The following is a 489,706-nucleotide window of genomic DNA, read 5'->3' as shown; positions in this document are numbered from 1 at the left end:
AATGGATCAAGCATATCTCTAAGTCTTCTTCTCATTATTTGACTTGCATGAATTTCTGCGAGGCGCTGTCTTTCCCTTTCGTGGCGTAATATTGCTAACTATAATATCAAGAAGAAAAGGAAACGTAATAAATAAACAAATATACAGAAATATAAATATATTAAATATACTATTATAATAAAGATATACAAAGCGATTCGATTTAACAAATTTTTTTCTTTTTTTCTGGAAATAAGTGTTCCTTGAAAAATTATTTTAAGACCATAATCTTATTTTCTTCTTGGAGTCCCATTTTGTCCTTACATTACTCCATTTAAGTCATAGGCTGGCGTCACATAGAACCCGTAATCCGTAATCCGCACCGGAAGTCCGCAAAAGTTACTAGGGATTGCGTCCGTAACGTTACGTATGTTTTTTCTCCTTGTGTCCCATGGAGCCGTAAATACACACGTAACGGTATTACTATTTTTTATTTAACAAATTATAATTGTTTATTTGTATTTTATTCATAAGAAAACTACAGAATATATTATAATTTTAACAAAAATTTTAATTAAATCGTCAAATTTAGTTAAATAAATAAAATTAAAAAAAGCATTACTAGTAATAACTAGTAACTTTTAGTAACTTTTACGGAAATTTCATGGAATTACGGCTCCATGGGACACAAGGAGATAAAACACACGTAACGTTACGGACGCAATCCCTAGTAACTTTTGCGGACTTTCGGTGCGGATTACGGATTACGGGTTCTATGTGACGCCGGCCATATTTTTATTTCTTGGAACCAAATAACTTTTGTGAGAAACATTTTCTTGGAAAATAGTTACTTCCACATAAAAATTTATCTGTTACTTAAAACAAATCGTCTTGTATGTGTATGTGTGTAAAATTAAAAATATCTTCAATACTTACATTCTCAACTTAATATGTTACTCACACAATGTAAAAAAATTTCATATAACTTCAAAAATTTACGTTAAAGATTACGCATAAAATATATCACTCTTTTGTTCGCGCTATTTCATTCCGATCGGAATCGACATTTCACCAGCTCGCGAGGTATCGGAAACTTTTCGATCAAATCGAAAACAATCCGAGTGTCCATAATAACACACCTAGGGATAATCTAGGGAAAACGGAATTATTCCGATCGGAATCCATTCCAAAAAGTTCCATAATAGGTGCCTGGTGCGGTAGAACATCCCAACCAAGCGTCAATAATGTTTCTTTGACCGTTTTAGCGACATGAGGCCTAGCGTTGTCATGAAGCAATTTCACCGGACGCAATCCTTTATCAGTATATGGACGTTTTCGACGGATTTCTTCGTTCAATCTCAATAGTTGTCGACTATGGCGATCACCATCAACCGTTTCACGTGGTTGCTCATAATATAGCACATCCTGCATATCCCACCATATACAGAGCATTACCTTTTGGTCGTGGATATTCCGCTTTGGCGTTGATGTGGATGGTTGGCCGGGGTCTACTCATGATTTTTTTCGCTTGGGATTATCGTAATATATCCACTTTTCATCACCCGTTACGATTTTCCACAGGTAAGACTTTCTGTGCTGTTTGTTGTACAGATTCAGACACATTTCGACACGGTTATCTTTGTTCTTCTGGCTCAATTCGTGTGGTACAAACTTTCTCTTTTTCTGAATTTTTCCCATCTTCTGTAAACGGTTGGAAACGGTTTGTTGCTTTACTCCCAGTTGTAATGCAAGCTCTTTTTGCGTTTGAGACGAATTTTCATCGTGTAATGCTTGTAATTTATCGTCCTCAGTCTTGAAAGGAGCTCCGCTACGTTCACGATCGCTAACGTCGAATCACCTTCTTTAAACCGTCTGAACCAAAATTTACACGTACTTTTGGATACAACATTAGGTCTGTTTTTTATAGCTGAACTGGCTGCACTAGTTCAGAGTTTATCTTTCTCCTTCCAATGTGGAGGGAAAAAGATAAACTCTGAACTAGTACAGCCAGTTCAGCTATAAAGAACAGACCTTTTGTCTCCAAGAGTCAAACAAATTGATGCACACGCTTTTACGGCGCTCTTTTCTTGATGGAATTCATAGCGAATGCAGTGCCGAATAAATTGTTTCTCGTTTGCCATTTCAAGCTGCTTCCATTTTAGGTTACACAAACAATATCGTGAAGTTGGTTGTTATTTTTTATGTTACCATATAAACACTACAAAATCGGAAAAGAGCGGGAGAATATTTTAATTTTGAATTACTTTTTTATGTTCTACAAAAAACAGTTTAAAACTTATTTGTACTCCTAATAAATATTGCTTAAAAACTTTTTTATTTTTTTGTGGTTAAAGTGGTTTCTTCCCGTAAAATCCAATTCAAAAAGACCATTGTGTGTAACAGCATACATATGAGTACTATCAAATTCCAGAGACTGTATAATTGCCCACTTCTCAGGGTCCACATCATACGTCTAAAAATTTTTAAGACAGTTAATAACACGGACGTAAGAATATATGGTCAGAGCGATAGCGTAAGAGGTTGAAGCCAGAGGGGAAAGGGAAAAACTAGCCAACTAAGATGGCGGCTACGGGTAACTAACAAGCGTGGAATTTATAATATATGAATATTATTCATAATTATAATATATGAATACATAAAAGTAGAGGTAATAAGTTCAAATCTTTAAATTGCTCAGTTTTCTACAAATTACAAATTGTTTGGTTTTCTACAAGCCATGTGAACGCGATCGCCAAGCCAAAGTTAGGTTACTAACACCGCCATTTTTCTAGCCAACCAACGCCGCTGTATAAATCCCTCTACCGCTCAGGCTTCACCCACCTCGCAAATAAGACCACATATCGCTCCATCCAGTTATTTATACATTCATGGTTAATAATGGGCTTGTTCGTTTTAGCTGCACTGGGGCAGCTCTGGGTCTGCTCTAAACAAGATAATACAGGACAAACTATTTATCTGTCCTGTATTATCCTGTGTAGAGCAGACCCAGAGCAGCCCCAGTGTAGCTAAAACGAACAAGCCCAATAATTCACTAATAAAGTACAAGCAGGGTCGGATTTTGGCATAAGCAATATAAGCAATTGCTTAGGGCCCCACACCAGCAAGTGCCTCAAAGGTTCCATACAACTAATTCCATACGAGTATTAAATTGACGGAAAAAATTAAGAAGGCCCTCTTTAAAGCCAGTGCTTAGGAGCCCCCTATGATCTAAATCTGGCCTTGAGTACAAGATACAAGAAATTTGAAAATAATACAAACTTGTATGGCATCACTCTGTCTCTGATCCCATAGAACTCCCTTAAAACCCCCCGTCATAATAGTGTACATATTATCTGATGAAAAACTGACCAAAGGGTAATATTGGTAACAATCCCATTTACGTACATATTCGGATGTTCTGAAATTACAGTAACAAATATTAATAAATTGAATGGCTAAATAGCATTAACAATAAGATTAATTACCTCATATCCATTTTTTTAATAGAATTATCAAAACACATGAGAATAGTGTGAGGATCCTCCCATAGTAGTTCATAACAAGGCTCATCATATTCTTTATTCATTACCTGATAACTAAAATTCCTTTACATTAGTTTGTTGTATATTATTCCAAATGTACGTATACACCCATACAGCACAGAACATTGCAATTACATTGCAGCAAGGTTACAATCTTGCAAGTTGCAATGTAATATTGTTGAGACATTATTGCAACCTGTAATTGTAATATTTCATGAGAATGTGACAGCAACATTCCAATAACATTGCAATAGCAATATTCGGTAATCGCTAGTTCGTTCGTTTACCGCTATGCGACGCGCGTTGCAAAATCTATCTCGTATTTAAGGGCGGTATTCATAGTCCGTTCTTATATTCAAGATCGTCTTAAGCACGAACTTATATTCGCTCTCTTTGTCAGACACAATCTATGTGTGACGAAGAGAGCGAATATAAGTCCGTGCTTAAGACAATCTTAAATATAAGAACGGACTATGAATACCGACCTAAGTTTTATAGCGTTTTCGAATAAACGGAGTTTGAACGATCTAGGGTTGATCAATCACTATTTTACTATAAATGCAAGTCTTTCATTGGTGGAGAGGTTGCAATGACGTCATTAACCAATCTTGGGTCGTTCAAACTCCGTTTACTCGAAAACGCTATTAGTCATGATGATTATATGAAACTTGCAAAGAGTGGCTAGTAAGATTAAAGACATAGTAATTATTTTTATCAGTTTAATTTTTCTGATACGACCTCAACACAGAGAATTCAGATATTAAACTGATTGTTCAAAAATCGGACAGATAAATATCCGAATAAATAAAAATATATGCAACATTATTCTAAGATTGCAATAACAATGCATTATTGCAAATTCATTACATTGCAATATTACTGTAATATTTCGTTACAATCTTCCTAAAAGCGGACATTTTAACGTTGCTGCAATCCCACAGCAATGATGCAACAACATTTTGCAGTGAATTTGCAATATTGCAACATTGCGATGAAAGATTGATGCAATGTGTATGCAATCTTTGAGTGCTGTATGGGCATATATTGATTAGATTTATATGTATTACTTTTTTGCAGTTTCAGATTTTTTAGAATTTTCGGGTTATCAAACCATCCTTGTAAGTTATAGATTACGTTTACACGGCCCGATTTACGCCGAAATTATAACATCGATGTTATAACTACTAATATTAGATGCCGTGTAAACGCTATTTTATGACGAAATTATTACATTAATGTTATAACTTTGGCGGAGTTGTGTAAACGTAATCATAATTAGAAATGTTATTAAATCGGATCATATAATAGTGTCTGCATAAACATAGTCAATGTTTAATCAATCATTTGTAGAAACTGATTAATTGATTGAAACATAACTTACCTTTTATCAATATCGTAAATTAGAAACGACGATGAAAGTTGACTACAATCAATGGAACTAGCAGCAAATTTTGTTCCTATAGAATCAAATGAGATTGATCGTATATAAGAATAGTCGACTCCACAAAATATTTGCTTTTCTTCCGTACAACCTTTTCTATCATCTGTATATTTCAATATCTACAAAAACGAACTTTTTACATACTACATTAACATAGCATTATTGCAATTTTTCATTAATTCTACCTTTATTGAATTTCCAGAACCAGTTATAATGTGTTGCGATGTTGCGTTTATTTGAGTAATTTCATCATGTATATGATGTATTTTTAATCGTTCAAAATTATTTTTATTTTTCTCAATTTTCCAGCGGTAAATAATACCTTCTCTGCAAGAATTTTTGTCAAAAATAAAAAAAAGAAATAAACACAAAACACAGTTCATAAATAAATACTCACATGTCGCCACTTATAACATAATTATCGCAATGAGTAATAGATTTAATAAAAGAGTTGTTAGTTTTTACAATCTTTTTACCCTCTATGATAGTACCGTTCTTTGCGCGATTATAAGCAAAAAGATCACTGCATCTAGCAAGCCAAATCGTATTTTTAGTCATATGTATGTATTTATTACTAAATAGATAATCTACATAGTTAGTCTTTACATTATATATTTTTCTTCTTTTATATTCTCCATTTATCCAGTTGTAATTTGTCAAAAATTTTAAATATGTATATAAAGACAATAGTGGTCCACATCTGTAAAAAAAAATAAGCATGTGTTCTTTAATGTAATCTTATGTAAAATTGTCCATATTCTATCTTCTGAAAATATGTAAATATTGAAATGTATTTATTGCAAACAGCAATTGAGTTTGTTTTCCACCGTGTGCTGGAAATCGCAAATGAACACAACTCCTCTTGTGATTATTGAATAAAGAAATTAAAGCCTTTTGTTTTCAATGTAAAGTACTTTGGTACACAAGAAAAAAAAAGGAAAGAAAATAAAGAATAAACTCACTGTTTAGTTGATGCACACAATGGGCGCGTTCAGCAGAACAAATCGCTTGGTAGCAATCGAACATGATTGGCTCTTACTTTTAAAACCAACAAATCAACGTTAAGTGTTGACTAGACGACAATTCAGTAGTTGTTCTGCTGAACGCAGCCAATGCATACGTCGAGACAGAACGATATTATCCTATACTAAAAACTATAAAATATAGCATAAAAACAAATGAATAATAGGAATGATTCAACAGAGCCATCTATACCACTGACTGAACAGATAAAGATAATTGCTGAAAAGATAACTAAATACTATTACAACACTCCCTGTTTGCGTTGATTGCTTGTGCTTAGCGTAAGTGAACGCGGATTGCCTTTTAGTGAACTATGTGTGAACGTTGACAAATGAACGGAAAAATGATTTTCTTTGAAAATACTGACTTTTATTTACTTCAGTACAGAAGAATATAACGATGCAGAAAAAGACCATGAAAAGGTCAAAGTCAAAAAAAGACGCAAAGAGAGCGCCACACCATGGTCTCTTTTGGAACTAAAATAAGAATCCTAAATACATGTGGTCTAGCCGAAAACATATAACAAAACAAAGGCGCCATCATTTGAAATGGCCAAATACACATGCAGCGTTAACAAACCGCCTCCCTTGAAAGCATCAGCTTTCAACGCGATGACATGGTGAGGTTTTTACAGTAAAGTCAAGGCGACAGAGGTGTTGGTAATACACTAATAGCGTTTTCGATTATACAGGATTTGAACGACCCAGGGTTGGTTAATGACGTCATTGCAACCTCTCCACCAATGAAAGACTTGCATTTATAGTAAAATAGTGATTGATCAACCCTAGATCGTTCAAACCCCGTTTATTCGAAAACGCTATAACTTAATATTACAGAACTGCTTATTAGTTAAATGTTAGAACGACATTATTGATGTACGAGATAAAGATGAATAAAATAATTTTATTATTTTTTAACTTAGTTGCTAGAAGATAAACAAAATAAATAGACGATATAGGTTAATTATTTTCGAAAGGAAATAGGCACAGTCGTGTTACAGGTCGTTTATAAGTGCCCTTCTTTGTAAGCACAGTGACGGTGCAAATGACACCATCGTTTGTTTGTTTTGCAACCACTGCTGTTCACATTGAATTAGCAACGGACTTGTCCAGTCAAGCATTCTTAGATGTTTTAAAACGCTTTATTTCTAGAAGAGGATACTCTGGGTATGTTTCTATTATTTTGGCCATAGGCCATGATAATGGAGGAGTGTTATTCTCTTTTAGGAGGACGATCTGTCCGACACGTAATGGAGTATCTTGGATCATCCACTTAGTTCGTTGCTGCCACTGATGCAGATATTCTTGGACCTATCTTTGCCAGAAGTGTTGTCGCATCTGTTCGATGCGTTGCCAGCGTGAGAGACGATTAATAGGAACTGTTTCCAACGATGGTTCCGGAAGAGAAGTCAATGGACTCCCGATTAAAAAATGTCCGGGAGTTAATGGTGTCATGTCAGAAGGATCAGAAGACAATGGCGTCAGCGGTCGAGAATTTAAAATTGCTTCAATCTGGATCAACAAGGTTTCCAATTCTTGATATTTCAAATGAGCTTCTTTGGTTATTCGATAAAGATGACGTTTGGTTCCCTTGACAGCTGCCTCCCATAGACCACCATGATGAGGCGCTCTAGGTGTTATAAAATGCCAATTAATTCCCTTGGAAGCCATAAAATGATTAATTTGTCGTTGGTTATCTTGAGATTTGAATAGTTCCATTAGCTCTCGTTCAGCGCCGATAAAATTTAAACCGTTGTCAGAATGGATATCTGTAGAGTATCCTCTTCTAGAAATAAAGCGTTTTAAAACATCTAAGAATGCTTGACTGGACAAGTCCGTTGCTAATTCAATGTGAACAGCAGTGGTTGCAAAACAAACAAAGATTGCCATGTAGCACTTTAATAATTTGGCTGTTTTTCTTGATCCATTTTTGTAGTAAAACGGGCCAGCATAATCAATCCCGCATTTTTCAAAGACTTGTGTAGGAACTGTGATTCTGGCCTTGGGAAGATCTCCCATGAGTGTCGATGCTGTTTTTGGAGTGCTCCGGAAGCAAATTGTGCACTTGCGAGTGATTTGTCGAACAACATCCCTGGCCGAAATCAACCAGAAGTTTTGACGTACAGCGGCTAGTGTAGCCTGGGGGCCAGCATGGAAATGTCTTTCATGTTCATGTCTAACGATAAGACGTGCCAGTGAATGATGCCCTGGAAGCAGCATTGGATGTTTGGTACTGAATGAAAGGTCCGATAAATTGAGGCGACTACCGACTCTTAAGATTTTTGCTTTGTCAATAAATGGATTTAATCGTAGAATAGGACTGTTTTTGTTGAGATTTTGTTGATTTGAAAGTATATTCAGCTCTCTGGAAAAGTGTGATCTTTGCACTAATTTAACTAGAACTTGAGTGGCATGATTTATCTCTTCAGGCAAGATATGGTGATTTGTGTTAGTAATCGACGAAAAATCTTTGGAGGGTTTGATCTTCTGCTTTAATTTGTTGATAAAACGACATGTATATGCTACTACTCTGAGAAGTTTCATGAAACTTGAATATCGTTCGAAAATATCGAAAATATGGATTTTGAGTAATGACTGTAGAGATGGAGACGGACTTAAATTCTGGAATATCTTGTTGCTTGATAACGATTGGAGTTTGAGGCCATTCGTTTTGATCACGAATTAACCATGATGGTCCCGTCCACCAAAACTGTGATTGAGATAATGAGGCTGGTGGTACGCCTCTGGAAAGAAGATCAGCAGGATTGTCTTGACTACTGACGTGGTGCCAATCTTGTATAGCAGTCAATTGTTGGATTTCACCAACACGGTTAGCGACAAATGGAGTCCAGGTGCGAGAAACTGACTGCAGCCAGGCCAACACTATGGTGGAGTCAGTCCACAGATGAATTGAGTTTATTGCGACCTTTAGACACTTCATGACTTTGTCGGTGAGCTGTGCTAATAACAAAGCTGCGCACAACTCAAAACGTGGAATGGATAAACCTTTTAATGGTGCTATACGATTTTTTGAACAAAGTAGTCTACAAGAATGCATTCCATCAACATCGGTGGCGCGTAAATAGATACATGCCCCATAGGCTGACTCGCTAGCGTCAGCAAATCCGTGAAGTTGTAGACTGATGTGTTCTTCGAGGATGATAGCACGTCGAGGAATAGTTATCTCTCTTAAAGCTGGCAACTCAGATTCGTATTGTTTCCATTTAGTATTGATATTTAAAGGCAATGATTCATCCCAATCCACTTTGAGGCGCCAAAGATCTTGCATGATGATTTTAGCAGTAACTGTGGCTGGTCCAAGAAGTCCGAGAGGGTCAAAAATCAAAGATATTCTTGAAAGTATGCTTCTTTTAGTAGGTGTTACCAACGGTGGAAGATTCAAGATGCTGGAAAACTTGAAGTGATCGCACTTGCAATCCCAGATTAGGCCTAACGTTCGTGATTCACATTCTTTGTCGGAGGATAGGATAAACTCTTTCTGAGAGCATGAGGCCTGATTATCACGAAGTGCTGGGTCATTGGAGGCCCATTTTCGTAAATGGAATCCGCCTTCCATTAATAGTTGTAACGTTTCCTTTTTGATAGTCAATGATTCCTGTAAAGTATTTGCTCCAGTCACTAAATCGTCAACGTAAAAATCATTTAGAACTGCCTTGGACCCAATTGGATAATTGACAATGTTATCTTCTGCAAGCTTTCTAAGAGATCGAATGGCCAAAAATGGTGCAGAGGCTGTGCCATATGTGACAGTGAGCAATTCAAACGTTCGACTTGGCTCACTGCTTGAATTTCTCCACACAATACGTTGAAGTGAAGTTTGATTGCAATCGACCAAGACTTGTCTGTACATTTTGTTTATATCAGCCGTTACGGCGAATTTGACTGTGCGGAATCTCGTTAATATTGAAAATAAATCATCCTGAGTTGTGGGACCGACCATCAATAAGTCATTTAGTGAAATGCCAGTAGACGATTTGCACGAGCCATCAAAAACGACTCTTAACTTGATCGTGGTACTTGTCTCTTTGTACACAGCGTGATGTGGCAAATAATAAGTCTTGTTAGTTGATTTAAAGTTGGTAATTTCACGCATGTGACCTAGTTGTAGATATTCCTGCATAAATGATTTGTATTCTGCATATATCTTTGGTGATCTTGTAAGCCGTCTTTCTAAAGACTTAAAACGACTGATGGCAATTTCCTCGGAATTTCCAAGATTGGTGAATTTGTCGGTCTTGATTGGCAATTGAACTACAAAACGACCTTCATTGTTGCGTCGTGTGAAACGTATCACGTATTTCACGTATCCGTGAAAAGACGTTCACAAATTTGTTCTTCTGGTGATCCTTTCGGAAATGTTTCTAAATGCTCGATTTCCCAAAATCGGCTGAGTGTTTGATTCAATTGTTCTGTTACAGCCAAAAAATTGGTAGTTGATCTTTGTGACTTCGAAAGAGTGCTCGTCGTTGGACAAGATACGATCTATCCTAAAAGAGTCTTCTGTAAAGTTGGCTGAGTTCGGGAAGGTCTAATTTGACCGACGCAAATGAGTGTCCAAAATAATTCCGCACCGATCAACATATCAGTATTCGCAGGCACGTTAAAATTAGGATCAGCCAACTTTAGATTTTTAAGTATTTCTAATTGTTGTTTGAGATTATCACCTGCGGTAATCTTTGAGTAATTTTAGGTAAAACTATACAATCTGTATTCCCACTGAAACTATTAAAACGTGACTTAATGCAAACGTTGATCATTGTTTTGGCTTGAATGATTCCCTGAACTACACCAGAAATGGAAATATCGATTGATCGTTCTTTAAGCTGTAATTTGTCTGCAAATTCTTGTGTTATGAAATTTGATTGGGATCCACTGTCTAATAGTACGCGGCAAGAATGAATTTGATTTTTTGAATCAAATACGTGTACAATAGCTGTTGAAAGTATGACGCCCAAAGAACGATGAGTCGATGTACATTGAGTGACAATTGATTGTGCTTTCTTTGTAGAAGAGGAGGATGATTCATTGGAATTAACTGGAATTAACCGCTTTAATTTTGTCTACTGAATTTGATAAATGCAACAATGTATTATGTTTTTTGTTGCATTTGCGACAAACACTTGAATTGCAATCTTTAGCAGTATGTGAACTTGATCTTAAACAATTAATGCACAAGTGAGCTCTTTTGACAAGAGAAATTCTTTTCTCTGTTGGCAATTTGAGAAAAGCTTCACAAAAATATAAAGGATGATTTTCTTTACATTGTGCGCAAGCTAAGTTGGATGTGGAAAGATTTGCAACCGAAGTGCTCTTTGATTTGTACGAGAATTTCGAAGAGTTGTTGGATTGATTGATTGATTGTTTGCCAGCGATTGTTTCAAGTGTTTGACATCGTTTAGAAAGAAAGTTGATCAATGATTTTAAATCTGGAATGTCCTTATCAGAAATGCTAGTTTCCCACGCTTTACCCGTTGTTGGATCAAGTTTTGAGACAATGATGTGAATGATCAAGTCATCCCACGCATCTGTAGGTCTTTTTAAAGCCTTGAGAGCATGCAAGTGTTTTAAAATAATGTCCAATAGCTCACGTAAATGACCATGATTTTCCTTGGACAGTGTTGGAACGTCAAAGATGGATCTGATGTATTTGTGTATTATCCAACGTTTGTTATCGAAACGCTCCTTGATAGCTGCCCAAGCATCGTTATAATTATCAGTCGTGGTTTCAATTGATTTTATAATTTCAGCTGCCTTGTCCTTGAGAGATGATCTCAAATAGTGGAATTTTTCAATGTCTGTTAAACTCTCATTGTCATGTATCAATTTTTCAAATACATCCTGATAAGAATACCAATCATCATAGGAACCTGAAAACACTGGAAGCTCAATTTTAGGCAATCTAACTCGTGATTCCCTGGGTGTAGGACCACGTACAACATTTTCATGGATTCTTGACGCTTGAGCATCAAGCTGACTGAAATATTCAAGAAAAGATTCACAGCGTGACATTAAACTGAAATATGTAGACTCGAAATTTGTTCTATGCTGTTCTTGTTGAATGAGAAGCTCATCGTTGTTTGAAGTAGATGGCTCTTGATTTTCAAGTAATTCTATTCGTGATTGTACATTGTCAAATAGATCCCATAAATCAGATAATCTCTTTTTGCGTTCAGTGATGTCATGTCGTGAATCTTGTGTTACATCAAAATTCTTTAGTGCGTTCTTGTGACGAGTTAGCGATGATTTAATGGTCTTTCGTTTGGTTTTAGCTTCTGATAATGATATCGACTCCATGCTTCTTGTGCAACAATGTATAAAAAATCGTTTTGTAAAATATACTTGTTATAACGGATCTTGTGGCGTAAAAGTAATATGGCGATTGAACAGAGAAAGAGACAAAGATGTTATATGCTAATAAAAGACTATAGATTTCATACCTTGTGGTGTTGTTATACTGAAGAATTTTCAAAAAATCATTCAGGCCTTTGTGTAGGCTGCTTACCCTGTGGTACTGTTTGATAAAGAAAATTGTCTTGTTTTTTGGTAACCTGTATGTACTCGATGTCTGTAATGGATGCCGGAAAAAACGTATCCGGCTCGAAGGACCAATGTTTGCGTTGATTGCTTGTGCTTAGCGTAAGTGAACGCGGATTGCCTTTTAGTGAACTATGTGTGAACGTTGACAAATGAACGGAAAAATGATTTTCTTTGAAAATACTGACTTTTATTTACTTCAGTACAGAAGAATATAACGATGCAGAAAAAGACCATGAAAAGGTCAAAGTAAAGTCAAAAAAAGACGCAGAGAGAGCGCTACACCATGGTCTCTTTTGGAACTAAAATAAGAATCCTAAATACATGTGGTCTAGCCGAAAACATATAACAAAACAAAGGCGCCATTATTTGAAATGGCCAAATACACATGCAGCGTTAACACTCCCACTATTTAGTTATACTTGTAGTGACAGTTTCTCTTTAAAAAAATTAAAACGTCCTTTGGCTAATCCTTTGGTTAGAATGTCGGCTAACTGAAGTTCCGTGGGTACATATTTCATCTTAATTCTACCACTTTGGATTTCTTCTTTGATAAAGTGCCATTTATTATCTATGTGTTTAGTACGACGATGGAATTGAGTGCTATTGCTGTATCGAATCGCGCCTTGATTGTCACATAACAGAATTAATGTCTCCTGTTTGTTATTGAGAGAAGCAATTAGCCGTCGTAACCAAATCAATTCTTGTACTGCAGATGCGGCTGCAATGTATTCACTTTCTAACGTAGAAAGTGCGTTTACATCCTGTTTCCTAGATGCCCATGTTACTGGTCCACCGCACATCAACATAACGTAGCCAGTTATTGATCTGCGTTCGTCCTGATCACCAGCCCAGTCTGCATCAGAGTATCCTATTAAAGTTGTTTCCTTTTCATTATATTTGTTGTAGATAATTCCTTGTTCGATCGTTCCTTTTAAATATCGAACAATCTGTTTAACCGCCTTCCAGTGTTGAAGATCCGGATTTTCTTTGAATCGGCTTAGCACATTTACACCATACGCTATATCCGGTCGGGTCATATTCGCTGCGAACTGTAAGGATCCTAATATCTCGTCATATGGTTTATGTCGCATCTCTTCTTTTTTCTCGTCATTAGCTAGACACATTTCCTTTGAAAGCTTAATAGTTGGGTTTACCGGTACTGATGATGGTTTTGCATCTTCCATGTGGAATTTTTCGATCAGCTTTGCAATATAAGAACGTTGGTGTAATTTGATCGTTCTTTGGTCCCAATTGCGCTCAATTTCAAAACCTACGAAGAAACGTGGTTCCTTTATCTTGATCTCAAAGGCTTCTTTGAGATTATTTAAGAACTCGGTCAGGATGTCCATTGAATCACTCATTATCAATCCGTCGTCCACATACAGTGCTAAGTAGAGAGTATATTGACCTCTGTGTCCAACATAAATGCAATCATCCGCATCTGTTCTTTCCATCGAGAAACTACGTAGTACTGCATCAAACTTACGATTCCAGCAGTTTGGTGATTGCTTTAGTCCGTAAAGACTCTTCTTTAACTTTACCCGATGTCCCTTTTTCCATGGTCCATCTGGTAGCTCAATCCAAATGTTTTCTTGAAGTTCGCCATATAGAAAAGCAGTTTTAATATCAAACTGCATTATTTCTAGATTTTCCTTTGCTGCTTTGGCAAACAAAACTCTGCAACTATCCGCTCGCTAACTACTGGCGCATAAATCTCGTCATAATCTATGCCTTTGTGTTGTGTGAACCCTTTTGCAACTAAGTGTGCTTTGAAGCGATCTAATTCACCTGGTGTTTGCTTTAATTTAAATACCCAACAACAATTAATAGCTTTTCGGTCTGAGGGCATTTCTTTTTCACACCATGTGGAATTTTTAACATGTGATTCAATCTCCTCGTTGATTGCCTCTTTCCATTGCTCTGCCTCTGAACTTGACATTGCTTCCGCATAGGTTTGTGGCTTTTCAATTGCCAGCAAAGCGTGACTATATTTGTCTGGTGGTTTCAATGTTGAACGTGGTCTTAATGTCATTGTCTCGTTTCGATTTTCCTTCTTCTTTCTTCGGGGATTCTTCCTTTTTCTTTGAGGATTCTTCTTCTCTTTTATCATCATTAATTTCGTCACTTTGATCCTTCATTACTTTTTTTTTATTAGAATCCACATTATCTTCCACTGTAATAGTTGCAAATTCAAAGTTTCCAACTTCATCGTCAAACTTTACGTTTGTTGCATGAGTGAATTTCCGCGTCTCAGGATCAAATAGTTTATAATTGTTAGATTCATCTTGATATTCCACGAAGATTCGTTTTACAGCCTTTTTATCTAACTTGCGTCGTAATGCTTTCGATACTTGTGAATAGCATGCCGAACCAAATACATGAATATGTAAAATATCTGGTTTTTTCTTGTGCCATAATTCGAATGGCGTCTTGTTTACGTTTTTTATAGTAGTGACTCGATTCAAGATCTGAGTTGCCGTCAATATGGCTTCACTCCATAGATATTTTGGTACATTTCTCGCGAATAACATTGACCGTGCACTCTCTAGTAACGTTCTAATTTCTCGTTCTACTTTTCCATTTTGTTCAGGATTATGTTGAGCCGTTGTTTCATGTATGATGTCCCTTTTTCTGAATTGTTCAATCAGAAAACCATTAACAAATTTTTGGCCGTTGTCCGATTTTATTACCTTGATTTCTGAACCGAATTTTGTCTTGACCATATTACAGTATTCGATTATTCGATGAGCAACTTCTTCTTTATTACGTAGCGTGTATACCGTTTGAAACTCAGTTGCATCATCCTTTAATACCATGAAGTATTTGGCACCATTTAGAGCCTGTTCTTCGATTGGTCCACATACATTCGTGTGCGTAACCTCTCCTGCCTTTACATCCTTAGAAATAGCTGAATGGAATGGTCTTTTTGCTTGTTTCCCGTACTGACATGCTTCGCAAAAGAATGTCGTTTCGTCGGTAAGCTCAATACCCGTTACTACATTAATTTTAATCATCTTGCGTAGCGTATCGATACTTGCATGTACCATCCTTTCATGCAACAGCTTGAGCGATATCTTCTGAGCTACACATGCTTGTAAGGATCTAACTTGGGGTCTAAACTTTATTTTATACAGATTAGTATCCCAATATCCGTATGCATAGATTTGATTATCTCGAACTATCTTGACATGCTGCTTACTGGTTATTATTTCGAAGTCGTGATTCGCTGCTGCTTTAAAACTAAACAAATTCTTACCTAATTCTGGTATCCATCGGACATTTTTAATAGTTACCGTTTTCCATTGACCGTCTACCCAGGCTTCTACTTTTACCTCGCCGATGCCTTTGACTGAAAGTCTTTTGTTATCTGCCAAACCAATCGTTTCATTAACATCCTCGTTTTCCATTGACCAGAATATTTCTCGATCAAATGCCATGTGGTAGCTGGCTCCGCTATCCGCAATCCAATCCTGTTGACTCTTTTCTTGATTTCTTTTTATAAAGCCCTAGGATTGTCTCTCACATCTCGCTTGCAGAATCGCATCCCATGATAAGATTGATAATATTTTCTTCGATTGTTAGTCCAATCAGTCGTCTCGTGCCTTTATCTTTCCTCAACCAGTTATCCAGTTGTGTTGCCTCGGTCGGCCTCAGCTCAGTTCCATCCAATACATTGTCAAATCCTTTTTCTTGCATCATAAGCATAAGTTGAAATTTCCATACTAAAAAATTGTCCTGTCCTGACAATTTCTTGATTGTAGCTAATTCGTTGCTAGGCGTTGCCATTTTGCTCATTAATCACACTACTTTATACTTATGCTCGTCTCGAAAGAACTATTGTACTGACTCGAACTCAAGCTATTCTGTTCAATCAATTAACAAAAGAAAGCTAGGCGCAGTGGAAGCGTGCTGGGCCCATAACCTATTGCAAACAGCAATTGAGTTTGTTTTCCACCGTGTGCGGGAAATCGCAAATGAACACAACTCCTCTTGTGATTATTGAATAAAGAAATTAAAGCCTTTTATTTTTAATGTAAAGTACTTTGGTACACAAGAAAAAAAAGGAAAGAAAATAAAGAATAAACTCACTGTTTAGTTGATGCATACGATGCATACGTCGAGACAGAACAATATTATCTTATACTAAAAACTATAAAATATAGCATAAAAACAAATAAATAATAGGAATGACTCAACAGAGCCATCTATACCACTGACTGAACAGATAAAGATAATTGCTGAAAAGATAACTAAATACTATTACAACAGTATTTTAGAAAGATATAATTAAAAAATTAAATCAAGTTTTGCATAACTAAAAACAAGACAAGCTGTAACTTAAAGTTAATATGTGAAAAAGTTTTATCGACAAATATTGAGTATTAAATTCTGCATGCCTATTTCTTTGTTTCATGTTCCGTAAAACATATATATATTCCTTAAGACTGTAAAAGCATAATGTTACATACGCGCCCTAATGTTGCGATGCGAGCGCGGTTTTAAGCGTGAATTTCCATTACTTTTGTTTTATCCCCCTTTTTTTACTCTCTCTCTTCTCTGCTGCGCGCTGCGGGCTTTGTCTGTCTGTCGTGCACCGCCTTTCTAGTTAAGTATAAAACTTCGTTTTATCAGTATTGTCAAGAGTTCTATTATAATAAAAAATATTTGTTCTTTATAACGAAATAATTGTCTTGGGACATCCTCTCTCGTTGCCGGATTCTCTTGGAATCGTCCAAGAAAGATAATCTCAACAACAAATATTGTATTAAATTTGAGAAAAAGTATTTTTGATAAGAACACTTTTTTATTAATAATTTTAATTGGACAAATTTGGATTAATTTAGAAGTGATTAATGATGTCATTGCATTGTTTCCGCCAATAAAAAAAGGAATAATACAATAAGAAATCGGTTTGGCAGGCAACGTGATAAAAAGATGTTAGAGTGAAGATTTCTTCTGGCCTTTGAAAGAGAGAGAGAGATGGCGTGTGGTTCCCTTCTTCTCTCTCTTACATTATTAAAAGTTTTTCTATTGTTTTGGTTTTTTTCTACAGCGTAGCTGCGCCATGTTTTGTTCTTCACTTCTATTAAGACCTTCGTTGATGCCACATCTAAGTTTTAGTTTTATATTCCTAAATAATATTGTTAAGTATTGTTAAACATTAGAGATAAGCTTTGTATTCAGAATTAATTAAGAAAGAGTGCGCAGTGCGTAAGATATATTTGTAGTAAAACAGGAAGTTAGTTGTACTCTAACTACAGCTGTCCTCCGTCCAGCCTCGCGCATTCTGCCTAAAGAAAATTCTAAAACAGTGCTTGGAATTAGTTGAGCATGTCAATCGATTTCCGTGGTTGACGCTTCCTTTTCTCTCTTCATCGCACGCGACACAGCCGCTGGGATTTCTTTTTGTGTGGTTTCTCTAGTAGGCCTACTCCACTGAAGACAAAAAATAATGAATTCTTGATTTAAAAAAACAAAATATGAAAAAAATTAAATTTTCTTGCCCTTTTATGGGCGGTAATCATAGTCCGTTCTTACTTCAGAATTATCTTAAGTACTGTCTTAAGATACTAATATGGCTTTCTGATAGCTTTATAGCATTTTAGAACCTTACTTAAGACAATTTTAACGTTAAGAACGGACTCTGAATACCAAGATCTATAGAGAGAAGGTTACCTCAGTAAGACCGGTTGTAGGAGAGGGATAATGAAGGAAGGGTGAAACATGATGATCTCATCTACGAACAGTAGCTAAGGTCTGTTCTTTATAGCTGAACTGGCTACACTAATTCAGAGTTTATCTTTTTCTCTCCATATTGGAAGGAGAAAAATAAACTCTGAACTAGTGCAACCAGTTCAGCTATAAAGAACAGACCTATAGCTTCTGTTCGCCGATGAGATCATCATTGCCCCTCTTGCCGCTCGTTCCTCTTTGCGAATGAGGTAATCTTCTCTCTATAGATCTTGTTACAGTGCCTTAGTCCGAGCAGCTTTGGCGCGTCCGATAAGGAGAGAAAAGGAAACGTTAACCACGGAAATCAGCTGAAACGCTCGACTAATTCCGAGCACTGTTCTAAAATAAATAAAATATAAATAAAGATGAAGCTTTATTTAACTTACCGTTTACGAAATTTTTCCGATTTTTGATTCGTGACAAGCAAATGTTCACTTTTTTTCTTTATTGTATCATATGCCACAATATTAAATTGTTTGCATACCATACTAATCTGTGATAAAGTATATACATCACAGAAATTGAAAATTATTTCTAATATCTCGTTTGGCCAATTATACGAAACAGACATATTTGTTTTTTTAATTGAACGTTACCATGTGAGAATATAGATATTATAACCGGTATGTTTACTTCACTAAACTTTATACTTTTTTATTTTTAAAGTAGAATGCTTTCAGCTTCAGATCACATGTGTTAACGATATAGTGGCCACGATGCAACTTTGTCTTCCCTGTGAGCTAGGGGTGCGATTCTGTATTAGAGATGTTCGTATAAGAAAACTTCCAAAATCGAACGCGGGAGAGCCATCTTTTGGCAGCTCGAAAAACGCTTGGCGTCTCGAGCGCAATCGATTATCGCGCAGGATCAATCGACCAGATTTAGTGGGTCATTTGCCCCGTCTACACCTTTGACTATAGAAACATGGACTGCTAGTGTTCCCCCCCTTTTCCCATTGAAGCAATGTTAAACAGATGTAATGGACATCTCTAACGATATTAGCTCCGCCTTTTGCCCAAAAAGCGGGAAATTCAAATGTAAAATATCTGAAAATAAGTAAAGGTTAAATATAAAAACAATATCATTATTATTACAGACTTAATAATTTTATTATAAAGAAAGAAATAATGTTATAACGTTATTATAAAAATAAAATAAACGTAAATGCATCGTAACGTTATAATATAAAATAATAAAATAATAAAATAATAAAAATGTGTTTACCTTGTTGGTGTTAAGTTATTTTTAGATTTGTTCATTCTTTTTGGATCAAGATCTTGACTACTTGGAGACATTTCTGTCGTTATTTCTCTAGCTTCGATATATTCCGATTCAATTAGGCATTGATTATCATTGATCACATCTGTACTTAGCAATGGAATTTCTGGCGTTGCTGGTAATATTTCTATTCTGTAATTTACAATAATTATACTAATAGATTTACTAAATAATAGATGTTATAAATGTTTACTGTAATTGTAATTATATTAATTGTATTACGTTTGTTCTTGGGCACGTGGAAAAATAGATGGAATAGAATTTGGTTTTAATCGAAATTGTTCATAACCGAAACGTTCTATACACTCTGATGTAAAGTGTAAAATGTAGATGCGACTACTTTTCGGTACATTTCGTGCACTTTCTTGTTTATTTAAAGTTACTAATGCTTCGATCCACTTCTCCTTAAGACTTGGATTGCTCGGAAATCTATTATTCATATGTATGTAATTATTCTCTCGAATTATATAAACATCACGTTATTTTATTAAGATATTTAATATGTTTATTAATATGCGACAAGACAAAATAAAAACACTAAAATAGTATGTAAATGAATAATAATAACTTAAATTATTAATACTTTGACATTAAAAGTTAAAATTTTAGTGAGATAGATACTGAAATCTTCATTGATTTAAGCAGATCAGTGATGCGATCTTTCCCACAACGGTCCCCGCTCGGCTGTGCTCGGCTGCCTCACACAACCTTACAGAAGGATCACGGATCCGTGTGCACACGGATACGTGACGTAGCGCTTCTGTAAGGTTGTGTGAGGCAGCCGAGCACAGCCGAGCCGGGACCGCTGTGGGAAAGATCGCATCACTGAAGCAGATAAATATTTTTACTTTGTAAACTACACATTTTAGAAAGTATTCTAGTATTATACAGATTAGAATCACACAAACTATAATATACCCAAAAAATCGCAAACTGGTATCATTATCGTCATGTTGACGTTTATATTTTGAACTATTGCACCTTTCCACAAAACAATAACGACCCATTTTTTAATTGTATAAAATAAATAAACTGATAAGGACTCCGGCTGTTGATCGTTTTCGATCATGCTTTGTATTGTGTGACGCATGTGACGTCATGATATTTTAGTTTTTGGGTAAGGGCCATGGTGGCGTTGTTCATTACACTCTTATTTCACTACTAGCAGTCCATGTTTCTATAGTCAAAGCGTGACTATGGGCAACGCTGAAACGAGCGTCCCATGAATTTGCACCTTGACTATGGGCACAGTGTAAGAATATAAGGTGATTTCACGACCATTATATTCTATCAAAAAATCTGTGATCAAGATGTCATAGTTAAGGCATGTCACACAAGATGTCACGTTGGTGCAAGATCCCAAGTAAAAAAGGATAGAAGATGTTAATCTTGTCGAAAAAAATAAGACAATTTTTTGTATTAATACTGATGTTTTTTGTATTGATATTCTGTTAATCATGCCAAAAACATGTATAATTCTCAATTGTTTAAAAAAATTGTAAAAAATCAGTTTTTAAAGTACTTCATGATGCAAAATGTTGTGAAACCTGGATTCTTGCAATTCTAAATCAGTTTCCTAACTTTCAATTACCACAAATGTTTTATGTATGTGAAAATCATTTAAAAAAAAATGATATTTTAACTAAAAAAATTATTACAAGCAACGATGGAACAATAATATTTGAGGTATGATATTGGTCAATCATAGTATAGAATATAATACATTATTTATATTTTATATTATATTATTGTTAATGTATTATATTTTTTCTATTAACCATAAAAATATAATAGCTACTAATATTTTATTAAATCACACGTCATATTAAATTATTTAGAATTATTTTATCACTGTGCGTTGATTTTCTTATATTTATACTATATTTCTTGAAAATTGTTTTTAGCGAAAATTTAGTTAGATACTATTTTTTGTTATTAGCATTATTGGACACACAAACACGCGCTGTTTATTTTTTTTATCTTTTCAAGAAATGTATTGTAATAAAGAAATATATATTTTATCTAAGAAGTCTGAATATTTTCTATAAAACCTACCTAAATCTGCGCTAATCTTCTAAATATATATTCTAAACTTTCAAAGTATATAATTTTCAACGCGCATTGAAATGATCAATTTTATATTTCAATTACTCGTTATATAATGTTTTTGTTTATTTTTTGTTTGATTTTTTGAGATGTTTTTAATTCACTATATGAAAAAATTGTCTAAGATAAATAACATATTGACAAAGTTATTTATAATTTGTTTTTAAATAAATTATAAAATTATAAAATTTTTGTTTTTAATTCAATCTCTAAAGCACATCTATATATAATTATAGTCCTAAATAATACAAATTTTTTAAAATAAAACTTTTAACATTGTGTATAAAAATATATATTACTAACAAAATATTTGGTAATTATGCAGAATACCCACGTCACCTCCGATTTTGACCCAACTGGTCTCATTCGATGCGTTTTTTTTTTTTTAAAAACTTTTTCCTTTCACTAAAATGTCGCTCTGTCCCAGGAGACGAGATATTAAGCGTCAAAGTTGACGACTTTTCAGGTTAGAAAACCTGTCACTTTGACGAATTATAGCGATGTGAGCATACGCTGCGGTCAGGCGCGCATGCGTTGTAACAGAATTGTGCGCGGATAATCATAAATTGCAAGTCGCAAACCCATATAAAATAGTATAATTATGGACCTTGTTTTGCGTAGACACAGGGTATTCCGCCCCCCCTGCGGGGGACCCCCTGTGTAAAATAAAAATAATAAAACTTTCGTGCGTATTCCAGAGCGACATAGATTGCTTAATGTATCAAACTAGCTTTAGCATTATATATTTTTGTGCAATCCAAACTAGCTATGCTAAAGCTAGTTTGGACGCGTACGTAGGCGATTTATTAACCTAACTTGTCACATTGCTTTACTTCACTCCAGCTGCTTTCACCATTGAACTATGGGTGCGTTCCACTTAACGCCCGCAACGCTCCTAGAATCATTTTATCCTCGTTTAACTTTCGATGAAAAACAAGGATAAAATGATCCTAGGAGCGTTGCGGGCGTTAAGTGGAACGCACCCTATATACCATACTGGAACGAGCACAGGCTACCCCCTCCATTCGACAAAACGGTCAGACAAGGCAGTGACTCGGTACCGGATTTCTCTTTCTATCTCTTCTATTCTCGACTAATAGTAATTGTGAACACGTGACCGAAACTGTTGGTTAGATAGAGAGATCCGGGTCCGAACAGCTATCTCCATCTGACCGGTCGAGAACAAAGGCGTGCTTGTTCCAGTATGGTATATATTTCAATGGCTTTCACACAGCCACAACAGCATTGCCGGATGTCACAGTCATGATGTAAAAATATATAGAGTCGGAACACGCCGACTCGATATGCCTTGACACTCGGCAACTTCATATGTCAAGGCATTTGTGTGACCTGGTGTACCTTCTCTCTACAGATCTTGGGAAAAAGTGTTCCTGGGAGAAACGAAACGCAGCACCAGTAAATTTCATTGCTGCCAACTAAACTATTTTTACTGGTAGTAACCAAACTTATTTTCGAACACACTATAATTTAATATCCCTACTGCCAATATCTAGAAAATAAAATGAGCCGAACTAGCACGGTTTGGAAGGTTCGAAATACTTCCTTCAAGTGATTCTTTTAAAATACATTGGCTTAATTTACACCGATTGTTTAGTATGCGTACCAAGTACTAAATCTGCTTCTTCGATAGGTATAAATTGTTTAGTGTAAAATCTACACCAATCAAAGAAGCAAATTTAATACTTGGTACGCGTACTAAACAATCGGTGTAAACTAAGCCATTGTATTTTATTGGAACATTTGGACTAATTCGATACAAAATAAAAGATATTGTTTTCTAGGGATTTTAGTTATAAAATATTACTATTTTGTGCTTAACAGTTAGCAGCCATTAATAATCATAACAATAGTAACGTTTATCGCGTTTTGTATCATCTGTCAGTGATCGTTATTAAACGAATTTATCTTACAATTATCTTTCGCTGATGTCGCAGAAAATTTATTTGCTCTAATATGCACTGATCAGTACTGTTTACGTAAAAATACAACTACCATGACAACCGCACTATATTTAGAACACTATCTTGACAGTGAGTACTAACTTGTGTTTTTATATAATGAATCTTATTTTATTCATAATGCAAGAATAAAAAAAAAGACGAAAAAAGTGCAGAAAATATAACTGAAGTGCAGATATATATTTTATTATTTTTAGTAGCTTATTTTTTACTCTTTCTTTCTCTTGAATTTATACTTTTTCCTTTCTCAACTGCTCTTCTGTAAACATACGCTTATTTTCTCTTCCACATAATGCGGAAGTGTTGAAATGTGATTTGTAATTTCCGCCTTAAATGCGCACTTAAGATATGAAAACAAGATGCTTCCGTCCGAAGACAGAAAAATGCTAGAATAATAAAACGTAATTTCCTAACCTATATACAAAAAATACAGAAGCTATACTGTGTATTTTTTTAGTTTTATATTATTAATTGCAGAAAAAGTCGAGTATTAATTTTTTTTTAGGCAATATGACAAAAAGTTAAATTTTATTATATTTTGAGATAAAAATTAAAGTGTTTTAGAAAATTAAACATTAACAATGTATCAAAATCTTATCTTAAAATATTATCCAGGTAAACTTTGATAGAAATTTGTAGTTTTACATTAACTTAACAATTTTTTTGAATGTTAATATTCAGAAGTTGCAATAGTAGTTTTTGATTAAATGTTTAATTAGTGAAATGGTCTTTTAATTTATAAAGAAATTAGATTGATAAAATCTATATATTAAGAAAACCATATGTAACTATTTATGCAGTTTGTTTGATTGTGTGTACTTGAAGTACAAATAAATTTTTGTGCATTTCAACACTAATATTGTATAATTTGAAGATTTATAAATGTATGTTACAGGTCTTGAACATTTACCAATTGAACTACAAAGAAATTTTACACTTATGAGAGACTTGGATGCGAGAGCACAAGGTTTGATGAAAGACATTGACAAGTTGGCTGATGATTACTTGAGAAATACAAAGAAGGAGTCACCAGAGAAGAGAAAAGAACAGCAGGCTCATATTCAGAGTTTGTTTAATAAGGCTAAGGAATATGGCGATGACAAAGTGCAATTAGCTATTCAAACTTATGAATTGGTGGACAAGCACATTAGACGACTAGATTCAGATCTGGCAAGATTTGAAGCAGAGATACAAGACAAGACATTAAATAGCAACAGAGCACAAGAGGAGAGCAATGCCAGTAAGAAAGGTAGAAAGAAGCTCAAGGAGAAGGAAAAGAGGAGAAAGGGTGCAGTGAGCAGTGAGGATGAAGCCAAAGCTGCGAGGAAAAAGCAGAAGAAAGGTATGTTTATGCCAAACTTACAATTGCAACTTTATTAAAATTATTAAAACTTTTTAAATATTAGACTTGTAATTATTATGTATATGTATAAATGTGTATTTATACCAGGTGCCTCTGTAGCTTCTGCATCAGCCACTGGTACTGTAGGTAGTGGTGCTCAAGTAGATACTCGGCATCCAGCTGATGTCTTAGACATGCCTGTTGATCCTAATGAACCGACTTACTGTCTCTGTCATCAAGTATCATATGGAGAAATGATTGGTTGTGATAATCCAGATGTAAGTTTTATGATTACTTCGACATTTTACATCGTTTTAAACCTATTGTTTTATATGAAAAATTTAATTACATTATTTGTTCATCATTATTAATTAATTCTGTTACAAAATGTTGTGTTTTAAAATTCCTTTAAAGCAAGATCTATTGACAGTTAAATTATGAACAAAACTGTTTTATTCTTATATTATGAATAAAACTGTGTTTTTAAAAATACATTTTCTTCAATTTTCAAAAATTTTTATTATAATTTAGAACCTATGAATATTAAAGTCAAGATTATTAATCGTTTATTTTTTTTTTAGTGCCCCATAGAGTGGTTCCACTTTGCTTGTGTAGGTTTAACCACGAAGCCTAAAGGAAAATGGTATTGTCCGAAGTGTACACAAGATCGCAAAAAGAAGTAATCTTTAGGAATGTGTAAATTTGCTCATCAATTCATTTTTAAAGGAAAGACTATTGTTACACTGTTTTTAACATCAGTGAATAACTTTTTTCACATTAAAAAATAAAATTCAATAATTTTTGTATAAAACAACAATAGAAAATTTGTGACGAAACTATTAAAGATAATAGGACCGCATCTTCATTGCATCTAATACTGATGAAAAGATATTTTTTTTCATATTTAGCACTAAAATTGCATCATTGTCGTTAATTGTTCCAAAAATGAACTTTTTGCTTTAGTATATAAAAATTAATTAATTACAATCTATTACAAAATTATATTCAATAATATTCATCTTTTTTGTTATCACGATGTACCTAATTGTATTGTAGGTTTTTTAATATAAAAAAAAAACTAAAAAATGTCTTGTTAAATATTAATATTAAATTAATGATTCATTGACACATTAAATTTGTTTTCATTCTTAAACATATTATATAAATTAGCGATGAATTTTTATTGTCAATTTTAGATGTAATGGAAGCACAGTTCAGTTTAATAGAATGTAAGTTTATCACAGATAGATCATGTTTTGAGAATCGGCCGTCATTTTGCTGTCATCTCATTTTCCTTTTTTACGTCAAAATAGTAATTTATTGGTAATTTTTGTCATGTTACATATTACTTTTACCATTCTTCCACGTGGCCGTTTCTTGAATATATCTGTGATTTGCTTATTATGATAATAACATTGGATCATATTTTAATTACAGTATTACATTAACGTTATTATTGTTTTTATATTGTATAAATGTACATCGCATTATATATATATATATATATATTTATATATAAATAAAAAAATATTTATATATTTATATATATGTATAAATAAAATATTAAGCTTCTCTATTGAAGACAAAAAATATATTAAAAACATACTCATATTATGATTGAAAAGAGTGCATTTGATTTATTGAAACTTATTCGTACCTATTTAGCCATCGTTCAAAATGTATTTACAAAACGTATTTACAAGCGCGTTGAACCAATTGCTACATTGCGCCACTGCGCAATAATGCCCAATCAACAAAATCCAGATTATCCCTTTAACTTTACAAAAAAATTTGGAAATGCTATCTTTTATAACTCTCATTTTGCTTAATACTGTTTACATTACATTCTTGAGAATTTTTTAAGCGTTTAATACAAATATAAATACAAATATTAATACAAATATAAAACTATCCTAACACGTATATGTCAAAATATAATTAAGACGTTATAGCTTTCATTATAAATATACAAAATAAATAATGATACCGGAATATTGAGCAAGTATAGTAAAAAATCGGACTAGAATGTTGCAGAAATCTTTTTTTCTGTTGCATTAGGGAATGCCGGATTGTCTGTTGCAGCACTGACTAGGTGGCACAGTCCAGTTGTACTGATAACTCATGCGATTTCTCACTTCTTTGGAACACAACGCACCGGAGGCTTGGTAATACTCGTGCATACTTCTCATACTCTGAATGGTTTGCTTGTGCGTAATCATGTACTGATTGGAGCAGCCGCGTGATCTGTATTCTGTGTCAAAGCGCACATCATGCTTCCTTTCAATGTTCGCCAACGGTGCCAGCCAGAGACCAACGGAAACATCCTCCGAATTGTGTAATCTAAAGTAGAAAAAGAAAGTATACGAAGAAATGAGTATGCAACTAAACTGAATAGAACTTACTTATCTTTTGCATCTAAGTGTATGTACAGGAAACTGAAGATAAAACACAGCTCAAAATATAAAATTAAAGATATATTTGCAATTTGCAATCATACTCACTTCAAAATATCTGCATTGCTGGCGATGAACTTTACAAGATTGTAGGACAAAACGTATCCGCCGCCTACGGCGTAAGGAAGATAATAATCACACAGGATCCAATCTGTCTCTTTCCACGGGCCACTTCTTTTCACCTGTGCGCGTCCATTGAAGAAGCCCCAATAAAGCTCTCTTCTTGTGCCTTTGTTCTGCCATCTGTCAAGCTCTTTCAAAAATTTATGCACCAAGACGTAGGAATCGTCATCACACTTCAGCAGATAATCAAAGCTGTACCGTTCATAGACGCCTTTGAACGAGTAAAGCACCTTCTTAGTTAATGTTCCATAAGAGTCCTGCAGCTTGGGTAACAGCAGAAGATCGTCAAACTTCTCTTTCTCTGATTGTAAGGTATTCCTTTGTTCCGGCAGAATGTCCTGGGTGCCAATGACAAAGAAATGTCGTACCATGGCACTGTGGCCGCGATCAGCCAGCCAGGTCTTCCTGATGGTGTCACGGCGCTCCAAATTATCCGGGCTGCTAAGAATCAGGACAATCAATCTGTATTTAGGCTTACTGTCCAGCATCTGTTCGTCCGGCGGACATCTTCGTGCCGGTAAATAGTGCACGCACAGAAAGACGATTGCCGGCACGAGCAGGAACATCAGTATATTCGCTCTGACGAGAAACTTTTTCCGGACCATCGATTGAAATTTAGGCGCAAGATTGAATCGCAGACGTGTCATGGATGAACGGTTTTGAATTTCAGTGGAGAATACTGAAGATCACAATTCTATACAGCCACACTTGCTCGTTGCAGATTCTTCTTGTTTTTTTGCACAAGGCTGTGTCGCAACGATATATATAGATATATATATATATATCCACACACACAACACCTGATTTGATTTATTATAAATTAAATAGTTTAGAAATTAATTCAGAAAATTATAAATGCAAATATTACATTTGTTACACTTTGCTTTTTTTTCGGTACTTCAAAGCGTATAATATTACGCGTAATATATATTTATTTCATTCTACAGGAAAACTTTTACTATGCAGGAAAGTGTAATTGTAAAAGACCAGCTAGTCTGGTTAAAAGTATTGAAATCATTTAGATTGGAAATTTAAATTATTGTCACAAGTTATGAATCTATAAAAAATTCTGCATTGCCAACGTCAGTGATCAGCTGCGTTCTGTAATCAGCTGATCAGCAACAATCAGGTTAGGTTAAGTTAGGATGTTACATGTAACATATGTGATACACAGTTAGCATTTAAACTAGAAATGATTATATTTGAATAACTGTTGAAATATGCATATAGAATATAATATGCAATTTGAAATTTATTTCAAATTTTGGGATTATAATTTTTTAATATACAAGCGTCTTTTTTTTTTGATAAAAATGAAGAGTTTTATAGAAAAGGAATTTTATACATTTCATATGTTATGATAATAAGATATGAAATGTAATCTATTCTGCAAAACAATTAAAAATTTTGCAGATAAATTTACAGAGTTTTAAGCTTTCTAGAATTTCGTCTAAATGTAACGCTTGAATTAAATTTCTGAAAAACATCTGAATTTAAGAATTTTTCTTTGCACAGAGTAACAGTTTATTGCCAGAAATTCGATAGATAATAGATAATAAAAAAAAAAAACGAGCTTTTTCAGGGATATAAAACAAATTCCATTGCTGATTCTCGAAGAATTTTATCGGCGTTAAGTACCATTACCCATTTTCAGCTGCTGCAGTCCATAATTCTTACATAATTATCATTATAATGAAATAAAGTACAATGAATCTCATTGTCAAAACGACATTTGATATTGATACAAATAAATTATCGTTTTCTTGATATACATTTAATCGCTACGTACAGCACACTTTATTTGGCACCGTTTTAATCGTGTTGCGAATGAAAAGTCAGTCGCCTGACTTGAATCGTCATTGAACTTCGGTGATAAGGTAAAACACAAATTTCGATACAACGAATGCGTTATTCTCCGGATAAGGCACGTAGTGACGATACAAGCTATTTCAAACCGATTAAAACTTTCTGCCAGTAAAACGTAGTGCAAAAATTCTAAGTGTTACGAGATATAGTGCCATGTGTCGTGTGTGTATGTGAATACAACTATTTGTAAAAATCTACTTAAACTAGTAACCACTATTATTATCATTTGCAGCTTAACAATAATTGCTTACTCCTCGCGTATTAAGCATAAAAAGTATGTCTTCTATATAATTTAATTAAACCATGTAATTGGTTTGATAATTCGAAGTATATGTAATTATTATATATATATATATATACACACACATATATATATATATGTGTATGTATATATTAACAAATTTGTATTTTAATAATTATTACAACTGAATTTGCTCGGCAAATCTTGAGTTTGTATGTATGTAATGTCACAATATGGCAAAAAAAAATACGGAGTCGCATACAAACTTTTAAAACACCATTCGTTAACAATAAGAGTAACGAAAATTTATGGAAATATTACATGTGTATAATATTTGCAGAATATTGAAAGCTGCGGAATGCGGGGGCATCCTTTACCACATCATTGTAACATGTAACGATCGCAATTGCTAAAAATGGATAAACTGCAGAATCACATTAATTATGCATAGCTGTAATTTGATAAATTTTTTGAATAATTTGATTCTATTTCTAAATTTATAAAAAATTTAGTAAAATACAAATATTATACCCTTCATATAAAATTCATCAAAAAAAAAATATATATATATTAAAACATATTTTTTTAAATTTCATAAAATGATATTTTTACTTATTGTTTTTTTTTTACTATAAAGCATAATTTTAAATATCCGCAAGCATGTAACAAATAATAAAAATTTAACCATATAGCTTTACGATTTCCAGTAGATACAAGAATGTAGAAATGGTGAACACTTTATCTGCGAAATCGTAAAGTAAAGATTATTTTTAAATTGCTATCGTCACATATGTGTGATTCTGATTTTATCCATTTTACGATACGTTTTACAAAGAGATGACTTAATTTAAAAATTTTCAAGACGTACGAGGTAAAAATTTTTCGGCCATGTCTTTCTCGCTACGTCTACAAACTGTGAAAATATTAATATTTGCTATCGTAAGTCTATTTAATTAAGTACAAAAGAGTTTTATTTTATTCCAACGTTCTCTATTTTTCCTTCCTAGCATAAAGCATAAGATATACTATATAATTTGTATATGATACATAGACAAGATAACTCTGTGTATATTTAATTTGGTTTTTTTATGTAACTAAAAGCCTGCTATTCAGAAGAAACTGCTTACGCCTTGAACAAATAAGTTAAACTATCAAATATTCTCTTCCTCGATCTTCTAAATTTACCTATTTATATAAGATACGGCATGGTATCTTTATCCCGTTTGATACATCAATCATAAAGAAAAAAAAACTTAACAAATGATTGAATATTAATATTTACATAACTGATGCAATATGGATGACACAATTCGGTTATGCAAAACTACAGCCATTATTGATTAGAGTAAGTGTATACCCTTAAGCCAGTATGTGGATGATAGCGTTTTTATATATCTGCCCCGTTCAATTGTCTTTATATGAAACATATACATTGATGATGTTATTTAACAGACGCACACTTGAGCAGCTCGTTACTACTGATGTGTTGTAACAAATATGTGTTTCGAATATCTACGCCCTGCAATCAAATCTGAAAGAAACGAAAGTATCAAAAGCTAAGATCTGCTGGCAAACTAGTTCAGTGATCAAACTGCACTTGTATGTGCACGTATGCATGTCAAGCATTTCTTTTTATCATCACTTCGAGAAGTAGTATCCAGCCGATTCGTTAGCTTTTAGTACCTTCTGGATCTTGACATATGATGAATGTATCAATTAAGAACATTATCCTGAGAATTCAGAACGCAATCGAGACTGTTTAATCGGTGAGAGAGATCTGAGCAAATCCTATCAACGCTTTGTCATCTGGTATTTCGTTTGCCGCATAGCCAGAGTTCTGTATCAGTAAAAGAAAGATTTGTGGTAATTGTGCATTCGACGAAAAATTGAAAAAAATTATAGAACATAATTCTAATGTGTAATAATATTAAATATTAAGCGTAACATTGATACTTACCAAGGAAAATGTCACTGTCCGCAATTGTCCACCGCTTTCTATTAATTTTTTCAGATTTGCCGCTATCACCACAACGTCTTTGCCGTCGACTAAACCCGCAGCGACCAACTCCGCCGCGATTCCTTGTGCAGAATCCACTCCGACGGTGAATTCAAACCTAATGTCGTTAAGTTCCCGTCTTTCATTTCTGCAAAAAAAATATACACGCAATATTACTTTAAATATCATTTTCCTTATTTACAATATAGCAATAAATTTGTATAAAAATAAAAAATCGGATAAATAATTGAACTTGTGAGCAATTTTTAAGTAATGAGAGTTTCACGTACCGTAATCTGAGTACCAAGTTTATAGGAACATTTTGTTCGGTAGCTGGTATCGCGAGTTGACTCGGTGCTACCTTGATTTGACCGTAATACTCATCGGGTTCGCCGGCTTCCTCGTCGCTGCTGGCTTTTTCGATGGTATTAACCGGTAATGTCTCTTTGGCGCCTTCATCACCGCTCGAACCGCCGCTGTCCTCTTCCTCAGACGACCAGACCCACTCTCCGGTCACCGTTCGATGCAAGCGACCCGACGTACCAGGTTGTCGTTTTGATGCCTGTGAAACGACAAGTTTCTCTCAATATCGTGCAAAAAGATTACTAATATTACAAATATAAGGCTAGAAATATAAGGATAGTTTTTCCAACTTTAATTAGTAGTTTCGATAAAAAGTAAAGAAATATAAATTTATATCGAATAACTCAGAACTACTTCTTTATGATATTGCTATTTTTATGCAAATACATACTTTCTGTACACGCGTTTCTAAACTGGGTCCAATTGCCACTAAAGTCTGTTGCAGATATTTCTTATCTTTGGCTTTCTTAAAAAAAGGATGTTTCAGCAGTTCGGTAGCTGTTGGTCTGAAATAATAAAGACTACATTTATTTTATATTCTATATTTTTTTTGTCTACTTAAAAATCCCCATATGTAATCACATAATAGCATTGCAGACAATCTTTAAGTTAGTTAATTTCTCATTATATTATTTATTTCTTTTTCTATTTTAATTGTATCAGAAAACATCAAATAAGAGGCAGAAGCAAAAAGTGCGATTGACCTCTTGGTAGGATCTTTTTGTAAACAGTCAACTATCATTTTTCGGAATGTTTTCCCGTATGCTTTATACTGATCCTTGTCGTCCGCGGCAGTATCCAAAGTCGGTGGATCGTTCTGCAGCGTAAGCATCAAGACCTTCATCGGGGGATATTTGTGGTACGGCGCCGTGCCGCTGGCCATCTCAATCGCCGTGATGCCAAGTGACCAAATATCGGCCTTAAAATCGTAGCCATGGTCCTGCACAAACAGATACGCATATCATAATTGATTTTATACTAGCCGGTATGTAACGGAAAGATTGCCAATATCTCGTGAAGTCGTGCTAAAGATCGCATGCTTGCCAGAATTTTCTTGCCAAAAAACGTGATTTATAATAACAATCTCATACACAAAGAGGTCTGTTACCAAAAAATATTTTGGTGATATTTTTTGACATCAATTTTTGCCATAACTATTCTCAAAATTGCCTTCTGCAAAGCATTGATGCTTAAAAAGCTTTTAGACAGGTGTATTATTCATAAATATGTACATACAACTTGATAAAAATTAAATGCAAAACATGTACAATCAGTGTGTAATGTTGCACACAAAAGTTCCTTTTTATAAGAACTGGTGTCTTGAAACAAAACTAATAAGTATGCAGACATAATGCAGAAATAGAGAACAAAAGTAAAATAATGACGCGAAGAATTAAATGGAAAATAATATCGTAGCAAATCGTGTGATGTGTAATATTTTTTCAGCGCAATTTTCTATGCGACTACTTGTACAACATGCCTAACGCAGATCATATCATGCTCAACAAATGACATGATTGCTAACTCAAATTAATTCTTGACTTAACAAGATGATAAAAGCATTTCCTTGTGTCGCACGCAACGGCAAAACCGACACTAACACGTACAAACTGCGTGTGCATCGTCGCAACGATGGCAAATGCGTATTTTACTATTTGCTTCGCCGCCAACGTACACGCTTTCCGTTCCAATAGTGTCGTGTACATTCAACAAACGCATATACAAATATAAACACAGAGAACACGCAGGCTAAGAAGTCTGTAGTGTTACTTTCCTCTCTCACCTGCTCCATGACCTCGGGCGCCATCCAACACGGCGTACCGACAAAGGTGTGCCGGACCTTCTGCCGGCTCAGGTCGCGTCCGGTCGCGAGCCACGCGCTGACACCGAAATCGGCGATCTGCACTGTGCCATCCTCGCCTAGTAGGATATTACCGGCTTTTATGTCCCTAATATTATTCTGCTGTTAAAATTCGTTTATGTACGTAGATAATAAAATAGCGTCACTTTCTTTCTTTTTAATACTATAGTTTCTAATAGTAAAATATAAGAATATATTGGAAGAAAGTCTAGAGCTTTGTATAGATAAAAATAGAACGACAATCCAGAAGATATATTATTAGGGTACCTATGAATCTGTCCGTTGCTATGAAAATACTCGAGTCCTTTGAGTACTTCTCGAAGTACTGTGGCTATGGTGGCTTCATCGAATACTCCATGTTTACAATTGGTGGTCCTGGTCTTATGTTTGATAATATCCAGCAATGATCCACCTTCTAGTAATCTCAGAACCAGCCAGAGTTCTTCTTTCACCACAAACGACGTGTAATACGTCACGACGTTTTCGTGGTTGCAAGAAGACATCGCCTGTATCTCTTTCTAAATCCATACATAAAAATGTCCTAATTAATAATATCTTTCATCTTTCAATAAATTTAATGTAAAAACAATTGATTTAAGGTATTTTTGAAGAAAAAATATATCAAAATAAATTTTCTTTAAGATTTTACTTTTAGAATAACATTTCATTGAAATAGAAATAATTACCAATATTATTATGCTTAATATAAATATCTGTCATGATAAAGCAGACGTAGTATAATCAATAAAATTTTAATCCAATGAATCATACAATATATAAAAATCTTATCAAGAGATATGTATTTAATATTTATCTATCGTTGCGTCAAGGTTACAATAAAACTCACCAATAATTCGTCCATGTTTGTGTTCCATTTTTCTAAATTTATTCTTTTGATTGCGCATTTCTCTTGTCGTGGAATGCAAAATGCTGCGTGCACCACGGCGGTTGCTCCAACTCCTGCAATTTAATAAAATGATTATTAATATAACTTATTTATTTGTTAATGCATTAATCATACTTTAAAACTACATTTTACTCAATAAATTTCAAGATTCAACGGCTTGATAAACTATTTAATTAAAATATATACAGTAAATATTTTATATAATAGTTAAAATTAAGAATACTTCAACTTTAAAAAGCATCAATATTTGATGCATCGTGTATCGAATATCGATATTATTTAAAATTTCCATTGAAAGCAATATTAAGTTTACTGCTTGCAATACTGCGGTGTTTTGTGCTAAAATAAAACGCCTCAAAATGCGGCTAAAAACGGAGCGACTAAGCGTCGCCGCGACGCTAAATAATTTAACTTCGCTAACAAAACTTGCTGCCGTTCCTGCTCTTAAAAATATAATACACTCGAAACTGCGGACACAGAAATAGCACATAATGTGTTTTTTTTTTTTTAAATTGTGTGTTAATCTTATGGTACTTAAAAATACAATAAGAATTTTTTTCTATTAAAAATATTTATACTATATAAATTTAAAATATTTAATGTAACATACTAGTAAGTGGTAATGTAATTATATAATACTATCGCACACATAAAATGTTTATTTTTTCGAGTACTATAATGATTGATCTAATTTGGAGCAGTCCACGTTCATTCTAAAGAATCAAGATAAATATGCAAATTCTCTATAAATCAATACTCGAATATTCACTCGTTTTTCTCTATAAAAAAATATACTCTATATACAAAAAAATATAAAAGTAAATTAAAAAGTTAATTGTCAAAGATATTAATGCAAATTAAAAGACAAACTTATTTCTCGTCAAAATAACATTTGCATTTGTTGCGTGTATACTTTTTCTTTCATAATTGTTCATAGAAAAAAATAAAAAATTTTATATTACACTATATAATTTTGCATTTTTTTCACAGCTCCGCCCAACTGCACGGAGCGCCCTTTTTCTCCACCAATTTTTGAGTACGCATACAGCACTGACACGCGCGCACCGTTTCGATCTCCGGCGCAGGTTAACTAGGTTAGGATAGGATATACGCTCTTTCGTACAGCAGCACCGGGTGCTGCGTGACAGCGCGAGTGCGAGAAGGACACATATAGAAGGAGCGAGACAGCGCGAGCGGGATTAGCAAAACCGTCGTCCTGTCGGCGAAACAACACGACGAACAACCGTTGTGAGCCGTCACGTTTGACCCGTATGATCGATATGCAAACGACGAATCTGGCATCATTCGGCATCATCATCGTCGTCGTCGCCGCCGCTATCCTTGCCTGATGCACAGCTATTGCGAAAAAGACGGTTACCAGACGTTGGAGATCGACGTCGCGCCGGTGCGCGTTTCCGAGCTAAGCGCGCTCGATCGAGGCGCGCGCGCGCGACTTTCCGCTCGACTGCGCGATCGGCGTACGATCTGACGATCTCGCTCGGCGATCGGTACTCACCGATAACCTCCTTGAGCTCGTAGTCGTCCTTGGTATTCGGCCAGCCCTGCACGACCGTGGAGGAGCTCGCGGACGCCATTTTGCTGGCCAGTGCCGGGCCGAGACGCGCGTGCTTGCTGGTCGCTCGGGCACCCCGCGACAACGAGAGCGATAGCGAAGTACCGACAGCGGTGCGCGAGCCGCTATCACGTGGTGGTGCGACAGGGACAGTGGTGACAGTAGGGGTGGCTGCGCGAGGAGCGTAGCGATTGTTCGTTGCGATTACAGGTACAGCTCGACCGTCCCGCGCAACTGGTGACGTCCGTGCTGGTATTGGCACCTTCCTCGGCGGCGGTGGCGGCGTGGATGAACGAAACGACTTCTGGCGGAACACACCGGGCGAACAAGACGGCAACACGTCCGGCGAGATTCTCCTTAAAAAGAAAAAGATTTATGTAATTTTCGTAGCGATTGATGTAGGTTGAACGCGCTGGCGCGAAAAAGCGTTGCGCGCGAATTTAACCTTAGTTTTTAGGTACGTATTCGCACGGCAACAAATATGTAACGTTAAATTCTTGAAGTTTTGAAAACTTTAACAAAATAAAACTAGAAGATAGATTAGAGACTGACCTCTCCGTTACATCTTTATGATGATAAAAAGGAAAAAGAAATGAAAGAAAAATCGCTGGAGAAATATTGACACGAATACTTTCAGGGTTATGATGAAGTGTTTATGAAGATGCCTATTGAGATGTGTAGGCCCATCAAGAATGCGGCCCACCGATAACTATCTCGCGTCTGGATTCATTGAAACGATTGACGTTTCTCAGAGAAACAACGATCACGAGCTGCGGTCAGCCCGCATGCACAACAAATTAATCGTAGTGCCATCCATCACATTGTCGGTACAATCAATGGTACGACTCGAGGCGATGCTCCTAATTATCAAATAGTGTGAACATAATATTAGTCGATCAATGACGTTGGTCGTTTTAATCGTTTGAGAAAATAATGTAGTTTTGACCACGATCAAAAATCCATGCCTTTCTATTGTCAAACTTTTTCTATTTATTAATATATTTTATAAACGTGATAGTCGCACGAAGAGTGCCAATTTCTCATATCGATTAAAAAACAAATTTTGCGAAGAGAGATGATTCTCCAACGTTTATAATCATTTCTTTTTTAAGATACGTGCTAATTTTTATGTATCTATGGTCATTATCTCCGTAGCGAGAGGTCGCAGGGTAAACAGGATTCCGCGTTCGTATCGATACGACGTATCTTTTAATCGACGCAATCCGTTGTTAACAATTGTCATAGTGCGCGATTAGGAAATTCAATTACTGCGTCCCACGGATATTATCGCTGCTCTTTATTTACAGGAGGATTTTGCGATGACCTTTTCTACTCAAGAGAATGGCAGGTACTTCCCCTGTGTTGTATATAAAACCGACCATCCGTTACGCGATCCTGATTCAGTAATTTCACACCCTATTCGTCACATCCCGACCTTTAAAACTGCGCATTTCGTGAAACGACCGGATCCGCCAGTATGTTTGGAAAGATGAATATTTTAACAGTAAGTCCCGATCTTATTCGTACTTTTATTATTATTGTCAAATAGTAAATCTTTGATGCAATCGTGCAAAAATTTAAATCTTACAATAACTAAAAGTGTTATCGTTTAACATTTGTGCTTGAATTATTCAGCGACATTCTTTAATTTAATCTTGAATCTCTGACAAATGTTCAATGTTTACACAACACGTAATAAGCATGCCACTCATCTCGATAAAACTTGTCCCAAATGTGACAAATATAACTACATATAACTTTGGGCTACGTATAATAACAAATCGCGAGATAAGCACTTACAACACGTAGTTATTTGATTATTTCTTGTCACAATCGATTCGATGAGATTTGCAATTAATCTTACAACACAATGTGTGCAATCTAATCCTATGATCTTGAAGTGGGTCGCATGGGACCGATCACGTGCCTCGATTTCCGTCACGAACTAGATAGTCAGTCACGCTCGGTCACTCACCTACTTCTGCCGAGCACTAAAGTCGCCAGAAATCGACTGTCTTGGAACTTTAACTGCTCCTCCTCTGTTGATATGGGCGCCGCGGCGCCTAGGCTTCCCAGGGCGCCGGATTTACGCTGCCCCATGCTGCCTACGGCTCTGCAAACAGATACGCGCTTGTAACACGGGTTGCATATCAAGCGAGACAATCATGTGATTGAAAAACTTGATCAAAAATGCTGTAAATGTCATATTTTAATGGAATGCGCAAATTACACATATTTAAAATCCAGCAAGTTACACGTGCATTTAAAAAAACGCTAATCTTTTGTTTTTTTACAGAAATATATGTATATATTGTTTAAAGAATTTGTTAAAAGATCTTGCTCTGACACTTACACCTTTTTTTGATCAATTCTTCAATGTTGTAGGGATTAAAAATTGTGGAAAAATTGATAGAAAGGATTTTCGTAGATTACATCTTAAGAATACATTTTTCAATATCACAATTTTATATTTTTTAATCGATTTGAATTTTTCGAAACAAACAATTTTAATTTTCCATAAATATTGCATTCGCAAGTTTCTGAGCACTAGTTCGAATATTTCTTTTGGATGATCCTGTTCATTGGCAGAGCGCAGGATCTTGTAAACGCCTGATTTTTAATGCGCGCGAGACGTGAAGGATTATTCACATCAAGCTGAAGGCCCTGGCTTCGAGTGGAATATTTCTAAATTGGCGGTCGGTCGATTGTCACCTAAATATCTAGATGAGATAATTGGGCCTGGACTGGTCTTACAGGCTATTTTTAGCCACCGCAAAGGGGGTAGACCCTATCCTGGCTAAAAATAATCCGATGGTGATTGATGTAAGCTCGCATTACACTAGTCCTGCTCCCTTTTGATGATTTTTATCCTGTTTTTTATTGATGTACAGAAAGAATCGCAAAATGCGAGAATTGAAATTGAAAAATGCAGAAATTTAAGATGTAAATCTTTTTTAATACATGAAATATTGTTGGTATCATATAATTCTTCGCACTTTATTAATTAATTTCATTTGATTCTTCATAAAAATTGCGAATTCACGACAGTGAGAAACATCGCGGAGATCTCATAAAGAATCTCATGACATAATTTTGAAAAATCATAGCTAGTTACGTGTGTCAAGAAGGACGCAATTTCCGTTCTTGAATCTACGTAGTTTTTGAAATAACTGATCCAATTATAACGCGACGCGTGACATCATCTACCGGTTGTACCATCAACAAGAAGCTTTCCTCTCAGCTTCAGGCATCACCTGATTACGATTAACAAGTCTATAACGGTCTTACGCCAAACTAATGGTCTAATTATCTTCTCAAACATGAGGGACTCGTGCGAAAATGGCACCTGCGACCTTTTAGAGTATCCCGGTAGACGATATCTTATTTTAGCACGTAGTCATTAATATTTTTTCTTTACGTTTCGCCTCGTTTTATTTAAAAAGCAAAAATAAGTTCTTTATTATCAAGGAAATGTCGAAAACAAACTTTGTATCTAATTTTGTTCAATTGTTTGCTTTAATATGGTTTCATCTTATTATTTTATTTGATTAATTCTGACGAAAATAGGCAATTGTCTGTCATCTCCCTGCTTCTCTCCATTGTCTCGGATAACTCCTAATATTTGGGTTAAAAGTCGTCGCTAGTCTAGCAGCAAATTTAAGTTTCTGACCGATGGGCGTGTGTCGCCGCGTCATCTGCTGCCTACGTTCAGTTTATGTGCGGCCACGATACACTCTTCAAATTTTCATCATTCCATCATTTCCTCCGCCTCGTATCGTGTCACGCAACATAACGAACATTCTATTTATTTGTTATCTATTCTACTCGTTTATGCATTTAGCGTTCTCCCCGATCTATGATTTTCCATCTCGAAGCAAAATCAGATCTTAACATTTTTTTATAACCGAAAATGTGCTTTATTTTGCTTAATAAGTCAATTAATATGGAAATTATTTTATAGATGAATAGAAACAATTAAAATAAGAAATAGAAATGCTAATTTAAAAAAAAAATTTTCTTTTTTTTACAAGTCCGAACAATTTTCTCGACTCCGGATATTACATTTAATAGGTAATTGGGGATTATTTCGAAGCAAATGTTCATCTTAATTGAGGTGAAAAATTGATTATATTCTCAAATATTTGCTCGACAATAACAGATTCTACGTTATTGTTAGTCTATTCGCGATATTCGATGTAGATTCGTCAACGGGCTCGCATATCCGTATGAATTGATGGATTCTCGTTTGCTGCGGAATTTCTAGCGACATGTGGATTTATTGAATTGACTTTGCATCGATCTTAGTCACCGCGTGTACAATTGGACAAACAAATGTGCCTTCTTGATCATCGTCAGTGGAATTATGACTATTGTAATATCGGTGCGTTTCAATTTGCTGACTATAATATAGGTCACGGTCTTGATGACAATTCTTCGATGACGGTACATGAAAAAGAGTACGCGTTTCAAAAAGTATTGAAAAAATATAAAACTTGAAGATACAATGTTTTTTTGCACATCGACTACTATTGGCACTTACGTAAACTATTAAATTATTAAATTAAAAAGTCATATATTCTTCTTGTAATTTAATTATTAGTCTTTTTAATTTAATTAAAAAGCTCGTCTTGACATCACAAAAACGGTATCACAAAAAAGGTTATATATGATCTTGTCATTTCATAATTAAATTCAATGCTTGCCCTCACGTGTTACGAGTTTTAATATATGGCAATAATAATCGGTCACATGTTCGGACTGTAAATTGATTAGACGGTAATTGACCGCGTATTTTTCTTGGGAGGATTTATAATCTTCAAATATGGCTTTAATTTGAATTCCTTCGATTTATTCTGCTGTAAGTGGGTGCGATACGAGATTTATTCTGCTTAACTGCACACTTTTATTTACTTGATACTGATTTATCTTTATTCTGCAATTAATATTTGTTCATAAATAAATATTTATCAGTTAATATTTTACAGATTACATTTATGTTACATTTATTAATTCATAGATTTACAATTTGCATCATTAATAGTTTGCTGTGAGATTATTTATTACAAAAAAGCAACACTTTATCATCTTTTCCTTAAAATTGATTATATATGTGCTTTGTTTTAAGTACAGAAAATTGAAGGAAGTACAATTAATGGGACAGCTTGTGACGATTACATTAATAATTGTTAGAATTTTTAAGGAGTCGAGATTTTTCGAATTTTGCTCTCGTTTAAGTACATTTAATAACGCTGCTCCTCATCAATGAAACCTTTACTCGACCGGCAAACCGAGGGTCAATTGCTTATTAACTCAGAGAGTCGAGCAACTATTAAACGGTTTCATTGTCACTGAAATTGTTTGCAAAAACCGAAAACTATCGCATTTATCAACAATTCGCACCTTTGATTGCTGAATCATCCTTTGATCTTGAAATCGTATTAAGCAAATTTTTGCTCAATTTCTAAAAGAGAAGATATTTGCCAATCAGAAAAGTAATCAAATATTTTATCTATTTTGAATAAATTTTAGAATAAAAGTGTTCTGTAAACACTGCAATTTAACATTGATCATATATCTTTATGATTGCCTTTAACACCCGGAAATGAAGCAATTTCGCGATCACGTTTACATCTATCTATGAAATTAGATGAAATATGTTTAGAAACGGTCGTTATAAACAATGTCACTACACAGTTGTATTTGATGTGTCATCAAGACTTCATCGTATACATTACAAAATTATCGTGTCATCATATGCGTGTATTAGAGAATTGTTACGAACAAAAGACGCATTTTCCATACTTTGTTTCTTGCAGAAATATTTAAAATTGTTTTTCTAAACTTTTTACACGCACATTTTCTATTTCTACGTCACATTAACATTTCTATTTCCACGTTGACATTGAACGCGGTCGTTAAATTAGGCGAATAATGTCCATTTCCACCAATGTAGATTAACTTTAATCTCGGTTCAACTTACTCTTCATCTTTTTCTAGTTCTAAGAATTAAAAAAAGGTGAAGAGTAAGTTGAACCGAGATTAAAGTTAATCTACGTTGGTGGAATCGGGCATAAAATTTAGAATCGAACGGGGCTGCGTTTAGTGTTAGACGTGGCCTATCTGATTCTGATGTCACGTTGACATTAAATGCCATCTTGATAGGCAAATAAAACTCAGAAGCTTACGGATGACCATATTTACGCTTAGAAATATGAGCCTTCGTTTGATATGATATGATCGATTTCATCAATTTCTCTTAAATTCTCGTAAATTCTTCTCTTTGATCAATATTCGTTAATATTGCTTAATTAATTTCTTATCTTTAAATGTTCGTATAACAAGTTCAAAAGTTGTTGATACGTTTGTTTAACGTTTTAAAGAAAAACCTAAGGATCGCTGAGTTGATCAGTCGCTTTGTCAGTTATCGTTTACGGAAATTTGATTTAAGATATTATATCGATGAGATGCAGGGTAATCACACACTTGTTATCTCTAATCAGTCTCACCTGGTAGACGTTGATTTTACAGAGCCGTTCGCGTAAAGATCGGCTGCCATGATATCAGTATTAGCCCGATGGCATCTCTGACGAAGGATCTGAAGGGTGTACGAGCTCGCGTTGGAATCTCGTCGGTATCTCCCGTCTTCTTATCCCCTTTGTTGAAAATCAACAATAACGTATTCAGCGGAATCTTCAGAATTCTCAACAGCTGTCGCACTGACAATCGTCAACCTTGACCGAGCTCATTCTCACCGCAAATAAAACACCGATCGCTCGGATCCAAACACGCTCGTTGGGCTGACATTATCCTCACAATTCACGACTCGCCGACGTGGTATCGTCCTTTATATATATATATATATCCTTCGTTATTTACCGCAACGCGAAAGTTCCGTCAAAATATAATCCTGTTTGAGACGCGCGATGACGCCGGTGCGATTTCGGAAGCGTTGAGGAAGCGTCGCGTGGCGAGCGCAATTTCGAAGGAACGACTGTCGGCTACGCATTCAGCGGAGAAGACTTAGGATCCATCCTGTACCCGCAGTCGTGACTGAACTATGTATGTCAGACGGGGGCACTGTCAATTGGATAACTACCTACCCCACATTGGCACAGTGTTGTCGCGTGTATGTGATGCAGCGTGTCGCTCTGATGCTGAAAGTCGGCACGTAGTCTGCGTACTTCTCCCACCTTGTGCATCACTTTAGCTTCTTCTTCTTCTCTCTTCTTTTTTCATGAATATTCTTATTTTATGAATATCTCTTTTAAAGACTAGCACTGCGGTTTCGCCTTCCTGTGAGCATGATTAACTTGCGTCTTATCGATGACTGAATATCTTCAGTCAAATTTCTTTAAGTGATGGCTGATCAATAGCAATCCTTAAATCTTTTCAATATTTCGATCCGCGAAGATGTATTTAAAGACTATCGAGAGGATTCTTATTTTACATCGTCATGTCTGTCAACGGCCGCCGCTGACAAGTTTCACGACTTCTGAATTATTTTGCGTTACTGAGAGTCTTCTTATGTACAGCGAAGAGCGATAAACGCTCTTCAATATGTAGAAAAAAAGACATCATCGACTTAAACTCTATTGAAAGGTTCTGTTGGTTCTTTATTACTCGATCTATCACCTGATTACTTATTACAGCATTTATTGGCTCTGACATTACTTAGAATCCAAGACGCCATGGAAGCTGGAAGAACGTATTATCTCGTGCGTATATTCTGTCGTCACATTCGGTGAATTAAATTGATGACGCGGGGAAGAATAATTTGCATCATACGACACATGCAGCACGTCAGCTCAATCAGAGCCGACCTTGCGAACTGACTAACTATATATATATATATATATATATATATATATATATATATAATCCGATCCGTAGGCAAGCTATTTCTATTGATAAGATTTCAACGTTCTTATTGATAGACCATCTATTACGTGTTGCAAGCTCCTTTCGCATTCTTGATGAAAATCAGTTTGAACACGCGGTTGCGTAAATGTGAAGTTTGTAATTCCACATTTACAAGTTTTATAGAAATCGTAGCTCATATAAAATTCAATTAGCTTAAAATTTTCAATTTATTTTTTTTCAGAACTGAGATTCACATACTCAAATATATTTTCTAATTTATTCTAAATACTACGATCTTATCCTTCATTGATTTTCAAGCGATATTTGTGTGAGTGAAAAATTCTGCCTTTATTTGTCGAAAGATTACAGCTGCGATAGATCTGTATAAAATTGTGTGAGAAGTGTTCTCTCTTTTTTCAAGAAATTATTCTTGAACATAATGAGAGATAAGATTTGAAATGATTTCAAGGAAGAAAATCGAAAACAAAGAATTCGCAGGAGAAATTGGAGATGCACATATTATATTTCGTGATACACATTAGCGAAACCATTTCGCCAGTTGCAGTACTCTAAACGAATGATTCATCCACCTTCATTCCTACTTACGGAGTGGACCCTCCGCGCGCGATTTACGCTTTATCAGGTTTGATGGGTCGCTAAAGGCTGCTGACTGAGACCTCCGTCGAAGGTTTAGGTTTTATCATTATGACGTAATACGCGAATGTTCAAGAGAATATTGACGATTCTGTGTCACTGATAAAACAATGAGACGTGTACAGTTGCGCGATATGTGGAATCAGTTGATATTTTTTATTTTACAGCAGAATTCACTCCAGTTGAATCAAGATTAGAAAAAAACAATATGTATGTTGCTCTATGAACTTAAAAAATTGGACTCTAATTAGTTTTTATATATAATGTCAGAATTGTAACGTCTGTTTAAAAGTATTGTAATTAAAAATTGAAGCTTGGAGTTTTATTTTTTTTTTTTCTATTATTTTTTAAACGCATATTTTGCTTGCAGATCGCCGTATTCTTTATTCTCAGCCACGTGTCCTGCGTCCTAAGCAGAAGAGTGAATATCACTCAGCTGATTAAGGAGAGCTTGAGATCTGAGCAACCTGGGCACTACTATGAATTACGTGATATACCGGTGATAAGAGATATGTCTTATCTGCCAGAAGAGGATTACAACGCGGAAAGTGTGGTGAACGAACTGCAACAGCTGGAGAGAGATAACAGAAATTTGATGCCCGTTAGTAAACTATTTCAGAAAACGAATCATTTCTCACCAGAAGAAGCATTCAAGAAAATTCAAATACATATTTTAAAGTCAATTTCTGTAAAGATCAAATTTTGTAAAACCAATTCTGACAAGTTCTTATCAGTTCCTTTTATCTATTTTTTGTGTCGTCATTCTTGATTCGAATTCGTTTATTGATATCGTTGCGTCACATTGAGATAAATGTTTATATTAATCTTCTCTTTTTGCAACACAGGAATATCGCAATCTTTGCGAGACAATAACGAAAAGAGTGGAAATTACCGATCCCGATTACGAGTACCAACCCCCGCATTATTACGAGATCTTCTGTAAGAGTTATTCATCGGGCTATAATGATCAAACAATAAGATCTATACAGGTAAATTTATATACAGTGACGCAAATAGATAGACATGCAGCACAAATTTAGTGAGCAAAAAATATATATAATGCGATTAAGAAAAAATAAATTAATAATTATCTGTTAAATGCATTGAACGCAAGGAAATAATCTTGTCAGATTTTTACTGAGAAAAACTTTAAATTTATTTTTAAAAAATTTTTAATACTTTTTTTTCAGAAATGTGCTCAACCAACATTTCACTGCGTGCAAAGAAGTCGACTCCTGTCCCTAGTCAGACGTCGTTGGGAAGGCGAATGTTGGGAACATTTTACAAAAGAAATCCCCAGTGGATGCGAGTGCATGTGGCCGGTCACTAATCTTGGCGAGATAACTCATCATTACTGATTCAATAGCGCATTCGTATATTTAGTGAAATCAATATCTTAACGTGAAAACCGCGATAAATTATTCGAGGGCATATATTTGTATTAAAAAGATCTTTCTTAAAAATATTTATTCACTGCATTATAAAAGCAGATAAAATGAAATATAACAAGTATCCAACATCATCCTACCTGATGATTGATCCTTTTCTCTTATGAATTATTTGTTACGAAAAATCTAACAAGAATATTAAGTTATTCGAGAATTTAGAACGCTCCTATAAAACCTCTCTTTTTTTTATAATAAATTACTTCCACGAATTTGCCTTGTGCTTTGGTAGAAAATAGAATCCGTCAGGCACTTTTCCGAGTAACATCTCGCTATAAAAAAAATTAATATTATAATAGTAATTGAAATTAATATCTCGAGAAAAATATAACAGTCTTGAAAAGTCGCCTTACGTTAATTTCACCCAATCGGCACAATTGGAACTGGCCATCAATGTCTCTAGATCATTACGACCTTGATAGTACGGTGGCCTTTCATTGATTCTCTGCGGTGGCCTCTCCAAAATTCCAACAGGGACATATCTTTAACATATTTCCATATGAAATTGCTAATACTTCAATAACTTTTAGAAGCACAAACATTCTCCCAAAGAAAGTTTACCTATGAAGGAAAGAGATCCATTCCAGCATAAACCTTCTGGTAGCCTCGACGCCGCGGGTATCGGATCCCCAATGCTCGAGCCCGTAATTTGTGTATTTCCTGAGAATATCGAATCTTTCCGAGCTTGATATATCGATCAACTTTCTTTCTTTGATCTCGGTGAAGATCCATGGCTTAATCAGCGCTCCGCGCCCAATAGTGATGCCCTGCACCGTATTATAAATCTCCTTCACTCGCTGATAATCGTCGAAAGAGAGGATATCGCCGTTTCCGAATACGGGTACCGGCTGCGCTGCCACTGCGCACCTTTCTATGTACGACCAGTCGGCTAGTTTCGTATATCTTTGTTCACGAGACCTGCCGTGAACCTGAAAAAATAATCATTTGGTTAATATAAATTAGAAAAGATAATTGTGCATTAATCTTTTGGAAAAGACTACATTTTTTATTATATCACAAAATAAATAACTAAATGTTAATTCCTTAGAATTCTCAAAAATTTTTTTTGTTCTTGAAAAATGTCATTTTATAGAGATATTGCGGCCTTTTAAAAGAGACCGATTCACATAAAAAAACGTAAATTCAATGGACTTACTCACAGTAATCATGGACACACCCCAGTCGCGAAACTTCGGCATTAAATTATGCGCGATCGGTTTGTCTATGTAAACTCCCGTTCTGGTTTTAACCGATAATGGTATGTCCAATACTTGACTAACGGATTTTACCACAGTCTCAAGTACATTCAATCGATTGAGCATACCGCTGCCACCGCCTTGCCTATAAATCAGGTCGATCGGACACCCAAGGTTCAGATCGATGTAATCAACATCGATCTCGCGATTCAGCAGTTGGGCGCATCGTGTCAGCACTCCTGGATTATTGCCGCAGAGCTGCACGCCGAAGATGTCTTCAACCTCATGCCTCTTCACCAACGCCCATTCTTCTTGCGCACCTTTCAGTATCTTTGGCGCCAATGCCATTTCGCCACAGGTGATGTCGGCGCCGTACTCTTTACAAATCCTTCGAAACGGTAGATTACCTACCGTCGTCAATGGACTCAGCAGTATCTTGTCTCTCCAATCAATCTTTTTCTTCTCCAATTGCCGTAATTTGATCAAATCGCTATCATCCACGGGTCCAATTTTTGACTCCTTCGATTCATGCGAGATGTCACAATCAGAAGTGTCAGTTTTAATTTTCTCACCATTGCTGATGTTTGAGGTATCTTTTTCCACTTTTTCGCCATTGCTGTTATTAGGAATATTAGTAAATTCTGTAGTTGTAATATTTAATTGCGGGCTATTTTTTATTTTTGGTTCATTTATTGAACTCTGCATCTTTTTTTTAGATGGATCATTAGCTTTAACAATCAACTCCGCCTTGAAGAAATTGTATTTACGTTTGCGTAGTTTGTTTTGTAAATCCTTAAATAAATGATTTTTGCTGGCTGGTGGGCGTTTGCTGTATTCTTCAAATTTTTTTTTATCAATAACATTGAAGCCATCCTCAGTTAAATGCTGGGATCCCATTCTGCAAGTAAATCCTCTTGGGCATTTGCCAGTTAAATTGAACACATGACATTCTGTACCAATATCTTGTGGTTTGATCTTTAGATACTCTTTTCGATCATGCAGAAAACTGCAGCGCTGATTTAGACATCTTCTTTCAGACTGATCCACTGTTTGATCTGCGATCCAAGGACATAAACTCAACTCCCTGGAAGCCTTGAACGGAGGTGGTCTTGCCTTATTTTGACCTCTCAGCTTCTCCTTCTTCTCATCCAATTTAAGTTTCTTAGCAGGTTGTTCATCTAATAATTCCACATCTGCATCTTGAGTTTTTGCATCCACAGATATCTTCTTATCTGTCTCTAGTAAGCACTGTTCACTCGAGTGTCTCACATTATATCCAATAATAAATCTACAATATTAAATACATATTAGTTGTGACATAACAATAAATAACAAATAATAATTAGTTTTTTATAGATAGTTTTTAAGTGATAAGATGGTTTTTCAAGTTATTCAAATATTAGCTGTTATTAAAAATTTATTAACAAATCTAGTAATGTTCAAAATATCTTCAGGTAACTTTTATATATTTAAAATTCAAAGGAATACAAATTTATATTGAACAGAATTTCTCATTAAATGTATCATTTGAGACAAGTTACTATTCAATACACAATTTAAAAAAAAAATTAATTTTTAAAATCTAATTTTTTGCAAATTTAAATAATAAAAAGGAGATTAAACAGTGAATTAAAGAATTAAAACATTATATTTGTTAAATCATGTTCAGAAATGCGACTGGAACATGTGACTGGAACAACGTTTGGAGGTTAGCACAAAAATAAACATTCGCAATTTGTATAAAATTCACTTGCACCAAGATTGATGGAATATTTGCAATATATTTACGTACTCATTTTTTATCATGCAAACACCTTTTTGTTTATCCTCGCCATAATCAAACGAATAATCCTCACACTTTTCGTTGTAATCCGCCATTTCTTCCTACAGCACGGACCATTGGTATGAACATATAAACCAAACATCCATTTAAAAGTGAAGTCGAATATTGACAAATGAAAATGACAGAGAGAAGTAGTTAATTTGTAAGTCTATTTTATATACTCTATTTTATAACAAGATACAACAAAATGCCGCAAGAGTGGATTAGAGTAGACTGGTATGGACAAGATGGCTTTGAACCATCTTGGCTTTAAGGAGTAAACATTTCTAATTACTTTTAACCTCTCGAAATCTATATTTTTAATCCTGCATCAGTCAAAAACACTGTGCTTAACTTTAGTGCTATCAATCGGGCATTAAACAGATAAATAATATATTCTTAATCCATCTTTAGTCTTTCTAATATAATGAGGTATACGTAGTTAATTGAAGGTAAACAATAAGTATAAAAACTGTGTCAAAGAAAAATTAGCAATTAAGTATATTATATCAGATTTTGTACGTTTTACATACATAAATTTTATATTGACACGGTAAAAATTTCATATAACAATAGGATATTACATTAAATTGAAATATTTGTTTTAAAATTATTGTTTTGGAAAACGATAATATTGTTTTTTGTTTTCAATTTTTGAGACTTTCTTTTTCTATCATATTAACAGAATTTAATCTTTAGAAATTACATTTGATGCATAGTTTAACATTATTTTATATAGTACAAATTATATTTATGGTGAGTATTATTTATTTCAGGAGATTTTATGTTAAATTTATAACTCTTTAAAATGGATAATCTTGTACTAAATAGTTCTTCGGATGAAGATGATCCATATACAAACTCTGTTGCTCGCTTAAAAGGTAATGCTTTTTATTTATCACAATGTTCCTTCTATGTCAGACCGATTTTTGATGACTTTACATGACAGGAAACGTGTTAACATATACTTAATTGTGTGTTAACATATATTTGAAAGACAAATATAGAAAAAATAATATGTATATCAGAATAGACTATTTTTTAAATATGACATTTCATATTTTAGCATTGAAGAGACAACGTTTTGAAAAGGAGATATTTACTAACAAAAAATTTCCTACAAAGTATGTATTATATATATCATATATAAATTTTTTATAGATTTAGTGTCAAAAATAGCTTTTTATTGAATTTTTTACAGTGTATTTTAGGTATATGAAAAATATTTATAATAATTTTTTTATTTTTTAGGGATAAGCAAGAAATAAATGAAAATCTAAATAGCATAGAAACAAATTCTCCTATATTATTAGAAATAAATAGTAATGAAAAGAATGATAATGAATTGAATGATGATGGTATTCAAACTAGAAGTAAGACGGTAAGAAGAAAAAAAGGTGGAGGTATTACTAATTATACTACTGTTAGGCGAAAGAAAAAAAGGGTAATTTTTTTTTCCTTTTTTTATATATGTATTTATATGTACTATTGTAAATATCAGAAATTAATTTTTAATAATTATCTTTATAAGATTTTTTATATTTTATTCATACTACTTTTAAAATAAATATTGTATATGTATATGTATTATACATTTGAATGTATATATGCAAGAAGGCGTATAGAGTTGTTATATTACTGTTTTAGTTTCCATATAACGATGATCTACAATGTGATGTGGAGTTAATTTCTATTGAAGAAAATTTTGTATCAATTCCCGAATCATGTAAAAAAGATATAATTACACTGTCAGATGATGATGCTTGTGAAGATGACAACTATGAGTTGCATATAAAAATACTTTGGAGATCGAGTAGACTGGATCGTTTAAGTATACGTAAAGTATGTATGTCACTTATATTAGCTGATAATAGAATATTCTTTTATCTTTATTCTTATCGTATATTTAATAATAGATATATTCATATAAATATAACTTTAAATTTTTTTTTATTATAGCATGACTGTTTTCAAAAGATTTTTCAGCATTACGCTGATTTAGAACATGTTTCCATAGATGAAATTCTAATTATGAATAAGGATAAAATTGTCAAGTACAGCGATACTCCTGCTTTGCTCAAACTTTCCGTTATAGATATACTTGGTTTGTATAAATAAAACACATGTAGAAGCAATAGCGATAATAATGATAGAACAGTGTTATTTTATATTTATAGATGGCGGTATAGTGAATCCGGGTATGAAGACATTATCCGAGGGTAGCAGCGATAATGAAAATATATGTAGCATTAAAGTACAAACGGCGAATAAGAAGCAATCGTTAATAATCATACTTAGGAGGGATCAGCAGTTTAAAGCACTATTTGCTAATTGCGCTGAACAACTCGGTGTGAAGGAGAACAGCCTGAAGCTTTATTTCGATGGAGAACAGATCAGTCCGACCGATACTCCGGATTCGTTAGATCTCGAGGGAGAAGCATGCGTCGATCTTCATATGTAATAAAAATAGCAATAAGTTTTCTAAGTTATTTGCATTGTTTTGTAACATTTTTGCAACCTATATCTTGTGTTCACTTTATATTAATTGAATGAATCATTGTTATCATCACTTTGCAATTTATTATTATTGCTGCACACACATATGTATGTTTTTTTTATATTAAAATTTATCTCTTATCAATTGTGAAATGATGAAAAAAATGTAATTAACAGATAAATAAATTATATCATTTGCAGTAAATGATGTATGCTAGATATCAACCCAATGAAAAAAAACGGATATTTGATAATTATATATAAAGTCTGTACACACACACACACACACACAAAATTGTTCATTGTATGGTTAAAAACTTTAAGTAATAATACAACATGCGTTACTTTCGTAAAATCAAACTCTTGTATTTTTAAAACAACAATGAATAATATATTTATATACTGTTACATCATTACATTTTATACATAATGTACATAACATACTGATATGCTCTATACGTATATAAATATATGTATCGTATACGTATATACATATAAAGCACAGCTAATATTTTTGTACGACTGCACAATATATTGACTATACTACATTCTTCTTGCGATTGCTATTCGTTTTAACATAAGCAGCCAAAGTAACATTAATTATTATTATTAACATACATTTTGTCCGCATTAACATTCCTAATTGCCTTTGAGAAAATTGAAGAAATACTATTTTATTTATGAACACTGATTTTAACAAGAATATTAACAGTTAGTTAAATGGATGTGAGATATTTGATAACTATACATTTTTATGTTCATGATTTTCTTTTACCTGTTAAGCTAAAGATTAGATAAAATGATAGAAGAGTTATGTTCATAACTCTTGTAACGATAAATATTGCACGGTAATCAATTGAATACTTTCATTAAAAATATTAGACAATTTTCAAGATGAGAATCTTGACAAAGGCCAGCAAATTGTAGTACACTAATTTTACTCTACACGATATATGATAATGCAATAATAATCTGCTATTAAGAGGGAATGTTTTGGATAGTCAAATAACTGTCAAGAAAGGTAACTTAATCGGTAAATTTGCGGTTTGGATTGCGTCCGAACAGAGCGGAACGGATCTCGGGGACCAACTGTTGCGCGATCAGCTCTAATCTAGTCTCCAAAGTATTACTGATTTTTATACGTCCTGCAAAATACAATTAAAAATTATTTTTAATTGACATATAATATTGATATAAGAATTAATTTTTTGATAGTTACCTCTGGATGCTAATAATTCCACGCCTCCGCAGCTTTCGCCAGGCAAGAAATTATCGGAATCGATTTTCAGGGTAACGTCTTTTTTAGTTTTCTGCTTATATTGTTGTTGAACAACGTCAATAAGAGATTCTACAATAGGTATATCAATTTGACGAACACGAAGAGTAATGTTTGTCTCTGTTAACTGTAAAAATAAATTACGTCTTAGAAAATGTTCAAGATGTTAAACATTCTTTTAGTTTTTTTTATTACAACAAAAAATACTAATATAAAAATTAGAACAATAATAATAGGCATTGAAATTAAATATTACTTGATAAAGCCCCTGAATAATTAACAGTTGAAGAATTTCTCTATATCGTCCTGTATCACGAGTTACTTCACCTAATCTCTTCCTAGCTTCTTCAAGTACATTGCGTACATGATCTTCACGTACTTTTAAAGCTTTCAATCGAGCTTGATTGAGCATATTTGAAGATTGTCTGTAAGAATAAAAATATAGATATATATTGCAAATCATTTTATAATCTGCTAATTTTTTAGAAGACTAAGAAAATAAAAATTAGAAAATTTTTTAAAATTATATATAGATTAATTTAATAAATTTTAGTATTATTTATTATATGTAATAAAATATATTAGTTTTCTATACATACATCTTCTTTTGTAATTCAACTTGCTTTTCCTTTTTCTCATAATATTCCATGATCTTAAGACGCTGTTGCTGCACTAGACGTCCCTTCTCGATATTAAATTCTTCTTCTGCTTTAGCATCTATTTCTTCTGCTTTCTCATTGGCCTCTTGTTCTATAAAGGCCATCATATGCTTGATCTGTAACAAACCATTTTTTATTTATAAATTATTTATAATAGATTTTTTTAAATTTTAATGCTTTTAAATGATATCTCCATATCGTATCTTTCAAATAATGCACATAAAACATGTAATAAAATATATAAAACTACACATTCTCCAAATTATGTCAGCTAAAATCATCAATCTTTTAATCTTTAGAGAGATGAAAAATTTCGACAATATTAAAAATATTCCGATAAATATGAAAACATTTGTAGATAAAATATAGTTGACGATGAAATTTTATAAATAATTATTTATTTATTTGATTTTATCTAGTGCTTATATGTGTTGCAATCTTGTTCCATTTTCGCTCCCGTTTTAAGTTATAATCTCGAAAGTTATGAAAATGTAATCTAATACCTATAAAATACAAAACATTTAAGATGTATCGAGACGCATATTTAAGGAAAATAGTAACATGACATTATAAATAAGTAATTGAAAGATATTAATAGCGCGGGAGTATATACGCGCGACATTTGCTATAAGCAACATTGGAGAGTAGTCTTAAAAGAATAGCGAAGATTTTCTTTATTAACCTGCTTCTGTACGTCAGCGTCGCTGAGAGCCATAATGTCTTCTGTATTTTTTCCTCGAAGAGATATACGAAATTCGTTAGGTAATTCTTGAAGACTCGTAGGAACTCGAGATCACGAGATACACCACCAAGAAGTCAAGTCAACGCCTATGACTACACATCAATCATCGCGTAACGTCGGTCATATGACCCAAAGCGTGACTACCGTTCCGAAATGCATCCTGCGATAGCGCAGTTCCGAGAGATGACACTCCATTCGTGAACGTATTTTTTTTTAATGCTGGGCATCGATCGTGTAATTTTTCCCTAGGAGCAGAAACGTGAGAAATAAAAACTTTTATGGCTTAGTTTACACCACGGTGTAAAGCCTTGTGTCCACGATGCTAGAACTCAATCCGAGATCTCGGTCCGAGTCCTCGAACAATAATATTTATACTTGGCTGAATATAGTTAGCGTTGTAATCGAGTTACGATTCTTTACGATGATTTTCTGATCTATGTTATATTGCCAAGTTGGTTTATAGATATCATCAAGTAATGCACCGCTTGATTTCGAATGTTTTATTTTATTTAGATGGTCCAGATATTGTGATCATAAATTATTAATTTTTTTTTGCAATTTCAGTTGTTAGTGGTTGTCCTGTTAATTCTTTGTACTAATTACAGATTATCTGTAAAGCTTGATCTCGTTTCATACGATTATGATAATCAACACTTTTTGTAACATATAAACAAGAATGTTGTTGATATAACATTAATAAAATTTTAACATTTTTCTTATTATCCATTTTTTATTATAAAAGAAGTTTTTTCTGAAAATCAATTTTATATATTATTATACTTTTCTTGAAAAATAATATGTATATATAGGTTATAATATATTTTTAATGTCTAATTTAATCTGCATTAAAACTAATAATAACTACTTATGTAAATCTTATTAATTATTAATCTTATTAATTTATTTTATTTAAGAATTATATTTCTCTTATTTTTCAATTCTATAATTACTTACTAAAATATTATTTATATTGTTCACAGTATCTCGTATCACTATAAGTATCTTATATTTTGTCTTGACAGATAGTAAAAGAAACTAGTAAAATCTAATAACTCGCAATAACTCGTACCGAAAAATGGGACGCAACACATTTTTTCGTTCGAGCTTCTTATTCGAGTTTTGCATCCAAGTTCAGTGTGTACATGATCCGAGTTCTAGTAACTTTCCCTCGGTCCGAGATCTCGGACCGAGTTCTAGCATCGTGGACACAAGGCTTAAGCCGAGAGCACAAGCTTTTACATAAAGCATAACGCATAAGCATAAGGAAATTGATTGGTCTATATATAAGCATAAGCAAATGCATAAGGAAATGGACCAATCAATTTCCTTATGCTTATGCGTTATGCTTTATGCAAAAGTCTGTGCTCCGGCCATTAAGAATATAAGGTGATTTCACGACCATTGTATTCTATCAAAAAATCTGTGATCAAGATGTCATAGTTAAGCCATGTCACACAAGATGTCACGTTGGTACAAGATCCCAAGTAAAAAAGGATAGAAGTGTGTGGATAAATGTGGATAGAAAAGGATAGATGATGAATCTCTAAAGCACATCTATATATAATTATAGTCCTAAATAATACAAATTTTTTAAAATAAAACTTTAACATTGTGTATAAAAATATATATTACTGACAAAATATTTTTTTATTTTTTTATAACAAATTATTCTTAGTTAAATTTGCATAAAAAATAATTAATAATGTATTCTTTATAGAAAATTAAGTTTCTTTAAGAAAATGAATATTTATAATTAAGTTCCGCAGGACAATAAAATTTTAATAAAATTTCTATATTTGTATATATATACAGGGTGTCCCAGACTTACCGTATCACCCGTTAATAACAGATTCCTGAGGTCATTTGGAGACGAAAATCTTAATACCAAAATGTCGAGGCTACTATAGTATTTGAATGGGAAAGGCTTAAAGTTTACCAATCAGCTTGTCAGAATTTCGCGCGTTCAGGGACATCGCATCTCGAAAGGACCCTTGCACAACACTTTATGTAGCAAATCATACTTCGTACCGATAGTATTGATTTTCTCTCATGACATGAGAAACGTCATTTGTCAATGGCACGACTGCTTTGACAGTTTGACGCGCATCGTGTTTTAATACAATTTAGAAATTATTATCGTTAGTAAATTCGTCAGTATTGCGAACAATGTAAATAAAGTGAATAAAGTGAATAAAAGCTGAATGAAGTAAATAAAACGTATTAAATAAAGTGTTGTGCAAGGGTCCTTTCGAGATGCGATGTCCCTGAGCGCGCGAAATTCTGACAAGCTGATTGGTAAACTTTAAGCCTTTCCCATTCAAATACTATAGTAGCCTCGACATTTTGGTATTAAGATTTTCGTCTCCAAATGACCTCAGGAATCTGCCATTAACGGATGATACGGTAAGTCTGGGACACCCTGTATATATATATATATATATATATATATATATATATTTAAAGTCCCTCAACACGTAGCCACCTAGCGGTTTAATGTGGAACAATGACAGGAAAATCACAAAAATTTGTTGCCGTGAAATCACCTTATATTCTTACACCGTGATTTACACCGATTGTTTAGTACGCGTACCAAGTACTAAATTTGCTTCTTCAATAGGTATAAATTGTTTAGTGTAAAATCTACACCAATCAAAGAAGCAGATTTAATACTTGGTACGCGTACTAAACAATTGGTGTAAACTAAGCCTATTGGTTTGTTCTTTATAGCTGAACTGATTGCACTAGTTCAGAGTTTATCTTTTTCCCTCCACATTGGAAGGAGAAAAATAAACTCTGAACTAGTGCAACCAGTTCAGCTATAAAGAACAGATCTTATGTGAATTCGATAATAATTCTATATGTCAAATATACGTAAAACTTTCACTTTTCACCTATGACTATGAAAATATGAACTGCAAGTTACCCCCACTTTTCTTATCTAATAGCGTTTTCGATTATACAGGATTTGAACGACCCAGGGTTGGTTAATGACGTCATTGCAACCTCTCCACCAATGAAAGACTTGCATTTATAGTAAAATAGTGATTGATCAACCCTGGGTCGTTCAAATCCTGTATAATCGAAAACGCTATAACTCGTGTATAAGGACATGTATCCAACCACGGACTAAAAAATAGGGGGACTGAGTCTAAAGCCATAGTATAAGCGCGAGGGGGAGATAACTCAAATATGCGGGGGGAATTGCTTTTTGCCATATTGGCTTAGTTTACACCGATTGTTTAGTACGCGTACATTAGAACATATAATACTGGAAGGAGCCTTAGAACATATATACTGGAAGGGACATAGCTGACTTGCCGTTGTCCTCAACATCTATCTATCCTTGTCTGTACATTTTATTGCAATACGCATGCGTCGATTATGTTGATGTGTGTGATGACAAACTAGACAAGCTTATCTATGACAAGCATTGAGTAAAAAGAAACAGGAGGGAGCATATACTAGCCAGGACTAGGTAAATCCGCGGACGGATGTACGTCATGGCAGCCATCTTGAGCGACCACTTTTTGAAAGTGAGAGGGAATGCTCGAGCATAGCGGCAAGCGGCATACCGTACGCCGTACGCATTAAAATGCAGTGTATAGTCTTTTATGCAACAGTGTATGGAAATAAACGATCAAAATGGTATACTGTAGAGCTTGTGGCATAACAGCAGCAGCTCGAAATCATGGAATAACGTTTCATCGGTTAGTATTATCAACAATAATGAGATTTTTATTTTGGAGATTATAATCATATGTATAGTATTGTGAAATTGTAGATTCACAATAATTACTAAATAATTTTCACTCACAAACAGGTTTCCGAAAAATCCGGATCAAAGAAATGCATGGATAAATTTTTGTAAGGACGAAGGATTTAATATAAATTTAGATTTTAGATTTTAACATTGCTCTTATGGAAATACTGCACGAGTGCAATTCTAATGAAAAACGCCATTAAAATTTGGTATTATTGTTGCATATTATAGTTATTTTCTTTAAATTGTACATTATTTCCTAATTAAACATAACAAGTCATTCAATATTGGCGCCCTTGAGCGGCCATCTTGAGCGACCACTTTATATAGTCACTTCCGTCCACAATTTTAAGGGCGGTATTCATAGGCCGGTATTCATAGTCCGTTCTTATATTTAAGATTGTCTTAAGCACGGACTTATATTCGCTCTCTTCGTCACACATAGATTGTGTCTGACAAAGAGAGCGAATATAAGTTCGTGCTTAAGACGATCTTGAATATAAGAACGGACTATGAATACCGCCCATAGTCCGTTCTTATATTCAAGATCGTCTTAAGCACGAACTTATATTCGCTCTCTTCGTCAGACACAATCTATGTGTGACGAAGAGAGCGAATATAAGTCCGTGCTTAAGACAATCTTAAATATAAGAACGGACTATGAATACCGGCCTAAGACCAAACGCTCCCTCCTGTTTCTTTTTACTCAATGATGACAAGCCTTCCAATATAATCAAGTCTAAAGAAATAATCATAAAAAAGTATACAAAACTAATACTATTTAAACATCAATGAAGTTTTTAAATATTTTTTTTATTATTTATTATAATAATTTTTATTGTACTAGTTACTATATATACAAGATATAATTAAAATAAGATAACAAACTTTAGAGGAGCGAGAATATTACATAATAATAAATATTACTTTTGCATTAAATACAGCGTGTAGCTGAACAGTCATTTCAAGTGCAGTTTACTTCAGCGTACTATCTTAAGGATAGATTCTTGAAGACAGCGTGTAGACGAGGCATAAATCTATAGAGAGAAAGTTACCTCATACGCAAAGAGGACGAGCGGCAAAAGGGGCAAATGCAGAGAAAAGCGAGCGGCAAGAGGGTCAAATGCAGAGAAGGGCGAGCGGAAGAGGGGCAATGATGATGTCATCTGCGAGCAGAAGCTATCTCAGACAGCTACTGTTTGCAAATGAGATCTCATGCTCTCCCCTTCCTTCATCGCCCTCTCGCCATCAAGCTGTTTCTAACTCTCCCCTTACTTCATCGCTTCACGCCACAAGCTGTTTCAAGCTCCCCCCTTCCTTCATCGTCCCTCGTCAACAACCGGTTTTACTGAAGTAACCTTCTCTCTATAGATCTTGGGAGTCATCATACCAACAATATAAACGAGTGGTCAGACAAAGAGAGGTAGTGGGATTGTTTTGATTCATTTCTTTGTAAGCTTATTGAAAACCTCCATTTTTTATATACATATGTGTAGAGTATACATATGAATATATACATGAATAGACTTTAATGAAGAGAGTCTACAACAGAAAAAAATTAAATAATCCAAATGCTCTCTTTGTATGATCGCATGTTGAGCAGCACGGCGTTTTCCAGATTGTATAGAGTTCATTGAATTTATGTAAATAATTAAAATATAATAAAAAGAATTTTTACACAACATTTTTTATTTAATAAAAATTGCCAAAAAACGTTTCTATTTTTTTATGATTAATGTAGTTTTTTCTCGTAAAGTCTAATTCATAAAGACCATTTCCGGCAACAGCATACATATGGGAACTATCAAATTCTAAAGCAAATATTAAGCCATTTATATCATACGTCTAAAAATTTTCAAGAGGGTTAATAATAATTCACTAATAAAATACAAGATACGAAAAATTTGAAAATAATACAAACTTGAATGGCAACACTCTTTCTCTGATCCCATAAAACAACCACATCATGCCCTGTCATAAAAGTGTTCATATTATCTGATGAGTAACAGTATGACCAGTGATATTTGGAAGAATCCCATGTACGTACAAATTTGGATGTTCTGAAATCACAGTACAAATATAAACAAATTGAATGGCTAATTGATATTAACAATAAGATTTATTACCTCAAATCTATTTTTCTAATAGAATAATCAAAACGCATGAGAATAGTATGAGTATCTTCCCATATTAGTTGCTTACAAGGATCATCATATTTTATATTCATTATCTGATAACTAAAATTCCTTTACATTAGTTTGTTGTATATTCCAAACATACGTACTTGGTTAGGTTCACATATATTGTATTTTTGCAGTTTTATATTTTTTAGAATTTTCGGGTTATCAAATCGTTTTTGTAAATTATAATTAGAAATGTTATTAAATCGGATCATATAATAGTGTCTGTATAAACATAGTCCATGAGTACGTTTACACGGCAACGTCAATCGGGTTTCATAACTATGGATGTTACTATATCCAATTGAGATTGACGTGTGAATGTAGTCAATGTTCAATCAAACATTTGTAGAAACCGATTAATTAATTGAAACATAACTTACCTTTTATCAAAATCGTAAATTAGAAACTTATGAGAAAAACCTGACCAATCATAGGAAGTAACCGCAAATTTTGTTCCTTTAGGGTCAAATGAGATTGATTGAATACAACATCTGTCGCCACAAAATATTTCGTTTTCTTCCGTACAACCTTTTCTATCATCTGAATATTTCAGTATCTACAAAAAAACAAACTTTTTACATACTACATTAACATAGCATTATTGCAATTTTTCTTTAATCTTGCCTTTAATAAATTTTCAGAATTAATTATAATGTGTTGCGATGTTGCGTTTATTCCTTCAATTTTAAAATGCACATTATGTATTTTTAAAGGTTTACGTAAAAAATCCTTTTGATTATCTTTAATTTCCCAGCGGTTAATAATACCTTCTCTGCAAGAAATTTTGTCAAAAAAAAAAAAATAAATAAATAAACATAAAACACAGTTCATAAATAAATACTCACCTGTCGCCACTTATAATATAATTACCGCAATGAGTATAAGTTTCAATAAAAGCCTTGTCAGTTTTCAGAATATTTTTACCCTTTTTAATTGTACCGTTCTTTGCGCGTTTAAAAGCAAGAAGATCACCCGCACAAAATGACCAAACCATATTTCTAGTTATTTGTACGCTTCGATTTCCATACTGAAAAGGATAGAAATAGGATTGTCCTTGCTCTATATTGATTTCCTCCATTTTATATATTTGTCTCTTTTTACATTTTTTATGTATCCAGTTGTAATTTGTAATAAATTTAAAATTTTTATCTAAAGATAATAGTGGTTTACATCTGTAAAAAAAAATAAGACATGTGTTCTTCAATGTGATCTTATGTAAAATCATGAATATCTATCTTCTGAAAATATGTAATTATTGAAATATATTTAAAAAAAATATAATTAAAAAATTAAATCAAGTTTTGCTAAAAACAAGATAAAAAGTTGTGACTTAAGGAAATCCTAAAGTGGTTTGTTTTATCGATTTTTTTCAAATTCACATACTTTTTTTGGTCGTGTAGAATGAAAAATCTTTTTCTGTAATTAAAGCACATAAGCTAATACACTACAGACGATCGATTTGAAAAGATTTTTCAAGCGACGCAGCCAAAAAAAAATAAAATTTACGAAAAATAGAAGCCAAAACAGATATTGTATCTGGAAAATCCTTTCAAGTCGGCCGTAGTGTATTAGCATATGTACTTTAATTATTGAAAAGGATTTTTTATTCTATACAGCCAAAAAAAAGTATAGTGTATTTGAAAGAAATCGGTAAGATAGACCACTTTAAGATTCCCTTAACGTTAATATGTGAAAAAGTTTTATCAACAAATATTGTATTAGACTTGAGAAAAAGTATTTTTGTTAAGAACACTGTTTTATTAATAATTTTAATTGAACAAATTTGGATTAATTTAGAAATGAGTTAATGATGTCATCGTCTCCGTCAATAAAAAACAAAATAAAATAACACATTGGTTTAGCGGGAAACGTGATGAAAAGAAAATTCTAGAACAATGCTCAGATTTAGTTAAGCATTTCAACCGATTTCCGTGATTGACGCTTCCTTACTTCTCTTTATCGCACACGACGCACACGACGCAGCCGCTAGGGTTTCTTTTTGTGTAATTTTTTTCGTGAACCTATTTTACTGAAAACAAAAAATAATGAATTCCTAATTTAAAAAAATAAAATATGAAAAAGATTAAATTTTTTTGGTTTTTTATAAGATAAAATGGTCTTTTGTGGGCGGTATTCATAGTCCGTTCTTATTCCAGAATTATCTTAAGTACTGTCTTAAGATATTAATATGGCTTTCTGATTGCTTCATTGCATTTTAGGATCATACTTAAAAGAATTTTAGAGATAAGAACGAACTCTGAATAACGCCAATAACTAAAAAAAGAAAAAAAAAAAAAAAAAGAGAAAAGAAAAAAACGCGTTAGCAATAGTACCTTATTAGTGACGTGGAAATCTATTGAAATATTTCCACATAATAAATTTAAAAATAGAAAAATATTTTTAATAAATTTTTATAAATTTTAATAATAAAGAGAGAACATTCCACTCATAAATTAATAGTGTCGCTTCTAACACTCGGCGCTGGACCGAGCAACTTTGGCGCGCCCGATGAGAAGAGGAAAGGAGACGTTAGCCACGGAAATCGGCTGAAATGCTCGACTATTTCCAAGCACTGTTCTAGAATAAATTGAAATATAAATAAAATTAAGTTTTATTTAACTTACCGCTCACGAAATTTTTTTGATTTCTGATTCGTGACAAGCAAATGTTCACTTTTTTTCTCTAATGTATTATATGCCACAGTATTAAATCGTTTGCATACCATTCTAATCCGTGATAAAGTATATACATCACAGAAATTAAAAATTATTTCTAATATTTCGTTCGGCAAATTATACAAAACAGACATTTTTGTCTTCCTGATTGAACGTTACCACGTGAGAATATAGATATTATAACTGGTATGTTTACTTTACTGAACGTTATACTTTTTGATTTTTAAAGTGTAATATCTTCAGCTTAAGGTTACACGTGTTAACAATATGGTAGCTAATGAATGTTCTCCGATTAAACGACTCGACGACTGGACAAATATCCGTCTAGTTCCTAATATAATTGTAACGGTCAGAGCACCGCGTGCACTGTATCAAAATGTCCGTTAACCGTTTGAATTAAATCCACGTGCTCCGATTGGATTAACACCGACTGTACTATAATGTAGATCAGGAGTTTGAATATATCACTGGTTTACCAATATAAATGATGGTTTTTATTGCAATTTGCAAAATACACTTAATACTGGTTAATCGCTCGCGAGACTAGATCTAATTCTACGACGACTCTAATTCTCGACTGTTCCTAATGCCGGCTCCAAACAGAATGCTCCTTAACATTTGGCTTCGCATAAAGAAGCTGGTCTCGAATGTTCGAGAATGTTTTGGATTGTTCGCCGCATCCGGTTTCGTACGAAAGCATTGACTTAGGCCGAATTTCCACTGAGCGCGTCGCGTAACTAATAATAATAACTACTAATAACTAATAATAACTACTAATAACTACTTATGTAAATCTTATTAATTATTTATCTTATTAATTTATTTTATTTAAGAATTATATTTCTCTTATTTTTTCAATTCTATAATTACTTACTAAAATATTATTTATATTGTTCACAGTATCTCGTATCACTATAAGTATCTTATATTTTGTCTTGACAGATTAATAAATTTTATAAAAAATGGTTAGATGTATAGTACCAGGCTGCTCCATGACAAATGAAAAAAATAAAAGAAAAAGCGAACTTCAAAAAATATTAGAGCAAAATTTAAAAATTAGTTTACATAGGTAAGAAGTTCATCTTATTATTTAGATTAGGTTCCAAAACGTTCTTTTCAAGGAAAATTTTAGAAATATATACTACACGTAATGTATACTATATTATATCGAGTAAAATTTTTCTTGGAGAAGACATTTTGAAACATTATCTTACTATATAATTTTATTTACACATACACAAATAGTGAGTTCTATGTGTGGTGATTACTAAACAAATATGGCGGCCCCCCCCCCCCCCTCGCCGCAAACGTGCTCCCCCGGTACAGCTTGTGCTCCGTCTCTCTATTCTTTAGTCCGTGGGTTTGGCAGAACGGAGAGAGAGGCAAAACATAGGGGATATTTCTGTTTTTTTTTTTTTGCGCGCATCATGACAGTAATGGCCGACAATTGTCAACTGGTCATAACGTGAAAGTCGGATATCATAAGTTACGTGTTATGTGTACGAACATTATACCCTATTATTATATCATATATATAAATATGTTAAAAAATAAAGATGTGCAGTGCGTGTGGATATTAGAAGAAGCCTAACGGCCGTCACATGGCTGTCACGCTCGTTGTCAATAGCGACTGCGCATCCTACCTGCGCAGACAAAGAAAGAAACCTTCCCCTATGTTTTGCCTTTTTGTCCGTTCTGCCAAGCATGCATGCTGGGTCTAGTTATATATGTCTATGGAGGTAACCTTCTCTCTATAGATCTTGGGTATTCTACCGTCTGCTCAGGTCTCCGCCATTTCTGTTCCATTCCCCCACTCTTTGCCCTCACGCTTCTGTCGCTGAGCTGACAAGTTTATGATGATTAGGTTATGATTTCTAAGCTGCTCGAACTCTGTGTTTACGTGTATTTTGATTATCCGACTGTGAACAAAAAAAAGATAAATGCTTTGCTGCGTTGCGGTCAATTGTACCAATAGAACAGAAAAAGGTGTTCGAGTATTTGCATTTTCTGCGGATAATGTTCGTCGACAGCAATAGATACGTAATCTCCGCAGAGAGTCTTGGACACCAACCAAATCATTGTGCCTCTGTGAAGTAAGTTTATTCTTTTAAATTTCCAATTGACGTAGCTTTTTCTGTTTGTTTAGAATCATGGGTCGTTTTTTTTAAATGTAGTTTAGATTTGTCACCGTTTGAAATTACATAAATATGAATAACTGTAATCAATAAGGACATTTGTCTTATAAGCAGTTTTTTATTTCAGAAACATTTTGAAGAATCACAGTTTGAGACTAATCGAGCAGATAATTGGCGAAAATTAAAACCAAACACCATACCAACACTTTTCGATATACCTGATCCACCTGCAACGAATAAAAATGAAACAGATAAACTAAATACAAATGCCACTGCTAAGAAAGACGTAAATTTTTTTATTAATCTTATGTTTATATTTAATCACTCGTACAATGTGTACAAGAGTATTAGTCACGTCCATAAATATATTAATAATAAATAAATGAATAAATAAACAAACAAATTAATATATTATTTCTTTTACCTTACTGTAATGTATCATAAAAACTTACGTTTTTCTCAGCAGTGGCATTTGTATTTGGTTCATCTGTTTTATTTTTATTCATTGCAGGTGGATCCGGTATATCGAAAAATGTTGGTATGGCGTTTGGTTTTAATTTTCGCCAATTATCTGCTCGAACTGTGTGAATCAGTCTCAAACTATGATTCTTCAAAATGTTTTTGAAATAAAAAAACTGCTTATAAGATAAATATCCTTATTGATTACAGTTATTCATATTTATGTAATTTCAAACGGTGACAAATCTAAACTACACTTAAAAAAACAATCTATGATTCTAAACAAACAGAAAAAGCTACGTAAATTGGAAATTTAAGAGAATAAACTTACTTCACAGAGGCACGATGATTTGGTTGGTGTCTAAGACTCTCTGCGAAAATTACGTATTCATTGCTGTCGACGAACATCATCCGCAGGAAACAAAAATAATCGAGCGCCTTTTTCTGTTCTATTGGTACAATTGACCGCAACGCAACAAGGCATTTTGTATCTTTTTTTTGTTCACAGTCGGATAATCAAAATACACGTAAACACAGAGTTCAAGCAGCTTAGAAGCCATAACCTAATCATCATAAACTTTTCAGCTCAGCGACAGAGGCGAGAAGGCAAGAAGTGGAGGAATGGAACAAAAATGGCGAAGACGTGAGCAGACGTGAGAATACTCACGTTTTATAGTGCCGTAACTGAACGCGTTGCCGTAAGGAGACAAAAGATAATAGTAGAGAATAATGGCTTAGTTTACACCGATTGTGTAGTACGCGTACCAAGTACTAAATCTGCTTCTTTGATTGGTATAGATTTTATACTAAACGATTTATATCTATCGAAGAAGCAGATTTAGTACTTGGTACGCGTACTAAACAATCGATGTAAACTAAGCCAATAATTATTTAATAATAGTATTAAATAATAATTTAAAACTTACGAATATTGTTACATTTTCTGTGACCTATCTCATAACGAATGCGCGCGATCTGAGATCTCGTACAAAGAAAGAATCTTTTATCTCTAGAATGTCAAGCAACTGAACCGATGCGTCGCGCAAGGAGTCGCGCGGCACATGATGCGATAAAATGGGATGTTTTGATTGGTTAATTCGTGACGCGGCGGATAACGCGACGCGTGACGCGCTTAGGCCGAATTTCCACTGAGCGCGTCGCGTCACGCGTCATCCAATCAAAACACATATTTTATATGTGTTGTATAATACATATTATACAACATATATGAAATGTGTGTTTTGATTGGTGACGCGTGACGCGACGCACTCAGTGGGAATTCAGCCTTAGTGGGAATTCGGCCTTACACTCCGTCCCTATATTTCCTATGTCTATGGCTGCAAGGCAGAATACGTGAGACACATCAGTTTGGAAACATGGCGGATCCACTGAGTTTGTTGCGGCAGTATAATGTTAATAAAAAGGAGATAATCGAACGCGAGAATCAGATCATATTTGGCGAGTTTTCCTGGCCAAAGAATGTCAAGACTAATTATTTGACTTATGGGTGAGTGTTCGTTCCACTTACATCATATAGTATTTTGTAATTGCAATCTGTTTCACCTTTAAAGGCAGACAGTGAGGGAAGGTAATGACAAGAGTTTGATGAATTGATAAATAAATGTACATATTATATACAATTGTATATGAGAAATAAGAAAACTGAGAGTGTTAGAAGTTTTATCCAAAACATACGTGTTTATTGTATTGATGCAATTTTCTTCCTTCAAATTTTTCCCTATTTTTTCTTCAATTTTATAATCATTTTAAAAGAAGAATATTCAAACTCTTGTAAAATTTGTATTATTTACAATATTTCTTATAATTTTAATCAATTTTTTTTTCAATTTGTATATTAGTTTTTTAACTCATTCTGTGATGTTTGATTTGAATTGTGCTAAACTAAATAGTTTAACTAAATTTTCTCATTGTTGTGTTTGTAAACAATTTTGTAAAACGATTTATTTTAGAGTTACATTAAAGACTGCTATTTATAGATAAAACATTAGTTACCGTGTAAATCTTACAAATAATTAAGTTGATTTTATTTAATGTTGGATATACTTGTTTATCTGTTTTCTCACATTTAAGATCAAAATTGCAATTTCAATATTTGTCTCTAAATTTGTAAATTAAATTTATATAAAACAATTCATATTTGAAACAAATTTGCATAATATATATTTTATTTAAAGAAACATAAAAGTTATAAATATTAATAATAGAAGTATCTTATATAAGCATGTTCTTTTTCTTTAAGAAGTACTTATACATTTTTTTCTGTTTTTATTTCAGATCTGGAAAGGAAGGCACACCTAAGGAATATTATACTCTCGAGTGTCTTTTATTCTTGCTCAAACATGTTCAACTCACACATCCAGTATATGTGCGACAAGCAGCCGCAGAAAACATACCTGTCGTGCGTCGGCCTGACAGAAAGGACTTGCTGGCCTATCTCAACGGCGAAACTGCCACATCAGCCGCCATAGACAAGTCAGCACCCTTAGAAATTCCGACACAAGTAAAACGTGCCGCCGAAGATGGCTTGGAGAGTGGCTCATCGAAGAAACCTCGCTTTGAGGAGACTCACGTGCAAAAGGTAAAAGAGCAACTGGCAGCCCGTTTAGATGCTCCCAAGGAAGCATCGGTCACTGTTGACAACATCAAATCGCTGTCAGAGGCGATGTCGGTGGAAAAGATCGCCGCGATCAAGGCGAAACGTCTGGCAAAGAAGCGCACCACAATCAAAGAAAACGACGACATCGGCATGGGTTCGGATCTACGTGTGATCCTTGACATGGATGTGGACGATACGAAGGACATCGTATCGCGCGAACGTCAGTGGCGGACGCGTGCTACCATCTTGCAAAGTAGCGGTAAGATATTTGCGAAGAATATTTTTGCGATTCTGCAGAGTATCAAAGCGCGGGAAGAGGGTCGGCAGAAGGGTCCGGCCGTGCCCACGCCTATGGTGACGCCGCGCTCGACACCCATGCGACCGTTGCCACAGCCGGCCGTCTACAATCGTTACGATCAAGAGCGCTTTATTCGTCAGAAGGAAGAAACTGAAGGCTTCAAGATCGACACTATGGGCACTTATCACGGCATGACACTGAAATCCGTGACCGAGGGCACGAATCCCACCGTGAGGAAACCACCCACCAATCCGTCCGCCGCGCCGAACTCGGGTCTGCTGCCAACCTCCGCCGCTAAGTTAACGCCGCAGCAAGCCGCGCAGAACAAGCGACCTAGCCGAACACCCATCATTATCATTCCTAGCGCCAACACATCTCTTATCACCATGTATAATGCTAAGGACATTCTGCAAGATTTGAAATACATCAGCAACGAAGACAAACGAACACAAGGTTGCAAGCGAGAGAATGAAGTGCTTCTACAGCGTCGCAAGGAAGGTGGTTTGACCGTACCCTACCGAGTGGTCGACAATCCGCAGAAGTTGACCAACGCCGACTGGGAGAGGGTCGTCGCTGTGTTCGTCATGGGACCGGCGTGGCAATTCAAAGGCTGGCCGTTCGATGGCAACCCAGTGGAGATCTTTTCAAAAAGTACGTGTCTTTTCAGTAAAAACGTCAATTTTTATCTCATTATTTTAATGCATGTAAATTATTAGATTTTTCTTTTATATATCTTTTTATTCTATATAAAATTTTATGTTTTGTTCTCTTTATATGAAATTATGAATGAGTTATAATAAACAAGTTGGATTAAATATTGTTCTTTATTATTGAATATCTTTACTTTATTACATTGCAAGGGTTACATTAAATGTAATACTTTGTAAGCTTTATGTTTATCAGAATAAAGAAAATGTAATTTTTACATTGCTGTTTAGTTTGTCTTTTTGCTTGGTATTGTATTTCGAATGCAAGTCATTACAATCTTTCTTCTACCTTACAGTATGTGCATTTCACTTGAAATACGATGAGATGAGGTTGGACACGAATGTATCACGTTGGGCTGTCACAGTGATCGAATTGAGCCGGACAAAGAGGCACTTGGACAGAGCAGCGTTAATGGTATTCTGGGAACATCTTGACAAGTGAGTACCTTATAATAATTTAATTTCTTGTTACATCTTTCTAATGTATAATTTGTTATTTTTTTAAATTTCTAATGAAATCGTGTAGCTGTCTTATAAATAAAGATTTTTCTTGATTAACATGTATGTGGGCGTATTATTATTTATAATCCAAAATAAACTCTATCTTTACAGGCATATGATCAAGAATAAGCCGCATCTTCGTTTCTAAAATCGTAATCGGATTTACGTATGTGTGTGTTCTGCGTATTTTCTAGATATTTTCGTAAAGAAGCAAATGAGCATTGTACATATCTGAGAGAGAAGTGATATCTACACGTGTATATATATGTATATGCATAATTAATAATTGCGTTGTTAATGCGACGTGAACCGAGCGTATCGTCAGTATGGAATTATGTTAAGTTTACATTACATCTTGATAATGAAGTATTATTCAGTAATACTTGGTGACAGCCACTTAATTAAGATAAAGACCACCCATTTAAGCGTAAGATTTTTTAAATTGTAAACTAATAGCGAATCTCTCCTTTCCTTTCATTTATCGTACATAGCCGGTTTATCCATACTCACCACCGTTCGAGATTTCTCATCTTATTTGTGATTCACCACGATTCACCATTTTCATAGTATATATTAATTATACTTAGCGCAAACTGATGTGCCTGTTACTGAATAATTAATAAAACATTGAAACACAAATACGTAAGTGTCTATTCTTGGGTGAAAATTAAAATTAGCTGTGCGTAATCCATCCATATCTACCTACGTCAGCGATTATGACAACGGCGAGAGAAGGTACACGAATAATTTTTGCAACTTAGCCCACGCAATTACAACCCTCGCAAAGAGCGAGGTTTAAATTTCATCATTAATCTGATACGATGCGTAGAGGCGCGAGTTAACTTGGGAATGATTGATTAAGCTTGATCAAATTTACTTAGGCAATATAACATCGCAAGCATATCATTTGCGTTATTTTTGGTGAAAAGGATTAACAAACTTTCACTTACACTTTGCATCAACGGAAGAATTTTAATTTTAATGACGTCAATCGTAAATGAGAATTGTAGCATCGACTCGCCTTTAAAGTGTTCTTCAAGCGAGCGTGCAAGAGGATTACGTTTTGGCGGTCGATAGCGGTGTTAAGTTTCTTCACGCGTAGCTTTGTAATTCGAGATGCGATACCGCGGATTCTCCCGTGGGAGAAAAGACGCGGGGATCCGAAGGGGGTTGCGAATGCGGTACGAACCGTCGTACGGCACCGTGTTTTCTCTGCCCCTAAAATCAAAGCTAAAGTAAATCGCTCGCGGCGCGATTTCAATTGTACGGTACGATTGACCGACCGGTGTTGTTTATACGGTGGCGGATCGAATATTTCTAACTAGATTACCGCCGCTCTATTACTTCGACAAATACGACGGATTTATCCCCGCTATCTCGCCTGCGCTCCTCGAATAACGATCGCTCGAGGGAGATGATTGGGAATCGTTGCGCGTTTCTTTTCAATTATCATGACATGTTTTTTCGTGCAGAAAATCGAATAATGTTCGAATCGAATCGCCTCTTCTTTGGCATGAATCAATTGATACATGTAACATAATTGCAATATAAATAAATAACATACTTTGCACTTAGCGCAGAAATTTTTTAATTTTTTTTATCCTCAGCGATAAGTCTTTTCTTTTTTTTTTCATTTTAATGTAACTATTATTTTTAATTAAAGCAGACTTTTTGGATATAATGAAGAAGATAATAATGAAATCTTTTAACTCATTTTTTTTTCAACTTTACACCAAACTTTGCTTTTATTTTCTGCATTACGGAACTCTCTTGCAGCGATTTTTTTCAATTGCATATATAGTTGTACATCCAGGAAAAGATATTCAGGCGAACTTATAATTACACTGCGCGCAATTCGGTTGCACGCAGGGAATACCCGGCAGTACGGCAGGCGGCAGATGATGTAAGATGCTTGCCGATCTAGCAGCTGCCACTTGAGCGCACACATGCGCATCTCTCAGTTGCTGCTGCACGCCGGGAGTGAAATAATTGTTATAGCGAAAATTTAAAGCCACGGCTTCCTGCTCAGCCGCGGTTTTCGCGATCGGCAGATCAGTTCCCTTGGCCAACTGTTCGGTTGCCGGCACGATATTCAGCAGACAGTATCCCGCGTCGCCGTAGACGTTTCTGGACAGACTGGTGTAGATCGTCGGTGCCAGCATCGTGCCGGAGATCGATTGCTGCTGCTGCTCCCCGGCACCGCTGTCGACGATGGTTTGCGGAGGTCGAAAGGCCGAAGGCGTGTGGCTAATAGATGATATCGTCGACTCGACCATGCCCAGATTATCGCTTGCGAAGTACTCAATCGCCTTTAGCAAATCCTGACCGCAACGTTGCAGCACCAATTGCAAGACCGACAGCTTGGTATTCGGGAAAAGACGCGCTAGAGTCTCCACGGAGGTTTGAGACACCGAAGTGGATTCCTTGGAACCTTCCAGCTTGCTGGTGTCGAAAAGGAGGTTTCTGGATCTTGCACAGGTTTCCAGACCGTCCTGAAAGCGAAAGGAAGATAGAAATATGGACGGAGAACGGTGATTACATGTACACCAATGAATGATTTTTAATTCTTGTTATACGTACGGAACAGTTTTGAAGACGAACAGCATCATTGGTCGACGGACGCGGAAGATCCTTCGACTCCTCCGAAGTTCCATCGACCTTCTTCGAAGCGAGATTTGCGTCCTCGCTTTGATCCACCGTCGATTTCGGCTCCGTCACAGACATTCCGAAGATCTTTCCCGGCGGAAGTCGATCGAGCTTCTGTCCGGTCGCTACCTTTGCCATTTTAAGAGCAATTGCATCCTCGGCCGCTTGTTGTCTCTTCAGAGCGACCTACCCGAAGAGAATAAAACTGTCTTAATTAAAATTTAAAATTCTCCGTCGTATTTATAAAGTCCAATAAGTGATTAAAAATATATTATTCTTAAAATTTTGCAAAAATAGAAAAGTAGAGCAGAAATTTTCAATGCTGCAAGATAACTTGATAATAAAAAATATTAATTAGTGTAAATTACAATGTAACAATAGACAAGTTATGCACGAATGTAATAGAATAGATTCTAATTACTTTTTTCTTTTCAGAGATTGAGTGAAGAGTGAAATCACACATAAAGGCTGGGGCGGATAAAAATGTGGTCCATGATATCGATTTGTGGTTTCATGCTATAATTAATATGGTAAAATATTTTTTTACTTTTAAAAGTCTTCACATATGTCGTATGTAAAGACTTTTATACATAGCAATCGAATCATGATGGATCATGACTGCGCTCGACTTATAAATGGACCCGTCGCCTATGTATAGGGGCGCATTTACCGCGTGTTATTCCAAGCTGGACCACCCGCAATAATCTTTCACATCGGCTGATGCCGAGAGAATCTATTAGCCAACCGCTTCTTTATCCCATTTTTTCGTTCGATCCCGTTCGATCATTGAAACCCGAAAGAGATAAGTATCCGATTTCAGAGTTAATATATCGCCACATGTTCTTTTTACACTTGTTACAAATAGCATTTGTTACAAAGTTTTACTTACAGAAATATCTCAATGCGTCACACGGATTTAACGACATAAGTGATATTATTTTTATATATTTTTGGCATCGGTATTTTTATTACCAATTTATTCGAGCCGCGCTTTAAAGCTCGCGTCACAATTTGCAATATTTTCCACAGGCAATGTAACGAACATTAATTTCCTAATGGCGTGGCCGTTTGCGTAGAATTCAGCAAGCGTAATTCCGATAATATTTCCGAGTAATACCACCGACGGTTCCGTATTAATCACCGCGGATTACGGAGTTGGCGCGCCGCGCAAAAGTTTCCGCGGCAAAACCACGCGGTTGCTCGCGGTACACCGGCGATTATTGCCGGATGGACGATCTCGAGAAACGTATGTTTTGTTTGACCGCAATCGTGCGGGGTTTCTCGCTCTGCCGACTATTTTTGTTCAAAGATACAGGGGGTAGCGCGCGAGAGCGTTAACACCGCATCGAAAGTCACGCCGCAAACAAAGTATCGAGTGTCATAATGCCTATGCAAACAGAAATGAAACGCTATACGGAGCGTTAATGGATTTAATTTATCTCGCCCCTGCTGTTCCTATCTTCCTCTTGAAGATGAGCGGCTGTGTCGTGGGATGCATTATGCATAGGGTGGACCATATTGCCGAAATTCGAGAGATTGATGACTTGATTTGGCCGTTCGCAGTTATAATAACTAGAGATCTAGCAAGCTTCCAAAGTGTAATCTTTGATGTTTTGAATTACATTAATTATACATTCGCGTGTTGCAATCGATAAATGGAAAACGCCAATGGAAAATAAATTTATGAAATTAAAAATAAAACTTTGAAATCTGTCTTAACTTTTTTTTGCGTCTTCTGCAGAATTTTATTTTAATGCGTATTATTATTTTTTTTAAATAAATTATTATCTATAACGTCGATTTAATCCCTTGTTTTTTTATACAAAAAGGAACTTTGTACACGCAGCTCTCTTTTCATTAAGGCACGCGCAACGCGACGATAACGAGTACCGATCAAGCGTCTCTTTAAATACCGAGGGTGAATCATGCGAAATAAAACATAGAAGACGCATTAATTACACTCAACTGCGCGTTCAATAAATTGACATTTTTCTTTCACATTTTCTTTACGCTCAAAGCGCGTAGATAAGCACGCGCGTACTGAATTAGTGACAGTGAAAACGGGACGGGACTTGTGACATTTACATTCGCGAATGATTGTCATTTTAGATTTGACATTTTGATTAACATTTTATCCTATTTTTGCACTTTTCTGATGGTGAAACTAGCGCAAAAACCCGTAAAAACCCGGCAAGAACAGCGCAATTATTCACATAATAAAATTACACGAGAAAGGATTCACGGAAAAATTGGACTCGGAAATTATTCGTAAAAATATTCTATCGTGACAGAAAAGAATTGCTTAGAAGATTGTTTAACAAATTAAAGATTTGCGTATTGCTTACCTGTGCGGCCATCACTCGTTGCCGTTCGGCGATTAGCGAACACTTCGGACACAGGCATTCCCGATAACGACACTCTCGTTTATGGCCCCGTAACCACGAAATCAGACCATGATTTCTGCAACGAGCGCATTTCGGTCTCCTCTGTTTACCGTCCGTTCTCTCGTTGTTCTCATTGTTCTCCAACTTGCTCTTGCTCTTGCCGCGAAGCATAGTGGCAAAATCGATGCAAATCGAACCTCGGTCCTCTCTTTTTTCTTATTTAACCATTCAAATAGTATCACACATATCTCCTTAAATAAGTAAAAATTCTACAATTATTTATTTACCCGCACACTCTTTTTGCCAAAGAGTATTCAAACGATTACCTGTGTCAATCTTTTTGAAATTGCTGGTACACATATAAAAAGTTTCTTGAGATAGACAAATATTAGAAATTGACAAGTAAATCATACATATAAAGAATAATCACAAACAATATAATAATTAGACACATATAATTATAATAAATAATAAATGTACTAGTGGTTATTTTATTATTGACTGTTCTGTGTGTGCGTGTGGAGTTTTTATAAATTAATTTTATATAAACCTCAACATATTATATAACATTCATTTCTGACTAGTGCAATTCTTATGTAATAGCTTTGTGGTGGACCGCCGATAATATAACTGGTCGAAAACCGAACTTTCTAAAAGTGCGCATCAGAATTTAAAAGAATATTACAAAGAGAGCGGTGACGCTTTAGGTGTTACGTTTTCGCGTTCACGAGTTCTTGGCGATTGTTAATTCGGAACTGCGCGAAAAGGGAGCGGATCTAATCGTCGACAAGATTTCGTTTGGCTTTCGACTTGGCGACGGTTCGGTTTGATTGGCCGCGGATGTACGGATATACACGATGTTTAGGCTCTTCCACACGATTCCGCAGCATCCTCAGGGTGGAGGAGGGTCCAGAAGACAAACACCGGCTGGACCACCCTTTCTCGGCGATTGGTTCCGTCGTGTTTGCTCCTGTCGCCACTCCTACCGCGAGACGTGATACCTCACATTGTAGGGTATCGTACTCGAATATCGCGGATACTCGCTAGTGTATGATTTTATTTTATTTTTCCATGTTACCATCGTCGGAGATACGGAGACAAGCGACACCGCAAATTAATGGGTCGTATGAATCAAAGCCAAGTAAACATTTTTAAATAGAAGTAAACGCAGTTTCACAAAAATAAACTGTTAATTAATTTCATAATTTTTTTAAAAGTGAATTGTTAGACTGCTGTATTTAACTTGTAATTATATATCCTGCATAAAACTTCACTTGTAATGTATTTTGTTTCAAATTCTTCCACGGATATCTCTATTCTCATTAAGAAAAGTTAGCAACTAAAATGCTAGCGAAAAATACAAATTGATTTATTAAGAGTTAATGTTGTCAAATTATCTAGTTAATATTATTTCTTCAAACAGTAAACATTTGTATTGAAAATACAATTCCTGCTCTTAAAATCACAAAATTATGACAAATTTTATGAAATTGTGTTTGACTGTTAGCTTTATAAAACAATAAAATTTTACAAATAGATAGGTATTAGTTTGTATCTTGCAATATGAAATAAAAAATTTCAAACATAATAAAGATTGCATAAGTCACATCAAAGTAATACATCTTTTCACAGGAATCGAGTGACAAGGAAGAACAAATGTGGCAGAATAATTCGACAGAAACAAGCATTTTGCCAAGAATCAAGATCGTTTAATTCTCACGAGTACAGATTCGTAGCTGGTTAACGATTCTTCGGTTGATAATGAATGAGCAAATTTGTCGCAATAACAAGCCTATTTATTCCAGCGTGTATTGGTCGCTTATTTAAATAGATAATTAGACACCCTTTGCGCCATTCTCTATGTGCACTCTCGCAATAATTGTGTGGAACGTGTATATTTAACGTGTATAGAGAGTGGAGGACGCGCGATTTTCTCCTTCGCCTCGCCCTCGCGTGCGTTCACGTGTATCCTTAACGCGTAAAAGAACTTTTCAAATCTAAACTTTTCAAGCCGAACGCACCGCTATTTCCAGCTTGGCAGCTAAAAACCTTTTGAACTTCGGGGTTCTGATCTCAATGATGTCTCAGAATCGATACGAAGAAATTAAGAGTCGCCATGGAGATGATTTTAAAGTAGAATATGGATTTGGAATAAATTTGACATTTCAATCTTTAATTAAACAAATATTAATACTTAATAAGAGAGATATGAGAAGCAATGGAGTTTAGATATTTCTTAGCTTTGCATTAAAAAGAATCACTATCGGAACAAAATAGTTAAAAATATTTTTATGTTCGGCAAATATTCACTACAAATTTTACAGAAATAATGTCAAAATTGATAACATTAACTATATTTCATAGTCGTAGCTGTCATTTAGTTCAGCATCTCCAAGTTCGAAAGGTTTCGTCGAGTGCTCTTAATTATCGAAATTTCTTCCACACGCAACTTTCCTCTCTACTCCTTCGTGCTCTTCATTTACATCTTCGTGTCTATTATTTTTACTAGTTCGCACATTTCGGTTTTATACATTAGATTTGCGGGAAGTAATTCGCAATAAAGCGTTGTATGTCGTTTCGTCGCACAATTAACGGAGATTAATAGAAGTTGCTTCAACAAATCATCACTTACGGCAAGCTTAAGCCTAAGCAAACGTGCGTCGAGGCGAATTCGTACTCTTGCAAACAAGTTGCTACATAATTTTACAAGTGAGACAACACTTTGCGATATGTGAATGACGGAATTTTAATGTCAAAAGTATAAACCTTAATTCGAAAAATTCCTTCTATATTAAATCAATCTAATTTGTATCGTAAAAAATACGTTTTTAAAAATCTGAACAGGTTTCTGCATTTCTTAGAGTTTTATAATGCTCCCAAAATTGTCTCGTGAAGTACTGTTAATTTGGTAATTAACCATCATATGGTTATGAGTACGAATTTCCCTCGACAGTATATAACGCAAGTTAGCAGCAGGAACGACCGCTCACAATTGGCGATACTTTTGTACAGGAGAACTCGTTGCATTTGAAAGCACAACTTTAAAAACTCATCGTCTCTCTCGCCTCGGGCTCACACAATCGAGGATATCCCTTTTTCTTTTTTGCTTTTTTTTTTTTTGGTTGCTGATATGATTCATTGATATGGTCCGTCGTAAGTTACACTACTTTGTCGTCGTTACTTTGTTATTTGTGCGAAGAGAATTTAGGAGGAGTCCGCTGTACATATAATACACGGCGACATATAATGCGCAACATACTTGTCGAACGACGCTTCGGGCCGGATTTTTCATTTGGAAGTACGTATTTAAGTATCACGCTGATAATGGAGATTTTTTGCAATAACATGGAAATACGCTAAACGTTAATGTCGAGTCAAATCGTCGTGGATCGTATAAATAAAATGAAGTAAATTTGATAAATTCATTAACAACAGCCTCACCACAAGCGTAACTACTTGACGGTATAAAAGCAAACACTTTGCACTAAAAGCGAAAATTGAAAAAGTTTGTGACTGCTTGTGCCTCTTATTCTTCTGTTTTCCGCTAAGAGCAATCACTTCACTTTTACTGATACGATACCTAATAAGCGATAAGATAAAAAATCAATATACATATGTATAATAATTATCATTTATAATAATTAGAGACTTTTACGGTATTTAGAATAATTCATAATGTTAATGTAAAGATAAAAAGAGTCGCTGTATGCGCGACAGACTCACAGTCTTTTTTGGCGTTTATCGTATTCGTAGTATTCGTACTGCAAAACTCCCCGGTAACGCAGCATCAGATTCGATATATCGTTGAGACCGCATTGTGTCACGTCAACGAAGCGTAATATCACTCGAGATCCTTATACTCTTATATTTCGGCTACTATTGCGATCGCGATGCGTTGTGTATTTCGTTTTTTGTTACCTGGCCTGTGTATACGGTATGTGTGTGTATGTGTTTCACCTGCTCCCAATCGCGCTCCTTATCGTCATGCTCAGTAAGAGAATTCCTATAATCTCTATGTACGTTACACGGCATAGTGTTTGATCTTCGATTACTCCTCGCACAACAAAAAATTTCAATTTTAGTGTAATTAATTTTACCCAGCAAAAATTGATTTAAAAAACTGCGAGAAACAGAAGCAAAAAAATTTCTAGTAAGTTACTAAATAAATTATTCTGAGAAAATAAGATTTAATTTTCTATAATAAATAGTTGCTCGTTAATCCAATTTGAATAAGAATTTTGCAAATGTACGTAAAAAAAAATAGGAAACTTTGCGAAAGAGATAAAACTCACAATCAGCGAGAAGTCATCCCAACATCTCTATGTGTATATACACGACACATATGTGTCTCTCTCTTTCTCTCTTTCTTTCTCTTTCTCTCGTCACACCAATTGGCCCCAAAAACTAAGAGAATACCGTGTTCGTATTTTCTATGTTCACCTAATCTTCATAAATTTGCTTTCCTTTCCCTTCCGCTTTCCTTTATTTCTTGTTTTCGAAGCTCGATTTCGTAATATCTCTGTCTCGCCCTCGACGAGATTCTATTGAATTTAAATCTATTATATCTACACACAAAGTGTCTCAGACGATTTCCGCTGGACTGTGAATACTTCGGCGAAAGTTTGTCGGTCGATTTGTCTTTAAAGAAAGTTGGAATTATTAGCTATGTTTCTCTTGGTAATGTTCCATTATCGAATTTACCGTGCAAGCGTTTATACGACATATATGTTACCTTTTTTTGTCTTCCTTCTTATTCGACAGGATATAAATTATATTTCACGCCCATCTTCTCACTTTCGTTACTGTTCTAAATCTATGTTTGGTGTCTCGATATTTTCAGTTAAAGAAAAATCGATCCCACGTTAGTCAGTAGTCCGGAAATTGGGAGGAGACACCCTGCATATACATATAGCCTACCTACTTAGTCGCAAAAATCTACATCGATCCATTCTCATTTATTTTTCTCTCTAATTTTACTGTGAGAAAATTGCAAGAAAGTGTTAGAATCGATTAAGAAGCCGTCGCGTTTCCTTAGATCTACATATATCTCAAAACAGCGATTAGCCTACTTTTATACCCCCTCGATTTCCCTCACCTAACAGATAAAACATTTTCAACAGCTAAGCGTAGCTATTAGAAAACGACACTTTTTCGCACTTTTCCTATATAAAGACGATGGTACGTACGTAGACCTTTGTGACGAAGTCTGCGGAATACGCGTTTGTATAATCAATGTCTCTGTGTGTGTGTATGTGTCTATGTGCATATCGTGTGTGTGTGTGTGTGTGTGTGTGTGTGTGTTTATATTTAATATATAATATATCCTATTCTACTATAACTATATAGTACTCCCTATAATTACGGGATAATACTACGTGTAGCGCGTAATCGATCGGGGACCAATCTGGTAACAAGTGATTTAAAAAGTAGCGGCGAATGTGTGCTGTTTCCCTTTCGTCTTGTTGCTGAAATCGAGAGACATGACCGCAAGAAACCACTTCTAACTATTACTCCTCTAATAATAATAATTATTATATTAACAATAATAATAAAAATAATAAGTACGTATTTTATATATCGGGATATCTGAATATAGAAAATTTTATATACAATTTACACTTAGGAGTTTTCTCTCTCTCAGGCTGATTATTAACGATCATTATTAAACACGTTACACGCTACGTTTATACGGCATATTATTATTTAATAAACAAGATCCTCGTAAAAAAGAGTCGCGCCGACATCGGCGCGAGGGACTGCCGTTCCTTTCTGTCGTCGAGAAAATTCGGGAAAGGGTAGCGCTCTAAACTCCTTTTCCTTCGCGCGGGCGCAAAATTATACAACATCGGCGCGACAGCGCCATTCGAATACGGTAAATATTATCGCGTCGCGTCGAGTCGCGCGGTAACGATAAACGATAATGATTAAGATGAGAGATCAACGTAGCGCCGAAAAAACATCGAACGTAGTAACCGGAACAGTTTACCATATTCGATTTACGGTATCGCGCGGAAACGCACTATCGTACAACGATAATGGCGATAATTATCTAGATGAAGCGAAGTGAAGCACGCCTAATAATCGTAGTATAGCGATACACAACTATGTATTAAATGGTATACAACGTATACACATACGAGAACGAGTTTCAACGCGCGTCAGTAGTAATATCAAGGAGATACGAACGTTTCGGTTTCGTTAATTAATTAACGGTCGACAGAAGGGAAGGGATTCGTCCCTTAAAGCTGTTGTCGTTTCCGTCGGAAATACAAGCCATAGTCTGGAATGGCCGAGAAGGGGGGGGGGGGGGGCTGGATAGCGGTAGAGACGGGATGAAAATTGGGTGAATCAAAACGAATCATGGAAATTCACTTGCGAGTCATGGGAATTCACTTTCGCGAAATCGAATGCCGCGCATTTAAAGTCAATCTGCGGTTTTCCACGAAGGAATTCGCAATCTCAATGGAATTAATTCTCATCCATGAATTCGTTTTCTTTTCCGCGGGAGAGAGTTGAGCACGGAGCGCCGCAGAATGAAGCGTTGGACTGTATGTGTAATTCGTTGGATAATCGAGTCCGTCTGTGATAAATATGCAAAACGGTGAGATGAGCACAGTCTAGACTAATTCCGTAGCGTGAAAACATTCCAAGTTTTTGAAATCTTTTATTTAGAACGCTTTGTTTCATAACTGTTGTAGACATATATAAATATATATATAAATTATATGCATATATATCAATAATAAACGGCTAAAATTGAGCTTAAGAATGTTTGTGAATCGGAAGCATCAGTGAGTTTGTTCAAGAAACCTTATTTGTTAAAAAAAAATTTAAATTGGGAAATTGAATTTCACAGGAAAACCCTCTTTATAGGAAGAGCTTTTGTGATTTAGTACTTTGATATAATTTAAAGCCACGTGTCTGTTCGTTGTGAAGAAAGTGGCTAAATTTCAGATTTTTTCGTCACAGCAAACTCTTTTCGATTCCACGTGATCACTGAATAAATATTTTGATTTGGCATGATAAATTATCATGCTTAAAATAGATTATATCCTAACAGCAATGTGTGAGATAAAATAAATAATAAACGGCGACGTTAATATAAAATTTGGAATTGTTTCGTACTAGAAAACAGTGCTAGATCTTTGTGTAGCGTGTTTGCGACTAGATATGACTAGTAATCGTAGTATCGATACCTTGAACTTTTACTGAATACAGTTTTTATTTTTAATTATTTTGTGATATTTTCTAAAAGTTATTTATAAATTTATGTTCTCTAACATAAAAGTTCAATTTATTTGCACTTTTTTTTGCTCGTAATTATCAAGTCATATTTTTAGAAATAAAAATTGCACTCTTGTTAATTCTTAATAATATCTATAATTAATTTCTATGGTCGTATAAATGATACTCATCCATACTTATAATAATATTCCTCGTGGCATCGATACCTTCCTCTCAATAGCCATCTCTAGTCTCGACGCATCAATGATGGCTATAATTGATGGCATTGACGTTGCCAACAGCTGACGCTCCGGCCTAGTTGGGAGTGTATTGTCGACTTATTCAAAGAGGATGCTCTCCAATTTCGAATCTGATCATCGATTAGCTACCTTGCGCCATTATCTGTCCGACGATGTCACGGTTTTTGATGACCGTATTTATAGCAAAAATGGATATAATTTTATCTACATTTTATTTATATTTAAAAATAAAGCAAATGTAATGAGTAGAGTAAGAATAATAATTAAATAGGAATTTATTTGAAATAAAAAGTACGTAAAAAAGTTGGTAATAAGATAATAAACGTAGAATAATAAATAACGAGGTAAAATCAGATGACAGTAGCAAAGAATTTCTATCTTGCAGATATTTTGGAAAACAGTTGGTCGTATCTTAAAAAAAATTGTTAACTATCTAAACAATATGTACTCATGACGATATTATTCCGAAGACACGTGATATAAATTTCAACTCGATTTAGGTCCATTACGAGAGCATGCACATCACTCGATACACTCTCGAGACATTGTTCGAGTATTAACGACTATAAATACGGCCCTTCACAGCTAGTCGAGACACGTTTAAGTGCAAACGGTGGATCATCATCGTCATTATCAACATCATCGTTAGCCTCGGTGCGACGTGTGTTGCATCGATCGCAACGACGCCCGGCGACGCGACGGCGTTACGATGGGGCCGAGGAACATTGAAGAGGAAGAAGCTCCCGTCTCTCTTTTTCTCTCTTTCTCTTTCTCTCTCTCTCTCTCTCTCTCTCTCTCTCTCTTTTACTGTGGTACATCCGTAAACGCGATGATAAGGGAAGCTACACGATACGCGAGTCACGGGGAAAACTACGGATACGTTCAACAATTTGCTGCAAACGGGAAAAGGGGGCGGAAGGAGGGTGTGGAGAGACAGTATAATGTATTAATTATACCAACTAACTATCTATATTCGTCGGAAAATTTTCCGTGGGAACACCTAATGACGTCTCGGATGTGACCTACGTCCCGTGGAAAAACCATTAAAAATGTTGCGTCGATACGGAAAACGTGTGTTGTAATCGCATGTAATGTTAATTACAATCTCATAATCTCTCGCGATGCGACCGCCAACAAATCTGTGCTTGTGTATGCGCGCGTGTGTGTGTGTTTATGTGTGTGTAAATTTGCACAATGATATATGCATATATCAATGCCAATGCTTGCATTTGTATGTGTGTGTATACCGTGTATCTGGTTCTGTGGTGTGTCTTGTTGCTGTTCGTTTATAATCCTAATTAGCGTAGTCATTACAAAATTCTTACAACTATTCAACAAAAACCAATCTTGTAACAACTCTTATCTACTTGTTTTTCGTCATCGTTTGCACGTTTTCTCTTTATTTCTCTCTCTCTCTCTCTCTCTCTCTCTCTCTCTCTCTCTTTCTCTCATTCGATCTCACACTCTCTTCTGTCATCCTCGCGAAAAAAAAAAACTTTCACGCGCGCGCTCATTACACCAGTACCCTAATCGTCGTGCGGTAGTCTCGGATTGCGGAGCATTGCGGAATTTTCATGGAAGGGTCGTCGCAGTTATTATCGATTTAGCATGTCGTTAAATTGAGGCGGTCTACGGGAAAAGACCATGTAGAATCGCTAGAATAGATTCCTTTTAACGTTTTTCCCTTAAGATTTAAATTTTTACATATTTTACAGAGAGAATCTATCTTCTGTATTAATTTATTTCTAGATTCGTTCTTCACATGCAGTATATTTTTTAACAGCTTAAGAACTCGATATATTTTATTCACTTCATCTATTTATATTTATATCCAGTTTATATATATTTTTATTATGTTTCAGTTTGATAAATATTTTTTTATTTTTATATTCTTCAAAACCTTATTCGAGAAAAAAAAAAGTATTTTCCTGAATTTATTATACATCTAACATTTTTCGAATAAGTATTATGTATTGAAACCGTATATTCTCAACGCTTTTCACATTCAGTATAACTGATTGTGTTGACATATATTTTACATAATGGATCCAATAAGTCAATCTTCAGAAAGAGCGCGCTATACAGCTGCCCTTTGTCGTAGACCGTCTCGATTGCAAGCAATCTGCCGGAGAATATTCGAGCGATAAAATCCGCAAACAAATATGTGCACTTTATATTCCTTGATCTCCCATGATAATTCATTGTTTGTCGCGTGTGCAAAAGAAACGATCTTGGCAATCACGATGTGCTCGAGCGAAAACTGAGAACAGAGAGCAACAATCTTGCCTGCGATTATACTGATAATCGGCTCGGCTAAGCTCGAGATTAGCTTCGCGAGTGTTTGTAACACGATGCTAACCGTCGGGGTCTTTTCGGCGCTACGTACAAACGAGAGATTATTGAAATTACTAATTATCTGCCGCTATTATTAGAGAGCTTGAAGTTAATTATAACAAGAAGCGATTAATAACAATCGCGATAATTCGAGCTATCTACACTTCGAAGAATTAATTATCAATTATGACTTCTTTTATATTATCGTTGCTATTGTTATTACTGAGGCAATCTCACATACACTTATTTATCTGTAAGAAATATTAATTAAATATTTAGAATAAAAAAATATAACGTTTATGAAAAGTTTCTTAAAAAATACGTCATTGCGGTACATAAGTAGTTGAATTCTTTTCGCAATTTACACGAAGTAAATCTTTTCTATAAAAATTAATTCTGTTCCTGTAAAATATCAGAATTTCAATATTACGTCTTATTTACTTACGATGATACACTGCAATGATCGATTTACAGTGTTTGAAATTATTACAATTAACACCAGGCTTTCCGTGTCAGCAGCTGAGAAACACGCAACTATTCTCGATGAAAACGATATCGTCGCTTTTGCCAACGCACATCGCAGATCGAGATTACCGCAGACGATCCCACGGCAGAGTCAAGAAAAACAAGAGCGGAAACTCGAGTAATTTATCATTATCGAGCACAGAGAAATCATACGCGGTCGAGCGGTCTACTGCGTAAAGTATCAAGGTATAAAGGTTTCACCATCGACGAGCAACGCACATACGAGTTCGAATAATCCTTTTGTTCGTCGAATAAAAAAATACTCATCTTCCTCACGTCGGACGAATTAACCCGTTAAAGTTACCCAATTATTTGGAATCTAAAATTCTAAACCTTTCTTAAGAATCTTAGAAAATTATTTCTACAATTCTCGAAGTCTCAGAGATATTTTCGCTCCTAGTATCGCGTATTTAAACAAACGTAACAAATACGACACGTTGTACGGTAAACTTTAACACGTTAAACGTCTCGACAGGCGAAAGTTATGAGGATTCAAGTCGCGCATAAGTCGTCCGTCGTTGGCGAAACTAGTTTAGGATTATTAGTGAATCGGCGAGGCCCTTATCTCGAAGAATAACCGAGCCAAGGGAATGGTATATACCGGAAACGCGAGCTTCGCCGATAATCGCGCCGGTATGGTTATCGCACGGTGTCGTCGATCGCGGTGCGGTAATCCGCTGGCGGACTTTACATCACGGCACACTTCTCCTTGAGTCTTATCGCGTTGTTGCTCTGCACCGGCTGTAACGACACCGAGCGGTTCTTCTCGAGGGTGAGCAGGTCCCGGAACAGAGCGTCCACATTGTGGTTCGTCTTGGCCGAGGTCTCCAGGAAGCCGCAGCCCCAATTAGCCGCCTCGGCCGCGCCCTCGCTCATCGACACCTCGCGGACCGACGGGCTCTCATCGCATTTATTCCCGACCTGGACGTGGATGTAATGCGATGCAATCGCTGAGTCGCACGATATTAAAAGGAAACGACACCAAATTTTCGAAAGCAAAAAAAATTAAAAACAACTGTTTCATGCGGGAATAAAGATTCGTTTTTTTGCAAATTAAAATTTAACTAAATTAATTTCATAAAAATTGAATATTAATTTATAACGTACTACTGACTGTCTTTCTAAATTTTTTCCCCCCCAAGCTTTTAGATGAAATTTTCAGCAAAGAAAGGAAACAACGGGTTCTTTAAGTTTTAACGCCCTTTTAACATCTGAAAGATTCGACTTTATCGCATTAATCGTCGCGCTTAAAACGACTAAAGCGCTAAACCATCGATAAGTAAATTGTTTTTCAATTCGTTAAGAATAATTGAAGCGCAAAATTTAGAATGCAGACACATCGCAAAGATCATGAGTGTTACGTATTGTTAAAACTTTTACGTTTAGCAAGTTTTTTTAATCAAATTGAAGACGTATGCGTGAAATAATATTACGGAAACAAATTGCACGATAATTCCATAGAGTATAAATACAAAAAGCAGAAGAGTTTTACGATGTCTTCATATCGAAAGCCAAAAACTCAAAGCCGGAATTAATGAAGGGACGAGGGTTACGGCGTGTCCTTACCAACATAATGGGTATCTGCGAAATATCCTGGCCCTTGAGCTCCCTTATCACGGCCCAGATCGGTCGTAGCTCCTCGAGACTTTGCCGTGAGCAGACCGAGTACACCAAGATGAAGGCGTGACCCTTGCTTATGGAGAGTCGCTGCATAGCGGGAAACTGATGGGACCCCGTTGTGTCCGTAATTTGAAGTGTGCATATGTTTTTGTCGCAACTTATCACCTGAAATACCGTACACACGGTCCTTTGATTGTATCCCGCGACCGGGGCCCGATCCGATCGTAACTCGGCTTGATCCGATTTTCAATTACGATCTGACTCGATTCGAGCCAAATCGAGTCAAATCAGATTCGAAATCGAATCAGGTCGAGTCGTCGGAATATTCGAGTCCCGCGCGATTCCATTGATAACACTTCTCGTCGCGCACACAGCGAAAGTCCCACCAGTATCGTCAATGCGTTGTTGCGTCATACAAACGCACACATAGGAGCGTATGTGTGTAAAAATTTATAAGAACATATATATATATATATATATATGCGTAGAATCAATGGCTACGCGCGAAATTGTTAGCAAAATATTTGCGCGGAAATTGTACAGCGATATATTCTGATTCTAATTGAGTCATTACCGTAATCACGTTATTTCAGAGCTAGATAATTAAAGCTTCACGTATAATTTACATCTGCGTTATTTGAGAATTGGATTACACAAAGAAAATCTCAATTTTCCATAAATAACGTCTATGCAGAGTTTATGCGATAATTAAATATCCTATCATTGCCTCAACATGCGCTACATGATGTAATATTTAATTAATTTCGTATACGATACTTCTTTGCGGCATAACAAAACTGTTGTGATATACGATATATTGCTTTGAGCATATATTTGCCGATTAGCATATGTCATTGCTATTAATTCTATTTTACTACCCAGATACCCTCGATGCTACAGCTGCAAGTCATTTGTAAATTTTATGTTTTGATTCGCGCGCGCCACTTCCATATTATTGGCTGGATACACGAGTCAGAATATTAAATTCATAAATGACAAAGTTATCGCAATCCCGGCGAATGCGTGCGCGCGTGCAGGACACGAGGACATTCGATTAATCATTAAATCTCGGTTTGCGCGGAAATTGCTATCTACGTAGCACCCGATGCCGCATAAAGCCACGTTTAGCACAATCTATTCACGGTGGAATTTGATAAATAGCAAAGACAATTGCTTAATTTTTCCGGAAATCAAAACTGGTATAAATAATTTATATGCGTTAAATTAGTATCTTGCATACAATTATCGCAATAACGTTATAAGCAATTTTATTTTACTTCTACATTTAAAAGAATATAATTTAATGTAATTAATTTTAATCTATTTTATATCCTTATTCTCTTTGAAAAGGAATCAGCTAAACTTTAACGAACTTTAACTAATTGTAAGTTTATCATCGCGATAGCAAATGATCATTATCTCTGATTAATTAAATTACTTATCATCGTAGAAATCATGATAAACGTGCGGTTTTTGCCGGCTACGAGTGCCGTTCGTTTGAGAAAAACAGATCAAAGAGGTGCACATTTTTAGGAGATTGGTGCAGCCACCGCCGGCGTCGCGGTTGCGGCCGAATTTACTTACCTGTCTATAAGTATCCTCGATGGTCGGTATGTAGGACTCACGGAAAGATCCTTTCACGAAGCGCAACACGAGGGAACTCTTGCCAACGCCGCCCGCCCCGAACACGACCACGCGATAGTCGTTGCTCTGCTCCGGCATCCTGACATCTGCCGTCCCGGCGACGTAAACCCCCGGCGCTCGGGGTCCCTTGCGCGCGTGGAGAGTAAGGAGAGACGACGAGGGGGCGAGAGTGCGGGACGATCACTCTCCGAACCCTCCTCACAACCCTCGATCACCGCCCGACCTGTCGCACGACGCGCAAACTGTACTGGGTGGCTCGGAATCACCTCCAACGTCCTTTCAATCGGTCGATTTGTAGATAATATTTCAATTTTGTACTTTTTAATATCGCATATCTTCGTAACCAATCGACAAATAAATTCTCAACTAATCTGAAAATAAAATTTATCTGAAATTAATGAAACAAATAACGTGATCTTGTTTTAAACTTGATTCACAAATTACAAATGCCTCCACATTTTTATTAAAGTAGGATCAAATCAGTCAAGAGATCCGATAGAAAGGACATCGGTGATTTCGCGACACCGCATATAAACGCGTACGCCATAGCCTCCGCTCCGCGCTTCGCCCACGCGGTTAATAATCTGAACCCACGAAAGGTTACATCCGTCCGTATCTCGTGACGTATACTCCTCGATGACGACACTCACGAAGCCGCATTCTGCCGTGTGTGTCCTCCCCTCCCTTATGCGGGTCTGTTCTTGTTATCTGCATTTTCTCTATCTATCCACAAATTTCCTTTCTCCTCTTTCTAAATTTGTACGTTTATATTTATATATTCGTCAGATATATAGTTGCTCTATTCCAAATGTAACAAGTGTGATATAACGCGATTAACAGATCTTTTGCTTTCGTGCAATCAGTGCATCGGATGCAGCCATGTATACCGTCACGTCCGCGAAAAATCTGATTGTTTTATTTGCATCTTCTATATCTTCCTAAAGCTCGTCTTTTTTCAAGATTTGAATATGTTTATTTTATCTTAAATATATTCTTTTTATAACGCAGCTAAGAAAGATCTATAAAACTGACTGAATAAAAGCAGATTTCATTTGTCTTAGCAGACTTCTTGAGCCTTAAAAAAGCAAAAAGACACGAAGCATAGAAGATACTACTAAAATAAACAGATTTAATATGTAATAATTAAAATTTCAATATTTAATTAGAGAAACGTAATAATAACGTAATGCAAACGATTTAAAAACGAAATAAGAATTTTCAAACTAATTATTGTATAATTTCGATGTCGTATACGTATAAATTAAATACATCTTATCTCTTCAATCGTCATGTTTGCGTTGGCAAAACAAACATAAAGATCAAAGCATTTTCGTGCAATTTGCCAAATTATAGAATCGATTAGGGTAATTGCAACAAGACAGAGCGAGACAGACTGAAATATTCTCCTGTGGAGAAACTAATGATTGCGCGATTCAACCGATGCTTAATGTGATTTCTACTGGATACCGTGAATTGATATCGTTAGAGCGCGATTATCAGTATATGTCGTAGGAAAATATTGTGATGCCATATTTACCCCTGTGTCACAATTATTCTGATCGACCTCGTTGAATTCTATCCCTGAAATTTTCATCACAATTCGAATCACGCAATCTCGTAATATTGTATTACAATGCACGGCGAATATTTCACAAGCGACCGGTCAATTTTATACCGCACACATCTTCATTGGCAAGACGTGTCATGAACTACTTTTAATAACAGACATTCACACAACACACACACACGCGCGAAGATCTGAATATCATTCTTTGCAAATCGAGACTTGTCGAACGTGATATGTCGAGACGCGACGATGTCAACTTGACAGTTGTCGCAATTCATTCCTTTTAGGCCGAAAATAACGATTTAAATTCTGATTAAAGCTACAATATCGAAAAACTCATGCATATCGCACATACTTGAGATGATTCTATTTTTTTCAGCCGCACTGTGCACTTTCTGTTGAATTAGAGCAAGCGTATCCTCGCACTTAAATCGGAGAAAATAAAAAAACAAATGTGCAGTCAAGAAGAACAGACCCAGTGGGGCAAGCAAGGCGATGATTAACCCCCCGAATTATTACCGTCCTATCGACATAGCGCGACATTCGTCGCATTTGATGAAGCTTACGATTACGGCACTCGAGGACGTCACGAGGATGTTTCATCGCGAGGATGAGAGCGTAGGGCGAAGGGCGAACGAAAAGTACTCGAAAACACGAACCTGCTGCTCCGTACGAGCGATGAATACCTCGAGGCTTCCCTCTTCGATTTCGGACAGGTCCTCGTTCGATCGCGAGGTCGCACTCGGGCCGCGATCAACGACGACGCAGGAACCGATTTGCTTCTTTGCGACTGCCGCTGTTACCGCTGTTATTCGCGCGTTGTCACCCGCGTTCGTCGCGCTATATATACGTGCGTGCGTTTGCCACCATTTGCCACCCTGGCGGTGAATGCGCGGCTGCTACACACGGACGAACGATAACGATGATGATAACGACGGGTTTCGTCCCGTTTACGTGTTTTTTTGCGGATTGCGGCGGACTAGCACTGCGCGCCTCCTGAACGTCAACCCCCTGAAGTGCGTTCCGCCCGTCGTGATTGCGGTTACCTTTTGTAACAAGTGAAATGCCAAGTGCGATTGCTAAATTGGCCCGCCGACGGCAGTCGGACTTTATCACATTTACGCGTCGAATTAACGAAGTCGCTCCCGCGACTATTTCCCGATTAACATGACTGTGTTTCCCTCGCTCGTTTTTTCTCGTTTTTTCTTGGGCCGCGCAGACTTGGACGATTTCACGGATAAAAACGAAGCGCGCGCTCTCCGCGTACATACATATGTGAATGCGTGCCACAATCCTTGCACACTGCTGCCACCTTTGCACAGTTCGGAAAATCAATAGCGGTTTCATGAGGGTGGCGTGCGTGCGGCACAGTGATGTGACTGGAAGATTGTGCACCCCGAGATGGAGAACATTACAATTTTAATAAGGTTAATTTCTAGTACTGAAGATATACAAAAGTGAAATTTACACCAATTATTATGTGGAGATTATCATTTAGCTAAGTTGAATTTGCAAAATTATATCGATCGCCATCCCCTATGCATAGAACAATCCCAGTTGCAACCATGTGTTACTCGATGAAATAATATAAAATAAATACAACTGTGACGCATTACTTAAGAATATAAGGCGCATAGTTAAATAAAAACACATTTTCTTTTTTTGTAGATAACGTTTTAAGTTTATTAAACTTCTTTTTATTTGTTACATAAAACTTTGTAAAAGTGATAAAAGGGTTCAACATTATTTGAGAATATTTTATGTACAGATATTTACAGATTATATTCATACCTATTGTTACATCTTGTTTTCATTTTTCAGGTTCTTTTAATACTGGATTTTTAATCACTGAGTCAGTGCCTTCGCAGAGAATAGAGTCGTAAGTCCATTTGCGATTATTTCTGAGAAAGTTAGAACTCAAATTAATGACTTCACAATAAAATGGATCAGATTTTTATTCGATACGGAAATTCTCATTAAAAATACCTGCATTCATGACCACATTTTTGGGAAGAGCACTTAGGACATGGAAAGTGACATCCAGGACACTCTGAGCTCAAGCAATCGCAAAGATCATCTGATGATTGTATGAAAATACCTTTCTCATCATACAGATGCTTTCTGTGGCTGTGATATAATCGACGATACAGCTTACGTTTCTCTCGTTCACTGTGTTCAGGGTCAAAGTTTCTGAGAAATTTTTTGCTTAATGTATCTACAGCTTTTTGCCTCGAACCTCGCGTACTCCTCTGCAAACAGTTTTTCACCAAACGAATTAATTTCGGTATAAAATTAATTTTATAAAATGACTTGCTATAATGCACTTACTTTCTCACCACGCGTGGTATTGTTATTCGACGAAGTTTTGCCGGCTGTAGAATTAGATGTCTCCATTTTTCGTGTGTGTTAGAATGCAAAGCTTTTAATACGAGTTCGAATATTTGTTGTATTTTAAAGGTTTACACTTATATTATATAAAACTGCCATGGAATGTTCACATTTCTAAAATTAAACAAGTAAATCAACACATAAGACATATCGATTGTTTTAAACCAGAGCTCGGCGTTAATTACACATTTCGGCTCGATTCTTGAGACGATGCCTCCCGCTCTCCCACTACCGCGCGGCCATTGGCGGCCGAGCCGCCGATAGCCTTGACTCAGGAGCGTCTGTGTAATAAATAGACTGATGATGAGCGGGCACCTTTCAGAAAATAAAATTTTCTTTGTTATAGAAATAATATTTATTTTCATCAATTATAATTAAATATCTTTATTATATTTATTATAATAATTTACCTAGACAATAATATATAATATTTAAAAAATAAAAATGATTAAAATAAATCAAATTATTATAAAATTAAACTTTTTAATAAAAATTTTATAGTTTTCTAATTAGAAATAAATAGCTTTCCACATTACCCTTGAGGTACTATTGTGAATATGTTTTTTTTTTAAGTGGTGTCCCCAATAGGCCTATTCCACTAAAATTTAGTGGAATTGGCCTACTGGTGACACCACTTAAAAAGAAACACATTAACAATAGAGTCGTCGGTGAATTATATCTAGTCTCGCGGGCGGTTACTCAATATTAAGTGTATTCGGTACTTTGTGATAAAAACCATTTTTCATATTGTTAATACAGTGATTTATTCGTATTCCTAACATACATTTTACTACAGTCGGAGTTACGCCAATCGGAGTACGTGGATTAAATTCAAGCGGGTAACGGACATTTTGCTACAGGGCACGCGGTGCTCCGAACGTTTAAAATATATTCGGAACTAGACTTTGATGTGTCCAGTCGTCGAGTCGTTTAGGGCCACTTTTTTCAACGTTGGTTAACTTTAACCAACGGTTACAAAATTGCCAACACGAAGAATGAAATATTGCAAATAAAAGAGAAAATTTTTTCCATAAGCTAAATATTATATATAATATTATATATAATATTATAATATTATATATAATAATATAGTGTTAGTATTGCAAAATCTTTTTTTACAGTCAATTTCTATACATTTTTTATCAATATACTGAGATTTTAGGATTGACATATACATATATAAGTTTCGAGTTTTAAGTTGGCTATTCTGAAAAGTTACCAGTTGGTTAAAGTTAACCGACGTTGGAAAAAGTGGCCCCTAGTCGAGTAATGGCCGGAGCACAGACTTTTGCATAAAGCATAACGCATAAGCATAAGGAAATTGATTGGTCCATTTCCTTATGCATTTGCTTATGCTTATATATAGACCAATCAATTTCCTTATGCTTATGCGTTATGCTTTATGTAAAAGCTTGTGCTCTCGGCTTAACTCTCAAATATTTTAGGGCTCTGATATATCGATATATATTATGTATGTAATATATATATTTAATTATATTATTATGTATGTAATATATATATTTAATTATTAATAAAAATAAACATTATTTACGTAGCGAAGAAAATGTTACGATTTCCTAAAAAATGCCTAAACAACCCAGCCTATTTTTAATATAAAACGCTACTGAGCTATCGGCGGCTCGGTCGCCAGTGGCCAGACGATAGTGAAGGAACAGAAGACCAGGGTTTCAACCAAGATTTATAGAGAGAAGGATACCTCATGCGCAAAGAGGAACGAGCGGCAAGAGAGGTAAATGCTGAGCGGGGCGAGCGGCAAGAGGGGCAATAATGATCTCATCGGCAAACAGTAGCTGTCTCTCTCGCACGCTTTAGTATTTTCTCTCTCGCTCCTTTAATATAGAAATGCTTTGAATTTTTATCGAAAAAATACTTTTATTTTGTAAAATATTGAAAGCACTGGAAATTGCGTAATAAAAATTGAAAAGTAAATTAGAAAGGCGCTATAAATTACATATATTGCAAATTATGGCGCTAGATATTTAACGTTTATAATGTTAAATATCGCTGCAACAGATGCATTTGTAATACAAATTGCTTTGTACTCGTATTTAGACTGTAATATCAATGAAAATAAAATATAATTTGGGGATATACACAAAAAACATCATTTGTAAAGTAGTAAAATAAAAGAAAAAATAGTACATATTTAAAAATTATTTTTAAAATAATATTTACTGTTTATATGCATTATTTACAAAAGAAATACTATAAAGAAATTTATTTTTTATATTTAATTGTGAAAACCTCAAAAATTGTCAAGAAATTGTAACTGAAATTCAAATGTAAGTACAATTCTAGGATAATATAAAAAGCATCATACACAAATTTATTATGATATAAACTTAAATAATGAAATTGTAATATATCTTTCAACATTGCAAATGTGAATATTTATATGATAAAATTTACAAAGTGTTAACAATTTTCAAATATTTGCTAATAAAATATTATTGAAATGTTTCTGTTAAAATCTTAAAATAATTCTTTAAAACAAATATGATGGGGTATATATTAGGGATCATTAAATATGCGGCAACATTGTGATTATAAAATTTTATAAGTATCTATAATAAAAATTAAGTATAATAAATATAATAAGTATATAAGTATAATAATAAAATTTTTATAAGTATCTAAAATAATAAAAATACATATATGTTGTATTAATCTGTTAATATAAAGAAATTTATTTGCGTTAAATTAATTAATAATTTTTTTATATTAACAGATTAATACAACATATATGTATTTTTATTATTATAGATACTTATAAAAATTTTATTATTATACTTATATACTTATTATATTTATTATACTTAATTTTTATTATAAATACTTATAAAATTTTATAATCACAATGTTGCCGCATATTTAATGATCCCTAATATATACTCCATCATATTTGTTTTAAAGAATTATTTTAAGATTTCAACAGAAACATTTCAATAATATTTTATTAGCAAATATTTGAAAATTGTTAACACTTTGTAAATTTTATCATATAAATATTCACATTTGCAATGTTGAAAGATATATTACAATTTCATTATTTAAGTTTATATCATAATAAATTTGTGTATGATGCTTTTTATATTATCCTAGAATTGTACTTACATTTAAATTTCAGTTACAATTTCTTGACAATTTTTGAGGTTTTCACAATTAAATATAAAAAATAAATTTTTTTATAGTATTTCTTTTGTAAATAATGCATATAAACAGTAAATATTATTTTAAAAATAATTTTTAAATATGTACTATTTTTTCTTTTATTTTACTACTTTACAAATGATGTTTTTTGTGTATATCCCCAAATTATATTTTATTTTCATTGATATTACAGTCTAAATACGAGTACAAAGCAATTTGTATCACAAATGCATCTGTTGCAGCGATATTTAACATTATAAACGTTAAATATCTAGCGCTATAATTTGCAATATATGTAATTTATAGCGCCTTTCTAATTTACTTTTCAATTTTTATTACGCAATTTCCAGTGCTATCAATATTTTACAAAATAAAAGTATTTTTTCGATAAAAACTCAAAGCATTTCTATATTAAAGGAGCGAGAGAGAAAACACTAAAGCGTGCGAGAGAGACAACTATTGTTCGTCGATGAGATCATCATTGCCTCTCTTGCCGCTCGTCCCTCTTATAGCGTTTTCGAGTAAACGGGGTTTGAACGACCCAAGATTGGTTAATGACGTCATTGCAACCTCTCCACCAATGAAAGACTTGCATTTATAGTAAAATAGTGATTGATCAACCCTAGATCGTTCAAACCCCGTTTACTCGAAAACGCTATTAGAGTCCCTATATATAGAGTCTGGCCACTCGATTAGTTTTGAAAAAACATGGCGGCGATATATGCATAGACGCATCTTGTGTTTACCATATTTATGGAATAAAACTTTCATTGGGCTTGTTCGTTTTAGCTACACTGGGGCTGCTCTGGTTCTGCTCTACACAGGATAATACAGGACAGATAAATAGTTTGTCCTGTATTATCTTGTTTAGAGCAGACCCAGAGCTGCCCCAGTGCAGCTAAAACGAACAAGTCCATTGACTACACCTTATTCGATTACAAATTGATAGTATTAATAAAAGCAGAGTGAAGCCTATAAAAGTAAGTACAATTATTTGGTATATGGTTTCTAAAATAAAATATCTAAGAATAATGATATTATAAAGAAATAGGATTTGTCATAAAAATTGTAATTCTAACCTTACATTGTTTTTAATAGTTTTATTTACAATGAGTTTTATTTATAATAAGTTTTATTTAAATGAGTTTTATTTATTATTGTGATACAAACATTATTGTGATACTGAATATATAAGTAATAATAATATGTACTGTAATGATATGATTTTAAGTATTATTAGTTAATTTTTCTTTATTTTTCAATTAAAAATTTCTAGAAAAGAATAATATTAATTGTTATTAATTTTCTTGTTCTATTTCTTTTCAAATTATTATACTTTCTATAAAAATTCCTATTGGTTCCGCCATGTTTTTCCAAACTTTGTTTCGACCAATAAAAATAAGCACAAGCGTGGCCAGACTCTGGCTGCGTTCCATAAAGAGCATATGCGCGCATGTATCTACAGTATACGTTACGTATACTGTAGATACATGCGCGTATATGCTCTTTACGGAACGAAGCCTCTATATATAAGGACTCTAGTCCCTCTCTGTATTTGCCCCTCTTACCGCTTGTCCCTCTTTGCGCATGAGGTAACCTTCTTTATAGATCTTGGTACCGTGGGAGCACGTTTGCGGCGGGGGGGGGGGGGGGGGGGCCGCCATACTTGTTTAGTAATCACCACACATAGGCTGAGTTCCACTTGGTGATCGCAACGCTCGTGAACATTATCTATCATTCTTTAACTTTCGATGAAAAACAAAGATAAAATGATTCCACAAGCGTTGCGATCGCCAAGTGGAACGTACCTATAGAACTCACTATTTGCGTATGTGTGAGAAATGAAAGTCAGATCCTGCGCACAATAAACAAAATAGGAAATAGAAATAGGAATAATTATTAATAATATTCGATAGGAGCGTAAGGAGCCAACAGCCGGATATTCGTGCGAAGGTTATCGTATATTAGTTTATATCAATTAAACATTTACATTAAAAACAAACGTTTTAGCCTGTCATCAGGCCTTCATCAGTATTATTACAGAAACCAATAAACCGCAACGCATTAATTAAATACAAAATAAGAAGTAAATTAACCGAAGAGTAGTTCAACCACGTTAGAACTGTAATAAAAAAAAGAACCAAATGAGAAAATGAGAATTCGTGTTACAAAATGAGCACAAACCGAAGAAAGAAATAATTTTTACATACTTGTAGTAAAGCGCTTGTAGAAAGCTCATCCACCCAAGATGGAACGAGGTAGGAGAGAAATCTTAGATCCATATTATATGATGGTTGAAATCTTAATGTACGCAATAGAATAACGACAATATTCAAGTCATTGAGTAAAAAGAAACAGGAGGAGAGCATATACTAGCCAGGACTAAGCAAATCCGCGGACGGATGTACGTCATGGCAGCCATCTTGAGCGACCACTTTTTGAAAGTGAGAGGGAATGCTCGAGCATAGCGGCAAGCGGCATACCGTACGCCGTACGCATTAAAATGCAGTGTATAGTCTTTTATGCAACAGTGTATGGAAATAAACGATCAAAATGGTATACTGTAGAGCTTGTGGCATAACAGCAGCAGCTCGAAATCATGGAATAACGTTTCATCGGTTAGTATTATCAACAATAATGAGATTTTTATTTTGGAGATTATAATCATATGTATAGCATTGTGAAATTGTAGATTCACAATAATTACTAAATAATTTTCACTCACAAACAGGTTTCCGAAAAATCCGGATCAAAGAAATGCATGGATAAATTTTTGTAAGGACGAAGGATTTAATATAAATTTAGATTTTAGATTTTAACATTGCTCTTATGGAAATACTGCACGAGTGCAACCCCAATGAAAAACGCCATTAAAATTTGGTATTATTGTTGCATATTATAGTTATTTTCTTTAAATTGTACATTATTTCCTAATTAAACATAACAAGTCATTCAATATTGGCGCCCTTGAGCGGCCATCTTGAGCGACCACTTTGGGTGCGTTCCACTTAACGCCCGCAACGCTCCTAGAATCATTTTATCCTCGTTTAACTTTCGATGAAAAACAAGGATAAAATGATCCTAGGAGCGTTGCGGGCGTTAAGTGGAACGCACCCTTTATATAGTCACTTCCGTCCGCACTTTTACGACCAAACGCTCCCTCCTGTTTCTTTTTACTCAATGATTCAAGTGATGAAGGAATAGTGAGAGGGCGGTGGGGGAGGGGGGACGGAAAGAATAAGGAGTATGGAGGGGAAGGTATAAGTACCTAGGAGGGGATGAAAGAAATTAATATATGAAAAGGAAACAATACAATTATAAAGGGGAAACAAATTAATAATGGGGAGATAAGAATCTGGTAACCGTTCGGTGTCATTTTGATTGTTTAAGCTTGCACGTTGTCTTTTTATAAACACCATTTCGGATATCATTCTCTTTCCATAAGAAGATTCCCCGTTCAAAATCCTCACATTGTCCCAGTCAAAATCGTGAGGAAAATCTATTTTATGTTTAGAAATAACAAAGGGGGAACAGCTCTTTTTTATGTCGTTCTTGTGTTCTTTGATTCTGGTATTAAGTTGTCTTTTTGTCTGTCCCACGTAAGTTTTCTCACAATCTCGACACGAAATCATGTATACGACCTGACAATGAGAAAATTTATTCAACTTGTCTTTGCCCGTCCTTATAAATTGTGTTAGGTTGTTAGAAATTGAACACGATAATTTTAAGTTGAAGCTTCTGGCTATGGAGTTGAAGTCTTTGTAAATCGATGGAATGTACGGAATAGTAAAAAAAGTCTTGAAGTCATTATTGTCACAATTATTGTTTAAACAATTACTAGTTAAATTAATATCACTTGATTTTTTATGGATTAAAAACTTAAGCCTATTATGTATAGTCGAAAAAATAAAATTGATAGGAAAACAATTATTTAGTAGAATATTAATTGCCATTGTAAAATTTTTGTTGTGAAATTCAGGATGGGAAAGTAAAAAAATTCTATCGGTTAAACTTATAATAGTCCCTTTTTTGTGCGATATCGGATGGTGGGAATGATAATTTAATAGTCTACCTTAAGAAGTAAGTTTCTGGAACCAGTCAAATGTGATTGTGTTATTTTTCACGATCAAAGTTAAGTCGAGGAAGTTAATGCGATTGTCCAAACCAACTTCCACAGTAAACTTTAGTCTCTCATGGTAGGAATTAAAAACGTCACTGATAAAATTTATGGAATTGTTAGGTGCAGCTAAAATAATATCGTCCACATAACGGTAATAAAAAGGCAACCTAAAAGGCAGTCTATCTAACGCACTGATTTCCAGGTCTTGTAGTATCAGGTCAGCAATCAATGGAGATAACGGGGAGTCCATGGGGGTGCCATAAGTTTGTTTGTAAATTTTGTTATTAAAATTAAAAAAAGTGGAACCCAGTATCAAGCGGATACTCTTCAAAAATTCGTTAAGAGGGATGGAGGTATTAGGGGAAATTGAAACCCATCTATTGGAAATACTGTCAATAGCTAATTCTATGGGGATATTCGTAAACATAGCTATCACATCTAAAGATATAATTTTAAATTCGTCCCCAATAACAAATCCATTCAATTTATCAACAAAATCGAAACTATGTTCAATGTGGCTATCTGGAGGAGGTAAACTTTTTTGAATAATTTTATGAAAATAAACCGAAAGGGCATATAAAGGGCTGTTGATGGAAGAAACTATTATTCTAAGTGGGCAACCAGGTTTGTGGATTTTTGGTAACCCATAGGCTCTAGGAAGGACACCATCACTTGTCATTAAACGTTTATAAATATTGTCCTCAATAAAATTGTTTCTCTTCCACCTCATTAATAATTCACGCAAATTGCGTGTTAAGATTTTGCATGGATCTTTGCTGTGTAGAGAGTATGTATCCGAATCACCAAACATTGTTTCTAAATCATTAATATATTACTTCTTGTCGAGGGCTACAGTGGTATTTCTTTTGTCTGCTCTGGTGATGATGATGTCAGAGTTAGATCTCAAAAAACGTTTGGTAGATGACCACCAAGAGATTAATTTTTTGTCATTAGCATCATAAGCAGGTTCCTTTTTGTAAAATCTCTCCATCACTTGGATGCATTTGTTTCTGATCGCAGAAGAAGTCTCCTCATCAAACTCGTCTAGCTTTTTTTCTATACTCTTAATCAAGAGTGTAGAAGTATTATCTTTGTTGGCGGGAGTGATAGGCATTCCAAATCTGTCCCCCAGTTGTAAAAGGAGTTTGACTTCTTTAGGAAATTCAACAGAAGTTAGATTGATAAACCATTTTTCGTTGATGTTGTCAATGAGAGACTAAAGTTTACTGTGGAAGTTGGTTTGGACAATCGCATTAACTTCCTCGACTTAACTTTGATCGTGAAAAATAACACAATCACATTTGACTGGTTCCAGAAACTTACTTCTTCAGGTAGACTATTAAATTATCATTCCCACCATCCGATATCGCACAAAAAAGGGACTATTATAAGTTTAACCGATAGAATTTTTTTACTTTCCCATCTTGAATTTCACAACAAGAATTTTACAATGGCAATTAATATCCTACTAAATAACTGTTTTCCTATCAATTTTATTTTTTCGACTATACATAATAGGCTTAAGTTTTTAATCCATAAAAAATCAAGTGACATTAATTTAACTAGTAATTGTTTTGAAACCGTGTGAGCTTCGGCGGACGCGGAGTAGCTCGCCGGAATCCGGGTTCGGTCGGTTGGGGGTGTATCAATAAAATAAATGCTTGTTTATAATAACGTAAAGAAACAACGTTTATTAAGTAAGATGTTGAAATGATTTACTTCAAATGATCTGCTTCAATGCTCGTGTGTACATGCGAAGCGTGTGCGAAGCGAATTCGAAAGAGTATACAAGAAGTGTGAGTTAAATAGCAAAGTATCGGTGCAATCGGTATATTAACAATGGTGAAATAATTATTAGCAACGGTGAAATAATTCTTTAAAGCGGCGTGAAATAATCGTACAAGTATCGGTGAGATTGGTATAAGCGACGGTGAAACAATTAGTAAGCAATAGCGAAATAGTTATTGAAGCGACGTGAAATAAACACAAAGCGACGTGAAATAAAGATGAAGTATCGGAAATAGTGAAATAATTATTTGAGCGAACGGTGAGAAATAATTATTGAAAGCGGCGTAAAATAAATCCGAAGTATCGGCAACGGTGAGACAATTATTTAGGCGAACGGCGAAATAGTGATTAAAGCGGCGTGAAATAAATACAAGAGCGACGGTGAAATAAATATGAAGGCGATGGTGAAATAATTATTTAGGCAAACGGTAAAATAATTATTTAAAGCAACGGTAAACGAATTATGAAAGCTCGACGTGAGACGTCTCGATGCGATCAGAGAGAGCGCAAGCGCGGGCGATCGTGTCGCAACGGTTGGTACAACGCAACGCTCGTTGGTGAGTGCGTTCGTGACGGTATCATGAGTCCGTTTGATCGTAGATCGTGACGGGCGCTCGACGGCGCGGATTGGTCGACGTAGTTTGCCCGCCGGATGGATTCTGCGGATGAATCCCGGTGCGTGGCAACGCGAAATTAGGAACAAGTCGTCGAGTACGCTCGACGGGAGTACGAGAATGCTCGCACTAGAGGCTTTGAGACCGAATCTGGTCGGCGGACGTACGAGAACGCTCGTACGAAGGCGGATTTAGAGCGGCGACTCGACTAAGTATGAGGGAATGTCCTGTATACGAAGATCGATGCTCGGAGAAGCCGAGTACGCTCGACGGGTATACGAGAATGCTCGTATCGGAGATAGCAACGGTATCGAGAACGCTCGTGTACCTGGAATAAGGCATAGAATCCGAGTACTCTCGGTCGGACTACGAGAACGCTCGCAGCAGGATTGTTCGCTGGCTAGCAGCAAACAGGATCTGGTGAGAAGACGTACAGCCGGGCCTCTTTTATACCCGGCTGGCAGCCAAATGGCTTCAAATCGGCAAGCATTGGTGGTTTTGGCGGCGAGTTCCCCACAAAACGGAATTTTCGGAACGGTCGGGTGTGGGGGGTTTTCGGCGATTAACCGCCGTTGTTTTGATAAGAAGTTTATCGGCGCTCGATGCGCCCTTGATGGGCTACGGACGATGGACGGTCCGTAGCCGTAACGATGCAGCTTGCGGGCTGCATCGTTACAGTTTAAACAATAATTGTGACAATAATGACTTCAAGACTTTTTTTACTATTCCGTACATTCCATCGGTTTACAAAGACTTCAACTCCATAGCCAGAAGCTTCAACTTAAAATTATCGTGTTCAATTTCTAACAACCTAACACAATTTATAAGAACGGGCAAAGACAAGTTGAATAAATTTTCTCATTGTCAGGTCGTATACATGATTTCGTGTCGAGATTGTGAGAAAACTTACGTGGGACAGACAAAAAGACAACTTAATACCAGAATCAAAGAACACAAGAACGACATAAAAAAGAGCTGTTCCCCCTTTGTTATTTCTAAACATAAAATAGATTTTCCTCACGATTTTGACTGGGACAATGTGAGGATTTTGAACGGGGAACCTTCTTATGGAAAGAGAATGATATCCGAAATGGTGTTTATAAAAAGACAACGTGCAAGCTTAAACAATCAAAATGACACCGAACGGTTACCAGATTCTTATCTCCCCATTATTAATTTGTTTCCCCCTTTATAATTGTATTGTTTCCTTTTCATATATTAATTTCTTTCATCCCCTCCTAGGTACTTATACCTTCCCCTCCATACTCCTTATTCTTTCCGTCCCCCCTCCCCCACCACCCTCTCACTATTCCTTCATCACTTGAATATTGTCGTTATTCTATTCTATTGCGTACATTAATAGCGTTTTCGAGTAAACGGGGTTTGAACGATCTAGGGTTGATCAATCACTATTTTACTATGAATGCAAGTCATTCATTGGTAGAGAGGTTGCAATGACGTCATTAACCAATCTTGGGTCGTTCAAACCACGTTTACTCGAAAACGCTATAAGATTTCAACCATCATATAATATGGATCTAAGGGCGGTATTCATAGTCCGTTCTTATATTCAAGATCGTCTTAAGCACAAACTTATATTCGCTCTCTTCGTCAGACACAATCTATGTGTGACGAAGAGAGCGAATATAAGTCCGTGCTTAAGACAATCTTAAATATAAAAACGGACTATGAATACCGGCCTAAGATTTCTCTCCTACCTCGTTCCATCTTGGGTGGATGAGCTTTCTACAAGTGCTTTACTACAAGTACGCAAAAATTATTTCTTTCTTCGGTTTGCGCTCATTTTGTAACACGAATTCTTATTTGGTTCTTTTTTTTATTACAGTTCTGACGTGGTTGAACTACTCTTCGGTTAATTTGCTTCTTATTTTGTATTTAATTAATGCGTTGCGGTTTATTGGTTTCTGTAATAATACTGATAAAGGCCTGATGACAGGCTGAAACGTTTGTTTTTAATGTAAATGTTTAATTGTTATAAACTAATATACGATAACCTTCGCACGAATATCCGGCTGTTGGCTCTTTACGCTCCTATCGAATATTATTGATTTTAACAATCATCAGAGCCTGATACATCTATAATTTTTAATAATTATTAAATATTAGAAATAAGAAATTGGAATTATTTATTTTAAAAATAAAAAGAATAGAAAAAATTAATGCATGAATTAAGAAATAAGAATTGGAACTAATTAATATATTTTATTCTCTTGTTAGATGTAAAATAATTTCTCTTTTTAATATTAAATGTTTATTGCTATTTCTAATATTTTGTCTACTGTATGCAGAGCCTCAGAGTAATAAAAGTTAAAGTATTTTATAAAATTTATAGTACAACAATAATAAAACCGCCTAACCTCTTTACGCTTGTCACTCGTTATGTCTAGTGCACGAAGTAAAAGTAAGGAGACGTAACTACATAGATTGAAAGTGGTCACGAAAAATGTTCCGTGAAGGAGGAGGTTTGCCGAGTGGAATAACTTGCAACATTTCATCGCCATCTTTAAATTGTCAATGACAGATGAGACCACAGTGAGAGAAAAGGTTATAAGGATTAGAAAAGCATGGAACGTAAGTATGAAATTGAAATAAACAAATAAATTTTTAAAAAATAAAAAAAATGTTACAAATTTTTAAAGAACATAAAGAATATAAAGAATATAAACTTCTTTTTTCTGATCCTTTTTTATCTCCCCTTGAATTGCAACCTTTGACACAACAGGCCATTACTTCAGAATTTATTATATCTATAATAAAAATTAAAAATATTTAAAAATAAAATGCAGTTAAATTATCTTATAAATAAAAAAATGAAAATATTAATATATTGCTAAAAATTATTTATATTAATATTTGGACATACTTAGAAAATATATCTATGCTGATTTATTAATAGATAGATAAATAGATAGATAGATTAAAAGATATTGCTTATAGCGAAATATTAATTGATTTAACATGCAACAATTTTAGGTTATAAAAATTAAAAGTTAATACTACAATAAATTCTAATTTTCTGCAAAACAATTAAAAATAAAATGTTAAATGTTAAACTACATTTACTTTAAAATTTATAATCTTGAAATATATACCTTATATAAATGTTTAATTAAAATTATTTGCATACCACGTTGCATACGAATATTTCACAAGCACAAAGTAAGCTTTTTACTTGCTCTTGCTCTTAGTGCAGTCAGTTCAGTTCATGTTCCTCATGGTACAGCTAAAAAAGAACAGATTTAAGATGGCGACGAAATGTTGCAAGTTATTCCATTCGGCAAACCTCCTCCTTCGTGGAACATTTTTCGTGACCAACTTTTTTCTCTATACGCTATCTAGTTACGTCTCCTTACTTTTACTTCGTGGTCTAGTGGCACCACTACACGAGTGTAACCATGTCACAGACACAGAATCTCTGTGTGAGAATCGCTACATCAATATGGCGGAAAGCAGTCCCCCCCGCACGCTTGAATTACCATCCCCTCTCGCCTAAACTAGGACTTTAGACTCGGTCCATCTATTTCTTAATTCGTGACCTGAAAATGTTTTGAAAAGCATTGGTAATATGAAAACATATGAGAAGTCAAGCTGTGTTCGGCATTGCAAATCAGAGACATCCGTTTGCTCTTTTACCTAGAAAATCTATACGTATACATGACGAATATTATGGGTGTTTACGATAATTCAAGTTTGAGTTAGTTTCACTAGGACCGAAAAATGAAATAGACAAACCATCTAGAATCTTTATGATTTATGACAACTCGACGCTGTCTTGTATTGCTTGAGTTAAATTAATTGAATTTGTTGAGTTTATAGAGCAAATTTTATTGTAATAAAAAAATGTCAACTGCAAATCAGTCTATGAAAGAAACAAATAATGTTGGTATGTATGTTGGTATACCTCTTTAATAGATATAATTATATATATATGTATATAATTATATTTATTAAACTCAACAAATTCAATGAATTTAACTCAAGCAATACAAGACAGCGTCGAGTTGTCATGAATCATAAAGGTTCTAGATGGTTATGTATATCTCATTGTCGGTCCTAGTGAAACTAACTCGAACTTGAATTATCGTAAACACCCTATAGATTTTCAAGGTGAAAGAGCAAACGGATGCCTCCGATCTCTAACAGCACATGTAGATACTGAGAACAATCTGAGAATATCGCAAAAGTATAATTGTAATATTTTCAGAACATTCTCAAATATACTGCGATGTACGTAGTACGTTCTAGGAATCATCGTATGTCTGCGGTACCATCTTCCATAGAATTTCGCAAAAAGGTCTATAGTTTAAAGACAGTATCAAGATAGGATAAAAATGGGAATGGTGCAGTAGATCACATATACATGCACACATTTACACAGCTAGTGCTGAAACGCGCGCGCGTTCATATATTGTATAGGATAATTTAGATTAGGTTAATTAATCAGTCAATTTCTTATTAATTGATATTTTTATTTCAAAATTACGACTGTAAGCGTAAAAATATTTACATAAAACTTACAATATAAAATAAAGTTCTAGAAGCCTGAGCTAGAGAACTTCAAAGGAACGATACTGCGAACTGAAAACAGTTTTATGTTAAATCATCTTTTTAAGACATTGTTTAAAAAATAATTACAAAAATGTATTATATATTTAACCAAGAACCAAAGAGATGAGAGGCAATTATAATGCAAGTTTACGAACATAACCTTAAAATATTTTAAGCAAAATAATTTAACAAGTACATAAAAAATAATAAAAATATTACAAAAATCATATACAAACACTATCTAGCTCTTACACTTTATTCACTATTTTGTGAAATAAAACTTAAAGGAAAAAAGGATTATGGCCGGAGCACAGACTTTTGCATAAAGCATAACGCATAAGCATAAGGAAATTGATTGGTCCATTTCCTTATGCATTTGCTTATGCTTATATATAGACCAATCAATTTCCTTATGCTTATGCGTTATGCTTTATGTAAAAGCTTGTGCTCTCGGCTTTTGGCCGGAGCACAGACTTTTGCATAAAGCATAACGCATAAGCATAAGGAAATTGATTGGTCCATTTCCTTATGCATTTGCTTATGCTTATATATAGACCAATCAATTTCCTTATGCTTATGCGTTATGCTTTATGTAAAAGCTTGTGCTCTCGGCTTATCTCTGCTCGGGATGTGCAACTAATTCCGAGTTTTGATTTAAGAAATTTCAACGTGGTAGTCTATACGATCTAATGCCCTATCTACACCGAAGGATAATCCTACTTGTGGCTCATCCGACCACTTTCGTTCGTCTACACTAAGTACAATTTTAGTGTTGTTATATTGGTACCGTTGACTTTAAAACCGGTAATAATTTCAGTACCTAGCCTATAAAACAAACTTTCATCCGATCTGAGGTAACCCGAATTGTTATTCTGTTTAGAATTTTATTTTTTATAGAAATATCTTTGCTTTTTATATGCAAATATTCTGATGAGTGATTTGCTTTTTTGAGTTGGTACGATTGGAAACCAACTTCAGTATGATTTTCGGTCATAGACATAGGAATATAGAGACCGAGCATATCGTTGCGGGGGGGAAGCTACTGCGAGACGGTGCGACGAGATAAAGTGTGCCTAAATTTGATTGGCTATTAGTTTGCGCAAGCGCGATGTAAGTATCGTGCGACTTCCAGTGTGTGGAAGGAAATAGATAAACTCAACCAATTCAGCTATAAAGAACGCTAATGTATCTTGCAAGAATCAGTGAAAATACAAAAATATAAAAATAATAGAAATACAATTAAAAGTATAGGACTATTTATTAAATTAAAATGGTGCAGTGTTACGTGCCAAATTGCAAAAATCGTTCAGACTGCCAAAATTGGAAAAAACTTAATATTCCAAAAGTTACATTTCATAGGTTAAGTATATAGATTTTGTATTTATTTAAAGTTTAAAGAAACTTTAATATTAGTTGATGTTTATGATAGTTGTTTAAAATATTTTATTGTGTATTTTTTAGTTTTCCAAAGAATAGCACTATATTGTAAGACAATTAAAAAAAACTTTATTATGCGAAAATTGTTTGACCGTACTAGTAGCACAAACGAAAAAAAATAATTTAATAGATATAAAAAGTTATGGACGGCTAACACAACCTTCTGATGAAGTTATAAGAATTGCTCGTAAATGTGAAGCAAAAATTCGTTGTGTTATTCATGAAAGTAAAACATTTATAAAACAAAAATTTAATGGAAATTATTTAACAAATCAAATTTTACAACAATTTATATATACTAATTTATTCCCTGATTTGAATGAACACATACATGACCAGTTTGGCATGAAAAACCATGCTGTTCATTTAACTCGAACCTTTGTTCAAAAATATGTCAAAATTTGACTACATTATATAACTTTAAATAATATAGATAAACAAAAATCAAATAGTCAACGGCACTTTTTAAACAAACTTACATTATTTAGAGGACAATAAATATATAATAGTTTTATAAATATAATATAATAAATATATAATATATAAGTTTCTTTTATATTTTTGTATTAATTATAATTCTATACCTATAACATAATTATTTTGTAATAACATAATAAAAATAATAAATAATTGCATATATAATGGTTGTAACTTTCTTTAAGTGTAATAACTTTATTTATGTGTTGATCTTTATATGTAATTTACATATATTTTACATGTCTTTTATATTAATAAAAATATATATAATATATATATATAAGAAATATAATTATGTATATAAATAGAAATATATTACAATAATATATTAAAAAAATATATTAAATATATTAATATACTCTTATTTGTCAAGATTGATGTAAGTCGAATTTCTCAATTGCTAAGAAATAAACATTTCGCGTTCGGGCTTATAGAAAAATCAAAATAAATAGGAATAACTTTTTTTTTAAACTTTCTTTATATTTAACTCTTTGCAATGTTAAGTTACTTTTGATATACTTGATTGATTCCGAAATAGTGCGTCAAACGACTTGAAACCATTTGAAGTAAAGCGGTACTGAGTATGCGCATAGCCATAGCCAATGAAAATTAGGCACAGTTACTCCCCGCACTTCGGCTTCACTCCCCTCGCCTATCTTGTATGTTGTACTCGGTCTCTATATTCCTATGTCTATGTTTTCGGTCGTCTACATTTTGCTCAGATGAGCCACAAGTAGGATTCCTTCGGTGTAGATAGGACATAAAGGATTTGCGCCGAAGCAGATCTTAAGCTGAAGACATTTTACTTTAAAAATAAAAAAATATAACGTTCAGTGTTTAGAAGTTAACAGACCGGTTATAATATTTATATACTCACGTGGTAACGTTCAATTAAGAAGACAAATATGTTTGTTTTGTGTATTTTTCCAAACGAGATATTAGAAATAATTTTCAATTTCTGTGATGTTTATACTTTGTCACAGATTAGTTTGGTATGCATCCAATTTAATATTGTGGCAAAATATATACTAATGAAAAAAAGTGAACATTTGCTTGTCACGAATCAAAAATCGGAAAAATTTCGTGAACGGTAAGTTAAATAAAGCTAATCTTTATTTATTTTTCAATTTATTCTAGAACAGCGCTCGGAATTAGTTGCACATTTCGGGCCGATTTTTGAGACGACGCCACGGAACATAATATCCAATGGACATCCATACAGGGTGAGGAAAAAGTACGGGACACCTAAATAAATTCTAAACGGTTTGAAATATCGGATTGAAATTTACAAGGTTAGAATGGTATCACATAATCTATTATATTAGGACCTTGAATAAGTTCTCGCTGTTTTTTTTGTTAAAAAAAAACATTAATTTAAAATATAAGGCTTACAATAACTTTACTCAAAGTATTGTCCATCATTAGAGACCACTTTCTCCCATCTTTCTGGCAGTAATTGAATCCCCCGTCGAAAAAACGATTCATCTTTTGACGCAATCCATGAATCGACCCATTTTTCGGTTTCTTCGAAAGAATGGAAGCGCTGCTCGCTCAAACCATGCGCCATCGACCGAAACAAGTGGTAATCCGAGAGGGCTATGTCCGGTGAATACGGCGGGTGAGGTAGAACTTCCCATTGAAGCGTTTCCAGGTAAGTTTTGACTGGTTTTGCCACATGTGGCCGAGCATTGTCATGTAACAAAATGACTTTGTCGTGTCTCTGCCCGTATAGTGGCCGCTTTTCTTTTAGAGCTCGACTCAAACGCATCATCTGAAGTCGATAGCGAGCTCCCGTGATAGTTTCATTAGGTTTAAGCAGCTCATAATAAATTACGCCCTGCTGATCCCACCAAATGCAGAGCAGAAGTTTCGAACCATGGATATTCGGCTTTGCCGACGATGTTGATGCATGGCCGGGCTTACCCCATTTTCTACGCTTAGGATTATCGTAGTGTATCCACTTTTCATCTCCAGTGATGATACGGTGCAGAAAACCTTTTCTTTTATGCCGTTGAAGCAGCAATTCACACATGAGAAAACGTCGTTCAACGTCTCTCGGCTTCAACTCATACGGCACCCAATGTCCTTGCTTTTGGATCATTCCTAACGCTTTTAAACGTTTTGAAACTGTTGACGCATCTACTTGCAATGTTTTCCCGAGCTCTACTAGCGTCTGACATGGATCTAGATCAAGCAATGCCTCCAATTCTTCGTCTTCAAACTTTGTCGGTGCTCCAGAACGTTCTTTATCTTCAAGGTCAAAGTCATTATTTTTAAAGCGCCTAAACCAGTCTCTGCATGTCGTATTCGACAGAGCATTGTCACCATATGTTTCAACAAGAATTCTGTGTGCTTCAGCTGCAGATTTCTTTTGAATAAAGCAGTGCAATAAAATTCCCCGCAAAAACACTTTATTTGGCACAAAAGTAGACATTTTCGCAATAGGTAATTAAACACGTGGTTGACACTGTGGTAAACTGTATCTACTAGAATTTGAGGTTACATATAGTACTACTTAGCTGATGCGTTTCCGTACGAAATTCCATGCACAGAGTGCCGCTACGCCATCTTTTAAGAAACAGCGAGAACTTATTCAAGGACCTAATATAACACCAAAAACGCCCATTTTGGTGTGTGTGTGTGTGTGTGTGTGTGTGTGTGTGTGTGTGCGTGCGTGCGTGCGTGCGTGCGCGCGCGCGCGCGCGCGCGCAAGACCGCGGATGTAATTAACTAAGGCTGTATAGGAAGGTTTATATCAATTGTTCAAAATGTGCACCGTCAAAACAAAACCACAAAATCTGGATGAATTACAAAATCGGATTCTTCAGGAAGCTGCTCTTATCCCTCATAATTACATTCAAAATGCCGTTTCATCTTTTTATCATCGGATAGCCTGTTGTCAAACAGTTGGTGCACATTTTGAACAATTGATATAAACCTTTCTATACAGCCTTAGTTAAATAACTTAGTTAAACAAATAAAAAACTTACATCCTCGATCTTGCGCGCGCACACACACACACACACACGCGCGCGCGCGCGCGCGCGCACACGCACGCACCCACACGCACACACTCACACGCACACACACGCACGCACACGCACACACCCACACACAGCAGAGGTGGTTTGGAGTCGTTAATTACTGCGCAAGCACGCACACCCCACATGCCTTCCTACATGCAATTTTATCCACACGTGTCCGCGGAAAGTCTTTCTCCTCGGAAATTGGCTGAAATGCACAATTAACACTGTTCCGAGCACTGTTCTAGAATTTTGTTTTTATTACGTTGCCTGCCGAACCAATTTATCCTAATATTCCGTTTTTTATTGGTAGTGATGATGTAATGACATTATATTTCAATATTTACATATTTTCAGAAGATAAATCTTGAATATATATGAGAATTATTTTTTTAGGATGCAGTTAAACAAACTATACGTGTAGTGCTTGAGCAAATTAAGTATATTTGAATCAAACTTATTAAATACTTTTACATACTTGCACGCGGTTTACTTTCTCTATATCCAACAACAGAATTACATAACGCTATAAGTTCAGCTTCAGTCGTTGATAACGCGATACAATTTTGTTTCTTAGTGGTCCAAGATACTATATTACCAAACACTTTTCTACTAATCTTCTTCTTTTATATCGGCACCTGCCGATTTCAGCTGACATAAAACACGGTCGAATTTTAATAAAAAGTCTTCTAACTTTTCTGCTTCACTCATTTTCATTGACATTAATTTCGTTCTAAGAAATATTTTTCCAGACAAACTCTTTTTTTCATATACCTCTTGTAAACTTATCCACATATCATATGCTGTTTCTTTATCTCTAATAATATCGATTTGCGTATCATCAATACATTGTACAAGTATAGATTTGCACTTATTTTCCTTCTTTTTGGCTTCTTCTTTCTGCTTCGATGTATCATAATTTTCATCACTGTATTTACCGAGTATCATATCTTCTACATTGTGTTCTGTCAATATTGTATTAACTCGAAATTTCCAGGCTTCATAATTATTGCCACTTAATGGATCAATATTATAACTGTTATTTTTATTTTGGGCCATTTTCAAAACGAGCCAGAAGTAATACAAAGGAAAAATATAACCTTACTTTAAAATCAATTGTCTCTCGTAATTATTGCAATCCTGGGCCCATAACCTCTTGAATATATATGAGAATTATTTCTTTAGGATGCAGTTAAATAAACTACACGTATAGTTTGTTTAACTGCATCCTAAAGAAATAATTCTCATATATATTCAAGAATAAATATTTACGATTTTACATAACATTACATTGAAGAACACGTCATATTTTCTTTCACAGATGTAAACCACAATTATCTTTATATCAAAATTCTATATTTATTACAAATTACAACTGGCTACATGAAGGATATAAAAAAAGACAAATATATAACGTAAAGGAAGACTATATAGATAATGTATTTAATAATACATGCGTACAAATGACTAAAAATAAGATTTATTTTTCTTGTAACAATAAACTTCTTGCTTATAATCGCGCAGAGAACGGTACCATTGAAACAGGTAAAAAGATTCTGAGTACTGACAACGCTTTGATTAAATCTTTTGCTCTTTGCGATAATTATATTATAAGTGGCGACATGTAAGTATTTATTTATGAACTGCGTTTTATGTTTATTTCTTTTTTTTATTTTTGACAAAATTTCTTGTAGAAATGGTGTTATTAACCGCTGGAAAATTAAGAATAATCAAAATGACTTTTTTTTTGAACGTTTAAAAATACATAATCTTCATTATGAAATCCAACAAATAAACGCAACATTGCAACACATTATAGCTGGTTCTGGAAATTCAATAAAGGTATGTTTAAAGAAAAAATGCAATAATGCTATGTTAATGTAGTATGTAAAAAGTTTGTTTTTGCAGATATTGAAATATACAGATGATAGAAAAGGTTGTACGGTAGAAAACGAAATATTATGTGGAGGCGCCAAATCTTATATGCAATCAATCTCATTTGACCCTATAGGAACAAAATTTGCGGCTAGTTCCGTTAATCATACTGACTTTTATTGTAAATCGTCGTTTCTAATTTACGATATTGATAAAAGGTAAGTTATGTTTCAATTAATTAGTCGGTTTCTACAAATGTTCGATTATAAACATTGACTACATTTACACGTCAATCTCAATTGGGTTTAGTAACATCCGTAGTTATGAAACCCAATTAACGTTGCCGTGTGAACGCACTCTTGGACCATGTTTATACAGACACTATTATATGATCCGATTTAATAACATTTTTAATTATAACTTTGAAACCGTGTGAGCTTCGGCGGACGCGGATTAGCTCGCCGGAATCCAGGTTCGGTCGGTTGGGGGTATGTCAAATAAACCAAATGCTCGTTTATAACAAAATAATGAAACAGCGTTTATTGAGAAAGATGTTGATACGATTTGCCTCGAATGATCTGCTACAATGCTCGTGCATACATGCGAAGCGTGTGCAAGATGAATTTGAAATAGCATACAAATTAGCCAAATATCGGTGAAGTAATTGACAAGTGATAGCAAAATAGTTCTTTAAAGCGGCGTGAAATGAATACAGAGTAGCGTGAAGATAAATGCGGAGTATTGTTACTGGTAAAATAATTATTTGAGCAACGGTGGAATAATTATTTTAAAGCGGCGTAAAATAAAAGCGAAAGCAACGTGAAAATAAATGCAAGATATCGGCAAAGGCGAAATAATTATTTAAGCAATGGTGAAATAATTATTTTAAAGCGGCGCAAAATAGAAGCGAAAGCAACGTGAAAATATGCAAGATATCGGCAAAATGAAATAATTATTCGAGCGGCGGTGAAATAAATACAGAGTATACGTGAAAATCAATGCGAAGTATCGTAATAATGAAATAATTATCTGAGGCGACGGTGGAATAATTATTTAGTATGACGTGAGGCGTCCTGGTGCGGTCGGCGAGAGCGCAAGCGCGGGCGATCGTGTCGCAACGGTTGGTACAAGACGAAGCGCTTGTCGGTGAGTGCGTTCGTAGTATCGCGAGTCTGTTCGATCGTAGATCGATGCGGACTATTCGGCGGCGCGGATTGGTCGACGCGGTGTTGCTTGCCGGACGGATTACAATTATGAAATCCCGGCGAATAAACGCGGTATGCGGACTTAGGCTGCCGATTACGTTCGGCGGGAGTACGAGGATGCTCGTACGAAGACGGAATTTAGAATAGCGACCTGGCTAGGTATGCGGAAATGCCCGCAATACAGAGTTCGGTGACCTAGAGGAACCAAGTACGCTTGGCGGGTATACGAATATATTCGTATCCTGGAATCAAAGAATACCGAGGACGCTCGGCGGTACACGAGGATACTGTGCTGGCACAGGTATAGAGTCCGAGTATGCTCGGTCGGGACTACGAGGACGCTCGTAGCAGGGTTGTTCGCTGTCGATCAGCGAACGGATTCTGGTGAGAAGACGTTCAGCCGGGCCTCTTTTATACCCGGCTGGCGGCCGAATGATTTCGAATCGGCAAGCATCGGCGGTTTCGGCGGCGAGTCCCCCACAATACGGAATTTCGGAACGGTCGGGTGTGGGGGATTTTCGGCGGTTGACCGCCGCTGTTTTTGATAGGAAATTTATCGGCGCGCGATGCGCCCTTGGGTGGCTACGGACGATGGACGGTCCGTAGCCGTAACGATGCAGCGGGCTGCATCGTTACAACTTACAAGAATGGTTTAATAACCCAAAAATTCTAAAAAAATTTGAGACTGCAAAAATATAATACATATAAACCTAATCAAGTACGTATATTTGGAATAATATACAACAAACTAATGTAAAAAAATTTTAGTTATCAGGTAATAAATAAAACATGTGATGATTGTTGTCAGCAACTACTATGGGAGGATCCTCACACTATTCTCATGTGTTTTGAAAATTCTATTAAAAAAATGGATATAAGGTAAGAAATTTATTGTTAATATTAATTAGCCATTCAATTCATTTATATTTGTTACTGTGATTTTAGAACATTCGATATTGTACGTACATGGGATTCTTCCAAATATGACCGTTTATTCTGTTGCTCATCAGATAATATGTACACTTTTATGACGGGGCATCGTATGGTTGTTCTATGGGATCAGAGACAGAGTGTTACCATTCAAGTTTGTGTTATTTTCAAAGTTTTTGTTTCTTGTATTTTATTAGTCAATTATTATTAACTGTCTTAAATATTTTTAGACGTATGTTGTGGATAAAATGTATTCAGGTATAAATTCTCTAGAATTTGACAGTACCCATATGTATGCTGCTACAGAATATGGTCTTTTTGAATTGAATTTTGCGGGAAAAGACCACTTTGACCATAAAGAAATAAAAAAGTTTTTTGGCAATTTTTATTAAATAAAGGAAGTTGAGTAAAAATTTTTTTTATTATATTTTGATTATTTACACAAATTCAATGAATTCTATAGAAACTGGAAAGCGTTGTGCTGCTCAAGATGCGATCACGCAAAGAGAACATTCGGATTATTTTATCTCTTTCTTTAGTAGACTCTCTTCACTGAAGTCAATACATGTATATACTCATACGTATACATCCACTATTACCACTTACGTCTCGTTCTCTGCCATCAGCCTAAAACTGCAGGCTAAAGTCATTTATTTCCCCTTTTTTATATTTCTTTGTTTCGCAGTCTTCCACAAAACAATATAACATTATTGTGGCGGCTCACCGCCACACCGCTGCACTGACGCGGTATAATACGCCGCGGCGCCGCTACGTGCCGCAGGCCGTCTACGATTATGAGCTTGCGGAGACATCGCCAGGTTGCGCAGGCGGTGAAGAGCTTTCTCGCGATCAAGCTTCGATCGAAGGGATATAAAAGAGCTGCTCCGCAGATCTTTCCTCACTCACTCGCTTCAAGGCGAGCTCTCTCCAGGGCCCTTGAACTGAGTCGTACTCTGCCTCTGCAGAATCTAACCAGAGACACATTGGGCTTGTTCGTTTTAGCTACACTGGGGCTGCTCTGGGTCTGCTCTACACAGAATAATACAGGACAGATAAATAGTTTGTCCTGTATTATCTTGTTTAGAGCAGACCCAGAGCTGCCCCAGTGCAGCTAAAACGAACAAGCCCATAGTCTCGCAGTTTTCCTCACGCTGCCTCGCAAGGCGCGTAAAAAGAAAACAGAATCCCAGCATCGGCCGCACATTCCAACCAAGCGGCCCGCGGATACTCCACTTTCGCCGTCACCTCCTCAGTCTCTAGTTTGGAAATTGATTCCACTAGAGTTCTGCGTCCGGTTGACTCGACCACCAAGGGACACTCTTACACAAGGCGACATCCGAATTCGGAGACCTCTCTCTCCTCGGTACACGGAGCAATCCGCAATTCCGAGAGCCGAGACGGTTGCTACCACCAGCACACCAGAGACTCGTTCCGTGGCAGTACAGACTTCACCGCTCAGAGCCTGCTCAGAGAGCAGTTGTCAGACGGAAGACCATTTCCCGAACGGAGTTCCACCGACGCCGGGAAAGGGGCTGCAACGAGCTAACTCAATTGAACCGTCCTTTTTAGGACCCGTTCAACACACTAAGACGCGGCCGGTAATTTCTTACCGCGCCCGTCAATTTTTCTTTTGACTCTCGGCCTTACACTTTTGCCGAGAAAGCGCCTCTGGCGCAATCAATTAAATCAAACAAAACTTGTACATTTACTCTATTTCTCTGACGAGGAAAAATAAAATATACACTCACCCGAAAAAAAAGCGGTACACTGAAAATGTGGGAAAAATTCATCAAATTTCAACTGACGATAACTTCGTAAATAATAAAGATAGAAAGTTCTATAAAATATGGAAATGAAGCTAAAAATCTCTACTTTAAGAATCAATTTATTTCAATGTTGCAAAATAAATTTATTGAAAATGGCGGATGACAAAGCGCGAGCATGCAAAATTGAAAAATAATGGTTCGAGTTTGCGACGGTGCACGGTATAAACAAAAAATTGTAGCTTATTGGGATCAAAAGCGTACGAAAGTACAGAGTCTCCTCTTTAAAATGCTTTTTTATGCATCTCGATACGATGATTTTTCGCCGAGAGATTCGCATTTGAAGAAAAAGGCAGATTCTTACTTCAAATGCGAATCTCTCAGCGAAAAATCATCGTATCGAGATGCATAAAAAAGCATTTTAAAGAGGAGACTCTGTACTTTCGTACGCTTTTGATCCCAATAAGCTACAATTTTTTGTTTATACCGTGCACCGTCGCAAACTCGAACCATTATTTTTCAATCAATTGTTTTGCATCCGAAGGAGATGTCTGCAGATCTTTTGTGATTTCTCCGCCCTGACTTTTTGTTTATGCTCGACCGCACATTGCGAGAAGAGTGCTTGATTTCTCTTGATCTTTTTCTTTCGAGACGCGTTACTTATTCGTACGACTTCGTCAAAGTAAACAATAATTAATCTTTTCGCATTGAAATTATTGGTCAATTATGGCGACGATAAGTCCTGAAAAAGCTGATCAAGTTGTAGCGTTAATTGAAGATGGGAGAAGTCGAAGGTACGTTGCTGAGGCACTTGATTTATCAGTGTCAACCGTGCAACGTGCTTATGCTAGGTACTTGGAGACTAATTCTGTCCAAAGAAGACCTGGTTCGGGACGTCCTCGTTGTACGAATGAAAACGATGACCGATTTATTGTTTTAAATTCATTAAGAGACAGACATCGAACGGCTGTTCAAATTCGAAACAATTTAAGAGATGTCCGCGAATGTAATGTATCCGTTGACACTATTCGAAACAGATTAGCGGAACACGGTCTTTTTCCGCGCAGGCCAGCAAATGTACCTTCGCTTATGCGTCGCCATCGCGTAACTCGACTCAATTTTGCTGTCGAGCATGCAGGCTGGACATATGCAGAATGGAGTACCGTTCTTTTTAGCGACGAATCTCGTTTTTGTCTGTATTCTTCAGACGGACGAGAACGAGTATACCGTCGCGTTGGAGAACGATTTGCAGACTGTACTGTAAGTGAGAGGCCTAGCTATAATGGTGGCTCTGTAATGGTTTGGGCAGGAATTTCTGCGAATGCTCACACAGATCTCCACTTTTTTGACGCAAACATGAACGCAGATGTATACGTGGAAGACGTACTCATACCGTACGTTGTTCCGTATGCGCACTTCATCGGAGAGGACTTTTTGTTTATGCAAGACAATGCTCGACCGCACGTTGCGAGAAAAGTGCTTGATTTCTGCGATGAAGTTGGCATAAATCGACTCGAATGGCCAGCAATGAGTCCAGATTTAAATCCCATTGAACACCTATGGGACAATATTAACAGAAAAGTACGAAATCATATACCTGCTCCTCAGTCATTGCCAGAACTTCGAAGAGTTCTTGAAATAGAGTGGAATGACATTACGCAGACTGAAATTAGAACAAGAAGTATGCCTCGTCGCATGAATGAGGTAATACGCGCACGAGGAGATCATACCCATTATTAATATACGCGCGCGCACACACAATTGTACACGCACCACCGGGAGGGTTTGGAGTCGTAAAATATCGTGGATCTAACAAGCCATGAGGTCCTTATCCCAGTGGTGCACGCGCACACACACGCATGCACGCGCACGCACGCACGCACGCACGCGCACGCACACACACATACACACACACGGACGCACGGACACACGCACGCACACACACACACACACACACACACATACACACGTGCCTACATGTGCACACGGGATCAGATTTCTGCCACGTCCACGCCGTTGATCCTGGGTAACGCCAAGAGCAGAATTGACACTTATAACCGTAAGGAGAGTTTGGAGTTTTAAAATACCGCGGAGCTGATAACCACAGAATTCTTATTCTTGCAATTCGGTCTGGTTCAAAATTGAATATCTCGGCACGTAATACAGCTAGCAGGATTTTTTAAAAACCATTTTAAAAGTTTGGATGTCTAGTGTTCGAAAATTTATAACGCAATAATGTGTGATAACTTTCTCCAAAATGGCGGATGACAAAGCAAAAGCATGCGAAATTGAAAAATAATGGTTCGAGTTTGCGACGGTGCACGGTATAAACAAAAAATTGTAGCTTATTGGGATCAAAAGCGTACGAAAGTACAGAGTCTCCTCTTTAAAATGCTTTTTTATGCATCTCGATACGATGATTTTTCGCTGAGAGATTCGCATTTGAAGTAAGAATCTGCCTTTTTCTTCAAATGCGAATCTCTCGGCGAAAAATCATCGTATCGAGATGCATAAAAAAGCATTTTAAAGAGGAGACTCTGTACTTTCGTACGCTTTTGATCCCAATAAGCTACAATTTTTTGTTTATACCGTGCACCGTCGCAAACTCGAACCATTATTTTTCAATTTTGCATGCTCGCGCTTTGTCATCCGCCATTTTCAATAAATTTATTTTGCAACATTGAAATAAATTGATTCTTAAAGTAGAGATTTTTAGCTTCATTTCCATATTTTATAGAACTTTCTATCTTTATTATTTACGAAGTTATCGTCAGTTGAAATTTGATGAATTTTTCCCACATTTTCAGTGTACCGCTTTTTTTTCGGGTGAGTGTATTTTTCTAAGGAATTAGTTTCATAATTTCAACCAAGTCGAACACAATCCATTAGGCTATACGCCTATAATTATTTTTATATATTTAAATTATTGTCAAAGATTCAAGCCGATATCATGCACTAAACACTACGCACCTTTGACACGCACACTATTGAATGGATTAAGGTGCAAATTCATGGGACGCTCGTTTCAGCGTTGCCCATAGTCACGTGACTTCGAGTTGACGCTAGCGTCAAGAAAAAAAAGCTGGATTTTTTTAGCTTTAGCGTCAAGTCGTGCGATCTGTGCGATGATCTGTCTGTGCGTGCTATTCGCTATTGGATTTGCATATGTCTCATGTGGTCTTTCCACCTTGTCAATAAAAATGGATGTTATTTAAGTAATAAAAAGTAATAATTGAATTTATTATCCAATACTACATATATATAAAGAAAATAAAAAGAATGAATAAGTTATGAATTAAAAATGATACTTTTTGAGGTTTAGAAGAATCAGCAGTATTGTATTTATTTGCAAAATATATTTTTATAATTATCTTTATATTATATATGTTTAATTATGTAAATTTAATATCAATGTTATGTAAATTTAATTCAATAAAAAGTTATTTTATTATAAATAAAAGCTTGAAATATAATATATACAAATATGCTGTGCATTTTTATTCTATACAATTAATTTTCTAACTTTGAAAAATGCTATTCTTAAGTATTACATTAGAAATTTTCTAATACTGAACAACTATTCTAATATCGTTTTTCCTACTCTACTTATCAAAGTTTGCAATAATATGAAACTTTGTTTAATTGAAAAGATATACATTTTGTATACTTATCAAAATAAATAATATGATATGAAGTAAATATTTTATGTTTGTAAACATATAATAAAAAATATTACATATAATAAAAAAATTATTAATAAACATTTTTTTAGCATTTTCGATAAAATAAGTAGAACTGGTAACCAAAGGTTTTTATCTTATTCCTACTTAATTACACTTTTTTTAATATTTAAAACAGTAATTATTAATAAAGCAAGTGAAAAAATTAACTGAACAAAATCAGTGACAAAAACTTTTAGCAGTTTTGATATATACAAATATCGATGAATACCGACGCAGACCGCTGACTGACGCTAAATTTTACGAGAAACTCTTTTCATGCATTTCTCACATCCAGCGTCAACTTTGTTCACGTGACATATTTGGACGCTAAAAATGAGCGTCGAGCGTCAGCGTGAAAAGGCACCTTTAGTTAAGACCCTTGCACAATGCTAGGCAACAGGCAATAGGAATAAGGAATAAAAATAAGAAAAAAATAGTTATCGCCCCCAATGCACAATGACGCGACAGCGATAAGAACCAACCAATCGGGACTTTCGAATTTTGTCGACTGTTTCCTAGTGTTCATAGTTAATCCAAGCAAACGTAACTCAAAAGTAACATATTTATAAAGTAACATAATTTAACATAATTTTTCTATTTATTTAACATAATTTTGTATTCTTGCTGTGAATTAAATATAAGTAGGTTTTTCTTGAACAGACCCTGATAGCCACCTGTTTGTGTTGTTGCTGCCACGTTGCCGAAAACAAAGGGCATTAGTTTTCAGCAAATTTAGAACAAGGTGTGTGAGTCATTTGCCTCTGGTATGATATTACATGAATTCAGCATATGTTGCTGTCAAGTTGCTATGTGTTTGCTATCAATGGTTTATCGCTGTACATAAAGAGCAAAATGACAGCAAGTTGCCAACAACACATGCCGAGTCATAAATTTCAGCAAAAATTTAACAGCGTGTCGAAAACGGTTAAATATATTTTTTGCACCCTTACTCTTTTTAAACATATAAAATAATAAGTAAATAAATCCTTCTTTTTGTTATCACTAGAAAGAAGAATTTACTTATTTATTATTTTACATATCTATTATATATATATATATATATATATATATATATATATATATATATATATCTAAGTAAATAAGCAAATAATTAACTTAGACGTAGGATTAACTTCTAGTATATATACATAAATAAATAATGTCGTATACTTAAAGGATTTTCATATATCCGTAATCCTCTCATAAGTAAATCTTAGATAAAGTGGAATCCTTTTCATTAACAATTTGCTATAGGGAGAATTACTCGATGATCAGTCACAGTATAGAATGTCAAAGTACCAACTTTTACAAATACAAAAAGGAGAGAGAAAGAAGAAGAAAGATCTACACATATAGTATATCGAAGAGTAATGTGCCACTAATCCACTTGACGCCACACTGAAAGATCACCCTGGAGCCTGCCCGCTGCTCACGGAATTTAATGTACGACTGCCCTGAGTGGGAAAATACATTAATTGTGGTAGACTACCACAATTCCCGTCACCAGTGTTGTCACAATCCGTGACTAAGGTGACTAAGGACAAACTTGAATACGCACCTATCACATTACCCTACCTGATCCATGAGATCAACCTATGTGAAGGTTGCGGAAACTTTATTAATAACATTGAAGATAAGAAAACTGTACAAAAAGGTTCCTGTATAAAGATGAAAGCCGAGCTGGGCCAAGGGATGGAGAAGATAAGTGGCTACCCAGAAAAACAATAAAAGGGCACATGTGGTTGGACTGACCTACGGACCTTTGCACGTGACATTCTGGGACACGATTATCACGTAAATAAAACTCCATCTTTTCTTTTCTTTACTCATTTTACCATGTTCTATCGAACATTTGAAAGGATTCCACGGAAGAAGGCTTCATCAAATCCTTTATAGTAGATTTTTATTATTAGAAATAGAGTCAAAAGAAAAAATATATGCAGTATGTAAGCGACAGCAAAAGGAACGAAAGGAATAAGGAAGGGGTTTTGGAGGTCGCCTTTCCTTTCCTTCTCTTTAACAAACAAGCAGTGTAAGAACGATTCGGCATCTCAAATGGGAATGTTAACCGAGAAAAGAAAAGAATCTATCTTTAATTTAATTGCAAATGTTGCATACCCCCAACATTTGTCTAAGGTGGGGGGTGTTACGTCCTGATCAGACTACACGATTCTTTTCTTTTCATTAAATACCAGACCTAGTAAACGCGGAACCAACAAAACTCTTAAGAAATATTATAACGCCAGAGCTGTTTTTCTCATGAGACACCAGGAGCTCGAATCTTCTCACGGAGAAAAATAGCATGGATATTTCAAAATACCTTGGCCGCTCAGCGTGCCTATCGTCGCCAGAAAAACCGTAAAAGTCAAAACTTCGCGGTAGCTGGAGTCCTTAACCGACTCCAGACGGTTAGAGTAAGAGATAAAAAGAAAAAACTGGCACCAACTAGTCATACTCTTGGATTCCACCTACGGGAACTCTAGCTAGTAGATAGGGTTTTACCGAGTAACGATCGGGGAATGACCGTAGTCGCATGCCGAGAAGGCGCGACACCTGATACGGCGCACGTGTTTAGTAGGTCTGGGAAACCGAGATGCATTAGTCGCACTCTCCACGCGACACCAAGGGCACGCGACAGTCGTAAACTGTCAAATTTATTAGATCAGTGACCCAAGGCTTTGTGAACTTATATACCGATTCTTAACCACCCAATCCGAAAGCCGAGAATCGGGGCAAGCACTTCTATAGACCACCCATCATTCCATCGTATGGTCTAAAGACTACGCCCACCCAGATCTTAAGACACTGAGATGCACCCCACCTATACTAATTAACACCAACCGGGTTACGCCACCTCAAAAACCTACCCCCATCATATATGGACCCGAAACGACGCTATTCCTTATTCGTTAGGGCCTCTTTCTTCCTATCTCAGTTCAAGTAACCTAATCATCTAAACCCAATCCTATTAGCTAAAAATGACGCCATCCTCCCCCACATTAAAAATTTTCTCGCAAGACTAATTCCTATTCGATCCCCGCTCCAAAAACCTAAGATTTTCCAAAGGGATCTACCCCAAAGAAAAAGTATAAAAACCCGTGTTCTGGTGGCTCCGGACACAATCACACACAGTTTTTAAGCAGTTTTGCGCAGTTATTCCGTTTAGCTCAAACAGTTTTTTTTGAGTAGTTCGGGGGCGCGAATCAAAGAGTAAAGTCAGTTGATACCTTGTCGCGATCATCTCGTGGTGCATCTCAAGTAGAAGGCCCATCACCCTGACGACACCATCCCGCAGCAGGGTGCCCACGCGTTTACAAAAAAAGGGGTCCGACGCTCATATAACGCCTTCCCTCAACGGGGCGCCTGCTCAGAACCACCGAACATAGTCAACCCGATCCGAAACTATCCTGCAACGAGTAAGTCAGTTCATTTCTCTTTATTTTATTATTTCTTCTGTCCTCCCTCCGGAAAAATAAAACACTCACACACACACACACACACACACACACACACACACACACACATGTAAAGAATACATAAATAAAATTATTAACATATGCGATTAAGAATTAAGTTTTTGTATCCTAATTATAAATTTAATCAAATTAAAATGTTGTCTTTAGTAAATTAAACTTTTGTTCTTTTTCATTTAACCACACCCTCCTCGTTCGTCACCCCCCTCACACCTTCCCTCTCAAATTGCGCACAAAGGTTCCGCCCCGGGTAATAGGGATTCAATTCCTTGACCCAAAAAGAGAACCACGAGCGGTTGACTTGTTGACGGAGTAAAAACGACTCTTCCAGTCGCTGACCCGTCGCAAGTCCTAAACGCGCCGCTCGGCTCGTGCGGTCAGACCCGTTTACGTCGATCGCCGAGCCCAACGAAAAAAATTCTACATCTATCAGGACGTAACACTCACAACGACTCAGTTTAACAAAATGAAAGTTAATAAGGCAGTAAATGTATTTAATCGAAATTCGAGCAGCGCATTGAATTATATGAGTGAAAAATATTATAATGAAGAATATAAAACAACAGCCTTTTTTATCGAAATAATATTTAAATGGTTTACTTTGATTACTTTAAGGCATGCCTCAGTTGCGTTGGGAAAGAAACCTGAAAGTGTAGAATCTGAAAACAAATTTAATGAAGCTGTTAACTTTTTAGAGTCATTTATTGAATTATTTCGAACCATGAAAATTGGAGAAAAGAAAGATATATTTAAGCCAGTCCAAGTCGGCGTAGTGATCACAACAAATTCTTACATTCAACTAACTAAATATTTAATTAATGAACGCGGATTTTTGTACGTATTGGGTAGCCGATTTACAAATGACTGTGTTGAAAACGTATTTTCAAATTTGAGAAAGAAATTTCCTACACCTAATGCGTTACAATTTCAACAGAGTTTGAAACTTTTGAGCGTTTCTCAGTATATGCAAAAAATGAAAAACACAAATTATGAACAAGATGATGGTACTTTACTTGTTGATTTTTTAAAACGTTCTCGACAGCAGGAAACAAAGATTATTAGACAAACATTATTAGAAATCCCTGAAATTCCTGATTATATTGAAAATAAGATTATTGAATTGGATAATAACGAAAAAAATGCTTTTTATTGTATTTGTGGTTACATTATTTTTAAAATTTACAAATATTACAAAGTTTGTGACGAATGTATATATTCTGCAGGATCTAAAAAATATAATTCTAGTTATAAATATTCAACATTTCTTTATATGCGTTGTTATAAACCATTGACATTGTTCTTTGTAAATAATAAAACTTTTGATTATTTTTACAAAATGGAAATTATAATTCGCCGATATTTATTATTTTTAAGAGGCGTAAATTGTGATTTAGTTCAATTTTTTACACAAAAAATGAGTAATATTAAATGTGATACTTTAAAAAATTGTCATAATTTATCTGACAAAATTATGATATATTTTATCAAATACAGAATAAAAATTAATTGCCCAAAAGAACGTCTGCGACGTCCAATTTTTAATAGCAAGACAATGGCTATGCACTCTATTATTAAATATTGTAAAACTTATGTATTTTTATCTTTTTTAATAATAAATTAATTGATAATAAATTGCAAGTGATTCTATTTTGTTTTATTCAATTCAAATTATATCGTAATTATAGTAAAATTTCGACAGCAATGATTGGTCGCGTCATATTCTTTCGTGGCCAATCAAAAAGGGGACAACTTTGGCCGGACTCTTACTTCTAGGGACTCTAGTAATAACTAGTAACTTGTAGTAACTTTTACGGAAATTTCATGGAATTACGGCTCCATGAGACACAAGGAGATAATGGGCTTGTTCGTTTTAGCTACACTGGGGCTGCTCTGGGTCTGCTCTACACAGGATAATACAGGACAGATAAATAGTTTGTCCTGTATTATCTTGTTTAGAGCAGACCCAGAGCTGCCCCAGTGCAGCTAAAACGAACAAGCCCAAAGGCTGCGTTCCCATTTCGTCTCACTCAGTGCAGTATCCAGTGGCCACCATTTTACTGGATACTGCACTGGAAAAGCGTTCCCAAATTACTGGACTGGCTAGTGGCTAGTGACCAAAATCTATAGAGAGAAGGTTACCTCAGTAAAACATTGGGCTTGTTCGTTTTAGCTACACTGGGGCTGCTTTGGTTCTGCTCTACACAGGATAATACAGGACAGATAAATAGTTTGTCCTGTATTATCTTGTTTAGAGCAGACCCAGAGCTGCCCCAGTGCAGCTAAAACGAACAAGCCCATTGAGTAAAAAGAAACAGGAGGGAGCGTTTGGTCTTAAAAGTGCGGACGGAAGTGACTATATAAAGTGGTCGCTCAAGATGGCCGCTCAAGGGCGCCAATATTGAATGACTTGTTATGTATAATTAGGAAATAATGTACAATTTAAAGAAAATAACTATAATATGCAACAATAATACCAAATTTTAATGGCGTTTTTCATTGGGATTGTACTCGTGCAGTATTTCCATAAGAGCAATGTTAAAATCTAAAATCTAAATTTATATTAAATCCTTCGTCCTTACAAAAATTTATCCATGCATTTCTTTGATCCGGATTTTTCGGAAACCTGTTTGTGAGTGAAAATTATTTAGTAATTATTGTGAATCTACAATTTCACAATACTATACATATGATTATAATCTCCAAAATAAAAATCTCATTATTGTTGATAATACTAACCGATGAAACGTTATTCCATGATTTCGAGCTGCTGCTGTTATGCCACAAGCTCTACAGTATACCATTTTGATCGTTTATTTCAATACACTGTTGCATAAAAGACTATACACTGCATATTAATGCGTACGGCGTACGGTATGCCGCTTGCCGCAATGCTCGAGCATTCCCTCTCACTTTCAAAAAGTGGTCGCTCAAGATGGCTACCATGACGTACATCCGTCCGCGGATTTACCTAGTCCTGGCTAGTATATGCTTCCTCCTATTTCTTTTTACTCAATGCAGTAAAACCGGTTGAAGGCGAAGGACGATGAAGTAAGGGGGGGAGTTAGAAACAGCTTGACGGCGAGGGGCGATGAAGGAAGGGGAGAGCATGATGATCTCATCGACAAACAGTAGCTGTCTGAGATAGCTTCTGTTTGCCGATGAGATCATCATTGCCCCTCTTGCCGCTCGTCCCTCTCTGCATTTGCCCCTCTTGCCGCTCGTCCCTTTTTGCGCATGAGGTAACTTTCTCTTTATAGATCTTGGATCTACAATAGGTGTAGTAAGCTTTAGGCCGTAAGAAATTGTCCATTCACAGACGAATGTGTAAAGAATAATTGACTATGATTGGTCAATATCTTATGGCTTAAAGCTTACTACACCTATTGTAGATCCGGCCTTATACTTTTGTGTCGTTTGTAGCTGCGTTCGGCATTGCAAATCGGAGGCATCCGTTTGCTCTTTCACCTAGAAAATCTATACGTATACATGACGAATACTATAGATTTTCAAGGTGAAAGAGCAAACGGATGCCTCCGATTTGCAATGCCGAACGCAGCTTGTGTCTCTTGGTGGAAAACTACCTATAATGTTTGTTCTTTATAGCTGAACTGGCTGCACTAGTTTAAATTTATCTTTTTTCTTCCAACGTGGAGGAAAAAAGATGAACTCTGAACTAGTGCAGCCAGTTCAGCTATAAAGAACAGACCTATAGTCTCTGTTTACGTCTATGATAAAAATCAAGTACATCATATCTAAATATTCATGCATCATGACGTAAAATTGTGTTTGACAATTTAGCAGTATATGAAAATTAAATCGTAAAAATAGAAGATAAATATATAATGAGTTATACGATATTAAAATAGCTAATTACAATTTAATCTTAGATGTTTTAACTTATAGTTGTAGTGCGCGAATATCTAGGTACGATGAGTTTAAATATGAATGCATAAATAATGATGTATGATTTATACAGTCTTGCGATTTCGAAACAAAGTTATTAACCGTTATTGACATATTGAACAATTAAAATGGCCAATCCTTATAGTATTATGGAATATTATGCGGAACACGAAGGTTACAAGTGCGGATATTGCAAAAGTCCTAACACAAATTTCAGTCATGGTGAGTAAAAAGACAATTGTATATTTGTTATTTAAATGTGTAAGTACTTTGCTTTATGTTTTTTTAGATATTTTTATGTCATTCTAAAATTCAAAATGGACATGCTTCTTTTAATTGAAAATTGTATAAAAATTTTGAAACACCTATTAGATTTAACAATACCAAGCACTATTGTTTGTTGTCAGGCATGTGGGCGCATTCGTTAACAGTACAAGACTATCAAAGCTTAATAGACAGAGGATGGAGACGAAGTGGCTGCTATTGTTATAAACCTACAATGAGTCAAACCTGTTGTCCACTTTATACTATTAAGTAAGTAATATTTGTTTTGATTTAAATTGTGATTATTATGTAATGAAATAAAATATATTTGATCTAAAAAGCAGAATATGAAACATGTATATATAATTTTCAGATGTGAAGCACTAAACTTTAAAATATCAAAGTCACAGAAAAAAATTTTAAAACGTATGGTTAAATTTGTGAAAAATGAATTGACAAATGATAATGCTGAACATATAGATGCAGATCAACATGATAATATAGGTAAAATGTATAGAATTTTAAAAGATCTTGATACATAAAAATAATATTTATGATAAAACTATCTCTAACAGCCATTTTATATTTATTTGCATAGATATAAACAATGAAGAAGTAGTGAATCATGCAAAATATCTGGCAAAAGCACAAAAAAATACATCAGAAATCAATGTTTTATTTGTTGATAATGAACTCGGTGGAAGATTGTCTATTGATTCTGCAAAAGCCAAAAGTGAGAACACTAAAAAGTTCACTTCTGCATCAAATAGTAATCAGGAACAGCTAACAAATTCTGACAACAAGAACACTCTGCATGTTAGAAACGAAATTACCAATGTAGTGCCTTGTAAAAAAGCAAAGCTCTTACGTATAGAACGTAAGCAAAATAAGTTGTTAGCACAAGGTAAATCACAGACTGAAATCGAGAGCATCATGAAAGAAAAGAAGCAACAGAATTGTGTGAAGACTTTAGAAGAATTATTTGAGGAGGTGTACACTGGCTTGAGAAAGTTGGAGGTAATACTACATCAACAATTAAATTCTAAAACTATTGTTTATTTTACCAGATGTTTCCTGATCCCTGTTATAAAATAATGTTATTCTTAATTGTACACATCATTTCTGACATGGTTCGCTTTTCTCCAATTTTTATCATTAAAAGCGAATAAAACAAAAATTTACAAATGGCAATAAATATTTGCTAAATATGCTGGCTCTTTGAAAAACTAATTAGAAGTGGCAACGTATTTATGTTTCTATTACTACATTATATCACAAAATTTGTATGATTTTTCTATCATACATTTTTGATATTTTAGATTTTAAATTAAATGTATGAATTTACATGTATTTTATTACGATAGTTATTTACTTCATTCTCTGGATAGATTTGTGTTAAGTTAACGATTTTTGTAAGATGAAACTGGTTCGAACTGCACCGATGAGTCCTGAATACCAAAAGATCTCAAAAAAGTCGTACGAAGTTTACAAAAAGTATCAGACCACAATACACGGAGTGCCGGCTGAGAAGGTCACAGAGCAACAATATACAAGATTTCTTGTTAAATCGCCTTTGCAGGTAACCTTATACGGTTATTCTATAGAATACCAATTATTCTATATCCTGTTGTCACATGTGCGTTATTTTAGATCTTTCAATATAAAACTGTTTAAGGCATACCTTTTTTGAAAAGAAAGATAGAATTCATAGATTTGACGCGAAACAACTTAGATTGCTGTAGCTGCAACAAGTTACGTAAAAAGGCTATGCGCTTTTGATTCAATCTTGTTTTTATTTGTTATCAGGAGTTAGATTAGCTCTACTCGAAATAATACAATTACGTACGTTGCCGTAAATCGATAAGCTGTTTTGATAACGGCCAGACAAATATAGAATATATAATATATGTATAAATGCAACTAATATCATGATTGGAGCAAAGTGGACCTTGTCTTCTAATTGATTAGGAAACCTGTGTACGTTATTATTATAATTGATGATGGTAATAGTATGTAATTTTTATGTCAGACTCTACTTATTAGTTAAACATTGCAAATTTTACATTCGCAAATGTTTATAAATTTGTTAGATGAAATTGGTGAAAGTGAGGTCGGAAGAATTTCTTAACACTTTCGATGCAAGCGCAAATCTCTATAAAAAATATCAAATGGCAATTCATGGCGATCTACCGGACCAATGCGATAAAAAGTCATTCTTTAACTTTCTTGTAAAGAGCCCCTTACAGGTACACTTTGTATAATCACTTTATATTTAATTACAAACGATGTGAGAAGTAGTTTTGAAAATCTCTTTATTCATTATGAGAAGAAGAATATTTTATATGAATTTGTTATACAATGTTTTGAAAGCGCAGAGTCTATAGTCTGCTTATTAAAGATACTATCAATATTTGTAAATAATTGTTATAAAGATAAAGCGTAATAGCACCTGAAGTAATGTGACATTTTAAAGCAATGGACACCCGACAGTGGGCCACTTCAAGGATACGGCTCTTTTCACGAGCAATATTGGTTAGATAATGAATTAATAGCGGTCGGCGTGATAGACATTCTGCCGTTCGGTATTTCGAGTGTATATTTCTTCTACGATCCGGCGTATAGTCAACTTTCTCTGGGAACCTTTAGGTTTGTATATATTGTTCTATAATGGAAATTGAAGTTTTGTTTACCATTTAGAATTGTGGTTAAATTTTCGAATGGCTATATAATTTGGAATAACGTGTTACTTTTAGCTCTTTGCGAGAGGTTTATTTAACGAGGCAGCTCAACAAAGTTGCGAATAATCTGAAATACTATTACATGGGTTTTTACATTCATACGTGTCCGAAGATGCGGTACAAGGCCAGAATGCGACCGTCGAAGCTTCTGTGTCCGGAGACGTATGTGTGGTGTGATATCGAATCCTGTCTCGCTAAATTAGATAAGGAAAAATATTGTCGTTTTAACGGTGATATTGATGCGATTGACGAAGATGGTATAGTTGACGTTCGTGAGGTATATATCTTCCAAAACTATTTTACATTCTTATCGCAAACACGATATTTACAATTCTTGGTGTTAGTAAAATTTAAGTTATACGATTTGTTAAGTTTTGATAAATTATTTCATTAAAGTTTTTATTATTTCACCACTAAAATGTCTTCTTTTTAGGTATTGGTTTTATATAAACAAATTGCGATGCCATATAAAAAATATAAAGCACAGCAGAAAACATGCCAGACAATGCGAGAGGAAAAGCACGAAGTAGAAGAGTATGCCAGTCTCGTTGGAATGCCTTGTGCGCGAAGGATGTTACTTTATCGTTATTCTAGTTAGAGAGTAATTATCCAGTTCGTAAAATACATGGATAATATTTAATAGTAATATTAAATATTTTAGTATTTAATTCACGATCTCGAAAACCTAGAAATTTTTTGGCTTTAAAGATTAATTGATGATTGATACTTATGTACAAAGAAATTGCCGAAAAATTGTTGCTTTTAAGGTAAGAATATTAGATAGCCATTAATTATGCAAACGGTTGAATCCTATTAATCAAGGTAATGTAAGGTATATTAATAAATTATGTATATAATTCGTTGTATACAAGCGACTTAGTAGAGAAAGGAAGAATTAATTTCCAAAGAATTAATTTTAAAAAAATTTTGTCATCTTAAATAATTTTTTAAGTGTTAAGATTTATATAATTAAATAATCTAATTAAGATAAAAAATGATTTATTTATTCAACAATATAATGATAGGTACAAACATATGAAAAAAAGTTCAATGCAACGACATTCTGAAGTTAAATAACGAATAAAATTGTACTACACTAACGAATGATATGCAGTCAAATTTTTTAACAATCTTAATTTTTCAGACTTTTTAAGTTCAAATTTTTTAGAATTTTTTTGAACTCTGTTCTAATTTTCTTATATTCTAATCTTTTAGAATGTTATAGAATGTTAAAAAATAAATTTTTTTAAACAATTTAAATTTTTTTAAACTTAAAAAAAACATCTCTAAAAGATTAGGATGCAAGAAAATAACTATTACAATCAACTTTAATAAAACCTTTTTTAAACACGTCATTATTTTTAGAAAGTTTTTTGGATATTTTATGTCAATTTCTTATGTCATTCAGAATAATATCTTCATCTTTATCTTGTCGCTTACGACGTTATTAGATTGAGAATTTTGTTGAGATTGCAGATTAAGTTTGTGTAGTATCGGTAGGTTCCTTTTTCGTTTGTCCAGCTTCCACATCCTCCCTTGGTCCATCGATTGGTCGAAGCTCATTCCAACTCTGTATATTACCGCTACCACCAAACAAAAATATGACCATACTTCCGATACACACCGCGGCGCCCATCCAAAAGAGTATTTGCCATCTATCGATCGGATTCTAGGACAAAGAAAAAAAAGTTGTGAGTTTATATTAAAATTTACATTTGAACATTTTACATGCGAGCAGCGTTCGCATTATATTTTTATGTTACTTGGGCTGAGTTCCACTTGGTGATCGCAACGCTCGTGAACATTATCTATCTTTCTTTAACTTTCGATGAAAAACAAAGATAAAATGATTCCACAAGCGTTGCGATCGCCAAGTGGAACGTACCTTTGGACATTTATTCGATATATTTTGAATTAACTTATTGAAATTTTTAGTTACATTGCCAGATATGACGCATAGTATATATAATTTGATTATATAAAAAGGATATGTGTAATTTGATACATAACATCTGAATCATTAACTTTATGAAAATATATACTGAGATATCAAAGTTAATTAAATTAATTCCATATATATTTTAACGTTTCAGGTTGTATATCGAAGATTCGATTTAAATCTTAGCGCGCGAAAAATTGCACGTAGATATATCGATTAATGTGTAGGATCCACAATTGCATTTGCGCTTAATAACACATATCTGTATAGTCGCTTCAAGATTCGAGGTAACATACATGAGGTAACATATGAAATTATGATAAATTATGAGCATTTCAGAGGATGATAATAAGCACTAGTCGCTCGATCTTGGTCGCATATTATATACAATTACAAGATGTAACTGAAATTGAAAACCCGAGAATGCCGACGAATATCTGCGATAAGCTGTGAATGTATAAGTAACAATGGTGCGACGAAAACATGCAAACAAACAAGCGAAACGTGTAATCAAAAAAGGAAGGAAGCACTTGAAAATTTTTTTGCACTTCGCAATTCTTGCATAATGCCGTACATGCGGCAATTTTTTTCGTCCTCGCTTTGCGTAGTCAAAATTCTCAAAAGGATTCGTCATTTGTGTTAACGGCGTTGTGATTAAGATTCATGAATAATATTTTTTACAAACGTTTCGGATAAACACAAGACACTTCATTCCGACAAATATATTTTATATACTCGTATATTGCATATCATTATGCAACATGAGCAAGATCGATAACTCGGAAGCGCATAAAAACTTAATAATTGGTTTTATGAAAAAGCATTACACATGAATTCACAAATTACATGGTTAAACAATTGATAATTATAAAGCGGGTAATACAGATATACAAACAAAACGCCAATTATATTATTTTATATAACTTAATTATATAAAATATCAGGGTTTTACGTGGATGAACATTTAATGTGTGATAATTTCTTGCAAAAAGGTAGTTGAATTAAAAAATTGCAAATCTAAATTTTTAAAATAGGAATTAGATTTCGAGTACTGACTTACTTTCTGTTGTTTTTATTCCTGTTTCCTCGTTTTAATTCATTGTGAACAGCAAGAAATTAAAAACGATGAATTCTTATCCCGATTATACATTTATATATTAATATTAATTAATTCAATATTATATAAATAAATTTTTTTATTCTTTTTGATTCTGCCATTTTTACAGATTTAAATTATTACAACGATAGCAATGATTCTTATTTGACTTCGGGAAAAATTAATATTTATTTTTCATTAAAGTAATCAATTTGCAGCAACTTACCCCATGTTTACCAGCTACTTCTTCGACTATTGGCGGAATGATCATACCAGAGATGGTACCGACCGTGTTCATGATGCCATAAAGGAAACCGGCAAAGTTCGGTGCGAGATCCTGATTGTTCGACAGATTGGAGATAAGCGCAGCGCCGTTAAAGCTCAGTGCGAAGAACAAAAAGACATTTGCGAGTACGAAGTCACAGCCAACGTAGCCGACCAATATCAAGAAGACACCCGGTATAAAATGTGCTAGAAAAATGAAATAATATTCGTCACATTTCTAACGTAAGTCTCTAATTTCGATGTGTACATTACCGGATATCACAATCTAGTTTCGAAATACGATTACTAATAATTTTGATAACGCAAACATAGTGAATATATGCATAATTTATCCTCAAATAAAGTCGATAACTTTTATCAAAATTTGTGAACTCTTTCTTGTTAAGAGATATGATACTCAAAGTTCTTATTATCGATATCTTTAGTTAGAAATTTAATATTCAAACTTCCCCACACAAATATTCACGTATATATAAAAAATACTTAAACATCTAAAAATATTTAAACATCTAGAGCTATATATTTTTTTTAATTTTGTGATACTTACAAAATATAGTTGCGAGCTTCCGTAGAAGAGTGACACTGATAATCTGTTTCTGCTTGATAGTGTCTCCTGCCCAACTGAAGAAGAATCCAAATAGCATCCTGCCTCCCCATGGTAAACCGGCTACAATGCCGCCTCTCGTCAATTGGAATCCCAATGCTTTAGTCAAGTACAGCATCAGCGAATTCTGATAAAAGAACAGCAGAAAAAGATTCCCGAAGTGGCATGTAACTAAACTGAGAAACGGCACCGACGTCATTATTTGCCGACACGGCGTCTGCTCCCACTTGGGTTTTTCGGGGCGAACCGTTCCTGCTTGCATGCTGAAAGCAATCGCAATTGTATTTTATCGGTTCTTCACGGCATTTCGAAGGAACATCGAATAATTATCACATTCCGGCGACTCACGTTATAATGTATTCTTTCTCTTCGACGGTAATGCCAGGATGCTCGTTCGGTGAGTCGAAGGCGACTATTGCCCACACGCCGATCCACACTAACATCAGTATGGACGGTATGTACCAACCTGATTCCCAATTCATGCTCTCCGCGATACCGGCGATCATCGGGTAAGTGAGTATTGTGCCGAAAGTGCCGCCCAGCAAGGACCAGAGAAAGCGCGCCCGCTCATGCGGCGGCGCCCACTTGGCCACCATAGTGTGACACGAGGGAAAGATCACACCACCGGTGATACCGACGATGATCCGGGAGAACAGCAACGCACCCCAATGTAGTTGCGCAAGGATCGGACTCACCAGCGAGATTATCGCGGCCACCAACGACGTCCAGAGGACCGTCCTACGTGGTCCGTATCTCAGCGACAGCCAACCGCCGATGAAGTTGCCCGGTACATTGCCATAAGCATAGGCGGCGATCAGTTGGCCGCGCACTGTCGGGGTCCAGTCGAACGGCTGGCCGCTGAACAACTCGATGGGAGCATCCGGAGGTCGCGCTTCAATTTGACGACGGTGTAGTGACCGCAAAACTTTGTCGTCCTGCTCCTCCAAAATATAATTTTCCAGGTTACTGCCCGGATCGAGCAAGTTGAAGACATCGCGTCGCCGACGCGCACCGTCATCGACGAAGCATACGCCGTCGTTTGTAATGTTCCTCGGCGGCTCCCTGATCATTGGCACCACCAGGATCGGTATCTGCAGACGACATGCATAGCTGGTCCAACAGGCTGTGAACATCATCACGCAGATCCATATCCGCATCGGCATCCATCCTGCGAATGATAGATTAAGAAAAATGTTACAGGTGATCGTTTTTTCTGCTCTATAAGGATTTTTTAATCAAGATATTTCATAAAAAAAGTTAAATTTTGAAAGAGGAAGGAAAACAATACACTAAAAAAATAAGAAATTTTTTTATATATTGTTGCCCTTTCCTCTCGAAAACGACTTTTTAGAATGTTATCTGGAAAAGTTTTTTTTTATTCGGGGCATTAAAAAGGGAATAATCCACTTTAGCCTAATAACATTCGTTATATCTCTCTAATCACATTTCGACGTGATTGCTTCCGCAATATAATCCGCGCACTTACGTAAAAGTTTCCATATAAACGTCGGACGAACGTTGAGCACGTTTTCGCGCAACGCCCGCATTTAGGAATGCTCGAACAGGAAATGGAAAAATTTGCACTCGAGCCAGTTGACAGAATTGCGATACATTACCATGTCAACGGATTCGTAAACGATTAGGTTTTTTCATGTATCGCAGCGAGATTATTTGCGTTTTAAATTTTGTCGATAGGTTCAATTTATTAGAATCATTATCGCGCCATTTGCTTGTACACGCACACAAAAACGATTAAAAATTAGAAAAGATTATATTCGATTTAAAATTATGATTACAATCTAATTTTTTTCGTATTTTTAACTGCAAATTCATCACAATATTTTATGTGCACAAAAAATTCGAATCTTAAATTGTATCTGGTTTAATGATATTATTTTCGGTTGTGAATAATCGATCTTCGCACCTAACACAGCCGTGATATTTACAAATTGTTATTAGAATTGCTAGAATAAGTTATGACAACAGTTAATGAAAAGTTTATTCTGTAGGTGCATTATATTTCTTGGAACTCTGACGTCAGCAATAAAAATCGAGACGAATTTAGCCGTTGAGATAGAAAGATTCTCACACGAACCAGGAATAACTGGAAACCACCTGAAATTGCGAGTTCTTATATCTAAAAATTCTTACGTCAACACCTTGTTACATCCTTGTTAGAACAAGGATTTATTAAATATTTCTCGAAGTGCGAAACGCGAAATCTTTGCGAAACTCGAACATGTATATGAAAATTAAGTGAATAAATTATTACAAGATAAATATAAACTATGCACGGAAGGAACACTTTTGTTGAAAGATTTAAAAAATTGTGCCAGATACAGCATGTACCTGATATAATGCAAAATTAACAATTACAAAGAAACCGAAATCATATTGATTCTGCGATCTTTTTTTTAATTCTATATATTTTAAAATGTTTATAAGAGAACAAGAATGTGCTTGAACCAACACTTAGAACCACTTTTGAATTTGACTTCTACAATAGTAAAAATCAATATTAAATTCGTGAAACTTTTCAAGGAAAGTAAATTAGGCGATCGAGTAGATCTGTGCGCAACAAGGTTGAGTAACGGGCATTCAGAAACTGTGTAAAAATGCTAAAAGTAAAAGTAAATATACATCTAAAAGATCAACAAAATTTTTCCATTCATCTAGAATCGATTGATTGATAGAAATGGATTAATGAATTGTGAAATCCATAAATTCATAAATTTGATAAGATTCAAAATTCACAAGTGTCTTTTATTTCAGAATAACGAACAAAATATCAATTGTGAGTTTTTATATTTTGATCAAAGCGGAATCAATTTTGCAAAATAGAGTTAAAAATCCCAGAAGTACTAGTTTATTTTATATTGTATTATTATGTAGAAAAATAAAATTGTGAAATAGACGAAATGTTAAGGGACAAAAGTTTTATTAATATGACGATGACCGTTGAGAGAACCATGCGTATTACAATCTTTTGTAATACAAATTTTTGCTTTTTGCAGAAGATGAAACTGTAAGAAAATAAAAACTATATTCATGCAGCAATGGGATACTTCATAAATTGTGCAGTTTAACATTTGACGATGTAAGACAATTTCTGCGAAAAGGAATCAACAGAGGAAAATTTTACTTACGTGGTAAGACTTTATAGAATGATTTGTGTAACTTTTTAAGTTTTTCTACCATACTGCAATCTCAATTCAGGAATTTACAGCAACAGAAAGTCACACACTCAAATCTCACAAATTCACAACATTCTCGAGCATTCAATTTTGAAATTTTATTTTACGTCACAGAGTGAAAATTTGAAATGACCATTTGACTTTGACTGGTTGTGGCTCGTCTAGTTCTACAAGAGATGTAGCATCGAGACGTTGTATTTATACTCCCCTCTCTGGAAAAAGTAGAGATCAAGTAGGGAAGTATGTAAGGGTAGTGATCACTATTTAACGTTTTTCACATGGTACTGTATATTTAAAATAAAGTAAAGGATTCTTTAAGTCATTTCGAAAACAAAAAGCCAAATATTTATCTTGAATTAATCTTTCCTTTCCCAGAATTGAAATTGCATATATAGTAAATAAAAGTTGCTGTAATAGCTCATAGTTGTTTAATGTTAAATTTACAAGAAGAACAAAAGAGAATACAGTTATACAAATTTACAAAATAGAAAAATGAAAATTATTTAGCTTCTAATGCAAAAGAAATGCAAATAAGTCGGTTTTATTCAGATTGTATATCGAACTTGTGTTAAAAATTGCAATTATTTATTATTGCAATAAACATAATTACAAAACAGCGGTTTAAAAGCAAAGGACCTATGTATCGATATAGCGCACATTTAGTGCTATTGACCGATTATGCAAACGTAAATCGCGCGTGCAAACATCAAGCATTCATCTGTGTGAATGGTGCGCCAGTTTATGTACGTTCCATTGTATTTCATAATATAGTGATTTATTTAGGTCTAGGTTAAACCTCGACCTAAAGTGGCAAATTTTGAGTCGATAAGAGCCGATAAATTTTATATTTATTTCAGCAAACCTAAGCAAGCAAGCAATCTAAGTTTGTATTATTTTTCAAGGAATCTGATGAAAAGGAACCAAGGAGATTCCAAGAAGACAAGAACATTCATGAATTTTCCAAGGATTATTACGTTTTACAATCTGCTCATTCTTTCGGGAGTTTTGTTAATCATTAATAACTATTTAATGACAAACAGGTATGAATATTTTACTTAATTAAATATTAATTAAATGTCGAAACTAACTACTTTCAAAGCGCACGATATTCTGTTGTCAACGGGCAACTGCCCATAATCAATATTTTCTCTTTCTCTTAGTATCTCATCTTAATATTAGTATATATATTAGAAATGCCATCATTTTTATGATTAGAGTTAATTTGGGTAAATTTGGGTAAATTTCGATAAAAAATTAAATTCTGATATTTTAAATATTTCTCTACGGTTATGATGCAAGGAAATTTTCTGACCAATTTTACAAGCATCGATATTTATCATTGTTTCCTGTAGATAGTCCATTTTATTTCCTGTTGCTTTTACATGAAGAGTATCTCGGACAGAAATTTTAAAATCATAGGTTTTTATCTTGTTATAAATCTTTTATGCATCGTTTCACCATTTTCATGGCAATGACATTCGCATTGCGAATCATCTTTTCGTATTTTGCTTTCTACCGGCTTTCTACTCATTGACTGCATCGACCAGCAATATTAACTTCGTTAATTTCTAATTCACGCTAATTTCCGAAATTTCATCTTATAGCGATTCCAAAAAAGATATGTATTACTATAATAAAAATGAGACAATGACTAATTGTGTTAGCATCTATATATAAAATAGAACTAATTTACATTTTTATTGCGTAAATCTTTTTCTTAGAAATTTATTAAAAGTTTTAATCGATTTTCTTAGGATCTTCTGACGATTATCTAATGTTTAATGTCTAATAACTATCTTTTTATACATAAAACTTATACTCATTCAAAAAATGTTGGTATTTTATATATTTTTAATTTATTTGTTTTTATTTAAAGTAGCATAGCAAAAAAATTATGTCCACTCTTGATGTTCCATTAGCAAATAATTATTAAATTAGGAAAGAAGAAAAATAGACAAACTTTGTAATCAATCTAATACGTAACACTTCTTTTGTTTTACAAATTGTCCAATATTCAAAATAGACTTTATTTAGAATTAAATTGACTTTGTTATGTAATTTTTTATTAATCATTTAATTTTTAATTTATATGCTTAGGTGATGTATTTTGAATCAATTAATATAACTTACATTACAGAAATTATATGGTTAAGTTTGTGCGTGATATGAATACGCATATATCAGCTTGTTTGCTTATCATCATTTCGTACTGACATTATGACGTACAACGGTACAACGGTCGAACATTCATTCTCGATTTGTGAGCTGCAACGAGTGAATTTTACGTTTCCGACGAACGGCGACAGTGTATATACCTGCTAAATCTAATTTGCTAAATTTTCATACAAATTTGGACGTCAAAATGAAGAACGGAAATCAAGTTTTGGCCGAGGCCTTGAAGGAACAGGTATTCTTGATATTTTTTTAATGATAATTTTATTGATGTTAATTCGTTTTTGGATTGCGAACTTATAGAATTGTTCGATGTTATCGGAAAACCCATGTATAAATTCCTTCGAAGAAACATTAAATTTAACGAACTCCAATTTTGTGTATAATGGTTCAAATATTTATGTAGTGTGTTTTGTTATGAATATCACACAACGATTTAAAGGTTATGGTCATCGGAGTGCATGAGTTTACATTCTCGCTACAGTTTTATCACGCTGACTTTATAATGAGTTCAAGATCAGATTTATTTTTTCTTCAGATCCACTAAAAGTCATTTTTCAATTTTATCCTATTTTATTTTTAAATTGATGTGTTAAATTCAATTTTTATTTTTTATCATATCCTTACGAGTGTTGATTTATTTTTTATATCTATAAAAAATTGTTGACGACTTTTGCAGTACAGTAATAATTAAAAATAAATTAGATGCATAATATTAATGAAAGCAATAATAGTTCTTATATAAGTTATATAAATTTTTAAGTTTGTGACGTTGAATAGAGATAATAATTCATTAAATGAGCAAGAATTTTAAATTCATGTTCGAAAAGCTGAATAATAAAAACATTTGATTAAACAATTATGACAGTGACTATTAGAATAAACAGAGAATAAAACAATGGTATAATTAATTTTGCAGCGTGCTTATCAGAAATCAAATTCGTGTAGCGCGAATGCAGCTCTTATCACGATTATATATACTTACGCTTTTTTCGCGATGCAATTAACGGTGTGCGCTCACCGCACTCTTGATTCATGACGGATTTTACGATCGATTCACTGTACATCCATCGCGTCGAAGCTACTGCAGCAAGTGCAGAGTCTGCCTCTTATTTTCATTTCATCCGAGTGTGTTATCAATGGATGGATAAATATATGTTGCATCACATGCCACGATCAATGAACTTTTAGCTCAATGTTTTTTAGCTAAAATAAATACATACGAAAGGGGAAGATTAAGAATAAATGCAGCAGTAATTGACTATATAATGGCTTAGCCTTAAGTTTATTTTCAAGCGCATCTAATTATCTATTATTAATTTTTCTCATTTAATTGTGAAACATTTTAAATTACATATTTTATTAATATAAAAGTGTAAGAAAAAATACATCATATACAATATATTTAATTATATGCAAAAATATATATTTAACAATGAATATTCTAGAATAATATTTTCTTGTGCGTATATTGTGTTTTCAATAAAAATTTTATGATTGTTTAGGGTTTAACGTATGTCTTTGGGATCATGGGCCATCCTGTGATAGATTTGGCTTTAAATATGCAAGCCGTCGGCTTGCAATACTTAGGTTTTAGGAATGAACAAGCTGCCTGTTATGCTGCACAAGCTTATGGATATTTAACGAGTAAGTATCATTGCGTCCCTCGATAGATAATCAATTATTCCAATATTAACATATTGTCAAGTATTATTCATATGTATTTGTTTCTATTATTTATGTGCTATTATTTAAAAAAAAAACGGGTTTTTATTAGTTTTTATTTTCTAACAGAAGTAAAATTACGTTAACAAAAAATAAAGAGTTAATATAGAAATTAAGTAAAATAATATTGCAAAGAATATAATAAAATAAAAACAATAAAAAATATATATAATATTAGCAATTTCTTATACAGGAAAACCCGCAATAGTGTTATGTGTCTCTGGTCCGGGGTTGTTACATGTTATTGGCGGTATGGCGAACGCGCAAGTAAATTGTTGGTGAGCAAAATTGGTCAGCATAATACGCGATTTTTATTGCTAGATCGTGTATGTGTGTGTAAAAATATATATTATATAAGAATACGTAATACATAGTATCTTTATTACGAAGCAAATACAAGCGTATGTGGAATGCAGTTTAAAAAATATTTAATTTTTTTTTTGTTTTGTTGTTTTTTTTGCGGATGTGCGCGACAAGTTCGTTGTAATTTTGTGTCGCGTGCCTAGAAAATTATCGTGGAAATTGTTCATCCAACTGTCATCTGACATTTGATTGCGATCTTGTAGCATTGATATTACGACAATGCAGCAAGGCAATTACGTTATTATGTCCTGTGGATTTTTCCTAATAAAAACAAGACTTGGACATGCAACGAATATCTTTTTTTTATAAAAAAATCCACGAAATAAAATAAATCAAGAGAAATTAATTTATATAAAATTGGATGTTTAATTGTCAAAATCAGAAATTGATTTTAAAATTGTTATAGAGATTTCTTGTTATTCGCTCTTTATTCAAGATTTGTGATTTTTCTTATATTTTCTAGTCAGAATTTATAACGGTGAAACGATAAGCTTTTATCCTAAACAATCAATTATTTTTTGGCAGGCCTGTGCTCGTGTTAGGAGGGTCTTGTCCGGAGGACCACGAAGGGATTGGCGGATTCCAAGAATGGCCACAGGTCGAAGCAAGCAGACCTTATTGTAAATATGCAGCAAGACCGCCGTCAGCTGTGCTCATACCGACACATGTTGAAAAGGCTGTGCGACTTGCCACTTATGGTAGACCAGGTAGGATTTTTTTTGACATTTTTTTTTACGACTTCTAGGATAGGTTCTAGATAATAGAAAAAATAAACAAGAATAATTAATCGTGATAAGGGAACGGAAATGTACAAGGGAGACGTATAATAGAAAATATTATAGAGCTGTGATAAATGAGATAAGATAAGAAGAGTTCAGAAAATTTTGAAAATTCAAAAGAATGCCTTTGACGCGCTACAATCTTTTCAAAACCATATCTCCGACTCGTATTCAATTATTATTACAAATTATAACATAGAAAATTGTGTTGCGAAAAGTTTTAATAAAAAATTGAAAAAAATCTTTAAGGAAAGAATAACTAATTATTTAGCCCATCTTTATCAAACATCGTATAAATATATTTATATTTTCTATAATTTTATATTTTATATTATATTCCACTACTTACAGGCGCCGTTTATCTTGATTTACCCGCTACATTATTAAATCAAAATGTAGACGAGAGTAAAATAGTTAAGGTTTCACCGTGCCCACCACCGCCACTATCCTATCCTGATACGAAATTAATTAAACAAGCAGCAAATTTATTGATAAGAGCGAAGAAACCTTTGGTAATAGTTGGCAAAGGTAAATGTACATAAGATTTGCATGGATAGAAAATTTTTACCCTAATTATTTTTTGCTTTTACACTTTGTATTTTCCATAGGAGCTGCTTATAGTCGAGCTGAAGATCCAGTGAGACAGCTCGTCTATTCGACGAATATGCCTTTCTTACCAACGCCGATGGGTAAAGGCGTTGTACCTGATTCGGATGAGCGTTGTGTTTCTAGTGCGCGAACGTATGCTTTACAACATTCCGACGTGATTTTACTGTTAGGTGCTAGATTGAATTGGATGTTGCACTTTGGACGATCACCCAGGTTTCAAAGCAATGTCAAAGTCATACAGGTACTTGATGCATTTTTTGATAGTATAACGATGGTAAAAGGTTTTAAGTAACGCGTGAAAAAAACTTATTTCTATTTTACATCTCCATTTTTTATCATCTAGCAAAATTAAAAGCTGAACCTTTTATGAAGATCACCAAGATGCCAAACAATAAGTCTTTTGCATTAGGTTCTAAGTTTTTTACGTTAATATAAAACTTTGTAGATAGACTTATGCGCCGAGGAATTGCATAATTCCGTACCTTCCGCTGTTGCAATACAATCCGACATTGCGCCCGCCACAGAATATTTGATGAACACATTGAAAACTCAGAAATGGTGCGTTGATCGAAACGATCCGTGGTGGAAGGATCTTGCAGCAAAAGCTGAGAAGAATAAGCAACTAGTTCACGTGAGTATTAATTTAATCAGAAATTGAATAAAATTATTTTTTTGCGTAATTTCCACATTTTCTTTGCACAGCGGATGTCATTAGATACCAGTGTGCCTCTGAATTATTATACTGTCTTTAAACACATTCAAGACGTCTTGCCGAACGGTGAGTTGTATTATATACGTATTTCTGCATATAAATTTCGTCGAAGGTGTAAAATATATTTTGTTGAATGTTTTGCAGATTGTATTATTTGTTCCGAGGGAGCTAATACAATGGATATCGGACGAACCGTTCTTTTAAATAATCTGCCACGCCATAGACTGGATGCTGGTACATTTGGCACTATGGGCGTAGGACTTGGATTTGCGATTGCGGCTGCCCTTTACTGCAAGGATAACGCACCAAAAAAAAGAGTAATTTGCGTAGAAGGAGACAGCGCTTTTGGATTCTCTGGGATGGAGATTGAAACCATGTTTCGGTAATGTGTCTCGGAGAGTAATTAAAAGAGAAGTCGTTATTTTACGCGCGAAAAATATCAAATATAATTACACTGACTTTCTTTTCGCAGATATAAACTGCCGGTGATTATTATAATTGTGAATAATAACGGTATATATGGCGGTTTCGATAGTGAAACTTTTAGACAGATACAGTCGTCTGGAGATCCTACACAAGTGTACGCATTTTTGTATCTTCGTATATTAAATATCAAAAATTAGAAAACTTATATTTTTATTATATACATTTTTTCTAATGCTTGTATATGAAGCTATATATTTATATATAAAATATTAAAATTATATTTTTCAGAACACCTCCAAATTCATTGTCATCCGAAACTCATTATGAGAACTTGATGCAAATGTTTGGCAAAAAAGGACATTTTTGCACTACCGTGGAGCACATTCAACAGGCGTTAAAGCTATCTCTAAAGGTAAAACTGTTACCAAGTTGACTCTTTAAATATTGAAATGCAAAATGCATAAATTATAAAATATTGTTTTAGGTAATGGATAGTCCTAGTATAATAAACGTTATGATTAATCCGCAAGCGGATCGTAAGCAACAGCAATTCAGTTGGCTAACAGAATCAAAGTTATAAATATATGCGATATAAGATTGCTAAAATCAGTGAAGGTATATCTATAATTTAATCTTTTCTATAAAATATAAATACATATAAATACATCTATAATTTAATCTTTTCTATAAAATATAAATACATAATATAAAATTTCTTTTATTATTAATTAATATTATCAATGTAAAACAATAAGAGTAGAGAATTATAGAATTATTTATATATATTTTTATATATAATTATCTCATAATTTTGAAAATATTTAAATTATCAAATAATAAGGCAGAAAAGAGTTTATTTGTATATATGTGTATATAAATATGTAAAAATATAAAATTTATAATACACAAAAAAAATAGTTAACCCAACATTTATATGGTTCAAGTACAGTTGATTCAGAAACATTGACATCATAACATTTTGGCCCAATTAAGCGCCTGCCCTAATTATCTGAACTTTATAATTTATCTATTAAGATTTGTTTTTCAAAATTTGTTCCAAATTGGTTGCCTCGATTAATCAGAATCGACTGTATTTATATTGCCTGCTAATTGTTCTGTAATTGTGCAAGTTCTGGCTGTCAAAGATGCAATTAATTCCACATTTGATTTCAACCAGGGTTCCTGCCTTTCTACAATTTTGCTTGCGTCAATAATCTTTTGCGTAACCATTCCCATTTCTGTAACTTGCTTAGATAATGTTTTATTTGCCATGTTAACCATTGTAATTAAGTGTCCATTTTCCTTCACAAATTCTTCAATATCTTCTGCCTGCCTTTTCCTGAAAGTTAATTGCTTTAATTTAAATATTATTTGAAAATTATAAGAACCTTACATATCTAAAGTAATATTATTGAGAGCAATCAATATCCTTTGAATGTCTTTTCTCTCAATGTTAACTTCTGATTGAATACTGGACATATTGCATATGTGTTCAGATTATTTATATTTGTCTGTAATTGAAGTTATGTGTTAATTATCAGTCAAATAAACATAATAAATCACTATATGCATACTCACTGCGTATTTGACAAAACTGACTTTTAACTGAATAAAGCCTATAAGCCGAGCAATATAATAAAGAAAATTTATCTGGATCGCGTTTTTCGAAGGAGCATAAGAGAGCTGCTATTCGTAAAACGTTATATTTATAAGCATATATCTCTAGTTCGTTCTTTTTAACTGCATTGGGACTGTGACATAGGTTGCGTTCCGTTTCGCACATTATGCGCACGAATTACATAGAAAACGTTCCGTTTCACTCAATGCGCGCATGAACAGCGCTTAGAATTCCCTAGATCCCCACCACCTGCAGCGCATAATACACGCATCAGCTACCTCAAGTTTGAGTTGCAGCAGCTTATTGGCCGGAGCACAGACTTTTGCATAAAGCATAACGCATAAGCATAAGGAAATTGATTGGTCCATTTCCTTATGCATTTGCTTATGCTTATATATAGACCAATCAATTTCCTTATGCTTATGCGTTATGCTTTATGTAAAAGCTTGTGCTCTCGGCTTATAGCGTTTTCGATTATACAGGATTTGAACGACCCAGGGTTGATCAATCACTATTTTACTATAAATGCAAGTCTTTCATTGGTGGAGAGGTTGCAATGACGTCATTAACCAACCCTGGGTCGTTCAAATCCTGTATAATCGAAAACGCTATTATACACTGCATATTAATGCGTACGGCGTACGGTATGCCGCTTGCCGCTATGCTCGAGCATTCCCTCTCACTTTCAAAAAGTGGTCGCTCAAGATGGCTGCCATGACGTACATCCGTCCGCGGATTTACCTAGTCCTGGCTAGTATATGCTCCCTCCTGTTTCTTTTTACTCAAAGGTCCCTCTATTCCTTAGTCCGTGGTTTGAGTCATTAAACTAAGGCACTAGATATGTAGGTATTCTCATCCGCCATTTTGGTTCCTACTAGATGGAGAATTGTAGCGTATATAGTATAGGGTGTGTTCCCTTTTTACTGCCGGTGCTACCAACATGACGTCATGATAGTCCACTGCCGCGGCCGTTCCGAAATTACTTTGGTACTGCCAGTAACAGTATGCCGTAACATTTCGGAACAGTATGCAGTGGACTGTGAATAAAAACAAGTGTCATTATCTAAGGTAAGGTTAACGCGCAATTATTAACGAATAATGATAATTATTTAGAGTTAACGTTTGACATGATCAAAACGTGTATTGTTTATCATGTTAGTATATATTCACTTAGTATATATAAGAAATGGAAAAAAGTTAGTATTTTATAAGTGATTTCATGAAGGTCATATGATAACCCTAATAATTAATATAATAAATATAATTGTTATAGACATGATGGACAAACAACGTAAGTTGTCAATATGCTTAATAGCATTAGAGATTTTGAATGAAAGCAGCAGCGATAGTTTTTCCGAAGAAGAAGAAGAAAAATTGCCATCATTGCCAATTCAAATTCGACCTCGTGTAAAAAATTACATGAATACAGTGAATGAATATTCAGATATGGAATTTAAGAGTCACTTTCGGTAAGATAAGTGAAAATAAAATATATCGTGTAGCTTTATGTATAATACATTAAAAGTAAAAATATTTATTATACAAAGTATGAGAGCAATCTTACTATCTTGAATTTTTAAAGAATTTGAATACTTAAAGAAAATTTTATTTTATTTAAAATTAATTAACCTTTAATTACAAGATGTCGCGTGCAGTATTCACATATGTATTAAATTTAATAAAACCCAATTTAGAAAAACAGTCTAATAGATACGGACGGTGCACAATATCTCCGGACGTACAATTATTAGTAGCACTGTGGACAATGGCAACACCTGACTCATATAGGTAATTTCGATTTATGTAGCTTTCTGCATATTTCTTTAATTTATATATATATATATATATACAGGGTGTCTGGCAATAATTGCCCCACCGGTCATATACAGGTAGAGGAGGTCAAATCGAGTAGAAAAGTCCTTTACCATTTTTTGATTTTTGTAATAAGTACTAAGTAATTAACGAAAAAAGATTGGTGAATCCGTGCAAGTAAAGCGCGCGCAGCGAGAAGGACATCCCACTGCTATGCGATCACTAGGCGCGCGATGAAGCGTTGGGAGGAGCGCTCTACAAATGACAATGGCAACATACGAGCGGCGCGTAACGCTAGAGCCTTGTGTCCTAGTGATCGCGTAGCAGTGGAACGTCCTTCTCACCGCGCGCGCTTTACTCGCGCGGATTTGCCGATCTTTTTTCGTTAATTACTCAGTACTTATTATGAAAATTAAAAAATGGTAAAGGACTTTTCTACTCGATTTGACCTCCTCTACCTGTATATGACCGGTGGGGCGATTATTGCCAGACACCCTGTATATATATATATATATATATATATATATATATATATATATATATATTTATTTATATATGTTTATATTTATATTTGTATATACGTGAATACATATTTAGTTGTATATAACTTAAAAAAATATTTATGTGAAATAAATATTATATTTATACTACTATTAATACTATGTTTATATACTGTACATATATATTCTGTATTTAACAGATCAGTTTGTGACCGATTCGACATTGGACGAGCAACTGCTTGGCGTGCTAACAGAAGAGTCTGCGCAGCAATTTATTCTTTAGCACCTCAATTTATTAAATGGCCAAACGTAGAAGAAGCAGAATATACATGGATGGATGTTCAAAATAAACACAAGTTTCCTAAAGTAATTGGTGCCATAGACGGTACACACATACATATACATAAACCAAAGAAACATGCAGAAAGCTACATAAATCGGAAAGGTTACTATTCAATACAATTACAAGTAAGTAAAACGTATAATTAGTGTAATTAATAATATGAATAATTATAATTCTATGGTTAAGCTTTGAAAGAGAAAGATTGATAAATGCTCAAAAGTGTTGTAATACAGATATTTATTGCAGATTATATGTGATTCCACCTTAAAGTTTATTCATTGCTACGCAGGACAACCTGGTTCTGTGCATGATATGCGCGTATTTCGACTAAGTGGCATCCAATCTATGTGTACAGAAAACTACTTTCCACACGATAGTCATCTAATAGGTGATGCTGCATATACACTGCAAAAACATGTACTGGTGCCGTACAGAAACAATGGCCATTTGACTGCAGCACAAATAAATTATAATACACGCCTGAGTTCGGCTCGTGTAATGATTGAAAGAGCCATTGGTTTGTTGAAAGGACGTTTTCGTAGTCTCTTAGATAAATTATACATGAAACGGACAGATCTTATACCACAATATATCATTACTTGTTGTGTGCTGCACAATATTTGTATTTTAAACAATGATCTTATAGATGATGTCATAATTATTGAAAGAAACAATATTCCAGAGATTGCAAATGACAATGAAATTACTGTTTTAGATAAAGAAAGAGGCGTTGAAAAAAGAAATGCGTTAACATATATGTTGAATGAGAGATAATATAAATATTTGCATTTTCCAACTACTTTTATTTATTAAAAGTTGAACTTTTGTTAAACATTTTGTTACAGACGTTTCAGAAATGTATTACGTGTAACACTTATATTGTATGACATTTTTTATTTTAGCATTAAACTTTGATTAAAAAATAATACAATGTGTTGATTATTGTTGAACACTTTCACAGTTATTATAATCCTATGCTATTAATAATATTTAAGTATTTCTTAACTAAAAACGGTTATCTTTATCACACTGTGCGTTTAATAGTAACAAAATTAATATTTTATATTAAATATTGATTATCAGATCAAAAAAAGTAAACATATGTATACTTCAAATTGGTATAGCTATGCTATAGTTAGTTACTTAACTTACATGAGAAAAATCTTAAATAAAACTTATTTTTAAACTAAATTAATAAAACAATAACATTTAACAGATCTTTGGCTAATCACAGATAGTTAAAAAAAAAAACGCTTTGTATACACTAAGTCTTCTAAGTATATGCAATTTCAATATAAATAAAAATAAAAATTTGTATAGAAAAAATGAAATAGAACGTAACGTTTGCACACTAGAATACATATATCTTATAAAAATTGCACTATATATAGGAACTTTTTTAATAACTTTTAGTCTTTTAAGCAACGTTCAGTTCGAGCAATGTTATTCCTTTTGTATTGTGTCTTGGATTAAGTTTTTAATATCCTTTAACAAGTCCATTTTTTCTTTATGTTGCGCGTCTCTTTTTTCTGCACGAAGTTTTCTGTATTCCAACAATACATTTTTTGATGTGGCATGTATTTTATCTGTAAGTATATCAATACACAAATTAAATAATTATATTTTATTAATTTAATTTAAAATTAAGTTATATTTTTTTTAACATAAACTAAGTAATTATGATATAGACGTACTAATTAAAAATATACATACCTTTATGTTTCTTCATAGGACCTAATAATTCTGCAGGTTGATTATTTTGATCAGATGAAGCAGTTGATATTGGTTCAATCCACGGTTTTGTTCCACATAGTTCATCCATAGCCTGTAAGTATATATATCTATATGTATATTTATATAAAAATATAAGTATCACACACAATCTAAAGCCTTGTGCCTATGATGCTAGAAATTGGTTAAATTGTTCAAACGTGATTTGTTAATTTGTTATTTATTCATTTTCAAAGCAATTTTTAGCATTGTGCATACACAAGATTTTATAATATACAACATACATCAAGATATTCCCACGTTTTCCTGGAATTCCCTGATTTATTATTGTGATCCTTTATTTGTTTGTAGGTTCGTTTTAAAGTTTGAAACTTTGTACAACATTTTTTTCCAGAGATATTGCAACCTTTTTGTGCCATTTCTGTTGCTATTCGCTTCCAACATAAATTTTGCTTTGTTTTTCCCGAGGTAAACATTTCTTCATGTTCTTTATATAAACTTATTAATAATAAAGTTTCTTTTTTATTCCATAAATAAACATCTGTAATACATAAGCAAAATAATATATAATATATATATGTATAATATATATATAATTTATATGAGATGTGTAAATATCTTCATTATTAGATTCTTATTAAATACCTTCATTATTAGATTTTGTATCTCCAAAATCTGATATATCTGATGTAGAACTATTTGTTCCTCCTATACTGCTTGTGCTCGGTGTTTCTGTTAATAGAATTATATTTTTGACACAATAAAAGATTTATATAAAATTCACATTAATATAAGTTATGTTATATAGTATAGAATATTATATACCAGAATTATCATTTTCTTTCGCATATTTCAATAACACTGATGCAAAAGTTTATATCTGTAAAACACGTAATTTTATAAAAAAATAAGATACCATCTTCTTATACATTACAGAATATATTAAAATATGTACGTGAATAATGTTACAATATTATTAATTTTTTTTGCTATAAGAAATAATAAGTAATTAAAATATGTACACTACAAGTGAGGTTATAACATACTATGTAAGTCAATTTTACAATATAATGTTAAGAATATAATTTTGTAATGTAAATTTTACTCACCATTTTTCGCTTTATGTGCGTCTTCTTCAGTTAAGTGTAAATAGTATGATTTTTTAGTTTCTGCGTCAAATAGATGCACTTGCACATTGTTCGCCATTGCAGCCATATTGGCACTGTAACTGCCTCACCTCATGAGCTGCAGCAGTTGCAGTGGCAATATGGCTACTATCTATGACGTCATTAATGGAACTAGATGCTGTCGCGGCACACTGCATGCTAATAATGGAACAATTTTTCAGTACTACCAGTACTGACAGTGTATATCGGAACACACCCATAGTATAGCGTACATGTGTAACACGTCAATTATTAAAAATGATTCAGGACTTTTTTCGACTCATTTTTTGGCAAGGAATAACGCTATGTACTTAGTGGGCAGTCTTTAAGTGTCACCCTGTATACGCTATAATTCTCCATCTAATAGGAACCAAAATGGCGGATGAGAATACCTACATATCTAGTGCCTTAATTGAACTAAAGCCACTGTCAGCACATTTCGGAACGCATCCTTAGATGGCGTTTAAATACAAAATTTTTCTATAAGAATTTATCGAGTCTGGTTTATAAAGAATAAAGATAGAGCAGATAGAGTACGTGGTTGATAAACGATGGTAGTTGAAGAGAAAGTCGATATTTTGGAGGAGAATCAGGATGGGGTAATCGGAAAGGAACCGAAAACGTATTCTTTGGAGAGTATCCTTTTTTAAAATTAGCTTTGTAATTTTGACAGAACTTTCAGTGCCATATGTTATTTTCTAACCTCTCATTACATTATTAATAACTTATTAAATACAGTTAAATTTATTAAATTTACAATGCAATCTATTAACATAACAAAAGTATATTAATTTTTTACATAGAGTGAAAATTTATCACGTAATGTACAGACATTTAATTTGTTGTTATTGTAATTACAATATTTTATATTGTTAGTGACCCTTAACAAATATATAGTTTTGAAAATAATCAAGGAAGCACAACAGCAACATGGGTTGAGACATAGTGATTACCAGCGGTATCGCGGTTATTGCTCTAGAAGACTCAGAAGATTGCGAAAGGTGCTGAAAGTACCACAGGGTGACAGACGTCATTTTAAGAGAAAAGATGTCACCGCGACCATGGTCAGCGACGATAAATTTTTGCAAGTGCCTTTAATAATGGCTGAACGCGCTTGGAGCTATGCGATGCAACTGCGCCAGGAATCTAATACGGAACCAAGGAAGAAATTCCATTTGATATCAAGGCTGAAGAAAGCAGCTATATACTCTTTACAATTGCAAGATTTGATAGAGGTACATTTCATTGTTAACATCTATAAAACAAAAAAAAGAATAGATTATTTATAATAATTTTGTTTATAATTTTTTATATAAATTTTTTTTAATAAACTATTATATGAAATTATTAAAATTTAATTTAATTTTATTGTTTTAGAATGTAAATTGCGATGCGCGTACAAAGCTGGAAGCTCAAGCATATGTCGCTTGGATGAATGGTTCCTTGCAGTTCGAGTTGCAACTGTGGAAGCAAGCTATGGAGAACCTGCAAAAGGCACAGGTTGTTTACGGTAATCTGGCATCTGCGTTGCCGGAAGCTGAGCAAGTTGTGTATAAAGCACGAGTCGAGGAGTTGGCACCCAGTCTCAGATATTGTGCTTACAACATTGGAGACACTAGTGCTATAGATGACCTCATGCAGATGCGTGGTCAATTGAGTGGCGAGTTGATGGCCAGTTTGGACTCTCTGATAGCTCAGACGCGTGAGAAGCAGGCTAGCACCGAGGAAGTAATGTGGCGTGGAAAGTCTTGTGGCACAGTGCCACCTAGAGCAGCTGGTCTGATCATCGCAGATACCAGGCTCAATCAAGCTCTAGAAAAGGCTGCTTCCAATCAGGCAAAGATCGATCTATTAGAGGCACACTTGATAGACAGCAAGGATGCTCTATCGGTGGTGCGTGAGTATTTCAAGAACGAGTTGAAAAGTAAGGAAAATGATAAGTGGTCGACCCCGCAGCATCTGATCAACTATTTGCAGTATATCCGATTGTCTCGTACATTGGAACGCAATTTGGCACTGGTAAAAGCAGCAGAGGAATCGGAGAAGGCCAAGCCGCAAGACATAGTGCGCTTATATGAGGCGGCATTGCATAATCTTGTGGAGATATCTCAACTGCAAGACGATGCGGAATTTTTGGAAGAGCAGGAGGCGAAAACGAAGAGTTACAGAGCCTTTAGATGTTTCTATATGGCTCAATCGCTTGCCAATTTGCATCGTTGGCGCGAGGCTATGGCTCTGTATCAAAGATCACTACAGCATGTTAAGGACGCCCTTAAGTGTGACAAGGTTCTTCCAATCATGCTGAAAGAAGCTTTATGCAAGCTGGAAACCTCTGTGGAGGCTGCACAGTATGCTGCTCACGCTCACAGTGTTCTAGAGGATGGTCAGGAAGAGGAGAGTGGAACAAATAAACTTGCCAAAAGTAAGAAACCGCTCTTTGAACGTTTGCATGAGTACAGAGAAGATCCCGCGCTTCTCACCAAACAACCGAACGTCTACAAATTGCCACCACCGATGCGCAGCATTCCTTGTAAGCCGCTTTTCTTCGATCTGGCTTTTAACATGGTTGAGTTTCCTGATCTGTCGCACAAAATGGGCGATCAGGCTAAAAGAGGACAGGCCGGTCTCACCGGCTTTGTCAAAGGTCTTTGGGGTTGGGGAAACAAATGAACACTCTCTTTATACAGTTTAAGAAGATCGATATATAGAATTTTGGATACATTGTATAGACAGTATTGTCACGAGATGCTGTATATTGTTATTACTGTCTCACTATGGTATGTCGGTGCAAAAGGTTTTATTCCAGTGCAATTTGAATTTGCACTGTAGCAATATTATTGAGGATAAAAATAAAATGGAATATTTAATGTGTAGATTAGGAAAGTGTCTGTCTTTTGGTAATTTTCTCCTTTTTTATTATACGCAATTGCTATATTGCTATATTGCTATATAAAATAATATAACTTTTTATTTTTTTTATAACTATACACGTTATAGTACAAAAAACTTTAGGTACTTGTATATACAGTTTCCTGTATAATTTCCTACAAATTTGTCTGGGATAAAATTGACAGTAATATCACGTGCAAATATATATAATACATATAATCTTGGAAATCACACACAGTGCTATGGCAAACTCTGTCTTCAGAAGAGAAACTTCAAGCTTCCTTACTCTTAGTGACCTCTTCAACTAGTCTTCTGAATACCTGTGCAACTTGACTATCAGGTAACGTCACCAAAATGCTCTGTCCTTTGTCTGCTAACTTACCCATTTGCGGGTCTATAGGCACTTTGGCTAGAAATGGAACTTTTATCATCTCTGAAAGAGCTATTCCACCGCCTGAAGAAAATATATTGGTACATTCCTGTAAAAGTTAAATTTGTGAAAATTATATTGAACAGTTATATTGAGTACGGCTAGGATGGAAAAGTACTTACTGTACATGAAGGACACACAAAGCCACTCATATTTTCAACAATGCCGATTATGTTAATTCCAGTTTTTCTACAAAATGTCACTTCTCGCAAAACGTCATCTACAGCAACTGCTTGTGGAGTAGTCACTATGATCGCACCATCGCAACTTATGTTGCTGTAAGAATTTCAGCTATCTTGTAATGGAATAATCAAATATTGATAGTGTGTTAGCAGTTGTAAAATTGGTCATTAATTAACCTTAGATTTTCCATGACTGTAATATGCTCATCAGAAGTGCCAGGTGGTGTATCAATGATCAGATAATCAATGTCCCGCCAAACCACATCAGTTAGGAACTGTTTGATCATACCAGTTTTTTTAGGACCACGCCAGACTACACTATCATTCTGATTCTTCAAGAGAAAACCGATTGACATGACGGACAGATTCTCCTCTTCGTCAGCAAACACTGGTAACCACCTAATAATCAGTATCAATTTATTTCTTTCCTTGACAATACGTAATTTTTGACGAAATATTATTCAAATGATACAACATACCCCTCAGAGGATTGGTGAACATCTTTTCCCTCTAAATTCAGCAAGTAAGGTATGCTAGGACCACAGAGATCTATATCCAAGATCCCAACCTATAATTTGTAATTCTTGTATTTAGTTTTATTCTATTTCCACACAGAAATAAGATTATATTATAAAAAATATTTAGCTTTTAAAAGCTGTAAAAATTGGTTTATCAGAATATTTGTTTTTTATTGCATTAACAATAATGTAAAAAGATTTTAAAAACCATTAAACCATTATTACATTAATTCGATAGATTGTAAAGTTATTGTGATTGTGTTTCTGTTTGAGTTATATATTGAAGACATGATTATCAGTTTAGCATTTCATATTATCGTAGTCGTGCTGTCGCGGAAAAGTTGACACTCACGCGAAAACCTGATTCTTTCAAAGCAAGTGCCAGCTGAGTGCTGATTGTCGACTTGCCGACACCGCCTTTTCCTGAAAGTACTAACAGCACGTGCTTTACTCCTTCCAACATAATGAAGAATCAGTAACTGATCACCGATGAGAAGTTAAATCAGAAGCTATTGGAAGCGATCGATATGCGATCACGGAATGATATCGCAATAGTCAAGATTGCTCAGCGGCGCAAAAGATATGAATGAGGTTGCGCGTCAAGTTTTCACATGACCGCTGATAATCGATCACGTCCGACCATGCGTAATTATGTAAAGCTCAAACGGCGAACAATTCCAGTGTTGTTATACTTTGTATTTTGCTCTGTAAAACATAACCTCACCGTGACGTTCGATTATTATCGCCATCTGTGAGAGACAATCTGAAATAAATTGAAACGTCCGCATGTATTTATCTCTCGCTAAGGCTACCGGTGGCGCTTTGAGGAACGATCGCGGTACGCGTCACAGCCGCGTCAGCACCTGGTGGTCGCCTGCTTGGCAGGCCTTAGTTCGCCACGTGTCTGCCAGAGCGCGTAGCGCATGCCGCATTCGCTGTCCGACTTGTTTGCGCGCCGCATCGCGTTCAGCCGTCTGGTTCACCGCTGGTTGTCTTCATCATCGTCCGTATATCGTCCCTGTGTTCCGGATACACGTACAGGGTCCGGCCGTCACGAGCACGTTCGTGAGCAACGTCGCGCATCGCCATGGACCAAATCGGTCTGCTACTGCAGCAATACGTGTACGCGATCCCCGTGGGTATCGTGCTGGTATGCGCCATTCTCGTCTTTGCCTTCGGCTTCAAGAAGGCTGAACAGCCGCCGTTTGCCCAGCTGTCCGCGGGCTCTGACGTGGACCGGAAGCTAACTAAGAAGCGCGGCAAGGTCCGCGAGAAGGTTAGTAAAATGACATTGGCTCCGCGCGATCTGGACGCGCGTCTCTCCCGTTTCCTCCCTTTCGTCCCTTTTCCCCGTAGACGCGTCGTGATCGCCCGCCATATGGTGACTCGTTTGTGGGCGTAAATCGTTGCACACGCACACACGACCGCTAATCAGCTGGTCCCTCCGTTCGAGAGGGTGGCTCGCGAGGTGGCTGTTTCATTCCCTTCTCCGCGCGTCGTGACGTAACGTTGCAACGCGGCGAGGTTTGTTTCATCTGCCGACGAGACATCTTAGTCGTGTTCCCATGATACTGGTCTCGCATTTTTACCGCATGTTTAATAATAAATATGTCTATTTTTTTATGGGCATTTTTTATCTATTTATCTTTGTTGTTTTTTGAAAACCGATTATTTTATCTTTGTATGTTATCTTAGGTAGAAAATGTGTGGAGATGCAGATAAAAAAAATGTTTCTTAGAAACAGATTTCTGAACCAATCTCTGAGTATAATCTTATATCACTACTGCAAATGTGATCTTTTATATTAATATACAAATAAAACTTATACTTTACATTTACTTTTAAATATATATTGGAAAGATAAAATTTAATGAGCATATGCAGTAAATTTTTATAAAAGAAAGTTTTAAGAAAGTTTTGTTCAATTTTTGTATGACAAAAGTCTATAATTTATAAATTTTATTCAATTTTTTAATTTTAAATAGTACACTTTGATGTTAGATGATATAATTATAAAATTTTATTATATAATCAGTTCTTATGTGTTTTATTATAGAAGGCTTCTAATGGACAAGTCGCATCTGAAAAAACAAGTCCAATTAAAAAAACATTAGCAACAAAAACAGATGCTCCAAAGAAAGCTGCAAAAGGAGATGATGTCGATGGCAAACTGAAAGAGCGCAAGCATGAAGACAACAAGATTGCAACTAAGAAAGAAAAGGAGCAGCCTCTAGTTAAGGCTGGAAAAGAAAATAAAGTGGAGCAAGTGAAGAACAAGAAAAATTTGAAAAATCTATTTCAGGAAAAACCAGTGGATTTTGATGATGGTTGGTTGATTTACATATATTAGCATAAATAGATAACATTTATTTGTTGCATACAATTGTTTTGAGTTGTTATCTATTCGTGTCAATAATATAATTGATAATAGGAGACTGGGAGCAAGCTTATTCACGCAAGGACAAGAAAAATAAGAAGAAAGAAGAAGAATCTCCTTTGAAGAAGAATAAGAAAACCCCCAAAAAAGCTGATTTAATAAATGAGGCTAAGCAGAAAGAACAGGAGACCCCTGAGATCAAGGATAAAACTGTTAAGGAAACCGAGAACAAGGAACTCAAGGAAAAAGAGAAGAAAGAAGTGATCCTTACACCGATCTCTAATGAAGAAATAAGTACAGCCAAGGAATTGCAGAAAGAAGAGCAGAATAAGGTAAAGTGCATACAGTAGTGCAGTAAAGTTTGTGCACTACAGTAAAGTTTGAGAGCTCATAATTATTTACAAATAAAATATTGGATTTTAGGCCGAGAAAGTCGAGAAGGAAGAGAGGAAAGGTGGGAAGTCGAAGAAGAACAAGAAAGTGTCTGAGGATGGGAACACACCCGCTTCACTACCATCCACACCAAAGTCGGATAATAAGAAACCTGCTGCGGAAGAGCCGCAGAAAAAAGCAACTAGCGTAAAAAAGGCAGCTAGCGTAACCAATAATGAGGAAGAAAATAAAGTCGTGGAGAATAAAGAGAAAACTGCTGTGTTCGATGAACTAGGAGGTTTGTTGCATTAAGAAAAAGAAATTATGAGAAATTATATTTTCCAATTGTTTAATATGCTTTTTGTAAATCTTATTCTAGACGTCTGGACAGAAGCAAAGCCACAGAAAAAAAGTAAGAAAAAAGCTCGTAAGGATGACTGAGAATGATTGCATATAATCCTGTTATTCCTTTCGAGAAGGAATAGAATGAGTGAGAAACCCTTGGTTTAAAAGACGTTTGTCGCTTTTCAACAAATCAGGTGTGTTTCAAGTGACTTACTAGTTGCGACCGCCTGACCAAATCGTTCCTTTCTTCTGGTTTGTAATGCCAATCGAATTAGGTTGTTGGATCAATTCGATTTTTTAGTTATCATGACTTTGAGATCACGTGAGAGCGGCGCGTAATAGGATGAAGATTTTTGTACATTTTTCATTTTTCTTAGTCCACTAAGTCCACTTAGTCCACACTTGCATTTAATAAGAGTGGCATAAGTCATAATTTTCACATTTACTATATAATTCTTGTACACATATTAGGTTTCTTAGGTACCTTTACACAAGTCCATAATAGTATACTTCATTTATATAATTATTAAGTCTATATATGTGGTGGATCTGTGTGTATCGTAAACTCTTGCAACGGTTAGGAATGGTACTTATGCCATTTGTGTCCTTCGTTGAGTAATCTTATAAAGAATATTTTGTACAATCGTGCTATTTCTACATTAAGAAGAATTCTATGTCCATTGTCATTTCGCTGTTACTTAAATGCCAGTTTTTAATCTTTTCATTGATATTCTCGCATTGTATGCATACGGACGGTTGTAGGCCAAAACATAGAAAGTACATCTCATATATTCCACAGTGATATTCATAATGCAGGACAATCTCTGAAATCGACAAACTCATATTGCTGATGTACGGGATTGTTTCTACAATATCATATTTTTCTACGTAATCGCTAATGACAAATTATTTTTTGCATCAAACATAGGATTGAAGATTTATTTTCACACAATTGACATATTCTTAACACTTATTATTCTTATTAAGTACATCAGTAATATGAGTTTCAGGTGGAGCGGTATAGATAACATCACGTAAATTGGTGACAGTAAAAGTCATAGTTAATGTGATAACGACGATGAGTAGCTTAGATCCTGATCTAATGCACACACTTGTGTAACAGGATGTGTATATATAAATGTTGAAATTGACGTGATATCCTGTGGTCATTCACAAATAATGTGCTTTGTTAATTATTTGACGCTTTTTATGTCTATATGAAAACTTTTCTGATAGAAAACATGCAGATAAAGTGTCTTGATATTTTTGCAAGTATATGTACATATAGATATTGTTATTAATAATGTTATTAATAACAAAGGCATGCTAATTTCTTGTGCTTTTTGGTGAAAAGTGTATGTTTTTGATTTTCATTTATATATCATGACCGACAATTTTACTCGCAAGCATGACAAAATGCTGACATATTACTTTCTATATCTTTGACTATGTTTTTACAAATGCTGTGCAATTCAGATAGGAAATGTTATGATATAAATATTACAGCTACTATAATTGTAGAATTTTGAAAATAGATCTCATAATTTCAATTTCTGTTTCATGAACACGTGGTGTGAAGGTGGTGAAGAAAATGAGAACGATGGAAGTAATATTTTTTATAATTTTCACGACTGAATTTTACATCCTGTTGCATCAAATATTTTGCAAATTATTCTCAGATATTTTCTGTCACGCGAACGTTTTGAATAATTGAATTGCGTTAAGCGAGACGATCAAAATCATTCGACCATCATTTGTGAACTCAGTCGTTCATCTCTCATGCCATGTAGAAACGATAATAGACCAATCTCTTAATCACGCGTTAAAAGTGATCCACGAAAGGACCTTTATGTGTTGTACATATTTTATTGGCATTGCTGTCGGAGTATGTTATCAATATCCTCTATCGCTATTAGACATTAAGCTCTACAACGCTAGCGCTGCACGAGTGTTACACATTGGGAGAGTTAATCGAGATTTTACTTTTCTTTCAAAATATCTTAATTTACATTTTATCAGAAAATGAAAAAAAAAGAAGATAATATATATATATATATATATGTATACATATATATATAAAAGATTATACTCACGAGAGGGATGATTCGATGTGAGCGAACAGATTATTCTATCATTGTTGTAGAACAGACGTTATGACAACACTCATTCTAAACGATGAATTAAGAGCTATCTGTTAACGTGTAAAATTATTGTATCGCTAATTTTAAGGAGGAAGAGAGCGAGTGAGAGGGAGAGAATGCGGTCACTTGAGATGTATGACAATATTGTGATAAGAGTACTATACCTGAGGATTACTTGAGTGTTGCAGACTAACGCTGAATCACTCGTAGTTTTTATGTGTGAGTGGGAATCTTGAAGAGAAGTATCTTGTTCGTGTATAGCCATTCATATTTTGTATACTGGACATTGATATATTCTCATAAGTATACATGTACACACATACGAAGATCACCATGTATTAGAGAAAAAGACAAAACATACACTCTTGCGGAAAGTGCGTTGCGGTGATCATCGTAATGGATTATAAAAAGAAAGAAAAAGAAAGAAGTTATTTATAAAACACACATAGAATGAGCTTGAATTATAAATCTACAAGCAAAGGAACTATCTATCGTTAATCAAATTGCTTGTAACGACTGTTTATGTCCTGTGCCAAAAAAGGATCTTTGCTTTTCGATTACGTTCGAGGCTGAATTTTCTTCTTAATAATTCGTGAGTATCAAAGGAGATTTTAGCTATGCTATATTCGGGGACTACGTTTAGGTTTTTGACCGAAAGTCATAAGACTGCGTGAATTTTCTCTCACCATCCTTTGTAGCTTTGTAATCATCAGAGAGTGTCAGTTCGTTGGCAGTTGGCGCCAAGCGAGCGACTATCTCAGTAGCTAATTGAGTAGCTAATTTAATTTACACGATAGAGCCGAGTCTTTCTTCGAAACTTTTACAAGTTCATTTTTCGAGCTTTCCCTGTGCATTAGAATTTGCAAAGAATCGACGTGGCAAGTCGGGATATTACGAGCAGTATCGAATTAAATTTTACGTAAAATCGAGAGAGCTATGGAATAGCGACTTCAATGAAACTGATTGTTATATCGCGGCGTGTGCATTATTATTTTATTTGTAACAAAGTTATAAATTATATTATACTTGATGACGAAATGAGCGCAAAATTGAGACTTGTGGAAGTTCCTCAGTAGTGCACTAGTAAAGTTTCAGAGATGATTCAAGTTATGCTCGTAATGATCCAACCATTAGCTTAACGAGCTAGTTAGCGGCGTACTTAACACCCGCGCGAAAGGAAAACTGGAGCGTGGCTGGAGAAATGGCTTTCGAATCGCATCGGCGAGGGAAGCACAAGAAATTTATTTTTCTAAGTACTGTTCTAAAAATAGAGCAACATCGCCTACGTTGCATTCGCAAAAACGAATCTAGCTGAATTGGCAGAACACGCCGAATGTGCACCACGTATGTCGAATTACCATGCTTTGTATATATTCGACGTGTAGTCGTATCGGATGTGAAACACTCTCGCTATTGCGAGATTCTTTCTAGATTTACTCGAGCGGAGAGAGTACTTTCTCCGACGTTCTACGGCGAAGATTCTGAATGAGACTAAATAGAGATGAAAGAGGCGCTCTCTGGAGAAGACGAATTGACTATAAAATCGAAGAAGTATTATATCGCCACTGTACATATGTATATTAACGAGCAATGTTCTTCTTACTAAATGTATAATGTGCAATGCTGCGTATCCAGAACGGTTTCTGCGGCAGCTAAGATCTAGCGATCAGATGTTTAGACAGATATTTTCGAAGGATCGATCAGCGTCCAACGAATTACGCATCTGTGTCTATTTTGAAAATGGTACAAGTCACATTTTGCGGTGTTCAATTCTGTAAGAGGATTATGTCGGATTTGATTTTTTCCATTTTCAAAGTGAACGACGTGGCGTGCTGAACGTTAATACAGCATGTTCGATTACAAATCCATAGAGTGCTGCATATTTTCCGATGAATGTGACGTATCTCTCGGTCACAGTCCATACGCCAACGTGCAACATTTCGCGAATCTCTCCGATTCGTGCATCGAAATAACGATAGCGCAATTATGATGGCCTATTTTGGACATGCGATTCGGTGTAGCTGCAATTTTTACGGCTATGCGGCACACACACACACACACACACATACGAGGACTCTGATCGCATTCGAAATATCGACTGTTACGTAGAGATAAGATAAGAAGAAAACGAGAAAGAGCAAATAATCGCGAGGCAACTGTGTCGAATATACATGTATGACATAGTCTATGTATAATTTATTTTATTCACAAAGGGATTGTTACGACCACGACAACGTGTGACAAATTATAATATTGAAATTCACGATGTGTGTATATATATATATAGAGGTGCTCTCATATATATATATGAATTTGTGGATATGCATATATATATATACATATGTGGATATATATATATATATATACACATAGTCGTGTAAATGTGCGTGTATTTCGATTAATTTAAATCTTATTGTTAGCTTTTGTGAGCGTTAGCATTAAGGCAAACCAAGAGAATATGATAAACGAAACATATTCGAAAACCAATGGGGAAGATATAATATTGACGAAAAATATTCTGTTTCCGCGTATCACGTGAATGATTATTGCGTATGAAATCAGAATATATATTATCGAGATAGATTCTATATATTTGTGAAATGCAAAAGAGATATATAAGAGATACATAAATATATATTTTCGCACTCTTGTCGCGCTCGCGGCGAACAGAACATTTTTCGCGAAAATATGCTTTTCGGTTGTGATATTTATGGAAAAATGTACGAATAGCTGAACGCATCTTGGGACAAGGTAGAGAAAGACAGAAAGAGAGAGAGAAGAGAGACAAACTGAATAAAAGTTATATTTTTCCAGCATTTAATTGGGAGCATTCATTGTGCGTCTGTTCGATTTGTACAACTATATATAGCTTTCGTTGTTTAGAAATATTTTTTTTTCCATACTAACACTTCAGAACTTTACGTTTTTGCATTATTGAAAATGCAACATAACCCTTGTCTACTTTACATCTTATCTACAAGTACTTTTGGATAGATATAGATTATCAAAGATGTGCCGCATATGTTTACTTTTTTAATACTCGATTAATACTTTTCCTTATATTTATCAAGAAGCCCGTTATACAAATTACATATTATGGAAATACATATGTGAGGTATCTTTAAAGCGCATGCAACTTTTTACAGGCTTTCCAATTCCTGTATACTATAAATTATTATTTGCGTAAAAGGCCTTTTTTCGTATACTTGCTACACTTCCTCTTAAACTGCTTCACCGGCTTCTCACTTTGTCCTCCGCCATCTTTCACTTTAACATTCTTGGTTTCGAGATCCGTTATCGATCTTCTCGTCTTGCCGTTGACCAACAGCCTGGCAGATTTCTTGGACGTTCTGCTTTTACTCTTCACCCTCTTCTTTCCTTTCTTCTTCTTCTTCTTCTTCCGATCCATTTTGGCAATTATGGCTTCAGTGTCAGCAGATACTTTGATCTTCGGTTGATGAATGGCGACCGGCACTCTTACGAAGGAATCGTAGAGAACGTCCCCGCAAAATTCACCGAAGCAATACTCCTCGCCGCATTCTCTGCAGGTCTTCACGCTGCTTTCGATTATACCCGCGCGATTCTTGCTTCGTCTAATAGGACTCGTCGGCGAACGTCGTTCTTTGTTTATGGTCTTCAATTCCAATTTGCCCATTTCCACCTTGAAGCGCCAAATGCATGAGAAAATTGAGCATCTCATTCTATTTTTATATCAAATAAAGTAATAAAATTTTAGAAATAGACAATGTAATTGTACACGATGGGTCTTTACCAGTCTGGAGAACATCTCTTCGTCCTGACGAAGCTTCGGTCTAATCGGAGTTAGCATCCGCCAATCGATGGCGACTTGTTGCAGCTCCTGCAGATCTAATTCTCTCATGTCGGGTGGAACTGGATTCCCGTAAGCCCATTCCCTGCCGATGGCTTTGAGCTCTTTCTTCGTCGCTTTCCAAGAAAACTCCTTGTCGCGAACTTTTGTGTCTTCTCGTTTTACCTTTGTACAATTTTTTTTAATTGCTGTTAATTGCATATTCTTATAATTGGTCTCGAAAAGCAATTTCAAGCTTTTTAATTTTTACTCGTTAATATAATTTCACTTAAGAGGACATGTGATATTTTATTATATTATACAAATTTACTTTAATGTGTTATTATTAAAATGGCTGAACCTTTTCCGGTTTAATTTTAAATTCCGGACAGTTTTCCTTGAGTCGCCGGAATTCCTCTTGAGAGTTACAGGTCGCCTTACTCAAATCAGGTATCAAGTTTGCATCCTTCTTATCATCCTTCAACAGATCGTCCAGTTGGAAAGCCATTATCTAAATCTGTAACGCGAAAAAGGCATTTGAGTTCTTTCGATTCTTCATCCGAACGATGAAAACTCTTTAACAAAATCCCCTTTTCATCCTACTCGATCTCACTTTCTACGTAAATGAAAAGAAAAACAAAAGGACGATGACAACGAAATCCTGGCAAGTTAAAAGATTTCGGACGCAGCCGGTGAGACCAAACATCGCTCGGAGTCCCACTCGATCTGCTTCATCAGAAGTCCCTGCAAGAAAAGATCAATGTATATTCAAAGATGCTGAAATTCTTTTGCTTACTGAAATCTGATAAAAGTAAAATAAAAAAATTCCGCGGCCTTTAATTCAAGGCCGATTCAAGTAATGTTTTTTGATCGATTTTCGTAATTGATGCGCATTGCTTTCTCTTTGCCGCTCGTATTCTTAGCAATAAACCATTGGCTATAATTATTAAGACACGCGATGTTCTGCGGATAAACTTAGCTGTCCCACGGCTCGTTGCTAAGGACGCGAGCGACAAAGAAAAAGATAACGGGTTATAAAAATCGACCGAAAGTTGCAGACTTTTTTCAGTTAGATACAAAATTAATTATGATACGAAATAAATATAAGATATTGCAGTTATATAAAATTTCTGATCAAAATATATCGCGATGTCATATTATTCATTTGTCACATACGCTTTTCAACGACGATAACTTGGATAAAATCTCTTGTCCGCACCAGACATTATCGTTATCTGACTGCTTTGTGCGGCTCGCATCGTTACAAGCGTTGTTAGGCCGCACTTTTTCGACACGCTCCTCAATATTGATCTTCCCGTTTTTGTCAATTCGCAGTGGCACGACGGAATTCAGACTGTCCATCGACAAGTCGGCGTCATAACTCTCGAGTTTCGCTTTACGTCTCATTGTATTTCGGTTCTTCGATTTTCCGTTATTCGATTTCCGCCGATCCGGGGACGGCGACCTGTTTGCAATTAAAATTAATCTTGGAATGATAAAGTATTGTAATAATTAATTAAAAGAACAGGTATTGCAATGATTAATTAAAAAAATAGCACCGCGATTTAATTTAATGTTACTTTTTCAATTTCTTTACCTCGATCCTTCGTCGCTGGATTCGACTTGTCGCCTTCGCAATCGCAATCGTCTTTGATAGTGCGGATCTTTTTCACTTTGTGTCCGATATCGCGTACCTGGACTGAGAGTGTCTTCAATCATTTTTACATTCGCGATATCTGTCTCTAATGGATTATTTAAGAACAATTATACTTAAGTGTTATCGTAGGTTTTTTGGCATTACCGATTAGCGTTCCATCGCGGTCTGCTGTCGAGCGTAGTTCTGGGCTGCGACTTGGATCGCGTCTTCATGGGAATCTCATCGCCCGGACCTACATTGATCGACCTACGAAATCGCGATTAGAATCGCGTTGCAGTATCGACGTACGTTCTTAAACCGTTTATGCCAGGTGAAATGATAACAGATATTCAAGCTTCGGCAAATTTAGCAAATGCATTCAAACTTCAAGCAGCAAACTCTAATGAGACTGACAAAAACAATATCATAAATAAAGAAAAGTGAAACGTATGCTTTCTTCTCTTAAAAAATAATTAGGAACATTCCACTTACTGCATATTTCCCTCGCGCGAATCGACAGACATTTCGCCGCAAAATTGTTTTTACAATCATCACAAGCTTATCATCAAAAACTATACACTATGAAATAAAAAAACGATAATTACCGCCAGATACTACCGCATGCAGGGGAGGACACGGTCGCCGTTCGGCTCGAAAGAAGCCTGGGAATGCGACATCGAGATCGCGAGGTGGCGACTCACTTTTCAACGTTTCTTCGACTGGCGTTTGTCGTGTCCTTCTTGTCCTTCGTGGTGTCCGGTTCCCCGATCGACTGGTCCTGCAGTTTCTCCCGTAGATCCTGAATATCGGATTCTACGTCCGTCTGCGTGCCGAAGTCCCGGCCGGCCGGCGTTCTGTACTTGCTCGGCGTCAACAGCCTGTTTTCGACGATAGTCGATGCGGCGTCCCTCGAGGACTTCCTCAGATTCCTCGGACTTCCGTGATTCCTCATGAGCGTGTTGAGCCCCAGCGATAAATAGTCCACGGTGTTCTCCGCGAATCTACGCGGGCTTGGCGTCATCACAAGGTTCACCAGTTGCAGATTCGCTCTGCTCAGAATCTCCGGATCCTCGAGTCTGCCACTCAGCACGATCGCCACGTCCTTGCTCACTGGAACCTGAAGGGATTTCGAGTCCGACGTGGCTTCCTCCGTTTTATCCGCGTAATTCGGCCGAGAATAGGTTTCCCTCAAATCCTTGTCATTCTCGCTTTCTTGATAGTTGTCAGCTTGCTTAACGTCTTTCGGGCTGGGTTTCTCCTCGGGATAATTGGTGATCAAGTTCGCACTTTGCTTTTGTACCTCCGAACAATTCTGTTCTTCGAGTTTGTTGTTTACATTCACAGTCGCGTGTGATTCGTTGGAAGACCGCGTCAACGCGTCGACATCCTCGTCGGTTTGTCCTTCTCGTTTCCGTCGATTCTTCTTTTCCTCCATCGCGAGCCGTTCTGCCGCCTCCAGCACCTCGCGCATCGCCTGCGCTTTCTTCAGCTTCGCCGCTTCCTTCTCGCGAAGCAACCGTTGTTCTTCGTCGAATCTGCGATGAATTAAATATATCGCTTCGTAATTTTTTGGCAGAAAAATTTATTTCGCACAATGCTTCGTAAAATATAAATCTCTATTATTTATAATGTCGAATTTTGGACAGACTTATTTTTATCGATTTTCATTTTTTTTAGAATATTTATGCGTATCTTATATATATTTGTTTTACCTTTCCCTTTCTTTCTCCCTCTCTCGTCTGATTCGCTCATCTTCCATCCTTTCTTCTCTCATCCGTCGTTCCTTCTCTTCCTTCCTTTGTCTATCTTTTTCTTCAAGCTGTTGTTTGATAGCGTTCTGCAACTCCAGAGCTTTTAGTCGTCTCGCTTCTCGTTCCTGAAGAATATCCGCGTCCATCGGAATATTCTGACCGCGGAGATAAGATACTTTATTCGTATCGGAGCCAGTCGAGCAGGTCGTTGAACTGTCCGGGCTACTGGCACTATCGTGATTGATCACCAAGACCTTTTCAAAGAAATATATCAGCAATTTGAATTTTTTCACAATAAATCAGAAAAAATATTACAGATACAGATTAGATATAGATGTTTTTATTGTCGGATCATTTCCGAGTCTACGTTACAGGTCTATTTTTAAGTGTCTAAGTGTGTTAAAGATATTCAACAAGTTCTTATTACCTGACTCGACTGTCCTAATCTTGATAGCCAAGAGGGCGCCGACGGATCGCCTTTCTCCGCGTCTTGATTCCAGACACTGCCCCACCTTGGCCTGTTAAGTTCGCCCATTCTGCCGGGCGAAAGTCTCCTTGAGGGTGGCAGTGAACTTTCCGGCGTGGCGCAATAAGGATTCTGCCACGTTTTTTCCGTCATTTCCATTCTGGTCGCTGCCTTGCTATCAACTAAACTCCCTGCAATCGAAAATTTAATATTTATTTATATTTATCTCAACAATCCTCAAATACAATTTTTTATTATCGATAATTTTTTAAAATTTATTATGCTAACAGTAAGTCGTTCTTTGATGTAATTTGGTAATTAAAATTCAGAAGGACTCACTTCGTCCCGCCTGAGGCACATCCACCGAATCGCTGGCGTAACCGGAAGTCTCGCCCTCTCGCTCTTCACCCGGTGAACCGTAATGATGAAGCTCCTTCTGGCTCTCTCGATTCTCGTTGGACCGGCGATGATAATGTCCCAGTTTTTGCGATTTTTCCGATTGGTATCGCGATCCTTCTACGCCGAAGTCACGCTGTTGTTCCTGCAACACAAGGCGATAACGATAAAACTTCAGGAAGCGGAAGGGAAATGTGCTTGCTTGCGTGATTGAGGGCGAGAGTTCCAATTTTCACGGAAGGTTTATGGAAGGAGTGTACCTTCGTGTTCTATATCTATAGCATTTGAATGTGGCAGATTATTATTATTGTCGTGCCGGCCGGAGATGTCGGGGTGCCACATAAATCATGCACAATCTGAATCTTATTTTACCTACTTACATAATGGAACTATAATAGACGGTTGCGTAGTAATGGTTTTTTATAAGATTGAATAAATACATATATATACGATTTTTTGTGCAAAAGCTTAATAATTAATTTAAAGTTATAATAATAATAAATTAAAATAATTATATAATTAAAGAACTCGATATCTATCTTTTGAGAAATTAATCTGATTGTGAGTTTAGTTTCCCCTTTAAGATAATTCAAGATGGGAAACTATTAAATTCTAGAATTATGTAAATCTTAAAATATAATTTCTATATTAATTTCTTTCCTGTTATTCTAATTAGAGCTTCAAAAATGTAGATTTTGCGCAATGTTCATATTAATTTCTTTTTTATAGACTATTTCCACACTGAATTCTTTAATTATGGAACAATTTAGTTTAAGCATAGAATAATTTGTAGGACAACAACTGCGGTAAAATCGGGTTCGTACAATCTGTACTACGACTCGTTCTTCATAATAATCGATGTTATGTCGTAGGACTAAGGGGTGAGTTTGATGTCCGCTCGCCATTCTTAAGTTTGAAAGCAAAGTGTACAGTCTTGAGGTCGTTGAACTCTAATCGCGCGATAAGAATCGATTTGCCGGACTGCCTTACTTTTGCGTTCCCTTCCCAAAGGGCAATGTACTATCGAATGTCGCCTGTGCCTTATAAAACTATGATTAGATATGATCGTTAATTTCGTAGACTTTCGAAAAATAAACTAATATTTTGATAAAGTTGTTACAAAATGTTCTTACAATTTTATATTAACACAGTGTTTGATTAATACAAAAAAACAAATCTGTATTATTTAATTGTTCGATTATTCTAACTATGTGCCGTCGCACGCATTCATTCGTCGCACATTAATTGTCACACGCAAGTAGGTTTGCGGTAACGATCAATTATTCGAGTTACGATAACGCGCGCAATATTCTCGAGCTTTTTTTCGTAACAAAACCCTATGTTGAGCGTAATAAAGTTATTAATGGTCTAAAAAAAATTAATGTCGAAAAAAATTTTACGATAAAAGATAGAACTATATTTATTTCAATCAAATATCAATGAAAAATTCATGCGTATTGTAAAAAGTATCTAGAATTATTCTAGATTAATATTTGAAATATAAACAAGTAATTCAGTTATTTATAAATTTATTTTTTCAGAGCTATTCATAGAATATTTAATTCAAAGTTGGCAATCTATATTTCTAGTTTTCCTTATTTAATATTTATATATTATTTACTATAATTTAGCGAAGCAACAAAACACATACCAATTGAGAGAAGTACTGCTGTTGCTCCTTATTAAAAATCGGTGGTAAGCTGGGGCTTCTGCGTCTCATTTGTGATTCGTCTGCCTGATCCCGGAGATTTATTAAACTGCCGTTATTATAGTCGAGGCACTTAAAATTACTGTTTCCACTTCCGGAACTTTCTGTTGCCAGACTTTTTAGACTGACGGTGCTTCCGTAATGCCCGACGGCACGAAAAGGTTGCGCGGAAACTTTATCCTTTATTTCACCCAAGGACAATCTGGTCTCATTCGAGTAAGTGCTGTTCATAGATTTTTAAATGTCATCAAAAACAGGAAATTTAAATCTTATAATAAATTAAACAATTAACAAGTGTTAACTATATATTTTCCAATATATCTAATTTTTTTAATATTATCTAAAATCAACGTTTAATTATATATTATCACAATTATATATTGATAAGAATGTAACATATTTTGTGGCACTTTATAAAACTTACCGAATATGAGTGCGGTTATAGCTAATTGGTTTCATAGGTCCCCAATTAATTCCAAGACGAGTCATTTCCTCTATAATCAATGAGAAGAACTTCATAAATACTTTTTTATTTTATGTATAAAAATGTGTTGCAATGATATAAAATAATATGAATGATATAAATAATATAAACTGTAATACTTTTTGTGCTATAATTTTAAGATTACCGATTCGATAAATTTACAGTAAAATGCATTATACAACTTAATTACTGACTGTTAATTTAGCTACCTCTTTCTTTTGCCCACTGGAGCCTCTTCTGTTCCACCAGTGATGTTCTTCCGGTCATTCTCGCACGCGATTCTCGCGGAAAGATGTAATCAATACGCGCGACAGCAAGGATAGATCGAAAAATGTAAAAAAAATTCTAAACTAAACCCTTCCCCATAAAAACCATTGTCATTTTCGATTGCCTACCTATTTGGGAATCAGCGATTGTCAGCGGAAATTCCCACCAGTAACGTCAATAACATCGAACACTTCATATCACCCAATTGTTTTTATTAAATCGTTCGTACATTTCAGATATCAATTTTATCTTGCAAAACTGTAGCATGATATTAAAGGCTGTTTTCTTAACGTGAAGTTTAAAGATTTGTCATTAATTTCTATTGTTGCAACAGTTTAAAAATTTTCAATCAAGATATTGTTAGATATTTAATTGTCATTTAAATGTTATCTTCTAGAAATTCTGTCATTGACAATTTTATTATTAAATGTCTAACTTCTATTACTTATAATTTGATTAATATTTTCAAAATAAACTGATTTTTATTTATGAACCCCATTCCTCGACCTTTTTCAGTAGATTATAAATATTTTCCAAAATCCTTCAATTATCTTTTAATATTTTCAATATGATTATGTTGCCTACTCTTTTAGATTTTAATAAAATTTTGAAATACATTGTTAAAATAATATTCTTTCGTATCCTTCAATTAATCGGAAATTCCCGTAATGACTGCGACCTAGTTGTGAATGTCAACCAACTCCCTCCCAAATAGTTTCTCATTGTTTAAAATTTTAAGAGCAAAATTGCAAACAAAAGATGCACCAATTCCCTGCTGATTGAAATTAATTCGAAATTCCGAAAGCAAAGTTCCGCGACAGTCTTCCGGCACGGTTCTCCGGTTCCGCGACTTCTCGTCGTATCAATATTTGTGAGACTGCGGTAGGGGGTCGGGCGTAGACGTACCTCAGGTTAACCTGGCACGACGGAACATATGCCCTTACGACGCTGAAGAAGCAGACACCAGCGGGTGTCGCGATTCGATCGCAAGTTTCCATAGGAACTATCATGCGCGGAGTCGGTCGCGAGTCGTGTTCCCTTGCACCGTGTCCTCAGGGTCGATAATATTGACCGTAACGATAAGGGATAATGACCTCCACTGCCTCCATTTTCGCGGTCAGAGATCACATTTGCGCGCGTGATGTGCGACAATGGCGTTATAAGTTTCTGCTAATCGCCGACATGCGGCAGATCATCGCGTGGCGAACATTTGCAAAATGTTCTTTGCGAAACGCTTTTTGCGAAATAAGTGGAGATTAAAATGATTTAAAAAAGAAAGTTAAAAAGTATGTTAAGTATTTGTTGAATGATAAAAATATAATGAAAATATACTTTTCGAAAAATAATTAAAACAAATTTATTTACTACTATGTAAAATTTAAAAGTACTACATTAAAAAAAGAATAAAATAAAAATTGGATACTTTTTCGATAAAAAATAAAATGGAAAAAAAATACTTTTTATAAAATAAATATAAGTGCGTTAGGAAACTGTATTGCCAACAAGTCTTTAGGAGAAACCGCTTTAGTTTCATGCATCTCATCCGCCGCGGCGCTGTCACGAAATTATCTCTTCGAACGTTGTTTATTGTTGTTTTTCTATCAATTGTTGTCTATCGTTGTATGCATTTTCTCTAATTTTTTCTTCGATACGAACATATTGATCTGTCGCTGATAGTTATGTCGCTGGACCAAACAGTATGCGAAGGTAAAAAATGCCTGTTAAAACAATAACAGACGTTATTTCAAAATTCAACATTAGCGGGCATGTAAACATGTAGTTGCACAGACAGCTTGCACTAATTAATCTTAACTTTTTTCTCGTATTAATTAAGAAAGAACATTTAGCTGATTGTCATCAATATAAATCATATTGGTGCTTAGGCGAATAAATTGTAAGTTACCGGTTTTGAGGTTAATTTTCTGCTTTTTGTATTTTCAGATTTAAAAGCTTTCGAAAGACGGCTCACCGAAGTTATCGCTAGTTTACAACCAGCCACCACGCGATGGAGAAGTAAGTGCTTTAATTTTGTTATACGCCTACAGCAGTTCTTATTTCACAGAAGCTGATAGCAATGCATATTTATAAGTTATTACGATACAAATATTCTTTGAATATTACTGTCTCATAATTTTTTTACAATATTTAACTGTCTTATGCACGCAAATCACGAGCATTTTACTTGTATTCACTGAATTGTTTTATCAAGAGTTTATTAAATTTTTTTGTCATTTTATTTGACATATTGTTTCAACAATATATACTCTAATTTTTGTACAGTGTTATTGGGCTTGATCTCTATATGTACTGCTGTTGGCGCTTGGCATTGGCTAACTGATCCCAACACATCAGCAGTATCCTTCACGCAGAGCTTATATAATCATCCATTCTTCACAATGGCTAGTGTAATATTAGGTAGGTGCAAAAACGATAAATTTTATATAATCATTTTTATTATAAGATGATATTTTATATAATTTTATTTTCATTATGTTAATGAATTGCTTTGCAGTGATATTATTTATGATGGGTGTACATAGACGAGTGATAGCTCCCAGCATTATAACTCAGCGGGCAAGAAGTGTGCTTGGCGATTTTAATATGAGCTGTGACGATACTGGAAAGTTGATTTTGAAGCCCACAAGACCTCCACATCCTCATGAGACTTAAAGTATTTGTAGCTGTAATTAATATAAATATGAAATGTTGAATTTTTGTGTGCAATGAGATATATTGCGACAAATCATGAATGAAAAGTTTAGAGTCCTGTACTTTAAGGCTTATGAATTCTATATAAATCATGTACAAATGATCCTTTACAATGTACATAAAACTTACGTGCTTGAATATGTGTATAATATATGTGTATATGATAGTGTGTAAGATATGTAATACTTTAATTAAGTCACACATCATTTATATATATTTTTACATTATATTCTTAATATGTTTAATTTTATTAAACATTAACGTATTAAACATATTAATTTTATGTCTGTGTAGATTATATGACGATGCAATGTACAAATTGGAGCATAGTAAAAATAGAAAGGTGTGATAAATTTGAATAACAATATCTGGAAAGACAATTATAGCTCAAACTGCAGTGTTCGGATATTAAAATTTATTTTCTAGTGATGTATTTGTAATTTAGATTTGTGATTATATATGTATGTAATAAGAATATTTGATTATTGATTATAAAATTAAACTTTTACTTATTAATATTTTTTTAATTGTAAAAAAAGAAGGAAATAAAGAAGAAACAATCTGACGATCATGTTGTTGAAAAAGACAGAAATATATAAACTATTTAGTGGCATATATGATAATGTTACACAACAAATATATAAATATATTTTAACTTCGATCAGCACATCCCATGATCCCAAGTGCTACGGACATTTATAAGTAATTTTGTAAACTAAAAAATCGAGATTTATAAAGAAAAATTGTAATTGCCAGCCTAATCAAAGTTATCCCCTCCATTACGGTTGCATGTGGCTTGTGGTTCGAATCCTGGCATCGGAGCCTGAAATCGTCGGTATCAGGTATTAGGATTACAGAAAATGCAAGAAGTGGCCTTATATAATCTCAAGTGGCACGCATCATCGGTCACTTTTACTGCCTTTTGTGTTTTCTATGATCCTAATAACTGCTCATCCAATACCGACCATTTCGAGCCCACGTGGAAGCCGGAAATTCTTTCTATAATCATCTCTACCTATATTTTTAGATTCAATGTTGTCTTTTTTGACTTTGACTATTGATAAAATGGTCAATGCGTTAATGGAACATAGAATTTAAAAATTAGACTGGCAGTTACAATTTCTCATAAATGTCGATTTTTTCAATTTCCGAAATTACTTGTAAATATTTGTATCACTTGCACAGGATGTAATAATTAAAGTCAGGATATATATAACGATCAAAACATTTATTCATAATAATATTCGGCATATTACAATCTTTTTTTTTTCCTTTTTTAATGCACATTATGCGATTTGTCTTTTTAAAATAGTTACATATACACTATTATAATCTAAACGTACTACCGTTCATTCACAGTCGAATATTCACGAAGAGCTCTTTTTGTCAGTTCTGAAATCATACTAGATTACAGTATATAATATGTACAAGTAAGGGTTATCCGACCTTAGAGAGTGTTATCTCTATATATCGCTGATGAACAATGATTGCGCAATTGAAAAATACGTATCAGATGTCTTTAATAATTGTACAAAGATAATCTGATGCGCTTTGCAAATTTTAATCATTTTTTAAATGTTGTGTGTAGATTATCTTGTCAATTTAGCAAAAAGCTTCTGTCTTCTTCTTGAGAGAGCTAGCTCATCAGTTACACAAATTTCATTCGCTTTTATCATATACGTTGTATTTCTTACGCTGATTTATCATTCGGAAGTCTTTCTCTATGGTTTCATGTATTTCGCGACTATACAGATTCGATGCATGCACAGCTCTTTGTATGTATACGTGTAGATATTAGAGAAAAAGACTCAGAATTTAAAGAGTAAATAATAGCTGTCAAACAAAAAAAAAACTTTATTTAATTTTGTTTACTTTGATTTCATTTAAGTTCTGAGTCTTTTTCTTAATAATCTACGTATTACATAGTCAATCCAAGATCTATTTAATAATTATTTAATAATTATATACCAAATTCATATGGAAATTTTATGCGATCTTTTCGAATAATTCGGGTATCGCAACATTGTGTTCAGGAACATTGTTCTTTTTCACGTTGCTAAAACATATAGGATTCCCTTTCGCGATTTATCTCGTAGAAATAAAATTTTCAGCCTGCTTAGGTATGATATCCTTTCGCTAAAACTCAACACGGAGTTAGGCGGTTTATCACTTAAAGTACAAAACCGAGAGTTACGATGTGTTTTTCTAGGTCTTGTATCTTTATCATTCTTATATTCATTATGTCCTCTTCATGAGCTGCAATACTTTAACCTTGTTTCGTCCATTAGTACTTCACCGTTTTGTACTTCACTGAACATACATAGGAAGTTTCATTAATCGAATTTATCAAATATGCCACAGTACAAAGTTAATCATTGATAACTATTTCTCATCGTCGTCTTACAAATCTATTGTACCATGGACCTCGAAAATTCTATATCCGCGCAAACTAAAATAATATACTATAAACGCTCGTCCAAGCCAGCTTACACTAATGCATGGAAAACAGATCGCCAGCGGAAGGAAGAGGTGCCAGACCGCCAGTCACGTCGGGCAGTTGTGTTAAATCGGGAAGATTCGAGATGTGAGACTTTACCTCTGACCGGACCGCACACACCTTCTTGAGCTTTTCTTTATAGTCCTGTATAAAAAAAAAACAATAGTATAATATAACATGTAACATTTAAAATTTGCATTCCTATAATATTAATACAATTTAAACAAATTCCTATCTTATAGGGCTCACTTTGTAAGTATATTTTTTTTCATAAATGCTAATAAATGCACTGTGTCAATGCGTTAGTAAAGAAATGCTGTGCTAAGTTTTATTATAATTTTTAATAAATCTTGCATTATTGTACTATTGTTTGTGTTACATTTGTATCGTGAAGATATTAGTAGGGAGTGAATAAATCGTACTTCTAAAGTGCTTTGTGCCTGCTGAAGTAACTGCCTTTGTGCCAAAGTGTAATCGCGCAGCATTGTTAGAAGTCTTCTCCTATCCTCCATCTCAGCCTGCAACCGTCCATTGTAATCCGCCAAGAGCGTGGCAGCCTCGTTTACCGCGGCACTCAACTGATCCGCGGCTGTTCGATCGGCGAGATTCGCGAGCAACGAAACTTCTGAGACTTCCGGTGGTAAGGATGCAATACGTTCTCTGATATTGGCGTCTGAGGACGCGGTATTTTCCAGATCCTGAAAAGCAGAAAACTTTATTAGACCAATAGTCCAGAACAATATTTCAGATCTTTTAACAAATTTACGCATCAACATAACATCATTGCGTTCGATGTAACATAAATTGATTAATCGAATCTAATACATTGAGAAAAGTGAGTTCAATATTCTGCGTATCGAAACAGAGCAACGATATCAAATATTAAATCCACTTGATTTGCCTCGTAGAAAACAAATTTATATGAAAAAATTAAAGAAATGTACACATGTAAATTTTATTTGAAGTGAAAAAAAGTAAGCATCAACACAGCCAAATAAAACAAATAATAAAATCGATAGGGTAAAATATGTCAGAATTGTCATAAAGTATCTGCTGATATGCCTTATGGATTCAACATGTATTTTCATATGGATAAAATATTTTATTGCTATTGTTACAAATTCCGCATCGTGTTTGTTCTTATAATTGATATTAACCATTAAAGCCTTGATGAGTTCCTCGGTTTCCGGTGGATCGCCAGCGGGAGTCCGTGGGCTCAACGTCACATGGAGCTCTTTGGTACCGTCCACTTCCACTACTTCAGTCTCAGATTTTTTCCTCTCCTTCTTCTCCTTCTGCAAATGCGACAAACATATGTGGATTTTGCGTGTTTCATTTATTTATCATAATTAAATCAGTGCAAATTGAATAGTTTATAAATTATTCCAAATATAAAAGCACCGCTATATGTGAAATAACTTGTGTTACAAATGTTACATAAACTTTGTTGCTTTTATATAGATCATGCTGTTGAAATGTAGTTATATTATTTTTAAATAAAAATTTCAATTATATAGAAGTTTTTAGTATAATTTAAGAAAAATACATACCTTCACTTTCTCAATTTCAATTTTAGCTTTCTTTTTTGGTGGTGCCACAATATCCTTCTCGGATTGTGCAAAAGCTGCTTTAAACTCGGCTATCTGTGCTTTGTCATAAACTCCTCTTTCTTCCCAGATTTGTAGTAACCTATTTAATCGTTCCCTCGTCTTTTCATCAAAACCCTTCATATGCTCAAAAGCTTTTGGTAAAACTGATTCAAATTCCTTTCCAAACTCCGGTCCTTTCTTCTTGCTATTTTGGATGACATCATTAGCCAGATACATAAACATCAACTTGCGATTGTCCTTCACTGTAAAAATTTATGCAGAAAATATTAAGTTCACACTGAAATAATATCTCTCATATTGAAAACACCAATGTCACAAGAAAATTATAATAATTCTGTGAATAATGATGATTATGCAAAAAATCATTCATGTCTGCTTGTAAATTTGCATTTTAGAATATTTAAATACACAGCTATTATCTGCTTCTATTAATATTAGTATCATAAATAAAATAAATAAATTTGCCATTGTTTTATTTGACAAAAAAATGACGATAGAGGAGCGTTCAATATTTTCGAAAAAAAAAAATTGTTTAAATATAATTATTAAAATATAATAATTAATACGTGTTATTATTCATTTTGCAATATATTTTTCTTTTATTAGTATTTTAAGAAGTTAAAAATAAACAAGCAATGCAAGCAATGCATTCATTCTTAGACAACGTGGCTCGATATTATTACTCCAAAATTCTTACATCACACTATGCGTTTACGTGTTAGTAGAAGTAGTAATAAAAACAAACGTATAATTTTTTAAGCTACGAGACGACATGATCGACGATCACGTTTGTCGCAATCTGTGTTACGTAGCGCAATCTTATAACCTAGAAATTTTGCTGACATTTATTCCAAGCGATAAATAACCTCAATGACTTCTTCTCGGAACATTCTTCTGTGTAATCGAACGGAATCTCCGTCTCGACGCTGCAGCAGAACAATGAAAAATTTAAAAAAAAAATCATACCTTTGCACATTTCTTTGAACCAGATCTTCACGATGGTCGGGTGATGTTTTCTGTGATGTATAAGCCAGAGTGAAAGCGTCTGGATGCTCTGCTGCGACGGATTTAGATCCATCAGCCGTTTGACCAGGGCACTCTCTGTGAATCCCGTCATCGTGCCGGTTGTCGTGAGGCTTCGTCAGCGAGGTTGTCGGAAAGATATCGGGTTTATCACGACTCGGGGTTGTTTTTCGCTTACCACCGCCTCTGCGACACGAATGCCGCACGTACCAACACGTACGCGCTGTATACCACTATATTGCACTGTATACGAAGCACACGAAGTCACGCATCCAGGCAACAGCTGAATGAAATCTAACGTACATGATGAAGAAACGCCTCTTCTGCGCAGGTCAACGCAGGCAAATACTGCTAGCGCCATCAATGAGGCATTTATATTACTTTTCTTTCGTCATTTATCGGTTTTGATATTCTCCTTTGCGATAGTCGATAAAAAAGATAATTTCCTTTGCAATCATTGATAAAAACGGGAAGTATGTGTTGATATTTATTTCATTGTACATAGAAATTGTAAAGTTTAAAATAAGGTGCTTTATTTTGTTTAAATAGAAAATATTTGATTACAAAAATTTACTCGTCATTCATCATTTATTTTACTAAAAATAATTGACAACATAAAATATTTTCAAAAAGGAGGTAGTCAGAACGACCAACCCAACACTTAGAACAATAATTTATTCATATATATTATCTTATTAGATGGTTATATGCTTAATGGACAAATCATTATATACAATACATACGATTTTGAAACAATAATTTATTTCGTATAGAACTATCTTATCACTATACCTAGTGGACAAGTTATTGCATCTTCTTTTAAATACCAATAACTTCATTATTTATGTGCTTAATATAAATTGATAGAATATTTATGATATTTTTCCCTGTTATTTGTGTGTAATATTTACAGATTTAGTTTGCGATAAAGATAGAGATCGTTATTGAGTTCACCACTTGCAAACAATTATAACAGATCGATTGCAATTAATCATTGAGAAATTGTGTTTCATCAATCGAGTGCAACTTAAAAACTAATAAAAAATAAAGAATTGAAAATTAAATATATCAACACAAAAATTTAACATTATGAAAATAATGTTTGAATGTTATATAATTATAGAAATAAAGTATACATTTAACTTCAAATTTTTTTCCTATATTCGATTTCTCTGATTTAATTAACCATACCCGAAATTTTTTCATTTAGAGATTCTCTAAGAATCACGAGTAAAAATGATTTCGAAACGTCCCGCGTTCATAAACAAGTTTCAAATAAAATTTCTTTGCGCATCTACGATTCAATTCGCATCAACCTTTAAATTTTCGAGCTTTACATACTAACATATGTAACATAATTAACAATTTTTTTTCATGAACTTCAGTCAGGCAAACTTCGATAGAACAGCCAAATAGAACGTTGACGCATTCGCTGTCAATTGTCCAAAAAGCCAGAAAAACGATCAGGATGCATTTTTTAATCAGAAAAAAATATATTTGCGCGAAAAAATTAATACAAAATATGCCTCAAAATGACATAAATTTACGTTGCATGAAAATAGAAACATTCGATTTCTAAATGTGAAATAACTTGAAGATATTGAACTTGAAGATATTGAACTTGAAGATAAGTAAAACATAAGATATGACTTGAAGATAAGTAAAACATCTCACAGGATATCCTAACGATATTTCTCTTTCTCTTCTGTCTGAGAGAGACGCAATCTTATATAGAAGTTTTATCATCAATATGTAAAAAACTAACTATCTGGAATATTTATGAACGACAATCTTTTTCAATGATACTTTTAATTAATACTGTATCGAACTGCATCAGCACTGTTCGTAAATCGATGTTTAAAAAATCGATGTCAATTTCGTAAAGTCGTCTGAAAGATACCTTAATTCCTTAGACCTCATCCAACTGCCTTTTCGAATTTTGTACCATTTGGGTATCATTGCGCAACGCTTTGCGAAGTTCGTAATTATTGGTATTAGTTAATGTCATTTTTAAAGAACAAACTTAATAATTGACCAACAAATTTCTAATAATCAATTAATTCTAGTTTGGAACAAAATGTGATCTTGGAAGAAAGTCACGATTGCATCTTGTCGGATGCCGTTTCGTTTTCTACTTCCGTCTTCAGCTTCTGCTCCTCCGGTCGAGCTTCCTCTTGTTCCTCCTGCCCCACCTGATCATCCACATTCACTTCCTCTTCTTCTTCCTCACCGCCTTGTATCACTTCCTCCTTTACTATCACACCGCCATCGCAGTTGCGCTCTTCGAGTTCGTGATTCTTTGTTTCACGTGTGTTTTCGGTCAGTGAAGAATGAACCTCCTCCCCCGGACGATGAAAAGTTAGCATGTGGTGATCCAGTTCTGCCCTGAAGAAGAACTTGAGCGTGCATTTGGAACAATCGTATGGTCGTGCGCCTAGGCCGTGCTCTTGCAGCATATGATTCTGTAAATAAACGTATTAGTGAGTGACATTTCTTGTGAAATTATTGCAGAAAGTATTTTCTGGATAAAAATATAATTAGAGAAACAAAAGAAAAGTAAAATAAATTTTAATATTTTTGGTTTATTCCGTTTAATTGTGTGTGCAATATGAAAGACTGATTTAAGTAAAAAGTATGAAGTAAAATGAGTTTATTAAACATATAAAATTTCGCAGCAACAAGCCAATATCCTGTTAAACTATAGACCTAAACTTTATTGATGCAAAACAGCAATTGAACCAAATTTTTATTCGAAAAGCAATGTTCGTAACAGATTATTTCATTTTAATGAAAGTTGTTTTGAACTTGTTTTTAAAATTTTTAATTTCTCTTTACAAATTTATATTGTTTTGCTATTATTGTAATTATGAGTGAATAATCACTATTTTACATTTGAGACAAATGAGTGGACCGTTCAATTACCTGAAGGCCAACAGGGGTGGTAAAGAGCGACTGGCAGATGTAACAACTAAGAGCAGCGCATCCGGCGAAAGTGTGCTCTATCAAGTGGATTTGCAGCTGCATAGGGCTACCTGCTTCGAATAAGCACAAGTGACACCGTAAAGCCTCTAAGGAGGCTTTTCCAGATGCATCTAGATGCTCTTTCCTTACATGTTGTTGAATCTTAGCTTCAGTTGGGAACGACATCTAAGAATATCAATTTTTTCCCTTAATTTACATTGAAAAATATCATTTTAAAAGCAATTTTGGTGTCTAATTTTGAAGCATAAAAAAATAGAATGCCATAAATTTCTATTTTTTAATAGAAACTAAATAATGTGCATAATTTTAATATTATAGTTGTAAACAGGAAAATTGTAAAATGTTTTGCTTTAAAATAGAAAACTCTTACAGCAACTGTTTTACGTTTTTATGCTGTCATACTGAAAGAATTAATTTTATTTTCGTATATATAATTAAGCGATAATATCCTATCTATCCAAGATCAATAATTCTGAATTGTTGAAAGTAGGCATAGGTTTCGAATAAAATTTGTTCTTTGCTGCAACTGTTCTATGCAAAAATATTGACAGTTCTATTGATCACTGTAACTCTTTATCAATTATAACTCGAATGATTCCGAGCTAGACTCGATCTAAACCGAAGTTGACCGGTGATGTAACCACGTATTTTATAATTTCATTCAATGACTCAGAACACGTGTTACTCTTACTGATCAGCTGATTGTAATAGTTACGCAACGTGCGTAAATGTATGCACGCATAAAATGTTATAACTTGAAAAATTGACGTAGCGACATGCGACAAAACCGGATCTCCTGTGCTTCGCGGAAACGTTTATGCTCAGTTGTGCTCAGTATATATGTATGCTTTTATCATGATGTATACATGTTTATACTTATGTGAAATATAAAACATACTGTACTGTAAAATACAGCAAAGCTTTATATGACAATTATTATTCGTAATTATTTATTCGTAAATAATTTATGTTTAGTTTGCGAGAATTGAATTCAATCTATCAAAGATTTTTTCATGTTAATTTGTAAATATGTGAATAAATCTGTGCTTTGCTAGCAATTTACTAAATTTATTGTATTGGATTTTATATCATTTTGTTTTTTTGTTGTTGTATTAAAAACGTCTAAAATAAATTTATTAATTAATTCATACTAACCTGGCATTGTATACACGTATAGGTATTCGAGCCGCCGCCGCCGCCGCCACCACCAGCCTTCTCGTGTTCAGTGATTCTGTGCTTTTCCGCTTCTTCAGGATCTTCAAACTTCACACCGCACTCTTCGCAGCGTTTCTTCTCTGCATTTCCTTCATTCCTGATTCGATCGTCCACCTTGAGTCCTCTCTCGTGCTCCCACTTGTCCTTGGAAGCGTCCCATTGACCATCTTTGTTCATCAGCCAGGTTGCCTCGTATTTAGCTCGTTGCTCATAAGCCGACGAATTCAGGATAGGCAAACCTTGAGAATGTCGTACGTAGCAGGATTTGCACACTTTGACCGACTGTCCGCTTGTGCTGGCAGGATTAGGAGGCAAGCTGACAAAGTCTTCCGCTGCGAAGTCCCGCAGGCAGAGACAGCAACTCTGACTCTGACTCTGACTTTTGCCGCCGGGACTAGTTGGGCTAGAACCGGCGCTACGTGATCCCGAAGACGTTCGTAGATGATGCCGCGCGTGCAGACGACACTCCAAATCGCTGATCAGCGTCTGCCGGCAGACGACGCACGGGGCTGGCAGGTGCGGCAGCGAATTGTCCAGTCGCTGTTGCGGATCCACGCTCTCCAGACTATGTCTCTGCACGTGGTCCAAGAACTGGTTCTCCGAGGTTAGAGAGCCGCGACACACCACACACATGTCACTCAGCTGGATCTTGCAGTGCTTCTGAAGCTTATGCTCGGCCAGGCTCACGCCGGATGGGCACACCTCGTCGCAGATGTTGCACTTGTGACGTCCGCCGGGTTCGTTAGATGCGTGCTGGATCCTTGTATGCGACTCTAGCTCGCTTCGCGAACGACATACCTCGCCGCAATAAGCACACGTCATACTCAAAGCGGACAAACTCTTGCTGGACAGCTTGGAGGACGTATGAGCGAGTTTTTTGTGCGCCTGTAATTCCGCCTCGTTCGCGAATTCGCCGCGCTCGCACAGCTCGCACTGCTGGCCAGAAGTGCCGTAGCTTGGACGCTTGTTGTTGTTATCGCGCTGATTCAGGGAATTATTGTTGCTCGATGCTGGCGAGCGACCTCTCTTCAGAGATTTCGTCTGGGATTAAAAAAAATTGTTTCAAATAATCTAATGTATTTAATAGTTTTATATTATGTATAGTATATATATACAACTCAAATTTGTCAAATTATTTAAAAATCTCTTCAAAGATAGATTAATCTCTTAAATAAAAGCTTGTATACCAAATTAATAAATTCAAATATTAATATAAATATTTATATATGGTAATTTTTTTATAATAATAAAAATACTAAAAGTTTAAAAATTAAATAAAAGAACATATATACTTGGGCGTAAAAAGCCTCTAGTTTAAATATATCTATAACAATTAATTTTTTCTCTCTTCTATGCTAGATTCTTACTTCTTCTTGATTTCTGATCGGTCGATGAAGACGGCCGTTCTCCCTCGAGTTGCTCCTGATGGACGGCGCTTGATGATCCTGGACCGCGTGATGAGCCTGAGCGACGTGTCGGTCCAGCAGGAACTCTACCGGGAAGCCTTCTCTGCAGATAGGACACCTGTAGAGATTGGTTGAGTGGCTCGCTAGATGAAGCTGCAGCTCGAGCTCCGAGCCGCAGCAGAAGCCGCAGAAGACGCAGCGCGCCGCGATGCCGCCGCCAGGCGTCGAGACGGGACTCCTCGTGGCTGCCACTGGGCTGCTGTTCATTAGAGAAGCGACGGGAGGAGGTGCGTGAACATTGCGCACGTGGGCTGCCATCTCGGCTTCGCTTCTGAAGGAGGTCCTGCCGTCGCCGGATGCCGGATTCGAGACCGGCGGCGAGTTTTCATTGTTGGACAAGGTGCACGCGCTGCATCGATAGACCCGGCATTCCTGGCTGTGCTTCACCGCAAAGTGCACCTGTATCGCCACCCTGGAGTCAAAAGTGTCCCGGCACAGGGCGCAACGATAGAGATGATGGGCGTGCACGTCCAGCAGGTGCTTCTGAAGCTGCTCCGGATGCGGATACAGCTTCTTGCACGCGTTACACGTGTACTCTTTGCTAATCTGGCCTAGATAATGCTTGGTCAGGTGAGCCAACATATCCTCGCGATCCGGAAAGAAGGCATCGCACTTGGGACACGGATGCTGCCTGCTGGGCGCTTCCTGTCCGCGATGATCGGCCTGTAGATGTCGCGCCAGATGTTCGCGGAAGGACTCGAAGTCCTTGAGCGCGGCGCCGCACTGGCCGCACAGCAGCGTACTGGCGGTGTAGCCGCCAGCGACGTCCGCGGTCGGCCTGGTCGAATGCTTGTTCGTGAGATCGGTCGCTTCCGGCGCGTCTCTGCTCCGCGGCGCTCTGGAATCCCTCACCGTGCCGTCGTAAACGCCGTTCAACTTCGCCTCCCCCCCGTAATCTATCGTCGGCGCCGGTCGGCGATTCTCGCAGTGCTGAAGAACGTAATGCTCGGCGTAGGAGGGCGCCGAGGAGCACGGAATGCCGCACAGCGGGCACATCATCATCGCCGCGCCGAAAGCGTCGAGGCGGTGTATCGAGAGCAGATGATCGCGCAGGCAGGCTAGCGTGGAGAACTTCATGGTGCACTGATTGCAGGTGAACGCATTCTCGTAGTGGTCCCGTTCGCTGGGTCTCCCGTTTCGATCCTCGGAGTACTTCCGGTCCGGCCGCGACTCCTTCGTGCCGTTCTGACGGTCCAGCAGCTTGTCGCGTGGGCAGACAGCCGCCTGTTGCTCGTTCAACGTTCTGCTCGGCGATGGGGGTCGCGCCAGACCCTCCGCGCCGCTCAGGATCGCCTGATGCATCGTGTGCACGTGCATCTGGAGTTGCTGCATGCAGTTGAACGAGTCCCGAGTGCAGTACATGCAGGTAAGCTTCAGAGGCGAGCTGAGGACGGGCGTGGTGGAAGCGCTGCCGGTACCCTGCGACGTCTTCAGGACGTTCTTCGAGTTCAGACTGAGATTCAGGGACGGCGACGGCGACGACGGCACCGGTGGCGACGATGTGCTATGCGAGGAAACGCTTCGTCTGCCGTAGTCAACATCTTGAAGCTTGCCGCCGGCCGACTGGGAAGATGACTGGTGATGCTTTTTATGCGATTGCATGTGCGACGTCAGGGCCGCGGCTGTGTTGTAGCCTCTCGAGCAAGCTGTGCATTGGTAAGGCTTCTGGGTGTCGTGCGTCTTCATATGAATTTTCAGGTGATCGCTGAAAAAAACGGAAAATAAAGGTGCTTAAAAGCTCGTAGCAGGAGAAGTTAAAGCCACGACTTGTAAAATTGAGATTGTTCTTAACTCAATTATACAAATGTGATAAGTTTGACATTTTTCAATACCTTTTACATATAACTTTAGAAATCTTCATCTAGTTTGGCGCTAAAAACGTAATGACATTTTCGTGAGAATATTTATAGCAAGCAAATGCGTGACCTGACTCAATGTTACACTTTGTTATTTACATGTTAAGTTTTGATTAAATTTTGTAAAAGAATAGGAGAGTCATCATTGCGGTGATTATTTTGAAATCAATTCTTTTCCTACATCAATTCTAAAATCGTGTGATTACTATATACGCTATGCTTGGAATAGAGATAACTGGCTTAACTTTAAAACGCTAAATTGCCATTCGTTGTACAGATCGGGGATCTAATTCAGGAAATTCTATTTCCTGTAATACCTGACGGGTTCATATATATTAAGGTTCATCAGGAACCGTGCTGCCAATCACATTTGAAAATAGATTCGTCTCGCGAATGGGGGATATTTCGATTTTCAACGCAAAGTCGGACATAAAACAATCGGTTAGCGTTTGCAATCTGTAATAATATCGTAGGATGTGATCGATGATGTTAATTTATCAGTGATCCGATATTCGTCGAGATATTCAGCGCTTAACATCAAAAATTGAATTTACGGTAAAAAGATCGAGTCAATCCGAGGAAAAGTATTAAACGGCGGCGATTCGATTAAAAGCGCAAAACGCGAGAAATTTAATGAAGACGGACGGCGAGTTTGCCCTCGTCGAAGCTTGCTCGAAAATATTTTCCTCAAGTGCTAATTAAGTATCCTGATGAAATGCTGGGTGTATTACTTAGGTCAGAGGGATATCAGCGATGTCATCCTGTTAAGCGCACGATGACATTTCCATTGTCCGACTCTTATTCTGCTGAGAGGTGGAAAATCTAGTTGAAATGGTTTTTCTCCGCGCGCGCGCATTATTGCCGTTTTTATGTGTGAGCGAAGTTATATCTATCTATGAATTTTCAACGTTATTGATTCTTCCATATTTAAGTGTACAAAAGCGTCGTAGAAAATCGTTATTTCGCATTGAAAAGCGGAGTATTCAAATTTCAATACTGTGATATCAATTATTTTCAACACTTTTTTTTCCGACATTAAACAAGAGTTGATACTAAATAAATAGAATAGGATGAAAAAGTATTATTAAATTTGCAACGTCTCGCAGAAGAAATAAGAAAAATAATTTGTGCCCTTTCTCAAATAAATGATTCGTACCTTTTACCTCGCTAGAATTAATATAACAACACACAAAATGGATAACTGAAGCTAATGTACTTCACGAGAATTTATTCATCGTGTTGTTTGCGAAAGCCGGTTTCAAATAACCATGAAACAAATAAATTCGCAAAATACAAAGGATAAATGCGAATACAAGATAGCTAAAAATCTTTCATATTTTTGTTACAATTTATCTCAAAATAAATCAATAAGCAAAGACATTTTAAAACCAAAATTTTGAAGCTCGAGCCTGAATAAAAAATATTTTTTTGCAGCTTTCGGACTGAAAATTTATAGATAAAAATATTTCGGTCTGATCATTTATTGGTAATCGAAAATGCATATGTCGAAGAGCGCCCGAAATGGGCACAGAGATTTCGGACAGGTCAAGCCCGAGTAACGACTCGGCGATTTTCGTGGTGAACCCGCGAATGAATAATTCATCGGTGGCCAGTGTGTGTCGGTTCAGGCTGGCGGTGGAAAACTGAATTCGCGTTTAAGGTGAGGTCAGTCCGCGAGATCTGAGCGAGCGAGCGGTCAGCGAGCTATCTCGGCTCGCCGAAACGAAGACAGACGGCGAATTTACTCCTGCACTTTGCGCCTGAATTATTCATGCGCCACCAGGATTATCGCCCGGTGAACCGCGGCTGTCCTATTATCGAGCGTATCGTTTGCGGCCGGCCGAGCGAGCGACGTGAGGACGAAAAATAAGAGAGAAGAGAAGAGCAGAAAAAGGACGACTCTCAAAAGCGAAACGTCGCGCTCGCTTAACGAAGAGAATGGACCGACGACGAAGTCCCGCCGCCGCTCAAGCCGGCATTAATACTACTTGCGACGGCTCGCATATTCCTGTTTTGACGCTACTATTACTCGGTGTTATTGACGTCATCTGGCAAAAATGAAAGATGACCATGAGGACGTTTTGTCGTGATGTTTTTCGAAATCTCAAAGCGTCGAAAAATATAATTTGTAATAGTAACAGATTAGTTTGATTTTATACCTGCGATATTTCATCAATCAATCGCGACGGTTTTTTTTCGCTGTAATGTCTTTTTTCATGAATACGAAATATCAACAAAGCGAGATGATACATCGTTTCGTTTTAGATCCACATTTTAATGCAGCTAAAACAAATAAATCAGTAATTTTATTCTCCAAAATATTCGAAGTAATTTGATTATGGTTAAAAATTGAAAAAAAAGACAAGCAAAGAGACTGAATTATTTAATAACATGCTTCAAAAATCTTTTAACTACCACAGCTCCATCGGAATTGTATTTTAAAAATAGTTTTCTAATAGAATTTGCATCTTAAAAGTTTAATTCGCAAAAATATTTAACTTTTAAACTTATTGGTTTCTATTGTTATAAAAAAAAAAAAAATTCCAAAATAGTTAAAGTGTACATACAATATATCGATTCATGCGAAAAGCTCTCGTGACGATTTCTAAAAGACATATTCTCGCAAGAATGCAAAGTCCGCGAAATGGCGAGCAGCCATTATACAAGAAGATTACGCTTGGCTTGCTAGAAGGAAATGGAAATAAATGGTCCGTTAAACTCCACCCTTGCAAGTCGAAAGAATCATCCTGTCGCGGTGATTCGTAGTTGCGTTCACGTACTCGATCTCCACGCACTTTCATCAATCTTGAAACTTTCACTTATTTATAAAAGTTCAACTATAAATTGTTTGTTTGGCAAAAAGCCATTTTTTTATTTCGGTCTTTTTTTCATTTATTTTGCAAAATGCTTGATTGCTAATCATTTATCACTTATGCCTGAGTGAGCAATTTAATGCTCGTGTGAATGACTGACCAGTTGACTGCGTAAAAAAAATGTACGTCTTGTTATTTCTATTTATCGAAACTAGATTAATACTAAAAAACTGCTACAACTTTTGCCCACCGAAAAGATACGCTCGCAAAAAAATATGAAGGGTTATCGTCAATACCGGGAGGTCGGAGTCGTGACTTCGCGTTAGTGCCGGTGGACCATGAGAACTACGAGATTGCCGTAAAATGCGATCTCGCTACCGCATTCCGTAAGAATAAAAACATCGTGACGAGGTGTTACTCGCAAGATATATAAAATCCGACCGGTTTTGACAAAACTCAACTTCGACGGCAAGTTAAAAACATCATCTACGTGATCTCAAGACAAATATTATTTTTCAAGATTTAAAAAAATTTATTTTAGACTATTATAATGTAGTCTCGAGATAAAAAAATTATAACTAAAAAAAAAAATTAACAAAATAAGATTAAAAGAGCTTAAAGAGCCAACGCTAGGTCTTAGTGAGAAACAGTTAATTCTATTATAAAAATATCAAATAAATGAAATTAATATAAAAGTGCTTTAGAACAAGTATAATAAAACGCAATAATTCGCTTGTATCGCATTAGAGAAGGTAGAAGAGTTCAAACTGAAACTAATTCATATGCCATTATTTATGTTGTTCAAATTATAAAAGGTAAAAATTGACTGAAAGAATTTTTTGAACCTACTTAGTATGCTGTATGTCATAGAACAAAGTACAAAACCGCCGTAATATTGGATGAGTTAAAAAAAATTTGACAAGTTACAACTAGAATAAATTAAAAATTCGTTAAAAGGTAATTTTAAAGAGTGAAAGAGGCAGATAACACGTGTTGTTTAATCTCAGGTTTGAACGTTAATGCTGGTTTTAACATATATTCAAAACGATGGGGGACAAAAAAGGAAGGATATCACAATATTAAGCAGTAGGGAAAGAGATGTTAGGAAACAACGGAAAATAGCGAAAAATTAATTTTCTCAGATTTTTTAAATTAACAAAGACGTTCTAATGATAAGATCGAAATGACGCGCTGCATGTCGCCGCAATTGTCGCGAGTGAAAGTCTTAACTAAGGGCTAAGAGATCCCGCAATGAACACACTCGGCGTGAGAACCACGGAGATTTTCACCCTTTTGTTGGGTCACCCAAACCGACTGTTAAAGTGGGAGGACGAATAGAGACGTGGCGTAAAGATCTGGCGGTACGATTGTAATAGCGGCTGACAGGTGAGGAGCAAGCGCTTGTTAGGACTTCACTATCAGTAACTGAATCCTTCGTAATCAGAACCTTGTTCTAATAAAACGAGTATTCACACCACAATTTTCGCAGCATTAATAATGCCGATCTATTTATCGATCGTATAATAACATATAAACTTCAAAAGAGAAAAAAATACTATAAATATGAAAAGTTTCACCAAAAAGTGATTATTTGTCATAATGTCATAATTTTTATTAATTATAAAAATATAACAAGTGCTAAATAAAAACTTGATAATTTTAATTGTGATTTTTCCATGTCTCATAATTTAACGTAAAACATTTTTTATTCGCCAAATTTAATCGCCAAATTTTGGAATTCAACTTTTTCGCGAACAGAAGCTAACAAATGTGCGAATCGCGATGATGAGCAGATTTATCCGCGAAGGATTCAAGCGTGGCTTGAGCGCGCGCGGTCGCAAGCGCGACTTTAGCGGCCGGCGAAGGCGGGCGAGCGGCAACGAGGCGCTTGACTAATGTTCTACCTGTTGTCCCGTAACACCTATGCGTCCTACCTGTCCGCTCACCTGGGCCCCGCGGGGGCCCTGCGTATACGCCGAGCGTACACGCGTGCATACACATGCGTGTATCCAGTTAGAAAAAAGGTGCTCCGTGCGCGGGGTTCAACTTGCGGGCCAGCTTAGCATTTCAATGCGCGAGACGGATTCAATGCCGCAGCGCGCGCGAGAGGGTACGCGTGAGAAAGAGGGAAACAAACAGATAGGCGACGAGGAGGGTACGAGAGGATAGGGGTGAGGAAAAGAAAGAAACGGCCACGTAAGAGAGTAAGCTTGACTAATGCCACCCGGGGCCGCGGTCGTCGTGTGATCATTACTCATTTGTCACCCGTTGGATCGGGGTCCCCGGGAATCGGCCGAAGAGGCCCCGTAGGGCCCCGCGTCGCGCCCCGTCGAGGACCAGCCATCTGTTGTGTTTATCGTTGCGCCAGCGCAATTGTTGTCTTTTGTGATCCGTAATTCTTATTGTTCATGTTTTCGGTAAATGCATATATGAATGTAATTCTTTCCGCGAGAGTTGCACGGTATAATTCACTATTAATGTTATTAATTAACTCAGAAAGAACTTGTACGGATCGAGGAGGATTCGAAGTTTCATGGCTTTCTTACGCCTATGAGTCATCGTTTGACAAATCTAACCGATTGTTAAGAGTAAAGGTAGTACAACCGCGCTATCGATAAGACCTCGCACTTACCTCCTGGAGAAGGCAGCCTCACAATGCGTGCAGCGATATCGCCTGTCTCCGGTGTGCAGCTTTACGTGACGATCGCGACTACGCTTGTGCTTGAACAATCTAGCGCACCAACTGCATCGATACGGCATCTGATCCCCGTGGCTCTGCAATCAATATAAAGCGTTCTGTTAGAGCTAACTTTTTGAATTGCAATTTTTTTGTTCACGGGACACAAAAATCTATGAATAAGAGTCGTAGCTACCATGGTCATATCAATACAAGTGAAAAATGTGATAATAAAAATCGTGTGTGTAACTTTCCAGAAAGATTATTAAATCTTTACGATATTTTACGAAAAATTAAGCTTATAATAATACGCTTTTAATATATGTACACATATTGTTATCTTCGCGTTATCTCTACGTAAAATTAGGTTCAGTTACAAAATAGAAAATATTTCAAGCAGATTTGTAACAACTAGTTTATGCTTAACATCTCAATACGCCGCGCAAAGTAGCGCAAAGAACCTCGTCGGGCGCGCCAGAAAAATCAGAAGAAGCTCATAGAGCGAGAAGAGGCTTTCTGTCGGCCGCGAGAACGCGTCACCCACCCAGATCACGGTGACCGATATGATCCCATACGGTCACCTCTCTTTGTGCCGCGTTCCCGCTCGCGTAAAACGCTCCTTGTGTGTCTTCGGGCACGAAACGGTGCCGGCGCGACAAGGTAAGTAAGCTCGGCACGTACGACGAGACCGAGCGGCCGACTTTCGAGCCGTCGGCTCCTTTGAAGAGACAATCTGGACGATGGGCGAAGCGATCGCCGCTTGGTCTTTCGCTCTAGGCCGGCAGAGGAGGACCACCGGACGGTTCACCGATAGCGACGAGGCGGTGCACAACAGCAATGACAGCGAGACTTGAGATCGCTCGAGGTATTAGAAAATAATCAGATGGCCGAGAATAAGTCACGTGTCTGTATCTAGATGTGACGTTAAAATACATCTTCGGTGAAACAAATTATAAGTTGGCAGTTGAATGAATTAATTTTACCAAATTCAGAAACACGTCTCTCGTTTTGGAATTTTTAAAAACTTCGATCATTTTCAAATCTGTCAACGCTGACCTCCCCTCCGTACGACAAGCTCGACAAAGATTGTGATTACTCATCACGTCTCTCGATAAAACTAGCAGTGTGCGTAGCATAAATAGGCAGCTAGACTGTCCGCCTAGACTCGAGGACTCAGCTTGATTATCGGAGTCATATCTGCGCGCGCGACTTCGCTCGCGTATATATGTATATATTCAGCAGCGGGCTTTCGCGTCACGAGAAGAAAAACGAGGGGGGGAGCCAAAGGGGCGGCCGCCACCTGGACGAATAACCTGATAACCGGTACAACCTGTTATGGGCACAGTGCGCTACAGATTTTGACCCGATGATGACCCGCGCGTCGGTCGACATCGCCGACCTCGGACGCGGAAGAACGGGCTAATGCCACCGCTATGCAAAACAGAAAAATCCGAAGAGAAACTCGCCACGCGTCGTCCTATGGGCAGGACACTCGCGACAGGGGGAGACGCATTAATCTGCCCGCGTACGGGACTCGTCAACCTGCAGAATCACACCTCAGACCTTTTCTCACACCAAGAGAGGGAAACTACACTCGCCATTCGTGACGCGCATACTAATGCTTGTGACAGATGAATCCTTTTGGTTTCGTATTTGACTGATCTTGTACGACGTGTCTATCGACGCGAAGCACGCGAAGAGTTATAATAATTAATATTTATAATATTAAAAATGTGCAAAAGAATATAGGAACTTGATCGATCTTGTATATCAGACTATCATAAGTCACACGCAAAATAAAATATTCAAAGTCACGATTTTTGAAATAACGCGTTTTGTAAAAGAAAACCGAGAAGATCGTATAAAAAGCGCTAAATTGAAAATAGAAATTTAAATGTAAATAGATAAATAAATTACGGACATTTTTTATTTAAACCTAGATTTCCTGATGGAAATCTTCAGTTGTTATACAACAGTATACAAATAATTGAATTTAAAAGTATATCTTTAATTTATATTTTCAACAATACCGGTTGAAAATATTTAATAGTTAAGAAACCTGTTGAGCGTATCCTTACCTGTTCGTGTTTCTTCAGATAGCTAAGCCGCGGAAACGTCCTTTCGCAGAACTGGCAGGGATAGGGAGCGGCGGGGTTGTTACCATCGGCATTGACACCGACGTCGGTGTCAACCTCGGGTTCCGATGGAAAGCTGGTTGACGTCGGCGTTGCGCAGGAAGACGGTGTCTCACCGCGACGCGAGTTGAGACCGCCATCCTCGCTGTGCCACGAGGAACTTCCGGTTCCTAAAGCCTCTGCAACGAAAATAAGAAAAAAATATGAAATGCATTGGTGTCCTTTAAACTCGCTTTCATTGATTTTAAAAACTACTGATTCATCGAATAATTCTTCAGGGTCAAGTGTCGCAAGCGCGGGACCAGTTCTACATACAAGGCGACCTTACGAACTCGTCATGCGTACGCGTAACGACATTACGAATCTGGTCGTGCCTGTTACGCGTGTATTTTGTTCTCGTAACGAGCAGAGATGGTAAAACTTGTACCATTAACCTGAGCCTCGGTTTGCTCGGGCAAGTTCACGATAAGTCCTGCGCAGGCCTAGATTGCTAGGCTAAATTCAACACAGGCACGACACCTCGTCTTCTTCGTTAAGTCCAGGTTGCTTGACACGTTTGTCATCTCTTTGGTTATGCAAGATTTTTCCACGTAATTTTTATAATCAACGTAATATAGCAGAGTATTCGTTCATCGATATATATACACGTATTTTATATAAAACAATATATTGTTATAAAAATGATTGAGATTGGTACACAAATATAATCTCGAGTCAGTGAGACAATTTGCCGACGCTGGCGGAAATTGCATATTGTAGCGTACACCTTCCAAGCGCGTAAAACAATTCGGAAGTAGTGACCCCAGCGTAAAACGTCAAATGAGTCCGGGACAAAAGGTCAAGTAGGGAGGCCCCCGCGTCTCCGTCACAGAAAATCCGACTTATCCTCCTCGCCGTTGAGGGAGAGCGTGTCGCGCCGCTACTTCCGGCCAAGTGTCACGCCGGCTAATCACGAATAATTTATAATTGCCGGGAATGAGAGCTTAGAGCTCCCACCAACTCTCTCGCGGGATAGAGGCGAAGTGACGCGTGCTGCTCGTAAATGGTGGAAATGACTCGGCTAGTTGGCCGTTTCCTCATTTGTCGTCGGCCCCCGGCGATGGATCGACACCCACGAGTCGATTTAAGAGATTTTGCGGAATCCCCAGTTTAACGCGCACGACAGAGAGAGATCGCCACCCAGAAGACGAGAGACGATCTCGCAGTACGCCGTTCTCGAATGCTGCGTAAATCGCTCGCATCCTCCACCCACGCGTCATCCTCGCGCGAGGTTCGTCTCTTCCTCTTCCAGAAGGACGTCGCCCAGGCGCCACTTTTGCGCGCGCTCGTTATCTCGATGATCGCGCAATCATTTGAAATTCGAAGTTTCGACATATAAAAGAATGCATTCTTAATTTGACAAATATACATGTATGAATATTCTCATCCTCAAAAAATAAAACTCTCCCAGTTTAATTATTATTAATAATTAATTTTCAAATGTGTGCTAAGCAAAAAAAAAAAAAATACAAAGAGAATAAAATAATTCGTCATGTGAGCGACATTTGTGATCTATACTTCGAAGAATTTCTTTTTTCTTGTTGCACAACATGTGCGCATCCATCGGGGCATTCGCCCAATTGGCACAGTGACTGATTCACGCGTTCTTATGATTCTTCGGGGATGCTGAGAGAGTCGCGTTGGAGAAAGGCTGTCTGGGTGTGCAGGAACGTCGGTGACCGATCACCGCAGGCAATAAATATAAACTGAGCAGAAGAAGGAGGAGAAAGCATCCTACACCCAGATGACCGTTTCGCTTAAGTTTTTTTGACAAGTTAAGCTACAAAGATAGATGTGACGTATTTGTTGCTTAATCAGTTTGACATTAATCGGAGTTGAATAGTCATTTCGGGGCAAATTTATTTAAAAAAATTTTTAGGTCTTCTCCGACTCGGAATAAAATTCCAAGAGACATTTAATTGACCCATGACACTTTGCGCCATGCCAAGAAAGAGGAGCACGATGTCGGGGGTGGCTGCGAAGAAAGACTTCTTGATGAAGAGAACTCTTATTTAGTCTGTGATCGTGTTCAATCGGCGACGATGTGTCATCCGGGAGAAAATAGACGCATTTAACGGCGCGACCTGCCGATGCGTGCGTTGCCGACCTGTGTGTCGCATCGTCTCGCTGACGGTGCTGTTGGTCGCCTCATGCTCTCGCGACTATTTATAGAAGTGTTTCGACGATGCTTATTAATAGGGGCCCGACTTAACGCCTTCGTTAATTGTGACTTATGTTGGGCCGCGCGACTTGCGCGGATTTTCGCGCCATTGGCGTAGCGCGAATTTGCGACAGCGCTTGATCAAATTTATCTTAATCGTTGAAAGAAATCTCATTAATTTAATTTATCCCATCGCTTTAACTTTTCATCTGATTAGTGAAAAATCCTTAGAAATATGCGAGATAGATTTGACGACCCACTTTTCGAAAGAGCAAAATAAATGATCAATTCTTCGACGTTTTGCAATTAAATTATTAATTTTCAAGTTTAAAATACCTTTGCAATTTTGATTCTAAAATTATTAAAGCAAGATTTATTAAAAATTGAATAAAAAATAATATTTAATTAATAAATCTGTTTTTATTGCTGAAAATTCCATATCAATTTTTGACAGGAAAAAATCTATTTCAAATTGATTGAAAAAGTCTGCAGATGAGAAATGATTCGACAAACATGAGACACTCAGTCATCTATTTTTTCATTCTGATAGTATTGTTTATTGCTGAGTCAACACACTGGTAATGCGAATAACATTTATCATCGGTCGCTACAGAATTAATATTTTTCTCGCTGCAGATTTCATAATTATAATTCAATGATTTCTGCTTATTAAAATATTAATGCAAGATCACTGATTCAGAGAAACGCTAAAGTTTCATATAATCGTTTCGAACGTCGGTGTGCTTGACACCAAACGCGCTGAATTTATTCGCGCGCGCGCTGTCCACTCGCAATTATGAAACAAAATTATCGCCGCTGTTACCGGTGACAGAGTTTAATAGCGCGTTCGTCAGAAAGCCATTTTGTATCAACTTGTTCTTGGCAAACGTCATCAATCGCGACGCGCTTAAAGGTGTAACACATATGCGTGTATGTGTTTGTGTACATGTGACTACAGATCGGATATTTATCGCGCAAGGATAAACATTTGTCACGGGGAGACTTGCGCGAGTAATAATATTTCACGTTGATTCTCTCTCGCCAGGTTCAATTTACACGCAACCGACGATTCTACGAGAACTTTGGCGAGAGTCCAAAAATCCTCAGATGGAGAAAAACTTCAGAAGTGAAGAAAGATTAGAAACCGGAAAAGGCTAATCCGCAGTTTAGTTCAAATAAATTTACATTCCGATGTTCAATTTGAAAACTTAGTAAATAATTGAGTGAATTATTTCTAAATTTAAATTATTTATATTTAGACTAAGGTAATGAAGAATTTCAAGCAGTAAACAACATATCATGCATATATCTGAAGAGTCAGGATTCTGCCGTGTGTAATGCCGCCACGTGTTGTTTCAACGAAGCATGATTAGTCAGCGACTCCTGACCGAGGCGAAAGACGAGAGATAAGAAACACAAGAAGAAAGAATAATCATGGTGAAAAATGTTGATGCTAAAAGCAGTGCAACGAGATGCACGAATTGTATTATAGTAACATTTTTCCGCTTATCTGTGCACTTTTGTGTGCACAATCGCAATTATTATATTAAAATAACAGCGGAAAATCGACACAGTGCTCAGCAGATTAACTGCTCGCAAACGACAAATTCTTTCCATCAAGGCTGTGTGGAAATACAAAGAATGTAAACACGGCTAAGTAGCGAGTTATTCATTGCGAGCCGTACATTGTCTCTGAAACACAATCATATTCGTTGTGTGTAAACTAATATCAACTAAATTTTATTTATTTAAAATTTTATTTTATTTCAAACACACCATATCGTTAGCTCTACTTAAATTTATGTTTCGTTGCATTTCTAATAAATTTTGCCGGAAACTGTAAATTTGTTAGAAAATTTCTCACGTAAATTTGATAAAGTTTAACGGTGAAATAGACGAAACGAGAATGAAGGAATGAGGTAGTGCCAAACTTTCGTAAAAAGTAAAACTAAATGAAAATTAGGTGAAAATAGATAGAGAAGAGAGCCAACGGGAGAAAGACAGAAAGGAAAATTTACGTTTAGATCATTCAGACCTTTCGACTTATGATGCTCGTCCTGTGACGGTTCCTTGTGCGCCTGGATCTTCCCTATCAGCAGTTCCAGTCGCGAGCTGTTACCTTTGAAGAGCATCCTGTCTCGAAGTCCTTCAAGCGTTTCGAAAGTTTGTTAATGTTCCGGTATTCACCGATGATCAGTCTTTTCGATGGCTCTTCAACTTGTCACCAAAAGTCCACGTCGATCGTGTCAAGTATCGAACTAAATTATTATCACCGAAATATCAATATGAATATCCAATATCCAGCTTGGATATTATTAAATATAAAAATCAGATTGCTGAGAAATCGATACAAAGATTTAACGATTTAAATTAGCTCAAGCCACGTAAATAAGATCGATAAACCGACTGACACGTTAAGGGCTAACTCATCGCAATGAGATATCGATCCAGATGATAGTATTGTCCATTAAAACGTCACCACGGATCCACGTTAATTAACAAACATCTTCTGATGGTCCCGATTTAAGGCACTCTCTATTGTTCTTAATGTCTTCTTGATATATCTTCAAAATAATTTATTCTCATCAAATTATGCACATTAAATTTCAAAACGGAAGAGCACAACGTCCCGATTCGGTGATGACTCAATCGATAAATACGCCTTCCAAGCATGCGTATCCTATCATGTCCTTCGATCACCTTTCGATCCGGTGTTCCGTGATCTTCGCTGAGTAATCATTGGCACTTGTGTTAATGTGCTTCAATTATATCGTACATCCGCGCTGGGTTCCTCTGCTGGATCCTATCGGATAACTCTGGATCGCACGGATCGGCGATCGATCCACCGTCGATCGCGATACACCGAGAACTGCGAGTCTCGTCAGCCGATCCGGCATCTCGGGCGATCTCGAGGCGAGCGCGCGCTCCCACAAGGGGGTCCCACCCGTGACTATTATCGCGCGCGATGCAAAGCAACGCACGCATACATAGATGTACACACATGTACGAGAGGTAGGAGTCGTCCTCCGTCGTGAGTGCCGGGAGAAACGACGGCAGGAAGAACACGGGGAGAGGGTACGTCGAAAAGCCGCGCGAGTGAGGCCAGGGGTCCCCTGGGAAACCAGCCACCGCATTGGACGGTAGGCGGGATCACACACTAACGAGAGTACACCCACCTTCCGAGAACCGCCACCCGGCACCTATTTAACCTTTCCTCGTAACCGGCTCGTCCACCTAATCCTCCACCTCCTCGCGCGCAGATCTCGAAAAGAATACTCGCGAGCGGGCAGTCGCCGCGCTGCTTTTACGCCACGCGCGCGATTCATGATTGTAGCGAGTAGTTGGAAGTCTTCGTTCATGATCGTAACGAGGTTGTAGGTTTTATATTTCCTCTACTTGTGAGAAGCTTTGAGTCTATATTCTTTATTAGAGAAAATTTTTGAAGATGTAAAATTTTGACGAGGAAACGTCCGTCACGTTAGTTTGACTTTTGCGGAAATTTGAAGAAAATGGAGATACGATTCTCTTTTCAGTTTTATGATTACAACATTAATAAATCTCAAAATATTTTTAATTTGATAATACGTATATATATCTATTCTGCATTTAAATGACATACTTTAGATATTTTTGTCTTCAGAAATTATATTAATTAACAAAGAAATTAAGAGAATGAACAAATGAGCACTACAGCCATAGAATTTGAGATATGCCGCCTTCTGATCTCTTAATTTTATTAGTTAAGTATAGCTATTTATTTATTTATTTATTTATTTATTATTATTGTTATTATTAGATGACATTTCGACGAATGTAATGACCGTCGCGTCTGTTGGAGTTTCTAAATCGCGTGTAATCGTTTTTTCTGTTTTTGTTCTATCTATTTCTTCGCACCCAGCGTTGCGATTCGCATGAATAATCGAACTCTCCGCTTGTCAAATTCACGGCGATTTCGTACGCAAGGCGACTCGTTACCCGCGGCTAATGCTACAAAAGCACCGGTCAGGAAACTTTCAACGGGGTATTCAACCACAAAAGAGTTCCGTTATTGGCCGGTTAGCGTCGTAGAAAATGAGTTCGTTCTGTCCGCAGAAAATCGCTCGCGTTATTCAAAAAAATCAAGCAGTCTTAATAAACCTAAATTTTGATATAAAAAATTAAATTATAAAATGTATAAACTCTGCAATACGTTGTTACATGTAATTACATGTAATTATATTATCATACTAATAAATATTTACTTTACGATAATTATTAAAATATAATTTAAATCATAAATATAATAATCATAATTATTATTCTACAATTCGTACACATTATTAAGCGAATAAAACACGTGCTTCGCATGAGCTAATTTTTCGATGTCGCTGGCCTGTTGCGAGCTTGACGCGACAGGGTTCCAGAAAAGACTTGAAAAACACGAAGAAGCAGGAAGCGAAGAAACAAGAAAGGGGACAGTGGGGAGTGAAAGGTGAATTTTGGGAGAGTGACCCCCCCGCGAGTCCTGTGAAATCGCGCGGAATGGATTCTCACACGCGGCTGGAGCTCAGTACCACCTTATGGTGTACGCAACGACTCCCTATGGGGACTCATAAGGTGCGCGACCCGTAATCCGGTAAACCATGCCCAGGAAGGCGCCAGCGCCCACCCATCGCGATTATTTATCTCATTGCGATCGTGACATTAGGTGGTCCTCGACGTCTTTCTTCTTCTTCGCTTTTTTTTCTACGAGTGAGCTCCGCCACCTCCGGTGTTCCGATCAATACGTCAACGTAATTCCTGCGGCGACGCGTTTATATTTTTGTAGTATACGCGTCACGTTCCCAAACATATGTTAATAGCAAAGCATGTGGCTAGGTTGTTAATATTAGGAAAAGTTATGATTAGTCGGTTGTGTCGAAAGATAAGAATCTTACAAGATTTCTTTACATATTGTCCAGTTATTTTTTACGTGTTTGTATAGGATGTTCCATGGCAAGTTGCTGAAACTAATTAGCTGCCATTTTTAAACGCACATAGGAAGCAAGATAAATAAAATATCGTTTAACTGAGGACATTAGACAAACACATAAAAAATAACCGACATTCTTCGTTTAATTTCAAATGGCATTCATCAGAATTTTAACTTGAGGTAATGAATACCTGGTGCAAAAAGCAAGACTATTGTAGTTATCTAAATGCTATTTATTTCAACCGACTCTGGGATAAAGTTTTTTGAAATATTCTCGTGATGGATTTGTCATCGATTTCCATAGTTTGCGGTATCAATCCGCGGTACGATCGATTTATCGCCGAACTGGACCGGATCATGCAAACGAGTTCATTCGAGCCTTGATCGAGACGAAAACCGTGCGATCGGTCCCACCGAGGCAAAACCGTAAACCGAAGCGGTAAAAAGTGGAGAGACGCTGCTAGAGAGATCGTCATCTTAGGTACGCACGTCCGAGCATGCTCGAGTTGTCTGAAATGGTCTGTGATGATATCTTTATCTGCGATTATATTTATGTCACACGATTTTGTACTGTTCCGAGACTTTTCAGATCCCGTTATGATACTCGCGATGCAAAAGAGTGGAGAAAAAAAAGAATCGGTTTATCGGTCACCGGATATTCAATTTATCACGGATCAGTTTGATTTTAACGTGCACATTTTTAGAAAAAAAAATATATACAAGACAATAGAGACAATGCAATTATTTACTAAATTATGCGAGAATGTAGAGCATATATCGCGACGAATTCTCTGAATTTAAACGACGAGTCGTTGTGGGAGGCACCTTAATAAGGCGCATGTGCGAGTGAAGACGATGTTGCGAGCGACTCCGCCTACGCCTGCTCCGTCCGTGTCTCGCTCTCTCGTCGTGGTGCACGCGTTTTCCCTGCCGCATCCACGTTCTCACACGTATACGCCACGCTGGCCGGCACGCTGGCCTGAATCGCGTGCTACCACCCACGTCAACAACGCGCGCTCGTCGGCTCCCACCACCGGAGGATGCGCCACGCGCGATTTCATTCATAGCACCGGTGATCCGCGCGCGTATTAAGCGATGTTCACACATCGCGGCTCGTCAATGAACCAGTTGTGTCTTATTTCACGTTCGATTAATGAAAAAAAAAACGTTTCCTTATTATTCTGCTGCATTGTGCGTAATATATTAAATTTAATTATTATAAATTTTTAAATTTTCGTAAAGCGTAAAATATACATTAGAGTGATTCCATGTATTGCAATTTTATTCAATATCGCGTTTGTGGTTGAATGGTTCTTGGTTGAGAAGCATCTCTTGATGAGACCTAACATCACCACCTCATTTACATGAAATTTACTTTCATTCTCATTCGATTCATGATAGGCTACGTGCACCTTACGACAATTCGTAAGACGCATCTCGCCTGCGGAAGGCCCGCCGCATCACCGCGTTACCGTTTCGCTATTTGCGGTCGGCGGATCACACGGAAACCGTAGGATCGCGCTTCGATATTCCCGAAGGCCTGTGAGAACGCTTGCGACCAAGAAGGTACGACGTTCCTTCATGAATTTATTAGATTGAGACTTTCTCACGCGAGTATCTCGGAGGAGACCTGCGAGACGCGGAAGCGACGCGTCGTTTCCGTCGTTCTCATGACTTTCTCGGAGTCTGTCTCGGAGAAACGTGAAAAACGGTAATTATTTATTTATTATGGAATATTGGAGACGCGTCTTTGTTGATTTTAGTGAAATTATTGTCGAGTCAAAAAATTTAATATTCCAAACTTTTACGTTTACAACATTGCAAAATTTGTTTAACTTTTTAATTTTCGCAACTTTTAATTAAAACTCAATCAAAAATTTTGAAGATTAGATCCTTGCTTGCCTGGAATCTTAAGTCTCTCTTAAGTCCGATTGCACCAAGAAACCGTAAATTTAAACCCGAATGGAAGCGTTTCGAGGTAACTTCCGACCCAAGATCGAGACGAGTTATGCGACCGACAGGAAGTGAGCTGACCGGAAGAGCCGGTCCTCTTAGACGATGCACCCTCGACCGTTTGTCTTAGTGGAGAATAGGCGAGATACCCCGTTAAAGTCTTAAGCTACCGAAGCATTAACGAACCGGATTTTAGCGGTGAAAGACAGGAAGTTATATCTTCCGGAGTCGGACACTATGTGATAATGCGTTAACAGAAACTTGGATTATTTATCTACATACAATTGTCTGCTGACAACAAATGAATGCGATAATGCAATGCGTCATCTCAAATAAAACGTGACTAATTGTTAAAATGAGTAATTATAAGTAATTATATGTAAAATTGCTATGAATAATAATTACGCAAATAAAATATAAAGTAATAAAATAATTATACAAATCTATATCAAACAAACATAGTCAAATTATTATAACAATCTAAAATTATAATATATATGTATATTATGCAGATACAAATATATCATTATTAGGCTCTCTCTTTTCTTACGTCGATCGCAATATTTAGATATTTTGTTGGATCTATTAGAATGGACCATATTAAATGTGTAACCCGGAAAATTTGTCAAGGACCATGATACCGCTAGCATTTGTTACGGGTCGGATTTTGGAGAAGCCCTTTTCAAACGGTTCAAGAATGACTAGCGCATCTAATGCAACCCCCCTATGTAGCGTGTCTAATGGAAGAATTCACACGATATTGAAGACTAAATGATTTTGTCAGAGAGCAGATTGGTTTTTCGTCCCTTACGCGTATCTGAACGCACGAGGAAAATTCCGATAGCTAGTTCCCAGTAGATTCGGTAGTGTAAACCTATATAAGATACCGAAGCCTAAGGTATTTCCGATAAGGTATTTCCGATAAGATATTTCCGATAAGGCGCGGCTTCCTTAATGTGTATTCGACTCGCGTATATCTTTTTTTTTTATCCGTTCCGACAAACAAGCCGTCAGCGCGACATGCATATCGTTGTGGCCTTTGATTAAGTACTGACTTTTCTTTATTTTCCGTTGTCTGGACAACGATTATAAGATAAAGAGGCCCGTGGCGCAGTTCGGTTCATCGCTAGCTGTCGATGCGATTAGATGATGTATTTTGTATTGTGTTTTATAAAATGGTCTTTTGCATGAGCGCCTTACAATAAGACGCCCACAATCATTAACGTGCCTATCTCAAAGTTTCCTGAATCTACTGATTGCCTTCCATAATGAATTTTTGTCCCAATAATTAAGGAATTTTTTCAACTATATGTTTGATAAATATTTAGTTAACGTCCACCTTTTTTAAATAACTTGTATTCGATTTATTTCTGCACTCAATTGTCTAATGTTATTTAATGCTCGAATTTACAATTACTATTTAAGTTGTATAAACATTTTATAAAAATTAAAATAACTAAATGCTAATTATATTATTTTTCTTCATTTTAAACACAAAATAATCGATTTTTATTATTCTTTCATCAGAAACTCCAATTCATACAGTTTTGTAATAGAACTGATTCACACTCTTTCTAAAATTTCTTTTTCTTTTTTATTTCAAACACAAAACAATCGATTTTTCTTTTATCAGAAACTTCAATTCATATGTTTTCGTAATAGAATTGATTCAAGACTGTTTCTAAAAAAAAAAAAAAATTGAGCCATTCAGCGTCCTCTTCGTGGTTCGTAAATTCGACGATGATCGTGATACGAACTCATTTATTTTTTCGGTCGTTCTTTTACCCCCGAGAAGACCCACCGGCAGGCACCCCGTTCGAGCGCATGATCTTTCCGGTATCGCCGGCGCTAAGAGCTCCTATTTTTTCGCCGAACGAAGGGAACGAAAGCGAACGGTATATTGTCGACCACGAGAAGAGATCGGGCAGGTGAGCTCTTAACGCGTTGTTGGGGGGCCCAATATCAAAGCCGACCGCCTGAGGTCCCGTCCCCAAGGATTCGACGCGACCACCGTTCGTCATTAAGGACCAGTCGACCGTTTACTTCTAGCAATGGGTCTGCGGACGTGTCGGTAGCTGAAAAACAAACGCCCAGCATCCGTAACCACCTACGATGCTGCCCGAACAGCACGGGCGTGTCGTAATTTTTAGATTTTACTTGTCATTCTCAGCACATCAACGTCCCAATTAACACTTAATCGCCACTTTTGAAAAGTGTGCAAGTGCGTATTTGTCTTCAGCAATTTTCAGATCTATCTAAAATCGAAATAATCAACCCGAACTATTTGTCTAATTTAATTTGACACACAAATTATATATTTTATGTCTTTTTAAATAAATGATTAAAAATACTGACTTTGCAAGCTGAAAAAGTTAAACTGATTTGAATTTGTAATGCAGCAGTGCATAAAATTATTCGGTTTAGTGTATTGTCAAAGGTGGATCCATCACGGCGCGTGCCCTTCGGTCACGCATCGACTGCGGGGTTCATCGAGGTATGTCGAGATTGGGTCTCACCTGTCCTTTTAAAAGTAGAATGCTTACTCGGTGCGCGAGTGTAAACCGTAAAAAAAAAGAAAAAAAAAGAAACTGCAAGTAAGAAGACACCTGACAAAGCCGCACGATCTATTTCACGAGTAAGTAGCACCTGCAGCCACTGCCCTCGCGCTCGTTGGACCGAAGCTTTCGGAAACAGCACAAATCTCTTGATTTTTTGTTCAATTTTATATTCCCGATGTATTTAATATCTGCATTAATCTTTTCTCGATTGCTAGGATATCAAGCAAATTTAAAAAAGTGTATATATGTTGAAGAGAATAGCAGATAAAATAAAAAATTTTTTAATTATTCTTATTAATTAAAATAATAAGGAGATCTGGGCTAAACTTTTGGTCAGGAAAAATCCGCATTCATCATTACGAAGAAATTTAATCCGAGGATTTCTTTAGTTTATGTCGATCAAAGAAATCGATATCGTAGAAATAAAGGTGCACGCCGGACGAGCACGGGATTAAATGGACAGTTGTTTTCACTCGGTATTGTTTCGTAGCTGTTTCTGATTAAGCGTTACACCGACATTCATCGCGATATCGAAATCGAAGTTTCGCAAAGAAAGTTTCGGCAGGCTTACGTAGCGGGGAGACTTTCATTTCATTCGCGAAAGTGTTAAACCGCGAGATCCTTGGCTTTTTACTCGTTCTACAAATTACGATATTAGAAAAATTTGAGCGAGCAACTGATGGACGACAATAAAGCTGCTCTCGGTATTTATCACAAAATTAACATCGCTTCTAGTATTAAAAGGTTTTAAAAATGTCCTTTTATAAATTTTACTTTCTCAATTAGTTTTATAAATATAAAAACATTATTTGACAATCCATTTGCGACAAATAGAAGCTGCAGACTCTATTCATACTAGAAAAATCCTAGCCTTGAAATCTAACAAAAATTTATTTTTTATTAAGATAATTTCATAAGATACTGATTACTTTTGCAAAAATAATTAATAGACATTATTTCTCAAATTTTCAAATTTTTATTTTTTTTACTGACAAGAAGCGAGAGTTTATAGAGAGAATATAAGAAGGTTGAGGGTTTTAACGAAGCGACTATATCGACTTAAATGTCGCAGGTATGTTAGAACGATACTACTTGTTGCTTCGAGATACCTATAGCGCGGCGAAATAACACGAGTGTTGATCCTTCTTGTTTCAAGTAAAAACACCATAGCTCTGCCTATTTGCAGATCATCGTGACAATTCAAAATATTTGCGGAGTTGATGGTGTAACAATTTCACGGACGCCAAGAATAATTTTATTTCTTCAACAAGTGTAAATTGTATCAAATTATAATCTTGTATAATAAAAATAATTAATATAAGCTGCAGTGTTATAAAAAAATAAAAATAATAAAAATAATATTCATAAATAAGACGGAGAAAATAATGTGCGTACATGAGAAAAATTGCACCACATCTTCTATGAAATTGACGTACGTAAAACACAGCGTGAAAAAGATTGGAAGATTGCTTAAGTATCACGTATGAAAAATTTCGTGTCATACAAATAAATTATCCTTCGTTTTTACAAATAAACTCCATTAAGTCCGGCACGAATTGGGCAATTGCACTACGATCGGCTGTTGGGAGAGCGCGCGATTCGAGGCGGAATAAAGATGGATCTCGTTAGGCACTCGCGCGAGTGGTAGGTAGGTGCCTCCTCGTGGGTGCCCGAGGCGTCGCGTACCTCGTACCTGGATCTCAGATTACAATCTCCCCAGGGGAATGGTGCCAAGATTAAGAGCCTCTCGCTCCTCGAGCAAGGCGCGCGTGCATATGCTTACAAAACGGCGATGAAGAGGCCCGGCAGTAGGCGAAACGAAGATCGTGTAGAAATAAAAAGAGAAGGGGCGAGGAAGAGAAAAATGACGAAACGGAAAGAGATGATGGAAGAAAAAGACCACGAGCTAAAGAGAAAAAAAGAAGACAACATGAGTACCAGAAGGAACAAATAAAAGAGAAGAAAATAAAAAAGATTGCTGCGTTTTGTTAGGAAAAAATAAGAAAGTACTCCTTTGTCAAAATTCTTAAATAATAAATATAAATATATATAAATTCTAGAGTTTAAAAAAATTTTCTGGACATATAAATAAATTCTTTGATAGAATTATACAAGATAAAAAATTTTCAGTAAAATAATTGACTTCATTTTAGCCAAAGAAATTTCTAGGAGAAAAGTGGCTTACTAGAAGGTTTTTAGAAGAACAGCCTGTATATGTGATACAAATAATACACTAATAATATACTCGTACAAATTACACGCTATACGTAAAGACTTTGTAATTGAGCTTGAAACAAGCAATCCTCGGAAATCGAGTGGCTGGTATGAAATAAAGATGCGGATATCGATATCTACAGCTTGGACTCAAATTCACTTAGATTGTCGGAGATCGCGGTATATCGAAGCTGCACGCAGGGTGAAGGGTTTATCTGCAGTTAAGGGCTTATCTACGCGCGAGTCGGCGGACAGGAATGCGAGATCCCGATAGGGCACCGCGGAGGGTTTCTTTCGCTCGACCAGATCGCGGCTTGAACTGGAGGTGGCACGAGCGCAGCAGGTTCTTCAGGTTCCCCGGTTCTCGCCGCAGCACGTATTCTTTGCCTCGGCGTATTTGTCCCTGGATATACGCGTGACATCTTAATCTCTCCGGACCTGCTATTCGCGTCCTTCTCGCCGTGTCTCTCTTCCTCCCTTACGCTTTGTGTCTTCTCTCCCTCTATCTCTTTATATCTCTTCTTTTCTCCGCCCTTCAACATTGTACCGACGAAGAACCCTTTCCAGTTGCAAGGCGAACTTTCTTATTGTTTTTATTATAAGATAAAATAAATAAACTACTTTATGTATTCGATATCGTATTATGTATTTGATATCTACTTTATGTGTTAGTTTGTAAAAATTTTTACAAACTAATACATAAAGTAGATATCAAATTATAAATACTTGTAGCTCAGTGTAATTAAAAAAAAATTAAATTAAGCCTGTAGAATCACACAGAACGAAATAAACATTTTAATCGAGCGGGATGAAAAATCACGGTGTGGGTGTCAAGAGTAACAACGGGGCGACACTGTCTACCGTGTCGCTCGACAGGGGGGCCTTGATTCTCGAACTTTATCAGAGGTGCTCGGAAAGCAGAGAAAAATAAAGGCAGACTGAAGGAAAGGGAGAACGGAGCAACAGTATGCGTGAGAGCCGACGGTGCTAGGACCCGTTTTGTCTTGGACCCCCGCGGGAGTTTCAGGGACCCCCGCTGACCGATGGTACCACGCTAACTGTCGTGTCATTGTCACGAGTCACACTACGGAGACATTTATTCGAAACCGACATACGGAAAAAGAGGGAGGGAGAGAGAGAGACAGAATCGTTTCCTTCGCGTTAGTCACGCACGATTGCCATAGTTGGAGCATCACGCACCAACTAGATTCTACACTGCTAGCGTACTTCGGAGTACGTAAACTTCTCCCGTTCGGCAGCGAACACGTTCAAAATCTTCGCGTGATTGGAGTAATAAGATAATAATCCCGATAATATAATGCGAACGGAAATAATTTATGTAACAATGAATAAAACACAGACACATAATTATTAATTTTTCACATTTCTCTGTTATGCGATTAAAAATACTTTGTGTAAAAAAATTCAAAACAAAGTTTGATAAATTTTATCCGAGCCTATTGTTTCTCAATGATTCGCAGATAACTAAATCTAATGTGATAATAAGTTTTACAGCGGTAATTGATCGTTTAAGATGAGAGAGCAGCGCATCGCAGAAAGAGAAACGGTGTTTGGCGCAAGGAATCGGGCACCTCCTTCGCTCGCACCGCAAGTCCGGAGTGTTAAGGCCCGACGAATGGAGTGTTAAGGTACCGACGTCACGTTTTCCGTGGGAGCAGAGCGAGGAGAATCAGGTGACAAGACAAAGGACACAAGAAAAGTTCCGCGCGTTGAGGTCGGTCTCGGCGGAGTGTGGGAAGCTCGGCGGCTACGCTTCGCTCTTTAACCGATGGTCGCGTCTCTCTTTACAATTCTTTGTGAAACAGAAGAGAGTGTAACGCCGCTCGCTTTATTTATAGCCCGATCGAGGTAAAACACTTCGGTAAAAGTGGCTCTTATTCGCATTTTACTTACGGTTCGGAAAGCCGCAAGAATTGTCATTAATTCAGCAATCAGCAGAACCGTTTCGACGAATGAATGAATATTTTAGGCGAAATTCTGTCAGTAGAACATAATTTTGAGAGATAGTAGTAATAACCGCAATCAAATCTATAATATAATAAATGTGTGGACAAAAAGATTAATAATATAATTAATATGAGCTAAAAATCATTATCAATACTGTGAAAATAATATTTGAAACGTTCGTATGACTTTATTTAAGAATTGCATTGATGTTTATTACTGTTTCGTTTCGAGAATTAAGCAAATTAGGAACTCGATTTTCGCGCAGCCGCACTGTGGTGTCAATTATGCCAGGACTCCCATCGTCGTCGGATCGCAGCTGTAGGATTTCGATGAGACAAATCGAAACGGAGCGATGCCGACGTGAGGCGAGGAGGAGACAGCGCGGGGTGGCGCATATCATCTTAAAGTTTAATTGAGTCTCGATCCCGCGGGGTCGCAGCCCCGAAGCCAATCTTACTCGACGCGGGCCCCGTGGGACTCCGAGATACGCCGCTGCACCCTCTCTTGCTCGTCTACGACGGTCGGCGTTTCATCGTCTCCCGGCGGATTATCCACGGGTATCTCCTGACGCAACCTTCTCGCAGAAACATTCGTCTTGGACCAATCTAGCGACGTGCTCTGCCCGATGACGCGAAACCGAGAATCGTCTATATCGGCATTTGCAAACTGTCCGAAACTAAAACTGACACTGTCTGCGCGCGGAATCGCACGAGTACTGGCCACAATGGGACCATTTTGATTGAAAGTAAAATCTGTCGCAAAATTTTGCTTTATTTATGTGCGACAATAATAAATATTTCAAATCCAGAATAAAGAATTAACAAATTTAGAAATACTTTTCGGCGAATTGATTAAATAAATAAACGATGATGTAACGTTGATCGTGAAATCAAACTATAAAAGGAAGTTTAATTTGAGACCGCAGCTTCTGCGCAATGGAGATGCAATTAGGGTAATTAAGCGCGACCAAGATACGGGAGCGAATCGATGATTCCGGCGGATGTTCTAAAGTTTCTAGGGGGACGAAAGGGACGCTCGAATCGGGCCGTTTCGCTCCATTTCGCGGCGGTTAATGCCTGCCATTCGGAAGGACGGTATCGGATGTCCCGCGAGCGGGCGCTCACAAAGCGCACGCACGAGGACGAAAATCAGCGCCGCCCTTTCTTAGGACCCGCCACCCCTTTTTCGCCGAATGATTCCCCTCTGCGAGGAGACCACCGCACTGCGCGCATTGACAGAGAAGAGTAAGACGAAGAAAGGAAGAGGAAGCAAGGAGAGAGACGACAAGGTTGTGTGCCACGATTTAGAATAATATAGAATGGATATCCTGTCCGCGGAGAACCGATGGGGCCCCATGTTGTCCCCTTTATGTACCCGGTATTAGGTGGCGCGTGTAACTCGATATGTTCGCCAGCGAGCGGGTTTAAGACAAGGTATGAGTTGTGAAGGGCGAACCCTTCATCGCTGTGTATTCTTAAGGGCGCATATAGCGGTCCTCCCACGAAACGCTTGCGAGCGTTTAAGAAAATCGAAGAGTGACTTTGCGGAATGTTAGATTGCATCGTCGTTATGATTTTTGACTGCGATTAGACTTCGATTGGTGATTAGCAACAATTGATTATGCTACGTGAATTTAAATTTTGGAAATTTTAATACAATCAAATACTTTACAAGATGACTTCATGTGTGGGATATTAAATAAAAAAGTCATATAAATGTATAATTATGATTAAATTTTAACTTATAAAAAATAGATTAATTTCACAACAATGAAATTTTGATTTAATTTAATTATTCGAAATTTGATAATGTTTTGTAATAAAAAAATCTATATTACGACATAGAATAATTTTAATCTACAATTAGAGGAATACGACAACGAAATACCACGAATTTCGTGGGAGAACAGATATACGTGTGCACAAACGCAATCTTTGGATTATGGACGCGGGTGTCCTACGAGGGCGGTTTATTGTGGCCCACCCTTTGTACACGATTCTATAAACCGTGACAAGATGATTGGAGTATCTGGTTTCTACTACTGCAGGTGAATAAGCGCTGAGGGTTAAACGTCGAAAAAAGATTGCAAACCGTGTTGATCTTCTTTCTACCGTAAAGAAGCGATGGTATTTCACCATTTAGAGAGTGCAAATTCAGCTCTCAAAATTATAAAGAAATTCCTTCTACAAGAACAAAGTCTCTATGCTTGTCCGATAAAAAAGTGATTTTGATCGATTTTTATAAAAAATATATATATAATATAAATGTCAAAAGTGTAAAGTGTTAAATTTTTTATATAGAAAAGCATATTTTTTCACCAAATACAATTTTCATGTGTAAAAAATACCACAAAATTATTAACATATCAAGATTAATGATAAATATAAATAAATACAATAAAACAAATAAAGATATCGCTCGATTTACGCAATACTGCATACAACTACCGCAATATAACCTTATTTTAAAAACAAAGTTTCATTAAGGTAATAGCACGCTAAAATACATCAATATTTTCTTTTACGAAACTTGTACTTAAAAATATATCCTCGAATGATGGGTCGAAACACGCGCCAAAATGAGAACGCAAGGGGCATTGTCCAGCTTTGTTGATGAGCGCGTTAGTGTAATACCCGGCGTTTGTTCAGCACCGCGATGGAGAAGGGCTCTTCTCTCGTGTCCGTGGTATCGCACCCGGGCATCATCCCGCGGTATACTCGGGAAGGAGGCGGTGGTCCTCTCGGGGGAGAGATGGAGCACGAAGCACGGGAAGCCCGGCCAATTGGCGCCCAGGGTGCATTTGCGTCTAATTCAATGCATTATACCTACACCCCCGCCTCCTTCGCCGCCCCCTCGATCCCTCGGATACACATCCGCCGTTGGCTAACCGAGAAACGCTCTCCGAGAAACGCACATCGATCCGCTCCCTTCGATGCCAGACGATTTCTTCCAGCGCGCTACGCGTTTCGACCCTCGGAATCTGTCGGCGGTTGACTGGCGAGAGTGACTTTTTTTCCAGCGAGATCACGCGTGCGGTTAATTTAACTTGGTGAAGGGTGTTAAGAATTAACAAAATTTATTCCCGAATTTCCGCGAAGAAAAAGATAGGACTTAATATTTTAGATGTATTTCTGCAAGGATTTTCCTTTTCTCGCCGTTTCTTCTATTAAGAGCTGCGAGTAATACATGACGTGAATAAAATAGCAGTTCGACTGTTATTAAGGATAAAGAATAATGTGGAATTCCCGCGAGAATATTCGCAACACCGTATCATATTCTATACCATGTTTGAGTAGTCTCTAGTAAGGCATTAATTTACTTTATGATTATGTACTTACACACACAGAGAAACAAATTGCTGTGTACAATATGCCGTGCGTGTAATAATTTATCTGTTACAGAAATAACGTAATCGATCAAACGTGATTAGAACTCGAACGATCTTATTATTATCTGTACATCTTATTTGGAATTGTTGGAAAGACCGGCGTTCTTCTCATCTAGATTTCTTGCCTCGGACTACTAAGTTGAAGCAACGGACAACCGGACGGAAGGAGGACGAGGATCCTCGAAGGATGGCGACGGTGGGCCGAGAGGGATCGGGCGAGCGAGCGGTGATAAGAAGACACCCGCAGGTGTAATTATGATTACCGCAGTGCAGAGAAAGACGGAGTATTGCGGGCGGACGCGTATGGCAGCCGTGGGATCCTGGGAAATAGGAATCCTCGAACGGCACTTTCGCGTCGTCGGCTGCTGCTGCTGCCAGTCGGCTACAGCCGACCACCAACAACGCTGTTTTCCGATTGTTGGTCCCCTGGCCCTTCGTCTCTCTCTTACTCTCCATTCGACCTCCGCGTTACTTATTTCCACCCCCTTATGGATTTGCCCGCGACCTAATAGCAATTCCGATCCGTGAGCGGATTCGTCAATTCGGGATAACAAAATTTGTATCTTCGCAGCAGAGGCAATCAAATTTCGCGAAGGATCTCTTAGTGACAGCTTTGTCGTTTAGCGCTTCCACCGCAGCTCAAGTGTATTAAACATAAAAATTCAAATAAGTGTTTATGTTAAATTTTCAAACTTTATCTTCGCGCAAAGCCATTATCGCCGTCGTCCCGAGTCAGGAGTCACCACGCGCCATTAATTTAAATCGTCGCTCATAGATCTTGCTGTTCCATTATTTTGCAAACGTGCGCGCACACACGCACACGTTGTAAAAAGAGGAAAAGGTGGAAAGGGGGGGGGGGGGGGGGAAAGGCGAGGTTGGAGGCCGGTGGTTGCCTCTCGGCTGGAGCAGTTAACAGCTGAGTTTTTCCAGCATGGACCCCTTGGGTGCGCGGCACGGCACCCTGAGGTCTCGTTCCGAGACCTATGCTTTATATGTAACCGGCCATCCCACCGCCTCTCCCATCACCCTCCGAACCCTCCCAATCTACTTTTCACCCCTTCAGCCAGCCATGCCGTCGCCTAACGCGATCATTCTTGCGTGGATCATGTGAACTCCATAACATTCCGCAACCTACATTCTTATGCGGTGAGGAACACTCGAGCAATAGAAAAAGACACGATAGGCGATCCTGAGAAAAATATTTACATTCCGGGAGGTGAATGACAGATGAGGATGACGGTGAACCGTGTGAAATCGATCTCTCGATACTTTGAAAAATTATGCTCTCCTTTTCAAAAATATAATTCCTAATTGTATTCTTCGAATCAATTTAGCCTAGTATTTTTGTTCTTTTAATAAAAAAATAAATAAATAAATAAAAACAATTTTTAATCGTCATGTAATATTCTTTGCTTGTAAGTAATTTTATTTTTGACATAAGAGCTTTAAATATAAAGATAAGAGAATACATTTCGGGAATATTGCAACGTAATTCAGAATTGATAGAACACAGAGAGAGATGCTGATAATTATTCAAAACTGTGATACGCGAGAGACGTATTTTCTTGCTATGCAGAACCTACTATGTGGAGCGCTGTAAAAGTTTAACACAAAGTCCGCGCCGACTTTCCGAGCCTTAAATGTTTCGATGCTACAAGCAAAAGTATCGGCCGGTGATCGATCAATCCGCGTTAACGAAAAAAGAAACGTATCGCATCCTCGAGCGTAGCAAGCATGTGACAACTGTGCAACATTCTACTCCGTATCTTGTCGTCATGATTAAATCCGCTTTAAGGCAATGTTCACAACAACCGTAGAACCAAATATGCAACTTTAAAGTAAAAATAATTGTATTTACCTTCCACAACTTTTAAAATTTTACGATAATTATATCTTTGCAGATCAATACAAAGGTGGGAAATAGAAAATATTATATTAAAATAAATCTTTAAAATATTTACGTTCAAAAAAATGTTGAAGATTATTTTATACCAACAAATATATTTTTATTTTGTGCTAGCATTATTCCATGCTGAAACTTATACATTTACGCATTTTTATATGTAAATGTATAATTGATATGATAATTTATAAATAAAATTGTCTGAGCATTAAACGCTATTCATTTAGCTTTTCACAATAGTAAACTTTAATTGCTCTTATTAATAAACTTCTTTTGAAAATACGAAATCTGAAGGCCGTGATGTGCACGAGGCTTAAAGAACATAACTTTTTTGTGGCTCCTTTCTCTCGTCTTCTCGTTCGAGAGGCGAGCCCTTATCTATCATGTTCTCTTTCAATTACGATGCGGAACGTTGAGCTGAGACCCGCGCGCGGCAGTACTCGCGTATTGCCCGTGTGTAATAATAAAAAAAAACCACGACGAAGTAGGGAGTCCGAGGAAGAAGGATCGGGAGCCGAATGGAGAAGACGATGGGGATACAGAAGGAGGAAGAAGAAGCGAAGAGACGGCGTCGAAGAGAAAAAGAAGACGTCGAGCGCGAAGAATGAAGTGAAACGAGATCAGAACGAGAAAAAAAAGTCAGGAAGGGAGAAGAGAATATTAAGCATACACAGGGAACATGATGCAACGAGTGTGAGAGACCTGGCAGAAGGATAGAGGAGGACAAGAGAAGTGCGATGCACCGAAGCGACGGAGATGCAAGCGGAGCTGTATAAAAAGAAAAGTTGCGAAGATGAAGATGATCGAGAAGATGAAACGGTAGTTTCGTCAACCGTGATTAAACGAATACATTGATGTCGTGCCATATTTAGCTCGTTGATCGCGATCGTGCTTTTTGTCCCGTTCATTTTTAAGTTGAGACTCGCGCGTCAGAATTTCAAGTTCTGAATTATTAAAATTGAAGTTTCTATATTTCTCTATACATCTATATCGAACCTATGTCGAACTTTCGCAACAATAATTTCTCTCGCCGATTCCTAATAAATAAAGAACGACATCAATCAAATTTTGATATACAACATCGATTTAATTATTAATATAGTACTCTAATTAATCATTTGATTAATTAGAATACTATAAAGTGTGCGCCTTGTAATCGGCATCGCCGAGGAGAACGATAAGTTCGATTCAATTTTTAAAAAGTCCATTAAGACTTTATCAATAGTAAAATAAATTAAAATTTCGTGTAGCTAAAAGTTAATTTACATAGAGAATAAAATAAAGATAAATAATATGTTTTTAATTCGCCAATGGATTTCTTCTTGTTCTTTTTACGAATCACATTATTGCACCCAGTTTTCTCATGAGTTTCGGCAATGTTCAAGATTATCTCATGCTCGCCCATCTTCGCGTGTTTCGCAAGTCGTCGCAGTCTCTTATATTGAATTTGTTGCCGCCCTCGGAGCCGTCAAGTAAGAAAAGGAGGAGAAGAAGACACGGGAGAAGGAGGAGGATGAAGAAAGGTATGGAATATGTATGCGAAGTTTTAATAACGCGCACTTCCTCTTCCCTCCGTTATAAGTTGTCCGTTACTGCTTTACGAGCGGATAATTATAGGACGATCCGCGTGCGCTAATGCACATGCAGAATTTCTTTCTCGGTGGGCGCCCTTTTCCGCGTTTCACGTCGCAACGAGGGCGGAGGACGACCGGGCGGCTGACAGGAATGAAACGCCACATACATGATGCGAGACATGCTCTGGAACGGACAATTACGCGGACATTTTTAAACGATAAGATCAGAAATATTAATGACGTCGCGGTCAGAATACACGATCCGCATGGGTGCAGCATCACCTCAGAGCTTGTTTCGATGCACCACTTATTTTGTCACTTCATGCGACTCATGTAAAATTAAAATAACACAATTTTAGCGAAATTTGATATAGTAAGAAAAAATATTATCTCCAATATCATGTATATTTTTCTAATCTACCATATATTATATTTCAAGCTGTAAAATTTTACGTTTCTTAATGGAGTCAAAAAAATTACAATGCTCGATTTAATGTAATTTTCGATAATATAAAAAATTATTCGAGTAGCGACGTGTTAACGTCGAATCGTTGCAACAATAATCGACGCATATCCGGTTGCGTGCGCTTCAAGGCGCGTTGCTTTACTGCCGTTTCGAGGCAGTCGCGTCGTTCGGCCGAAGTTTTCTCGCCGGATAAACGCGAATTCAATTAACCGTAAGCGTTTCTCTGCGGTCGACACGTGGGCGAGCATAACACCGGCATGCGCACGGCGCATTGCGAATGGATGCATGCGCATCCTCGGGTGGAAGATGCGCCAGTTACTGCGGAACGTGCGATCTCCAGGTTGTGTTATTTATTTTTTTCCCAGACTCTCCCCGTGCCCCACGACCGAAAGGGCAAATTGCTTCGATCCTTGTCTCAACTGCCCTGAAACCACAATTGCTCAAGACCCGACAATTAAACAGCGCGCGGTACGTCGAGAGAAGATGCACACTCGAGATGCATCCGTCGTTGCGTTTGAATACAAGCAAGACCGTGGACTTTTGCACTTACAAGCCAAATGACACACGCAATTTTATGTCGAATGAATCTCTAGTTTACTTAATTTTTATATTCGTAAATTCCGAACTTGATATAACTCTTACTTGAAATTTGAAATGTTATTTCGGGTTTTAATATACATTCGCGGAATTTGACAGTAAGGGAGAAATAATTGCTAGCGTAATTATTGTCTGTGTGGAATCGAGAGGAATTCTCAGGATGAAGGCGGGGAATGCGAGGAGTCACCATTGGTAATAGATCTACGGGTAGGACACGCGCAGCGTCGTAGGGTCGACCGATGGGTCGAATATGCGATGAATACAGTATGAACATAGTAGATTCTATCTGGGCCGGCCCGCCGCCCAAATACTAATTAGACACGGCTTTATTTATACCCCGCAACCAGCGGCCAGCTCCCACAGTAGCTCACGTGGCGTGCTTTACACGTGACATTCTACTATATCTCTAACCGAGCGATCGGATGCACGCCAACTGTTTGGGATCTCTCTCGATCAGCTACAACCACTTCGGTATGTGTCCATAGGCGCAGAAACGTGTCGAGAAATCGCTCATCAGCTTTTGTTATAATTTTTGTTATTTTACAGAGTAAAAAATCCTTTTGACGAATTATTTAAACCGAGTCAATTTCTGTTTATTTTATTCAAAAATATTTCTATAGATTATCCATGTTTTATGAGTACATTTATTATATTTTAATCATATTAAAGTAGTGGGAAAATTAGAATAATAAGCTGTAAGTCGCTTTATTATTTCTTATACAAATGTACTTTTAATGCAATAAGAAATGCGCAAGGTCTTCATCGCAATTAATGCTCGGCGGATGCCTTGAAAATTTTCGCGTTATTGTTGGATGAAAATTGTCGCGTCCGAGATAGAAAAACTCGGCGCAAAGTGCAATTACGAGTTGGACGCGACTTCTTCGAGAACTTCCTTAACAAGACTAGTACTGCTTATGCAGTATCGCGACCTTTAAATGTGAACGTCACTTTTGTTTCATAGCCTTGGAAAAATAAATTAAATCAATTTCAGACTTGAGTTGCTTTCGGACGCTCAGTTAATGTTCAAGCATTTCCGAGCGTAACGCGGCTTTCGGAAGGAAAAAAAAAAAAAAAAAAAAACTTACGATTGCGGATCGGGCGAGAGTGTGAGCGAGAAAACGGGTAAACAGCCGGCGGAAAAATAATACGGCGGTGTAATGGTACGGAAGTGCGCACCAGAGCCGGTCCAGAGGGAGAAGCGAGAAAGCGGACGTTGTCCCGCACTTTGCAATTCTCTTCTCGCGGAGGAGAAAGAGGAGGATTGCCGTTGAGGCGAGATTTGCGGTTGGTTTCGCGAGAATAGTAAAAGGATATGCCTAACGCTATGCGAAGTACTTGAAAGTTATATTGCACCTATACGGTTTAAGCCCTTAAACACTAGCAGCGCGCGAGCGAGATGCGCCGAGCACATTAACTCCGTGGAATTTTCATTTGAAATCCTCGCCACTAAACTGACCGACGTGCATTCCGCGCGCTCGTCGTCGTTAAATCGTGTCTCTGTGAGATCCGCGACGCGGCGACTCTAATCGCGAAGGCGTTTAAGTGTTCGACGTAGCCGCGTGATTACGCGCCGCTGCGTCGTCTCCATCGAATCCAATTGGATAATCTAGATGTTTCACCTAATTTCATTTATCGTCGTGAAATCAGAAGACTTCGTGTATTAATAATTTCATGTTCTAAATTAAATTCTAATTTCTTGAAAAGTAATTACACGTATTTTATACACAGCACTTAGATTTTATGTTTATGATTATTTTATACTTTGACAATTTTGAAGATAGATCTTACGTGCATGATTGTGAGATATTATAATTCACAAGAAGAATCGATCGACAAAGGAATCCTGACAAACCGCCCTTTCGTTAGACGGCGTGCAAAGTACAGATGCGTAGATACATCTCTTCTGCAACCTGCTGCCAGCAGGAGATCATCGACTATTGAGATAGATACTGTAGCGACTTCGAGCAGCTATAGATCGAAGTAGTATCGATTCTTTATCTATCTCTTTTTTGATGCAAAGATATTATATTTGCTATAACTGAATTTGTACACTAAATAAATGTTAATTGATAGTAAATTCCAGATGCACTTCGTTATAACAAAAATTTTTGCTGCAACTATTAATATTTAATATTAAAAATGAAAAAAAAAAATGAGTCTTCTCTCAAATCTTCGTTGAGAAAAAAAGTGAATTTCATGTTTTACTAAACATCATATCTTAAAAGTATGCATTTGATAATATTAGTTATAAAATTTAATAGACAAATATACATTAATTCAAGTTTCTCAGTTTGTAACGCGAAGATTTAAGACGCCTCGGTGGAATATGATATCTCAATTTGTAAAACGCGCACATAAATCGCATTGCCCAGCAGGGGTAGCCTACATCACGGTCGTCCTGCGTTCTCACCACGTTGCTTTCTCATCGTAAGGACATCGAACGACGTGCGCGTTTAATTATAGCCGCGTCGGTAGCGCCGGAACTAAGTGTTCCGATTTAACTTCTTATCGGTCGCATTAATCTTACAGTGCGTCGGCGCGCGATCGAGAGCAGTCATCCTTACGTATCTATTTGTTTCAATATGAAGGAGCGTGGGCTCTTTGCGGGAAGAGCGAGGCGCGTCGGCGTTCCTTTCTGCCAGGAGTCGGAGGTGCAGGTCGGCAGATTCTATCGCACAGGACATTCCTGTGCGCGGTGCGTTCGTACGTTCGTCTGTCCGTCCGTTCATCTGTCCTTAACTCCGTTTTGTATTTCGCTTCCCGCGATATATACGCGGTTCGTGCAGCGGCCCGGCTGTCGGCGCGAGTTCGCGTCTACTGTTACGCGAGTTCGAACTTACGTCTTCCCTTACTCACGCTTGTTTTTAATCAGTTGTATTTTGATGTACAAAAAAATTTGTTTATATTCAAAATTTCGCCAGTTTTGGAGACGGTTGCTGACAGTTAGACGAAATATGAGATTACTAACGCGACTTGGCACAGCAGCGTTGCTAACGCTTGAAAAATATCTACGTTCTACCGAGGAACCGGTTGCCCCCCTGTCTGACAGCGCGGCGGAATCTTCCGCTTAAATTTGTTATGCTGAACGATGGAGGCGACTTCTCTTCAAATACGTTTTATTACGTTATATCTGATCAGCGGTCGGACATGTTCGCATTTTATATACACGATAGAGCGAAGCTTGTCCCAATTCATTCGATTTAATGCGAGAACTTGGCTTAAGTACTTTGTATTACATTGTTTCTAGATAAAAGTAATTATCCGTATTTTGTGGAACATAAAAATTAAAAAATAAAAACTGACATAACAGAAAGTCTCGAAAATGCCGTTCAAACAACACACCATCGTTGTAAGATTCGAAATTATCAGTTTGATCCAATTTCACGCATAGATGACGTTTGGCGATTAGACCGCACGCATCTACGGACACGTCGGAAACGTAACGAGCGTCGGCGAACGGACGTCGTCGAAACGGAGGCCGGAGTGTGAGCGGAAAACATAATAATCCGGCGCCCGGGTCGGGGTAATGATGATTACCGAGCACTCAGCTTCGCCCGGATTAATTTAACGGCGCTGCGTTGTCCTGCCACGCACGGTAGCCCGGCATGCGAGTCTGAAACGCAGCCGTTTATTAGGCCTCTTGGGCGACTCCAGTTTGGGGCGCGATACCAAAAAGATGATGAGCATTTTCGATCGCTTTCGATGCGTCTACTGCGCTATCTTTATAAAAATATAAATAATTGGAAGAAAATGTTGTGTAAAATAATAAAACATCGTAATATAATAATCCTGTTTCTTTGAAAATGGATTTCGTTAATTTATTCAAACAATGCACGTAACACTTCATTGTTCGGCTTTTATTTGTTTAAATTTAAGACTCACAAAATTATTTTAGAACTATTATGCCAATCTCATAAAAAAAAAAGATTCTGTTATCGTCAGACTAAAAATGATCAAAGATTGATATTGTTGACATTTAATTTTGCCAATATAAAAAATCGTAAGATTGGTCGAATTCTATCGCATTACGCTCTGTATTATTCGTTCTGAGTTTAAACGAACAAACAAACTGCATCAGAATGCTCAACCCTCCTGGTTTCTAGCATTCTCTCGGCGAAGCGGCGGAACGATAAGCGTCGTCGAAGCCGGGCGATAACGCGAAATCGCCGGGCGGTAAAGTACGTCGCTGAGCTGCCCGGCTCAAACTTTTCCACCGTCGTAAGAATTCCGCCGCCTCCGGGCGGCCCGGCGAAGTTTTCGCCTAAATTCCCGCGGGTGCCGTGTGAGCGAGAGAGAGAGAAGGAAACGGAGAGGTGAGAGAGCGAGAGGGAAAACTGCCACCCTGTTCTGCAACCACCGCCTGCCACCCTGTCATCCCCGTTCCTCCATAAGGAACCGCCACCACCAACACATCCGCGATAACACGAACGCCGTGGCACACGAGGGATGCCTCTACTGTGGGATTCGAATGAGGAATATCGATACATCGGAGTCGAAGAATAATGGAATTTAGATTAAACAGGATGCCAAGAAAATGTGTATAAGCTACTAGGAGGGAAACGGTGGTATAATTGAAGTTCTCGGAATCAGAGAAGTCTTAGGATCTATTTAAAAAAAAATAAAATTATTTTTTAAATTCAAATGATGGCAGAAATAATTGGAAAAATAATGGCAGATTTTATATAAAGACGTATATAGAGATAAGACTTTTAATTTATTTCGCTGCGAATTCCAACTCCTTCCAATTTTCTAATCTCTAATGAAACGTTTGGAATTGAAATGATTTTAAAATAAATCAAATAAATTTATAGATAAAACCTTTTTCATTCCTCGTTTCTGCAGAACAGTACAACATAGAAATTTCAACTTTGAAATCAATTTCATTACAAACTTTTCCAACAAAAATTAAAATCGTGCAAACGAATAAATAATCACGCTCGTGCGTCTGATGCAAATTCACCGTGTTACGTTCAATTAATTTTGGACTACAGCATCTCCGTTATTGCCAAATTACATTAGCGCGAATCGCACTTCCATAATTTCTGGCGATGTATTCGGTTTCGCACATCAGCGAGGACAATGATTTTAGGTAATTTGCATTCAACTGTTCGCATTATGCGACTAATTTTATTTTATCGCACGCACAGCCCTTTCGAAAAGCATTGCGCCGCGGCCTTTCTTCCCCTCCGAGAATTAATAATTCTCAAAAACTAACCCCGTGGTGGCAAACGAAATTTCCGAGTGAGATTCCGAGCGAGGCTTTTCCGCCCCGCGCGACCTTACAAGATCGGTCGCGAAACGGTGTGTGCGTGGAACACCACACCGTCACATATACGCGCGCAAACTTGACGTCGAAGTGTGCGCAAATGTGCGTGCTCTCGCGGCATTCACGTGAGAAAACTCCCTGGAGAAATAACCGAGTTGTATGTAATGCACGCCGAGGCATTGTAAGGGGGTGTAAAGGCGGCCCTCGCTACGGCCCTAGTGGGGAAAAGAAGGAAAGCAAGACGCAAAAGAAGATGAGGAAGAAGTAGAAGAGGGCACCGGTCTACCTTGCAGGTGCGAAATGCGCGACGCCTCTTTTCGCCCACCCGAACCTCCCGACGCTTCCCCTCTCTTTTTGCCGCTCTCCTGCCAGAATGTATATTTATTATTTTATTAGCACTGGGACGGAAGCTATGAAAACCTGAGGGGTCTGAACGGAAGGAAGAGGGCGTGAAGCCAGACTACAAGTGTTAATTTTCTAGCTAGGCGTTATAAGTATATCTAATAATCGTTCCTTTTCGAACCACGAAAGTCTAATCGAAGTCGAATGAGAAAATAGACAGTTCGTTGATTATTATATTCTAAATTATCATTTCAATTTAGATAATTTTTAATGTCAATATTTGAATTTTATATGTATAAATAATGTATAGCGTAAAGTGCGCGCACTAAGCACTGATTGTCAATATCTAAAAAATATTTCTTAATTCTTTAACTTAAAAAAAAAAAAAAATTTTTTTTAATTCAAAAATTTAATTTAGAAATGTAGAAAAGAATTTGCTATTACTAATTTATTCTACTACATAATCGCAAATGTAAAACTATTTACTGCTGCGGTTTTCAGAAGCATGTAGTTCGTCAGACAAGTAACGCAGCAGCGGTGATGGCTTACACACTGCGAAGGGAAATCGATTTCACCGTCCGTCGATAAAGCCGACAATTATATTAAAAGAGTTTAGAAACCTCATGATAAACATTTATAGTTATATATTATTGAATGAATATTGATATAAAAAGATGTTTTAAAAAAAGTTTAATATATGGCATATAAATGCGAAAAAAAATTATAAAATTAAACATAGAGAAAATACATTAAAACAATTGACAACAAATTTTTTAATTAAAAACAAATACATCACCTAATTATATTTTTGGAAAAATCTAGTTATTTTCTAAATTTCTTACAATTAATATTTGCAAATCTTTCGATGGCTAAAAGCCAAGTGTTAGGTTAGGTAGTTTTTAAAATTAATCTACAGCGAAAGATGCTTCCTGTATTTATAATTGCGTAGAAACAACTGACAAAAAAATAAAAAAATTTTTTCATAATTAAACTCCTGATAAAAACCGATAAAAGTATATGAGATTAATATGACTGCAAAAATTTAAATCAAACGACAAAATGACACGATGTACCGCTGAGGTCGACGACCCAGGTCGCATTTTAGATTCGGCCGATCGCCAACGCCACAGTTGAAACTTCCAAAGTTTATTAAATAATAAGCGAGTTAAGCCGACGCGGCGTTACCCGTGGAAGCGGACATTTAAAGTGCCCGTCCGTGTCCATGTCCGTCCACGCTAATTACCATCGCCGACCAACGAGCATCACGCCGGGTGGACAGCAGCTCGTCTGTGGATGAACGGACGAAATTAACCTGGGATCATCGTCGCGCGCGCGATGCGTCTCGATCGATATATATATATATATATATATATATATATATATATTCGTTTGCGTCCGTGCGACTGACACAATTTCCATTTGGCGACGTTGTCAATTAGAGGATACTTATTCAGTAAGATGTCTTCCGGTTCATCGGTTTCAATAATCATTTTGAATTAGAAACTATTTTTGGACAATAGTTGGTTGTCACGCAGAGAGTATATATAATAACATAATTTTCATGCGAATGTTTGATAATCATATTTACGTGGCAATATTTCTTAAACCTTATCCTTCGGTTAATTTCAGGTGAGTTTTATTTTGACTCGAGGCATAATTACCGATTTTAATAAAATTAACGTTAAAACTTTGAATGCTGTAAAAAGTGTGTCTAATTAAACTTTGATGGTGAAAAAGTCATTTTAGGTTTTAACGAAGAATATTGCCGTGTTCATTAAATCTACCTACAACTAAACATTCTAAAACGTAACTTCGTCAGAATCTCGTATAATTACGATTGCTAATTATACAAGAATAGTGAAACGACATCTCTTGCGAGCGCGGAGTTCCTCATTGCTTATTCCGGCTTCTTAAGGATGCCGGGCCGAAGATAGGCTGTGCTCTTGCCGAATAATAGATGACGAACTCCGGAGCTTCCTCGGGGTCCAAAGACGGACGCGGGTTAAATTTTCAACGTGTCAACTGAGGTTGTTACGATCCGAGGTTGGTGTTAGTGATTCAGCGAAGACATTCAACCGGCGCAACCGCGATCGATGCGGACCGCGAGAGAAATTATGATATTCAATCCGCGTTACATGTCCTACCGCTCCAAAATCCCGCATGATTGAAAAGGTTCTCCATTGACTGATTACAAATTAATTACGATTGACTAATTGCAATTTAAAGTATGCAGTTCCATTAATCGATTCGTTGTGTAATTCATTTACTCTTGAATTATTAATTATTTATCTCATTTCGAACTCTCAATAATTGATCGGCTAACGAAACGAGTAAAATTGCAATTATTTGTCCGGCTGTCGTTATTAAAATAATGCTCAGTTTAATTTGCGTAATGTTGATTATATACAATTATGAAAACATCATAGAATTGATGTTTATAACATGCACATTTTGCGTACCGTGCGTGCACAATCACTATATTCTTTATTAAAACAAAATGTCTGACAATAACTGTCTTTTTTCTCTTAAAATAATTATTGATCATTATTTCTGCACTTGTAACAACAAACTTGCCATTCAGATTTTGTTTATAATTATTTATCAACACAAACTTAATAAAAAAAAAAAAACAAATTTTTCATCAGAATAATCTGATATCGTAAATAAACAGTGCATGCATATTTATTATATTCTTTCTTAGAACAATGTGTTTGTGACAATGACTGTTTTCTTAAAATAATTCTTGATTCCTAATTCTTCATTCCTAACAGAGTCTTGTTACTCAGATTTTATTCATAATTTTATATTAACACAAGCTTGGCAAAAAAGACGACTGGGACATTTTTCACTAGAATAATCTGATACCGTAGATAAAGCCGGGGGCGGTTTGAGATGATCCCAGGCACTCGATCTCGCGACGAAACTCGCGCGATCGCCCGAGCTTAATTCGCTTTCGAGTCGATTCTCTCCCGTCGGAGATAAACATCTGAAATGAATTCGGGGACTCGCGGGGGTGGCCCTCCGGCCACCGGGAGGGTAGTAGATGGCTAAATTAAGAGCACACGGAAAAGAAGGGAGACGGCCTCGGGCAAAGCCCGAACTGAGAGAAACGAGTCGAACGCCCGTAATGCGAGGCGCTTAAAGTTGCAATGGGTCTCCCGGGTATAGAGGGTGAGAAGGGGGTCACGGAGGTGGGTGTGGGAGGGAGGAAAGGGTGGGGTGAGCGGTAGCGGGATCGAGTGACTGACTGACTGGAACCGAAAAGAGATGCGACCCGCCTAAGAGATTGGGATCTCTGCGAATCCGAGAATGCCCGTCGGGACGGAAGCCCGAACTTGTCCACGACGGTCTTTTACGGACGTTGGGTGACTGCGCCCTTCCTCTTTCTCTCTCTCTCTTCCTCAGTCTACGTCGTGATAAGCAGTCGAGCAAGTACGGTCGCGAAGGGTTGAAACGACTTCGTTTTAATTCAAGATCTCGCGTGAGTTTTGGCTTTGGAAGATTATCTTCCTTGAGAAGCATCATTACTGCTTCTTCCATCGCGCTTTCGCTTCACACGATGTGCTATACCGAGCATAAAAATATTTATGACACGCGATTCTATTGATTGTATTAAATATCAACAAATATACTAAAAGTCAAATAAAGTCATTTCTGTATAATGATTTGTAACCGAAACTAAGATAAACAACAAGCTAGATAAAAAATTTTCATTTCACACAATTAAATTAAAAAAATGTAATTACAATTGCTATATATAAAAATTATGTAACTTATAATTTTTTAGAAACTAGTGGCACAATTTGACAAATTATTTTGTTCTTCGTTCTTTGAAACATGTTCAGCCATCTATATCAAGCAGCAATTTTCAATGAATTTTGATGGACTCTATTGTCCCAGGTAAAGTACTATTTTCATTAGATGCAGCAGAAAACGACGAGAATGACAGAGAAAGAGAGAGAGAGGGAGAGAGTGAGAGCGACGGAAAAGGAGAAATAACCAGAGAGATAACTTGAAGGGTTAATTAAGTGTTTGCTCGTCCGACAAGTCCGGCTCTTGCGCATCTCTAAGTACAAACTACTACTACCATACGCTTACGGACGGCGGTGTCTGGTAACCGCCATTAAATCTAGTCCTTTCATACTGCATACAGTAGTGCGTGTGCTACACATTCCCTTTGTGTGCCGCGCGCGAACTTATCCCGATTTAAACCCCCGATGTAGGATAAAGCACCGTGAAGGGGAAAAAGGTAACGTGCGGCCGCGGCAATTTGCGGGAATTACTCTGTACGTAGCGTTTGCGCCTAATTTGCCGTTAGTCTTGGCTCGTGAGTTAGTGTATTATTTATTGCCTATTCCAAAGGCCGAAGAAAAGCAGAAGCTGCAGCGCGAAGTTTCAGGGAAACAATGTACGGTGTCACGTAGCTCGAGAAATAAAGAAATCTATTATATTAATTTAATTGGAAAAATGTCCAGATAAATTAATTTAATTATTTACATACTTTAGTTTTTTAAGCTCGCAATTTCTCAAACCGTGCTGCTTTGGCGTTAAACAGATTTTGAAAATTGCATATAGATTATTTTATCACTATACTTATAGCCGACGAGCTTTATCAAACGAAGCTTTTTGGCGAGGGTCGCGACGCTTCGATCAGCTTCGATGAGAAAGCGGGCCATCACTTGAATCCTGCGGCAAAATGCATCAATGGATCCTGAGACATACTCTCGGCACCATATACAGAGAGCGACAGAGATAGAAGTGAAGTGGCCAAGCCCTTTGGCGGACGTATCGCAGGACGGAAGCCGCCACTAAAGGGACACATTTACGTCTTCCCAGGAGTGCGTTAGCTAGCTGGCTAGCCGTCGGCCAAGCTGGCCGACCGACCGACCAACCGATCCAACTCCCCCCCGAACGTCGACCACCCCCTTCCTCTAACCCCAACACGTTGACCAGGGCCAGTCAACTTCGCCAGTTCGTCTCAAACTCAAGCCCGATCCCTCTGTTAGCCCGCGCTAATCGAATCACCGCGTATATAAGCGTATGTCGAATTCGCGGAAACTCCGTTAGCCATTATGAAAGCGGTAATCCCCCAATTATTGCGCAGTCATCAGGGAGCTCGACGGCCGGATGGACCGAACGTCAAGGAGTCTCGCGAATTTCCGAGGAAGCAATGGCTGGCGCGTCCGCGAAATTTTCTCTACTCGATAATTCTAGCTTTAGCGTAAGATGCATGCAAGTGCTATTTCCGATAAGTGTCATATAAAGCGATAAGCGATAAAACGCTAAAAAATATGTATACATTGCTATATAATTGATTTCTAAGAACTGATAGTTATTATCAAAATTCGCGAATTAAATATTTTAAATTAAAAAAAAACTTATAAATTTTAGATTTATATTTTACGTATTTTTATAATTTCTACTTAAATTTAATTTATGGAAAGAAAAAATTTGATGATAAAAGATATTGTATATTGATAATGATTTTGCTCAATGAATAAATGTATCGGAAAGATATTATTTTTTTTTTTTGCATGGTGTGTCTGTGACGTTCAGCACAGATTTATCTACTAAAGATTAGTCTACCCATGCAGCCGAGAAGAGATTAGTCAACTTAAGTCGGCTCAATCCCCCTCTCCGTCCCTTAGTAAAGCTTTGGCTGTTACAAGGTAATCGAGTTACGGAAGCATATGTCGAATGCATGAGATCCATTGTATTCGCGATTCGCGCACCGAGAAGATAGCTGAGAGCACTATCTATCCGCCACTAAGCTGCGAGGAAACACGATTTCTCTTATTCAGAGTTTCGTATTAGCATATCATCCACGCGTTTTGCATAGATTAGTCATTTATATTACATGAAAAAAATAACATATACACAATTAAAGATTGTAATAGTGATTTAAATCATTTTTCCGATAATTTGTAAAAATAAAATTAGACTATTATTGCGTTGAAACTTTCCATCTTGCTTGAAATATTCGCAATCAGAATTGGATCTCCTGAAAACACTCCAGTCTAAATGAATCGACGTTGTTTCGAGAAAATTCTCAATCCCTTCGAGCATAAAAGCGACGGTTCGCCTTTGAGGTCAATACTACTTTGTACTTATCCCTTCAACGTCGAAGTGGAAACCTCCGCTGTTCGAAATCTCGTTCGAACGTCGTAATTCAAAGTTTCTTGTAAAGTCTCTTTAAATCCTTCCGTTTCGGACCTGTGTCATTCGAGAACCTTATCCTCGAATTTCCTACCAGTCAAAACGAGCAATCTCAAACACGAAGGGTAGAGACCCCTTTTTGTCGTATGAGAGGATGCCCATTAGGATCTACGGATCACAGAAGATTGTCTTTATACAGTCTAGGTGATCTTAAACGCAATCAATTATTGCGAAACGAAAGGACAATAAAAATTTCAAACGCGCCAAGTGGCAAACAACTTTCTTCAAAAATTAAAAAAAAATAAATGTGACTCACCGCTGTCGAGGCTGTTCTGATTTTCCAGATCAGGGCCTTGGACGGAAGTTGGTCTGCCATCTTGCAGATAGTCTGAAACAAAAAACACATCATAATTAATATAAATTATAACCTGAAATTAAATAATTTAATTAACCATTCTTGATTAAAAAAGACACATGACAATATTGAAAACTTGGTTTTGAGAGAATTTAAGACCGATATGTGTTCTTGCTTGGGATGCAGAACACTTTGAGGAAATCTAAATCTGCGGCTGAGAAAACTTACACGTTTAAAGATTAGGACACGGATTTGATAAAGGTGTTTTTGGTTAAATCATTCGCGTCATATATCACTTGTACTCTCTAACCCAACGCCAAGATCCACACGGCCGTAACCCGCTCTCGCAGGGACCGGGCCCTTAATAGGGATTTCGCATTGAAATTTCATGGGATTTCGGGCGATCGAGCGGAACGAGCTCGGAGATACGTGGCCTATGTCGGGCGCCGCAGATGATGCCGCTTGCGCGGACGCGAATAATACGGGAAAGGGTGGAAAAGAGCGGCGCGCGGTGATCCCACGGGAGCCATACCCCGGTGATATTGGCTCCCACAGCCCATTCCTGCGCATAGGAGACCGAACCGCCTTGGACCAACATACACACATACACACGCACGCATGCGTACACATAAACACACGTTCGTAGATAGCAGGAAGACTGGCCAAAATTCAAATTTCCCACCGGAATACGCGCGACTTTAAGCACAACTTGCGGGAAACAACCGCGGCGGCCAAAACGCGCCGAGTTGGCATCGATAATCGAACTTTACGCCAGCATTCACATCGATACGACGAAAAAAATTACGCCGTACGTCTTCGGCGGAGGTGATGGCGTGGCGAGAGGGGGAGGGGATGAGTCGGTCGATGCTGTTTATCGTGCGGTTTTATTAGCGCGCCCCGATGCTAAAGTATTTGCGCATTCGCGGTCTCCGCACGTACTTGGCGCGCATCGGGGAATTATTTTTCTTAGACGCTGTAATATCAGACGGCTGTAAGACAAACTGAACGAGGGAGATTGAAAGAAACTCCACGAAGAGGCTGTCCGATGCCAATATCAACTTTAATTCACACACCCATTAGATATATTTCATCATAATGAAAGCTCTGACGTTTTCTTGAACCCTCAATTTTTCAAAGCGTACCTCTTTTAATTGCTCGAATAAAATAATATCAAAATTATGGTCAAAGAAATATAGATAACAAGTAAAATACCCGTATACTCCTTTTATCAGGAGGGGAAGAAGTTGTGATCACCGCGTCTCATCCGAGTGCAACGCCGCCAACAATTAAATTTGCCAAAGACACTCACGAGTCGCAATCCTTAAGTTAATTCCTCTTTCGCGTTGCTCCTAACGCGATGTAATGCGCCGCGCGAATAACTCACTGATAAGATGATACCGAAGAACCGCCGTGGAATAAAACGTTAAGACCGCGGTGGAACGAAGCCGCGGTACTCAAGTTCTGCTGGAATTATCATCGCTCGTAAGTCACGGCGCGAACATTGCAGCTGCAACTGCGGCGCAGCGGCGCGCGGCTCGCGGCGCGCTTCGGGGACGAGATAACTCGTATAAATAACCCGGAAGTCCGCGGTGCACAATAGTCTTTTTTACGGGTATGACTTTTGGGAGTTCCAAGGCTGCACGCTTGGGACGGCGCGTTGGTAATCAGTTCGTCGTTGTTACCGAAACGTGCAGAGAGCGAGTCAAAAAAATAAAGAAGACAAAAAGAAAAGGAAGCAAGAGAAACTGTCTATTCACTTCTAGGCGCGCAATCGCGAATTTTTCCGATGTCCTAGATTGCGCGCCGAATATTTAATTCGCGTGTGAACTGCAGGGGAAAATGTCGAATTCTCTCGTTCGCAAAATCGTTTCGATATCACCGTCATCCGATACCTAAATCGAACCATTACGTCCGAGCGGCGAGAATGTTATCGAGTGATACGCGAGTGTTGCGGACGTAAAATCGTAATATCCTTGCAACGCGCGCCGTTTCGGTCGGCGCGCGTGCAGGATGCAACAAATAAATTTGTCAATTAAAAAACGAATTCACCGCACAGCCAACGCAGCACGAAATATAAAATAAAAATTTCAGGTGGGATATAAAAGTTTTTTGTAGAAAAACAAACTCGGCCGCTGTCGTGAAACGGGATACGGGAAATTGGAAAAAAATACGAAGGTTTCTTTGCGAGAAATAATCACGGTTCTTCTCTTCCCTTTTTCAGGAAGCATTGTGAAAATGTAGAAATATAATCCGCGATGACGTTGCACGCTAATTTCTAGTGTTGTCACGTGTTTATTATTTTATTCTTTAGCCTTAAATACAAAATTAATTACGCGCTGTTTTCATTTTTAAAACAATTTATGCATTTTTGCGCGTACCGTGCCAGACCCTTTTGCGTAAATAAATCCCCGTTGTGCGGAAACATACGCGGATGTTATGACACCGCGCCAAAATTGCGCGGTACGAAATATCTTTGATGTGGGTAACAACAGCTTTTTTTATCCATGTGATTTGTGCGAGGACAACGTTGTAACGTTATAACGTTCGTCTCGTGAAAAAAAATGCAACCGCAATTTTTACACGATACGACATACATTAAACGCACCACCGTCAGATATTACGCGTAAATATTGGGAATCGATTGCACCGTCAGCATCCAGCATCATTTTTCACGTGTTCACGCGCGGCTGTCGTCATTGTATGTACAACATCGTATGTATATATGTATATATATATATGTATACGTATGTATATGAATTTTGGGAATTCGACGGCCGGCGAGCGAAGCTGTTGGGAACCGGTTTTGGTTTTGTATTAGCATGTAACTCCGGCAGGAGTTGAAGTTGCGATGGCTTGTGGGTGGTCGGGCGGCGGCAGGGAGGGTAATTACCTCCTTGGGGAGCGCCCTCTCCACGGCGTAGCCCGGTATAGCCCCAGCACGGGTACAGAGGCTTCCCACTGCTCCCAGTGGTCCCGCGGGATCGCGCCAGTGGTTCTCACAGCCGCGGTTCTCATTCCGCCGGAATTGGATCCTGCCCGGGGAGCAAAGATGCTTACGATACTTCCATAGTATCGGATATTCCATGTATTTTACATAGTTGACGTTAAGGGTAAAGTACCAAAGATGCTTAACATCGACGAAGATGTATCGATATTTGAGAGTGCCATCTAAATAGCGAATTTATTTCCCATACTTGGCCCTCTCGGATCATAAAGTTTGAGAATAGAGTTAAAAGCTACTTTTAATATTCTGTGTCTTGTGATTTTACAGCGTGTATTAATTGTAGGCCAAAATTACGGAAAATAAAGATGTGCGCGGAAAAATCGTGTTTAGGTTACATATATGTCATCGCTTTGTCATCAACGTCGCGATATCGTTTTACGTAATTTAAATTGAGCTCGGTATCCCACAAGGCGTTGTAATGACAGCCCAATTAAGCGTCGGCGACCCCTAGATTGGGAGAGCAAAAGCATCACGTGACAATACAAATTATAATGGTAAGCTGACCCTGTAATTTATATTTACCTCATTAGCGAGATATGGTTAATTCTATCATCGCGTGAACTCTATGTCTGGTTACTGTACATTATTAATTTTCTCACTAATAACGAGATCCTTAGCGATAATCCTGTTAAACTTCTTACGATTATTTTTGTAAAATTGCAAGATAGTTGCAGTTCTATGATAGTTCCGTGTAACTGCATTTTACATAAAGGAAATCAAAAATATCAAAATAAATAATACTATAAATATATAAATATAATATATATAATTTCTTTCTATTATAGCTCTTATTTTAGTTAAAGTTATTAGCAAGAATCATCAAGATTCCAAACAATGTTTTACAGATATTTGTACATAGATTTTTCTACCGTTAAGATTGACTTTATCTCGCTGTGTGAGTCAAAACCCATATTTTCGGGGCACTTCAATTCGGCCGGCACTCAAATTCGGAGCGCCCGGGTCGCTGATACGTTTTTAATTGACCGTCTCGGCCGATATCATCGACGCCACCGCTGAAACCGCCGACGAAATAAAACACGAGTGTGCGGTCCCTTCGTCGGAAAATGGAATTGCAGTTGCCGCGCCGTTGCCGACTTTTGAGCTAGCTAATTCGTCCGGAAATAATAGACACCGCTGGCGTACTCGTGTTCGTAAGCTAATTTCGGCCATTGGTGAGGCATAATAACCGTGCGTGAAATGAGCTTTCATAATTCGTGCCCACGCAGTCCGCACGTGCACGCGACTCTTCCAAAATTCCACGCCTAAAAATAGATATGAATAAAGGTGCTCGGGTTTGAAAAAAAATTTAGGTGATAAAGTTTTCTGCAGTAATGCGAGATCGGATGGTCGTTCGTTATAATTGGCAATATTTCGTCGAGTCGCCTAATGATGAGGTCGGATGTATTTGAGAGGCAAGTGGTATCGCGGACACCCGGTACAGTGTCATCGGCACATGCCACTGTTAAGGGCAGGTCCGTCCCCGGGGAGCGTCACAAACAATAGCAATGGGCTAGCCGGCGCCACCCTACGACCACCCTACGGCATCCCACGACGTCCTACGCGGCAGTATCCTTCGACCTTCCCGGCCCTAGCATCGAGACTCCGTGTAAGATAGTGGCAGAAGAAGAGAGAGTGAGAGAGAGAAAGAGAGAAAGATGGATGTGGGAGTAGAAGGGAGCGAAGAGGAGGAAGACTATACCTCAGGGAAAACTTTAATTTCTTTCTGAGAAAGATGGCTGTTCCTTGTACTTCGCCGTTGCAGGATTATCAGCCCTGTATCCTCGCCTGTATATATGTATATACACTGCGGATACCGTATACGCGTGGACGTATGTACGTGACATCGGCTCCGTAGGAATTAATTTGGCTCGATGTCCCTGCTGGGGCGCGTCTCTTTCTCGTCTACGTCATTTATGCGCGACCGATTTTTCGAGAGATAACTTTGCGCCCTCCAAAAAAAAAAAAAAAAAAAAAAATGAGAATCGTACTTCCGTTATTTCGAGTATATCTAGTTTTATCATTCTGGCATCTGGATATGTATTCAATTTTATTATTAAAATTTATAGTTATCATGCAAATGTTGAGCCGTACGAATAAATAGATAAAATATTTTTATTTATCGAAGTAAGTGTACTTCGAAAAAGTGTACTAAAATTTGAAATTAAAGTCAACGCTACTTTTGTAAGCAGAATATAATGTGAAAACAATATGAATAATACAATCTATAAAATTTTTACCATCTAATAGCGGTTTTAGATACGCGGTTTGGAATTTAAATATTTCATAGTAAAAAGCAGAAATTATTCATACAAAATGTAGAATATATGTTCGCTCTTTCTCTAGAAACATTTGCCTCAATTTTATTCATATGACTCTTTACCTCTCCTCTTTGATCGTCGCGCGCATACATATACGCTGTATCGAGACTTCAGCACACTGCGCCCGTGTTTCGGATTAAGTTGAAAGTTCAAGCGGCTTTAACGCTGACCGTTGTCCGACGCACTTAAATGAAGCGTGCCACCCGGCAAAATTTATATGCGACCCCCTTCAACAAATTTATGCGCGACCGCGTTTGTCAAGGGTCGCCACGGCCCACCCTTTCCGGCCATATCAAAAGCCGCGTACGCGTCGTAATTTCGAGTTCGCCGGCGCACTAATTCCCCGGTTAACTGGTTCCGCGAGAGCTTACGGCCTCGTAATGCTCACGTTTACGACACGCAGGTGTGTGTACCCCTTTACGGTCCATCCCATGAGTCGTCGTATGAACTCCGTGGGGGTGTTACGGCAAAATTTCAACCTATAAAAACGTTATCTCCGAGCTACGGTGGTGAAAAGTTAAATTCAAGATATCACAACTTTCTAGATATATAAAATCGATTTCTTCAACATTTTTTATGTTATGTTACACTAAGATAAAAATATAAATAAAGATTATTGTATTATTTGGCATTTTTAAGATACTATTAGCTACAGATTCAATAAAAATTATTGACTATTGATGATAAATTTAGCTGATAAATTTAGATGATTTCATAAAAAATATCTATTTAATTTTCTTAATGTACTTTATTATGATTTTGCGTAAGCAATATGAATTCTTATATTCGCGCGAGGATTCAATGTTTCCTCAAATTTCAAGTTGCAAAAGTAAAAGTAACGGGACGGAAGTTTCTCGCGACGCAGGTTTTCATTGTGCGAAGTGCCGGTGTACAGCCTAAGGAGGGGAGATTAGCATAAAGTTAGCGCGGTACCCGATACCGTATGTTCGCGCAAAAGTTAAGTTGAGTTGCGTCGCGCTGGCCCTCGGGTCCCCAGATACTCCCCGGTACGTCTGCTTCCGTCATATTTCGATACGAGCGGCTCATACCGGTGTATCCTGAAACGTCATCGACCAGGAGAGAACGAAATCCCTTCTCGTGTAATGCATGTCGATGTATTTGCGGCTGTGCGAGAGAGAAAGAGAGAAATTGAGCCCGAACATTAATTTTGAAAAAATTCTGATACTCGCAATTTATATTACATTTAGCTATACAATTTTTAAGCATTCAAATTTCAAAGATTGCGAGATAAAAAGTATTTTAAGGACACTATTGCACAAGGCTCTCAGATGGAGAGCATTGTGAGATCATAATACATAAAGGTTTTAAGAGGAGGATCGTTAGTGTGGCCTCGGGATACTGATACCTTTTATCTCCTCGAGTTACTAAGTTTTACCGGGAGAGGCCGAGAAGCGACTCGAGAACGCTGAACGAGTGCCACGAGTTATTAGTCGAGCAGTTATTAGGCGAGAGTTTCCATCCAGTTTCGCGGTCCCTTTTCGCGATTCCACCTACACGCGTGGCTCGGAAAGTTACTCGGAGCTCTCTCTCTTTCTCTCTCTTTCGTTTGTTCACGCGAGAGAAATAACAGGTGGTATTCCGCAATGTCTTTTGTCGGTTACGACCGGAGCGAAGCCGCGATTACAATCGCCGAACTAATCTCCGGAATGTCGCGTTAATATCATGCTTGAAAAAAGGAGTTCGCTATTACGTTCGCTTAGACGCCGCAGATTGTTCAATTTAAGGCATGACCAAAGTGTCATTTCGTAATATTGCATTCGCTCGAGAATGCTTCTCGTAAAGCCTCTTTGCGTAACGGAAAACGGTTCGGCAGAAAGGTAACGTTTAGCAAAGAAGAATTACAAGTGTACTTTGAAACCAAATCTTTCTATAAAAAATTGCTCAGAAAAAAATAATTCTTGCTTGCATTTTAAAATAAGTAGCCTAAATTTGAACTCGGAGATTTAAAACTCTTGTCGCATTTCATTCAATTCTAAATAGTTTTAATATTGAAATTTCAGCAATTTCGATTTTTTCTCTAATTAACGAATTCCCCTTAGTTTCTCCCCTCACAAATTAGTAAACACTTTGCAAACAAGAGCTGCATACAAATGCGCCACATAGACGCATCCTCGACTATCGTGAGCGCAGTTGCAGAGGTTTATCGCGCAGCGATATGTTATATACGAGGTGCGAAGAGGCGGCGGCGCCGAGAGAACGAGTTTATAATGAGATCGCATCATATATTTCCCGTGTTTGTCGGCGCGGCGTCCGCATCGCGGTGTACAGCGAGAATAAGGTTCATACGTACACATCACCGCAAGACGCGACCGGGAAAGAAGACAGATTATCCGCGTATGTTCGAATACTGCCGCGACTTCGACCGTATTCGCGAACGCCTGTATATGCGTCCGAGGCGAAGTGCATCCGTGCATAGGTGTGAGTACGGGTGGAATATAGCTACAGCGCGCGGAGTTCAGAGTGTGGGTTTACGTGCGGGAGAAAGACGAGCGGAAGGACGAAGGGTAACAACGGGAAGAGCAAAGCGTGAGCGGGGGCGAGAGGGAAAGAGGAAGAGAGAGATAGAGGGACCTGGAGTCGGTCCCGAGGGATACGTAGGAGCTGCGCCACGGCCCGAGGCAGCTCGTCACCTGGGACATCCTTATATCGCCAAGTACAGTCGCGTCGAGAAAGCGGCATTGTACCTAGAGCCAGTCCTCTTTGCTTCGGGATCAAGAGTCAGTTGAGACTCGTGACTCCTACCTACTTGTCACGAAGACTCTCGCTAAGTCATAACGTTGGGCGAAAGTAAGAAAACTGCCGATTAAATAGTGAATATCGCGCGATCGATTACTTTCAGATTTCTGATTTCAGTTAAGTTCGTTATTTTTATATCAACAGGAAATTGAAGTTTATTTTGGTATTTTCAGAGAAAAATTTATTACAGACTTATATCCGTGTGTATTTCATAAATAACATATAAACTAGCTGGCAAAATAAAGCAGTAGAGAGAAAAGATTAAGAAAGAAGAAAACTATACAATTGTACTATGCTACTTACTTTTTTGTTGTATTAATTTAGTTAATGTCATGTTAAAAATTTTTATTCTAGAAAATAACGGATCGAAGTTTTATTGAATAGTTGATCGATAGAATTTACAAATAAAAAAAACTTTCTATTTTCGTCCAAGATAGGATAAAGTGATGTGTATATTGGATGTTTTCGTGATATATCATATTAATAGTATATCATGTAATTCAGCTCTTCGAGGAAATGTGACGAAAAGCGGAAAATTATTCTGCATTTCGTCGCATCCGCGTCATTCGTGAATTACTCGTCATCGACTGTGACCCGACGAAACATGCAATTGCCACCGCGTGCGACCGCACTGTGGAAATGCGATTTTCCAAAATGTTTCGGGAAACCCGCAGGGGCTTGCGAAATACAGCTTTATTAGCGGACGCTATATCGGGAATATAAGACGCGAGACGTAAAACGTGGAAAGCTCGACGAAGAGGAGGGAGAGGGGGGGGGGGGGAAGAGAAGGAAGAGAAAGAGGAGAAACGTGCTAGATGGGAGAAAGAGGGTGAAGCGGGCGCGAGAGAGAGGTCAGCGGGACAAAGATGAAGATACAAAGCGAGACGAAGATACGTACGGGGAGGAGGAAGACAGAGTTTTATTAGTGGGTGCTGTATCGGGAATATAAGACGCAACAACGTAAAAAGGAGTACCGCGAGAGAGGAGAGGACGGGAAGACAGAAGATGTCAGAGAAAGAAAGAGGGAACGATGCGCGAGAGGCGAGATAAGGAGAAAGAGAGATGAAGAGAAGAGAGAGGGAGAGGCGAAGCGGGAGGTGAGGAGGACGAGAGGGTAGGTGGGCGCGAAGAGGCAGCGGGGCCAGGTCCCGAGGGACTCCGTGCTCTCCTCTGGCGCTGCTAGCACACGGGAACGCGAAAGAGGAAGAGGGTGGTGGTGGCGAGAGGACGAGAGGAGGATGAGGGGGAACTAATCAGCTCGACGCATGCGCACAGGGCTGCTCTTAGGGTCCCTCGGGATTCCCCTGGCATTCCCCATAATATACCCTCCTCCCCCTTAACCCCTGCCGCACCTCTGAAGCGCGTCCTCCCGAACTCCCCCCCGGTCGCCCTCTTTACCCTCCTCGCAGCCACCGCTTGGTCGCAGCTGTACCGACCGGCTCTACAGGACTTTCCAGCTTCCCAAAGGGGAGTCAAGATCAAGACCGCTCGATGCGATTACTTTAGGTTGATTATTTTACATTGTATATACCATGTTATTTTAAATCGGAAACACGTTTGGGCAAAACATGCATTGATTCGATTTATTTTTCCACTGTACTTTCTTTTTCTATCTTTTATACTTCACGTTTCTTTCAGTTAAAACTAAACCTGTACGGTTCCCAAAGTGAATTATTCAACTAAAATAATGAATAAAGTTATATGATATTTGTAACTTCTAAGAGATACAATTTGCTAAGAAAAAATATAATTCCAAGACTATAAAGTATTTTTCTCCGCGTCTCTCTCTTTCCATCGCGCCACAAATTTTCATCAAAACTAGTCGAACCTGTCACAGCAATTATTATAAAATCTAGCAAGACAATTCGCGAGAGAGAAAGATATTCCGAGTTACAACCTTCTCTGTCGACCGCCGCTCCCGGCCGTCACCCACCATCGGGCCCGAGGAGTTGTCGGCTTTTCCCATCGGGATTCGAGATCCCCCATTTTCTTAATGTCAGAGATTTCAATCTGTCACGAGAGCGGCTCGGCAACTTTTCGCTTATCCGTCCGGCAATTTCCACGACGGGTACCGCCAAAGTTTTGTTCACCGTGTAATTTAGCTCGCATTACTTTCCACCGAGACACCGGTGATTCGTTAGAGTGTAAGAGAGAGAAGACATTTACGAGATAAGAGCAATACACGAGTCGATAATCAGTCAAAGAATCCGCGAGGCAAAAGTTTTCTTAAATTTCAGCGAGAATAATCATTTTGATATTCACTGTAAGTCGAATAAAAATATTTTTTAAAAAGTGAAACTCAAGAGAGAGAGAGAGAAATGCTGAAATCGATTCTGAATTAATTGCAAAACGTATCCCCAAATTTCGGTCATCTGTTTTAGAATTCGTATACGAAGGAGATTGAGTGTTTTATAAAAAAAAAAAAAAAAATTCTAGCGTTAAGAGATTAAGAGCATTGACCGCTGTTTAATTGGTTACGTTCGCGTACAATGATTAGAAAGAGAGAGAAAGAGGGAGGAAAAAAGTTGGCGTAATTCGACCGGCTGAATAATCGAGTCCCTGCGGAGGTGACTTGTAGCGGCCCTTCGAAGGTCGATTTCTCTCTCTATGGCCTTTTCTTCGGCCAGCGGCTGCAATAAGGCGTTAACCCGTATCCTCTCGCGGTTTCTCTCTTTCACTATCTCCGTTCTTGTTTCCGTGTGTATCCTTATGGCAAAAGAAAAGATATTCCCTGGATGATGATAATAATAATACACAAACGTGCGGGGGTGTTCGAATACTTGCTTCCGCCGTGTTACCGGAAGATCATTATGAAGTCATTAGCGATCTTATGCGAGACGAGATGTTATATTTAAAGATCTTATTCTTTAAAATGTATTATTTTCCAGTTCGCGTTAAAATACATTTTTTACTCACTTTAGTCTTTAATACGCGATTCCTTATATTTTCTTTCGGATAATTATTTAAATACAAAAGCTAATATATGTGTGTATATATATATGCAAAGTATGAGACGCATTTCGTAGAGATAGTTATTTTCTCCATTTATTTACTGGCCTCAGAAAAGTATCGAATAACGCTATGTCAAATTTGGCAGGAGTCGGCTTAAGAGATTTGTGAGGGGCTCTATGTCATAGTCATCTTTAATACGACGAGAAGAATTGCCACGCGGCCCACTTCCTCTCGAAATGATGATAGGGTGGCGCAGGTGGCAAAGGTGATCCCCCGCACTGCATATTATGTCGATATATCTCGTAACCAAAGTCCCATTACAGACTTATATCGTTCAACGATGTGCTCCCGAAATAGCTTTGACATAATTCATTTACGGCAAAATAAAATAAACTTGCGTGGACATAATATAGTAACATTACAGATTATGGTAAAAAATAGTTTAGATTTATAATAAAATATAATATGTTATCACTGCAGATATATAAATTCTTTATCATTTAAAATCATATAGATTTCAAGAAAATAGAGAATTCTGTATTTTATATATCCATTATTAAAAGATATTTTTATTTTACATTTCGTTGTAATTGTTTACTTAAAAGTGTTTGAATATTATTTGCAATTGGGCTGATATTTCGAAGAGATCAATTTGTGCAATTCTGAGGTGCAAAGGTCTCGACGGAGTAATCACACGGTTAGATAGCGCGCGTCACAAGCGTTAGAAATTCTTGCCGCAGCAGAGCGTATGTGCCACGCATTAATTATCGCCACGCCTTAAATAAATTAAGATAGTAAATTACGTTATTGCATCTCGCGGCATGCCAAAATCACTTATTGAATTATTAATGTGTCTGGAAAATGTCGAAGTGCGCGCGCCGAAAATAAATGTCACGCTATAAATAAAGGAATTCGCAGCCCTCAAACTGGGATTTCGTCATTTCGTGCAAACGTTAATGCTCTCCGTAAATAAATAGATATTATTCTTTAAATGTTATCGGGACAGTGAGATGTTTAACTTCAGGCATCGCAGAGTGACAAAAAAAGTGGATACAAAGGTACCGCTGGTATATGTCACGCCAATTACGTTCCGCCGAGTTGAACGACAAACTTTGCGAACTCGAAAGTGAAATGTAACTTTGGCACTAATATCTTAGCAGATACTTTGACCCGTATTCTCATTGCGTATTTAGCTTTAAAGTAGTCGTACAATTCTGATTTATTAAAAATTAATGTATATAATTGTAGGGCAAAACAAAATTCTATTGCCAAACGCACGGTGAGATCCGCCTCATTGTTGGATCCGAAAAGAAGAACTCAGAAAACGACGAGAGCTTATAAAGATTTAAAAAATGTTTAGCTAAAAACTAGCTTTGAGGCGACTGACACAAAGAAGCTTTAAAACTATTCTACATCAATCATTGCGAACAAAGGCATTAGCGTGTTCGACGGCTTAAAAAATGAGGAAAAAAGAAAAAGGAGGAAAATAACGATGTCCCAATGGTTTAATGAGCGGCGCGGGTACACGGAGCATTAAAGAAGGGAAGGAAGGCCGATGTTTTCAGGTAAGCAGACGGACGAGGCATCTCCCGTGGGAGTGCGGGCCGCCTCCTGCGGGAGGCAACCTCGTTCTCCGCGAGCTCCTCCAAGCCGGTTTTACCTCCGAGTATAAAGCGCGCGCGCAAGTACACTTTGCGAGAGGTAACCTGAAATAATAATCGAGCCGTACGTATGGGGGAGCGGATAAAGGTTTGATCTTCCCGGGCCTCCTCGGGGAGGAAAACTGCTGGATACTTGGGAAAGGCACGAATCTTTCGAGACAGTTTCGCTAGTTACGTAACAAGGACGGTACCGCAGGGCACACACCGCGCGCGCGCGCGCGCGCACACAAGGGACGCGGAAATTTTACTTAGAGCAAAAATAGTTCGGAGAAACTGTCGGGAGACTGCGGAAAAGAAACGAAAAGTAGACATCGCGCGAGAGATACTATTCGGTTAATCTGTTTCGCTCGCCACTCTTTATCAGCGAAAATTGAACATTGATCGGCGATTTATTTGCGGTCGAAAATTCAGTGGCCGCGGCAAATTGAACCAATTTAATTTGTGTAATTTCGGTGTTTTGTTTGTAGTAAAGTTAATCAAAATAAAAAATGGACGGACCAGAAATAAAGTTGCGAAGCAAATTAACGAGGGAAGTTAAAAGCGATTAATTAACGTGTTCTACATAGAAGCATTAAAGAAATGTTTGTAGCAACGATATTTAAAACTGCGAAATATATATATATATATTTTTTGCTGCGTGTGCTGCATTTTTCATTAACCTGAAATAACGATAAATACTTCATGATAAAATAATCGAACATGCATATTCGTTCGGCAAACGCCGCGAGCAACGAGAGCAACACGTTAAAAACGTGTCATCCTGTCGATTAAAAAAAAAAAAAACCGATACTCGCCTCATCATGTACATGCGGGGAAGAGGCGAAAAATGCGCGATGCGGCGTTGTTCGATGCATATGCACTCGTGCTTGAGATAGGTAGGTACGTGCCGCGCGTCCCGACGTCCTCCCGGGGCCAAGAAATCCCATATTCATGGGATTTATGGCGGGATCGCGCTTCTTGAACACCTTCGAACAATGACGATGCATCTCGACGCATTGTTGCGTGCCCGTAGGGCAATACGAATAACGACTCTCTCTTTCTTTCGCAATTTCATCGCATTGTTACGCAAAGAAGGCCGGTGGTGTGTGTACGTATGTATTATACGCGCGTTCTCATTGCGTGAAGCGATAGATTTTTCTCTTGAATTCTAACAGAAAAGAGTCTGGCTCCTATTGTTTTTATTTAAATTAAATATTTCTTACCTTCTGACTGACGGCTGAACGCCCGCTGCAACTCCTCCTCTTCCTCCTCTTCTTCATCGTCCTCTGAAACATGCAAGCACGTTATTTATATTTACCGAAAAAATTTACTTTCATACATTTAATATCAATTATTATATCTGGCAAATAAAATTGTTATATTTAATATTATTTGCTAATGTTATTGATTCATTAAATAAAAATAAAGCAAACTTGGCAATCTATCGCAAATGATTTAATTAATTTAGGTCAACCTTCTCGTATGCGGTTCCATCAATTTTATTATTATTATATATATAAGGTGTGGAAAACATGTCTTATTTATATCGCATAATTCACTGTGCAAACGCTGCCACCTGTTGTACGTAAATACTAAAGAAAAGTCCACGAGAGTTCTGGCAGTCTAACAAATAACACTCACGCTTAATCGTCGTCGTTCCGTTATCCTGTTCGGCCGCCTCCAGGACATTCTGCTCGTTGCCGTCGTCCCACTCTTCGTCCCCTACATAAAGAGAAAGAGAGAGAGAAGCCACCGTTAATTCTATTACATTTGCATATCGTCGGTAAAGAGCAGAATCTCCAGCCATGAAGCACACACAAAGTACAAATATATGCACTTTTTTTAAATTACTCTGCAGAAAATTTATCAAACCGGAACACATTACAAAACGCGCGTGCTGGCTGTGAAGCTAGTTGAGAAACTATATCATCAAAAACGAAACCGACGAGTCGTGTTTTCGCTGTAAAATATACCCGGTCGGCGCACAGAACGGCGGCGGCGCTGCCACTCGTTTGTCACGTGGCACCGCAGAATTAAACTTAAAAAATTACACACCCGTCCGCATGGCCAACAGGTCGTTTGTTATTTTGCAGGGCGTCCAATCCACCTCTCCTCTCGCGATGATGCTCCCTTTTCGTTGTCGCGGCGAGTGGCGAGTTCAAAACTTGCCACTCCGACGATTGAGCTTCCGTCGAGTTTCCGAAGGTGTCAAACCCGAGTATGTCCCCCGCTCTATCACCCTGTCGAGCTTTTACCCGAACGAAGGCATTCGTCACTGTTAACGACTGATTAAGCTAACAAACCGCGCGAAACTTTTCCTGCTAATTGCCGAGTGATTTGTTCGCACGCGAATCACGCAGAAAGCTACGTTTATAAAGATAGATAAAGGCTGTTATCAGTCGTCCTATAAATAACTGCAGCGCAGTTGTATTGTTGCGTTGTTAATTAGACAAAAGTACTTCCACCGTGATACAAATTTCTACAAAAATTATCAATATTGTCAGTATGTTAAAGACAAGTTAACGAATGCATCTATGATATAGGAAAATTTGTTTCGTAAAATATACGTAAATTTCACACAAATTAATCTCGATCTAACTGCGAACTAAGCGTTACTCCGACGGCGCGTTAAACGTCAGACAAGAAACAACGAGCGCGTCAAATCCACAGACGGGGGGCGATGGGGCTTAAATATTCCAGAAGACACGACGCGAAGATACTGCATCCTTCGATCGTACACCTTGGCGCCCTCCGAACTCTGTCAGCTGTCAGGCGTATCTCGTGCCGAGCCGCACTTCGCGTTACCGGTACAATACTGTGGCGGTTAATGGTTCATCCATCATCGTGTAACCGAGGACTTTCGGCGAGTTCCGGTCGATTCGTTAATTGCTCCAGTATCATGGCGAGATGCGTGCCCAGTAAATTAATGTTTGATTTTATTTCAGACACGAAAACCATTATTTATCATTGCAAGGAATATTTTTCTTTCAGTAAAAATGCCTTTCTTTTTCTGCCCCCGTATTTTATCAATTTTTCCCCACGCTTTTGTAAGATATAAAGATTTTATAACACAAGGTAATTAATCCTGGGACTTTTTTTTACCGCAGATATAATTTTTTTATAAAATTCTGTGACTCTAGAATTTTATAGAAAAATTTTAAACCTGTTTTCTCTCGCAAGAGAGAAGATTTTCGAATTATTAACAATATTGTGAAGCATGTTATAATTGAAAGGATCTTCGCGACTGATTCGTATAATTGGCCGAGCATCGGCGAATTCAATTTACCGCGAAACACCGTAAACAATTTGACGATGAGACAGGCTGGGCCTGACAATAATCGTAAATGCAGAGGGTGGGATCGACTATATCGGTTCGAGAGCACCCTTTCCGCACGTACGCGGTACCTATAACGCGCGTATACATCGTTTTCCCAACGAGCCACGTAATACGACCTGGCCTAGACGACGCTATTCTCAAGATGGTCCGGGAGAAGGTCGGCGAAGGTGGTCGCGTGAGGGAGTGAGGTAAACTCTCGAAAATACAGGTTGCAATCTCAGCTCAAGCTCTGTGGCTAACGTTAAACGGATGTGTTATTATGGCTTCGGCATGCACGCCGGGCAAGATAACTGCATATTGCGGCTTAACTCCTTCTAGGAGGATCATTCGAGTCACGACGACTCCGTCTCTCGATAATGCCTCGCGCGATGGAAGTATATCACGTTTTCCAAATAATAACATTTTATCTTGATTTCTAGAAGCTTTTAGAGTTGGCGGTTTTATTGATGCTAAGATTTTTAATACCTTAACCGGTTAAAAGAGTTGGATGCTATATTATTAGAAAATAGAAAATAAATCAAATCAAATTTGATGAAAAGAGACGCGAGCTCACACAACCAATATACTTATATGTAAATACACGAATATGCAAACTTGACATTCTGCAAATTAATAATGTCAACTTTATCTGCAAAGCAAAATTAGTAATTTTGAAAGCAATGACAATTTTATATAAAAAGCCACTCTCTCTCTCTTTCTCTCTCTAACAGATGTATGGTATGTGATATCTATAATAAAAAATTATTATAATACAAAAAAGAAAATGTGATAAAGTGTGTGATTGTAGTAAAAATAAATATTAATTTTATCCACACCGTGTCCAAACTAATATATTGATCTAACGTTAATTCACAGGAGAAACAAATTTACTTTTCGAAATGTTAAAAGTTAATACAACGTTTTAACAATTTCCTCTTTCGTTCCGTGTCAAGCCCACGGACTACTCCCACTGGTAACCCCTTCCGGTTGCGTCGAAGCGCGTCTCGCGGGACGCGTCGATCCTCGCGGACTTCCGCGGGGGTCCGCGAGTCATTAATCGATATCGCCGTGAATAAAGGAGCACCCTGCGGATTATATCCGGGGCGCGCGCGATATCTCTATCCGCGTTGCAGCCGCCGTACGTCTTGGAGTCCGTGACAGGCAGGCAGGCAGACAGCCGCCGCCATTGGGAAGAGCCGTTGCTACCGCTGCGGTGGGTGGTCGAGAGAGAGGTGGTGAGGGTTGTCGGGAGGAAAGTCGAGGGAGATCCCGAGAGACCACGTACCCAGGGTAGCTCTGACGCGGACTCAGACTCCCGAGGGACACGAGCATCCGCCGGCGACGGCGCCGCCGAGCCCCCTCCGGCGCCGTCAGCGAGGCATCTGCCTCCTGGAGGACCCGGGAATATTGCGGAGGGCCTTTGGTGCCTGTCACGCGCTGACTCTCGCGGTGCCGTTTTGACGGCGTTCGGTATTATGCAATTCTACGTTTATCGGTTTGACCTCAAGATAATGTAATTTCCGACTTCGGGGCAAATAACGAGATATCGTAATCTTTCAACGTTTTTCCGATGCTCAAATATTCCTGTGATTCTTTTGCAATTATATTTGCCGGATGTTGATTGTAATATAATCCTAGATATTCTAGATATTTTTATAGTTATTTTTAATTATTCGCAAGACTCCATCAAGTCTTCATAAAGGAGCGCGCAGCTTGGAACAAGCAAACTTCTGCAAAAGGCACCAAAAGGGAATTTCTTAAATCGGCGTCGCTGTTGCGAGACGCGCCGCAAAAACGACGCCAAGTTTGCGGACTTGTCAACGGGTGGCCGCTTCTCAAAGGAATACCGCCGCATCACGGGAATGCGTTCTCGAGTATGTCTTTTGTAACGTGCGCGCTCTCCTTCCTACAAGGTACGCTGCCTTCCGCATACCGTGCGCTATTAAGAAACGCACACACACGGCCGCGCTCTTCTGAAGTTCGCCAACTTCATCTCCCGTCTTCTAATTCCGTACGAACGATCTAACCTTGTCGCGGATGTTGCAGTTTACAGCAAATGTAACACTGCACACCAAATGTTCTTCGGCGAAAAATCGATAATACGTATACATTACAATTTACTAAAATTCTTTTTTCTTAGCTATAGCTTTAAGTGTTATTAACAATACAAAATAATTTTGAAATACAAAATTAATATTGTTAGAAAAAAGATATGCAAAATTTTCTATTCAGACTAAAGAGTAATGGTAGCGTGTTTAATTTATACTCTGGTGACGACAAATTACTTATTGAAATTTAATGAGAGACAAGCGGCGGATGTAATTGGATACCGTGCGATGCAGAAGCTGCGTACGCTTCGTAGACAATAATTTAACGAGAGGCCGATAACTTAATCCGAGTTAGCGGGCGCGTTATAACGATTATGACCGCCGGTGAGGACTTAGTGCTGTCACTGCAAAAACTAATAGCGGCTTAAGTTTTAGAGGAGCCACGATTAAATGGCTTAAAACGCTAAGTCGGAAATTTACATTACACCAGAAACGCGGCTGCCTCTTGTCTGTCGCGAATATTTCTCTACCATTGCGATCGAAAGAGAGTGTCATCGATACATAAAATGTTGAGATAAAAATATTCTGCTTCGTTAAAAATTTGAGAATGCTAACATAAAACAATCACAGTTATTATAATGAATATTATTATTAATGAATTATTAATTAATTTCCGATATAAATTTCTTATAAAACTCTTATTTAAGCGATTAGTGCAGACGCGATTTATTAATAATTTTTATTTTGCGTCTTCAATGCGACTGATCGTATTCTAGTTCTAATGTTTAGCGCAGGAAAAGGGAGGGAAATAATAACCATCGATAAGCAAGCGCCGCTCCAGCTTTGGATCGTTAATCATTTCTGCGTGTGTAAATTAATTCTGGGACGATAATTATGCATTTATGCGAACACGCACAAATTACAATCACGTTCCTGAGGCATAATGCACATGATTCAGGTCATTGCGTCCTACTCACCAATTATAATGCGCTTATATATCGAGTATATTTAGTCGTTCCTTCATACTTGCCGTCAGAAATGCATATGCACGCTAGCAATCAGATTTACATATGATACATTATGCAGCTCTAATAACGCACTGTACAGATTGATAAATTAAGATTTCTCTAACCATTGGCCTCGCATTTTGTAGTTTCCGTAATAACCGTTTCTGTATATAAAAGTATTATTAATATAGAATTTAACTTTGCAAATACATACTTGCATAATTTTTCATCTCTTTTTCCGCATATTTTTCCCATCAAACTGATAATTACATACGATAGAAATGACGATTCCAGTATTCCAGTATTTATTTAGCAATATATTTCATGTTAATAAAATTCCAAAAAAAAAAGAACTCAAATGTAATTCTATTCATTACTGGCGCTTCATCTCGACGTAAAAAAAAGGTTTGATCGATGCTTCTATGTGTCTTTCATTTAGGTTCGAGAGAAATATTTGAAATACAAATCAGAACAACCCGAGACCTGTCGATGCAACCCGATATATTCCCATTAACGCAATTATCCTCCGTTCAACTGCTACCTACCGGTTGTCCACGTTATGACGGGGGCATTGGAATCCATTAATACGGCTTCGGTCGCGCGCAGGTTCATTATCGTGCATTAATTAGCAACACCCTATATCACTACGCTGGCAATAGTATCGGTCCAGCTTGCTATTTCGTGGCTAACCACTGGCTCGTGACGTCCTAACCGCGCGATGGCAGTCGGCGTGATCCGATAAAAGATGACGGTTTATTTACCGCAACAAACAAGTAAACGCGCAATACAGTGTTTGCGATATTTTTATGTTATCGATGTATACCGGAAATGCTATCGCTGCCGGATGTTTAGATTTGTTATAAATACCGATTATCGTAGTACTACATTGAAATACGTAATTAATTTAACGTATTAAAACTTAAGCCATTATTCCAAAATTATTTAATATTGGAAATTAAAATATTGCGACGAATAATTATTATATTTTTGTGTCTAATTTTCCTATTTCGAAGAATTTATGATATAATCTGAAATAAATCATTAAGGATTAGAAACAGCTGATATCTTGTGAAGCAAAGATCGTTAGATATTCATCCCATCTAAATCGTGATTTACGAAACTCTTCCCTCATCAATCCTACCAACGCCAATATTTCGGTAGTCGAGTGCCTTTTACGTCCGCTATTGGAATTCGGATGTGACCGGCTACCGAACAGTAGCCGGCTCGAAACGAGTAACGCGAAACTTTCCACTCAATCGTCGATCCCGCCGACAAACGAGAAATGATACGAGTATCGCAGCACGATCGCAATTTCGCGGAAAAAGGACCATATACATGATATCGCATATAGTTATCGCGCGCTTGTACAATTTTGGTATTTGTAGTAAACGTAAAAAAGAGTGTTTCAAGCTAGGATTGACAAAATTTATAATTTACAATATTCATGTCAAATATAAAAATCTATCTACAACTAATAGATTCAGTGCATTCTAGTTCTGAACTACTTTATTCATTGCTCATCGCGAGGACTGGAATAATTTCTTGCGATAAAAAGGATCTACAGAAAGTGTGTTAAGAAGAAATTGTAAATTAACGACGGGGGAAAAGAAACTGTTGCGTGGGAGAGAAACGAAGGAAGACTTGAAGAAGTAGCGGGTTCAAAGAAAAAGAGAGAAAGTGACGGCGGAAACGAAACAGAGTGAAAAAGAGAGGGTGAGGGAAGTTGGAAGGCTGGAGACACGAGATGCGCGCGCGAAAGGAGGTGCAGGACGAGGAGGACGAGAGGAGTGCGACCAGAATTGGATAGGATAGGCGAACTGGTGATTACAGAGGCCGGGGATTCCCCGGGGATGAGCGCCGGACTCCCGCGGGCTTCCACCTAATTCCATCCTGGCTGACTACTGACTCTGCTTCTCCCTCTATCTTTCCCTCTATCCACCCCGCGTACTTATTGCCTCTCTTTCTACCTATAACCGTTCACCTCTGTTGACGTCTTTCTCTCTATCTCTCCTTCTATCTAACGCTTCGCGGTGAAGCGCTTCCTGTCCTCTCCTTTTACCCTCCGCGTTTGATCAGCCCTCAATCCTCTCCCTCCCTCATTCGAACACGCGTTTCTCCCTCTCGTCGTTTCCCTTTCTACATCTATTTGTCTCGCTCCCTGCATTTCTCCGCACTTCCCTGTTTATTCTGCATTTACAATTCGCCTCTTTGTCTGATTCGCTGTTTTCCCTCTTTGTCGCACTCCTGTCACTTCTCCTTCATCTCCTCCACTTTCCACCATTCTCTGTGGCAACTGTGTTTCAGTTATCTGATTGCACGTATGCTTTCGACCTGCTCCAACAATCCAGCACCCTGGCATGTTGGAGCAAAAGTTACCCAGAAATTTCTACTATTCTATCTGTCTCTGTTCTTCACTATTCATCGCGTTGGATTGATGTACAAATGCCGCGACTCAATAATTGATATTGTGAACAAAAAAATTGAGAAAGTTAAAATCTTTTTGTGAAATCGAGCAATTAGATAGGATATATACATATTTTCTCATTTAAAAAACCTATATGTAAAACTAATTTATAAAATTAGTAAGATATCAATCAATAATCTGACATAATTCCTTAGCAAATAATATATTTATATACTCCTTGTTTTGCACAAATACAAATAAAAATAGAGAAACAGGTAAATATATAAACAAGTGTATGAAGGGCTTATATATAATAACACACGTGCATCCGACAAACTTTTTAATTATATTTTCTTAAAAATAAAATTTTGCGTAAAAAAATATTTCACATTTTAGAATTTGTATTTATTCCCTTTTTAATTATATCACGAATTAAATCCCATCTCGTATTTAGCGATCAAATTAAATTATAAAATATTATGATGTAAAATTACAAAATATGATGTACAATGATAAAAATGTTAAAGTTTTCAAATTCTGAAGCCACTTGAATAACTTTGTCTTTGATAAATTTTAATTACTACAGTGTTATAAATTATAGAGGTAGAATTTCTGTGACAAAAGGTTCTGTGGCTTTTGGCAGTCGTATCGTATGTTACTTTTATGTCTGGATATGGTTGCACGTGCCTCGGAGTTTTGTGAAGGACGCTTTTAGCCCGACTTCTTTTTGCCCTTCATACACAAAAGTCTTCACACAAATGATTCTTGCGAAAAACTTCGCTATTATTTGCGTGTCTTTCTAACATAAAGAGAACTCATGAACCTTAATCTTGTAAAACAGTTGCCACCCAGGGCAAATCTTTATGTTTGACTTATTTTGATTTTTTTTTTCAAGTTTATACGTAAAACTTTATTCTTTCATGATAGATAAAGTTTGATATTATTATAAATTTTAATGAATATTTAAACAAATAATGCCTTTGAAAATATAGATATATCAAAATATTATATATTTATCTTATTTTAATTCTAATAATGTAAAAATCTTAAAAATTTCTAGATCTATATAAATACTCGTTTTTTAAAAACATTCAATGACAAAAATATAAAAATTGTATCAAATTCTCAATATACAACAGTAATTTACAAACATGTCAAAGAATTTGCCATTCAAATATTTTTTGGCAATGACAAATAAAAGTAGCAGTATGTATAATAGGTTATGGTAGCTTGGTCATATCATTTGTCATCATTTATAAATCTTTTTTACTTTTTATTTCTACGAATCATTGTCGAGTTCGCCAATCGATGTCGAGAGGAAATATCAATAATCGAAATATTCATACCGAGTAAATCTAAAATATATCATGATGACTTACGCTTGAGAGATCGAGGTTTCGCCTGTTTCCTCCTGGACATATCACCGCACTGGCACGCACTTGGACGGAGAATCAATAGCGGCTCCTCACCGGCATGTCACCGCGCGCGGACTGCACTCGCCGGAAACCCGAATTTCGATGGAACTTATTATTCGCGCGTTTGCATGGCTTTTACATCGATGATTTACGCCGTGCAATACGTTTCTCCGTGCCGAAAGTGCAATTGTGGAAACGAAGCTCGAGTTACGTGAAGTTACTTCTGAAAGTTGCGCACTTTGAAACTAGTCGATCGAGAATCGAATGCGACTCAACTAGCACCACGTGGTCCGCAGCGCGCGAAGGGCGTATGTAAGCACGCCTCGCATGTATACCAGCGACAGTCGCGCTTGGCAGACGCGCGACGAGTGACGTTAGGTATAGTCGCGTTTACGGAGAACCACTGGCACGAGCGTTGCGCAAGCGTGTCATCCGCGCGATCGTCCTGCGCGACACTTACCGCCCCTGTTTTTTTCATCTACGTACGCAAGATGTTAATAAAGAAAATAGACATACACTCGGAAAACAGATTTGTTTTTCTCACTACGTATACTTTGTCTTATTTCTTCACACGCATAACAGTGGGATTTGCAGATTCTTTAATAAATTTAGAGTCGATTTTTCCTGATCAAAAATGCCCAGAAAGATTATCATTTTCCGCAATTTTTTAATTTTTAATGTCATATATTCGGCATAACTAAGCCTCAAATTAAAATTTCATTAAAGTCTATTTTACATTAGCTGAAAAATGCTGTGTTATGTTGCTTGTTTATTCGCTAAATTACTTTTTCATAGAATCGCTTATAATTTTATTTTTGCTAAGAAAATGTCAAGATTAAATTGATTAGAAAATCTGTTGCTCAAATTGAAGTTGTGCGATATTTTTATGTATTATTGACAGCCATAAAAATCATATATACACTACGCATGCATTACGATATTAATATTATGAGAAATGAGAAATATGAAATGCGCTCAAACGACGAATAATTGAAGTTATTTTATACGATTTTGTTATGTGTTCTCTGTCGGTATATTATCCCTATTTATGATAATTATTTCTATTAACGGTAAAGCAGGAATCAATGATAAAATTTGTTTAAAATCTTCGCTAAACGGTGTGATAATAATCTATACAACATAACCTAGAAATTATCTATTGACGTTTTTATATCGATCGTTTTGATATACATATAAGTATATTCGTATTAAATTCATATTGAAAGGCTTAGTTTAGAGGCGTAAATGATGTATAATATGAATATGATACAAATTTGGTACAAATAAAATATACGGTGTATTTCACATCGAGCTGTTATGGAATGCGTAACACAGCAAGAGCTTACTTTGTACATTTCATCTGTAGCAAATTCGTATCATATTCATATCGTACATTATTTATACCGCCAGATTAAATCAATAAATCTGAATTTTGACACAGTACTTGGCGAGTATGTATAGAAACAAAGTCCATGATGCGATAAATGTTCATGGTGGTTGTACGTTAAATAATTGTTGGAGAAGATTGCATGCAAATAATATTTATAGATTTATGATATTTCCTTCACACTTACTCTAATTTTATGTAGTAAGGATGTCCATTTTTAGAAAGTTTGCAGCGGTGCAGTACATTTCACAACAGAGTTTATTGTAATCGCGATGCTTTTTGTGACTGTGACTGATTTGAATCTTTCGAAACTTTACGAAGTATTAAAATTTGTCCTCGAGAGGGCAGTGGTGTGCAGTGAGTTCGTCACGTAGGTGTGCACGTAAATGACGCACAACGAATTTTTTAAAGAACGTTTTTTTTTACATCGTTAAGATCATCTGTAATTAATATTCTCTCGTAGACACCTTTCAACACTTATTTACTTGAGGTTGTGTATGCACTCTTTATTCGTTTACGCTATCATACGTAAGTTGCAGGTTTCTTTGCTTAATATTTGTTTCCACTGTGTTGGGGTTAGAATAAGATCATTTTAACTGTCAAAAATAAATGTTAGCAAATATAGAATATAGGAATTTATAGTTACGTTCTATCATTTTGTCAGCTCTAATTTTATTTACGACCTGATGTGAGATGCAACATGACTGCAGTATTCAATATTCTGCATTTTTTATTTACAATTTACTTATCTATTGTTATCTTCTCTATATATTTTGTTTTCTATTTTATAACAATTTTTATAATGAAATTGCCACTTGATCTCATATAAGCTGTCATTTGTAGAAAATGTTGGCATTGGAACGTATTCCTGATCAAATTGGATACTTGGTATTAACTGAGGATGGTGCTGTATTAACGGTAAGAAAGTACTTATGACAATATCTTTGTATTTATAATAATAAATGGAATATTTTGTTTGTTACAGTCTGGAGGAGATCTAGAAAATGATGAGAGAGTGGCAAATATCATTATTAGATTAGTCAGATTGACCAATAACATTGATCCTAAAGCATTTCCTACACATGATGGATATGAAAAAATATCAATCAATTATAATAATCATTGCTATGTTATTTGTCTCTCTAATAAGAAGATTTATGTGGTAAAGAGGCAACAGCCACAATCTACTACAGCAGCAGTTATTGAACAACAGCCTACCATTGATGTTTAAGTATGGATGAAAGCATTGCACATAAAAGAATACATTTATTCTTTGTAAATTGTAGATATCTGATACAAGTTCCATTTTTTCAATTATTGTAAGAGATATATTGTCTTATATTTGTAGGAATTCATATTATAAGAATAATAATTAATATATGTTATATAACATTAGGAATAGTTAGGAATGTGTTTCTCTATTAGATGCTGAAATCTCAATTTTTTAAATAACATTCTTCCAACATGTATTATGACAGTTATGGATATGATTATTCTTGAAATATATTTCTTATCAAAATAAATTGTATTGCTTTTTATTCTTCATTTAATATATCTCAATTTAGAGATTTTATCATTAAATTCATTTTTATAACATTTTTTATTAATAAATATATAATATATATAACACATATACATGTCTTTTTCGTAATTATATAAAATGCTAAAGTATTAAGTATCACTTTCAGTACTAGAACTATCATAATTCACCAAAGATGTGCTCGAATTACTGGATTTGGAAGTAGTAGGACTGTCTGTTATCTCTTGTATTTTTGGCGACATCTGATTTTGCATTTTCAATCGGTTATTTGAAGAAGCAATCTTTTTTTTATTATTTTTAGATCTTACAATTGAGACCAATTGTTTTAAATTTGTGCTCTTTTTGTGTTTTGCATCTAAAAAAAAATATTTAAATATAAGTATATAAATATATAATACTATTATATAATATTAACATATTAATACACTATATTAACACACTTAAATGCTAAATAATCATACCTTTTTTATAAGTGAGCAATTTAGCTAGTTTAATGTCATCCTTATGTTCATTTACTAAATTAATATCTAGTCCTGTCTTTTTTAACAATGTATGATCCTCAGATTGTTTCTTCTTTAGTTCCTTTTTCTTTTCCTGTAATTTAAAAAGTATGAATAAGTAAAAATTTAATTTTATAATTAGTAATTAAATATTCTAATCACAAATCTAAATTATAAATACGTTACTAGAAAATAAATTTTAATACCCGAAATAAAGCTCTCACTGCACAATTTGAGCTATAATCATCTTTCCAGATATTTTCATTCAAATTTATCACACCTTCCAATGCTGAATCTCTGGATTTAGCTACTTTTTTATCTTCCATACCATGTTCCAATTTGTACATTGCATCATCATATAATCTACATGACACTTCTTTTGTTTCAGGCACTACTTGTTCATTCTGTGTAGGATCCCATCGATTTTCTTGACGTCTTGCACCACTTACTATGACATAGTCCAAATTCTAGAATAAAAAAAATATTTTTTAGATTAAGTGTCACAAAAACAACAATTTATTTACATTTAATATTATTATCACTTGTGACTTACAGCAGGATCAGTTTTTATCTCAAAGTGGTTGTCGCAGAGATGACATTTCATGCGAAACTGATATAACGGTGTGCTATAATACATTCCAATCTTTGTCTTTTCAGCATTATATCGAACACCCATGCCAATATGATTCCCACATCCATTACACCATATATTATAGGGCATCTCAAACCGTATGATCAAGATGCCCATATGGAGTTTCCGAGCTCGCTCACGTAATGCATGAGTACCTAGGAATTTGTTGAGACCACCGGCACGAGGATCATAATCCGGTGGATAATACAAATTTGTTCCCTTTCGTTCTCCCATTATGCTGTAAATAATTCATGTAAAAGATAATTAATTATGTAATTCAATGTTTTGCAGCATGTAGATTACAAGTAATTATGTCTACAAATGGGTTATAGATTGTAATAATCATCCATAATGTAACTATGGTTAAAAAAAACAGTTTAAGATATGTTTACATATGTCAATATATAAAAAGTGATGAAAAAGACAACAAAACATTTGCTCTGTCTTGTAAGTATCTGTATGTAATAATTCATTATTAAAATGTAACTATACCTTAATTTTTGTTCAAATCTTAGGAGAAAATGTAACTAAATTTTATGCTCCGAAATTAATTTTTTTCACGATTCCATTAACAACTTGTCTTACTGACGTTGATCTATTTCTTTTACACTACAGTACAATATAGGTTATAGAATACTAGAATGTCATGCAGTAGCGCCACTTAATATTATTTTTGAAACTACATGAGTAAGCAATTTATCATATTATCGATGGACGATAATACCACAAAAATTACTTGGACGCGATTAGACACGATAGTGTACGTATAGTTATAGACAATAAATATTTCTTGGATGTAGAAAAACTAAAATATTTCATAAACAAAAACAGATAGGCAAACATATAATAAACCGTAGCATTCTATATAAATATTTTAAAACAAAAATTTTGTGCAATTACTTATCATAATCAGAAGAATTCCAAATATAGTTGATAAAATCTCTACCAAGAAAATTCCACTTGTAGTTTTTCAGGAAAAACAAATTAATTCGTAAAGCTGTTTTGTGTTTTTTTTAAATCAAATTTCACAAACAAAATGTTTTATTCAATTGTAGCTGTCCTTTGAAATAAATGTATGACTCAAGATAATCAAATTATTTTTGAATCTAGTGTTTACTCATTATCATGAACAAACTTAGAATGTAAGTAAGTATTCTAAAAAGTATTCTAAAAAGTATTCTAAAAACAAAACTGCTGGTTCTTTGATAAACAAGTTGCTTTAGATATTATTAGACATCCATTTAAAAAAAAATTAATAAATTTACGAAAATTAGCACACCTCGACTTTAAAGAAAAGTCGACAACAAATTGACGAAAATTAATTAAATATATAAATGTAAACTTGTAAAATAAAAAAAAGCAGATAATTCGATAATAAACTTAAAATCTTCGCCTGACAATGACAACTGCTAACGATATGAAATGAGCGCTACATAAGATATTTTTAAAATCTTAAATAATTAATATTTTTATTATACAAATGTTGTTCTAATAAAATTAAAACTTAACATAAAAGAATGTATATATAAAAGATATCTAATACAAAAGTAATTTTACATTTATTTATTTAAAAAAAAGAAACTAACATAAATATACATAACATTTAACTAATTATAAGACCTTTGTTCATGGCTGTAAGACATCGTAGATCTCATCGTAGACTTTCCTTAAGTAAGACTTACGTAAGTTTAAGTCAAGTCCGCTACGTTCACAAATAGCGAACAAAGGAAATGCAATAAGCTTAGAATTTTTATCACAAATTAAATTACAATACATTATCGTAATGCTTGTTCGCAATCCTAGTTAACTAATGAGAAATTATTTAAATAATTTCTCGGGTCAAGTTTTCAATTCGGCTACAGAATCAAAAACATAATCATTTTTGTCAATAAGCCGGAATATGTACAAAATATTCGGAGAAATAAATTCAAGCTCAATAAACAAGTTCTCGAAGATTTTCGAGATGTTCGCTATAAAGCTGTGCGACACACTTTTGTGTGAACTATGGACTTCAATGCTGCATAAATTTTCTTTTAGACTTGGATGTTCTTTTGTCTTAACTTCAAAATATCGAATCCTATATATCCCTTTTTGCCGGTCAACTCCTCTCTCGTATTTCCTGAAATTCATGCGATTGCCGATACCAAAAGCTCTTATCGTCTATAATGCCAATATGGTAATCTGTATCTGTATCTGGCCGGATGTGGATAATACGTAAACGCATAGACCACTGCAACAAAAAAGTACATGTGCATATATTAAAATAACTGTTAAGTCTTTTGGAACATGTGATACATTCAGAAAAAATCTGTTCTTATTTTTATTAAAATAAATATATTATTTCTATTAAATCAAATAATTTAATAATTATGGGAATATTATTACAATTTTCTATATCTCTTCCTACTAATTATCCTTAACATCATGTCAGTACATTGTTAAGTAGGTATAAAAAATCATGAAGATTGAAGTACCCAAATATTAAAAATCTTGGCACCGAAATATTCATCATGCTCACCATGATGATTGATAAATCATTCATAAATTTTTCCAAAAGAATGATTTTCCGTGTTCGTCTATCATTTATTTATATCGCCGCGTTACCTGTTTTGATCTTACTGATGAAACCTCATCCTTTGCACTAACGAGTGACGCGCAAGCCGTTTGTCAAGTGTTCGCCTGTGGAGAACGTTTCTTTTATGAAAGTGATCCAACATGCCGAGGGGTGACGTCGGCATGAGTGATCCTTCACCGTGCCAATAATAAGCTGTCGGCATCGGCTTCAGAAGGGATATCCTCAGCGGACCGCCCAAGCTACCGTGAAGATCGTTCCCTAACTGAGGGTATCTGTGAAAGTTCACGTGCGGCTGCAACTTGGGCAAATCAAGGTCATTTGAATGATCTAAGAGAGGCCTTTTCAAGGATGAAATTTGAGGCTCGGTGTCGATGGACAGACTCGTGTACACCGACGTTCCGCCGTCGTCATGCGGTAGCTTGGGCGAGTTCAATAACGGATTCGGATATTGATACTGCTGCACATGCAACGGCGAGTACTCCACGCTCGGCTGGATGGACAAATTCGGATCGCCGAGATTCGGGATGTAATGGTGCGGCAGTGTGGTTTGCGGTAGCTCTGGCTGTTGATAAGCATTGTCCTGAACGTAGTTCTGCTCATAGTTTTGCACTGGGTTGTTATAATTTTGCGCTGGATTGTCGTAATTCGTGGAATGGTCCGGTGCACCGTAGGTCGGACTTGGATGCTGCGCCGGAGGATAAGATTCCACATCGTTGTTTTGACCGACGACGGCCTGATCCTTGAGTCCAATGCTACCTTTCGGCAAGCTGTTGAAAAAATTCGTAATGGCGGAGCCCTTGGCTGGACCGCCGAAACTCTCTTCTAATTTGGTCAGATCTGATGTTTCGGACACTGCCACATTCGTATGTTGCTCGTTGTGTCCGTCCAGATCAGATTTCATTGGCGTTGCGATCAGCAGGCCGCCCGCCTTGTCTGTGAACGTGACGTCTGTCAGTCTCGTCGGTGAGCTTATTCGGTGCTTTAGTGTTAAGTACAAGTTCGTTAGTCAAGTTGGAGCATATAAGCAGACACTGTCAAAATTGATTAAACACGTTGAGTGCGCCAAGGGTATCACAACGTGTCGGTCGAGCAAGTGCCAAGTGTGAGGTTCAATTCATTCAATTCAGACATCCAATAGTACACATATTCGCAGGAAACTACAGAGTTCATCGCAGTAGAAGATAATGCGTAGGACTTGTTGTTTGACAAACGTGAATTTCGTGAGGGACACAATAACAACGTAGAAGAATGTTTTCCATAATTTTTCTCTGATACAATATCCGAATTATCAGATAATCATCATAAGCATTATTTTACCAAACAGTTTCTAAATAATATATATTTTTGCTAAAAGAAAAATTTTGACATGTTATTTATTGACGCCATATACAATAAAAGTATGTCAGAAGACAGGTTTTATCGTAATTGCCTGCCAGGCAACTTTTGGGGAAAGTGAAAGATCGCGTGCTGGTACATGTACGAGGTAGGGAATCGTGAGAGGCATTCTTCCGGAAGGAGCACATTGACATTCACTGCGCAGTTCGACGATAACGACGTGCGATACGGAGAGGGAAAATTGAGTATCATCAAGCAAGTTTTAAGGAAATATCGAAAGCGTTGACACACGCCTTCTGGTAAAGGCAAAAATATTATAATTGTCAGCTGGCACATGGTAGCGGAATTTATTTGTGAAAGCGATTCTCGATTTCTATATTATACGTTTAATAAGTTATAAGAGAGAAAACGTTTTGTATTTAACTATTGTAAAATCGAGAAAAATAAGGCTTGTTGGTTTCCAACTCAAATTGTTATTTTTAAAATTAATTGCTTAATTTATTGCCAGAAATATTAGAAGAAAGTAATTAGATTCGTTAGCACGTAATCGCTACTTTGAATATTAATTGCCAGCATTGTAGAAAAGCACAAAGATACAGAAATGGAATACAATCCAAAAATTTTGCAATGTTACAATTATTTATATAAGAATGAAACCTACCATCTGTCGGCAAGCCATAGACTTTGTGTACAGTATAATCATTAGGTGCTCCGGAGTAATCATCGGAGCCTGGCAGTGGTCCTTGGTAGTGAGAATCGTGTCCTGTTGTTCGAAAAATAATATATAATCATGCATTAACGTTAGCATGAAAGAAACATTACATTATTGCATAAAAAAAGAAGTAAATACTTAAATAGACTGTAATTATAAGACTGCAGATGCAAAATACTATAAATAATGAAAATCTCTTTAGAATGTGCTAATTTTATACAAGACAAGTTAAATTGCTGCGAACTTTTCATCGATTATAAGCTTCGATTGTTGTTGCTCCTTGAACAGATCTATGAATAATACTGGTTAGGCATCGAACGTGTGATTATCGCAAATATCCTAGTTGAATTGGCTCGTTGCTAAAATAACTTTCTATGTGGTCTGCTATTTCTAAGTATAAAATTACATCTTCGATCGATTTCCACAACTAATCGATTTGTACGAGGCGTAGATAAAGTGTGCGTACAATAGAAAGCAAATCAAGTTTTTAACAGCATATGTTTTTAACAAAATATGTATTATTATGTGCAATCTCGTTCTTCGACAATTTTCTAATTGATCTATTGCTATCATGATCGTAAAAATTCGATAAATTGCTCAATAAAGATTGTCGCTTACCTATATTTGGCGGATGATCGTAGTAAGTATCCGGTGGATAAGGTTTCGGTTCCGTTATCGCGCTAGCCGCCAGCTTCTTACCGAGAGATGTGATAACATCCCCGGCTTTGTAGAAAACTTTGCTTTTACCAGCTAACAGGTAACTACTGCCCTTTACTAATTGACCCTTCAAAGCTATTACGCCGCCGCCTATCGCTTTGAGAGCTTGGAATAGCGTGCCGAAAATCGCCTTCTTGAAATCCCAAGGTCCGAAAGGTTTCGCTTCGTACTAGAGAAAAAAAAACTTACATCACGTCATTCTTGTATAATCACACGAAAAATCAACACAAATTCAATCTTTTCATCTTTCGCTCGAATTTTCTGTTTTGATTTCATTTTCTAGATAACGTTGAATTTAATCATTCATTATTGAGTAACGCGTTTCGCGCAATAAAAATCATACATTATGCATTATTTCTCCCCCCCCCCAAAATAAACGAAGTAAAACGAATATTTGAATAAAATAATAATTACCGAATAAGTGTGTTCCGCTGGTGTGCCATACACCGGTTTCTGCTGACTGCTACCCACCGATGCTTGCGCTGCGGAACCACTCGATGTACTCGCAATGCCACTTAACACTCCACCCGCTATGCTAGTCAGAAGACTTCCGGAGCCGGCATTGTAGCCTCTTTTCACTCTCTCCTGCATCATCGCGGCGAATTTCGGATCGGCGATAACGCCGATCGTTATCATCTTTTCGTCGTCGATCCGCTTTGCCGCGTCCGTTATCGTTTGTTCCTCCGTTTGTTCCTCCGTTTGTTCAGGGAGGATCTCAAGCACTTCCCAAGGTACACCCTGACTATCATCGTTCTTTCCATCTAAATTGTTTTGATCCACTGAAGCTTTCCATGCCTCTAACAACTTAGAGACATCGGATTCCTCTGGAGTCTCCGCTATTCTCCGAAACGGTGCTAATCGCTCGAGCTGTTCGGCCGCCTTCTTCAACAACGTTTCCTGCTCGTTCTCCACAGCTTCCGACCGAGCCACAATTATTGAGCACCATGTAATTATCAAGAGTTCCGTCAACTGAAATGCACGACGAAGCAACAAGCACGGTGAATTACAATTTACTAGTAAATTTCTCGAACATTAAGCGATTATCTATTATATCAAGTACGAAGAAAAATTACGAAGCACATATAAAATATTGTTATTATTTTATATAAACAAATATTATCAATTAATTAAATATTATCATCAACTGAGCGACTACATGCGATAGCATTAGATAATTAATGATAAATATTTCTAGAGGCCGCGATATTTAGGGTATTTCGTCATAATCAAATTATGTTTTGAGGGTCAAGTGTTGATTTCCGAATTGTTCAAGCGTGGAGTGTATCAATGCGAGTGCCGCAAGTGGAGCGACTCCAGGTGAAAGTCACGCGACTACCGGCGAGTGCGTTGTGAATCGCCATACATGACTTGAAGAAAAGATCGCGAATGATGATTTCACGTAGATACCATGACACCAATAACATTAATTGCTAATTTAGTAATAAAACGCAGATTTAAGTCGCACAATTATCATCGTTTTCTGTCGAATTTTCTGTTTTCCATTTTCCTTGTTCCGGATTCAATATCGTAATCGCATTTTTCGTGTCAGCGAACAGAATCATTGCTTCGTCAAACAACGAACAAAAAATGAAAGCAGCGATAATTTCGGATTTCAATAATTTGGAGGAAGAGAACGCACTGAGACGAGAAAAAATAGAATCGTTTCAACGGGAATTGAAGTATCTGAACGAACGAGAGTGATCGCCGTAACCTTGATCTTGCATGCATAGAGCCATCGGCTGACCTATTTTGCCTGTGACCACTTAGCCGTGCGCATTCTTGCCGATTTCTAAAAAACCGCGGCCAAATGATCGCTAATAAATATTCCAACTTCCGCAAAATTGCGTCTTTCAAACGAAAGCAATTCTCCTTAGCAAAATAGAAAGGTGCTGAACTAACAATGACAAGATAAACTTCCGGAACAGAGGTCTTTGTGGAGATATAAGACTCGCTTGCGTTATATCACTCGTTTGTCAACGCTTTTTCACTTTGTCACATTAGACGTGCGTTGTCATAGTTTAGAGGCGATTTAATTTAAGAATAAATTTTACTACGACATGGAAAAAAACACAAGCGCCAAAATTTAACTTTCTAGTGATTTTATAGTCAATCCACGAACTTTTAAAGTATTCATAAACTGTCTAAAGTGATGATATTTATGAATAATTCATACTTTCTCTTTGCAAATAAAAACTTGTTAATGATAAAAACTGACACATATACGATGAGCCGTTCAAAATGATTTAAGACATAGTTTTAATCAAAGGAAATTTGTAATCATATGCAGAAGCTATTCAGTTACATTAAATCTTTTATGCTCTCATTAAATAATTTAACTCAAATTAATTCAAAGTTTGTCTATGTTCTATGGAAAGTGAAAAAAAATACACGGATACAAACTGCTTTCAATAAACGTATTAGCTGCAGTAATTATCTCTCTTCATGGTTTGCGATCTTTGTTAAGGAACTGTTCCGCATAATTCTCCTCATTGTTGCATGTGAAACTCACTGCAGCGAGTACGGCAAAGGAAGGTTACGGTCAGAAAACTTTCACGTGAAAAAGAAGGCGTCTTGTTCTCGCGTGGCATAGCGTGAAATCCATTTACGGCAGATGATAATAACATAAAAGAAATTAGTAGCCGAGTATTCGAAGAAACAATTCCATATCGATCATTCGAGGAAAAGAATTATGACGATTTTCAATTGCTCATCGTCAAATTTGCGAAGATTTATTCATATTTTGTAAGAAATGTGCTGCGATCAATAAACGTTAATCACATAAAATAATTAGACATAAATGAAAAATTAAGATTAATAATTAGTCTCTGATATTTCTAATTGATTTAAATATTAATTAACACTTCACACATCTGCACAAGAGAAATAGAACGATGCACAGTGATTGTGAAGCGCGTACCTTCATATTTGACTTTCGCGGTAGAACGGTGAAATGATCACGGCACTCTCACTAAACTCACTGACCATCGCTATGGAATATATCCTCTCTTTATACGAACTCCCACTTTGCCGATCAACAAGAAAGTGACATCTACTTTGCCGGGTTGCGTCTGTCAAATTTCACGCACGTGCAATTATGTTGCACATACAGATCTATTGAATATTTATATAGGTAGATTTTATTATTTTTCATCATGCAAAATTCGAATTTTAAATAATTAAAAAATAAGAAAAAATACATCAATATATAAAGTCAAAATACTTTCAACTTTGTACTTTTTCTGATATTAATTAGACTTAATTTTGTGTTAAATTAATGGTCATTAAATGCCCGATTAAAATTATGATTTAAAATCTATGATTTTATGATCGTTACAATGTACTCTGCGATTTTAAACGCTGTAGCTGTGCAACAGGCAGCTGTGTCAATATTTCTAATATGTATGATTAAGTGACAATTACATTGACAAATAATATTGACAGGCAAATAAAATCACATAACGTGGAAGATGCAACGATACATTAGAACGTGTCGTAAGATGAAACCATACGAATGCCATCGAATAATACGGATGTTATTTCCATTTTACTGTGTCAGGCCGCAAAGCGTTGCATCCTGGAATCGTTAATTTACTTTCTTCAAGTTTCATCGCGTTAACAAACTTGTTACGAATGCGGGCCAAAAATCACGGTGTAAAATGTCATTACGTATTGTACGTCGGACGTACTTTGTAAAATGCATCGTAGAAAGGCGGAAAAGGTAAGACTTGAGGTGTCATTTTTTATTCTCGAGTCACATCACGCGAATGAAAGTCGCCGGATGCGTACTATCTTTTTAGAATATCGATCTCGCTTATTGATGCATTTATCTCCATTTTTCTCCTTTTTTTATTTGTCATATGATTAATAGATAGCGAAAGTAAGAACATCTTACTTTTAAAATTATACTTATAAGAAAAGGATGATATGAATAAAAAGAAAGAAGAGAACGCGGTAAAAGCAGAAAAAATAAGAAAATTTTAATAACAAATTTCTCACAAAATAGCCGTCAATAATTTTAACTTAAAAAAACGTTTCAATAAGTAAAATAAAATTTTTGCCGCTTGTATAAATGTAGTTATTTTAAAACACTGGTGATTTATATCTTTAATTTTTAACACTTCAAAATTTTGTTAAATTATAATATTAAAATTTTTCATATTTATCTTGATTGTGAGTTAAATAATTATTTAATATATCTGACAACAGTCTTGATAACTTTTATTTTTTTTTCAAATATTGTCTACGCGGAATAAAATCGAAATTATGTGTGATGATCTTTTTATCCTCTATTGTCTTTTCAACGATGTGGAATAGAAAGTATGTTGTTAACAGACGCCAACTTATGTCCCGATTCGCGGAGAGCGGAGAGATTCGATTAGTCGTAGATATCATTGAAGAACTGTATTTTATGTTCCGCGTATTAACAAGATAATTGGTATCATCTGTGCATCGAATTGTAACGACTAGAAGAGATTTGAGCTTAATCGTTCATGGGCGTTTCTCGAGTTACTCTAAATATCAAATTTGCATCACAAATAATCCATTTCCAATTTGCAATCGCTTTGCAGCGCGTCTTTGCCGCATTATCAATTATAATACTTTTATGCAAATCTTAATTGATCTTGGTATTAAATATAGTATTTATGTTTGAAAATAAAAAAATACGTAAGCTGATGTCATTTCATTAATAACAAAAAACAATAGAGATGCAGATAATATTAAATCAATAGAAATAATTATATTATTTTTTATCCTTTTTGTTTACGTTAATCCTTTTGGTACGAAACAACGCAATGAAAAAACACTCATAAGTTGGTGTCTGTTAGCGATATACTTTCTATTTCACATTGTTAAAAAGACAATAGAGGATAAAAAGATCACACATGATTTCGATTTTATGCCGCGTAGACAATATTTGAAAAAAAAGTTATCAAGATTGATAGTCAGATAGATTAAGTGTGGCTGAAATAAAAATAGTAGTAACAAGCGCTGTGGGCGTATATATACGTTCACAGGCCAAAATAAACTTCTTTCTCTGAGTGCATATGTGCGCCAAGAGTACTCAAAGGATTAATGCAATTCAATTTATGCCACTATGAGATAGCAAAAATTGATTGATCGCAACAGGAACGGTAAAAGCGGAGTTCTCAATGAAATATAAATAGTTCAGACAGTATGTGTGTGTGTGTGTGTGTGTATGTGTGTGACATAAGACATTCGTTTATTTAACATGTTATGTTTAGATCTTTGTCTGTCGTAACACATTGCGAGATATTTTCACTTACCTTTCGACGTTTCGCTTCGAATTTTGACAACGGCAGTTCTTCGTGAATTGATTATTGATTCTGCGGTAATAGCAAGTGTTACACACATATTATCTAAAAGACAAATAGGCACTCTGCGATTATTCCGTCATCACATTTTAATGCAATATAAAAAATCGATGATAAATTAACGATAGAAATTATAGATACTCGTCAATTACTGAGTAACAAAAGAAATAATATTTTTAATCCACAATTCTGTTCCGGACAACGAATATAATTTTGTGATCGTCTATTTTTAATAACGATTTTACTAAAAACGATTTGTCAGTGAGAAAGGACGAAGACGGATATGGTAGGCAAATATTAATAAAATGCATATTGGCATAGTGAAAATATGTAATAAACATATTTTATGCAATATATGAAAACTTATAGATACACAACACGGCTTCGTCACCACCAATACCACCACCACTCCCAGCACCTGCTCCACCGCCAATCACCATCATCAACCGCCTTCATCTCCGATCGAATTTTTATTAATATTATATTAATATTGTAATATTAATTTTTATTTCACACAAAAATATAAGAAGAAATAATAATATTTTATCTATAAAAATATAATTTAATATTGCCTATTGTAATAGTGAAATAGTGATGTGATTATATTATTTTTCTATTTTTTTGAAATGGAAATAACATTATAAACAATTGCATGATTAAAAAAATGGAAAAATAATTTCTCAATTCCCAAATAAATAAATAAATCAATTTTTATTTTTTATTGAAGATCATTTATTCGACTGAACTTCTCTACTCTTGGGGGAGAGCGGATCGGGTGATGTACAAGTTTTTAAATCATCTCGCTCTTTGGCTGGAGGTGTCAGCTGAAGGGCAGGAGCGGGACGGGGGTGGTGCAAAAATTCTCTCCTCTGTCACGCTCACTTTCGAACTAATTTCCATGTTACGTGTTACAAATCAGTGCGCTCGGCGTACAATCGTACAATCCAAGATTATATCATATATATACAGAACAATCTTAATCCGCTGAATCTGGGTAAAGAACGCGCGATTAAATTTATCTACCGCGGCTGGGATTGTTTTCTCTTTTCCGTTCTCTTCCTTTTTCGCTCTTTTCTCTCGTTACATTTCTCTGCGATTTCACACACGAAACTCCGTTCCGACACAAGGTTAGCTCCGATCTCTCGTTACATACGCGTTCTTCGCGTAAAACAGACATACCGGTTCTTCGAAATTAAGAATCGGTTCTGAACCGACGTCGGATCAATTCAGAAGCGATACTTTAACGAATAAACCCTTTTGCACAGCCTTGGCAGAACGACTCTCTTCGAACGCGCGAATTCGCCCCGAACGTTGCGTATCTACACGTTTCTTGGCGCGAATAAGCCAACCGCGATAGAGAAAAAGCGAGAGGCGGCTTCGATGAGAGATCGCAGGATTTTATTTTTATCGGCGGACAGGTGATAGAGATTGAGAATCTGAGGGATCAAGATATTCGATGATATTATTCGTGCGTAGTCACTCGATAGTCGAAAGACGAAGGACGAAGTATGTGCCAGGCAAAATCGCGAAACTCCGGCGAGAGGATCTCAAGCGATCCTTCACGGATATGCGCTCAGCATTCTTTTACAAGCGATTTCAAAACTGCTCGGAAAGACTCTTCGCAATACTGAGCTCCTTGAAATTCTATAAAGAGATAGATACAGATGGATCACGCCAATTACGTTCAGCAATGACGAAAGTTAAGAAGTCGATATACTTAGAACCAAATTGTGAAAAGATCAAAGAATGAATGTGTGACTCCACTATTGCGTCGTCATTTGTCTACTGTTTGTCGCAATTTTCTTACAGATTGGGAAAAATAGCGGTGCGCGCTTATTTTCATCGAATGACAAGATAATTTCAACGGACTCTCCTCACTTTTTCTTCCTGTCCAACTACGGAATATCAGTAATGAAAACTAAATAGGAGAAATCGGATGTTCTCGAGACGACATTACTTCCGGGACGATATTTTCCCCTGCGGGAAACTCCGAGATAGAATTTCACTATACGGCAACTTTTCGATCGCGATCCTCCGATTATGATATTCTTCGAGCATCTCACAGTCCCTTGCTTTAGAATTAAAGGAGCGACGCGTTTGTCTTGCACAGCATAAATTTATAATTGGGCGCAGACATTATGTATAAAATGTTACATATGTTTCCCCGTGAAAGTTGTAACGTGTTAAAATACCTTTAAATGTAGTGTCTAAATCGTAATTGCTCGCTCTCGAGGAAAGTCGGAATTATCGTTGTCGAAAATCCGCGACCAATCGATGTCGCGTGGCACTCAAGTGCTACTTGAAGTTTACACGCAAGCGAGATAATTCCTTGATTACGCACGTTTCTTGTTTCGCGCTTTGCGCGCTCAGCATCTTCGCCAGTCTACTTCTGTCTGCGGCCGAGAGTAACCACGTTCAATCAGCCAAAGTTTCTCAATTTTTTAACTCAATTATTTAACTCACAAGTTTAATCTTCTCATCTTCAAATTAGTTCCAAATATAAAAAAAAATCAATAATTTTCAATTTATTTTTTTCAAAATTCTTTTATAAGTTTGTATTCGTCAAATGTTATTTTTTAAAATATTCTTTACATGTAATCTTGTGGCTATGTCAATTTGCCGTGATTATTCAATTCATCACATTCACATGTATAAGATAAAATTGTGGACATTGCCTCTATATACTTTTAATCCGACTACAAAAATAGTGATGTTATTTGATTATTTAAGGCAACGCCAGTAATAGATAATCCCTTAATTGGTACGGCAGAAATAGACACGCACTTAAGCCAGTTTATAATTATTTTCTAAATTAAGAAGTAAAATATATTGTAGATATTTATTTTCCAAATCAATAAAAGAATGTAAAATATTCCTTGTTAACGATATTCGGCAATTAACAGAGAATGTAATACCAATTAAGAAACAATACTTTTTTAAAAGTATTATTTATAATATTTGAGGGACCAGCCCTGCGTTCTTTTTCTTTAATATTACAAGAAAAATAAATTTTTTACGGGATTGATACGGCCGGCGACAAAGGCCGGGCAGTGATATGTATTTTCGTCATATCAATGGATATCTGAATGATTCAAGATGAGATTCGTTCGGCGAACGTGGCCGCCCTCGGCCGAAACACGCCGGACTCTCTCTCTCTCTTTCTTTCTCTCTCTCTCTCTCTCTCTCTCTCTCTCTCTCTCTCTCCCTTTCTAAAGGATCACTTAACCGTACGTACAATTTCTGCCGTGTATCTAAGTGCGAAAATCCACGTGTGCTGCGTGTACTACTGATATTTAACAATCAAAAAATTGCTATCTGTAAAATTGAAAGCTGCTGTTTTTTTCCCCCCTGTTATTAACGCTGCGCCGCTGCACCATCACTTTGTCGCAGAGAGTTAACTACGAGTCGTGTGTGTTTAATTGTTACATCGAATGTATTCGGTATCGGTTACAGCCTAAAATACTGAGCAAAGAACGAATAGATCAGCGATCGGTGATCCACGAACGATCTCGAGAAGCGCCATCACCGTGAATTCGGTTCCTCTTTCTCTCTATTTCTCCTTCTCTCTCGTCTCGTGTATAGCACATAAATGTAAAGGTCTATGTAAATTGTCGCGGCCGAGATAAGATCATTTAGGATCATCGATCGCCGTTTTCCAGCCTTTTTAACGGATTCGCGACGTTAATATGGCGGAAATAGAGACGTTGCGGGAGGACAAAAAACGAAAAGAGAGGAAGAGAAACCAACGTTTACGCGTTTAGGAGCAATAGCGACTCGAAATGCTTTGTAAAAAATTTATAGAATATATATATATACATCTATGTTTCTTTCTGTATATGTATATATATGTAGAAGTATATATTATTGCGTAGGCATTATGTCGTCGGTGTTAATTTCTTCGTCTCTTCCGCGTCGCGCTTGCGCTTCTTCCATTGATACATAATACATAATAATAATAATAATAATGATAATAATAATAATAACAATAATAATAAGAATACTAATTATAATCGTAATAATAATAACAATTATAATAATAAGAATCCTGATAATTGTCTAATATCGTCTGCGCGACATGTTCTCTCGTCGCTCTTTGTATAAAGGACATTGGCTACTTTGTACGGCGGCTGAAGTGGGAAAAAATTCCGTTTCTTTATGTTTCCCCGATGTTTCGGCTTAAATTACTACGTGATAATACCTTTCGGCACTGCGAGACTTGTTTTAAATACCATATCGTCATCTAACGTCGCCTATAAGCAAGAATAAAAAAGAAGGTGCTCTCTCTCTCTCTCTCTCTCTCTCTCTCTCTCTCAATCAAATTTTAATTAACCCGCTAGAAATTAAAACCGTCCATTTGAGAACTTTTCAGTCGACAGTAAAATTGTCGAATGAAAAACCGCACGTTTTCGTCGTATTTAAATTCAACGCGGCGAGAACGCGACTCGGAGGCTGCTTGATTATTTGTACGATAAATCAGCGAGATTGCTCATTTCTCTCCGCGTCTTTTTAATGTTCACAAACTTTTCTTCTTAGCCACATTTATCGTAGAAACATTTACACGTTGAAATCTAACGAATTAAGTAATTTTCTTCAGCTAACCAAACCCTCAAGACGAAATGGTTCGCGATTTCATTCTTAATTATTTTTTGCGATCTTTTTTTCCGTCAAGATTTCCGCGCTATTATCGCGCGATGTATTTATGTATATACTTTCTTTCGCCTTTAACATGCCCCTCTTATGATATACAGCGCATATGCATGTGTTAACGTGTAAATATATATAAATAATCATTTGCGGTCCTGTGTGAGTAAAATAATTGGCGTCTAATTGGCGAGATACGAGATATATTTTTTTTCTATTTGCTTTTTATCGACGCATAAAAAATCGATCTGAAGGAACGCATTTTAAATTGCATATTGAATTCTTGCCGCTGTCGGGAACCCCGAAGAGACGAGCGCTCGTCGACCGTCGAAGCCGAAAAACGTTTGAAGAGCCTAAATCGTACGATGATGCTTAACAAGCGATCGCTTAATCCGAATTAGCAGAATGAAACGAGACATGGCGGCGGTATAACGCGAGAAATATTTCATAAATAAAAAAAGTACACTTACGTTATGAAAATGTACATTTCGGCCGATATCCTCTCCGCTTGAGTGCTTAACATACGGAGAGCATACAGTCGTCTTAGTCTCGAGTACAAAAAGTGATCTTTGCGCTGACGGATCTGTCGATAGCTTAGAGCACATGCAATTGAAGGAAGCATAATCTACATTTTAATCCTTTTTTTTTTTTAGAAAATGTCAAATTTTTTCGATTTTTAACGCTTAATATTAATATCTTACTGTAATATGATTTCTTCTTCTTGTTTTTCTATTATAAAGCATCTATCATTCACATTTTTTTAATTATTGTAATTATTGTGTTTTATATTCTTTATATCGTAACTCTCGAATAAAAAATTTTAAAAATTTCGATGTATAGATAGCTTTTGCTATGCCTCAATTTTCATCAGGTTCTTATCACTTTTCTCAATTATACAAGGTGAGTTACTAACAAGTGGATTCTTATCTTCAGGCTCATACGCTTCCTTCAACGGCACACGCTCCACGTCGATCTGCAGACGTCGCGTGATGTCGCTTGCGGCTCGGTTGTGAGATCCGACTTCGAGACAAGCGTCGCGAGATGACTATGATTGGGTTAGAAACAAGATTCCCTACGGAGGACTTGAACGGCCCCAGTCGCGCTTTCTCGTTGCGACTTTCCGCGTCCTCGTCTCGCAAAGACGATCGTCCTCGCGGCGATGTCGCAGCTCTCAGCTGACAGAATGATTCCGCGTGCGCGATTTCCCTTAACTGCCGTGATCCTGATCGAGCTCGTCCAGCGACTCGAGTCTGGCGATCGGCGCCTCATTTATCGTAAATTCCCACGACATATCCTCGCTGGTTTGCCTCGAGGAGTCCTGCTGCCGGGGTCCGCTCGCCTGATGTCCCCCGCTTCCGCCCTCCTGTCTGCCCTCCGATCGGCTCGACCCGGATTCCGCTCCGTTGCCGCCGCGATGATTCGGGTCTTTGCGCGTGTCCCCGCTACGAGGACGCTGGGCAGCACTCCGATCTCCCGTTACCGAGACCACGCAGCTCCACGGGTCCTCGCCCTCCGCCTCCGAGCGTTTGTTGAACGAGCTGTATCTATCGCAAGGCACGCTTTCGTCAACGCGTGGTAGCGGTGTTCTCATCGACATCGAGCGCGCGGTTACTAAGCGTGAACGTAATTGATCGAATCGATGCCCACGCTTAGCAACCAGCGCACAGTGGCGCATTTTTCGATCCACGATTTCGAGAACAAGATAGAACAAATGGAGGAAATTATCGTGAGCGAAGTTACGGGAATATAAATGCGCCACTGCCAACACACTTCCAGCTTTCGAATTTCCGAATTTAAACTGATATCGTCCGAATTTTAAATTTTGATCGACCTTTCTACGCCCTTCGCCAAACTACCTACCCACTCCTGTATTCGCCTCTTCGGAAGGCGGCAGGCTGACTGTGCCAAGCGTGTCCCTGGTGAGTCTGCTGCTGTGTGGTGGTCGGCACCGCCAGGTCGACCGGTTGGCTCTGCGACCTCGTGGGTCCGGTTCGAGCACCGTTCAGCGCCGTCTGCAACGCCGTCGCGAGCGCGGACGTTTCCGACGTGACGGTGAGCCGCGACGTGCCCGACGACGTGGAGGTCGGCTCCCTCGTGGTAGGTCTACTACAGAGCGGAGTGGAACTCGTATGAGCGGAACGACGCGCAGACCACAACCTTTTTTTCGTAAGTAAGTAACCGCTAAAGATAGCTGAGCGAGATACATACTTGAAGCGTACGTGATTATGTACAGTGGGATATTCGACAGGCCTCTAATCCTCTAAAGTTTCGACCCGAGCAGTGTCACGGGGCCCCCGCGCGTTCTGGGACCGATTTGGGGCTATTCCTCTCGGCTTCGATCGAGATCGAGATCGCGAATGAAAGGCGATGACGAGAATGATCTATCTAAACGTGCGTAAAACATGATATTCATACCGAGAAGTCGGTTTCGCCAACGTCGGTCGACTTTAATCGCAGCCGAGTTTCACGAAGCCGAGTTAAGGTCAACCGACGTTATTGAAATTACTGTTAAACAAAGTATTTTCTTCGACTGCTTTAGAAACAATGGCTAATCGAGCGGAGAATATTTACTGAGATATATACGCCAGCGAGTTCAGACAGAAGGAAAAGAGAGAAATACATGCAAGTTAGAAGTACTTTTCGATAAAAGAAAATACTTTTTACTTTTTACTTCAACGTGATGCTTCTTACTTGCATTCCTAAATATTCGATGGAGCATGTGGATATCAAAGCTTTCAAGGCGTGCGATGTTAGAGATGACAATATCTATGAGAGAAGAGTATAATACATACTACGGTTCTAAAGATCATAAAGTCAGCAAAAAAGTCTACATCTTTACTTTTTACACAATTGTTGATGTTAGTAATTAGCGCGCTCCAATTATTTATCTCTTATGCTTGAAAAATGATTGAAAAAAACATTTTTTCAATTTTGATTATGATAATTTATGATAATGTCATTCGCTTGGACTCGATTCCCGTGACACTGCTCGCAACGGTTTCAAAGAAGAATACGTGATATTGGTCACCTTCGGAACTTGTCCAACTTTTCCAAAATAAAAGACGCCGAAATCAAATGCAACTGATCCAGGGATTTCGAAAGAAGGCTTTCCAAGAATAATAAAATATCGATTACTTCCTGCGATTCAAGTTGCAATTCGGAGTCTATTGTTCGCGCAAATATTTCAAACCCTCTATTTATCGCGCACGACAGTCGTCGTAAAACTACTGCTAACGTCGAGTATCAACGCGCGAGAAACGAGCATGATTAATCCGATTAATCATAACCGACTAATTAGACCGAAATTTAATGTGCGAGATATCACGTTTCGTTCTTACCTGAACAAACCGTGCGACGTGCTGGGCTGGATCTTTCCGTTTCCGTTGCTCACCGGAACTGTCGGCGGTTGCGGCTCGCTCGCCGATCTCTGGACCAACGCCGGTGCCCGGCTGCTCTGCCGCGTGCCGGCCGGCGCGGTTCCCTGCATCATCTCGATGCTGGAGCTATCCCTCGACGAGTCAAGAGTCTGCTGGAGCAAGCTCAGAATCAACCGGATATCACCGGCCATCGAGTGCTCCAGCGAGGACATCTGTCGCGACAGCTGATCGATCCTGCTGTTGATCTCCTCCAAGGGTCGGCCTGGGCCGCTCTGAAAGTCGCCTGGAAGGAGGAAACGTTTTCATCTCGCGACAAACTCGATCTCAATCGCTTGAGATTCAAACACATCGGATCAGGATCGGTACAGTGCCGATGCTACGCGATTACGATGATGATAAGCATACGATGACAGTATAAGGCGACGGAATTTAATATCGGCGAGTGACAAGTGAGAAGTGAGTAAGTGATGCAAATTGCTTTATGAGATTAAGAGAAATGAGCCCCTACCATGGGAATGAGGATGCTGCGGGGGCGATGGTGTGGTGTAGTGGCTTGACGTTGTCGAAGTGGGATGAACGACGTTTTGACTGAGGCAACTCTCGCCAGCGGCGGAACTCCGGCGCGCCGGTTTCATCAGCGGCGTGGTCACTACGTTTAAACGCCACCAGTGAGTACCACGAGTTACAAGGAGGACGTCACAAGTACTTCTCTCGCAAACATTTAACCGCGCTAGAGATTCTCTACTACTGGCGTGCGGCGCGATCTCAAAGGATGCAAGTAAATCGGTAGTCATACTCTCTTCTGGATTCTGGCGAGCGGTGTAGCGGGTATCCGCAGGTCGGGGACTTTAAGTGCGCACGATTGGGCCGATCTACATTTGGTACTCGAAAAATCCGGAGTACTTACTTTGCTTGGCGAGGTAATCGTGGCTGGTAAGCGGCTGCAGATGAATCTTGTGCTGACGTAGATCCGGTATGCTGCGCTTGAGATGGGTTAGCATGCCTGAACAACCAGGTTTCAAGGTGTTATCGAATTTGGGACTCAAACGAAAAGCAATACACAGAAAGGGGAGAAAGAGAGAGAAAGAGAGAGAGAGAAAAAGAGAGAAAAAGAGAGAAAGAGAAAGAGAGAATACAGCTATAAAGAGAAAAGAGAAAGTTGCACATCGGTAATAAATGCTAAATAGATCAAAAGAATTGATAACGTAATGTCACATCGAGCTGGAGGCAAAATACATTTTAGAAAGCCTACGAGAAGGATGATACGTTTTTAATATCGTCACAAATTATGAGCGAATTTGAGTAATTGATTTTAACTCCATACTTATGTAGTGCATTTAACGCTAAATGTAATTATCTTCTATCTCTGTTCTATAAGTTTTATGTTAAATAACCGAAATTTAGGATCACGAATTTAACGCTAACATTTTCGGATACACTTAGCGCTAAATATATGACATTAATGCGGGTGTCAATGTTTGCAATCAACTTTTACAAGAAATGTTATCATTAGTTAATAAAAAGAAAACATTATAAACGTTCGAAATTGAAAATCTCGAGCTGATTGTATTAAAAGGAGATACCCTGTTTTAAGGGGAATCTATATCGTCGTGCAAAGAACAACATTCCTCAATCAGAAAATTGGAAACACGAGAGAGATCGAAACATCGTTTCCCCGAAACAAGGAAAGCCGATCGATAGAGATAATGGCCACTTACCAGTTATCGAGTTTAAGGTCGAACTTCTCTGCTTGGGCTCGTCAAATTCCAGATTCAACGGCGTCACGTCCTGACCGGCTTTGTCCGTGCTGAATTCTAAGATACCGTGACCGCTACCTTTGTGATCACTGCAAGAGAAAATAAGCCTGAAGAACTGCTCTGCGCCAGAGATTTAGCAAACACATCGCTTTCATTTTTTTCGAAATCTTTTATTATTGCTAATCTTAACCATTTTATTAATTGAATATTAATTTTGCTACTGATAATAACTTGAGATGTAAATACAATAAAAAAAAAAAACGGTGATCTTACTAATCTTCTTGGTCGTCTTGCAAGGAGTCTTGTCGACCTGTGGGGATAAGATTTGTGCCAGGACCACCGGGTCCTCGACGGTATCTTGGTGGACGGAAAGCGAATCGCCTGGCGTCGATGTCGACGTCGGTCGGAGTGCTGACAGGAAACCTTGCTGATATTGGATCGACACCAGCCTGCTCCTCCTGAAGATGAATGACAGTCTGACGTCACTCGAGACTCGGAATATATATCAGTCCGACGCAAATATAAATTATCATAGTTCGAATTGCAAAAATAAAGTTAAAATAAAAGTACAAAAATTATATAAAATATAATGTAATATAAAAATTTTCCTTTTTAAATTCATTATAAAATACAGGTGAAATTTGATGCAAAAAAAAAAGAAAAAAAATTATATAATTTCAACAAAAATAATTACATATGAGGAGAGCCGAGAATAACACTCACGTCTCGCATGTTGAAAGTAATCTCGAGATTTTGGCTGAAGTGGTTGGAGAACTCCGGATAAAGTGCCAAAACGTCAAGCAGGTCATCCCGATGGATCTTGTGAAGGTCGCAGTAAGTAAGAGCGCGAACGTTACAGGATGACTTCCCGACTGTTGGATAAATACATGGATTCTCGCCGAATATATCATCCTTCCCCAAAATGGCCATCACGATGTCATCCTTCAGAATTTCAATACTCCCGCGGGATATAAAATACAGGGAAGTCAGCACGTCTCCGCGATGGACTAAAGTATCACCCGGTGGTGCGTGCGTTGTCTTAAACTTTAAGGATAATGCCCTGTTTTGCGAGAAAAAGCGTCTTTTTATCATAACGAATCGTGTATACGTAAAAATTACATATTCGCAAAAAGTAAGAAAAATTATTTGGCATATAAATTTAAAAATGATTTCGCAGGATGTTTGACGCGGAAAGGCAATTACCTTAAACAGCCTGGACTAGCCCCTTCAAAGGCTCGGCAATTGTTTAAAAGATTCCTATTAAGATGAAGACAGATGTCGGCCTGAAGGCACTCGGGGAATCCTTTCAGAACACTGTTCATGTCGATCCCGTTTGTATACGTCCACGCGTGTTGGAAGTACTCCTCCAACCGCTGGCGGAGCGGATTCGGGATCTGGTGGAATCTTATAAATTCTCTGACCCTGAGCATCTGCGTGTGGTACCGGGCAGTGCCGCTATACAGCCTCTGGATGATCGCCGATACATTACCGAAGATACTGGCGTACATCAGAGCTGAAATCGTCGCATCATAAAGCATATTGCGAATTCATTATTCAACGGCGCGGTATTTAGCGATTTCGGATACAGATTGACTTTCCTATCGCTCATTTCGTATGGTATCAGAAAATCGACAAAAAAGAGTGTCTCGAAAAGAAGCAAATGTTAAAATTTTTAGCGTAAAAATACATTTCGCTAATATTTTTCTTCAGTTGATTATTTAGTTAGTTTGGCCTATATATTTTTATTTATTCGTGCCATTATTTTTAATCACATCTAAACGCGTGTGCCTGTGTAATGATTTGTCGACTCACATCCGATCAACATGACGATTATTGTAAAGATTTTCTCAGCGTCAGTATTGGGCGCCACATTTCCGAAGCCCACGGACGTGAGGCTGCTAAAGGTGAAGTAAAGCGCCGTGATATAGCGACTCTGGAAAAATTACATTGTTACGTGGGGCAAAAGGGGTCACGTGTCGCCATTAACATTAGCGATCTCAAATAGAGCGTACTCGAAAGAAGCTCGCGCGGATGGCTTACTTTTATGCTCGGTCCACCGGTGTTATTGTGAAAGTAAAATTGATGCGTGTCGTTGGCTAGAATGTCCAACCAACCAACCTTGCTCTTCAGGGTCGGCCGCTCGGCGTTTCCTATAGCGTACCTTTAAAAAGCGCGAAATGTCGGAATTTTAAACAATGTAATGTAATGTTTCAAAGTTTTTTAAATTAAATCTTTTAATTAAATCTTTCAATGGCAACTCTTCAATGAAATATTTCCTAAGAAATAATATTTGAGCTGGTCAAAGAAATTATACTTGAAGAAATATATATCGATGTAGAAGTAAAAGGTATGTTTTCAAAGATACACAATTACTTACCATATGCACGCCATCCAATGAGCAATAAGGGCAAAAGTGGCCATTAACAGTAACAAAACTGCAGCACCATACTCGCTGTATCTGTCGATTTTTCTGGCCACTCTGACGAGACGTAACAGACGGGCTGTCTTCAAGAGTCCGATCAAGGTCGTCGTCTGAAAATAATTCGTCATTTTTTCCATCTCCCGATTCTGCGAGCCCGAAAAACATCTCTCGACTCCTAGTCTTCACTTTCGATACACAGAAATCGGTTTTGTACAACATCATCCGTTACTACTTAAATGCCTGCTGATGCTTTGTTATCAGAACGATAACACATAAATACTTCGTGAATAGATATAAACCTGTTTGTGCAAGAATTGTGCTTCTTTGTAGCAAAATGTGTTCACATAAATAACATTTATATAAGACAAATGAAGATTTGGACATTCTTAATTTAAAATTATTTTTCAATTTTGATAGATGATCGATTTTGCATAAAGTAAGGTTTGCAATATATACACAGTGAGCTTATCTCTTCTATTAAATGTGCCTCGCATAAACAGACATTTATCAGAAATCTAATCATTCATGTGAAGGCCATTTCCATGTTGGAAGTGTCATTCTTGTCGGAAATCGTCACTCCGGCTGCACATCAATCGCTGAAACGGAGAAAGCTGTTCGCCGGCACATCGCGAAATTCGTACAGAAATGCGCGCGTGACATTTCGTCGAGTTCCAAATACCAAAGTTGAATTCGTCGTCTTTGCGGTGTGCCGCTCCTCGGAGCCAATTTAGACGCAGACCTAAATTTAAGGGCCGGGACGATTTTCAGAGAGCATATTTTACGTCGTCGTTGCTAGAGCGTCGTGTTCGAGAACACTTTGGAAAATACTGAAGTGACGACTTCCTTGTTGCAGAGCAATTGTCGCAAGCTTGACTCGTATCGAGTTATGTGCAAATAGCATATGTAATTGAGAAAATAGATGTAGAGATTTATCGGCTTCCAAGATACATCAAATTACGCAGCATTTGATATACCTAATCCGAATAAGATATGATAATAATTACAAATCGGTAAGCATTCGCGGAAGTGAAAGAAAACTACTCATGAAAAATTAATTTGCGATCAATCTCGGAAAGAAACGCTTTGCGTGAACGGAGGTACTCATGCTTCCTCTTCGTTCTTACCTGCCGCAAATTTTTAAATTTTCCATAGAAAAAGGAAATATGATTTAAATATTGAAACAATAACAAATGCAAATCTACATCGAGCAAACATTTTTACACTGAAAGAAACCGAGCTCAGCATTTTTACGACTATCATGCAAAGTTTGTTGCGATCTAACCAAAATAATTCGATTGATCTGTAATGCAAATTTTGCATGCGCTTGAAGCACTCTCAGCGCAATACAAATACGTTCGCAAACGAATAAAAGTATTGTTTTTCGAACGTGATTTTTTTAAACACAACTCAGTACACGTTCGAGGAAGAAAAACGAGGCACAAAAGCTATAGAAACGCACATCATTTATATACAAAAGTTCTTGGATGTGTATTAATTGAAGGAGCAAGTATGTAAAAAAAGTTTTAAAAATTATTAAAAAACTTGTTAAAAAATCTGGGTTTTAAAATTTTCATCATAATTAAAAAAAAAGTAATTGATATTGATTTACAGAAAAAACTCAATTTTTATAGAAAATAAAATTCTTTTAAACTGTTCCACTATTTGTTTGCTCTTTTAATTGTTATAAATATAGAACGTAAAATTCTGTCAAGCACAGAACAAACACACACGCACGCGCGCAGACAAACACACACACACACACACACATACGTTAAACCGGACAAAATGATCAGTCAGAAAAAGTTTTTTTTGCCATTCGGAAATATGACTACAATTTTTTTACAGCTTGCAAAAAAAGGCATAATAAAAGAATATAAAAGAAGCTCGATAACAGAACGATAGGACCAACATATTGGAACAAAATCGAGAGAGAGAGAGAGAGAGAGAGAGGAAACAGCTGAAGCATACGCGCGATTGTTGATGAAATCGCGATGGTTTAATCGAAGTGTTTTCATCGTGTCGTTATTGATTACCATTGGCGATCAATACAGGTCTGCTCGTGTAAACGTTCGCGACCGATTGTATGTGTATTATATATGTGTTCAATCCATGTTCTGTTAAGCTTTCGTCCCGTCTCGAGCGATTTGAGATTACGTCCGATGAAAACGTTATAGTTATTATAAGTTTATTGCATCTCTCAACATTCGTTAAAACATAGTCCGTGTTAGACAAAGTCACGATTAATTTAGAAAACGTACAACTGCATATACATATGCCAATGAAGATTTGAAAGCGCGCGTGTGTTGTGTAGAATTCATATTTTTGCCTGTGGATCCGATAAGAGTGATAACAAAAAAATACTCTTACAAAATTGAGGCAATCGTAAATAAGCGAGTGCATCCTGCAACCCCAAAGAAGAAATAAGTTGCGCGAATAAAGCAAGCTCAAAGTCGATTTACTTGCTAGAAACAAAACTCGACAAGCTGGATGCAAGAGGGAATAAATAATGTAGACAAACTATATAAAGGTACTCGTCGCAAGATTCTGCTAAATTCGTGCTGTCGGCACGAATTATGTTACACGAGGCTCAATATCTGATGAGAAAGTGTCTATATGAAAAAAGTAGCTAACTAATAATTCTCGCCAGATATTGATAAAATCGATCATGTGATAAATATGATATCAATTTTTCTAATTTTAATCTTGCTGTTCTGTGATAAAATTCAAAATTTTTTTTGTAAGTGAAAATTTTATACGCGCATCTGCGCCGAGATATTTGCGGATTTTGACATTTACATAACTGAATATTAATATTTTTTTCAATTTAACATTATGTAAATATCAAAAATTTGCATTCGCACGGACATTATCCAATTGTCAGTTGTGCAAAATTCAGACGTTAACAATTCTTCACACAAATCGATTTAATAAATCGATTTTGCGAGATTGCATAAGGGGACAAAGGTACAAAGGTACACAAAACGCTTTTCAATGGCGTAATTTTATCCTATACAATTCAAATCTTGCATCAACGGGCCTGGACTCAATATAAAAATCAAAAAAGAAAAAAAAACATGCACATTCTTCCACGATTCGTTATTAGTAAGTTTAGTATACCGTACATGTGAGAATAGAGTTGATGAGAACCCTGTCTTATTGTTTTGTAATTACTTTTTTTACAGGAGAAAGTAAAAGTCTAGAAAAAAAAACAGCAGAGCAAAGATTTGCCATCAACTTTATTCGAACTTTCTCGGCACAAAATGGGGTTGCAGTGATCGAGTGAGGTGTTTGTATGTGTGATGAGTCACTTGAAGACTCTTGATCGCTGTGATAACGTCGAGAGGGGATGGTTCATGTTACAAGAGAAACTGTGCTAAGAGTATTTAAGATGTGTAACATGTGTAAGCCGTTTGTACGTGGAAGAAAGAGAGAGAAAAAGAGAGAGAAAGAGAGATAAAGAGAGAGAAAAAGAGAGAGAGAGAGAGAGAGAGAGAGAGAAAGAGAGAGAGAGAGAGAGAGAGAGAAAGAGAGATAAAGAAGAAAAGTAGTTAGTAGAAAAATATCGTGATTGCGGTGATGATTTTAAATCGTTTGGTGTAAAAACGGTGTAAATTGTAAATCCGTTATTAATTAAGTAATAACGAAAAAAAGAGACACGTCAGTGAGAATCCTTTGTGTATATATGTATCAACTAACCTCGTCCTTGTCCAAGCCGAGCTATGAAAATGTTAAACTGAGGTTAAAATTTGTTTCTTTCACATCACATGAGGATGATTTATAATTTTAGTTTCCAGATTTGTTACGTTTGATCGCTTTCTTAAAATAGGAGTGTCGCAAAAATCACAGGTTCGTTTCACTCTGCCGAGACGGATGACTTAAATTACCTCGTCAATTGCAAACCGATTAGAGATGTAAATGGCATTCTGCTTTCTCTTTCAGAAGCGCGATACGTTAAATATAATATAATGGGAAAGAGTTATTTCCTGAGAAGAGTTATTCATATATTTACCGTTCTTTTTTTCTGCGCATATAAATTTTTATTAACAATCGGTATTGTTTACAAACCGAGGGAGAGACAAATCAACTCATGAAAGAGAGTTCGAAAGAATCATTTAAACGAAAAACGAATAAAAGAAAAACACGATCAAAAAAAAAAAAAAAAAAAAAAAAGAAAAGAAAAGAGTAGAAGAGAATTTTAACGAGGATCTGATATAGAGTCTAATACTTTGACAATCAGAGCAGAAATTTTCACAGCGACAGACTATAATTACTTACATATTTATGAAGAGTGTATGCGTACGTGTGCGTACAGGTACGAGTCGGTTCTCGAGACAAAGGGATCGTTCACTCATGTTAAGTCATACACATGTCGCTTGGCGTTACAGGATTTGCATAATTGATATTAAATGTCGCTTGGCCGCGCGCGTTGATCCGTTCGGCTTTAATTCTGTCTATTATGCCTATTCTGCCTACTGACGTAACGCGCATCTGGATGCTAAAATGAAAACCGGGTTCCATCGTGCGAATTTTCATTGATTCTCGACGTACGTGTAGCACACGTTCAACGTTGTGTAAAATCGTTCCGGACAGTGAGAAACCACAGAATTAGAACGTTCTCGCTCGTCCGTACGCATATATTGTGTGCACATTAACACGACGATTCGACTAAAACTCTCGACAAAAGGAAAACGAAATCATTCAACACCGAGAGAAATGGTCGAAAATAGGGAGAAATGAACTAAGCACCAGTCCGGTAAAGTCACATCTATGGGCACGTAACTTGGGCTCGGCATGTCACCCTAATTATATTTACCAGCTAACACCGACATTCTAAAAATTCGCCCGGCGATCTGGCGTCCGCGAGCGTCACTTCTTACATTGAAGGAAAAAATCATTTTGTTGCTATTAGTTGCAGTCTTTTTTTATTCTTTTTTTTGTAGATTAATGCAACGGCTCTACTAAATATCACGAATTTTAAATATTTTTCGAGCGAGCAAAACAATTTGTGCTCGCTCTCGCGAAGAATTACAAACTGGCGTAAGAGATGATCCCGTAAACACCAGATCTGGCTTGGAAGAAAGGTATCTAGAGAATACGAAGCGTGCGACGGAACTTACCTCGTCAGTATCCGAGCCAACGAGTAAGAGATCGAAGGGAATGGCAGCCACCAAGTCGATGATGAACCAACCCTTCAGGTAATGGACGGCTATCTTACCAGGATGGGACACCACTTCATCGTTGCTGTTGACGAACGTCGTGCGAAAATTTATGATGATGTCCACAATAAAGGTGACATCGACTGAAAAGTGAAAATGCGTTTTGTATTATAGCCCAGAAAGTAATCAATAATTTTCCAATACCAGAAAAGGTACGCGCTATGCGCCATTTATCTGTCAAAACGCGCAATATTCTGAAACTGACGTTTCATAACTATCAAATATAATTCACTAAATTCTTTATCGTATTAAAATAAATTACGTCACGTTAATGTTAACTTTATTTATTTGCCTGATAATACCGAATGCATTTTCGAAAATGTTAAAATTGATCCTCGAGCTGCAGTAATACGGGAGATAATATCTCTAGAATTGTCTGTTTGAGCGTTTCTTCGATTTCTTCTCTGTTCGTTCTACTTTCGAGCTATTGTCTCTTTATCCGCTTTATTGTTTCATATAGTCGTGACGCATATTATCCGTGTCCTAGCTACATTGTATGAAACGTTATACAACTGCTCGGATGTCGATATCAAATTTAGAACTTACTCTAAAGTGTTTATGTTTTGGTATCGGATAATATCGCTTTAATATTTTTCAGTGAATTTCAGAGATTTCTTCTTTATAAAAATAGCAATTAAAACGTTAAACTATTATTAATTTATTTAATTACAAAAACGGATTACTATTATACATTGCTTATTATTAATAATTAATAGATCAATGTAAATTTGTGGATCATAAAAATTTTGTCTACTTTTGATATTACTAGAGTTTTTATGATAAAAATTAAATAAAAGGTAACGATAAAATATAAAGGCAAAAATAAACTTTAGTAATTAATTTACCTATTAAGTCTATGACAACGATGGGGTCATCACCATATTTCTTGTTCTTTCTGCTGTTGTAATCCGGATCCGACAGAACGAAGGCAGCGACGTACGGCGTAAATATAGCTGTGTACATCACAAGCAGCAATATAACCCAATCCCAGACCGCCTTAAACGGCGAATAATGTAGTATGGTCCACTTGTGGATTCTGGGGGACTGTAATTTGTACTCCGGGAGGACGTCTGCTCCGAGGGACAGTACCTGCAATAAAGCATATCAATATTTTAAACAAATACACGTTTAATATTATTTTCTTAAATTTCCTTTTTTAATTTAATTTAAAATTTAATTTTTAAATTGTTGAAATCCGGAGAGACACAAAATAAAAATGTTTCGTGAGGAACAAGAGAAAAAAAATCCATGTTATATAAATTTAACGTAATTCGGGCGGAAGATCCTATCTGTATGAAATTACGTCACGCTTGAGAGGAATAACGGGAAATGGTTTTCCATCAGTATCACCGCCCGTATTTTGCAGTGAACGTTCTGGTAACACTGTCAAAATATTGTTATAGCGTAACACGTTTAACATCGTTCGCACTAAAGTGCATCGTGATAAAACACACTTATTGGATGCCGGGCGCGGGGCGGGATGGGTGTTCGCGCTGGTTACATCACGTACATAACACAGAGAAGGGAACACGGAAACGGCTGCGGGCAAGATTGTTTGCTGACCTGTCTAGCACAGAAGCGTTTCGAGTTACTTATTGGACTCTCTGCCATTTAAGACGCGCGCGTACACCGGAGACCGATCGGTGAAGACGTAAGACGATGCGGCGCAACCGCGAGTCTTCCTGAGAGAAGCAGTTTACTCCAAAATTTCCGACGCATCCATTTCGTTAACACGATCCGACCACCCGATCCGGACGAAAACGGATCTATCGAACAACGTTGTTCCACACTTCCGGAAGCATCGCGTTTGCGAGCTGATGAATTTTTCTTCCGCCCACTTGTTATCCGTTGTTGTTTTCCGCTATTACACGAGTCGCGCGATATATATTATGATCGTAAGCGCCCGAGCGGCTTTAAAACATCTGGCTTCGTGTTCGAGCAGGAGCTTAACCACTTTGTTGTCGTCGTAATCCGCGATTCCGCCACAGCATCGTGCTCAATCCCGTCATAATGCGGCGACCGTCGTTGAAATGTCGCGCTTTTCAACGAACTTCGACACCCGGCGGCAATAATAGCGCAATCGATTTACAGAGGTAATTCACTAAACGTAGCAACGCCGTAAACACTAACGGGAGCAACACTATCGACCATTGGTTGAAAATTTCGTGCGCCGTGGATGCGAGGCACGTTCAGTTTAGGGCAAACCAGATCGACGGGTCTGCGAAGCTTTCCCGAAGCGCGATTAATATTTTGCGTTATCGATCTCTCTCCCTCGCGGCACTCCAAATCGCTTGTTTACGGCGTGCGAAAGTGGAGTGCGGGAAGAACCGGAAGAGTGCCGCCCGAGCGCCAGCTTAACACTGATGCAATGCGGCCGGACGAAGGGAGGCGTTCGTTCGATTGGCTCGGGGTTGCCTGGCTGCCTGGTCGCGAGAAGTGGTGCACGACTTAGGGTAGCACCGCCGTCACACCCTTAGCCAGCGTATTTCGGCCTGTGGAGTGTCGGGGCAGACGCAACACTAGAGTCGTCGAGAGCCATCGGAGGTCGTTTGATCTAACAAGAAGCGTCGGAGGTCGAGAACGATAACCCGTGCTCAAGAGGCTCGTAACGCGCACTGACGATCCTACCCGGAGAAAAGTCGCAGTTTGCTCCCCCGTTCTTCGTCCCCTGTATCGTCGATTTATTATTATCAACCCCCTGCCGATAAGCGACGGATAAGCGGATAAAAATAGAAAATGGGATACACATTGCGCGAGAACGGAACGTTAGACAAGCGACATCATTACGTAGTTCTACAATTACGTTATTACGAGCACTCCATGGTGATTGAGATATTTATCAACGTTACGCTCCACGTTCGCATAAATTGATTGAATTCATTTACGACGTAATCTATTTCATTTTCAATTTTCTATCTTTGTGTTACAAATTAATATATATCATTGTTTGTTTAAAATATGATACATTTTTTTAGATTAGAAAATGTGACATATGTTTATGATATTTTCAAGAGAAAAGAAGAAAACAACTCGAGTTTCTTCTTTGCCTTCATATTGATTTTTTTTATTATCCATCTGCTGGAAAATGTGTAGTCAGGCGAGTCATGGGAGGCGAAGTAGAAACTTGCTGTTTGGCTCGTCAGAGACAGCTGTGAGAATGTAAATTCAGGTGGATCATGTTTTATTCATGCACCTGGTATCAGAGGTGAGAAGGGTTGTGAGGATGACCCCGTTCCAATGACCCGGAGTATATTGCAAGAATTTACATCGTCCTTCATGCAGCGCGATAAATTTTTGTAGACAAAATTCTAAACATGTGAAAAAACCTCTCGAAAAATAGAAAAATACTAACAAAATTTAAAATTCGATGGAACTTAATCAACTTATTGTCAAAATAATATTATGTTACTTTTTTTAAAATAAACGTCTTTTCTTCCTCTAATTGTTCTTGTGCGTTTCTCTCTGGATTAAATTTAGTCAAAGTATTTCCGATATATTGGGATAAATTTCAGATACAAAGTTGAGGGAGTAATTTAGTAAGTAGTGGATATTAAAAGATGGGGAGAATTTTCCTAACGTAATAAATAACTTAATTGCAATGGGTTAGTAACATCATTTATGCAGATATATTAGCGGTACGGAATTTCTCATCGATCCAAGACGCTTCACCTGTAATAGAGATGAAGTAATCGAATACGCGAAGGAGAATATAAGCGAGTAATATTAGCTGGTTACCACACGCCGTGACCTGGAATTATGAAATAATTACTACGTTGATCATTATCTCTCAGCGTTTAACAAACCAACGAAAATAGCGTAGAAGAAAATCTGGCTAAAATACTGTGAACGCAAAGAATTATAAAAATTATAAAGGCGATGATTAATGATTAATAACGTATGTTGTAAAATTGCGTGCGTTTGTGTGTTTTGAAAAGATAGCGAGGGATTATTTTCTCGCTCGATCTACTGCGTTTTAAAGATGATTTCTAAGAATGTTTAATTACGGAGATATATTTAAAATTGTATGCTCAAATAATTATGAGAAAGACTGAGTGTTAAAATTAAAAAGCATTTCCGTATGAATCCAGAAGGTAGTAATTAATGAGTCGCAATTCGCGACTACGCGTTCCTTTGCGATGGCCAAACTCCTTCATAGCCAGATTTAATATTTGCAGACTCACGGCGAAGTCATTCCCCACGTAAATATGTACTCGACGCGTGCAAATAAAATATATCCGCGGCTCTTCTGTAATGATAAGGGAGCTTTTACGACAGCTTCTGGAGTTCTCGTGCAATGCATATTCTTCGTGGTAAGTTTAGCGATTAATAATAAAATAGAAAATTTTTGTGTGTACCTTTTGTGAAAATGCCTTATGCGACAGAAATAAATTGACGGTTATTCAGTGCGCTATTATTATATTGGGACTTCAATAACACAATATAATTTAATATAGCGGTGTTTCTTCATGAGTTATCGAGAGTCAAATAACATTTGTTCCCCAAACTGTTTTCATCAAATATTGACGCCATAAATCATTAATATTATTAGACTATAATACGTAGATTGAATACGTTTCCATATTGCGTGAAACACGCGTTTCGCAGTGGCCGCTTGAAAATGAGGTCGCGTTAGAGTGCGTTAATTCATAATCCATTTTAAAAGCTTCTGTCGAAGCCTAGTTCCCATTTACAGCGAGATATACGGCCTTGTGAGCGTAAGAGGTCAGCTTGATATAAGCGTCTACTCATCTGGATTCGCATTGGGCTATGCAATATTGCGATCGATACTGAGCGAAATGTACGCGCCATTCTACCGCAGATTGACCAAGCGCGCTTATAACTGCTCATTGATAGCATTGATAAGCGTGAATAAACAATATTAATTGATTAACGCGATATCGATAGTGTGAAAGCAGATCTGGTGAATGACATATTGCATAGCTTTCATCATTATTTGATTATTATTGTAGATAATTACTATTATTAATTATTGTAGATAATACTATTGTACTTATTACCAATTAAATTTGTATTAATATTGTTCTTATGTAATCTGCAATTTTCGATTTTTGTCGGTTAAGTTGAACACAGTAAGGAAAAATATATTCCAGTTCTTATTACATTATTAGAATTTGATAATATGTAAATTATTATTGGACAGTTCGTATAAAAAGTAATTATATTTTTAATTCTATTAAAATAGAATTGCAAGTAATACAAACATCGATTACCGTCGATAGGGTCGAACCAAACTTCTGCTTCTTTCCCTTCATAAAATACGAGCGCATCATGGTTGCTGATACTCTCACAAAGAATTCCAGTGTCATTCTCAATCGTAGAGAACCTCGCTCAGACGCTACCACTGACGATGGAACTCCGGCGCTTTTAGCATGCGCAAAAATAAAAATAAACAAACGTCGGAAAAACCACCTGTTTGTCCACAGCGTTTTTTTTCAAAGTTTTGTGCGGGCTACTAAATAACTTCCAATGTTTTTCCACAACAATTCACGAAATAAATAATTTATACTCCGAGTTGAATCTTGCAGACAGAGTTCCTTAAAAGGAACTTGAAAAATAAGCGGTTAATAATAAATGGTAACATCAGCTTGACACCATCCTGAGTCTGGTTTGTATCTTGAAAAGAAAAATACGCAGGACATTCCACAGAGAGATTTTTCCGTCAGTTTTCCATTTACATCTTCTCAGAATAATGGTCCATTTATGTGCAGTATTCGTCCAGGAAAATTTGCAAAGAAAAGTTATTTTCGTTCAAAATTCAACGTGTCCAGTTTAAAAAAGTTCTGCTATATCAAATATTAAAATCATATTTCTTCACTAAAATTTTTGCACGTTTTTTTTTGTCTTATGTACAGATAATGGTACTTCCTAGTCAGACAATATCGATCTATCGAATGCTTAAAAGCTTTCTGAGCGCTTCCTCAATGCACAGAGACAAAAGGGAAGCCGCGTAGCTTTATATCGCCTTTGCAAAAGGCTTCAATCGATTCTTCAAAGAGTCTGTGGCTTCCTCGATTCTTCGCTCTCTGCAAAAGATCTCATCACTAGTTCAAACAGTCTTTAATCGCAGCTTTCAGGAGCCCAAAGAGGCACTGAATCGCGTGCCTTCAACTAAAACTCGCTCGAGAAAGTTGAATACTTTACTGATTCCGTCATAAACAATTTCATCAAACAATTTCATCAAACAAGAACTTTTATGATTTTTTCTTGGTAGCGTTTTTATAATATATTATTAATTCACGTCCGAAATTCTAAGTATGTAATTAACGTTGTAAGCACTGAGTTCACTCAATTTTTCATCACGAGATTTTAAACAATTAATTGAAGAATACACTTGAAATTAATATGCTTGATAAACTTAGATTGTCTTCGATTTCTCGATATGTTTGTTTATTTCAGATCTTTTGAGAATCCTGATGCAATCCTGAGAAATCTTTCGAAGAATTTCTCAATATATATCGTGCCGCATTGACAATATTTGAGATTACAGGGTTAAATGAAATATTAAATGTTTGTTGATTTCATTTGAGTAGTCTTCAGAAATATCGAGCAAATTCCAACAAAATCCACAAAGTCACTTTCGCTCATGTTCGGAGGACTTAACTCCCGCAAGAGGATTGATGTGAAACGGATCTTCATCAAAAGGTATCAGAAGGAATTTTCGGGATTAGGGAATCTTCCGATTCCAGTCCATCGACTTCGTATAAATTTCATGAGGGAGTTTTCTATATCAGATTTCACCACAAAACCACACACGACGTAGAGTCTTTTATGTCTTATATGTTGAAACGTTTAATGGGAAAATCCAAAATTTCAGTTCAGGTTCAAAGCATTTTTGATAAAAAAGTTCCAGTTAATCTCATAAAATGTTATTCGCACTACCACTCGGATTCGGTTTCCGCGAGAAAATCGAATTAGACCCAATGATCGCTGCAGTTTTCACCGTGGCGGGAACTCTATCGTTTCCAGTTGAGTGCTTTTCGGGGACGCCGAACAAATTCCAGTGAATTTCATGAGGTGATCTAATTTCGGCCGACTCTCGGAGTTCCCGCTTTGAATCCGCGGCTGCACGCTCGCGTACGCGCAGCAAAACTAAGCGCTCGAAGCGGAGAGATCTGTTTCAGCCAGGCAGCGCAACGGCGCCGAGGCTACAGGCCGAGGAGTGCTTTTAGAAAACATCTGCCTCCGGTCCGTACGAAATGCTTGCCTGGTTTCACAGCCCAGTAAAAGCGGAAGACCGAGATTTAAGTACGCTTAATATATACAGGAATGGAAGTGGAACGTGAAAATCCGAAATAAAGCTAAAAAATGAGGAATCGAGATGAATAAACCTATTAAAAACATTATCAAATTTTCAATTTTTGATTCGTTTAAAACAAACTTTCCAAGTTTTTGAAATTTTCCACGTATTCAAAATTTGTTATTACATAATATTTTCATTATATTACTTTAAATATATACATAATATTATTTTAATATTAATCTTATCAAAAATGCAAGAAAATTAGTAAAAAATAATAACTTATTCATTTGAGAATAATTTTGCATTAGACAAAATTTAATAAATTAATCAATAGTAACCGATATCGAATCAAAATGTAGTTATACAGTTACTATTAATATCTAGAATATTGGCTGAGAAAGAGAATCAATCACAATCATAAAATCAATAAATTAATTTCGCACTCGTGAGCACAACTAAATTGCACAAATAAATGTGGTTAAGTTTCACAAAAACATTTCTCCAATATAAATGCCTAATATTTACCACATACTACCGCAAGTATTCACTGAACATATAGACATACGTTAAATCTTTGTTTAAAAAAAGTTATAATCCAAAGTTTAAAGATTTGATTTATGCACTAAATAACACACGGAATAATTCTTTTTTTTTATGTCAGAAAAACAGACGATTGCAATCTCGTATTTAGGCGCTTCTGGATATTGGAATCGTGTAATGTCTTTCCTCCAGTATTCGACGTTGTAATAAAACGGATCGTAAAAATCAAAAATAGGACGAGATGGATAAAAGTGTCAAGGCGCATTCACTGGTATTCCAGGCTGATTCATCCAGTTACGAATGACATCAGAAATTACAGCACACACGTAACTCAATAATTAAAAATTTCCACTTTTTATAATTGCGCGTCGCTCTTTTTGAAGAGCGACAAATTTTGATTAATTCATAGTTTTTTAAAGACTTAATTAAGAGCTTCAAAGACAGTCTGATTGATATGTAACGGTATGAATTAATGCATTTTACAAGATGTGCTGTCAAGATTAAAGGATTAATCTCATCTATTTTATTACATATGTCAGAAATAATTCTATTATATATTATAAGTTAATAACGGAACTTCCACTTCAATTCGTTTTGTGATTATATAGCATTAATTTAATAATGCATCGATCGTATGCTAAGTGTGCTAGGAAAGGTCGTGTTAAGCGACAGCGACTGACATTTTATGAGCGTGTTCAATGAACCACCTTAACCGCGTGGCGAAACGACCATGGTGAGGTGCATCTAGCACCTCATTTTACGAGATTAAAAACATGCGATGCTGCGGAAAATCTGAAACTGACGTACCGTTTTCAATTAAAGCTCGGAGTCTCGCAATTGTGAGACCACCTGCAATGGAAAAGTTCATTTTCTTCCAGCTATTAATCTGCTATAATCTACCTGATTCATTTCTCGTTTAATTAATTTAATTAATGAACAAAGCGGAATATCGTACTGCTATCAAAGGGTACGCGATATAATGTCTTTATTAAAGATTTATTATTGCAATTACAGTGGCTCGCTATAGATTTTTAATTAATAATTATTTTGTTTCCTGACAATTTAATTTAATTTGAGAAATTAGTTGTAAAACAATTTAAATCGTCTGTATAGAATATAGAATATTAGATTTATCGCTTTTATCTACATATTTTAAGCGTACATTCAATGAAAATTATTTTAAATTAATAAATTCTACTGATAAAATTAATTATTTTTTCGGAGTCGTAGTTTGATTAACGTCAGTGATTTGCTTTCGGAATACTAAATATCTTAGCAGATCACCGTGAGTTTTCTTAAAGGCAGCGTGATGTTACGTATGTTCATCGTGCTGCCGTAAAACATAATTACTTAAAGTAACCAAGCAAAAGCGGCTGTGAATGTGTTTTCAGGCATGTAAACTGTAAATCGAACCCCGTGCGCCGTGCGTTTTACGGGCGGAAGGCTTAACTTTACAAACAAGTGTAATCCGTTTGTGATATTTTCAAAGGCGACCGCAATATTGTCATCACATTAATTAAGAAAAGTCACTCTGTATGCATTCTTACATTATCGTTTTATCCAGGTACACAATGATTAATGAGACCTCATTCTACTACGTTAACTAGGATCTAATTAATAAGACCTTGATCTAAATAGATTATAATGTGGTAGATCATTTTTAATTACGATACTATATATACATTTATTTTTATAATGCATTAAATATATATTTATATAAATTTTTTAATTTACAAAACAAAGTAAAAAATAAAGAAACTTCTTTGACTCACAAATCAATTAAAATCGTTTTTTTACTGTTTTATTTTTCTTCTTATATATTATATATTTTTAAATATTATTAAATTGAATGTATGCTTAAAATTTGTAAATTAAAGCGAGCAGAAAAACGTCTGTAATATTATAGAATGCTCTTCGTTTCTTACATTCCCGTTCTAATATTTGCTTTGCTATGGCTGCGAGAAACTACGTTTCTTGTCTTCCTTCGTGCCCGAAGAGACAATTACGCATTGATCTGATAGTAGCTAGACAGCTGTGCGCGACATGAAACATTATCAACCCCTTTTTGCAATCATATTGCGTCATTTCATGCGTAGAGAAAAAATTAATTTATCTTCCACTTATCATTATACAAGCCTCTACAGCAATTAATTCGTAGGTCACACGCTGCAAATCTCGCGAGAATTCTCGTGTGTTAAAGAGGGCATGCAGTCAATTAATTTGACTCTACAATCCCCAGGATTAGAGGCGTGTTGATACCACGGTCGTTGAATTTAATTGCGGCAATGTACTAATTGCTAGCTTTCTAGATCGACGTGTCACTTAATGAGTCACGTAAAGGTGCATTTACTCAATAGCAACCCCCATGAGATCTTTCTCGTTAATTACATCTCACAATTCTCACTTCCATCTGTAAAAACTTACGGGGGACGGAGCACGAAGCTGTAATAAAGCACAACGGAATTATTTAAAGTAACATTGCGCAATTTGCAATTGTAATGAGTTCCGCGATACGGAGTTAATATGCACAATTTAACACATCCGCAGAAATGAAATTACACAAATGAACAATGTTAATGTAAAAAAAGAGCAATAATAATTGAAATTCAAAATAATTCAAGAGATAATTAAAATTTATAAAATTCTAAGAAAAATGACCGCTATATTGTAGATTAATTTTATCAATAACATTATTGTCGCTGATACTATAAGTTATTGATATAATTTTATTCGTTAAAACTGTTTGAACTGTATGCTTATCAATAAAAGGAGAATGGTCAATGTTTTTCGTCGAGACAGTATCCTATCAGAATGCACCATGTGTACATATGTGTAGTCTGAAAATAGCAATAACACGTCTACCGCTGAAGGATAGGCATGGTAATGCGATGTTTATCCTCTTTGCCATTATAGTCTGTGGTATGAAGTCGTCAACAATGTTTTCTTTGCAAACAATGTGTTCCTTGCCACGCGGAAAATAGTATTGCCCGAGTCAATTGAAGAAATGCGTTGTAGAAACATTTGAACCGTACCAAATGGAACGATTCAAAAGAACCGGCTACAAGTTTACCGCTTCAAGTTTCTTGTTATTTTTCCTTCCTTCCTTTATACAGGGTGTTTTATAATGTCCGTGCCAACGCTCGTGTACGGATAGAGTGCGATAAACTGAATAGAAAAGTCCTTTACCATTTTGCAATTTTTGCAATAATAATTGAGATATTAATTAAAAGGGATTGACGAATAATCGCGCGTTGATCGCGGCTAGATCGTAGGCTGTACGTTCTAGGCGTGACAGCAATGAGAATCGCATAGCAACGAAAAATAACAACGTATATCACTCCTGCTCTCGCTACGTGTTATTTTTCGTTGCCATGCGATTCTCGGTGTTGTCACGTTTAGAGTGTACAGCCCACGATCTAGCTACGCGCAACGCGCGATTATTCGTCAATCCCTTTTAATTAATATGTCAATTACTATTGCGAAAATTGCAAAACGGTAAAGGACTTTTCTATTCCGCACTCTATTCGCACACGAGCGTTGGCACGGACATTATGAAACACCCTGTATACTGTAATTATTTTTAGATGAGAGACTTTTTCAACATTATAATACCGTTAAACGCGAAAACAATAAATTTATCGTTCTGTTCTCGTTTTCATTAGTCAATTCATGATATAGCAAATGTTCAGTGGTAAATATCTTTCGATACAATTTTACAGAGTGTCTTTTAATATTGCAAATACGGAGAATAGTATATCGGGATTATGATCAGAATATAAAAAAAAAAAAGTAGCTATTAATAATTTATCAAATGACACATTAAGGGATAGTCGAGTGATTACATAGAAAAGCTCTTTCCATTTATGGATCGATCAGTATTTAATTATTAATAAAACCTAGTTCCATCAATGATTCTGCGAGAATTCTTTTTTAACTGTTAGCTTTGCGGGTGTCATATCAAGGTTGGCGCGATAATATTTTTACTCGCCCGATTGTCAGTTACGTAATTAGTTTGTCTAGAACAAAGCTCGCATGCAGAACCATATGTACGGTGTCAGAACAAGGTATTCTTATCTACATCAATAAGACACATTATACAGGGCGGAATCGCGGTTGAAATCTCCCGCGTGTCAGAGCCGGCAAATGTGTAGGTGTGTTTCGCGATCGATGTATCGCCAAAAATAACTTGTCTCCATCTTCAGGTATTAATACTTTAGTGGTATATGTATATACATACAAAAATGTCAGCCGCTACCTTCGGATTGTTCTTGGTATCCCTAGCGATTTTATCGGCATTTATCCAATACTCCCCCCCCCCACCCTTTCTTTAATCTCAACAAATGTTTTATGCATCAGCGATTCTCTTGGTTATTTAGGGAGAGAGAATCAATTTATAAACTATTCCAGCAATCTAACTATACCGTCGATTTAATCAATCTATCTATTGTAGAGAATTCTATCAAGCGGAAGGCGGGAATATATAATTCGTGATGCACGACGATATTATCGTCGCGACATTGTGATCGGATTCGAAGAGCGATGTTCGACAAGGCTAACAAGCAGGATCTTAATTAACGCGACTGTCATTTGTTCGAACGCTAAGAAATACCTCTTTTCTAAAACCGGCGCCCTTGATCGGCGGTTGCGGGCCCCCGTTCTCCAGCAGTAAGCTCTTCGTACTGCCACCCTTGACCCTGACGCTGCTCCACCTCTGTCGCGGCACATCCGTCACTCTTTCGTTACGCTCGCCCTCTCGCAGCGAACCACCCTTGACTCTAAGAGCCCCGAGGACTGCGGTGGCCGGCGCGACCGGAACCTCGAGTTGCCCCAAGAGATGCTCCGACATCGTTCGAGGGGACTTGATGCAGGTCATCGTCGTTGGGGCGAGCGTGTTTGCCGACGAGACTGACTTCACCAGCAGATCCTTGCCTTCCTTCGTCCAGGACGTGAGCTTCCTGCCGAGAGAGAGAGTGGTCGGTGCCGAGGTTGGTTTCTGAGACGTGCCAGGATCGCCGGGGAAGGTGTCCGTCTCGTTGATTACGTAAGTGGTCTCGTTGATCACGTGAACGTTCTGCTGCTGCTTCGTCAGCGACTTCGGCGCCGCCGGTGCTGCCGAGACGCAGCACGGATCCAAAAGCCGATCGCCCGCCGGTCTGTGATAGTAGTCCTTGACCACGGAGGATCCAGAAGTGGCCACGATCCTCCGTCTGGTGCCGAACTTGGGTATCCTATTGCGGCAGACGCTCGACGGCGTCCGGGCGCCCTCGATCAGGGCGTCTCTTTCCTCGGACGACAGCTCGCTCTCCTCTTGAAGTTCCGAGGAAGTACTGCCGCTGATCCTGGCGACGAAGCGTCCGTTGCTGGTGCCGGCCGAAGTTCCAGCCTCCCTGCGGCGCTCCGGATCGGCGCTGTTCTCGCACGGCCGACCGCACAGCAGGCTCTGCAGGTCGTGCTCGTACGACGACGAGCTGGTGACCGAGGTCGTGCCTCCGCCCGCGGCCTCCGCGAAGATCCTCGCCGTGTTGTTGGTCGACGCGGACCTCGGCAGGTAGCCCCACTTCTCGTAAGAGCGACCGCCCCCGACCTCCGACTGAGCTCGACTCTCGTCGTTCTCCAGCGAGAACTCGAATCCTTCTTGCGCCGCGCTCTTCTCCTCGTGCCGCGGTTCGCTACGACGAGAGCGTCCTCGATCCCTCTTTCTGCTCCCCGAGGTTTCGCTGCTTTCCTCGCGGCCGGATCGAGCACCCTCGTCGGAGACGCTCGAGTCCGCGACACTCGAGTCCCGCTGTCTCTCCTCGATCGGCGGAATCTGCTTCCTCCTTATCCGCACCGGCGGCGGCAGCCGATTGGCCACCCTGGCGATTGTCGGCGCGTCTGCCAACTGATCCTTCACCGAGCGCAACGCTATGTGCTCGTCCCGCGGCTGGGACGAACCCGGAGGCTGCGACTTGGACAGTTTTTCCTTGAACAGCTGAATCTTGGCGAAGTGTGTATGCCTGGCAATCAACCGTGCGCGCGACTCTTGCGGTCCCGCTGTCGATCGCCTACGCGTTATTTATTCAAAATGCAGTTTCGAGGAGCCGTATTTCGATGAACGCTCGAAGATCCGAGTGCGACGAAATCGCCCGTGTTTCGCTAGGTTCAAGATAATAAAATTCAATCGAAATAATTGTTATCAATTATCGTACTCTGTTATTTTGGTATTTTGTTTCGCAATGCAAAAGACAAGGCAAAAAAGGGCTTAAAAGTTTCGACGCTTTGAAAGACTATTGGGTTAACGGTTCTGTTGTGCTCCTCGCCTTCTCGATCTTTCCTTCTCGCGCTGGTGTTTCCGCTTTGTATTCTTAGTGAAAATCAAATCTGCCGATCGACGATCTCGATGAAGCAAACTTTCTTTTGTGCTTGACGTGTGTTAACATTAAATATTGTGCATTGTTGTCAGGACGTGTGCGCATCCGTAGAATCACCTATTGAACTTGCGACTGTGTGCTCGTAGATAAATTATTACTATTAATTATCGTTAGTTGTTTATACGATTCTTAACATAGAAATAAAGCTTTGTAAATATCGGAATCGGCACATCCACGTCTATTCTCACAACGGATGATCTTCTTCTTCCTTGATATCGCTCTTGATTAATTAAAAAATTCTTCTCTCTTCACTTCAAAATACCGGTATAAAATGCAAAAGGGTGATTGTTAGCTTAAGCTTAATCTCCTCCACCGTTGTGCCGAAGAGATCGCGACACGGTAAACCCCTTTTAATAATTAATTAGTAATAAGCAATGGATGGAACATGACGACAGTCTCAGTTGGGAGAAGATAACTTTCTGAATGTCAGTCTCGATCACTCCCTTCTTTACCGAAATAATTATCTTCGTCGCTCGCAAAAGTATTATATTCAGCTAAATCGATTGCAACAAAATATAAAGTAGCTTTTCTTGTTCAGAACTTTTTTTGTTTTTTGCGAGAGTTTCGAGTATAAAGAACAGCGTTCTCGGCGAGATAAAGACGCGACGAATTAGAAATTCAGCGCAGGTACAAGGCTCTCTCGATGCTGCTCGCTGATAAGATTCGAGGGTCGCGAGGATGGTCTATTCACGTCCTCGATGGATTTGGCACGGGCTAATACTGTGGAATCCTCCACGAATGCGCCAGCCGGCATTCCGTCTCACGACGACCACGGCGTTCCGATTTCCCGTCAACAAAGACGTATAAAGCCTCGTGAATCTTCTTAATGATTATCCGTACAGGACTTACAGTATATCGGCCGACCGTGTCGATCGTCGAGCGCAACTGAACGCCGCGCGCACTTTCCGATCTTGCTCGATATATATAAATCGTGGATTTCGAATGTCGGAGGATGTCTCATTCCGGACAAGCTCTGCGTGCTTTCCGACTTACCGTCGAGATCGATTTATCGTTGAATCCTGAGAGGAAAAAATGGCAGACTGACTTTTCACGTTGATCAAAACACGGCAGAAACGCGTCGGTGGCACGCTTCTATAAAACGTTAAGTTGAACGGTTTCCTTACTTTCGGCGCGAGCCCAGAGACGCTTAGACAATTATCACTTGCATTTCGTTGAATAACGCGTGTAACAAGTATTGTATATACGTAGTTGGCAAAGCTCCTTCTCTCTCTCTCCCCCAGAGTTATGTTTCTGCCGCGTCACGGTTCACAGTCGTCCGGATTCGCTGATCGTCAGGACGGAGTGCTCACGTATGACTCATGACGAGTCCATACTCGTCGACGAGCTACAGTTGGTGGTTGAGGACAATGTTTCTGGATCGTACACACGTTCGCACATTCCCGGAAAGATACACGCGTCCGCGATGTGTTGCACATAAAACGATATCTATTCCGATAATATTCAAGGATGAGCTAACTCATTGCGGTGCAGCGATAACGAGCTCAGATGACGCACCGATCTTCAGCGAACGCAGCACGTCGATGTAGCCCCACGAGTACCGCCGACAGCAACAGACACGTCCCTTCGTCATCCCAGCGAAACCCGGATCGTCCCCCGTACGAGAGCACTGCGGCCGAGCGACTAAAGCGAGAGGGATGATTCAGCGGAGGCGCGTCGGGCACTCCGGACGATCGTTCCGGCCGACATTTCGACCTCTCGGGTCTCTCTCTTTCCAGGAGAGGGAGAAAGAGAGAGAGAAAGAGAGAAAGATAAAGAGAAAGGAAAATAAGAAGAGAGGAAAGGAAAGAGAGAGAGAGAGAGAGAGAGAGAGAGAGAGAGTTAGATTGCGACCTTCCGCTCTCAGAAACCCTTCCACACGCGGTAGCGTCCCTGTCTCACTTCTCGAGTCCGCCCTCGACCCTTTGAACGTCGGTGGCGGTCGACTTCCCTTCGCGTCGCGTCAGCGTCGTTCTCAGTATGCGCACCGTGCTAGCTTCGCCGCCGTCGCCGCCGTCGACGACGACCCACCTGTGCTTCAGCCCTTATTGATTCGCGCGGCCAAGTCTCGCTCGCGCGCGCAACGCGCTTCTCTACGCAGGCTCGGACCCGCGAGAATCACCCCGTTTAAGAGGAGAATGCGCGACGCCACGCCGCGACGCGGCGAACGTAGCGCGGGACGCCAGCTGACGCTCGTCGCCCGCACTCGCAGTCTACATCATGTGGACTATTGTAGAGCACGGTGCATTATGAAAACAGAATGGAGGATGCTTTCAGATACAATTGTTCAAATGTCACGTGTTTGTATAAGAGGTCGCTCATGCAGACAGCAGGTTTTGATTATCGGTTTCTCTATTCTCAACATCTCTAGCGATAAAATCTTCATAATGAAGGAAGAAGGCAATTCCGGTACTGAAGAATACTAAAATACTCCCTCCCACATTATTTTCCTTATACAAGATTTCCTTGTAAAACGAAAAATATGAAATGTGAAATTCTTTTTAATTTATCCTGCATTTTCTACAATTCGTGCATCTTATATAGCACATTGTCTGTAGGGAAGTATATGTATATGTATCTCATTTGTATGTATCTCATTTAAATAATTCCGCTCAGCTAAATATGTCTATCCGGAGTCGCGTGTTGTACTAAAATACATGTCTGTACTTATTTTGCATAAATGATTGTTGTGTCTGCGCGAAAGCGATTGTGAGTTAAATCTTGGCAATTTATAACACGATCCGATATATGGACGAACGATGTTATCAGTGATTGTAATTACTCGCGCATTATTGCCAAGAGAGAAGGGCTATATACGCCCTTCCTTCCGATCGCAATTCATTTTGTTTTCACTGAATATATTGATCCCTTGATATTCTTCTATCGAACCTATACACGATATAAATTTCAACGAAATCTTTACCAACCGTGAACTTTTGAACGATCACGACGTACACGGTCAGTGCTTCCTCTATGCAACACGGTGGCTACGACAGTTTTATTTTCGCTCGTCAACGGGAAAAAAAAAACGCGTAAAGCGGAGGAAAATCGCGTGACTAAAGCTGTGAAAAAAGCTATACCTCGTTACGTTGCAACTATTTTTTCCCTTTTTATTTATTTTTCGCCCTCCGTCTTTTGCGAGGCGAGCATTCTCGACGCAACCGAGCGATCAAATTTCTCGGCGAACCTTTTAATTTTATTTTTTGCCGTTGCTACTCATTGCGCATCTATATTATTTTTAATGGCACAATACTATAATCGTACAATACTATTACTTTTTATGCTCGTAGAATCGATTACAACCTACATAAGAATTATCTTCGCACAGCTCTTTTCAATAAATAATCAAGAGAGAAGATTTATAATTACATCACTTTAAATGCAATTCTTCGTATTGCACATTCATATAAATAAAAAATTAATTATTAAATTTAATTTTATTCGTTATTAAAATTAATTAAATTTTTTACAATATAATCTGACATAATTTAGTACTTTTTTTTCGAATAATTATAAAATAGCTTTTTATCATCGCTAAACTCATTAACAATTATGAATATTGACAATAAGGCGATTATTATGTACATTTTGACATTATTATGCTTTCATAATGGAAATTGTTTCAGCTAATCTTTACATGTATTTCTTTCCTGGAATTTCTCGAAGAAAGTAATCTTCTTTGTCTATTAATAGGTTTAATAATAGGTATAACCTCAAACGGAACCTTCTCATCAAAGAAACATTCCTACATTTTCCATGAAGCTGACAAGAGATTTAGTATATCCTTGAAAGGAGATACTACTGATCCTGTCATTATTTCATTGTCCTTTAGGCTCTGGATGTGCTCGCCAAGGGAATATGAAATTCGCAAGAACAAGTTTTGTAATCCCCGGCGTCCTCGTTTTCCGAACTCCAGTAGGCAATATTTCCCGCAGCTCGACAAGTACAAAGTTATAATGCTGGAAACTTCAGCCGGTATTCCCGGCGGTGCGGTGGGCGCAGGCAGGGATTTATCATTCACGAGCGCCGGAAGAATTAATTAGAAAAATTAAGAGTTTCCTTGCGTCGGTATGCGCGATCGATCACGTGCGCGACAGTTCGTTTTAAAATGCTCCTAAATCATTCCGTCTCAATTTGGGTCATTCCACAGCTGGCTCACCATCTAAGCCAGCTCAGCAAGCCAGCGCTGGACGGCACTGGAGCCATCGATAAGCGCCAACCTAGTTCGCACATTCGCACTCGCTCGTTCGTTGCGGCCTAAGGAAAAACGAAGGACACTACGTCGCGCGTGGCTTGCAAGGCATCCAAGAACTTGAATTGCTCTTAAATTATAGGTAGTCTCATATAACAAGCGACCGAGGTCTTTTCTCTCCCTTGAAAAGCCCCGAAAAGCTTTTCGAATTCCCTGCGGAACTCTAAAACATATTTGTCACATGTTCCAGATTTAAATTTGATTAAAAAAATTCTAATGTCAGTCGATTGTTTAAAAATTCAATTTTGCCATTTTTTAAAATAACATTTGCTCACTCCAGCTATTTCAACATCCCATCGCCGTAACATTCGGCCGCTAATGTGGACTTCCGCTTTGCAGCATAGTCAACTCCCCTTTCCAGACATTTCAATTCCCTGATCTGTCCTGTATTGTGTGGCGCGCAAGCAGTATCCAGGAAGTAACATGCTCTGTAATTAACGTCTTTGTTTGCCTCTTTGACAAAGGACGACTTCTAGCGGCCATAAGAAAGTCATTGAACTAACAGGTATCATCGACCGCATTACGCAATTTAGATCAAGATTATACTTATTTGTTGTTTATTGCGGAATGGTTTTTGAATCTTTTTATGTGCCGCCTCATGTGTCATTAGCGAGCCCGTGTATCGTTAATTTATCCGGGAATTTTTCATTGGCAATAACGCTATTTAGCTACAATCGTTCTATTGAATTTTGAATTAATTCGTAATTTCATAATTACTATATCAATTAGGTAAATATGCATATTATTAATGAATACGCGCACAATATAAATAGCCACGCGCACAAGATTTATAAAACATTGAATGAGAAATAATTGGCAAACGAAAAAAGAGATTAATTTATTTGTTCGCGCATGAATTTCAGTTCGATCTCCGGCGTGGAAAATGTGCATTTGACGCTTGACTGATAAAAGCCTTCTCATTTGGGAGTTAAAGTGTATCTACATAAAATATTTGTGCTAATTAAATTAATTAAATTTATAGTGCTTAAAGTTATAGCTTTATATAGCTACATTAAGCATTATAATTTTAATATAGATACGGAAAAATAAAATAATATTCTTCGAAAATAGAACTTGGAATCATTATATCGGTGGACATTTAAAATAGACGCGACAGAAATGTCATCCGTATAATATTTTCATAAAGCGACATCAGAAATATCACGTACAATAGTATAGCATAGAACGTACTGCCTCTAGCATTGTCTGATTTATAGGCCATATGACCAACCCACACACGGCGAGAAAATCTTAGTTATAGCGCGCGGATTATTGTTGGAACTCGGAGAACCAAGAGAAATTGCAAGCGTGTATCGTGGCGACGGGAGCGAGCCGAGTGTGAAGCGATAAACGCACTTCTCTCGCAGTTCCTCGTCGCGCAACACGGATCAGAGGAGTTATCGGACTTTGATAGCAAACGTTGCGGACGAGGTCGTCCACCCCCCAACACACCAATCGCCTCGCTCTACTTCCGGCAATGCATGGCTCACCTGTTCCGCCCGCGGTTTGTCCTTATCCTCCTGCTCCTTGCTGAGATCCTCGACGAGATCGTGGAGTAGCCTGATGTCCTGGGGGCTGGGGGAATCGACCCTACCAGCCCCCACGCTCATCGCACTATGGGGCGCCAGTTCACACGAGTCAACAGCCTCTTCCTCCACCTCCTCCTCCTCTTCTTCCGCTGCGCTTCTCTCGCTGTCGTTCTCCCAGTAACCCTTACGAAGGGTCCACTCCTGGTTACTGGCAGTCACTCTTCTGCCGTCATCGCTCATTTAGGGCATTCAAGCGGCTTCGGGCGTGATTCGGACCCAGCGTCCTTCTCGTGATTCGTCTTATTATTTGTTATGCGATACAAAAAAAAATATTTCTCGATGTAAAATTAATTACGGAAGGCCAATCTAAACAATGTTTCTTCTCTCTATTTGCTTAGTTTGACTTGAGACGGTTTCTTTACTTTCCTCAAAGTATTTCTTTTCTATGTGTGAATTCTCTGCTGATTGATGACGGAATAATTTAATTGACTCTGCAGCAGACTGACATCTGTTATTCTTAAGATCCTATGATTATTCTTCCTCGATGATACATCGATTGTTTCTCTTCTTTGTGGCTTGTAAAAACGCGGCAGCTCTCAAATGTATGTTTTTAAATCAGTTTGAGATATTATTGTCGAATCATGCAGTGTTGTGAATTGGAGAAATGTAGAAATGCGCATTTTAGCTTGTAGCACTTTTGCTCGTTCATCGGTATGCGATATATCTGTCCGTTTCTATTAATCAATTTATTATCAATTGCTATTCATTTTTGTCAGAATTATCGTAAAAGTTAAAAAGTTATTGTTCGAGTCAAAAACTAAACGAATTGATTAATTTCATTGCGATCAACTCTTGCCATAAATGTAATTAATTCTAGAGAATTGTAAATTTGAAATTTGACAATAAGTATATAAAATTTTTTTTTGTTATAATTCAAGTATTGTTATCCTTCCAAAAATTTGTTAAAAATTCTTCGGTTAGCTTTTTACTTAAATGTATAACTTTTTCGTCGTTTTACTTTTCGCGAATTTTAGCACCTTTTCACACTTCGCGGCTCGTTAACAAAGAACCAAATGAATCTTTTTAATCGTGCAGTTCAATCTACGCATTTGTGATTCGTAACAAAGTTGAAAATGGTTACTGGGGTGAAACTTGTATGAACAAACGTTTTAGTTGCGTGTTTGCGTGCATCAACCTACTTATTGTGCAGTTTGACCTGATGCCGATTCAAGCAGTAGAATGTAAGACTTTTACAAAGTAATAATGTGGAAGAATCTTGTTCACCGTTTGACATTTAAAAAAGAAACGATTCTTAAAAAATATTTTCTGCAGATGATTATGAGTGACGTGAGCGATGGTTGCATGCTTTTCTGATCGTAACATCGAGCCACTAAAATCAATTCGAAATACCAAGATTGATTCAATGTTTCGTTATTATTATATTTAACATTATTATAGAATATGTATTAAAGGAAAATATTTTTTATTTCTAGTTACTTTATTTTACAAAAAGAATACTTTGTAGAAATAAAAACTATGTGTGCCATCAACGTTACGCGTAGCATTGAAACAATAAAGTGGGATAAAGTGTAAATGAATTTTGCACGATCAGCAAACGGTCACATATAGCTATGCAAATAGCCTTTTTCATAATATAATCATTTTGCATTCATGATAAGAAACTTACAGTGAAGCAAAAGCCTATAATGTGCAGTCGCTGCAATTACGATATTTATAACATAGGCGATTATCAATGCTATCAAAGTATAGAGCTTTCAAAAATTATTACTTTAGCGAAACATTTATAATGCATATCAGCAGAATGTGTAATGGAACAATGATAAAATATCTAAGCAAATTGCTTATAAAGTCAAACGTATCCAAGACTGAACGATACAACTGACTTTTCCGTGAAATTATCAGTGCAATTTCAGTCGCGTGTCTAACTAGCTAGTCATTGTCTACTTCGATCCCACCCGGCGTACATAATAAAAGTGGAACTTAAGCCGACTGCGAAATAATGTAGAAGCAGGAGTGGTAAGGGGTTGCCACAGGCAGGTAGATGGATTGTGCGTTTTGGTATTTGCACCTACGTCTGCATATACACTCGTAGACGTATACACTCCAAGGACGCCAGTCATTGATCACCAGGTGACTATGACCTTCGTTGATTTCATCGTAGTAACGAGCGTGTGTCGGTGAATATATCGTCGAAGGAAAAAGGACGGATTAATCATGAGCGAATACGTCGATAGCGTTTCGGCGCCCGTTCAATGCAATTGGCAATTAATTTTACGCCGAGAGTGGTGGTAGCTCGAGTTCGTTTCAAGTTGCAATAAAAGCCGATTGATTTTCAACGTCGCTGTTATACGATTGAACTCGTGCGAAGAGAAGCTTTCTGAAAGATTTTCCTCAAGATAGCAATGATGTCCTTGTAAAAGTCAACTTGTGGAAATCATTATCGCGAATCAGATTACTTCACAATGAATAATTTTGAATAAATAATTAATACAAAAATATTGTAATAAAAATAGAAGCACAATAATTAATTTGAATAACGCAAGATTTTTTCTTAAAAAAATAATATAAAAATATATACTATATTCCTGATAAAATTCCTGGCTTTGAAAGTAGTGATATTAATTCCAGAGCAATCTTCATATATGTTTTTAATGAATCTTTTATCATTGTTCAGGATTTTAGGGTCAGAGGAGATTTTGGCAGTTGGCCCATATCTCGAGTGGAGGTTATCGATTTTGCAGATGAAGGGAAAATGGACCCTTCTGGTTTCAAGCTTGGCACAACCTTAATCTAGATTTATTACAAAATTTGTACGAAATTTAGTTCGTAATAATTGTGCTCACAAATTGTCGAGATTAAACACGAATTTCTGATCTTTCAAGAGATCTATATTTTTACATTCGCCAAATTTTTTTGGGCGAGGCCATTTTAAATCACGATCAAGAAGATGGAAATGTTTATTGTGTATTGTAAAAAAATTATAATAAAACAAGACATTGATAAATGGATGGACAAAATAGAAATAAAACAAGCTTGATTGTTTACAACAAATATTGGCGTAAAAATAATAAAGCAATGTCTTAAATTGATACAGTAAAAAGCCATTCATACAGTGTGCAAATTAAATTATTAACATTAAGCTGTTTATCAATTCGTGCGCTGGGATAGATAAAATTAGACCTGTAAATTCTCACAATATATATATATTGTTAACATCGAATTACTAATTTTTGACGGCCAAATTTCAATATTGTATTGCATTGTAGAAATTGAAGCATGCGAACAAAACAAGTTTGCAACAGCTTTGCAAAGCGTCATCACTCTTACAATAATTATGATTGTGTAAATGAAATAGTTTATCGAATGGGAGACATAAAAATATGATAGTCAAAAATTTATGTTGAAATTATATTGTCGAAAGTTTCAATATTATTTCAAATATATTTCAAAATTTTAGAAGAATTAAAAGAAACTATTCCTGACGCTGGAAGACATGGAAAACTTGATATAGAAACAGATTTATTGAATTGCCGCCATTTTGTACGTGCTTCTAGGACAGCGCAACCCGTACGCAACGCGTGACACGAGCACGTGGATGGTACTTATGCGACGCTCTGTTGCAGAGTTGATTGCTCGCGTCGCGACCAGGCTAAGAAATAATTTTTTGCACGTCGCAAATTTATGCAAACAAAAAATAAACGTCAAATGCGAATTATGTAAGATTAGAAATAGAGATAATATTGAATGGTCCAGATTCTTTTTGTTTATCTATGAATTTTATTTTCTGAAATAATAAATTTCTAGAACAGTTTTCTTCACTCCTAAAATTTTATTGATTCAGATGATTCTTGGCTTCAAGCAATCTGTAGTGGAGATACAATGAATCTGTATTCTGTGGAGATGTAGATGATAAATGATGCTACAACGAGAGATGGGCAAAGCTACTTGGCACAGCTTGCAAAAGCGTCGACCGTAAAAGATCGTATGAGAAGTGACTTATCTCTCTCTTGATCGAATGATCGATGGACTCACTTTGTTTCTTGAAAACTGTTTTAGATTTTCGAAGTTGCATTTGGTTCTCAAAATTTCATGTAAAGCGACTCGGTCATTAAAAAAATTATTACAAAAAAAATGTTACAAAGAAAAATTTCTCAGTTAACTAATATTACAAATAATAAAATTTCGTTGCTATAACTATTTTTAACTATATTAACTAAGTTTTACAAGCTAAATTTAGTTTTTTCTTCTTGTAATATACACGAGTCACTTTAACATTCCGTGCGTTATTTTAATGACGGCAATATAATAAACACAGCAACTTTTCCGTTCATTATATGCTGGGTATTTTATATTTTTATTTGTTACTTTTAATTCGGTAAGATTAAAAGAAGCTTCATTTAAAACACACGTTCACACCGTACGTGATTCGGGGTTCACTGTCGTCATCGGCTGCAACCGGACCCTTCGTTCTCGTCGTTAGCGCACGGTCGTGCCACGTTTCTTGCGATCGATCGATGATCTCGCGTATCTCCGACTCTCGCAATCCTCACGAGACCTTCACGAGCCGCGTTACTTATCTCACAAGTCCCGTCATGGACCCGACATCGACAGGTTCAGAAGTCGCGTAAGATCGCGAGGATACGGATTCCAGGATTACGATTCACACGATCCTCGGATGATCCTCGCGATCATCAACGATCTGTGGACCGCAGTCGACGGGCGAGTACCGCGACGTACCGCTTCCGTGCCTTGATTTTAGACACCGTCATTCGCGAACAATGACAAACAATTCCAATCACTCGCGGCTAAGCTGACGCGAGTACCATTCATCGGTACCGCTTGATGTTCTGTCATGATCTCGTGAAAATGTAATGAGAGGGAGAACGCGCGCGGCCGTTCGAGATCCGCGCGTGTCTCGAGAACGGGCACGGAGGGCGCGACGTTGAATGAATTGATCAGGCAGGCTTCCTCTCCCTTGTCGTAACCCGAGGACGCAAGAAGGACGTCTTATCACCGTTCGCATGTGCGATCTTCCTTCGCCGAGGATATGGACGGAGTGGCGAAGCGGAGCTACCTGCCGGGCAGAACGGGGGACACTGCGACACTGATCGGGGCGCCGTACAACGGAAAGCTCGTGAATTTCTCGCACCCTCTCGCACCCTCTCGCAATCTCTCATTCTGGCACGCGTGCGCTCCGATAAGTCGCTCTTCCTTTCTCCTCGTGTTCGCCACTGGCAGGCAATCCGCCAGCCAGCGGACTCGCCTTTCCTCCGGTAACGTGCCGATAGACGTGTGTGCATCCGTATTTCCGGTACGTCTTTATTCCGGCACCGTGCGCGCGATGCCGGATGCGGAACTTTGGACACGATCCCACCTCTTGTTCTGTATCACTGAGTTCGTGGAAAACAAGCGGATGGATAGATTTACCGTATACATCCGAGTATCCCGGAACTCTCGGGATTCTCAAACATGAGTGGGTTCTCATTGACTGCGAGGATAAATTGTTACATCGCTAATAAAGCCTGATGTTTTCGTAAGAACCGATCGATGAAAAGGAAGCGTTGAAGATAATAGGTCTATTGCTTTTAAAGAAAATTGATTCAGAAATTTTGCTTTCGTTGCTGAATAATTGTCATTAATTAACATGCATGGTTAATTACAGCCAATTCCTCTTAAGTGGATAGTCAATTATTTAAATGTCTAAATATATAATGCTTATTCCACTGCCGCTTCATCGTTACGATCACGCCACTCAAATTTTGTAGCACTTTCTTGGTACACGAAACGTGACGTCACGCACTGCCTTTTACGCAAGCCATTAATTATCGTTATTAATTAATCATTCTTGCGCTAATTGTATCCCATCATTTTTCATTGGTTGCAACTTCTCCCGAGGATTACGCAACTTGACTGGCATCGAAACGGAAAGTATCGTTAGTCGTTGTTTGTGAGAGACATCGAAGATCTGCCACGGAATAAGCGCGGAATGTCAGGCATTCAATGCTTGCTATTAATTATCCGCTACTAATTGGCTTCAATGCCACATCATGCAGCTGTTCCCCCTTTATATGCCTCAAGTTCTTAGAACATTGCGAAAACTTGTTCTCAGACCAAGCTGAATAAGTTTGTACGATACTATTTTTGACGAATTCCGCGTGTTTTTAAGCACGCAGTGCATGTGATTCGATGAAAGCATAAGCGCAATTGCATCGAGATATTGCTATTTCCAAGTTTTCGGTCCGTAGTTTCTCGACGAAAGATATTTAACGAACCGTACGAATAATCAATATGTCAAGTGTCTCGTTAAAATCTTTCGAAAGACTTTTCTTTGATAAGTTAACGAAACAATAGTTAAAAATATAATAAAAGTAAAATATAATATTTTGTTTTTGTTATAATACCAGAAATAAGTTTGCGAAATAAGTAAAAAAGAAAGAACAAAGTATCTATAGACTTTGAAACAAATTCTCTGAGGAAAAACATGCCAGCACTCTTGCATGCTGAGGAAATTGATTTATTGGTGCCGGTATAATTATTACAGCAACACCTGACTATGTGATAAAAATTCCTGCAATGTTGTTGCATCGGTTATCGATATCGGTTATCGAGAATTCGGTGACCATTTTTATATAAATAACTGAGAACAGCGAGAGAGTTTCTCTCCTGTTCAGCTTCGCCGCGAAGCAACGATTGCGCCCGCTAAAATGTTGGCTGCAAGTTGAATGAACAGCGTCCATAATTTAAACGGTCGCTTGGAATAACACGGGCGCGAAGTAATGATCTAAGTTACGACAATGCTAAAACTACATGAATATATATGCTACGACTTCTTGGAAACCCATGAGTTTGCACAACTTTGTTAGGTAAATTGGGTTTGCATATTACAAGCTAGCATATTTCAAGGGATAATTATAACGTTGGACGAAATAACTGCCAAATTTTAACTGTTCCATGCATACAAAGTATAATTTTGCATTGCAAAAAATTAGGTGTATGCAAGATGTTCTTCGATTCCAATAAAACTCTGAAAAATTTGATAGACCTCAAAGTGCTATTGCCGCTACATCATTCTGCCAATACCGCTGAGAAATGTTACAACATTGGAGCACAATGTAGAACAATCGATCATTTACTGTGCTGGTAAAATCGTTTTTCGTGAATAAAATAGCGTGTTTCGCGCAGTATTACGTTTATTTGACGGTATAATAATGCGCATCTAAAAAGGTAATCCGCTTATATTGTATTATTATGAATATATCGCGTATCTCGGATAAAATAAACATTATTAGAATATAAATTAATATAAAATGAAGTATTGGATTAATATTTGTATTAATTTTCAATCCGTTATAATCATATGTTATTTTATAAAATTTTGAAACTTGTGATACGTAATTTTTAATAATATATTGATGATATTAATATAAATGGATTGTGTTTTGCGTCGTTATTACTCCGCGTGACATGTTTGGTCGGATTTATCAGACAGAACAGAGATTTGCAATTTCGCGCTTCGTTGATAATATTAATTGAAAAAATCCCGTTAGTCTCTTTTATCGCATTTTTTATTTTCTTTTTTATAAATTCAGCATTCTATTCCGTATAATTGCATAGGTAAAATCAACGTCATTTTGCGAGAATTTGACGTTGCGAAAGATTTCCGCCTACGAGACTGCGGCGTAGTCGGATTGGCGCCAGTCAGGGCCGCATTAATGTAAGGCAGTATGTTAAAGGTACAGCCGTATGCAAACAGCCCCTCTGTCTCTTTGCTATTCTGTTAAATATTTGAAAACCTGCACGCTCCATCGCATTTCTCATGCGTTGTTTACAACTAGTGCCAAATACGACACGAAAAGATAGTTTTTTGTTACAGAAACCTAACTTTATTTATCTTCTACACTCTAAATAAAGATTAATATAAATTTACATAAGATAAACAAGAATTGATAGTAGTTAGTTTCGTGAAAAGGTCAATAAATGCATTAAAAAATTTTGGTCATATAACAATTTAACAGTAAATTGTTATAAATAATTATGTTACAAATAAATTTATATGTTATCGCTACTGCTGATCTCGTGATTGTTACCCGATTTATTATTTTCAAATTTTTATCTTTCTTTAAAAAAGAAAGAACATTAAAATATGCAAAAATTAATTAAGTTTTAAAAATTTTAATTTTTTATTATGATTGATAGTTGTGTCTCTTGTACACGAGAACACAAAATATTTCGAAATAGACCAGAAATATGTTAATATTTCATAAATTTGTTAATTTGATTAATATCTTTATGAGTGCGTTTCAACTGGTCGACATTGGTAAATGAGATTTAACTTCTCAATGAATTCTATCTTTAATTCACGAAATCGAATCACTCTAAGAGTGGGCGAAGAAGCCTTTGACCTACCGAGGAGCGGCTGACATTTTCATTTCCGGAAAACTTTTTTTACCCCAATTTCAATTAATGTCGGATAAATACGTCGCCGTGACGCTTTTAATTTCCTGCCGTCTCTTTCTCTCTCAGAACGTACCCGACGACATCACAAGAGAACTCCAGATTTCCTTGTATGATCAAACGTCGTATCTTTTACATCACATATCTCACATGTAATACAGCATCTAACGTTCACACAACTCCGTATAAAAATTGACAGAGATGTGTGTCTTCCAAGTTGTAGTTTTTCAAAATTTTTCCTCATACTTTGTAGCTTCTGCTAATATTATTATCCGCGAGACGTGAAAATATTCACTTACCTGAGCGACTTTTTCTCCCATGTTCGGTGTGTGCATCGCTCCTTGAAAATACTTTGCAGATCCATTATCTTGTAAGGAAAACTGTAATATAAAATATACAAATATACATGTGGAAATTAGTAAAATATTAATATGGAAAATAATAAAATACTAACAAAAAAATTATTGTTATGCTTAATTTAAAAAGTTTAAGGAAAAGCTCAAATATAAATGAGTGATACGTAATTGATTTTCGCATAAAAATATTTTTGAACACGTTGACAACTTACTTTGTGTTTGATGGAATCCGGTCCCATCTGACTCAGAGATGGCGACTTTCGGTCTCTGGACGTTCGCCATTTCTGCAAATCGCTTTCAGAAGCAACGCCAGGAAAGATTTTCGAGTGTTTTGCAGCTAGAAAAACAAACAGCAACGTGAGTTTTTGCGTTTCGTGCTGTTTCTCAAGGCAAAGTGATATCACTGTTATTTATCATTAGTTCAAAATCTATAAGTGCGAAATACAGGCTCGATCAAATCAAATCTATTCGAATCTCAAGATATTATATCTCTGAGAATAGCGACAGCAATTCTAATGAGCTAAATCACAAGAACAATTGTATTTATGTATATCGCTAATCGACAGCCTCTCGACATATTTAATGATTATGAAAGAAGCTGTGTAGCGTAATAATCTAATAAATACAGGCACGTGTATACAGTAATACGTTTCTCAAATGATGTATTCTTTCCGGTCAAGTTTTATAACATCATTTACAAGTACTAATCTAATATGAATAAAATGGTACAACAAAGCGATCATATACATAATGTAAAAATAAATTTTGTATTATTTTTTTAAGTGGCAGCATTTTATAATTAAACATTGTATTATTATGCCATCTATTGAAAGTAGTAAAATGCATAGGGACAAAATAAAAAGCCGTTCTTTTCAATATATGTAATGTATAAATAATAATATAACATTAGAATTAAATATAATGTTGATGATCGCTTTGATGTCTACGAGCAATTAGACAAAAAACCGAGCCTATATCTCGATCTAAAAGCGTTTAGAAGTGTGTTAATAAAACGATTTAGTTAATCCGCACTAGAAGCTGCATACCTGTGAAAAAGAGATCGTTTTATTGTTCGTAAAAGTCGCACGAAACAGTCGTATATCAAGTTCGAGTGGCGATAGTTAGATGCTACGTCGAGTACTATACGTAATATATGTATATGATAGGGATCGTCTTGCTAATGATTTATACAATGATGTATGACAGTTCTTATTGATCGCACTACCGACATTAAACGCGATTCGCGTTGCTTTGCGATCTGTACATACACAATGGCATCCGGTTATATCCGGACGCACAGTGATATTTGCATATGTGTTGAAGTAAAAAAAGCTGTGAAAAAGTCAGCCATTCTTGTCCCGTTGTAAATGAAAGCGTAACTAAGAATTTAATTCTCGTATTCTCGGTCAGCCGAATGTACTCAGTTCTCGACCACTGCTGTTTTCGCCGAGTCACATAATACTGGTCAATACGATTTTTGTCACAAGAAAACTAATTACTGTCTTTAATGTGTATTTTTAGACTGAATTCAAATACGCAATCAGATTTGTTCTATCATCCATAGTTTTTTTGCGACAGCTATTTTTGTTGATATTATAATTTCAGCGTTTAGTATTTTTTTAATACGAAGTAATGGTTTTTATTTATTATAAATAATGTATAATTATTAAACACTCATTGTTGTAATAATAGCAGACATATACTCTCATTCTTCAGTAAAAAAAGACTGTGCAGGCTAAAATTCATGTTCTGACATGTTGAGATATGTTGCGCAATCCGTTGTGGAGCTCTAATATGCTGGCTGACTGTTGTTGGACAAAGAGAGATGTTCCACGAAAAATGCTACAAAATTATCGACTTTTTAAATAAAGCAGCATTCACTTGGTATTATTATTTAAGTACTCAATTTTATCAAACTAAATTATATGTTACTTAATAACTTTGTCTGATAAAGAAAATCTAAAAACATTTGATTTCAGAATAAAAAGTACTATTAGATTTATCCATGAGTTCTTGTGACAAGAAAAAGTTCATTTTTATTGACTAGTATAATCGAAAAACTTGTCTGTAAGAACAAGAGTAAAAAACAAAGATAAATTCATGATGTGTCTCGAAACAGAATATTTATGAAGTACAACGGAATATTCGTTGACAATATTAAATATTCATTAAACAAACAGGTAAATTTTTGTTAATTAAATAAATTATAATTTAAAAAAGTTTATATAAAAAATAAAATAAAATTTTTATATGTTTGACGTGAAAGTATATATTTAGTTCTTCGCGGAAAAATGTATTCGTGCAATAAAAATATTTTTCTCAATTAAGCTTCTCTCAGTAAAGCTTAAATTAGATTTTAACATTGATAAATTAAAAAACTAAGTTTTTTTGTAAATGCAATTTTGTAATGCATTTACAATTGTATGCATTTACAATGCAATTTTGTAATGCAATTTTGTAAATGCAACAAAATGCAATCAAAAACATCTAGATATCATCAGGTAGACGAGTACAAAATGGCTGATCGAACGAGGCTACAGAGTGCTCGTCTGATAATAAATATAGTACGACAGACATATAAAATAGTGAACGAAGATTGAGAGTGACCATTCCGACGTTTTTCATGTAACACTTATCGACTTTTGCTCAATACCGGCATCAGCATTTTATATGTATTTCTTTCTATATTCCTTAAATAAGAGTGCACAGAGTAACATGCAGATATATAAATTAGTATGTAAATAATATAATTTATGCATTGTAAAATCATTAAAATAAAATATATTCGCGTAATTATTGACGCTATAAATGTTAATAATATTATTTTGCTAGAAAATGATTAAATTCTATTAAATTAAATCTCTTAAAAATTAAATTATATAAATGACGATAAAATAATATAAACTAAAAAAATTTTTTAATTATTATCAATAAATGCAATATATTTCTTTTTCGGATAAAATGCATTAATGTGAGCTTAAGATATCGAGGCTCATTGAAAGCCGTTCAATTAACTGTGCTGAATATAAATTCCATTGAATTGATCAATACTGACAATGAGTAATAAAAAAAATTTTTCTCTTCAGCGAGGAAATATCAATTAAATCTCACGTCATTTTATTTTATTAATTGTTAATCTTCAATTTATTTTTGGTACATTCTGGAAAATCCTCCAAAAAATTTTATAGCTGAAACTATATATTGTTTCGTATTGCATAATTTAAACTCATGCATTACATGTATTTTTCATCCAATTTATAGACAGATTGAACAGTGTCGTTCACCAGAAGTATCTGAAAACAAATGTAGCTATGTAGTTTCAACTGTAAAATAGATGCAGAGCGGTACGGAACAGAGATCGATAAGCATTTCATGAAAAATGCCAGGATAGCCGCTTTCAGTTTTCTCTCTGGCGCTCTTTCACGTGAAATTGGATGTTAGCATATTGTATGTCAATGTAATATAAGTAAGTAAGTAGTAATAGTAAATTTATGTAATATAAGTAGTATAATAGAGAGTAGTAAGTGGTGAGCAGTAAAAACAGGCCTATGAAAGCTCAATCGGACACAAGTAGTACGAAGTCATCTCTTGAAAGCTCATGATAACAAGAAAGCCGCAAGCGCTTGGTAAGTAGTAAAGGGGTGCAAGCTCGCCGGTTGGCGCTCGGTCGGTTTTAGAGGAAACCAAGAGAGGAGGGTTGCTGCTCCCTCCTGTTTTACCTTCGGTCAGATTATCGACTGTCGCTGGCCGTCGCTCGAGGGTGACGTGTTCGCTCCCTCGGCCCGCTACTAAAATAGTTTACTGAGGTTTGACTTTGGATTGACAGTTTGTGTGGAGAGGGAGTCGCTATTAAGCTGACGAAGACGATATATAACGCGCACGATGAAACAGAGGAAATATCGGGGATCATAATACTTTGCTGCCGGGAAAAGGGAGAGATTGTATGTTGTATTGTTAGCACAAAGACATTATCATTTTCGTTTCATTAAATATTTAATAAAACGATCCTGCCCTTTTTCCTCTAACTACAAATTATGGTCGTAACATGAGATAAACGCATTATAATATTTATTACAACCTTTTCTAATTTTTTGGCAAAACAGTGCGGGACTGTTCCACTGGGATTTCCATTACAACATAATTCTTGAACAAAGTTTCGCGTTAAAAAAAAAGTGTTGTACAAGTTATTTATACTTTGTGTGAACAAAACTTAATACTGTTTCGCGATGATGGGATGTATAGACACATTTATCTATATGCAGTATAAAGTTGGTTATTTTGGAATACGCTTTTTACGGTATCTTTCTCCACGATGGCCGAACTAAAAATAAACGCGCGGCAGCAGGATCTGGCAAATCTCCCCGATTCTTTGTTACCGTCTTTGTCTCTAAAAATATGTTTTTGTGACTTATACATCATTTCTTCAACGATCATTTCTTCAACATCCGAGATTTGTCACCTCTGTATTATTGATAACTTTAAGGATGGTCACGTTTAGTCGCATAAATTCGAAAGGAAATCGTGAGCCAAAACATTTTCGCCCTGTTTCCGTGTTTTGGATAAACTTTACACTCTTGGCAAGGATATTGCTAAATTATGTAGCTAGAATGTTGGCAGCTTATTGCATTCCAAATGTTGACTCATACCGCTGAAACTTTTACGGTACCTCACGAAATACCTTCCTAATTATAATTAAATTACAGAATTAAAAAACAGAACGCTTAATCTGTTCTTTAGTTTCAACGAATCACACAATGCAAAATAAATTTCGGCAGTATGTTATCAAACATAAAAAAAGGATCTTCGCAATTATTTATGTTGCAGATAAAGAAAAATATGTATAATTTTTCATTAGGAGTAAATCGCACAAGTCCTCTTGACAAATCTCTTTCTGCGGAATATCATAATTTTTTTTCCAACGCACGTGAAAAAAGACAAAGCGATTTATCTACCATCAGTCCCTATTTGCAAACATGCAAGAGCTCGCGTATCTCGCGGTGTAGCTCGCGATTTTATAGAGCGCTTCGCTTGCAATGCACGCCAGGGAAGGCCATATGGTCACTATCTGTCAACATTTGCGGCATGAAACGTCGCATGCAACAATATTATTATTATTCGTGGTGCCGTTAATTATTATTTAACCACGAGGCACATATATGGGCGGCTGTATGCGCCGCCGTTTTGCACATCGCAACGAAAAACTGTGCGCAAAGTTTCGTGAAAATCAAGCGGCACGATGTCGAAATTTTCTTCTCGTTTTCTCCGCTGGATATCATGCGAGCGATTTATCACGGTGTCTACAAAAGTCTTCGCGATCTGAGTCACGGACGGCCGAATCATAAAGTAAAAGCTACTTGTTGAACTTATATAGAGAAACTATATTACTTTTGGAACATGTCAGAGGCAATCGTGTTACTCTTTCCAGTAGCAAACGCGATATTTCCTTAACCCGTCAAAATCAAGCGAGAGAAATTTTTGTTTTTTTTTATGGCTTGTAATTATACTTGTCCACCAGTTTTATTAATGTTAGAAAGATAAATATTTCGCCGGCCATGACTGAAACGCAACGCACAGCCAGAGGGATATATATCATCGGCCATAAAATAAAACATCGCTTCACAGAAAGCACTAATGCTAGGTCAGACAAGTCGCGACACGAAGAGTGGAATAAAAACCGTACGTAATGGGGACAGGAATATCATTGTGCACTTACAGACGCTGCAGGTGAGGCTGCGACAGGGCGCCCTCGCTGTTTCCGGTTTTATGGTTCTCCTCGAGATAGCGTCCAAACTCGCCGCATGAGAGACGCTCCGCGACGGGCCTTCCGCAGCACCCGACGAGTTCGCGCCCTCCCAAATGCCCGACTTTTGCGAAACCTGAAAGCACAATGCGCGATCGTGTTCATCAATCAATTTTCTTATATTTTTCACGATATTCATCGAAACTGCTAATGCTGCGGTTGTAGGGGGAAAAAAAACGGAATATATGAAGACAGATAGCTAGCTATCTGTTGTAGTTTATGAAAGAATGTAATATAAAAGCAATTAATGCACAATAGTGCTTTCTCCTTTAAATTTTTTTCCTCGACGGCGAGAAATGTGAAAAGTTTTTCCCCGCATAAACCTAGGAAAAAGGATTTTTCCGCAGTCTTACGGCGTGGCAGCCATTATCCTTAAAATTCGAGGAATCTCGCCAGGCACGTACGGGCTGATCCTATTAGCTCGGTTCGATAGCACGCTCGTCGCCCATTACGTCCAGCCGTCGGGCGTGCTTGTGAAATTGAAACGGACGGAAGAGGATAGGTGGGTAGGTAGGTGCGAGAGATAGTTTCGCTCGACGTCGATGTACACCACGTGTACGAGAGCCTAACATGTGTTCGGATTGTATAGTAGCAGTTCATGCGCTATTAACTCGCGTACACTCGTGCGATAACCCTTGCCCATTCTGCGAGGTAGCTACATGCTCGGTCGCAAATCGCGCGCGGCCAACTTCGTCCCGGAATTTCGGGCTATCGCCGCCACGTGCATGCCGAACGCGCATTTAGCACTCGTTACGGAAGTACGCTCGGAGAAACGCGATTAAAACGGACGTTTCGTCAAAACGTGCGGACTTAATTTCTTCCCTCCCGGTGAAAATGAACTGTTTGCCGACACAGTTTCGCGCGTGTCTTAGATCCGTATCGTTCTCGGCGCTTTACGCAGACGACCGTAACGCGAAAAATCCAATTAGAATGCCGAATGGTATAATAATTTACTCTTTATACAGCTCTCGTCTATAGCCTACCGCGTACTAACGGTTGGAAAACCTACGGTTACTTTCCAAAGACAATCGAGAACACGATAAATTTCCTTCCACCCTATTCGCGTGAGAAAGTTAACTATGCACCCTCTATTTCTGCCGTACGTACGTGGTTGTATCGCTAATGACACTGTTTAATTACTGCCGGCTAAGTGATCGCGACGTTGATAGATTCTCGGACAATTGCGTGCTCGTTTAATGAATGGACACACTTTTTTCACTTACGTCGCTCACCCCCTCGGGACTGGCGATGGGAGCGGTGGTGCCGGGCTGTGGTACGACATTCGGGGCGATCGCCGACGTTGTTGCGCCACCGTGGTTGCTGCACGGCGGTGGCGGAAGACCCGGCGGGGGAGTACCGGTCCTGCCTGGGCCCCACGATTCCATCATTGTGGGCGAGCCACATGTTAACGGGCTGAAAAGGAACAGTCAGCAGAAATTCCTTAGCAATTGTACACAATTGATAACGTTTCATCGTGCAATCTTAATAATCAGACATTTGTATTCTCTATCGAGATTACGCTAAAAGCCATTTGCACTCAAAAGTTAAGATAAGTTTTAAAGACTATCTACTTTAAAAGTTTATAAATTTTTCACAAACTCGTTACAAAATTTATTCCTATGGAGAAGCATCCATATTTTATTGCGGGACTTCATGCCGACACTTCATGAAAGTAAATTCTTCGCGAATTTGGTATCCAACGGGACTTAAGTCATCCCTAACATCGTAAAAGATTCAGGAGAGTAAAGTGATTATACAGATAAATAATGGTTCTTACGAAAACATCATACAATATTTATCCTAACTGAAACGCGAAGCACCGTATAAGCGTTAAAAAAGAGAAAGAAAGGAAAAAAAGAACGAAACACACAGGTGCCTTCCATTAGCTCGATCAGGAAATTGTATAGTGTGACGGTGAGCCGTAGCTACCTTTCGATACCGGGAAATGACGTTAATCCGGAAGCTAGCTCGCGCGCGTAGCTGGAGCTCACAAATGGCCGCGGGACTGGCGGACGACGAGAAATTGTATAAATCCTAAGGTTATGGGGATGGTCGATATCGCGATACGGAACGGAGGTCAGACCTCGCGAGTGAAGTGTGTCAGTGTTAGGTCAGACTTGCCAATCGATAAACAACCTCAGCCTGCAGCGCGACACGCGGACGCGTGTCCGTGCGTGCGTACGAGCAACTGCAATACGCATTCGACGACGACGCAGTTGCATTTGTTGTTGTTTTGTTAACCTAGTCTCCCCACCGTCGCATCCGTCAATGCATCCGTTACATCTGCAGACCGACGGATCTGGCAGCCGTATCGTCCTTTGTTGCCTTCAATTTGCACACGCGGAACATTCGTAACGCGATTAGGTTCGATCAGGAGGGAATTATTTAGGGGAACAAAAATGTCGATCGTACGTTCACTGTTAAGCGAATGTACAAACAGGCAGTTGCAGGCACCGTGTTCGAATACACTGCATAATGCAATAGTCTCTTGTGCGGCGCCCGCGGGAGCCATTTGTGCGCGACCGCAACTATCCAATTAGCCGTTTCATTAAATTAATTGTTTCTCCCATTGCTAAATGTACTAATATAAATTAAAATAGAAGGCCTTTTTTAACACCGTTGAACTCTCGGACATATTCCTAAATTAAAAATTAAAAATAAAAAAAGATAAAGAATTCTTGGTGTAATAGATGAGATTTCAACCGGGTGAAGCGGGAACACCTGGTTTGAGGTAAGAGCGTTAAACATGCGCACAAAATTTGTGTTAAAAATAGCGACAACTTGTCGGAGAATGTAATTAGAATTTCTAGAATGGCGTTGCCGCGTTCTCTTAACAGCATCACTCGACCGCGACGCGACGATGCATTTATCAGCGCTGCAGTTTGGCTGCAGTTTTGCGAGATATCGCGAGCGCGCTGCATCGGCAACGCTCACCTTAATTACCATCATTCGGATTTAATTAATTAATTCCGCGCTCAATGTGCCGAGGATTTAACACGAGATTAGTCGGCGCTCGATAAAACCAGCCCTTGCCGACCGTTCGCTAATTGGACGTAAAAACTTGGGAGGGTAACAAATGCGGAAGGGGGCTGGATGAGAGAGGCCCGTTTAATTCGCTGGAAAGTTTACACGGTCGGTGGATCACTGGCAGATCTGCAAGAATTTCATAATGGCGTACCGCCTGTCTCTTCTTTCAGGACTTCCGTCCCCCGATAGCGTTAGGGACTGGAACGCGGAGGATATGCGCTTGGAAGCTATCCAACATGTTCGGCACACAACGGTGAACCGCCGATGCGATACGAAACCCTCATAAAGCAGCGACTCGATACAGAAAGAAACGATTCCCCTTTGTTCGATCCTCTTTCGCGAGCTTCCATTCAAAAACGTTCGCCGTTTTTTATCCCCTCGGTTCGGTAATTTGTATGCATGAGCGAAGTTGCGAAACGGACGGGTTAAGTTCATCTGGTGAATGAAGATGTGCTGTATGGCAGTGGGGCAAAAATTTATATATATCTCTTTAAAATCGCGAGATGGTTAATTTTCTTTAATCGAGTAAAACAATTTTTAGGACTTTATTTAGAAATAAAAGAAAGGAAAAATTACAAATGTTGATTTAATGACAATTACTAGAAAAAAAACAATCATGTGAGTAGAATTTTTAATTTTAACTTCTGGTCTATAAAACGAAATACGTAGTAGTCTTTCGTAAGATTGGCTGGCAGTTTATCAAAGATGATATGCTATTAGTAACAACAAAGTTACTATCACGAAAATAGAGATCGTCCGTAAAATCCCTCTGTCTTTTCTCTTCGATGGATTTTACATTGATATTTATCACTAGTTATTTCACGTTCCGTGTGTCGCAAGGGGCTGAATTTTATCGCCGGATGCGATCAGCCGACTCGCGCGAGCGGTGAATTTATCGACGTTTACAGCGTCGAGGTAACCCTGACATCGATTCCCAGCGGGTGTGTTGACAGAGTGATTTCGTAATACAAATAGATGCATGGTAATGGTGCTGTTCCTTTTTTTTCTCAGATAAAAAAAGACTATTTGTTAACCACTTCGAGCTAATTCTTTTTCCAGAAATATTATATATATATATATATATATGTATATAAAAAGTACTGCATAGAATGTGTATCTAATTGTAGGCACATACTTGTCTCTTTCCTTTTTATTATATTCTTCGAAGAATTATATCTTGGACAGTAAATTAATATAAATTCAATTAGATTGAAATTAACTAAAGTCCATATTACTTCTCAAAATTCGATAAATACGTTCGATCGTCAGCTGGGAATCTCATATTTGTGCAATTTCCTCGGCCAGAAAAATATCAGATTGCATTTATTTGTTCGCATGTCAATAATTTCCGCGCGACGCGTCGTTAGCGCGCCGCTGACATTTCCAGCGGAAACGACGCGTCTACAGTGACAATAATTTGTTTTCGAACGTAATAGCCGCGGAAATACGAAAGCTCAATGCTTCCTATATATATATATATCGCTTGCAATTGCATCAACGTTTTATTCCAAATTATTGACCGTTTTAGTATTTTGCTATAAAAACGCAGACTTAATAGACTTTCTTCTGATTGAGTCAAGAAAGTGGCTTGTGCTTGAAACTTCTTCCGCTGCGATTTTATACGCCGCATTAATACGAAGAAGAATGAGAGTACTCGCTGTCAAGAAAATGATGAATATCAGCTCGCATTATTAATGTGAGAAGCGAAGCGTATTGCAACAAAGCCCTGATCGCGGTGATTTGATTAATTTCCTAATTTGATTAACTGTAACATGGAAATTCTGATTAGATCATAATGCGTGAACGAATTATAATTCTATCAGTTATATAGTTTCTCCACGCCCTCGCCACCCTCGTAGCCGTGCATGCCATGCTGTTGGGTGTGTACCAGAAATTAAAGCGGAAAATAGTGTTTGCATGTTTATTGTTTAAATCAGATTCGTGGTGGTGCAGTTTGCAGTACAGTCACGCTTCTAGCACATCCAGCGGTGACATTTGGCAATTGCGTATACCGTTGATAATCAATTTACGCGATATTTACATTCCAATAAAAAAAAAAAAAAATTTAATTTTCCACACCTGAAAGTTTAACCCACATTATTGCGCTTTCCCGCTACATAATTAAGCCCGCCGGTTTTTCCACGAATAGAACTTTCGCTATGATTTTATTTTGCTATGATTAATTATAGCAGTTTAGCTTTTTCTTGTAATTGTCTCGCGATATCCACAACTGTATCGAAAGTCGGTGTGACCTCAAAAGTCGTTTTTACGATTCCTACGTTAATTAACTGCAAAGCAAACTCGCTCCATCCTTGGCATCCACGAATGCGTGTTCTCACGCGAAGGTCTCGAGGAGCGTGTATAACGTCATATTTCGCGGAATTAGTATGTTTCATTCGGCCAAAAATTGTGGACGACCGCTAATTTGGAGAAATTCTCGCGGTAATATCTAAATATCTTAAATCTAAAGCTAGCATGCAATTTCCTTTTCGTGAATTCTGCATGAATCGTGAATGTAATGAATTATTACTTTATTCTAATTAGATTTGCGAAAAATACAGCTGTTTGTGCAACACATAAGTAGCTTGCTCTTTGAGTTAATAAAATGTAACAAAAGTGTTATTCAGGCACAAAAATGACATTAAAAAAATCATTTATAGCTCAAATTTCTATCAATTCTTTCCAGCACATGTAAAATACGTGAAAAATAAACATTAAACAATCGTTCAGTTAATTGTAAACTAACAAACAGCGAAAACTATAATTAAAAGTTTTAATTCAATAAAGTATTATGTGTATGCAAAACTCGAAAAATTTTGATTAACATTTCTGGTGTAACAATTGTACAAATGTGCTAAGCGAATAAACAGGTAACAAATTGTCACAACTCTTGGCGCTCCTTGTGTCAAATTTGCTAACTCATTCTCGCGCCGTCTGCGCATTAATTTATTTTTACGTTCTGCGTGACATTTCAACGAGTGGTAGCCATAGAGAAATTCTATTGTCATTCGGCTCTCGTGTTTGAACCGTCGTCATGAATGTTGGCGTGCCAGCCGCGGTTCACCCTGAAATACGCTGTGACGCCTTGGAATTCAACCGCTCGGAGTGAGGTACTACCCTTCTTCCTACCCTCGCATTTATTGTCTTAGCGGTGAGACACACTTTACTAGCAATTATATCTCCCATTGCTAGCACAATGTTGCATCCGGTCTGTTACAATACGAAATAAGAATTACCACAAAAAAAAAATCAAAGTGGCCAACTTTGGTTCAAAAATAAATTCATCGCATTCATATTACTTTTAACCGCCAATTTAAGCACAAAGTTTTCAAAGAAATCTGCTTTCAATAAAAATTTATGGAGGCAATAAGATTATTATGCACCGACGAGTCACCTTGATGCTGACTCAGCGACCTCAAAGAAACAACAGGTCTGGAATTACACCGGAACTGTACTCAACGTGTCCCAAGTAAGATCGAGCTTAATGGCTGCCGTAAATCACTGGGTGATCGTGCACGACGCCTGAGTAAAACAAGCGGAAGCGTAACCTCATAATCATTACGTAAGATAGCAAAGCCGGTACATTTGTCAATGTCGTCGCGGAATTAAGCTTTGAAGCTGTCACGTTGGGCTATAACTTAAAAGTTTCGTCTTATTTGATGTACAAGCGGTATTTGCGGTCGGCCAATTTTTGGCCGGCGACTTTTCTCGGACTGAATGCCGGCTAATTTCTCGCCTATCCAAACTGGAAAACTGCAGAATAAATCTTAGCACGGGTCGATAGAGCCGGGACCACCCGAAACCCTCTTCTAACCGTGAACTTCCGAGAACAAAATGCCGCCTGGGCGACGCCGCGGGGTGGAAGATTATCCGACTCGATTTGTACCCGGATGGGTGAAGCCCGAAATTAGCTTACCCCGACAAAGTTGGGATTATCAAACCGCGGTTTATGCCTGTGATCTGCACACCGGAAAACTCCATCGCAAGCGGCGCACTATCAGTTTATAATCGCATTCTCAAAAGCAATTATCCCGATCACGTATCAAGCACTCTGCACGTTTTGAAAAAAAATTTTCCCGTAAATTCGAATTGGAAATCGCGAAATTAAAGTCGAAATTTTTTTACATTGAAAATTATCGTTTGAAATTAATGATGTGTAAAGAGCGCAACGAATGTTTTTTAAATGCCGAAGCTTTCCGACTCTCTAAACTCCATTTAAACCTCGGACTAAATACATTAGAAAATTTGTCGAACTGGTTCACAGCTGCTTCGTACTACGTAACTACTCCCATTTATTACCTCCGTGTTATATGCGGTGTTGCGTGTTAACAAGGTTTGCTCTTAAAACGTGCATTGACCCAGTACTACCTGCCACTACTTCCGGTCTTCGTACCATCCACCCGGCTCAGCTACAGCGCATTTCTCCATATCTATATTCCACGTGCCTTAACGTGGTTCTTGAATCATTTCATGGTCACGCACACCTTTTCGTAATGAGATAAAATCTTCCGCGCAAAACGCGCGAACGCGTTCATTCATTTAACTGTGTATTCACGTCTATTCATTGAGTATTCGACAAACTCGTTTAAAACCGTTTTCAATCATTTTAATTAACCTCTATCTTTCTCAATCAATGTTTATAAAAGCTTTTTGCGTAAAGATCTTAGCGTATTTCGAAAAATAGTTTTATTTCAAAATTAAATTGTGTAATTAATTTTTCATTATTCAGAAATAAAAAAATTGTTTAAATTTTCAATTAATATTAAAAGATTATATAATATAAAATTGGATAACAATGACTCTGTGTGTGTGTGTGTGTGTGTGTGTGATAAAATATTTAATAAAAAAATACCCAATATTTAATAAAAAAATCCCAAGAAAAACCCAATGTAATCTTTTTAAATCGGTTCTGGCTGCACTTTGTATCCTTTGTAGTAATTTAAATTAATCCACCTGCAGAATACGATAAAAATCATCTATCGTCTATCGTAAATAAAAAAAAAAAACGACACACACGGTATACATATAAAGCTGCGCCCGGGCGCAAAAAGCAGAAACTCGTTTTCACTCTTTTCTGCGTAGCCTTGCAGCGATTGCAGATGTGATTCCTCAAACTTCACGCCACGACGTTGCGTGCTGGCGTGACGTGCCTTGAAAAGCACAGCGAGAGCGAGGAGATATTCCTCTTTGTCACCGTCGTTTTAATGGAGCTTTCGGATTATTCAGCAATGAGACGCCGCCATTATAACGCGAGAAACAAAGTTCCACCGCCGACAAGATACGCGTCCTCGACTCTCGCGAAGTTTCCGGAGAGGGTCCTAACTTTTACCACAACAAGCACCATTTGGTTCCCATTTTTCACGCCGTTTCACACTGCCGCGAGATTTCTTGCATTCAATACGGTGCACCTCAAACCGCTTGAATATGAAAGCATGTCGCGCGAATACATTAGTACTCTTGAATTGATTTCTGCTTCAAGAAATTTAAAATTTTTGTTCTTCCACCTGCATTAGTGGTATAAAAAGGCCATTTGCTTTGGCGATACGTAAAAACAATCGTAAAATTTATTTGACTATTTCCTTAGCGCGACCAGTTTTATGTAATGGAAAGTTAATTCATGATTCATGAGATTAAGAAGTAAGACAAACCGTATTTTGAAGTATTTACGATGCCGTGTAATTTGCAAGGCACCCGTTTTAATTTGCATTTGACGTTTGACTCTGTACTTGCAAATTAATTGGATTCGAATACGTATTATACGATAAATGGTGCGAAGAAGAAGTATTTACCATCACGTTGCACCAACGGAAAATTGGTTTAATGTATTTTTTCCAATTTTGTAATATTGGAAGAAATATATAAAACTTAAGTAAAATGCATACTGTCGCAAAGAATTACGCGGTTTTAATTTACTGTCCCGCAGTATTGCAATAAATATCATAAAATTAAAATAAGCATACCGCATTGTACAGATAGAAATTACGCGATCATTAATTTATATCTTGTCATACTGCAGTAAACGTTACGAGCATGCATTGCTAACTGCACGATAAGAAATTGCGCGATATTGCAACTAGTTTATTTTGAGTTTGTTGTGCCTGGCGAGGTTCGACATCGTGCGGTTGTACAAGTTCGGCGAGCTTGCATTTTCGACGGCATCCATCTTCGTCACGCATTGTGTCCACGGCTCGATTAACGGCTTTGGCTTTCCGATTGCAACACGTCGTCGCGTGCAACGCTCGTTCGCGACGACGTGGCAGGTTCACCTTGAGCAAGGAGCCGCCCTGCACCCTGCACCCTGCACCTTGCGCCCGGCGCGACCCTGTCTCTCCGTTAGTTTCTGTCCGCCCCAAGGTCGTAGGCGCGATCGTATTATTCTCCGTCGTTTTTCGTGCTTCCCGGTCCTCGACGTGGTTTATGCCGTCCGTCTAAGTCGCGTTGCGTGCCGTGCACGAGCTTGCAACCCTGAAGCAAACCGCTGCCAACCTCGATAGTTTCTATCCCCTTGTCTTTAAACATATGTATTCCCGTAACAATCGAAGGTGAAAAGCTTCAAGGCCAATGAAATCTCAGATTATAACGTAAACCGCGGGGAAATAACGCGCGCTGATTTATAAATATTGTAACCAATTTTGACAGACAGCCATTTCCTGAATTGTTAAATAAAAAAATCCACCTGCATCAGCGAAGTCAAAAACAATCTATATCTCGGAAAAATGTATTTCTGTAATAATTCGCATCTATATAAGCATATCGCTTGTACGAGATGACGCTAATATATTCCAGATAGATCACACTGGATGTTCTTAATGTCGCTCATTAAAATTCATGGAAACCGCTGTGAGCTTGGAGTAAATTCGATTTCTCCACCGAATCGTGCCTTGGTTACTTGTATTATTCATCAAAGCCGTGAAGAGAATCAACCAGGCAAACCTACTTTACTTGTTCGTAGCAAAATGCAGTTTCGATTGTTTACGATATTTTTTTTTCGCCAATAGTTATATTTCGCAGTACGAATTACATTTGTCTCTGAGCGTGACGGGCTTTGAGGAACGGCTCAGGTGTCTTTTATTGAAAGTCCTCTGGCGAAAACATATTTTTCTGTCTTTTTACTACGGTACACTGCGGTACTACGAACATACGAAACTTTTAGCGGACTAGGTCCGGCATTTCAGCGTTTCTAGGTCCGGAAAACTTTGCGGTTATCACCAAAAGACAAATGGAGGGTAAAATTAAATTCCGAGATCCTATCGGCCCAGCATATATCGTGATGTGTGTATCGCGTAATTAATATCTGTCGATACTCAGACTCGTCTCATACATTTTACGAGATTCAAAAGTAGATAATAATAAAGTACATACTAAATATTAAAAGCGATTTCATTCAGGCAAGCAAATAAAAGAATGATAAATCATTAACGCATTGATGGTTTTCCTTTCATCCTTTAAATTCATTTTTTAGCGTATAACACTAGAAAAGTTAAAATGTTGCTAAGGCTTTTAATTAGAGAAATATAAGTATTATTAAACGCAGTGAAAGAGATAATGAGTGTGGAGGAACGCGCCGTGTATTAAAAGCAATTTTAGAAAATAGCACCGTTGGGATTCCTATGATTTTCCAATCGTTTGAAATTATACGATACAATTGCCATGGCCAAAGTTGTTCCCGGCAAGGAATATCGATCGATTGGCCGCTCCCAGAGCACGGAAATAAGCTTGGGGAAGTGCTGCGTCATGCTTTGAGAATAAAAGAGGCCCACGAAGGTGGATTTGTTCTCCGAATGTCGTTTTTAACGAGCGTCTCGACGCTCGTAAATCGGTGCGGAGGACGATCGATGGAAATTTCTTTATCCGGCTCGTAACTTCGAGTAGCGAAACACGATTCGAAACGAGTGCAATCGATCTCCGATGTTGATGAGAGCGATCGCTGTTTACGGATCGTTCCAACGAGTCGGTCGTCGTTTCCGGAACACCCGGTTGTTTACTCAAGCGTGTTGCTCGCGATCGCACGGATTTCGAATGCGCAGACTGCGAGATACTGCACTGCGTGATCGGGCAAATGCGAAATCGGGAAACGCCATCCGGCGCAGATATCGCGATATCAATATCGATCTTCCGCTATGAGATATTTTTCCAGACGTATAGAATGTCTGTCCCTTTTTCGCAACAAGACCATCATAAAGCAGGATGGTTGAGAAACGCAATATCATCTATGTTTCGCCGAATATGAGAAATTAAAAATTCAATAAAGGACTTTAAGCGCAGTTCCTCCAGCAAACAGAAATTCAACTAGTCATCGTTCACAAATTTCGCAGTGCGGTGAATTCTTAAAATATTATTATTTGTTATTAATATTATCATTGTATTTTTCATATATATTATAATTCAATATAAAAATGGATTTGAAAGTGCTTTTTAACGTAGTAAATGTTGATCACTTAAATTTATCGCAATCTATAAAAGATGTTCTCGGAGTTCCGTATTCGCGAAAATAGATGTAATCCCATGAAGTACTATTTGTGAATTTTTCTTACGTGTTGTTTCAGCAATTTAGTTGTTATTTCCGGCATATTTCAACAGAATTGGAATAGACTCGTAAAGATCTCTCAAAATCGTTCTTCGGGATCTCGAACAACGGTTTACAGTACAACGTTTACGTCATCGTTATTACGGTTTATTAATGCAAACGTCAACGGTTGCGTCTTTGGTGCGAGAGGATGCTGAACTGAACGCGGTGAAAGTATAATAAATAAGAAATGGAAGAACATTTCTCCGAATTTGTAACATCAATGAATCACATCGAACAGGAAGCTCAGTGCAGCCGTCGCGACGGACAGCTCGATGGTTGTTTGTCGATCTTTCCGTCAGTCTGACGTTTTCGCGCTAGACGTGACTGTTTATTCAAGCCCGTTTCGACAAAGTCCAGTCGTAATCAAAAGTCGATCGCGAAAATGTTACTCGGAATTTGGAATAATACCCCCCGTGGAGTCTGGTACGCATAACGTCCGGGTCGACTTTCTTTTCAGTCAAAATAAATCGACTTTAAACAGTTTAAAGCTCTTATGTAAAAAAAAAATACGGGGGGCGTCTTAGTACACATCCTGTATACAAGTTAGTGTGGTAATTGAATTTTCATTTAAGGATGCGACGATGAGAATATAAAAGAACAGATCGCCAAGGAAGCTGAAAGGACCAGCGCTTGACGTCTCAATCTTGTTACAGCTCAGCAACTATGACTAAAGTTTTAAAGTAATTGGCAGCGGGAATGTAGGTTAGTTGCTGTTCTAGCACTGTTAATGCCTTCCGCGTCTACTTTGCACGGTAATCGATCGAGTAACGAGCTACCAAAAAGGCCATCCGTTGGCCCGCTGATTGCCCGACTCATCGTCGCGATACCACTGACGCATCGAGATACACTGCAATATCGTTAGCAAGGCGAGAGAGCTCCGCTTCGTTACTCTGATTGCCGTGCAGTGCTACTTAATCAGATCGTGTACTTCCTAACGGTATATTCTATAACACGGCGAGTAACTCTCCCTCTTGAACACGCTAATAGGCAGTAGCACTGGCCGAGAAATTTCAGGCGTAATCGCGCATCTCAATTATCATTTTTATTTAAGTACTTTGGTAAACATAATCTTCAAAATGTGTAAATGTATCTTATTTGAAATAAGATTCACTATATTAATTAACCGATAAATTAGACATAGAACGAAAAGTAGAAAAACTATTAATGTTGTGAATTAAATTTTTATAAAATATTATTTTTTATCTTTCTATAATTTCAGTGCATAATAAAAAAATTAAAGCCTTATTTTAATGAATAAAATAATTAAAATTACTAGAAATTTAAGCGTACTAAAAAGCTCGAAAGAAAATTTTACCTCATTAAATTAAAATTAAATCAGATGAAACGCAACAAGGTTCGCACTTTCGAGGCATTAATAAAATTTGACAAAAGTGACTCACCAGTTCTCAGAGGCGTCCTCGTCGAGGATGGTCCCGTCAGCAAGTCGATGAGGCAAATTAGCCGCCGTGCGTGGTCGGTTCCGGACCCTCGGCGGACCAACGACACCGGTTCTCGATAGGCCAGCCCGGAAGGACGCCCTTGCCCTGTCGACTGCTCGAGTCAACGTCATTGAGTCTCATTAGTACTGTTAGTAGTCGGTGTTAGAGCGACGGTAAGTGAAGCGCGCGGAGCTTTGCATAAATTGCCGTCGCAAGAAATGGCAATTACACCATCTACGATGGTCGATATGCACCGTCGTTTTTATTATCTACATCCCCGACGCTCGGCTAATGTACACAAAACGTGCAGGATAAACATGCGGGACGTGTGGAACGCAAACGTTGCACCTGACACGACCAGTCTCGCGGAGCGACATGCGCATGTGGTTAAGCCCAATTAGACAATCCGATTAAACTTGCATTAAAGCTGCTGTATCCATTGCGACATTAGTTGATTTAAAAAAAAATTTTTTTATTCAATACACGCTAATACCTTTGTTTATTCAATAATCGCTACTTTTTTCTAGAAAATAAAATTCCAAATGCATTACAACTTTTTTTTATATTAACAATTTAGCTACATATTTTATTTAGCACGGGCGATAATTGCTGCTTAATGTCTCTGTCGAAGCACGAATGATTCGAGACACGCGCGCCGTCGGAAGTTAACGATTGATTTAACTTCGCCAACTCCGCATTGTCGCACTCGGCCCATCGAACTTGTCACGTTGGGTACTGGAAAATCCATTTACCATGTCGCTCAGTAAGAATTCTTCACAAAGATAAGTCAGTCAACGTCGCACTTTTAATTCGTCTTCTGACGCGCGGTTTGCCACGTCTGGCACACAGATGACAGAAATGTGCAATCTCCGTTTCTGCTTTACGTTGCTTGATTTCGCGCCAGCCGTGGCCGTTGAACTTTCACTAAAATTATTATGCCTGTCTTTGAACCTTCGTTCATCGGCGCCGCCAAAATTCGTCGACCTCCACGCGAAAAACGGCACGTTTGAACACGCGCGCACGATTGCGTCAACGAAGAAAGACTCACGATAGAAGACATGGCTTGTCTCCTCGCACAGACTCGAAGTTCTTCAAATCTAAATTAACATATTCAATTCTCTGGCCGAATACCGTATCGTTAAAATCTATTATCTTTAATCGAAAAATGATACGCGTCTAACGCGCGTGCACCAAAGCGTATTAAAAAAATGCGATTATCAGCGAAAATACGCGATATTTGCTCGTTACGTTTAATTTCGGTATGCAGATATGGACACTGAAAACGTCACGGTAAAACGCGACAAAGAAATTTCAATTAAAAATATTCGCACTCGAATGCGAGCATAGCTGGACGAAATTACAGCCACAATCGCTCATCGTCGGCGTAGCTAAAGAAAAAAAAAAGCGGATAAAGAGAAACTGAGTAAAAGTGTCGACGAGTGAATACAACGGCCGCAATCTTCTCGAATATATACCGATGTAGATTGTTATTAAACGGGAAAAATCGCTCTCCGCGGTTTCTCGATGTCTACTGTAATAATTTGCTATTAGAAGGCGAATTGATTGGATCGTTTTCGAATTGTTTTTCTATGTGATGTCGACCCGATCCAAGTCGATGTTATATTGACTCAATAATAAGAAGAAAATGAATGGAGACAAAGACGAAACCGCAAATTGAATATTGAGTCAAATAATCTAAAATAAAGAGAGCTTTAAAAATAGATAATTACAGATGTGAGATTGAATCCTGAAGGAGCAATCGAAATGCAGCGTCGATAAGATATTATAACAGAGTTTTGTAATATAATTATTTAACAATTATCAATCAATTGCGATAATCGCGATGGGATCGATTTATTTAGATGATGGATTACACCATCAAATATCCGTTATTGATTGCATCTTGATGAGGCTAAAGCTGAATAGCCTGGACTCTTCAAGGAACAATTTCAAACTTTGTACAAACTATCGATTAGGGATTATATCGGCTTTTCAAAATTTCTGCGCATTCAGTTATTGGTATCTCGAGCAGATTAAAGTAGCATTGAATGTATTATTACGCGATCGTACGCAATCGCATATTAGTCAAACCGCCCCCATAATTAATTAAACGGTATCGACAAGTAATTAGTGATTATTGATCAAATACAATAATTAAAAATGCTAAAATTTTGACATGTTAATTTCTTGAAAAAAAAAATAAAAAGTTATAATTTCTAATTTTCCAAATTATATGTAAATTTTCGCGATGTTTAAAAGAATCAAGTTTTTCTTAAAAAAAAATGCGTGCTTAAAGTCGAATAAGAGTAATGAGAGAAAATTAACGCGTCCATTGATTTTTCTATGCGTGATGTCTGTGAAAAAGGTATTTCCTCGAGCACGCTCTTAACGCTGCGCGACTTTCCGCTACGCTCGATCGATTTCTGTTACAAGCCTCTAACCATCAGCTGCTTAGGGGGCGGATTATCAACCAGGAGGTAAGGTGCCTATAGCCACCTATTCGAGGGCATAACATTTATTACCGGGTCAGGGTTAACCGTTAGGCGCGCCACACACGTCCAGCACTCTGCAGCGTCATTCTAAAAATAGTTTCGCGAGCACTCCAGATATAAAACACGACCACGTGTCCCGTTCTCCGTACGCACATATGCACATACGTACGTTTTCTAAATTGGTTCCGAAAAATGGCAAAAAGCTCAATAGCGAAACGCGCTGGCGTAACGCGCCAACAAAATGCAAAAACTAAAAAAATAATTGCGGAATAGATTTTCTAAAATTCTCTATTAAAAATAAATGCAATAATATTTTGTCGATAAAATGATTTAGAATCGCATTTTTTACTAAACAAATTAGTATATCGTCGCAATTCTATTTTCTTAATCGCGAAAAAGATTTGACGCTGACATTATGCGATAGAACGGTGTCAGAGGCGCAAATTCTTTTGCATATTAAACATCAGTAAATGATTATAAAAGCAAAGTCTAATTACGGGGTTGGCCGCGAGATATTACACGCGCATGAACACCGACAAAAATAATGGGCAGAGACAATTAATAGTTTGCGTCTGAAAAGGCGCAAACTTGCAACAAGAGATATATGCGGCAATGACAATGCAGCGTATACGCGACGTACATAATTGCGCATACGAAAGAACTCGCGTCCGAATTTCCGCAAGATTGTAACGCGGCTTATTATGCGGATACATCTGACCTCGATCTATGATCGTAATAATGATCGTCACAAATGAGGAGTAACCTACGAGTGCCATACCACGTTCCACTTGTAAACGAAACGGCCCCGAATGTCAGCGCGACGATATCTTATAACGGACAATGCAGCAAGAAATAATGATAGCCACGTTTAAAAGCTGCAGGCAGTTATATGTGTGGGAGGCACGAAATGTCTTGGCAGGATATCGTGTGTAAATGTTAGGCCGCGAATATCGCTTAATCTAATTGCACAATAAAGATAAACTCGAAATTGAAGGTACATGCTGAAAATATCACCGATAATTACTTAAGTCGTAAATTTCGTCAAATTTCATCATTTTCTCTGGAATTTTGATGTTCATATATGACAATAATCTTGTGTGCGGAAGTTTCTCGTAATACAGACTGAAAATACTTCCATCGGAGCAGCCGCGAATTTTTCGTGCGTACGCGGTACATTTTCGTGCGAAAATTCGGACACGCGCATGCATCGAAAAGAGTCGAAGTAGAACGAATAAAATTGGAACATACAGCGTGTCGCGAGCCTGTTGTTGGCCTGACTCGGCGGCGGAATCGCGGGCTGCGGAGGCGGCTGCGAGCTCAGATCCTCGAAGTTTATGATTTGCAAGCAAATGTCGTCCACCTCGCTCCTTATTAGCGCTATCACCTCGCTGCAGAGGAACTTGGTTCCTGAAACAGGAAATTAGCAAGTCAGATACTCGGCTCTGAAGCGCCAGCCGTCTGACACACGGCTGTCGAGCTCTCATCATAAATGTATATATATGAGCGGTAAATGCTCGAGCAATCCATTGCATAAAGTTTAATTTGCTTGTAAAATAATACGCCAATACAAGGATTCGATGGATCGAACGTAATCGATACATCTAGCAGCACTTAGCTAAAACAAATTCTTTGCATGACACATAAGTGTCCAAGATTATTCATTGAAAGCATAACTGCACGTTTCGTCAAATATCGATTGCGTCTGAAGCGCTACCCGCGCAACTTCCATCCACTCGATAATTCAAGTTTCCGACGGCACTTCGAGATCATCGCGAACATCGATGGCACTTTGATGCGTGTCAAGGATTATCGAGGTGCGACCGGTAAAATTTGGAAATATTGCACAGGGAATTGCAAGAGTACAAACCAACGGAGAAATTTATGCCGGAGCACGTACAAAATGCCGTGACCTATTCGCGCGAAGTGGACTGAGACTACGACGCGATAAGTATTCCGGATTGACGTTTACTGGATGTCACTTAGACGCTGATGTACAAATTACGCGCTCTAGGCGATATTTCACTTGCAGGTAGACGCATGGGAAGACAAAGGATAGCCGATAGTAAAATTGAGAAACCTCCCATAAAAATCCTTGGATCACGCCCAAATAGTCGTTTCGTCCTAGCAACGCCTAACATCCTCGTAAAGTTTAAATTGTTGCTCGAAGGTGACATAAAAGTGCTAGGTTGCCCGATATAAGCTCCCTGTTACAACTTCGTTATATGAAATCGCACCAATGTAGATGTAACGCGGAGTTTATCACAACCTGTTTATACACTCGCGGATACTTGCGCTCTCGGATATAGTCCCGTAAAAAAAATCGTATATTTTATCTTTGACTCCAGCCACGAGAAACATAAACAGAGCGATATCGGCTTCCTGAAAGCGTCAACTCAGTTTTCTACAGCATAATAATAAAAAAAAAAAAAATAATCATCAAGATTGTGAATTAATCTCTTTCATCTTCCGCACTTCCCCGAAGCAGGAAACTGCTCTTGCTAATTGCGAAAGTCATCGCAAGCCGTGACAGTCGCAGAAAATCAGGCAGATAAGATATCAGAAAAATGTCACTTCACTGCTACGGGTTCAGCACTAGTTAGTTAGAGAAGTTGAAAATCTTGCGCGGGAGGAAAAATAAAACGTAAGTGAAATAATTTTGCGCGTAAAGCGATAATAAGATTTCGTCGAAATACCTCGCCGGCTAATTAACGGTGATATTTATGAATCAAAGCACTTTGGACGCAATTCAAAAGGAATTAACTAAAGGGAAGTGTCTCCTGTGTGAAAATGCGCCTGGTCAGAAACGGTGCCAAGATTGCCACCTGGATATTTCATGGTAAACGTCATCTCCGTGTAGCGTCAACATCTTTGATAAGATCCACATGTACTATCGGATTACACAAGCCGTCAGTTTGACTCTGCGGTACCACAATAGAATGCTTGTTTTACGCCGTGATCAAACGATCGCTTCTTAGATCTCGATCGATGTCACGGTCAAGGATGGTATCATTTTCGATGCTTTTATTCTATATATAACTACATCGTATATAAAAATATTTTTATACAATAAACAAATGATAAATTACTTAAAAGTTGCTCCGTCAATGCCTGATGCAATTTTTTTCCTCACAACCCATCGACTGCTCTTTAACACTCGTGAAAATACGATTGCGCAATATTTTATACGATATTCCTAACATTATCTTTGGCGTATTTCCGATTCGTACTTTGTCACATCATACAAAGATATAACTCGAAATAGCATGGTCGTTCGACACTCTGAACTGATAACGGAAAAAAAATTGCGCAATTAATTTTTAATGCCATCCGCCGCAGCTATGCTACATCTAAACTACTTAAGTTCGTTTTCTGCGCTTTTCACAAGTAAAAAGTAGTAATATAAATTTGTATTCAGATAAACAGAGCGTATATTTTGTATTATAATGTTTAGAGAGTTATTGTCAGCGCGCAATTATCTTGCCTTTATTCGCATGGCAACTGTCGAACAGGCCGGACATTCCGTATCGCAATTACGATAAATACTAATATTATTCTATACAAATTGTCAATCAATATTTTGCGTTTAATCAACTCCGTTGTTATTAATGGTTAGGTAAATAAATATTTTATTTTGCAAATCTTTGATTTTAATTTGTACATTAATTTATCTTTAAACATTATAATATGAGACAGTAATTGTCTCAAAATGCGAACACATACTACTTTTTATTTGTAAAAAATGTACAAAAATAGTTTCGATGTAGTATAGCTGCGATAAATAGCGCATAAAATGTAACTAATTTTTTATTTTCCTCTGTTATTGTTACCTGTTCGAAGTATCGAACAGATTGTATTTCCGTACGACCGTGCTATTTCAAGTTACATCTTTGTCATGACGTGACAAAGTACGGGTCAGTAATGCGCAGAAATCAATGTCGGGAATGCCGTACAAAAATATATGCGATTGTCGTATTTTCACGAGTGAGTGCTACGAAAGAGCAGCCATCAATGAATTATTGACAGGAGGAGGAGGAGGAGGTCCAAGGGATATCGGGCAACTTTAGTAATGAATTTATCACTTATTTACTATTTATGTTACATGGGTTATATTAATCATTTATTCTCGCAACAAAAATATTTTATCACTGTCGCCTATCATAAATATTTTTTTATACGCTAAAAATACTGTCGACACACAAAATTTTCAAGAGATGCATTTATGTATACCATAAAGTTATGATAAAATTATTTTACTCGAGCAGTTTCAGTATAAACCGTATTATTTAATTATCTAGTTGGTTAAATTTTTACTTATTAAATAATTAAGTTTTTAAATTATTTATTTTATATAAATGGACGTTAAAAGATGAAGTAAACGAAAAATAAATAAAATAGATCAATCAGTAAAATACATTTTTAGGACATAAAGTATTTATCAAATTTCTTCAAGGTGTTCATATTGTATGAACGAAGATATCGAAATAAGCCAAACGCGTTTTCGATTAGTGTGATTATTAAATGTATTTATTCTTGCAATGCGCCAATTTTATTTTGATCTTTTTTAACCTATTCATCCATATTTGTTGATAACTCGTCTCAGAGCACGATAAAATAACACAAAATCCAATAAATATTTTGTTGCAAAAGAAAAATTTTCTACATCTTAATAATTGATCCACACGCAATTGTGATAACATATAAAGGAAACAAAAAAGCATCTAGCTTTTCTCGTATAAAATTAAGATAATAATCTTCTTAAAAAATAAATTTTAAAATTGTTTGTTGCAGTGGGACAATTATTTGCAAAGACGTGTTTGTCTTGGATATTTCTAGTTTTAGTAATCCGATTTGTGTATGTGAAGGTCTCCGTAACTAAATTAACCAAGACATTCCAGACAAGCGTTCCGTTTCTCTTCAGCAAGCCCCAGTAGCGTCGTTAATTTCTCACACCTCGCGCGTATTGTTAACGCTTAGAGCAGTCGATACATGTGGTTTCTTCAGCAACGTCACGACAAGCTGTCCTATCGATCCGTCGACGTTCTTGCTCTCTTTCTCTTTCTCTTTCTTTCTCTCTCTCTTTCTCTCTCTCTCTCTCTCTCTCTCTCTCTCTTTATCTCGGCTTCTCTTTGTCTTTATGTAGAATCACGCACGCCGCGACAGGTCACGCATAGTTGGCTTTTTACGTTCGGTTGAAATGCAAGAGAATCGTTTTCGAACGCGCGCAACTTCGTGGATTTCAAGCACGACCACGAAGTGCATGTCTTGCCCCCTCATAGATTTTATAGAGATAACAATCTTATTCCTAAGAAATATTCAGTAAGCTTAATTATAAGCTTAATTATGAATATATTGTATAACTATAATTATAAAATTTGCAAAAGTAAATGACAAAAGTATGACTTAAAATGTTTTTCTCTCTCTCTCTCTCTCTCTCTCTCTCTCTCTTTTTCTCTCTCCCTTTTTGTTTTATTTTCTATCAATATAAAATATTAATTTTTTTCTTCTATTTTTATATTGTGATATATAATTATTTAGATGTGTAATAAGTGTGGTGTAATATGTAATTAAGTAACTAGATCTGACTTCAATTTGATTTCAAATTCAATTTTTTCCAATTATTTTTGTTTTCTTTTTGATGGTTACTTATAAGCTTTTATATGTTTGCTAAAAAAAGAATGCCAACAAAAGCCAATTAGCATTCGATTAGAAAGAGCTTTGACAGCCAATCAATGGAGAATTTTTGTTATCGGTTTGTAACGTTGTTGTTCTGATTGTTAACGTAGAAATATAACAAAGGCGCACTCTTTTTGTCCACGTTTCAATACATTTTTGTTTGGCATCTGTAATATAAAAAAAAATTGGTTTATCCTTATGCGCACGACTAGAAGAACGATTCGGATATAATTTAATTTCCGTGAATAAAAGTAAAGCTGCTGGATTTATCTTCTTGTCTTCAAAGTGATTTTTATTTTAAGCTGAAAGACTGCCAAGTTTTTAAGCTTAATTCAAAATATTCCGTCTGTTCGCCGAAAAAAATCTTTATTAACTATTCCAGCAAATATTATTTTTTTCTAGAAGAAAATATATGAGGTCATAATAAGAGTTGATGTGCCGGAAAGTGTGAAGTTTTTCGGCCGGCTGGTGCTGTCAAAACGGTTAAATGATATCGCTGGAAACAGCGTTTCCCACTTCGACGCGTCAGATAAGGCGCGAGAGACGGATGTTTTATCTACGCGCGGTTCCGGCCCGAATGGTCACTAGGACAGACATTAAAGATCCATAGGTGTAAAAGGAAAAAAAGGATGGCGAACACGGCGGAGATACTGCAGCAGCTGATTTTATGAGGACGATGTTTTGAAAACATACGCGCTCGTAAAACTCGACAGTAAAGACAGCCATTCGTTGCGAGCACGCGAACCGTACGCAAAGTAAATTTGGGCGAAATGAAGTGCGCGGACTCTTTTACGTATGATATCGATGCTAATCTAAACACTTTAAAATTTCATGCTTCTAAAAACAAGTCCTACGACGTAAAAAGACGGTAGAAGAACGTTTCCCACCGGCTTGGAAAAGAGATATATAAATCTCTGTTATAATAATAAGCAAATATAGATAAAATTAATTGTTTAGTTATTCTTAAAAATATATTATTACGTTAATGAACATGAATTTTAGAAGATAAGATTGCATGTATTACAACTATGGAGGTTATGGAGGTGATATAAACATCTATTCACGCTGAAACATGAAATATGCATTATCGGTTGCTCGCTATCGTAAATTTGACAATATTAATATACGACGTGACATAATTCTCGCGACGGTCGTAAAAGCCATTCTATAGCAAATTGCCGTTGACGAATCAATGCGTGTTCCGGCACGACGTGTCGTGTCGAAACGTGAGAGGAAATTGCGGACGGTTGTATAATAATCGGCGGCAAACTGGCGAATACAGATCAAGGCTCGTTATGCTTTGACCTCATTAGGCTCTTCTTGTCCACAAAATCGTTTCAAAGCAGTTGATGGAACATTCAGAAGAAAGTGGCGATTCGTGTTTTAAATGTGTTTTTAAATATTTCAAAATACATCGCGCTTAGATGACGATTACTAATATTTTTTAATATTGTCGAAAATTTAACAAATTCTAGGTTTTATCTATGTATATAGATATTATGTACCAGTATACATGCATAGTTTGAGAAAGAATTGAATCGATTTCTATAAATACGCGAGAGAGGTGCGAGAAACAGCCGGCGGGCGGATAACGGAGACTGCGAGAATAAAGACGTGAATTCGGGAGGAATTTTCATCGAAATACGCGAAGTAATCCGCGAAAGGAGGAAAGAAAAAGGGCGCTTGTTGTCGGATAAAAGTCCAGAGGGTACAATTTCCGAGATCGCGCGGCGTCTCAGCCGTGACATGACGATGCTGAAGAACACTCGCTTTGTTTCACTCGAGTGATCTCGTCTCGTTAAGTTCTCGTGGTGCAACTTTCGGGCCGACAATAAGAAGAATCCATTGTGGAACCGGCGGTTAGGTAGGCGAATTTAGAGATGGAGGGGAAGGTGATGCGTCACCGGGGGTGAATGCACTCACGACCCATCCAGTATCGCTGGCGAAAAAGAGGGTGAAAAAGAGGGGAGGGGAGGGGGGGGAGAGAATGATATCGGACGCTGAAGGGATAAAGAGGATTGCGCGCTCTCATCGATCCCGTCTTCGGAACTTCTTTCTCGAAAATCCGATAATCCGCCGTCGCCGGCCGCCTGATGAAATATCGTCGTCTATCGATCGGTTCGCAAGAAGGATCGATGGTACGAAAGTAATTCTCAAGCTTCCGCGTCGTTAATCCTGTTAGTAAAAAATATTACATGTTTAAGCTTCCGGGATCGTTTCCGGATTAAAATTACCGGAAGACCGCAGATGTGACTTTCCATGCGAAAAGCGAGCACTATTACCAGGTAAAAGGAGGCTCGGATAATTTCGCAAAACAGCCGCTTTTGAGGGATTACTCCGCGTTTTTTTTTTCTTCTTCTCGCGAGAAAGAAATTGCGGACTGATTTATGGAAGGATCGTCCGTATATCATGCTGTACGGAATAACGACCGGTGGTGGCAAAAAAGACGGCGCAAAGTTTACACGGCCTATACTTCAAAGAAGCGGACAAATTTCTCGCATAGCACCGAGCTGTCGCGATGCGCATCGATTTATTTCCGCGAACGCCGGCTAATTCACGTGCTCGCGCCGCCTATAATTTACAGCACGCCACTAGAGAAGCACACACGGACTGGTGCTATACGGTGCTAATATTAGAGTAACGGTGAGCGCGCGCGAGCGTAACTGTAACAGTTTTGTGGTGTCCACGGGACCTCGGGCAGAAAGAGAAGAGTCCAGTAGTCTGCGTCTATTTTGAGACCACCTCGTGTAGACAGTAATAAACTCCCGTTGATACTTGCGCCTTTTTGTCGACATTCTCATCGCCATGGATAGCTTTGTCGTTTTACGACGCCAAAAATGGTTAATAAAGGAAATCCTCTCTTAAATCAAATCATCTGTAAGTACACAATACTCGATAGTGTACGCATACTGTGCTCTTGTTAATCGAGAGACCAACAGTCACTCTTGCTTACTCTTTTATAAATAGTGTAACGACATAAAATCTATTTTCAAATTTTCGGATATTTTTTCAGACATCTTATTTAAAATCTATTTTCTATTACAGATCTGATTATTGAATTAAAATTGATTTGTCTTGTACAATAAATAATGAGCGATTAATTTTACGAAAAACATGGGTCTGCTTGACATCGATATTTTTCATTTCCTATCTAGGAAGCGCTCATTGAGCGAGGACAGGGAAATACAACCGTGAACAACAAAGAAACGTGTGGAGAGGTGGATATTTATGGTTATCAGCGAGGGCGTAAAATAGGCGAGCCTACGAAACAATAGTCCTGGCCGACGGCCAAACATATCTCCGGCGTCCCGGTTGGTCCCGGTGCCGCGGTGTAGGAAGAAACAGGCGGAATTTGATAATACGCAGCGAGGCGAAGATAGCGGAATGAGTTTCTAAATTTGCAACGCGGCAAAACCGAGACCAACCGCTATAAATAAGTATCCCTCCCTCCTTGGGACGCTGCCACACTCCAGAAATAAGCTAAGTCCACGCTTAATCCGCGATACTAATTTACACATGGCCCTTTCTAATCTAACCGCTTTTCTCGGCTGACCTTGCGAGGGGTGCGATCGGTGATTCGAAAACAGGTGTCTGTCCCCGATCTAGCGATTTTTCGTAGGCTGCTTTTTAACTGCATCTCGTGTATGAGCACCAAAATTTCTTTTTGCTGATAATTTGGTTTTTCTTAATTTTGACAGAAAGCAGATTCGACAGAACTCTTGAAATTTCTCGGAATTTAGATGAAATTCCTTTCAATTCATCCACATATTTTTATGCATCTCGCATTGTGTTGTGAACAACGGATAATTTTTTTCTACTGGACGCGCGCGGAAAAGCTTCTGCCGATAGTCACCGTATGTTTCATGACATCGTGTCGATATCCGGGAGACGAATGGCGGATAACGGAGTCAGGTCACGATACCGCAGTGCGAGCGAGTGGTTAATAGGTTAACGGCTACCTCCAATTGGTCGATGACGCTGTACCATCGTGACGTCACGAGTGCAATGCCCCTGTGACGTGACAGCGTGCGGTGCAGGCCAAGCGATGCACAGAAATAACGCTCTTTCTCTCTTTCTCTATCCACCCCTTCTGCCTTTCCTCTCCTTGTTTATCTTATCCTCTCCCTGCCGCATCCCTCTCCTCATCTGCCATCTTCCTCTCGTGCCGATTTTCACTCTCTTTCTCAAGCTCGTTCCCTTTCCAAACTGTACTTACGAGATTCAGCCTCGAAACTCGACGACCAGTACACTTGCCAGAAATGGCCACGTGACCGGCGATCCTCCTAGGAAAATGTCTTCGTACAAAGTGGATAAAACCCCGAATTTCGAGTCTTTCTCACACACACACACACACACACACACGCGCGCGTGCGCGCGCGCGCGCGCTCTCTCCCTCTCTCTCTCTTTTGCTAATCGATCCTAATTATGCGATAGAACATCGTGCACTTCGTCGAAAAGATATTTCCGTCCACCTGTGGCCAGAGTTAGAACTTAGATGGTCTAATCATAACTCAGGAATGTCACCATTCTGGATCACAAATCTTAGAGGTCGGATGTAATGCGAGCGTTGTTCCCTTTGCGAGTCAATAAATTGTGCTTTAAGTCCTTTTCCACGAAAATTTAAACTAAACTGCATTTTCATCCGCGAGTGCATTTTCAATTTTTTCCGAACGTGAAGGTGAAGTCTATTCGAAAGCAAATAAAGAGCAATATTTCAGCGTTTGTTTGGTCTTTGAAATTATTGATACGATTCACAGATACAGCCGTTATTCTCTCGAGGATCGAACTGGAGTTAAGCTATTTACTGTGCAAACAAATATCGTATCAAACTTTCGTCTCTTGTTGACGAACACGTCCCGTTTCCCGCGAGGCGAAGTTCGCCGTCCCGGTATTCTCTGTATTCTCGTTGCCTTCGACCTTACAAGGTGTTCTTACTCGCGGAAGTAGCAGGTGACATTGTCAGCAAGACTAATTTCGCCGGTGCCTTTGAACGTGTGGCCTCTTTTCGCTCGAGTAGAAGGTAGGCATCTCCTCCGGTCACCTTCCTCAAAAATATCGTCTTTAGACTCTCGTCTTTAGATTGTCAGCCCGCGAACGAGCTTTTTCCTAACAACGGGACTTCAATGGGAAATAGCAATTTCGGCCTTATGAAAGAGACGGTGGAGCTAAATGTGGAACTAAATATAGCATTAGATGGCACAGTAGGAAATGTGAGTTTGATATTCATCCGGCCAGCTTTAGCAGGAAAAGCTCGTGAATTATTTAAGCATTATCGGATGTTCAATTCCAACAGTCGGATAATGTTACAAGTTGGATAATATTAAATGAAGAAAGAGGCTTCGAATATTTTTAATTATGCGTTCTATTTCGACATTTCGATCGATTTTATTGATATAAACACGTGGAATAATACATTACGATGCTGAAGAGTATTTCGTTCCATTTTTGCCTGAAAACTATATTTTCTCTCTTCCTTTATGTAATGCAATTCATCGTTAGAGAGAAAAAGAGAGCTCAGCAGTAAAAGGGGTGAACTGCTTTAGATTCATAACTGTCATCTTCTTTCTTACGGATTGTGAAATGTATATATTGCGCGTCGCCTGAGCAAAGAGAATCTATACGAACTTTTTAAGCAATAAATTCGGAATTAAAGAGGATATAAAAAGAAAAGCAATTACAAACAAAATTTTAAAGTTCTCCGATGCTATAAAAAGTTCATCAGATGTCGAAATTCTGTCGACGATCGCAAAGTAAAGCTTGGTAAGCTCATTTCATCAAAACCTCCTGTCAGAGCAGCCCCGTAAATCACGAGGACGACGTGGAAACTCAATTCCAAGAAAGACTTACTCTGCGAGTGTCTGAGAATACTACAAATAATGAGGGTCCGAGAAGCTGGGACTTTTCGTTAAGGTCGAGTCGATATTTTAAAGCTCAATGTAGAATATTAATTACGCGTTTCTATACTAAAAATATACCTTGGGAGAAGCGTAACCTTGACTTTCTCGCCAAATATCTAGATGTATAAATAAAGAAAGTTAGTGGGAGCGCAGAAAAACTAGAATGTGCAAAGTAGTATTAGAATTGGTTTGCGGAGTTTCTAAAAGCCGGAATGTAAATGGTTTATTTTGCCTGTAACTTGCATCATTATATGCGTTCTATCGCCATTATAATCGCATCTATTGTGTTTGAAAAAATTATATAGCTATAAATAATTTAAGATTAAATAACAAAATGGCCGGTTCTTTTAAATTGCTGTAAAAAATTATTAAATATACTTGCGCGGAAGAGAATGTGATTTTATTTTCATGAAGTGCATTTTCTAGGAAATGCATAAAGAGAAATAGGGCTATATAATCGTAAGAGTAAATAAATTAAACCTACAATTTCGGAGATCCATTACTCTTCTTCCGGGCTCCCCGAGTTGCAGCTCATTGCTTGCTCTTAGTCGCGCCAATTCCCGGCGGAATTCAACGAAGCCTCGCATGAACAGGCCGGAAATCGATTTCGCGAGAGCGGCGGAATCTCTATAGCGGTCCGAGAACGAATGAGTCTCTTGTCGGGAGCGCGATCGAGCTTACAGCTTCGCTGGTGTAATATAAAAGATTCACAAGCAGATCCCGTGCTGCTCGCATCGCGCCGTTCTCTTGGGACGTAGAAATTGCGGCCGCGCCTACATAACGCGACGTACGTGAAAATTCAACAGGTAATATTCAAAAGCATTTGTCAAAGAAATTGTTACAACGGTTCTAATGATGATGTCTGGCCTAATTCTATTATAACAGGCAATAAATTAAAATTTTTAATTTGAACAAAAACTCCAATAATATTATATCATGCTTTAATGTGAGTTTGTCATGTATGTTTGTAATTCCACAAATATGTTATTATTAATGCAAATTAATATCCGAATTTTATTCATTGACAGATTTTAGATACGTATAGTAGTAAGTTCCGTAATTAATCAGGCAAGAATATTAATGACAGTTGTAAACACATCGGGGACAATCGGGACAAATTAAAATTTTACAGTTTCCGGGGATCGATATATATATATATATATATATATCTAAGATATATCGATATATATATATATATATATATATATTTTTGAAATATGTGATACGCGCAAATTTTATCCTGGTCGACAAAGAGGCTATCGAAATTTTTTTTCGTGAAGCGGAATTTATTCACCAAGCGGGTGAGATAACACAGCGTCCGCGAAATTGCGCATTCGCGTGATCAATACATCGACACCTTTTGATAAAGCGTGGTTTTCCAAAACGAAGCAAATTTGGAGCGTGGAAAACGCTATTCTAAAATCTTTGTAAAATCGTCTGTAAAATTTTACATCATAAAAAAAACTATACTGTAACATTATAATACCGAAAGAATATTTTCTCACATGCAATTCTCATTTTACGTAGACTTCAATATTATTGCTATATGCATACAGTAATAATTACTTTATGTAATAATTAATTATCTAATAATTATATTATAAAGTAAAAAAAAGTTTATAATATCGGTTTTCTTATTTGAAATTTAGTATATTAAAGTTACCAACGTGCTCAGACATCTTCCAGAGTATTGAAAGCTGTAAGCTCGATCAGTGAATTAAAAGTTACGTCAGTTCGCTAGTCATATACTTGTACCACGTGATCATAAATATAACGATTTCTTCACTCATTATAATATAATTGCATTAATTTTTAATAATTATATTATTTCTTATTTTTAATCTCAACAATTTTATAAACTATTCGACATATTAAAATTACCGCTAAAAATACTGCAGTATTCCGTTCACTAGTTTACGCGATAAACCCGCACGAGTCTTTGAACCAAAAGCCATAGGCTCAATTAATTTGTCTAACGCGGTGAAAGATCTTTTTCCACCATGACACCGCGACGAAGATTTTCTTCTCTCGCGATAGAACGGTCTGCGTACACGCAAAAGCTCGGCCCGCTGCCACCGCGGAGACTGTAAGCTTGCATCTCAGGCGATGCCGTGCCGGCCGGCCGTTTTCCCCGACAAGCGGGGCTTTCGAAATCGAGCCAGCTTGCAGCCTCGGCCCGACAAGAGCCGATCGACCGGCCATGGCGCAAACGCCACGAACGCCAGCACGCCGGGTCGTTGTCCTGTGACGCCACAGAGCCGAGCTTGCAGCTATCGTTGCTGCCGATGCCGTAGAGTGGGGTGGGAAGGGTTGGAGGAGTGCTGTAGGCGGTTGGTGACGTCACACGTGGTAGATGCCACCGGTGGACCAAGCATACGCGGGAGGGGCGAGTTCGTGCGCCGCTCCGTGATGTCATTGACTAAACGACGTCGTGTGTGTAAGAGAGGGAGAGAGAGACACGCGAAAAGGAGTACGACGAGGAGGGAAGGCAGGTGTTTTTAGGAACGAGAGAAGGGGGTGGAATACGAGCACGGAGCTATTCTTGGATACCTCAAAACACCGTCCTCGCGACCGCGTGTTGCGTAACTATGTGGGAGAGCTTCTCTGAAGGAGAGGCGTTCGCGAAATGGCCATCGTGGCAGAGGACGGACGAATGGAAGAGATCGAGCGGAACGGAGAGAGAACGGCGGCCAGATGTCACGGTGATGTAATTACGATTGGTTCATTTCATTCTTTATTCCGCGGCGATACAAGTTCGTAAAAAATTGAGTTCTCGACAAAAATTGAAATCTTTGTGCAAATATAGCGATGCTTCAGAGTAAACAGGTCAAATTGTAATAATAGATTTTGCGTTAATTCTTTTTCACGAAAAATATCGAGATACAGAAATAATCTTTGAATTATAAATAATGAAAAATAATAGTAAGAAGCATTAAATTGATACGTTTTACTTTAAATCAGTTTGCCAGTCGACACTTGTCTAACAGTTTTCTTACTCAAGTAAAAACAATTTGTCAGGAATGTCCCTTGACAAGTCTGTATCATTTAACACCAAAGGATTAGCGTTAATGAATGGGCGTTTCCATATCTATGACAGGATAATTGATGTACGCTCACTCTTATCTATCTGCAATTTTCATAGCCCAAGTCCATTAATCGTCCTTTTTAATTTGGATTATGTATAATTTTTTTTACCCGTGTGACGCGTTATCGCGAAAGCGGATCGGTTGACAACTACCAATTACATACATACATCTTCGTCATGGATTAGTTACAGTGGCAATTTATCTTTTCGTGAACTACGTAATTTTATTATTCAACTCAATATTGTTAAAAAAAAAAAGAAAAAAAAAACATTATTTCATTGCGCGATATTACGAAAAGACATTTTTCATATTTATTTCTGTTTTTGACAGTTAATTTTTGTGAGATAACATTTATTTATTAATTCTATTTTATGAAATTGGTTAATATTTGAAATTGCTTTACTTTTTCCAATAATTTTTTTTTTGGGATAGTGCAAATATATACTTTTTGACATCTTAAATTTCATAATTATCAATGCTATATTTCAGTCGTTAAAAGTTTTGCATAATTAGTTATAACTGCAGACCTATGTAATGGATGTCGCAGTCGTAGTTCGAAACTCGGCAGTCCATTGATTAATTTTCCATGCCAGTAACTGCATCTAACACAGGTAGAGACCCGTGCAAGGCCGCGCAAGTTATAAAGCTCCCATTGCGTTAATTCTCACGGCGATACGCGCTTTCTATGTTTCGTAAATCGATTCTCTCCAAGCGAGCCAGATGCGAAATAATCGATACAACATGCAATAGTAGTTCAATAATAGTCACGATGCGAAATTGTTGCCTTACTTATTCCTTTGGAAAAAAATAATCACAAAGAGAGAGAGAGAGAGAGAGAGGGGCAATTTATCTTGCTGTGATATAATTTCAAAAACAATATAAATTCGAAAATTTTTGAGTATTGAATAACGTAGAAACGTTTTAAATTCTCTACGATTAGGATTTGCTTTCATCAGTAAAATAGTCTTTATCTTATCTTCTTAGCAACTTCTGAGAAGCTATTGTGCGCTTTCCTTCGGCTTGCAAAGTGGCCATCAACGTCATGTGATACGCGGTACTCCGAGAGGAGCGCGGGAGTTTATTGTTTTAACAAAGGGTGGAATCACTGTGGCACGTAATTATCCGCGAATCTCTTACGCTAACATTCACGGTGTTTTGCTTCGCAAAATGGACTGCAGATGCTCGTAGTGGTGCTCTTCGCTCGTTTTGCTTCATCGACACTCCGATCTTCCTACGTAGCGAGGTTTAATTAAACCCCTTAATTAACGCGTCTCGCAACAAGGCAGAGTACCCGTCCATCTTGCGCGAGAGAAAAGAGGAAAAGTGGGGAAACTTTTTGTTCCGGTGCAGCGTTGGCATGACACTGAGGAACATGGGAAAAGAGATGAAAGCAAGATAAGAATGTGTTTGTGCAAATTGCGCTGCCACAGCACCTATTAATTACATGCCTTGTCAGCTAATCGCTGATAAATTATTACATACTATTTCATTTACGTAGTCGATGATCTGCCACATATCGCTATTAGATATTCATGTACGTTTTTCATTCAAACAGTTTTCGACGCTAACTTCGTTTGCAAAATGGAATTACATTATTTCATTATTTTTTTTATGAAGGTGTTGTCCGAAATCTGAGAAGTTAAACTAGCTATTATAAACCTATATGAAGCCACGTGAGGTGGGAGGTTCTGCACTATGACTATGATAAATTATACAGTGGTGACTATTGATTTCACCGCGGCTAAGGTCAGACGCTACGGTAAAATCGAGTTCGAAGTAACCACTGGCCTGCGAACAAATTCAATCTTCCTGCTCCAAATAACGGAACTTGTCTTACATTCACTGTACATCTGTCGAAGTCTTTTCGCTGATTTGTTTCAAAGAAACATATTCCCAATTGAATATGAATAGATTTTGGCATAGTCACAAGACTATTTAATACAAAAATAAAAATAAAATGTAGTCAATTAAAAGATCAGTCAAATCTACGTTAAGAGACTAAAGAACAAATGTAAAAAATCAATTTTAAAATAAGATCAAAAACCATTTGTAAAATAAAATAATTTTCCATCACTGATTTGTGCGTAGATTCATATCATGCGTTTCTGCATAAATTTCTAATAATACCTCTTTCACCGAAGAGAGATTCAGAACGGGAGATGGCGAAATGAAAGATGCCTACTACGTTTGCGACTTTGCTACTAACGTCCAATAAATCTTTACGTGTGAGACAACGCGCTATATTGATTTATTTCCGTCGGCAATAACCGTAAAGTTAGCGCGACACTTCGTGCGGATGTTTATCTCGGCTGCTACGACAGAAATGGCAAGACGTTTTCGTGACATTATTCGGTGGACGGAAAAAATGTTTCCTGCGTCATGAAAATAATGTTTTTAAAATAACGACAAACATATTCAGATTTTCGCGGAGACAATTTTTTCTCTAACTATCTTTAAATTAAAATATATCCACTTTTCTTTTCTTTCTCCTTTTACATATATAGATATGTGCAGGTGCCGCGGAAGTATTTTTCATCTGAGGAGGCAAAATTTATAAAGGGGATACACAATACATTCATAATATGTATATATATGTATGTAACTCCATTCAAACACCAAATAATAGGCCACTTAGTGGGTAATATAAATGTACGAAAAATATTTTGTTCTAATTAACTTAATGCGCTTAATTTTTTTCGTTACTCGTGTATTTTCCTCGTGTACTTCAATTGAACGAATAAATAGTAAAAAAAGGGAAAAAAAAAAAAAATAACCCATTTTTCCATCTTTGATATAAATATTTGGTACTCGATATTTTCGATCATGAAATACCTGAAGAAAACAGAAAAATTTCAGGGGGGGCTACGGTCGCTCCCTCTGCCCCCCCCCCCCGGTTTCGCGGCGCCAGGATATGTGCAAGAACAGTACTTTAAACTTAATTAGTTATGCGTAACATGCATATTTAAATTGCCATAGACTGACGAGTAAAAAGTCAAAAAGTCCAAGTATTTTTATTCGGTTTTTCACGCTGCACGATAAATTGAATTTTAATGACGCAGAAAATTTTTTTGTCATATTATATATCAGAGAGTATATCGCAAAATTTTGCACATTCTAGATGTACTTTGCTTACTCTGCTTTCGCTTTGGATTGCTCAATCGCGCTGTTGTTGTTCACACAACTCGAGATTTTGGATCACCATGCTACAACACCATCGTGTATTTGCACGAGGCAAGCGGTCGAAATACTGGCAAGTAATTAACAGCCACTACTCACCGTCCTTCCTGTAGTAAAGGATCTCGAAGTGCTTTTCGACGCCCGCGGCGAGGGCGTCTCGCAGGGCCGCGACCGCGTGTGGGGACGTCATTGGTCCATGGAGGAAGTCGCATACCGCCGGCCGCTGCATCACCTCGGCCCTTGAGAAGCCCGTCAACCGGCAGAAACCGTCCGAGCAGTAGATAATGTGGCATAGTCCCTGTTGCGCGTTTGCCACTAAAAAGCTTCGATCTGCAACAGAAATCAGAAGATAAACGGTTTAAACGGACCGATTGTTTCGCAAAATGCGTATCATTATTTTAGACGGACAGAGATAAATGGATTTCATTTTCCGGCATGTGCAGATTCTGAAAGCGATAACATGTATAGACCAGATACATTTTCATTCTAATAATAGTTGACGGTCGCGCGCGCGCGCGCGCGGCAGCTTCGTTAAATCTACCTTCAATAGATCATTAAAATACGTAGCAACTGCGTATTCTCGGAATATCTAAGTTTAACTAGATTCGTTGTAAAGCCTATACATGATGACCGTTCGTTAACAATAATTGCCGGGAGCGACCTGGCATTTAAATATCACGATCGTCCGCGCTTACAAATGAACGCAACGTAAAGCAAACACATACATATATATATATAATAGTTGTAACAGTTGTAGCGCGGCTCATTACGAAAAACGCATCTCATAGTATTATTCCTTCTTAACAAATGTTATTCGTTTTATCCGAGGAAATGTTTCCGACAGGTGTTACGAGTTCATTCTATCGAACACGAGCATTATTTCGACGTGTGCTGCACAAAAAGTTTACGCGTCATTTCTTGCTGCTGACGTCACAACACGATGCAGAGAGTAGTTCGGTCGAAATCTGAATACTCGGCACGTTTGGAGATTCGCGAGATCGAAATCGATCACGCGATCGTCATGGCAACGCACGGATGGCGAAATCGCCGGATCTGCTCTCGAGGCATGCCACGCCGTCGACCTTCGTCCTAAATCCGGCGACAGCCCGAAAGTACACACCATAAAATATTTTCGTGCCGCGAACATTAAGGCCGTCTGTCTGCCGCGGAACCGTCGGCTTTCCGAGACGGTGCGGATTGCCCGTCGTTTTCCGTCGTCGAAACGCGTGTTTCGTCAAAAGAGACGCGAATTATCCGACTGTATCCAAAAGTAGCGGGGATCATCGTGTCTTCCTATTCTACCGCGGAGCAATCGACTTTATTTCCTGTTGACAAACTAAAGTGCGGCACGTCAGCTGGCGACGCCGCCGCCGACGACGCCGACGCCGCAGTCACGCATTTCCAAGAATTTATATCAAACGCGTGTGACTCACTCTTAAGCAGTTATGCGAAGCTTCGCGAATGACAGTTCTATACGTAGAAACACCGCTTTCAAGACACTCGGGCTTTTGTTGGCCAACAATGCGAGAAATTGCGGTCTGCGGACAGATGAAATTGAAGTAGAAAAAAATTGCAATCTGGAGGGATAAATTTTTTAAATTCTGCATTTTATTTTCTACACGTTAAGAAATTGCATTAGATAAGAAAAAATATATATATTTTTTTTCTTATCTAATGTGTAAGCCGGCTAATGAAAAGAATTTTTCATAAATCTTGATTAAAAGAGCGGGGAATTAATGGTAATATTCTACGACGTAGAAGCAGCGCGCTTTAAGGCGATTAAGCTAGGAATACGAAAAATAATGATTCACGGATGACACGAAACTAGTGCAAAAGTTCTTTTAGCCGCGCGAGCTATTGCGCAAAAATATTGCAGTATCAATTTTTTCGCGAACGAATTACAGGCGTGACGTTTCCCAGATTGATGCGACCGCGTTTACAGGAGAACGGATATTCTCGCTCGTCGAATATTTCGGCGGGTTTAGCACGCGATCGAGATATTAATACGCGCGACCATTTTCAAGTGCATTTCAAATGCTGGCGTTATGGCACATCAGAATCCAGGAGAAATGTCAGCCGCGCCAAGCGTCAAACTGCTTTGCGTGCCACGAGCGCCGGCCGGTGCGCCCTCATATTCCGCCGTGTTACGGTACCTGAGCATTCTGCGAAGGACAATCGAGTTTAATGAAGCAGAAATTGAAAATACAACGGAACGCGTGCGCGAACCTTCACCGGTGTGAGGTTGATTAGCGCCGTCGGATGTCCGGAACAACATCACCTTGCATATTGCGTGACTGACTCCCTTCATAGTACTGTGTTGCAGTTACGTCTTATTAGATTATTTCGACTCTACACGATTGTAATATTTGCTTCAATGTTAAAGTAGACATTGAAGGAATGTTTCACCCTCTTACTGTCGACACGGATAATCAAATTAATATGGAGCGGTTTAATATTTAATCTCGATGAAATAATAATCATTGCTACACCGTAACGTAGACACGCAAATGTAATAGTTATTAATATTACAGCAATGCGTTAGAAACCTAAGCTTGGGCAGCTGCAAGCATTTTTTTGATCAAATACATCCGTAAAAAAGGTTAATGTAATAAATCTGCGATTAAAAGTGCGGATATGTAATGCAGGATTAAAATTCGTCATATAAATTTTGCACTTATCTTTCATCACATAAGTTTTGCCACGTGGAAAGACGGCCTTAATTGAATATCTTATCGTACTAATAATTAAGTAGAGATATGAGATTATTTTCTAACAGCAGACGCGAGATATCGATTGCAAGGTTCCAGTCTTCGCGAGGTCGTCTGCGATTAAAGATACCAGAACAGATTAATTATTGCTCGCTTTCGCGCTTTCACATCGGTTGTTCCTATCTCGTTCTTCTAGAAGCGATCGTGGTGCAGCACACTAATTAATATTATGAAGCGCGTTTGGAATGCGATCATTCTGAATATTGCGTGACTAAGCTCTCTTAGCCGATGCTGGCGCGAGATACGACACGGTATTACGTTACAGCCAAATGCTACACGACGTGCAATTTTGATTTCATGCCACTCAAGAAATTCCTTAATAATTGTTATGCATTATCAACATCTCTTAATTGACGCTGAGACAGACTGATTTCTAATGTCGATGTACTATCAATACAATGTTGAGATTTTTATATAATCGCGTCACAATACACTGCCTTTTGAAATTGCTTTAAAATCATACTAGTTTTTATACAAATGTAGTTGACACAATAATATCTTTAATTTCATATACAGAGTATTCTAGACCAATCATTTCACCTGTTAATAGATTCCGAAGATTATTTGTGGATAAAATTCTTTATGCCAATATCAAGGCTACAGTAATTTTTAAATGTAAAATGTTTAAAGATGAGTAATCCAATTGTCAAAAATTTATGCGTTTAGACACATCACACATAGATTTTTATATTTTTATATTTTTATATTTTTATCATATGAGAAACTTTAGAAATCTTCTATTAATCAACGAGTGATACGGTTAATCTGAGACACCTTGTATATTTCACATTATTTTTCAACCTATTCTCTGAACAATATTATAATAAAACAAATTGTATTAACTTATCGACACGATGCACAACAGCGGACTTATTTACAAGTTGATTTATAACATATAAAGTGCATCCAGATTTAAAATAATTTTTTGGGAAATAATTATTATGCACATAAACTTTTACTCATTTTTCATGCAAATATCTAATAAGAGAAATATATATTTACATCTAATAACCATCTATCTGTTATTTGCAAAGTATTGCATGTAAAATATTATGTAATGTAACGCACATAGAAACTTTGAAATATTCAGTAAAAAATTTGCAATCTAATATTTATGATTATTAGATGTAAATATATAATTCTTTTATTAGACTTATATTTGTAAGAAATATCAGTGAAAGTTTATGTGCATAATAATTATTTTTCAAAAAATTATTTTAAACACTGCTACAACCTGCATGTACTTTGTATGTTACAGATCAACTTGTAAACAACTTTGCTGCTGCGCATTGTGCCGGTAAGTGAATCCAATTTGTTTTATTTTAATATTGTTCAGAGAATAAATTAAAAAATAAAATAGATTGTAAAATATACAAGGTGTCTCAGATCAACCATATCACTCGTTAACAAATTTCACACACACACACACACACACACACACACACAAAAATTTCTCATAAAAGCATAAAAATTAATATGCGACGTGTTTAAACGTATGAATTTTTAACAATTAAATTGTTCAACTTTAAACACTTTACATTTAAAAATTACTGTAGTCTCGACATTTTGGTATAAAAAATTTAGTCTCCTCAACCTCCGAAATCTGCTATTGATAGGCAATATGGTTAGTCTGAGACACCCTGTATAATAATTTTATAACACAGTACTACTTCACTTTTTCGCATAAAGCAAGAACGCCAGATGTATCTGAAAGGCGCCTCGTCAAGTGATCTGGATAAAAAATTTACGACTGTCGAGATAAACGTTACAGAAATAGGACTTAAAGCGGCACCTTCTACGAGCCATATTTTAATTGTGATTAATACTGTTTCTAGCGCTTCAGCTTGCGGAGACATTGTTCGCTGTCATGTAAGCGAGATTGATCGTTCACATTTTTCTACTTACATAACGCGATGAAATTGCAGAAGCTACCATAAGTTCGCGAATATAACCGTTTTATCAACAAAATATCTAAACTTCAAGTTCACTGAGATTATACTGCCTTGCATTAAATTTGATGATTCCTTCGATAAAAGCTGATAAAACTAAGTATCAAATTTTCGTCGATAATCTTTTGTAATTTAAAAAAATTTATATTCATAAATTATATTTTTGCAGAGAAAGGTAGAAAATAAAATAATATAATATAGCTTAACGAAGCTTATTTGCGAAAATCTGGATGCAGCGACCCGTTTTATTTCGTTTTGAGCTCTCATTATCGTTCGCATTATCATTCGCACAAGTGCATTACGATGCGCACAGAGTAATACGCCAATGCTTATAGTTCCCAATTTGCGTAAATATAATTAGAGGAGCACTTTAACTTAGAGAACAATCACGCTCTTGTTATTACAAATGTAACGTTGGAATGCTTCGCATTATCGTTAATCGTACTGTACTGGTGTATCCCTCCGTTTATTTTTTCCGTACACATAAGCTTCAATTTTATTTCGCACTTGAATAACAGTTTCTTCGCTTCGATCCATAGCAAGGCTTTACACCACTATAAAAGCATCACAAGAAAAATGCACTACGCATTGAAACCTTTACGATAACCTTGTGAAAATTATCGTGAGACGAAAATCGTTTGGAAAATCGGATACGTCGATTTCAGAGGGGAATTCAAGAGCAAATGAGAACGAACGGTGAAGAAATACGAAAGTAGCAACGTAAATGGGGACCACTTAAGCACAAGATCTCTTTTTACGCGCCTCATCACGGCAAGTTTATCGGCCATAGACTAGAAATAGAATTCGCCAACTTTGCATTGACGGCAGGGCTGTTGTGGCCCTTTGCCAAGGATGTCACTTAGCTGCAAGAACTACTTTGTTCGCTTGCGTACGTACTGACCGCCCTTGTCTCTTTGAATCGCTAATCTAATCGTAAACGGGTTTAGCCTCGCGCATTATATATTCCTCTTTTTGTCGCGTTAAATTTTTAACAAAGTCAAATGTAAAGTCGATTTTCTATTTTCTTTTCGGACAAATTTCGCGATACTAATAAGCTTTGAGGCATTAGCGATGGAAAACTCAGATTCTAATAAGTTAAGTTTCAGAAATTTTAAATAATGTAATTTGTTTTTTTTAATTAAGTTCAAACAATTGAAGAAATGCGTTGATTAGGAAAATTTTGAGAATTTTAGATAATAATAAAGTAAAATTTAAATTGTGCATTTTTATGTTAGAATATATGTTTTCTAACGACACAGTCAAGAACTCGATCGACGAAGTGTCTCTTCGATTGTTTGCCATTTTTTTCGTTGCTGATCATTTTGTTTTGTCAAGTTGCTGCGGGACACTGACGAAGAATGCAGTTCGTTTTCGGTGCCAAGAACGCATTTGCGCTATATACTCGTGGCACAGAAGAAAATAGAAGTTCTACGAAAGAACGACAACTTTAAGATCAGCGAAATGTAACTCAGCCATCGAAATATTTCAGGCGCCTGCGTCATTAGGCGAAAAACTTGAAATTATCTTGAAACTTAACGAAGGGAACGAGTATCAATTGCGTTTCAGCAGATTTCGATTTAAACAAATATGATGCTGTATCAATCACTGTATTTTAGTGCGATAACCGATGCCTCTATAGTTGATATTTTAGCGACGTACATAAGAAATTAATCTGAGAATTGATTCGAATTGAACATGTGATTTCGTTTTACGCGGCAGTTTATTTTGATCCCGCGGAGAATCGCGAATACCAATCGAGATACAACGATAACTCGGTATTAAACTGCCGAATTTTGTCGAAGAAAAATAAGCTAGAGAACTGTTTGGTGTATGAAAACGCAGATACGTATCGCGCGTGACGCTGAAGCAAAATGATAATTTTTATTAGCAATTGCTGAAACGCTTTCAAGGTCCGAAACCGTATGAAGAACGAACGATTCAAAGGAAATCACGACGAAAAATAATAAACTTGCGATCTCTTGAACTGTACGTGAATTTGAAATTGCAAGCAAATCGCGAAGAGTGCAATAATTAAGTCTGTCGAGGCGATTTAACGGCATCAAAGTCGCTCGTAAAGACGAATCAGAGTGTTTCTGGTAAATGCAAGACCGCAGCAGCGTATACTAATTAATTTACAAGATAAATTAAGAATCTTTGAACATGCTGCTGTATGTACGGATTAGAAACGAATCAATAGAAAATTTACTTTACAAATAGAAAGTTTATGTATTCGACATAATTTCTCTCATATAAAATCGTCGTTTGAGGAATAATTTGTTATTAACATAGGCATATTGAGCAAGGATTCAGAACACTGACATATATAACGTAATGCTTGATATTTTCTAGTGCAAGAATGGAGAAAATTGGAAAGAAATTTCATAATTTGGATACTCAAAAGAGAAACTGCGTGAAGTGCAACTATCGCTACGCTGCTGAACGCTGCAGACACATTCGTCTCGTATTAACGCAATCTTCAAAGCTACTGTATCCCACTGGGAAAAGGAAACATACCGAAATTAATGATCTCTTCCACGCCTCTCGTATGATCGAGCAAAATAAACAGTTGATCCATCTGGCAGTTAGACGATGCATAAAAGAAATAAAAGTTGCAACATCAGCGTATCTTCAGTTCCTGACAATCTATTTGATTCTAGTGTGTGAGATATATTTTAATGCGGTACTTCGTCTTATTTGACGTGACGAAAACTCGAAGACAAAATTTTGAACGCGTTAAGTGCCAAGTTAAATAACATTAATTATCATGTAGTTATTGTAAGACAATAATATTATGGATAATCCAATTGCGTTATGATAAATAAGCGAACGCTCCAATATGTCAGAGAAACATCTTTTTAACACTTAACAAATCTGAAAATTCTCACTTTCCTTTAAGTTTATTTTTAATGCGGAAATACCTCTCGCTAAGCTCTGAATTTTTGCAGCAAACTCAGAATAAGCCATTTTGACGCGTAGGTGTCAAGTATTTGAGGGCTAAGAAATCGACGTGTTTGACTGATCGTGAGCTTTAGTTTTCAATACGCGCGTACCGTTCCGCGAGTTTGCGCGGACTTGTTTTGCTAAAATATAAAACTTTTCGTTCTCGTAAAAATATGCAAACTATTCGACCGGCATTATAGGCCCGCCGATTTATCTGTTGTCGTCGGGAAGTGACAAACGTATGTTTGTCACGTGGCCGAAGTAATTCCGTGAATGTCTCAACCAAAAGAGGGTTAAAAATAGACCTACGCATACTAGGCGCAAAGTGCTAATAAATAAGTAACTACGTAGTTGAGCCGAGAGACACACAAACACCGATCTCGGGGTCGAGGTTAGTGAAAAATAGTTCGATGATAAAATTGTCCATGATCACCGAACATACGCGGACTGCGGCAAATTCGTGGCGTTGTGGCGGCAAACATCACGTTCCTACCCGATCATTCTAATGAGAGAAATAAAATATTTTAAGGAGATGCAGAAACATTACATGATCTGTTGAAATACCATAAAGAAATTATTATGATCGTTTGTAAATATTTTTTAATATAACAAATATTAAAGTATTCAATGTAAGTATTCCTATTAATGTAATTTTTATAATATTCAATGTAAAGGGTAGTAAGAGATACTGCGAATGAATTAATAAATGAAGGGAATATAAGTAGATGTAACGTGGAGTGAAAAATAATGGTGGATTTTTGATCAGATATTTCCTGGCACAGACATTTCGTGTTCAAATTCATTAGGAAATGTACTTCTTCTATCGGTTCCCGCACTACGATATACTCTGCGGACGGCTGTCGTCACGAATCACCGAGAAAAAAAAAAAGAGTCTGGCGGATGCTCGGGAATTGTGGAGAATTTTAAATATCCATCTTGGTAGCTGTCCAAACTTTCTGGACGAATTTACACGCGCGCGTGCGTGTAAATTCGTCCAAAATTTTCGATATACACGTGTCACGCCACGGGTGTGAAATCATGCGGATCCGTCTGCGATTCCTTATGATTTCCGTTAACTCGCCGGAGTCATTGTCATCGGGAGAAACTTTCTCGCTGCTTTGGAGTTAGAGAAGACGGTCAAAGCCGAAGTTTGCGTTTTTTCACGATTTTCAAGAGGTAGAGTACAAAAGTAGGTCATTCGAGGTCGTCAAGGTTTCGCGAGATCTCTAATCGATCCGCATCCACTCGGTTTCGATGAAATAGCGCGCAAACTTTTGCGAAACGCGATGTGTGTAAATCTTTTCAAGTCACCAAAAATGAAAAATCGCTGGCCGTCGAGTGTGACAACAAATAGTAACGACAGAAAAATGAGATTACGTGAGTTGCGTGAAAAAAAAACAATTTAAATATAAATCGCTGACTAAAAAAAACTACATTAATGCTATAGCGTATACTTTCGAACACACTCATTTTGTATAATTTCTCTATCACGCTTCGACATTGGAAAATATTGCGGTACATCGCGGTGTGGAAACAATGAGACGTTTGTTATAATTTTCTGCATTAGATGAAGCGGAAAAGCGGATCAATCGGCTATTCTTGAAATTCTCGATCGATCCTTCGTGAAGCACCGTATCGAATCAACGTGTCTAATGGAAATTTTGAAATCACACGCTGCGCATCGTTTGATGTGTAAAAGCATCGTGGGTGGCGAAACGACGAGGAGTTCAAAGGGGTTGAAAACGCCGGGGTTTAAATGGCTGATTGATCTACCGTAACGGTGACTTTTAGTGCTCAGTCGCGCGAATGTCGGAAGGACTTTCAAGTGGCTAAATAAAGAATCCTGTTCTCTTCGCTTAGAGTCGATTATGCCAGCCTTGAGCAATCAACTGCGATAAGTCTAATTTTCATTCTGCATTTATATCCCGATTGCGATCTGGGGGGGAAAGATAAATTACCGCTAATTAAAACTGATTAACTGTCTCAGTATATGATGATTGATTTGATTCTTCGTAAAATTTCATTAGCATATAAAAATGATACAAAATAAATCTCAGCGTATTATTCATGCAACACATAATTACCGAAATAGATCGCACGCCGGCTTGAGTTCACCGGGAACACGCGAGCGTGATATTTTCGTGAGTGACAGCGCATCTATTGCTTCTGTCGACGAATCGGAATGACAGATCACCGTTTATTGTTCCGCAAAATTAAGTAGCTTCGAGATAAAGGCTGGTGGTAAAGCTCGCCACGCGGACGAAACGAAAAGAGAATTCTAAGCGCCGTAGTCCCGATTGTCGACTTTTAATAGCTTCGTACACGAAATGGGAAGCTCGTGCCAGGTTCTCGGTGTCACACATCGTCGGCTTCAGTTTCCTCTGTCCGCTGTCTATCCTGCGTGCGTGCGCACACTTCGGGATGCTCGCCGAACGAACCTAGCGTGCCCTTGACACGAATGGTATCCGAACACGATCGGTATCCGCCACGAAGAATATAGCACTTCATAATATTTTAATTTCCTACTCGAAAATGTAATATCATAATCATTTATAATTCAGATACTCCTGAAAAAATCTGCAATTTAATACCATTCGGGAAACGCGAGATCGACGAATATTATTATGCGAATAAAGCTCTATTTAAAAAAAATGCAACGGGTATTTAATGGTACTGCATTTTAAAACATTTTTATATTGCTTATTTTGTTTAATCTGGTTTTGATTATCGTTCTTTCAATAAAGCGCATGGAACGACAGCACGTAGTTGTAATAAAGCGCGTTAGACTTTTATATCGGAGTTCGACATTTATACAAAGAAATGCTCTTTTCCGCATCTAAAGGTCAAAGAGATGCAACTCAAATGCCTTAAACTTCCACAAATTCCATGAAGTCCGCAGACCTTTTTAATACATGAAAAAAGTCAAGCATATCCTCCGGGACCTAAAATAAAAGGAAGCGCGAATCTAAGTTGAGTCGTCTTGAAAACCGACCGATTACGTTGCGGAAAATAGGAAACGAGAGGGATTTGGCATTCGAGAGGGATTGCTATTTATTTGGCAGAAGAAATCAATTTCTCACAAAATTTCACGTCCACTTTCCCGCGAGTATTCTTCAAATTGTTTAATTTTTCGGCACTGCGGCAGCGATGTAATTTATCGCTGTTTGCGGTGGGAGAGATAGATCGGCTCCACGACGTCGTATTCGATTATCGTTCAAGAGGACAGGTGAAGAATATCGAGCACACGTGGAGCGATCTGTCGTAAGGGTCATTAGGTCGCGACGGAGAGTGGCAAGCGGCAAGAGAGAGACAATAGGGAGAAAAAAAAGGGTAAACGCGCCGGGGACGGACAGCCGGTGTGCTGTAGAGGAGACGTCAGATTAGAAGCCGCGACTTGACTGGCACACATACATATTTTTTATTATATAAATTGGTGCACGAAGGTCTTCCCTCTAGAGAGAAGTTATCGCGTTAATGCCTATTACTAGGCATCCTCCCCCTCGCGTTCATCGCAGACGAGCTTATTGAACGTGATTTCGTCGTGCGGTCTTTCTCCGTGAATGTCGGCGAGTAGCACGGAAACGAGTGGAAAATGAATGAGCTGGAAGGCTCATCGATTGCCATCGGCGCGATGACACAAAGTGGCCTTTCAAGAGCACGCGGGATTCAGGAATGGTCCGAGACACTTTTGCGATAAACGGCTTTTCAAACTCTCAACATCGTAACATCTCATACACGCGCGCTATGTCACATAACTATGATACATATTGCAATTACTGGGAGTTTTCTGGTTTAATTTTCATTTTTAGCATCGAGTATTATAATTATATATAAATTAATATTTAATTTTTACTTTATAAAGTAATACTTTGATGTTGCATTTAATAGTGTCAATTCGCAAAGATAAAAGGATGAGATGCCAACAGTATAATAAATTTTATATTTACGTTGTCAAATAAAAATGTGAGCGTTAAAAATTAATTTAGTCTTGCAACAAGAAAATTACAATTATGGCAATCTTGGAAAAGTTACTGAACCGATAGTGACGACGGAAATCCAATACATTGGAATCATAATCCAATCATATTACGAGTTTCACTTTTCTATCGTGTGCCAGTGACTTGACATTTTCGTTTGACGAAGTTTTCATTGCTGAAAAGAATTGCGTCTTTTTATTCAACGATTAAACAAGATTAAAGCAACATTTGCTTTAATCGAGACAATGTTAATGTGTAACGTATTGTTTATTAAATTAAGCGAGCTAAGAATTCTCCAATCTGTAATACGATAAAAATAATTCCATTTACTGCCAACATATTTAGGGTTTTTGCTCATAAAAGAACGCATTGCTCCAAAATTATCCAATTACATTACGACCCTTGACCTTATTTTTGCCTTCCTGCAGTCAGCGCAATATTAAATTTTGAGGAATCTATCTTAGTGCCAATAAATAAATATGACCCGAATGTCAGTCCATTTGTAATAATTAAAAATATCCAGATAATAGAATATTATATATGACTTGCGTTCTTCTTATCTTTCTTCAGGCAAGAATTGTATGAGAAAAGATAAGAAACACAGAAGTAAATCTGAAAACAGTAGCTCTGTTTGGCGTAAACTAATCCTCCATTCAAAGAATTCTCCGGCCTTTCTAAAGGATTTAATCCTCGCTAGTCTTCCTGAGAGAATGCAATCTGCAGAATTGCATTTAAACAGATGACAAGATTTGTACATTTTACAACGGTACACAAGATGTTATTTTACGTTTATAAAAATGTAAAAGAACACAATATTAAAGAATATTAAAATGTGTACGTAAGAATAATTTCTCAATCTGCTCCGTGTATCTCCACAATGTTCCATATTAAGTGAAAACGCAAATTTCTTCATAAATTCAAAGAAATTCGATATTAACTACGCGCGAATGCATATATTAGCATTTTGTTATAGCAATGAGTTCCATTGTGAGATGTATCGTGTTTTCGTCATAATAATAGCGTATAAATATGCAATAATTTTCATACTACCTAATGATTCAATCAGATAGCCTTGAATTATAATATTGAAAGTAGATATTGTGTATTTCATATAAATTGCAAAGTATTGATATCATATATCACTAGCGCACTATCAATTTTAACCCGTACGTCAATAACTGGGGCGTAGATACATATTATTTGTAAAAGTTGTGCGAATATAAAACGGTCATGGTTCTACCACCATGCGCGAAGCAGAAAATACATCACATTTTTCACCTTGCGATATGAAAACATACATTCTATTGCAAATTGTAAATATTGCAATCTTGTGTAGTAAGATGCATGAAATTCTTATCTAAACAAGCAATCTTCTCAAGAAGCATTCTTGTCAGTAAATCGCGACTATGCAAAAGAAATCGTCAGTGTTCCCCCCCTCCTCCCGCGCTACCACGCTTCCGCTATCTCTCTTCCTTCCCGCAATGAATTCGATCCTCCTCTCGCGCCAGCTTCTCCTCCCGCAAGGACTCGAGGCATTTCTAGAGTGATATTGCCAGTGACATGCATTGTCCCATTGTGACATAGAGCTACCCCTTTCCCCCATTTAACCGAGCCCTTGTATACTCGCTCCTCACCACAGTCAGGATGTTTTACATAATATTGAAAATGAACTCCTGCCTCAAAGTCAGCACGTACCGCATATTTCTCTCAGCCGGTGCATTTCTCAATACTTCGATTACGTTTCCATTTCTGTAAGAGGACATTCCTGTCGTACGAGTACGGGAACGCATTTTTGCGTCTTGACCTTTAAAGAAAACCGTTCGCGGTAACAAACAAAGCGCACCGACATTTATATGCAAATGATTATGCTGATTGTTAATCTATAAGAATATATATTTTCAAGTTTCGCGTATTAATAAACTCGATCGATCTCGAATAAATGGACAAGATAATAATAAAACACGTGTTATTATGGAAATTTATGATAATCAAATGAAATAATATTCCGCACTCGTACTAATACGTTCATTAAAGACTTAAGTCTCTTAATGACATTGATGACTCTGTGCTAGATAAATCACTCGGTGTGTGCATTAAATAGTAAAACCGGCGAATTCATCGGCACCGACAGGGAAACGTCATTATCATAATTTACATAATTAACATAATATTATGCAATGACATCGATATTGTCGCGTGAAATGCAGCTAGCAGATTATTCCGCGCTGCAGTGCCGGAATTACAGTTTTATTTGAACTAATTGCCTGCATAAAACGATCGTCGCGTCATTACTTGCGCAATCGTTTCGTCATCATCGAAGAAGTTTGTCGCTCATTTCGGAGCTCACGAGGGCGCACGATCGCGCGATTTCTATCCGATTGACTCACCGTGCGTATCGAACTTCCTGATGATGGTCTCGATAATCGTAGTTCTAGGCGCCACGTGACCCCGTCTAACAGGCATCTCAGGAACAGGTTACCCAGATATCTGGGCAGTCGAGACTTCCGCGTTCGACCGTGGGCGCAACGGGCCCTATTTCTATCAATTAATATATACCGCGTAGTAACACTAAAGCACTAGGAAAACACTCGCGGCGTACAATGCGGCACGAGCACGGTAGAAAAAAGCACAGCACGAGTTGAGCATAGTGATCAGCCGTAAGACAGAGTAAGATAACGCGACTTGACTCGAGAGAAGGCAAAGGAAAGAATTTCGTTGCTGTTTCGTCGGACGATGCGCTCGTCCGTTGTTCTCTTCAGGCTTCTTAACCGATACGAAAGAGTGACGCGAGATTAAACGAAGAAGAGCTTCCGTCGTCCAGGATGTTTCCGTTTCGTGTCGACTCGTCGGCTAAAAGCACCGAGATGTCGGTGTCGTTGTTTTTGGTCTCGCTCGTCGTCGTCGATATCGATATTAGCACCGAATAAACTGTCTGCTGAGAGCGCGGCTGTGGGTTTTCGCACGCGAAAGGCTCGATGTATCTTCTATCTGCCGACGCGCGTTCGTTTGGACCCGGGGTTCTCGTCTATCTAGATATATATCTAAGGTCGCCGGCGCAGATGATTTCCCCTGTCGTCGATTCAAGGACGACGGAAAGATCGGTCCCACCTTGACGAATGGTCGACATACGTGTCACATGCGCTGCCAGTACCAGTGTGCGTCGCGGCGCGTGTGTGGCTTAAGAGACGCGATCCACGCGAGAAAACATCTATTTATAGTGAGGATATGATTTGCAGGCCGGCGTTTTCACGACTTCCAGGACGCGGCTGGCGGCCAGGGGATTCCGCGGATCGTCGCGCTGTCGTCGATGATTTAGAATCAGCTATGATGACGACTCGATCGTTCGCCGGCGATGCTCGTCCGCGACGCGATTTGTCTTCTCTCGCCGGCAGCGTCTCATATCGCTTTGATTGACGTTGTTCGCTGCGTAAAGCCAAACGACACGCGCCGAATTATCACTATTCAATTTGCAATCGCGCACCCGAGTGCGGTCGAAAAATACCAAGGCGATGACGTTGCGATGCGGTTCAGCAATCTCGAGGCTTCGATCCACGTTGCATCCAAGGAATCTACGTTGCTGACCACAGGCACTCCTCCGCAATGTTCGGGAGTTTCGTTCGACCTCGTGGGATCGAAGTCAGATTTCGCGGCAACCGAGATTGCAGATTGTGGATTGTGTCTCGGAGAGGCGCATGGCTCGGACATTTCCACAACGTCGCCGTTCGATCGCTTGCGTGCTTGAATGAGGAAGTGTTCGTCGGAAACGGCTCGATTTCGCGCGATGAGTCGACGGCCGTGCGAAAAAGGGGGAGGACGATGTCGCGACGCCCAGGGTAGTAGAGGCGTCCACGGGTCACGACGACGGTAAAGGCACGTGGTGTGTTTGCAGTTGAGTTTACGTGGAATACCGCGATCGGATCGATTCCTCGTCCGGTCGTCCCGATGCGAGACGCAGCACTCGCTAGCGTTAATCGAATGTCCGGCTGTTTCTCCCTCCCTCTCTCTTTTCCTACCTCTTTTTCCCTCTTTCTTTCTCTCTCGCTCTCTATCTCTCTGACGCGACCGGTCAGCTGTGCATCTCCGCTCAACCACGGGGACAGCTATTTTTGTACTTCTTCCTCATCCTCCGCGACCATGCCCGACCACCGTCGTTGTCTCTCTCGGAATCCCCCTCGGCTCATACAGCCACGCCGATCCCCGTGAAATCCGCTGCATGCGACGCTTCTCGCGAATCACTCACGCGAACAGACACGCGACGATATCAGATCGTTATGGGAAATGTCAGCGGGAGATCGGTCAAGGTTTTCGCGTAACACATAACAATTCGCGGAGCAAACTTATCCCTTCACTCGTCTGTCCTCGATTTTATCGTCACGGTATCCTATCTTGTTAATACTCCGATTCACCTAGCACATCTTGCAGTCGATTTCACTATCAATCTTGCGTTTCACGTGGCGTTTCGTGGAGCTGCGTTATCGTCGCGTTGTCGTTGCGAAACGACCCACCACGCCTTCGCAGGTCGACAGACCGAATCGCGGAGATACGATGCCCTCTCACTGACCTCGCGAGCTCTTCGACCCTCTCGGGTCGTCCTCTGTCGTCGGTGGAGACACCTGCCTCGCTCCCTGATACCGTCTTCGCTCTCCAGAGGAAGGTCGCCGAACACTGGTTGCTCCGTCCGCGTGCTTGTCGTTCCTCCCTCTTCCCCTCGTTGCCGTCGCGATGCACACGAGGGGCGTCTCGAGGCGTCTTTTAAGGACCGCGGCTTCGGCTGTGACCGATTACGACTCGCAACCCCCGTGGACGCGATATCCCCGTCGCTTCACCTGAGTCTCGCGAGTCTCTCGCCGTCGTGTGTTCGGTCGGAGAACTGAGAACGCGAGAGGAGGCGCGAGACGGGTCGACGTCTCTCTCTCGACGACGACGACGGCGGCGGCGGCGGCGGCAGCAGCGACGACGACGACGACGACGACGACGCCGGCGACGTCGGTACGTAACGGGGGGGAATGTTCATGCACGGCGCCTGCGTCGTGAAACACATCCCCACCCAGGGTCACCCGCTACACCACAAGCCGCCCCGTCGTCCCGTATACTACTTTCCCCCTCGCACCTATCTCGCGGTATCGCGCAATGTCCACTGATAATATTGATAAGATTCCATACGGACTGTGTCGGCCACCCTCCTCATCGCCGTCCTTCTGTCTTTCGCATCGGGGGGGTGGCCAGCTTCGGGGTCGTCGCCGGCAATAAAATGACTTATGCAAACGCTAATTCAAGAGGACGTAACGTCGCGCCGTTTTTATGGATTTTATTCCTTAGTTTATTGCAACGCGCTCATTCCTTGCTGCATAAAAGCAATCGTTGTTTTTTCAATAGTTACGAATAAAATTTGAGCAATGCGTTCTAAAATATGAATTTGGAGATTGTTTTATCTCAGCAAAAATCATTAAAACAGCTTTTTTAACAAGAAATATTTTCTTAAATAAACGTTAAATAAAATTTTTGGTTTAAGTAAAGTTTATATAAAGAATATGATTTTGTTAACTTTTTGCTTTTACATAGTATAATTTGCAAGAAAATCTTTATTATACTCCAAATTGGCATTTCATCATTCTTTTTAAGAGAAAATTGAATATTTTCTCTTTAAATATTTGGGAATGGTGGTACATTTTAGATTAAAGATATATATAAAGACACTTATTGCCGTTATATGATCATTATTTTATCTGATCATATACAATATAAAATAAAATGAATATTATACTCGTAACATAATGCAAAAATTAACAATTATTATTTAAACAGAATTAATCAAAGAATAAAATTTTATTTCACGAATGCAAGGAAAGTTGCAGTGATTTTATAAAATTATTATAATATTATATAATGATTTAAAAAATGTGGTTTGCATACGTTTAAACATATAATTAAAAGACTTTCTTCCGTATTAACTTGAATACGCAGAGACGTATATTTGCTAGCATAACAAAATTTTTATATTGGACGAAACTTTATTGAGAACGAAATAATGTCAGAAGTTTACCGCAATGTACACTTATAGCATAACTTTGCTAATATCGCGATATCTGTTGGTAGATTTTACAGATATCGAGAAATTGTCGGTAAAAAAACGGTCGGTAAAAGATTAAGAGAATTGCGGATAAAAAAGTGAGTCTTCACGACGGATAACAGTAATTTACAACTTTATCAACGCAGCAAGATCAAATAAAATGGTTGCAGCAACCTAATCTTTTCTTTTTGTCTTTGCGTATTCCATTTTTAGCACATATCATAAAAAAACATTCGAACAGGCGCAACATATTCTTGTTGTATAAAAATACTTGCAAATATCACACCTATAACTTGGCTATTTTTAGTTCCTTCATATGTAGTTATACTCAGTGAAAACTACTGCGCATGATATTATTCGTTTGATTACCAAGGCATACATCTTCGCCGAGCATTTAACATTATGATTTAGTATGATATAGTATTGTTGTGCTGAAGACAAATGTGTGTGCAGCTTGTTAACAACACAGGAACGTTGTCCTGACAATCGCGCTATGAGCCATATATAATCGTATCATGATTAATTGTAGCACCGCGCTGGCAATCTTTAGCGATATTGTTGACAAAATTTGCATAGATATTTATTTCTAAGTTGATCGCATAATCTTCGTTTTTTTGAACCATCAATATATGTATCGCTGTACTTACCTTTGAATCTGCCGGTGCCGGATAGATTTCTGCCAGCCTCCTCTCGTCTCTCGCATCAAGCTGATGTGGGACACCATCGTGCGGGCACTTTTTTTCTGCCGTAACACTCGCGCAATTAACCGGAAATTCAAGAGAAAAACGCGATCGCGGAACGAACTTGCCGAAACAGAGTCGTCGTGTCCATTTTGAAACTGAAGATGTCGTGTCGGCCTCTATCGACGTCACTCGACAATCATCGGTGGCCGGCGCTGCAGCTCGCGGTCGTACGGGGTTCACGAGAGTCGGAGCACGGAGCCCCGCCCTGCCTGCCGCCCGCCAGAGCCGTGAAGGAGCAGCAGCAGCTCCGTTTGCTTCGTTCGTGCCGAGTATCGTGTGTCGTCGAATGAAAACAATCGCCGACGTCCGAACGTCGCCCGTCGTGCATTTCGAGACGTTGAAGCGTGGCGTATCGTGTGCCCCGGCTCAGCTCGTCGCTGTCGCGGTAACGTTCGCGTAGTCGCGGTATCCGCCGAACATCGCCGTCGTCGTCGCGGTACCCGTCGCGGCGGTTAACCTTAAAGGAAGCGACGGGTGCGATAGTGGTGATCCGCCTACGAAAAGGTAGAGCGAGCAAACTCGAGTTGACCGTGTCCGGTATTCGAGACGGAGAGTGACAAGGAAAGTGCATAGTCATCGATGTGAGAGCCGAGAACGAGGAAGATCAGAAAGAGCGAGTGCGAAAGGAGTGAGAGAAAGAGAGAGAGAGAGAGATAGAGAGAGAGAGAGAGAGGGATAGCAGAGCGGCCGTAGCGTCAAAGCCGGGAATCGCAACGATCGCAGCTCCATCCGGGAGCTCCAGGTATGTAACATTGGAATTCTGTATTCCGGGCTTTTCACGACTTCCGGATGCGCCGCTTTCTGACCGAGCCGCCCGGCCCTTCGCCGTTAGCCGCCGAGAAAACCATCATGGCTACCGCCTAAGCCTACTCTGTCAAAATCTCTCCACTTGCCGTTATTTCGATCGCACGCTGCCCCGCCGGTTCTCCCGGCGACACAGCGCCGATTTCGTCGCGAGGGTGGCCCTGAGGAATACGTCGTTAAAACTACGCACTACCGGTGCCGACAAGTCCCCGCTTTACGTCGCGCAAAATCCGCTCTTATGTACACACAACGTCAAAAATGCCTTCCCGCTAAAGGCAGCTGCTTTCAGATCAAAATGTTACATCGAGCATTACATGTAGACTACTTGAGCATTATGATTGGTGGTTCAACATAGATGTCAGCGTTCTTTCGTGCAATATCTATCAATCCTATCATTTTAACGCTACATCAAACATTTGTAGAATTGTTAGATTGATAAATTCCGAAGAAACATTATTAATTTTATTGCGAAACAACAATCATAAAACATGAAAATCTAGAAGTAAGATTCGATGAGAAAGTTTGATCCGAAGGTAGTTGCGTAAAATATTTCTGACATTGGAAATACATGAATTTGCATACATACATGAAGTTGTATTAATTTTGAAGAACTCAAGACGTCCGCATCTTATTTAGCTATTCATGCATTATGACTCAGAACAGTTTGGCATCTCTAACCTGTTTTACATGTGTGAAAGGTTAAACGTAAAATTAAAATATTAATAATAGCTCACTCGATAGGTAAATTAATCAATAAACATATAGTTTTAGATTTTTATCAATAGCCGTGATGCGTGAAGATTCAGAAACGACGCGCACGCCCTGAGTTGTTCACAATTGATGTAACTTTATATGCATTGCGGTATTCTTCATCGCCAGGTGTACGATTATCATAACGTCACGTCGAATTCACCTTGTCTGTCGTAACGCTACATCGTGGCGCTACATTCATGACACCACTTTCTGCTCGCGTATTCGAGGGGAACGGTTTCACCGACGTCGATTAGCACGCTGCGGCCGTCAGTGAGTACGCCGGAAATAGATCGACCGTCGCGATTACGGCGCGAGTCTGGATGCATTATTGATGGAATCATTGATTGGGGCAGGCTTCCACAAGATTGGAGCCGACTCGCGATACATGTATTTCAAAGGTTTAAAAAAAGAGCATACCGGCTCGACTGCAATGAGTCAGAGCCGGTTCAAGAGCGATAACGAGACTCTTCCTGCGTATCCAGAGACTTTCCTCGTTGAAGGATTTTTATGAAGGATTTTTATGAAGGATTTTTATGAAGGATTTCAACTTGCCATCTCGTATGTTGTCTCATTTTTTTATACTTGTTAAATTGCTACAATCTTCATAAATTATTCGAAACAGCATTAATCTTTGAAAATTGGTGTTGATGCTAGTATTGCTGTCAATTGAAGAAATTATTCAAGGTTTCAATTTATGTAATCGAATAACTAATTCTCTGAAAACGAATCACACTTCATATTTTTATATTAAATTTAAAAAATCTTAAAGTTATTAAACGGTGTTATAATGTAGCTTGTATAACATATTCATGCCAAGAGGTACGATACGATTGAGCATCGATACTCTCGTCTTCAACGGGAATGTTTGCACGTCTGGACGCACCGGTTTTCCTTCGGCGAAGCTCGTGACGTTTGTTTGACGACGACTCGGGTTATCTCGCGGCGCACAATGCGCGTAACGCGAGTCGTCTTGCATAATATACGAGGCCCTCGTGAAAACAAAGTTCGCACCTCTTTGGTGCAACCCGCAAGCTAGATTTTCGTGTAGTAAGAAACGCGAACGTCATAACACAAAAGATCCATTGTTTTTCACAAGAGCTGAACGCATCGAAAGTATTCTGTTTGATTAAATTTTGCAGTGAAATTAGCAATGTCGATGTCGTTTAATTTGTTTACGTTAACGTAGGTAAGAATCAACTCGTAAGTAAGAATGCAAGATAGTTATAGCGTAACTAATTGGGTGTTTGTTTCACCGTGCTAAGATTAATTATAATAACTTGTAACTTCTATTGCATTTTTTGCGAGATATTAATTCTGAGAAAAAAACGTGATACAACGTAGTCTCTGAATTTTCTTACATAACAACTGATTCTTAACATTTGATTTATATTAGCTTTAAATGTCATATTTATTGAACTTTATTTCATCAATCAATATTTTTTATAGCGCAAACGACTTCTCTAATTAAGGAAGTTTATATTAAGTCACATTTAAATAATTTAAATTAAATTACGTATTTGTTATTTTAACACATTTTTTTAAACCATTAATTATTTTGTTGTCTTTTTGACAGCACGGAAATTCCTGAAAACATTTCTTCGATGGAAGAATCATCAGGACAGATAATGTTTTCTTTCAGTAGCTGTTATCGCGAATTTTTAACGACCGTTTCTTTTACGTCCATCTGACTCATGTAAACTAGATGGGCGTAGGAAGCGATAACGAGAAGAAAGCGCGGCACGCGACTCACGATTTTTAAAAGAACTATCTCTAATATTCTTCGAATAATAATTCTTCAACGACATGTTCGTGGGCTAATGATTGCAATAAGCGGAGCCGAAAATAATAAATGGAAAGTTAGACGGGCAATAATAGATAGTCCGACGTCGCGCGTTATCAGGTGTCATGACGGGATTACTGGCGGCTTAGTTTGACGTAACAGACGAGAGAACACGTTAGGCGACGTCTCGGCGGGATAATGGAGAAAAAACTTCTTGCTACGCGTTATATTCCGCTTCGCGATTGGCCGACCAATTGTCGACCGCAGCTGTCTTAATCGGCTTTAATTGCTTCGGAATATAAAGTTGTCGCGCGCGCTGAAGACAAGTGGCGTCTTAAGCTCAATTGATAGCGTTCTACTCGAAACACGTTGGCGATGATATCTCTGTTATCGATACTCGGGCTGGACTAGGAATCAATTGCCGTGATAAATCACTCAAGTTTCTCAATTCTTACGAGATCGCAGGAACGTTGCGTTTAACAAGAGAAAAGTCTCACGGGTGCTTCGCACAATCATGCTCATCAGCACACAATTACAGGTCACCTTATATTCTTTTACACGATTCGTAGAATCGTGAATTCTTCTTGGATAAATTAGCTCTTTTAATTCTAGATTCAGGTTTTAGCTTTTAATTACATTCCAGGACATTCCTAGGACGTCGTGTGAACAGTCTTTAGCAAATTTAATTAACTTCTATAATCTTGGAGTTCTATTTCACAAAAGTACAATGATCGTTTTGATTCGCGTGTGTATCTTTCGTATTGCAAAGGGAACATTGTACCCGGCTTGTGGCAATACTTGCGTAGGAAGTTAAACTGATCCGAAGTTGCTCTACTCGCGTGTGGTTTCCTATAATTTCATCGCGGCGGATAACGTCACGTGCACCGAACGGCGGCGGCTTTGTGCAGATGTATCTCTTCGATAGAAAACACCCGTCGGAGCCCCTTAATAGTGATCACGTTCTACGGAACGGTTAGTAGGTCGCGCTACTTAGCTAATGCGAAAGGGTCAACGTATTCGAGCTGGATGATGTGTCTCGCCGTTGAACCCCTCTTTGGTCACCCTACCGCCAGCCCTCTTCCCTCCCACATGCTCGCGTCCTGTTCCATCTCCCTGTGTCCTTTTCTCTTTATCTCCCTTTCGTTTTCTCTCTCTTTGCCCGCTGCCGAGATATCGTCCCTTCTGTTGGAGATAACTATTCAAACTAGACGGCGAAAAAATGAGTGGAGTAACATAAAATTGACTTCTTAGTTTAGCAGTTAATTTGTCAATTTCCTCTCTGCGGTGAAATTTAATTTAAATCGTGTGCTACTTGCACATTTTTACACGTGTCACATTAATACAAATTAGGAACAAAACTGGGACACTGCTGACTCTTGAAAAAAAAAAATTGTTTAGATGCACTTTATGCGGTAAACGATTCTTCTTGGCGCGTTTAATGACGTCATGCGACTGCGTTAAACTAGGACAGGGCTTAACACGAAGTTCTGCAGCGTATTCGGTTGCGATAAAACCACCGGGATGCGGTTATCGCCGGATTTAATCCGTCGTAAATTTGTGCAAATTCAACTGACAAGTTCTTTCTGCCTGCCCGATTAGTGGGAATTCTGCTCATCGCGAAAGTCGTCGGTCGGACTTTCTTCTCTCGTGACACTATTTTCATTCATAAAAGTAGCACCGGTGATTCCATTTTCTAGCGCAGAACCACGCTTGCTCAGCATAAATGCCGTTCATTGATGTCGAGGCTGTACGATCAATATTATATACCAGGCAGTGTATTGAATGTAATTTAACACGGTCCAGTTGCCTCGCATGCGACCAATCGGGAGTCCCACGCGCATTCATCTGCTGCTTTTTTTAATATAATCAAATTTTTTATCGTCCGCAAGAGTTGGTTCTCCTTGCGTGACGCGATGACACGTTTAAAAAAAGAGCATCCCAGTTAGATATTGCATTAGGTCCTAATATAGAAACGAGGACGTCTTCGGCTCCCTCAGTGTCTAGAAAATTAGCGGGCAACCAGTAACGCCACGCGGCCTGTTCCAGGTTACTTTCTGACGTCATGACCTACCTCCTGACGTCATTCACCTGTACTCTTCTCTCTCCCTCTCTCTCTCCCTTTTCTCGCGTCTCGCCTGCACTGCGCCGTTTCTGTCCTCCGTGTAGGATTCGATGACTCAAGCCTGTATTTCATTTCTCTATCTCGCTATTTTGGTGCGACGGACAATGCTACTGAAAAAAACATGCTCGAAAAAAGCAAACGGGCGCTGGTCACATCTCACGCGAAGCCTTGATCGATCGATCGATCGATGCGCTTGCGTCACGATGTATTTTAAGACGTCGATGATTCCGTGCCAAAGTGAAACGTTCAGCTTTCTATGGTGTGAGTGTAAATTAACGAATCATGTAACGTGTAAAATTTAATTTCGAGAACGGATCACAGTTTCTCGGTATCTGTTATTAACTTTGATCTGTTGAGAGAAATCTGGTAGATTTTAGATGTTAAATACGGAGAGAAGTCAATTGAGTTATCACACAACGGCGAAGATCGGGTACCGTAAATTAAATTATAATTGACATTGGCTCGAGTAAAATTACGGCACAAAAGTTTGACAAGCTTGTTGCTAGCTTACCGGACATGAGGATGGCAAGCCATAGAACGATTACTCAAGTAGGCGGAACCGTTGGGTAGCTCCCTCGACAGGTGCGATGTCGACGAATCCGCCGGTCTGTCGACCAACTGTCGGCGCGCGTTCGCTGGCCACTTTTTATCCCAGTGCCCTAAAGAATCACTTGCCAAAGACATTGGCGGGATACGCATTCGGTGTGGCATACTTGGCAGCTTCGCGGTTGTGTACAGCCGAACCGCGACACAGAGAGACCGGAGAAAACGAGAGAGCGAGAGAGCGAAATCGCGTTGGACGTTGACCCGCGCGGCTCAACTGTTGCTCCCATTCGCGCATCCGGGAGGCCGCCGAAGGGAGACGGCTTAGGGAATTCGATAATAGACGACTCTTCCGTTAGACTCGAGTGTTTGTCGCGCTTAATCCCGGGAACGTTTATCGATAAATTTCGTGACGCACGCAATTAAGAATCACTTTGGATTTTGCTGCGTTTTTATTGAAGATGCCTGTTGCTGTTGTCAGCAACGGATAGTCGACTCTCAAGTGGATAAAGCCTGGCTCTCTGAGTGTGTGAATTTAAGAACGATAGCAAAAAGTTATTAATGAGCGTCTAGTTTTAGGGTTGAATTGCACCGAAGCGTAAAGAATCGATCTTTGCTTTGCTTCAAGAGTTTTACAATTTTATCTGAATGAAAGTTGACTAATTGATAACAAATTTATAATGACGTTGCGATAATTGTTAGAACTCGGTTTATTATGAATAATTAGACGGGAGGTGATTCTTTTATACGTTTTTCTCTGCACCGCGAGAAAAACAATCGCTTCGCCATTCAAAGATCCGCGTTTGATCCGCCGTTGACTGTCGCTGACTGAGGCTTGGCACGATGCCATCTGTCAGCCACGATACAACGAGCTATTTTGAATGATAGTATCGATTTGGACCAGCTCTGCTTCCTGGATACGGTGATTGACCAATGTTGATTCAAGGCTAAACTACGTTCGTAATCGCAGCTTCGATTGTTATCACATCTCTGATCGCGCGATACGTCAGTCACAGCAGTTAGTATCATTATCAGTTATCTCTCGTCGCGACTGATCGTGCTTTATCCACAGCTTTCTTTAATTTTTTGTCATTTCTTCTAATAATGTAACGAGGTATTAAAATATTTATAATAATCACACATCTTTTTGATTCTGTTAAGTACATTGTGGCGATTGAGCAGGCAGTTTCGTCCTTTTTTTACGGATGATTATTGAGTTACTGATGATCGTTGCCGGCCGGCTTCAGCAACAGCAGCTCGAGGAGCAACCTGTCGTCCGGAACGACGACGGCGTCCTCTCGATGCCGGGTGATCGGGCCGTCGGTACGAGGGCGCCGTGGCGCCAGCGTCGTCTCTCCCACCTCCCGACAGTTCGTCCTCCCGGTCGGCCTTCTCTCGAAACCACGTCCTTCCTTGGGTGTGGTTCGAGAAGTCTCTTCCGTCGAGGAGTACGGACCGCGCGTTGTGCCGGCTCCCTCGTCCCGATCGCAAATCCGTGGCCGATTGACGCTCGTTTCTTCCGCGTCCGCGTACTTGTGCAGGATCTCTCCGTAGTGAGAGCAAGCGAATCAGACGTCGGTGCGAGAGAGTGAGCCGAAGGCGCATTGGGTGTGCGGGTTGGAAGAGAAAGAGAGAGAAAGAGTGACGGAACGGCGAGTGGGGCAAGCCGCACGACACGTTCATCGATTCGTCTCGCCGCTTCCACGGTCGTGTGCAGAACGCGGTGGAAAAGGCAAAAGCTCGCGTGCGTGCGTGTTCCCTTTGCGTGGTGTTCCCCGAAGTGTTTCTTGCGAAATCCACTGGTTCCGAAGTGGCACCAACGGCAGCAGAAATCCGGGAAAATAGGATCGAAATCGCGGGGTTGGTTTCGCCGGTTGGCTCGCAGCGACGGTGAGCTGAGCATCTCGAGATTTTCCGGCGTTTTTCCACTGCCGGAGGGCAGTTTTCCTCGCGCGATTCGCGTGTCGACGGGCGCAACCTGGCGGTGACGAGCGATAGCGCTTCTGACGGGGCTGTACGTCCGCTTCGACCCGGTGGTGCTGGTGGTGGTGGTGGTGGTGGTGGCCCTATCGCGAGGAACAGGAGAGGTTATGCCGCCGCGGGCTCGATGACGCTCCTCTGACAGCAGTGGCGGTGACGGTGGGACGGAGCGAGTGAGTTTCATCGATGCGTGTGAACCTCCGCCTTTCCGCCTCGACGGCTTCGTAGGCGAGGACGTCGTCGCCTCTCTTTTTTTTTTTTTTTTTTCTTTTTTTGCTCGACGATCGAAGCCGCCGCGAGATTCTCGGCTGCTCGCTGTTAGTTAGCCGAGACAATGGCGTTCGGTGCCGGGGAAAAGCGGAAAAGCGATACTATGTGACGTCGTCCGCGTTCTCCCTCGTTGTCAATAGCGCCCTTTCTCATTATCGATAACGCGCGAAAGCCTCGGGATTCGCCGGCCTTCGTATTTCGGCCGAGATTCTATCGCACACGACAGTCGTTAATTATTCATTGATAATGTTCTCGCGTTGCGTTTTAACGATAAAACTGCATCTTGGCCAACATGCGCATTTTTTACTTCTTCATTTCTTGATAAGAATCTTTAGGAGAAACAGGGTAAAATGTCGAATACATAAATCGATTTTATAAGTAATACTTTGGTTCTTTTGGAAGATTATAAGTGATCTAATATTTTTCGACTTTATTAATTTATTTTTTTCTTATTTACACGTTAATTTTTTTGAAAATGACGACGACGAATCTTTTGTTGCTATTATCTTTTTTCTTCGATTGATGTTAAAGTTGAATTTTTTCTGTGACAGTTTATTTTATTGTAATAAAGAACAGCTTCTCTCTCTTTGACGATAAGATGATTTAATCAATAATTAAGCAATTTGTTTGATCTATTCACAAAGATTTATAAGTGCGAAAATTTTTCCACGTAATCGTGCTGCTTCTTACTTTTTCATTTAGATCACATAGTCAATACAAAATTTTTATTACAAATACTTGGATAGATCAGATTATACACGTTATGCTAGTTAGAAAAGCTATAATTTTCCGGTTGCACTTGCGCTTGCGCCGAACGTGGCTCTTGCCGGCTCTCTCTGGAAAATGAGAACACCTCGCGTTGGATCGACAACCCTCGATTTCCCCGGGTCGCGAGATCTTGCGGAGGTGAAGGACGCAAGCACGCGCCGCGTATTCTCGTGCCCGTGACTATTTGAACGGGATCAGTTATGCTAGTTTGTATAAAACGGTAGAAAAAATCTTTGTAATCTCTTAGAGATACATTGTATTTCGGAATGTTTGTTCTCAACACAAGGAGAACTCTGAGAGTCTTCGATGTCAGTAAAACTTGGAGATTTATTAATTTATGCATCTAAAAATATCGCTTGAAATGAGAATAATCATCATTCTTGAATTCTTAATCTGTTATTTTATCTCGCTGACGTAAAAGACGTACTTTACATACGAGTGTATTTTTAATTCGTTGTTTATGCAAAATAAATGTTAATAGAAATTAAAATTAATTTTATTCAGATTTACAATCGGTTCTACATATTTTCATAAATGAAAAAATAAAAAGTTAGAACCGCTAAATACAGCAATTTTCTCCAAAAATAGCAAATATTTATATATAAAATTATTTCCTATCAACATATCAGTTTATTACTTTTGACGATATTAAAAAAAAATAGAATGTCTATTTTTCCAATAAAAATAAACGGCAAAAATCGGTAACTTATCTAGAATAGAAATGGCAAACGTGTCAACACTTTTCAGTCAATTATCGGTTTTCCGAGTATCTCGATATTACGTTGCAATAACTAGTTATACCGGTGTCGACCGATCGCTCGTCGTCGTCGTTGTGACGGCAATGTACGTCGCGGCTGACGTTTCTCTCGAGGAAAAGTCACGCTGACGAGAACTCGAATCCCGAGTTGAGTGAGAGAACTCGGGAGAGAGGTCGTGATAAAAATATCTACCCGCGCGGTACAGCCAAAATATTTTTAGCGAACCGATAATTATATTTTGTTTTTCTTTACTTAGTATGCGTCGATATACGTGCATGTGATAAGGCATCGATATATGTGCATGTGAACATTCTTGAATTAACGTAGAATGATGTGATTATTTTAATCAAAGTTTTGAGCGTGAGCATTCTGTGTTATATCAATGACGAAACGACTCTTCTTTTCAATAACAACATGCTTTTTAATTAGAATTATCTTTTTCTCTATGCGCAGTGTTCATTTCTTAAGAAAGATGAGCGCGTGTTATTAATGCAGTGGAAGTTCCAATTTAATTGATTTATGCTACTCTCTCTCTCTTTCTCTCTCTCTCTTTCGCGATAAAATAGTGTCTTTTTTAATACGCGATACGAATTAATGTGCGTCTGGAAATAACTATTTATTTTCACTGGCGCGTTACGCTCAAAAGCGGCACACGTGCCAATTAGTGAGCGAGACGAGCCAAGCGACAATATAACAAACATATTTAAGTTGCAGGTTTCTAGTTCATCACTATCGTAAATATTTAAGATCTTTGACGATGTTTTTATGATGTTTAACGTTTTACACTTTCTTCACGAGCGTATGTAGATTTTTGCAATACTAGGCGTGCATAAGACCATACTGTGTGCTGCGTGCAAAGTCGACGCGGTTATCTATTACAGTCATTAAGAAGCCGCGGTAACTCTTGGATGACGTTTGCCTTCGGTATGCAGTCTGCTCGTTCTCGACTCGCGGAAAAACGTGAAACACTCACATGAAATGCAACGTTCTGTTTAATATTTGTGGTATCGCATGCGACAGATGGAATCGTCGCTAATTTAGCATCTCAATGTTTTCTTTATCAATATTTTTCTCGAGTATACACCTTTGCACGGTGAACTGACTGACGGTGGCATGTTTTACACGGTTTGATAACGCGGTTAAATAATTTCGTACGTTTTTTTTTGCCAATTTGATCGAAAGTAAGGACAATATCGTGCAGAAAGAGACAGTGCACACTGTCGGGTTTCGTACATATGTCGAATTGAAATAAAGCATGCACAAGTTATTACATGTAGGATTCCCCGATGATAGGATTTAATAATTTATCTTATTGTAATCAGTTGTGACTGATCAATTTGATCGTTTGTGTTTCAGAGGTGGCAACGGTCTCGTCGGGAAGTGTCAAAGCTGGCGCGCGGGGCGGAGGAGTCAGCTGTGGTCTGGCTTTGGTTCCGGTGGTAACGGCGGAAGCGAAAGCAGGAGGCGAGGAGGCGGTGCCGGGAGAGGCTGGTGGTAGCTCCGACTTGGTTGGGAGGAGGCACGGACTTCACTCTTATCCTAATCTATCTTTTCTTTCACTTCTCACCCTGCCTTACGGGGGTGGTAAGCTCGGGAGCATCCGCCACCGGTTGTCAAAAAAGCCGCTGACGGCGTGACACCGACCCCGCGACTAACCCTTCCTCGCGCGAGAGATTAAACACCGCACGCAGGAGGCGCCGCTATCCGTCATCACCATAGGAATTACGTTCTGAATCCTCTCCGACGGGAGGAGGGAGCCCCCCCCCCATCAGCCCCCCTCGCACGCGCGACTTATCTCAGCCCCGCTAACGGGCACTCATAAGCTTCGTGCATCATCAACCAGAAACCATGAACGAACTCGACAGCCTTCGTCAGGAGGCGGAGACGCTGAAGAATGCTATTCGGGTAAGTACTCAAAAGTATTGCGTTAACCACTCGTCTCACTGCTTCGAGATTGGAATTACCATTTTTAACTGAAATTTTGAAAGAAATCTTATGACAAATTTTTCACGAATCTTGCTCTTGCTTGTCTCGAATTGCGTTTATTGAAACTTGTGATATTATTTGCGATTGCGACACGAATATCACACAGATGCATCGGAAATTGTACGATGCGACAACTTCATAATATTTAAGTGAGAAAATCTGATCTGATAGACTTAACTTCTATTGCGCCAGAATCTGCAATTTTTATGACTTTCTTCTGATCTTCATATTTAATGTTAATGCTGGTATCGTAAATCGCTGGTATGGTAAATTTTTACCGACGAAAGATTGCCGTCCATGGCGAATGGGCTTTCCGTATAGTGAGGATATAGAACTAGCTAGCGGTGGTAGTAGTGTGTGGTGGTGGTAGGGCGCGGCATAACCGTCGCTCCTCTGATCAATACGCCACCATCCCTCTTTCCCTCACTTCATGTCTTGTTTCTTCTCTCGATGTATTCGCCTCTCTTTCTTCTTTCCCTCCCTCCCCACCCCTTTTATAAATGCACGCGCTCGCACGGTGTGCGCGGAAATATGCGCTTACGATAAAAGGAATATGCTATCGGCCTTGTTTGCTAATTGTTCATGACGCGTGCGGTCTTTCTGCACCGTTATTTATTAAATAAAACCGCCAATGTGCGTTGCAATAATATTTACACCATGATTACTAAAATAGTTTTCTAATTAATAAAAAGTAATTGTATATTATTTATATTTAATATTGATTGATATTTTTCACTTTTATTACTGATTTTTTTTATCAGTAACATTTATTTACTCGAAACTTTATTGGAAAGTAAAAATTTCAACATTGATTTTACGGTAAGTTACGATTAAAATTTATTTATAGAAAACGAATTGCAAATTAGCACACGGTCTTATTTTAGAAATTATAATCATTATTAATAATGACCTTATATATATTTTTAATATACTCTGTATGTATATATACGTATATGAAGGTAAGGAGTTATATATTCAATATACACTATTAAGTCACTTTAAGTACTACTGCATTATGATCCGATCTTAAAGGTCAACTCAAAGACAGAATTGCAGCATAATATCGCATAATATCGAATAAAGGCACGCGAGCACCGTCGACAATTCCAACCGGAATCTTTTTCCTTGATCCGTAATTTCCTTTTCCTAATTCCCTGAAATTCATAGGAATTTTAGGATTTTGTTTAATTCAGCAACATACTTAGTCGTGAACATTGTTAGACCTTTCGCGTTTCGAATTTGTGTATTAATATAACATTAAATAAAATTTTTATACAAAATTTATTAAATTTTCACGATACTAAACAATTTAAATATATTTCTACTTTTTCTGCATTTTTTTCTTGTTCATTTAAAAGTATTACGATCATAAATATGTTTATGTAAAATCAGTATATTTCTTGAACGTGTATTAAATTTGGAATGCAAAATATATTGCGACAAATATATATTTATTACCGGCATTTTCTGATTAGAATGTTGATTAGAATACTTATTAGAATATTGCTTCGACATAAAATCTTAAAGCTCTAATTATTGCTGAATATACAGTACGGATAAACAGTACAGATAAGATTTCTTATCATATTTTTGCGCGACTAATGAATAATTGCATGCAATAAGACGGTCTTTTCCTTATCGCGTTTATTGCGAACATCACGCGTCTGTTAGAGATTAAATGCAAGAAATAGATATCGACGTAAGTTTACAAATTTGCATGTGATCTCATGCCGCAGGATGCCAGGAAAGCAGCATGCGACACGACCTTGGCCCAGGCCACATCGGGCATGGAACCTATCGGTCGCATACAAATGCGTACAAGACGTACGCTTCGCGGTCATTTAGCTAAGATTTATGCGATGCACTGGGGAAGTGACTCGAGGTATGACGTTAGATGTGCAGACATGATTAGATGACATACACATTAGTATCTGATGACATGTGCATTAATATTTCCTGACATACGCATTAATATCTGAAAATATTGGCCGTTTCAACGAAAATTAAATTTTGTCAGTTAATTGTTTGATGGAAGAGGATTCAAGAAAATATATTATAGATATTTACAGAGATTAATGAATGTTTGTCTTTTTTTTTGTTTTTTTTTTTTTTTTTTTTTTTAATTAACTGTGAAATTCGAAAATTATAGAAAGTTGTATTTTAAGGTAGAGGAAGCTTTCCATCTCGTTACAGAATTTTTACTAGCATATCTTCTGTTTCTCGTACATAGGAATCTAGTCTCCGCGTCGCAAGATGGCAAATTGATCGTTTGGGATAGTTATACCACCAATAAGGTTCACGCGATCCCATTGCGATCCTCATGGGTAATGACTTGTGCATACGCGCCCTCCGGTAGTTACGTAGCGTGCGGTGGGCTGGACAATATCTGTTCCATCTATAGTCTTAAAACTAGGGAAGGGAATGTCCGGGTGAGCAGGGAGCTTCCAGGACATACTGGCTATTTGTCCTGCTGTCGATTCTACGACGACAACCAAATCGTCACCAGCTCCGGCGACATGTCTTGGTAAATATTAATTGAAAATTTCAGAATTAGATGATTGAGAATTCTCATACGTGCGTGATAGAAAAATATCCTGAATCTATGAATCCAACATCCTGTAATCCCTCACATTCTATTTTTCTAAAATATAATAGTAGAATAATAAAATTTTTAATTAAAAAGTATTTAAAGTCTTAATACATAGAATAAAATTTAAATTGCATACTTTCATGTCTTTTTTACATTTTTTAATGCAAATGTAATATAATTTTCAAGTGCATTGTAGATAAAAAACTGAAAATTATTATGACGAATGAAATGAAAGTTTAATAAAAATGTATTGAAATCCTTAAAGTACCTCATTTCTCTCCACTCCTTATTCCAAATTCCTTTCACCGTGAAGTGCAATCCTCAAGACTCTTTCCTGAAGAATCCATTTATGAAGATTATCTACGTGGAGCGTATTAGAATGCCGAATTTCTGATCTAGTGCTCTATGGGACATCGAGACCGGTCAACAGTGCACCTCGTTCATCGGGCACACTGGCGACGTAATGTCCCTGTCGTTGGCGCCGGACACGCGCACTTTTGTGTCTGGTGCGTGCGACGCCAGTGCGAAGTTGTGGGACATTCGGGAGGGTTCTTGCAAGCAGACTTTCCCGGGCCACGAGAGTGACATAAATGCCGTCACGGTGAGATATAATTAACGAAAGCACTATTGTTTTTTTTTTTTTCAAAAGAGTTCATTATTTGACCATTTCGATGTATTATTTACAGTTCTTCCCGAATGGATACGCTTTCGCGACAGGCTCGGACGATGCGACCTGCAGACTCTTCGATATCAGGGCGGACCAGGAACTCGCGATGTACAGTCACGACAATATTATTTGCGGCATCACCAGCGTAGCTTTCAGCAAGAGCGGTAGATTATTGCTGGCGGGCTACGACGATTTCAACTGCAACGTCTGGGATTCCATGAAGACGGAGCGAGCTGGTAGGTTAATTAATCGGTATTTCGCGAGCAATATTCTCCTCAAGAGAGAGAAGAGAGATTTCGTTCGAGGCTCTTCTCTCATTTTTCTCTGAGTTTGCTATTTTCAACGACGTTAATACGGGATAACGTTGTTCTCATTGCCTTAAAAAAATGTTTGCTATTAATTCTATTTTGTAGGAATCCTCGCTGGGCATGATAATCGCGTGTCTTGCCTCGGCGTTACGGAAGACGGCATGGCGGTAGCGACGGGCTCCTGGGATTCGTTCCTACGCATTTGGAACTAACTTGGGGTTCCTCCCAAGACGTTTCTTCAAAGAACCAACTACAGTCAACCAGCTTACAGCATAAGAATCAAGTATCACCATTTGACCACCGAGCAAGTCGGCGTGCCAGCAGCCACGACGCTGGCGAATAAACCGCCAGGTTCACCGGAGTTGACGCTGATCAGAAACTTTGGATACCAGATTAACAGTAGTAGCGGCAGCAGTAGAAGCAACAACAACAATTACGACCGCAAGAAGATCTACGACAGCGGCGGCGATTTCAAGAACGTTTTGGATTGTGGTGGTAAAAAAGACTTTCGCGACAGGCGCATTGTAGTTGACTTGACCTGGCGACGCGGTAAAGTCGGCGACAAGGACCACGAATATCAACGCTTCTAGGAAGAATTGATTCGAGTAAGGTCGAATACGAAGATACATCGCGGTAAAAGAGCGCGCGACGAAGGGCGAGACGCAAGTACGAGCAAGGTCTTGACTGTCGTCAAGATTCCTCTGTGGCATTGAGCGCGCACTTTCTTTTTCTCCTCCCCTTTCTCAGGGACTTCGCGAATCTTTGAGAGGCACGTGCTGTTCTACACCTTGATAGTTCTTTTCCCACGAGGGTAGTCCCAGTCGAGGATTCCGAAGTTTGAAGGACGAACGACAATCTCGCGCCGACGATCGTGTCGAGAGATTTACAGCCCGAACCAAGATTTCAAGCGTTCACTGCCGAGGAGGCGCCGCCAATGGCTGCTCTGGCAGTTGGCTGCGAGTTGCTTTTCTCACGGCACGAGACGAGATTATATCGGGTAATATACGCGATTAAAATGTTGCGCCGCAATTCGGAAATGAAAGGACGAGCAGCCAAAGTTACGATAATCCCGCAATGATACCGTTCGAGTCACACGACGCACACTGAACGCACACGTGTATCGATAGAGATTCACGACGCGAATTTCGTACACCTGCACACGAAAACGAGTGAGCGAATAAAATGAAGGAGGAAAAGCGCGAACCGTTCACAAACAGCCTCGAGACACATACGAATCACACACATTCGTCACGCGAGCTTCGCCCTCGAACATCGAGGGGGGAAAAAAAAAAAAGAGAGAGAGAGAGAGAGAGATGAGATCACTTTTCTTACCACGATAATACGCCGACTTTGCACCATTACAACTATTATACTATTATTACTACACGATCCCCTCGATTATTAATTTGGTAGATGTATCGTTATTTATTTTGTATAGACCTTCTGCCATAGGCCGCCCTGCGCCTGCGTTTTTGTGAATGCTAGAGTGACTGAGCGTGTTGTAAAAGAGCGAACGGAAACTATGAGAGCGTGCGAACGTGGGCGAAAGGCGCGCGGTCCATTGCCAATCAAAAAAAAAAAAAAAAAAAAAGAAAACCGAGACACGAGACGCGCGGATAAAACGTGGACGTTGAATATCGTGTCGCTCCTTCAAGTAAATAATTCGCAATGCGGAATAATTTATCGAAACGTTGTTGGCTCACGTACGACGAGAATCGTAGGAAATATAAGGAGCGACGGATTAGAAACGGAAGAAATAGACCAAGTATCGAGTTTCGTCCGCAGTACGATAAAATTATGAGCGCGTGAAACGACGGGCCAGCGTAAAGTGTCAAGTACGTTTAATGTAATGTGTAATCGTTTAGTTTGTAGTGTCTATACCCTAACCCTGCTCCCGCCCTCTCTCCAATTACTCCTGATTATGGCAACGGCGAGAAGGAGAGAAAGAATTAATCTCCGACCGTCGTCTCGGTGGAGTCCCGTATCTCCTCCCATTATCGATTCAGCGCCAACCAAAAGGCGGGCACGTGCTCTCGATCGAAAGAGTCGTGCTGAAAGTTCCTTTGAAATAGGACCCAAAGAATCACGGGTTAAAGGAAAGGGCCACGAGACTAAACTTCTCGTTCATTTTTTTTTTACACCTACGTTTCCTCCCTCATCGCGTTTTCTTTGTCACGGCCTCTTTCGTAAACTCGTATTTGTACTTTTTCGATAGCTTTTAAGCTCTATATCCCTCCCTTTTTCACGCTTTCATTATTTTCCTCTCCTCCCCTTCTTTCCTCGTCTGTTCTGTCCTTTTTTTTGTCGGAAATAGATGTTGAAACTGTGTATGCATTTAAAATAATAATATTAATGATAATGATTATAATATTAATATTAACGATGATTGTAATTTATAATTATTAATATTTAATATATAAGTACCTAAGATCGATGGTTCTTCAATATCGCAGGATTATGGTCCAATCGCCTTCCGGCAACCACGCAGTCATTTTTTTATTTCTTTTTTGTAAGAAATTTTGTATAGTTATGTGAGTTGTAGTTAACTGCGTATTGTCGCGTTTTTGTTTTTATTCTCGAGGGGAAACGAACATTTCAATTCGACAGAAATTCCGTGCATATATAATATATTCTAATTTTTTAAATCGTATGAACGATTAAAATAAAAATAAAAATATGCAGTTTGTATATATAAGAGTCAGAAAAGTCGTTGTGTACCCTAATAGAAATTTTACGACGTATCGACTGCCAGCTGGCAGAAGCTCGGAGAATGTGAAGGAGAAAGGCGTGGATTCCGGAAAGCGACTATAAAAAAAATTTCTTTCCCAGCGAAACAAAGCATGTAATCTGGCTACAAAGCAAATGAGCACCAGTAAGATCTCCGAGGATTTTTAAGAAACAATATTCAAACCTCGAATATTTGACATTTCGCAAAATCGATTCTTTTTTTACACTTATATATAACTCTTCGACTAATCTCGCTTACATAATGCTTTATACTTATTAGATATCAAACGAGCAAAAGATCTTTCTCCGTCTCGAAAGAGGAGATCCTTGTTCCTTCGATTCTTTGTATTATTAAGAATTCTTCCAAAGTTCGATTCTCGTAACCGGACGCTATAAGTGAGAAACAAAAGTGAGATCAAAGCAATTGCTTTTCTTTTGTTTCAAACGTAACTTTACAGTGTCCGTGTGTGAAGAAGAATGATCTTAGAGCAGAGAATTACGAAGGAAGAGGAGACTTTAATTAGCAGACTAATGGAAACAGATCTGTGCTTTTTGCATTTCGCGATTCCGTGGCTTTACCAAGAGGACTTTTTTGTACCTTGAAGCCTGGAGCGATATAATTTTTCTTACTCTTGGTATAAATATGAAAAAAAAGTAGTTTTATCGACGGGTAATGCAAAATTTTGACAAATTATTAAGCCTCTAGTCATATTAACGGCAAACAAAAATGAAAGAAGAATAGCAGGTGAAACTTTGTAAGCGAAAAATTTTTTTTAATGTCTCCTTGTTCGCGTGAACAAGGTTGCGGAAGCCGGCTTTAACTCTTTGATTTGTTTTTCTTTTTTTAAAGTATGACAACACATACAATAGATTAATTGCGATGCAGAAGGAAAAATAACGGCGAGAAAACAACTCTGATGAAATCAACCTTTTTTTTCTTTTGAGCCTTTAAGAATACAAAGTGAATAAAAGTACTTGGAAAAAGAATCAAACGTGGCGTTTCCGTTATTTTTTTTACCGCTTCTTCGCTTTCTGTTTTCTCCCTCCGTAAAAATGCGTACATCTGCGTATTTTATAATTTTACTATCCCGATGTTTTCTTTGCATTTTGATTTTCGAATGTGCGAATCCTTTTTTTACTGAACACATTATTAATAAGATAAACTAGTGCCCTGTTAAAACGAGTGGTTCAAGGGATCATGGTGTTGGGTCCTATTTCAATTATGGAATAATCGTCATTAGCGTAGTTAAAAAAAAGAGGGGAAGGAGAAAAGAAAGGGAAGAAACGTGAAGAATGTGCCGACGACACTTTCGTGATTTGCTTTACGATGGACGACGAGAAGCCGTCAGGAATACTGCCTCTTTCAAGTTATGCACAAAAAAAAAAAAGAATAAATTACGATATGTAGTACGTGTATTATACATAAAATACACACTAAATAATGTGCAAACCACTGTTAAAATTAAAAAAAGAAATGCGCAAGAGGACGTGGCTGCGCAACACGCACGGAACAATTAAGACGTGGAGTGAAAAGTGCATCAATAATGATCGAGTGCGAAGTATATAGGTGAACATTAATCGGGAGGGAAATGTACATTCACTCGCAAAACTAAAAATTGAGAGTAAAACACGTCTTCACTGTTAAATGGTAGATAGTTACAAAGATTTCATCACTTTTTTATATATAAAAAATATATATATATATATATATATATATATATACGTATATATATATAAATAATGATAATTAATCACTATTGACGGTTAGCCTAGGTCATTCGTCTATAGTCACTTTGCCATACAGAGAATCCACGAGGTGCGTGAAAACTCGAAGAATTGATCTTCGTTAATTTGAGCTTTTTATATTTTCGGCCAAATTTTGCTGATAAACAGCGTTGAATAAATTACACTTGCTTTTTATGATACATTATTATTACAATACAATTGGACCTCGTGAATGTCCCTGTTGCGGAATTCATCGTCATTCGTATCATGTTAGGAAGAATTGTTTCGGATAAGTTTAAAATCCGTTCGGGGAATATAAAGAAAGACGGTCTTTATTTCGTCGTGTTGTAACAATGGCATAATTATTCCATTCGAATTATCGGGGCCGAATTTCAAAATTTTTCTTTAACCTATGTCTAGTCATTCCATTCCATCTAAATGTTTTAAATATAAAGATATCTTACGCACAATTACAATTATTTCTGCTGCAATGGCTGCTACGTCGGCTTTCAATATTGCATCATTTTACCTAAATTTTTACTGAAGAACTTATCGGAGTAACATGTCCGAAACATTCCGCAATAGAGAAGCTTACGCGAAAAATAATCCAGAAATGATTCTTTCAAGCACAGATATCATCTGCTCGCGTTTATTGTTCATTAAATAGATCGTCTAGATAGAAAACAGAGAGCGATATAGCCTGTTTTTTCAGTAACCGCGATTAAGAATACAGACTCGTATAATTAAGTATCATGACGTCGTCATCTTGGAGCATTATTAGTATCTATACTTCTCGTCGCGATTCTCAAAACGACGCGAAATAAAAATGCCGAATGGGGGCGATCGATTAATTACTTCATTTCGTGTGTGATTTGCATATGCGTGAACGAGACTGCATTACGTGAGAACCGCTTGGCTCTCTCTTCTGCGTGTTTTTCTCTGTGCATTTAAAACCTTGGGTATTGATAAAATATAAATTCGAATAAAATATGATAAAAAATTTCACTAAATTTGCAATAAATAAAAATGGCGAGAATTCTTCTTGATTATTATAAGAAAGTAAATGTTAATTATATTTATTTATTATTTGTTTTATTATAAATATTTTATTGTACATTTGAATGTGAAGCATCCACTAAATATGCTCAGAGAAACATTATCGCAAGCACGTGTCAAAAAAGACGACGAGCGTACAAGTCATATTTTGCATAGTGTTCGATAATAATATCTTTCGATTTCAATGTTGTATCTTAAGTCGTTATAGTTATTGACGAGTTTTTTTAAACACAGACACATACGTAAATATATTTAAATTGATATGAAAACGCGAAACAAAAAGAAGCGCGAATTCCAAGTAATCGCAATCGCAAACTGCGAATTTAAAACACGAGCTATTGTTACTTCACGTATAATACAGTAGCGTAAACTCAATTTCTTCATAGCGTTTCTCATTAATACACACGATTCTGCTAACGAGCCGAAATTCTAATAAGGAAACGGCATTTTTATGAACTTCATCACTAACATTATGGTTTTATAAGGTTTCCTTTAGGCGCGCCTTAAATCATCTGAACGATTTTTATGTCATTTTGTTATATACCTAGTGTTATAAAGGTCTGGTGCGTTCGATCTGCAATCATGAAGAAGAAAAATCGGTAAACTCATATTTTTATGCGATTTAACTTTTTCACGCTTCTTAACTCGTAATTAATATATATTGACATAATGATAAAACTCGTTTAAGATAAAATAATATTTTAACAAGTTGTTGATATCATAAGATAATGTCATTCGCGATGTTACTTTTTCTTTTATCAGAATATACCTTTGGATTAGAAAAAAATAAATTTTATTCGTGTACTCTTTTGAGATAAAGTTGATATTATTTTATTCGCTTTCTTTCAAGTTCCAGTTTTTCGCGACGTACGTTACAATGACAATCTTAATTACAAAATAATTATTGAAGTACAAAGTTTATGAGAAGTTATGAAAAACGCTTGTTAATCGCGCTGTTTTAAGAAATAAAAGTGCATCACTTTAGTTGTTAACTCATGACGAAGCTTCGTCCAAACCGGGAACAAAAGTACGAGAAGAAAGGAACGGCGAGAGAGGATTTATTTTTATTGCATCGAAGCAAAAGACTGACGCGTTTCTCTCAGTGTCAAAATGATTAAAAAACACGTCTTATAATAAAAACCAAGCTACAAATGAAAAAAAAAAAAAAAAGAGGAACGTGATAAATGTGACAAAGTTCTGTTGCTTCTACTTCGTGATTGCAAATTAGGGGGTAACCGGAATTAAGTCTGCTACCGTGTCGAGGACAATTGCTTCCTTTATAGAAGCATTTTTTCCCGAACGAATGCGTCGTTCGATTTTGATATCGACAAAACTGTACGTATTCGACGATGAAGTCGATGTGACCCTACGATAAGGGACAAAATGAAGAAACAAGGATGACAGACTTCCCAAATTTTTGGAAAGAAAAATTTAGTGCGTAAGATACTCTCTGTAACGTAAGCCATAAGTCGTAAGGTATAAGGGCTGTTAACGCATCAAAGAATCATTAATCGCGACAGAAACAACTACACAACTATGATCACGATAACGATAGTACGAGGAGATAAGCCCAAAGAGACATACAGGGTGTCGATGAAGCGCCGATCGATGAACGCGTCGAAATCGCGCATTCACAAAAGAAACTTGATCGATCGCCGCGAGATTTTGTCCCGATTTTCACATTCTTGATCGTCGATTGTTCTTGGTCGACACTCGGTAGGTTCTAAAGAATAACTTACAATTAGGGAACAAACGAGAGTGCGAGCGAGAGAGAGAGAGAGAGAGAGAGAGAGAAAGAGTGAGAGAGAAAGTGCACGAGAACAAAAGTACGTAAGAGAGTAAGTGTGTAAAAGAGAACAAAGATGCAAGAAATAAATAATAATAAAGATTTTGTTTTCTGCGTGCCTGTGCGAAGCAGCAAGGTGATATACGTGCATATTTATAAATCTATTACTATAAACGATCCTAGCGGGGTATGTAATCCGTAAGTTTGTTGAGACGAAGACGGGATACACGTTGGTACATCCCATACATATATAGATATGTTATAAATAAATAAAAAAAAAAAGAAGGGAATGAAGTGAAAAAGCGGGAAAGAGATAGAGAGAGAGAGACGAGAAAGTTGGACGACGTAGGGGGACAATTTCGTTACGCGCAGTGTGTATCACTCTATATAAATATATTATAATATCAAGAGCTTTTTGCCAAGTGATAAGTGATAGCTTCTGCGGGGATATGCGATCCACCTGGGATCTGTCCGGAGGCCACAGGCTGATAAGGGACGACGGTAAAAAGATAATATATTTAAACGTGACAGACTATCGTTTCTTTCGCGTGCGACCGATTATCATTGCGCATAATTACGGATTAATTATTATTACTATTATTAATTACGGCTCATCGACATCACCGCCATCGTCATTATTATGATTATTATTATTATTATATAATTGATGTGAGTGTGGACACAAAAATAAAGTGTACGTAGTAGAAGGTTGGTTTGTTCCACCACCTGTCTTTTTTTTTTTTTTTGTCGAAATTACGAAGTCTTCTCGATTTTAACATCGATCTTGAAATTACCACATTTATTTCAAATAGAAGAGAGAGAGGAAAATGAACATTCTGCGAACTTAAACTATAACGAACGCTTTATCATCTACAACATAATCTTCAATGGCGTAAAACTTCTTGCTTCCCTAAAAACAAAATAATGTTTGTTTCCGCCAGTTTTACAATTTGTTCGATCAACGTACGTTACGTAGATTGATTATGATTTTTGCTTTGAAAATAATCCAGTGAATCTATGATTTATTCTACTTCTCCTGCGCTATTTGCATTTCTATACTCTTTTTCATATTTCTCGTAGCAGTTTCATGTTTCTTGTTTGGTGAAACACATTTTTTTTCGCATTCTATATTTTCTAATGTATCTGAGGCTGAAAATATTTCGATTGTTGTTTCCTTTTTCAAATTAACTACATCTTCTTGATTAATATGCTTTTCAGGATCATCAGAAGTCTCATCAGAAGTCATCTCTTCGGATAATCTTTGGAAGGCAGCCTAAAGGTAATGTACAAAATAATATTATTTTGTATTTAGTTAAATGTCTATACTCGTATAATAAAAAAAAATTCTGTGAAGAAAATGGGGGCATGCGCAAAAAATAATTTTCTTACTATATACTAACTTCTGTTTGATGATAATCTGAAATATTTTGAAAACTATACGATTTTTTTTCAATTTGTCCCAAATTTTGCTCAGATTTCTTAGACGCAGCACTTGCAGAAATCACCTCAATAAATGGTTTGACTGATTTCTGTACTGATCGCTCAGTTGTTTGTAATAATTTATGGTCAGATAATTCTTCTTTTGATTCTTGATTATCCATTACGAGATTTGGCTTAATTAGCAATTTCTTTGTGCTTTCTAATTCGTGCAAATGATTGCAAAATTCTTTGTAAAGCGATACATCAGCATTCGCAGCCGGTGATTTTGATTTATAACTGCCTTCGGGCTGCCGTAAAAGATTGGCAAGTAATTGAATATCTAAAACAGATTAATATATTTCTAAATAACTTTTGTAATAAGTTTGGATTATATATACTTTTTTATATTTACATATTTATCTATATTCTTACCAGAAGCATTAGTTGATGTGGTAGATTCCAAATCTATTGTTTGTTGCGCCATAAATTCTTGTTTTGCAGAATGTTCACTTGTCATATCGTTAGATTTGTTGCTGTATTTATTGCAATCATTATTTCGTTCTCCAGAATCGCCCGCAGGTGTATTAACATTCATTTTCGAAGTGAAATTGGATGGCAGATATTCTCCGAGACTTCTGCGATCATATTTACGATATTGCGATAATTCGTCTGTGTTTTCCGCGTTTTTCATCAGATTTGTTATGCATTTGTCAATTAACGGCGACGCTTTCTTCGTGAATTTTTTTGTCTCCTGTATCAGATGCTGTCTACATCTTTCGGAGATCTGACTGCGAGGTTTGCGTTCCTCCGACTTTCTTCCGGGATTCATTTCTTCGATGAGGAAAGATTTCTTGTTACTGACTTCGACATCTTCAGCTTCGCGTGTTCTTTTACCGATCAATCTTGAAGACAGACCCGTTCCTTCTAGAGACAAGCGATCCATCGTTTGGACGAGCGATTCGATCTGAGAATTCGATTTTTCGATTACAGCTGATAATTCTCCCTTGCTGTTTGACATTTCTATTTTAATAGAAGATTTTTTTACTTTATTATCGGTCTTTTTATCCTCGCAAATTATGTCATTCTGCTCTTCATCTAAAATTGTTTTCTTGCAACTTATTAGATCGTCAATGTTTTCATTTTTAATTGAATCGACAGTTTTATCACAATTATTTTTTTTATTCGAAAAAATAAAAATTTCTGGTGATTCTTGGTTATTTTCTAAAATTTGCAAATCTTCTTGGAGAGACGTTGCTGTCTTATAAGAGTCATCGTCGGATTCGTCGACGTTTTTCTTTTCTTCGGCAGATTCGTACAGAAGATTGTTAAACTTGTCTCCTAAAATTTCGAATTTTGCAGACTTGTCATCTGCTTCCACAATATTGTCGAATTGCTCGTCAAAATCAGAATCTATCACATTGATAATATTAGAAATACTTTTCTTTTCTGATTGTTTGGAAACCGACATCTTCTCGAGAGGTATTAAATCGTTAGAAATGATCGATTCACACATTTTTTGGACATTTTTCTGATATTTTAATTCGGTAAAGAGTTGGTCAGTCTCCACTTTATTTTCCGCTGCTCTGTCCTCTTGTTTTTTAATCTCCTTGACCTTCAGTTTTCTCTCCTTAGTACACGACCATCGCAATTTATCTTCCTTGTTCGCGGAAATCTCGCTCTCGGTTTCTTGGATCTGGCTATCATTAACGAAATCAGTTTGCAGATTCTCATCCACCATCTGTCTCCCGCTCCAGAATCCTTCCACCTCGCCGTTCTTGAATACTATCTTGTTTTCGTCAACAAACCTATTCATACTGTCGCAGAATTCTTTCATCTCTTCTCGAATGCTGCTAAGTTTAGAACCAAACGGATACTCTTTGCTTTTCTTTTGATAGCTGTTGATATTTTTCCTCGACACATTGTCTCTCACGCTGCTAACTGTATTTGTGGGTTTCTGAGTTTCTAACACTTGTCTTAGGTCCGATGTGTCACACGATATGGAACAAGTGTAAGATGCCTTCTCGTTTTTGCAACCTGCGAGAAACAATTTCAATTGCTAAGTTAAGATGAGCACAATTTTTTAGTTACAAATGATGTATAATTGTTTTTTCATAATCACGCTATTATTTGCAATTTGGCTGTTGATAAAATTTTAGCAAATAAAGATATCGTCAGAAAATGAATACCGTTTATTTTATTATTATCATCGATTGATTCTTGCGAATTTGCTTTTCTTTTTTCTATTGTCTCGTAATCGACAATCTCGCTATCGTCAACACAATCATCGGGTGAATTGTGTACATTCTTATAGTTATCTGAAGTTAGTTTTTTAAGCGATTTTCTCTCCGCATTGTCGGGGATGTATTGCTCGGACTCCGATATTTCTTCGATCAGCATTCGCGGTTGAACTTCATTTCGGGTCTAAACACGAAGAATAGATGAACAATTTTTTATCCTCTCTTAAATTTCTATTTGTTTAAGAAAATAAGAATGGCGTACCTTGGTTTCCCAGGGCAGCAGAAGCTTTTCGTTGTTTTCATCGAAGACTTTTCTCTCTTCCTCCGCCATTGGCCTCTTGCCGTCACTTTCCTCGCCTCCTTTTTGCCGTGCGCGTTTGTTTTCTTCGTCGCTCGCGGGCTCGTCGTCCGACGACGACGAAGACGACGACGATGAGGCGTAGGAACCGAGGGAGGATCGCTCCTCGGACTTTTTCTTCCTCTCCAGGTGGAGCTTCATCGTGGCCGACATTACGGGTGCAGGAGACCGAGAGGTGTGGGGGTTTCATGTGGTGAATGATCAAATAGTCGACGGGACCGATGGGTGGTGATATTATTCGAAGCACGAATTCTGTACCAGACCTTGACGAAACTAGTTCTTACCAGTCCGCTGCTCCTCATTGCGGTGCGCGCGCCTGACTTTGTGGCGATTTCTTCGTCCTGTTTCGCCTCCTCCTCCTCCTCCTCCTTCTTCTTATCCGCCGCCTCCTTTTCGGACGTCTCGACCGGTTTGCGCAGCTTCCTTTTGTTTATCAGGGCTTTCGAGGGCGGACGCGACAGCCGGCAAGTAAACAAAAATGGAGATCCGTGCATAGAACAGGTGAAAGGAGTCAAAAGGGAGACCAAGGGCGGCCGTTTCGAGTAACCGACGAATCTTTTACTCACCCGTGACACTGTCGTTGATCCTCTTCTGCTCGGCCTGGATCCACCGATTCCTCTCGGCCATCTCTTCGTCCACGCCACCGCGCATCCTGGATGCAGAGATATTTTCGCGGTGAAACGAGATATTCGTTTGCCGATTATTTCATTGATTAATTTACCAGGCCTCGGCGCAGGCACGATCGCGCGGGAATACCGGCCGATCGTCCAGGTACTGGAGAGTCTTGCACTTCAGGATCATGGTCTTGCGGTACATCTTTATCTGCTTTAGCACCGGATTGCCAGTCAGCGTTACGACGCGCAACGACTTCATGTCTCCCAGAATCTAAACATAACTTTTGCTCGCACTTTCGATGGACGAAAGAAATCTCGGGTAGATTATAAAGATTTCGTAGCAATATACATTTGCATTCTTTTCCTAAAATAATTCTGTAGAATTTTTATATTTAATTTTCTGAAAAAAATTAAGTAAAAGCGTTGGAATCAAACTTTTTCTCTCAAGTTTTTTTAGTTAATGATTAAAACAATATTTTGATTTGGCAGAAAGTCTATAACAAATTTTTATCTACAACATCGCGCAGATTCGTTTCAGTAAAAACCATGTTGCTGCTGCGACATTATTTATCGTTTCGGAAATACGCTCCGATTATGTATGTTGCGCGCGCCGCGCGCAATTGACGACTTACGTCAACGATGTCGCAGGTGTCGATCCTGTTGTGCGAGATATCCAGGATTGAGAGCGCGTGCAGCAGACGAAGATGCTCGATGTCAGCGGTTTCTCGCAGATAGTTGTGCGACAGGTTCAGGTTGTTCAGGAACTTGAGGCTGCCTGAAAAGCAGAGGCACGTCAAGGTCAAGGTCATCTGGGATAATACTCGCGCTTCGACTCGAGTCACCGAGATTCTCGATCCTCCGTATCGTGTTGTGCGAGAGATTGAGGGTGTCGAGCTTCGTCAGGCAGTCAAGATTCTCGATCTTGTTGATGAGATTGTGATGTAGGTACAGGCACTTCAGTTCTCTCTGGTTTTCCAAATTGGCGATTTCGAGGATACCGTTGCTCTCCAACCATAGACACTTTAGGCCCGTATACTTTTCGAGGCTCTCAATGAAGGAAAATCCTGGAAGGACGTAAATCTTTCGTTCATATCGATACGATTAATACGCTCAAATAATGTACGTACCTTTATAATGCAAATACAAAACGTCGTTTAAATACGGAGTTTGATAGAGTTTGTGCTCCTTGCAGTGTTTTCTGATAAGCTCCTCCGTCATTCTAAAATTAATATTATTTATTAGTTTGATAATTAAAAATTGAAAAATTATTATTTTGAAGACTCACCTAACACCATGTTTTTTCTCATCGAAATCATAAACTTTCCCTTTGATATAAATCTCTTCCGGCTTCTTGAAATCATCAGAAAAGAAATCATCAAATTCCGAATCGATTTTAATCTCCGTTGTATCAGCTATTATTTCAGATATTTCATTTGAATCTTCATCATCTATCTTTTCTTCATCTGTGGATTCATTTTTGGTTTCTTCATAGATATCTTCGTCATTGCAATCCTGCGTTGATTTCCATTCCAGCGTCGCTTTCTGAATCTCTTCTAAATCCGTGGAAATGATTTTCTTATATTCATTCATTAGTTTCTTATGTTCTTCTATCTCATCTGTGAGCTTTTTCTCTAATTCTTCGATTTTTAATTTTTCACAAATTTCCGACTTTGTTAGAGGAGTCTCGTAATTTTCGAGATCACCTTGAAATTCATCAAGACTATCAGAATCGTCGGCGACATCCTTTAAAATTTTGAAATCACAAATATCGTCAGATACGCAAGAAACGTCGTGATCAGCGACGATCTTGTCGATCTCGTCGAATTTCTTCGACAGTGTTTCTAGCGATTCTTTCTTTCGATCTTCTATTTTTCTTTTTTCTTCAGCTATCTTTTCCAAAGTTTCCTGAATCTCGGTAAACGACTTGGGACGCTGTAAGCATGTGATTTTAATTAATTTATTTAAATTTTTTTCAACAATATCAGACTCCAATTCGACGATTCTCTCAGCTTCGATATTTGCGGAATTTATCTGAATATTATCATCTTCAATGAAATTTCTTTCTTTATCATTTACGGTTTCATGTTCTTCGTCATCTTTTACTTCTTCCGCAGATCTTTCTGGCGTATTATCTTTATCGTAAATTTCAGTTGTCTGATTAGCGCTTGTTTCCGTCGTGTCGCAATATGGATTATCAGTTAATATCTTTTTTGCTTCCTCGATAGTTTTTAATATATCCTCTTTAGATATAGCAGTCTCAGACGTGACACGACGCGGGAAAACTTCGTACGCTCGAGATTTTCTCATTTCGTATTCACTACTCGATCTTTTGAGATCCGAATTTTCGCGGATCAGTGAATGTTGTTGCAAATCTGCGGAAATGTTGGAACAGCTCTCGATAATTTTTTTCATCACATCATCGTGATCACTTTCCACTTTCGCGGATAAAGCTCCTATCATTTGTTCTTCTGCCAAATCATGTTGTCCGTCATCACACATGTCCGTTAAATCCGTCGTACTTATAAGATTCTCGAGTAGCTTATTCATCTCTTTTATTTCTGTAAGAGTTGTTTCTAAACTGTTTTCTTCAGCGCTTGCGGTATTCAATGTATACTCTGGATTCTCTTCGGTATATTTTAAAAGATCAATGTCATTTTTAAAATAATTTTTGTTTTTATTTATATAACAATCACTAGATTCTACTATTGAAATGGTTGTATTTTTTATATTTAATTTTGCTTGATAAGGATTTTTGATATCGATACACAATGCAAGTTCTTGTTCAAGCTCTTCTTCTTCATCTTTTATGTCTTTTTCGATATTTTTACATGTAGTATTATCGCTATTCTCGTCAATATGGCTATCAATGACTAGTCGCGCAATCTTGTCATTATTATCTTCTACATTTACACTACTCAACAAAGTCTTGGAATCAGCAGATTTTTCTTTGTCATGCTTCATCTCATGTACTTTTCCTTGCAATTTAATTAAATCGTTTAAAAGATCCGTGCATTGATCATCTGCCAGAAACTCCTCCTGAATTGTCTTCTCACTGTCTTCGAAATCCTCTCCACAGATTATTTCATTGTTGTATTCGAAATCCTTACACATGGAAATGACATCATTTGCTATACTGGAATTAAAATAAGATAGATGATTCAAATCGAACATTTGATCATAATTTAAAGAAACTGTTGGAGCATTGTCTTCATTGACGTCGTTTGTTGCTTCTATTTTTACACTTCCGCATAAATTTTCACAATTTTCCACTTTGAATTGCGTCTTTGCGATAGGATTTTCCTTAGAGTCTGGAACTTTGAACTCTGCTGAATAATCCTTGACAATCGTTGCAAAAATGAATTAATCAATTGATTTTATTTTTAAACGTATATACGAGCGATGTTCACGTCAAAACCGGAATTTAACAGTACGCAGTTACTGAAAGAAATTTTGATTTTGACGTGAACATCCTTTAAGATGTAAACATTTTGATCTTTAAAACCATATAATATACAAAAATATAAGCATACGAAAATTAAATTGAAGAACATGGAATATATAATTTTTTAAATATTATGTAACAAATAGAAAAAATTAATTTTATTTCTGTTTTTGTGTCTTATTTAATTGTATTATGGATTTTTATATATTATACGAGTTGAAAGATGAAAATATTTGTATCTTTTTTCTTTTGTATTACTCACCTTGTGCTCGGATTCAGAAGAAGTATAGCTAATGCTAGTAGAAGCTTGATTTTTATTCTCCGTTAAAGAACCGAGCGAGAGACCGTGTGGATCTTCCAACGCGTTGTTATCGGATTTTAACGTATTCATGATTGCGAATAGTTTTGCAATTCTCTACACTCTATATCAGAATCTATGAAAACATGGAACGTAAATTCTAGCTTGAATTGACGTGACTGATCACTGAAAACAAGAGCGCCATGGGCACCGATAGCTACCAGTTGTTTAATCGATACAGTCGACCACTTTCGCGCTCTTCAAGGCATTCGCGGCAGTTTGTACACATAAATATAAATGTAACACATGCAAATGTAAGAATTATTTTTCGATTTGCCGATTTTTAATCGGAAAAGAAGAGCGTTTTTGTACACACGCTGTCTGTGACAAGTAAGAAATGTAAAGATTGAATTTTTTAAACCTTGCGATTTGATCTGCATTTGCAATTCGCGTGTGCAATCTATCATCAGGTCAATCGTTTTCACGCTTTTCTCGCGGAGGAAACCGCATTGCATCGCATCTTAATGCGGTTGCGAGAAAACATTGTAGTAGATTGGAATAGATGATCGATCACGCGCGGCGGCAGTGCAAGCACAATGTTAGGCAGGGTGTCTCGTCCGCGATATCTATTCGTCAGCGATCTTCTTTCGCTTTGTTTTCGTTGCGTCTGGATGCACAACACACACGGGTGCCGCTTGTTTTTCCTCTCGGTTTCAGATGCTGTGCTCGCCCCTCGCCGTCGTCGTTGTCGTGCGACGAGCCGACGATGATGTTCGCGAATGATGCTATCACCATAATCCAGCGGAAAAGGCGCGTGGTGGCGATTCGCAAATGCCGCGCACTCTCGGGATGGCTACTGGGGATCGTGATAGCGGGAAATCGCGACGCACACACACGTGGCGAGAATCCTTCTTCGCCGCGCATAGATCCTCCTTTTTTATTTTCCCCTCCAAGACACGACGTACGGTCGTCTACTTTCCAGACGCGTCTTTCTACGCAGCATTTGCGACTCCACCGTGTCCCACGTCGCGATAATAAGAAATTCGGTTCTACATTTATATTCTGTATTTCATTTTCTTCCATGATTGTGTCTCGTGGAGAAACCTTCGTGAATGTACCGTTATCTGACTTCTACGAGTTTCCACCATTTTTGCTTGCAAACGCAGATCAAATCGCAAGATTAAAAATACAATTTTTATTATTTTTATTTTCTAAGCATGTGTACAAAATAACATACTTTTTTCGATTAAATGTTATCTGATAAATCGGAAAATAATGTTTATATTTCATAAATATTAATTTGAATAATGATATATATATATATATATATATATATATATATATCCTTATGTATATATTAATATTTATATATTTCAAAAACATAATCTTCTCCAAGTGCTAACATCTATTATCATAAAATAATTTCTTATTTGTAATAAAGCGATTGTTAACAATGTTGATGCAACCGTTTCAATTGCACCAACACAGTGTTGTAGCCGCAATTAATTAATTTTGATTAGCTATTTTTTTTTAAACTGGGTTACATCAATTACTTAACTAACCTTTCTAGATCATACTCTTTTCTGTAATATGTAAGCATTTGAAAAAATATGTCTTTAGATCTAGGTCGCACGATCATTGCTTTGGTCCAGTTACATGGTCTCGATGTTTCTCGATTGATCCTGTAATCGCAATCGGTACAATGACGCGCGACTTACGTCACAGTGGAACGCACTTTTTCGCGGCCCGGCTCGATAGTGAAAGGTCCGGTTTTGTTTGCAAAGCTTTCGCGTATTATTGCGTCAAGTGGGACTCGTGAGATCGGCAATTCGAATCGTTAGATAATCATGATGGAAAATTCTAGTTTTTGCTCTAATTACAAAGGACATACAATAGTCGGAGACAAAGCGATATCGATAATTCCTCGTGCCTGAAGAAAGTTTCTGTTGGTGACGCGTATGCGCAAGTTAATCCTGACACTATTATTTGCTGACACAGAAACGCAAAAACCCTACACGGAAGTTACACGTGTACTTGACATCGCGTAATATGATCTCTTCGACGGTATCGACGTGTGTCGCGCGAGAGTGATATTACGTTTTAGACACATAGCAATGTTTTGCAACGTTAATATTATTTAACCGATCAAATGGAAAGTTACTGCAATGTACGCAGAAGATAATCTAGTGTTAGTATACTGAAAATTAAACGCGCTGTTTTTTTCAATTGCTTTCTATCTTTAAGTACATTTATGACGTATATTTGAAACTCACAATATATTCGATTAAAAATTAAAAAAAATTATTAATCGATCTTTTTTTATACTTCTAAATTATTTTTGTGGTTGTAAATCTTTTCGATAAACTATTTGGAATTTTTTTAAAAATTTATCACGTATTATTACTGGCTAGTCTCTTATTTTACAAAAATCAAAAAATTCTTTGTTAATTAAAAGACTAAGATTGTATTTAATGGTTATGTCAAATCATCTCTTTACTTGATTTTTAAGAAGACAGTACATGCATATGAAATTAGATGGCCGATCTTCGATATGTCGATTTGCAGGACTTCGCCTTTTGCATTGTTAGTCCATGACTGTCAGCTAAAAATACACCCCGCAAATTGGTATCGTCTCCCGATCGAAGATCGTAAGGGACGATACTGATTTTTGGCACCGAACGAGCATTTTACTTCTTGCGAGACGTTTGATGACCGTGACCTCGAGGGGTCTCCATAGGACACGGTCGCGGGCATACGAGTGTACAGCGTGTATCAAATTTTGTAAAAGTGAGATTTTGAGATTACAAGCCAAGTAAATTGGACTTTAATTAAGATCTATAGAACATTAATTTCAAAATTAATTGTTTTTTGTGTATACATTTTTTACGATAAATTTTTGTAAATTTCAGCACAAAGAATCATTTTTTTTAAATAATTTTTTTTTTGAATTAGCAATATACGAATACTAACACTTGGGAAATAGTGAAGCTTCAGCTTAAAAATTTCACAGAAATTTATTAGTTTTGATTTAGAGCCATGTAGAAATCTAATAAGTATTTTTTTCTGGCATATTTACATTTTTATAGGTTTTTGTGACTTATCTCTTATATCGAAAAGAACTTATATCGTCGTCACATGACGCGCTCTTATACGACTGAGAATGCGATTTGAATGTATTATGTAATTGACGGCGGTGTTCGGCGCGGGAGCTTCTCCATGCCGGCTTTTTAAAAAGCAAAGTAGCGTGGGTGGCCATCTCCTTCTCTTTGCGAATGCAAGATCACACGCCGAGGGTGAAGGAGGCGGAATTGTATTTGAATACGCTTTGAATTGACGAACGGCCGTGAGTGTCTCGATGACACGAAATTCGTCGATTTAAAGATCGCCGAAGCGGGAAGATTCGCGGTCGAACTATTATAAAGTGTAATCGCTAGTGATCAGCTGATTATCGTCTGTTAACATAGTGGTTTCTCAATTTTCTCAAAAAGTTTTTCATATTTTTAGATGGCAGTCGATGATAATATGCAATCGACGCAATATTGGCACATTATACTTTACGAATGGCAAACATAATTCTATAAGGCATGTTATACATGCGTCTTATTCATTTTTCCAAAAAATATTTATTATTATTTATTTTATTATTTATTTAATCTCAACTACATAGTTTGGCACATTCTTTGCCATTGTGAGGATTTTTAGGATTATTCAAGAGATTGAAAATTTTGTTTTCTTGTCGAATTTTTTTCTTAGCAAGGTTCTTAACCCGTTAGAGTTCTTTGTAAGTTGTTAATTTTCAATTTTTTCAAGATCTTCAAAAAACTCACGAAGCAAAATGATCATTATCAAGTACAATTCGGTGTTCGATGGACCTAAGACAACGTGCCATTGTTGAACTTCAACTGCGGACCAACGAAACTTTTTACGAAAAGTTCGTGGACCAAGATGTTTTAATTTAATGAAAAATTTGATGGTTTCTTGAGAAGAATAAAATTTCTGACATCAGAAATTTAAAATAGATCTGTTTAATACAAAAAAATTTAAAAATAATTTATAAAAATAAAATACTGTACATAAATAATTGAAATAATGTAATGACTTATTCTCAATGGAATCAAAAATAGGAAAACTAATTGGTATTATTTTATTATCGAAAATTTGCATTGAAAAAACGTATTGATAAAAAAAATCTAAGCTGTAAAATCAAGATCAGAAGGATTTACTTAAATCCTACGTTGCGTTCGAATACTGAGTTTAGAATAGGACGATACAACTTCGTCGACATTCTATGCGTGACAGGAAAACGTGTCTGTACTGCAAGAAAAGCGTTTATTATCCCGATGCGATCAAGTATCGAGAGGGAACAAGGGAAGTCCGGAATCCGATGTTGTCGAAGAAGAAACCGAAGCTAGAAACGGGCATCGACTCAATGTCATCTGATGTCATCTTCGAACCTCAACGAGATTTAAATCGCGCATGTAAGCTGCCTCAATTTATAACGGACAACATAAAGTTGTGGATCTTTGTAGGTCATCAAGCAAGAAAAGACGTAAAAAACAGATATACGAAAAAGCAACTATATAATCCAGAATGAGATGAGTGTGCGAATTTTAACTCGTAAAATAAAAAAGAAATGTGCACAAGGCACTTGATTAAAAATTTCAAAGATTGGAAAAATCATTCTTATAATCACCATTGTCACTCATTACTGTGATTTTAATTTTATTATTATTATAACACGATATAAATGTTAATGCTGTCTCCGCAGGAGTAGCGTGAAACAAGAAAAACGCAAAGAGAATCTCTAACGCGGCATTACCGTTTGTTTTCACCGTAGTCGGCACGTGTAATACCTAATGTGAGACGAAGAAATGTTGCCGTCTGCAGACAGTTTTCTTAGAACGGTCTTGGAATATTCTTCTTTTCGACCAATATAGCCAAAATACATTTGTTTCTACAATTGAAGTATATTTTTGGAATATTGTTAAACAGATCAAATTTCAATTTTGTACCATTTTACTATTAATTTTTGGGCTATTTTAAAATCGAATTCCTCTTCACTCTATTGTGTTTGCAAAGTCACTTTTTTCACGGGAACGTGTCTTCACTTTGCACGACTAGACGTGTACCTAAGCCTCGTACAGAAGCCTTGTTAGTCGTGTTGTCGGCTGAGCTGTTTTTATAACTGAATATCAGCGAGTCTAACGCTGGAGCAGATCCATTCGGTTTCTCTAATGTGTACTTATGCAACCCCTCGCACGCCAGGGGGAGGGAACACGACAAAGCTCCACGGAAAATTCATAAATAATTGATAGACGGGACGTTGCAGCGAGCGGCGTAGATGCTCGTCCCTGAGACTGACGAATCCGTTTATTATTTATATAGGTATTTTCTTCGATAGCACGGAGACACTGCTAGCCATAAGTTGTGCGTTGCCACCGCGCCGCGCGGCTTTTCTCTCTTTCCATAAATTTAAATATATCCTCACTTCCTGCGCCATCAACCACCGTCGCGACGCGCGTGTCTAACGTTCGTGACCTCGCCCTTAGAACGGGGATTTTGCATTTGAATTGAATCGCGCATAATATGATATACCGCGTATCCACTTTTCACGAGTAGCTTAGATCGTATTTATCACCTACGGCGTTGCAGCAAAGAGACTTAAAATCCAAAATGTATCGCAGGTTTTTCTCTGTTATTTATAATTTTTTATACAATGTATTAAAAATTCACTCTTTAGCATGAAAAAAGCAATGAAAAGGGATACGTTTAAATTGATTCCTGTCTGTTTTCTTAACGTTCAAGTTCTCACGAAAAAGTGACTTGGTCAAAGAATTTTCTCTTATTAAAGCCATTCTCGCGACTAATTTACAATTCCTGTGATTGACGCTTTCTTTTTAGAAACCGCAGGTTAGCGGAAATATACGCAATGTATCCGTTATCCCATTATACGATTTCGCCACTTTCCGATCTCATCGATAAACGAATTTCGTCATGGTGATCGTTCGCGGAAATCTCAAGGAAGAAATCATAAGCGGCGCTCCGTTTCGCATTATAATAGACCTCTTGACAAAATTCTGCGGCGCATCAAGCGGGTCAATTTGAAAGTCGATCGGCAAGAAAAATCTGCAAAACACGTGGATCACCTTTTACGATACGTTCGACATTCCCTTCTCCGTAAATCGAAGCGTCGAATCGCGGCGGTTTGGTCCCTCTCTACTCGTTCTCTCACGCCATTTCTCTTTCTTCGTGACCTGCGACACGTGATAACGTCCTGTGAACCGAAATAATATATTGCGTCAATTATCAAATAATTTATTATAGCGTATCTTAGAATGTAGACGTTTTTATATCGAAGTTTTAAGATTCTTGATCAATAAGAATAAATTAGAGACTGAGTCAGGAAATAAAACGTGAAGTCACAAAAGCGTAGTATCGTAAATCCGGACTGATTCATACGCATTCCAGTAAGTACAGGACACCACAAGTCTACTCCTTGAATCGAGGAAGGCGCACGAGGAAGGCGACGAGAAATCAGGTCATCAAAACAAACCGATCAATTCGGGATCGATTCGGCGCAAATGGATTAGTATGTATGAGAAACTGCGCGCGGCTGACTTTTATGGACACGTTCATGGAAGGATCATTGAATCCAAGAATGCATTACCGTTATTGACGAATCTGAATGTCGCAATTTTTGCCGAACCGATGAATTGCTAAATTAATTTCACCGTGACTTGCATTTTAATACACGCTAATATCAGCTTGTTTTTTGTTGCGAGAAAATAAAACTAGATATTTGATTAAGCAACGGATTGAAAGAATCCTTTATTTCTAAAATTTTCACGAACGATGAAATCGATCGCGATTCACAAACGACTCTAAATGTATTTGTTTCGAGCGGCATTTTCATGAAAAGAAAAGAAAGTACCGCTATTCTTAGGTCTCGGGATTGTTATCAACGGCTTCTTCTACATTGGTAATTTTCTCTTGCATTGAATCGACGAATGTTGGAAACCTGTGACTTCTGGAAAACAAGAGCGCAAGTCTTTAGCCTGCTGGACGAATCATATAATCAATAATTCTAACATAAATAGTAAACTATATTTTTCGACTTTTTACATTAATACATCAAGTGAAAAAAATCAAAGAACGCATTAAGCAGCTCAATAAAACAGAAAGAACATATTTAACACAAAATACGTTTATACAAAAGAGGAAGAATTAAAATATTTAATTAGTATTGTTAATAAGAAAGGAAACAATTTTTTGGACAAATTCGCGATAAGTTGTATTTTCTCTCTGAGAGGAAAAATAGCGGACCTTTGTTTTGCGTGATTGCAGATGAAAAAAAGACAAATAGATGACTGATTGTCATCGCGTGTTAATTTCGAAACGGAGCGAAGTGTTGAATTGTGCTTTTGTTGTCGCGACACCACGTGAGTAGCTCGACCACGTGCTTCGCGCTTTCTTACTTACACTAGTTTGTTCTACACAACAAGATTGTGTAGAAGGTCCGCGTTGCTCTGACAGTGGCATATATACATATCGAGGATACCGCTGAGCTAAGACTGGCTCAGGGTTGCATGTTAAACGACGACGGGACATCGTCGGATTCACGCTGGTTCGCGCGCGATCGATGGATCGAACATGAAACGCGACGGTAACCGTTTATTAGGAAACGCTAACTGCATTAGGCAGCCCTAATGCATTTGAAATTCTTATGAGCATGATGCTTTTCTTTTAACTCGATTTATCTTTCAGACTTATTCCCTTATTAACATATATCTCAGCCCCGATGGATCAATGGGTTTTGCATAATTTGGAAATCAAATTGAATTGTAAATCAAAACGAATTAGGATTAAGTGAATTGTTTAAGTATTGTCAGAAATTTTTTAATATTGTATATTTAGACTCAGATTGTTAAGAAATTAATGAACCCGTTTAAACCGCTGCAAATTTATTTGATAACGCAATAATCAGATAAGGTTTCCGTGAAAAATTCTTTCGAAACAAATCGCCGATCCTGGTTTAGAGTTAGTTTCATCAATTGTCGTTCGCGTTTGCAAAATGAAAGAGAAAGTGACACTCGATCACATAAACAGATTTAAAAATCGACTTTTCTGCGAAATGTTTGCGAAAAATCGAGATAGAACGAGCAATATCCTAATATGTCCAAGTTGAAGTCAAAATCGTCGCGGTGAAGAAATTTGTCGTCTTACGTAAATTGCAGCAACGAGATACGAACTACATTCGTGGAAACTACGACGCATGGTGACAGGCGCGAACCGGCTAATTAAAACTGATTCAAACGCGAGAACCTCTAAATAGAACGCATTCGCAAGAATTGCAGGTAAACGGAGTCACCTACTAAACTCTCAGCCTGATTATAAATCGCATTCGTGCGTCACCCGTGCGTATCTATGGGCGAGCGCGTGTTTGACACGATTTGACTCGTCACTCACTATGAGCGTGATCTTTAAAACGTCTCAAAAATGTTACTGAAACGAATACAAAATGACATTTTCGAGATATCTCTCGTGAAACAAGCACAATGTTACGAAATTTAACATTGAACTCTAGCGCGCACATTTGAAAATTCTGTTTTGTCAAAAGAGCGACCGTCGATTGTAAACTTCTAGCTTCTAAGTTAAAGGAGTTTGAGAAGCGAGAGTATATGTGATTTTATTTAATCAAATATGAACACTGGAATTTATCTAATATATTTAAGTATACTCTGAGATATTTGAAATTTTTAAGCGCGTTTAACTTTGCAAACTTTTTGAACCACAAAAAAGAGTAATATTAATGTAAAGTTTGAAAAAAAAAAAATGCACGCTCTCAATTCTCGATTTTGGAAGACAATGGTTCGCGAATATTTTTGCGGTTTTCGGAGCGAGAAAGGCGCAGCTATCCGTTACGCGACGCAACATCAAGTTGACGCATGTTGGAAACTGCAGAGAAAGCACCCTTTCCTTTGTCATCGAAACACGTTCGCCATCAATAGACTAATGCGTTTGCCATAACAGGTGGTTCCGGTCGGAGATTTCAAGATTTCTCGTGCAATTTCGCATGCGTTTTCCGCAAGACCGGCCGCGAAACTTTCACCCAGTGCACTCGGCGCGCCCGCGTTCTCCAACGTTCTCCAATGACGCGGTCGGCCGGTTGCTCGATAGACTCTCGGTACGTAGGCTTAGGAGACCCCGAGACCCAGATTCTAGGGCGACCCGGCGCGTTCTATTAATAGGTGAAATGGCTTCTGTGTATCGTGGACCCGCTGATAAGATTGCCATCCACGCTCTCGATCGAGTATGATTCATAAGGTGGATGTTTGGAGATGAAACGTGAGTCGTCAACTTCCTTGCGACAACTCGCACGCGCATTAGTTTCTTATCATAAATTTAACGAAGACTCGTAAACGTTGTCGACAAACATCGGAAATGCGGAAATCAGTTCACTGATTTTGATTGTACAATAAATATTTAATACACGATTTGAATATTGTTCGTCCACTTAAAAAGCAGAATGTTGAGAAATATCGACAAATATATTATATTCCGACCATATAAACATTATTTTGTTATATTGTAAAATATAAATATGTAGCAACTTGTTTTGAGTTGCGGACCGACCCGTTTTAACTACGCGTTGCTCCAACTTCTATCATCAATCTCTGTGTTCTAAAGAAGCTACTTGTTTTTACGGCAGGGTTAATTCGTGTTTTCAAACTCGTCGGCGAACTGTCGATGCCGGTGCAACATTATCGATATTTAAGAAAAGGATAAAAAAAGGAGGTTGATAGCTCGTTAGCCCTCTTATTTTTGTGCGCGCTTCAGCAGCCGAGTGACAGCGCAGATGAGGCTCTCGCGCGCGGCCATTAACTCGCCGTGCGTGCATAAATAAATCATGCGTAACTCCTTATCATCCAAGGGGTAGCGAAGCCGGGCGATTTTCGGGACTGGTTTTTTCGACGGTCCCCCGGACTTGCGACACGCAACGGCGGGGAACAGCGAGAATAAGGTATGCAGATGCAGTAGCCGGGCCCGCGGCTCGAATTGCAACAAAGTTATGAGACGCCTGTTGAATATGCAAGCGCTTCTGGCTAGGTCAAGGGTGTGGGAAGAGGACGCGTAGAGAAGAAAAGCGACGCGTCGCCGAGAATCCTGCATCTGAGGTTGGCGTCCTGTTAGACTCCTGCGGGGCCCGGGGCCCCTGCGGCGCTCGTCGGTGCCTAAAATCCATGTCAGGATACACCTGACGCTCATAATACGGCGATTAAAGGCTAAGGCAGACGCATAAAAATGCGGGCGACCGAGAGACCGACTTACGAGATTGCAACTAAGTAAACACTCGCCCTTCTCGGAGCTACCGCCATTGAATATTCAAGGACGAACCAGGAGTCGTCGCAACCAGGCCCGCCGGCTAGCGTTCGCCGTAGGAGGGAAGAAGGACGAGACGCATCTTCTTCTTTCGTCGCGGGACGAAGGACGGGACGCGCGACGAGTGCATTTCTCCATGCACTCCGGCGAGGGAGATGGAGGGGCGGCAGCGTGATAAAAAGAGGTACCGCTCAGAATTTATGGGGCTTAAACTCGTTCTCGTATGAATGACACGCTGTCCGGTTAGCGTCGGTTGTCATATTAGAAAATATGAGATACGGGGACAGATAAAAGAATATTTTTAGATAATAATCTCAAAATATTTTTATTTGAAAAAAATGAAACACGAAATATATTTACAGATTACTCTGGGATTTAATGTATCTTTTTAGAAGATATGTTTCTTATTTTTATGACTTTTTTCACTCTCTCTGAGGAGCACTTTCACATCTCGCGATGCTCTATCGCCGGGCATTTCGGCGCTTTAAAGACGATCGAACGAGCTTCTCTGGTTTCCCTTTTATCCAGCAAAAGTGAGAAAGCGAGAAAGGGGATGTCTGATTAAATTACTTTCGTCCATTTCACGTGGTCCCGCATTTACCACGGTAAATCTGGTACACGCATATCTGGGTTCATCAGACGGATATAGGTATATGCAAGACAGACTTTCATTATGCATGGATTGACCCAAGCTCATGCTTCAGCACTACATCACCATAGATTGGGATCGTATCAGGGTTTTTTGGATGGCTCCTTTTTTTTTGGCTCGGTCAGTATGCTCGGCATAATCGGGTCGCCGAGAGCACATCGCGCAGTTCAGTAATCGTTTTTTTTTTTTTTTTTTGCAAACGATTGCTATAATTAGATACTCTATTTGTAACTTTCCCGTTTATGCTGGATTTATTCATTTCTAAGCCGCTTAATGTTTGACGCTCAACACTCGCAGTCGGTGTCTATGATTGCGAAGTAAAGCAATATTTATCTTATAAATATTGATTAATATTGAGGACAAAAAATTTATCTAGGAATAAGTTTATACGTCAAAATGATAGAGGATATTTGTACAATAAATGTACAAATATTTATTGTATAATTTACATTATCGATCAAAGAAAAAAACACTACAAGAACACAATATCATGCGAGAAAATATATTATGACTTCTTATAACATATTAACATAGCGGCGTAAGAATCGATAAAACCAAATTGTATCGTCGTGAAAAGGCGCGTTTGTCGCGCGCAAATTTCGCTGTCGGTGCGATCGCAGGGAGAATGTGGAAAAGGCGGCCGTCTATCGTTGTCAGCATGCAAATTGGCGGCCGTGCCAGCAAAAGTCAATGACATCGTGATACACGATGACGCTGTTGCAGTCGTAAACCCGTCTTCGTCGATGGCATAACAGGTTTCGGTGAAATTTGTACCAACATAACACGCGTATATACGCGAAACGCTAGATGCGCACGTGAACTGCTCATCTTTTTGAACGGAGAGGAAATCTACTGTGGATGACCTGGAAGCGAATTACGTCAGAATCGAGCTGGGGTCCCAGATCCGTCGAGTCCATCGAACTCAGATTCCTGTACTGCTTTCCGGCGCGTTCGCAGCGGTGAAAGAAAATAACGAGTCGTGGGACCATAAGGAAAGTAATAAACCGATTGCTCTCTGCGAGATCGAAAAGATCCTGCGGAAGGGTCGAAGAAAGCAGAAGATAAAACGGCGCGATGCTAGCTCTACCATCGCGCGAACATCTTGCAAGAAAAATTTTTATATTATACACATATTTTCTTTCTCGAGAAAGAGCTATTTTTTTAATAAAGTTTTTTTTATGTAATTTTAAAGTAACTTTTATTTTCTTGTACTTTATCAAAAGACAAGTATCTTATTGACGAATAAATGAAATGAATTGTAAATCAAATCTGTAATAACAAAGAACGGAGATTTACTTAATATTCTACAGCAATCATAAAAATTATCGATAATTTGCAAATAATATTTATTATTTGTGTCTTGAATCTGTATGTAAATCTACAATTATTTACGTCTTACTAATGAAATTCCAGAGATCGGTTTTTCGGTTGGAGGTCAATACAGGAAGTCAATAACGATTGCAATTGTCTGTTCGTGTCCGACATTCGTGGAAAACAGCAAAAGAAACGCGAAAGGCCGCGAACGCAAAATATATCGCGGTGTTTGTTGTCGCTTAAAACTTGAGCAAGGAAGTCTCTGCGATACTGCTTGACCCAGACGATCGGAGGACTCGTTCATCCCTACTCCACCTTCCTGGTCGGTCAAGGCCAACATCATCTCCCGCATCTCATTAGTCCTTTTTGTACTCAGTTTCATTCACTTAACACGCAAAAACGTACAAACATGCGTGTTCGATGTAAATATGCATTTCTTTGGCTTAAAATCTCAAACACAACTATGTTTTTGATATTAATTAATTATTTTGTCGCAATTTGCACAAGCGTACCTACTAATTTGTAATATTTTATATTGAGTTCTTTAGATTTCTGTTATCTCGCGTATCTTTTACTACGATTATTTTTATATTATAAAAGGGCTTATGCAAGTATTGGAATGCCCGTCGTAAGAACAGAAATTGATCTTATTAGACGCAACGGCGGCAGACATTATAATTTCTAACCATCGATAAGCCTGAAGAAACCTCCGTCCGGGATCCGACGAATGTCAAGGCCAGCATTCTCGTTCCCATTGACCGCGGCGGCCATTACCCCGGAAGCGTGACTCTTGCGAGGTCCGGCGACTTCGAGCATATAGGCGAAGAGAAACAAATGTCGAAATCAGGAATATTAAAACATACCAGAAATTGATCCTGTATCATTACATTCCAAAGCGTGGAAAATCCCCAATCGAGAAACCGTTATGTAGCGGAGAAAGATAGAAGTGAAGGTGGAAATTCGAGGATGAGTCATGCGTTGAACGTATCCACATATCGCAGCCGTGGGCGGTGATAATTTTGTGATTAAAAATAGAAACATAATTTACAGCCGTTAATTTTATTTATTTTGTTTTAGTTATTATTTTTTTGCTAACTGATACCTACTTTAGTTGCGTTTTTAGCTCGTAGGCTCTCGCGATACTTGGATTAAAATTTCTAGAACAGTTGAGAGGAGCGCAACGTAAAGCTCAATGCATGAACTCTCATGGTCCATTTGATGCTCCGAACATTTTAGCTACACTTCGCAGACGAGGGAATCCGACAGTGATTCATCGGCGCTAGGCGAAGGAAGGGATCTCTCTCTCTCTTATGCAACAACCTGATGTAACCGGCATTTCGAGCGACGTAGGGCTCGAATCGCCGTGCCATGCGTCACGTACTCTCTCGCGATATGCACGCACTTATTTACCAGCTGAAACTCGGTCACAGACTATTCCCGAACTGTATGACGCGTACGAGTCGAATGCTTGTTCATGCATCTAACTTGTGACTCGACTGTGTCATTCGAGAAATTACTGCTGGCGGAAAAGACGAAATGTATTTCATTCGCCGTCATTCATAGGTCGTTGACACCAAAAGAAACAATTTTAGCGAGTGTAACATTGTTGCAATTTAAGATTTCGTAACCGGGAAAAGTACACAAAATTTATATCTTCAAAGATATTAATTTGAAGAAAGTAGACTTGAAATAGACATTACAGAATTTTTTATTAAAAAATGTGATCTTTTTCCGGAGAAGAGAGAGAGAGAGAGAGAGAGAGAGAGAGAGAGAGAGAGAGAGAGAGAGAGAGAGAGAGAGAGAGAGAGAGATGTGACTGCGATAAGGGCAAATTCTACGATATAATCTTTTTGCGCTTATTATCGCCGTCGCGTGAGAAGGGATTTTGCTACTTATACACTATCGAGAATCGCTCGTCTTGTGATGTTGAATCTCTAATCTGCGCATGAGTTGCTGTACTATCGTAGGAATATAAATCACATTTAGTAGCCATGCTCAAAGACTGGATTCCTGACTAATGTTGCCACCGGCGTTAGATAAACGTACGACTCTTCTACTAAATACACGTCTCTCTCCGTCGGGATTCCACTGACTGACGCTAGGGAAAATAGAATCTCCGTAATGCGATTCCCCGTCCTTCTTCGTACGCGCAATTCTCGACCCTGCGATCAGCCATCCACAACATAAAACGGATAAGCCGAGTTAGCCTTCGTGCAAAGGTATCCTTGTTATCTTTCGCGTAAACATCCTCCGAGAAGTTCATCTCGGAATACACGCCGGTAGCCACGTAATAATTCTCGCAATCGAAGTACAGGTTCTATAAATTCGCATGTTAAATGAACATCTTTTTCGTCCTTCGCGACAAACCTTGCAGTCTATCTTTCAATAACAAATAACAACTCGTCATTGATTTATTCATTTTTACGATTTTCGAACAATTTACACTTAACCGAAATCGTCGTTTTCACTACAAAATATTTGAGAATTAAAATTATTGCTAAATGTTGACATAAACATTATTCTAACTGGTTTTATTTAAATATGAGAATTTAATCATTGCTTATTTAAGACGCAATTGATTCTCTCCGTTCGCCTATTACCGTTCACAGGTCGGCGTGCACCGTTAACTCTCCCTTCGGAATTCACATCACAAAGGCGCAAACAAGTTATATATCGAGGATCAGGATTCTCGGTTCGCGGATGTCGTCGTTTGGCGCGTGGCTGATCTCCTTTTTTTTTTTAACAGGTCACAGCGGGGTCAGATCAGACGGACCGGTTAAAAATTCGGACCGCATTTGGATAACGCTTCGGTAAATTCGCTCTGCATCCATTCGGTTTGCGGAGTCTGCGGCGGCCTGCAATTCAGATTCAGCCTCCCGCGCATCAGGATTTATGTGCATGTTGATAACGCAGCGACAGACGGTTTCGCTGCGTATTTCGATGTCCTGGACACGGACGCGTAATGTATCATGTCACGTACATTTCGGCTTGCCATCAGTTGCATATCGCCGACTACTATCGAACACCCACGTCGACCCGAAGTGTCCTTCGGTTAACGTTTATGCGAGACAGTTATCACAGGGAGTTATCAATCGCCCTTTTATCCCTGGTCCGGACTCTCGCGTTCGGTACGGCTTGACGCTTTCGATCTTTCTGTAATCGAAACTTCTTTCACGAATTCTCTACACGATTTAATTTTGTAAAATCGATAGTTATTGAGGCTAATCTGTACTTAAGAATATCGCTCGTTTATAAGAGTGACCGGTAGCGAGGATCATGCAAATTAAAGTAGTTTTTCTACTTTGTTAGAATGTATGTTGCGCAAATAAACTTCTTCTGGCTCAGAGATTTTGATCTTAATGGATTACATTCATCGGTTGACGAAATAACGTACTTATGATATAAATAAATTGATGGATTTCACTCGAATAACATATTTCGCATTCCATTCGATATTAGTGAACGGAAAGAAATTTGATATTTAAACATCTTTAGATCAAAATCGTCTTTGTGTTCTGCGTCAATCTGCAAACTAATTTTAATTCAGTTTCCGTATTGTACATATTTATATACTTTGTATACTTTCTGTTGCTTAGTTATCCGCAAAAATCTTCATGACGAATATAGATCATAGATTCTGTCGAATGCTATGCGCTTAGATAGCCACTGTCTGATTACGCACTGTCATCCGTCACTGAGCGGACTCTGCAGCGTCAAATTGCACCGGATAGGCATTTCGATTAATTATCGAGCGTCGGTGTGTCGGTTAGAGCAACTTGGAATATCGCAATTTCTATCAGTGCGAGCCAAGAGAAGATGCAATTTGACTGCAGCCCGTTTTAAATCACGCGTCAGATGCGATCGGGATGTCGCTTAAGCGACTTCGACATTAATATCCTGCCAAGAAGAAGCTCATCATCCTACTCAGGTCTGATCGCTGTTGGTCGCCATTGCGCGTTAAACCAAAATCCGGTCCACAATTTATGCAATTTTGCTTCGTACAAAAATATATAATTTAATTCTATATATTCGCGATTTAAAAAATTTTGAAAGGTCTTCGTAGCCCAATAAAATTATATATGTGCCACCCTTTTATCCACAAACTATAGAGTTTCAATTATTTTGTAGTAAAATAATTTTATTTTGGACAATTCCTCGCATAAATTCAGACAAGAAAACTTTCAAAAAATCTTGGAGACCAATCATTATCCTGTGACTGGCGTCGATTCCACTCGGACTTGCGGAACTCGCAGATGTCAATGTACTGATTCTTCTCGCAACGAGATGGTAGAATTATACTGATGTGTTTTTTTCCTTTTTTTTCCTCGATGCAGCGCTTCGCGAGATATTGATACGCAAAATCAGACGCTAGGCTGACAAAAGTTAGGCAGATGCACCCGGGCCGTGATTTGAAATACAAATCGATGTCGCTGCATCAAATTCTCCAGCCGCAGAGTGGAATATATTTATATCGTATTGGTTTTTTTGTTTTTTTTGGCACTTTGATCTCCTGGATTTTGATCAGCAACAGAAACGGTCCAAGGAAATGACGTCATGATTACAATATCGTCTGCGATGCTTATGCTAACCATCTGCACATTTCGCACTTTGATCAATTCGATCTCGGTGTTCAGATATAAAATCGCTTGTCGTAGGTTTTGGCTGAGTTTGACGTCACCTTGAAAACGATCCTCGAATAGTCTGCGGGTCTTCTATGCATGCGTCCTTCAGGACGCGTTAGGTATTCTTGATACATAAAAGAATTGGTACATAAAAGAACAGTTCTCTTTGGGGACTGGATCAAATCACTGGCTGGACCATAGATCTCTTTCTGTCCGTTGTCTCTGTATTGCGGTACACTAGCTTGCTTGACCCTTCTTTTTCAGATTTTTCGTCGGGACAAGTAAAGATTTTCGCTGATTAATTTTTACATACCGTTTTGAAAGGAAAATAAAATATTCTTTACTCTTATTTTCTGAAATTAAACATTGAATTTCATGAAATATAATAAAACACAGATTTTCATACAGATTATCAACCAAATATTTAATATTTAATTATTATTATTATTAATTTTATTTTTATTATTATTATATATATTTATTCATTATTTGAATAAATATATTTATTTTATATTATAAATATTGTTTCTAATATAGTTTTATTTTTGTTTCAGGTAAGTGTATCTATCGACTAACCATCTCGCTTAGACAGATTCTTCGTAACGAGTCGCCATTGAAACGCGTTCTATTCGATATCGCGACTCGTCTAACAAGCTGTTTTTGTGGAAGATCCGCCAGATAGAAGAGTCTACAAGACCAGTCTGCCTAGTTTAGAACTCTAAGTACATGGTCGTGACCTCGGATTGCTCGATAGACGAGCATACTTGAAGTACTGCTACAGTTTATCTCAGGTTTGGAGAAAACTCGCGTGTCTTAATACGAATCGAGTCTATAATAATTATTAAGTTAAAATTAATTTATAAAAATGTTTTATGTTTCTAAACATTTTATATTTATAAGAATTCTAACACAACATTCCCTACATTTTAAATTAAGTTTATCGAGTTAAACTTTTATTGGACTATTTTTGAACTAGTTTATTGTTTGAACCAGCTTTGTTAAATTGAGGATATTAAGAGTACAGTGAACGTAATTGGAAATTTTTTTATGATAACAATTTACAAACAACGCGCCTACAATCTTCTGCTCTCGAGCTTTTGTATGTAGAAACGTGATGGGTAGGCGACACAAATGTAGGTATTTAATCTGGTTGAACGGATTAATTTCCCTTTTATCGAATGGCCGCTTGGCCGCGATAATGGGATGCTCGCCGCGAAAGTTCGTCCGCGGGTGAAATTAAAAGGTGCGACATTCAAACGTGAGAGAGCACCCGAAAACCGGTTTTGCTGCAACGCTTGCGTCGCAAGGCACGACCGACCGACCGGCTCGAGATAAATCAACGCGGAAGAGTGTCGTAATCGAGGCGACCGGAGAGAGAGAGAGGAAATGCACCCCACGTGGTGCGTGATGCAGGTGCAGACGAGTAAGTATTCTCCGTTTTTCTGTCCGTTGAGATGTCGCGGAAAATTGGCTTCTTTGTCGACGATTTTTTGCTAGATGTGAAAAGTGATGCTGAGCAAATTTTTTATTCATAATTAATAATTGCTTACAAATAAGTTCCTTAATGTGAGGGTGTAATTTAAAAAATATTTTTTACTAAAAAATCTGTGCTGAATAAATTCACATCAAGGAGTAGTATTTCAAAAATTCTATTTTATGTTAGAAGAGATTTATGTAGTTATAAAAATTTTGTAGATTAATTTAACGAAATTATGTTTTTATAAAATTTATTATTGTTCAAGTATTTTTTTTATTAGAAATACACTATCACTGACAGGTGAAAAATATAATAACAAGAGAATAGTATACAAAAGTTGTTAAATTCCGGTATCATTTCTGGTATACAAAAAGAGAGATGCATAATTAGGAAAAATGCATAAGAATACACGAATAGAAAAATAGTTTGTCCTGTCCTCGATAAGAAAGACAAATCGAGAAGTCGCAAGCAGCGTGTCGCGATAAAGCAAGAAGTGCATGGACTACTTTGTCGTTGTCACTTTTTCTCGCTCCGATTCGCGGCGAAGCTCCGTTACAGCGATGCTAATATTCGCGTCGGCTCGATCTAGAACCAAATACTTATTCATTTGCTCGGTTACGAGCCAGCTTTGACGTAACGATTCCGCGTTTGTGATCGGCGAACGAGACGCTTCGGTAATGACCTAGGTAGCGACGATATGTCGCGATATTTCTGTCGCGCGAGTGTGACAGTTACGTTACCTCCTTTGTCGATTCTTTCGATTTAATATAAAATTTTGCATTGAGTTTTAATAATCAAGATGTGGGATGTAAAAATTATAAAAATATGAATTATTTTCTCTATGTTTCTCAACAAACATCTTATGTCAATACATTTCTAAAATGCATATCAACATTTCTGTGAAATCAAATCCTTAATATTTCCTTAGCCGAAAAAAAACCTGATACTTTGATCCTTTTCGGCAAGAAAGCAAAAAGGCAAAAAGTTAAGGTGTCAATTTTTTTGGCGAAAAAGCGAAGCGGCAAAAAATTCGAAGTGTCAGGTTTTTCGGCAATCAAATTGAAGACTCAGTTTCTTTTTCGGGGTCGAAATTAGATATCCACATTGCGTCGCTTCCAATTACGCGACACATCTAAATTCCATTTGCCTTAAGAAAAAATGTCTTAATGTGGCAACGCGGAATTTCTTAGCGCGGAAAAAGAATTTCGTAATAGAAGAGAAAAAAAGAAAACGCTAAAGAGGAACGACTTTCCGCGCCTAGATCGAGAGACGCGAGACGTAAAAAACTTTTACCTTCGATCGGCATCAGCATGTCTAACGCATCTCGTAACGATTCGCGGCGCGGCTCCAGAGCGATCCAGGGCGGTGAGCGCGCGTGAGACGGAACGAGCGCGCACACGACGCGACGCTGTCGCGCTGGAACGGGGCCTGCGCCTCTCCATAAATGTATCGGTCGCGAATTTTGCAATTGGCATATCCATCGACTGGGATATCTGTTCCCGTTGCGCCGCGTTATGGGCGTTATTCGCGCTTATATAAAAGCCGCCTCTCCTGACCGTTAGAGCGCAACGCACGGCCGCTACATGCAGATCAACGTCAGCGGGACGCGTCTCGCAAAGTGATATCTCGAATGTGCATTCTCGATCTCACCGCGGAGAAGGGGGCACGCCCGTTACATTTTCAATAATTTCTTGCGCAACACGCCGCAACACGTCGATGTCTCTCTCTCTAAATGCGATTCGGCCGATTCAGCGTCTGCCAATTTGCATGCGCTTATCTTCCGGCAGTTCGCTTCTCATTCATCTATTATATATTTGCGCGAATCGGACAGAGCCGCCCTGGCGAATCTATTGCCGTCGTGATAACTGAATGTACCATTGGACGTCGACAAAGCGACTTGCGAAGAAAAATAATCAAGTAAATTTTATGGACTGCGAAATTTAAATATAAAAGTATTGATAGATCTGACAAAAAGGACGGCACGGATTCTCCACAAGATTTTAAAATGATACGCCTCAAGATACGAGTCACGTTAAAATTGATTTCGTTCGTGTTTATTTTCGTGAAACTCTTGAAGGATAAATCTGACGCATGTCGTAATCAGAAACTGATATTGTGTTTTCGTGCGTTGGAGAACAACGATGGATTTCATCTGCGTTCAATGATGTACAAAAACAGCCATCGAGGGATGGGTGACGCCGGGGGTGAAAGGGACGGATTTCTTAAGCGTGCCAGCCAGCCGCTATGGCTGTCCGATGGCGATCCTCGAAGCTATCTGCAGCCGTGTCCTCACTGTCCTACAAATCCAGGCAAAAGGACAAGCGGGCTGCAAGGCAGGCGACTACCATCGCGCGTCCCGCCACCGATCTTATTCATTGCTAATCCGGGTAACCTTGATTTTTGGTTGCTGGTCGCCTTCGTATCGGCCGACTCCGGAATATATCTGCCACACTTTTTATCGTCGACACATCTAACTATGGCCAGATCGTCAGTGCCATCGTCAAAATCTGCCAGAAATAAATCTCAAGCGCAAGTCCTGGCTCGCATTGCCTCAAGGAAAACACATTATCAAAGATGTGCCGTAAAAAACCATCAATGACGTAATGAAAATGGACAGGATTACGGATCAGAGAGATGATGCATTCAGTTCTCTTTCTACAATTCATGAAGACGCTACTGCAAATTGATTTTATTCCGAAACCTAAGGATATTTAGAATTTTTATAAAGAATTTCAGCTTTTACTATTAACTATGCTGCTACAATTGTAAAAATAGTATTGTAAAAAAATAGAATTTATCAGCGGTATGTTATCACGTTATTTCAATTCGTTCTTTAATTGCTGGCGAGTACTTGACAAAAGTGTGTCATTGAGCTACTTATCTCATTTTTTGGTACTTTGCTTTTTTCTGTAAAAATCTCGTTTGTCAAAAATAGATGATTTTCATGGTATCTTTTTATTTCGACATTTAACAAAATAAAATTTACTGTGAGACGTTAATAAATTATGATATTTTGAATCATCAATATATTAGCATTAATTATATATTTTTTTAAAATTTTAATTTATGAATTGTAAATTATCTAAGGCGAGCGATTGTGTTATAAAGAAAAGTGAAATATCCGGTTTTATCTATTAATAATTGAAATAATTTTGATTTTGATTTGACACGGAAATCCGGGCCGCTTTTCGCGAAAGGTAAATTGAATCAATTTCACATACACGTACATAACTTACAATCTTCTTGCCAATGATGCTACCGATTTATTATCAAGCATTTTGTTCGTAGTCTCAAGGCGCTTTGCGAGATCAAGATAAAGTCGACATTGCGAAGAAAACGCGTTCGTATTCTACGAATTTAACGGATAATTCCGCATACGGCGGCGAAGAACTGATGAGAACAAAAATAGCAACTTTGAATTGCATCAACCGTTTAGCAGTCTTTTTTTATCGCTGACTTTCACGCTGCGATATAATCATTTTGAAAATTTATAAGACAAAATGAACAAAATAATTTCTCGACGATTATTTTAACGACGTGATGCAAAAATGTCAAATTAAAAAGAAAGATGAAATGCAAATTAAGAATTAAAACCAAGGTTTAAAATTTTCAAATTTTCTCCTTAATTCCGTCGTTCTCGCGCATTATTAAAAAGCTTCTAACTAAGCTCCAGTACTAATCGAGCGACGTGGTGCGAGAGGGATTGCGTATGAAAGCGAAATGAAAAATCGCTCCGACGACGACGACGACGACGGCGACGACGACGACAATGGCAGTGGCGGTGGGAACGAGCTTCCGGCCGTGGCTCGCAAGCGGAGAAGAGGGCTTTCCCGTTATGTGCCTCGTCTCTAGAGTTGATTTGGCGAGGTGGTGGCGGCAACGACGGCGGGCAGAGACCAGTACCGCTAGCTTCCCAGAAATCGACTCTCGATAATACCACTCGATACGAATGAAGTAATCTCTTTACTGTCGCGGAGTGAGAGGAAAAAAAACCGCGCTACTGATCAGCGGTGGGTGCGCGTGTGCTTGTGTCACGCCGCTCGGGCTCCGGATGACAGCGGGTGGGCCCGGCGAGGGAGAGGGGTACGTCACACAACTCATGTCTTATTCATTAATCCGGACAAATTCGAGAAGTGTACTCCTCCCCGCATGCTCATCCAAGTAATCTCTTTGACTGGATTTTTATATCTTTTTTATTATCGTTAATGTACAATTTTGACGATCAAGAGCCATCGATGGATTCTTCTTAATGTCGTTAAAGAAAGTGTGACAGAAATAAAACGTGCGAATTTTTATTGTTAAAACAGACTGCCCAGGAGTGATTCCTCCCATTGATACATTTTTCATATGGAATAATTTTACGTTTTGTATTTACAAAATATAAAATGCAAAAGTGTTAAGATTTTTAGAATAAAAATTTTAATTCTGATATCTTCCGCGCCTTATTGATATAATTATGTCAATATACATCGTAAATATATATGCATCGCTCATTGCTTCGGTTTTTCAAAAAGTTCCATCGTTCTAAAAATAAATTCGAAGATTGATGAAATCTATTTGTTTCCCGTGTAAGTAATGTTTATGCGTGTAAACGAAATTAATATGGATGAAAGGAAAGAAAGAGATCATTGGAATTGTATATTTCACTTCCTTCTCGTCGAACGAAATGCATTCGCATAGTTGTCTCACAGTTACATAACGCCATTCAACATCCTGTTCAGACAGATTTTAGATTCAAGATCGATCGATTGATTTTTCCCGATGAGAAAAATCGTTCCAGACGTAAACAAAGTCTGCCGTCCCAAATAAATGTGACAGCACAGAAAAAATTTGCAAAGATGAAGATCGGCTCTCTACACGCAATAATATACATACATCTATTTCTTCATAACATCAGAACGAAAAAGATAATGAAAAAAAATGTGTACAATTATCCTTTAAAAGTTGATTATTTTCTCTTCTATCAGTGTGCTCTCCATCGGCAATAACAGACAATTTACGATTCTGACGATAAACGTTTAATTTATATGAGCGAACTTGCATCGACGGCACCAAGAACCGCAGATCTTTCAGACGGAGAAAACGAAGAGTGGCATTTTTCTGTCGATGCACGTGCGTAATCCACCTTCTTGTCGGGTGTTCCCGCATGCTTCCCGAAGCATCCGAAAGCACCATGCTGGTTATGTCATGCCGACCAGCCGGTCGCCTGGTGAAAAACGAAACTTCGCTCTCCGTCCACGTACCCCGTGATGTACGAAAAGTGAATTTACCGTCGACTCCCCAATTCCGGCCGGGGCGTCCCATCGCAAGTACACTCGAGTACATACGAATAATACCGGGAACAGCTGCAGACAGAATCGTTTCTTGAGCGCGGCTGCGAGTAGCACACCGCTTCCTTCGCCACCAGAAAACCCGATGGCACCTTAAGCAGAGAAGTCAAGGGCAAGAAGCGTCCCTTGGTTCGCTACGGGCCCTATCGGCGATTTCTCTCCCCTCTTCTTCTCCACCCGCCCCTACCACCTACGTAGATTACACCTCGCTCCACCGCCTTCGGGGTCCTTTTCCTTTTTCCCCCTTCCCTGAGCGTTCTGCACGATCATCCCTCCGCTTCTCTTTAACATTTCTCTTTCTACCGAGTGAGTATGTCTCCTCAGGTTTTCTTGAAATTCGTCTCCGAGGCAGAGGGGTTACAGCTCCCGCGATCCGTACGAGAATGTCACCTCCTCCTCCTCCTCCTCCTCTTTCTTCTCTTCCTCCACCGCCACCTCCTTTTCCTCCTCCTTCTTCTCTTCCTCCCTCCAGCTGCCCACCTCGTCTCAACACGAATCCATATGTATGGGGTTGAGGCGCACAGTGCTCGACGCAAATGTGCTGACTACATTATGTCGGGCTATATAAGATAGCCGGACAACCATCCTATCCCCACAGACCGAGCCAGATCGGCGGACCGTTCACAGACGGGCCAGGAGGAGCTTGCGTCCCGTTTTGCCGACGCTCATTCGACACACGGTTGAGAGATCACGTACAAGGCTCTTTCGGGGGCGAGTCGACGCAGTGTACTCTTGTTGACACTTCTGCAAAAGTGGGCGAGAGACCGTTCGGAGTCGTTAAAATCGAGGAATCGTCTCAGCGAGGATAACAGAACCAGCCCGATCATCAAAATTCACGTGTTCCGATTCGAGAAAAGAATCACAACTCAAACCGTGTCTTGATAGCGAAAACGCTAACGGACATTTTTTCGCATCGTCACAAAGAGAGAAAGAAAGTGGCGAAGAGGAAGCAGAAAATTGCCCTTAGTGAAGAAATTTGTGATTGTGCCGAAAAATGATTTCTATTAGCGCCACAACGTCTATTCTGCTCGGCGTCACTCTGGTGGCCTTGATCTTGATCCTGGTGGATTATATGAGATCGAAGACGCCGAAGAAGTTGTACGACGGCGAAGAGGCGTCCGCTCTGTTGGACCCACCTGGACCGAAGCCGTGGCCGATTCTCGGCTCTCTTCATATTTTTGGACGCTACGATCTGCCTTACAAAGCCTTCGGCGATCTTGTCAAGCTTTACGACAGCCAGATAATCAAGCTTCGGCTGGGATCTCTGCCTTGCGTCGTTATCAACGGATTGGAGAACATCAAGGAGGTCTTGGTCGCCAAGGGCCATCACTTCGACTCCAGGCCAAACTTTATCAGATATCATCTTCTCTTTTCCGGCAACAAGGAGAATTGTAAGTATTTTGAGATAAACTTTCAAAAATCATTTACATCCTTTCGGTGAAAACAACTTTGAACAACTAAACTTTGAAATAAACATTTTTAAATTTTAACGGATGAGAAAGTTAAAGACATGAAACATTCAAATAAAGTCAAATATTTTCTTGCCATTTTCTGACAAATTTTTTACATAGTCGAATATATATGTAATTGCAAATAATAATTATGTTTATAATATTGTAAAATATTTTGCGATAATGCTTCTTTTATATTTAATATTTATAATGCTTAGAATGAAAAGTTTACTGATAAGTCTCGGATAACTCAAACGATGCAGAGTATACACTGGTATATAAACAAGAAAGAAGTAAATACATCAGATTGCTGAGTAACGTTCAGCATTGTTTTTATGAGAAGTGTCTTGTATAGCGTAGGATCACGTTAATATTAAATTAATAAAATTCAGGCGCCGCGGAAGTATTTTTTATCTGAGGGGACAAAATTTATAAAGGGGATTCATAATACCATATGTATATGTATATGTATGTAATTCCATTCAAACACCATATAATAAGCCGCGAAAAATATGCACAGATTTTTTGTTCTAATTAACTTAATGCGCTTAATTTTCTTCGTTATGTAGTGTACTTCAATTGAACGAGTAAATAGTCAAAAAAAAAAAGGAAAAAGAAAAGGAAGAAAAGAAAAGAAAAATAACCGATTTTTCCATCTTTGATGCAAATATTTGATGATGAATATTTTCGGTCATGAAATACCTGAAGAAAACAGAAAAATTCAGGGGGGGCTACGCTACCCGAAATTATCTCTGGGTGGGCGGTCGCCCCCTCCACCCCCCCCCTCGTTTCGCGGCGCCTGATAAAATTTAAATTTTTCTTTCACGATACAAATAATTTCTCTTCAATTTTGTTTATAAAAATATAGACACAATTATATGTAATTAATACATAATTTTTCAGGCACAAATAATAGCAAAAAATTGATTATATAAAGAAATGGAAACTTTGTACAAGTAAAAAGCAAAAAAGTAGATGAACTAAATTATTATTAATTACTAATAAGATTATCCTTAGAACTCTTTTTATAAAGTAAAATTTCGTTGATAATCTATCTTATCGTTATTAATTAAGAATAATACCAAATGAAATAATTTAGAATAATTGATGGTTAGTTAACACTTTCATATCGCTTGAAACAGAGATCGATTACGCTCGCGCGACCGCAACGAATCACTCTCTCAGCGCTTTGGGTCACGGTTAGTCGTTTGATAGTCGATCGCACGCTCGACGGAGAGACCAAATTTCGGACGATTTATCGTCCTAATTGTGAATCATCGATCGTCGCGCGTCGACTAAAACTCTGCGGCTTGTCGGCACCTCGTCAGGACTCCTGAAAAAACACTTCTCATGCTAACGGCCTTGTGAGACACGTGAGCTACGCGCGCCCATACGCATATCGTACGCATGCGATTTATTTCTCGCTCACGCATATTCCTCGCGGCACACTCTCGTTCGTCCGCGCCGAAACTCGTGTTAAGGTCAGTGCAGAAGTGGTACCAAGTGCAGGCGGAAAGGTCACGGTACCACTTTCACGCGTTCCTGGCTCACCCGGCAGCCGGCAAACAGGATCAAGGCTGATCCATCAGAATCGCCGTGCTCCGCGATCCAAGACGATCGTTTGAATTCTTTCCATTGCGCACTCTCATATCCATTACGGCGGAATGTTTTATTTTCACGCGCGCATCACGGCGCCAGTGGCTTTTAATTAACACGATCACTTCAAAAACATTTTTTGCAGAACGTAAATTAACCCTATTAATTGCTCGATAGCTTTTCATTTCATTACACGGAATAGATCAAATTAATGAATTATATTCATGTAAGTCTCTCAAAACTGGAAATTTTTTAATCTTTTTAGCAATTTTTTATGTAGTATTTTATTTAATTCACGTATAAAAATTTAACGTAGATGTTTTCCGTTTACTAAAAGTTATTTATTTTCCATGTATTATAGAAAAAGTTAATTACACAAAATGATGAATTTTATTAAATCACTCAAAAAATAATTTTTTTGAAATTTAATTTCTTCTGTTAACATTTGTTGGATTGTCGCGGAAAAATCGGTGACGTGATAGGACGAAGAAGCCGGGAAAAGATCGCTCTTCAGATTCTCGGGCGCCCTGCGCAGGCAACGAGAAACCGGGTCACTTCCTGCTGCCGTCTTCTCTCTCGCTTCGATTTCATATCGAGCTTACCAACCGTTCGGCGAACCGATCAAGTTCGCTGGATAATTCACGCTGCATCTCGTTCCTTTGCGTTCGCATAACATTTCCGTGTATGTAACGTGTGCAAAGTGCGCGAAGTAGAAAGCGAATGTGCGGCAATAAATTTTTCTTTTACAAATCAATAATATGTCGGAACGTGTTGTTACGCCGGGATGGTAACAAGGCCAAGTTCAACATCGCAGCCGGTCATGCTGATCGTTCTTTTCTCGATTCGGTAATTTGAACCGTTCATGGAATAGCGCTATGTTTATCATCACGGCGTCAGCTGTTTTCGTTGTATGTTATTATAAATTGTAACGCGACGATGAATAAAACTAGTTGATGTAATGAATGATGTGCCTTGAAATGATCTTAAATAATTATATTATGTTCTGAATATATATATTTTTTGACACAGTAAATTAATATTATCCTAATTATTAATAAGATCCGGAAGAAATACTATAACGATTAATTAATTCGCAGCTCTGGCGTTCTGCAACTGGTCGGATATTCAAAAGACACGAAGGGAGATGTTGCGACCGCACACTTTTCCGCGCGCCTTTACCGCACGATACAATCAGCTGAACGTTATCATCGGCGGCGAGATGGAATTGCTGATCGATCAACTAGTCAGCGTCTCCGGCGTCAGCCTGCACGCCAAGCCGTTGATCATGCACACATGTGCGAACGTCTTTCTCAAGTACTTTTGCTCACAGCGCTTCGGTCTCGGGCACGGTCCTTTTCGTACGATGATTGAGAATTTCGATAAAGTGTTTTACGAGGTAAATCAGGGTTACGCCGCGGACTTCATGCCGTTCTTGATGCCGCTGCACCAGAGAAATATGACGAAGATGGCCAATTGGAGCCACGAGATCAGGAAGTTTGTGGAGGAAAATATTATCGGAGATCGCTTGACCAGCTGGAAGTCGGTCATACCTGAAGAGGATTTAATAGATTGTTTGATAAATCACATCCAGACCGGCGCCGAGCCAAAGATAACCTGGGACACGGCACTGTTCGCGCTGGAAGACATAATCGGAGGCCACTCGGCGGTCGGCAATCTTCTTATCAAGATTCTGGGATACCTGGTCACCCGGCCGCACGTACAGAAAACGGCGCAGAAGGAAATCGATGGTGTCGAGACTTCAAGCAGGTTCGTCGGCCTGGAGAACAGGGGAAACATGCCGTACACGGAAGCCATTATTCTTGAAGCTATCAGGCTGATCGCCAGTCCGATCGTACCGCACGTGGCCAACCAGGATAGCTCCATAGCCGGTGAGTAGTTTTCTCTCCTTTTGCGGTTAGACCATCGGAACGAATGTCAAGCAGTTTTCCTCGATCAATTGCTCTCGCAATTTGTGCAAATTCACGAAACGATAAGTGAAATTCTTAACTTTACACCGACAATTATATATGTATTTCACGAATCTTAATTTAAGTAATATTAATTGATTTTATCGATGTGATAAAATTAGCAATTTTTCCGAGAATTTCATTATTTTTATTCGAATAATTTTTTTCATTCTAGGCTATAAAATCGAGAAGGACACATTCATCTTCTTGAACAATTACGATCTAAACATGTCGAACAAGCTATGGACTTCCCCTGAAGAGTTCATGCCACAGAGATTCGTGCAGAACGGCAGGCTTCTGAAGCCGGAGCACTTCCTGCCGTTCGGTGGCGGCCGGAGGTCCTGCATGGGCTACAAAATGGTCCAGTACATCAGCTTCTCGACAATAGCCACCTTACTGAAGAACTTCAACATAGTGCCAGTGGAGAAGGAGATCTACAAAATTCCCATTGGCAATTTGGCGCTTCCGGAGAAAACTTTTAATTTTCGTTTCGAGAGACGGTAGGATAAGAAGCGCCATAATTATTATAACGAATGAATCCGGTCGGATCAACGAAATCGGAATGCGATTTCTCGTCGAATGGTCGTTCGCATTCGACATTTGATTCGATCACGATCTGGGCTCTGAAAATTTCGTCGATCAACGATCGAAGAGACTGAGATCGTCGTGAAATATTTTATAGAATATTGAAAAGACGGTTTCGATATCTTTAGGTCTACACTCGATGGTAATAGAGCAAGCGTTTTGCAGGTCGGTGGGATTTTTTTACTAATATTACGCGTGACGAAGGACTAGTAGCTAAAAAGAGGCTTTTGACTCCGACGAAGCTTTACTGACGCTAGGGAAGATTAGACACGGGAACGAGATATTCGATCCCCGGCGCAACAGAGCTTTACTGACATTACTAGATCGTTAAGATAGCTAATTGAACGTTCCTTGACTCATGCTTTCGGCGCAGATACGCGCGGAGCCCAGTTTCGTTAGTTTCAATTTTCGTTATACATTTTGTTAATTATATCTTTATATTTTGACTTACATGTTGCGGAGTGCTGGATTTAATCGAGTCATTCGATTTAATTTTGATCTGAATTTTTATTTTTAGATTGTAGCTGGCTGATTTAAGGTGGCTGAATTTGTGCTTTCATTATGAGAATTTAATCTTGTTGTACATACATATTTTTTTATTAAGAGAATTTTAATTTTTGTTCGACATTTAGCACATTGAAAACTACAGCGATGAATTGTTACGAGCGGTGCCACGATAATTTACGATATCCTTGCTGAATCAGATAAGTGATCATTAAGCCTTTATCACGAATGAAAATTGTTTTGCGAATATTGTCACGCTTCGCCTTTCATTTGGCGACTGTTCGTTCGAAAGATGACACCTTATACATTGTCATATTGACAAAAAGGATTTCTTATTAGGCATTGCCAGGGCAAAGTGCGGATGATTCACGCGCTTAATTCATGATTACACGTTGGTTTAATTGATATACGCGGTCTCATGGGAAATTGCTTACATCGTCCCGCTTAAATTACGAATGTGCGAATTTTTCAATTTTTCACTAATGTCATTTTCTTATTCAATTTGGACAAAGATTCTATGCCAGAGACGCGAATGCGATAGCAATAGTAAATCAGTGCTTGAATAATCTGAATAAATTACAAGAATAAAACAAGAACCAGATTTTTCGGAACAAATTAAATTTTCAAATAGCAATAATTCTAAATTACAAAATTGCACATTCGTGATTTTGGCATAAGAGCGACGATATATAAACGGATTATAACGTCTTTCGACGATATCTAACTTCCATTTCGTTTATTTTTCCAATCCTTTTTATTTAAATCTCTTTCACTTATAAATTTCCTTATTCCTTCCGCTCATGTCTTTCTTGGTCTCCCTCTCTTTTTTTTGTTTCCTTGGAAAATTTTTTGAAGACTTTTTTTGGAAGTCTATCATTGTTCATTATCTTTACGTACCAAATCAGTTGTTTCCTCTCAATGTCCTCGTCTATGATTCCTTCTATACCTATTCTTCTTTTCACCTCTTTGTTTTCTTCTCTCTCTAAGCTTGATATGCAATCCGTCTCGTGGCATCCATTTTTTGTAGTTTTTTTTTTATGCTTTCGGTCATTCTCCATGTCTCTGATCCATACAGTAGGCTTAGTTGATGCATAAAGATAATCGAGGAAGAAGAAGACTGAAGTTAAATAATAGTTCCTTCGAGTTTAAAGGTGTATATGTATACAACGTTTGCATTGCACATTTATATTATACGCTACAAAATTCTTCTGCAAAAATTGGATTTTGCACAGAATTTTATCCTTACACTTTTCAACTCGGAGGCTTAAGATTTTATTTTTATTCTTACAATACAAAAACGCGAGGTTTACGTAGTTTGATTATATAAAATGTGCGTTTTTTTATATACGTCGTATTTTTATTTCTTTTTGTTTCATGTACTGAACAAAATACTTAGACTTATTAAATTATCGCGCACGTACCTCGCCATCTTCGTCAATTGAAATTCTACGACGCGAAGTGGTGCGAAATAATTTTTAGGAGCACGGGAACAGAAAAGGAGAAAAGGAGAAAATCTGAAAGACCACATCAAAGTGATAGGAGAAAATTTGATGTTGTTCGAAACGTCAGAGTTCCCTTTTAGCAGAAGATATTTCTCTTCCCGTACCACCTCGCAGATAATAATTTATTTTAATTATCGAGCGTCTATTTTAACATTTATTATTATGTTATTATTACATATTACATCTAACCTATATTATTATTATTGCTTATTATTATTATCATAATCATGATAATCGTTGTCCTGTCTTTTCCCGTCTCGTTTCTCAACCGAAACCCCACCTATATTCCACGCTTTCACATTTCGTAGATTATATATTATATTATGTTTGTTATTTAATTATCGTGATTGTTACGCCATTTGTTAATTTATTATTTAAGATTTTAATAATAAAATAGAGAAGCAATGAGACAATGCATACATAAGTATATACGTATTTACACACATCACCATATAATACATATTTTTATTACAGCTTAAATATATAAATCGCAAAATTAAGTGTATACCAATTTATCGATCAGTCACGTAAATGTTTTGTGATGGCAGATTTCAAGTTTTACAATCGATTGCTCAAAAACCGTATTAATTCCCGCGAAGAACATTTCGCGCAAAAAGAAGTAACTTTTTGCGAGCAATCGTTAAAAAGCGATATTTAATCGCGACAAAATTTTTGATTATTATCACAGTATGAGAACTCGTTAAATCGCTCATCGACTTAAATAAAAGGCGTGCATTTGACGCGCGAATGAATTTTTTTTCTTTATGTCATTATCGGTCGACCCTCGATTGTTATCACTATGTCAACCTGTCGGTCTTATCGCGAATTAATCGTATTTACTGTCTACCTATCTGCAAAAAAACAGTTTCTAGAAATGAACTAGGCATTTGCGCGGTTTGTAGGCATTCATTGTTTAGATAAGCGCTCTAGTGCCTCTGTTCAACCTTCTATTCGCAATGTTTTCGATTGTCGAGTAGTATCCTAGTTTATTAATGGTAAATTTCACATTTGATTAATTGTGTTTATTATCGACGCTGCACGCAATATCATTTTTGAGATCTTCAGCGATATCGTTCGCGGTGATGTTTCAATTTGTCTTATGATTACAGAATATTTACAACTTGACGATAGCAGAAAAGGACTGGGCCTTATTTTAAAAATCTTATGCTGCATTATTAATTCAATGATAAATGCATGTTAACTTTAAAATAATTCGATATGTATCGTCGAAACCATATCAAAATATCATCTTCGAGATTGCACATCTCTCTTTCATGTGTCTCAAATTAGTACAAATAATCTTGTTTTAACGCAGTATTTGCATTTTGCATATAAAGCTAAGTATTATATGGCTATTTACGTCATCGTTCCAACTGCTGAAACTCTGAAGGTGTCAGCAGCTCTTTCGTAATACGTTTTATATTTCCTCGTAAGTGCCAAGTGAACACATTTTTCTCTCTCTTTATGCTTTCGTCACTTTTAAACTTTCATACATATAATATAATAAGAAATTTTAATATAAGAATTTGTTTTCAGAATAAATATTGAAGTATGATTACGTCAATTAAATGCTTCAAATCTCGAAGCGTTAAAAAAACAGTACGACATCCGTCTTATTTTTTCTATCAGCAACACAACATTGTGCGCGCCCCGATCTTGTCTTCTTCCGAATATTTCATATATTAAACTCAGCGTTCATTTATTCACACAAGCAATATTCTCAATTTGTCAGAAGACCGATGGAGGTTGGAGCGATTCTTTCTCCGATTACTTCCGTCATCGGCTGCAACTCGAGGGTCCTCTTCTTCTTCGAAAACATATCTTCAATCTCACGCAGGGTCTTCCCTTTCGTCTCGGGCAAGAAGAACAGGACGAATACCACGCCGACCAAGGATATGGCCGCGAAGAAGAGGAACACTCCGTGCATGCCCATTGACTTTAGCATGTCCGGATACGTCTTGATGGTCACCGCGCTGAAGAAGTAACCGATGCACACCGTCAGACCGGACAGTATATCTTTCACCTTCGACGGGAATATCTCGCCCACCATAGCGAACGGAATGACGAGGTAGCCCAAGGTGCTCGTGAAGATGTACATTATCATACACACCACCGGGACGACGCCGTCGTCGGTCATGACGGTTCCGTTCTCCGACATGTAGATGTAGAGCGACAGTGCGCCCATGAAGATCGTCATCCCGATGCCAGAGATCATTGACGGGATCCGTCGACCGAATTTTCGCGACACGCCGGCCGTCAGAAGACTAGCGATCAGACGCGCCACGCCTATTAAGACGGCGCCGAGATAAGGATCTACCTGGACTCCCGACTTTGCCATGATGTCAACGGCGTTGTATATAACCACGAAGATGCCGGAGAACTGCTGGAATAAGAAGTAGGTGAGCATTATGGCAAACGGCACCAGGGAGCTCCTTTTCGCCAGGTGCTTCAGCAGGTTCTGATTCTTCTTCTGCGGCCGCGGTTTCAGCTCGAACAGGACTTCCGGCGGAGCTGGCTGATCCTTCGGTATTCCGCGGAATTTCTTCATGATCTCCAGCGCTTCTACGGGACGATTCTGATCTCGCAGCCACAAAGGACTCTCCGGTATCACAAGTAAAATCAGAGCAATCCCCAACAGCGGGAACAGAGCGCACATCAAAGCCACCATTCGCCAGTCATCCTTTGAGTGAGAAAAATTAAAATAATTATGCATCGTGTGTTAGATAACAAGCTATGAGCTTGCTCTATGATTACTGATTTCACACGCAGATATGTTCGATTTCTCGATCGATTTCTCGATCAAATTATACGATAACGCTAAGGAAGTCAATGTAACTTCTGTGGAATTAAATGCAACTTGTTAATGAATGCGTGACGTTTACCTTGAAAATATACCCAAAGATGTAAACGATGAGAACACCGAGGGCGATGGAAATACTGGTCCAAGTGACCATTGTGCCTCTCCATTTCACTCCAGCTATTTCCGCATTGTATACCGTTGTCGGAACCGACGCCATACCCGTTGATATTCCGGAAATTCCTCTTCCAATCAAAATCTGCACGTAACTGTTCGACATGTAAATGGTCACCCAACCCGCCAGCGATATTAACGATGTCACGAACATAGTGGTCTTTCTTCCTCGACTCATCACGATGCTCGACAACAAGCAACCGATGGGCGTTCCCAGCGCCGATATAGTAGCTGAAGATTGTTAGACAACAATTTTTCAACAATGATAGATTTAAGTTGATTTTTAATAAGAAAAAATTACACAGGTTTTATCAGGTATTGGACAAATAAATTTTACTAACCCATCCAGTTTGCCTGATCAGCGTCGAGTTGTATGTCATCGGTTTTCGGTGCTTTCATCGCGGGTTCTGCAACGGCGCTGTAACCGAAACCCATCGCTGGACCAAGTACCACCATATTGGCACAGAAGCCCATCAACACCTATAAACGAAATCAGGAAGAAGTCAAATCAGTCAAATCAAGAATCCAGAAAGCACGGAAGCTACGGAAGAATCTTGATGAAAATAGAATTAATCTGAATTAATCTGGAAGAATAAAATTTCAGTAAACTTTTTGATAAAAAGAAAAAATTAAATTATTTATGGCAGCGAAACATGACGCAAAAACACGGTAAACAGATACGGGAGGCATTGCAGATAGCTTACCACCAAAGGCTAAGATCAACTAAAGTTCATATCAGTCAATCATTGCAGACAACCATATTTATCTTATACTTCTCTTATCGCGCCTATACCAGTGTAGCTATTATGTATGCATGTAATATTAAAACCGATTCAACTAACAATCAGGGGGGGCTGAGCAAAGAAAATGCAGTCAGCAATTAAATACGCCTTAAAATTTCATCCATGAAATTATAGCGTTCCACTTGATTTGAAGCTGAACACAATATGTACTTAACGCGAATTTTAAGATATAGATATATAAAATCTTAATTATAAAATATAGATATTTTATATCACTGATTTAAAGATTTAAAGTTTGATATGACATGAAAAATAAGCAATATATATATTTTTCATAAGAAATTTGTCGTTCAAAGATAAACATTCTTTATGTATGTATATTGCAGTCTTTATACATAATATTTAAAATTTTTTTAAATGGCACTGTTCTGCGTAAAAAGAATTAAAATAAATATATAGTAGTATTTTTTTAAGACTTGAGAGATGTTTGTGACTAAGATGTTTGTTACTTGTATTTTTTCTCATCTTCTAATCTTTAACGATCGCTGCAAGATGAGCACAGCTTTCATAGATTTATTCAACAATTATAAATTATCTTGCATAAATAGATTTTTTTAAACATCTATAATTTATCACGAATAGTGGTGTTGACTAGAAAATCTGTTCTATAACATATTTTGTTTTTATTTCATCATTTCATTTACATTTTATCTCGATTGCTACATTTAGATTATCTGAGCGGAAATGTAAAAAATACATAATGAGTGTACTAGTAGAATATGTCGTTATCGAGATACAATATTGGGTTGTGTAATAAGTAATTACGTAATTTCCAATAAATATTTTATGTTGTTTTTGCAGTAATTGCTTGCTATTACTTGTTTTTACATAATTACAATATTTGCTTTTGTGTAAAAACGTGCTGCATGAACAATCGTCTGTATTACGTTTTTACGTGAAAAAAATCGTAATATAGACGGAACTTGGTACTTCCATAAACGAATATTTACATGTTAATCAAACTGCACTTCGTCTGACAAAGAGTAAACAAATTTATTTAAAAAATCTGAAATTATTTATCACACAGTCCAACAAGAAATAATAATTAATAACAAAAATATACAAATACCTATTGCAAAATTGCGCATGTATGACGATTATGAAGTATATCTAACGTTTGTTCAATGTCATTTTATTCGCACGCAAAAGTGTCAAAGAAAAAAAAATAGAGCTACAAATTAACATTAATGAGCTATTTAGTTTTCATGTAAATGAGACAGAAATAAATGGGATAGAATAACTCTAGCAAAATTGTTTCTCATTTTAAGAAGTAATTTATATCCACGCTTATGGATTATTATTATTAATTGATAAATAATGTACAATATTATCAATTAACTGATATAATATTTTTAATCTCATGGATTCAATCTTATCTTTTAAAGAGGATAATTAATTACAAAGTTGTAATGTTTTTTAAGAATGTAAATAATTTTAGCATACTTGATAAATTGTTCCAGTACGTTTCCATTTTTTTTCTTCGTCGATATTGGGTTCCGCCTGTAAAACAAATTATTAGAGATTATTTTTAATATATTTCTATAATATTTATAATTCTATAATTTATATTAAATATTATGGAAATTAAAATATGTTAGAATTTATTTTTATCGCGATTTTTTTGCATTTTCAAAATAGCATTCACAAATCAAAGATAAAAAAACTTTCAATAACACTATCTTTTTATCACAATGAAAAGATTATGCCTAATCATAATACGCATCAATTTCTAATGAAATGACCCATCGTATTGTTTGATAATTGATGGTATCCGAAAATAGCGACTAAATAATATGATTATGAATACTTCCGAATTGTTATTACAAGTTTGGGAATAATTATTTTCGAAGATAAATCTCTGAAGTTTGAGAAATGGAAGAGAAGTATAAAGAAGGAAGTTACGTGATATTCTTGATAACCTTGTAATTGAGAGCAAAAATAAATGAGGAGATGATGAAAAGTCTTCTAATCTATGAGTCTACTAACTGATTAGAAATATCTAAAATTGTCTAAAATGTTTTAAAAATATTATTTATGTAAAATAAATTTTTACAGCGATAATACTAATAAAATTAGTGAAATTGAAAAATTCCTAACTTTGAAAGCAAATAAAAAAAGCACTAAAATTTAGATATAAAAAACGACTTTTTAAAATTTGAAAAAATTTTGAAATAAAAGAGTTTTTATTCTGTACATTTGTATGTTCGATTAAAATATAATTATATTTTATTAAAGATATATACATACCTTGGCTTCCACATATGATATACGCCCATTGTTAACATCAATACATCCATTTATATTATTAATGTCAACGTATCTATTCGTATTATTAATGTCTGTTTGTCCGTCAATGATAGTGACGTCTGTTTGCCCATTTGTATTATTATCCACTGTGTTCGTCATGATTTTTTGTTTTTTTTAACGCTTTTCTTGTTAACCGCGTCAGTTAAATAATTTTATAAAATAATTTATGTATCATATATCTTTCTGTCTAATCTGTATTACGTAAAAATATGATTTGCAATTGAGGAAACAGCTATCAGTTCTTATTATCTTATTGTAACGATAAATGTCTTGATTGCTTGAATCACTTTTCTTCGCGTTTTTCTCTTTTGCGGCTTGTTTCTGTATATGTCTGTATAATAACTCGATGGTGCTTATATTCTTGATAATGAGCTCGCGATATCGTATCACGAGGTACCTTAAATCTCATGAACATTCATCGACTGCTTGCATGTCGTATTTAAAAGATACGAAAGCGTCAAGTGACTCGGAATCCGACTAATTAAAAAGTGCGAAAGCACCGAGCGACTTTGTGTTAATTGACTGTTGCGCGTTATAAAATGCCGATGCTCATATATTCACGAGTTTTAGATACGACGGTTTACACTACACCTCTTTTTTCTATTTTCAGTCTTTTGTGTCCAGATAATATTGTCACCTACGGAATAATACCGATAATTATTATGTCGCTGTGAAGTGTCTATTCGTATTGTTCGACGATGTTCTGCGGAAAATTGCGTTCTACTCGCACAAGATTGTGACTTCAATCTTGAAGTATCAGTTACAAGTAGGTCTAATCACAAACAACAAGACGTTTTATTGTTTGCGATTCAAGCAAAGCATAGTCATCGAGATATTTACTAGATCATTCTAAAAAATTCTAAGAAATAGCTATAGTTTTTTAACTTGCTTTCAGATCATAAAATCTCCAAAGTTTTGAATATCTCGAAAAAATACGTATTAAATACTCGCTATTTAATCCAAACGACTGTCTTCATAAGTCAAGTTCGCACAATTGATTTTCTTCCAGTAAGTAGTATTTGTAAATGAATTTGCGCTTTCGCGTGGGAGCTGCCAGGAAATTTTCTCGATCTATTCCGACATTCGCGAGTTTTTCGACTGGCGCGAGATATAGCCTGACGACCCAGTCGCGATTGTAACCAGCGCTAACCGGGAACTCGTTATTGACTGAAGACGTCGCAAGGATTTTATCTACTGTACCCGATTACGTTTCTCCACTCCGGGACCGTTCGCCTCGCATGATCAGCTGTATCGGCGCGGGGTGACGTTCGCGGGATATTACATTTGCCGTTTCGTTTTTTATATTGCAACTGATAAAAGAAGTATTTACACAAAAAAGCAATCGAAAGACTGGTGGCTGACAGTTCGCTGCTCGTAATAATATTTGAGTGTAAAAGATAATGACTACATTAATAATTAGTGTAATAATGATATCGGCATTATAATAACATTATTTATTATAATGTTTCAGAAATGTTCTGCTTGAAAGAGAGAGAGAGAGAGAGGGGAGGGAGAGACTCGGAAGCTTACAATCTGGTTGTATCAAGTGCAATAGATTAAACAATATCTCCGAACTTTGGATTTTATTCAGGGATCTGTATCTACTCTCATATCTGTAAGTATATTAACGCATGTGTAATTAACTTCGAGTATTTAATTGCTTTATAATTATATAAAGTAAACTTTTATTATTGGCATAATTGTATTATCAATTGTGCAGTAATAAATTATTTTATTAATGTTGTAAGTTTAAAGTCATAATTAATGTTATAAGTTTAAGAAGATCAATGTAATGCGTATGTACAGAAAAATTGATGGAAACAAAGTTTTATACAGGAATAAAAATCACGTTAATATCTTTTAGAACTTTAAAGTTCAGTATAAACTTGACATGTATATCGTACTTTGCATAAATTAATTAATAATAGACATATATTAATCAAAAATATCAGTTGCGTCAATTAGAAACGCATCTTCTTATTATACGATGTTTATCCCTGCTATTCAAATTTGCAATGCGTCATAGGATTGAATATTTAATCCGAAACATCTGTTTATTTCGTCATTGGACCCAGTTTATAGGCTAATTAGGAACTGTGGAAATATTATATTCTAGCTTTAATCGGTAAATTCTGCATATTTATTATGTTTTCTAAATTTTTTCATAATGATGAACGGTTTTTTTTACATAATAATGAATGAAATATGCATTGTAATTAATATAACGTAACTTTTATAATAATATTTGTTAATTTACCGATTTTTAAGATGGTTTCCTATTAAGAAATACATTTTATCGCAATTAAATTCCGCATTTATAAATAATATATTGTGATCAATACTATCTTGCAACATAATGTTCTTTAATTTAAATAAAGTCCTTGGTTCCTGTTTATTCTTTGCTAAATAAACATTTTGACATGTATATATGCCAATAAATTAATTTTTATTTTTATAAATTTATATGCAATATATATATATATATATATATATATATATATATATATATATATTATTATATGACTTTCTATATCTAATTGCAGTGTTCTGGATACTTGAAATACTCAAATCAATATTGGTTTTGATTGTAGAAGAACAGCGAACACATGACATTTTCATGGCATCTTCTATAACTGACAGTATCAGCATCGTAAGTAATGTTAACGGTAACATAACAGATATCAATATAATTGTAGACATAATATAGTCATAATGTAATAGACACGAGATATTTTATCGAATTTTCTACATGTTTGCACAAACGACATTTATCGCACAAGACATATATAGATGCATTTAATACATTTGTGACTGTTTTCTCCTTTGCTTTCTTGGACTAATTTAACTCGCCAACGCAGCCTTGGATCTAAATTATTATTGCGTGTGTCATCACACACCATTAATTTTTATTGACGATTCAACATCGCAGACACTCTAGACAGATGCTTGTAAAAGTGCAACACTGAAAAGAATGCTCAAATATCTTCAAATTGTTAAAAAAATAAAAAAAATAATTATTTGAACAGCTCCAATATTAATATTTCTACACATATTTTGCTCTATTTTATTATTCATAATACATCTACATATATTTTATATTTTTAATTTTAATATATTTAATAATATATAATAATTTAAACTTTATTGAATATTTTAAATATAAATATGTAAAAATAATTATTTTTTCTTTCTAAAATTTGGAATAAAAATTTCTTTTTATTTGTACGTTTTATAATTAGAGAATATATTTTAATTATCCATCAGATATATACGACTCGTGAATATTCGAATAATAAGAGCTAAAGTAGTTGGATGGAAAACGTGTGTTAATGCTAATAACACTTTTAACAAAGAAATGTTATGAAAAATACATGCTCAGAGCTGAAAGAGGTTTTAATCCGACGATGTCGGGTATCGATATCGGAGGTCGCCCGGCACGTTCTTGTAAATTAAAAGCGATTAAAGACGACTCATCGAGTCTTGTAAGCCCGTACGTAATGTATGTTATCGCGGAACTCTTAGCGCTTACGTAAGGAGATAATCGTCATAACGATATCGCGTACACGTCACGACGTGCAGATCTATAAGCCTAACTGGCAATATGATTCAGCCAGATCGGTTAAAGACCATTTAACTTTTTGGCGCGGCAGAAAATCGACACACACTGTTAATTGCGTCAAATTTTGCAACGCAATCGGTCATCGTACATTTAGACCACATGAAAAGCTTCTAGCTGATTCATCAAAACGATAATTGTGTTATCATTATTATGTTAATTTACAATTGTTAATCTTCGTCATTCTATAATTAACAGAGTGGAAATTATCGAAGTTAAATGTCGAAGTTAAATGTGATTTTTCAGGTTAATTTAAAATTATTATATATTTGAAATATTTTTTAAGTTCTGTTTGCATATTTATTTACAGTGTAGTTCAGTTATCTAGTAATCTATAATTTGCGACAGAATCAGAAAGAGAAATTTATTTAGAATTTTTTTATATTGATATGTAAAGCAGAAAATATTTGAAAAATCTTTTATACAAAAACACAATTTTATGAAAATAATTATTAGCATTGTCAATTTAAAAAATAATAACTTATAGAGGGTTAAATGATTAGAAATCAAATTAAAATTTGAAGGAGCGAGAAGAGCTTCCGGTTTTTCGTGCGAAAGAACACGTATTGAAATTTAAAGATGAAAACATATAAAAACGAACGTTTCAGCCTGCCATCAGGCCTTCTTTAGTGTTTCAGTAATAAATAAAACGCACGCAATAATTTAAATTGTAATATACATAACTCTATCTGTAATTTGTGTTGCATGAATAAATTAGGTAATTATGAAGTTAACAGTTAATGAATCGAATGTTTCGTACTAAAATACAGTAAAATAAGTTTGAAAGTTAAAATAGCAATGCTCAATGAAACACAGTAAGGTCAGTAAGCTAATACATACGTGATATATTTTATTAGGAGTGTCCAATTTAAAAGAAGAAGAGGTGGAAGAATCAGAAGGAATTGTGTAAACTACATTCATGGTTAAAATATTAGTAACGACGTTATAACAAAAAAAACTCAAAGAACCAAGCGATGAGGAACATATGAGGAGGAGGATCTTATACTATACTTATACTGTACTTGTACTATAAGAAGTGGAAAGGGAGGTATAGTGGGACGTAGAGGAGATAAGAATATACTATAACAAGTGGGAAGGGAGGTATAACAGGACATAGAGATAAGAAAAAAAGGAGAAGGAGTTAATTATAGGGAGGAAATGAGTTTAAGACAGGAAGATAGGCTTCTGGTAAAAAATATATGTCACTCTGACTACTAAGACCTGCATTTTGATGTTTAATAAAAACATTTTTGGAATCAATCTTTTATTATAAAAAGGTTCGTCTAAAATTCGTACATTTTCCCAATGAAAATCATGGGAGAATTCTATGTCGAGAAATCATCGATGGAGAACCACATCTCTTATTGATATCCGATTGATAACTGATAACTGATTTCTATGTTTGATATCTATGTTTCTTACTTCTGATATTGAACTGTCTTTTAGTTTGTTTTACATATTAGCATTATGATTTTAACAAAAAATCATGTACGCAATACTACGATAAAACAAAATATTTAATTGATATTTTTCTCCTTTGATGAATTGCCTTAAATTATTAGGGATCGAGAACGCTATTTTTGAGATTGAAACTTCTCGCTATCGACATGAAGTCTCTAGAAATCGATTTAACATATGGAACTGTCAAAAACAGTCTTTGGTCTTTTTCAGCAGAGTCATTAATATTTGAGGTCACATTAATAATTCTGTTATTAATAATTCATTATTAATTCTGTTGTCATAAAAAAGAAATTTACGGTTATGTAGAGTCAAGAAAATAAAAGACAGAGGATAACAATTATAATATTTAATAAGATATTCACAGCCAATACCAAGTTCTTCTGATGAAACTTTGGGTGGGAAAGTAAAAAAATTCTGTCAATCAGGCCCAAAATTATGTCTCTTTTAGGGAGGTTTCTTCCTGGAAAACAGGATGATGGAAATAATAATTTAAAAATCTCCCTGTAGAGGTAGGCTTCAGATAGCAATAAAAAATAATCATCTCATCATTCAATATCATCGTGACTTAATTGATATAGCTTAATTTTTGCGGTATAAATTTAAATTTTTCGATAAAAAGTACTTGCGATAAAAAAAGTATTTTACTTGAAGAGACAAGCTGCACTTGATAGGAAGAAGCATCGTGTTACAAGCAAGGAAGTGGAATTTGAAAGGCGCACTGACCTACCTGAATGAAACGACGACCTTCCTCTTCAAGAGAAAGTGCTTGTCGAGATGCTAACATGGCGCAATGAAAAGGAAGCCGACGTTTATGTTTTGATTTTAACAAACTGGAACTTTTTTCTTGAAAATTCACTTTTTCACAGTCTTTTTTTCACAATCTATTAGTGGCGTATCGTTCTGTTTACAAGATCACGCCCTATTTATCGATAAATAATGCGCGATGACGACGCGCGAAGTGTTTGCTGTACTGATAACCAATTTTTCTCATCACAAATAAAAATATTGTTCACGTTGAAAAATCACATTAAAGCGTGATCACGTTGAATATATATCTTGAGACACTCTGACACTTGGCACTGGTGGAAAAAAATGTTTTGATTTTATTGACTCGAGAAGCTGTTTGAATCGTCTTATGATTTTTCTCATGGATGCATGCACCAAAACTAACTGTTTGATCACTTAACGTTGCTATATAAGCGCCACGAGTGAGACTCGCATTTATTAGATTCGGAATGTAATCAGCGCCATAAATGATACTTATATTTGTAAAACTTGAACTCTGCAACTGATACAATAACTGATATTTGTTATTAACGAATTTTATATGCTAAAATAAGCAGCGTGATAAAAATATCTTATCACGGATATTTAAGTTATTAACTTCTTGAAGTGGGGTTCAATGCTTTATTTTATACTAGAACGAGCGGCCATATTGATATTGATAAAAAAAGATATCGATATTATACTATCTACACTATATTCTTTTCAGTTTTATCATGTGCAAAAGAGAATGTTTTATTTAATTCGTATGTATTAATTTTTGCTCTGACAAGTAATAATTTTTGAAAAATGCAAACAAGGATTAAAATGATTTATTTCGTTTCCTTATTTATCCTCGCATTAAGTAAATCATAACTGATATCAAAAATAAAAACGGTGTACAAACTTTTGCAGAATCATTGGTATAGCGTCGTTTTTTCCCGCATTATTACAATTAAAAATTAATTAGGCTCTAATTAGCAATATAACTTTCGATGAGGCATAATAAAATTGTTGGATATGTGTTATATGGTATAATTACGAGCCTTAATAATAATATAGTTTGACTGAGTGCAAAAATTCTAATTCTTATAGCAACGTTTACAGTGACATACAAGAATAGCTCCGCAAGTTTAACTATCTTGTTACTTAGGTTGTTAAATAAATGTGCACACAAAATGTATGAAAAAATTGAGTGCAGATACTTCTTCCAATGACGCAATAATTTCCGTTGAAAAATTTAGTATGCTTCATTATTCTTATTAAAAATTGGCCATTTAATTCATCAAATTATATATATTAATTATTGCGGATAAAATTGTCACATACTTCAAAATGTACATTATTATATTTTACATGAAAATTCTCTGGCTATATATATATCGATGATACATCGGTAGTGTTTGCCAGGTGCATTTTGCACTGCAATGCGTTTAGTGTGAACTGTCATCCGTGTTCGTTCGATGAATCATTTATCTGTGCTCTAATTCACACTCGTAATCCTATTAGCCGAGAAGAAATTTGTATAAAATTATATTGTATTTCCTGCTAAATATTTTTATGAAATAACAATAGAATAAATTTTTGAATATTAAGAAAAATGTGTTCAAAAATGTATTTAAAATTAAATCTACGAAAAACAATTTTTTTTTTGCATATTACGACCATATTTAATAATTTAACAATTTTCAATATTGGTAGAATAATTTTTAATTTATGTACTTTACAAACTTATGTAAAGCGATGCATAAGATAATTTTTAGATATCGTTGCAATTTTAAAACTCTAAAAGTTAAAAAATGGATACTTATATGATTATTTATATGATAAAGAATTGAATAGATTTGCTTTGGAGTTTTTTTAGACATATTTATTATCTAATCATAATTTTTTTAATGAATTGCATTACAGATGTCCGGATGATGTGGATCTTTCTTGATTCCACGCGCGACGATTGAAGAATTATCTTACCAAGCACATAAGCGTCCTCAAGTCGGTCACAACTTTCATCGCCAACTATTTGGCTGCTTCGCCGTCCAAGTGTATCCAACGATGGTAATCCAGGTAAGTCACTACTATTTACTTTTACAACATAATGTCCAGCATAATTATCTTTAATTTTATTATTGTAACACGGAGAAAGACGAAAACGAAAAATGAAGCTTTTAGAGATAAATCACAAACCAATAGTTAATGATACATATATAACGAATAAAGCAACTGACGGTAAAACTGACGGTTGCGCAAACAATATATGCTTTTCAATATAAAATTGTGTATAAGCTAGATTGATATAACGTAGCTAAATTTGTATAACGTTATTGACGAACTTGATCTTTGGAAAATAAATATTCTGCAGTAATGTGCATATAGCTGAATAGCTGAATAAATTAGAATATAGATTTCCTCTAACGCGACAGAAGAGAAGTTTATAGATCGCTCACAGGATATATTGCAATTCAGATATTTGAGAAAAGAGAATCACGTAAATAATAATTATGGATTCGAGAAAAAAAAATTTTTTTTAAATAGAATTTTAAAAAAATAGAATTTAAGTATAATTTTGCTGTAATATAAAACTATATTGTAGTATATTTGTTATTTATTAAAATTATTTATTAAAATTATTTATTAAAAATTATTTGTGGTGCAAAGTATTATTAATATTCTTGTGTAATTTAATGTTAAAAATATTTCTGTCTCTTATAAAAATTTAAACAATTTTTAATATTATTTTTCTACATTTAAAAAGTATTTTTTCTCTTTTTTTATATCTGTTAAAAATTGGATATTCAACATTAAATTAAGTTCAATTAAATTTAATGTTTAATATTAAAAGATTACAAATTTTATTTAAGTCTTTATTTTGTAATTAATTGTAATACAATGATGCACATATGTTGATTATACAATACAACAGATTCTTTTCATCGAAACATATACATTTATCAAACATTTTTGAGGTATAAAACAAAATATATATCAGTTATGCTTTTTATCATCATATTTTGTATGATAGAAATGCAAATCATCATTTTTCTACAAGTATGTTTTAATGTTACACAATATTCCATATAAATTTCTTAAATAATTCATCAATGTAATATTTAAAAATATTTTTCAAATAGTCAAAAAATAAAGGTTATTAATATTATTTATTTTTTGTTTTAATATAATTTTGTTTTATATTTAAAAGGTAATGTTGTGAAGAATACCAAAACTTAGATTAAAATTATAGAATTCAAAGTATTCTCATATTCTTCTTGCCACGCAATTATTTTGCCGCAGCAGAAAAAAAATTATTAACTAACTTGTTTTAGCTTGACTATTTTTAACATAATTACTTAATTTAATTAACTTGAATGTGCACTCGAGACTTGTGAAACGTACTACTTTTGTAAATTATTAAATTTAAACTAAAATTAATTTTAATTAACTAATTAATTACTTAATTTATTAATTAATCTTATATTTTAATTTAATTAAAATTAAAATAAAAGATTATAAAGATATTAATTTTTAAAATAAAAAAAATCTAAGGAAATTATATTGCACAAATTATCGAATAATTATTTATAAACATAAATTATTTGTAATAGTAAATAAAAGTAACATTATAAATAATATACTTTAAATATAATATTTTTAATAAAATTTCTTATTTATATCATATTGTAAAACATCTTACAAGCATATTGCAAAATGTTATTTTTTTATTTACTATTTTAAATAATTTATATATTACAAATAATAATTAAGTATCATAATCTTAATTTCTGAATATTTGAGTATTCAATACTTTATGCAGTATGGCTCTTTCGAGTTTGACTTTCGAAGCTATTATTTCACTGTTTGAGTGCACAGTCACATGCATTTTATATTCACATGTGCTTTATATAATTTTAAGTGGCTAAGTTTAAGAACTAAAATTATAGGCACTCTGTAAAAGTAAAATCTTACAAGAGAGATTAAAACAAGATATAGAAACCTAAGAATCAATATACATGTGTCCTGTCTAAACCTAAAAGATGATTTTACTTGTGACTCATCCCAATGGATAGTTTGACAGGTTAAAATTATACTAAAGTTGGCTTTTAATCGTATCAACCGTGTCAAATAATTTTTTTATTTAATCATTCAATTAAAAAAAAAATATTTGAATCAAATTATCCACTTGGATGAGCAAGTAGTATCGTCCTCCGGTCTAAACTGGACATTACAAAAGAAAAAATAATATTACAGAAATATTTTGCTAATTTGTCGCTCAATAAATGAATTTAATTTACGAAGTTAATTCATGTTAATAGTATTAAAATAAATACGGTATGCTTTTCTTTTAACTAATATTTTGATAAAAGAAAATTCATTTGAATTAGACGAATTTGTGAATATTCCGTATAGAAGAATATATATAACAATGTACAATTTCATTTTACAAATATAAAGAAAGCTAGTAAATTTGTACAAATAATAATTTGCTACATTATGCAGAAAATATATATCTTATTATACAAGTCTTTTAGAAGTCAAACTGATCAACGTCACGTTTTGTAAATTTTTTTAACAAAGTACTTGATTAATTTGAATGTTTATCAATTTTTTTTATTTTTTTGTTTCATGGAATCGATCAGTTTCGCTTCTGAGAGGCTCAACTATATTATAAATCGCGTTTTCTTCATTTTTCGCTAATATTATATAATATTTACATTATAAGTCTCACTCGTAAATGTCACAATTTTAGCACCTATAACTTATTGAAAACGAAAGTGTTTCGACTATTCTGATACCGAGTCTCTACACAATGTTTTACAATGTTTACATACAATTATAATCACTGAAATAGTTTGCTTTTGACGCGCGAAGCATGCTGCGACCACTTTTAACACTTCAGTTTTTGCTATCGATATCTTCTTCAAGACACATTGAATAACATTAATTATTTTGTGTTGTCAACTTTTCAAGATAATCACGTTGCAATAATGATATTCTTGATAATGTTTCATTCTGTAGAATAACGATAATTGATTTAAGATGATCCGGGCAGGACTTTTTCGGTCCTGCCAAGACTTCTGCTGACATTGAATCAACAAAATGCGCAGCAGATACCTCTTCAAAATTTCTCTTCAAAGCTTTGGCTTTCGATCTGCGAGATCATCCTTTAAAACCACGAAACGTGAAAAGATTGTGGCGCAGGTCTGGCTGGCTGTTGAAAGCCTTGCGCGGTATAATGATTGGCGAACGCCTGATGGGGATGAGCACTGTAGGCGTGAGGTTGCTGCAGACCCGACGGCGGACTCTGGAGATTCACTCTACTGCCGCTCGCTGTAATCGCGAGATTCCACGACGGCGACGTGGTTCCCTGATTGTTTTGTTGTTGCGCTTGCTGCTGCTGAGCAGGCGAAACCGAGCTAATCGGGAGTTCTGACGAATTCAATTGATCGGTAGCGGAATTCGAATTGCTAGAATTTGGTCCCATCATGGTGACGAGAGAGTTCGGAGTCGGTGACAGCTGGTGGCTGCTCGTCTGCTGGTAGCTAGATGACGTTGAGGGCCCTGGGTGACTAATATGAGTCGTTGTCGACGAAGTCGGCAACAATGGATTGGGATAAGTCACCGTGGCCGGGAAACTGTAACTCGAAGTCGATGCCACGGACGGAGGCAGGCGTGCCGCGGAATCCGTCGCCAATTGATGCGACATTGACGAATGATGAGACGAGTACAGTTCTGGAACTTGAATGGAATATAATAATAATTATTGCCTTGAGTTTTAATTAAAAATTTAAGTCAATAATTAAAATAGGAATAATGTAGGTATAGATTTCAATTTAAGCAACATCGATTGGAAGGTCTCTAAGTTTCCTGCGTTATTTGGAAAGCTAGATTGCGAATTATTAAAATAGAAATAATATACTACTCTACAAAAAGTAGGGAATGCTTTTCAGACGTATAAAATTCAGCAATTTTTAATCCGCTGAAATTAGGCGAAAAATCATTGGAGACAAAAAATTAAAAAATTATTTTGAAGCTTGAAGTTTGTATTTTCACGTGCATTAGACCGCTTTTTATCTTTACACTTCTAACAAAAGCCCAACAAATTCAGATAGTACATGATATTCTTAGTATGAATAATTGTATATTAGCGATACTTTTTTTTCTAAATAACGCAAGAGTTTTAAGTTAAACTTGTAAATATTTTCAAGACATACACGAAAACATACTTTTGCTGAAATGTCTCAAATTTGTGCTATATCTGAATCAAAATTATCAACAGAGCACTCGATCTTATCGCACTCGATCTTATCGATAATATCCATTTTCAGGTATACTGAGAACATGTTTAGAATATCTAAAATACGATATCCATTTTTAGATATATTGAGATTATCTTCAGTATATCTGAAATATATTCAATTTTTGTAATATTTCTACGGATAGCGGTATATTAAACTTCAAGCTTTAAAATGTTTTCTTAATTTTTTGTCTACAATGATTTTTCGTCGAGTTATAGCGGTTTGAAAATTGCCTAATTTTAAGCGACGGCTGAGTGCGCGGTGACTTCGTGCGTACTAATGGCGCATCGCGTACTGCGCGGAGTAAAATCATGGTGCTTTCAGCCATTCGGCCGCACCTCTTGCCGTGTCGTTCAGGCGTTTAAAATTTAGCAATTTAATCCGCTGTAATTCGGCGAGAAATCATCGCAGACAAAAAATTAAAAAAGCATTTTAAAACTTAAAGCTTGTACTTTTACGTGCTTTCAATCGTTTTTAAAATTTTTTATTTTTACAGTCCTGAGTTTCAAAAGAAGAACACATTGAGCGTAAAAAATACAGGTTGAACTTTAAAGTCGTGTAATTCGCTAAAAGAATTGTAGCAAAATTTAAAAAAATGTGTTGAATTTTTCGCCGTTTCAATGGTTTAAAAATTGTTCGATTTTGGACGTCTGAAAAGTATTCCCTATTTTTTATGGAATAATGTATATGGATTAACATTTAAGCAACATTGTTGTCTAAAAATGTTTTAAAAATCTTCTACATGAAAGAACATTTTTGTTGGAAAAATCGTGTCAGATACAGATCTAAAAATAAATTTTGTTTCACAATCAATATTACAGAGAATGAATTACTCGATCTGGCTGATGGATCGTCAAAACTTTTTGTTGCGATATGATCTGCGATAAGATTGAGTGCTCTGTTGATAATTTTGATTGCTCAGATATGGCACAAATTTGAGACATTTCAGCAAAAATGTGTATGTTTTCGTGTATGTCTTGAAAATATTTACAAGTTTAACTTAAAACTCTTGCGTTATTTAGAAAAAAAAGTATCGCTAATATACAATTATTCTGGCTTACCTTGGCCAGAGGAAAACGCAGCATCTGGCAAACTCTGACCGTGAGGATGAGAATGAGGATGGCCCGGCGGTACGGCCGCACCCGCGTGAGGATGAGGTGGTCCCGGCGGGTGCAAAACGTACGAAGCAGCCGGATACGCCACGGAACCGACGTAGCTGCCGGAGGCCGTCGAAGAAATTTGCTTTCTCAATCTAGCTCTTCTATTACTGAACCAAACTTGGATTCTAGCTTCCGATAGCTTTGTTCTTTGAGCAAGCTCCTCTCTAGTGTAAATGTCAGGATATTGAGTCCTTTCAAAGGCTCGTTCTAATTCGTCTAATTGTTGAGCGGTAAAGGTCGTCCTGCTCCTACGCTGCTTTCTTTTCAGCGGGATTCCCGGTTCGCTTTCGCAATCTGATCCGGAACTAGTTTTACCTGTGAAAAAAAGAGCATAGTTTTAATCGGGAAACTTAAGAGTCACATTTATATTCATTGAAGTCTCATCAGTTTACTTAATGCGCAATAAGACTTTTTCCTCGCGATTTTTTCTTCAAAAGAAAATATCAAACATAGCTTAATCCATACCTATCGCGGTTTAGAAGCTGTTCTACCTTTAGATTATAAACTTCACAATGCGATGATTGATTTTCCCGAGCACAAGGCGAGAAGATTGCGCGATTAGGCCATGAAATAATTACGAAACACTCGTTGCTAGCTGTCGGCTTTCGAGCGACAAAGAAATCGTGTAAAACGATCACACGTGACGATGGACGAATGACAAAACGAGACTCGCCTTGTTCGGCAAAAACGCCAGGCTGACCGATAGAGAAAGGTAGATTGCGCTTTTATAAATATATCGGTGACTTATGTCACACCGAGTGTGAAATAAGCACCTGGCTCTAAACTCGCGCGGTACCCTTTGACGCTGGCGCGACGGTTCTCTAAAAAAAGAAGGCAGTAAACCAGCAATGCGAGCCCATCGATTCCGTTTACGAGGCTGCAGGTGAACTGCCTTACGATGCAAGTGACAGAAACTCAAACAGGAACGGCAATGCATGAGTCAAAGTTAATTTTAAAGTGAAAAAAATAATTTCTCAAACTCTTTTATACATCGAATTATTTAAGGACACAACTTTTAGCCGCATCCACTCGAGCTTTGAAAATAGGCATTTTTTCGCGCATTTTCGTCGCGAGGAGCCGCGGCGAGTAGACGTGACGCGCAGACGTTGAAGACTTTTTGCTTCCGCGATCCGTCGCGATGCATTTTGGGATTGTCGTCAGTTTCTCGAGTTTACACAGCGCGCGACTAATCGGGCGACGACGCCTGACGCTGGGACGGGCCGCGTTAATGCAAATTCGACACGGGCTCTATTCCCGGCTCGTCGTCGTGCTTTTTTTTTATCCACCTCCACCTTCGGGTCATTTCGCTCTCTCTTTCTCTCTTCGTCGAGTTTCACGAATCAACCGACACCTATCCGTATGCAGATGGAAATAGTGCTGGCGACAACGTGATCCGACAAGAAAGCTTGAACCGCGATTCGGCCACGTCCATGTGCGATGAAAGATCAGAAATAGCTCCTACGACATGCCGCTAGGACTTTGGAGGTACTACTTCCTTCCTACGAAAGGGGAAGGCGGAATGAGTATTGTTCAGATATTGAACTAAAAATAAAACCGTTGGGAAGGGCCTGATTGATGATTTTTTAGTGTTTCACGCAGGTATATGTGAACCTGACGGGGGTTAGGTTTTGATGTTCAGGTATCTTTTGACCAGAGATATATTCACTGATTCTATTCAACAAATTGTTTTTCACATTTTACATTTTTGAGACACTTCCACCTTTCTACATTTTTACTTCACATATTTTGCATTTTTTCACCTTTTTATACTTGTTACACTTTTCATTTCACATTTTCACATTGCTGTTTTTTTTTTTTTTTTAAATAGTTTATATAATTATACTTTATTGTTATTCTATACACCACTGCCGAATTTTTTATACAACATAAGTACTGCAAGTTAAATTTAGCATAAACAAAAAGGTGTTTTACGAAAATCGGATTTTGCAGTCAAATGTTGTAATTTTTTCGGCAATATAAAATTTCTTTGCGTATTTTGTGATGTTTTCGGAAAATATTCAAGTTAACTGACAACATTCCACGACAAATCACTACGTGTGATGACGGATTAACATAGCTACTTCGTTCTAATATCGGTCGCAAACCTGGCAATCACTCACCCCGTGGCTAATATCGGGTTCGGAAATCTTCGGGTATTATCCATCGGCCGCAAACACTTAGCCCAGCGAGAGATATAATTTTGTGCTCTGATTTTGAGATTCCCCTGAATCACGCGTATCGTCGGCAAAAGCAATAAAGACCGCACAGAAAACTCACAGAAATATCTCTATCGAAGTCAAAAGGATTCAATCGCGTAATTCGTAATTTACGCCGTTCTCGCCGCGACGAATTACAAGTCCAGCGCAAGATTACAAATTAGAAGGGATCGAATAAGATCGATATTATGCAATTTTGTTCGAATTAACAGTTTATTTATATTCGACTCATCGATTATCATACATTAAGTGTTCATACGTTGGTTAACTTCAATAAAACTATATACCATTGTGTCCTACAATGCATGCACGATATATTGATTACGTATGAGGTCCTCCGCGGAATTTGTTCAACCCTTAACATTTATTAGAATGTCGCATACCTTCTTCGGTCAGCTTATGATTCCTCGTCTTTATACGCATACTAATACCGTGTGACATGTTTCATCTGTAAGAAAAACATTCCGACACGTTCGCCGAACAAAGGCGTCACACTTCATCTCGACAGCTTCGGCAGCTCCTTCGATTCGTGTACACTTGCGGTCGGAATTTAATAGACGGGATCCTTTTCCGTTTCTTCATCCCCCGGCGAGGTCGTGTTATTTCTGCCCTAGTTTCTCTATTTTCTTTTACGGGTGCCCGGGCCATCAGAGCGATCGACTTACGTCCACGAGAATCCTCTTCCTCCTCTTTCCACCGCGGTTTCTTTCATCTTCCTCAGCTGCGATCCCAGGATGGATCTGTGGCGGTATACACATTTCATTTGTCTTGTCAGCACAGCCATCCCTCTACTGAGGCGCCGATTTGTGTCCGCATTTCGTGAGAATTTCTGTGAGACATCAAGCGCCACTTTTCGTCTCGGACTTCTCGTTTGAACGGCAATTATGTATCTATGCATCAAATTGGCGTATAAAATGTACTATGTACTATTTATCTTATCTTTTTTATCGCAGATGTCATTTCAAATTTTTAATTTTTGCAAAGTCGCTGCAATCACGTCGAAAGAGCTAAAAGAGAAGGAAATCCTGATTGATCTTTGAGTCAGCAGGCGCGCGTCGGCCGTTGATTTTCTCGAGAACGATCAACGCTTACACACACGTAAGCCTCACATCTTACGGTGCAGCCCACCGTATAAGTTCGCGCGTACACACGTGGGCATGTACCGAGCGGCGAGAAAATTACAGAGCCCGGCGGGCGAGGCGAGCCGGGTCGGCTACTGTAGGCAGGCGATCCGACGGCCGAGCACCGCAGGCGAACCGGCAATTTCCGAGACCGAGAAACGCAGGCGCGGCCGATTAATACGCGAGCATTTAATTTACTCATTCATCGAGCGAGTGTGGGTTCCACACGGTGGTCCGTCGTGTGGGCCAGGTGATGGGGCGTGCCGCGGACGTTGGTGGATTCGAGGTCCTTTCACCACGCAAAATTGCGCCCTTATCCTCGAGCTTCTGCTCGCGGATTCAAGTGGGTCAGCCGTGGGTGTCCGGCGGTCGTTCGCTATAACATCGTGCTTTAGAAATATCGCAGAAAGTCACAATATTTTGTCGAAAATGACAACACGCATTTCTGCATTCTGAATTTCCTTCTCCTTCTAGTTTATCACGTGACATCTTTATAATTTAGTTGCAATGCACACAGTCGCCGGACTTGAGAAATATTTTACGGAAGCCACAAATTTTAAACGGCTTGACAAATTGCGCACAGAATGCTATTCAAATGTATTCTTTTAAAAACAGCAGGCATCTGTCTCGCCGGTTATAAGCGGATTACCTCTTCTGCTACTGTCTCAATGCTAGCAGGTATAATGGTGACACTAATTTCTGCAGAATCGCGCACCTTGACGCCTCGCAAGAAACGTAAAAAGCACTTGATTCAATTTTAAGAGACGTCGCGTAACGAGCGAGTGCAGTCTGCTTGTGCTAGTCGATGTCGTTATAATCCAATTTCGTGCAAGAATACTCGGCGTCGGGCAGATTCGCCGATTCGCCGGCGATCATCAATCTCCGTTAGAACACGGGAAGAAACTCGGGCACTCAAAAGGGCGGATGGACTCCCCGCTCGAGAGACTCGCCGCTACCATTAGCGTAGAATTGAGAAAATTTCGAAGAACTCTGGACTATTTTCGTATTGTAGATGAAAATTACGTCATCCTGAGATATGGAAAGTTACAAATTTTAACGCGCCAAAATATATGGCCCATTGATTTTATATTAGGAGCATGGATCTCAGTCTTTGTGTCCAGCTGAGACTAACTGTTCAGCTAACAAAGAAAATTACAGGACAAATTTTGAACCCTTCTTAAAAGTCTTCTTAGAAGTCTTCTTAGCCGAAATACAATGTCTACCGTAACAGTAAAGCAGTCCCGTTATTTTCTGTATTTTAGTGAGCTTTAAGTCCGTTACCATATATTTATACCTGACGTTCCTGTCTGTGTTTGTGAATTTTTCTGGAGATTCTTTGTATTTATGTGGATTATGTGGATTTTTCTAAAAATCGTTCACATTTCTCATTTTATCAGTGTTTTGTTTCCAATTGTTCTTGTCTCTTAAGATCCGTACTCCGAATATCAATTAATTGTTACTTCGCTAATTATTCCGTATTTGCTCTAGAATCAAACGATTGCTACTTTCGTTCAACAAATTGTCAATGAGACCTCTTACCGTCTCCGAGTTTGACGTCGTTTTCGGTATCGCGGCCTCTGAGCAGGCGAGAAATAGCGGACACACTTGGCGCGCTGGCCCGGTCGCAGATGCCATCTTTGATAAGACGATCCCTGATTTCCCATGAGAACATACCCGGATTATCCTGTTTATATTGCTCGATCTTCGCCTCCACTTCCGGCGTGGCCACTCGCGGTTTACTCCCACCGATCACACCAGGCCTGATGCTTCCTGTTTCTTGATAGCGATTTAGTATCTTCGATACACATCCGTGGGACACCCTCAGTTGTCTACGCTCAACAGAGAAAGATGCAATTAATAGATTAATTTAGATATTGTCGTAGAGTATAATTGTTTATCGTGTGTTTCGAAAAGCGCTCTGCTATTCGGAACTATTCGGAAAAATTTAATCATTTTACCAGCATTTGAGATAATCGAATATTTTCGGTGAGCAAGTAAAAAAAGTCTTGCGCATTGAGAAGAACATTACAAAGTATTGGAAATTTTCTGTCACGTCAAAAAGAAAATTATTCCAAAAAAGAACGGTATAAAGTTCTTTCGAATATGTCCACGATCGATATATCGATATTGTACCTTGAAATTACGCACGGCCTAATTCCCGACGCAGCCATCTCAACGATTTTCAGTCGAGTGTGATTAGGTAGCGGTCGTCCATTGATGAAAACACCTCCTAACTGATTCACTCGCCCCTGACCTGGTATCGATCCTAAATCTGGAACAAATGATATGTTTGCTTCCTTCATCGTGTCGTTGAAAATCCCGATAAATGTCACCGCGACTCTGTTAATATCCCATTTTACTTTCCCGATCCAATCACTCCCGCAGAGGCGCGATTGAGAAATCGTCCTTCGGGCAGCTTTGATTTCTGAGCAACACCGGAAGTGGAGAGAGGATCGGCGAGAGGGGGACGACGGAACGGTGCGACGATTATTGGACGGCGTATAAAGAGGGCAGCCTGAATTTATCGCGCGCTCGATTCGACTTCTCTTTGTCTTTCTCCCGAGACGGAAGAAAGAAAAAAAAGCAAGATAAAAAGAGGAAGAGAAAGAGAGAGAGAAAAAGAGAAATATATAAGCGCGGGCGGCTCTGAAGCATATAAAGCAACAACGCTACCGATAAGTCTAATAAATCCCAGCGCGGTTTACGACGCACAACAATGATAGCGTATAATTTGCTCGGCTTATTTAATTTCGCATTACACGATCTCGGCTTCAATCTAGAGAAAAAGGAACGTACACGCTCCAGGAAATAAAGTCATTGTGATATTTACTGCAGGCCGCGGTTCGGGACGCAATTATTAAAGCAAACTGGAGCAAGGCAACGTAACGCGATGCGATACGTTGCAATTAATCGTTTGCAGAATTAATCGAATTAATTTCTCGTGTACCTGTGCGTTATTCAAAACCCGGTCTCCAGTATTTTAAGGAATCGACTCGCTTGTCATAAAGGACACGATCGCAATCGCCGAGAGTAACGAGACGAATGAGCGATACGATTAGATGGGCAAAAAGGAGACGCGCAATCGCACGTTCGATGTTGAGGAAAAACACGCTCGCTCTTACGAGGCGCGATAATCGTCGGAAAAAGGGAGTCTCAATGACAGCGCAATGAAAAATCAGATCATCCAGGCGAGACGGCGATCGGCGTTTGCTTTAGCAACGACAGTTGTGCTACATGTAGTTGCGACACATCACGTGTGTTGTTAACGTAATCAACTTATTAACTATTGATCTTATTTGCGACTAAAATGGATATTCTGGAAGACTGAGCTATAAAACGCGGAACAGCCTTGATTTGCATGGTTTGCGAGAATTGCGCAAAAAAGCTCACATCAAGTTATCATAAAATTTAAGTTACAATTTCACAATTTATCTGTAATTTCATACAAAAATGTAGCTCAATGTTTGGCACGACATTTTCCGAGATAAGAAAATTAGAAAATTGGAATTGTCGCATGATGAAGATTGAAGAACCATTTTTTTTCGCGAGATAAAATTGACAGAAGTGAAATATAAATATCGTTTTGATAGCATCGATATGCCAAGTATTATTTGCAGTACCGCGCTTAGGCAGATTGAATTAATTCTGTGGTTTCTACCGCCCACTTGACTGCAAATTATTAATCATTTAGAGAGCTCGCTGCGAGAAGGAAGCGGATGATCGATTTCGCAGCTTTCACTTTTCCAATCCGGGTGCAAAACGTCGCACCTAGGTAAATCTGTGCAAGCAAAACGTTAATTACCGATAAAATGGTCCGATCGCAGTTTTTCACGAGCGCAATAAGAAAACAACAAACAATATACATTGTTGCACTTTCACATTCACAGCTCGACAAAAATATGGAAATTATCGCATCGCCGTTATCGTTGCCGTCGTCATCGTCGAAAGACGAGAAACGCAGCGGCGTATGGTCGCACGCTTTCGTTTGTAATTAAACGCATTTCCGCGTAAAACACTTTGTCGCGTAAGACAAAGGATAAGCAGGCTTCAACTAACGCGGCCGGCAAAAAACATCCGTAGAAAAAGGAAACCGCTATCCGATTGCGCAGAACACTTGCATAACCGTGGCCATGCATCGCCGCGGGTGCAACCGACACTCGAAAAACTATACATGTCGACCAACGATCGCGCTCCTGCGAAACAATTTAATTGATCGTTTGATTAAGAAAATGAGAGTGTAAAGCTTCAGCTTTCAATATTTTTTGCGCGACTCTGACTTCGATTCAAGCCGCACTTCAAAGAGAAAAAGCCCTTTTCGCAAAAAAAAAAATTGCAGCACGACTCATAAATCATTATAATAATAGAATGAGGTAAGAAATCCTGCGTTCATACGATAAAAATAATTAATGATCATCATTGAAGAATTTTTTTTTCTGCAAGGATTTTACGGAAGCGCATTCGTTGAGTTGCTAATCGTCCGCCATCATTTACCGTCGTGATTTCCGCGAGCGCACACTGTATCGCGTCTCGCTTCCAACTAGTAAATCATCAAGCGTCTAATTACCCGCGTTAATTACGTTCAAGTCACTGTGCGCTCCGACACTGACAAATCGCATTATTTAATTTCATCATTGCACGTATCGGCGACATTTCTCGTGAACGGAACAAGTATCGAAAGGCGTTTTCTCTGTCCTTCCTACTGTTATTCGATTCTTTTGACATTGTGCAAAGTGAGCACAGTGTGCAAATTGATTATTTAAAATAGATTTACCAGTATTACTTAATTGACTCATCAAGAGAATGTTTTATTGCTGGTATTGTTACGAAAATTGTTCAGCTTCAAAACGACAACACAAGTATTCAAAGGCTGTAACACAAAAAAAAAGAAAAGTACAAAAAGGAACATAAAACTTGAGCTGTAAAGAAATTAATCAATTAAATTCTTAAAATTACTTTTGAACATCTGGATTATAACTGTCGATGCGGACGCGCGCACGTTTACTTCAGTTTTATTACTTACATTCTGCAGCTTGTATTTGTTCAAGTAAATATAAATTCATCTCACAACACTTTAGAGCTATTTATACTAATAAATTTTAACTTTCTTTTCTTGTCTCATATAACTGTGATTGATTCTATGCGAATATATTCACTTTGTTAGATGATCGAGCATAGACTGATCGGCGAGGATAAACGAAGAGTACATACGCGTGAAAATATAATAACAAAAATAATAGATGGAATGTAATGTGTGTAGATATACAATGTAGATATACAATAGAAAAAACTTGCTGCGTAATTTGAATATACGAGAATTATGTTTAACAAAGGTTCTGTTTCTCAATTTTGATAAATTATTATAGTTTTTGGCAGTTTTTTCTACAATGAAAAATATATATTATTGTCTATTTTACACACTTTTGTGACCAATATTCTTTTATTCTTTAGAAAGTAGAAAACAACAATAAAGAAAAGAATAAAAGCAGCGAAGATGAAAAGAAAGCAAGCATTGAAATGAGAGATAAAAAGCTTTGACATTTCGAGAATTTTTGTTTTCCGTTTTTCGGAGAAACAAGATCATTAATCTTGTGGATACGTGATTTATAGCATTTCACATTCAATAGTTGAAAAGTTTCTATTTAAAATTTAATCTTTTTAAACGTTTTCAAAAATTTTCAAGAGAAAATAAGCAATAATAGACTTTTTTATCTGTTACGTACAGTAGCATTAAAAACCTTATTTTAATAATTATTATTGCTTCATATACATATTACACATTTTTTAATCCTGCATTATATTTATTTAATAATTTTATGATTAAATATATAATTTTAAATGAATCCAAAGAAAGTATTAAATGTTTAAACATTTGCAAGATAATAAAAATGCAATTTAGATCATAAAGGCATTTCATAAACTTTGTCCGGCGATTATATAAAATAAATGACTAAATGTAAAGCGTACCTTGAAATGAATATCCAGAGAAACATGGTCGCATCATCGAAAAATTAGTGGCAACCGTCATTTCAACCAAGCGAGCCACCGCGAGGTAGTTCGAACGAATTCGCACCGGCACCAAGTGATGTAAATTTCACCACTACCGCACCTCACTAAGCTTCTTGTAAAATCGATATTTGTCACGATCAATCTTACAATCCAGTGGTTTACTTATTCGAACAATTCCATCGAATCGCAATTTATCAGACGATCGCGAAACGAAACACGTAAACAAACACCAATGAGCCATCTTCATAATGTGGAAAACTTGATAGCGATAGGCCTGCCGATTGAATCCATTTGGCTATATAAATTATTCAGTTCGTGGTCCAATCATACTTCAGTTCCTCTTCTTTAGCGCCCGACTGCTCCGTGATAGACCTCGATCGATCAACTTTCCGATCCTGATTGAGCGTCATCGGATTTCATCAAACAGATTTAATTGACAGGATTAAATCTATTTGGATATTTAACTCGTGCTCCTAAGTCATGTTGTAGTTCCTTTTCTTTCTCGCGCGCATTCAGATAAATAAGATAAATATTCGCGAACACTTCCCGCGCTCGTCCGCTCCGCCGTTACCGCGGTAGATCTCGACCGATCAACTGTTGGATCCTGACTAAAGTTTTCCGGGGATGAGGTGTCGGGGTAACTAACGGCCAGGTACTCCCACCAGCAACCGCAATACTACCGTGGTTTCAGTGGGGTACGCGTTGGCACGTTGCCTGGATGCAACCCAGTGCAGCCGACTCGGTAAAATCGTAAGGCAGACTCACGTTCTCGGTGGTGCTGGTGTTTGCCGGCCAATCACGGACGCAGCTTGGTGTTTTACCACGCCTCCGTTTACGCCCAGATGGGTGCCAGACGATGGGCATAAGGTGCCCACCTTGGTTTTATTGCCGCGCTTTTAGGAACGCATGATGACTCACATGACGATGTTTCTGGAGAAATGTAAGCTGGAAGGTCAAAAGGATTTGTTTTCCGCATCTTTTTCCATTCTGCGGGGGTGCTTTTATTTCATCTGCATTCGTAATTAATCTGCCATTAATCCAGTTGTATTCGTCATCGATCAATGATCAACGACCGGCCGCAATCCGAGAATTGACTGTCAAATGATCTTGACAACGAGCATGGAAAAAGTTACACAATGGCGCTCTACATGCTTATTTGTGGAGCGTGCAATTAAGGTAATGGGAGAAAATCGTCATGATCTTTTCGCCGTCGGTTCCGTGCGACGTCATCGCTCGAGCACAGATTGTGCGCTTCTTGCGCGTTTTCAGGCTAACATAAGTAAAGCGATTTGGCGCAAATCACCGGCGCAAGGCGCGTAGTTTACCTAATCTCCAGTGTCAGGTGTTCACGCATGATTGCGAATTACTTCAAGACTCCCGGGGCTTTTTTCTCACTCCCAGGAGGCCTCCATTTCGAGCTATCGGGGAAATGACGAGGCACGACTAAAACAGGATGCGACACAATAGCCACGGTGGTGACGTAAGACGGTGATCGATTGCTGGTTTCCTTCAGTAATTAAGCATCTTAAATAAAGAGGTACAACCCCAAAGGTGTTCAACCTCCGTTTCAATATATTCAATAATTTTCACTAATCTCTCTAACTTTATTTTTTATATTATATTTTTTATACGCAAGATGAATTTACATTAATATAAAATTTAGGAATTCTTTGCTGTTGCGCAATTTTGTGTAACGTTCAAATACAAGTAAGCGCTTGTTTTTCTTCTGTGCGATTTTTTTCTTCACTTCGAGGTAGGTCTCTTTTTTTTAGGAAAATTTAGGGAAGTTAATGCAACCTTGAGAGTGATTTATGTTATATGCGGTAGTCCAGGAAGTAACTTAATTAATTCACAAGTACAGAGAAAAATATGTCTACCGAACATGCGGTAGTCATAGTATTCTATCTCAAGACGACAGCATAAAGACATCATGTTTTGTTTGATCCGCACAGCAGGAGCACATTCTAAGCCCCCTAGAAGGTATATGGACTGTAAGGGTAAGTTCATAGATCTCCGTATTCGTTACGTCACCGGAAGATTTGGAGATGCCGAATGTTTGGCGGAAGCGCAAGAGAGTCAAGTAATTTTAATAATAAACATTAATGCGACCCGACCTCCATTGAGTGCATCGTTTATACCAAAATGGACAACATTTTTTCCTCTTGTTCCTCTTTTATTTTCTGCGATTTCACGGGATAAATCGTTACTACCGGAACCTTGCCGGAAACAGTGGTGTTCGAAAACCATGAATCACTATTATATTACTTTCTTTGTCTATTCTTTCCGCAATGCAAATAAATTTTGAAAAATGCGAACCACACACAAAGTGTCGTCGGTTTCTCGCATTTTCAGCTTTCGAATTCTTCCCTGAATGCCGTGGTCAGAGAAGTAATATTTTCATTGAGAAATGTCTATCTTACTACGTAGGTCATCGAAGACCTATATTCCTGAAATTTTTCTATCATCTTATTTCGCGTCATGATGTTGTAGAGTTTATGCCAAGAAAAGGACATTAATTTCCCGAAAACTCTCGCTCGTTGTCGGTTTGGTAATTTCGCGTGACAAAAAGGCGGCGTATCGGACGGTCTCGAGTGTGCCAGGACGGTAATGACGATCCGGGTGTGTAAAAAGGCGATCGGCTGGTACGCGGGCGTGAAAGAGGAACGATATACATCGCTCTCTGATGAGCCAGCGAAAGAGGGCGGAGGCGAGAACCTGCAAACAGATGCAAATTGCGCCTCGGAACTCGATCCGCCTACATGACAACGCGGACAGTAGTGACGTAGACCGTTACACCGTAAATTATCTACCCCGTCCGAGCATTCAACCCCTGCTTCTTCTTCTTCTTCCGTCGCTCTCTCTCTCTCTCTCTCTCTCTCTCTCTCTCTCTCTCTCTCTCTCTCTCTCTCTTTTCCGCGCGCTCCTTTTCCGTCTTCTCGCTCGACAATGTCGCTTGACCGGCGGCTCAATGTGTATTAATATCGAATCATAAATATGTAACAACTCGTGGAGAATCGCATGTGCTTTGAGAATCGTCTGGCTGTAAATCTATTTGGGGCGAACAAAAAAAGAAGCAGAGAAAGTGCGGTTACCGAATACTTAGTATTTCCATTTGTATTCGTGGTTTTTTTGTTTGCTGCAATTTTTTAGACGATTTTATAACTGGTGGCGAATATCTGTCCACATAACTACCCATCAACTAGCTTACCTGGATGTCTCTAAAGAAATATGTCTTTGGTTTTAGGTTTTCTTGAAAATAACTTTTAGAAAGTTTCTCGGTGTTTTTACACTACTTAATTTTAATACATTATTTTTTACACACAATAACTTACAGAAGAAATAGACGAGAAAAATGTGAATTAATTAAATATACTGCAATAGCTAAATGATTTACGAAGGCCAATACCGAGTTGTCGATGTTTCCCGGCGCGACTAGGAAGGCCAGGCAAATCATCTCGCATGCGTCGGATCATTAATAGCCAATTAATTAGTCTGTCAGGCAGTATGTCTCCCGGCTGCGGGTAATCGGTCTTCGTGTAAGCGTCGATTAACTGCAAAATGTATTTTCAACGACAGAATGTAGTTGATAAATAACTAGTCGCAACTTGGAAGATTAATTATATTATTCGCGACAGCGAGCAGTTGCGCTAGAAGATTGCAAATTTTTTGCAATGCTATAAATCAGCGCACAATTTCTAGATATATAGTTTCAAAATGCATCTTTTTACATTCCGGTAACTTCAACTTTAAAATGTAAATTTGCGTCTTGCAATAAAATGTCTCCATTAACATTATCTTCTTCCCGCTGTGCGATTAAGAAAATTATAGTTCCAAGATTTTTATTCCGCGCTATCGATATAGTAATGTTGTTTTGTATAAAGGGTTAACACAATGAGCAGGATGTTTTGAACGCGATAGAATCGCTTCCTCGGAAAGAGGACTTTAGATCCGTATCGACCGTCTTCCCGACTATTCAAAGACTTTGATGAAGAAAAAGAAATAAAGAAGCCATTTATAACAAAGTATTTTTTTGGTAGCCAGTGTTGATTTTTTGCTGCTAAATAACTTCTCGACTTTTAAATTTTCTTACTTCTTCGGAAGGACCTCAATGTGTTATTCTTACGAGAATGCTGACAGATTCACGGCTGCGAATCTGCGGGTGTTCTTACACTTTGCAGTCTAAATGTTGTTGGCAGTTAAGTTTCGCTCATAAAAAATGAGTAAAAAAATTGTAACTTTATTTATTTTTGAAGATCATTTTGGAGCATATAAAAAATATTTTGAAAAGAACGAGTTTCGGGTGAAATTCGTAAAATATGATAGAGCAATTGGAGAAATGTCTGTTTTTTTTAATTATATAATTTTCTCTTATTTTTTATAATTAAAGTATTGTCTGGAATAACATTATAACCTAAAACTAAATTATTTTTTAAAAAATGAAAGAAATGAGGTTTTATTTGAAATGATAAATAAACTAATTATAAATAACTGAATAAACTAAATATTTTTTGGCGTAGAAGCAGCATTGCAGTGAGATACGTAGACAACCAAGTATAGTCTACGAATGTCAAGAACAGTGATGGTAGAACAGCAGGAAGTCTAACAACCTTGAAGGAAAGTTTCTGAAGAAATAAAAGCTTTACTACAGCTAAGGGTAACCTTTTATGTCATAAGTGTCAGTTATTTCCGGCATATTCAATTCTTTTATTCAAATGCTGCATCCGAAGTTCGATTTACTACATCAAGCTAATTTCGGAATTCAATTCGTTTTAATCAGACTCAGTATTTTAGTATTACATCCATGATTAAAACAGTTATTTTTGCAAATGACTATTTTCTTTCGTCATTGTTGTATATTTGATAAAGATAGATATAGTCGCGGAAGAGATACACGAGCCATATTGTTAATACTTTCGAAAACTAGAATAATGGTCGACTAAACCAGTATAAGATTTATAAAGGTTATCTCCAGAATCCTCATTTGCTTCTCGCAGGATCCTTATGCGGTCACGAGAACCTTTTTACTTCCACTTTCTTATTCAGTTTTTCGCAGCAGTAGTCTGCCATGTTATGCATAAATCTTCTTTATTATTTTTCACTTGTATCACTTAGGAATAAACAGATCAGAAGCAACAGAAAAGTGTGTTAACGAACTACTCTTTTGTGCAATTTCCCTAAATATATAACAATCTATATTTTTTTATTTTAAAGAAATCAATTAAACAGTACTCTTAAAGATTTTTATGTTTTATGTATTAGCAACAAACAAAAATTATTTGCAACATACTTTACCTATGCATGCGTAACATGCATGCAGGTAGAATATGCTGCTGCAAGAAACTGAATAAAGAAGGGAAAAGGAAAAGGTCCTCGTGACCGCATAAGGGTTTTACAAGAGGCAAGTTTCTGGAAATAACCCTTGTAAATCTATATATTGGTTTAGTTGGCCATTATTCTAGTTTCAAAAGAATTAACAATATGGACTCGCAAAGATTCGAAATACCATAATCCCTTCAGTCATAAACTTATTAAACTTGATATACAACCGTGAATAAGGATATAGATTATATGATGTGCCGGAATATATACAAACAGCATCTTGACATTATTGACAAAGTTACTTCATCATTTTCGTCACGAAGCATTATTTTATATTTTACTACTATATGGAAGAAAATTTATGGATTCCGCCATTTGCCTTACACGGATACTTTTTGGTTTCTTCGTTGGCCAAACGTGTCTTAAACTAAATTTTTTCTCGACGTGAAGAAGTTTACCTGCTACTGTGAAATAAATCAGTTGACACCCTATTCAGCGGGATAAGTTCTACGAAATAATATTTGATATATAGCGCTAGGTAGGCAAATGCGCAAAATTCTGATTATCATCGATTTATAATTTGCTAAGCAGCATTTATTATATAAATTGTGGATTTATTTCAGGAGTAAATCAAATAGATTATCCGAGAGAATAAAAATTAAAAAAAAAAAACGTAAGAAATACAACAGTTGCCTGAAAGATTTTTATAGATAAAATATATATCTTGTACATTGAAGTAAATTAATGTGCGAAAGAAAACATATAATTTCGTTCGCATTATGTATTTAAATTGATTCCAGATTATTGGATAAAATATCAACAGTTAAACTAGTGATCATCATAATTTAAATAAGAAACTAATTGCGATCGGCCTGATTTTGCAGTAGAAGAAGCTACTTTCAATGTGCAGCGAACTGTTCGCTCGACGGCGGCGATTCGCATCATCGAATCGTAACAGCAAATTTTCTCACAGAAATTAGTCGTTTGAGCGCTGTAAATAATTGTTCTTCCAGCCTGCGAAAACTTGGAATGCTGAATTCACAGCGGATTCCACAATAAATTTTCTTTTGAATTGCTTTTTGGATTACCCGTTATCTTTAATGCACATCAAGAATCTACAATAAACTTGGCAAGTAAAGATAGAACATTTCTGAAAAGTATAAAGTATGAAGAGTTTTTAATTTAAATAAATCTATTTTACAATAATATATCTTTTATTAAAGATATTTTGACTTTTAGAAAATTAAATTTAGTATATAATTCTTGCTTTTTTTTTGTTAAAATGTCTATTTCTTAGTTTTCTTTAGAACGCATAAATTTTTTTTCGAAAGTACAAAAAAGAAACATGTTTAAACGACAATGAGATATACAGCGCATCGCCACGTGACAGAGATTGTATTCTTGGTATTCTTTTCATACTCTGCGGGATAGCAACCTTTGCGAGAAGTAAGTAAATCTTAGTCATAAAATCGTCAGATTGTAAAATCATAAATATTTGTCATTATCGCCCATCATGCATGTAGGCCATACGATAGATTCACCCCGTTCAAACAGAAAAAAATAAAGATACATCCTTTGAATAGGCAAATCTGCAGGAACGGAAGCACAAAAAATTTCTATGTAAAAAACTACTTTTCTTCTATTCACTCGATCACCGGAATTTATGACATTGATTTTATTGGATGTCTCACGGCGCGAATATCATAATCAGCTCCAATTCTTTTGAAAATTCAATTTTTTTTTAAATTATTCTTCAGTTCAAAAAATGTTCCGCTTTCTTCTTCACAAAAAGTCGATTTTTCTTCATAAAAGAAAAAGATTTGATCGATAGCGTCGCCGAAGAAACAATGTTAGCGTGGGACCGTTGGGTGGTGAAAAGTTTCGCGGTAAGAACAACAGCGATGCAAGTCGAGACTAAAAAGCCGCGCTTATGCTTCGTTAGATTTCTGACAAGAAACACTTCAATCTCTCGCCGCGACAGGCAATATACATTTTTGTGCCGTCACAATATGTCCGATGGATCATGATATACAAGCGATCAAACCTGCGAACCGGGATCATCGAGATTTGTGGGAATACCGAAGCTATCGCGGCGTGGATTATCAGGATTTCACGGGTTTCCGACACTGCGCTCGCGTTTTCTTCTTCTATTCACCACCCACCTCTTTCCGCTTCCTTTATCCCCTTCTTCGAAGACTGGATTAATTTGTTACTCACGATATCGTCGAATGCGTTAGTTTTGCGCTGCAAATTTTTTGACAATCGCGCGAAATTTGTAACCGTAAAAATAGCAAGCATGTGTAAAATATTTTAATAATAAATTTTAAGGAGATTTCGCGGATGTCTTTATCATATCGCACAAAAAAATAAAAAAGTTTAAGCAAAGATAATTATACGCAAAAGACTTACTTCAAGTTGATTCCCACGTTTCGACAATGCAAAAGCGTTTTTACTTTTTATCGGTAAGAAAGTTTGCCGTTCTCGATCGGTCTTCCATTTTATCAGTTCGTCGAATAGAACTGGGAAAAATATTAATACGGAGAAAATGGCCGGCGGAGGCAGGGCTAAAAATTCTGGAAGGATGCCAGCGGCAAAAGAAGCGCCGACGGCAGATGCGATCCTGCCGATGGTAGCCGCGTTCAGGTGATTTCCGAGAAGTTGCAGTCGGCAGAAAATCCGTTTACGAGCTTCTTCTTCGCCGATCGGAGCTTTTTGTCTTCGTTAATATCGCCTCGTCTCGATCGTTAAGTAGATCGTATCGAGAACAGCGCACCGGCGAGATGAGCAGCTATAGATGAGGGGCGTTGCCGGTATACCAATCTGTCAAGATCGTTCGATCCTGACGCTCTTTTCCGTGCGTTTGCAAGGATAAGGTTCGTCAAAGAAACAGCATCTTCCTTTAATGATACGAGCGCAATCTTACGCTGAATAACGAGGACTATTCACGAAAGTGTACAAAGATATAAAACAGCGAGGCCGCAATAATTACAGTAATTACACACAATGCCACGGTGCCCGTGTATCGCGTTGTTTTAATATCGGAATATCATTTTTGATATTTTAATATTTGTCAGTAATGAGACGAAAATTGGTGACACAGATTTCAGGCGCAAGATAAATTGATTACATCGAACTGTTTGAATGTGTGCAGTGCGTGCATGTTTGCCGAAGCAACCTATTGAGCCTGTCATTAATATCAATCAACATCTTCTCGGCGCCTGATGAAAAATTATATAATTAGGGGCGAGAGACGATCGAGACGATTAACCGGATATAATTTGCAACGCGTCGGCTTGCTCGTACGTGTTCGTCACTCGCATGTAATAAGTCATGCGTTATATCGTGGCTGACTTTATACGCGCCTTTCCATCGATTAGACGTCATTACAGCGAATAACAACGTAATTAAGCGTTTTTGCGTCAGATTGTCGCATTTTCGTATGTCTACTTCGCATAATGTAACATTTGCGGTATTATAGTTACGCATGCAGCCGCATCTGTATTTACGCAATAATCATTATTATAAATATCCATTCACTTCCTCGTTCCGTGCGTCACATTAATAGAATTTCTTGAATAGTTTTTAATGACGCTATTTGATAAATTATAATGAAATAACGAGAACCATAAATAATGTTGGCGCAAAGAGGGAATTTCCTTTCTCGCGCGAACTGGCGGTGACGAAAATTATTTCCATTGAAAAATGCTAAATGAAGCAATCGAATTCAATAAGCGTGACGTTCAATGAAACAAAAACACGTCATTCGATCCCTCTGAATTCTCGATCGCCGTTTCTCACTGTCTCTCGATGACTCCTTCTATTCTAATCTTGACCCCGTTTAGTCACGCGTTTCTTTTTTCCCATCGCGATAGCCTCGCGTTTATGTCGGACGCTTTTTCAGACTGTCAACGACACCGCGACATTGTTCTTTCATCTTTTATTCACAATCAGTTTACGTCAAATTTTGGCCACATTAGTTTCAGACAAGAAATAGCAACGCCAAACGAATAAATCGGAAATAACTTGTTTTAGTTTCTTTTTTTTTCCAATCATTTTTATATTTCTATGTTTGAAAAAAATAAATTAAATAATTTTGACGTCACTTGTTTCTGATTGAGTACTCTTGCAAGATGTTTCAGCCTGAGAGCTAATTACGCGACGAACAAGCTATATTTTATGCCGAGGAATCGAATCGGCGAACAGAAGCCCAATCGCAGCCGGCGCGCGAAAGCTCGTCGCGAGATCCTTGAGCCTCGCGGCGGTAGGTCCCGGAGTCAGTCCTCTTTCCTCTCGTGCCTCCGCACGAGTGTGTACGAGAGTACCGCCGCCACGTTGCTGTTACTCGGCTCGAACATCAGCAGCCTTGTACACATAATAACCAAGTGGTAATATCGTTTCTGCGGCGAGCAGCGCCTTTTACTCGATTGCCAGCGACTGACTCGAGCGCGCGGCAAAAACGTTCAATAACTTTACATATGCTCCGATATCACGCAGCATTCAGCAATGCTAAATTTTTCTTGGCGATAACATACATATATGCGTGTCATATGAGACTCATCTTATAAAAATATTTCCAACAAGAAATGCAATCAATTATTCCCGAAAAAGCTCTCGATTAATTATTTCACAATGAGATCGAAAGACGATGTATCTTGTTATTTTAATAAGTGTTTTTTCGATAAGAAGAAAGCGAGCCCTCAGGTGTGTGTGAGCCTCGCGTCGGCATAAAGAAATTAAAATTAAAAAGTTGCCACTTGATAAAAAGTGACGAATAGAAGGTAAAATCTACGGCACTCTTAAGTCAAAATAATTAGTTCGCAAACTTTCAAGAATAAATTAACGGGCGAATTAGGTCGAAGCTATCGCTACCAAATTTACGCCATACAACGTATCATTGCACGGTACTTGATACGAGCTATAGGTAGCTGGTAACTTTGCGTGCGAGCGAGAACAAATCGATCGCGACCATCACGATCGAGGACCTGGAGGTGCTACTGCCGCCGCTACCGGGCGTTGATGACTTTTACTTTTTTCAGAAGATCACGTGGCAAGAATACTCCCGCTGTGTGAAAGTGTGAAAGCGAGCCCTCAGCTGTGTGTGTGTGTGAGCCTCGCGTCGGCATAAAGAAATTAAAATTAAAAAATTGCCACTTGACAAAAAGTGACGAAGAAGGTAAAATCTACGGCAACCCTTAAGTCAAAATAATTAGTTGGCAAACTTTCGAAATTTTATTTTGTTTCGCGTTAAAATATTTCGCAAAGTTGTATCTGCTTAAACAATCTCTCTTTATTCTGCAGAATATTAGTCTTCTAGCACATGCACTCCGTCATTTTCTTAGAGTAAAGTCACGAGCTCCAACAAGCCTCTTGACGCCAGTCGACGGCTATTTTTGAATCATTTACGCGGGTGACGGCGGTACGAAAAAAAGTGATTTGCATATTTTTTCACTTAAACGCCTTCATCAGACGCCTTTGTCGTTACGTGACGCAATTTCATCGATCGCAGCGCGGAAAATAGCAGACACGAGAGAGGAAAGAAAATGCAGAAGCGCCGGTGAAGAAATGTCAAACGCGTCGCGTAGGATTTATCTCAAAGCGAAGTGACAGACAATCCTTAAGACTACATCTTACATCATTATCGCGTGTAATAATAACCTTACGCGAGACAATGTCTCACTCGTTGACTCGTTTTTCTTTGGAAAGTCGCGTCTGTGCGGCACTCATTAAGTGCTACGAGGACGCGAGTGATTTCCGCGTTGAAGTTCCTCGGCGATCCTATCGCAGAAGAATAATTCAATCCGCGCTCGTCGGGCTGACATCAGCGAGAAAATTTAACGCGCGTTCACGACAAATGTTGGATATTCGAGCGTTTCTTACGCATTCGTCGTCGCAAGAAGCGACGGACGGAACGCGACCGAAGTCGAGCACGTCTCGAATCCCATAAACTGGTTCGAGAGGAGCAAAAGCGACAGCGGTGGAAGAAACGATGGTGCGGGGAATTCGAGTCATTACCGAGGCGAGAGAATGTAAAACACTCGCTGCCGGGCAACATATGACATCCGGATCACAATGACGCCTCCCATCGCGGAATGCTCTTCATCATCCTAGTCGCCGCCGCGGGTTGCCGCGGTAGCCGCGATCTCATTCACGAGACGAGATCGAGGAATTCTTTTCGGACGAGCAGCCTCCGCCGGCCGGATTCTAATAAGATCAAAAAGAACGAGGAGAGAGAAAAAGAGAGAGCAAGAGAGAGAGAGGGAGAAAGGAGGCACGATGTAATTTTGTTGCTGCATTGTCGGGCGACGATTCCGGGAGCAGCACTTCTCGCTTTTTTATACAGGCCTCGACGACTAAACGAACTCCGCTACCGTTTTCTAGAATGATTCGAATCACCTTCTCTTTACCCGCCAGCTACCAGATTAACGCGAACGAACCAGCCCGATTTGTTCCTCTCGATTCGAACATTTGATTGAATTTGTGACTAGATCTAGAAAGGAACGGGATCAAAATTGTTGAAAATATCAAAAGCTTTTTCGATATTGATGAATAAAAATTCATAGATTTTTACAGGCTTTATCTCTCGAGAAATAACATGTCTTCAATTTAATAATGTTATTAATTAATGTTTCTTTATTTTTTATTTTTAGTAGCATTGCTCTTAAGTAACACGATTTATCTATTCTATTTATCTTTTCTATTATCATAGATCGACATAAAAAATTTATCCTTCAAAACATTATCCTACATACTTAATAAATTTCTATCTCATTCTGTTTCAGCGGCATCTGATTTCTCGTCGCGGCGGGATATCTATTTTGCTTATCTGTCTTATCTGCTTTTCCATGGTGAAAATTCTCTGATTAACCGTTAATTGCTTAATTATCAGATAGTACCGTCTTTCCTTTTTCTTTCGCCGGTAATCAAATCTCAATTACGGTCCGATCAGCAGACCGACTTCGATTTCTGGCGGCCGGTGGCATTCTAATTTCGTGGCCGTCCGTCGGCGGATCCTTTGCCGCTCACACACCGCTCGTCGTCGCCGACGTGAACACGCGTGTGCAACAGCGGGGGCCTATACCCACCTCATTTGATGCACGTCGACCGCCTCGGATGCATTTATCATGCGGCGAGCCCGGCTCGGCTCGGCTCGGCTCGATGCTGTGCGTTCGCCCGGCTTCCGTCGCGTGTGAGAAAAGTCCGCGTGTTGCACACGAGTGCGTACGCCTTATCCCGCATATATGTACATACGGAGGCGACGGGCGAGAAGCGCGGGCCGGTTTCACGCGTGGACAATGGCGGCCGTCACGCTGAAACGCGCACTGCCACTGTCTTACGCCTCTGCCTGCGGTCAGCCGCGCGTGCAAACGTGTGCGACACCTCTCTTCAGCGTTTTCCCTCCACGCACTTCCACGCAGCAAAGTACTCGGATCTTCTTTCTGAAGAGTTGAAGTTGAAGAATCGCAAGAGAATTTTCCTATTTTTAATAATGTAATAAAGTTTTTATTATTATACATCATTTTCAAGCGTGAAGTCGTCTATCTTGAATTTCTGACTCTTTAATTCTTGTGAAGAGATTCCAAGATTAGATCAGAATTTATTTAATTCTTCTCGCGTTTCGTGTGTTTAGAATATCTTGTAATCCTTAAACTTTTTCACTGAATTATATTGTTCTTGGTATCTTGAAGAAGAAGAGTGTGAGATCAGTTTCACGTCCGCGTAATTATTAATAACAATAGCGATCGTCACGCTGAAATCGTCACGACGCATATAATACTATCTCGCATCTTGATGCGCCGTGCCGTATTTAATTTATAGCGAGACTTCGTCCACTCTTCCGCCCGTTTCTACGATTTCCTAAGATGAATTACCTTTGCAAAAATTTCCTTTGCATAAAATTCAACTCTTCGCTTATATTGCGCAAAGGCAATCGTGCCGCAGGAATTCATAATTACGATCCCTCTTTTTATATTAACGCACTTCATATTCATGTACTCCGGACTTCCGCCTAAGGTTAATTACTTATCGCCGCACGTCGCTCGCTTTGTGTAAATGCGATACGTGTATCATCCATATTTAATCAGGAACGATCTGAGAGCAAATATATGTGCTTTTTGAGATGTTTGGAAAAATTTTTGCAATTTTAATATTCGCGTTAAACAAAATATTGTTTCTGAGCTTAGAATTAACGCGCGATAAGAGTGAGACTATCCTAACTGATTGAGTCATAGTTTAAAATCGGTGCGCATCAATCGCGTCGGCTCGATCGAAAGAAAACGAAGACGCCTCTTTATTTCGTTCGCTTCGCAGAATTCCACGTTGCGGCAAAAGATGTGAGAAGCCGCGAAGAAGGAGAGAAGATTCTGAAGTGAAACCTCGACAGAACGAAACGAGAGGGACGGAGAGTGGGCAGAGGGGGTGAGAGGGGTTGATTTTTCTCTCGGTAGCCGAGGGCGTGGGACGCAGCGGGGCCCGCAGCGTACGAGCGGAGAACGAGCCGGCCTCTTCTGCCCTCTTCAAGTTTTTACCGGCGACCGCGCTGACTCAGCGGCTATTTCTCATTACCAGACCGATATTTTTGTAAAATTGAATTTTTCTCTGAGAAAGCCCGCGATATCGACCACCCGCCCTTCCTCCGGCCATCTTCGTGGATCACGCTCTCGCATACCTGTCTGGTTTGCGATACTTTCTCTTTCGCTAAATAAGATCTATCATCGGTGAGCAGTGCCGCCATTAATGTGAAAATAAACAGTATTCCGATGAATAGATATATCGTGACATATCAATGCAAGTCTGAGTAACATGCAACTATAAGACTATATCTTGCAGATTTTTGTTAAATTAACGCTGCACAAAAATTTTCCCTACAAATACTAATTGTTATCCGATCTATTGAATTCCGATATTTACAAGACGGGCGATTGTCGGTGAAAGTTCAGCGGTCCGTCCAGGAGCGCCGAAATTGCAATTGAAGGAAGCACATGCGGTGCATCGCGGCGCATCATGGTGCAGTGCATAACGTGTGTGGTCCTCGATCCATCACAGGGCTCGCTCCTCTCTCGGCGGCTCGCTCGCTCGAGCGTCGCAACGCTCTGATGTGAAGTGTAGCGGGCTCGGGAAATGATCCCTTAAATTGGCCTGACACTGCGGTGGGTCAGTTACAAGCCATTTACATCGTGAAATCTTGCGGCACGATAGTACTCTGCGGCTCGATAGCGACGGTCGTTACGCTGTCGCGAGTCGAGAAGCGAGTCCTCGAGTCTATCAGGCGTTGATGAACGAACGGGAAAGGGTAAAAGAGAAGAGTGATGAGATATAGTCTTTTAAAAGCCATTTATTGATCCTAGAAATTACGCTCGTTCATGCAATATATTGATCGCAGATCGACGATCGCAGATTTTGTGTAACGCTGAAATTAATTCCGAATTTAAGTATATTTTTGTCAATTATAAAAAAATTAATTCAGAAATACATTTCTCTAAGTTTTTAATTTTTTTTTTTTTTTTACGTAAAGAATCTTTGTACTAACAGCGGAATTGCGTGTAAAACTACAGGCAACGACGAGAGCGATGAAACTCAACCTGGCGTGCGGGACCATCGCTTAATCATGCCCGCCAATTAACGCGAGGATGATTAATTTTTGTGCCGCTGCCGACACCCCCACCGGCCGCGTCGTCCTCCACGCTCTATTTGTGTGATTAGCCGCGGTTCACGCTAATGGCCGTATCCTGCAATTGAAAATTTCACTTTGTCATGAATATGACGAGTTCCCGCGTGGGCGTATGATTCGGTGCGATCGGCCTTAATTAAGGAATTTTAGGACCTATTGGGATGCTGGTTCGAGTCAATGCAAGGATATATCTCATTGTCAGAAACATCGTTAATAGCAATTAAAAAAGTATTAAAATGTAAGAGTGTATATTTAAAAACTGTTTCTGTTTAGAGCAATACTCTGAAGTTTATTGCTTTAATTTATTTTAATTTAATTTAAGCTTTAATTATACATATTATACTTTGCTACGCGAGAAGATTAAAATTTGAAAATCACATAATAATTATCTTTAAATTGTTATTGGCTGCATTGAATAACGTTGCAATCGAACGTTGAGCCGACAAACGCAGCGCAGTTGTAAATACTTTTTGTTCATTGTTGCTCGCTATAGAAGAAAGACGTGAGAGACTGTAACATTTGTTGTTAACCGGTGTTTTACAATTTAAATTCCGCTGTTCTGGCGAGAAAAGCCGCGTAGACAGTTACCCAGCTCGATAAATCTCGCCCGCATCGCACCGTCAGCCTTTCAGATGTAAATTTTTTCGCCCTCTTATGCACACACTTATGCAAATTGTAATGGAGGTTGTGATTAACGCAACATCGGAACAAATACGGAGGATGAGCTCGCCTTCCCGGAACAGAAAGAGAGAGAGAAAGAGAGGGAGAGCCGACGCATTACAATTATTATCTGCGGACCGCATCGCCTATGCAAATATCACGTGTAGATTCACACCGATCGCGCGATTCTTAACACTTGTGCAAATACCGCGCATAGAATTACATCACGGAACACTCGTTAATAGACAACTATTACGTCATGTAGAGAAAAAGTTATATTAATTAGATTAATTGAAGAAACTGATTTCTGTTTGCGCTTTTATGCCGTAATTATATTACAATTTTATTGTATACAATTTATTTTTAACACAAATTATTTTTTTCACACATAAGAAAGTCACTTTAAACGTGTATGTGAAACAAATTCTTAGTTCTTGGAGCTTTGTGCTCTTAGGATTAATATATCAACTTTTTGCCACAGAATTGCGTATGCGTCGTTACACCTTTTTAGTATTGCAACCGGTGACGTCGCTGCATTCCTACATGCAGCAATGTCATCTTGCTTGGCTGCCGCATAGCGACACGGCCCATTGAGTTCGGAGAGTGCATGCATGCGCCGTGCTCGCACAGGTGTACGCACCAGCGTTGCGAGTGACGCGCGAAAAACTACGCGCGATTGCCGTCGTAAATTGCTGTAACAGGAAGCATCGGACAATTTCAATCACTCAAAATCCTACGACACAAAGAGAAATGCTCTCGAAAACAATTCCATCAGAATCGTCGGAGCGAAGATAAAGCAAATAAATTATCGAGTTATGACGTTCTGCGATGCAATTTTAACGATGCAAAATAATAGACGCGATTTCAGTAAAATCGCTTAAGTATTTTTTATATAATTTTTTAATTACAGCTAACGCAGACTTTAGATCTTAGTAATTCTTAAAGCGCAATCTTGGAGTCTTCATAATCGAGAAAACTGGAAGACACCTGTAGAGATTCTCGAGCAAAGCTGGGCGTCGGAAGAAGCAAGCTTTGCTGATTAATTTTACCAAGGTAGACTATTACCTGAAGATGACTTTAGCCGGCAGCGTCGTTTGGAAATGACCGGAATCATGACTATGGAGACCGCTTTAATAGTCAGCTCCTCCGGATTTTTTCATCGTCATCTTTCAATTTTTTTTCTCAATTTCATCATCAAACGTTGAGATTGTCGAATAGCCGAAAGCTGCCAAATTGTCAAGCATTCTTTCTAGAATTTACATTCATTTTTATGTTGATATTGTTGGATCACTTCAAATTAATGTGAAATCAAGCTACTTCTAGCGGATAACAGCAATACTTCTGCACCACTTATGACAGCGGCACGGAAAGAGCGGGAAGGGAAGAAAGAAGTGTAAGAGGGGCAACAGAAACAAGCGAGGAAAGAAAAAAAAAAAGAGAAGAGAAAAAGCCGGACACAGGTGGGTGTCGGCACCGTTTGTAACAAGAGAGCCGCGAATGCGGCCGCCTCACCCTCTTCTTTCCTGCGTCCAGCTCTATATCTTGGCCCTGGGTTCGGTTCAGCGGCGGTTCTGCTGCACGTGTAAATTAAAAAAGTTTCGCGTCCGGCCCGAAATTGAGATCGAAAAGTAATAGGTTTTAATGTTTACATAAGCCGCGAATGAAGGGCGGCGGACGACTTTCTCTGCGCTTTGCCACCGCAGTGCCGCATCGCGTCGTGTGAGCTTATCGTCTTGGCATTCTCTCGATGTACAAATAAGAAATAAAGATGAATTGCGCGCGCTTGAGAAGCGTCTTCCCAAAGATATAATTATATTGACAATTATTTCTAATGTTACAGATAAGAGTGCAACCTGTTTTGAAGCAAGGCGGAATCAGCGCATTCCTCCGAGTTTTCCTTTTATCGCGGAATTTCATAGATCACGCGATAATGCACGGTTTTTTTGCGGGCCAGCGCCGGTGCAGTGGGGCATTAAGACTTGCGCGCACCGAACATATGGGTCCGGTCTAAAGGCGAGATTACTGATTTTGTACGCCCCGGGGAAGTCGTTCTTCTCTAATGCCTTCCTTCCTATTTACACTAGGCTTCCGTCCACCCTCTCTGGACCCCCCTTTGGATTCCCGAGGAATCTCTCTCTCTCTCTCTCTCTCTCGCCAGCTTCGTGCGTGCGTGCCGGCTTCTTGCAAATTTGCAGAAACGTAGCATGCGTCGGCCAATTAGCAACCCTTATCGCAGTATTGTACGTACCGAGATCTCTCGTCGCAGGTGGTGAGAATCGGAAAAAAAAAAATTTCCGCAAAAAGTTAATCGCCCCGGACGATAAAACGTCGCGTCCACCGTCGCTGTAATCTACACTGATTCGCGCACACTTGTGGCTCCTGGTCGCGGAACAATGTTTACCTTAGAACGAGATTACCGCCAGCCGTGTACACGTGTGTACGTACACACGAGTGGAGTAGGCCACGGGCCGCGAAGCTTTGTGAAGGTAAAAGTAATCAAGCTTCTGGAATTGGTTCGACGAAGAAAAATGGACGAATATGAAATTTTCCCCGTAAGCGTCCACCGTTCGTAGATGCGGATAGAGCAAAAAACCGACGACCACAATGCACCTCAATTTTTATTCGGTCTCCTTTTCCTCTGCTCTGTCCATCTCTCTTTCTCCCTCCTCTCTCTCTCTCTCTTTCTCGCACGACGTGAAGTCATTCTCATCTTGGTCCTTTTGGCGGCACCGCCACCTCCGACTTCGTTCCTTTTTGCTTGAGACACGGGGTCCCCGGATTCTTCGAGGTATGAATGAATCAGGACTCGGCCATCATTAATTAAACTTTCGAGCTACTGTCCGTCTCAGAGCCGCTCAACCCGCTCCGAATCTCCTCGTCCAGCGTTACATCAGTGAAACTAGAAAGTAGCCATCTGCAGAGAGATTCGAATAAATAAGATGACTATCTCGCGATCTTATTTCGAAAGCCTTTGTGTTTTTATTAATTATAATTTTGTTCAAATATGTGGTTACTGTTCAAATAATATCACTTGTGTTAAGAACTCTGTTAACAAATTAGCATACGTATATTAATAATTGGTTGCATCTAATTTCTTTCGCTGATTGTGAATTGTACTCGTTTATTATTTTCTGTCACGATATCCGCGATCTGCGATCTAAACACAAGAAGAGAACGAAACAGGATCAGCGGTAAGTGACGTTGATGCGACTGGTTCTTAATGTTTGTTTTCTCATGCAATTTCACGAACAGCGTGTCACGATGGGCAGGAATAACTCACGGGATTGTCTTCCTCTCGAGAAATGCAAGTTGAGTACCTGTGGCCGACCAGATGCCGATAGCTATAAGTCGTCAGTCGGCAGATGTACGTCTCATTGCGTACAGATGATGCGCCAGTACGACATGACACGACGCGTACATCCATACATATGTTAGAAGAAAAATATAAATTGTAATAAAACAAAAACGAAGATCAGAAAAATAGAGTTTTCTAAAAGAAAATAGTAAATTGTCTATGACATTAATATTTTATTACAATTCGTCACATGTTGCACTTTTACAGAAGAAAAACAGGCTTGTTACAGAAAAAAAAATACATTTATTCGTCATTAATAATTATTTGTTGTATTTTAGATGAAAGGTGAGTTTGTAAAAATTTTAATATAAGCCCAGTTTCCCTCTAGTTTCTTTGTCGGAAAACTCTTTTGTGAATTTATTCTGTTATTTTCACTATCAGAATATCTCTCCGTTTTATCGTTATTATTATAATCAGCCGTCATGTTAAAATAATTACACACATTAAAATGTTATCTCAATTGACTCCTGTACATCATTATTCCATTGAATATACTGCTGATTTTCAATGTGTGAAGCGGTAGCACAGGTCGCTGAACGCCGCGGTGATCGACGATGGCGAAAGGAAGCCTTTCCGGCGCACTGACAAGCAAGGATAAAAGTCCGCCTATGATCAGCCGAGTGTCAGGATATCGAGTGTACACGATATCGCGAAGTCGAGGAGCTTTGTTGTTCGAGAAATATAACGCCCGGCAGCGGCAAGAAGATGCCGTAGAAAAAGATCGGCAAGAAGGATGCGAAGAAGAGGAGGACGACGAGGAGGAGAAGAAGAGAAGAGGGGCATCCGCGTCGGCTCGATCAAGCGTCGATGACTATACAACTTTCTGTGAGTATATATATATATACAATATGAACGAGTATCCTGGAGGGTCTCTCAAGAAATGGCGGCCGAGGCGACAGCCTCGTCCCCCCATCGCATCCCTCTCTCTCTCTCGGGGCAAATTAGGTAAAAACAAAAACGCCGCCCCCCGCCGTCCCCTCGCGCCACCACCGCCGTCCTCGGGATGCCCGCGTGCTTTCTCATCTCGAGCCGCGTCCGTCCGGTTGGACGGGGGCTGACGCGGCAAGCAAGAAGAGGTGTTGCGGGGCACACGGGTCCCCTCATTGTGCGCGGTAATGGGTCCGAAGTAATTAACCGAGCGCGGCTTCTTCCCCTAAGCGCCGCCGCGACAGACACTCGCCGCTTCTGTTTCGCCTTGCCCGGCTCGCGATCGGGAAATAGGCGGCGGCTCCGGTCCTAGTCATGCGGGCTCTCATTAGGATCCTGAGGCGGGACGCGCCGATTTTCGCCCGTTCTCGCCCACGCCGAGTCATCGAGGCGGTGCGATGTTAGATTTCACACGCTTGCCTCCTCTCACGCCCGCAAATCTCAGACTTGCCGCGCTTGCGATCCTCTCGATTAGGCATCATTCGATCTTTTTTTCAAGATTCGTACGTAAAGTTTTTTTTTTTTACACACGTATATGTATACGTCTCGCAATATATATGTGTATAACATGTCTGTGCTACATATTTAAATCGGATGGAAAATTTAGCTGTAAGACCGACTCGCGTTTCCGCTTTTGTCTTCTCGTAAGGTTCTTCAATTTTTACGAAAAGCCTGTCTCATCTCTTTCTTCACAACTATTCACTTCTCTCGCTCGCCTCGTCCGGTTTCTTTACCTCCCCGTCACTTTGTCCGACTGGAAGCCGTTAACTCGGTGGATGCTCCATTTCTTGCTTCATCTTTCACGTCGGACCCCGCGGATCTCTCACCGTCTCAATTGCTTTCTGCTTCTCCCCCCTCCTCCCCTCTCTTTTTCTGCCTCCAATCCACCGATAAACCGATCGTCTCTCCTTTTCTCACCAATGCGATTACTCTCTCTCTCTCTCTCTCTCTCTCTCTCTCTCTCTCTCTCCTCGGGGGCATTTTGTTCGCGCCCCTTCTCTTTTACACCCCACGACTGCCGCGAGATCCGGCGGTCCCCAATTCCTTCCCACCTTCTTCGCCGCTTCTCGTCTCGCTCGAGCCGAGATTTCTCCGTATATTAAATCCGGTAGCTAATTGCGATCCGACACGGCGCGATCGTAACGGCCAGATAACTCTCCGCGCGCCATCGGTAAACAAATGATCCCCGATCTTGCCAAGCGATCGTTTTAATTAACCGCCGGTCCCCGATGACGTTGGGGGCCCGCTCGCTACGAGCATCCCCCGTGCGGACGCGTTATTAAATCGTTGTTTCGTTACGCAAGAGTTATATCGCCGTTTTTTATCGGCCGCACGACCGAGTAAACGGCCTGTGTGTGACCACCGAGGAACGCGATTCGACCGATACAATCTGCCACTTTCGAAATTTCGCCCGAACGCACGGGCATGAACGCGAATTTCTAATTTCTAAGCTATCGTTAATTGAACAATTTGCATTTTACAATACTTTCCACTATGCTGTCACTTGTGCAATTTACATTTCTACATCACGTAAACCTCTACTCTATTTAAGTCTTCTTTAACTTATATCTGTATTTTTATACTTTTTATTTCGATTTTCTAATCATAGTAGCATAATTAATACGTAGCTTTTATAAAGTGTATCAAGTTTAATGCGCTGTGTGATACATCGCGACAACCATATCAAACCGGTAATTCTCCGTCTATTTATATCTCATACTTGTCGTCAAACGCGACTAGTAATTCTTAAGCTACGATAATATTGATTAGGATAACACGAAATCTATCTATGTATGCGTACCTACGAATTATTTTCTGTAAAAAAAAAATAGTGATGCACGTGCTCGAAAGTAGGGCCCGGGCATCTTGCCTTACGGTTTGATTAGTCATTATCTGGATAGGTGGTGCATCATTCCGATCGCCTCTTCTGGCGGCTCCTGTGTTACAGACGACAGTGGGATCGTCGGACGATCACCATTGTTGAGGAAAAACTCGAAGCCAGCAGGAATGAAAAAGAGCTGCGAAGGCAGAGGGAGAGAGAGAGAGGGAGAGAGGAGAAGCGAGAGAAAAAAAAGATAAAGTCGAGCGCTCGTTTGAGGTAGCCGCCGGCTCATTCACGTTTCGAAATGAGATCGGCATCCCTCTTTGCCCTCCGATCTGTCTCCCCGCTCTTCTTCCTCTTCATTCCGTGATACAGGATGCTACGAGGTTCCTTATAGCGTCAAACACTGTGCCTCCCCTCTTTCGCGGACCTCGAGGACCACCTTTTCGATACCTATTTTAAGCTCGCGTATAACGTGTACACGCCGAGCTTCGACACAATTTTGTACGATATGTTAGACGTTAATTTGAATTACTAATTTAATAAATTTGATGAATACTAATAATTATTTAAATAATTTTAGATTCTTGCTATTCGGATTTAGAAAATTCTATAGAATTAAACGCCAAGGTGTTTTTAGAACACAATATGAGGCGAATATTTTCTTAGAGATATCTTGCATTTTTATATCTCACGCTTCTTTGTCGCCACAATGGCGCAATCCATTTTCCGCATCCATTGATTGAACGGTAAAAAGCGCCGTGGCTGGTAAGAACGAACAAAGGATTGGCTTATTCGGTAGCGGGTAATGACGTCATTTCCTTGTCAAGCGTTTCCGGTGCAAATTAATTTATCAAGACGCCCGAGCCGACCCCATGACGATTCCGTCGCTCGCTGGCTGGCTGGACCAGCGCTACGAAATTACGTATCTTTTTTTGTTCGGCACCTTCCCCAAATTAGGACCCAATTGGTTCGCTCAGACACGATCGACCCACGCGATGTCCTGCTGATTTCGCGATTTCGTGCATTCTCCATCCCGACGAGAAGAATTGGGCCCGTCGCTCTCTTCATCCTCCGCGACCTCGTCGAAGACAAATGAAACGCGGGACTAAAAAGCCAACAAGATTAATGAAATCTAACGCGGGCCGTGATTATAACGAAATAGTTTAATAAATATTGATTCGCTCGTGTAATTTTACACTCAGCTGCTATCGCTGTAAACTTTGATACCGAAAAATAAATAAAATATTACAATTCATCAGTTTTAATAACAGTGTTACACAATCGATTAAATGTCTCGAGACGAAAAGATAAATAAGTTAAAAGTGAAATATAATTAAACAACAATGTGTAAAAATCAAAATAATATTAAATTTGTAAATATCTAAGTGATCTATTTCAATTACAAATTTTGACAAATAATGATATTTCACAAACATTTTAACCACTGATTTACAAATAAATCATATCAAATAATTATGTATTATGATATCTAATGTACATTTAAAATAAAAGGTAATAATTACTAAGAAAGAAAGAAAATAGACCACGATAGAACAAAATTATATTGTAGATCGAAAAAGATTACAACAATGACCGAAACGTTTGTTTCAATGAATAAATAATATAAAATGCAGAATAGTGTTTATTAAAACCGAGCATTGGCCTTGAAAGCCATTTAATCCACACATTAAATAATATTCCATTTTACTTCCTGCTATCGCATCGGTCAAGCCTAGATTCCGCCGGAAACGTCTCAATGCGCGGATTTTCGGTGGCGCGAAGTGGATGTTACACGGCATTTTCACGGATGCCGTCAGGTGTGTAAACGCTCGTCCGTGACTGTAAATAAGCGAACCACGTGTCGGTGAGGCCGCGCGGGCCCACCTATTATTAGAGGCAATTAATGAGATACGCTTTCTGTACGGAATGTATCCGTGGTAACGCGCGTTCGACTCGCCTATCTCGCCGTGGCGACTTCCTACCCGCCTAATTGCGAGCGCTTACACGAAGCCCCGACCCTTACCCGTCAGTGAACATTACCGGCACTCCGTCGTGGTCAACCGCAACTTGAACTCGAAAATATTTATGACGACGCCCTTCTTCGCACCGTTGACCTTTAACCCTTATCCGGACAACTCGTTGGAATTCAATGATGTCTTGGAAATGTATTTACAGTGTGTCGTAAAAATGTTTTAGCAACCTAATATTCGTCGGCAACGAAATATTTGTCAGCAACCTGATTTTTGTACTTGGCACTCTGCACTTCGGCTGAATTTTGGCTTAACGGAAGTCTCGCTAATTCAAGTTCTTCGAAGAGATGCGTAAGAGAAACGCTATTTTAGCTGAAGTAGGTATAACAAGAAAATACGAAGGATGGAAGACGGCGCTATAATTGGTTAGCGTATCTAAATGTATTCTCCATCATCGCGGCGCCGCAACGAAGTCAAAGCGAAATTTTATGAACCGAACGCGACAGTTAAGCTACTCGTGTCGACTATTAAAATACCTCATCCGTATCATTTGTAGAACTTTGTATTACGTAAAATATCGTAACAAATCTGCAAACGCGTATTGCATGAAATTCCGTAGCAAAGTGTCTCTTAAACGGATTTTATCCATCAAATCGTTGCCAAAATATTTATATATATGTACTTCCGTATTTTTCTTGAATTTGACATTTGCAATAAATAGCTTTTGCCGATAATTAATTCAAAACTTATTAACAGAGTTGTTTATTATCAAAATTCATAAATTTAAAATTTGTTCTTTTCAGAAATAAACAACATCGTACGATATTTTCAAAATTAAATCTTCTAATTATTTTCCGAAATCAAAGCAAAAGACAAATAAAAAATTTTCCGAAAGTAAAATTGTTTGCACACACTATAAATGTTAAAGCAGTAAAGTTTTGTTTAAAATAAATTTATGAGCAGCTCTCATTCATAAATTCTGTGGTGTAAAATTTTATGAAGTAACCTGAAACATTTTATTCTATTTATAGTGTTGAAAGAAAACTATTTGAAGGAAAACTGAGTCAATAAAAAAGTCGGCCTAACAAAGCCAACTATATATACAAAATAATAGTTATACTGCAGGGGCCCATCTAAATCACTCTTATTTATAGGTACTCATCATTGTTAGTCGCTTTAAGATAAAACGACATTTTAAAGCGTATCTCTGAATGGCACCTGGCACAACCTGGCTCAATAAAGCTGTTTCAAAGTCAACCTTTGATATTATCTTCTTTCAGGCTAACTTCGAGGTTTTAGCACAAGAATTATCTCTGTCCTGTTAAATTAAATTTTTATCTATAAAATTAGCATACATCAACACTGATTTAAATATCAATTTAAATCTTAACTTATTTGTTCTAGCTTGAAAATGCGCCATTACATCGTTCACAAATTTTAATTAGAATAGCGATTACAATGTTTAACCCGAGGTTTTCAATTATCGAGTTCCAAAATACAGCGTCGAGTTAATACGACTATAATTTTTAACTCTTCATAATACGACTTCAAACACATAACGTACAGTTGGTGATATAGCGGCGCTATTTTGATACGAAATGTTAACAGCGCGCGGAATATCGCAATCGTCAGCTTTTTGCGGCGCGCCGTATGCATCCCGGCAATTATTCGGATGCGATTGCTGCAGGCAATTTCGTCCTTGCTCGCCTTTCTTTCCTTCATCCTGCAATCGCCGATACAACCGACTCGTACCCCACCATCGGCAGGTGTGCAACAGCCGTGTGCAATGCAGCCTGGGCGTGACTGAAGGCGGGCTGACAAGCCCCACTACGTCGGACCGCGCGAAGCAGGACGATGAACACCGCGAGACGTGGGTGTTTCAGTTCCTCTCGTCCGCTCGGTATCACGGAGAGACTCGTCGAGGATGAAGACCAATCCTTTCTCCCCATTCGTTCTTTTTTTCCCGCCGCGTCATCTTGGCGGCCCGGACACCTCTTATCGAAGATCTCCGCCTCACTGATCTTTGCGCTTCTTCCGGACCATTCGTCAATAGCGATTCCTCTCGAGAAAGTTTTGTCGACTTGAACGGCGCCATTTTGAAGTGAGGAGACCGTGAGAGTAACTGTTGGTCAACTAGGATTATAGATTGTCGGATTGTAGCAAGAGAGTTGAGAGTCCTGGTGTGATCAAAATTGCATGCCGGAAATATATAATATTATTTTGTCTTCGAAAATTACACTT

The 489,706-nt window shown here is 37.6% G+C and overlaps 35 protein-coding genes and 5 long non-coding RNA genes across 89 annotated transcripts; 16 read left to right on the top strand and 24 right to left on the bottom strand.

Moving 5' to 3' along the window:
• Positions 1–23,522: 23,522 nt before the first annotated feature.
• Positions 23,523–26,308, top strand: Ing5 (inhibitor of growth protein 5). Of its 3 annotated transcripts, none has more exons than XM_012362824.2 (4): positions 23,523–23,710; positions 24,534–24,980; positions 25,089–25,258; positions 25,562–26,308. In XM_012362824.2, the coding sequence occupies exons 1-4, from the start codon at positions 23,674–23,676 to the stop codon at positions 25,661–25,663; spliced, it is 756 nt and encodes a 251-aa protein (XP_012218247.1). In that variant the 5' UTR covers positions 23,523–23,673; the 3' UTR covers positions 25,664–26,308. The 3 variants fall into 3 exon arrangements, with proteins under 3 accessions (XP_012218247.1, XP_012218246.1, XP_012218245.1); XM_012362823.2 differs by lacking the exon at positions 23,523–23,710 and adding an exon at positions 23,853–24,039; XM_012362822.2 differs by lacking the exon at positions 23,523–23,710 and adding an exon at positions 24,103–24,253.
• Positions 26,309–26,591: 283 nt separating this feature from the next.
• Positions 26,592–28,692, bottom strand: beta3GalTII (beta-1,3-galactosyltransferase 6). Its single transcript, XM_012362821.2, has 2 exons — positions 27,482–28,692; positions 26,592–27,320 (listed from the first exon to the last, which is right to left on the bottom strand). The coding sequence occupies exons 1-2, from the start codon at positions 28,201–28,203 to the stop codon at positions 27,035–27,037; spliced, it is 1,008 nt and encodes a 335-aa protein (XP_012218244.1). The 5' UTR covers positions 28,204–28,692; the 3' UTR covers positions 26,592–27,034.
• A 469-nt stretch (positions 28,693–29,161) lies between these two features.
• Positions 29,162–43,428, bottom strand: LOC105669825 (serine/threonine-protein kinase OSR1). 2 transcript variants are annotated; one of them, XM_067351802.1, is made up of 11 exons: positions 42,870–43,428; positions 38,339–38,476; positions 36,307–36,719; positions 34,731–34,843; positions 34,151–34,401; positions 33,799–33,971; positions 32,727–32,964; positions 32,414–32,528; positions 31,950–32,221; positions 31,621–31,807; positions 29,162–31,500 (listed from the first exon to the last, which is right to left on the bottom strand). In XM_067351802.1, the coding sequence occupies exons 1-11, from the start codon at positions 42,917–42,919 to the stop codon at positions 31,423–31,425; spliced, it is 2,028 nt and encodes a 675-aa protein (XP_067207903.1). In that variant the 5' UTR covers positions 42,920–43,428; the 3' UTR covers positions 29,162–31,422. The 2 variants fall into 2 exon arrangements, with proteins under 2 accessions (XP_067207903.1, XP_012218388.1); XM_012362965.2 differs by having other exon boundaries at positions 32,727–32,962; positions 33,806–33,971; positions 42,870–43,427.
• Positions 36,679–46,399, top strand: LOC105669830 (uncharacterized). Of its 2 annotated transcripts, XM_067351812.1 has the most exons (6): positions 36,679–36,820; positions 37,001–37,202; positions 37,671–37,867; positions 45,248–45,478; positions 45,723–45,866; positions 46,068–46,399. In XM_067351812.1, exons 3-6 carry the CDS (start codon positions 37,841–37,843, stop codon positions 46,233–46,235), a joined length of 570 nt encoding a protein of 189 aa, XP_067207913.1. In that variant the 5' UTR covers positions 36,679–36,820; positions 37,001–37,202; positions 37,671–37,840; the 3' UTR covers positions 46,236–46,399. The 2 variants fall into 2 exon arrangements, with proteins under 2 accessions (XP_067207913.1, XP_012218395.2); XM_012362972.2 differs by lacking the exon at positions 37,001–37,202 and having other exon boundaries at positions 36,683–36,820.
• Dus3 (Dihydrouridine synthase 3) lies at positions 46,328–49,449 on the bottom strand. The gene is made up of 5 exons (XM_012362966.2): positions 49,311–49,449; positions 47,483–48,806; positions 46,884–47,251; positions 46,676–46,804; positions 46,328–46,594 (listed from the first exon to the last, which is right to left on the bottom strand). The coding sequence occupies exons 1-5, from the start codon at positions 49,394–49,396 to the stop codon at positions 46,522–46,524; spliced, it is 1,980 nt and encodes a 659-aa protein (XP_012218389.1). The 5' UTR covers positions 49,397–49,449; the 3' UTR covers positions 46,328–46,521.
• Rad60 (DNA repair protein Rad60) lies at positions 49,382–52,041 on the top strand. 4 transcript variants are annotated; one of them, XM_012362969.2, is made up of 7 exons: positions 49,382–49,503; positions 50,117–50,221; positions 50,407–50,464; positions 50,592–50,784; positions 50,988–51,182; positions 51,300–51,444; positions 51,518–52,041. In XM_012362969.2, the coding sequence occupies exons 2-7, from the start codon at positions 50,149–50,151 to the stop codon at positions 51,799–51,801; spliced, it is 948 nt and encodes a 315-aa protein (XP_012218392.1). In that variant the 5' UTR covers positions 49,382–49,503; positions 50,117–50,148; the 3' UTR covers positions 51,802–52,041. The 4 variants fall into 4 exon arrangements, with proteins under 4 accessions (XP_012218392.1, XP_012218391.1, XP_012218393.1 ...); XM_012362968.2 differs by lacking the exon at positions 49,382–49,503 and adding an exon at positions 49,552–49,772; XM_012362970.2 differs by lacking the exon at positions 49,382–49,503 and adding an exon at positions 49,552–49,792 and having other exon boundaries at positions 50,592–50,721.
• Positions 52,042–52,177: 136 nt separating this feature from the next.
• Positions 52,178–54,683, bottom strand: Vha26 (V-type proton ATPase subunit Vha26). Its single transcript, XM_012362971.2, has 5 exons — positions 54,454–54,683; positions 53,712–53,887; positions 53,369–53,537; positions 53,056–53,239; positions 52,178–52,981 (listed from the first exon to the last, which is right to left on the bottom strand). The coding sequence occupies exons 1-5, from the start codon at positions 54,484–54,486 to the stop codon at positions 52,863–52,865; spliced, it is 681 nt and encodes a 226-aa protein (XP_012218394.1). The 5' UTR covers positions 54,487–54,683; the 3' UTR covers positions 52,178–52,862.
• Positions 54,684–59,019: 4,336 nt separating this feature from the next.
• LOC136998714 (F-box/WD repeat-containing protein 4-like) lies at positions 59,020–66,777 on the bottom strand. Of its 7 annotated transcripts, XM_067351808.1 has the most exons (8): positions 63,081–65,255; positions 62,407–62,485; positions 61,302–61,628; positions 61,081–61,228; positions 60,837–61,012; positions 60,400–60,510; positions 60,195–60,333; positions 59,021–60,118 (listed from the first exon to the last, which is right to left on the bottom strand). In XM_067351808.1, exons 3-8 carry the CDS (start codon positions 61,532–61,534, stop codon positions 59,966–59,968), a joined length of 960 nt encoding a protein of 319 aa, XP_067207909.1. In that variant the 5' UTR covers positions 61,535–61,628; positions 62,407–62,485; positions 63,081–65,255; the 3' UTR covers positions 59,021–59,965. The 7 variants fall into 7 exon arrangements, with proteins under 7 accessions (XP_067207906.1, XP_067207911.1, XP_067207909.1 ...); XM_067351805.1 differs by lacking the exon at positions 62,407–62,485 and having other exon boundaries at positions 59,020–60,084; positions 63,081–65,282; XM_067351810.1 differs by lacking the exon at positions 62,407–62,485 and having other exon boundaries at positions 59,020–60,118; positions 61,302–61,483; positions 63,081–65,269.
• Positions 66,778–67,049: 272 nt separating this feature from the next.
• On the top strand, positions 67,050–70,487 carry hyx (cell division cycle 73 hyrax). The gene is made up of 4 exons (XM_012360412.2): positions 67,050–67,232; positions 68,021–69,291; positions 69,644–69,785; positions 69,960–70,487. The coding sequence occupies exons 1-4, from the start codon at positions 67,102–67,104 to the stop codon at positions 69,994–69,996; spliced, it is 1,581 nt and encodes a 526-aa protein (XP_012215835.1). The 5' UTR covers positions 67,050–67,101; the 3' UTR covers positions 69,997–70,487.
• LOC105668176 (doublesex and mab-3 related transcription factor 3, truncated-like) lies at positions 70,145–76,432 on the bottom strand. Of its 2 annotated transcripts, XM_012360411.2 has the most exons (4): positions 75,205–76,432; positions 74,840–75,129; positions 72,429–72,680; positions 70,145–72,340 (listed from the first exon to the last, which is right to left on the bottom strand). In XM_012360411.2, exons 2-4 carry the CDS (start codon positions 75,047–75,049, stop codon positions 71,672–71,674), a joined length of 1,131 nt encoding a protein of 376 aa, XP_012215834.1. In that variant the 5' UTR covers positions 75,050–75,129; positions 75,205–76,432; the 3' UTR covers positions 70,145–71,671. The 2 variants fall into 2 exon arrangements, with proteins under 2 accessions (XP_012215834.1, XP_067207912.1); XM_067351811.1 differs by lacking the exons at positions 74,840–75,129; positions 75,205–76,432 and adding an exon at positions 72,916–74,764.
• Positions 76,433–76,565: 133 nt separating this feature from the next.
• On the bottom strand, positions 76,566–91,344 carry LOC105668179 (GTP-binding protein Di-Ras2). 2 transcript variants are annotated; one of them, XM_012360413.2, is made up of 4 exons: positions 90,712–91,344; positions 88,426–88,856; positions 86,788–87,006; positions 76,566–86,142 (listed from the first exon to the last, which is right to left on the bottom strand). In XM_012360413.2, the coding sequence occupies exons 2-4, from the start codon at positions 88,561–88,563 to the stop codon at positions 85,909–85,911; spliced, it is 591 nt and encodes a 196-aa protein (XP_012215836.1). In that variant the 5' UTR covers positions 88,564–88,856; positions 90,712–91,344; the 3' UTR covers positions 76,566–85,908. The 2 variants fall into 2 exon arrangements, with proteins under 2 accessions (XP_012215836.1, XP_012215837.1); XM_012360414.2 differs by having other exon boundaries at positions 88,426–88,708.
• A 360-nt stretch (positions 91,345–91,704) lies between these two features.
• On the bottom strand, positions 91,705–92,707 carry LOC105668175 (ARL14 effector protein-like). The gene is made up of 3 exons (XM_012360410.2): positions 92,381–92,707; positions 92,039–92,301; positions 91,705–91,953 (listed from the first exon to the last, which is right to left on the bottom strand). The coding sequence occupies exons 1-3, from the start codon at positions 92,444–92,446 to the stop codon at positions 91,863–91,865; spliced, it is 420 nt and encodes a 139-aa protein (XP_012215833.1). The 5' UTR covers positions 92,447–92,707; the 3' UTR covers positions 91,705–91,862.
• A 4,034-nt stretch (positions 92,708–96,741) lies between these two features.
• Positions 96,742–97,979, bottom strand: LOC136998841 (uncharacterized). The gene is made up of 2 exons (XR_010889377.1): positions 97,822–97,979; positions 96,742–97,733 (listed from the first exon to the last, which is right to left on the bottom strand). It is a non-coding gene; the product is annotated as an uncharacterized lncRNA (long non-coding RNA).
• Positions 97,980–104,859: 6,880 nt separating this feature from the next.
• On the bottom strand, positions 104,860–105,645 carry LOC136998778 (uncharacterized). Of its 2 annotated transcripts, none has more exons than XR_010889322.1 (2): positions 105,247–105,645; positions 104,860–104,901 (listed from the first exon to the last, which is right to left on the bottom strand). It is a non-coding gene; the product is annotated as an uncharacterized lncRNA (long non-coding RNA). The 2 variants fall into 2 exon arrangements; XR_010889321.1 differs by having other exon boundaries at positions 105,282–105,645.
• Positions 105,646–109,358: 3,713 nt separating this feature from the next.
• On the top strand, positions 109,359–117,387 carry LOC105668173 (uncharacterized). Of its 2 annotated transcripts, XM_067351287.1 has the most exons (8): positions 109,363–109,608; positions 109,754–109,908; positions 112,961–113,263; positions 113,334–113,481; positions 113,548–113,732; positions 115,488–115,598; positions 115,665–115,803; positions 115,880–117,387. In XM_067351287.1, the coding sequence occupies exons 3-8, from the start codon at positions 113,103–113,105 to the stop codon at positions 116,039–116,041; spliced, it is 906 nt and encodes a 301-aa protein (XP_067207388.1). In that variant the 5' UTR covers positions 109,363–109,608; positions 109,754–109,908; positions 112,961–113,102; the 3' UTR covers positions 116,042–117,387. The 2 variants fall into 2 exon arrangements, with proteins under 2 accessions (XP_067207387.1, XP_067207388.1); XM_067351286.1 differs by lacking the exon at positions 109,754–109,908 and having other exon boundaries at positions 109,359–109,706.
• A 10,960-nt stretch (positions 117,388–128,347) lies between these two features.
• Ate1 (arginyltransferase 1) lies at positions 128,348–132,616 on the top strand. 3 transcript variants are annotated; one of them, XM_012363002.2, is made up of 9 exons: positions 128,348–128,732; positions 128,918–129,044; positions 129,148–129,278; positions 129,373–129,791; positions 130,192–130,353; positions 130,865–131,020; positions 131,248–131,420; positions 131,528–131,789; positions 131,946–132,616. In XM_012363002.2, the coding sequence occupies exons 1-9, from the start codon at positions 128,639–128,641 to the stop codon at positions 132,108–132,110; spliced, it is 1,689 nt and encodes a 562-aa protein (XP_012218425.2). In that variant the 5' UTR covers positions 128,348–128,638; the 3' UTR covers positions 132,111–132,616. The 3 variants fall into 3 exon arrangements, with proteins under 3 accessions (XP_012218425.2, XP_012218426.2, XP_012218427.2); XM_012363003.2 differs by lacking the exon at positions 130,865–131,020; XM_012363004.2 differs by lacking the exon at positions 130,192–130,353 and having other exon boundaries at positions 128,349–128,732.
• Positions 132,495–142,023, bottom strand: LOC105669844 (sialin). Of its 3 annotated transcripts, none has more exons than XM_012363005.2 (5): positions 141,788–142,023; positions 135,785–136,604; positions 135,380–135,699; positions 134,774–135,018; positions 132,495–133,181 (listed from the first exon to the last, which is right to left on the bottom strand). In XM_012363005.2, the coding sequence occupies exons 1-5, from the start codon at positions 141,867–141,869 to the stop codon at positions 132,990–132,992; spliced, it is 1,659 nt and encodes a 552-aa protein (XP_012218428.1). In that variant the 5' UTR covers positions 141,870–142,023; the 3' UTR covers positions 132,495–132,989. The 3 variants fall into 3 exon arrangements, with proteins under 3 accessions (XP_012218428.1, XP_012218430.1, XP_012218429.1); XM_012363007.2 differs by lacking the exon at positions 141,788–142,023 and adding an exon at positions 138,583–138,806; XM_012363006.2 differs by lacking the exon at positions 141,788–142,023 and adding an exon at positions 136,923–137,755.
• Positions 133,067–135,018, top strand: LOC136998630 (uncharacterized). Its single transcript, XR_010889214.1, has 2 exons — positions 133,067–133,203; positions 133,606–135,018. It is a non-coding gene; the product is annotated as an uncharacterized lncRNA (long non-coding RNA).
• On the top strand, positions 136,498–146,082 carry Hacl (2-hydroxyacyl-CoA lyase). 2 transcript variants are annotated; one of them, XM_012363001.2, is made up of 15 exons: positions 136,498–136,636; positions 138,451–138,585; positions 139,533–139,670; positions 140,768–141,037; positions 142,308–142,449; positions 142,721–142,805; positions 143,416–143,597; positions 144,021–144,197; positions 144,278–144,519; positions 144,724–144,909; positions 144,981–145,056; positions 145,135–145,372; positions 145,463–145,570; positions 145,705–145,828; positions 145,901–146,082. In XM_012363001.2, the coding sequence occupies exons 4-15, from the start codon at positions 140,993–140,995 to the stop codon at positions 145,994–145,996; spliced, it is 1,701 nt and encodes a 566-aa protein (XP_012218424.1). In that variant the 5' UTR covers positions 136,498–136,636; positions 138,451–138,585; positions 139,533–139,670; positions 140,768–140,992; the 3' UTR covers positions 145,997–146,082. The 2 variants fall into 2 exon arrangements, with proteins under 2 accessions (XP_012218424.1, XP_067207743.1); XM_067351642.1 differs by lacking the exon at positions 136,498–136,636 and having other exon boundaries at positions 137,951–138,585.
• A 168-nt stretch (positions 146,083–146,250) lies between these two features.
• Positions 146,251–147,946, bottom strand: LOC105669731 (uncharacterized). Its single transcript, XR_010889213.1, has 2 exons — positions 146,995–147,946; positions 146,251–146,927 (listed from the first exon to the last, which is right to left on the bottom strand). It is a non-coding gene; the product is annotated as an uncharacterized lncRNA (long non-coding RNA).
• Positions 147,947–148,327: 381 nt separating this feature from the next.
• On the top strand, positions 148,328–150,620 carry LOC136998628 (putative nuclease HARBI1). 2 transcript variants are annotated; one of them, XM_067351646.1, is made up of 4 exons: positions 148,328–148,503; positions 148,729–148,822; positions 149,547–149,814; positions 149,936–150,620. In XM_067351646.1, exons 1-4 carry the CDS (start codon positions 148,467–148,469, stop codon positions 150,461–150,463), a joined length of 927 nt encoding a protein of 308 aa, XP_067207747.1. In that variant the 5' UTR covers positions 148,328–148,466; the 3' UTR covers positions 150,464–150,620. The 2 variants fall into 2 exon arrangements, with proteins under 2 accessions (XP_067207747.1, XP_067207746.1); XM_067351645.1 differs by lacking the exon at positions 148,328–148,503 and having other exon boundaries at positions 148,664–148,822.
• On the bottom strand, positions 150,472–152,773 carry LOC136998629 (uncharacterized). Of its 2 annotated transcripts, XR_010889210.1 has the most exons (6): positions 152,530–152,764; positions 152,246–152,300; positions 152,066–152,152; positions 151,705–151,961; positions 151,403–151,514; positions 150,472–151,275 (listed from the first exon to the last, which is right to left on the bottom strand). XR_010889210.1 is itself a non-coding variant. In XM_067351652.1 (5 exons), the coding sequence occupies exons 1-5, from the start codon at positions 152,633–152,635 to the stop codon at positions 151,133–151,135; spliced, it is 705 nt and encodes a 234-aa protein (XP_067207753.1). In that variant the 5' UTR covers positions 152,636–152,773; the 3' UTR covers positions 150,472–151,132. The 2 variants fall into 2 exon arrangements, 1 of the variants encoding a protein (XP_067207753.1); XM_067351652.1 differs by lacking the exon at positions 152,246–152,300 and having other exon boundaries at positions 152,530–152,773.
• A 99-nt stretch (positions 152,774–152,872) lies between these two features.
• On the top strand, positions 152,873–155,459 carry Srp68 (signal recognition particle 68). The gene is made up of 3 exons (XM_012362929.2): positions 152,873–153,222; positions 153,484–153,821; positions 153,964–155,459. Exons 1-3 carry the CDS (start codon positions 153,138–153,140, stop codon positions 155,254–155,256), a joined length of 1,716 nt encoding a protein of 571 aa, XP_012218352.1. The 5' UTR covers positions 152,873–153,137; the 3' UTR covers positions 155,257–155,459.
• A 77-nt stretch (positions 155,460–155,536) lies between these two features.
• Positions 155,537–157,296, bottom strand: Nubp2 (NUBP iron-sulfur cluster assembly factor 2). The gene is made up of 5 exons (XM_012362933.2): positions 156,958–157,296; positions 156,567–156,655; positions 156,265–156,486; positions 156,028–156,181; positions 155,537–155,954 (listed from the first exon to the last, which is right to left on the bottom strand). Exons 1-5 carry the CDS (start codon positions 157,066–157,068, stop codon positions 155,748–155,750), a joined length of 783 nt encoding a protein of 260 aa, XP_012218356.1. The 5' UTR covers positions 157,069–157,296; the 3' UTR covers positions 155,537–155,747.
• A 198-nt stretch (positions 157,297–157,494) lies between these two features.
• Positions 157,495–171,009, top strand: LOC105669802 (nucleolar protein 58-like). 3 transcript variants are annotated; one of them, XR_010889209.1, is made up of 6 exons: positions 157,495–157,881; positions 158,662–158,932; positions 159,037–159,314; positions 159,406–159,652; positions 159,734–159,893; positions 169,831–171,009. XR_010889209.1 is itself a non-coding variant. In XM_012362930.2 (5 exons), exons 1-5 carry the CDS (start codon positions 157,693–157,695, stop codon positions 159,793–159,795), a joined length of 1,047 nt encoding a protein of 348 aa, XP_012218353.1. In that variant the 5' UTR covers positions 157,495–157,692; the 3' UTR covers positions 159,796–164,656. The 3 variants fall into 3 exon arrangements, 1 of the variants encoding a protein (XP_012218353.1); XR_001100330.2 differs by lacking the exon at positions 169,831–171,009 and adding an exon at positions 161,279–164,656; XM_012362930.2 differs by lacking the exon at positions 169,831–171,009 and having other exon boundaries at positions 159,734–164,656.
• Positions 164,635–166,156, bottom strand: LOC105669803 (uncharacterized). Its single transcript, XM_012362932.2, has 3 exons — positions 166,010–166,156; positions 165,613–165,834; positions 164,635–165,501 (listed from the first exon to the last, which is right to left on the bottom strand). Exons 1-3 carry the CDS (start codon positions 166,154–166,156, stop codon positions 165,016–165,018), a joined length of 855 nt encoding a protein of 284 aa, XP_012218355.1. The 3' UTR covers positions 164,635–165,015.
• On the bottom strand, positions 166,011–173,477 carry LOC105669720 (uncharacterized). Its single transcript, XM_067351637.1, has 12 exons — positions 172,299–173,477; positions 172,030–172,099; positions 171,549–171,828; positions 169,841–170,042; positions 169,463–169,692; positions 168,997–169,289; positions 167,986–168,819; positions 167,450–167,551; positions 167,246–167,347; positions 166,825–167,113; positions 166,262–166,392; positions 166,011–166,165 (listed from the first exon to the last, which is right to left on the bottom strand). Exons 1-11 carry the CDS (start codon positions 172,354–172,356, stop codon positions 166,318–166,320), a joined length of 2,535 nt encoding a protein of 844 aa, XP_067207738.1. The 5' UTR covers positions 172,357–173,477; the 3' UTR covers positions 166,011–166,165; positions 166,262–166,317.
• A 403-nt stretch (positions 173,478–173,880) lies between these two features.
• On the top strand, positions 173,881–175,630 carry Cnep1r2 (CTD nuclear envelope phosphatase 1 regulatory subunit 2). 2 transcript variants are annotated; one of them, XM_012362827.2, is made up of 5 exons: positions 173,881–174,063; positions 174,298–174,369; positions 174,637–174,771; positions 174,869–175,027; positions 175,360–175,630. In XM_012362827.2, the coding sequence occupies exons 1-4, from the start codon at positions 174,036–174,038 to the stop codon at positions 175,024–175,026; spliced, it is 393 nt and encodes a 130-aa protein (XP_012218250.1). In that variant the 5' UTR covers positions 173,881–174,035; the 3' UTR covers position 175,027; positions 175,360–175,630. The 2 variants fall into 2 exon arrangements, with proteins under 2 accessions (XP_012218250.1, XP_012218249.1); XM_012362826.2 differs by having other exon boundaries at positions 173,882–174,063; positions 174,869–175,630.
• A 644-nt stretch (positions 175,631–176,274) lies between these two features.
• On the bottom strand, positions 176,275–180,528 carry LOC105669888 (regulation of nuclear pre-mRNA domain-containing protein 1B). Its single transcript, XM_012363087.2, has 6 exons — positions 180,139–180,528; positions 179,113–179,414; positions 178,720–178,857; positions 177,985–178,260; positions 177,556–177,706; positions 176,275–177,375 (listed from the first exon to the last, which is right to left on the bottom strand). Exons 1-5 carry the CDS (start codon positions 180,287–180,289, stop codon positions 177,557–177,559), a joined length of 1,017 nt encoding a protein of 338 aa, XP_012218510.1. The 5' UTR covers positions 180,290–180,528; the 3' UTR covers positions 176,275–177,375; position 177,556.
• A 236-nt stretch (positions 180,529–180,764) lies between these two features.
• L (zinc finger protein Lobe) lies at positions 180,765–254,476 on the bottom strand. Of its 4 annotated transcripts, none has more exons than XM_012363021.2 (10): positions 254,056–254,476; positions 245,543–245,623; positions 245,125–245,187; positions 231,192–231,263; positions 195,283–195,518; positions 193,160–193,302; positions 185,760–187,563; positions 184,333–185,433; positions 183,118–183,342; positions 180,765–182,657 (listed from the first exon to the last, which is right to left on the bottom strand). In XM_012363021.2, the coding sequence occupies exons 1-10, from the start codon at positions 254,093–254,095 to the stop codon at positions 182,292–182,294; spliced, it is 4,131 nt and encodes a 1,376-aa protein (XP_012218444.2). In that variant the 5' UTR covers positions 254,096–254,476; the 3' UTR covers positions 180,765–182,291. The 4 variants fall into 4 exon arrangements, with proteins under 4 accessions (XP_012218444.2, XP_067207737.1, XP_012218445.2 ...); XM_067351636.1 differs by lacking the exon at positions 254,056–254,476 and adding an exon at positions 245,957–245,981; XM_012363022.2 differs by lacking the exon at positions 245,543–245,623 and having other exon boundaries at positions 254,056–254,475.
• A 1,328-nt stretch (positions 254,477–255,804) lies between these two features.
• Positions 255,805–257,001, top strand: Lamtor4 (Late endosomal/lysosomal adaptor, MAPK and MTOR activator 4). 2 transcript variants are annotated; one of them, XM_012363025.2, is made up of 3 exons: positions 255,805–255,968; positions 256,322–256,396; positions 256,464–257,001. In XM_012363025.2, the coding sequence occupies exons 2-3, from the start codon at positions 256,325–256,327 to the stop codon at positions 256,707–256,709; spliced, it is 318 nt and encodes a 105-aa protein (XP_012218448.1). In that variant the 5' UTR covers positions 255,805–255,968; positions 256,322–256,324; the 3' UTR covers positions 256,710–257,001. The 2 variants fall into 2 exon arrangements, with proteins under 2 accessions (XP_012218448.1, XP_012218447.1); XM_012363024.2 differs by having other exon boundaries at positions 255,805–256,006.
• Positions 256,998–258,795, bottom strand: LOC105669729 (coiled-coil domain-containing protein 130 homolog). Its single transcript, XM_012362829.2, has 5 exons — positions 258,642–258,795; positions 258,072–258,387; positions 257,725–257,985; positions 257,480–257,612; positions 256,998–257,373 (listed from the first exon to the last, which is right to left on the bottom strand). The coding sequence occupies exons 2-5, from the start codon at positions 258,381–258,383 to the stop codon at positions 257,150–257,152; spliced, it is 930 nt and encodes a 309-aa protein (XP_012218252.1). The 5' UTR covers positions 258,384–258,387; positions 258,642–258,795; the 3' UTR covers positions 256,998–257,149.
• Positions 258,796–259,684: 889 nt separating this feature from the next.
• LOC105669719 (uncharacterized) lies at positions 259,685–267,284 on the bottom strand. 2 transcript variants are annotated; one of them, XM_067351639.1, is made up of 6 exons: positions 266,406–267,284; positions 263,903–264,457; positions 263,390–263,657; positions 262,721–262,822; positions 260,754–261,657; positions 259,685–260,379 (listed from the first exon to the last, which is right to left on the bottom strand). In XM_067351639.1, the coding sequence occupies exons 1-5, from the start codon at positions 266,409–266,411 to the stop codon at positions 260,765–260,767; spliced, it is 1,824 nt and encodes a 607-aa protein (XP_067207740.1). In that variant the 5' UTR covers positions 266,412–267,284; the 3' UTR covers positions 259,685–260,379; positions 260,754–260,764. The 2 variants fall into 2 exon arrangements, with proteins under 2 accessions (XP_067207740.1, XP_067207739.1); XM_067351638.1 differs by having other exon boundaries at positions 259,685–261,657.
• Positions 267,285–269,133: 1,849 nt separating this feature from the next.
• sei (seizure) lies at positions 269,134–372,699 on the bottom strand. 13 transcript variants are annotated; one of them, XM_067351631.1, is made up of 25 exons: positions 372,566–372,699; positions 354,314–354,544; positions 337,630–337,788; positions 333,851–334,001; positions 322,078–322,267; positions 320,768–320,930; positions 318,774–318,842; positions 315,267–315,391; positions 314,998–315,078; positions 287,080–287,323; positions 286,136–286,317; positions 284,715–284,735; positions 280,974–281,128; positions 280,637–280,757; positions 280,409–280,529; positions 279,800–280,109; positions 279,320–279,656; positions 278,870–279,054; positions 278,558–278,685; positions 277,747–277,842; positions 277,348–277,488; positions 276,801–277,122; positions 276,491–276,568; positions 275,323–275,568; positions 269,134–275,021 (listed from the first exon to the last, which is right to left on the bottom strand). In XM_067351631.1, exons 2-25 carry the CDS (start codon positions 354,441–354,443, stop codon positions 274,670–274,672), a joined length of 4,107 nt encoding a protein of 1,368 aa, XP_067207732.1. In that variant the 5' UTR covers positions 354,444–354,544; positions 372,566–372,699; the 3' UTR covers positions 269,134–274,669. The 13 variants fall into 13 exon arrangements, with proteins under 13 accessions (XP_067207732.1, XP_067207722.1, XP_067207724.1 ...); XM_067351621.1 differs by lacking the exon at positions 372,566–372,699 and adding an exon at positions 368,236–370,824; XM_067351623.1 differs by lacking the exon at positions 372,566–372,699 and adding an exon at positions 368,236–370,824 and having other exon boundaries at positions 269,134–275,006.
• Positions 372,700–372,855: 156 nt separating this feature from the next.
• On the top strand, positions 372,856–389,586 carry Gbeta13F (guanine nucleotide-binding protein subunit beta-1). Of its 2 annotated transcripts, none has more exons than XM_012362947.2 (7): positions 372,856–373,403; positions 383,796–384,344; positions 386,162–386,307; positions 386,656–386,949; positions 387,415–387,616; positions 387,702–387,918; positions 388,096–389,586. In XM_012362947.2, the coding sequence occupies exons 2-7, from the start codon at positions 384,288–384,290 to the stop codon at positions 388,200–388,202; spliced, it is 1,023 nt and encodes a 340-aa protein (XP_012218370.1). In that variant the 5' UTR covers positions 372,856–373,403; positions 383,796–384,287; the 3' UTR covers positions 388,203–389,586. The 2 variants fall into 2 exon arrangements, with proteins under 2 accessions (XP_012218370.1, XP_012218371.1); XM_012362948.2 differs by lacking the exon at positions 372,856–373,403 and adding an exon at positions 380,070–380,816.
• A 4,783-nt stretch (positions 389,587–394,369) lies between these two features.
• dtr (defective transmitter release) lies at positions 394,370–404,056 on the bottom strand. 2 transcript variants are annotated; one of them, XM_067351617.1, is made up of 13 exons: positions 403,617–404,051; positions 401,198–403,248; positions 401,040–401,131; positions 400,755–400,976; positions 400,545–400,687; positions 400,020–400,183; positions 399,865–399,950; positions 399,583–399,737; positions 399,203–399,433; positions 398,890–399,124; positions 397,136–398,737; positions 396,685–397,043; positions 394,370–396,557 (listed from the first exon to the last, which is right to left on the bottom strand). In XM_067351617.1, the coding sequence occupies exons 1-13, from the start codon at positions 403,743–403,745 to the stop codon at positions 396,312–396,314; spliced, it is 5,715 nt and encodes a 1,904-aa protein (XP_067207718.1). In that variant the 5' UTR covers positions 403,746–404,051; the 3' UTR covers positions 394,370–396,311. The 2 variants fall into 2 exon arrangements, with proteins under 2 accessions (XP_067207718.1, XP_067207719.1); XM_067351618.1 differs by having other exon boundaries at positions 396,418–396,557; positions 396,674–397,043; positions 403,617–404,056.
• Positions 404,057–427,939: 23,883 nt separating this feature from the next.
• Positions 427,940–435,446, top strand: LOC105669806 (cytochrome P450 307a1-like). Its single transcript, XM_012362935.2, has 3 exons — positions 427,940–428,815; positions 431,569–432,360; positions 432,614–435,446. The coding sequence occupies exons 1-3, from the start codon at positions 428,419–428,421 to the stop codon at positions 432,940–432,942; spliced, it is 1,518 nt and encodes a 505-aa protein (XP_012218358.1). The 5' UTR covers positions 427,940–428,418; the 3' UTR covers positions 432,943–435,446.
• Positions 435,171–442,200, bottom strand: LOC105669805 (facilitated trehalose transporter Tret1-2 homolog). The gene is made up of 5 exons (XM_012362934.2): positions 441,051–442,200; positions 440,247–440,303; positions 438,342–438,480; positions 437,912–438,231; positions 435,171–437,709 (listed from the first exon to the last, which is right to left on the bottom strand). Exons 1-5 carry the CDS (start codon positions 441,207–441,209, stop codon positions 436,750–436,752), a joined length of 1,635 nt encoding a protein of 544 aa, XP_012218357.2. The 5' UTR covers positions 441,210–442,200; the 3' UTR covers positions 435,171–436,749.
• Positions 442,201–442,363: 163 nt separating this feature from the next.
• On the top strand, positions 442,364–449,557 carry LOC105669808 (uncharacterized). The gene is made up of 4 exons (XR_001100332.2): positions 442,364–442,500; positions 442,582–442,725; positions 443,654–443,760; positions 448,861–449,557. It is a non-coding gene; the product is annotated as an uncharacterized lncRNA (long non-coding RNA).
• Positions 449,558–449,794: 237 nt separating this feature from the next.
• LOC105669807 (segmentation protein paired) lies at positions 449,795–464,691 on the bottom strand. Of its 4 annotated transcripts, XM_012362938.2 has the most exons (6): positions 462,757–462,904; positions 462,508–462,603; positions 459,870–460,008; positions 459,276–459,565; positions 454,301–454,714; positions 449,795–452,679 (listed from the first exon to the last, which is right to left on the bottom strand). In XM_012362938.2, the coding sequence occupies exons 2-6, from the start codon at positions 462,527–462,529 to the stop codon at positions 452,108–452,110; spliced, it is 1,437 nt and encodes a 478-aa protein (XP_012218361.1). In that variant the 5' UTR covers positions 462,530–462,603; positions 462,757–462,904; the 3' UTR covers positions 449,795–452,107. The 4 variants fall into 4 exon arrangements, with proteins under 4 accessions (XP_012218361.1, XP_012218359.1, XP_012218363.1 ...); XM_012362936.2 differs by lacking the exons at positions 462,508–462,603; positions 462,757–462,904 and adding an exon at positions 463,701–464,691; XM_012362940.2 differs by lacking the exons at positions 462,508–462,603; positions 462,757–462,904 and adding an exon at positions 463,701–464,687 and having other exon boundaries at positions 459,411–459,565.
• Positions 464,692–489,706: the final 25,015 nt, after the last annotated feature.

The sequence above is a fragment of the Linepithema humile genome, chromosome 3, assembly GCF_040581485.1.
Source record: "Linepithema humile isolate Giens D197 chromosome 3, Lhum_UNIL_v1.0, whole genome shotgun sequence".
NCBI classification, from domain to species: Eukaryota; Metazoa; Arthropoda; class Insecta; order Hymenoptera; family Formicidae; genus Linepithema; species Linepithema humile.
The sequence above is the reverse complement of the archived record's forward strand: the minus strand, read 5'-3'. Positions and strand labels throughout refer to the sequence as shown.

Excerpts from the sequence above, each read along its gene's own strand:
- LOC136998629 (XM_067351652.1), bottom strand. The coding sequence starts at position 152,635 with ATGGCTGCAATGGCGAACAATGTGCAAGTGCATCTATTTGACGCAGAA. Across the intron at positions 152,153-152,529 it reads CGCACATAAAGCGAAAAATG|AAACACCGAGCACAAGCAGT; the intron begins GTGAGTAAAATT and ends TTCTATTAACAG. Across the intron at positions 151,276-151,402 it reads TCCTATGAAGAAACATAAAG|ATAAAATACATGCCACATCA; the intron begins GTATGTATATTT and ends ATATACTTACAG.
- LOC105669825 (XM_067351802.1), bottom strand. The coding sequence starts at position 42,919 with ATGGCAGCCGATCTTTACGCGAACGGCTCTGTAAAATCAACGTCTACC. Across the intron at positions 32,965-33,798 it reads GGTCATGGAGCAGGTGAGAG|AGGACCATGGCTACGATTTT; the intron begins AGGAAAGTAACA and ends ATCTGTTTGTGC. Across the intron at positions 31,808-31,949 it reads AACTTGGTACTCAGATTACG|AAATGAAAGACGGGAACTTA; the intron begins GTACGTGAAACT and ends TTTTTTTTGCAG.
- Hacl (XM_012363001.2), top strand. The coding sequence starts at position 140,993 with ATGAAGAACGGAAATCAAGTTTTGGCCGAGGCCTTGAAGGAACAG. Across the intron at positions 144,520-144,723 it reads GCAATGTCAAAGTCATACAG|ATAGACTTATGCGCCGAGGA; the intron begins GTACTTGATGCA and ends AAAACTTTGTAG. Across the intron at positions 145,057-145,134 it reads TCAAGACGTCTTGCCGAACG|ATTGTATTATTTGTTCCGAG; the intron begins GTGAGTTGTATT and ends AATGTTTTGCAG.
- Srp68 (XM_012362929.2), top strand. The coding sequence starts at position 153,138 with ATGGTAGTTGAAGAGAAAGTCGATATTTTGGAGGAGAATCAGGATGGG. Across the intron at positions 153,223-153,483 it reads GAAAACGTATTCTTTGGAGA|TTTTGAAAATAATCAAGGAA; the intron begins GTATCCTTTTTT and ends ACAAATATATAG. Across the intron at positions 153,822-153,963 it reads AATTGCAAGATTTGATAGAG|AATGTAAATTGCGATGCGCG; the intron begins GTACATTTCATT and ends TTATTGTTTTAG.
- LOC105669720 (XM_067351637.1), bottom strand. The coding sequence starts at position 172,356 with ATGACCGGAAGAACATCACTGGTGGAACAGAAGAGGCTCCAGTGGGCA. Across the intron at positions 170,043-171,548 it reads AGCAGTACTTCTCTCAATTG|GAACAACAGCGTGACTTCGG; the intron begins GTATGTGTTTTG and ends CTTGTGTTGCAG. Across the intron at positions 167,552-167,985 it reads AGTCGAAGAAACGTTGAAAA|GTCGATCAATGTAGGTCCGG; the intron begins GTGAGTCGCCAC and ends GCGATTTCGTAG.
- Rad60 (XM_012362969.2), top strand. The coding sequence starts at position 50,149 with ATGGATAATCTTGTACTAAATAGTTCTTCGGATGAAGATGATCCATAT. Across the intron at positions 50,222-50,406 it reads CTCTGTTGCTCGCTTAAAAG|CATTGAAGAGACAACGTTTT; the intron begins GTAATGCTTTTT and ends TTCATATTTTAG. Across the intron at positions 50,465-50,591 it reads AACAAAAAATTTCCTACAAA|GGATAAGCAAGAAATAAATG; the intron begins GTATGTATTATA and ends TTTATTTTTTAG.
- Lamtor4 (XM_012363025.2), top strand. The coding sequence starts at position 256,325 with ATGTTGGCATTGGAACGTATTCCTGATCAAATTGGATACTTGGTATTA. Across the intron at positions 256,397-256,463 it reads AGGATGGTGCTGTATTAACG|TCTGGAGGAGATCTAGAAAA; the intron begins GTAAGAAAGTAC and ends TGTTTGTTACAG.
- LOC105668176 (XM_012360411.2), bottom strand. The coding sequence starts at position 75,049 with ATGCTTCGCGGCAAGAGCAAGAGCAAGTTGGAGAACAATGAGAACAAC. Across the intron at positions 72,681-74,839 it reads AACGAGTGATGGCCGCACAG|GTCGCTCTGAAGAGACAACA; the intron begins GTAAGCAATACG and ends CTCTTCGGGTAG. Across the intron at positions 72,341-72,428 it reads TTCGTCTTCAAAACTGTTCC|GACGGTCTGGAAACCTGTGC; the intron begins GTACGTATAACA and ends TTTCGCTTTCAG.
- Ing5 (XM_012362824.2), top strand. The coding sequence starts at position 23,674 with ATGACAACCGCACTATATTTAGAACACTATCTTGACA. Across the intron at positions 23,711-24,533 it reads TTTAGAACACTATCTTGACA|GTCTTGAACATTTACCAATT; the intron begins GTGAGTACTAAC and ends TGTATGTTACAG. Across the intron at positions 25,259-25,561 it reads TTGGTTGTGATAATCCAGAT|TGCCCCATAGAGTGGTTCCA; the intron begins GTAAGTTTTATG and ends TTTTTTTTTTAG.
- Gbeta13F (XM_012362947.2), top strand. The coding sequence starts at position 384,288 with ATGAACGAACTCGACAGCCTTCGTCAGGAGGCGGAGACGCTGAAGAAT. Across the intron at positions 387,617-387,701 it reads GTGACATAAATGCCGTCACG|TTCTTCCCGAATGGATACGC; the intron begins GTGAGATATAAT and ends TATTATTTACAG. Across the intron at positions 387,919-388,095 it reads CATGAAGACGGAGCGAGCTG|GAATCCTCGCTGGGCATGAT; the intron begins GTAGGTTAATTA and ends TCTATTTTGTAG.
- LOC105669830 (XM_067351812.1), top strand. The coding sequence starts at position 37,841 with ATGTTTGGAAAGATGAATATTTTAACA. Across the intron at positions 45,479-45,722 it reads ATAACAGAAATTTGATGCCC|GAATATCGCAATCTTTGCGA; the intron begins GTTAGTAAACTA and ends TTTGCAACACAG. Across the intron at positions 45,867-46,067 it reads AAACAATAAGATCTATACAG|AAATGTGCTCAACCAACATT; the intron begins GTAAATTTATAT and ends CTTTTTTTTCAG.
- beta3GalTII (XM_012362821.2), bottom strand. The coding sequence starts at position 28,203 with ATGACACGTCTGCGATTCAATCTTGCGCCTAAATTTCAATCGATGGTC. Across the intron at positions 27,321-27,481 it reads AGCAATGCAGATATTTTGAA|ATTACACAATTCGGAGGATG; the intron begins GTGAGTATGATT and ends TTTCTACTTTAG.
- sei (XM_067351621.1), bottom strand. The coding sequence starts at position 368,311 with ATGCCTGTTAGACGGGGTCACGTGGCGCCTAGAACTACGATTATCGAG. Across the intron at positions 337,789-354,313 it reads CCTTTACTACAGGAAGGACG|GAACCAAGTTCCTCTGCAGC; the intron begins GTGAGTAGTGGC and ends TTCCTGTTTCAG. Across the intron at positions 320,931-322,077 it reads GTCCCGAGGGGGTGAGCGAC|GTTTCGCAAAAGTCGGGCAT; the intron begins GTAAGTGAAAAA and ends TTGTGCTTTCAG.
- LOC105669844 (XM_012363005.2), bottom strand. The coding sequence starts at position 141,869 with ATGTACAGTGAATCGATCGTAAAATCCGTCATGAATCAAGAGTGCGGT. Across the intron at positions 136,605-141,787 it reads AATTGCATCGCGAAAAAAGC|GATGGATGCCGATGCGGATA; the intron begins GTAAGTATATAT and ends TATCATTCGCAG. Across the intron at positions 135,019-135,379 it reads GAAGCTCGCAACTATATTTT|CACATTTTATACCGGGTGTC; the intron begins GTAAGTATCACA and ends TCATTTTTCTAG.
- LOC105669803 (XM_012362932.2), bottom strand. The coding sequence starts at position 166,156 with ATGGCTTTCCAACTGGACGATCTGTTGAAGGATGATAAGAAGGATGCA. Across the intron at positions 165,835-166,009 it reads TTAAAATTAAACCGGAAAAG|GTAAAACGAGAAGACACAAA; the intron begins GTTCAGCCATTT and ends AATTGTACAAAG. Across the intron at positions 165,502-165,612 it reads AAGAGATGTTCTCCAGACTG|GTGGAAATGGGCAAATTGGA; the intron begins GTAAAGACCCAT and ends TGGCGCTTCAAG.
- Nubp2 (XM_012362933.2), bottom strand. The coding sequence starts at position 157,068 with ATGTTGGAAGGAGTAAAGCACGTGCTGTTAGTACTTTCAGGAAAAGGC. Across the intron at positions 156,656-156,957 it reads TGAAAGAATCAGGTTTTCGC|GTTGGGATCTTGGATATAGA; the intron begins GTGAGTGTCAAC and ends TACAAATTATAG. Across the intron at positions 155,955-156,027 it reads TTGTGTGTCCTTCATGTACA|GAATGTACCAATATATTTTC; the intron begins GTAAGTACTTTT and ends TAACTTTTACAG.
- hyx (XM_012360412.2), top strand. The coding sequence starts at position 67,102 with ATGGCGGATCCACTGAGTTTGTTGCGGCAGTATAATGTTAATAAAAAG. Across the intron at positions 69,292-69,643 it reads AGTGGAGATCTTTTCAAAAA|TATGTGCATTTCACTTGAAA; the intron begins GTACGTGTCTTT and ends TCTACCTTACAG. Across the intron at positions 69,786-69,959 it reads TTCTGGGAACATCTTGACAA|GCATATGATCAAGAATAAGC; the intron begins GTGAGTACCTTA and ends CTATCTTTACAG.
- LOC105668179 (XM_012360413.2), bottom strand. The coding sequence starts at position 88,563 with ATGCCGGAGCAGAGCAACGACTATCGCGTGGTCGTGTTCGGGGCGGGC. Across the intron at positions 87,007-88,425 it reads TCGAGGATACTTATAGACAG|GTGATAAGTTGCGACAAAAA; the intron begins GTAAGTAAATTC and ends ACGGTATTTCAG. Across the intron at positions 86,143-86,787 it reads CGCAGATACCCATTATGTTG|GTCGGGAATAAATGCGATGA; the intron begins GTAAGGACACGC and ends ATCCACGTCCAG.
- L (XM_012363021.2), bottom strand. The coding sequence starts at position 254,095 with ATGTCCAGGAGGAAACAGGCGAAACCTCGATCTCTCAAGC. Across the intron at positions 195,519-231,191 it reads TCAGAACAGCCTCGACAGCG|AGGCTTTAGGAACCGGAAGT; the intron begins GTGAGTCACATT and ends TTTTCGTTGCAG. Across the intron at positions 182,658-183,117 it reads CCACCCCTGTTGGCCTTCAG|AATCATATGCTGCAAGAGCA; the intron begins GTAATTGAACGG and ends GTTTATTTACAG.
- LOC105669807 (XM_012362936.2), bottom strand. The coding sequence starts at position 463,761 with ATGACGGTTGCCACTAATTTTTCGATGATGCGACCATGTTTCTCTGGA. Across the intron at positions 454,715-459,275 it reads CGACGTCAAACTCGGAGACG|GTAAAACTAGTTCCGGATCA; the intron begins GTAAGAGGTCTC and ends TTTTTTTCACAG. Across the intron at positions 452,680-454,300 it reads TGCGTTTTCCTCTGGCCAAG|TTCCAGAACTGTACTCGTCT; the intron begins GTAAGCCAGAAT and ends ATTCCATTCAAG.
- LOC105669802 (XM_012362930.2), top strand. The coding sequence starts at position 157,693 with ATGGACCAAATCGGTCTGCTACTGCAGCAATACGTGTACGCGATCCCC. Across the intron at positions 159,315-159,405 it reads AGAAAGAAGAGCAGAATAAG|GCCGAGAAAGTCGAGAAGGA; the intron begins GTAAAGTGCATA and ends ATTGGATTTTAG. Across the intron at positions 159,653-159,733 it reads TGTGTTCGATGAACTAGGAG|ACGTCTGGACAGAAGCAAAG; the intron begins GTTTGTTGCATT and ends ATCTTATTCTAG.
- Cnep1r2 (XM_012362827.2), top strand. The coding sequence starts at position 174,036 with ATGTCGCTGGACCAAACAGTATGCGAAG. Across the intron at positions 174,370-174,636 it reads AGCCACCACGCGATGGAGAA|TGTTATTGGGCTTGATCTCT; the intron begins GTAAGTGCTTTA and ends ATTTTTGTACAG. Across the intron at positions 174,772-174,868 it reads AATGGCTAGTGTAATATTAG|TGATATTATTTATGATGGGT; the intron begins GTAGGTGCAAAA and ends ATTGCTTTGCAG.
- LOC105669805 (XM_012362934.2), bottom strand. The coding sequence starts at position 441,209 with ATGACGAACACAGTGGATAATAATACAAATGGGCAAACAGACGTCACT. Across the intron at positions 440,304-441,050 it reads TATCATATGTGGAAGCCAAG|GCGGAACCCAATATCGACGA; the intron begins GTATGTATATAT and ends TTTGTTTTACAG. Across the intron at positions 438,232-438,341 it reads TGATCAGGCAAACTGGATGG|CTACTATATCGGCGCTGGGA; the intron begins GTTAGTAAAATT and ends AACAATCTTCAG.
- LOC105669888 (XM_012363087.2), bottom strand. The coding sequence starts at position 180,289 with ATGACGGGATTCACAGAGAGTGCCCTGGTCAAACGGCTGATGGATCTA. Across the intron at positions 178,858-179,112 it reads TTGAAATTGAGAAAGTGAAG|AAGGAGAAGAAGGAGAGGAA; the intron begins GTATGTATTTTT and ends TCGCATTTGCAG. Across the intron at positions 178,261-178,719 it reads AACTCATCAAGGCTTTAATG|GATCTGGAAAATACCGCGTC; the intron begins GTTAATATCAAT and ends TCTGCTTTTCAG.
- Dus3 (XM_012362966.2), bottom strand. The coding sequence starts at position 49,396 with ATGGCGGATTACAACGAAAAGTGTGAGGATTATTCGTTTGATTATGGC. Across the intron at positions 47,252-47,482 it reads GGGGTGTGTCCATGATTACT|GTTCACGGCAGGTCTCGTGA; the intron begins GTGAGTAAGTCC and ends TTATTTTTTCAG. Across the intron at positions 46,805-46,883 it reads TGGATCTCTTTCCTTCATAG|ATATGTCCCTGTTGGAATTT; the intron begins GTAAACTTTCTT and ends AATATGTTAAAG.
- LOC105669806 (XM_012362935.2), top strand. The coding sequence starts at position 428,419 with ATGATTTCTATTAGCGCCACAACGTCTATTCTGCTCGGCGTCACTCTG. Across the intron at positions 428,816-431,568 it reads TTCCGGCAACAAGGAGAATT|CTCTGGCGTTCTGCAACTGG; the intron begins GTAAGTATTTTG and ends ATTAATTCGCAG. Across the intron at positions 432,361-432,613 it reads CCAGGATAGCTCCATAGCCG|GCTATAAAATCGAGAAGGAC; the intron begins GTGAGTAGTTTT and ends TTTTCATTCTAG.
- LOC105669719 (XM_067351638.1), bottom strand. Across the intron at positions 263,658-263,902 it reads CAGCGGAACACACTTATTCG|TACGAAGCGAAACCTTTCGG; the intron begins GTAATTATTATT and ends TTTTTTCTCTAG. Across the intron at positions 261,658-262,720 it reads CTATGGCTTGCCGACAGATG|ACAAGGCGGGCGGCCTGCTG; the intron begins GTAGGTTTCATT and ends TCACGTTCACAG.
- LOC105668173 (XM_067351286.1), top strand. The coding sequence starts at position 109,522 with ATGTTTGTTTTGTGTATTTTTCCAAACGAGATATTAGAAATAATTTTC. Across the intron at positions 113,733-115,487 it reads ATTTACGATATTGATAAAAG|TTATCAGGTAATAAATAAAA; the intron begins GTAAGTTATGTT and ends AAAAAATTTTAG. Across the intron at positions 115,804-115,879 it reads GACAGAGTGTTACCATTCAA|ACGTATGTTGTGGATAAAAT; the intron begins GTTTGTGTTATT and ends AAATATTTTTAG.
- dtr (XM_067351617.1), bottom strand. The coding sequence starts at position 403,745 with ATGAATACGTTAAAATCCGATAACAACGCGTTGGAAGATCCACACGGT. Across the intron at positions 400,184-400,544 it reads ACACCTGCGACATCGTTGAC|ATTCTGGGAGACATGAAGTC; the intron begins GTAAGTCGTCAA and ends AGTTATGTTTAG. Across the intron at positions 399,738-399,864 it reads GATCAACGACAGTGTCACGG|CCCTGATAAACAAAAGGAAG; the intron begins GTGAGTAAAAGA and ends CGCCCTCGAAAG.
- LOC105668175 (XM_012360410.2), bottom strand. The coding sequence starts at position 92,446 with ATGGAGACATCTAATTCTACAGCCGGCAAAACTTCGTCGAATAACAAT. Across the intron at positions 92,302-92,380 it reads ATACCACGCGTGGTGAGAAA|AGGAGTACGCGAGGTTCGAG; the intron begins GTAAGTGCATTA and ends AACTGTTTGCAG. Across the intron at positions 91,954-92,038 it reads AAATGTGGTCATGAATGCAG|AAATAATCGCAAATGGACTT; the intron begins GTATTTTTAATG and ends TAACTTTCTCAG.
- LOC136998714 (XM_067351804.1), bottom strand. The coding sequence starts at position 63,265 with ATGTCTGTTTTGTATAATTTGCCGAACGAAATATTAGAAATAATTTTT. Across the intron at positions 61,013-61,080 it reads ATTCTGAAAATTTATTAAAG|ATACTGAAATATTCAGATGA; the intron begins GCAAGATTAAAG and ends GTTTTTTTGTAG. Across the intron at positions 60,334-60,399 it reads ATTAGAAAAATAGATTTGAG|AACATCCAAATTTGTACGTA; the intron begins GTAATAAATCTT and ends CTGTGATTTCAG.
- Ate1 (XM_012363002.2), top strand. The coding sequence starts at position 128,639 with ATGGCCAATCCTTATAGTATTATGGAATATTATGCGGAACACGAAGGT. Across the intron at positions 129,045-129,147 it reads TGTCCACTTTATACTATTAA|ATGTGAAGCACTAAACTTTA; the intron begins GTAAGTAATATT and ends TATAATTTTCAG. Across the intron at positions 130,354-130,864 it reads TTGTTAAATCGCCTTTGCAG|ATGAAATTGGTGAAAGTGAG; the intron begins GTAACCTTATAC and ends TAAATTTGTTAG.
- Vha26 (XM_012362971.2), bottom strand. The coding sequence starts at position 54,486 with ATGGCTCTCAGCGACGCTGACGTACAGAAGCAG. Across the intron at positions 53,538-53,711 it reads GTTGAATTACAAAAGAAGAT|ACAATCTTCAAATATGCTCA; the intron begins GTATGTATAGAA and ends TTATTCTTACAG. Across the intron at positions 52,982-53,055 it reads GGAATTATTAGCATCCAGAG|GACGTATAAAAATCAGTAAT; the intron begins GTAACTATCAAA and ends TGTATTTTGCAG.
- LOC136998628 (XM_067351645.1), top strand. The coding sequence starts at position 148,677 with ATGTCGCGTGCAGTATTCACATATGTATTAAATTTAATAAAACCCAAT. Across the intron at positions 148,823-149,546 it reads GCAACACCTGACTCATATAG|ATCAGTTTGTGACCGATTCG; the intron begins GTAATTTCGATT and ends TGTATTTAACAG. Across the intron at positions 149,815-149,935 it reads ACTATTCAATACAATTACAA|ATTATATGTGATTCCACCTT; the intron begins GTAAGTAAAACG and ends TATTTATTGCAG.
- LOC105669729 (XM_012362829.2), bottom strand. The coding sequence starts at position 258,383 with ATGGGAGAACGAAAGGGAACAAATTTGTATTATCCACCGGATTATGAT. Across the intron at positions 257,986-258,071 it reads AGATAAAAACTGATCCTGCT|AATTTGGACTATGTCATAGT; the intron begins GTAAGTCACAAG and ends TTTTTATTCTAG. Across the intron at positions 257,374-257,479 it reads ATTGCTCACTTATAAAAAAG|ATGCAAAACACAAAAAGAGC; the intron begins GTATGATTATTT and ends ATTTTTTTTTAG.